This window comes from Mobula birostris, chromosome 8 (genome assembly GCF_030028105.1).
Source record: "Mobula birostris isolate sMobBir1 chromosome 8, sMobBir1.hap1, whole genome shotgun sequence".
NCBI classification, from domain to species: Eukaryota; Metazoa; Chordata; class Chondrichthyes; order Myliobatiformes; family Myliobatidae; genus Mobula; species Mobula birostris.
Window position 1 is genome coordinate 115,509,098 of NC_092377.1, and position 451,889 is coordinate 115,960,986.

The following is a 451,889-nucleotide window of genomic DNA, read 5'->3' on the forward strand; positions in this document are numbered from 1 at the left end:
AATTACAGTACGGAAACAGGTCATCTCTGCCCTTCTAGTCCATGTCGAACACTACTCTCACCTAGTCCCACCGACCTGCACTCAGCCCATAACCCTCCATTCCTTTCCTGTCCATATACCTATCCAATTTTTCTTTAAATGATAATATTGAACCTGCCTCTACCACTTCTACTGGAGGTTCGTTCAACACTTACTTCAAGCTCCCCTGTCCTCCCCTGATAATTGACTTATCACTATATTCATGCGAGGAAAATATGCGCTTTGTGTTTAATATTAAGTTTGTTAGATAAACCCTTCTAGAAACGAAATTGAGTGTATTAGCCACTTATCATCTATATTCCGGTCGTGATTGCTTCATGGTCATGGTAGTCTTTCTTGGGGTAAACACAACATATTTGACTGCTACTCTTGTCCGTTGGCTGGTCCGCAAGAACATTGTCAATATTAAACCGGTCCGCAGTGGAAAAAAGGTTGGGGACCCCTGATCTACCGCATCCTTCAGTGCCCTAGCGTTCACTGTGTAAAACCTATCCAGGAGACAACACCTCACACTTGTCTCCATTAAGTTCCATTGCCATTTCTCAGCCTATTTTTCCAGCCAGTCCATATCCCACTTGAGCTCTAAACTCAAGTTTCTCATTGTCCTCTTACACCCCCAGTGTTCGTGTCATCTGCAAATTTGCTGATCCAGTTAACTACATTACAATCCAGATCGTTGATCTAGATGACAAACAACAACGGACCCAGCACCGATCCCTACAGCACTCCACTAGTCACAGGCCTCCAGTCAGAGAGGCAACCATCTACTACCACTCTCTGACTTCTCCCACAAAGCCAATATCTAATTCAATTTACTACCTCATCTTGAATGCCATGCGATTGACTCTTCCTGACCAACCTCTCATGTGGGATCTTGTCAAATGCCTTCTGCTAACGTTGCTCGCATTGCATTCTTTGGATTCTGGACAAAGCTTTCTGCCAAGCCATTTGTAGCTGGGTGATACGGTGCAGATGCCTTATTCAATTCATTTTCAGGAATGACTGAAACTGTTCTGGAACCACCTGCAATCCATTGTCACTGACAATGTTCTGGAATACCAGTTCTTGAGAAGAAGCTTCTCAACATCTCAACAGTGTGTGCGGCTGTAGTGGAGGCTACTGGGAACACTTCTGCCACTTCGTAGCTGCATCCACTACTACTGAGAAATTTGTGCCCAGCAAAATCCACACAAATGCTCTGCCCGGGCAATGCAGGCTGTTCCTAGGGATGGAGAGGCCCTGTTCTTGGCATCTTCTGGACGTGTTGGCATCCTGAACAGAGCATGACAAGATGTTCGATCTTCTGATCTGTTCCAGGTCAACAGACAAAGCTTGAGCCAAGGCCTTGATCACATCTAGCTGACCGCCATGTATCTCCTCCAGCACTTTAGCTCTCAACTTGGATGGTGCAACAACTCCCACATAAGGCAATCCCCAAAAAGTGCAAGCTCATTCTGGTGTTGGTAAAAATTGGGGAAGAGGAATTTCTGCTTCACATTCCAGCTATTTTGGGTTGCAATCTAGACCTGACATAGTGTGGGGTCTTTTCTGGTTTCCCTTTGGATCATCTCTGCGGAAACTGGGAGACTTTTGATTTGCATTAGGGAGAATACATCAAGAGGACTGTACTCATTAAAAAAGACATTCAGGTACTTCCTTTTCTAAGGGTAAACAGGACAATCCATCAGCATTTCAATGATTAGTTGTCTTCTTGAATTCGATCTTGTACTCGTGTTTTCTAAGAAACAGAGCCCACCTCTGCATTCAAGCTGTTGCTGTTAGTGGAACTATGGACGGTAGTGGTTGATGATCAGTAATGAGTGTAACTCTCCCCCATGCAAGTACGAATGGAAACATTTTACACGCCAAACCAGACTCAAGGCTTCCCTGTCAGTCTGTGTGCGTTTTTTTTCTCTGCAACAGTAAAGGAATGCGATGCAAAGACTATATTTATTTATTTGTGTTTTTATTTATTGAGATACAGCATGGTGAAGGCCCTTCCAGCCCTTTGAGCCACACCAGCCAGAGATTCTCCAATTTAATCCCAACCTAATCACAGGACAATTTACAATGACCAACCAGTACATTAATGGACTGCGGGAGGAAACTGGAGGAAGCCCACACGGTTGCATAGAGAACATACAGTACAAACTCCATGCAGGCAGTGGCAGAAAGACTATGGGGCACTCACTTCCTTCACTTATAACATGTGACGGGACTGCAACTATAGCATAAAGTAAGGTATCACAGCCAAGCTTCACTGAACAATGTGGATCATAATGTGTGGGTAGTGTCCAACATCACCATTTTCTTTACCTTTTGGAAAGCCACCTCACAGTGCTTTGTCCATTGCCATTTCTTCCCAATCTGTAGCAATGAGTTCAAGAGGTGAAGCACATAGCCAAGTTTCACAGGAACCTGTTATAGTAACTGACGAATCCTAAAAAGGATTGCAATTGAAACACACCTTTTGGCATTGAGGCATCCACTACTGCTTGAATATGGAATCACTTTAGTGTTGAGGAGAGTCCATGGGTTCTGGAATCAGATCAGTATTGAGGAGAGAGTCCATGGGTTGTGGAATCAGTTCAGTATTGAGGAGACGCCATGAGTTGTGGAATCAGTTCCGCGTTGAGGAGAGAGTCCATGAGTTGAAGAATCAGTTCACTATTGAGGAGAGTCCATGGGTTGTGAAATCAGTTCAGTGTTTAGGTGAGGCCATGGGTTGTGGAATCAGTTCTTTATTAAGGTGAGAGACAGACTATGGGTTGCGGAATAAGTTCAGTGTTGAGTAAGTTCCATGGGTTGTGGAATCATTTAAGTGTTGAGGTGAGTGTGTCCATGCATTGTAGTATCAGTTCAGTGTTGAGGAGAGTCCATAGGTTGTGGAAATAATTCAGTGTTGAGGAGAGTCCTTGGGTTGTGGAAACATTTCAGTTTTAAGGAGAGAGCCCATGAATTGTGGAATCATTTCAGTGTTGAGGAGAGTCCATGGGCTGTGGAGTCAGTTCAGCGTTGTGGAGAGTCCAAGGTAGCGGAATCAACTCAGTATTGAGGGGAGAGTCCATGGGTTGTGGAGTCAATTCAGCGTTGATTAGAGTCCATGGGTTGTGGAATCTGTTCAGTATTGAGGAGAGTCCATGGGTTGTAGAGTCAGTTCACTGTTGAGGAGTCGGAGAGAACATGGGTTGGGGAATCAGTTCAGTGTCTTGGTGAGGCCATGGGTTGTGAAATCAGATCAGTTTTGAGGAGAGGTTCCATGCATTGTGGAATCAGTTCAGTGTTGAGGACACTCAATGGGTTGTGAAATCAGTTCGGTGTTGAGGAGGAAGTCTATGGGCTATGGAGTCAGTTCAGTGTTGAGGGGAGTGTATCCATGGGTTGAGGAATCATTTCAATGTTGAGGTGTGTCAATGGGTTGTGGAATCAGTTCAGTGTTGAGGTGAGAGACCATGGGTAATGGAATCAGTTCTTTGTTGAGGAAAGAGAGAGACCATGGGTTGTGGAATAAGTTCAGTGCTGAGAAGAGGCCATGGGTTTTGTTATCACGTCCGTGCTGAGGAAAGCCCATGGGTTGTGGAATCAGTTTAGTGTTGAGGAGAGTCCATGGGTTCTAAAATCAGTTCAGTGTTGAAAAGAGTGTGTCCATGGGTTATGGAAACAGCTCTGTGTTGAGGAGAGTGCATGGGTTGTGGATGCAGCTCTGTATTGAGGAGAGTCCAGGGCTGTGGAATCAGTTCAGTGTTGTGCAGTGTCCATGGGTTGTGGAATCGGTTCACTGTTGTGGAGCGTCCGTGGGTTGTGGAATCAATTCAGTGTTGAGCAGTGTCCATGGGTTGTGGAATCGGTTCACTGTTGTGCAGCATCCGTACGTTGTGGAATCAGTTCAATGTTGAGCAGAGTCCATGGGTTGTGTAATCAATTCAGTGTTGATGAGAGTCCATGGGTTGTGGAATCAGCTCAGTGTTGATGAGAGTCCATGGGCTGCGGTTTCAGTTCAGTTTTGAGGAGTGTCCATGGGTTATGGAATCAGTTCACTGTTGAACAGAGAGTCTATGAGTTGTGGAATCAACTCAGTATTGAGGAGACACTCCATGGGTTGTGGAGTCAGTTCAGTGTTGAGGAGTGTCAATGGGTTGTGGAATCAGTTCAGTGTTCAGAAGACAGTTCATGGGTTATGGAATCTGTTCAGAGTTGAGGAGAGTCCATGAGTTGTGGAATTAGTTCAGTGTTGACAGAGAGAGAGAGAGACCATGAGTTGTGGAATCAGTTCAGTGTTGAGGAGAGTCCTTGGGTTGAGGAATCAGTTCAGTTTGTGGAGAGAGTCCATGGGTTGTGGAAACAGTTCAGTGTTGAGGAGAGTCCATGGGTTGAGGGATCAGTTCAGTTTTGAGGAGAGAGTCCATGGCTTGTGGAACCAGTTCGGTGTTGAGGAGAGTGTGTCCATGGGTTGGGGAAACAGTTCATGTTGAGGAGAGTCCATGTTTTGTGGAATCAGTTCAGTGTTAAGGAGAGTCCATGTTTTGTGGAATCAGTTCAGTGTTAAGGAGAGTCTATGGGCTGTGGAGTCAGTTCAGTGTTGAGCAGAGAGTCTATGGGTTGTGGAATCAGTTCAGAGTTGAGGAGAGTGTATCCATGGGTTGTGGAGTCAGTTCAGTGTTGAGGAGAGTCAATGGGTTGTGGAGTCAGTTCAGTGTTGAGGAGTGTCAATGGGTTGTGAAATCAGGTCAGTATTCAGGAGAAAGTCCATGGGTTATGGAATCAGTTCAGTGTTGAGGAGATGGAGAGAGAGAGAGAGACTGTGGGTTGTGAAATAAGTTCAGCGTTGATAAGAAGCCATGTGTTATGGAATCAGTTCAGTGTTGAGGAGAGCCATGGGTTGTGGAATCTGTTCAGCGTTCAGGAGACAGTCCATGAATTGTGGAATCTGTTCAGAGTTGAGGAGAGGCCATGGATTGTGGAATCAATTCAGTGTTTTGGAGAGTCCTTGTGTTGTTGAATATGTACAGTGTTGAGGTGTGTGTGGACATGGGTTGTAAAATCATTGCAGTGTTGAGGTGTGTGTGGTCATGGGTTGTAAAATCATTGCAGTGTTGAGGAGAGCCCATGGGCTGTGGAAATGGTTCACTTTTGAGGAGAGAGTCCATGGGTTGTGGAATCGGTTTAGTGCTGAGGATAATCCATGGGTTGAGGAATCAGTTCTGTTTTGAGGAGAGAGGTCATGGGTTGTGAAACTAATTCAGTGTTGAGGACAGTGTGTCCATGGGTTGTGGAATCAGTTCAGTGTTGAAGAGAGTCCATGGGTTGTGGAAACAGGTCCGTGTTCAGGAGAGTCCATGGGTTGTGGAAGCAGTTCAGTGTTTTGGAGAGTCCATGGGTTGTGGAATCGGTTCAGTGTTGAAAAATCAGTTCTGTTTTGAGGAGAGAGGTCATGGGTTGTGAAACCAGTTCGGTGTTGAGGACAGTGTGTCCATGGGTTGTGGAATCAGTTCAGGATTGACAAGAGGCCGTAGGTTGTGGAAACAGTTCAGTGCAGAGGAGAGTCCATGGGTTGTGGAAGCAGGTCCGTGTTGAGGAGAGGGTGTCCAAGGGTTGTTGAATCAGTTCAGTGTGGTGTAGAGTGTCCATGGGTTCTGGAATCAGATCAGTATTGAGGAGAGAGAGAGAGACTATGGGTTGTGGAATCAGATCAGTGTTGAGGAGTGAGTCCACAGGTTGTGGAATCAGTTCAGTATAGAGGAGAAGCCATGCGTTGTCGAATCATTTCTGTGTTGAGGGCAGTCCATGGGTTGTGGAATAACTTCAGTGTTGAGGAGAGTCCATGGGTTGTGGAATCAGTTCAGTGTTGAGGAGAGTGAAGCTATCCACACTGCTTCTGGAGCCTGATCATTGAGGGGTATCAAATTTTTTGAGTTTGTGCTCTGGGACCAACAGCTTTCCCAATGACAGGTTGAGAAGAGAGCACGGGCTGGAAGGTCGAGTTCCTCGATGAAGGATGCTTCTTTCTTTTGACAGTGCTGCTTGTAAATGCTCTTGATGGTGGGGAGGTCTTTTCCTGTGATGAACTGCGCAGTATCCACCACTTCACTGAGGCTTTTATGTTCTTGGGCATTGGGAATTCCAGACCAGTTCACGATACAACCAGTGAGGAATTTCTCAGGATCTATACTTCACTCTGTCCTGCAGCCTTTGCAATTTAGATAAAAGCTGCTAACATCAATACTAAGGGGAGTGAGTGTGAGAGAGGGTGAGAGAGTGAGTGTCAGTGTGAGAATGTGAGTGTGAGAGTGAGAAGGAGGAAGAGAAAGAAAAAGAAAAAAACTCGCACAGGATTCTGGCATTCAGTGTATGGGATCCACACGTTTCCCCGTACAAATAAGACAAAAAATGCTGGAGGAACTCAGCAAGCTATTGCAGCATAGCAGTTTGCGTGACGCTGTCACAGCTCAGGGTACCAGAGGTCCGAGTTCATTTCCAACATCATCTGTAAGGAGTCTGTCTCTTGTGGAACTCTATAGAATGTGTGAATTTCCTCTGGGTGCTCTGGTTTCCTCCCACTGTCCAAAGGCACACTGGTTAGTAGATTAATTGGTCACTGTAAATTGCCCAGTGATTAGACCAGGGTTAAAATCAGGGTGTTGCTGGGTAATGGGCTTGAAGGGCAGGAGGGGCTTGTTTCACTTTGTATCGTTAAATAAAAGTAAAATAAAAAGGCAGGTAGTATCTATGGAGGGGAATAAACAGTCGATGCTTCTAGCTGTGGAGGGTCTCAGCCTGAAATGTTGACTGTTTATTCCACTTCACAGATGCTGTCTAATTTGCTGAGTTCCTTGAGCACTTTGTGTGTGTTGTCCAAGATTTCCAGCATCTGCAAAATCTCTCGTTTTATCATGTGCAATCAAGAAGTCTTTTGTTTTACTTTTTTGAAAGGGAGAGGAAAAGACAGAACTTAAGAAAACAGCAATGCTTTGTCATGAATAAACTCGTCTCAGGTTTCAAGCCAGGTTCAGGTATCTATAACCGAAGTTTTGATGACAAACTGCCATCTTCAGCCCTGAAGATTCTCTCTATTTAGAAAATAGTCAACCCTTTAATTTCTTCTACCAAAGTACATGACCATACACTTCCTGACACTGTATTCCATCTGCCACTTTGCCCATTTTCCTAATATATTTCAGTCCTTCTGTAGCCTCTTTGCTTCCTCAGAACTAGCTGACCCTCCTCCTATCAAATGCGAATGTCTAATCAGCCAATCACGAGGCAGCAACTCAATGCATAAAAGCACGCAGGCATGATCAAGAGGTTCAGTTGTTGTTCAGACTAAACATCAGAATGAGGAAGAAATGCGATCTAAGAGACTTTGTGGAATGAATGTTGATGCCAAATGGGGCTGTTTGAGTATCTCAGAAACTGATCTCCTGGGATTTTCACACACAGCAATCTCTAGGGTTTACAGAGAATGGTGCAAGAAACAAAAAAAAATCCAGTGAATGGCAATTCTGTGGGTGAGAGAGGTCAGAGGAAAATGGCTAGATTGGCTCAAGCTGACAGGAAAGTGACAGTACCTCAAATAACCACGAGTTATGACAGTGGAGTGTAAAGGAGCATCTCTGAACACACACATGTTGAACCTTGAAGTGCCCAAAGACCATGAACATAGACTCAGTGGCCTCTTTATTAAGTACAAGAGATAACAATGACTGAAGTGACTACCGAGTGTGGATTTTTAGCATCCGAATAATCAGGGTTTGTGGAGAACAAGCAGTAAGTCTGGGGTAAAGCTGAATATTAGCTCAGCTACCATTGTAATGAATGGCAGATCAGACTTGGTGGCCATCAAGCCTATTCCAGCTCTTATTCTTTATGTTCTTATACAAGTTTAGGATGTATTTGTCCAGCAAAATATTCATATCACATTAATGTTAATTATTTCTTACTTCTGTCTAAAAATGCAAATCCATCCAAGCTGAGGTCAACAAGGTGTGTGTGGTTGATTCCTTCACCAACACACACATATTCCTGGAAGAACTCAGTGGTTCAGGCAGTATCCAGAGAGAAATGAACAGTTAATATTTTGGGCTGACACCCTTCATTGGGACTACAACGAAAGCGGGTAGAAGCCTGAATAAGCCAGGGACAGGGGGAGGAGTACAAGCCAGCAGGTTCTAGGTGAATCCAGGTGATAGGGGAGGTAGCTCATTGATTTTTATTTTCCCATGTCCTTCTGGCCCCTTCACTCTCTCTTACCCCTCACCCGTCCTCATGACCTGTCCATCACCTACACCTTCCTCTGGTTCACCACCTCCTTCCCTTCATTCCATGGTCTATTTTCTTCTCCTATCAGATTTCACCTTCTTTCACCCTTTACCTCTTCCAGCTATCAGCTCCCAGCTTCTCCCAACATTCTCTTTCATCCCCCAGCCCAACTCACCTTACCTTCTCCTGAAACCTGGATTCACCTGTCGCCTAGCAGTTTGTGCTTATCTCCCTTCCCCCAACACCCCCCACCCACCAAGCATTTTATTCTTGCTTCTGCCTACTTCCTTTTCAGTCCTTCATCAGGACTCGCACCAAAACATTGACTGTTCATTCCCCTCCATGCCAGCTGGTGGTGTAGTGGCATTAGCGCCGGACTTCAGAGCAAAGGTTCCCGAGTTCGAATCCACCCAGCTCCCTTGCACACTTTCCATCCGTGCTGGGTTGAACATCGAGCTAGCAACTCGGCCTTGTAAAAATAAGAAAGCCTGCTAAAAAAACGCCGTCATGACGGCGTCCCGATGACTCCACTTGGAGTTAATGGCTTCCTTCTTCTTCTTCTTCCCCTCCATAGCTTTTGCCAGATTTACCAGGATGTGGCCTGGGTTACGTGGATAGGTTCAGTGAGCTAGGGTTTTCTCTTTAGAGGGAAGGAGAATGAGAGGTGCATTGATAGAGGTGCAAAAGTTGATAAGAGCAATAAACAGAGTGGACAGCCAATGACTCTGTCCCCAGGCGGCAGTGGCCAACGCTAGACAATATCTATTCAAGCTGAGTGGAGGAAATGTCAGGAGGAGGCTTCTTACACAAAGAGTGGTGGGTGGGTGAAACGTACTGCATTGGATGGTGGTAGAGGCAGATACATTAGAAACATTTAACACCATGGGACATAGAAGCAGGACTAGACCACCATACCTGCTTCACCATTTCATCATGGATTCATTATCCCTCTCAGCTCTATCCTTCTGCTTTCTCCCCATAACCAGTACTAAGCCCATAATCCTTACTAATCAAGAACTTCCACTTTAAATCTACATGATGACTTGGTCTCCACAGCTGTCTGTGGCAATGAGTTCCACAAATTCACTGATCTATGGCTAAAGAAATTCCTTCTCAACTCTGTTTGAAATGGACAGCCTTCTACTCTGAGGCTGTGACTTCTGGTCCAAGATTCCCCTCTCCACATCCACTCTATCTAGGCCTTTCAATATTGGATATTTTTCAATGAGATCCTCCCTCATTCTTCTAAACTTCAGCAAATACTGGCCCAGAGCCACCAAATGCTCCACAAACAATAACCCTTTCATTCCTGGGATCATTTTTGTGAGCCTCCTCCAGACCCTTTCCAATGCCAGAACATCTTTTCTTAGATAAGGGACTCAAAACTGCTCACAATACTCCAAGTGAGATCTGGTCAATTCCTTATAAAGCCTCAGCATTACATCCTTCCTCTTATATCCAGCCCTCTCAAAATGAATGCTAACATTACATTCGCCTTCCTTTTAAATCAGAGGTTGATGGATTTCTGGCCATTAAAGGAGTCAAAATATTTGTGGATAGGGCAGGAAAATGGAGTCGAGGTAGAAAGGCTTGAGGAATAATGGAGCAGGCTGTGACCAAGGCATATTTCATGCGTTCTATGCTAACTAATTTAAAATAAGGTGAAGGGGAAATTCAGCAGTTGTCTGCTCTGCCAGTTAACTCCATGAGGAGACCAACAAAGGAGGTCAGCCAGGAAGTGGCTGGTAAAATTCAGCCCACAAGGCAAGGACTCAGCATGTGCTTGAAGACAGTCAGGAGACTGCAGATGCTGGAATTTGGAGCAAGACACAAAATGCATCAAGAACTCAGCAGGTCTACGGAGAGAATAGAATTGTGGACACAGCTCAGCATGTTATGGAACACAGCCTTCCCTCCATGGACTCTGACTATGCTTCTCACTGCCTTGATCAGGCAGCAGATACTAAAGCATGAAAGCATGTACCACCAGGCTCAAGGACAGCTTCTATCCCACTGTTACCAAACTCTTGAACAGACCTGTTGTATAATAAGATGGATCCTTGACCTTACAATCTACCTTGTTGTGACCTTGCACCTTATTGTCCATCTGTACTGCACTTTCTCTGTAACTGTAACACTTTATTCTGCATTCTGTTATTTTTTTTCCTTGCATTATCTCAAAGCTGATGTGATGTGATGTGATGTGATGAAAGACCTGCATAGGTGACATGGAAAACAAAGTTTTTCACTGTACCTCAGTAAAAGTGACAATAATAAACAGGAACTCAGTAGACATATTGGACCAAGACCCTTCATCACCATTTGCTTGATGGTCTCTCAGCTCGTTATCATTTGCACCAGCATTTTCCTGGTACAGTAATGTAGCGGTTAGCACAATCGTTTTAGAGCACCAGCTGTCACCGTTGAGGTCTGATTCCTGCTGCTGTCTGTAATGTGTTTGTATGTTCTCTCCATGACCATTTCTGTAATGTGTTTGTATGTTCTCTCCATGACCATGTCTGTAATGTGTTTGTATGTTCTCTCCATGACCATTTGGTTTTCTGCCTGCTGATCTGGTTTCCTCCCACATTCCAAATACACACTGTCAGGATTAGGGCTCATCATTTATGGGTATGCTATGTTGGCATTTGTGGCCATGCTATGTTGGCACTGGAAGTGTGGTGGCACTTGCGGGCTGCCCCCAACAGAATACTTGGACTGTGTTGGTCGTTGACGCAAGAACAATGCATTTCACTCTTCATTTCAATGTTTTGATGTACATGTGACAAAAACAACTAATCTTTCATCTTTAATTTCTCTGGGGAAATACAGGAAATACAGAAAATTCAAGCTACATTTCCAAGCAATTCTCGTTTCCAACAGTAATCTTTCACCTTTGCTGAGCCATCTTTTTTACAGGACATATTCAGGTGAACATGTTCTAGCTGGGGACTATTTTTGAAGTGTTTCTAAAGCGGCAGAGGGCAATGATCACTTGTTTTCCTTTGGTACTTACAGTATAACTGTGTGTGGATTAGCCTGGCTATTTATCACTTCCTTTCCAAACATCAGAACAGCTTTATGAGTCTTCAGCAATGGCTTCACCTGTCACTAAATTGCTCATCTGGAAGCTTTTGTATAGTCTGGTCTCCCAACACACTTCACCCCTGGATACCACAAATCTGAAATACTGCTCCTGTTACCAAAAGAAAACTCATTATATCCATGTCCACATGATAGAATTCTTTGAGGAGGTGACCAGGCATATAGATGAGGGTAGTGCAGTGGATGTGATCTACATGGATCTTAGTAAGGCATTTGACAAGGTTCCACATGGTAGGCTTATTCAGAAGGTCAGAAAGCATGGGATCGAGGGAAGTTTGGCCAGGTGGATTCAGAATTGGCTTGCCTGCAGAAAGCAGAGTGTCGTGGTGGAGGGAGTACATTCGGATTGGAGGGTTGTGACTAGTGGTGTCCCACAAGGATCGGTTCTTGGACCTCTACTTTTCATGATTTTTATTAACAAGCTGGGTGTGGGGGTAGAAGGGTGGGTTGGCAAGTTTGCAGATGACACAAAGGTTGGTGGTGTTGTGGATAGTGCAAAGGATTGTTGAAGATTGCAGAGAGACATTGATAGGATGCAGAAGTGGACTGAGAAGTGGCAGATGGAGTTCAACCTGGAGAAGTGTGAGGTGGTACACTTTGGAAGGACAAACTCCAAGGCAGAGTACAAACTAAATGGCAGGATCCTGGTAGTGTGGAGGAGCAGAGGGATCTGGGGGTGCATGTCCACAGATCCCTGAAAGTTGCCTCACAGGTAGATACGGTAGTTAAGAAAGCTTATGGGGTGTTAGCTTTCATAAGTCGAGGGATAGAGTTTAAGAGTCGCGAGGTAATGATGCATCTCTGTGGAACTCTGGTTAAGCCACACTTGGTCTACTGTGTCCAGTTCTGTCGCCTCACTATGGGAAGGATGTGGAAGCATTGGAAAGCGCACAAAGGAGATTTAACAGGATGCTGCCTGGTTTAGGGAGTATGCATTATGATCAGAGATTAAGGGAGCTAGGGCTTTACTCTTTGGAGAGAAGGAGGATGAGAGAAGACATGATAGAGGTATACAACATATTAAGAGGAATAGATAGAGTGGACAGACAGCGCCTCTTCCCCAGGGCACCGCTACTCAATACAAGAGGACATGGCTTTAAGGTAAGGGGTGTGAATTTCAAGGGGGATATTAGTGGAAGGTTTTAACTCAGAGAGTGGTTGGTGCGTGGAATGCACTGCCTGAGTCAGTGGTGGAGGCAGATACACTAGTGAAATTTAAGAGACTACTAGACAGGTATATGGAGGAATTTAAGGTGTGGGGTTATATGGGAGGCAGGGTTTAAGGGTCGGCACAACATTGTGGGCTGAAGGGCCTGTACTGTGCTGTACTATTCTATGTTCTATGTCAGGATAAAACATAATCCTATAAGATGGAGGAGCAAAATGAGGCCAATCTGCCCGTCAATCTGTTCCATCATTCGATCAAGGCTGACTTATTTTCCCTCTCCTCTACTACTAACCAAGGAAATCCAGGGAGTTACAAATGACCAACTTATGGACAGCCTCTATATATAAAAGAGATGCCATTATATTAAATTGAAAAGTTCAGAGTTTGTTTCTACACTCTCCCCACCTTTAGAAATTGTTCCTTCTTATCAGTCTAATGTGTTTTTGATGCCATTCATTATAATACTATGGAGGTATGGCTCATCTATTGACAGATGTGTGTATATTTTCAAACATGTGGACAAAATCAATTTCTGGATGCTTGTAAGATGGAACCCATTTCTTACCTGAGGACAGCCTGTGGATGAGTAGCTTTATGACCGGTCCTAATTGTTGATCTTATGAGAAATTGGGAGAATGTATCACAGAAAGAACTGGACAGAATGGACACATTACCTCCATCAGTAGCAAAGTCTGGGCTTTCGAGGGCACAGCTTCAAAATAAAGGGATGTCCCTCTAGAAGTAAGATGAGAAATCTTTCAGCCAGAAGGTGGTGAATCTGTAGAATTTGTTGCCACAGAGGGCCAGACATTTTGGCCCCAGTTCCTAGGCCACCCCCCCCCCCACAAGACGCTGGGGCCAAGAAATGATAGTCAAAGGCCCAGAGGGTGATCTGTACTGGAGTTGGAGGCGTATCTGTGTGTATGAGTGGGTGGGTAAATTGGAGGAAAGTGGTCTATTTTGCTGTTGTTGGTGGAACATAGAACAGTACAGGACAGGAAGAGGCCTTTCAGCCCACAATGTTGTGCCTAACCAGGTAAAAAGCAAATCAAAAACTCCCAAACACTAATCCCATCTAGCTACAAAATGTCCATATCCCTCTTTCTTCCTTACATCTATTGGTCTATCCAAACATCTCTTAAAAGCCTCTAATGTATTTTCTTCTACCACCATACCAGGCAGCACATTCCAGGCATCCATGACTCTCTGAGTGAAAAACTTCCCCTTACATCTCTCTTGAATCTACACCCTCTCATATTTAATGCATGGCCTCTGGTATTAGACATCTCAACCCTGGGAAACAGATACCTCTGTCCACTCTATCTCTGTCTCTCATAAGTTGTAAGCCTCTATCAGATCTCCCCTCAGCCTTTGGGGCTCCAGAGAAAACAACCCAAGTTTATCCACCTTTTTGCGATAGCACATGCCCTCTAAACCAGGCAGCGTCCTGTTAAACCTCTTCTGCACTCTCTCCAAAGCCTCAACATCCTTCCTATAGTGGGGAGACTAGAACTGTATGCAAGACTCCAGACATGGCCTGGCCAGAGTTTTATAAAGTTGCAACATAACCTCCTGGCTTTTGAACTCAATGCCTCGACTAATAAAAACAAGCATTCCATAAGCCTTCTCAACCACCTTATCAACCTGTGTAGCCATTTTCAAGGAGAAATGAACTTGGACCCCAGGATCTGTCTGCTCAGCAACACTGTTAAGGGTCTTGCCCTTAACAGTGTACTGTTTCCTTGCATTCGCCCTACCGATGTGCAACACCTCACATTATCTGGGTTAAACTCCATCTGCCATTTCTCAGCCCATATCTGCAACAGATCTATATCACACTGTATTCTTTGCCAGTCTTCTACGCCATCCACAACTCCGTCAATCTTGATATTATCTACATATTTACTAACCCACCCATCTACATTTTCATCCAGGTCATTTATATAAATCACAAACAGCAGAAATCCAAGCACAGATCTCTGTAGAACTCCACTAATTATAGATCTCCAGCTAGAATAAGCCCCTTCAATCACCACCTTCTGTCATCTATGTGCAAATCTGTTCTGATTCCAAACAGCCAATTTGCCGCAGACCCCATGCATCTTAATCTTCTGGATCAGCCTCCCATTAGTGACTTCATCAAACACTTTACTAAAATCCATGAAGACAACATCCACTGCCTTACCTTCACCCATCCCTCTCGTTGCCTTGTGAAAAATCGTAATCAAGTTGGTAAGGCACAACCTGCCTTGCACAAAGCCATGCTGACTCTCCCTAATTAGGTGTGGGGTTTCCAAATGTTCATATATCCTATCCCTAAAAACTTTCTCCAGCAATTTCCCTGCAACTGACGTGAGACTCCCTGGTCTATAGTTCCCAGGATTTTCCCTTGTTCCTTTCTTAAATAGAGGTACAACATTATCCACTTCCCAGTTCTCCGGATCTCGTCTGTGGCTAGAGGAGACACAAAGATACTGGTCAAGGGCCCAGCAAGCTCGTCTCTTGCCTCCTTCAATAACCTGGGGTAAATCCCATCAGGCCCTGGGGACTTCTCCACCTTAATACTCATTAGGAGGCTCAAGACTTCCTCCTCCTTGACCTCTAAATGCCCTAACATATTTAAACACTCAGCACTGATCTCCTGGTCCTTTCCCTTGGTGAATACTGAAGCAAAGTGCTCATTAAGTACCTCACTCATATTCTCTGCATCCAAGCAAATGTTATCCTCTTTATCTTTGAGTGGTTCCACCCTATCCCTAGTTATTTTCTTGCTCTTGATGTATGTATAGAATGCCTTGGCCCTCACCTTAACTTAATCATACCTACCAAGGACATTTCATTGCCCCTTGTGGTTTTCCTAACTCCCTTCTTCAGTTCTTTTCTGGTTTCTTTATACTCCTCATGTGCTTATTTTGATCCTAACTTCTGAAGCTTTACACACTTTTCCTTTTTTCTTCTTGACCATTAATGTTCCTTAGTTCCTGTTTAATGCCCTTGTAATTTGCCCTACTCGAATTTAAACTCTCCCACAAGGATCATACCTATCCTTGTCTATAGCTATCCTGAAAGTTAAGGAATTGTGGTCTCTTTTCCAAAGCCACTGTAAAAGCAAAAGAAAGGGCATACAACAAAGCAAAAATTAGTGGGAAGATTGAGGATTGGGAAGATAGAGGATTGGGAGGTTTTTAAAAACCTACAGAGAACAACTAAAAGAATCATTAGAAGGGAAAAGATGAAATATGAAAGCAAGTTAGCAAATAATATCAAAGTGAATTGTAAAAGTTTTTTTCAAGTATGTTAAAAATAAAAGAGAAATGAGAGTGGATATAGGACCGTTAGAAAATGAGGCAGGAGAAATAATAATGGGGGACAAGGAGATGGCTGATGAACTAAATGAGTATTTTGCATCAGTCTTCACTGTGGAAGACACTAGCTGTATGCCAGATGTTGTAGCATGTGAAGGAAGAGAAGTGGGTGCAGGTACTGTTAAAAGAGAGGTGTTCAAAAAGCTGAAAGACCTAAAGGCACATAAGTCACCTGGACCAGAGGAACTGCATCCTAGGGTTCTGAAAGAGGAAGCGTTAGAGATTGTGGTAGCATTAGAAATGATCTCTCAAAAGTCATTGGACTCTGGTATGGTGTCAGAGGACTGGAAAATTGCAAATGTCACTCCACTCTTTAAGAAAGAAGAAAGGCAGCAGAAAGGAAATTACAGACCAGATAGCCTGACCTTAGTGCTTGGGAAGATGTTAGAGTTAATTGATAAGGATGAGGTGATGGAGCACTCAGTGACACAGGACAAGATAGGACAAAGTCAGCATTGTTTCCTCAGGAAAAATCCTGCCTGATGAACCTGTGGAATTTTTAAGGAGATTACAAGTAGGATAGATAAAGGGGATGCAGTGAATGTTGTATATTTGGACTTTCAGAAGGCCTTTGACAAGGTGCCTCATGTGTTAAGAGACCTTGGTATTACAGGAAAGCTACTAACATAGTTAGAGCATTGGCTGATTGGTAGGAGGCAGCAAGTGGGAATAAAAGGATCCTTTTCTGGTTGGCTGCCAGTGAGTAGTAGTGTTCTTCAGGGGTCGGTGTTGGGACCACTTCTTTTTATGCTGTATATAAATGATTTAGATGATGGAACAGATGGCCTTGTTGCCAAGTTTGCAGATAATATGAAGATAGGTGGAGGGGCAGGTATTGTTGTGGAAATAGGTAGGCTGCAGAAGGACTTAGACAGATTAGGAAAATGGGCAAGAAAGTGGTAAATGAAATACAATGTTGGAAAATGCATGGTCACGCACTTTGGTAGTAGAAGTAAATGTGCGGACTATTTTCTAAATGGGGAAAAATCCAGGAATCTAAGATGCAGAGGGACTTGGGAATCCTTGTGCAGAACACCCTGAAGGTTAACTTGCAGGTTGAGTTGGTGGTGAGGGAGGCAAATGCCATGCTAGCCTTCATTTCAAGAGGTCTAGAATACAAGAGCAAGGATGTGATACTGAGGCTTTATAAGGCACTGGTGAGGCCTCACCTTGAGTATTGTGAACAGTTTTGGGCCCCGCGATTCCAGGAATGAAAGGGTTATCATACGAGGAACATTTGATGGCTCTGGGTGTGTACTCCCTGGAATTCAGAAGGATGAGGGGGGATCTCATTGAAACCCTTTGAATGTTGAAAGGCCTAGACAGAGTAGATGTGGTAAGGATGTTTCCCATGGTGGGAGAGTCTAGGACAAGAGGGCGTAGCCTCAGGATAGAGGGGCACCCTTTCAAAACAGAGATGCAGAGAAATTTCTTTAGCCAAAGGCTGGTGAATTTGTGGAATTTGTTGCCACATGCAGCTGTGGAGGCCAGGTTGTTGGGTGTATTTAAGGCAGAGATTGATAGGTTATTGATTGGATATGGCGTCAAAGGCCGGGAACTGGGGTTGAGGAGGAGATAGAAAAAAAGGATCAGCCATGGTTGAATGGTGGAGCAGACTTGAAGGGCCAGATGACCTAATTCTGCTCTCATATTTTATGGTCTTTTCCCTAACTGTTCACCCACTAAAAGGTAGGTCACCTGGCCAGAGTCATTATGCAACACCAGGTCCAGCACAGCCCCTCCTCTCGTTGGACCATCTACATATTGATTTAATAAAGCTTCCTGGATACACTTAATAAATTCTGCTCCATCTAAACCCCTCGCACTAAGGAAATCCCAGTTTATATTATGGAAGTTGAAATTCCCCCATGACTACATCCTTATTATTCTTACACATTTCCTTAATCTGATTACATATCTGTTCCTCAACGTCTTGGTGGCTATCAGGGTGTCTGGAGTACAGTCCCACCAGTGTGATTGCACCCTTCCTGTTCCTGTTGTTACTTGCGTTGTTCTGCTGAACATGTTGCCTGAACATGTGGTGACATTTGTGGACTGTCCCAGCACATCCTTAGGTTAACGCAGATGATGCATTTCACTGTATATTTTGATATACACGTTACAAATATATAAATATGAATATGAATCTCTGAATCTAAATTACGATCTAGTTCCTCCTGAATTCTGGAAGACCTGGATTTCTCACTCTTACCTATCTCTCCCCACCTGGTTGCCACAATCACCTCTGTGTCTGATTTCACCTAACATCCACCAGCCTCTATTCCCCAACCTTCTCTCTTCTGATACAGGATCATGGCCTGAATTAGAAGATAGAATATTACAGCACACTACAGGCCCTTCGGCCCATGATAATGTGTCTACCTTCTAACCTACTCTAAACCTTCCCCCTGTGCTACCCTTCATTTTCTGTGGTCTACTTCTACCTTTTGCCTCCACAGACCTGCTGTCTCGAATCAGAATCAGGTTTATTATCACTGATTGTTATCCTGTGCCCAATAAAGTGACCTTCGAGTGTATGTCAGTGCTTTTCTGCTGCTGCCACTTCGAGGTTTGATGTGTTGTACATTTAGAGATGCTCTTTTGCACACCACTGTTGCAGCTCATGGTTATTTAAATTACTGTCACCTTGTCAGCTTGAAACAGTCTGGCCATTCTCCTCTCACCTCTCTCATTAATAAGGTGTTTTTGCCCAAAGATCCGCTCACTGGATACTTTTTTCTTTTTCACACCGTTCTCTGTAAACTCTAGAGACTGTTAGCATGAAAATCCCAGGAGACCAGCAGATTCTGAGATACTGAAACATGCACCCACGGAGAAAGTCACTTTCCCATTCTGACACATGTTCTGAACAACAACTGAAACTCCTGACCATGTCTACTGCCACATGATTGGCTGATTAGATATTTACATTAACGAGCAGGTGTACAAGTGTACCTAATAAAGCGGTCACTAAGTACATGTGGTTTTGCAGCACAGTACAGTGCAGTAATAAAAATAGACTATAAATTAAAATAGGAATATATATATAAATAAGCAGATCCTGATTAACCTTTGTGAAGATCCTCATGATTTCAGTCACAAGGAAGCCACCATTTCCTCATTACATCTACTGACTCCAGAGCAGAGAAGTCGAGGTCCATTGTAATGCCCCAGTGAACAGTGGATCCTAGGTCTTCTAACCTGAAGAGTGTAGCTTCAGATCACTAGGATCTACGGTGCACCTGCCTTCCAGGCACCATTACAAACTGAATGCATCATCTAATATTATTCGGACTTCATAGGTGAAAGTGAAAGAGCCAGCAGTGGTTGGAGGATGAGATCTCTCCCGGTGATTGCGACAACCTTTTCTCTTTGAAACAATGCTGCAAGTATAAATTTGGTTAGTTATCTCACAGGTCCTTGTGGGATCTTGCTGGGCATCTTTACACATAGTGGTGCCATCACAGTTAGTGTGTGGCACAGTGCTACTGACTGACTAGGCACCTTTTGTTTGCAGGAGACTTCGGCAGTATGGTTCTGGATAACAGATAAGGCTGTACGTTTTGTATGTAGGTCTATTAGCGGATTCTATTTGTACTAAAATCTCTTAAACTGACCTCATTATCATCCCATCAATATGCACTGGTTTCAACTCCATCCCTGAAAGCTGAAGTGTTTTGCAATTACCTAACCTCTTGAAAACACATTCTACATGTCAGGTATTGATAGATCATAAGACACATGAGCAGAACCAGGCCATGCAGCCCATCGAGTCTGCTCCACAATTCCATCACGGCTGATCTATTTTCCCTCTCTACCCCATTGTCCTTGCTACTAATCAAGAAACTATCAACCTTTGCTTTAAATTTACTCAATGACTCGGCCTCCATAGCTGTCTGTGGCAATGAATTCCACAGATTCACCACCACCTGGCTAAAGAAATTCCTCCTCATCTCTTTTCTAAAGGGACATCCTTCTGTTCTGAGGCTGTGCCCTCTGGCCCTAGATTCTCACACTATTGGAAACATCTTCTGCACTTCCATTCTATCTAAAGGACTGTAGTCAATAATTCCTTGGTTAATTGTGCTTGAAGAGGATGTCTAGAAGATACAACTTAGATCATTGACGAAGGAAAGGTTCTGATCTGAGCAGAGGTCATGGCCAACATTCACGCTACGGGACTAAATCTCCAGGTACATGCAAAAGGAGACCAGATATCCAACTTCACTGATGTAGGGTTTTAACCAGAAATGTTGACAATTCCTTTTCCGCCCACAAATACTGCTCCTTTCACTGAGTTACTCCAGCGGATCACTAGTTTCCACGAAAATGCAGTTCATTCAACCGGAAGTGCAAAGCTGAGGCAGATGAATTTATTTGCAAAGGGAAGAAAGGGAAGTTGTATCTGTGAGTAAATGGAGATGAGATAGCAATTGGCTGAGCAGTTCACTACGGTTCCCAAGTTCTTGTACAAAAGGAAACATTGTATGCATTAACAAAAAATAGACATATTCTTATTTATACATAAATGTCAAAAAGACACAAGATGTCCAATCAGGTCCAAAGCAGCCAAAAGCTTGTCGGCATCATCGTCTGCTGCCAGTTTTTGATAAACACTATTTTCACCAGATTTTCCAGGGAATTAGAGGCTTTTTTCATAGCTGTGCATTCATAGCAGCATAGAATTATTGATTTACTGTCTGTGGGAAAAGGCGTATTAACAAGAGATGGCTCTCTTAATTTTCACATCTGTACATTGGCAATTTTACAGTCTCGCATGCTGCTTCATCATCTGCTGCCGTTTGTACTCCCACATGAGCAAAGCTCCACTCACATGGACATTGAGCGACCGGATGATCCCATACTGTGGAATTTCCACACACATATCTAGGTGCTGGATCAAATTGGCTGGAATTCCCTCCCGTTCGTTCCTACAGAAATAAAATCATACCATGAGAAAATAAATCTCAATAGATCCAATCAGAATATTACTATCTACAAAGAGGGCACATTAACTCAGAAGAAGATGGAAATATCCACTTATTAACCATCACAGTTTAAAATTATTCTGCATTAAAAATAAGCTTATATACATATTTAAAAATCAAGAACATTTTACAGCAAGAAAGAATTTTTCAGTTTTATTCCAGAAGCATAACATCTGACTATTTAGGGTTGTCATGTTATTTTTTTTCACAGATGCTACAGTGCACCATGCAAATATCTTCTATCACATTTAACACGTATAGTTATCCACACAGTGTAAGTAAGATCAAGGTCCAAAAATAAACAAATCCCTGTTCAATTCACATTAGTTCATGATTCTAGCTCTAATCTGAAAAAGGAACAAATAAAAAAAATTGCCATCATATAGGTTAGTGAAAAAGGGATGAAGGCACAAACTCAGATCCTGAAAGAAATGTCACATTTTATTAAATAGTTTAGAATTTGATTTAACAAATTTCTGTGGTAAGGACTGGTGCCAGGCATCAGTTCAGTCAGACGCTGCCTTGTCAGCAGGCTGGATGAACAATCAATCACCTGGAAGAATTTTCACTGACAACAAACCAGACCGGAAAGAGTACAATTGTCCATTAACACTTAACAGCATACAGACCAAAGAATGATTGGAACATACAAATAATTAAGGTAAAAACATGTAAAAGGAGAAGTGCTATCAATCCCCCACACCACCAGGTTCAGGAATAGTTATTACCCCACAGTCATCTGGCTCTTGAACGAGAGTTGATAACTCCACTCACTTCAAGGACTGAATGGATTCACTTTCAATAACTAGACACTAGAATACTACAGCACAGTACAGGTCCTTCGGCCCTCGATGTTGTGCTGACCGATATATTCCTTTAAAAAAAGTACTAAACTCACACTACTCTGTAACCCTCTATTTTTCTTTCATCCATGCGCCTGTCCAAAAGGCTCTTAAATACCCCTAATGTTTTAGCCTCCACCATCATCCCGGGCAAGTCATTCCAGGCACCCACAACCATCTGTGTAAAGAACTTACCCCTGATGTCTCCCCTAAACTTCCCTCCTTTAACTTTGTACGTGTGCCCTCTGGTGTTTGCTATTCGTGCTCTGGGAAACAGGTACTGGCTATCCACCCTATCTATGCCTCTCATAATCTTGTAGACCTCTATCAAGTCCCCTCTCATCCTTCTATGCTCCAAAGAGAAAAGTCCCAGCTCTGCTAACCTTGCCTCATAAGACTTGTTTTCCAATCCAGGCAACATCCTGGTAAATCTCCTCTGCACCCTCTCCATAGCTTCCACATCCTTCCTCTAATGAGGTGACCTGAACTGAACACAATACTCTGAGTGTGGTCTCACCAGAGATTTGTAGAGTTGCAACATGACCTCTCTACTCTTGAACTCAATCCCCCTATTAATGAAGCCTAGCATCCCATAGGCCTTCTTAACTATCCTATCAACCTGTGCAGCGACCTCGAGGGACGTATGGATTTGAACCCCAAGGCCCCTCTGTTCATCCACACTCCTAAGTAACCATTAATCCTATACTCAGCCTTCTGGTTTGTCCTTCCAAAATGCATCACCTCACACTTATCCGGATTGAACTCCATCTGCCACCTTTCTGCCCAACTTTGCGTCCTGTCCATATCCTCTTGTAACCTTCGACAACCTACCGATCCATCCACAACTCCTCCAATCTTTGTGTCATCCACAAACTTACTCACCCATCCTTCCGCTTCTGCATCCAGGCCATTTATAAAAATCACAAAGAACAGGGGTCCCAGGACAGATCCTTGCGGCACTCCACTAGTCACTGACCTCCAGGCAGAATACTTTCCTTCCGCTACTACCCTCTGCTTTCTTCCTTTAAGCCAATTTTTTATCCAAACAGCTAAGGTTCCACTGATCCCATGCCTCATAACTTTCTAGATGAGTCTCTCGTGGGGGACCTTGTCAAATGCCTTGCTAAGATCCATGTAGAAATCCATGACTCTACAACTCATGTTCTCAATACTATTTCTTTTTTTTCCTTTTTTCTAATTGCACAATTTGTTGTCTTTTGCACATTGATTGTCTTTGTGTGCAGTTTTTCATTGATTCTATCATGTTTCTTTGTACTTACTGTGAATGCCTGCAAGAAAATGAATCTCAAAGTTGTATATGGTGACCTATATGTACGTTCATAATAAATTTACTTTGAGCTTTGAGTTTTTATTAAACATTATTTTAAACTCTCATGCTAAAATCTTTGGGTTAGGATAATGCAATAAACACCCATCAATCTGAGTGATCAACCAATCACTCAGCACTGATCTCGCTTGAATGTGGAGAGTGTGAGAGGTACCTAATGAGTAGCATTAACGACCTCACCTTTGTCTCTCTGTGCCCACACCTTAGTGAGTTCCATGCCCGTCACTATGCTGTGCTCTTCTTCTGCTGTCTCTGTCTCCGAACCTACTTCTTTGGCAAGGACTCCCCACCCCGCACTGATGACCCTCCTCCTGTCTTCAACCCTCCTCCTCTTCCTGAACACTCCGCCTTGGTCTTCTGCCTGTTCTGACCTTTTCATTGCCAACTGCCAATGGGACATCAACCGTCTAAACTTCAAAACTCCTCTCTCCTATTCCAACCTCACCCCTTCCAAACTCTCTGCTCTCCACTCCCTCCACGCTAATCCTAACCTCACCATCTAATTCAGATAGCGGGGGTGCTGTAGTAGTCTGACCTCTACCTTGCTGAGGCCCAACGACAACTCTCAGACACCTCCCCTTACTTACCCCTCGAACAGCAGCCCACTAAGGAACACCAGGCCATTGTCTCTCACACCGTTACCAACCTTATTGACTCTGGGGAACTCCCATCCACTGCCACCAACCTCATAGTTCCCGTCACCTGTGCTTCCTGTTTCTACTTCCTACACAAAATCTACAAACCTGCTTGTCCAGGTAGACCCTTTGTTTCAGCTTGTTCCTGCCCCAATGAACTCATATCTGCATACCTTGACTCTGTTTTATCCCCCCAAGTTCAGTCCCTTCCCATCGACATAGGTGACACTTCACACACTCTTGATCTTTTTTCTTTTTTTTTGGCATGTCCCTGTGTGCGTGCGGGTCTGTGCGTGTGTGTGTGTGTGTGGTTGCGTCCGTGATGATGTCTTTTTCATGGCTTTTACAGGGCGCAAAGAGAGAGAGAGACTGTGTGGCGCGCCACTCCTCACACAGACATTTTCACATTACTTTTCCCTTTTATTTTACGAGGTCGAGTTGCGATCTCGACACTCAACCCGGCACAGATGGAAAGCGTACTCGGGAGCGGACCCGACTGGTTTCGAACCCAGGAATCTCTGCTCCCAGGTCCGGCACTGATGTCATTGCTCCACCAGCTCTTGATCTTCTCAATTATTTCCCGTTCCCTGGCCCCCATCATCTTATTTTTACCATGGATGTCCAGTCCCTATGCACTTCCATCCCCCACCAGGAAAGCATCAAAGCTCTCTGTTTCTTTCTGGACACCAGACCCAACCAGTTCACCACCACTACCACAATCCTCCACCTAGTGGAACTTGTCCTCACTCTAAATAATTTCTCCTTTGGGTCCTCCCACTTCCTTCAGAGAAAAGGGGTAGCCATGGGCACTCACATAGATCCCAGCTTTGCCTGCCTGTTCGTCGGCTACGTGGAACAGTCTATGTTCCAAGCCTACACTGGTGACTGTCCCGCACTTTTCCTACACTATATTGATGACTGCATTGGTGCTGCTTCCTACACCCATGCTGAACTCATCAATTTCATCCACTTTGCCTCCAACTTCCACCCTGCCCTCTAATTTACCTGGTCCATTTCCAACACTTCCCTCTCCTTTTTCAATCTCATTGTCTCTACCTCCGGAGACAGCTTACCCACTGATATCTATTGTAAACCCACGGACTCTCACAGCTATACCTCTTCCTACTTGTAAGAACACCACCCCCTTCTCGCATTTCTTCCGCCTCCGCCGCAGCTGCTCTCAGGTTGGGGCTTTTCATTCTAGAATGAAAATGATGTCCTCCGTTTTTAAAGAAAGGGTCTTCCCTTCCTCTACCATCAGTGCTGCTCTCAACTGCATTTCTTCCATTTCACACACGACTGCACTTATCCCGTCCTCTCACCACCCTACGAGGGATAGGGTTTCTCTTGTCCCCACCTATCACCTCACCAGTCTCTGCATTTCAGAACATAATTCTCTGAAACTTCTGCCATCTCCAACAGGATCCCACCATTTTCCCCTCCCCCCCAGTTTCTGCTTTCCACAGGGATCACTCTCTACATGACTCCCATGTCTATTCGTCCCTCCCCACTGATCTCCCTCCCGGCACTTATCATTGCAAGCGGAACAAGTACTACACTTGCCCCTACACCTTCTCCCTCACTACCATTCAGGGCCCTGAACGGCCCTTCCAGGTGAGGTGACTTCACTTGTGAGTCTATTGGGGTCATTTACTGTGTTTGGTGCTCCTGGTGAGGCCTCCTGTACATCAGTGAGACCCGACATAGATCGGGAGACCACTTTGCCGAACACCTATGCTCCATCCACCTGAAAAAGTGGGATCTCCCAGTAGTTACCTTTTTTAATTCCATTTCTGATATGTCTAGACATACGTCATGATGAAACCACACTTAGGCTGGGGGAACAGCACTATATATTCCATCTGGGTAGCCTGATGACATGAACATCGATTTCTTGAACTTCTGGTAGTGTGCCCCCCCTCAACCCCCAATCTTTCATCATTCCCAATCCCCTATTCCCTCTCTCTTTGCCTGCCTATCGCCTCCTCTGGTGCTCCTTCCTGTTTCTTTCAGAATCAGAATCAGAATCAAGTTTATTATCACCGGCATGTGTCCAGGTATTTGTTAACTTAGCAGCAGCAGTTCAATACAATACATAATATATAAGGGAAAAATAAATAAATAAGAAATAAATTACAGTATATGTATGTTGAATAGATTAAAAACGTGCAAAAAACAGAATATATATAAAAAATGTGAAGTAGTTTTCATGAGTAGTTTTAAATGGAGGTCATTTAAAGGTGAAATTTTAAGGGTACAGGATCTTTATGTTCCTGTTAGGTTGAAAGGAAAAGTTAAAAGTTTGAGAGAACCATGGTTTTCAAGGGATATTGAAAACTTGGTTTGGAAAAAGAGAGGGATCTTCAATAAATATAGGCAGCTTGGAGTTAATGAGGTGCTCGAGGAATATAAAGAATGTAAAAAGAATCTTAAGAAAGAAATTAGAAAAGCTAAAAGAAGATACAAGGCTGCTTTGGCAAGTAAGGTGAAAATAAATCCAAAGGGTTTCTACAGTTATGTTAATAGCAAAAGGATAGTAAGGGATAAAATTGGTCCCTTAGAGAATCAGAGTGGACGGCTATGTGCGGAGCCAAAAGAGACGGGGGAGATTTTGAACAATTTCTTTTCTTCGGTATTCACTAAGGAGAAGGATATTGAACTGTGTAAGGTAAAGGAAACAAGAAGGGTAGTTATGGAAAGTATGACAATTAAAGAAGAGGAAGTACTGGCGCTTTTAAGGAATATAAAAGTGGATAAGTCTCTGGGTCCGGACAAGATATTCCCTAGGACCTTGAGGGAAGTTAGTATGGAAATAGCAGTGGCTCTGACAGAAATATTTCAAATGTCATTAGAAACGGGGATGGTGCCGGAGGATTGGCGTATTGCTCATGTGGTTCCATTGCTTAAAAGGGGTTGTAAGAGTAAACCTGGCAATTATCGGCCTGTGAGTTTGACGTCAGTGGTGGGTAAGTTGATGGAAAGTATTCTTAGAAATGGTATATATAATTATCTGGATAGACAGGATCTGATTAGGAACAGTCAACATGGATTTGTGCGTGGAAGGTCATGTTTGACAAATCTTACCGAATTTTTTGATGATGTTACTAGGAAAGTTGACGAGGGTAAAGTGGTGGATGTTGTCTATATGGACTTCAGTAAGGCCTCTGACAAGGTTCCACACGGAAGGTTAGTTCGGAAGGCTCAATCATTAGGCATTAATATCGAAGTAGTAAAATGGATTCAGCAGTGGCTAGATGGGAGACGCCAGGGAGTAGTGGTGGATAACTGTGTGTCAGATTGGAGGACAGTGTGTGGCGGTGTGCCTCAGGGATCTGTACTGGGTCCAATGTTGTTTGTCATATATGTTAATGATTTGGATGATGGGGTGATAAATTGGATGAGTAAGTATGCAGATGATACTAAGATAGGTGGCGTTGTGGATAATGAAGTAGGTTTTCAAAGCTTGCAGAGAGATTTAGGCCAGTTAGAAGAGTGGGCTGAAAGATGTCAGATGGAGTTTAATGCTGAAAAATGTGAGGTGCTACATTTTGGTAGGACCAATCAAAATAGGACACACGTGGTAAATGGTAGGGCATTGAAGAATGCTGTAGAACAGAGGGATCTAGGAATAATGGTGCATGGTTCCCTGAAGGTGGAATCTCATGTGGATAGAGTGGTGAAGACAGCTTTTGGTATGCTGGCCTTCATTAATCAGAGTATTGAGTATAGGAGTTGGGATGTAATGTTGAAATTGTATAAGGCATTGGTAAGGCCAAATTTGGAGTACTGTGTACAGTTCTGGTCACCAAATTATAGGAAAGATGTCAATAAAATTGAGAGAGTACATAGGAGGTTTACTAAAATGTTGCCTGGGTTTCATCTCCTAAGTTACAGAGAAAGGTTGAACAAGTTAGGTCTTTATTCTTTGAAGCGTAGAAGGTTGAGGGGGGACTTGATAGAGGTGATTAAAATTATGAGGGGGATTGATAGAGTTGACGTGGATAGGCTTTTTCCATTGAGAACGGGGAGATTCAAACAAGAGGACATGAATTGAGAGTTAAAGGGCAAAAGTTTAGGGGTAACATGAGGGGAAACTTCTTTACTCAGAGAATGGTAGCTGTGTGGAATGAGCTTCCAGCAGAAGTGGTTGAGGCAGGTTCGATGTTGTCGTTTAAAGTTAAATTGGATAGATATATGGACAGGATAGGAATGGAGGTTTATGGGCTGAGTGCAAGTTGGTGGAACTAGCTGAGAGTAAGAGGTCAGCACAGACTAGAAGGGCCGAGATGGCTTGTTTCTGTGCTGTAATTGTTATATGGTTATATGAGTTCAATGTCCATTTAGGAATCTGAAGGCAGAAGGGAAGAAACTGTTCCTGAATTGCTGAGTGTGTGCCTTCAGCTTCTGTACCTCCTACCTGATGGTAACAGTGAGAAAAAGGCATGCCCTGGGTACTGGACGTCCTTAATAATGGACGCTGCCTCTCTGAGACACCGCTCCCTAAAGATGTCCTGGGTACTTTGTAGGCTAGTACCCAACATTTAGCCAATTAAATTTACAGCCCTCGGCAGCTTCTGTCAGTCCTGTGCAGTAGCCCCCTCCCCCCATACCAGACCGTGATGCAGCCTGTCAGAATGCTCTCCACAGTACATCTATAAAAGTTTTTGAGTGTTATTTGTTGACATGCCAAATCTCTTCAAACTCCTAATGAAGTATAGTTGCTGTCTTGACTTCTTTATATCTGCATCAATATGCTGGGACCAGGTTAGATCCTCAGAGATTTTGACACCCAGGAACTTGAAACTGCTCACTCTCTCCACTTCTGATCCCTCTATGAGGATTGGTATGTGTTCTTTCACCTTACCCTTCCTGAAGTCCACAATCAACTGCAGCACCTCTCCACTAGTTGGCATATCTCACTCCTGTACGCACTTTCGTCACCACCTGAAATTCTACCAACAATGGTGGTATCCTCAGCAAATTTATAGATGGTATTTGAGTTATGCCTACCCACACAGTCATGTGCATACAGAGAACAGAGCAGAGGGCTAAGCACACCAGTGTTGATTGTCAGCGAGGAGGACATGTTATCACCAATCTGCACAGATTGCAGTCTTCCAGTTAGGAAGTTGAAGATCCAATGGCATTCTTCCATGGCCTTCTGTCTCTTTTATCAATTTACCTCCCAGCTCTTTAGTTCATACCCTACCCCTCAGTTTTCACCTATCACTCTGTGCTTCACTTTCCCCTCCCTCACCTTTTAAATCGACTCCTCAGCATTTTTTCTTCAGTCCCGCTGAAGGGTCTCAGCCTGAAATGTTGACTGTACTCTTTTTCATCGATGCTGTCTGGCCTGCTGAGCTCCTCCAGCATTTTAAGTGCTACTTAATGAATACTTTGCTTCAGTATTTACCAAGGAAAAAAGTATGGAAAACCAGAAGATCAGTGCTGAATGTATAAATATGTTAGGGTATTTAGAGGACAAGGAGGAGGAAGTGTTGGGCCTCCTAATGAGTAGTAATGAGATTAAGTCCCCAGGGCCCAATGGGATTTACCGCAGGTTATTAAAGGAGGCAAGACGTGAGATGGCACCTGTGTACAACGTTCCTTTGATTGACATCTTCTGTCTAGATGATGGAACCACCTGTTTTACTTCTCTTACATTTGTTTCTCGTCTTGGTTGTAATTCTGGAACTGCTGAGACTGTGATTTGCGGTCTGGATGTTTTAGTACTCTGCAGTTTCTGAGATTCTGGGAGGAACAGGCAGTGTGAGTCAACCTCGTGGTGAGGAGCCTGCAGGATGGTGATTGAGCCAATGTTTGACCCCATTTTGCCAATTACAGTTTCCATTGTTTGCCAACTAAAGTGATGAGGGCGATTGAAGCATCGAACTGAGTGCAGAGGGAGAGTGCCAGCTGCCTGTTTTTTGATCGCTCTGTAGTGTAGATGGAAAGGTCTGGCGCTGGGCCTGGACAATGTTCCCTAGGTTTGTTTTTTTCTGCATTTTGAACCTGGGCTTGGACTATAAAATCGTTCTTTCAGTCTTATAGTTTTCATATTTTGTGTATTTTTGCCCAATCTTCTTGGTATTTTTTGTGTGGGGAGGCGGATTTGGGGGTCATTATGCCTAATCCATTTTGTTCGTTTTTTGTGGGCAAGGAGGGATTTGGGGGTCGATGTGCCTGACTGTTTTGTTCATTTTTTTTTTACGCAGGAGTAGGGATTTCCACGGAATCCCTGTTTTCATCCAGGGGGTCAGTATGGACATGGTGGAGGATTACAAATACCTGGGGATACGAATTGACAATAAACTGGACTGGTCAAAGAACACTGAGGCTGTCTACAAGAAGGGTCAGAGCCGTCTCTATTTCCTGAGGAGACTGAGGTCCTTTAACATCTGTCGGATGATGCTGAGGATGTTCTACGAATCTGTGGTGGCCAGTGCGATCATGTTTGCTGTTGTGTGCTGGGGCAGCAGGCTGAGGGTAGCAGACACCAACAGAATCGTAAGGCCAGTGATGTTGTGGGGATGGAACTGGACTCTCTGACGGTGGTGTCTGAAAAGAGGATGCTGTCCAAGTTGCATGCCATCTTGGACAATGTCTCCCATCCACTACATAATGTACTGGTTGGGCACAGGAGTACATTCAGCCAGAGACTCATTCCACCGAGATGCAACACAGAGCGTCATAGGAAGTCATCCCTGCCTGTGGCCATCAAACTTTACATCTCCTCCCTTGGAAGGTCAGACACCCTGAGCCAATAGGCTGGTCCTGGAATTATTTCCTGGCATAATTTACATATTACTATTTAATTATTTATGGTTTATTACTATTTAATTATTTATGGTGCAACTGCAACGAAAACCAATTTTCCCCAGGATCAATAAAGTATGACTATCACTATTTGGCGGTTGCTGTGTCTGTTCCATTTTGTTTGTTCTTTGTGGGCGAGGAGGGATTTGGGGGTCAATGTGCCTGATCCATTTTGTTCAATTTTTGTGGGCCATGCTGAACTGCACCCAGACTTCTCTGCAAATTTCTCTTAAATGTTGAAATCGAGCTTGCATGCACCACTTGTGGTGGCAGTTCATTCTACACTCTCGCAACCCTCTGAGTGAAGAAGTTTCCCTTCATGTTCCCCTTAAACTTTTCACCTTTCCCCTTTTATCCATGACCTCTAGTTGTAAAAGCTTTTATAGATAAGTAAAAAGGAAAAGACTGGTAAAGACAAATGTAGGTCCCCTGCAGACAGAAACAGGTGAATTGATTATGGGGAGCAAGGACATGGCAGACCAATTGAATAATTACTTTGGTTCTGTCTTCACTAAGGAGGACATAAATAATCTTCCAGAAATAGTAGGGGACAAAGGGTCCAGTGAGATGGAGGAAATGAGCGAAATACATGTTAGTAGGGAAGTGGTGTTAGGTAAATTGAAGGGATTGAAGGCAGATAAATCCCCAGGGCCAGATGGTCTGCATCCTAGAGTGCTTAAGGAAATAGCCCAAGAAATAGTGGATGCATTAGTGATAATTTTTCAAAAATTGTTAGATTCTGGACTAGTTCCTGAGGATTGGAGGGTGGCTAATGTAACTCCACTTTTTGAAAAAAGAGGGAGACAGAAACTGGGGAATTATAGACCGGTTAGCCTAACGTCAGTGGTGGGGAAACTGCTGGAGTCAGTTATCAAGGATGTGATAACAGCACATTTGGAAAGCAGTGAAATGATCGGACAAAGTCAGCATGGATTTGTGAAAGGAAAATCATGTCTGACGAATCTCATAGAATTTTTTGAGGATGTAACTAGTAGAGTGGATAGGGGAGAACCAGTGGATGTGGTATATTTGGATTTTCAAAAGGCTTTTGACAAGGTCCCACACAGGAGATTAGTGTGCAAACTTAAAGCACACGGTATTGGGGGTAAGGTATTGGTGTGGGTGGAGAATTGGTTAGCAGACCGGAAGCAAAGAGTGGGAATAAACGGGACCTTTTCAGAGTGGCAGGCGGTGACTAGTGGGGTACCGCAAGGCTCAGTGCTGGGACCCCAGTTGTTTACAATATATATTAATGACTTGGATGAGGGAATTAAATGCAGCATCTCCAAGTTTGCGGATGACATGAAGCTGGGTGGCAGTGTTAGCTGTGAGGAGGATGCTAAGAGGATGCAGGGTGACTTGGATAGGTTGGGTGAGTGGGCAAATTCATGGCAGATGCAATTTAATGTGGATAAATGTGAAGTTATCCACTTTGGTGGCAAAAATAGGAAAACATTTTATTATCTGAATGGTGGCCGATTAGGAAAAGCGGAGGTGCAATGAGACCTGGGTGTCATTATACACCAGTCATTGAAAGTGGGCATGCAGGTACAGCAGGCGGTGAAAAAGGCGAATGGTATGCTGGCATTTATAGCGACAGGATTCGAGTACAGGAGCAGGGAGGTACTACTGCAGTTGTACAAGGCCTTGGTGAGACCACACCTGGAGTATTGTGTGCAGTTTTGGTCCCCTAATCTGAGGAAAGACATCCTTGCCATAGAGGGAGTACAAAGAAGGTTCACCAGATTGATTCCTGGGATGGCAGGACTTTCATATGAAGAAAGACTGGATGAACTGGGCTTGTACTCATTGGAATTTAGAAGATTGAGGGGGGATCTGATTGAAACGTATAAGATCCTAAAGGGATTGGACAGGCTAGATGCAGGAAGATTGTTCCCGATGTTGGGGAAGTCCAGAACGAGGGGCCACAGTTTGAGGATAGAGGGGAAGCCTTTTAGGACTGAGATTAGGAAAAACTTCTTCATACAGAGAGTGGTGAATCTGTGGAATTCTCTGCCACAGGAAACAGTTGAGGCCAGTTCATTGGCTATATTTAAGAGGGAGTTAGATATGGCCCTTGTGGCTACGGGGGTCGGGGGTATGGAGGGAAGGCTGGGGCGGGGTTCTGAGTTGGATGATCAGCCATGATCATAATAAATGGCGGTGCAGGCTCGAAGGGCCGAATGGCCTACTCCTGCACCTATTTTCTATGTTTCTATGTAGTCCCACCCAACCTCAGTGGAAAAAGCCTACTTGCATTTACCCTATCTATACCTCTCATAATTTTGTACAACTCTATCAAATTTTCCCTTCAATTTTCTATGTTCAAGAAATAAAGTCCTAACCTATTCAATCTCTCCTTATAACTCCGGTCCTCCAGCCCCAGCAACATCTTTGTAAATTTTCTTAGTACACTTTCAACCTTTCCTGTTGGTAGGTGACTAGAACTGTACAGAATACTCCAAATTAGGCCTCACCAACATCTTATACAACTTCAATATAACAACCCGTCCATTGAACTCAATACTTTGATTTATGAAGGCCTATGTGCTAAAAGCTTTATGACCCTATCTATCTGTGCCGCCACTTTCAATGAAATATGGACCTGAATTCCCAAATGTCTTTATTCCACCACACTCTTCAGTGCCCTACCAATCACTATGTAAGACCTACCCTGGTTGGTCCCACCAAAGTGCAATATCTTGCAATCATCTGCCATTTTTTGGCCCATTTTTCCACTGGTGCAGATCCCGCTGCAAGCTTTGATAGTCTTCCTCGTTGTCCACTACATCGCCAGTCTTGGTGTCATCTGCAAATTTGCTGACTCAGTTAACTACATTATCATCCAGATTATTTATATAGATGGCAAACAAATATGGGCCCAGGACTGAACCCTGCGGCACTCCACTAGTCACTGGCCTCTAGTCAGAGAGGCAAACATCGACTACCACTCTCTGGCTTGTCCCACAGAGCCAATGGCTAAACCAGTTTACCATCTCACCTTGAATGTCGAGTGGCTGAACCTTCTTGACCAACCTCTGGTGCCTCAGAATAGATGGGGGTTCTTCTAGAATGGAGATGAGGAATTTCTTTAGCTAGAGAGTTGATCGATTCTTGATTGGTCAGGACATGAAGGGATATGGGGAGAAGGGAGGAGATTGGGGTTGAGAGGAAAATTGGATCAGCCATGATGAAATGGCGGAGCAGACTCAATGGGTCAAATGGCCTAATTCAGCTCCAATATCTTATGGTGTTATGCAGGACCTTGTCAAAGGCCTTGCTAAAGTTCATGTGGGCAACATCCACTGCCTTGCTTTCATCAACTTTCCCGTTATCTTCCTTGAACAACTCTATAAAATTGGATAGAGACAGACCTACCAGACAGAAGGGTGTTTTAAATATCTCTGTCAAGGCCCCTGCAACTTGCCTGATGAAATATCAGACCCTGAGGACTTATCCACACTAATATGCCTCCAGACAGCAACCACCTCCTCCTCTGTAATAAGACCATGAGACATAGGAGCAGAATTAGGCCATTTGGCCCATCGAGTCTGTTCCACCATTCAATCATGAGTGATCCTTTTCTCCCCTCCTCAGCCCCACACCTCAGCCTTCTCCCTGTAACTTTTGACGTTGTGTCCAATCGAGAACCTATCTATCTCTGCCTTAAATACACCCAACGACCTGACCTCCACAGCTGTCTGTGGTAACAAATTCCACAAATTCACCACCCTCTGGCCAAAGAAATTTCTCCCATCTCTGTTTTAAATAGACGCCACTCTATCCTGAAGCTGTGCCCTCTTGTCCTGGACTTCCCCACCGTAGGAAACATTCTTTCCACATCTACTCTGTCTAGGCCTTTTAACGTTCGAAAGGTTTCATTGAGATCCCCATCCTTCTAAATTCCAGCGAGTACAGATCCAGAGCCATCAAACATTCCTCGTATGATAACCCTCTCATTCCCAGAATCATCCTTGTGAATTTCCTCTGGACCCTCTCCAATGTCAGCACATCTTTTCTTAGGGCCCCTGAGGGGCCCAAAACTGTTCACGATACTCAAGGTGAGGCCTCACCAGTGCCTTATAAAGCCTCAGCATCACATCCCTGCTCTTGTATTCTAGACCTCTTGAAATGAATGCCAACATTGCATTTGCCTTCCTCACCACTAACTCAACCTGCAAGTTAACCTTTAGGGTGTTCTGCACAAGGACTCCCAAGTCACTCTGTATTTCAGTTCCTGGATTTTCTCTCTGTTTAGAAAATAGTCTGCACATTTATTTCTTCTACCAAAGCGCATGACCATGCATTTTCCAACATTGTGTTTCACTTGCTACTTTCTTGCCTATTCTCCTAATCTGTCTAAATCCTTCTGCAGCCTACCTGTTTCCTCAACACTACCTGCCCCTCCACCAATCATCTGCAAACCTGGCAGCAAAGCCATCTATCATCTAAATCATTGATATACAGCATAAAAAGAAGTGGTCCCAACACCGACCCCTGCGGAACACCACTGGTCACTGGCAGCCAACCAGAAAAGGATCCTTTTATTCCCACTCGCTGATCCTACCAATCAACCAATGCTCTAACCATGTTAGTAACTTTCCTGTAATATTATAGGCTCTTAACTTGGTAAGCAGCCTCATGTGTGGCATCTCGTCAAAGGCCTTCTGAAAGTCCAAATATACAACAACCACTGCAACCCCTTATCTATCCTACTTGTAATCTGCTCAAATAATTCCAACAGATTTGTCAGGCAAGATTTTCCCTGAAGGAAATCATGCTGACTTTGTACTATCTTGTCCTGTGTCACCAAGTACTCCATAACCTCATCCTTAACAATTGACTCCTGGGCTGGCTGATGGCGCAATGACATCGGCACCAGACCCGGGAACCTCTCGAAACTAGTCAGGTCCGCCCCCGAGGACGCTTTCCATCTATTGAGTGTCGAGACTGCAACTCTACCCCGTAAAACAAAGAGAAAATACTGCGAAAATGTCTGTGTGAGGAGTGGCACGCCACACAGTCTCTCTCTCTCACTCTGCGCCTTGGAAAAAGCCATGAAAAATCCATAATCACGGACGCATGCGTGGACATGCAGACGCACACGCACAGACTCGCATGCACGCAGGCACACGCCAAAAAAAAACAACAAACAATTGACTCCAACATCTTCCCAACCACTATACAGTGGCATGCAAAAGTTTGGGCACCCCTCGTCAAAATTTCTGTTACTGTCAGTAGTTAAGCGAGTAAAAGAAGAACTGATTTCCAAAAGGCATAAAGTTAAAGATGACACATTTCTTTAATATTTTAAGCGAGAAAACTTTTTTATTTCCATCTTTTACAGCTTCAAAATAACAAAAAAGGAAAAGGGCCTGAAGCAAAAGTTTGGGCACCCTGCATGGCAGTACTTAGCAACACCCCCTCTGGCAAGTATCACAGCTTGTAAACACTTTCCGTAGCCAGCTAAGAGCCTTTCAATTTTTGTTTGGGGGATTTTCGCCCATTCTTCCTTGCAAAAGGCTTCCAGTTCTGTGAGATTCTTGGATGCACTACTCTTTTGAGGTCTATCCACAGATTCTTGATGATGTTTAGGTCAGTGAGGGCCATGGCAAAACCTTCAGCTTGCACCTCTTGAGGTAGTCCATTGTGGATTTTGAGCTGTGTTTAGGTTCATTATCCTGTTGTGGAAGCCATCCTCTTTTTATGTTCAGCTTTTTTACAGACGGTTTGATGTTTGCTTCCAGAATTTGCTGGTATTTAATTGAATTCATTCTTCCTTCTATCAGTAAATGTTCCCGTGCCACTGACTGCAACACAAGCCCAAAGCATGATCGATCAACCCCCGTGCTTAACAGTTGGAGAGGTGTTCTTTTCATGAAATTCTGCTCCGTTTTTCTCCAAACATACCTTTGCTCATTGTGGCCAAAAAGTTCTATTTTAACTTCATCAGTCCACAGAACTTGTTTCCAAAATGCATCAGGCTTGTTTAGATGTTCCTTTGAACCTTTTGAATAGAGAATCTATGGATAGACCTCAAAAGAGCAGTGCATGCAAGATGGCCCAAGAATCTCACAGAACTAGAAACCTTTTACAAGGAAGAGTGGGCGAAAATCCTCCAAACAAGAATTGAAAGACTCTTAGCTGGCTGCAAAAAGCATTTACAAGCTGTGATACTTGCCAAAGGGGGTACTACCATGCAGGGTGCCCAAACTTTTGCTTCGGGCCTTTTTCCTTCTTTGCTATTTTGAAACTGTAAAAGATGGAAATAAAAAAGTTTTCTTGCTTAAAGTATTAAAGAAATGTGTCATCGTTAACTGATTTTGGAAATCAGTTCATCTTTTACTCACTTAGCTATTCACAGTAACAGAAATTTTGACCAGTGGTGCCCAAACTTTTGCATGCCACTGTATAGGCATCCGTTAGTCTCATGAGACCATGGATTTGTGCCTTGGAAAGTTTCCAGGGCACAGGCCTGGGCAAGGTTGTACGGAAGACCAGCAGTTGCCCATGCTGCAAGTCTCCCCTCTCCATGCCACTGATGTTGTCCAAGGGAAGGGCATTAGGACCCATACAGCTTGGCACCGGTGTCATCGCAGAGCAATGTGTGGTTAAGGACACACATTGGCCTTGCTCAAGGACACAACACGCTGCCTTAGCCAAGGCTCGAACTAGCGACCTTCAAATCACTGGACGAGCGCCTTAACCACTTGGCCATGCGCCAACACGCCACTGAGGTCAGGCTAACTGGTATATAATTTCCTTTCTGCTGCGTTCCTCTTTTCTTAAAGAGTGGAATGACATTTAAAATTTTCCAGTCCTCTGGCACCATGCCAGAGTCCAATGATTTTTTTTGAAAGATCATTACTAATGGCTCGTCAATCTCTAACACTATCTTTTTCAGAACCCTAGGGTGCAGTTCACCTGGTCCAGGTGACTTATGTACCCTTAGATCTTTCAGCTTTCTGAGCACCTATTAAGTAATAGTAACTGCACTCATTTCTCCTCCCTCACACACTGGCTTCCACAGTGAAGACTGATGCAAAATACTCATTTAGTTCATCTGTCATTCCCAGCCCCCGTTATTATTTCTCTGGCCTTGTTTTTCTAGCAGTCCTATATCCACTCTCATCTCTCTTTTATCTTTTACATATGTGAAAAAGCTTTTACTATCCACTTTGATATTGTTTGCTAGCTTGCTTTCATATTTCATCTTTTCACTTCCAGTGATTCTTTTAGTTGCTCTCTGTAGGTTTTTAAAAGCTTTCCAATCTTCTGTCTTCCCACTAATTTTTGCTTTTTTGTGTGCCCTTTCTTTTGTTCTTACATTACTTTTGAATTTCCTTGTCAGCCATGGTCGTTCTCTGTTTTCGGAATACATCTGTCCTGCACCTTCCTCATTTTTCCCAGAAACTCATGCCATTGCTGCTCTGCTGTCATCCCTGCCAGCAGCTCCTTCCAATTTACTTTGGCCAACTCCTCTTGAATACCACTGTAATTTCCTTTACTCCACTGAAATACGACTATGTCAGACTTAACTTGGGACAGACTAGAAGGGCCAAGATGGCCTGTTTCCATGCTGTAATTGTTATATGGTTAATTTTCTCCCTATCAGATTTCAAGTTGAACTCAATCATATTGTGATCACTGCCTCCTAGAAGTTCTTTTACCTTAAACTTCCTAATCACCTCCGGTTCATTACATAACACCTAATCCAGTATAGCTGATCCCCTAGTAGGCTCTACGACAAACTGCTCTGAAAAGCCATCTCAAAGGCAAACTCACTCTCTTGAGATCCATTACCAACCTGATTTTCCCGATCATTCTGCATGTTAAAATCTCCCATGACTATCATAACATTGCCTAATCTGTCTAGGGTCCATGACCTTGATACTGTTTTGTCTCACTTTTATAAACAAAATCATTTCTATATGTGAAGAAGCTGTCAATCTATCTATATACTACTAAAACTCGCATGCTCTGTCTGTCTGTTTGTCTATTTGTGACCTCCAATTAGCGCAAACAGTGCATTACAACGGCACTTTTTTTTGGCTAAATCGAATTAAAATGTGCTAACTTACAGAATGCAGGCAAAGTTCAGGGTTATATATTCGTATAAAATTGCTCATTCACCAAAAATCAACAGGCTGGCTTTCACTCGAGACCCGATCGGACATCATGGAAATGGGGACGCGACAGCCCAACGCATGTGCACGGCCAGCCTCAGCAGCGACACCTACCGGAGCAAAAGGGCAGGGCAGCTCTATTTTGAGGGATCACATTCTGCTCTTCACCATCAGCATGTGCAGGATTGGAACAGATCTAACTAACACCCATCAATAAGAGATAAGTAAATCTTGTTGTAATGACATACTTCGAGGCATCCATAAAACCCTTTGCTGCAGTCAAAGGACGGCGGTGACTATATCACGGCCATTTAGGAGAGCGCCAACCACATCATCAAGAATAATCAGCATCCTTCGGTGTTAGTGCTTCCTATCTTCTATCCAGCATTAGGGTAAAAAAAAATGGTCAGCCTAATTATGCCACGTGGAAAGGGAAAGGGGACATTATAGTCAGGAGATGACGGCAAACATCATTGGGAAGCAGCAAAGAGAGGGGGAGAACAAGAATCGGATGAGACCAGGGTCGCACGACTCCAGGATCAAAGAGTCAGGACAAAAAAAGATGAGAGAAGAAGAGACAGAGGAGGAGAGGCATGCACAGCTCCAGGATCAGAGACAAACAACAAACAGCAGAAGAGATGAAGCGACGGGGATGAAAGGGCTGCATGTCTCCAGAATGACAACGAGAGGCACAAGGGTGGCAGAGCAACACTCACAACACGCTGGAGGAACTCAGCAGGTCGGGCAGCTTCTGTGGAAATGATCAGTCAATGTTTCGGGCCGGAACCCTTCATCAGGACTGTAGAGGGAAGGGGCAGGGGCCCTATAAGGAAGGTGAGGGGAGGGTGGGAAGGAGAAGGCTGGTAGGTTCCAGGTGAAAAACCTGTAAGGGGAAAGATAAAGGGGTGGGGGAGGGGAAGCAGGGAGGTGATAGGCAGGAAAGATGAAGAAGGAATAGGGGAAAACACAATTGGTAGTAGAAGGAGGCGGAACCATGATAGGCAGCTGGGGGAGGGGGCAAAGTGACATAGGGATAGAGGAAGGGAGGGGGAGGGAATTACCGGAAGTTGGAGAATTCAATGCTCATGCCCAGGGGCTGGAGACTATCCAGATGGTATACGAGCTGTTACTCCTCCAACCTGAGTTTAGCCTCATCCTGGCAGTAGAGGAGGTCATGTATGGACATATCTGAATGGGAATGTGAAGTGGAGTTGAAGCGGGTGGCAACTGGGAGATCCTGTCTGTTTTGGCGGATGGAGCGGAAGTGCTCGACGAAGCGGTTCCCCCAATCTGCGTTAGGTTTCACCAATGTAGAGGAAGCCACACCGGGAGCACCGGATGCAATTGATTACCCCAACGGGCTCACAACAGAAGTGTTGCCTCACCTGGAAGGACTGTTTGGGGCCCTGAATGGTGGCAAGACAGGAGGTGTAGGGACAGGTGTAGCACTTAAACTTACAGGGATAAGTGCCAGGTGGGAGATCCGAGGGGAGGGATGTGTGGACCAGGGAGTCGTGGAGGGAACGATCCCTGCGGAAAGCGGAGAGGGGTGGAGAGGGAAAGATGTACTTAGTGGTGGGGTTCTGTTGAAGGTGGCAGAAGTTGCGGAGGATGATGTGCTGGATCCGGAAGCTGGTGGGGTTGTAGGTGAGGATAAGGGGAACTTTGTCCCTGTTGTGGTGACAGGAGGATGGGGTGAGGGCCGAAGTGGGGGAAATGGAGGAGATGCGGGTGAGGGCATCATTGATGACGGCAGAAAGGGAAACCATGATCCTTAAAGAAAGAGGGCATTTGAGATGTCCTAGATGGCAGATAAGCCAGAAATGATGCCATCAAAAGTGTCCTTCGTTAAATGAGGAGCAGCTATATTTGCTTTGCTATGCATCGTTCTTCTTTAATAAACTGAGGTATACGACTTCAGTTTCCAAAGCAAAGCGGTACCAATAGCATTCAGGAAAATTTAATGTTCATTCTGGTCACATCAGACTGCACTACCCTTCTCTCAAAGGGTGCCCCAACGTGTCACCCCGTTGTCTAGTAATTTATATATATGTGCATATTGCAACAATATAGCAACATGTCCTCAGAAGCAAGTCACTGTGCAGGTCAGTACTGTTTAGTGGATATATCCCAGTCCGTTACAGGAAATGCCCTCCCCACCATCTAGCACAGCTACAAGAAGTGCTGCCACAAGAAAGCGGCACCCATCATTAAGAACCCCCACCATCCCGGCCATGCTCTCTCCTTGCTGCTGCCATTGGGGAGTAGGTAAACAGCCTTATGTCTCACACACGACTGGGTTAGGGTTAAATTGGGATTGTCTTGGGTTGCTGGGCGGCATGGCTCGAAGGATCAGTAGTGTCTATTCATGCTGTAGCTCAAAAGAAATAATAAATAAACCACCAGGTTCAGGATTTTTGTTTTACACACTGCTACTACCAGACTCCTGAACTGGCATAATGACTTCACTCACTCTGACAATGAACTGATTCCACAACCTATGGACTCACTTTCAAGGCATCTACAACTCAACAGTATTTATCCTTCTATTTAATTGACTGCACACGTTCTGCCTTCTTTTGCATGTTGGCTGTTTGCCAGCCTTTCTTCGTGTGTAACTTTTTCATTGATTCTGTGAATGCCTGGAAGAAAAAGAATCTCAGGTACAGTGTGGTGACATACTCGTATTATATTTTGAACCTTGAACTTCTAGATTTGTTTACACAATAAACACAGAAAAGCGCAGCACATTTAGATAATACTTTTCACAGAATGTCACAAAACTAATTATAGATAAACTTTTTAACTGTAATCACTATAGTAATGCAAGAAACATGGCAGCCACGTTGGGAATAGTAAGCTCCCCAAACAACTTTGTTTTGGTGGTGTTATTTTGGCCAGGCTGCTGTATATAACCCTTCATTGGTGAGGGTTCACGAGAATGATCCTAGTAATGAAACGGCTAACATATCTCAAACAAGAGAAAATCTGCAGATGCTGGAAATTTGGGAACAGCTTCTTTCCAACTGTGATAAGACTGCTGAACGGATCCTGACCCGGATCTGGGCCGTGCCCTCCAAATATCCGGACCTGCCTCTCGGTTTTTTTTGCACTACCTTACTTTCCATTTTTCTATTTTCTATTTATCATTTATAATTTAAATTTTTAATATTTACTAATTTTTACTATTTTAATATTTGTAATCAAGGGAGCAGGAAGCGCAGAATCAAATATCGTTGTGATAATTGTACGTTCTAGTATCAATTGTTTGGTGACAATAAAGTATAAAGTATAAATCCGAGCAACACACACAAATGCTGGAGGAACTCAGCAGGCCAGGTAGGACATATGAGGAGTGTTTGATGGCTCTGGGCACGTACTCACTGGAGAGTAGAATAATGGTGGGGGTGGAGGAGGATCTTACTGAAAACTATTGAATATTGAGAGACTAGATATAGTGGACGTGGAGAGAATGTTTCTTATAGTGGGAGAGGCTTTGGCCTCAGAATGGACGGACATCCCTTTAGAACACAGGAGGAACTTCTTTACCGAGAGGGCAGTGAGTCTGTGGAATTCATTGCCACAGATTGCTATGGAGGCCAAGTCATTGGGTACTTTTAAAGCTGAGTGGGTGGGTTCCTGTCTAGAGAGGGCGTCAAAGTCTACAGGGTGAAGGCATTGATCCTGTTTGACAGTCAGAGGCTTTTTCCCAGGGCTGAAATGGTTGCCACAGGAGGATACAGGTTTAAGGTGCTGGGGAGTAGGTACAGAGGAGATGTCAGGGGTAAGTTTTTTACTCAGAGAGTGGTGAGTGCGTGGAATGGGCTGGCGGCAACGGTGGTGGAGGCGGATACAATAGGGTCTTTTAAGAGACTTTTGAATAGGTACATGGAGCTTAGAAAAATAGAGGGCTATGGGTAACCTCAGGAATTTCTAAGGTAAGGACATGTTCGGCACAGCTTTGTGGGCCAAAGGGCCTGTACTGTGCTGTACGTTTTCTATGTTTCCATTTCTAATAGGATTGAGAGGGAAAATGAATCAGCCATGATTGAATGTTGGAGCAGACTTGATGGGCCAAATAGTCTAATTCTGCTCCTGTGTCTTATGGTGTTATCTTCAAACTATGTCATCTGATCTGCTCTGTCCTTTTGAAATAGATGATTCCTATGTTTGATGTCTATGATAAATGCTAAAGGAACAGGCAGTTTGTTAATTTTGTTAACAGAAGGTTAATTTGGCAAGAACAGTTAAGCAATGAAGGGGTTAACAATTCTAGTGGATGACCTTACAATAAGTCCTAAACATTTAAATTCCCATCTCGCCTCTCTGCTTTTTGAACTTTTGAGGAATTTTCAGCATATCCTCATTTTATTTCAGATATTCTGTGTCAAAAATATATTGTTCTTTGTTTGAATGAATGCAGTTGTTAACCTTTGGTAATACACCGTTCCCTCCCATAAGGCTCAGGATGAATCTGTGGGAATCAAAGCGCCAGTGGAACCTCCTATAATGAAACTTGTGGAATTTCCTTCCTTTTAAATCTTTATACGAGATATCTCCCCTCTAACTTTGAATCCAGATGAAGGTTCTCAATTCGAAACATCAACCACCCACATTCCTCCAACGGGCTTTGAGCCCGAGTTCCTCCAGCTTTCTGTCTATTTTGGATTCCTGCTTCTGCAGTCCCTTGTGCCTCCTATAATGTTACTATATGTTGGTTCTCTTTTTCTTTGCCACACCAGTAGCTGAACTGCACATCTCAATAATATGCCTCACATATTGAGCTCAAAGGAATCACTGGGTTCTAGAATCCCTGAAATCATCACTGCACAAGAAGTGGCCTTTGGTTAACTAAATCTATGGTAGCTCCCTGCAGCTCAAGTTATTCAGTCCCAACCTCCTCCTTGCTCTCTACAGTCCTGCAGAATATTTTCTCTCAAAGCAACACACACAAAATGCTGGAGAAACTCAGCAGATCAGCAAGTCAGGCACCATCAGTGGACGGGGCTATACATTTGATGTTTTGGGGTGAAACCTTCCTTCAATTTTGGAAAGAAAGGGGTAAAAAGCCAGAATAAGATGATGGGGAGAGGGGAAGAAATACAAGCTGGAAGGTTTTAGATGAAACCAGGTGGGTGTGGAGGCGAAGAGAGTGAGAAGCTGGGAGGAGGTAGGTGGAAAAGGTAAAGGACTGAAAGAAAGTATAGGATGGGAGCAGACATGAGGAAAAAGGGAAGGAGGAGGGGCACCAGTGGCCTAAGGTAGAAGGAGATAAGTTACTAACTTCAAACTTTCTGCATAATCACTCAAAGAGTTGAACTGCACGTGCATGTAACAGCTGTATAACTCATCTCCTTCTACCTTAGGCCATGATCTTATCAATCACCCCTGCTGTGGACCACTTTCTCGAGGTCCAAGTTGGCATGATTTCGACAAAGATGGGATCCGTATGCTCCACAACCGCTGGACTAAGTGTGTAAATGTAGGAGGGGACTATGCTGAAAAATAAATGTGCCAGGTTTTCGAAAATTGACTCCTTCTAACTTATAACTTAAAATTGAACTGATCAATCACCCCTCGTAAGTTGATAGGATGAATATTAGGATGTTGTGTTGGCCTTCATTAGTTGGAGAATTGAGTTCAAGAGCCCTAAAGCAATGTTACAACTCTACAAGACCCTGATTAGATCATTTCCGATCACATCATTATAGGAATGATATGGAAGCTTTAGAGAGGGTGCAGACGAGATTTATCAGGATGCTGCTTGGATTGGTGAGCTAAGGCTTCTTTTTTTGGAATGACAGAGGATGAGATAGATATGTATAAGACTATGAGAGGTATAGATAGAGTAGATAGGCAGAGACTTTTACCTAGGGTGCCAGTGGCCAATGCCATAGGACATTTGTTTAAGGAGAACGGAGGAATGCTTGGGGGAGATGTCAGAGGTAGGGATTTGACTGGAGAGAGTGGCAGTTGACTGGAACACACTGCCGGGGGAGGTGGATGAGGCTGATACAATAAGAGTACTGAAGAGACTCTTAGATAGGCACATGATGTAAGAAAACTGGACGGTTATGGTTTATATGTAGGAGGGAAAGGTTAGGTTGAGCATGGAGTACGTTTATATAGATTGGCACAGCATCACTGTGCTGTACAGTTCTATGTTCTAAGTTCTTAGGGTTACTACTAATGGGAATAACCTCCTCCTATCTAAAACAGATGTGGTCTTGAGCTTTATCAAGCCTTACTCATAACTTACTTTGTTTCCAAAAAAATATTGATGCAGTTACAAAGGCAGCAAACCAGTGGCTATACTTCATTAGGAGACTGAGGAGATTTTTTCATGTCACCAAAGGCATTTTCTCCAGATATAACTTCAACAAACTTTAGCGAGTTTCTCCAGAGATACTGTGGACACGCATTCTGACTGTTACGTCACTGTCTGGAATGCAGAGGGTTGTTGACTCATCAATTCCATCAGAGACAATAGCCTCGAGAAGGTGGCATTCATCACCATCAAGGATATGCCCTCTTCTCATTACCACCATTAGGGAGGAGGTACAGACAGAGCCCTGAAGACATACATGCAATGTTGAAAAAACAGTTTCATCCCCTCCGCCATCAGAATTCTGAATGGTCCACGAGCCCATGAATATTATTCTGTCTTGTTGACTGTACCTCTTCCTAGAGATGCTGCCTGGCAGCAACTTTGATGTGTGTTGCTTGAATTTCCAGCATCTGCAGAATTCCTCGTGTTTGCAATATTATTTAGCTCTCTTTTTGCACTTTTTTATATTCTTTATTGTAACCTACGATAATTTTTTTATCATTACACTGTACTACTGCAGCTAAACAACAAATTTCATGACATGTACAGGTGATAATAAGCCTAATTTTAATTCTGAACCAGCCCAGTTTTTCCCATCAAACTTTGTGGTGGAAATTTCTCTAGTAAATCTCACCAGACCCGTTCTAAGAATTTCATATACTTCCAGAATTGGACACAATAGGCAAGTTACGGTTTACTATGTTGCTGACATCTGTGCAATTTACATCCTTCTGTTGAATAGTGTTTCTGTGAACCATGTGAACAATCAATTATTTTCTGCAAATAAATACTGGTCAAAATGACTGCAACAGTTAACTTCAATTTTCAGGAAGGAATCAATCCATTCCATTCAATTACAGGCATCCTTTGGGACGGTTTACGTTGCCTTCTTGTTTCTTTGGTATTTGGACTGCTATGGTAAATTCTGTAAGTGCATTTGTAAGAAATTTTAAATCTACCAGATATTAGATTGCTTCAAAAGAACTTGGTTATATTTTAGCTGCACAGCAACAAAACCCAGGGGTGTATGAGCCTTCTCGGAGGATTTTACAATCAGAATGTGACCACCCAACATGCTTTAAACAATGAAAATAAAATAAACTGGAAATCTAAAGTCAGCCAAGATCAAATGGTAGAGCAGAATCAAAGGGTCGAATAGCCTAATTCTGCTTTATGTCTTATGGTCTAAAATTAAATTTAGACAGATTAGGAGAATGGACAAAGAAGTGTCAGATGGGATACTGCGTAGGGAGTATACGGTCATGAAGTTTGGTAGAAGGAGTAGACTATTTTCTAACTGGAGAAAATTCAGAAATCAGACGTGCAAAGGGACTTGGGTGTCCTCTTGCAGAATTTCCTAAAAGTTAATTTGCAGATTAGAAGGACGTCCCTTTAAAACTGAGATGAGGAGGAATTTCTTTTGCCAGAGAGTGATAAATCTGTGGAATTCATTGCCACAGACTGACATGGAGGTCGAGTCACGGGTATATTTAAAGTAGTGGTTGATATGTTCTTAAATAGTCAGGGCATCAAAGGTCACGTGGAGAAGGCAGAGGAATGGGGTTGAGAGGGATAATAATTTGGCCATGATTGAATGGCAGAACAGACTCGATGGGCTGAACGGCCTAATTCTGCTTCCATGTCTTATGGTCTAAACAAAAAATGCTGGAAGCATGCAGATGGTTTCCGTGGAAAGAGAATTAGAGTTAACATTTCCAGTCGAAGGCCCTTTGAAGCGAACTGGTGAAGTGAAAAAAACAATATTAATTTGCAAAAGGGCTGTGGGACATGCCCAAAGGGGCTTTGATCCTGAAAAATTGCCTCTCTTTTTAGAGATCTGACCTACTGTGCTTTCAGCATTTTCTGCTTTCAAATTACATCTATTTAAAAAACAATATAAATTAAATGGCAATTTCTATTTCGTATGAAAAACAATGAGATAATCTAATTAAATGATAAGGATTGGGAATTGGAGGGATGGGGGATGAATGCTAGTTTGGACACAGAGAACATTTTTAGTGCTATGGAACTCTTCACCAGGGAGGTGAAGTGGAGAAAGAAGGAACCACAAGAGCACAGCAACCCCTGAGTCCTCAGCAGATGAAATGAATTGAAATCTCAGGATCTGACTCAGAAGTGAGACAGACATCCCCCATTTTCTGAAACCAGTTTGAGCCCTGAATCTGAATCCATAGTTTGCATTATTAGGATAAGACATGTAGACTGCTTTTGTAAAGGACATGGAGTCTTGGAGTACTACAACACAGAAACAGGCCCTTCAGCCTATCTACTGACTCGACCTCCTGCCTAATCCTATACACCTACATCATGAATGCATCCCTCCACACCCCTCCCATCCATGTGACTATCCAAACATCCCTTAAATGTTGCAATTGAACCTGCACCTACTACTTCCACAAGCAGCTTGTTCCACACTTGAACTACCAACTCAGATTCCTTAAATATTTCACCTTTTACCCTAAACCTGCAGTATCTCCTAGTCTCACCCATCCTGAGAGAATAAAAAGCCTGCAAACATTCACCTTACCTATACCCCTCATATATCTTCAGATTTCTAAAAGGCCATGAACACTATCTCACTATTCTGCTCTCTATTGGCATGACTCAATTTTTATATATTTTGTATTGTAACTTATAGTATTTTTTAATGTAATGCACAGTATTGCTGCCACAAAACAACAAATTCCATGATATGACAGTGATGTTAAGGCGGGAAATCAAAACTGTGAAAAGATAGAATCAGATATTGACCTTGGTCCCATAATAATTCCCACGCATGCACTTTGATTCAGCATGATCGAAATTTTTAGACAAATTAACCAGAACTGCTTCCTTCAGTAAAATGTTGTACAAGTCAATTGTGTGTTAGTGCTTTTATGTGGTTAAGATTTTTACTGCTATGCTGTAGGTATTTCATTTTAGCAGTTCTGTAAGAGCAGTCCATTGTGCTTTTAGCATGTTCGCATTTGAGCTAAAGATGTTGTGTCAGCCAATCAGGATGGTGGAATTGGGAGAAGGTTCTCGAGAACGCTGGGCGGAGAGTTTTGTGACAGAGACACTGGTGTGGGTTGAGGTCTTTTTGGCAGGAACTGGAAGAAGACAGGAGGGAAGATGACTGAGGATGCCGTCCCTGTTGCAGAAGTTGCTTTGTGTAGATGAAAGGAGGAAGGACCAATACTCCTGTGGGGGGCCCGTTTGCTCAAGATGGATTTTGAGATGGGTTCAAGGGTCTGCTGATGGGTCTCGGCCCGAGACATCAACTGTGCTCTTTTCCAGCAATGCTGCTTGGCCTGCTGAATTCTTCCAGCATTTTGAGTGTGTTGGATGGATTTCCAACATCTGCAGATTTTCTCTAAATAACAGATTGAACAAGACTTCTCAGGATTAGAAACTAACTGCAAACAGACTAAACTGAATGCGACCTCAGACCTACCACCTCATATGTGGTTTCTGAAATGCCAAGCATTTTGAAGCAGGATCACGTAGTGAGGGGAAAGAGGTGTTCATCTAGGCACTGTGCCCACAGCCTGGCAATGAATCCCAAGTTAAAACATACATCAAGTCAGGATACAAAGCAGTTTGGCCCCCACCTATAGGAAAGATGTCAGTAAGACTGAAAAAGTGAAGAGAAAATTTACAAGGATATCTCTGGGACTTGAGTTACAGGGAAAGGTCATATAGGTCAGGACCGTATTCCCTGGAGCACAGGAGAATGAGGGGAGATTTATAGAAGTACACAAAATTATGAAGGGTACAGATGGGTGAATACATGTAGACTTTTCTCCCCCTTAGTTGAAACAAGAACTAGAGATCAAAGGTTTAGGGTGAAAGGGGAATCTGAGGAGAATCTTCTTCACTCGAAGGATGGTGCAAGCACGGAATGAGCTGCTAGCGTAATTTTAGAGAAGTTTGCATAGGTATGAGAGAGGTATGGGTGAACTAGATGGTAGATAAGACCAGCAGGAACTAGACGGGCCGAAGAGCCGGTCTCTCTGCTGTTGTGCTTTATAATCTACGAGTCACAGTTGGATTTTGCTTTTCAGATTCATCATACCCGAACATATCAAATACAATACAATGTTTGGTTGCCTGGCACTGGAATTTCTTATCTCATTAGGCACAAGGTTCATGGAGATATTGATCATAAAGTGTAGATTATTTGGAAATGGGAAATGCAGAATATTTCCACCAGATGGAAGGTAGGACACTGGTGCCTCTGGTGTCAAATGGCAACAGCACTTAAAAAATGAAATTTTCATATCTGAAGTAGAAAATTATATTGTTCTGGAGCAAGGAGCAAGGAAGGGAGGTTTATTGCACGTCAACCAAAGAACCAGTAGGTGGAATAGAATGAATAGCCTCAAAGAACAAACTGCTGGAGGAACTCAGTAGAGGCAGAGGGATGGTTGATGTTTCAGGTCGAGATCTTGAATTAGGATTGAAATTTAAATTTACAGACCAGAATTTTTTTTTTAAACCTCTTACTTCTCTTTCCTTTTGAACACATTTGCTATTTCCCAGTCTATTGGAAACATCCCCAAATCTGTTTTTTTCTCCCTTTGGCAATTAAAACCAATTCAGTAACTATCCAACCAGCCGTTTCTTTAAAGAGTCTGTAGACCCAACAACATTGTTCCCAATAAGCTGTACAGGTGCGGGGCCTCACAGTTACTGAAATACTCCTGCATACATAGCCTTTGTTGCCAGGCAGCTACAACTATCTTTTATATAATGTTAAAATAATTTTGAAATTATGCTGATATAATTTTGAAACCTATGTTAATAAAATTGTAAAATACCCTGTAATTATGTGTTAAATGAATATAATCCATAAATTTTCTAAATAATAAACGTACCACAAGCTTTACTTTGAAACATTTTAGAGCTTCAACGTAATTACACTGTCAGTTATAACACCGTTACAAATTGTAACAATAAACACAGAATGGAAGTCGGTAGCTCATTGTTAATAAACTGCCAGCCCGCTGAATGCCTACGCTGTTCAGTCAAAACATTTTACTTTTGCCATTGTGCCTGTCAGTTATTTTGACTGCCTGACATTGTTTACTTGTGTTGTGAGATGTGGTTTGTGTTTGTTTGAAGTGAAAAATTCTATATTCAAACTTTTTTGGTAAGTACCTTTCAAACAAAATCATAACCTAATAAAAAATTTTTAAAATTAAAAATTGTTAGGACAAGGTAAAAATTGTTTCTATAAAATTATTTGCATGACTGTGGCAATTTATTAAGATCATACAATCTTTGACTTAACTTTAAAATAATTATTTTTAGTATTCTCAAATATGCAAATTACATTTAGTATCCTAATAATGTCAAAAAGAAAAACAGAAGAGTGAAATGTGTTGAAGAACAAAGCTTGTATAAAATTTAAGGTAGAATGGTTTTTACAACTCATAGATACTGAACTACAGTCTTGGCATCAAAAGCAAAACAATAAAAATTGGCAATATTTTTACATATCAAGATACTGATGATATATGCACCATTTGTGTGGAAGCAAAACTTGGGGTGAGTTCAGTAGTGAAAAAAATGGGAAGAATGTAAGTTAGATTACTTGAGGCAACATTTTAACCAGAGAATTCATACAGATGCAGATACCAAATTAGTCAACCAGAAGAAATGTGGAATTTTGTGCATATTAACTGAAACGCCAAAAGAGAGCGATGCAAGAGTGAAACAAAATGCATTAAAGAAGTCTAACTCTGATTTAGTCACAGTGGTAAGTGATAGTGTTATATTAGAAATTAATATTAATGCTCCTATGCATTCTGTGTCAGAAATTGATACACAATTTTGAATTTAGGAAAGAGAATGCTGTACAACTAACAAAAAAGATATTCAGCTATGACGAAAGATATCAAAGCAATATTGTGATTTCAAATTTTTTGTTTCTGAGAAAGTTAAGACTGTTCAATTAAGATGCTCATGGATATGTTGAACTTTCTGCTTAGAAATGAAGAACTTTAAGAACTGTCAATTCTTGTTCGCATCATTGGAACATTTCAAGCTTCTAGTGCTCTCTGCAAATGTGGATTCCGTCTTAGGAATTCAATCAAATGTAAATCCAGAAACAAACTACAAGAGGATCATTTGGATAATCTAATGTGGATTAAGACATATTTTTCATCTGGATGTAAAGTTAATCCGGACAGTGTTTATAGACAAACAACAGGAATTCTGCAGATGCTGGAAATTCAAGCAACACACATCAAAGTTGCTGGTGAACGCAGCAGGCCAGGCAGCATCTCTAGGAAGAGGTACAGTCGATGTTTCAGGCCGAGACCCTTCGTCAGGACTAACTGAAGGAAGAGTGAGTAAGAGATTTGAAAGTTGGAGGGGGAGGGGGAGATCCAAAATGATAGGAGAAGACAGGAGGGGGAGGGATGGAGCCAAGAGCTGGACAGGTGATTGGCAAAAGGGATACGAGAGGATCATGGGACAGGAGGTCCGGGAAGAAAGACAAGGCGGGGGGGAAACCAGAGGATGGGCAAGGGGTATATTCAGAGGGACAGAGGGAGAAAAAGGAGAGTGAGAGAAAGAATGTGTGTATAAAAATAAATAACAGATGGGGTACGAGGGGGAGGTGGGGCATTAGCGGAAGTTAGAGAAGCCGATGTTCATGCCATCAGGTTGGAGGCTACCCAGACGGAATATAAGGTGTTGTTCCTCCAACCTGAGTGTGGCTTCATCTTTACAGTAGAGGAGGCCGTGGATAGACATGTCAGAATGGGAATGGGATGTGGAATTAAAATGTGTGGCCACTGGAAGATCCTGCTTTCTCTGGCAGACAGAGCGTAGGTGTTCAGCAAAGCGGTCTCCCAGTCTGCGTCGGGTCTCGCCAATATGTAGAAGGCCACATCGGGAGCACCGGACACAGTATATCACCCCAGCCGACTCACAGGTGAAGTGTCACCTCACCTGGAAGGACTGTTTGGGGCCCTGAATGGTGGTAAGGGAGGAAGTGTAAGGGCATGTGTAGCACTTGTTCCGCCTACACGGATAAGTGCCAGGAGGGAGATCAGTGGGGAGGGATGGGGGGGACGAATGGACAAGGGAGTCACGTAGGGAGCGATCCCTGCGGAAAGCAGAGAGAGGTGGGGAGGGAAAGATGTGCTTAATGGTGGGATCCCGTTGGAGATGGCGGAAGTTACGGAGAATAATATGTTGGACCCGGAGGCTGGTGGGGTGGTAGGTGAGGACCAGGGGAAGCCTATTCCTAGTGGGGTGGCGGGAGGATGGAGTGAGAGCAGATGTATGTGAAATGGGGGAGATGCGTTTAAGAGCAGAGTTGATAGTGGAGGAAGGGAAGCCCCTTTCTTTAAAAAAGGAGGACATCTCCCTCGTCCTAGAATGAAAAGCCTCATCCTGAGAGCAGATGCGGCGGAGACGGAGGAATTGCGAGAAGGGGATGGCGTTTTTGCAAGAGACAGGGTGAGAAGAGGAATAGTCCAGATAGCTGTGAGAGTCAGTAGGCTTATAGTAGACATCAGTGGATAAGCTGTCTCCAGAGACAGAGACAGAAAGATCTAGGAAGGGGAGGGAGGTGTCGGAAATGGACCAGGTAAACTTGAGAGCAGGGTGAAAGTTGCAGGCAAAGTTAATAAAGTCAACGAGCTCTGCATGCGTGCAGGAAGCAGCGCCAATGCAGTCGTCGATGTAGTGAAGGTAAAGTGGGGGACAGATACCAGAATAGGCACGGAACATAGATTGTTCCGGGTCTTTATGTGCTGCTATTGTGACTCCCGTCTCCCCTTCGCCCACCAATACTCTGCAATCCCGTCTCCTTCAGATCCCATCGTCAGCTCCTGGGTCCTCAGAGGTTCCATCTTCCTCTCACCCCAACCCTCCCCTCTCCATTGACACCCCCAGCCTCCCCCCACCCCCCTCTGATCCCAGCTCTCATCTGTGCCAGGTCTTTACCATCCCCTCCGACCTTCAACTGTCGGAGGTAGAACGCTCTGTCCTCAGTAAGGGCCTCACCTTTGTCCCCCTCCGCCCACACCTCAGCGAGTTCCGCATTCGCCATGATGCGGAACTCTTCTTCCGCCGTCTCTGTCTCCGAGCCTACTTCTTCGGCAAGGACTCTTCCACCCCCACTGATGACCCCTTCTCCCGTCTTCAACCCTCCTCTTCTTCATGGACACCCCGCTCTGGTCTTCTGCCTGCTCTGGATCTCTTTATCGCTAACTGCTGACGGGACATCAACCGTCTCAACTTCACTGCACCTTGTCCCCATTCCAACCTCACTCCTTCGGAACGCTCTGCTCTCCACTCCCTCCGCACTAATCCTAACCTTATTATTAAACCCGCTTATAAGGGGGGTGCTGTTGTAGTCTGGCGTACTGACATCTACCTTGCCGAGGCACAGCGACAACTCGCGGATACCTCCTCTTATTTATCCCTCGATCGTGACCCCACTAAGGAGCACCAGGCCATTGTCTCCCACACCATCACCGACTTTATCCGCTCAGGGGATCTCCCATCCACTGCTACCGACCTTATAGTTCCTACACCTCGCACTTCCCGTTTCTACTTCCTACTCAAGATCCACAAACCTGCCTGTCCTGGCCGACCTATTGTCTCAGCTTGCTCCTGCCCCACCGAACTCGTTTCTACATACCTCAACACGGTTTTATCCCCCCTTGTTCAATCCCTTCCTACCTATGTTCGTGACACTTCTCATGCTCTTAAACTTTTCGATGATTTTAAGTTCCCTGACCCCCACCGCTTTATTTTCACCATGGATGTCCAGTCCCTATATACTTCCATCCCCCATCAGGAAGGTCTCAAAGCTCTACGCTTCTTTTTGGATTCCAGACCTAATCAGTTCCCCTCTACCACCACTCTGCTCCATATAGCAGAATTAGTCCTTACTCTTAATAATTTCTCCTTTGGTTCCTCCCACTTCCTCCAAACTAAAGGTGTAGCTATGGGCACCCATATGGGTCCTAGCTATGCCTGCCTTTTTGTTGGCTTTGTGGAACAATCTATGTTCCGTGCCTATTCTGGTATCTGTCCCCCACTTTTCCTTCGCTACATCGACGACTGCATTGGCGCTGCTTCCTGCACGCATGCAGAGCTCGTTGACTTTATTAATTTTGCCTCCAACTTTCACCCTGCTCTCAAGTTTACCTGGTCCATTTCCGACACCTCCTTCCCCTTTCTAGATCTTTCTGTCTCTGTCTCTGGAGACAGCTTATCCACTGATGTCTACTATAAGCCTACTGGCTCTCACAGCTATCTGGACTATTCCTCTTCTCACCCTGTCTCTTGCAAAAACGCCATCCCCTTCTCGCAATTCCTCCGTCTCCGCCGCATCTGCTCTCAGGATGAGGCTTTTCATTCTAGGACGAGGGAGATGTCCTCCTTTTTTAAAGAAAGGGGCTTCCCTTCCTCCACTATCAACTCTGCTCTTAAACGCATCTCCCCCATTTCACGTACATCTGCTTTCACTCCATCCTCCCGCCACCCCACTAGGAATAGGCTTCCCCTGGTCCTCACCTACCAACCCACCAGCCTCCGGGTCCAACATATATTCTCCGTAACTTCCGCCATCTCCAACGGGATCCCACCACTAAGCACATCTTTCCCTCCCCACCTCTCTCTGCTTTCCGCAGGGATCGCTCCCTATGCGACTCCCTTGTCCATTCGTCCCGCCCATCCCTCTCCACTGATCTCCCTCCTGGCACTTATCCGTGTAAGCGGAACAAGTGCTACACATGCCCTTACACTTCCTCCCTTACCACCATTCAGGGCCCCAAACAGTCCTTCCAGGTGAGGCAACACTTCACCTGGGGTGATATACTGTTTCCGGTGCTCCTGATGTGGCCTTTTATATATTGGCGAGACCCGACGCAGACTGGGAGACCGCTTTGCTGAACACCTTCGCTCTGTCCGCCAGAGAAAGCAGGATCTCCCAGTGGCCACACATTTTAATTCCACATCCCATTCCCATTCTGACATGTCTATCCACGGCCTCCTCTTCTGTAAAGATGAAGCCACACTCAGGTTGGAGGAACAACACCTTATATTCCGGCTGGGTAGCCTCCAACCTGATGGCATGAACATCGACTTCTCTAACTTCCGCTAATGCCCCACCTCCCCCTCGTACCCCATCTGTTATTTATTTTTATACACACATTCTTTCTCTCACTCTCCTTTTTCTCCCTCTGTCCCTCTGAATATACCCCTTGCCCATCCTCTGGGTTCCTCCCCGCCTTGTCTTTCTTCCTGGACCCCCTGTCCCATGATCCTCTCATATCCCTTTTGCCTATCACCTGTCCAGCTCTTGGCTCAATCCCTCCCACTCCTGTCTTCTCCTATCATTTTGGATCTCCCCCTCCCCCTCCAACTTTCAAAACTCTTACTCACTCTTCCTTCAGTTAGTCCTGACGAAGGGTCTCGGCCTGAAACGTCGACTGTACCTCTTCCTAGAGATGCTGCCTGGCCTGCTGCGTTCACCAGCAACTTTGATGTGCGTTGCTTGAGAGTTTATAGACAATCGATTTGTAATAAAGGCAGACAAGAAAATGTTTATGAAACGTGAAATATTTTCTTTGTTGTTCTGTATTTCATTACACCCTTCAATTCATAAATAAAATCAAAAGTATGTGCTTTTCCAATTTCAATTCCAAATATTCATAGCATACATATTATGAAAAACATTTATAGTGCCACGCAGTTTCCGACCTTTCTGCTCAGGCCCATGCAGCTGTAACGAAAATTTAGAGGGAATGTTGTATTTGTTCTGTTGTGTCTCCCCATTTAATAACCTTGACTAAACCTCTGTACAATTGAAGCATGGTTTCCCAAAAAACCATGACAGCAAAAATGGCAGTTATTCTATCTGTAGGCCTGAACCAAATAGCACAGATCTTCAGTCACCTCCTGATTCTGCTGTTTTAAATCCAAGTGTGAAATGTTCCTAATGATCACAAAGCAGCTACAGGCCGATATTGCACAGCATATTGCCAAATCCGCTGGCAGCCTGAAGCAAGATCATAAAGGCCAAATTGAAAACTAAATTGATGCTTCTGACATCAGATAAAATATACTTCAAGGCAGTCAAATAAAGCTCATGACTTGCTTCCTGTTTGAAGTACAGGTTCCAGAATATTCCTTTGCAAGCAATAAGGTCGTAAATGCACACTTGTATCGACAGATTTATGCCTGCAAGTTCTTGAGTTACTTACATTAGGTAAAGCTATGGTCCTATAAGGCACAATTATTTTCTGCCCTTCACCATGTAATGATGTTGTTGAAAATACAATTAATTAGAATTGTTGAGAAAGGCCTGCGTGCAAGTGAACAAATACTACAATCAGCTGCTAACACCATGAACCGAAAACCATAATGGATTTAGTGAAATGTTTCAGAACAGAGGAACTTAGGGGCAGAGGAACATACACTTAGTGTACATACACATACACTGAGTGTATGCTCATACACTCTGCTGCTGTAACCCATCCACTTCAAGGTTCAACATTTCGTGTGTTCAGAGATGCTCTTCTGCACAACAATTGTAATGCATGGTTTCTGAGTTATTGTCACCTTCCTATCTAGCTTGAATCAATCTGGCCACTCTCCTCTGACCTCTATCATTAACAAGGTGTTTTCGCCCACAGAACCACTCACTAGATGGTTCTTCTTTTTCACACCATTCTCTGTAAATTCTAGATACTGTTATGTGTGAAAATCCTAGGAGATCACCAGTTTCTGAGATATTCAAACCACCCCATCTGGCACCAACAGTCATTTCATAGTCAAAGTCGCTTAGATCACATTTCTGATGTTTAGCCTGAACAACAACTGAACCTCTTGACCATGTTTTCATGCTTTTATGCATTGAGTTGCTATCATATGATTGGCTGATCAGATATTTGCATAAATGAGCAGGTGTACATGTTTAGTTACATAATAAAGTGGCCACTGACTGTAGTTCCTTGAATGTAGTGTCAAGGTGGTGCAAAAGGCATTTCGCATGGTTACCTTCAACGGTCAGGGCACTGACTACAAGCATTGGGACATCATGTTGCAGCTATACAAGACATTGGAGACTGCACTGGGAGTATTATGTGCACTGCTGGTCATTGTTCTAAGAAGGATTTAGCAAAGGATCACAAGGATGTTGCTGAGACAAGAGAGCTTGAGTTATAAGGAGAAACTGAGTAAATCTGGTCTGTTTTCTCTGGGGTAAAGGAGGCTGAGGGTAGCCGTATAGAAGTTTAGAAAACCATGAGGGGCATAGATAAGGCAAACGGTCACCGATCTTTTCCCAGGGTAAGGGAACCTACAGTAGGGCAGCGTAGATTAGAGTATGAAGTCATGCAATCCCCTTTTATTGTCATTTAGTAATGCATGCATTAAGAAATGATACATTATTTCCTCCGGTGTGATATCACAAAAACACAGGACAAACCAAGACTGAAAAAACTGACAAAACCACATAATTATACATATAGTTACAACAGTGCACAATACCATAACTTGATGAAGAAAGTCCGAGAGCACAGTAAAGTTCAAAGTTTCTCAAATGTCCCACATCTCACGCAGACGGGAGAGGGAAGAAAGACTCTCCCTGCCATGCCGCACACAATCCGACTCTGGGTCATCCGAAAACTTCGAGCTCTGATCAGCTGACACCGAGTACTGAGCGCCATCTCTGTCCGAGCGATTCGACCTCTTTCTCGGTTACCAAAAGCAGGCAAGGCCGGGGATTTTGAGGCCTACCCTCCAAAAGATTCCCAACCACACAGTAACGACATCAGTGGACGGGCGTTTCAGAAATTTCTCCAGATGTTCCTCTGTGCTTTCACGTCTATCTCCATCAAATCAGAATTGTGCACGGCCCCTATTTAACAGATACAACATCATTTTTCATCGGAGAGCTGTGCACGCGCAGTGCACTGCCATCTTCTCCTTTAAGATTTAAGATTTAAAGGGGACCTGAAGGGAAGATGTTCAACACAGAGAATCATGGATATATGGAATGAGGTGCCAGAGGAAGCAGTAGAGGCAGGTACAACGCAATGCTTTAAAAAATCATTTGGACAGGTACATGGATAAGAAAGGGATATGGGCTATACACTGACAATTGTGGTCCCCATTGCCTGCTCAAGTAGACATTTTGGTTGACACTGACCAGTTGGGTTGAAGCTATATATCTGTAAGATTGTTAAGGAATTAATAAGGGGAAAGTATAATGTGAAGGCAAAGTGGGGAGAAACTGGAAACTGGACTGCAAGAGCTTGTTTATAGCAATGTACAAATTGAGAAGAAATACCGAGACCTTATAGTGAACAGCAAAGAAATACAGATAAATTAAGCAAATATTTTATATCAATCTTCATAAAGGAAGACAAAATTCTGCCAAAAATGCGCATGGAAAGAGGAGAAGCTTAGGAGAACGATGGCGCCAAAGGGCAACTCCTTTGCTTGAATCTTTGGAAACAACTCTATTTCCATCTTTAATATCTCTATTTTCTCCTTTCAGAGTTCTTCTGAAGACCCTGATCTGGAGTTACATGCTGACTACGGTTCTTTGCTGGAATGGGACTCACTCTCGTGGTCTCACACTAGCCGCTATTCGATATGTCAAGGACGTGGCATAGAAGACTAACACGCCTTCAGGGTTCCGAGATTTCGCGGCTCTGGAGGTGGCCGGACTCGAGGTTGGTGCCGCTGCAGGAAACTGGTTTGTCATGGGAGACGGAAGATCGAAAGCAGTGTGCTGGCTGCTGGCTGTGTGCCCAGAGACCTGGGTTCTTTGGGCACAGAGCTCAGAATCGGCGACGCAACAGACTTTTAACATCGTAAATCAGCAAGTTATTTGTTATGTCTCCCCTCTTGCTGTGAAATGGAGACACCTCTTTTTTCCTTATTAGGGTATGTTGGTATGTTGAATTACAGGGTGAACAAGTAGTCTTAGGGGTACTGCAAGTCTGTGTCCTTATTGATGCTTTGCTGCACGCTTGAGTGCTCAGCGGGGGATGCCCATTGCTTTTTTTTGCTGGTGGGGGAGGTGGGGAGCGGTCAGTGCTTTGCTGCTGCTTACGTGAGGGAGCAGGGAGCTGGGGGGGCGCTTTGGGGTTCTAACACTGTCATTCATTCTTTGGGGGCACTCCTGTTTTCGTGGATGTTTGCAAAGAAAAATAATTTCAGGATGTATATTGTATCTACTTCTCTGACAGTAAATGTACCTTTGAAACCATTGAACAAAGGGTCAAGTGAGAACGAGGAATAGAGGGAAATTATTGTAAAATAAAACTACCATAGGCATCAGTGAATTTGAAAGCTGAAAGATCCCAAGAATCTGATGATCTTAATCCCAGAAAGAGATGGCTTTAGAGATGGTGTATGTTCTTCTAATCATCTGCAAATTTTTTGAGATTTTGGGAATGATTCCTAAGGGCTGGAGGTTAGCAAATGTAACCCCACTGTTAAGGAAGGAAAGAGCAACAGGGAGTTACTGACCTGTTAGTCTAAGCTCAGTATGAGGGCAGATGCAGGAAGCTTTAATAACAGACACCTAGAAAGGAATAATAGGAATGAGTGTAGGCAGAGGGATTTCAGTGGCTTCGGCTGTAAGATCGGGTTTAATTCCCATCTCTGTCTGTAAGGAGTTTGTCCATTCTCTATGTCCACATGGCTTTCATGCAGATGTTCTGCTTCCTACCACATTCCAGAAAATAGGGCTGATAAACTGTGGGTATGCTATGTTGGCACAGGAAGCATGGTGACAAATCTCGGACTGTTTGGTTGTTGAATCAAACAACTCATTTCACTTATGCTGTTCATCGACTATTCCTCGGCATTTAATATCATCATTCTCACAATCCTGATTATGAAGTTGCAGAACCTGGGCCTCTGCACCTCCCTCTGCAATAGGATCCTCAACTTCCTAATCGGAAGACCACAATCTGCAGCTTGGTGATAACATATCCTCCTCGCTGATGATCAACTCTGGTGCACCTCAGGGGTGTGTGCTTAGCTCACTGCTCTTCTCTCTCTATACCCATGACTGTGTGGCTAGGCATAGCTCAAGTACCATCTATAAATTTGCTGATGATAGAACCAATGTTGGTAGAATCTCAGAATCTGAGAGTACATGAGCGAGATATGCCAACTAGTGGAGTGGTGTCGCAGCAACAACCTGGCACACAGCGACAGTAAGGTGAAAGAGCTGACTGTGGACTACAGGAAGGGTAAGACGAAGGAGCACATACCAATTCTCATAAAGGGATCAGAAGTGGAGAGAGTGAGCAGTTTCAAGATCGCTGAGGACCTAACCTGGTCCCAACATATTGATGTAGCTATAAAGAAGGCAAGAGAAGAAGGCATGGGATCCAGGGAAGCTATAAAAGAAGGCATGGGATCTAGGGAAGTTTGGCCAGGTGGATTCTGAATTGGCTTGCCTGAAGAAGGCAGAGGCTCATGGTGGAGGGAGTACATTTGGATTGGAGGGTTGTGGCTAGTGGTGTCCCACAAGGATCGGTTCTGCGACCTCTACTTTTCGTGATTTTTATTAACAACCTGGATGTGGGGGTAGAAGGGTGGGTTGGCGTTTGCAGACGACACAAAGGTTGGTGGTCTTGTAGATAGTGTAGAGATTGTCGAAGATTGCAGACAGATATTGATAGGTTGCAGAAGTGGGTTGAGAAGTGGCAGATAGAGTTCAACCCGGAGAAGTGTGAAGTGGTACACTTTGGAAGGAAAAACTCCAAGGCAGAGTACAAAGTAAATGGCAGGATACTTGGTAGTGTGGAGGAGCAGAGGGATCTGGGGGTACATGTCCTCAGATCCCTGAAAGTTACCTCACAGGTAGATAGAGTAGTTATGAAAGCTTATGGGGTGTTAGCTTTAAGTCGAGGGATAGAATTTAAGAGTCGCGAGGTAATGATGCAGCTCTATAAAACTCTGGCTCGGCCACACTTGGAGTACTGTGTCCAGTTCTGGTCGCCTCACTATAGGAAGGATGTGGAAGCATTGGAAAGGGTACAGAGGAGATTTAACAGGATGCTGCCTGGTTTAGAGAGTATGAATTATGATCAGAGATTAAGGGAGCTAGGGCTTTACTCTTTGGAGGGAATGAGGATGAGAGGAGACATGATAGAGGTGTACAACATATTAAGAGGAATAGATAGAGTGGACAGACAGCGCCTCTTCCCCAGGGCACCACTGCTCAATACAAGGGGACATGGCTTTAAGGTAAGGGGAGGGAAGTTCAAGGGGGTTATTAGAGGAAGGTTTTTTACTCAGAGAGAGGATGGTGCATGGAATACACTGCCTGAGTCAGTGGTGGACGCAGATACACTAGTGAAATTAAAGAGACTACTAGACAGGTATATGGAGGAATTTAAGGTGGGGGGTTATATGGGAGGCAGGGTTTGAGGGTCGGCACAACAATGTGGGCCGAAGGGCCTGTACTGTGCTGTACTATTCTATGTTCTATGTTCTATAAGACAGCGACTATACTTCATTAGTAGTTTGAAGAGATTTGCTATGTCAACAAATACACTCAAAAACTTCTATAGATGTACCACGGAGACAGGCTGCATCACTGTCTGGTATGGGGGGTTATTGTACAAGACCAAAAGAAGCTGCAGAGGTTGTAAATTTAGTTAGCTCCATCTTGGGTACTAGCCTACAAAGTACCCAGGACATCTTTAGAATGTCTTTAGAATTGTCTCAGAAAGGCAACGTCCATTATTAAGGACTTCCAGCACCCAGGCACGCTGTTTTCTCACTGTTACCATCAGGTAGGAGGTACAGAGGCCTGAAGGCACACACTCAGCGATTCAGGAACAGCTTCTTCCCCTCTGCCATCCGATTCCTAAATGGACATTGAACCCATCAACACTGTCTCACTTTATAAATATACGTTATTTCTATTTTTTGCTCAATTTTAATCTATTCAATATACCTATACTGTAAATTGATTTATTTATTATACTTATTATTTATTTATCTAAGTTAACAAATTTCACGACACATGCCGGTGATAATAAACCTGATTCTGATTGTAAGTTTCAATGTATATGTGACAAATAAAGTTAATTTTGTTCTTTTTTTTGTAATTTATTTTTTATTGAAGTTCATCATCAAACAAACATTTCCATAAGATATATTTCAGATATTGTACATATGTATCATAGAGTCGTATTTGCCATAAATCTCCACATAATATTTATCTGAGGTATACACTTATAGAAAAGAGAGGAAAGAAAGAACAAGCAAAAGGAGAAAACTATGTACAAGTAGGGAGTGATTTTTTTTACAACATATTCATTGATTTGTGAGAATAAAATCAGGCCTATGAAATGTTATGCAGTTAAACCACTTTTCCCAGTATGAATCAAATTGTTCCAACATGTGATTAACAGATGCTGTTATCTTCTCCATTTTGTAAATGACCATTGTAATTTTCAAGCACGCAATAAAAGTTGGCCTCTCCTGTGATAACCATTTCCTGGTAACAGTCTTTTTAACAGCCACTAACAGTATATTCATTAAATATTTATCTCTTTTCAACCATTCTTGAGGTATATACACAAAATATATGGTCTTACTTTCTAAGGATATTTCACATTTAAAGATGTCTTGTAGGACATTGCGTAGCCCATTCCAAAAGTCTTTGATAACGGGGCATTCCCAGAAAATATGAGCAACATACACACAAAATGCTGGTGAATGCAGCAGGCCAGGCAGCATCTATAGGAAGAGGTACAGTCGATGTTTCGGGCCAACACCCTTCGTCAGGACTAACTAAAAGAAGAGATAGCTGAGATTTGAGAGTGGGAGGGGGAGGGGAAGATCCGAAATGACAGGAGAAGACAGGAGGGGGAGGGATGGAGCTAACAGCTGGAAAGTTGATTGGCAAAAAGGACACAAAACTGGAGAAGGGAGAGGATCATGGGATGGGAGGCCTAGGGAGAAAGAAAAGGGGACGGGAGGTCAGAGGATGGGCAAGGAGTTATAGTGAGAGGGACAGAGGGAGAAAAAAGAGAGAGAAAAAAAGGGGGGGAGAAATAATAATAATAAATAAATAAATAGGGGATAGGGTATGAAGGGGATGTGGGGCATTAACGGAAGTTAGAGAAGTCAATGTTCATGCCATCGGGTTGGAGGCTACCCAGACAGAATATAAGGTGTTGTTCCTCCAACCTGAGTGTGACTTCATCTAGACAGTCGAGGAGGCCATATCACAGGATTTCCCAGTGGCCACACATTTTAATTCCACGTCCCTTTCCCATTCTGATATGTCCCATTTTGTTTTAATGTATGAAGTCGAATGTGTTTTAAGATTTGACAAACCCTTATACACGCTTGAAATGATTCTACTACCATTATCTGAATTATATGCTTTTCTAAATCGCTCTATCAAACATGTACTTGCCTTGGTTACAGTTTTAACCGTCCTATTAACATATTGCCACATCTGTAAGTACCGATAAAAGTCTTGTTTTTCTAATAAGTGTTTCTCTTAGAGCACTTCAAAACTGAACACTGTTCTTTCTTTCATAATATTGAAAAGAACTGTTATTCCTTTAGCTGTTCAGTTCTTAAATCTAGCATCCAGTTTATTCAGCGTAAAATCCGAGTCACATGCACACCATTTAAAAACTGCAATATCTCCCTCTACTTTATATTCTTTTATAATAGCTTTCCATATTTTAAGAAGCCATTTTACCCATGGGTTATCAATAGTATTTATGTACCTTTGTAGGTTGTTATCAGCCAAAATTGCCTGTATAGGGATGGGAAGTATCTCCTCCTCAATGTTTTTCCATTGAGCGTCATATGATGGGTTGCACCAACATATCACAGCTCTTAACTGTGCTGCAAAATAATAATCTGTAAGAGAAGGTGGGCCTCATCCCCACTTTTTCTTGGCTAATTGCAAAGTTTTGAGACAAACTCTAGGCCTTTACCTTGCCATAATTATCTTGATAACATTTTGTTCCATTTATTGAATTGATTTTGATTAATATCTATTGGTAGGGTCTGAAAGAGATATAATAGTCTGGGCAGTATATTCATTTTAATAGATTCAATCCTTGAATTGAGACTAAAAAAAAGGAATTAAGTTCCATCTTGTTATGTCTTCCTTATTTTTTTTATATATAGACTGATAATTGCATTCTGATAATTTTGCCAAATCTTTTGGCAGAATGATGCCCAAATATTCGAAAGGTTCTGTTTGCCATGCCCAGGGATATCTATTTTCAATTTCTCCTGGTGGGCTATAGTTATATGAAAGTAATTGGGTTTTATCTACATTGATCTTGTATCCTGATAATTGACCATACTGTTCAAAGGATTGCATCAATTTAGGTAAAGAGTATGTTGGTTGCCCTAGATAGATCAAAATGTCATCTGCGTAACAGGCCAATTTATGCTGTCCCTTTAATAGTAATTCCCCTGATGTCTTCATTTTGTCTGATGTATTGAGCTAATGGTTCCAGATATAATGCGAAGAGTAGCGGTGACCATGCACAACCCTGTCTCTTGCCCCTTTCTAGGGTAAAGCTATTTGATAAATATCCACTGATTTTAATCCTTGCAGTAGGGTTGTCATTTAGCGCCTGTGTACTTTTAATAGTTGTGTCATGGAAGCCAAGTCTATGTAAAACTCTGTAAAGAAAATACCAATTAACCAAATCAAACGCCTTTTCAGCATCCACGCTTATCACTATTGTTTCAATTTTATTTTTTTGTATATGATCCATAATGTGAAGTGTCCTTCGTATATTGTCTTGTGTTTGGCGTTGTTGTATAAAACCCGTCTGATCCTTATGTATCAGTATGGGTAAACACTTCTAATCTTTTGGCCATGATGGAGGTAAATAACGTATAATCTACATTAAGAATGGATATCAAGTCAAGTCAAGTCACTTTTATTGTCATTTCGACCATAACTGCTGGTACAGTACACAGTAAAAACGAGACGACGTTTTTCAGGACCATGGTGCTACATGAAGAATACAAAAACTGCACTGAACTACGTAAAAAAAAACACAAAACTACACTGGACTAAGGACCTATCCAGGACTGCATAAAGTGCACAAAACAGCGCAGGCATTACAATAAATAATAAACAAGACAATAGGCACAGTAGAGGGCAGTAGGTTGGTGTCAGTCCAGGCTCGGGGTATTGAGGAGTCTGATGACTTGGGGGAAGAAACTGTTACATAGTCTGGTTGTGAGAGCCCGAATATGTTGGTGCCTTTTGCCAGATGGCAGGAGGGAGAAGAGTTCGTATGAGGGGTGCATGGGGTCCTTCATAATGCTGTTTGCTTTACCGATGCAGCGTGTGGTGTAAATGTCTCTAATGGCGGGAAGAGAGACCCCGATGATCTTCTCAGCTGACCTCACTATCCGCTGCAGGGTCTTGTGATCCAAGATGGTGCAATTTCCGAACCAGGCAGTGATGCAGCTGCTCAGGATGCTCTCAATACAACCTCTGTAGAATGTGGTGAGGGTGGGAGGTGGGAGATGGACTTTTCTCAGCCTTCGCAGAAAGTAGAGATGCTGCTGGGCCTTCTTTGCTATGGAGCTGGTGTTGAGGGACCAGGTGAGATTGGTCTAAATGACTCACATTCCATTTCATCCTTGCCTTCTTTCAGTATAGCTGAGATCATCGCTTCCTTCCAGATGGATGATATTTGTGCCTTTTTTAGAGCCCAGTTCAGTGTGGGGATGGGGAGTTAGACAGGAATTAACTCATTTTAAAATTCTTTGTACCACTCTGCCGTATACCCATCTGATCCTGGTGACTTGCTTAATTTAAGCCTACTAATTGCAGCTTTTAGTTCAATTTCAGTTATGTCAGCAGTCATCGTTCTATTTTGTTCCTTCGTTTAAAGTGGGTAACTCTAGAGAATTCAGGAAGGTGTCAATTTGGGTTGTGCTTCCCCCGGAACTTTGGGATACAGAGTTTTGTAAACCACTTCAAAAGCTTCTTGAATTTCACTTAGCTTATTTTTTTATCATTTCCCTAATTCTATGAATTGTATTTTCTGCTATCTTATTTTTCAGTTTCCACGCCAGTATTTTCATAGAGTTAGATCCACTTTCATCATGTCTCTGTTTCAGAAACATTAAATTTTTCCTGATTTCTTGCGTAGCCAAACTATTAATTTCATTCCTAATTATTTAAATTTACTCTAATGTATCCTGTGCCGAATTCAATTTGTGTTTTTTTTCCAGTTCCTTCAGTCTAGTTTGTAATTCCTCCAATGTTTTATTCCTTATTTTTTTCCTATATAAAGGTATCACTATAATTTTCCCTCTTAAGACAGCCTTCAGAATATCCCATAGAATGGGAGGTGAAACCTTTCCATTATCATTGAATCCTAAGTAAAGACCAATTTCTTTTTTAATTTGTTCCTTAAAGCAGGGATCATTGAGTAGATTTAATTTTAGTTTCCAAATAGTACTCTTTGGTTGTAGGTCAAAATCAACAGATATAGGTGCATGGTCACTTACATCTATTGTCCCAATTCCACAGGTGTTCATTTTGTCTTTGTCTTTTCCAAATGTTATGAAATAGTCTATTCTTGTATGTACAGAATGGGGGGGGGGGGGCAGAATAATGAGTGTAATCCCTTCCGTCGGGGAAAAGGTCCCTCTGTCAATCTTATTCTTAATCTTAATTCATGAAAGAACATCATATTTGCCTCATCAATTGGAGCTTCTTTTTGAAGAAGTGACTGGTAGAGTTGGTAAAATGGAACCTGTGGCTGTGCTACTTAAATTTGTCAGGTGGCTTTTAATAAAGTCCCAGACAGCAGGTTAGTCAACAAGGAGCTGGGTGTAATATACTGATAAGCATTAAAACTTTGTTGTTGGACAGAAAACTAAGGGTGAGCATAAGGTAAGAGAGCTTTCTCAGACTGGCAGGCTGTGACTAGTGGATCGCTGCAGGGATCAATGCAAGGTTGCAGCTATTCACAATCTGTGCTTACAGAACCTGAATCAAAATCAGGTTTACTTTCACTGACACAAGAGATTCTACAGATGCTGGAAATCTTGAGGGAAATAAACAGTTTACCTTTTGGGCCGAGATCCTTCATCAGGATTGGAATAGAAGGGGAAGACGGATTAGCAGGTGGGGAAAGGGGAGGAGTACAGCTGGTAGGTGATAGGTGAGACCAGGTGAGGGTGAAGGTGGTTCATTGGGGGAGGAGGGATGAAGTGAGAAGCTGGGAGGTGATAGGTGGAAGAAGTAAAAGGCTGAAGAAGGAATCTGATAGGAGAGGAGTGTGGACCATGGAATCAAGGGAAGGAGGGGGGAAATCGGAGGAAGGTTATGGGCAGATGAGGAGTCAAGAGAGGTGAGAGGTAACCAGAATGAGGAATGGAAAAAAAAGAGAAGGAGAAAGACAGGAAAGTTTACCAGAAGTCAGAGAAAGTGATGTTCATGCCATCAGTGGAGGCTTTCCAGATGGAATACGAGGTACAGCTCCTGCAACCTGAGTTAGGCTTCATTGTTTTAGTAGAGGAGGTCATAGACAGGCATGTCATAATGGGAATGGGAAGTAGAATTGAAATGGGTAACCACTGGGAGAGTTCTTGCCATTTGCAGTAAGAGACAGAGTGAAGGTGCTTGACAAAGCAGTCCTCAAATCTGTGCCGGGTCTCACTCATGTAGAGGAGGCCATGCTGGGAGCACTACATACAATAGCTGACCCCGACAAGCCTGCAGCTGAAGTGCTGCCTCACCTGGAAGGACTGTTTGGAGCCCTGAATAGTAGTGATGGAGGAGGTGTAAGGGCAGGTGTCCGGAGGGAGATTAGTGGGATGCATCGAGCTGACAAAGGATTCACAAACAGAATGATCCCTGTGTAAAGTGAAGGGTGGGAGGAATGGAGGGAGGAAGGAAGATGTACTTAATGGTAGGATCCTGTTGGAGATCGCAGAAGTTAGAATATGATGTGCTGGTTACTGAAGTAGGTAAGAACAAGGGTAACCTTGACCACTTGTGGAGGATGGGGTGAGGACAGATGTGCAGGAAATGGAGGAGATGAGGATGAGGTCAACATCGATGGTGGTTGAAAGATCTTGGCCCTAAGCATTGATTGTTTATTCCTTTCCACAGATGCCTTACTGCCTTACTCGCTGAGTTCCCTTTGCGGACTGAATGGTTTCAAGCACATAACAGCACTTAAGAAAGCAAGAACCAATCTGCAGGAGGAACTCAGTGGGAGGAAAGAAATTAATAACAAAGTTGACCAGGACCCAACAAAAGGTCAGGAGGCACTAGAGTAAAAGTGGGCAGCAGAATTTTCAATTAGCTTGTTTTGTGAAAGAGGAGGAACTGAATGGAAGATTTTTCTCTTAACATTGTTTTTGTTCCCATTAAATGGCATTGACTTAATAACTTATCAGGAAGTTTTTCCCCCCCCACTGATGTAGGGTAAGACTAGAACCATGGGTTAAGGGTGAAAGGTGAAATGTTTAGGTGAAACACATTAAAATCTACCACTCCCTACTTTGACTGACAACATAAGTATGATGAAGGAAAGCAATACATAAAACCAGAGATATTGCATGAAAAATCAAATTTATTTCAAAAGTTAGATAAACACCTGAAAGATGATTGGGAAACATAGTTTAATTTGACCTCTGCAGGAGATTGCATGAAGTCATAAAGGTGTTGAGCAGCTGGGCAGATTGCTAAACCTTTAACCTGGTAACAAGTGAATCAGACAGGAATGGAGCAGGCGACAAATGTCACAGAGTCTGCAGCTATGCAACAGATGAATGTTGCATTTAATTAGCCTGGCGCTGAACAAACACCTTCTGAAGCAGGGCATCTTGATTCAGGCTGTTAGCAGTTCAACAAATGTCGACAGTATGTATTTTAAAGATATTTATTAATAAATCAGAATCAGGCGAAATTTGTTGTTTTGTGGTATCAGTGTGGTGCAAAAGAAAAAAAATACTATAAGGTGCAATAAGAAATATATAAAAAATAAAAGTGTTGCGAAAAGGGAGCAAAACAGTGAGGCTGTGTTCATGGACCATTCATAGGGGAATAGAGGGAAGAAGCTATTTGTAAAATGTCGAGTGTGTGTCTTCAGGCTCCTGCACCTCCTCGTTGATGGTAGCAATGAGAAGGTTCAGGAGGTACATGTCTGGGTGGTGAGAATCCTCAATGATGGACGCTGCCTTTTTGAGGCATCACATTTGGATATGTCCACAATGGTGGGGAGCTTAGTGCTCATGATGGAGCTGGCTAGCTTTAAAACCCCTGCAGCTTTTGCAGAAAGAGATACAGTAGTATCCTTCATGAACAAAAACATTGATTGCCACTCTGAAAAAATTCAAGAGTCCCATGTATGACCTCCTAAAGGCCATCTCACATGCAAAATGGCATTTTCAGATTAAACTTGAATCACAGAGGGATGCAGGACAGCTGAGGCAAGGCTTGAATGCCAAACACAACTTATAAAGCAAAACTAAGCAACATAAGTGGCAACGAGGTTTTGCATCCAGATGTGTTTGATGCCTTTTATGCTTGCTTTGACCGACAGAACATGGAAGCTTCTTTACAAAACCTGTCAGCCCCAGAGGACAACATGAGAGCATCTTTCAGGAGTGTGAATCCATGGAAGGCACCTGGCCTAGACGGTATACCTGGCTGAGTACTGAAGACCTGGTCTAATCAACTGCATGGAGTGTTTACTGCTATCTCTAACCCTTCACTTCGGTAGTGAGAGCTACACACCTGCCTCAAGCAAGCTTCAACTATACCAGTCCCAAGAAGAACGTGGTAACCTGTCTCAATGACTATTGTCTAGTAGCACTTACATCCACAGAGAAGAGCTTTGTGAAGTTGGTCATAAAGCTTATCAACTCCCGCCTGAAGAGCGACCAGAATCTGCCCCAATTTGCCTACTGACGCAACAGATCCACAGCAGATGTCATTTCGTTGGCTCTTCACTCAACTCTGGAACATCTGCGCATTGAAGATGCATACATTAGGATGCTCTTCATGGACTACGGCTCAGTATTCAACACTATCATCCCTCACAACTCATCACTAAGCTCCAAGATGAGGGTTCACTCCCCCCCTATGCAACCACATCCTTTACTTCTTCACAGACAGACTCCAGTTAATATGGATTGGCAACATCTCCTCCACATTCACCATCAACACAGGTGCACCATAAGACTGTGTGCTTAACCCCCTGTTCTACTCTCTTTATATTAAGACTGTTTGGCTAAGTACACGTGATAAATAAATGACATCAATCTGTATCTAATGCCTGGTTTACGGAAGGTTATTTGTGGTGGACCAGGAAGCAACAGTAAGAGAGTTGACAGTGGGGTAGAAGCATGGATCCAGTGATTCAGTGTTGCCACTTATTAATATTATCATAGGGTGGCACAGCAGTGCAGTGGTCAGCACAATGCTTTACAGTACCAGTACCCTGGGTTCAATTCCCACTCCTGCCTGTGAGGAATTTGTATGTTCTCCCTGTGGCCGCATGGGTTTCTTCCAGATGCTCCAGTTTCCTCCCACAGTCCAAAGATGTATCGGTTAGTATTTTAACCGGTCATTGTAAATTGTCTCTTGATAAGGCAAGGGTTAAATCAGGGGAGGGGGTGCTGGGCAACACAGCTCGAAGGGCCAGAAGGACCTACTCCACACTGTATTTAAGAGTCGCGATGTAATGATGCAGCTCTATAAAACTCTGGTTAGACCACACTTGGAGTATTGTGTTCAGTTCTGGTCACCTCACTATAGGAAGGATGTGGAAGCATTGGAAAGGGTACAGAGGAGATTTACCAGGATGCTGCCTGGTTTAGAAAGTATGCATTATGATCAGAGATTAAGGGAGCTAGGGCTTTACTCTTTGGAGAGAAGGAGGATGAGAGGAGACATGATAGAGGTGTACAAGATAATAAGAGGAATAGATAGAGTGGATAGCCAGCACCTCTTCCCCAGGGCACCACTGCTCAATACAAGAGGACATGGCTTTAAGGTAAGGGGTGGGAAGTTCAAGGGGGATATTAGAGGAAGGTTTTTTACTCAGAGAGTGGTTGGTGCGTGGAATGCACTGCCTGAGTCAGTGGTGGAGGCAGATACACTAGTGAAGTTTAAGAGACTACTAGACAGGTGTATGGAGGAATCTAAGGTGGGGGCTTATATGGGAGGCAGGGTTTGAGGGTCGGCACAACATTGTGGGCCGAAGGGCCTGTACTGTGCTGTACTATTCTATGTTCTATGTTAATAATAATAATAGTAATAAATCCCAAAGTCACTACACAATAGCATTAAACAATTAGGCCTACATAAATCTACAGAAAGCCACAATGAGTAGTCAGAAAGTTCCTAACAATTGAGAAATGAGCGTGTTTGGCTATGCTCGTACTCAGGCTTTACCAGCTTGAGCGGAGAAAATATAAATTGCAATAATAACAATAATATTAATAATAATAATAGATGCCGGGGAATTTAAATTCAACTCACTCAGTAAAGGAGGAAGCAAAAAAAAACTGTGTAATGGTGAACTTGAAGCTATCATAAAAGCTCATGTTGATTACTAATCTGTTGGTGCGGGGAGGTTAGAGTCATAGAGTATTACAGCACAGAAACAGGCTCTTTGGCCCATCTAGGCCATTCTGAATCTGCCTGTTCTGTAAGGTTTGATCAGCTGAGCACTGTCTCCAGCCCACTGAAAGCATGGGCTCATTTTAAGACTTATTTCAGAGTTACAGCATACTGCTGGAATTTATGTGGTGACAAAGGTCAAAGCACTGAGAGGCAGAGGAGTAAGAGCAAGGGTGGTGAATAAAAATTGTACTATTACTGAGAATACTCTTTATAAATACAACAGTATTACAAATACAACCAATCAAATATTGAAAGGCCCAGATAAGGTGGACATGAAGAGGATGTTTCCTTTAGTAGGGAATCTAGAATCAGAGGGCACATTCTCAGAATAGAAGGATGTCCCTTTAGAACAGAGATGAGGAGGAATTTCCTTAGCCTGAAGGTAGTGAATCTGTGGAATTCATGGCTGTGGAGGTCAAGTCATTGGGTATATTTAAAACAGAGGTTGATAGGTTCTTGACTTGCAACAGCATCAAAGGTTATGTGGAGAAGGCAGGAGAATGGGGTTGAGAGGAATAATAAATCAGCCATGAAGGAATAGTGGAGCACATTCAAGGGGCTGAATGGATTAAATTTGCTCTTATGTCTTAAGGTCTTATGCTTTTTTAGCCATAAATAATCAGAATTGCTTTTTATTGTTAATTCAAGCCAATATCTTGAGCAAACATATTTTGCATGAAGGCAGCTGAAACTTTATACAGGCTAACATTAACAGAATTATAAGTGAATTCTGTTGATGAAATTGTTATCTTAAATAAAATGCATTCAGTGATGGTGTTAAATCCGAAATTGTGGACTCCTTCCATATGACATAGGAGTAGAATGAGTCTGCTCCATCATTCCATCATGGCTGATTTATTATCCCTTCAACTCCAGTCTCCTGCTTTCTCTCTGTAGCCTTTGACACCCTGACTAACCAAGAACCCATCAACCTCTGCTTTAAAAATACTCAGTGATTTGCCCTGTACAGCCGTCTGTTGCAATGCTGTCTCTCAAAAGCAAAGGTGGAGGTGTTTGCCTCATGATCAACTCCTCTTGGTGCACAAATGTATCAGTGTTGTCCCAATTCTGCGCACCAGACCTGGGATATCTCGCAATGAAAAGTTGACCATTTTACCTCCAGGAAAGGAATGGAGGGTTATGGGCTGAGTGCAGGTTGGTGGGACTAGGTGAGAGTAAGTGTTCGGCACGGACTAGAAGGGCCAAGATGGCCTGTTTCCGTGCTGTAATTGTTATATGGTTACCTGCCGAGGGGGATTTCAGCGATCATTTTGGTGTACATTCCACCTCAGGCCAATGTCAAACAGGCTCTAGAAAAACTGAGTGATGTAATCAACAGGCTCAAAACAGTACACCCATCATTTTGGGGGTTTTAAACAAGGCCGGCCTGAAGAAGTCACTAAATAATTACCATCAACAAATCACTTGTAGTACCAGAGGAAATAACACACTGGACCACCATCAAGAATGCCTACCATGCTATTCAACGCCCACTCTTCAGAAAGTCTGATAACCCCGCTGTACTTCTACTCCCTGAGTATAAGCAGAGACTGAAGACTGCAGCACCAGTAGTGAGGACCAAGAAGGTATGGCCAAGGGAAGCACAGGAGCACCTGCAGGACTGCTTTGAATCGGTGGACTGGACTGTATTCAGGGATTCATCTTCAAACCTGGATGAGTCTGCTACAGTTGTTAGCGATTTCATTAAAACTTGTGTGGATGAGTGTGTGCCTACAAAGACTTGCTGTACATTCCCAAACCAAAAGCCGTGGATGAACTAGAGGTTTGTTGTCTGCTGAGGGCTTGATCTATGGCATTTAAGTCTGGTAACCTAGCTCTGTACAAGAAAACCAGGTATGACTCGTGGAGGGCTATTTCAAAAGCAAAGAAAAATTCCAAGCGAGGTTTGAGATGACATTGGATGCACGTCAGCTCTGCAGGTTTGCAGGACATTACTTCCAATAGCATGAATGGTAGCAATGCTTCACTACCAGATGAGCTCAACACTCTTTATGCCCGCTTTGAAAGGGAGAATATAACTGCAGATGTGAAGATCCCTGCTGCACCCAGTGACCCTGAGATCTCTGACTCAGACGCCAATGTCAGACTGTCTTTCAGGAGCGTGAACCCTTGCAAGGTGGAAAGCCCTGATGAAGTACCTAGTAAGGCTCTGAAAACTTGTGCCAACCTATCGGCAGGTGTATTCAAGGACATTTTCAACCTCTCACTGCTATGGTTGGAAGCTCTCACCTGCTTCAAAAGGGCAACAATTATACCAGTGCCCAAGAAAAGTAGTGTGTGCTGGCTTAATGACTATCGCCCAGTAGCACCCACATCTACAGTGATGAAATGCTTTGAAAGATTGGTCATGGCTAGAATGAACTCCTGCCTCAGCAAGGACCTGGATCCATTGCAATTTGCCTATCGCTACAATAGGTCAACAGCAGACGCAATCTTACTGGCTCTTCACATGGCCTTAGATCACCTGGAGAGTATAAACACCTATGTCAGGATGTTGTTCATTGACTATAGCTCAGTATCATTCCCATAGTCCTGATTGATAAGCTACAGAACCTGGGCCTCTGTACCTCCCTCTGCAAATGGAGCCTCAAAGACCACAATCTGTACAAATTGGTATTAATAACTCCTCCTTGATGATGATCAACACAGGTGCACCTCAGGGGTGTGTGCTTAGCCCACTACTCTACTCTCTCTATACCCATAACCATGTGGCTAGGCATAACTCAAATGCCATCTATAAGTTTGCTGATGACACAACCACTGTTGGCAGAATCTCAGATGGAGATGAGAAGGTGTCAGGAGCAAGATATACCAGCTTGTGGAGTGGTGTCGCAGCAACAACCTTGCACTTCACATTAGTGAGATCAAAGAACTGACTTCAGAAAGGGTAGGGTGAGGGAACACAAACCAATCCTCGTAGAGGGATCAGAAGTGGACAGAGTGAGCAATTCAAGTTCCTGAGTGTCAGGATCTCTGAGGATCTGACCTGGTCCCGACATATCAGTGCAGCTATAAAGAAGGCAAGAGAGCAGCTACATTTAATTAGGAGTTTGAGAAGATTTGGTTTGTCACCTAAAACACTCGAACACCTCTAGAGATGTACCATGGAGAGCATTCGGACAAGCTGCATCACTGTCTAGTATGGTGGGGCTATTGCACAAGATTGAAAGAAGCTACAGAAGTCAGCTCCATCTTGGGTAACAGCCTCCATAGTATCCAAGACATCTTTAAGGAGCAGTGCCTTAGAAAGGTGGAGTCCATTATTAAGGACCTCCAGCACCCTGGGCATGCCCTTTTCTCATTGTTACCGTCAGGTAGGAGGTACAGAAGCCTGAAGGCACACACTCAGCGATTCAGGAACAACTTCTTCCCTTCTGCCATCTGATTCCTAGATGGTCATTGAACCCATGAACATTATCTCAATTTTTTATATTATTTTTGTTTTTGCACTATTTTAAATTTAACTGTTGAATATTCACATATATACTTACTGTAACTGACCTACCTATCTTTTTCTGTAGTATCGTATATTGCATTATACTGCTGCTGCTAAGACAACAAATTTCACGACATATGCCGGTGATATTAAACCTGATCCTGATTCAGAATTCCACAGATTCACCACACTCTGGCTAAAGGAATTCCTTCACATCGCTGTTATGAATGGATGTCACTCAATTCTGAGATTGTGTCCTCTGGTCCTAGAAAGAAAGGGAAAGGGAGAAATAGAATGCCTTACATTACAAGGCCGTATGCCTGGGAAACGCGGAAGAGGAAGGCAAAGAAGAAAATATATGGGCACTGTGAAAGAACTAACAGATCTAAGTGTGCAAGATATCATTGACACTGCAAGGGATCGTTCAATGTGGAGAGCCATGATAGCCCAAGCGTGTAACGCGCAAGGCACATGAAGAAGGTCCTAGACTCATAAGAAATATCCTCTCCACATTCACACTATCTAGGACTTTCAATATTCGATGGGTTCAATAAGATTCCCTCCCCCCCTATTCTTCTAAACTCCAGCAAGGACAGGCCCACACCCTAATACACCACTATGATAGGCAGGCTAAACCAGGTAGCCAATGACCTGTCCAAGCATGTGAAGTCAGCTCCAGCGGACTGAGCTGATGAGAGAGGAGGACATCATGGTCATCTGTTGCAACCAGTGAAGACCCCAGTTTATGACGCTTGTTCATACCACTGGACCTGGACTTCTGAGGTCAAGAGAGTGGAACTGCCCCATGCAATGGCTTTTCCACTTTAAAAACTCTCCTGCACAGGTTCCCTGTCATCGTTGGACACGATGGACAACCATCAAAGGTAAGATATTATGTAAAGATAAGATATTATAAAACTAAGTACAAGTAATAAAAATATTGACTTATTGTGGGTTTAGCACTCGCATTGAGTCCTCGGTGTTTGAAGCATTTATTTGATGTCGGCTCCTATTTAAAGACGATTGCCAATTTCTAGATGGAATTTCTCTGTACAACTCACAAGTTCTATAAACCACTTTTGTATTCATCGCCAGGTATTAAAAGGAATGCAAAGAGTTTATATGTTCTGTCACACGGTTTTCTGTAAAACAAATTTATGGTAAGATTTCTTGTGATCAATCGAAATAAGTATGAAACTGTTCCATGACAAGCAGATTTTCTTCCGTAAACCAGGCATCAGGATTTTCTAATTACTTTCATCCTAAGGTAGGATTCCTGATTGACTTCATTGCAAGTGATTCCCAATAACAATGCTGCATAATTATTTTTATTTTAATTATTGTCTATATTATAATAAACAACTGTTCAAGTTTCACCTAAGAGAAGGAAACAATTTAAACAATTATTTAAACTCAAAGTGTATGTGTGTCTATCTGTGTGCGCATGTATGCGTATGTGTGCGCACGTGTGAGAGAGAGTGTCTGCCTCTGTCTGTGTCTATACACACACACAAAGGGATCTTTGTTCATGACATTTCTGCTGAAAGCCCACCAGCATGCGTACAGAGTGTACAGTAACAATTCTGGCATAAGAAAAAGGCTAAAATTTAATTACAACAAGAGAAAAGCTGCAGCTACTGGAAATCTAAGCAACAAACACAAAATGCTGGAGGAACTCAGCAGGCCAGGCAGCATCTATGGTAAAGAGTAAAGAGTTAATGTTTCAGGCCGAGGCCCTGCATCAGAAATTAATTATTTCATATTGATATTATTAACATTACTTGGCACACAGTAGAAGAGGATTTTCTTTAGAGTTTGATCTCAAACAATCTCACCAGTATCTTCATCCCAGATTCAAATACCTGACTCTCTCTCAGCAGTGAAGGGTGTTTGCCGAAGAAAAATAATACAATCCTGGCAAGTATAACATCCTCATTTCTCTTGTGCTAAAATTGCATGCCTTGATTTTATCAATTCCCCGCTCCCAAAACTGACTGGAATGCAACCTGCAGGTGATTTCTTCCAGGTGGTCTCTTACATTTTATCCCCAGAATCAGAATCAGGTTTAACATCAGAATCAGAATGAGATTTATTATCACCAGCATGTGTCGTGAAATTTGTTAACTTAGCAGCAGCAGTTCAATGCAATACATTATATAGAAGAAAAATAATGATAATAATAAACAAGTAAATCAATTACAGTACAAGTATATGTATATTGAATAGGTAAAAAATCGTGCAAAAACATAAATAATATATATTTTAAGAAGTGAGGTAGTGTTCAAGGGTTCAATTTCCATTTAGGAATCAGATGGCAGAGGGGAAGAAGCTGTTCCTGAATCGCTGAGTGTGTGCCTTCAGGCTTCTGTATCTCCTACCTGATGGTAACAGTGAGAAAAGGGCATGCCCTGGGTGCTGGAGGTCCTTAATAATGGACACTGCCTTTCTGAGACACCGCTCCTTGAAAATGTCCTGGATACTTTGTAGGCTAGTACCCAAGATGGATCTGACTAAATTTACAACCCTCTGCAGCTTCTTCCGGTCCTGTGCAGTAGCACCCCACCCCCCGCACCTCCCCCCATACCAGATAGCAGCTCGTCAGAATACTCTCCACAGTACATCTATATAAGTTTTTGAGTATATTTTTTGACATATCAAATCTCTTCAAACTTCTAATGAAGTATAGTCACTGTCTTGCCTTCTTTATAACTGCATTGATATGTTGGGACCAGGTTAGGTCTTAAGAGATCTTGACACCCAGGAACTTGAAGGTGCTCACTCTCCACTTCTGATCCCTCTATGACGATTGGTATGTTTTCCTTCGTCTTACCCTTCCTGAAGAGCACAATCAGCTCTTTCGTCTTGCTGACGTTCAGTTCCAGGTTGTTGCTGCGGCACCACTCCACTAGTTGGCATATCTCACTCCTGTACACCTTCTTGTCACCATCTGAGACTCTACCAACAATGGTAGTATCATCAGCAAATTTATAGATGGTATTTGAGCTATGCCTAGCCACACAGTCATGGGTATAGAGAGAGTAGAGCAGTGGGCTGAGCACACACCCCTGAGGTACGTCAGTGTTGATTGTCAGCGAGGAGGATATGTTATCACAAATCTGCACAGATTGTGGTCTTCCAGTTAGGAAGTCGAGGATCCAATTGCAGAGGGAGGTACAGAGGCCCAGGTTCTGCAACTTCTCAATCAGGATTGTGGGAATGATGTTGTTAAGTGCTGAGTTATAGTTGATGAACAGCATCCTGACATAGATGCTTGTGTTGTCCAGGTGGTCGAAAGCCATGTGAAGAGCCATTGACATTGCATCTACCAGTGACCTAACTTGCGATAGACAAACTGCAATGGGTCCTTGCTGAGGCAGGAGTTCAGTCTAGTCATGGCCAACTTCTCAAAACATTTCATCACTGTAGATGTGAGCGCTACCGGGTGATAGTCATTAAGGCAGCTCACATTATTCTTCTTGGGGACTGGTATAATTGTTGCCTTTTTGAGGCAAGTGAGAACTTTTGCCCGTAGCAGTGAGAAGTTGAAAATGTCCTTGAATACTCCCGCCAGTTGGTTACCACAGGTCTTTACAGCCTTACTAGGTACTCCATCGGGACCTACTGCCTTGCGACAGTATCGGCCTCTGAGACGGAGGTCACAGGGTCATCAGGTGCAGCAGGGATCTTCACAGCTGCAGTTGTGTTCATCCTTTCAAAGCAGGCATAGAAGGCATTGAGCTCATCTGGTAGTGAAGTATCGCTGCTATTCATGCTATTGGGTTTCACTTTGTAGAAAGTAATATCTTGCAGTCCCTGCCAGTCATTGTACATCTGATGTCACCTCTAACCTCGCTCAAAATGGTCTCTTCACCCTTAAAAGAGCTCTCCGCAAATCATATCTGGTTTTCTGGTACATGCCTGGGTCGCCAGACTTAAATGTCACAGAGGAGGTTACCAGGAAAGTGGATGAAGGGAAGGCAGTGGATATTGTCTACATGGACTTCAGTAAGGCCTTTGACAAGGTCCCGCATGGGAGGTTAGTTAGGAAAATTCAGTCGCTAGGTATACATGGAGAGGTGGTAAATTGGATTAGACATTGGCTCAATGGAAGCCAAAGAGTGGTAGTAGAGAATTGCTTCTCCGAGTAGAGGCCTGTGACTGGTGGTGTGCCACAGGGATCAGTGCTGGGTCCATTGTTATTTGTCATCTATATCAATGATCTGGATGATAATGTGGTTAATTGGATCAGCAAATTTGCTGATGATACAAAGATTGGAGGTGTAGTAGACAGTGAGGAAGGTTTTCAGAGCCTGCAGAGGGACTTGGACCAGCTGGAAAAATGGGCTGAAAAATGGCAGATGGAGTTTAATACAGACAAGTGTGATGTATTGCATGTTGGAAGGACAAACCAAGGTAGAACATACAGGGTTAATGGTAAGGCACTGAGGAGTGCAGTAGAACAGAGGGATCTGGGAATACAGATACAAAATTCCCTAAAAGTGTCGTCACAGGTAGATGGGGTCGTAAAGAGAGCTTTTGGTACATTGGCCTTTATTAATCAAAGTATTGAGTATAAGAGCTGGAATGTTATGATGAGGTTGTATAAGGCATTGGTGAGGCCGAATCTGGAGTATTGTGTTCAGTTTTGGTCACCAAATTACAGGAAGGATATAAATAAGGTTGAAAGAGTGCAGAGAAGGTTTACAAGGATGTTGCCAGGACTTGAGAAACTCAGTTACAGAGGAAGGTTGAATAGGTTAGGACTTTATTCCCTGGAGCGTAGAAGAATGAGGGGAGATTTGATAGAGGTATATAAAATTATGATGGGTATAGATAGAGTGAATGCAAGCAGGCTTTTTCCACTGAGGCAAGTGGAGAAAAAAACCAGAGGACATGGGTTAAGGGTGAGGGTGGAAAAGTTTAAAGGGAACATTAAGGGGGGCTTCTTCACACAGAGAGTGGTGGGAGTATGGAATGAGCTGCCATACGAGGTGGTAAATGCGGGTTCTTTTTTAACATTTAAGAATAAATTGGACAGATACATGGATGGGAGGTGTATGGAAGGATATGGTCCGTGTGCAGGTCAGTGGGACTAGGCAGAAAATGGTTCGGCACAGCCAAGAAGGGCCAAAAGGCCTGTTTCTGTGCTGTAGTTTCTATGGTTTCTATGGTTTCTATCTAGCCTTGGTTCATCCGTGGCTTTTGGTTTGGGAATGTACAGTCGATCTGACATATCACTAACATATGTGGTGAAATACGTTGTTTCGCAGCAGCGCCACAGTGTAATATAGAAAAATATTATAAATTACAATAAAAATAGACAAAATAAAATAATAAGTTAAGTATTGCAAAAAGAGAACAAAAATAGTTAGGTAGTGTTCAGGTCCAATAAAAATAAAAATAAAAAGATCGCTTGCCACCATCTGTTGCCCAAATGCATTACTCTTTGACTGTTTCATTTGCTATCACTGAGGTAATTCCTTTGACAATAATGTTAATGCACTACTCTAACCAAGATCATGTTAACGGTTGAGAATTGAAATCAATTTTCCCATTTTGTTTACTTTGAATATCAACAATTCTATGATGCACAATCACTTCAGTGTAAAAGCCTTAAACACATCTAAGTAGTAATCCATTAAAAGAATTAATTGCACAACCTAAAATATCCAGGATACAACTGCCACAGTGGGAGATAAGCTCAGTATAGAAACACGAAGTTAAATACATATTGGGAATGCACAGATGTGAAACAGCAGGTACCCGTTTTACCTGGTTCAAATCCACACCAGGGCCATCAGACTCAAAAGCAGTTACTTCTCCCAAGTAGTAAGGCTGATCAACACCTCCACCTACTAACCCATCCCTCCACACCTCCAACTTTATCATTTCCTGTCAGAGTCACCTTATGTACAGACACTTATGTATCTAGCATCACTTGATGGACATACAATCAATCTATGTATATAAACTATCTTATAAGGCCACAAGACCATAAGAGATAGCAGGCTATTTGACCCATCGAGTCTGCTCCGCCATTTCATTTTTCCTCTCAGCCTCAATCTCCAACTTTCTCCTGTTCATGCTCTGACCAATCAAGAATATATCAGCTTCTGCCTTAAATATACATAAACATTTGGTCTTCACAGCCACCAGTGGTAACAAATTAGTTCTGTGAACCTCTTTTGAACCCTCTCCAGTTTCAGCACATCCTTTCTAAGGGGCTCCAAAATGCTCTCAATAATCCATATGATGCCTCACCAGTGCTTTATAATGCCTCAACTTAACATCCTTGTTTTTATATTCTAGTCCTCTTGAAATGAATGCTAACCTCACATTTGTCTTCTTCACCACTGACTCAACCTGCAAATTAATCTTCAGGGAATCCTACACAAGGACTCCCAAGCCCCTCTGCACCTCAGATTTTTGTATTTTCTCTCCATTTAGAAAATAGTCTACCTTTTTATTTCTTCTACCATGGTGCATGATCATACACTTCCCAACTGTATTTTATTTGCCAATTCTTTGCCCATTATCCTAATCTGTCTAAGTCCTTCTGTAGCATCTCTACCTCCTCAAAACTACCTGCCCCTCCATCTATCTTTGTATCATCTGCAAACTTTGCAACAAAGCCATCAATGCTGTCATCCAAGTCATTGACATATAACTTATAAAGAAGCTGTCCCAACATAGCCACCTGTGGAACACCACTAATCACCAACAGCCAACCAGGAAAGGCTCCTTTCATTCCCACTCAGCCTTCTGCCAATCAGCCACTGCTTTATCCATGCTAGAATCTTTCCTGTTATATCATGGGCTCATAGCTTGTTATCCGCCTCATGAGGCCTTATCAAAGGCCTTCTGAAAATCCAAGTTCACACATCAACTGATTCTCCTTTGTCTATCTTGCATGTTATTTCTTCAAAGAATTCCAACAGATTTGTCAGGCAAGATTTTCCCTTGAGGAAACCATGTTGATTATACTCTATGTTGATGAGAACTCATCCTTAACAATCAACTCCAACATCTTCCCAACCACTGAGGTCAGACTAACTGGTTTATTGTTTCATTTCTTCTGCCTCTCTTCCTTCTTGAAGAGTGAAGTGACATTTCAATTTTTCAGTCTTCTGGAACCATTCTAGAATCTAGTGATTTTTGAAAGATCATTACTAATGCCTCCACCATCTCTTCAGGCATCTCTTTCAGAACCCTGGTGTGAACACCATCCAGTCCAGGCGACCTATCGACCTTCAGACCTTTCAGTTTCCCTAGGACCTTCTCCCTAGCAATGGCAAGTTCATACCCTTCTGACCATTAACACTTTCGAACTTCCACCATACTGCTGGTGTCTTCCACAGTGAAGACTGATGCAAAATACTTATTCAGTTTGTCAGCCATTTCCTTATCCCTCATTACTACCTCTCCAGCATTGTTTTCCAGCGGTCGTATATCCACTCTTGCCTCTCTTTCATACTTTACATATCTGAAGAAACTTTTGGTATCCACATTATTTTTATTGGCCAGCTTACTTTTGTATTCCATCTTTTCCTTCTTAATTACTTTCTTTAGTTGCCGTCTGTTGGTTTTTAAAAGCTTCCCAATCCTCTAACTTCCCACTAATTTTTTTGTGCTGTATTATATGTGCTCCCTTTGGCTTCTATGTTGGCTTTGACTTCTCTTGTTAGCCACAGCTGTGTCATCTTGTATTTAGATTACTTCTTCCTCTTTGGGATGTATATATCCTGCGCCTTCCAAATTGCTTCCAGAAATTCCAGCCATTGCTGCTCTGCCATCATCCCTACCAGTGTTTGTTTCCAATCAATTCTGGCCAACTCCTCTCTCATGTCTATGTAATTCCCCTTACTCTACTGTAATACTGATAAATCTGACTTTAGCTTCTCCCTCTCAAATTTTAGGGTGAATTCAATTATATTATGATCATTTTCTCCCAAGGGTTCTTTTACCTTAAGTTCCCTAATCAATTCTGGCTCATTGCACAACAACCAATCCAGAATAGCTGATCCCTTAGTGGGCTCAACCATAAAATGTCATCTCGTAGGCATTCTAGAAATTCTCCTCTTGGAATCCAGCACCAACTTGATTGACCCAATCTACCTGCACATTGAAATCCCCCGTCACTATAGTAACATTGCCCTTTTGGCATGCATTTTCTATTTCCTGCTGTAATTTGTAAAATACATCTTTACTACTGTTTAAGGGTCTGTATATAAATCCCATCAGAATTACTTACTTATTTATTCCTATTATTACTTGTTTTGTTTCGCACATTTTGTCTTCTACTGTTTGGGGGTCTGCATGTAACCCCCATATATGTTTTGAACCTTGATGCTAGAGGAACATTGCTTCGCTTAGCTGTATACATGCACACGGTTGAATGATAATAAACTTGAACTTGAACTTGTACATTGAAGCCTGCAGTGAAATTCATTGCTTGCATCAACAACCAACACAGCCCGAAGATGTCCTGGGGTACCCTACAAGTTTCACCACACTTCCGGCGCCAATATAGCATACCCACAATTTACTTGGGTATGCGTTCTGAAGGAATTGGACAACTTTGACCATGTGTATGTACTGGCTGCAGACACCACATGGAATCACAAGTATGTCCAATTACCAACATTCCTGCTCAGCAGAGCAACAAGTCAATAGTTAAGAAATTTTATCAGCCATAAAGAGAAGGAGATAAGGCATTTTTTTTGAAAAAAGTAATTATCTTTATTCTCAGACTCAGAGAGTAGTATTGTGCTAATATAACACAGAACTGTACAGCACAATGCTGACCTTCATAAACCTACTACATGATCAATCTAACCCTTCCCTCCTACACATCCATAATCCTCCATTGTTCTTTCATCCATGTTCCTATCCAAGTCTTTTGATGTCCTTAATGTATCTGCCTTTACCACCACACTCAGCAGTGCATTCTAGGCACTCAGCAGTGCATTCTAGGCACTCAGCAGTGCATTCTAGGCACTCACCATTTTTGGTGTGAAAAATCTACCTTAGACATCTCTTCTATAAACTTCTTTCCACTCACCTTAAATGGATGTCACCAGGTACTAGCTATCACCAAGCTGGGAAGGTGCTGGCTGTCCACTCATATCACCTCTTTATACCTCGTCAAGTCCCTTCTCATCCCCCAGGTACTAGCTATCACCAACCTGGGAAGATGCTGGCTGTCCACTCGGTTTATGTCTCTTATCACCTCTTCACACTTCGTCAAGTCCCTTCTCATTCCCCTTCACTCCAAAGAGAAAAGCCCTGGCTCACTAAACTTTTCCTCAGAAGACATGCTCTCTAAACCAGGCAGCATACTGATAAATCTCCTCTGTAACATCTTGACTGCTATCATCAGGGTGTGTACCTGAATTTACCTCCAACACTGTGCTGGCTTTTCACACAATTTATTGTTTAATCTATTTATGTATTTGTCCTGTGTAAAGCACTATAGTGCAGCTGCAGCAGTACTATAGTGACCTGCAACAATTTCTGTAGTGCTGGAGGGCAATGAATTGCATTATGCATTGGGCTGGATTACAAACCAACTTGGTCCCATTTTCAGGCTTTTAAACATAAATATTAACAACAGCTGAATAATAAAGAATGAAACTGTACCGATCACTTTCTCTTCTCTCATCTTGCCACTTCACTGCAACTAAACAGATCAGCTAACTCAGCAAGGGAAGGTGTTCAGACCTGGTGATTATCTAAGAAATCATGTCTATGCAAGCTTTTTCATGGACATTTATCTATGCTGCAATGACTGTGACAATAAAGAAAAGGCAAAACTTCCCTTAAACACTCAGGCTTTCATCGCAGCCCAAATATCAAGTCTGCCCATCAACCACCAGCAACATCTCTACCAGAGTAGAATTCTGGATAGCAGGAGGTGGTTCTGTTTTCAAAGTTCAAAGTAAGTTTATCATCAAAGTATCAACTCTTGTTTGAGATGCATCTTGGATCTGTTCTAGTTTTCCTACCATCACAACAGATGCCATTTCATTGGCTCTTCACTCAACCCTGCAACATCTGGACAGCAATGATGCATACATTAGGATGCTCTTTATCGACTACAGCTCAGCATTCAATACTGTGTTCATTTGACAAAATCCCGCATGGGAGGTTGGTCAAGAAGGTCAGTCACTCGGCATTCAAGATGAGGTAGTAAATTGGGTTAGACATTGGCATTGTGGGAGAAGCCAGATTGTGGCAGTAGATGGTTGCCTCTCTGACTGTAGGGCTGTGACTAGTGGAGTGTCACAAGGATTGGTGCTGGGTCTGTTATTGTTTATCATCTATATCAAAGATCTGGATGATAATGTGGTTAACTGGGTCAGCAAATTTGTGGATGATACCAAGATTGGAGGTGTAGTGGACAGTGAAGAAGGCCATCATGTCTTGCAGTGGGATCTGGACCAGCTGGAAAAATGGGCTGAAAAATGGCAGATGGAACTTAATGCAGACAAGTGCAAGGTTTTGAACTTTGGTAGGACCAACCAAGGTAGGTCTTATGCAGTGAACAGTAGGGCACTGAGGAGTGTGGTGGAACAAGGGGATCTGGGTCCATAATTCATTGAAAGTGTCATTACAGGTAGATAGGGTTGTTAAGAAATCTTTTGACACATTGGCCTTCATAAATCAATGTATTGAGTTCAGAAGATGGGAGGCTATGTTGAAGTTGCAGAAGACGTTAATGAGGCCTAATATGGGGCATTGCGTGCAGTTCTGGTCACCCACGTACAGGAAAGATGTAAATAAAGTTGAAAGAGTACAGAGAAAATACATAAGAATATTGCCAGGTCAGGAGGACATGAGTTATAAGGAAAGACTGAATAAGTTAGGACTTCATTCCTTAGAATGTAGAAGATTGAGAGGAGATTTGATAGAGGTATACAGAAATTTTAAGGGGTATAGATAGGGTAAATGCAAGCGGGCTTTTTCCACTGAGGTTGGGTGGGACTACAACCAGAGGTCATGAGTGAAGGGTGAAAGGTAAAAGGTGAAAAGTTTAAGGAGAACATGTGAAGAAAACTTCACTAAGAGAGCCATGAGAGTGTAGAATGATCCCCCAGCACAAGTGGTGCATGTGAGCTCTATTTCAATGTTTGAGAGAAGTTTGCATAGGTCCACGGATGGTAGGGATAGGGAGGGCCATGGTATAAGTGCAAGTCGATCAAATAGACAATTCAAATGTTTTGGCATGTACTAGATGAGCTGAAGGGCTTATCCAGCCATCAATTCTCCAGACATTTTATAAATGTTTCATTAAATCAATATGAACCTACAACATCACGGCATGGTTCGGAGCAATGAGCATGATCAACCTCAGCCCACTCCACAGAATTGTCAGAATAAGCAATAAAATCATTGGCCAGGAACAAGAATCGATCAGCAGCATCCATAAGAAACAGACAATAAAGAAGGCTCAACAAATAGTAGAGAACATTACAGACATACTTCACACACACTACACTCTCATTCCAGCTGGACGCCACTACAGGTCCCTGCTCATCAGCACCTTATCCAGTTTTGAATCTTCCTCCATTCACCTCCTCAGCACCCAATTTTGAATACATAGAATGCACAACACCTTTGACAGTAAAAACAGTCAGTTTTATTTTACATACATTAATTTTAGTGCTTGTTATCAATTCTGAGTATTTTATATTGTTTAACTATATGCAGTGTGCTGTTGTGTATCCTAAGCTCAGTGATGTTGTCCTTAGCACTGCACAAATGAAGTTCCTCATGGAAAATAAAGTGAATTGAATTAAAGGGCCTATTTCTGAGCTGTATTTTTCTATTACTCTTCTCTATGACTCTACCGTCCCCTCAAATCTAATCAATAAGCTTCAAAACCTTGGCTCAATACCTCCTTGTTCACTTGGATCCTAATCTTCTCACTTGCGGACCCAAGTCAGTTTAGTTTGTCAACAACATCTCCTCCATAATCTCCATAGCACAGGTGCACCACAAGCCTGTGTACTTGGCCCCCTGCTCTACTTGGTTTATACTTATGAATGTGAAGCTAAGCACAGCTCCAATGCCATATTCAAGTTTGCTGACAACTCTACTGTCATTGGCCAAATCAAACCTGGTGATGAATCAGCATATAGGAGGGGGATTGAAGATCTAGCTGGGTGGTGCCATAGCAACAACCCTTCACTCAATGTCAGCAAGACCAAGGAGATGATCATTGTCTTTAGGAGGAGGAAACCGGAGGTCGAGGAGCCAGTCCTAATGGGGGATCAGAGGTAAGAAGGTCAGCAACTTCCTTATCCACAAACCTGGCTGTCCTGGTAGACCTATTGTCTCAGCTTGTTCCTGCCCCTCATTTCTGCATACCCCAACACGATTTTATCCCTCCTTGTTCAATCCCTTCCTACCTTTGTTCATGACACTTCTCACGCCCTGAAACTTTTCGATGATTTTAAGTTCCCTGGCCCCCACCGCTTTATTTTCACCATGGATGTCCAGTCCCGATATGCTTCTATCCCTCATCAGGAAGGTCTCAAAGCTCTCCGCTTCTTTTTGGATTCCAGACCTAACCAGTTCCCCTCTACCACCACTATGCTCCGTCTAGCAGAATTAGTCCTTACTCTTAATAATTTCTCCTTTGGCTCCTCCCACTTCCTCCAAACTAAAGGTATAGCCATGGGCACCCGCATGGGTCCTAGCTATGCCTGCCTTTTTGTTGGTTTTGTGGAACAATCTATGTTCCGTGCCTATTCTGGTATCTGTCCCCCACTTTTCCTTCACTACATCGACAACTGCATTGGCGCTGCTTCCTGCACGCATGCTGAGTTCGTTGACTTCATTAACTTTGCCTCCAACTTTCACCCTGCCCTCAGGTTTACCTGGTCCATTTCCGACACCTCCCTCCCCTTTCTAGAACTTTCTGTCTCTATCTCCAGAGACAGCTTATCTACTGATGTCTACTATAAGCCTACTGACTCTCACAGCTACCTGGACTATTCCTCTTCTCACCCTGTCTCTTGCAAAAATGCCATCCCCTTTTCGCAATTCCTCCGTCTCCGCCGCATCTGCTCTCAGGATGAGGCTTTTCATTCTAGAACGAGGGAGAGGTCCTCCTTTTTTAAAGAAAGGGGCTTCCCTTCCTCCACTATCAACTCTGTTCTCAAACGCATCTCCCCCATTTCACGCACATCTGCTCTCACTCCATCCTCCCGCCACCCCACTAGGAATAGGGTTCCCCTTGTCCTCATCTACCACCCCACCAGCCTCCGGGTCCAACATATAATTCTCCGTAACTTCCGCCACCTCCAACAGGATCCCACTATTAAACACATCTTTCCCTCCCACCCCCCGCTTTCCGTAAGGATCGCTCCCTACGCAACTCCCTTGTCCATTTGTACCCCCCATCCCTCCCCACTGATCTCCCTCCTTGCACTTATCCTTGTAGCGGAACAAGTGCTACACATGCCCTTACACTTCCTCCCTCACCACCATTCAGAGCCCCAGACAGTCCTTCAGGTGAGGCGACATTTCAACTGTGAGTCGGCTAGGGTGATATACCACGTCTGGTGCTCCCGATGTGCTCTTCTATATATTGGCGAGACCCGACGCAGACTGGGAGATCGTTTCGCTGAACACCTATGCTCTGTCCGCCAGAGAAAGCAGGATCTCCCAGTGGCCACACATTTTAATTCCACGTCCCATTCCCATTCTGATATGTCTATCCACGGCCTCCTCTACTGTAAAGATGAAGCCACACTCAGGTTGGAGGAACAACCCCTTATATTCAGTCTGGGTAGCCTCCAACCTGATGACATGAACATTGACTTCTCAAACTTCCGCTGATGCCCCACCTCCCCTTCGTACCCCATCCGTTATTTATTTATATGCACATATTCTTTTTCTCTCTCTCCTTTTTCTCCTTCTGTCCCTCTCACTATACCCCTTGCCCATCCTCTGGGTTTTCCCCCCCTCCCCCTTATCTTTCTCCCTAGGTCTCCTGTCCCATGATCCTCTCATATCCCTTTTGCCAATCAACTTTCCAGCTCTTGGCTCCATCCCTCCCTCTCCTGTCTTCTCCTACCATTTTGGATCTCCCCCTCCCCCTCCCACTTTCAAATCTCTTACTAGCTCTTCTTTCAGTTAGTCCTGACGAAGGGTCTTGTCCAAAACGTCGACTGTACCTCTTCTGAGAGATGCTGCCTGGCCTGCTGCGTTCACCGCAACTTTTATATGTGTTGCTTGAAATTCCAGCATCTGCAGATTTCCTCGTGCCAGCAACTTCCTTAGCAGTTTGCGTAGATTCAGCATGACATTTAAAACTTTGACAAGCCTCTGTACAAGTTCACACAATTTGACTTGCAATTTCCTTCAGGAAAATAGGCCAGAGTTCCAGGTGTAATTTTTTATTCTTTTTATTTATTAAGATACAGCACCAAGTAAGCCCTTTGAGCCGCACCACTCAGCAATCCCTGATTTATTCCTAGCCTAATCTCTGGACAATTTACAATGACCAATTAACCTACCAACCAATACATCTTTGGACTGAATGAGGAAACCAGAGCACCTGGAGAAAACCCTCTCGGTCAAGGGGAGAACATACATGCTCCTTACAGTTTGCGGTTGTGGGATTTGAACCCAGGTTGCCTGCTCTGTAAGGTGTTGTACTAACCACTACTCTACCATGCTGCCCAATTTATAGGCAGCTGGTAATGTCTACCAGTTGCCTATATTAACAGTATTACAAGGGGAACTTGTTGACTTTAAGAAAGGATAAGGAGGGTGAGAACATGCACAGACCCACATCAGGGGGTCAGCGCTGGATGGAATGAGCAGTTTTGAATTCCTGGCTGCTGGCATACCAACAATAATCGCCCTGGGCCAAGCACATAGAAGCAATCACAAGGGAAGTGTGAAAGTATCTTTAGTTTCTTAGGAGGTTAAGGAGGTTTAGTTTGTCATCTCAATCGAACAGACTTCTTCAGATGAACTCTTTAAGTACCCTGATTGGTTGCATGATGGTCTGGTACATCAATTCAAATGTGCAGGACCATATGAAGCAGCAGAGAGTACAGAACTCTGCCCAATACATGAAAGCAACATCCTTCTGCCTTTGCACCACTGGTAGTATCAACAGGAGGCACTGTACGGGTCATCATCAAATATACCCCCTCCCCTATCCTGGCCATGCCATCTTGGGTTGGAGGTAGAGAAGACTGAAGACCCACACCACCAGGTTCAAGAATAGCTACTTCCCATCAACCATTCGGTTCTTGAACCCCAATTGTAAAAACAGCGTATAATTTATGCTTAATTGATATTTTTCCTGTGAATGCTGCTTATGTGATGCTATGTGCCTGTGCTGCTTCTGCAAGCAAGCCTTTTATTGCACCCAAGCATACGACAATAAATCCAACTTTTGATTTTGATGCCCAAGTCCAAGAACTTCCTGAGACTTATCTGCCTTTATGGGACCCTCAGAAGCCCTCCATTTGTTGGGGTTGACCATGGAGGCTGCGCCTAGCTGCTCTATGATATGCAAGTCAGGGTGCATTATATGAAGAGTAAACCATTGTCCATGTACCCTCTCCTCACTGCTGTTGGATCCAAAAGAACAGCAGAGACTGATAGTCTGGCACCAGCAACATCACAGGAGTTGCTAATCTGCATTGAACTCAATGTAGGACTGCCTTACGGACTCCAGCTCTGAATTATTCCTCGGGGTTTACTCCCGAAGCCTTCCCCATAAGTGGACATTGCCGCAAGGCAGCGGAGGTTTGAAGTTGAGTTTTCCTTCTCCTTGGTGAGCTTTCAACCACAGCTGATGAGCCCCACCTGTTCGAAACAACTAGTTTTAAAGTGCCAGCAAGCCGCCCTTGCCCCACCTCCTGTCAGTTGAAACAGTTCCACTGGAATAGTAGCTAAGCCGCATGTGAAGGCCCAGAGCAGGACTTGGTTGTCAGAGGCTATTTGAGACGCATGTCATTGGAAGTATTGAATAGGTAATGGGAGCTTATCCCCACTAATAACCCTGGCTATAACAGCATGAAGAAACCTTATTGGGATTAATAGAAGGTCAGTATCCAGTAAATTATACTCTGACTCGACTCACAGCTACTATAAGGCCTGAGTCTCTGCTTTCACTTGGTGATATTCACCACGCAAAACAGTAACTTTTAAAAAATCAGGAATAAAACTTTAATGTGGTTGAAATACTTCCCAACTTCCCTACTGTTAGAGAGTATTCTGGAGTTATGTGAATATATCAGATATTAATTCAAACAAGAACTAGTCTTCAGTTCTTAATGTAAATTGCAAATAGTAATTGGCTTGAAGTTAAAATAAATAAATAAAACCGTTTGTGGAGCACAGAAAGGGTGGGGGGGGGGGGTGTTGGCTGGCAAGAGATATGGTTTGCAAAGTGAAGTGACCGTGAGACGCTCTCATGCATCAGCCAAACTTTATATGTTAATTGCCCTGCATCAAACAAGGAAGATGTGGGCTAAGTTATTGTGACTCGAATTCAAGAGAGTAGACCAGATTGATGTTGTCACTTTGCATATCAAACATCATCACAGGTAAAGACAATCAATTTGTGTACTCAGAGTTCACCCTAACAACATTGAATCTGTGTCCCTGGGATCTCTGTCCTGAGAAACTTTTATACCATTTGTGTGAATTACTTTGACCCAACATAGGTATTTGAACATTCAGAGACGTCTCCCACTATAGATATGTAATTTAAAGGAATATTGTCAATACAAAATATTAAAAGAAATGATGTCATTATAACTATTGAAATTGTATTGAGTCACCCACCGTTATCCATGATCTTAAGGGTATAAAGTGTGCTGTATTTTGTATTTTAGATACTCTATAAAAATTGCCTGCTTGTTGGTGTGAGTAAAGACACCAGCTTCAGTCACTATGTCATCAAATTCAGTGTCTCTGCAGTGACAGGCACAGAAGTCCAATCAGACTATGGAGTTTACAAAGCTATCACATTCCCTTATTAATTTCCCCTGAGACCTATTCTCCCTACAACATGTTACCCACCTACACCAGGGCAATCTACAGCGACTATTTAACATACCAACCCATGTCTTTTGGGTGGGGAAGGAAATTGGAGCAGTCAGAATTGAAAATAACACCAAGAAATACAACTGGCAAAGTAAATTGGGTTATTTTCTAGATACATCAATCTACACAAGGTTAACTCTTTCATGCCATGTATGGATATATAAAAAGATTGTCCACTTACCCTTTTGTAGCACACATTTTACAAAGGGAACAAGACCATGATCCCTGTTAAACACATCTGTTCAATATACTGAGGGAGGTGTAACTTACCCCAGCAAAAACACGGTTTTATCTGGGAAACTATAGTGAGCAAGATCCTGGCTGTTGGCTGTCTGTTCCACTCCAATGATGGTGTGCCCTTCGGTTTTCTTCTGCTGCAGGTAGTCAATCAGCTGATCGGGTCTCACCTGTAAATTGACAAGACTTGAAGTTAAAGAAATACGGACTATACTCACTGTGGCCATTTTATTATGTACGCTTGTTCGTTAATGCAAATATCTAATCAGCTAGTCATGTCATGTGGCAGTAACATAATGCAGACATGGTCAAGAGGTTCAGTTGTTGTTCAGAATGGGGGAAGAAATGTGATTTAAGTGACTGTAACCACGGAACAGTTGTTGGTACCAGATGCAGTGGTATTTGAGTATTTCAGAAACTGCTGATCCCCTGGGATTTTCACGCACAATGAGAATGGAGCAAGAAACAAAAAAAAATCCAGTGAGTAGCAGTTTTGAGTAAATGAGAGAGTTAGAGGAGAATGGCCTGACTGGTTCACGCTAACAGGAAGACAACAGTAATTCAAATAAGCACATATTACAACAGTGGTGTGCAGAAGAGTACCTCTGAACACATATTGAAATGGATGGGCTACAGTAGCAGAAAACCACATACAATCAATGGCCACTTTATTAGGTATGGGAAGTTCACAGTAAAGTGGCCACTGAGTGTATATTGGAACATAATCTAGGATTTACTCATCTTGTTGCACTCTTCAATGACAGGCTACACAAGCACGTCACCTTTCTTCAAATGAAGTTCCCACGTCCTCGATAAATCACATCTGCCAATTTACATTCATGACTGGACGAGCTAAGGTAAAACTAGGCAGGTTTTTCCCAGTGGAACACCTTGCCTTCCAGTAATATTTATGTATTTCTGTGTAGTTATCTTAATTCACCAACTCTGTATCAGAGAGTTGTAGGTAACTGCAATTCTGGCTCCCACCCAGTTCGCTTCAAGTTCAAAGTAAATTTATTATCAAAGTATGTATGTGTATATCAACAAATGCTGCCCTGAGATTCATTTTCATGCAGGCATTCACAGTAGATCAAAGAAATACAATAGAATCCTTGAAAAACTACACAGAAAGACTGAAAGAAAGTTAACAAATTTCACATCACGTGCCAGTGATAATAAACCTGATTCTGATTCTGACAACCAATGTGCAATAGAAGAGAACTATGCAAGTACAAAAAAAGATAGTAAATAAATAAATAATATAGTATACAATATACTGGTAAATAGGTATACCATTTTGGATACTGTTGGAGGGATGACCTAGCAGAGGAAAGTCACAGCGTTCATGTTCTGTGACTCAGAAGGGAAGGGGGAAGAAGAGGCACACTGTGGTGATGGGGGATTCATTAGGCAGGGGAAGAGAAAGGAGCTTCTGTGGATGAGAACAAGATTCCGGGATGGTATGTTGTTTCCTAGGTGCCAGGGTCCAGGACCTCCAGGATCAAGTCTTCAGTATTCTTAAGCAGGAGGGTGAACATCCAAAGGTCGTGATCCATGTAGGTGCCAATGACGTAGGTAGGAAGAGTGACGAAGTAAGTTCACGGAGTTAGGTGCAAAGTTAAACACAGAAAACCTGCAGCACAATACAGGCCCTTCGGCCCATAAAGGGCAGGACCTCGAGGGTTGTGATCTCAGGATTTCTACCCATGCCAAGTGCTAGTAAGGCCAGAACTAGGAGGATTATACAGTTTAACACGTGGATTAGGAGAAGGTGTAGGAGGGAGAGCATAAAATGTTTGCATCATTGGGCTCTCTTTCAGGGAAAGGGGGACCTGTACAGGAAAGGAACTAATATCCCAGTGTGAAGGTTTGAATGGGAAGCAGAGTGCCAGTACAGATAGTGGAGAGGTTGCGGAGGCAGGTGCTGATAAGACCTCAGTCAAAGTCAGGAATCAAAAGGTTGAGCATGGTACGACTATTGTCCTGAGCTGTGTATATTTCAATGCAACAAGTCTCGTAGGACAGACAGATGAACTTAGGGTATGGATCAATAGCTGGAAATATGACGTTGTAGCCAGTAGTGAGGCTTGGTTACAAGAGGGGTAGTTCAGATTTCAGGATCATTGGGACCTCTTCTGGGGCAGGTGGGACCTGTATAAGAGAGACGGGTTACACTTGAACCACAGGGGGACCAATATCCTTTCAGGGAGGTTTGTTAGTGCTATTGGGGAGGCTTTAAACTAGATTTGCAGGGGGATGGGAACCAGAGTGCCAGAGCTGACAGTGTGGCTGGGGTGAAAATAAATGATGTTGAAAGTTTAAGCAAATCCGCTGATAGAAAGGTTGTGAGTGGTGGTAAAAATCTTCTGAGGTGTATATATTTCAATGTTAGGAGTATTGCGGGGAAGGCGGATGAGTTGAGGGCGTCGATTGACACGTGGAATTATGATGTTGTAGCAATTAGTGAAACTTGGCTACAGGAGGGGCAGGACTGGCAGCTTAATATTCCAGGGTTCCGATGTTTCAGATGTGATCGAGGCAGAGGAATGAAAGGTGGGGGAGTAGCATTGCTTGTTAGGGAAAATATTACAGCAGTGCTCAGGCAGGGCAGATTAGAGGTCTTGTCTACTGAGTCCTTATGGGTGGAGCTGAGAAACAGGAAAGGTATGGCCACATTAGTGGGATTGTATTACAGACCACCAACGAGACTTGGAAGAGCAAATCTGCAGAGAGATAGCAGGCAACTGCAGGAAACATAAAGTTGTGGTGGTAGGGGATTTTAACTTTCCATACATTGATTGGGACTCGCATACTGTTAGGGGTCTAGATGGTTTAGAGTTTGTAAAATGTGTTCAGGAAAGTTTTCTAAATCAGTATATAGAGGGACCAACTAGAGGGGATGCAATATTGGATCTCCTGTTAGGAAACGAATTAGGGCAAGTGACAGAAGTCTGTGTAAGGGAGCACTTTGGTTCCAGTGATCATAACACCATTAGTTTCAGTTTCATCATGGACAAGGATATATCTGGTCCTAGGGTTGAGGTTCTGAACTGGAAGGCGGCCAAATTTGAAGAAATGAGAAAGGATCTAAAAAGCGTGGATTGGGACAGGTTGTTCTCTGGCAAAGATGTGATTGGTCGGTGGGAAGCCTTCAAAGGGGAAATTTTGAGAGTGCAGAGTTTGTATGTTCCTGTCAGGATTAAAGGCAAATTGAATAGGAATAAGGAAACAACAGGAATTCTGCAGATGCTGGAAATTCAAGCAACACACATAAAAGTTGCTGGTGAACACAGCAGGCCAGGCAGCATCCGTAGGAAGAGGTGCAGTCGACGTTTCAGGCCGAGACCCTTCGTCAGGACTAACTGAAGGAAGAGTGAGTAAGGGATTTGAAAGTTGGAGGGAGAGGGGAGATCCAAAATGATAGGAGAAGACAGGAAGGGGAGGGATAGAGCCAAGAGCTGGACAGGTGATAGGCAAAAGGGGATACGAGAGGATCATGGGACAGGAGGTCCGGGAAGAAAGACAGGCGGGGGGGGGGGGGGACCCAGAGGATGGGCAAGAGGTATATTCAGAGGGACAGAGGGAGAAAAAGGAGAGTGAGAGAAAGAATGTGTGCATAAAAATAAGTAACAGATGGGGTACGAGGGGGAGGTGGGGCCTTAGCGGAAGTTGGAGAAGTCGATGTTCGTGCCATCAGGTTGGAGGCTACCCAGACGGAATATAAGGTGTTGTTCCTCCAATAAGGAATAAGGAACCTTGGTTCTCAAGGGATATTGCAACTCTGATAAAGAAGAAGAGGGAGTTGTATGAAATTGTATAGGAAACAGGGGGTAAATCAGGTGCTTGAGGAGTATAAGTGTAAGAAAATACTTAAGAAAGAAATCAGGAGGGAAAAAAGAAGACATGAGGTTGCCTTGGCAGTCAAAGTGAAGGATAATCCAAAGAGCTTTTACAAGTATATTAAGAGCAAAAGGATTGTAAGGGATAAAATTGGTCCTCTTGAAGATCAGAGTGGTCGGCTTTGTGCGGAACCAAAGGAAATGGGGGAGATTTTAAATAGGTTTTTCGCGTCTTTATTTACTAAGGAAGCTGGCATCAAATCTATGGAATTGAGGGAATCAAGTAGTGAGACCATGGAAACTGTACAGATTGAAAAGGAGGAGGTGCTTGCTGTCTTGAGGAAAATTAAAGTGGATAAATCCCTGGGACCTGACAAGAGTGTTCCCTCAGACCTTGAAGGAGACTAGTGTTGAAATTGCGGGGCCCCTGGCAGAAATATTTAAAATGTCGCTGTCTACGGGTGAAGTGCCGGAGGATTGGAGAGTGGCTCATGTTGTTCCGTTGTTTAAAAAAGGATCGAAAAGTAATCCGGGAAATTATAGGCCGGTGAGTTTAACGTCAGTAGTAGGTAAGTTATTGGAGGGAGTACTAAGAAACAGAATCTACAAGCATTTGGATAGACAGGGGCTTATTAGGGAGAGTCAACCTGGCTTTGTGCGTGGTAGGTCATGTTTGACCAATCTGTTGGAGTTTTTCCAGGAGGTTACCAGGAAAGTGGATGAAGGGAAGGCAGTGGATATTGTCTACATGGACTTCAGTAAGGCCTTTGACAAGGTCCCGCATGGGAGGTTAGTTAGGAAAATTCAGTCGCTAGGTATACATGGAGAGGTGGTAAATTGGATTAGACATTGGCTCGATGGAAGAAGCCAGAGAGTGGTGGTAGAGAATTGCTTCTCTGAGTGGAGGCCTGTGACTAGTGGTGTGCCACAGGGATCAGTGCTGAATCCATTGTTATTTGTCATCTATACCAATGATCTGGATGATAGTGTGGTAAATTGGATCAGCAAGTTTGCTGATGATACAAAGATTGGAGGTGTAGTAGACAGTGAGGAAGGTTTTCAGAGCCTGCAGAGGGACTTGGACCAGCTGGAAAAATGGGCTGAAAAATGGCAGATGGAGTTTAATACAGACAAGTGTGAGGTATTGCACGTTGGAAGGACAAACCAACGTAGAACATACAGGGTTAATGGTAAGGCACTGAGGAGCGCAGTGGAACAGAGGGATCTGGGAATACAGATACAAAATTCCCTAAAAGTGTCGTCACAGGTAGATAGGGTCGTAAAGAGAGCTTTTGGTACATTGGCCTTTATTAATCGAAGTATTGAGTATAAGAGCTGGAATGTTATGATGAGGTTGTATAAGGCATTGGTGAGGCCGAATCTGGAGTATTGTGTTCAGTTTTGGTCACCAAATTACAGGAAGGATATAAATAAGGTTGAAAGAGTGCAGAGAAGGTTTACAAGGATGTTGCCAGGACTTGAGAAACTCAGTTACAGAGAAAGGTTGAATAGGTTAGGACTTTATTCCCTGGAGCCTAGAAGAATGAGGGGAGATTTGATAGAGGTATATAAAATTATGATGGGTATAGATAGAGTGAATGCAAGCAGGATTTTTCCACTGAGGCAAGGGGAGAAAAAAACCAGAGGATATGGGTTTAAGGTGAGGGGGGAAAAGTTTAAAGGGTACATTGGGGGGGCTTCTTCACTCAGAGAGTGGTGGGAGTATGGAATGAGCTGCCAGACGAGGTGGTAAATGCGGGTTCTTTTTTAACATTTAAGAATAAATTGGACAGATACATGGATGGGAGGTGTATGGAGGGATATGGTCCGTGTGCAGGTCAGTGGGACTAGGCAGAAAATGGTTCGGCACAGCCAAGAAGGGCCAAAGGGGCTGTTTCTGTGCTGTAGTTTCTATGGTTTCTATGGACTGGCAGCTCAATGTTCCAGAGTTCCAGCTTTAGGCCTCAGGCCTCACCCCTCTGCTTGCTGCTGCCTCGAACTGGCTGCAGGCCACTGACAACGTGGCGGCAGTGGGTGGCCCCAGGTTGGGCCCCAACCTCGGCCTTACCAAGTGATGGCACCATGACAGCTGGCAGGCTACAACAGCGAGGATGACCATCAGGCAGTGGGCTGGGAACAGCTGCAAGATCTGGCCAAGGTGGAGCAGCAGGAGTACTGGTCAAACAGCGAGGGCCAGCCCCCAGGGAACAGCTGGATTCCAGAGTCAGAGGTCAGTCCTGCCCTGAGGTCCAGAGTGGCGTGTTCACAGGCTGGTTTATTACCAATGACACATCAGGAAATTTGCTGTTCTGTGGCAGCTGCCCGGATGCTCTGGATGCATAGATGCTGCCTGGCCTGCTGAGTTCTTCCAGCATTTTGAATGTGCTGCTTGGATTTCCAGCATCTGCAGATTTTCTCTTGTTCAGATGGAATATAAGGTATTTCCATCTCCCCCACTTTCTGCTCACCACAGGGATCGCTCCCTACACGACTCCCTCGTCCATTCATCCCTCCCACTGATCTCCCTCCTGGCACTTATCCTTGCCAGTGGAAGAAGTGCTCCAGCTGCCCCTACACTACCAATAACCCTCATGCCTGACTAATCAAGAACCTATCAACACTTGCCTTAAATATACTTGGCCTCCACAGCTGCCTGCAGCAATGAATTCCACAGACTCAACACCTCATCTTCCTCCTCATCTTCATTTCTAAAAGGATGACCCTCTATTTCTTAGACTCACCCACATTACTCTATCAAGTCCCTTCAACATTTGATAGGTTTCGATGACTGAACCCCAAATTCTTCTCAATTCCAATGACTACAGGCCCAGAGCCATCAAAAGCTCTTTAATATCACAAGTCCTTCAATCTTAGAACCATTTTCATAACAATATCAAAGTGGATAGTAAAAGCTTTTCCAAGTGTTTAAAAAATAGAGAGAGATAAGAGTGGATATAGGACCACTAGAAAATCAGACCGGAGAAATAACAAGGGACAAAGAGATGGCAGATGAACTAAATGCATATTTTGCATCTATCTTTACTGTGGAAGACACTAGCAATGTGCCTGATGACATAGTGTGTGAAGGAAGAGAAGTGGGTGCAGTTACTACTATGAGGGAGAAGGTGCTCAAAAATCTGGAAGACCTAAGGGTACATAAGTCACCTAGACCAGATGAACTGCACCCTAGGGTTCTGAAAGAGGTAGTGGTAGATATTGTGGAGGCATTAGAAATGATCTTTCAAAAATCATTGGACTCTGGCATGATGCCAGAGGACTGGAAAATTGAAAATGACACTGCACTTTTTAAGAAAGGAAGAAGGCAGCAGAAGGGAAATGATAGTCCAGTTAGCATGACCTCAGTGGTTGGGAAGATGTTGGAGTCAATTGTTAAGGATGAGGTTATGGAGCACTTGGTGACACAGGATAAGATAAGATAAAGTCAGCATGATTTCCTTAAGGGAAAATCTTGCCTGAGGAACCTGTTGGAATTCTTTGAGGAGATTACAAGTAGGATCGATAAAGGGGATGCAGTGAATGTTGTGTATTTAGACTTTCAGAAGGCCTTTGGCAAGGTGCCATACCTGAGGCTGTTTACAAAGTTAAGAGCCCATGGTATTACAGGAAAGTTACTAACATGGTTAGAGCATTGGCTGACTGGTAAGAGGCAGTGAGTGGGAATAAAACGATACTTTTCTGGTTGGCTGCCAATGACTAGTGGTGTTCCGTAGGGGTCAGTGTTGGGACCACTTCCTTTTATGCTGTATATCAATGATTTAGATAATGGAACAGATGGCTTTGTTGCCAAGTTTGCAGATGACATGAAGATTGGCGGAGGGGCAGGTAGTGTTGTGGAAACAGGTAGGATACAGAAGGACTTAGACAGATTAAGAGAATGGGCAAGGAAGTGGTAAATGAAATACAATGTTGGAAAATGCATGGTCATGCACTTTGGTAGAATAAATAAATGTGTAGACTATTTTCTAAATATAGAGAAAATCCAAAAATCTGAGATGCAAAGGGATTTGGGAGTCTTTGTGCAGAACACCCTAAAGGTTAACTTGTAGGTTGAGTCAGTGGTGAGGAAGGCAAATGTCATGTTAACTTTCATTTCAAGAGGTCTAGACCAGCGATGTAATGTAAAGACCAGGCTTTATAAGGCACTGGTGAGGCCTCACCTTGAGTATGTGAACAGTTTTGGGCTCCTCATCTAACAAAAAGTGTGCTGGCATTGGTGAGGATCCAGAGGAGATGCACAAGGATGGTTCCGGGAATGAAAGGGTTATCATACAAGGAATGTTTGATAGCACTGGCTCTGTACTCACTTGAATTTAGAAGGATGGAGGGAATCTCATGGAAACCTTTCGAATGCTGAAAGACCTAGATAGAGTAGATGTGGAAAGGATGTTTATCATGGTGGGGGGAGTCTCGGACAAGACAATACAGCCTCAGGATAGAGGAGCATCCATTTAAAACAGAGATGTGGAGAAATTTCTTCAGCTAGAGGCTGTGGATTTGTTGAATTGATTACCACAGGTAGCAGTGGAGGCCAGGTCGTCATGTGTATCTAAGGCAGATCTGACATTGCCTCAAAGGTTACGGGGAGAAGGCTGAGGAGTGGGGCTAAGGAAGGGGACAAAAGGATCAGCCATGGCCAAATGGTCTAATTCTACTGCTATGTCTTATGAGCCTCCTTTAAACCCTCTCCAATGTCAGCACATCCCTTTCATGCATGAAATTTATGGAATAAGATGAACTTGTAACACAGTTACAAATTGGCATGAATGACATTGTAGCAAGTTCCCATCTGGGAAACAGTACCGCAGCATAAAAGCCAGGACTAACAGACTCCAGGACAGCTTCCACCAGGCTATCAGACTGATTAATTCATGCTGAAACAAATGTATTTCTATGTTATATTGGTTGTCCTGTTGTACATACTATTTATTATAAATTGCTATAAATTGCACATTGCACATTTGGACGGACATGTAATGTAAAGATTTTTACTCCTCATGTATATGAAGGATGTAAGTAATAAAGTCAATTCAATTCAATTCAATTATAAAGGCTCAGCATTATCTCCTTGATTTTATATTCTATTCCTTTTGAAATAAATGCCATTTGCCTTCTTTACCACAGACTCAACCTGTGAATTAACCTTCTGGGAGTCTTTCATGAAGATTCCTAAGTCCCTCTGCACCTTTGATGTTTGAACACTCTCCCCATTAAGATAACAGTCCGCACTATTGTTCCTTTTACCAAAATACATATCGTACATTTCCCAACACTGTATTTCATCTGCCACTTTTTTGCCCATTCTTCCAATTTGACTATGTCCTGCTGCAATTGCATTGCTTCCGCAGCACTACCTGCCCCTCCACTGATCTTGGTATCATTCGCAAATTTTGCCACAAAGCTATCAATTCCATTATCCAAGTCATTAACAAACAATGTGAAAAGCAGCAGTCCCAATATTGACCCCTGAGGAACACCACTAGTCACTGGCAGCCAACCAGAAAAGGCCCCCTTTATTCCCACGTGCTGCCTCTTACCTGTCAGCCAATCTTCTATCCATGCCAGTATCTTTCCTGTAAAACTATAGGATTTTATCTTGTTCAGCAGCCTCATGTGTGGCACCTTATTGCCTTTTGAAGATCTAAGTAACTGACATCCACTGCCTCTCCTTTGTCCACCCTCATTGTTACTTCCTCAAAAAACTGCAACAGATTTGTCAGGCAAGACTTTCCTTTACAGAAACCTTGCTGACTTTGACTTATTTTATCATTAATCTCCAAGTACCCCAAAACCTTATCCTTAATAATAGACTCCAACACATTCCCAACCACTGAGGTTAGGCTAGCTGGTCTATAATTTCCTCTTTTTCTTTTGCCTTCCTCCCTTCTTAAAAAGTGGAGTGACATGTGCAATCTTCCAGTCCTCCAGGACCATGGCAGAATGAAATGATTCTCGAAAGATCGTAACCAATGCATCCGTTATATCTTCAGCAGCCTCTCTCAGGACTCTGGGATGTAGTCCATCTGGTCCAGGTGACTTATCCATCTTAAGACCCTTCAGTTTGCCTAGCACATTTTCCTTGCAATAGCAATGGCACTCACTCCTGCTCCCTGATACTCATGGATCTCTGACACAGTGCTAGTGTCTTCAACAGTGAAGAATGATGTTAAGTATGCATTAAGTTCATTTGCCATTTCTTTGTCCCCCATTACTACCTCACCAGCATCATTTTCCAGTGGTCCAATATCAACTCTCACCTCCCTTTTACTCCTTTCATAACTGAAAAAATTTTGGTATCCTACTTTACATTATTGGCTAGTTTGCACTCATATTCCATCTTTTCCCTTCTTATAGCGTTTTTAATTGCCTTTGGTTGGATTTTAAAAGCTTCTCAATCATCCACCGTCCCTCTCACTTTTGCTGCCTTATATGCCCTTTCCTTGATTCCGAAGGACTGGAAAATTACAGATGTCACTAAGCTCTTCAAGGGAGAGAGGCAGAAGAAAGGAAACTATAGGCCAGTTAGTCTGACCTCAGTAGTTGGGAAGACATTGGAGTCCATTGTTAAGGATGTGGCTTCAGGGTACTTGAAGGCACATGATAAAATAGACTGTAGTCGGCATGGTTTCCTCAGGGAAAATGTTGCCTGAAAAATCTGGTGGAATTCTTTGAAGCAATAACAAGCTGGATAAACAAAGGAGAATTATTGGATGGTATGTACTTGGATTTTCAGAAGGCCTTTGACAAGATGCTACACATGAGGCTGTTTAACGTGCTATGAGCCCATGGTATTACAGGAAAGATTCTAGCATGGATAAAGCAGTGGCTGATTGGTAGGAGGCAAAGAAAGAGAACAGAAGGAGTCTTTTCTGCTTGGCTGGCTACTGGTGATCCACAGGAGTCTGTGTTGGGTCTGCTTCTTTTCACATTATAGATCATTGATTTGGATGAGAATTGATAGCTTTGTGGCCAACTTTGCAGACAATACAAAGATAGTTGGAGGGGCAGGTAACGTTGTGGAAATAGAGAGGTTACAGAAGGTCTTGGACAGAGTAGGAGAATGGGCAAAGAAATGGCACATGGAATACAGTATCAGGAAGTGTATGGCCATGTACTTTGAGAGAAGAAATGAAAGGGTTGACCATTTTCTAAATGGAGAAAAAATTCAAAAATCTGAGGTGCAAGATTCCCCCCTAAAGGTTAATTTGTAGGTTGAGTTGGTGATGTGGAAGGCAAATGCAATATTCGCATTCATTTCAAGAGGACTAGGATATAAAAGCCAAGGTGTAATGTTAAGGCTTTATAAAGCACTGGTGAGGCCTCACTTGGAGTATTGTGAGCAGTTTTGGGACCCTTATCTTAGAAAGGTGGTGCTGACATTGCAGAGGGTTCAAAGGAGGTTCATGAAAATTATTCCAGGATTGAAAGGCCTATCCTGTGAGGAGTACTTGATGGCTCTGGGCCTATACACATTGGAATTCAGATGACTGAGGGGGTATCTCATAAAAACTTGTCGAATGGTGAAAGGCCTCAAAAGAGTGGATGTGGAGAGGATGTTTCAATGGTGGGAGAGACTAAGACCAGAGGATGTAGCCGCAGAATAGAGGGATTTCCATTTAGTTGGAGATGAGGAATTTCTTTAGCCAGAGAGTGGTGAATCTATGAAATTCATTGCCACAGGCCATTGTGGAGGCTAAATCATTGGGTATCCTTAAGGCACATGTTGATACATTCTGATATGGAGAGAAGGCAGATGATTGGGGTTGAGAGGGAAATGGATTAACCATGATGAAATGGCGGAGCAGAATCAATGGGCCAAGTGGCCTAATTTTGCTCCTATATCAGTGTTGGTGTGTGGCTAAGTGGATAAGGCGTCCGTCTAGTGATCTGAAGGTCGCTAGTTCGAGCCTCAGCTGAGGCAGCATGTTGTGTCCTTGAGCAAGGCACTTAACCACACATTGCTTTGCGATGACACGGGTGCCAAGCTGTATGGGTCCTAGTGCCCTTCCCTTGGACAACATCAGTGTCGTGGAGAGGGGAGACTTGCAGCATCGGCAACTGCCGGTCTTCCATACAGCCTTGCCCAGGCCTGTGCCCTGGAAACCTTGCAAGGCACAAATCCATGGTCTCACGAGACTAACGGATGCCTAGCTCCTATATCTTATAGAAATATACAGTTCAGAACAGGCCCTTCTAACCCAATGAGTCACATCACCTAGCAACCCACCTGTTTTAACCCTAAACTATTCACAGGACAATTTACAATGACCAATTCACCTACTAACTGGCATTTCTTTAACTGCGGGCAAAAACCGGAGCACCTGTGGGGAGAACATATGAACTCCTTACTGACGGCACCAGAATTAAACTCGGAGCTCGGATGCCTGTGTGGTAAGAGCATCGTAGTAACCATCACAATACCATTACGCCAATACTATACTTTGGAACACAGTTCCTTCTACACTGCGTGGGTGCACAGTAACTGAAACATCCCCGCATGTACAGCCTTTGTTGCCGCGCAGCTGGAATTGGATGCATTTCGAAAAAGTTTACGAAAGATTTTCTTTGTTGTACTCCATTTTATTATACCCTTCAATTAAAAAATAAAATCTAAAGGATGTAATTTTTCAATTTCATTCAAAATATCTTTAGTATGCATATTAGGAAAAAAACATTTAAAGTGCCGGTCTCTTTTCAGGCCATGTTAAACCTTCCCGATCAGAGCAATTGTTGGTCTGCGCAGAAGTAACATTGTTTGGGACAAACTGTTCTATTTGGCTGATCCACATTGTGTGACCGCTCTGCTCTTCTGCAGTACCTTAAATACCAGCTTCTCACTCTAATCAACCCACTGTGTCAAGGCCCTGGCATTTAAAACCAGCAGCGGGACAAGTTTTGGCAAACCATGTCTGAGCAGTTATAGACAATAGACAATAGACAATAGATGCAGAACTAGACCATTCGGCCCTTCGAGCCTGCACTGCCATTCTGAGATCATGGCTGATCATCTACTATCAATACCTGGTTCCTGCCTTGTCCCCATAACCCTTGATTCCCCTATCCATAAGATACCTATCTAGCTCCTTCTTGAAAGCATCCAGAAAATTGGCCTCCACTGCCTTCTGAGGCAGCACGTTCCACACCTCCACAGCTCTCTGGGAGAAGAAGTTCTTCCTCAACTCTGTCCTAAATGACCTACCCCTTATTCTTAAACCATGCCCTCTGGTACTGGACTCTCCCAGCATCTGGAACATATTTCCTGCCTCTATCTTGTCCAATCCCTTAATAATCTTATATGTCTCAATCAGATCCCCCCTCAATCTCCTTAATTCCAGCGTGTACAAGCCCAGTCTCTCTAACTTCTCTGCGTAAGACAGTCCGGACATCCCAGAAATTAACCTAGTGAACCTACGCTACATCTCCTCCACAGCCAGGATGTCCTTCCTTAACCCTGGAGACCAAAACTGCACACAATACTCCACGTGTGGTCTCACCAGGGCCCTGTACAAATGCAAAAGGATTTCCTTGCTCTTGTACTCAATTGCCTTTGTAATAAAGGCCAACATTCCATTAGCTTTCTTCACTGCCTGCTGCACTTGCTCATTCACCTTCACAGACTGATGAACAAGTACTCCTAGATCTCTTTGTATTTTTCCCTTATCTAACTCCACATCGTTCAGATAATAATCTGCCTTCCTGTTCTTGCTCCCAAAGTGAATAACCTCACACTTGTTCACATTAAACACCAGCTGCCAAATTTCTGCCCACTCACCCAGCCTATCCAAGTCACCTTGAATTCCCCTAACATCCTCATCACATGTCACACTGCCACCCAGCTTAGTATCATCAACAAACTTGTTGATGTTATTCACAATGCCTTCCTCTAAATCATTGAAGTAAATCGTAAACAGCTGTGGTCCCAATACCGAGCCCTGTGGCACCCCACTAGTCACCACCTGCCATTCCGAGAAACACCCATTCACTGCTACACTTTGCTTTCTATCTGCCAAACAGTTTTCTATCCGTGTCAATATCCTCCCCCCAATACCAGGAGCTCTAATTGTACCCACCAATCTCCTATGTGGTACCTTATCAAATGCCTTCTGAAAGTCAAGGTACACCACATCCACTGGATCTCCCGCGTCTATCTTCCTGGTTACATCCTCAAAAAACTCCAATAGATTAGTCAAGCATGATTTGCCCTTGGTAAATCCATGCTGGCTCGGCCCGATCTTATCACTGTTATCAAGATATGCCGCTATTTCATCTTTAATAACGAACTCTAGCATCTTCCCCACTACTGATGTTAGGCTAACAGGGCAATAGTTCTCTATTTTCTCCCTCCCTCCTTTCTTAAAAAGTGGGATAACATTAGCCATTCGCCAATCCTCAGGAACTGATCCTGAATCTAAGGAACACTGGAAAATGATCACCAATGCATCCGCAAATTCCAGAGCCACCTCCTTTAGTACCCTAGGATGCAGACCATCCGGACCTGGGGATTTGTTAGCCTTCAGTCCCATCAGTCTACTCATCACCGTTTCCTTCCTAATGTCAATCTGTTTCAGTTCCTCTGTTACCCTATGTCCTTGGCCCATCCATACATCTGGGAGATTGCTTGTGTCTTCCCTAGTGAAAACAGATCCAAAGTACTTATTAAATTCGTCTGCCATTTCTCTGTTTCCCATAACAATTTCTCCCAATTCATTCTTCAAGGGCCCAACATTGTTCTTAACTATCTTCCTTCTCTTCACATACCTAAAAAAACTTGGAGAAAGGAAATGGAAATGCAGCAAATCCAACACAAAAATTCAAGGTTCAAGATTGTTTAATATCATTTCCTGTACACAAGAGTAAAGGAGAATGAAATAATTGTCACTCCGGATCTGCTGCAGCACAAAAACAAGTAAGATAAATAACACAATAATAATAAAAAACAAACAATATATATTAGCAAACAACAGGAATTCTGCAGATGCTGGAAATTCAAGCAACACACATCAAAGTTGCTGGTGAACGCAGCAGGCCAGGCAGCATCTGTAGGAAAAGGTGCAGTCGACGTTTCAGGCCGAGACCCTTCGTCAGGACTAACTGCAGTTCCTACAGATGCTGCCTGGCCTGCTGCGTTCACCAGCAACTTCGATATATATTAGATTAGATTAGATTCAACTTTATTGTCATTGTGCTGAGTACAGATACAAAGCCAATGAAATGCAGTTAGCATCTGACCAGAAATGCAAAGGACAGTGTTATTTACAAAATAACTGCGAATAAAAAGTAAGTGCTACAGCACTCACATATAGAAGTACTGAGACAGTACAATATGACTGCAATACTGCTTAGCGCTGTGATGTGAGGTTCAGCAGGGTCACAGCCTCAGGGAAGAAGCTCTGCCTGTACCTGCTGGTGCAGGAGCGGAGGCTCCTGTAGCGCCTACCGGATGGGAGGAGAGTAAAAAGTCCATGGTTAGGGTGACATGCATCCTTGATAATGCTTTTCGCCCTGCCCAGGCAGCATTTACGGTAGGTGTTCTCACTGGTGGGCAATTGGGTGCCGATAATCCGCTGGGCAGTTTTTACCACACGCTGGAGTGCTTTGAAGTCTGATACAGGACAACTGCCATACCACACTGAGATGTAGTTGGTGAGTATGCTCTCAATGGCACAGCGGTAAAAGTCTGTCAGTATCCTGGGACAGAGGTGAGCTTTCTTGATGCTCCACAGGAAATAAAGGTGCTGTTGGGCCTTTTTGATCAGGATGGAGGCGTTCAGGGACCAGGTGAGATCCTCCGAAATGTGGACACCAAGGAATTTGAAGCTTGATACACACTCCACTACAGCTCCGTTGACGTAGATGAGGACGTGAGTATGGCCCCTAGCATGCCTGAAGTCCACAATGATCTCCTTGGTCTTCTGGGTGTTAAGGGCCAGGTTGTTGCCAGCACACCACGCGGCCAGGTGCTGGATCTCATCCCTGTAGGCCGTATTTACATATATATATATGCAAGATAGCTAAGGTATACATAGATTGATACTGTGTCCATAAAGTGACACTAGGTTATACATAATGCCAGAAAATAAAGTTCAATGTTCCAAGTAAAATCTATTATCAGAGTACATACATGTCACCACAGACAATCCTGAGATTCTTTTTCCTGCGGGCATACTTAGCAAATCTATAGAACAGTAACTGTAAACAGGATCAATGGACAACAAACTGTGCAGACACAAATATAAAGAAATTATAATAAATAATGAGATCATGAAATAACAAGATAAAGTGCCCTTAAAGTGGGACCATCGATTGTGGGAACATCTGAAATAGAATGAATGTTGTTATCCCCTTTTGTTCAAGAGTCTGATGGTTGAGAGGTAGTGACTGTTCTTGAACCTGGTGGTGTAAATCCTGAGGCTCCTTACTGTCTACCTGATGGCAGCAGCGAGAAGAGAGCATGGCCTCGTGTGGATGCTACGTAGCCAGCACAATCATGAAGGTCCCCACCTACCCTGCTCATGGACTGTTTGTTCCCGGTGTTGGGTAAGTCCAGAACGAGAGGTCACAGTTTGAGGATAAAGGGGAAGCCTTTTAGGACCGAGATTAGGAAAAACTTCTTCACACAGAGTGATGAATCTGTGGAATTCTCTGCCACAGGAAACAGTTGAGGCCAGTTCATTGGCTATATTTAAGAGGGAGTTAGATATGGCCCTTGTGGCTAAAGGGATCAGGGGTATGGGGTATCAGGTACAGGGTTCTGAGTTGGATGATCAGCCATGATCATACTGAATGGCGGTGCAGGCTCGAAGGGCCAAATGGCCTACTCCTGCACCTATTTTCTATGTTTCTATGTCCTACTCCCATCAGAGGCAGCTACGTAGCATCCACGCCAGGACACCAGATTCAAAAACAGTTATTTTTCGCAAGCAGTAAGGCTGATCAACATCTCCACCCACTAACCCACCCCTCCACCCACTAACCCACCCCTCCACACCCCCAAACACAACTACTTTTTCATTTCCTGTCGGTATTCTTATGTACAGGCACTCTTGTGCCTAGCGTCACTTTATGGACAGACAATCAATCTATGTTCCTAAGCTATCTTATACACTTATATTTATTGTGTTTTTTATTACTTTTTTGTTTTTTTATTATTATGTTTTTTTGTGCTGCATCAGGTCTGGAGTAACAATTATCTTGTTCTCCTTTATTCTAGGGTACTGGAAATGACATTAAACAATCTTGAATCTTGAACAAATGAACAATGCTGGAAGTTGTCAGCAGATCAAAGAGAATCTGTGGCGAAATTGGCTCTGTGTCTTGCTCCACAAATGCCTGATCTGCCGAGAGCTTCCATCATTTTCTGTTTTTGCTTCTGTTCTGAGTGGTGCTTCTTGAAGGAGACACTGCAAATGCCGAGTATGCCATTATAGCTACATCATTAATGATACACTTTGTGGGCACAAAAATAGAATGTGCAGGTGCTTGGCAGCTTTATTATTTACCATCCCTATTCCACCAGAGAATTTTACTAATTACTTTCAAAGCTGGGCTGTTCACATTTGGAACTGAAATGCAACCCCTTTTATATTTACATACTGCTCTTCCTAATAATACAAGATAAAGGACTGGCAATGTGAAGCAGTTTTGCCCACAGATAATAATTTGAAATCTATAATGCATCAGTGATTAGTGACTCTAATGAATTAGTTATTATCTACAAAGATCAGGCTCCTGAACCTCTGTGGACAACTTCACTCACCTCAGCACTGAACAGATTCACTTTCAAGGATTCTGCAGCTCATGTTCTCAGTATTTATCTACACTCAGTGGCTGCTCTATTAGTACCTGCTCATTAATGCAAATATCTTTCAGGTCATCATCAGAAATAGGAGCTGAGAAGGCTGAGAGTGGAGAGATGGGGGGTCTATTCATGAAATATTGACTCATTTACCAGTTGAGCACTTTTTTCATTCTCTGTTTGATGCATATAAATATAGCCAGAGGCTATATTTCATTAGGAGTTTGAGACTTGATATGTCACCAGAGACTCTAGCAAATAGTACCAATGAGAAGAAGGCATGTCCCAGATGGCGGGGGTACTTAATGATGGATGCTGCCTTTTTGAAGATTTCCTCGAAGGAGGGGAGGCACTGTGATGTACCATGGAGAGCATTCTAACTGGCTACATCCCCATCTGGCATGGAAACAGCAATACACAGGATCAGAAAATAAACTCAGCCAGCTCCATCATGTTTACCAGCCTCCTCGCCATCAAGGCCATCTTTGAAAGATGATGCCTCAAAAAGGTGGCATCCACTATAATGGACATGCTCTCTTCTCATTGCTACCATCAGGGAACCTGAAGACACGCACTCAATGTTTTAGGAACAGCTTCCATCCCTCCACCATCAGATAACACAAATGGTCCATCAATACTACCTCACTATTTTGCTCTCTTTTTGCACTATTTATATATTTGTTGTATATTTCATTGTAACGTACATATTGCACTGTATGCCCACCAGAAAACAACAAACTTCACCACATATGTCAGTAATATTAAACCTGATTCTGATTCTGATGGATTTTAACATTTCCAGTATCTGCAATGTCTTTGCTCCAAAGACTAGCATCTGGAATCTATTACCTTGCCCAGAATCCTGGAGTAAGGAACCACTCTTTCACTGGTCCATTGCTGATTTATGAAACTAATGGGGAACCCTCCACTCACCTCAATGATGGTTAGCCACTGTTCTGCAGAAACACTAAGGGCTTGGAACTGCTTGTCATTCACACAATGCAAGTTGCTCACAACCAGTGCAGAGGCCCCGAATATCTCACTTGTTCGACACAAACCTGGAAAGATTGCACATAAACTATAAGCAAGGACAATTTTGAATCAAAATAATACAATCTAATAAAAATTAGCAACGTTAAGCCAATTATTCAGCTGATCACATACTCACAGCAAAATAAAACAAAAATGGGGAAATAAGGAAAAATAACTATTACTTAACTCTAAGTTCAAAGCTGAAAGTAAAATCTATTATCAGAGTACATACATGTCACCACATACAACCCTGAGATTCTTTTTCTGTGAGCACACTTAGAAAATCTATAGAACAGTATCTGCAAACCAGAAACAATCTGTGCAAATGCAGATAATAAATAGAATAATTAGCATGAAATAACAAGATAAAAGACCCCTTAAGTGAGTGTAGCTATCCCCTTTTGTTCAAGAGCCCGATGGTTTAGGGGTAGTAACTGTTCTTGAACCTGGTGCTGTGAGTTCTGAGGCACATGTACTTTCTACCTGATGTCAGCACTGGATGCCACTGGGTGGTGAGGATCTTTGATGATGGATGCTGCTTTTCAATGGCAACATTTCATTTAGATGTGCTCAATGGTTGGGAAGGTTTTACTGTGATGTACTGGGCCGAATGCACTACCTTTTGTAGGAGTTTTTACACAAATGCATTGATATTCCCACAACAGACCATAATGCAGCCAGTGAGTACACTTTCCACCACACATCTATGGAAGTTTGACAAGAATTTTGATGACATGCCGAATTTCTGCAGATTCCTGAGGAAGCAAAGCTGTTGTCATGCTTTCTTCATAATTATATTTATATGATGGGTCCAGTACAGGTCCGCTGAGATATTGACACCCAGAAATTTAGTTACTGACCCTCTCTACCTCTGAATCTTCAATGATTACTGGCTCATGGACCTCTAGTTTTCCCCTCCTTATGTCTACTATCAGTTCCTTCGACTTACTGACATTGAGTGAGAGGTTGTTGTTATTACACCACTCAGCCAAATTTTCAATCTCCCTCCTGTATGCTGATTCGTCACCACCTTCAACACAGTCCACAACAATGGTGTCAGCAAATTTGTACATGGTGTTTGGAGCTGTACTCATCCATAAGGGTAAAGTGAATAGAGCAGGGGCTAAGTACACATCCCTGTGGTGTTCCTGCACTGATGGAGATTGTGGACGAGATGTTTTTGCCAACCCAAACTGACTGGGGTCTACAAGTGAGGAAATCCAGGATCCAATTCCACAAGGGCTATTGTGCCCCAGGTCCTGGAGTTTACTTATTATTTTTGTGGAGATGGAGCAGACCTAGTTTGCCATTCAGACAGGAGATGATATGCTTCAACACTTTTCTGCACCCTAACATCATGAAGGAAAACTGAAAAGAGAAACATATTGTGTGCAGCCCCTTTGAGGAACTCTGGAGTTACAACTTTAACTTGTAACTCTGGAGTTACAAGTTAAAGATAAACCAACCAAGTTAACTCAGCCTAATTACAGGAGAATTTACAATAACCAATTAATCTACTAGGCGGTAAGCCTTTGGACTGTGGAAGGAAACCGGAGAATCCGAGAAAAACACACGCATTCCCAAGAGAAGATTTATAAACTCCTTACAGATGATGTTGGAATTGAACTTGAACTCCAACCTCTATGCTATCAAGGCACCCACTCTATTCTTAGTACAGATTTTGTGTATATGACAAAGTTATCACCTCAAATACATCAACACCGCAAAGGTAACACTTAAATTTAATAATGTCAAAATCAATTACTATTCAAATTCAACAAAGACTATGTTATATTAAATCTGATAAAATGAGCTAACTGAACTGTGGCAAAACATAATGAAACGTGGGAAATCAATTCCAGAGGCCTCTACAAGTATTCGATGAGGAGCTGTCCGCTATATCTGGAATACCACCAGGAAAAGCAAGATATAACTTGTGTTGTACAATACAAAATAGGTCTTAACCTATAGATAGAGTGATTTGACATACAAACAACATTCACTCTAATTTTTTTTTACATCTGGTCAGACCAACCATTGCTCTGAGCAGGAAATTTTTAAAACTGCATAGCACTTTAAATATCTTTTGTAATATGCATACTATGAATATTTAGAATGAAAACTGAAAAGATCCTATACCTTTGATGACAAAGTCATAGAGTCATAGTAAAGTACAGCACAGAAACAAGCTCTTTGGTCCATCTAGTCCCTGCCAAACCATTTAAACAGCTTACATCCATCAACCTGCACCAGGACCATAGCCTTCCACACCCCTACTACCAATAAACCCATCCAAACTTCTCAAACGTTGAAATCAAGCTCATGTGCACCACTTGCACAGCAGCTTGTTCCATACTCTCACGACCCTCTGAGTGAGGAAGTTTCCCATCATGTTCTCCTTAAACTTTTCACCTTCTACCCTTAACCCATGACTTCTAGTTGTAGTCCCACCCAACCTCAGAGGTAAAAGCCTGCTTGCATTTACCCTATTGATACTCCTCACAATCTTTTATATTTCTATCAAATCTCTTCCCAACATTCTGCGTTCCAAGGAATAGAGCTCTAAACTAATCAATCTTTCCTTGTAACTCATGTCTTCCACACCCGGCAACATCTTTGTCAATTTTCTCAGTACTCTTTCCACCTTACTTACATATTTTCTGTAGTAGGTGACTAAACTACACACAATACTCCAACTTGGGCCTCACCAATGTCTTATACAACTTCAACATAACATACAATCTCCTGTACTTAATGCTTTGATTTATGAAGGCTTTCTTTACAACCCTATCTACCTGTGACACCACTTTCAATGAACTATGGACCTGTACTCCCAGATCCCTTTGTGCTACTGCACCCCTCAGTGCCTTATTGTTCACTGTGTAAGACCTACCCTCGTTGGTCTTACCAAAGTACAACACCTCACACTTGCCTGTATTAAATTTCATCTGGCATTTTCAACCCATTTTTCCAACTATTTCAGATCCCGTTGCAAGATCTGATAATCTTGCTGTCAACTGACAGCACTGGATACTGCAAAGGCAATGAGCGCAGAAAAAATCCCGGCAATAGTCCTGAAGACTTGTGCTCCAGAACTTGCCACGCCACTACCCATGCTGTTCCAGTACAGCTACAACATCTGCATCTACCCAGCAACGTGGAAAATTGCCCAGGTATGTCCTGTACACAAGAAACAGGACAAGTCCAACCCAGCCAATTACTGCCCGATCAGCATACTCTCAATCATCAGCAAAGTAATGGAAGTAATAACATTTGAGCTACCCTAGTGCCAGGAATTGACGGTCTCCAACAAGAGAGGCTCTAATCATCATCCCTTGACATTCAGTGGCATCACCATCACTGCATCTCCTATCAACATCCTGGGGGTTACCATGGACAGGAAACTGAACTGGTCTAGCCATTTAAACACCGTGGCTACCAGATCAGGTCAAAGGCTAGGTATCCTGCGGTGTGTACATAAGAACATAAGAAATAGGAGCAGGAGTAGGTCATCCGGCCCATCGAGCCTGCCCCGCCATTCAATTAGATCATGGTTGATCTGTCCATAAACTCAGTTCCATCTATCTACTGTGACGAGAATACATATAAAATTAAGATGTTTGCTGGCCTGGGTTAGCATCAGTGGCATCAGCAGTTGGTCTGCCACCTGTCCTCAGGGGAAGGAGAGATAAGGAACAATGAAGCAGCATCTGGAGATGTGTAATGAAGGGACAGGAGAGAGAGCTGTCTGGAGCGGCTCCCCCTTTGAACCCTGAACTGTTTGAAGTGATGGACAGGCGATGCCCCAGCAGGGGGATAAAAAGGGACAGGTTCGCTAAGGCAGGACACACATGACACCCGAGGTAACAAGACCCTGGAAGCGGTGCGCCTCTCACGAGTCGGTGGGAAGTACCGGACCTTAAACGCACAGGGTGGAAAGGTACGATCAGCGGGAACCCGGTGTGTGTCCACCCTCGCTTGGGTGCCGGGTTCACTGCAGAGGATCGACCGCATCTGGAGGAGGGGTCACAGTCGGTGACCTCAGGTGACATCACAAAGCACCCGCTCGAAAGCTGCTTGTGAGCAATATCGCCGGTCTGTGAGTGGAAGCCGTTTCTGAATGATCAGTCGTTCCCGTTCTCTCTCTCCCTCCCCCCACGTTGTCCATCGCCATGGCAACGATTACTGCGAACTGAACTAAATTGGACTGAACTTTTGTGTCACTTTGAAATTTGGTCATTTACCCCTAGACAACGATAGAGCTTGATTGATGCTGTTATCTTAATTCTGTGCACATGTGTGTTTATCATTGCTGAACTGTTGCATTTATTATCCTTTCGATCACTGTGTTGCTTGTTTCTTTAATAAAACTTTCTTAGTTCTAGTAATCCAGACTCCAACTGAGTGATCCATTTCTGCTGGTTTGGCAACCCAGTTACGGGGTACGTAACACTACCTTTTCCCCATAACCCTTAATTCCCCTACTACATAAAAATCAATCTAACTGTATCTTAAATATATTTAGTGAAGAAGCCTCAACTGCTTCCCTGGGCAGAGAATTCCACAGATTCATCACCCTCTGGGAAAAACTGTTTCTCCTCATCTCCGTCCTAAATCTTCTCCCCTGAATCTTGAAGCAGTGTCCCCTAGTTCTAGTCTCACCTACCAATGGAAACAACTTTCCTACTTCTATCTTATCTATCCTTTCAAAATTTTGTATGTTTCTATAAGATCCCCTCTCATTCTTCTGAACTCCAGAGAGTATAGTCCCAGGCGACTCAATCTCTCCTCATAAATTAACCCCTTCATCCTTGGAATTAACCTGGTGAACCTGCTCTGTACTGCCTCCAAAGCCAGTATATCCTTCCTCAAGTATGGAGACCAGAACTACACACAGTACTCCAGGTGCGGCCTCACCAGTACCCTGTATAGTTGCAGCATGACCTCTCTGCACTTGAATTCAATCCCTCTAGCAATGAAGGCTTCTTAATAACCTGTTGTACCTGCAAGCCAACCTTTTGCGATTCATGCACAAGCACTCCCAAGTCCCTCTACACAACAGCATGCTGCAATCTTTCACCATTTAAACAATAACCTGCTCTTCTATTATTTCTTCCGAAGTGGATGGTCTTGCATTTACCAATGTTGTATTCCATCTGCCAGACCTTGGCCCACTCACTTAACCTATCTATATCCCTCTACAGACTCTACATATCCTCTGTAGAATTTGCTTTTCCACTCAGTTTAGTGTCATCAGCAAAGTTTGCTACGCTACACTCAGTCCCCTCTTCCAAATCATCAATGTAAACAGTATACAGCTGCGGGCCCAGCACCGACCCCTGCGGCACCCCACTCACCACTGACTGCCAAGCAGAGAAACACCCATTTATACCAACTCTCTGCCTTCTGTTGGTTAACTAATCCACTATCCATGCCAATACATTTCCTCCGACTCCATGCATCCGTATCTTATTTATAAGAACCTGGTGCGGGACTTTATCGAACGTCTTCTGGAAATCCAAGTATACGACATCCACCTGTTCCCCTCTATCCACTGCACTCATTATGTCCTCAAAGAACTCCAGTAAGTTTGTCAAACAGGACCTGCCCTTTCTGAATCCATGCTGCATCCGTCTAATGGAACCACTCCTTTCTAAATGTTTCACTATTTCTTCCCTAATGACAGCTTCAAGCATTTTCCCGACTACAGACTACAGGTGTAACTCACCTCTTGACTCCCCAAAGCCTGTTCACCATCTACAAGGCTCGGGTCAGGAGTGTAATGGAATATTCATCACTTGCCTGGATGAGTGCAGCTCCATTTACACTCCATTTACACAGAAGATTGACACCATCCAGTACAAGGCAGTCCACTTGATTGGTACCCCTTCCACAAGCATCCAATCCCTCCACCATCGACAAAGAGTTGCAGCAGTGTGTATTATCTATAAGATGCACTGCGACAACACACCAAAGTTCCGAAGGCAGTACCTTCCAGACCCACAACCACTACCGTCTAGAAGGACAAGAACAGCAGATACCTGGGAACACCACCACTTGGAAATCCCCCTCCAAGTCACTCACCATCCTGATTTGGAAACATAAAACCATTCCTTCATTGTCACTGGGTCAAAATCATGTAATTCCCTCCCTAACAGCATTGTGGGTGTACCTACACCTCAGGGACTACAGCAGTTCACGAAGGCAGCTCATCACCACCTTCTCAAGGGCAACTAGGGATGGGCAATAAATGCTGGCAACACCCACATCCCAGAAATGAATAAATTTTAAAAAAACTACACCCCCAATCTTGGTGTCATTTGCAAATCTGCTGATCTAGTTAACCACATTATCATCCAGATAGTTAATATAGATGAGAAACAACAATGGACCCAGCATCAATCCCAGCAGCACTCCACTAATCACAGGTCTCCAGTTAGAGACACAGCCATCAAATACCACCTAATGGAATCTCCCACAAAGCCAGTGTCTAATCCAATTTACTACCTCAACTTGAATGCCGAGTGATTGAACCTTCCTGACCAACCTCCCATGCAGGACCCTGTCAACTGCCTTGTCTTTGTCAACTTTCCTGGTAACTTCCTCGAAAATCTCTGATTTCATTTATTAATGGAAGAGTATAATCTCCAAGTTTGCGGATGACACGAAGCTGGGCGGCAGTGTTAGCTGTGAGGAGGATGCTAAGAGGATGCAGGGTGACTTGGATAGGTTGGGTGAGTGGGCAAATTCATGGCAGATGCAATTTAATGTGGATAAATGTGAAGTTATCCACTTTGGTGGCAAGAACAGGAAAACAGATTATTATCTGAATGGTGGCCGATTAGGAAAAGGGGAGGTGCAACGTGACCTGGGTGTCATTATACACCAGTCATTGAAAGTGGGCATGCAGGTACAGCAGGCAGTGAAAAAGGCGAATGGTATGCTGGCATTTATAGCGAGAGGATTCGAGTACAGGAGCAGGGAGGTACTACTGCAGTTGTACAAGGCCTTGGTGAGACCACACCTGGAGTATTGTGTGCAGCTTTGGTCCCCTAATCTGAGGAAAGACATCCTTGCCATAGAGGGAGTACAAAGAAGGTTCACCAGATTGATTCCTGGGATGGCAGGACTTTCATATGAAGAAAGACTGGATGAACTAGGCTTGTACTCGTTGGAATTTAGAAGTTTGAGGGGGAATCTGATTGAAACGTATAAAATCCTAAAGGGATTGGACAGGCTAGATGCAGGAAGATTGTTCCCTATGTTGGGGAAGTCCAGAACAAGGGGTCACAGTTTGAGGATAAAGGCGAAGCCTTTTAGGACTGAGATTAGGAAAAACTTCTTCACACAGAGAGTGGTGAATCTGTGGAATTCTCTGCCACAGGAAACAGTTGAGGCCAGTTCATTGGCTATATTTAAGAGGGAGTTAGATATGGCCCTTGTGGCTAGGGGGATCAGAGGGTATGGAGGGAAGGCTGGTGCAGGGTTCTGAGTTGGATGATCAGCCATGATCATAATAAATGGCGGTGCAGGCTCGAAGGGCTGAATGGCCTACTCCTGCACCTATTTTCTATGTTTTCTATAATGAAATACATACAACAAAGAAAATCTTTCACCTTTTGTAAACTTTTTCTCATTTGTCTGTATTCCAGCTGCGCAGCAGCAAAAGCTATGTGTGCGGGAGCATTGCAGTTACTGTGTGGCCATGAACTTATGCAGTTTAGAGGGAACAGTAGATACAAAACTAGGTTTTTGTTGCCTATTTAATGTGCGAAAACAGTAACTTCTGAACCATGTGGTCACAAGGAATATCGCTAATTAAAAATGCAACATAATAAACACACACTTATACTTTAGTAACAGTTGAATGCTTTGATTATACAGTATATGCTTATCAAAACTAAGATAACAGAAAAACAGATATAGATCATTAAAATATTGATTTTAGACTACAGAAGGAGTCATTAGCTACTTGGTCTCCGCTTTCTGTTTAATTAGCGTATCTCTTGAATTTATAGGTTTGTAGAAATAGCACATACCGTCTTTTAACCTTGCAGCATTTATGCTGGGGCTCAAAACTAAACGTGGCTGGACCATAAAACATAGGAGAAACATCGGGCCATTTGGCCGATCGTGTCTGCTCCTCCATTCCTTCATGGCTGATTTATAACCCCTCTCAAACCCAATCTCCTGCCTTCTCCCTGTAATTTTTGACACCCTACTAATCAAAACCCTATCAACTCCCACTTTAAATGTTTAAACATTTGCATGGTGTCCGGCATAGGTATGTTCCTTTGAAGCAGGGAAAGGATGGTAGGGTAAAAGAACCATAGTGTACAAACGATGTGGAAAATCAAGTGAAGAAGAAAAGCTTACGAAAGATTCAAGAAACGGTGCTGATAGAGTTTTAGATAATTACAAGGTTGCCAGGAAGGAGCTTAAGGATGAAATTAGGAGAGCTAGAAGGGACCATGAGAAGGCCTTGGCCAGCAGGATTAAGGAAAACCCCAAGGCATTCTACAAGTATGTGAAGAGAAAGAGGATGAGCCGTGTGAGAATAGGACCAATCAGGTGCAATAGTGGAAATATGTGCATGGAGTTGGAGGACGTAACAGAGGTATATAATGAATACTTTGCTTCAGTATTCACCAGGGAAAAGGACCTTGTTGACTGTGGGGATGAGTAACAGCAGACTGAAATGATTGAGCATTTAGACATTAAGAAAGACGATGTGCTGGAGCTTTTGAAAAGTTTTAAGTTAGGTAAGCGAGCAACACACACAAAATGCTGGAAGAACTCAGCAGGCCAGGCAGCATCTACAGTAAAAAGTACAGTCAACATTTCGGTCTTGTTTGTGAAGTTAGATAAGTCACCAGGACCAGATGAGATATACTCCAGGCTACTGTGGGAAGTGAGGGAGGAGAATGATGAGCCTCTGGCATTGATCTTTGCATCATCAGTAGGAAGGGAGAAGTACTGGAGGATTGGAGGGTTGCAAATGTCATTCCCTTATTCAAGAAAGGGAGTAGAGATAACCCGGGAAATTATAGACCAGTGAGTCTTACTTCAGTGGTTGGTAAGTTGATGGAGAAGATCCTGACAGGCAGGATTTATGAGTATTTGGAGAGACATAATGTGATTAGGGATAGTCAGCATGGCTTTATCAAAGGCAGGTAGTGCCTTACAAGCCTGATTGAATTCTTTGAGAATGTGACTAAACACATTGACGAAGGTAGAGCAGTAGATGTAGTGTATATAGATTTCAGTAAGGCATCTGAGAAGGTTCCCCATGCAGGACTCATTTAGAAAGTAAGGAGTAATGGGATCCAAGGAGACCTTCCTTTGTGAATCCAGAATTGTCTTGCCCACAGAAGGCAAAGGATGGTTGTAGACGGGTCATGTTCTGCAGGGGGGTGGTGTCCAGTGGTGTTCCACAGGGATCTGCTCTGGGACCTTCCACTTTGTGGTTTTTATAAATGACCTGGATGAAGAAGTAGAAGGGTGGGTTAGTTAAGTTTTCTGATAACACAAAAGGTTGGGGGTGTTGTGGATAGTCTGAAGGGTCGTCAGAAGTTACCGCGAGACATTGATAAAATTCAGAACAGGGCGGATGGACTTCGACCCAGATAAGTGTGAAGTGGTTCAATTTTAATAGGTCAAATTTAAAAACAGAGTATAATATTAATGGCAAGATTCTTGGCAGTGTGGAGGATCAGTGAGATCTTGGGATCCATGTCCATAGGATACTCAAAGCTGCTGCGTAGGTTGACGGTGTTGTTAAGAAGGTGCATAGTGTGTTGGCATTTATCAACTGTGGGATTGAGTTTAAGAGCTGTGAGGTAATGTTACAGCTATATAAGACCTTGGTCAGAACCCATTTGGAGTACTGTGTTCAGTTCTGGTCACCTCACTACAGGAAGGACGTGGATACTATAGAGAGAGTGCAGAGGAGCTTTACAAGGATGTTGCCTGTATTGGGGAGCATTAGATTCAGTGTACTTGGCTTTTTCTCCTCGGAGCGACACAGGATGAGAGGTGATATGATAGAGGTGTATAAGATGATGAGAGACATTGATCATGTTGATAGCCAAAGGTTTTTTCCCAGGGCTGAAATGGCTAGCACAAGAGGGCACAGTTTTAAGGTGCTTGAAAATAGGTACGGGGGGAATGTCAGAGGTAAGTTTTTCACACAGAGAGTGGTGGGTGTGTGGAATGCTTTGTCGGCAGCGGTGGGGAAAGCAGATACAATAGGATCTTTTATGAGACTCTTAGATAGGTACATGGAGCTTAGAAAAATAGAGGGCTATGCGCTATGGAAATTCTAGGCAGTTTCATGGTCGACACAACATTATGGGCTGAAGGGCTTGTAATGTGCTGTAGATTTCTATGTTTTATGTTCTAAGACATGACAGTTACTTGCCTGGACCACCCTAAGAGCAGCTCACTAACACAATGAAGGACAAAGGTAGCGGAAAAACACAACAACCTGCAGGATTCCTCCATTTTGTATCACATCTTAACATGGAAACTTACCAACAGTCTCTTATCATTCCTGAGCCTAAACCCTGGGACGAACAGGAACCTTCCAGGAAAACTTTTGCCGAGGAAGTGCTGGCTCACCACTGACTCCTCCTGGGCAATAGCTACTGGCCTGCCAATGACACTTAGATTGCGTAATATGTCTAAGTTTCCACTCTGCGGTCGAAGACCAGCTACACCTATATGGGACATCTGTGGTCAGGTATGAAAAGGTTCCAACCAATAGGCAAAAATGTGGAATTATGACCTTGTAAGTTATTTTACACCTTTCTCATTTACTCCCACTTTATGCTCATCCTATTAAATACACTGAAGGTGCTAACGCTGAAACACACCACAAAAAAATCTTAAAATCCAGAAACATTACCTCCCAGGTTAGTTGTCTTATCAATTAAAGATGCCACTACAATCAGGCTATTGCCAGATGACCTTCCAGGTATGGCGGCTCTCTCCTGATGGAGCAACTCCACATCTTGGTCTGGGATGCTAGTTTTCCAAGGCATTATCTTCTTTTGTACATCTGTCCATTCAGCAACTTGATCCAGGTCAGATAGGCAACAACCTGAAAAGCATTTCCAACATTTCTAATTAATATTTTTGGATTTATATTTTGCCATTGATTAACTTCATGTCCATGCTACACTGAAAATGATGTATTTAATCAGCACGAGTATTTGAATTTGGGATTAATTTGAACAATTGTCAAAGACCTAGAGCATCGATAAACACAAGAGATTCTGAGAGGCTGGAAATCCTCAGGAGGGGAATGAAAATTGACATTTTGGGCTAATGAAGGGTCTCGGCCTGAAAAGTTGACTCTATTCCTTTCCTCCTCTCCATAGACGCTACCTGACTTGCTGAGTTCCTCCAGCTTTTTTACCCTGGAGTATTGAACTAGAGAATTTCACAAAAATGTATGAGGAATTGTTTATAAGCATGATAGATTTGCTGTCCTGCATCCAGATATTAATGCTGAATAATTAAATTATAATTTATATCATATTTTCTCAATGTTGGCACTTCTTTTCAAGGTCATGAGATCTTCTGAGTGCTTGATTAAGCAGTGTGCATATAAAATTAACTACCTAAGCTTTGCCGCTGTGTTCCACTGTCTTGTAATTTTACCCTAGGCTAGAATCAGCTGGGTTACATGTTCCAATTATCCAAAGAAGATATGTGGCATTACTTCTAAAAAAAATTCAGTTTTTAAAATAGCATGGCAAAATTCTCCTTCCATTTCTTAAAAGCAATAATTACTAGGAATCTATACAGAAAAAAAACTAAATAAACCTGGAATTATTTTTACTGGAAAAGGGGAAGTTAAGAAGCGATTTGATGTGAAGTGATAGGAGATGGAAATGAGCTGTTTCCCTTAGATGAAGGTTTAGAATGAAACGCAGTTTTTAGACTGAGCGCAGGTGATTTATTACCAAAAGCAGAGAAACATTTTTTAAATTAAATTTAAACTCAGAAGTGTATAGAGTCAGTGATTGACATAAATTTTGTATCCTAATATGCAAATAAATGACATTGGCATGAGGCAAAATTCTTGCTAATTGGTAATTTGGTTTATTACTGTCACATATACCAAGGCTCTTCTCACATACACAGAGAGACTGCGCTACAGGCTACAGTCACTCAGTTCGTCAAGGCTGTAAAGGTTTTCGGGTTAATGGTCAGTCTGAAGAAAACAATGATCCTCCATCAGAAGCTCCCTTGTGGTGTTTACAACCCACCTCGGATCTCCATTTATTACCGCTCTCTCACTACGGTTGAGCAGTACACCTATCTGGGCAGCGTCATCCTCAACGATGCCACGGTAGTAAGGGATGTTGACAATCAACTCACCAGAGCCAGCAGTGCCTTCGGGCATCTCCAGAAACGTGTGTGGAAGAACCACCAGTTGCGTCTGTCCATAAAAATCCAGGTGTCCGGAGCTGCCATCATCACAACATTGCTTTATGGCTCCAATGCCTGGGTCTTGTACCGCAAGCAAATCCAGTTGCTCAAGCACTTCCATCAGCGCTGCCTCCACTCCATTATGGGTATCAGCTGGCAGGATCATGTTTCCACAACGAAGTCCTGGAGAAAGCTCAACTTCCAAGCATTGAAGCCACTTTGCTGCTCAAGCAGCTCTGCTGGTCAGGCCACGTGTCTCACATGGACAACTCCAGGTTACTGAAAACAGTACTCTACGGAGAACTATCTCAGGGCAAGAGAAATTGCGGTGTCCCATGCAAGAGATACAAAGACCAACTTAAGCAGTAGCTCTCTCAGGCAAATATCGAGGGCAATCAGTGGCAGCGGATGACTTGTGACAGAGAACACTAGAGAGTGCTGATCCATGGAAGAACCAAGAATTTAGAGGAATCTGGAAGAGCGACTGCTGAAGAGGAGATGCAGGAAGGATCCTACTACCCAAGTGTCCGCATCCCATATCCCTACTGCTCCAGAGTCTGCAAATCCAGAATTGGTCTCCACAGTCACCAACAGTCTTTCCTGAGGACTGTTCTTCCCTCTTCATCATACAGGGAAGAATTCCACTCATACAGATCATTTCACTACATCAGTACACTGAGATAGTACAAGGGAAAAGCAGTAACAGAACGCAGAACAAAGTGCCACAGTAACAGAGAACGTGCAGTGCAGGTAGACAATAAAGCTCATGGCCATGACAAGGTAGACTGTGAGGTCAACAGTCTATTTTATTATGGAAGAGCTCCGTTCAATAGTATTACAACAGCTGTTTCAAAGGTGTCATTGAACCTGATGCTGCATGTTTTTAGGCTTTTGTATCTTCTAACTGTAGGGAAGGAGGAGAAGAGATGTCTCTTGGCAGTTTTAGTAAAATATCATAAAATATCTCAATTTGGCTCAAGTCTCCTACCACTATTTGCCGCAGTAACCAGATGTCACACTTGTTCACCTACATGTGTAACGTGGTTAAAGCTATACTGTACTTGCACTGTCATTCTTCTAACTCAGTCACAATTCCAAAATGTTTGACATTCTGGTGAAGATCATCAAAGGAATGGTGCCAAAGAAATTGGAAGATGATAAATATTACGATATTGCTTCGAAAAGTCTAACTATTGTGCAGCATTTGGGCACATTAAAAACTACAAGATACCAATAAAAGGAATGACAAAAGTAACAATATTCACCAATATTTAATTGGCCATCACCTTAAGCACCTCCTTCCAAAGTCAGTCCAATGTAGCCATAGTAGAAAGGTGGCATCAGTATTTTCCACAGCACCAGCCATGGCTTTCCATCTAGAAGACCCAGGACAGCAGTCACATGATGATGCCACTATTTGATACCAAATCATACCAACTGGAAACACATATTACATACATTAATAATACGGTCAGCCAAGTAGTGTAACATCTTACAGTGCCAGCGATCGGGATTCAATTCCCACTTCCTACCATTGCCCGTAAGGAGTTTGTACATTTTCCCTCTGTGGAGCTTCACTCAAATGCTCCAGTTTCCTCCCGCACTCATTCCAAAGTCGTCTGGTGGTAGGTTGTGGGCATGCTATGTTGGCATGGTGACAGTTGCAGCATATCCTCGCACTCTGCTGGTTGTTGACGCAACTGATGCATTGCACTGTAAACTTTGATGTTTCGATGCACATCTGACAAATAAAGCTAAAATTTAAATCTTTAAAATCTATCATCACAAAGCAATACTCAATAAAACTTTCTTTATGAATGAAAGGGAGTGGGCAGTAAATATCACTCGCGCACATACATAATGAACGTTTGGAGACAAACGCAAAAAAAGGAGATGGGGAGGGGGAAGGGAAAAGGCAATGGGGAGGGGAAAGGGAAAAGGAAATGGGGAGAGGAAAGGAAAAGGAGATGGGGGGGAACGGAAAAGGAGTTGGGGGAGAGGGAAAGGGGATCGCTATTTGATTTATTTTATTTTCATTTTCTTTAGAACTTCAGCTTGTAACAGGCCCTTTTGACCGAACTAGGTGTGCCATCCATCCATCCATTGCATCCATCAGACCAATTAACCTACTAACGTGTATGTCTTTGGATGAGGGAGGAAACTAGAGCATCCGAGGGAACTCACATGGTCGCAGGGAGTATGTACAAACAGCGGCAGGAATTGAACCCCGGTCAGTGACGTTGTAACAGCTACCATGCAATCTCTCTAAAGCTGACACATCCTTGCTATAATGAGGTGATCAGGACTAGACAAAGCTCCAAAACAGCATACTTAAGATGCTGGAGGAACTCAGCACATCAGGCAACATCTATGGAAATGAATAAATAGTCAACGTTTCAGGTCGAAACCCTGCTCCAAATGTGGTCTAATTATAGTTTTATTGATTCCCCTGACTAATGAAGTGAAAATTAAAATGTGTTGCCTACTCAAAGACTCTAACAGGCTGGGCTGTCCAATCAGGACAATGTGCTGAAGTATTAAGTTCTAACTCCATGATTCTATTTTGAGACTTGATTGTTTGATTCTCTTCAAATGGCAAGCCATTCAATCCTAGAATCATTTTTGTGTATCTCCTTTGAACCCTCTCCAGTTTCAGCACATCCTTTCTAAGGGGCCCAAACCTACTCGCAATACTCCAAGTGAGGCCTCACCAGTGCTTTATAAAGTCTATCATGAAAAAGTGGAAAAATATGAAAGCACAGCCAGACTGCAAAGGACAGGCCACCCTTCTGAACTTTGGTGCTGGAGAAGAATGTCACTTGTAAGAGAAGCAACTGTGATGCCCACAGTCAATCTGAGTGAGCTGCAGAACTCAGTGGCTACAACTGGAGATGAAGTTCATGGCTCCACAATCTCTAGGGCCTTGCACAAAAAGGGCTTTATGGAAGGTTGGCAAGAAGTAGCCCTGACTAAAGAAAAAAGGCATATCCTTGGTCATCAAGACTTTGCAAAGTGTCGCTTACAAGATATCGTAAAGATATGAAAAAAGGTCTTGCGGTCAGATGAGTCTAAAATGAAACTTTTTCCCCACAACACTCAGTGGCATGTGTGACGTAAACCTAATATTGCACATCAGCCTGGTAACACCACTCCTACTGTAGACTATGGTGGAGATGTGTTTCAGCAGCAACGACTGGAAATCTTGTCAAGACTGATGGGAAGATGAATGCTGCTAAATACAGAGAGTCCTGGATAAAAATCTACTAGTCTCTACCAGAAAACTTAAACTGGGAAGGAAGTTTGTCTTCAGCAGGACACTGACTCAAAGCACACATGGAGTGGATTCAAATGAAGAAAATTAATGTCCTTGAGTGGCCCAGTCAGATTTCTGACATTAACCAGATTGAATGTCTCCAGTAAGACCTGAAGATTGTTGTTCACCACTGCCCCCCAACTAATCTGGCACAACTTGAGCAATTTTGCAAGGAGGAATGGGCAAATCTTGCTCCATCACTTTGTGCAAAGCTAATAGAGACTTATGACTACTGGCTGTAATAGTGGTGAGCAGTAGTTCAACTAAGTACTGAGCAAAGGGGGCTGATTACTTTTGAACTGTTGACATCTCAGTTATTGAATTTTTAGTTTTTCAGGCTTTACAATTTTCCCTGCTTATTTGGGAGCATGTGATTCACAAATGAAATTTTTTCAGTTAAATTGAACGAGCATTTATGAGAACAAAGGGTTGGAGGCTGAAAACTTTTGTAAGTTGAGCAATTGACAATATTCAGACATAGGAAACAATCAATACCAACACATTAGAGAGAGTATACTGGAGTCATTGACAAGAAGCTTCTTCTGACTTCACTGCTGTCCCCTTCTCCACCTGTTCTGGACATCTCTGTAAAACGTTTTTAATAATGTTCATCAAAAATCAGTCCAGATTTTCTACCTATAGTGGCCAGTCAACAACTGTTAATGCGAAAAATGGGTCTGATCTTCAACTGAGTCTAAATGTCAGATGAAAATACAGCAACAAACACAAAATTGTGCAAGAATTCACCAGGTCAGGCAACATCTCTGGGGAGGAATAAAGAGCTGACATTTTGGGCTGACACCATTCATCAGGATTGGAGAGGAATGGGGAAGAGGCCAAAATAAGAAGGGGGGGGGAGAGTAGTACAAGCTAGAAGGTGTGTTTATGAGATCAGATGCAATTAAATGTCAATAGATTCCCTAAAAGTTAACTTACAGGTTTAGTCAGTGGTAAGGAAGACAAATGGTAAGCTTTGATTTTAAGATTACTAGAATAGAATAGAATATACAGATTTCTACAAAGTGGTCTAAATTAATTACAAATATAAAACACAAAATAATTGATTGCTTAAGTATATCACCCTCTTTGTCGTCGTCATCATTGGTGCAGTCAATGGTTAAATGAAGTCACATAATTAGTTAAATGAAGATCACCCATCTGCAGTCAATAGGCAACAGACAATAGGTGCAGGAGTAGGCCATTCAGCCCTTCGAGCCAGCACCGCCATTCACTGTGATCATGGCTGATCATCCACAATCAGTATCCAGTTCCTGCCTTACCCCCATAACCTTTGATTCCACTATCTTTAAGAGCGCTATCTATTTAAGAGTCAAGGTGTTTCAGTAGATTGTAGTAAAAATACACCTGTATCTGGAAGGTCCAACTGCTGGTGAGTCAGTATCCTGGCAAAAACTACAGCATGAAGGCAAAAGAACACTCCAAGCAACTCCGCAAAAAAGTTATTGAAAAGCATAAGTCAGGAGATTGATACAAGAAAATTTCCAAGTCACTGAATATCCCTTGGAGTACTATTAAGTTAATTACCATGAAATGGATAGAATATGGCACAGCTCTAAATCTGCCTAGAGCAGGCTGTCCTCAAAAACTGAGTGACCGTGCAAGAAGGGCCTAGTGAGTGAGGCCACCAAGAGACCTATGACAACTCTGGAGAAGTTACAAGTTTCAGTGGCTGAGATGTGAGAGACTGCACATACAATAACTGTTGCCTGAGTGCTTCACCAGTCACAGCTTTATGGGAAAGTGGCAAAGAGAAAGCCACTGTTGAAAAAAACTCACATGAAATCTCAGCTAGAGTTTGCCAGAAAGCATGTGGGAGATTCTGAAGTCAGCTGGAAGAAGGTTCTATGGTCTGATGAAATCAAAATTGAGCTTTTTGGCCATCAGACTATACACTATGTTGGTGTAAGTCAAACACCACACATCATCAAAAACACACCATCCCTACCGTGAAGCATGGTGGTGGCTGCATCATGCTGTGGGGATGCTTCACTGCAGCACGCCCTGAAAGGCTTGTGAAGGTAGAGGGTAAAATGAATGTAGTAAAACACAGGGAAATCCTGGAGGAAAACCTGATGCAGTCCGCAAGAGAACTGTAACTTGGGAGATATGTTTTCCAGCAAGATAACGACCTCAAGCATAAAACCAAAGCTACACAGGAAAAGCTTAAAAACAACAAAGTTAGTATCCTGATGTGGCCAAGTCAGAGTCCAGACCCCAATACAATTGAGAATTTGTGGATGGATTCGAAAAGGGCTGTTCACTCACGATTCCCAGGCAATCTGACGAGCTTGAGCAGTTTTGTAAAGAATGGGGAAAAATTGCAGTGTTCAGATGTGTAAAGCTGATAGACCTATCCACACAGACCCAAGGTTGTAATTGCTGCCAAAGGTGCATCTACTAAATACTGACTTGAAGAGGGTAAATACTTATGCAATCCATTATTTTTGTTTTATACTTGCAATTAATTTAGATCTCTTTGTAGACATCTATTTTCTCTTTGTCACAAAAGTTTTTCTGTTGATCAGTGTCAAAAAAGCAAAATTAATTGCAATTATTGTAAAACAATAAAACATGAAAACTTCCAGAGGGGGTGTTTACTTTTTATAGGCACTGTTGATGTAATGCTGAGGCTTTATAAGGCATTGGTCATTGTGAGTATGTGAACAGTTTTGGGCCTCTTATGAAAGAAAGGATCTGACAGCATTGGAGATTCAAGGGGAGGTTCACAAAGCAATCTGGGAATGAATGCATTAATGCATCAGGAGTGTTCAATGGTTCTGAGTCTGTACTCACTGGAGCTTAGAAGAAGAATCTCATTGAAACCTATCAAATATTGAAAGATAGAGTGGGCATGGAATTCACTGCCACAGGTGGCTGCGGAGGCCAAGTCATTGGGTAGAATTAAAGTGGAGGTTGATAGTTCTTGGTTAGTCACAGGTTACGGGGTGAAGACAAGAGAATTGGGTTGAGATGGATAATAAATCAGCCATAATAGAATGGCAGTACAGACTCAATGGACCAAATCACAAACAAGAGAAAATCTGCAGATGCTGGAAATCTGAGCGACAGGCACAGCCCGCCAGGAAGCATATTGTGTTTGTCAAAGGAACGAATGCCTTAATCCCACTCCTACGTCTTATGGTCTGAAATGTCCCTGTTGTATCAGCCTCAATCTGTTCTCATTCCAGGGACCCACCACTCCCTGTGTAAAAGAGGAGGAGGAATTTCTTTAACCAGAGAGTGGTGAATTTGAGGAATTCATTGCTAAAGAGGGCTATGGAGGCCAAGTCATTTAGGTTCTTGATAAGTAAAAGTGTCAAAGTTTACGGTGAGAAGGCAGGACTAGAGAAAAAACAGCTGGAGTAGATTTAAAAGGGGGGGGGCAGGGGAGAGAAAAACACCGGGTGATAGGTTAAATAACTTTAAGCTATTTAACTTAAGGAAACAGAAAGGAAGAATTTATGCGTTCAAGTTATGTCTTGAGTAGATAATTTACTTTATTAAAGTTCAAAGTAAATTTATTATCAAGGTACATATATGCTGCCATATACGACCCTGAGATTCATTTTCTTGAGGGTATTCACAGTAAGTACAAGAAACACAATAGAATCAATGAAAGACTGCACCCAACACAAACCAATGTGCAAAAAAAAACTGTGCAAATACAAAAAGAAAGAGCAAAATAGATAAGGAATAAATATCGAGAACATGAGATGCAGAGTACTTGAAACTGAGTGGGAACGGTTCAGTGATGGGGTGAGTAAAGTTAGCCCCTCTGGTTCAAGAGCCTGATGATTGAGGGGTAATAACTCTTCTTGAGCCTGATAGTGCATTTCTTGAGGCTTGTGTACCTTCCTCCTAATGGGAGCAGTGAGAAGAGAGCATAGCCTGGTGTCCTTGATGATGGATGCTGCTTTCCAGCGACTGTACTCCATGGTGGGGTGGATTGGGTCGTATCTACTGCTTCTTGTAGGAACTTCACTTTGTTCAGACCACTTCCAGACCAGGTCTCAATGCAACTAGTCAGTAAACTCTCTACTACACAACTATAAAAGTTTGTGTAACTGGGTCTCGGTTACACTGGCTGCTGAGGTGTCTAAAATGGCTTCTTTGTATGTTATATAAAATGGCTTTTCTGTAATAATAACTGCGATGTAAGGAGTTCTCTCTCTCCCTGCTTGTTTGGGTTATATTATTGATAATATCAATATAATTGATATATCGCTTGCATGACATTCTGAAGTGGGAGGGTGATCAGCCAGATGTCGTGGTGCACATCGGTACCAATGACAAAGCAAGGAAAAGTGAGGAGGTTCTGGAGAGTGAGTATAGAGAGCTTGGTAGGAAGTTGTAAAGCAGGATCTCCAGGGTGGTAATCTCAGGATGCTACCTGTGCTACGTGCCAGTGAGGGTAAGAATAGGATGCTCTGGAGGATGAACAAGTGGCTGAGGAACTGCTGTAGGGGGCAGGGTTTCAGATTTCTGGATCATTGGGACCTCTTCTGGGGCAGGTGGGACCTGTACAAGAGAGACAGGTTACACTTGAACTTCAAGGGGACCAATATCCTTTCAGGAACATTTGTTAGTGCTATTGGGGAGGCTTTAAACTAGATTTGCAGGGGGATGGGAACCAGAGTGCCAGAGCTGACAGTGGGGCTGGGGTGAAAATAAATGATGTTAAACGTTCAAGCAAAGCCACAAATAGAAAGGTTGTGAGCGATGGTAAAAATCTTTTGAGGTGTATATATTTCAATGCTAAGAGTATTTTGGGGAAGGCAGACGAGTTGAGGGCGTGGATTGACATGTGGAATTATGACGTTATAGCAATTAGTGAAACTTGGCTACAGGAGGGGCAGGACTGGCAGCTTAATATTCCAGGGTTCCGATGTTTCAGATGTGATAGAGGCAGAGGAATGAAAGGTGGGGGGGGGGGGGTTAGCATTGCTTGTCAGGGAAAATGTTACAGCTGTGCTCAGGCAGGACAGATTAGAGGGCTTGTCTACTGAGTCCTTATGGGTGGAGCTGAGAAACAGGAAAGGTATGGCTACATTAGTGGGGTTGTATTATAGACCACCCAATAGGCAGCGAGAATTGGAGGAGCAAATCTGCAGAGAGATAGCAGGCAACTGCAGGAAACATAAAGTTGTAGTGGTAGGAGATTTTTATTTTCCACTTATTGATTAGGACTCCCACACTGTTAGGGGTCTAGATGGATTAGAGTTTGTAAAATGTGTTCAGGAAAGTTTTCTAAATCAATATATAGAGGTAGCAACTAGAGGGGATGCAATATTAGATCTCCTATTAGGAAACAAGTTAGTACAAGTGACAGAAGTGTGTGTGGGGGAGCACTTTGGTTCCAGTGATCATAACACCATTAGTTTCAACTTGATCATGGAAAAAGATACATCTGGTCCTAGGGTTGAGGTTCTAAACTGGAAGAAGGCCAAATTTGAAGAAATGAGAAAGGATCTAAAAAGCGTGGATTGGGACAGGTTGTTCTCTGGCAAGGATGTGATCGGTAAGTGGGAAGCCTTCAAAGGAGAAATTTTGAGAGTGCAGAGCTTGTATGTTCCTGTCAGGATTAAAGGCAAAGTGAATAGGAATAAGGAACCTTGGTTCTCAAGGGATATTGCAATTCTGATAAAGAAGAAGAGAGAGTTGTATGACATGTATAGGAAGCAGAGAGTAAATAAGGTGCTTGAGTAGTATAAAAAGTGCAAGAAAATACTTAAGAAAGAAATCAGGAGGGCTAAAAGAAGACATGGGGTTGCCTTGGCAGTCAAAGTGAAGGATAATCCAAAGAGTTTTTACAGGTGTACTAAGAGTAAAAGAATTGTAAGGGATAAAATTGGTCCTCTTGAAGATCAGGGTAGTCGGCTATGTGCGGAACCAAAAGAAATGGGAGAGATCTTAAATTGGTTTTTTGCATCTGTATTTACTAAGGAAACTGGCATGAAGTCTATGGAGTTAAGGGAAACAAGTAGTGAGATCATGGAAACAGTACAGATTGAAAAGGAGGAGGTGCTTGCTATCTTGAGGTAAATTAAAGTGGATAAATTCCCAGGACCTGACGGGGTATTCCCTCGGACCTTGAAGGAGACAAGTGTTGAAATTGCAGGGGCCTTGGCAGATATATTTAAAATGTCGGTGTCTACGGGCGAGGTGCTGGAGGATTGAAGAATGGCTCATATTGTTTCGTTGTTTAAAAAAGCATCGAAAAGTAATCCAGGAAATTATAGGCCGGTAAGTTTGACGTCGGTACTGGGTAAATTATTGGAGGGAGTACAGGTTTCCCCCGCCATCTGAAGGTAGAGCGTTCCTATGAAACGGTTCGTAAGCCGAAATGTCATAAAGCGAAGAAGCAATTACCATTTATTTATATGGGAAAATTCTGTGAGCATTCGCAGACCCAAAAATAACCTACCAAATCATACCAAATAACACATAAAACCTAAAATAACAGTAACATATAGTAAAAGCAGGAATGATATGATAAATACACAGCCTATATAAAGTAGAAATACTTTTCCACTATCATTACTGCACTGTTTGCCAAAGCGAAAAGCTTGCGCAAGCGCCGTCGACAGAAAATCTCATGCAAGCGCTGTTGGCAAAAACACGGTGCAGGCACTCTCCAGCAACCTTTAAACTATGAAGCTGCCAAATCATACCAAACAACACGTAAAAATACACAGCCTATATAAAGTAGTAATAATGTATATACAGTGTACTATCACTTACTGGAATTGGGAAGTCAGCGCAGAGCACACTGATGGTGTGTTAGACTGAGTCGTCGCAGGTTAGGGTAGTGCCGTGGCTCACACCCTCCAGGCTGCCAAGCGATACATTGCCACGAGGCACACAGGGGTCCAGCAGTAGCCGGGAGGCACACAGCACATCTTTAAGAAAAAAGCTGAAAAAAAAATGCTAATTAATTAGGTGCTGCCCGGCACGTAACTGTCGGCCCAGATCAGTACCGATTGCCGATTGCATCGCCTTTGATCTGGGCCGACATTTACGTGTGAGGCAGCACCTAATTAATTAGCATGCTTATTTCGGCTTTTTTCTTAAAGATGTGCTGTGTGCTTCCCAGCTACTGCTGCATTCTCCGCGAATCGGTACAGTATCTGTGCGCGGCCTGGATGTTGGGGTGGTGGGACACTGGGGTGTCATCTCGTCGTCTGTTTCCATTAGAGCAGGCAGCTCATCTTCTCCTATGACTGCCCGCCTCAATGTCGAAGGTCGAGGTTCGTCGTCTGCTGTGGCTGATGTGGAAGGCTTGCTTGACTGCTGAGCCTTGCGCATTTTTCTATCATACAGTTCTTTGTAAGGACTCAAACCATCTTGCAAATATCCCCTAAACCTACGTACCCTATCAAAATTAAAGTTGTACTTTATCATTGCAGCGAAAATCTCACGTAGTTGCTTCACTTTCACTACCGCATTTGGTTTCGATTGTTATCCTTTCCTCTTCCAATTGCATCAGCTCTTCATCTATCAGTTCTTGGTCATGGGATGCCAAAACCTCTTCGACATCATCTTCGTCAACTTCCACAAGCCAAACTCACTTACTCCTTACTTCGTTCACCACGATCGAAACACTTAATTATGTCTAGTTTTGCACTAAGTGTAACACCCTTCCGAGCTCTTTTAGACTTTTCTGACACCATAGAACTCATCTTGCAAACGGTTGCTCACAGGCACATGTTTAAGCAATGCCATTCCGAATCCGGGGGAGAGCAGCTGCTCGGGGCACGCGCTGCCTTTCATCGAACGTTGATTTTTTTCACAACAGTGAAAACACCTCCTGAAAGTGAAAACGGTACCAATGTACGTCTTTCGTAACAGTGAGGTTTTGTAAAGCGAACTTTTGAAAAGCAGGGGACACCTGTACTAAGAGTCTGAATCTACAAGCATTGGGATAGACAGGGGCTTATTAGGGAGAGTCAACATGGCTTTGTGCGTGGTAGGTCATGTTTGACCAATCTACTGGAGTTTTTCGAGGAGGTTACCAGGAAAGTGACTGAAGGGAAGGCAGTGGTTATTGTCTACATGGGCTTCAGTAAGGCCTTTGACAAGGTCCCACATGGGAGGTTAGTTAGGAAAATTCAGTCGCTAGGTATAAATGGAGAGGTGGTAAATTGGATTAGACATTGGCTCAATGGAAGAAGCCAAAGAGAGGTAGTAGAGGATTGCTTCTCAGAGTGGAGACATAGAAACATAGAAAATAGGTGCAGGAGTAGGCCATTCGGCCCTTTGAGCTTGCACCGCCATTTATTATGATCATGGCTGATCATCCAACTCAGAACCCTGCACCACCCTTCCCTCCATACCCTCTGATCCCCCTAGCCACAAGGGCCATATCTAACTCCCTCTTAAATATAGCCAATGAACTGGCCTCAACTGTTTCCTGTGGCAAAGAATTCCACAGATTCACTACTCTATGTGTGAAGAACTTTTTCCTAATCTCAGTCCTAAAAGGCTTCGCCTTTATCCTCAAACTGTGACCCCTCGTTCTGGACTTCCCCAACATCGGGAACAATCTTCCTGCATCTAGCCTGTCCAGTCCCTTTAGGATTTTATACGTTTCAATCAGATCCCTCCTCAATCTTCTAAATTCCAACGAGTACAAGCCTAGTTCATCCAGTCTTTCTTCATATGGAAGTCCTGCCATCCCAGGAATCAATCTGGTGAACCTTCCTTGTACTCCCTCTATGGCAAGGATGTCTTTCCTCAGATTAGGGGACCAAAAATGCACACAATACTCCAGGTGTGGTCTCACCAAGGCCTTGTACAACTGCAGTAGTACCTCCCTGCTCCTGTACTCGAATCTTCTTGCTATAAATGCCAGCATACCATTCGCCTTTTTCACCGCCTGCTGTACCTGCATGCCCACTTTCAATGACTGGTGTATAATGACACCCAGGTCTTGTTGCACCTCCCCTTTTTCTAATCGGCCACCATTCAGATAATAATCCGTTTTCCTATTTTTGCCACCAAAGTGGACAACTTCACATTTATCCACATTAAATTGCATCTGCCATGAATTTGCCCACTCACCCAACCTATCCAAGTCACCCTGCCTCCTCTTAGCATCCTCCTCACAGCTAACACTGCCGCCCAGCTTCGTGTCATCCACAAGCTTGGAAATGCTGCATTTAATTCCCTTATCCAAGTCATTAATATATATTGTAAACAAATGGGGTCCCAGCACTGAGCCTTGCGGTACCCCACTAGTCACCGCCTGCCATTCTGAAAAGGTCCCGTTTATTCCCACTCTTTGCTTCCTGTCTGCCAACCAATTCTCTATCCACATAAATACCTTACCCCCAATACCGTGTGCTTTAAGTTTGCACATTAATTTCCTGTGTGGGACCTTGTCAAAAGCCTTTTGAAAATCCAAATATACCACATCCAAGGTTCTCCCCTATCCACTCTACTAGTTACATCCTCAAAAAATTCAATGAGATTCGTCAGACATGATTTTCCTTTCACAAATCCATGCTGACTTTGTCCGATCATTTCACCGCTTTCCAAATGTGCTGTTATCACATCCTTGATAACTGACTCCAGCAGTTTCCCCACCACCGATGTTAGGCTAACCGGTCTATAATTCCCTGGTTTCTCTCTCCCTCCTTTTTTAAAAAGTGGGGTTACATTAGCCGCCCTCCAATCCTCAGGAACTAGTCCAGAATCTAACGAGTTTTGAAAAATTATCACTAATGCATCCACTATTTCTTGGGCTACTTCCTTAAGCACTCTGGGATGCAGACCATCTGGCCCTGGGGATTTATCTGCCTTTAATCCCTCCAATTTACCTAACACCACTTCCCTACTAACATGTATTTCGCTCAGTTCCTCCATCTCACTGGACCCTCTGTCCCCTACTATTTCTGGAAGATTATTTATGTCCTCCTTAGTGAAGACAGAACCAAAGTAATTATTCAATTGGTCTGCCATGTCCTTGCTCCCCATAATCAATTCACCTGTTTCTGTCTGTAGGGGACCTACATTTGTCTTTACCAGTCTTTTCCTTTTTACATATCTATAAAAGCTTTTACAGTCAGTTTTTATGTTCCCTGCCAGTTTTCTCTCATAATCTTTTCTCCCCTTCCTAATTAAGCCCTTTGTCCTCCTCTGTGCTGAACTCTGGATTTCTCCCAGTCCTCAGGTGAGCCACTTTTTCTGGCTAATTTGTATGCTTCTTCTTTGGAATTGATACTATCTCTAATTTCTCTTGTCAGCCACGGGTGCACTACCTTCCTTGATTTATTCTTTTGCCAAACTGGGATGAACAATTGTTGTAGTTCATCCATGCAATCTTTAAATGCTTACCATTGCATATCCACCGTCAATCCTTTAAGTGTCATTTGCCAGTCTATCTTAGCTAATTCACGTCTTATACCTTCAAAGTTACCCCTCTTTAAGTTCAGAACCTTTGTTTCTGAATTAACTATGTCACTCTCCATCTTAATGAAGAATTCCACCATATTATGGTCACTCTTACCCAAGGGGCCTCTCACGACAAGATTGCTAATTAACCCTTCCTCATTGCTCAAAACCCAGTCTAGAATAGCCTGCTCTCTAGTTGGTTCCTCGACATGTTGGTTCAAAAAACCGTCCCGCATACATTTCAAGAAATCCTTTTCCTCAGCACCTTTACCAATTTGGTTCACCCAATCTACATGTCAATTGAAGTCACCCATTATAACTGCTGTTCCTGTATTGCACACATTTCTAATTTCCTGTTTAATACCATCCCCGACCTCACTACTACTGTTAGGTGGCCTGTACACAACTCCCACCAGCGTTTTCTGCCCCTTAGTGTTATGCAGCTCTACCCATATCGATTCCACATCTTCCCGGCTTATGTCCTTCCTTTCTATTGCGTTAATCTCCTCTTTAACCAGCCACGCCACCCCACCTCCTTTTCTTTCATGTCTATCCCTCCTGAATATTGAATATCCCTGAACGCTGAGCTCCCATCCTTGGTCACCCTGGAGCCATGTCTCTGTGATCCCAACTATATCATAATCATTAATAACAATCTGCACTTTCAATTCATCCACCTTGTTATGAATGCTCCTGGCATTGACACACAAAGCCTTCAGGCGCTCTTTTAGAACTCTCTTAGTCCTTATACAATTATGTTGAAAAGTGGCCCTTTTTGATGCTTGCCCTGGATTTGTCGGCCTGCCACTTTTACTTTTCTCCTTACTACTTTTTGCTTCCACCCTCACTTTACACCCCTCTGTCTCTCTGCACTGGTTCCCATTCCCCTGTTGTGAACTAACCTCCTCTCGCGTAGCCTTTTTAATTTGATTCCTACCCCCCAACCATTCTAGTTTAAAGTCACCTCAGTAGTCCTCGCTAATCTCCCTGCCAGGATATTGGTCCCCCTAGGATTCAAGTGTAACTCGTCCTTTTTGTACAGGTCATGCCTGCGCCAAAAGAGGTCCCAATGATCCAAAAACTTGAATCCCTGCCTCCTGCTCCAATCCCTCAGCCACGCATTTATCCTCCACCTCATCGCATTCCTAATCCCGAGATTACTGCCTTTGCGGTCCTTTTTCTCAACTCCCTTCCTAGCTCCCTATATTCTTCTTTCAGGACCTCTTCCCTTTTCCTACTTATGTCATTGGTACCTATATGTACTACGACCTCTGGCTCCTCACCCTCCCACTTCAGGATATCTTGGACACGATCAGAGATATCCTGGACCCTGGCACCAGGGAGGCAAACTACCATCCGGGTCTCTGGACTGCGTCCACAGAATCGCCTATCTAACCTCCTTACTATCGAGTCCCCTATCACAACTGCCCTCCTCTTCCTTTCCCTACCCTTCTGAGCTGCAGGGCCGGAATCTGTGCCGGAGGCACGGCCACTGTCGCTTCCCCCGGGTAAGCTGTTCCCCCCCAACAGTACTCAAACAGGAGTACCTGTTGTTAAGGGGCACAGCCACCGGGGTACTCTCTATTACCTGACTCTTCCCCTTCCCCCTCCTAACCGTGACCCACTTGTCTGCCTCCCGTGGCCCCGATGTGACTACCTGCCTATAACTCCTCTCTATCAACTCCTCATTCTCCCTGACCAGACGAAGGTCATCGAGCTGCAGCTCCAGTTCCGTAACGCGGTCCCTTAGGAGCTGCATCTCGATGCACTTAGCGCAGGTGTAGACGTCCGGGAGGCTTGGAGACTCCAGGGCCTCCCACATCCAACACCGAGAACAACAAACTGCCCTCACACTCATACTGCCCCTCTCCTCAAATAACCTGTGACTAGTGGTGTGCCACAGGGATCAGTGCTGGGTCCATTGTTATTTGTCATCTATATCAATGATCTGGATGATAATGTGGTAAATTGGATCAGCGACACAGTAACTACGCAAACGTGAGACACATTTTGGCAGGCGGGTTTATCAGGGTTTCCCCTAGATAAGTACAAGCCGATAGCCCTGAGAGTTACAATTGTCAAAGTTTTAGACCTAATACATGCCTACTGTTCCATGCCTAGACTGGATTTCAGGAAATTTGATCACTTAGTCGTCCTCCTCCTTCCTATGTACAGACTGTGTACCAAGTAAGAGCAAGGCTCCAGAGAAAAGGACAATAAAGGAGTGGTCGCAGTCGGCTGCGGGTAGACTTGGCCGTGTTCAAGGCCTGATCAGAGGATCTGAACGAATACACCGTAGTTGCCACAAGCTCATAAACGAGTGTGTCCCCATGAAACCATTCAGAGTCCTTCTTAACCAGAAGCCCTGGATGAACGACGAGATCTGCAATCTGCTAATCAGCGACATTCAGGTCTGACGACCAAGTAAGATACAAGAGCTCCAGGTACGATCTTCGGAAAGCCACCTCATGTGCAAAGTGCAGTTCCAGACCAAATTTGGATCAATGAAGGATGCTCAAATGTTGTGGCAGGGCTTCAATGTTATCACCTCCTACAAAGTGAAATCTAGCAACAACGAGGCTTCAGTCCCAGATGAGCTCAATGCCTTTTAAGCTTTGATCATCAAAACATGGAGACACTCTCATAGTCCCCGATGACCCTGTGATTTCAATCTGTGAGGCCGATATAAGATTAGATTAGATTAGATTATGAGGACATGCAGTCCTCTTTTATTGTCAGTTAGTAATGCATGCATTAAGAAATGATACAATGTTCCTCTAGAATGATATCACAGAAACACAAAACAAACCAAGACTAAAAAAACCTGACAAAAACCACATAATTATAACATATAGTTACAACAGTGCAAAGCAATACCATAATTTGATGACGAACAGACCATGGGCACGGTAAAAAAAAATCTCAAAGTCTCTCGAAAGTCCCATCATCTCACGCAGACGGTTGAAGGGAGAAACTCTTCCTCCCATGAGCTTCCAGCGCCGCAAACTTGCCGATGCAGCATCCTGGAAACACTCAACCATAGTCCAACTCTGAGTATGTCTGAAAACTTCGAGCCTCCGACCAGCCCTCCGACACCGAGCACCGTCTCTGCCGAGTGCTTCGACCCTGACCACGGCAACAGGCAATAGGCAAAGCCGAGGATTTGGGGCCTTCCCCTCCGGAGATTCTCGATCGCACAGTAGCAGCAGCAGCGAAGCAGGCATTTCAGAAATTTTTTCAGATGTTCCTCCGTGATTCCTATGTCCGTTTCCATCAAATCAGGATTGTGCACAAATACAAATATCAATTCAGAGTGGCTGCGCGCGCTGCGTCGCGCTGCCATCTTCTCCTCCCCATCCTTCAGAAGGGTGAACCCACAGAAAGCATTCGGCCCAGACAGGGTATCAGGATGAGTACTAAAGTCTGTGCTAACCAAATGGCTGCAGTGTTCACCGATATCTTTAACCTCTTGCATTGGCAGTCTGAGGCACCTATCTGCTTCAAGCAAGTTTCAATTACATCGATGCCTAAGAACAATGCGGTAACCTGCCTCAATAACTATCATCCAGTAGTACTTAGATCCACAATTATGAAGTGCTTTGAAAGATTGGTGATGAAACACAACAACTCCTGCCAGAGAAATGGCTTGGATCCACTCCAATTTGACGACCGAACATCAAAAATCATACAATAAAGAGAACAACATGAAGATCATAAAGAACAACAATTCCCTGAACTTGTGTACTTCCCTCTTTCATATACTTGGAGTGAGCACCCAAAAAAAGCATGTAGGATCTTTTTTGTGTCCTATTTAACCTGCCACACAATGGAAATAGGTGCCTGTAATGTCTTGACTTTCTTGGATATCCCACCAATAGTTTAAAGTGGTTTTCCCTAAAGTTCATATCAACTTAGTTGGTGATAATTTTAATGCACACTCATTTTCAATGTCACTTTATTAGGTACATCTGAACACCTTCTTGTTAATGCAAATATCTCATCAGCCAAAAGATGCGTCAGCAACTCAATGAAAAAAAGCATACAGACAAGATCAAGAGGTTCATTTGTTGTTCAGACCAAACATCAGAATGGGGAAGACATGTGATCTAAGTGAATTTGACTGCGGAATGATTGCCGGTTATAAAAAAAGGTGGTTTGAGTATCTCAGAAACTGCCGATTTCCTGGGATTTTCATGCACAACAGTTTCCACAGTTTACAGAGAATGGTGCAAGAAACAAAAAACATTCCAGGGAATGGCAGCTCTGTGGGCAAAAATGCCTTATTGATGAGAGAGGTCAGAGGAGAATAGCCAGACTGAATCAAACTGACAGGAAAGCATAATAACCAATAGTTATAGCAGTGGTGTGCAGAAGAGCATCTCTGTACAATACATTGAACCTTGAAGTGGATGAGCTGCAGCAGCAGAAGACCATGAACATACACCCAGTGTGGTCTAGTCTGCTGTACATAGCACTTCAAACTAAAGGAGTTGCAGGAGGAGGAAGGAGGTGATGAAAAAAGAATGGACAGAGAAAAAAATTAAGTATCATGCTTAGCAAAATATCTAGCACAAAAAATGTTAGCGGAAAGGGCATTTCAATGTAAAAGGTAAGCTACAACTAAAGAATGAGGAGTACCAGTTACTATTCCAATAAGTGCTCCTTTTCCAGTCTCACAGGGGTGAACACTAGATGAAATAGCTGGAAGGAAATTGTTTGTCACTACCAAAATATCAAATGAAGTTTTTAGATAAATTGTCTAGGGAAGCAGGCTAGATTGACTGATACGGAATTAATCAGGAAACAGAGACCTTGTGTGACTGGTAATTAAAGTGTACACGGGCAAAGCATTAGTCCTCGGCAACTGCAAACATGTGAGCAACAGCACACCTACATTCTGTGTAACAGCTCTCACTATTTCAGCTTTAATCATGGATGACTGACAAGCTTGATTTCAGAGGCTTATGAACTGATTAAATACTGGGAAAACTCTGCACAAGGCTTTACTTCTGCTAGTAAATTCAAATGCTATGATCAAACCGAGGCTCACATAGCCATGTACAACCTCGTACTAAATGCTCAATGCAAAGGTTTAACTGTTCTCTTCAAAACTTGTTATGACCAGACTTAAATATCTTGCAAAGGGTGGCTAAAGTGAACACAAGTCCCTTGAAAGATGAGAACGGAGAATTAATAATGGGTAATGTGGAAATGGCTGAGGCCTTAAATGACAATTTTGTGTCTGTCATCTTGATGGAGGGCATTTCTAATATTGCAAGGAGAGACATTATGGACAGCAACTGTTCCCTGGTGAGGACCTTGATACAATTGTTGTCACTGAAGAGCAAATAGTGGGCCTAAAGGTAGACAAGTCCCCTGGTCCTGATGGGATACATGTCAGGTTACTGAAAGAAATGGCAGAAGTTATAGTGTTTGCAGTAGTTTACCAAAATCCTCTGGACCCTGGGCAGGTCCCAGCTGATTAAAAAATGGCACTGATTAAAAAAGGATTTAGACAGAAGGTGGATAACTATAGGCCAGTTAGCTTAATACTTGAAGTTGAGAAAATGCTTGAAGCTACCATTAAGGAAGAAATAGTAAGACATCTGGATAGAAGTGGCTCTACTAGGCAGACACACCGTGGATTCATGCAGGACATGTTCTGTTTAAAAACTTAATGTATTTCTTCTAGGACATAATGAGCTCAGTGGATAGAAGAGAACAGGTAGATGTTGTTCACTTGGATTTCCAGAAGATGTTCGATAAGGTGCTGCATAAAAGATTTATCTATTAATATTGCACGGAGTTGGGGGTAATGTATTAGTATGGATGGAGGATTAGTTAACTAATAGAAGGCAGAGAGTTGGGATAAAGCAAAAACCCAATAGCATGAACATAGAACATACATAGAATAGTACAGCACAGTACAGACCCTTCGGCCCACAATGTTATGCCAACCCTCAAGCCCTGCCTTCCATATAAGCCCCCACCTTAAATTCCTCCATGCATCACTACCAGATGAACTCAACACCTTCTAGGCTCGCTTTGAAAGGGAGAATATAACTGCAGCTGTGAAGATCTCTGCTGTACCCAGTGACCCTGTGATGTCTGTTTCGGAGGCCGATGTTAGGCTATCTTTAAAAAGGGTGAACCCTTGCAAGACAGAAGGTCCCAATGGAGTATATGGTAAGGCTCTGAAAACTTGTGCCAACCAACTGGCGGGAGTATTCAAGGACATTTTCAACTTCTCATTGCTACAGTCGGAAGCTCCCACTTGCTTCAAGAAGGCAACAATTTTACCGGTGCCTAAGAAGAATAACGTGAGCTGCCTTAATGACTATCGCTCAGCAACACTCACATCTACAGTGATGAAGTGCTTTGAGAGGTTGATCATGACTAGACTGAACTCCTGCCTCAGCAAGGACCTGGATGCACTGCAATTTTCCTATCGCCACAATAGGTCAACAGCACATGCAATCTTAATGGCACTTCACAGGGCCTTAGACCACCTGGAAAATACAAACATCTATGTCAGGATGCAGTTCATCAACAATAGCTCAACATTTAACGCCATCTTTCCCATAATTCTGATTGATAAGTTACAGAACCTGGGCCTTTGTACTTCCCTCTGCAATTGGATCCTTGACTTCCTAACGGGAAAACCACAATCTGTGCGGATGGTGATAATATCTCCTCCTTGCTGACGATCAACACTGGTGCACCACAGGGTGTGTGCTTAGTCCACTGCTCTATTCTCTCTATACACATGACTATGTGGCTAGGCATAACTCAAATACCATCTATTAATTTGCTAATGATACAACCATCGTCATTGCATCACTGCCACTGGTGGTGCAGTGGCATCAGCACCGGACTTCGGAGCGAAAGCTCCCGAATTCGAATCCAAGTCAGGCCACCCCCCGGGCACGCTTTCCATCTGTGCTGGGTTGAGCGTCGAGCTAGCCACTCGGCCTCGTAAAAAACAAGGGTCAAATCAGAAATGTTCATATTGTGACCCGGTTAATCCGAAGGGAGACCACTACGTGTCAGACAAGAATGGCTGACTGACTAGTCCGACATGCTAGGAAGGAAGGATTGCATCACTGTCTGGTATGGGGAGGCTATTGCACAGGACAGAGGGTCATAAATTTAGTCCGCTCCATCTTGGGTACTAGCCTACAAAGTACCCAGAATATTTTCAAGGAGCCGTGTCTCAGAAAGGCAGCGTCCATTATTAAGGACCTCCAGCAACCAGGTCATGCCTTTTTCTCACTGTTACCATCAGGTAGGAGGTACAGAAGCCTGAAGGCACACACTCAGCGATTCAGGAACAGCTTCTTCCCCTCTGCCATCTGATTCCTAAATGGACATTGAACCCATGAACACTACCTCACTTTTTAAATATATATTTATTTCAGTTTTTGCATGATTTTTAATCTATTCAAGATACGTATACTGTAATTGGTTTATTTATTTATTTACTTTTCTTCTAGATTATGTATTGCATTGAACTGCTACTGCTGAGTTAACAAATTTCACGACGCTTGCCGGTGATAATAAACCTGATTCTACATTGGTGTTTCTATGGTTGGCAAACAGTGGGAAGCGTAATGCTGCACAGGTCAGTGCTAAGCACACAACTGTTCATGATATACATTAACAATTTGGAAGAGGGGACTGAGTATAGTATACCTAAGTTAGTTGATTTTGCAGCTGTAGGCTTAGATTTATTTTGAACTAGGTTATGGGAACTAGCATGGGTTGGTTGTCTGAATGGCCACCTCCTATATGCAAGAGATGAGAAAATTGATGTTGTAGATAGCAAGAAATATACAATATTGATCAGATGGAAAGTTTGTCAAAGAATTTAATCCCAACTACTGCAAGGTGATTCATTTTGGGAAGGCAAACAAAGTTCAAAGTCAGTATCAAAGTACATAAATGTTTCCCTATATAAATCCGAGATTCATTTTCTTATGTGCTTACAAGGTAAATACAAGAAACACAACAGAATCAATGAAAGACCATCCCCAACAGGACAGAGAAACAATCAATGTACAAAAGACAACAAACTGTGCAAATACAAAAAGAAAAAAAAAGACACAGATAAATAGACAACAGACATAGAACCATAGAACCATAGAAACTACAGCACAGAAACAGGCCTTCTTGGCTGTGCCGAACCATTTTCCACCTAGTCCCACTGACCTGCACACGGACCATATCTCTCCATACACCTCCCATCCATGTATCTGTCCAATTTATTCTTAAATGTTAAAATAGGTGCAGGAGTAGGCCATTCAGCCCTTCGAGCCAGCACCACCATTCACTATGATCATGGCTGATCATCCACCTTTCCTGCCTTCTCCCCATATCCCTTCAGTCCACTATCTTTAAGAGCTCTATATAACTCTTTTTTGAAAGAAATCAGAGAATTGGCCTCCACTGCCTTCTGGGGCAGAGCATTCCACAGAACCACAACCCTCTGTGTGAAAAAGTTTTTCCTCAACTCCGTTCTAAATTGTCTACTCCTTATTCTTAAGCTGTGGCCTCTGGTTCTGGACTCCCCCAACATCGGGAACATGTTTCCTGCCTCTAGCGTGTCCAATCCCCTAATAATCTTATATGTTTCAATCAGATCCCCTCTCATCCTTCTAAATTCCAGTGTATACAACCCCAGTCGCTTCAATCTTTCAACATATGACAGTCCCACCATCCCGGGAATTAACCTCGTGAACCTACGCTGCACTCCCTCAATAGCTAAAATGTCCTTCCTCAAATTTGGAGACCAAAACTGTACACAATATTCCAGGCGTGGTCTCACCAGAGCCCTGTACAACTGCAGAAGGAACTCTTTGCTCCTATACTCAATCTATCAGGCAGATAGATAGATAGAAAAAAAATTAATAAATATCAAGAACATGAGATGAAAAGTCCTTGAAAGTGAGACACAACACAGTCTTTTTCTCGGGGGGGGGAACAAGAGGCCTTAAGTTTAAGATGCAAAGGGTGCTGTGTATTTGGAATGAGCTGCCATAAGTAGTGGTGGAGGCAGGCACATTAAAGAATTAAACATTCAAATATGATGGCAGAATATATTATTAATGGTAAGACTCTTGTGGAGGATCACAGGGATCTTGGGGTCCAAGTCCATAGGACGCTCAAAGCAGCTGCGCAGGTTGACTCTGTGGTTAAGAAGGTATACTGTGTATTGGCTTTCATCAATTGTGGAATTGAATTTAGGAGCTGAGAGGTAATGCTGCAGCTATATAGGACCCTGGTCAGACCCTACTTGGAATACTGTGCTCAGTTCTGGTCACCTCACTACAGGAAGGATGTGGAAACCATAGAAAGGGTGCAGAGGAGATTTACAAGGATGTTGCCTGGATTGGGGAGCATGCCTTATGAAAACAGGTTGAGTGAACCCGGCCTTTTCTTCTTGGAGCAACGGAGGATGAGAGGTGACCTGATAAGAGGTGTATAAGATGATGACAGGCATTGATCATGTGGATAGTCACAGGCTTTTTCCCAGGGCTGAAATGGCTGCCACAATGGCTGCACAGGTTTAAGGTGCTTGGGAGTAGGTACAGAGGAGATGTCAGGGGTACGTCTTTTTACGCAGAGAATAGTGAATGCGTGGAATGGGCTGCCAGCAACAGTGGTGGAGGTGGATACGATAGGGTCTTTTAAGAGACTTTTGGATAGATACATGGAGATTAGAAAAATAGAGGGCTATGGGTAACCCTACTAATTTCTAAGGTAGGGACAGGTTTGGCACAACTTTGTGGACCAAAGGGCCTGTATTGAGTTGTAGGTTTTTCTATGTTTCTATGTTTCTAATGTTTAAAAGCCATTAAGATAAGAACATGGGTTGGAGAAGTGCAAAGGCCTATGGGCCAAATTTAGGCAGATGTGATTTGCTCAATGGGTAGCACAATGGGTATAACGAGCTGAGCCAAAGGGTCTGCTTCCATGGTGTATGATTCTAAGTGGAAAAGCAAATTGTTCAGAGGATGACTCTGAAGAGACTTACAGATGTGTTAAGTGAGTGGGTATGAAGTCTGGCAGAGTATCACATTTATAAATATGAAGCAATCCACCTTAGAGGGTAAAATAAAAAATAAGAATATTATTTAAATGTTGAAACAATGCAGCATGCTGTTGTGCAGAGGGTCTTGGAAGTGCTTGTGCATAAATTGTAAAAGATTGGTTTCTAGGTACAAAATGTTATCAGGAAGGTAAATGGAACATTGGTCTTCATTGCTACAGGGATTGAATTTAAGAGCAGAGAGGTTATGTTAGAACTGTACAGGGTACTGGTGAGGCCACACCTGGAGTACTGCGTGTGGTTCTGGTCTCCTTACTTGAGGAAAGATATACTAAATTTGGAGGCCTTGCAGATGAGGTTCACCAGGTTGATTCCTGAAATGAAGTGTTTAGCTAGTGAGCAGAGATTAAGTCACCTGGGAATATATTTGCTGGAATTTAGAAGAACGAGAAGGAATCTTGTGGAAACAAATAAATTATGAAAGGGATAGATAAGATAGAGGCAGGAAAGTCATTTCCAGTGGTTGGTGAGACTAGAACCAGGGGACATAGCCTCAAGGTTTGGAGGAATTAGTCTAGGACAGAGATGAGGAGAAACCATTTATCCCAGAGAGTGGTGAATCTGTGGAAGTCTCTGCCCAAGGATTCAGTAGAGGCTATCTCATTAAATATATTTAAGACACAGTTTTTTGCGTAGTAGAGGAATTGAGGATTATGGGGGAAAGTAGGTTGGTGGAGTTGAATTCACGGCCAGATCAGCGGTGATCTTATTGAATGGTGGAGCAGTTCGACAGCCCACATGGCCTATTCCTGCTTCTGTTTATTACGTTTTTATGTAGTTCAGTTTCAGGATCACTATTATTTATTTTATAATTTATTATATATTTACAATGACCTATTAACCTACTAACTGGTATGTCTTCAGACTGTGGGAGGAAGCTGGTGCACCCAGAGGAAACCCATGTGGTTCACTGGGAGAATGTACAGATGGAGGGGAATTGAACTCTGGAACACTCTGAGCTGTAACAGTGTTGTGCTAACCACTATGTAACCGTGTTGCTGACTGCATCTTTCAAAGTTTTCACCTCTTCCCTAAATGCCTTCTTGCTCATGAGCCATCTATAAGTAGTGAACCATGCGCAGCTTGCAAAACAACAATTTTACTTTTTTAAAAAAAATTGAAAAGGACTAGTCCAAGGAAACGCACTGGGATTGGACATATAAAGAGCAATGGTTTCATCTGTTTTAAATTAATAATCTTGCCCAACTTCAAAGTAACTCCTCTGGCGCAGTAGAGAAGTCCAATCCCCGTGCTACCTGTAAGGAGTTTGTACATTTTCCCTGTGACCGTGTGGTTTCCTCCTGGTGCTCCGATTTCCTCCTACAGTCCAAAGACCTGCCAGTTGGGAGGTGAATTAGGCATTGTAAATTGTCCCGTGATTAAGCTAGGATTAAGTTGGGGGATTGCTGGACAGCATGGCTTGAAGGTCTGGAAAGGCTACTCTGAGCTGTATCTCAAAAGATAAATGAATAAAACTCCACAAAGGTCTTGTCATCATTGCAGGGACTGGATCCATAGAACACTTTCACTCCCATACACTGGAAAGGACTGAAATAACGGATGAAACTTCACTTGAGGAGATAAAGTGTGTTTCGATCATGCTAAGAAGCCTATTTAAACAGTAACTTCTCAAGAGATAGAATGATACAGTTGCAATACTATCATTCTTTACTTCTGTAGTTAAGCAAACGAAATGGAAAGAATTGACGATACTGTTATGTACCCCTGCGGTTCCTTTTTGTTGTGGACTGTCATTTTAAGGCACAAAAAAGAACTGAGACTAACTTCTGGATTTCTGCTGAGAGACAGAAGGGCAGAGTCTGCTTTTCAGCTCATGTTTACACTTTTACAAGGACACTAACTACTGTTGTCAGCTTTTGGGTTGCCATGGAAAAAGAGAGAGGTGTCCAACACAGACATCTTGTTAAAAGAGAGAAAAAGAAAGAGAGAGAGGGGCGAAGACTGCTTTGAGATGGTGTTATGGTTTTTCGGCAGCATGTTTACACTTTTGCAAGGACACTAGCAACTTCCAAGTCCAGAGAGAGAAGGGAGGAGCTGCTTGATGGACAGCTGGTATTCAGCATGGTGAGATAAATAGAAGGTCAGCTGTTAGACCTACAGGCACATGGTTTTGGACACTGAATGAGCTTTGTTATGCCCATAGAAAAGGTGGGTTTTGGAGGATCGATCAGACGGATCGATCACTGGCTCTCACAGTGTGAAAAGGGTGTGACCGTGGGGAGTTATTCATGTGTCCAACCCTCACCTGGGTTGATAATTCCACCACAGAAGAACGATCCCCTTTGCTGTGGTCACAGTCAGTGACTTCTAAAGGATTTCGGAGGACAACGGGAAGATCAACGGCGTCAGCTCACCTGAAGACTCAAATCTCTCTCTCTCCCCATCACTACTCAACTCAATACCACGAACTGAACTGAACTTTATTCATCATCGTAAGACTATCTATTTACCCCTAAGACTTGAAGAAGCTTGGTTTTCGTATATTTCCACACTTATATCTAATCATTGCTAACCTGTTTGATTTATTTGCATTTATATTACTGTATTGCATAGTTACTAATAATACCATTAGTTAATAGCAATACTGGACTCCAAAGTGTTTTCCATTTCTGCTGGTTCTTTAACCCGTCGCAGAGTACGTGACAAAATAAACACTCGTGCTTTCTCCACTAATCAGTTAGGTTAAGTCTGATGTATGCTGGCCTCAACTCTTCATCTGTACCAGATCAGACTGATTCCACGATCTTTCCAAGATTTATCTACCTCCATCTTAAATACTTATCTAGATCGCTAGTACAGAAGTACAGAATTCAAGATAATCACCATCCCCTGCAAAAGAAAAATATCATGCACCTCTGTTTTAAAACAACCCTGCCCTTTTATGTATTCCTTTCCTTCAGACCCTCCCACTTCCTCACAGGATCTTCTATGTCTCAATATCGTCACCTGCATTCTTCTGAACTCTGAAGAATACAGACCTAAATTGTTAGCCTCTCTTGACAGGACAACCATCTCATCTCAAGAATTAGCCTGGTGAATCTCCCTTAGACTGCATCCAATGTTATTGGTATCCTTTTTTTTTCAGGAAAGGGGACCAAAACTATTCCAGGATGGATTCACCAACATCCTGCACAACCACAACTAAACTTCTAATTCTTTAACTCCAAACCCTTTGCAATAAAAGCCAATATGTCATCTTCCTTCTTAAGTACTTCTTGCATCTGCCAACGTTTTACTATTCATGCACTGGATCACCATATTCCCTTGGAACATTACTCATTTGCAGTTAGTTTCCATTCAGGTTACAATCTGCCTTTTGATTTCCCTCATTGTAATGTGTAGAGTCATAGACTCATAGATCACTGCAGCACAGGTACATGCCCTTTGGCTCATCTATTATTATTATTGACCTACACCTGGACCCAAAGCCCTCTATAACCATCCCACCCATGCACGTGTGCAAACTTCTTTTAAATGTTGAACTCGACCCCGCATTCTTCTTATTCCCCTTAAACATTTCACCTTTCACCCTTATCCCATGATCTCTAGTTGTAATCTCACCCAACCTTAGTGGAGAAAGCCTGCTTGCATTTGCCCCTGATAACTCTGCATATGTCTATCACATCTCCTCTCAATCTCCTACACTCATGGAGGAATGTCCTAACATCCAATCTTTCCTTATAACTCAGGTCCTCCAGTTTCAGCAACATCCTTGTAAATTTTCTCTGGACTCTATCAATTTTATTGGTATCTTTCCTGTAGGTAGGTGACCACAACTGCACACAATACTCAAAATCAGGCCTCACCGACATCTTATACAACTTCAACATAACCTCCCACTTGATCTCACACTCCCCACATTAAACTGAGCTTGCCAAGTTTTTGCCTGTCAGTCAAAATTCAGTTTCATCCTCATCATACTATGCTCTTCCACTTCCTGTGCCATCGATAAACTTGAAATCATGTGTTTTGTCCCTTTCCCCGGTTGTTGATATCAATAGAAACTAACTGAGGGGCAAGAAATGATCCCTGGGATACTCCTCTCATCTTATGATTTTAGTGAATTCAAGCTAGTTTGCTTTCACGGTGAATCTGATTGCACAGGAATCAAAAGCTGCTAATCATGGATTTGGGAGCTTCACAAAAACGCCTTTACAAAGTAGGAAAGCCGAAGTAACCATAGAATGCTGCCATCTATTCCACTTGGTTGCGTGCCATTCCAAACCAAAAGACTGGGACAGCATTACAGTAACGCACACAAAATACTAGAAGAACTCAGCAGGTCATCTATGGAGGGGAATAAACAGTTGATGTTTTGGGCCCAGTCCTGATAAAGGGTCTTAGCCCTTAACATCAACTGTTCATTCCTCTCCGTAGATGCTGCCTGATCTGCTGAGTTGCTCCAGTATTTTACCTGTGTTACTCTGGGTTTCCAGCATCTGTAGAGTTTCTCGTGTTCGTAATTTTCTGCTCTAGAACAGGGGTCCCCAATCTTTTCTGCACCACAGACCAGTTTATTATTGACAATATTCTTGCAGATCGGCCGACCCAGGGTTGGGGGGGTCGGGGTTGGTGGTAGGGTTGCCAACGGACAAGAGAAGCAGTCAAATACGTTGTGTTTACCCTGAGAAAAGACTACCATGACCATGAAGCCCTGCGCGGGCACCTGTGTGCGCATGTATGACGTGCTGATTTTTTTCTTCAAATCGTTTTTGGCTATTCTATTTGGAGTGGGGGGGGTGGTTAATCACGACCGGAATATAGGTGATAAGTGGCTAATACACTCAATTTTGTTTCTAAAAGGGTTTATCTAATGAATTTAATATTAAACACACAGCGCATATTTTCCTCGCATGAATATAGTGATAAGTCAATTATCAGGGGAGGACAGGGGAGCTTGAAGTAAGTGTTGAACGAACTTTCAGTAGAAGTGGTAGAGGCAGGTTCAATATTATCATTTAAAGAAAAATTGGATAGGTATATGGACAGGAAAGGAATGGAGGGTTATGGGCTGAGTGCAGGCATGTGGGACTAGGTGAGAGTAGCGTTCGGCAGGGACTAGAAGGGCAGAGATGGCCTGTTTCTGTGCTGTAATTGGTATATGGTTATACAAGTCACTTATAAGTCAATAGCATCATAACATTTTAAGTAACGTTTGGATATTAAACACACAGCACATATTTTCCCCATATGAACATATAAAATCATTGCAACACACCAATATCACTGAATCAGTGGGAGCCCTGGGCTTGTTTCCCTGCAACGAGACGGTGCCATTGAGGAGTGATGGGAGACAGCGATACTTGAAGGGGGTTCCTTATGTCCAGTCTATTCCGCAATTTAGTTTTCGTTGCATTCATTGCAGAGATATGTTGGAAATGGAAGCAATGTTTTCAGTGTTTTTGTGGCTATCTCAGGATATTTAGCCTTGACTTTGATCCAGAATGCCGGCAGAGATGTTATGTCAAACATACTTTTCAGCCCGCCGTCATTTGCAAGCTCAAGGAGTTGATTTCCTTCTCGCACTGGCATGGATGACGCGCGGGTAATGACCTCACATGCGTAATGACCTCGCGTGCGTTCAAGCTCAACAGTGCGCATGACAGGGAATGAGGAAAGGTGCAGCTGACTCACATCGCCAAATTATATCGTTTCCTCGTGGCCCGGTAGCACATGCTTTGCGGCCTGGTACCGGTCCGCAGCTCGGTGGTTGGGAACCGCTGCTCTAGTAGGACAGAGATATAAATGTTTTTAAACTTTAATAGCTGCCAGGTTAACAAGCTTTACCTTTGTCTTGCTGAACCCAGTCTGTGGATTTCATATTGCGAAGCTCATTTCTTAAATTGAACACATTAACTGAAGAGCTGGAGGAACAATGATCCATAATTCGGCTGAACTTCCAGGCAGGGATCCATTCATCTTCTATCACATCTGATAAGCTTGGGAAGGTATAAAATATTGTCTGCAAGAGATACAGGGAGATGCATGAGCTAGGAAGAGAACCTCAAGGTTCTGGAGACACAAGAGACGTATTGGTAATCATTTTCCAATGTTCTATAGATTCAGGATCAGTTCCTGCGGATTGGAGGGTAGCTAATGTTATCCCACTTTTTAAGAAAGGAGGGAGAGAGAAAATAGGCAATTATAGACCAGGTAGTCTGACATCAGTGGTGGGGAAGTTGATGGAATCAATTATAAAGGATATAATAGCGGCATATTTGGATAGTAGTGGCAGGATAGGTCCAAGTCAGCATGGATTTACGAAGGGGAAATCATACTTGACTAATCTTCTGGAATTTTTTGAGAATGTGACTATGAAAATGGACATGGGAAAGCCAGTGGATGTAGTGTACGTGGACTTTCAGAAAGCCTTTGATAAGGTCCCACATAGGAGGTTAGTGTGCAAAATTAGAGCTAATGGTATTGGGGGTAGGGTATTGACATGGATAGAAAATTGGTTGGCAGACAGGAAGCGAAGAGTAGGGACTAATGGGTCCCTTTCAGAATGGCGGGCGGTGACTAGTAGGGTACCGCAAGGCTCGGTGCTGGGACCACAGCTATTTACAATATACATTAATGATTTAGATGAAGGGATTAAAAGTAACATTAGCAAGGGGAATTGAGTATAGGAGCAAAGAGGTCCTTCTGCAGTTGTACAGGGCCCTGGTGGGACCACATCTGGAGTATTGTGTGCAGTTTTGGTCTCCAAATTTGAGGAAGGACATTCTCACTATTGAGGGTGTGCAGCGTAGGTTCACGAGGTTAATTCCCGGGATAGCGGGACTGTCATATGTTGAAAGATTGGAGCAACTGGGGTTGTATACACTGAAATTTAGAAGGATGAGAGGGGATCTGATAGAAACATATAAGATTATTAGGGGATTGGACACGTTAGAGGCAGGAAACATGTTCCCGATGTTGGGGGAGTCCAGAACCAGAGGCCACAGTTTAAGAATAAGGGGTAGACAATTTAGAATGGAGTTAAAGAAAACTTTTTCACACAGAGGGTTGTGGTTCTGTGGAATGCTCTGCCTCAGAAAGCAGTGGAGGCCAATTCTCTGGATTCTTTCAAAAAAGAGTTAGATAGAGCTCTTAAAGATAGCGGAGTGAAGGGATATGGGGAGAAGGCAGGAAAAGAGTACTGATTGTGGATGATCAGCCATGATCACAGTGAATGGTGGTGCTGGCTCGAAGGACTTAATGGCCTACTCCTGCACCTATTGTCTATTGTCTATTGAGACTGCAGGTGCTGGAATATGGAACACACTCAATCTGCTGGAGGACCTCCGCAGGTCAACCAGCAACTCTGGGAGGAGCTACCATCAGGCAGGAGATACAGAAACCACTTGGTTCAAAAGCAGCATTTCCCTTCAACCATTCGGTTATTGAACAAACTGGCAAAATTCTAATCACTAGAACTTGAACCACATTGCCCTAACAGAAGAATTTATTTCATTTTAATTTTGTTTTCTTGTAAAATGTTTCTATGATTTATATTTATTTATGTTATTCTTGTCAATGCTGCTTATGTGATGCTAAGTACCGGTGATGCTGCTGCTGCCAGTAAGATTTTCATTGCATTTGTGCACACCTGGCCCAATCAAATGGGGAATGAGGGAGGAGGCAACTCACAGGCCCATGAGCCAGATTTAAATGCTGATAAAAAGGCCAGATTGGGCCACTGGAAAATGGTATTGGCGTTCTCTGGTGGCCCAATCACAAAGAGTTTCATTAGCAAGGACAAACAAAAATAAGGTAGGGACAAGTGGAGCAGCCATTGTATGAGTGGACCAGTGTTAGTGGGGAGGCTTTGGCTCTACAGCCTTGGGTGAAGTAAGTATCTGGTAAGTTTCTTCTTCATTCTTTGTCTGTTAGTGCACAATTAGAGCAGTCACCTGGACCAGATGGTCTACACCCCAGGGTTCTGAAAGAGATGGCTGAAGAGATTGTGCAGGCATTAATAACGATCTTTCAGGAATCACTAGATTTTGGAATGGTTCCAGAAGAGTGGAAAATTGCAAATGCCAGTACACTTTTCAAGAAGGGAGAGGCAGAAGAAATTAAATTATAGTCTGCCTTCAGTGGTTGGGATGATGTTGGAGTCAATTGTTAAAGATGTGGTTTTGGAGGCACATGATAAAGTAGTCAGCATGGTTTCCTCAAGGGAAAATCTTGCCTAAAAGTCTTGGCTGCCAGTGACTAGTGGTGTTCCACAAGGGTCCGTGTTGGGACAGATTGGTTTTACGTCATATGTTACTGGTTTAAATGATGGAATTGCTGCAAAGTTTGCACATAATCTGAAGATGGGTGGAGGGGCAGGTAGTTTTGAGGAAGTGGAAACGCTACAGAAGGACTTAGACAGATTATGAGAATGAGCAAAGAAATGACAGATGGCATACAGTGACGGGAAGTGTGTGGTCATGCACTTTGCATAAGAAAAGAAAGGACTGACTATTTTTTAAATGGAGAGTAAATACAAAAAAAAAACTAAAGCACAAAGGGATTTGGGAATCCTTGTGCAGAATTCCCTAAAGGTTAATTTGCAGGTTGAGTCTGGTGGGGAAGGCAAATTCAATGTTAGTATTCATTTCAAGAGGACTGGAATATAAAAGCAAAGGTGTAATGTTGAGACTTTATAAAGCACTGGTGAGGCTTCACTTGGAGTATTGTGAGCAGTTTTGGGACCCTCATCTTAGAAAGGATGTGCTGAAACTGGTGAAGGTTCAAACGAGGTTCATGAAAATGATTCCAGGATTGAATGGCTTGTCATATTAAGAACATCTGATGGCTCTGGGCCTGTTTTCACTAGAATTCAGAAGAGTGAGGGGTGACCTCATTGAAACCTATGAATGGTGAAAGGCTTTGATAGAGTTGATGTGGAGAGAATGTTTACAATGGTGTGAGAGTCTCAGACCAGAGGACACAGCCTCAGAATAGAGGGCCATCCTTTTTGAACAGAGATGAAGAGGAATTTATTTAGCCAGAGAGTAGTGAATGTGTGAAATTCTTTGCTATAAGCAGCTGTGGATACCAAGTCTTTGTATATATTTAAAACAGGGGTTGACAGACTCTTGACTGGTCATGGCATGAAGGGATATGGGAAGAATGCAGGAGATCAGGGCTGAGAGGAAAAATGGCTCAGCCATGATGAAATGGTGGAGCAGACTCGATGGGTCAAAAGGCCCAATTCTGCTCCTATGTTTTACAGTCTTATGATAGGGCAAAATTGTAGTCAGTGGGATGAGCTGCACTGTAACGGGTACAAAATCAAAAAGGGTAATGAAAATTGGACTGAAGGTGTTATATTTGAATGGACATCGTATATGGAATAAGGTAGATGATCTTGTAGTGCAGTTAAGAGATTTACTGGTATAACATTGTGGATATTACTGAGTCATTGCTTAAAGATTATAGTTGGGAGTTTGACATCCCACATTGTATTGAAGGGACAAGCAGGTAGGCAGAGGGGGTGGCGTGCTTCTTTTGGTAAAAAATTAAATCAAATCCCTGGAAAGAGGTGACATAATTTCAGAAGATGTAGAATCATTGCAAGCAGAGTTAAGGAACTGCAAGGGTGAAAAGACCCTGATGGAGTTATATACAGGCCTCTGGACAGTAGCCAGGATGTGGGCTACAAATTACAACAGGATACAGAAATTACATGTCAAAAGAGCAATGTTGTGATAATCATAGGGGACTTAAACATGCAAGTAGAATGGGAAAATTAGGTTGGTGTTGAATCCTAAGTGGGGGAATTTGAAGACAAGATGGCTTTCTAGAGCAGCTTATTGTTGAACCCACTAGGGGATCAGTTATTCTGGACTGGGTGTTGTGTAATCAACCAGATAGGAAGCTAAAGGTAAAGGAACCCTAAGGAAGCAGCAATCATAACATGATAGACTTCACCCTGCTATTCCAGAGGGAGATGCTAAAGATAAATGTATCAGTATTACAGTGTAGTAAAGGGAATTACAGAGGCATGCGAGAGAAACTGGCCAAAGTTCATTGGAAGGGGACACCTGCTGAGATGATGACAGAGCAGCAATGGCTGGAGTTTCTGGGAGCAATTCGAAGGCGCAGGACAGATACATCCAAAAGAAGTGGTAGAACTCTGAAAGCAGGATGACACAACCAAAAGTTGGGGGATTGAGAAGCTTTTAAAAACCTACAGATGGCAACTAAGATAATAATAAAGGAAAAGATGAAAATATCAAAGTATCAAAGAGGACACCAAAATTTTTTTTCAGATATATAAAGAGCAATAGAGTGAGAAGATGCAAAGGATAGGCATTGACAAATCCACTGTCTCCTGGATTACTGACTACCTGACAGATGCACCCATTTGTACGGCTGAGTAGTTCTCAGCCAGAGATACTGGTGAGTGGCACTGAAGCACCACAAGGAAGTGTACTGTCTCGGTTTCTGTTCACACTGTACACCTCAGACTTTCAGTACAAACCTGAGTCTTGTCACTTGCAGGAGTTCTCTGATCACTCTGCGGTAGTTGGGTGTATCAGAGATGGACAGGAGTTGGAGTATGGAGGACTGGTGGACAAGTTTGTGGAGTGGTGTGGGAGGGAACACCTGCTCCTCAATGTGGCCAAAACCAGGGAGATGGTGATTGATTTTAGGAAGAGGACTGTGACGAGTCCTGTACACATTCTGGGAGAAGAGGTTGCGGTGGTGGAGGAGTACAAATACTTGGGTGTTCAACTCAACAACAGACTTGACTGGAAAACCAACAACAAGACTGTTTACAAGAAGGGGTAGAGCAGACTGTATTTTCTATGGAAGCCGAGATTCTTCAATGTGTGCAGCAGGATGTTGGATATCTTTTCTAGTCTGTTGTCGCAAGTGTAATCTTTATGTTGTGGCTTTATGTTGGGGAAGCAGCATTAGTGCTGCTGATGCAAAAAGACTAAATGAACTCATTAAAAAACCTGGATCCGTCCTTGGCTACAATTTGGACTCTTTTGAGTTAGTGGTGGGGAGGAGCTCACTAAACAAACTGTTATCCATTATGGACAATCTGGCACATTCTCTCCACGACCTACTGAATAAGCAATGGAGCACCCTTTCGAACAGACTCATGCAGCTCCACTGTCACAAGAATTGTTACAGAAAATCTTTCCTACCAAATGCAATAAGCATATACAACAGTTCATCTCTGTGCGACAGAACACACATTATAGTTCAATAGTCTGTTTTATTATTTTGTATATTATTATTGCACAGTATTGCACATTACACATTGGTAAATTATTACAGGGTATATTATTATTCTGTACTTTATGATTAGCTAATACTATTATATCTATTACTATTGCTAATTGTATGTTTTTAAATATTGCTGCTTTAATGAAATAATTTCCCACTCAAAATCTATAAAGTACTTACTATTATTATTAAAATTGCAGATGTCAATCTACTCTACTCTTCAAGAAGGAGAGAGGCAGCAGGAAGGAAACTATAGGCCAGTTAGCCTGACCTCAGTGGTTGGGAAGATGGTGGAGCTGACTGTTAAGAATGGGCTTCTGGGGTGCTTGGAGTACATGGCCACAGGCAGCAATGGTTTCATTAAGGAAACATCTTGCCTGACAAATCAGTAGGAATTCTTTGAGCAGGAGAATTGGTGGATGTTGAGTACTTGGATTTTAATAAGAGTTTGAGAAGGCGCTGTGTATGAGCAACACTCACTACACGCTGGAGGAACTCAGCAGGTCGGGCAGCATCCGTGGAAACGATCAGTCAACGTTTCGGGCCGGAGCCCTTCATCAGGACTGAAGAGGGAAGGGGCAGAGGCCCTATAAAGAAGGTGAGGGGAGGGTGGGAAGGAGAAGGCTGGTAGGTTCCAGGTGAAAAACCAGTAAGTGGAAAGATAAAGGGGTGGGGGAGGGGAAGCAGGGAGGAGATAGGCAGGAAGGGTGAAGAAGGAATAGGGGAAAGCACAATGGGTAGTAGAAAGAGGCGGAACTATGAGGGAGGTAGTAGGCAGCTGGGGGAGGGGCAGAGTGAACCTGGGATAGGTGAAATGGGGGGAGGGAATTACCAGAAGTTGGAGAATTCAGTGTTCATACCAAGGGGCTGGAGACTGCCTAGACGGTATATGAAGTGTTGCTCCTACAACTTGAGTTTAGCCTCATCATGGCACTAGAGGAGGCCATGTATGGACATATCAGAATGGGAATGTGAAACAGAGTTGAAGTGGGTAGTAACCGGAAGATCCTGTCTATTGTGGCGGACGGAGCGGAGATGCTCGATGAAGCGGTCCCCCAATCTGCATCTGGTTTCACTGATGTAGAGGAGGCCGCATTGGGAGCACCGGATGCTATAGATGACCTCATCGGACTCAAAAGTGAAGTGCTGCCTCACCTGGAAGGATTGTTTAGGGCCCTCAATGGTGTCAAGAGAGGAGGTGTAGGGACAGGTGCAGCACTTACGCTTACAGGGATAAGTGCCGGGTCGGAGATCCATGGGGAGGGATGTGTGGACCAGGGAGTCAAGGAGGGAATGATCCCTGCAGAAGGCGGAGAGGGATGGAGAGGGAAAGATGTGCTTAGTGGTGGGGTCCTGTTGAAGGTGGCAGAAGTTGCAGAGGATAATGTGCTGAATCTGGAGGCTGGTGGAGTGGTAGGTGAGGGCAAGGGGAACTCTGTCCCTGTTGTGGTGGCGGGAGGATGGGGTAAGGGCCAAAGTGCGGGAAATGGAGGAGATGCGGGTGAGGGCATCATTGATGACGGCAGGTGGGAAACCACAATCCTTAAAGAAAGAGGACATTTGAGATGTCCTGGAACGGAAAGCCTCATCCTGGGAGTAGATGTGGTGGAGATGGAGGAACTGGGAATAGGGAATGGCGTTTTTGCATGTGTCAGGGTGGGAACAGGTATGAGGCTGCTTAAAAAGATGATAATACGGGAAAGATACTAGCATGGATAGAGCACTGGCTGATTGGTAGAAGGCAAAGAATGGGAATAAAGGGAGCTGTTTCTGGTTGGCTGCCAGTAACTGACTGGTGGTGTTCCACAGGGGTCTGTGTTGAGACTGCTTTGTCAATGAATGATGATGGAACCGATGGCTTTTTGGCCAAGTTTGCAGATGATATGAAGTTAGCTGAAGAGCAGGTAGTGCTGAAGAAGCAGGGAGACTGCAGAAGAACTTAGACAGATTAGGAGAGTGGGCAAAGAAGTGGCAGATGGAATACATGTAGGGAAGTGCATGGCCATGCACTTTGGTAGAAGGAATATAGGCGTAGAAAGTTCAAAACTCCAAGGTGCAAAGGGACTTGGGAGTCCTTGTGCAGGATTCCCTAAAGCTTAACTTGCAGGTTGAGTAGATAGTAAGGAAGACAAATGCAGTGTTAGTATTCAGTTCGAGAATATAAAAGGAAGGATGTAATGCTGAGGCCTTATTACACAACAGTGAGGCCTCACTTGGAGTATTGTGAGCAGGTTTGGGCCGCTTTTTTAAGAAAAGATATGCGGAGATTAGAGAGATTCACAAAAATGATTCTGGGAATGAATGTCTTTTCATATGAGGAGAGTTTGATGGCTCTGGACCTCTACTCACTGTAATTTAGAAGAATGAGGTATCTCATTGAAACCTAAAAAATGTTGAAAGGCCTAGATAGTATGGATGTAGTGAGGATGTCTCCTATAGTGGGATGTCTAGGAACAGAAGGCACAACTTCAGAATAGGGAGAAATCTGCTTAGAATGGAGATGAGAAGGAATTTCTTTAGCCAGAGAGTGATGAATCTGTGGAATTCATTGCCAGAGGCAGCTGTGGAGACCAGGTCATTGGGTGTATTTAATACAGAAGTTGATGGATTCTTGATTAGTCAGGCCATAAAAGGTTACACGGATAAGGCAAGAGAATGGGGTTGCGAGGGAAATGGATCAGCCACGATCAAATGACGGGGTTGACTCAATGGGCCAAATGGCTCAATTCTGTTCCTAGATCTTATGGTCTTAAGGAGGTGGCTGCCTTCTTGAACTGCTACAGTGCCTCTGGTGAAGGCATTCCTACAGGGCTGTAGACAAGGGAATTCCAGCATTTAGACAAGTGATGATGAAGGATTGGCAATATATTTCCAAGTCAGAATGGTGTGCAACTTCTTGGTGATATTGCAGGTGATGGTGTTTCCATTGAGCTGCTGTCCTTGTTCTGGGAATATAGGTCAGGGATTTGAGATTTAGTATCATAAACTGAAGTCAACAATAATTATAATTCATATTGTAATTTAAAATGTTACAGACTCATATTGTAATTTAAATGTCAGCTGTATACATGTGTATGGTTAGTTAAATGACAATGAATTGAACTTGAACTTGAATTACCATTTTAAAAGACATTTAGTCAGACACGTGAATTCATAGAACATAGAATAGTACAGCACAGTACAGGCCCTTCAGCCCACAATATTGTGCCAACCCTTAAACCTGCCTCCAATATAAACTCCTACCTTAAATTCCTCCATATATTTGTCTAATAGTCTCTTAAATTTCACTAGCGTATCTGCTTCCACCACTGACTCAGGCAGGGTATTCCATGCACCAACCACTCTCTGAGTAAAAAACCTTCCTCTAATATCCCCCTTGAATTTCCCACCCCTTACGTTAAAAGCCATGTCCTCTTGTATTGAGCAGTGGTGCCCTGGGGAAGAGGCGCAGCCTGTCCACTCTATCTATTCCTCTTAATATCTTGTATACCTCTGTCATGACTCCTCTCATCCTCCTTCTCTCCAAAGAGTAAAGCCCTAGTTCCCTTAATCTTGGATCATAATGCATACCCTCTAAACCAAGCAGCATCCTGGTAATTCTCCTCTGTATCCTTTCCAATGCTTCCACATCCTTCCTATAGTGAGTTGACCAGAACTGAACACAGTACTCCAAGTGTGGCCTAACCAGAGTTTTATAGAGCTGCATCATTACATTGCAACTCCTAAACTCTATCCCTCGACTTATGAAAGCTAACACCCCATTAGCTTTCTTAACTACCCTATCTGCCTGTGAGGCAACTTTCAGGGATCTGTGGACATGTACCCCCAGATCCCTCTGCTCCTCCACACTACCAAGTATCCTGCCATTTACAAAGTACTTTGTACTCTGCTTTGGAGTTTGTCCTTCCTAAGTGTACCACCTCACACTTCTCTTGGTTGAACTCCATCTGCCACTTCTCAGCCCACTTCTGCATCCTATCAATGTCTCTCTGCAATCTTCAACAATCCTCTACACTATCCACAACACCACCAACCTTTGTGTCGTCTGCAAATTTGCCAACCCACCCTTCCACCCACACATCCAGGTCGTTAATAAAAATCATGAAAAGTAGAGGTCCCAGAACCGATCCTCATGGGACACCACTAGTCACAACCCTCCAATCTGAATGTACTCCCTCCACCACGACCCTCTGCTTTCAACAGGCAAGCCAAACTTCCCTGGATCCCATGCCTTCTGACTTTCTGAATAAGTCTACCGTGTGGAACCTTGTCAAATGCCTTACTAAGATCCATGTAGATCACACCCACTGCACTACACTCATCTATATGCCTGGTCACCTCCTCAAAGAATTCTATCAGGCTTGATAGAAACGATCTGCCCTCCACAAAGCCATACTGACTGTTCCAGATCAGACCACGATTCTCTAAATGCCCAAAGATCCCATCTCTAAGAATCCTCTCCAATAGCTTTCCCACCACAGACGTAAGGCTCACTGGTATATAATTACCTGGACTATCCCTACTACTTGTTTTGAACAAGGGGACAACATTCGCCTCCCTCCAGTCCTCCGGTACCATTCCCGTGGACAATGAGGACATAAAGATCCTAGCCAGAGGCTCAGCAATATCTTCCCTCACCTCGTGGAGCAGCCTGGGGAACATTCTGTCAGGCCCCAGGGACTTATCCGTCCTAATGGTCCTAAAGTATTTTAACAACTCCAACACCTCCTCTCCCTTAATATCAACATGCTCCAGAACATCAACCTCACTCATATTGTCCTCACCATCATCAAGTTCCCTCTCATTGGTGAATACCGAACAGAAATATTCATTGAGTACCTCGCTCACTTCCACTGCCTCCAGGTACATCTTCTCACCTTTATCTCTAATCGGTCCTCCATTCATTCCTGTCATCCTTTTGTTCTTCACATAACTGAAGAATGCCTTGGGGTTTTCCTTTACCCTACTCACCAAGGCCTTCTCATGCCCCCTTCTTGCTCTCCTCAGCCCCTTCTTAAGCTCCTTTCTTGCTACCCTATATTCCTCAATAGACCCATCTGATCTTTGCTTCCTAAACCTCATGTATGCTGCCTTCTTCCACTTGACTAGATTTTCCACCCCACTTGTCACCCATGGTTCCTTCACCCTACCATTCTTTATCTTCCTCACTGGGACAAATTTATCCCTAATATCCTGCAAGAGATCCCTAAACATCAACCACATGTCCATTGCACATTTCCCTGCAAAAACATCATCCCAATTCACACCCGCAAGTTCTAGCCTTATAGCCTCATAATTTGCCCTTCCCCAATTAACAATTTTCCTGTCCTCCCTGATTCTATCCTTTTCCATGATAATTCAACAAGATTTAGAAGGAAAAGTGCTGAACACAGGCAAATGGGACCAATTTGGATAGACATACTGGTTGTCAAGGATGAGTTAGGCCAAGAGGCCTGTGTCCATGCTGTATTACCCTTTGACCGTAGATCATCTGGTTATTGCTGATTCAGATGGTCCAGACAAAGCACTGTAGATGCGTCTACAGTTCTAAAACAAATTGCGATGGTTATGCTAAAGGCACCATATAAATGTAGTTGGCCTTATATGAAAAAAAAACACTTCACCAAAATCAATATTTTATTAACATATGGAAAATTGTCAGCCCCTCCTCTGTACCTCTAAACTGTAGTCTTCCACAGGTTGGAATTTTCTAAAAAAGAAATGGTCCTGAATTCTCTGCCAGTTCCTTGCAGCATTCCTTAACAGAAGATAAGAAAAAAACACTTTAGAGATTTTGTTTTGCAAAGAGCAAAGGTATAATACAAAATGGGTTGCTCAACCTTTCAAAATATGAACATAATTAGTAGGAAATTAGAATATCTAGTTAAATAGAAGAGCAAAAGTAATAAAATCTAAAAGTACATTTTATAATCTTTGCCAGAGGTTACTGAAGTTCTTGACGCAATTAGTACATAATACTTGAGAAGATCACCAAGGAAGGTGATCCCCTACAGTAAATGACTTCCTCTGTTACCTAAGCCACCTATCTATCATTACATCATACTTACAGCTAAGGATTTACAGAATACATCAAAAGCTAAGGCACCTCATTTACAGAGCTAGGCAATTCCCAAAAGTCAAAAGGAAGAATTGTCCTAGATTCCCAAGTGAGGCTTATAGTAGCCATAATGGAGGAGAACTGTCATTAAGAATGATGGTCTGTTTAACTGTGTGAGGCGAGAAACTTTAGAAAGGAGAGGAGAAAATATAAGAACACAATTTTAGTGTCTTGTCAACTATCTTACAGGATCCTACCTGGATTAGAGCGCATGTCTTATGATGATAGGTCGAGAGAGCTAGGGCTTTTCTCTTTGGAGTGAAGGAGGATGAGAAATGATATAATTGAGGTGTACAAGATGATAACAGGCATCAATGGAGTGAACAGCCACAGACTGTACCCAAGAGTGGAAATGACTAATATGAGAGGGCATAATTTTAAGGTGAATGGAGGAAAATACAGAGGGGATATCAAAGGTAGGTTTTCAGAGAGTGGTGAGTGTGTCGAACACCCAGGGTTGGTAGTAGAGGAAGATACACTAGGGGCATTTAAGAAACTCTTACATAGGCACATGGATGATAGAAAAATGGAGGGCTATGTGCAAGGAAAGGCTTAGATTGATCTTAGAGTAGGGTAAAAGGTTGACACAACATCATGGGCGTAAGAGCTTGTACTGTGCTGTAGCGTTCTACGTTAACTCCTGGATGAGTACAGAAACCCTCGCTTTCTCAGAAATCTTTTAGGAACATAGAAACATAGAAAACCTATAGCACAATACAGGCCCTTCAGCACACAGAGCTGTGCCGAACATGTCCTTACCTTAAATCTAACTAGGCTTACCCATAGCTTACCTATTTTTCTAAGCTCCATGTACCTATCCTGGAGTCTCTTAAAAGACCCTATCGTTTCCGCCTCCACCACCACCGCCGGCAGCCTATTCCATGCACTTACCAATCTCTGCGTAGAAAACTTACCCCTTGACATCTCCTCTGTACCTACGTCCAAGTACCTTAAAACTGTGCCCTCTCATGCTAGTCATTTCAGCCCTGGGAAAAAGCCTCTGACTATCCACATGATCAATGCCTCTCATTATCTTGTACACCTCTATCAAGTCACCTCTCATCAGGTTCACTCAACTTATTCTCAAACCTATTTTGAAGAGGATGACAATGCTTCTGAAACAAACAGGATGAGCTTTTGAAAAAAAGTACATAATTGTCTCCCACCGACCCCGTAGTTTGCTTCTGTCCAATTTGCTCCAGGTAGGATTCAATTATTGGTTCCAAAAATTTCAATTCTTCACCCTCCACTTCAAACAGTAGACAGGCTTCCCAGACCTTTTGTAAAGCAAGGAGAGCATACAGGCGCACGCTGAAATTGTGGTTCAGACACCAGGGCAGTATTACACTCAGCGCCTTCTTCAAGTATTGGCCCTAGTTCAGAAAACAAAATGATCAACAGAATTCAAATAAGTAAGATGATTTTTATGAATAACACAGGAGTTGATGATTCATCCCAACCAACTTCTAATTTAAAACCCAATGTGCTTATGTTTCATTACTGATTTCATTGTAAATACATCATTGTCTGCATGTAAGAATAAAATTAATTTGATGCTGTGTCTGTAAAGAATGCAAGAAACATGTACATTTTAAATATTAAAAGTAGAGAGAAACACAAGCTATTCCACTGTGGGCATCATTTCCAGTGGTTGCATGACAAGGTAACTGTGGCGATAATATTGACCCACTTTCTTTGAATACTTCTTTTCTGAGGAGGGAACATCCATGAAATGACCCAATAACCATATGTTCAATCATCCACCCAGGACGAAGTCTGAATTGACATCTATTTTTCATTTTGTGAATTCTGGAAAGAAGTCAGTGAAGGATGGGAACCAATGTGCAGAGTAAACAGAGAGACACTCAGGATTATATCTGAAGTACCTTCAGCCTCAGATTTGAAGAGAAATTTGGCATCAGGTAAGGTGCCATACGAACCTGATTGAATTTTTTGAGGATGTGACTAAATACATTGATGAAGGTAGAGCCATAGATGTAGTGTATGATTCCATTCGTATATCGATTTCAGCAAGGCATTTGATAAGGTACCCCATGCAAGACTTATTGAGAAACTAAGGAGGCACGGGATCCAAGGGCACATTGCTTTGTGGATCCACAATTGGCTTGCCCACAGAAGGCAAACAGTGGTTGTAGACGGGTCATATTCTGCATGGAGGCCAGTGACCAGTGACCAGTGGTGTGCCTCAGGGATCTGTTCTGGGAACCCTACTCTTTGTTTTTTTAAATAAATGACCTGGATGAGGAAGTGGAGGGATGGGTTAGCAAATTTGCTGATGACACAAAGGTTGGGGGTATTGTGGATGTGTGGAGAGCTGTCAGAGGTTACAGCGGGACATTGATAGGATGCAAAACTGTGCTGAGAAGTGGCAGGTGGAGTTCAACCTAGATAGGTGTGAGGTGGTTCATTTTGGTAGGTCAAATATGATGGCAGAATATAGTATTAATAGTAAGACTGATGGCAATAGATTGAGTTTAAGAGCCGAGAGGTAATGTTACAGCTTTATAGGACCCTGGTCAGACCCCACTTGGAGTACTGTGCTCAGTTCTGGTCACCTCACTACAGGAAGGATGTGAAAACTATAGAAAGGGTGCAGAGGAGATTTACAAAGATGTTGCCTGGATTGGGGAGCATGCCCTATGAGAATAAGTTGAGTGAACTTGGCCTTTTCTCCTTGGAGCGATGGAGGATGAGAGGTGACCTGATAGAAGTGTATAAGGTGATGAGATTACTTTACATACAGTTTGTCTTCTTTTGCACATTAGTTGTTTGTCAGTCTTTGTGTGTGTTTTTTTTATTGATTCGATTGTATCTCTTTGTTCTAGTTTGAATGCCTGCAAGAAAATAAATCTCAACGTAGTATTTTGCGACATGTTATGTACTTTAGTAATAAAATTCTTTGGATTGTTAAACGGAAAGATGATACAGATGAATGTATTGCAGGAGAAGTAGCTCAAGAGGAAGAGTTTAAGCTTCTCGGGATATTGGGCATCTCACAATTGGAAAGGCTTGTAATTCAACAGATCCAGCATTGACATCCTTGTGGGTCTGCTCTGTTGGTGTTGCTGGTTGGGCATGGGGTGGAAAGCTGAGCTGAGCTAGACTGAGCGGAAAACAGAAGGCATAAAATAAAGGAGAGAATTCGGAAGACAAAGCAAACAAACAGTGGAAAACAAGCAAAAAGAAACCTGGCAATGCCTACTGGCTTTTGGCTAAATGAAAGGAGTTTTCAGAATATAGAAACATAGAAAACCTATGGAACAATACAGGCCCTTCAGCCCACAAAGCTGTGCCGAACATGTACTTACTTTAGAAATTACCTAGGGTTACCCATAGCCCTCTATTTTTCTGAGCTCCATGTACCTATCCAGGAGTCTCTTAAAAGACCCTATTGTATCTGCCTCCACCACCGTCGTTGGCAGTCCATTCCACGCACTCACCACTCTCTGCATAAAAAAACTTACCCCTGACATAGGTCAGAGTAGCTGAGGGCACATGAAAATAAAAACAATGTTCAGATATTGGAAATCTAAAATAAAACAGAAAATGTTGGAATCACTCAGCAGATCAGACATCTGTGGAGACAGTGCCATAGTTAACCTTTGAGAGAAATGGGAAGCAGAGTGTACAGATAGACATGTAAACATGCTGTTTTAGTGATTACTGAAACAAGACTTAAGTAGGTGTGGAATTAGTGGCTCACAGTTCCTAGTTAAAGGTTTTCAGATGAGATAGAAAGTGGGTGTAAAAAAGGTTGTCCAATATTGGTTACAGTGGAAGGAAGAGCTGATCTGATAACTCCCAAGATGGCTTCACGCTGTGATCTCTGTTGAGGTCATGGCTCAGACTTAGTTGCTCTTTAGGTTGTTTTTTAGGTTGTAAGGATTGCTTTGGGGACAGAGAGTGGATTTGCAGAAATAAGAAATGTCCATGAATCCATGAGTCCACTGGGGGCTGGAGAATGAAGGCAGCCTGTCCTAGGGTTAGAGGACTGTATAAGCATTGCTGGGTGGGTGGAAGGAAGGAATGGACGTTGTTTTCTTGTTTTTACTTTGTCATTTGCATATTTTGCTGGGTTCTGTGTTGTTTTGCCAAGTGTGATGGGCACACTATGTTGGTGCCGGATTGTGTGGTGGCATTTGTGGGCTGCCCCCAAGAAATCCTTGGTTGTGTTGCCTGTTAACATAAATGACACATTTCAATTATAGGTTTCAATGGCATGTGATAAATAAATCATCAAATAGTACTTTATAGGTTGAACTAAAGAGTAAAACGGGTAATCACACTTCTGGCAATGGAAAAACATAAGAAAACTTTTGATCACTGATAAACAGCAATGAGAGGGACTTTGGTTCCCAATATATTAACTGGGATACAATCAGCATAAAAGGTGCAGAGGGCACTGAGCTGCATTCAGGAGAAGTTTTTAAATCTGGATGTAGCAGGTTCGACACAAAGGGTTTAGTGGGAAGGGCACAGTTTTGAGGATTACAACAAGAACAAAGCTGCATCATTTTAATAATTTAATTACATTTGCATTGTGAAAAATGACAAAGATACGATGGCACAATGTGAGCAAAAGTTCTACATTTGATGGAAGTTAAATGAAAGTTTGCATAGCAAAGAAATGATGGTAAAAATACTAGCAATTAAACTAAAAGTAATATAAGAATATTTTATAAGAACAAGGCCAATTCAGAACCAAAAAGGTATAATGTGAATGGAAGCAGTGGACGCTAGTTTAATTTCTAAATAATGCTTTCGTAGATGCTTTCACAATAAAAGGGGGTGTTCATATTGGAGTTGAGGAGGAAATGTATGAAATTCTGGATGGGATAAAAGGTGGGAAGAACATACATAGATACATAGAAATTGGGAAGAGGATTAGCTATATGGTTCATCAGCCTAATCAAACAATGAGTACAGCAGGTTATCTGACTGTTACCTCAGCTTCCCATTCCCATCCACTCATGGTAACAATCCACCTCTTGCATATTAGCAATAGATCTACCTCTACCAAAAACAGACTATTTGATTTCTCTTCTTTGCAACCAAGGTGGCTAATGGAAGATATAATTGAAGTGTTGAAAATTATGCAAAACCCACATGAATCTTTCCCTTATCATCCTACGTCTATGCACCAGGAAAAAGACTGTTACCATTCACTTTATCTAGCTTTCTCATCATTTTATACATTTCTATGAGAGCGCCTCTCACTCCACTACATTCCAAGCAATAAAGACCGAGCCTGGACAGTCTCTCCCTACAACTCAAACCCTCTGGTCCTGGCAACATCCTTGTAAATCTTTTCCAGTTTAACATCCTTCTTATAACACGGTCACCAAAACAGTATGCAGTATTTCAACTGAGGCCTCTCTGATGATTTACATAACTGCAACATAATGCCCCGATTCCTGTACTCAGTGCCCTGACAAAAGCCAGCATGCTAAATGCTTTTCTTCACCACCCTGTCTACCTGTGACACCTCTTTCAATGAACTATGCATTTGGACTGCTAAATCCCTCTGTTCCGTTACACTCCCTAGTGCCCTGCCATTCATGGTATGTCCAATACTAGTTTCACTTTCCAAAATACATCACCTCAGTCATATCTGTATTGAAATCCATTTGCCGTTCCTCAGTCCACTTCCATAACTATAATCTACAATAACTTTCAACAACACCACCTCCTCACTTCGTGTCATCCACAAACCTATTGATCAAACCTTATGCATTTGCATCCAAAACACTGACATGAATAGTGAATAATCATTGGCCTCAGTTGCAAGGAAAAATCTTCACACACCACCCTCTTCTTCATATTTCTAAGCCAATTTTGAATCCACCTAGCTAGCTCTCCTTAAATTTCATCAGAATGAACTTTCTAGACTAGCCACCATGCAGCAACCTTGTTGAGGGCCTATCTAAAACCCACGGTCCTACCCTACCCTCATCTACTTTTTTGGAATCTACTTCAGTTAATTACAAATAAACAGTGCAATGCTTCAACAGAGAAAGCTGGGATGCTTTAACCTATGTAACACAAAGAGCTTCAAATGAACTGCTGGAGGAAAATGGATGGTTGACATTTTAGGTTGAGTTCCTCCAACAGATTGTTTATTGCTCCAAGCTCCAACATCTGCAGTCTCTCATGTCTCCATATTATGCAAAGAGTCACAATGAGCCAATTGGTCTCACTTCTGTGCCAAATCATTCCAAGTGCTGCAACAGATAATTAGCCCCACTATAGGATTCTTTCTTATGCAAGTTGGAAGCAAAGTGTTATTCATTGCTTGGGCCACGCCACCCCAGCCATCCCAACAAACCTAATCACTGGACAATTTACAATGAACAATTAACCTACCCAATACAACTTTAGACTGTGGCAGGAGACTGGAGCACCTGGAGAAAACTCACACATTCCATAGGGAGGACATAGAGCAACTCCTTACAGAAAGGCTCTGGAATTGAACTGCCAACTCCAGGACACACTAAGCTGTAATTGTGTCACACGAGTTGCTACGTTAGATATGGCCCTTGTGGCTACGGGGGTCAGGGGGTATGGAGGGAATGCTGGGGCGGAGTTCTGAGTTGGATGATCAGCCATGATCATAATAAATGGCGGTGCAGGCTCGAAGGGCCGAATGGCCTACTCCTGCACCTATTTTCTATGTTTCTATGTTACACGACTGTGGCGCCGTACACATTTACAGCACTGGCTTAAAAATGCAGGTGGAAGGGGCTATAGGGGTAAGGGCAAATAAAATGAAATAGTGTAAAAAAGGCTAGAGTAGGCATATGTCCAACAACCACTCCCTATTTATTTATTTATTAAAACCACTGAGGAAAGACATTGAAATGAATTAAGCCTTGTTTCAATAACAACAGTTGAGAGAAACCTTTTGCCCAATAATGCAGCAAATTCACCAAGAAAGCTAGAAATGGCAGCACGCAGAAGGTGATGGGTCAGCAGTAAGTTGGAGGTGAAGACCAACTCTGGAAATCCACCTCATTATTATACACCAGTTTGTGAGCTGGAACACAAGATTTGGACATGCAGTTTGACAACTTTTTTTTGGCACAGGCTGCATCAAATAAGCAGATGGCATCAGAGTCAGTTTTTGTTTCACCTTTGCTGTGAATGTGTCTCCTTTTGGTCTTCAGTAGCTGTTGTCTTCAAACAAAATTAGTGTTATAATCACCATTCCCATATTTTGACATGTTACCTCTGTTACTTTACCTGAAATTGGCTCCATAAGCAGAAATATTTACCTTCTGTGAAATATTCTTAAGCATTGTGTCAATATGAACCAATGTGGCCAGGAAGGTGCAGATACTAGTTTTTGAATTTTCAGGATTCTGCATAAAAAACAAAAGCAATAAACCAGAGCATTGAAATATTCAAGTTGAATTACAAATTTATATCTTTAAGATATTTTAGCCATTTTCCACTAACAATGTCTTCAAAAGGTACTGATTTTTTTGAGAGTCATTTCCCACATTTTCAGTAAGAGATTACAAATGTCATTTTTTAAATGTATCTTGCACCCAGAAAACAAATTGCATTGCTTTGTTGACAACTGGTGATTGCATAGCAAAATTTAATTACAACTAGAGAACAGTTGTTTCATTGGCAAGACAAACCAATGTGCCAGATTCTGCAGTCCCAATGATGGTAATCAGCATTACAAGCATCAGTGTCATTATTATATGTACATTAAAATGACAGCACATCCACAACAACCCAACTATCTCAATGCTGGTGACAGCAGAAAAGTTCTCCACAGACAACACGGATTTACGGGAAAAGAAAATCACCGAATCTACCAAAGGTAATCTGGGATCTCGTTGAAACCTACTGAATATCAAAAAGCCAAGTTGATATTTCTAATAGTGGTGGACTCTAGGACCAGAGGGCACAGCCTTAGAAATGAAGGATGTCCCTTTAGTACAGTGATTAGGAGAAATTTCTTTTGCCAGAGGGTGGTGAATCTGTGGAATTCATTAGCAAAGATGGTTGTGGAGGCCAAATCACTCACCTTTTTTTTCCACCTTTAGAAATCATAATGTGCTGCATTTAACAGCTGTCAAATTAATCAGGAAAACTAACCAATTAAGTTGCTTTGCTGAAATAGTCAAGCAAATTAGAAATGCCGCATTGGGTTTCAATTAACTACAAAAGGATTTTTACTTTGAGCCATAATTATAACTCTGGAGATTTATCTTAAAGCTCCACTTACAAAACATTTCCCCACATAATGAGACAATGCTAATTAAAAAAAATAAAGCTCTCCTTCCTTTCATGAAATCTTTTTTTTCACTATTCATTTTATTCTATAATTCTGCATTTGGAGAAAATGATATTGTAAGAATTAATTCTGTTATACAACATCCACACTAAAGATGAACTATGTTGAAGACAGGTGCATATCTTAATTAAATCATTGTGAAGAGGCTTAAATTTAAGGTCAAAGATGGAGGCAGATTATAATTTGTCAATAGTTCCAAAAGGATTGTTTTTAAAAACTTTTACTTTGAGATGATGCAATAAATAGTAACTGCATCCTCTCAACGTAAAAGAACAAGCAATCATCCATTAGGGTTCAATTCCCACTGCCCCCTGTAAGAAGTTTGTACATTCTCTCTGTGGTTGCCTGGGTTTCCAGGGATATCTGGTTTCCTCCCACATTCCAAAGATGTACGGTTAGGGTTGGTGAATGGTGGGCATGCTACGATGGTGCCAGAAGTGTGGTGACACTGGCAGGTTGCCCAGTACAATGCTTGCTAATTGAATTTGATTTGATGTGACAAATAAAGTTCATCTTTAGTAAATCTTCTCCTTTCGGTGTCCTTTGCCCATCACATCAATTCTATTTATACCATGGCAAGTATTACAGACTAACTAATTTCCCCAATGCCCGTCAACACTAAACAATGTTTTCCAGTCAAGATAGTTTTGAACATCAAGCCACGGGAGCACAGCGGTTGGCTCAATACTATTATAGATGCTTCTGGCCTGCTGTTGCTTAGTACTTTCAGTATCTGCAAAATCACTTGTATTTATGTTAACCTTTATCACTACTATTGTGACGAGAATACACATAGATTAAGATGTTAGCTGTCCTGTGCTGGCACCAGTGGGATCAGCAGTTGGTCTGCCACCTGTCTTCAGGAGAAAGGGAGATAAGGAAAACAATGAGGCAGCATTTGGAGATGTTAATGAAGGGACGGGAGAGTTTAACGGAAGGAGAGCTGTCAAGATCGGCTCCCCCTTTGAACCCTGAACTGTTTGAAGTGATGGACAGGCGATACCCCAGCAGGGGGATAAAAAGGGACAGGTTCGCTAAGGCAACACACACGACACCCCGAGGTAACGAGACCCTGGAAGTGGTGCGCCTCCCATAAGTCGGTGGGAAGTTTTGGAAGGCTGGTCGCGGCACCAAGCCATAGACACACAGGGTGGAAAGGCACGATCAGCGGGAACCTGGTGTGTGTCCGCTCTTGCCTGAATGCCAGGTTCACCGCAGAGAAACGATCGTATCTGGAAACGGAGGGGTCACGGTCGGTGACCTCAGATGATATCACAAACGGCTCGCCTGAAAGCTGACTGCGAAGAATATCGAAGGTCTGTGTGGAAGCCGTTTGAATATTCATTCGTTTTGCTCTCTCTCTCCTTCCCCCCACTGTCCATCTCCCACGGCAGCGATTACTGCGAACTGAACTGAACTAAATTGAACTGAACTTTACGTCACTTTGAAACTGGTCATTTACCCCTAGACAACGATAGAATTTGATTGATCCTGTTATCTTAATTCTGTGTACATGTGTGTTTATCATTGCTGAACTGTTGCATTTATTATCCTTTTGATTAGAGTACTGTGTTGCTTGTTTCTTTAATAAAACTTTCTTAGTTCTAGTAATCCAGACTCCAACAGAGTGATCCATTTCTGCTGGTTTGGCAACCCAGTTATGGGGTACGTAACATAAGTGGGGTTCTCGTCCGTGATTTTGAACGCTAAATTTGGGACGGAGTAAATTGATTGGGTTAAAATTCCGGAGAGAAAGAAAAGACAAACAGCAGAAATGGAGGTTGAGGGATTTATAAAGGCGCCAACCTTGGAGGCATTAGAGGATGCCAGGAAAGCGGAATTGGTAGCTGTGGCCAAACGGTTGAATCTTGCTAAGGGGAAGTCGACAATGAGGAGAGAGGAGATACACAGAGCTATCGTAGAGCACTATGTATCTAAAGGTGTGTTTCCTCAAGGGGAGCTGGAGGTGGTGTCTATTGAAAAACCTGCTGGAGACGCAGTACAGGTGCAGCTTGAAAAACTGAGACTCGAGCACGAGTTCCGGGTACGGCAATTAGAACACAAAGAGAAGCAGTTAGAAAGGCAGGAGAAAGAGAGAGAGTTAGAAAGGCGGGAGAAAGAGAGAGAGAAAGGCAGGAGAGAGAGAGAGAGAGAGACAGTTGGAGCGAGAGGAGAAACAGAGGGAAAGGGAATTCGAGCTGGAGAAGTTAAAGCTAAGGGCAGAGCAGGGGCCCATGCCGAACCAAGGTGGAGGGTTCTAGGCGACCCAGGAGGTTAGGCTGGTTCCCCCATTTGACGATACCGACGTGGATCGGTACTTCCTCCATTTATCAAAAGTTGCTACAAGTCAGGACTGGCCGAGGGGTAAGTGGGCTGTTTTGCTTCAGAGTGTACTGAAAGGGAAAGCCCAACAAGCTTACTCAGCTTTGTCCGCGGAAGATGCCCAGAGGTATGAGGTGGTGAAAGAGGCCATCCTCAGGATTTATGAGTTCGTCCCCGGAGGCATACCGGCAGAGCTTCCGGAATGCGAGGAAGCAGTGGGACCGCACGTATTTGGAGTTTGCCCGTGAGATGCAGACATATTGCGAGCGTTGGTGCGCCTCAAAGGGGGTAGAGGGGGATTATGACAGACTGCTACAGCTGATCCTGATTGAGCAGTTTAAAGGTTGTGTCCCTGAGGGTATGAAACCCTACCGAGATGAGAAAGAGGCAGCCACGTTAGCCGCAACTGCTAAGTTAGCGGATGAGTATGCGTTGACACATAAAATGAAGTTTGCCCCGAGTAAAGGCTACCAGAAGGGTAGTCAAGACGGCGGGGAGAGTCCGCCAGAAAAGTCAGAAAGTAAGCCGGGGACTAGTGAGAAGGATAAGGTAGACCGGGAGCAGTCTGGTAGGAAGTCTCCTGGGGTCGTCTGTTATAATTGCGGGAAAGTCGGACACTTTGCGTCCAGGTGCTTTGCCCCAAAGAAGGAGACGGGAAAAGGAAAAACGGCGATTTTGACTGGCTGTATCGAGCTGGTAAACGAACCGCTGGGAGAGGACAGGTCTGCCAAAGTTCAGGAAGGGCGTGAGAGGTTTATCTCGGCCGGATTGGTGTCAGCGAAGGAGGGGTTCAAACCAGTTCCAGTGCGGATCTGGAGAGACACGGGAGTGTGTCAGTCACTGATACTGAAGAGTGTATTAGAGTTTAGCTCAGAGACCCAGACTGGGGAGGTCAAGGTCAAAGGTATTGGGGAAGGGACAGAGGCAGTCCCTTTGCACCAGATACACTTACAAAGCAACCTGGTCTCTGGACTAGTCACGATTGGGGTGAGGCCCGAATTACCGATGAAAGGCGTGGAAGTCTTGCTCGGTAATGACCTCGCCGGGGGAATCGTGTTCCCAGCCATGAGATTGACAGGTCAGCCTGCCAGCATTGAGGCCCCGCCCATGGACTCACAGGTTCATCACGGGACTGCGGTAGCAAATTTAGCTGAGACGTTTCTGCCAGCCTTGTACGAGAAGGGGGTAGAAAGTGAAAAGAAGGAGTGTAGTGAAACAAGAGGTAGTGAGGGAGCTGAGACAGACTTAGCATTAGCCAGGAAAGAATTTGTGCAGGCGCAGGAGCGAGACGAGGGGCTGATGGTTTTGGCAGAGACAGCTCTCTCTGACGCAGAATTAACAAGGCAACCAGTAGGCTATTGTGTGGAGGAGGAAGTGCTAAGGAAGAAAGGGAGACCAAGTACTGTACCCACAGATAAGGAATGAGGGGTGGTGCAAAAGAGTTATGGGGATGAGATTTCTAACCTGGCCCACAAGGTACCCCTCGGTGGACATTTTGAGGTGCTGGAGGAAACAGTTGGTGGAATCATGAAAGAGGTTTACCGGCTGCACCGGAGGAAGGATGTTATTGATTATGGCCGACGCGAACTGAGACGGTCACAGGCTTTTGATATGCTAACAAACCTAGTCGGTGTTAGCGCGGAAATCAATGAAGCTAGGTTCCCCCTGATAAGAGAAAAAAACTATTTTGAAAAGATGATTATGGTATCGACCAGATGGGAGAAGGCTATTGTCTTGGCCAGCTCTGCTGATAAGGTCTCTCCCTTAATCCCCGAACAAAGCGACTCTTTAGGAGAAGTAATTAAACGACTCGCACACGTGTGTTTGATTGTCCCGAGGCGATGCAAAGAACTGGGACGTTGGGTGGTGTTTGTTATGCTAGGCTAGCCTAGCGAGCAACACTCCTATAGAATGAGTAATTCAGTGACGAAAGGGCTGACGAACACAGAGGTGTGTATTGGCGATGTAATACGGCTGTCTGAAGCCAGCTTGATAGTGAACCTGGAAAAAAATGAGTTCGGCCACACGAAGGTCACTTACCTGGGAACTGTGGTGACACAGGGACAGCTGGCAGCGATGCAAGCTAAAGTATGGGCTATCTCTGACATCCCAACCCCGACAGACAAGAGGGCCCTCAGAAGGCTCTTGGAGATGGTGGGGTACTGTAGGAAGTTTTGCAATAACTCTGCGGTTACTACCCCTCCCCCTCCTACTAAGCCCTTGCGAGAGAAAACTAAGTTGGAATGGGACGACCCTTGTTATTGTGGTCCGGGACGAAACCCAATGAGAGGTTACATTGATCGCAATTCATCAGTGTTTTTGGCCGCTATGAAGTTTGCTAAGTTGGAGCCTGGTCTAAGGGATTATTAATTACATATATAAAAGGAACGGAAAATGTGATTGCTGACTGTCCATCAAGGTGTTGACAACTTCAAATTCGCTGTATTAGCCAAATAGCTGATAAAGATGTGTATTTGTGTGTATCAAATAATGTATTCACGATTGTAATTTTTACCCCGGTAAAAATCCTTAAATGTGGGAAGTGTGACAAGAATACACATAGATTAAAATGTTAGCTGTCCTGTGCTGGCACCAGTGGGATCAGCAGTTGGTCTGCCACCTGTCTTCAGGAGAAAGGGAGATAAGGAAAACAATGGAGCAGCATTTGGAGATGTTAATGAAGGGACGGGAGAGTTTAACGGAAGGAGAGCTGTCAAGATCGGCTCCCCCTTTGAACCCTGAACTGTTTGAAGTGATGGACAGGCGATACCCCAGCAGGGGGATAAAAAGGGACAGGTTCGCTAAGGCAACACACACAACACCCTGAGGTAACGAGACCCTGGAAGCGGTGCGCCTCCCATAAGTCGGTGGGAAGTTTTGGAAGGCTGGTCGCGGCACCAAGCCATAGACGCACAGGGTGGAAAGGCACGATCAGGGGGAACCTGGCGTGTGTCCGCCCTTGCCTGGGTGCCAGGTTCACCGCAGAGAAACAATCGTATCTGGAAACGGAGGGGTCACGGTCGGTGACCTCAGATGACATTACAAAGGGCTCGCACGAAAGCTGACTGCGAAGAATATCGAAGGTCTGTGTGGAAGCCGTTTGAATATTCATTCGCTTTGCTCTCTCTCTCCTTTCCCCACTGTCCATCTCCCACGGCAGCGATTACTGCGAACTGAACTGAACTAAATTGAACTGAACTTTGCGTCACTTTGAAACTAGTCATTTACCCCTAGACAACGATAAAGCTTGATTGATCCTGTTATTCTGTGTACATGTGTGTTTATCATTGCTGAACTGTTGCATTTATTATCCTTTTGATTAGAGTACTGTGTTGCTTGTTTCTTTAATAAAACTTTCTTAGTTCTAGTAATCCAGACTCCAACTGAGTGATCCATTTCTGCTAGTTTGGCAACCCAGTTACGGGGTACGTAACACTATTTAAACATTTCCTGATGCCCTCCATCCTATAACAGTAATTTTAAATTCTGCTGAACTTCCATCCCCAGGCAACATTCATCTTTCACATGCCATCTACCATAACATAGGATTGTCTCCTAATGTTTCAAAGTTAAAATGACGTTTCCAATTGCCTTGCCTGAACTGTAAACTTCTCCAACACAAAACCAAAGTCAAATGGAGACACAAGAGAATGCAGATGCTGGAAGCTGAAGCACTCATGACTGTGGCCAGATTCTACTCTAAATTCATCTACAAGTTTGTAGATAATACCACCGTTGTGGGCCGAGCTGTGTTGAGTCGGAGTACGAGAAAGAGATAGAGAGCTTAGTAACATGGCGTCGTAACAACCACCTTTTCCTCATGTCAACAGAACAAAACAAACGTTTATTGTCTTCAAAAAGAGGGGATGGTGCACACGCCCCTGTCCACATCAACAGAGTTGAGGTTGAGAAGGTTGAGGGCTTTAAGTTCCTAGGTATGAATGTCATCATTCACCTGTTCTGGTCCAACCATCGTGATACCACAGCCAAGAAAACATACTGACTCCTCTATTTCCAAAAAAATTCCCATGTCCCCATCAACTCTTACCTAACTTTCCATGCACCACATAAAGTTAAATGTAATTCTGCTGAACACTAAGTTTGTGTATTCTTGTTACACCTGTGTAAACTTGACACCCCAGGATACAACAGTCAACTGCATAGTTGTGCTTCTGATGCACAATACAACTACACCATGGAGAAATTGCTACAAACCAAGGTCGTAAAAGTACCAAGATAAAATAACTACGTGTGCTATTTCTTTCTAGTGTTGGTTGTGAGATAGATGCTGCTCATTTTTGTGATGTAAGCTTTTCTGAAACAATTTAAAAATTTACTTTTACAATTTTGCCAATTTTGGTGCAGTCCCACTCACCACAACAAGAAGGAGGACCTGAATGATTTTCCATCAAACTCTGAAAATCCTTTTTCTTACACTGGATGTTCTACTGCTCCTTGAAGAGTGCAAAGGGCAATGAACTCACTTGACAGAAATAAGGAAGCGTACAGCTGAAAATGACTGCCGATTTAGAATTTCTGCGGCAGGGCACAAGGGGTTCATCGAGTCAAAAAGCTACACAGCAGATGCCCCAACTCATCCACACTGACCATGGTGCCTTAGCTACTTCCTGCATTTGGTGACCAAGGATGAGGGTAATTTATTTATTTATTTTTACTTCGAGATACAGCAGAGAACAGACCCTCCAGCCCACCGAGGCACGACAGCCAACAACCCATCTATTTAACCCTAGTCTAATCACAGGTCAACTTACAATGACTAATTAACCTACTAACCAGTACGCCGTTGGACTGTGGGAAGAAAGCAGAGCACCTGGAGGAAATGTATGCAGTCATAAACCTCTCAAGGACAGTGCAGGAATTGAACTCTGAAATCCAACACCCCGAGCTGTGATAACATCACACTAACCACTATCAGCACACAGTGTGGATATTTTACAAGCAGGAATTGAACCAGATAGCAAGTAGTGTGACTATTGCTAGTGGAACAAATACATGTGATCTCAACAATAAATGTTCCCTTCATTCTTACACCATTTGCCAGACAGAAGAATTTTATTTTCATGGTCAACTTTAGGAGGCTAAACATCCGCATCTGAAAAGTTTTATTTAACTGACAGCAGAAACACCAATGCCCTTGAATAGAAACTCCTACAAAAAGTAATGGATAAGGCCCAGGACATCACAGGTAAAGCCTTCCCAACATTGAGCACATCTACATGAAACACTGTCAAGGGAAAGCAGCATCCATCATCAGGGACCCCCAATGCCCAGGCCATGCTCTCTTCTCGCTGCTATGAGGAAGAAGAATCAAGAGCCTCATGGCCAAAACCACGAGATTCATGAACAGTTACTACCCCTCAACAATTGGACTCTTGAACCAAAGAGGATCATTTCACTCAACTTCATTTACTCCATCATTGAAATGTTCCCATAACCAATTACTCACTTTCAAGGATTCATCATCTCATGTTCTCAATATTTATTGCTTATTTATTTATTATTATTATTTCCTCTTTTTGCATTTGCAGTTTGTTATCTTCTGCACTCTGGTTGAATGCCCCTATGGATTTATTGAATATGCCCACAAGAAAATGAATCTCGGGATCGTATATGGTGAAAAATATGTATTTTGATAATAAATTTACTTTGAACTTTAAATCAGTTCAGAAACATAGGAGATTCTGCAGATGCTGGAAACCTCGAGGAACACACACAGTGATGGAGGAACTCAGACTGTATACAGCGTCTACAGAGAGGAATAAACAGAAGGGTCTTGGCCCAAAAAGTTGACTGTTTATTCCTTTCCACTGATGCTTACTGACCTGCTGAGTTCCTCCAACACTTTGTGTCTTTTCCAATAGGTTCATAGAGTCCTAACTGAGACTGATATTCTCTTCAGCTATACATCAGCTCTAACTTCCTCCAGCCCAACAAGCCTCTGAGTTCTGATGCAAGGTTACAGCTGGAAATATTGACAGTTCCTTTCCCCATGCTGCTCAAACTACTGAGTTCCTGCCGCAACTTCTTATCATTCAAGACACTTGAATTCGCATTGCATCAGCAATTTTGGTCTCCAGGGTGGTGTCAATTTCTGCTCCTGTACCATCAGCCAAGATCCAGCTCTTGGCATTTCTTCCCCTATAGCTCCCACATCCCTCCCCTATGACTCCCATATTCCTCCCTATGACTCCCACTGCCCTCCCCTCAGACTCCCACATCCATCCCCTCTGACTGCCGCAACCCTCCCCATGACTCCTGCATTCCTCCCCTCAGACTCCCACATCTCCCCTCTGACTCCCACATCCCTCCCCTCTGACTCCCGCATCCATCCCCTCCGACACCCGCATCCCTCCCCTCCGACACCCGCATCTCTCCCCTATGACTCCCGCATCCATCCCCTCCGACACCCGCATCCATCCCCTCTGACTCCCACATCCCTCCCCTATGACTCCCGCATCCATCCCCTCCGACACCCGCATCTCTCCCCTCCGACACCCGCATCCCTCCCCTGACTCCCGCATCCATCCCCTCTGACTTGCGCATCCCTCCCCTCTGACTCCCGCATCCCTCCCCTCCGAATCCCACAACCCTCACCTCTGACACCCGCATCCCTCCCCTCCGACACCTGCATTCGCCCCCCGACACCCGCATCCCCTCCATGACTCATGCATCCCTCCCCTCTGACTCGCGCATCCCACCTGACTCGCGCATCACTCTCCTATATGACTCCCACATCTCCCTTGTCACACCCATACCTCCCCTATGACTCCGACGTCCCTCCCCTATAACTCCCACATCCCTCCCCTATGAGTCATCCCTTCCCTATGACTCCCACATCCCTCCTCTCCATCTCCCACATCCACAGAACCATAGAAACTACAGCACAGAAACAGGCCCTTTGGCCCTTCTTGGCTGTGCCGAACCATTTTCTGCCTAGTCCCACTGACCTGCACATGGACCATATCCCTCCATACACCTCCCATCAACGTATCTGTCCAATTTACTCTTAAATGTTAAAAAAGAACCCGCATTTACCACCTCGTTTGGCAGCTCATTCCATACTCCCACCACTCTCTGTGTGAAGAAGCCCCCCCTAATGTTCCCTTTAAACTTTTCCCCCCTCACCCTTAACCCATGTCCTCTGGTTTTTTTCTCCCCTTGCCCTCAGTGGAAAAAGCCTGCTTGCATTCACTCTATCTATACCCATCATAATTTTATATACCTCTATCAAATCTCCCCTCATTCTTCTACGCTCCAGGGAATAAAGTCCTAACCTATTCAACCTTTCTCTGTAACTGAGTTTCTCAAGTCCTGGCAACATCCTTGTAAACCTTCTCTGCACTCTTTCAACCTTATTTATATCCTTCCTGTAATTTGGTGACCAAAACTGAACACAATACTCCAGATTCGGCCTCACCAATGCCTTATACAACCTCATCATAACAATCTAGCTCTTATACTCAATACTTCGATTTATAAAGGCCAATGTACCAAAAGCTCTCTTTACGACTCTATCTACCTGTGACGACACTTTTAGGGAATTTTGTATCTGTATTCCCAGATCCCTCTGTTCCACTGCACTCCTCAGTGCCTTACCATTAACCCTGTATGTTCTACCCTGGTTTGTCCTTCCAACGTGCAATACCTCACACTTGTCAGTATTAAACTCCATCTGCCATTTTTCAGCCCATTTTTCCAGCTGGTCCAAGTCCCTCTGCAGGCTCTGAAAATCTTCCTCACTGTCTACTACACCTCCAATCTTGGTATCATCAGCAAACTTGCTGATCCAATTTACCACATTAATATCCAGATCATTGATATAGATGACAAATAACAATGGACCCAGCACTGATCCCTGTGGCACACCACCAGTCACAGGCCTCCACTCAGAGAAGCAATTCTCTACCACCACTCTCTGGCTTCTTCCATCGAGCCAATGTCTAATCCAATTTACCACCTCTCCATGTATACCTAGCGACTGAATTTTCCTAACTAACCTCCCATGCAGGACCTTGTCAAAGGCCTTACTGAAGTCCATGTAGACAATATCCACTGCCTTCCCTTCATCCACTTTCCTGGTAACCTCCTCGAAAAACTCCAACAGATTGGTCAAACGTGACCTACCACGCACAAAGCCATGTTGACTCTCCCTAATAAGCCCCTGTCTATCCAAATGCTTGTAGATTCTGTCTCTTAGTACTCCCTCCAATAACTTACCTACTACCGACGTTAAACTCACCGGCCTATAATTTCCCGGATTAGTTTTCGATCCTTTTTTAAACAACAGAACAACATGAGCCACTCTCCAATCCTCCGGCACTTCACCCGTAGACAGCGACATTTTAAATATATCTGCCAGGGTCCCCGCAATTTCAACACTAGTCTCCTTCAAGGTCCGAGGGAACACTCTGTCAGGTCCCAGGGATTTATCCACTTTAATTTTCCTCAAGACAGCAAGCATCTCCTCCTTTTCAATCTGTATAGTTTCCATGGTCTCACTACTTGATTCCCTCAATTCCATAGATTTCATGCCAGCTTCCTTAGTAAATACAGACGCAAAAATCTATTTAAGATCTCCCCATTTCCTTTGGTTCCGCACAAAGCCAACCACTCTGATCTTCAAGAGGACCAATTTTATCCCTTACAATCCTTTTGCTCTTAATATACCTGTAAAAGCTCTTTGGATTATCCTTCACTTTGACTGCCAAGGCAACCTCATGTCTTCTTTTTGCCCTCCTGATTTCTTTCTTAAGTATTTTCTTGCACTTCTTATACTCCTCAAGCACCTGATTTACCCCCTGTTTCCTAAACATTTCATACAACTCCCTCTTCTTCTTTATCAGAGTTGCAATATCCCTTGAGAACCAAGGTTCCTTATTCCTATTCAATTTGCCTTTAATCCTGACAGGAACATACAAACTCTGCACTCTCAAAATTTCCCCTTTGAAGGCTTCCCACCTACCAATCACATCTTTGCCAGAGAACAACCTGTCCCAATCCACGCTTTTTAGATCCTTTCTCATTTCTTCAAATTTGGCCTTCTTCCAGTTCAGAACCTCAACCCTAGGACCAGATCTATCCTTGTCCACGATCAAATTGAAACTAACGGTGTTATGATCACTGGAACCAAAGTGCTCCCCTACACAGACTTCTGTCACTTGCCCTAATTCGTTCCCTCCCCGATGACTCCAGTATCCCCCCAAAACTCCCGCATCCCTCCCCTATATGACTCTCACATCTCCCGTCACACCCACATACCTCTCCTATGACTCCGACATCCCTCCCCTATAACTCCCACATCCCTCCCCTATGACTGCCACATCCCTCCCCACTGACTCCCAAATCCCTCCCCTATAACTGCCACATCCCTCCTCTCCATCTCCCGCATCCCTCCCCGATGACTCCAGCATCCCCCCAAAACTCCCCCATCCCTCCCCTATAACTCCCACATCTCCCCTCTGACTCCCACATCCCTCCCCCCAACTCCCGCATCCCTCCCCGATGACTCCAGCATCCCCCGCATAACTCCAGCATACCTCCATAACTCCCGCATCCCTCCCCTATAACTGCCACATCCCTCCCAATGACTCCCGCGTCCCTCCCGATGATTCCCGCATCACTCCCCTATAACTCCCGCACTCCTCCACTAAAACTCCCGCATCCCTCCCCTATGACTCCTGCATCCCCCCGCCTGAGTCCCACATCCCTCCCGCCTGACTCCCACATCCCTCCCGCCTGACTCCCACATCCCTCCCCTCCGACTCCCGCACCCCTCCCCTCCGACGCCCGCATCCCTCCCCTCCGACGCCCGCATCCTTCCCCTCCGACACCTGCATTCCCCCCCTGACACCCACATCCCCCCCGACACCCACATCCCCCCCATGACTCGCGCATCCTCCCCTCCGACGCCCACATCCTTCCCCTCCGACACCCGTATTCCCCCCCGACACTCACATCCCCCCATGACTCGCGCATCCCTCCCCTCTGACTCGCGCATCCCTCCCCTCTGACGCCCACATCCCTCCCCTCCGACACCCGCATTCCCCCCGACACCCACATCCCCCCATGACTCGCGCATCCCTCCCCTCTGACTCGCGCATCCCACCCCTATATGACTCCCACATCCCTCCCCTATATGACTCCCACATCTCCCCTGTCACACCCACATACCTCCCCTGACTCCGACATCCCTCCCCCATAACTCCCACATCCCTCCCCTATGACTCCCACATCCCTCCCCTATGACTCCGACATCCCTCCCCTATAACTCCCACATCCCTCCCCTATAACTCCCACATCCCTCCCCTATGTCTCCCACATCCCTCCCCTCTGACTCCCACATCCCTCCCCTATAACTCCCGCATCCCTCCCCATTGGCTCCCGCATCCCTCCCCTATGACTCTCGCAGCCCTCCCCTATAACTCCCGCAGCCCTCCCCTATAACTCCTACATCTCTCCCCTATAATGTGCAAGCCATAGGGAACAAGGTGGATGATCTTAAAGGGAGAACCACCGACTGCAGGGAGATGTAGAACTGCTATGTATTCTGTTTCACCGAGACCTGGCTCTCCCCTGCCAACCCCGACTGTGCTATCTGGCCGGAGTGAGTTTCGATCCATCGGATGGACCGTACGGCATCTTCGGGCAAGATGAGGGGCAGTGGTGTCTGCCTACTGATCAACAATTCGTGGTGCTCGGACACAGTGGCACTGACAAGCTCCTGCAGCCTGGACCTGGAACACCTGTCGGTGAAGTGTCGTCCCTACTATCTGCCACGGGAATTCATCTCGGTCATACTGACAGCGGTCTACCTTCTCTCCCAGGCGAACGTGGAGTGTGCTCTGAACATACTGTATGCCAACGTCAGTGAACTTGAGACCAGGTATCCTGAGGCTTTGCTCATTACAGCTGGGGACTTTAAACAGGCCAACCTCAGAAAGGCGCTGCCAAAGTTATAACAACATGTATCCTGCCCCACTAGAGGCCCGAATATACTTAACCACTGCTACACAGCAGTCAAGGTAGCCTACCATTCCGTCCCACAACCTCACGTCGGAAAATCGGACCATCAGGACGTACTCCTCCTCCCGGCTTACAAACAGAAACTGAAGCGGGAGGTCATGGTGTCAAAAGTGGTGTTGCGTTGGACAGAGGAGATGGATGAGATCATCCGTGACTGCTTTGAATCAAGGACTCAGCAGCTAACCTCGATGAGTATGCCTCAGCTGTCATGGACTTTATCTGGAAATGCACAGAGGACTGTGTGTCTTGCAAGACGATCCGGGAATTCCCTAACCGGAAACCTTGGATGAATTATGAAGTCAAGTCCCTTTTGAAGGCTAGAGCTGCGGCTTTTAGGTCAGGGGATACCAGTCGCTACGTGGAATCCAGGTGTGAACTCCGGAAAGCCATTAAGGGCACCAAGAGGCAATATCGAGCCAAGTTGGAAACCCAGGCTAACCAGAGGTATGCCGGTAGACTATGGCAGGGTCTAAATGAGATCACTGGGCGCAAAGAAAAGGCTGGGAATATCAATAACTGTGGCGCTTCTCTTCCTGACGAACTTAACGTATTCTACGCAAGATTCGAACAGAAGAGGAGCATCCTGCTCTCTCCGGATGAACCGGACCTGGTAGCATCGAGATTCATCGTCACCGAGGAGGACGTTAGAAGGGCCTTCCTGAAGATAAATCCAAGGAAGGCGACGGGCCCAGATGGAGTCCCAGGATGGGTTCTCCGGGCCTGTGCAAGCAAGCTAGCTAGAGTGTTTGCTGATATCTTCAACTGCTCCTTGCTTCAGTCTAAGATCCCCTCGTGTTTTAAGAAGGCAACGATAATCCCGGTGCCGAAGAAGAGCAAGGTGGCATGCCTGAATGACTATCGACCTGTGGCTCTGACATCAATTGCTATGAAGTGCTTCGAGCGATTTGTTATGGCACACATCAACCACAGCCAACCAGTCAACCTCGATGCTTTGCAATTCACCTACCGGAACAACAGGTCAATGGCAGATGCCATCTCTCTGGCCCTACATTCCTCCTTAGAACACCTGGAGAATAAAGACACATACGAAAGGCTCCTTTTCACTGACTACAGCTCTGCTTTTAATACCATCGTTCCAAATAAACTGATTCCTAAGCTCTGGAACCTGGGCCTTAGCACTCAGATCTGCAGCTGGATCTTCAACTTCCTCACAGAAGTGAAGGAAGGCTGTAAAAATAAGGGACAAGCTCTCCTCTACGATCACTCTGAGCACCTACAAGGCGGTGTACTCAGCCCCCTGCTGTACTCACTGTACACCCATGATTGTGTAGCCAAGTTTCCATTGAACTCAATATATAAATTTGCTGATGACACTACAATTGTAGGCTGTATCTCGAGTAATGATGAGTTTGAGTACGGAGAGGAAATTAAGAACCTGGTGGCATGGTGCAAAGACAATAACCTATCCCTCAACATCAGCAAGATGAACGAATTGGTTGTTGACTTCAGAAGGAGTAGCGGACCGCACAACCCCATTTACATCGGTGGCGTGCAAGCGGAACAGGTCAAAAGCTTTAAGTTCCTCAGGGTCAATATTACAAATGACCTGACTTGGTCCAACTAAGCAGAGTCCACTGCCAAGGCGGCCCACCAGCACCTTTACTTCCTGAGAAAGCTAAAGAAATTTGGCCTGTCCCCTAAAACCCTCACTAATTTTTATAGATGCACTGTAGAAAGCATTCTTCTGTGGTGCATCACAACCTGATATAGACCGGAAGAAGCTGCAGAAGATCGTAAACACAGCCCAGCACATCACACAAACCAATCTTCCGTCCTTGCACTCACTTTACACCGCACACTGTCGGAGCAGTGCTGCCAGAATAATCAAGGACACGACCCACCCAGCCAACACACTTTTCGTCCCTCTTTCCTCCGGGAGAAGGCTCAGGACCTTAAAGACTCATACGGCCAGATTTGGGAACAGCTTCTTTCCAACTGTGATAAGACTGCTGAACGGATCCTGACCTGGATCTGGGCCGTATTGTCCAAATATCTGGACCTGCCTCTCGGTTTTTTTGCACTACCTTACTTTCCCTTTTCTATTTTCTATTTATGACTTACAATTTAAATTTTTAATATTTGCTAGTGATTTGTACTCCAGGAAGCGCGAAGCGCAGAATCAAATATCACTGTGATGATTGTACATTCTAGTATCAATTGTTTGGCGCCAATAAAGTATAACTCCCACATCCCTCCCCTATAACCCATTAAAAAATTAACACCCTGATCATCTGATACAATATACTTTTAGTGGCCACTTCATAAGGTACCTTCTGTAACCTAATAAAGTAGCCACTGAGTGTTTTACTGGGCATATGTGGTCTTTTGCTGCTGTAGCCCATCCACTTGAAGGTTCAATGTGTTGTGCATTCAGAGATGCTCTTCTACACATCACTGTTGTAATGCGTGGTTATTTGAGTTGCAGTTACCTTCCTGTCAGCTTGAGTCAGTCTGGCCATTGTTCTCTGATCTCTCTCAAGCCATTTCCACCCACAGAATTGCCACTCACAAGATGTCTTTTGCTTTTTTGCACCATTGCCTATAAATTTTAGAAACCGCTGTGCTTGAAAATCCTAGATCAGCAGTTTCTGAGATACTCAAACAACCCTGTCTGGCATCTATTGTCATACCACAGAGTCACTTAAATCACATTTCTTCCCCATTCTGATGTTCTGAACAACAAATAAATCACTTAACCATGTCTGGGCATGTTTTTATGCATTGAGTTACTGCCACATGATTGGTTGATTTAATATTTGCATATTTGATATTTGCATGAATGAGCAAATGAAGGGTGTACCTAATAAAATGGCCACTGAGTCTACATTACTCTACATATATAGATTTTTCAATATCCCTTTTTTCTTGCAACCTTTAATACGTCACACATACCTAAGCTGTGTTCCAGACATCCCTGTATCTGACCTTTGCTAAACAATTCTGAGAATAAGTTTCTGGAAGACTATTGGAAATCAAATTTCCATACTTTCTAATAGGTCTGAAAAAAATCAAGCATTTGGAAACTTGTGTTAGTGGGGTCAAATCCGACAATTATTTTCCTCTGAAGATGCATATGATGGATTTTTTAATATGCAAGTTCAATACATCCATTATTGGAACATCATCAGTAAAATGAAACAGTCCAGGAGAGCAAAATCAGAAGCAATAAATATACATTTCTGGAACAATAAGACTTAGAGTAACATTTATGCTCTTAAGAATGCATGCCAGTGTTAGTAAAAAGATTTCAAGGGTGGTTTAAGAAAATTAGAGGAATTATTAGATGTAGTCAATACTGCTTTACTTACGTAGCTGAAGCATCTCCAGAAAGAATCGATAAGCTCTGGGCACTTTTGCAATAATAAGATGATGAACCATTCGATCAAGTATTTTACAGATGCCTGATTATCACTCAAGGCAGATGTGAAGACAGTTTGAACAATGGCATTGAGAAACACCTACGGAAAATATTGATGCAGTTTGAGTTCAAACACATGGGATTCTCATCCATAAACTGATACCAAAGGCAATTGTAATGTGAAGTAGGCTTATCTAAAATGAAAAACATTGTGAAAATGAGGCTTCATTAAACCACTGATCTAACTGAATCCCAACAAATTTCCTTTGGTTTGAATTTTTCAATTAGGCACAAACTAAGGAAAACTTCAATAAATTACTTGCTATGCACCACAACTCTACTCATGCCTTTAATCAGAAATTATCAATGCTACGTTCTTTACCTATTAAAGATTAACTCTATTTGTCACATTTAGATCAAAACATTGAAACAAGAATGAAATACACTATTTGTGTCAATGACCAACACGGTCTGAGGCAGCCCGCTAGTGTCCCCAAGCCTCTGGTGCCAAAATAGCATGTCTATAACTTAATAACCCTAACCTGTACGTACTTGCTGGTTCCTAAGGGTAGCATAGCCGGGGGTGGTAGTGGAGATAAGCTCCCACTACCTAGAAAGTGCTCTAAATGGCATGCAACTCTAACAGCCCCTGACAACCAAGTTCCACTCTTGGCTTTCATGTGTGGCTTAGCTATTAGGCCCAACAAGAGAAGGGGCAAAGGCAGACTACTGGCATCTCAAAACCAGTTGCTTCAGGGAGGTGGAGCCCATCAGCTTTGGACGGCAGCCCGCCCAGGAGAAGGAAAACTGATTTTAAACCTCTGCTACCTTGTGGCCATACCCACCCATGGGAAAGTCTTCGGGAGTAAACCCCAAGGAAGAAATCTAGAGCCAGGGTCCCTAAGGCAGCTTGATATTGTTTACAACTTCATTCTGGCAACCTCTGTGATGACACTACTGCCAAGCTGTATCAGTGCTTGTCCTTCCCTTGGACTATAACAGTGATGTGGAGAGGGGGAATCTACTGCATGGCAACAGCCAGTTCTTCAAACCTTCCCACCCAGGCTTGCGCCCTGGAGAGGACACAGACCACCAGAAGCACAAACCTGTGATCCCCTGGGATCGACAGCTGCCTATTCACGTCTTTGGATTGTTGAAGGAAACTGGAGCACCCAGAGGACACCCATACGGTCACGGGGAGAACGTACAACATCCTTATAGTCAGCAGCAAAAATCGAACCCCAGCCACTGGGGCTATGAAATGTCACGCTAACCATTATACTACCATGCTGTCCTCTACACTACTGTGCTGCCCTATAAAGACCAGAGGAAACAAAAACAAGCTTTTAAAAAGTGTTTTTGTCTCCAAGTGGGGAACAGCTAACAGGGAAAATAAAAAGGGTCAATTTCAGATACCTAAATTGGGGGAAAAAATTCATGGATAATTACTTTTGGCCTCATTATGCATGTGAAACATAATTCTTAGTCTGATAGTATCTTTACCTGGTCCATTTGAGGAAGGAGCACAAGGAGTGTCTGCCAAATTCTGTTCTTTAGTCGATGCTTCATGGAGTTCACATAATACCGACTTTTGGTGTCCCTCAGCTCTTCGTCCTGGGAAAAGGACAAATAGTAGCTTCAAGAGTTCAATTTTATTTAGCAATTTGACAATAAATCCAAAAAAGGTGACAAACACCATTTTGCTACCACTTACAGTACACAATGAACATGCACCACAATTCTATAGAAGGTCTTGACTTAGAGGGATTGCACATCAACCTCATCTGCTACCTAAAATCGAATTTGTTTGTCTGTCTATCTCAGTTCTGACTCTGAAAAGAATAACTGTTTCTCAGTCCACAGATACAGCCTGAACCAAGTTTGACCTTAAGAGTAGGTGATAAGGTCAGCACAATATCGTGGGCCAAAAACCTGTATTGCACTGCAATCTTCTATCTTCATTTTCAAAATGCTGCTGATTGTTCTTCTGATTTCTTCCCCGATTTCCACCATCCACAATTAATTTTATTTTACTTTATCTGCTCACAAATTTGAATTTGAATTTATGTAAGACCTTGCATCCATCCCACAACGTGAGGGAGTAAAAATCTTTGCATTATGACTCTGTTGCAATGTACAGACATGTGAATTTAAAAGTCTAATGGCTTGTAGAAAGAAGCTGTCCCATAGCCTGTTGGTCCTGGCTTTACTGCTGCAGTACCTTTTGCCAGACAGAAGCAGCTGAAACAGTTTATGGTTGGGGTGACTGGTGTCTCCGACGATCTTCCAGGCCTTCTTTATGCACCTGCTGCTGTAAATACCCCCAATGGCTGTCCATACCACTCTCTGCAGTGCCCGGCGATCAAGGTTGGTGCAGTTCCCATACCAGGCGGTGATACAGCCCTTCTTCAGTCGCCTGAGGTTGAAGAGAAGCTGTTGTGCTTTTTTGCCACACAGCCAGTGTGTACAGTCGAGGTGAGATCCTCAGGGATGTGTATACCGAGGAACTTGAAACTACTCACCCACAGAAACCATAGAAACTACAGCACAGAAACAGGCCTTTTGGCCCTTCTTAGCTGTGCCGAACCATTTTCTGCCTAGTCCCACTGACCTGCACACGGACCATATCCCTCCATACACCTCCCATCAACGTATCTGTCCAATTTATTCTTAAATGTTAAAAAAGAACCCGCATTTACCACCTCGTCTGGCAGCTCATTCCATACTCCTACCACTCTCTGTGTGAAGAAGCCCCCTCTAATGTTCCCTTTAAACTTTCCCCCCTCACCCTAAACTCATGTCCTCTGGTTTTTTTCTCCCCTTGCCTCAGTGGAAAAAGCCGGCTTGCATTCACTCTATCTATATACATCGTAATTTTATATACCTCTATCAAATCTCCCCTCATTCTTCTACGCTCCAGGGAATAAAGTCCTAACCTATTCAACCTTCCTCTGTAACTGAGTTTCTCAAGTCCCAGCAACATCCTTGTAAACCTTCTCTGCACTCTTTCAACCTTATTTATATCCTTCCTGTAATTTGGTGACCAAAACTGAACACAATACTCCAGATTCGACCTCACCAATGCCTTATACAACCTCATCATAACATTCCAGCTCTTATACTCAATACTTTGATTAATAAAGGCCAATGTACCAAAAGCTCTCTTTATGACCCTATCTACCTGTGACGCCACTTTTAGGGAATTTTGCATCTGTATTCCCAGATCCCTCTGTTCCACTGCACTCCTCAGTGCCTTACCATTAACCCTGTATGTTCTACGTTGGTTTGTCCTTCCAACGTGCAATACCTCACACTTGTCAGTATTAAACTCCATCTGCCATTTTTCAGCCCATTTTTCCAGCTGGTCCAAGCCCCTCTGCAGGCTCTGAAAACCTTCCTCACTGTCTACTACACCTTCAATCTTTGTATCATCAGCAAACTTGCTGATCCAATTTACCACATTATCATCCAGATCATTGGTATAGATGACAAATAACAATGGACCCAGCACTGATCCCTGTGGCACACCACTAGTCACAGGCCTCCACTCAGAGAAGCAATTCTCTACCACCACTCTCAGGCTTCTTCCATTGAGCCAATGTCTAATCCAATTTACCACCTCTCCATGTATACCTAGCAACTGAATTTTCCTAACTAACCTCCCATGCAGGACCTTGTCAAAGGCCTTACTGAAGTCCATGTAGGCAATATCCACTGCCTTCCCTTCATCCACTTTCCTGGTAACCTCCTCGAAAAACTCCAATAGATTGGTCAAACATGACCTACCACGCACAAAGCCATGTTGACTCTCCGTAAAAAGTCCCAGTCTATCCAAATGCTTGTAGATTCTGTCTCTTAGTACTCCCTCCAATAACTTACCTACTACCGACGTTAAACTTACTAGCCTATAATTTCCCGGATTACTTTTCGATCCTTTTTTAAGCAACGGAACAACATAAGCCACTCTCCAATCCTCCGGCACCTCACCTGTCGACAGCGATATTTTAAATATTTCAGCGAGGGCCCCTGCAATTTCAACACTAGTCTCCTTCAAGGTCCAAGGGAACACCCTGTCAGGTCCCGGGGATTTATCCACTTTAATTTTCTTCAAGACAGCAAGGACCTCCTCCTTTTCAATCTGTACAGTTTCCATGATCTCACTACTTGTTTCCCTTAATTCCATAGACTTCATGCCAGTTTCCTTAGTAAACACAGACGCAAAATACCTATTTAAGATCTCCCCATTTCCTTTGGTTCCGCACATAGCCGACCACTCTGATCTTCAAGAGGACCAATTTTATCCCTTACAATCCTTTTGCTCTTAATATACCTGTAAAAGCTCTTTGGATTATCCTTCACTTTGACTGCCAAGGCAACCTCATGTCTTCTTTTAGCCCTCCTGATTTCTTTCTTAAGTATTTTCTTGCACTTCTTATACTCCTCAAGCACCCCTATTTACTCCCTGCTTCCTATACACGTCATACAACTCCCTCTTCTTCTTCATCAGATTTGCAATGTCCCTTGAGAACCAAGGTTCCTTATTCCTATTCACTTTGCCTTTAATCCTGACAGGAACATACAAATTCTGCACTCTCAAAATTTCTGCTTTGAAGGCTTCCCACCTACCGATCACATCTTTGCCAGAGAACAACCTGTCCCAATCCACGCTTTTTTAGATCCTTTCTCATTTCTTCAAATTTGGCCTTCTTCCAGTTAAGAACCTCAACCCTAGGACCAGATCTATCCTTGTCCATGATCAAGTTGAAACTAATGGTGTTATGATCGCTGGAACCAAAGTGCTCCCCTACACAGACTTCTGTCACTTGTCCTAACTCGTTTCCTAACAGGAGATCCAATATTGCATCCCCTCTAGTTGGTCCCTCTATATATTGATTTAGAAAACTTTCCTGAACACATTTTACAAACTCTAAACCATCTAGTCCCCTAACAGTATGGGAGATCCAATCAATATATGGAAAATTAAAATCCCCTACCACCACAACTTTATGTTTCCTGCAGTTGCCTGCTATCTCTCTGCAGATTTGCACTTCCAATTCTCTTTGACTATTGGGTGGTCTGTGATACAATCCCACTAATGTGGCCATACCTTTCCTGTTTCTCAGCTCCACCCACAAGGACTCAGTACACAAGCCCTCTAATCTGTCCTGCCTGAGCACTGCTGTAATATTTTCCCTAACAAACAATGCTACCCCCCCCGCCAACCTTTCATTCCTCTGCCTCTATCACATCTGAAACATCGGCACCCCGGAATATTAGGCTGCCAGTCCTGCCCCTCCTGTAGCCAAGTTTCATTAATTGCTACAACGTCATAATTCCACGTGTCAATCCATGCCCTCAACTCATCCGCCTTCCCCGCAATACTCCAAGCACTGAAATATATACACCTCAGAAGATTTTTACCACCACTCACAACCTTTCTATTAGTGGATTTGCTTGAACTTTTAACATCATTTATTTTCACCCCAGCCACACTGTCAGCTCTGGTACTGTGGTTCCCATCCCCCTGCAAATCTAGTTTAAAGCCCCCCCCAATAGCATTAACAAACCTCCCTGAAAGGATATTGGTCCCTCCGTAGTTCAAGTGTAACCCGTCTCTCTTGTACAGGTCCCACCTGCCCCAGAAGAGGTCCCAATTATCCTGAAATCTGAAACCCTGCTCCCTACACCAGTTCCTCAGCCACTTGTTCATCCTCCAGAGCATCCTATTCCTACCCTCACTGGCATGTAGCACAGGTAGCAATCCTGAGATTACCACCCTGGAGGTCCTGCTTTTCAACTTCCTACCAAGCTCTCTATACTCACTCTCCAGGACCTCCTCACTCTTCCTTGCTATGTCATTGGTACCGATGTGCACCACTACATCTGGCTGATCACCCCCCCACTTCAGAATGTCATGCAATCGATCAGAGACATCCTTGACCCTGGCACCTGGGAGGCAACAAACCATCCTGGATTCTCTGTCACGACCACAGAACCTCCTATCTGCACCTCTAACTATCGAGTCCCCTATCACTACCACTCTCCTCTTTCCCCCCTCCCTTCTGCACTGCAGAGCCAGACCCAGTGCCAGAGATCCGGCTACTGCAGCTTGTCCCAGGTAAGTCATCCCCCCCCCAACAGTATCCAATGCGGTATACTTGTTGTTGAGGGGAATGGCCACAGGGGAACCCTGCTCTGCCTGCCCTTTCCCCTTCCCTCGCCTGACAGTGACCCAATTTCCTGTCCTCTGCTCCTTTGGCGTAACTACCTCCCTGTAGCTACAATCTATAATCTCCTCATTCTCCCGAATGATCCGCAGGTCATCCAGCTCCTGTTCCAGTTCCCTAACGCGGTTTGTTAGGAGCTGCAGCTGGATGCACTTCCTGCAGGTGTCGTTGTCAGGGACACCGGAGGGCTCCCTGACTTCCCACATCCTGCAAGAGGAGCATTCCAACATCCTGCCTGGCATTCTCTCTACACTAGACAATCTGAACAAAAAACTTACCGGAACCTACCCTGGCCTCTATCTGTTCTCGCGGAAGCCTGTTTGAGCCAAAGCCGTCCCACTCTGACTCAGTCCACTCCGACGATGGCCGCTACAACGATGGCCGCTGTATATGGTGGTCTGCTTTTTAAACCTTGGCGCGCTACGTCACGCACCTGCGCAGTGCAGACCCTTCTCCCCGAGCAGTTTTTAAAAAAAAACGACTTTTTCGACCCGAATTCTTCCGCTCACTTCTTCAGCTACTTGCTTCCACTGAAACAAGAGCCGTTGAAATTTTCCCTTTTTAAACCTTGGCGCACTACGTCCTTGGCACCCTCTCAACTGCAGACCCATTGATGTTGATCGGGCCGAGCCTGTCTCCGTTCCTCCTGTAATCCACAATCAGCTCTTTGGTTTTTTTGGACATTGAGGGAGAGGTTGTTATCCTGGCACCACTGTCTCAGGGTGTCAACCTCTCCTCTGTGGGCTATCTCATTACTATTAGAAATATGGCCAATCAAAGTCATATCATATGCGAATTTGATCAGATTGGAGCTGAGTGTGGCAGTATAGTCGTGGGTGTAAAGGGAGTAGAGAAGGGGACTCAGGACACAACCCAAAGGGGCACCTGTGTTGAAGATCAGAGGGGCAGAGGTGAGGGAGCCCATCCTTACCACCCGTCCATGATCTGATAGGAAGTCTAGGATCCAGCTGAACAACGTGGGGTGCAGGCCGAGGTCTCTGAGCTTCCTGTCAAGTCTGGAGGGAATTACGGTGTTAAATGCTGAACTATAGTCCAGGATCAGCATTCTAACATATCCATCCCTCTTCTCCAGGTGAGTGAGGATGGAGTGTAGTGCTGTGGCTATGGTGTCATCGGTAGACTGGTTCCTTCGGTAGGCGAATTGTAGGGGGTCCAGTGTGGGTGGTAGCATGCTGCAGATGTAGTCTTTAACCAGCCTCTCAAAGCATCATCAGGAGACATGGTTCCTCCCTGTTCTGGTGGTCAAAGAGGGCACTGAATTCAACTAGAAGTGAAAGATCTGCTGTCCCCTATCTCATAAGATTTAATTTTGTAGGAGGTTATGGCATTTAAACCCTGTCAATCTGTTGAGCATCCCTCGTTGACTCCACTCTGGCCTGGAATCTCCACTTCACCCACGAGATGGCTTTCCGGAGATTACACCGGTAGCTCTCGTAGCATTCTTCATCTCCAGACCTGAATGCCTCTGATCTGGCTCTCATAACATACTTGAATTCATGGTTCATGCAGGGCTTCTGAATAGGGTAAACTCAGAATGGTTTTGCGGGGACGCACTCATTAACAACTGCTATAAGAAAGTCTGTAAAGACCCTGGTGTAGTCATTTAAGTCCTCAGATGAATTCTTAAACATGACCTGGTCCACTGACTCAAGGCAAAAGGAAAAGGTAACTGCTCCTCCACCTCCTGCGACTACCTCTGGTTGTCTTCATCTCTGGACCCTTGCTCTTTAGGCTTTCTATGCAGGTAGCAGGAGTACTGCCAAATGATCCAACTTGCCAAAATGTAGTCTCGGGAAGGAACGACAGGCATTCCTTATCGTAGAGTAGCAGTGGTCTAGTGTGTTGGGAACTCTGGTGCTACAGGTTACATGCTAGTGATAATTGGGCAGGGTTTTCTTCAAACAGGCCTGGTTAAAGTTGTCTTTAGTCTCAGTATCTGAAGATGACATGTGGGCTGCCTTCAAGAGGATGAATCCAAGGGAAGTGTCTGGTCCAGACTGAGTACCTGGCTGAGTACTGAATACCTGTGCTGACCAACTGGGCGCCGTGTTCATGAATATCTTCAACCTCTCGCTCCAGCAGTGTGTGGTACTCACCTGCTTCAAGTAGGCTACAATCATACCGGCGCCCAAGAAGAGCGGGGTAACCTGCCTCAGTGACTATCGCCCAGTGGTACCTGATGCAACTCAGTGATTAAGTGTTTTCAGAGGCTGGTGTTGAAGCATATCAGTTCCTGTCAGAGTGGTGACTTGGATCCGTTCCAATTCGCCTACCAGAGCAACAGGTTTATGGCAGATGCCATCTCATTGGCTCTTCACACAACCCTAGAGCATCTGGACAGCAAAGCTGCATACATCAGGATGCTCTTTATTGACTATAGCTCAGCATTTATCATCATCATTCCCTCTAAACTAATCAGTAAACTCCAAGACCTTGGCCTCAATACCCCTTTGTGCAATTGGATCCTGGATTTCCTCATATGTAGACCTCAGTCAGTTCAAAATTGGCAAACATCTCGACCACAATCTCTATCAGCTTTTCAAAGGAGGTTCATGAAAATTATTCCAGGATTAAACTGCTTGGCAAGGGTGTTTGCTGGCTCTGGGCCTGTATTCACTGGAATTCAGAAGATAGAAACATAGAAAACCTACAGCACAATACAGGCCCTTCGGCCCCCAGAGTTGGGCCGAGCACGTCCCTACCTTAGAAATTACTAGGCTTACCCTCTATTTTACTAAGCTCCATGTACCTATCCAAAAGTCTCTTAAAAGACCCTATCGTATCTGCCTCCACCACCGTCGCCGGCAGCCCATTCCATGCACTCACCACTCTCTGAGTAAAAAACTTACTCTCCTCTGTACCTACTCCTCAGCACCTTAAACCTGTGTCCTCCTGTGGCAACTATTTCAGCCCTGGAAAAAGCCTCTGACTATCCACACGATCAATACCTCTCATCATCTTATACAGCTCTATCAGGTCACCTCTCATCCTCCGTTGCTCCAAGGAGAAAAGGTCAAGTTCACTCAACCTATTCTCATAATGCATACTCTCCAATCCAGGCAACATCCTTGTAAATCCTCTGCACCCTTTCCATGGTTGGGCACGTGGCCAAGTGGTTAAGGCGTTCGTCTAGTGATTTGAAGATCATTAGTTCGAGCCTCAGCTATGGCAGCGTGTTTGTGTCCTTCAGCAAGGCACTTAATCACACATTGCTCTAGTCTGTGCGAGGAGTGCCGCCCCACACAGACTTCCAACCTGCAGGCCTCTCATGGTCTCAGTCGACATTCCCTCCCCTTTCTATGGCTTCCACATCCATTCTGTAGTAGGGCGACCAGAACTGGGCACAGTACTCCAAGTGGGGTCTGACCAGGGTCCTATATAGCTGCAACATTATCTCTCGGCTCCTAAATTCAATTCCACGATTGATGAAGGCCAATACACTATACGCATTCTTAACCACAGAGTCAACCTGCGCAGCTGCTTTGAGTATCCAATGGACTCCGACCCTAAGATCCTCTAATCCTCCACACTGCAAGAGTGGAGGACCATTAATACGATATTCTGCCATCATATTTGACCTACCAAAATGAACCACTTCACACTTACCTGGGTTGAACTCCATCTGCCACTTCTCAGCCCAGTTTTGCATCCTATCAATGTCCCACTGTAACCTCTGACAGGTCTCCACAGTATCCACGACACCTCCAACCTTTGTGTCATCAGCAAACTTACTAACCCATCCCTCCACTTCCTCATGCAGGTCATTTATAAAAATCACGAAGAGTAAGAGTCCCAGAACAGATCCCTGAGGCACTCCACTGGTGACCGACCTCCATGCAGAATATGACCTATCTACAACCACTCTTTGTCTTCTGTGGGCAAGGCCAGTTCTGGATCTATAAAGCAATGTCCCCTTATAACCCATGTCTCCTTACTTTCTCAATAATCTTTGCATGGGGTACCTTATCAAATGTCTTGCTGAAATCCATATACACTACATCTACTATTCTTCCTTCATCAATGTGTTAGTCACATCCTCAAAAAATTCAATCAGGTTCGTAAAGCATGACCTGCCCTTGAGAAAGCCATGCTGACTATTCCTAATCATGTTATACCTCTCCAAATGTTCATAAATCCTGCCTCTCAGGATCTTCTCCAACAACTTACCAACCACTAAGGTAAGACTCACTGGTCTATAATTTCCTGGGCTATTTCTACTCCCTTTCTTGAATAAAAGTACAACATCCGCAACCCTCCAATCCTCCAGAACCTCTCCTGTCCTCATTGATGATGAAAAGATCACCATCAGAGGCTCAGCAATCTCCTTCCTCGCCTCCCACAGTAGCCTGAGGTATATCTCATCCGGTCCTGGCGACTTATCCAACTTGATGCTTTCCAAAAGCTCCAGCACATCCTCTTTCTTAATATCTACATGCTCAAGCTTTTCAGTCTGCTTAAAGTCATCACTACAATCACCAAGATCCTTTTCCATAGTGAATACTGAAGTAAGGTATTCATTAAGTACCTCTGCTATTTCCTCCGGTTCCATACACACTTTCCCACAGTTACACTTAATAGGTCTTATTCTTTCACGTCTTATCCGCTTGCTGTTCACATACTTGTAGAATGCCATGGGGTTTTCCTTAATCCTGGCTGCCAAGACCTTCCCATGGCCCCTTCTGGCTCTCCTAATTTCCTTCTTAAGCTCCTTCCTATTAAGACCATAAGACAAAGGAGCAGAGGTCGGCCATTCGGCCCATCGAGTCTGCTCCGCCATTTTATCATGAGCTGATCCATTCTCCCATTTAGTCCCACTCCCCCGCCTTCTCACCATAACCTTTGATGCCCTGGCTACTCAGATACCTATCAATCTCTGCCTTAAATACACCCAGTGACTTGGCCTTCACTGCTGCCCGTGGCAACAAATTCCATAGATTCACCACCATCTGACTAAAAAAATTTCTTCGCATTTCTGTTCTCAATGGGCGCCCTTCAATTCTTAAGTCATGCCCTCTCATACTAGACTCCCCCATCATGGGAAACAACTTTGCCACATCCACTCTGTCCATGCCTTTCAACATCTAAAATGTTTCTATGAGGTCACCCCTCATTCTTCTAAACTCCAAGGAATACAGTCCAAGAGCGGACAAACGTTCCTCATATGTTAACCCTCTCATTCCTGGAATCATTCTAGTGAACCTTCTCTGTACTCTCTCCAATGTCAGCACATCCTTTCTTAAATAAGGAGACCAAAACTGCCCACAGTACTCCAAGTGAGGTCTCACCAGCGCCTTACAGAGCCTCAACATCACATCCCTGCTCCTATACTCTATTCCTCTAGAAATGAATGCCAACATTGCATTTGCCTTCTTCACTACTGACTCAACCTGGAGGTTAACTTTAAGGGTATTAGCCTTATAATCTTCTAGATCTCCAACATTACCAGCTCTCTGAACCTTTTGTAAGCTTTTCTTTTCTTCTTGACTAGATTTATTACAGCCTTTGTACACCACGGTTCCTGTACCCTACCATAACTTCCCTGTCTCATTGGAACGCACCTATGCAGAACTCCACACAAATATCCCCTGAACGTTTGCCACATTTCTTCTGTACTTTTCCCTGAGAACATCTGTTTCCAATTTAAGCCCCCAATTTCCTGCCTGATAGTCTCATAACTCTCCTTACTCCAATTAAACGCTTTTCTAACTTGTCTGTTCCTATCTCTTTCCAATGCTATTGTAAAGGAGATAGAATTATGATCACTATCTCCAAAATGCTCTCCCACTGAGAGATCTGACACCTGACCGGTTCATTTCCCAATACCAGATCAAATACAGCCTCTTCTCTTGTAGGCTTATCTACATATTGTGTCAAGAAACCTTCCTGAACACACCTAATAAACTCCACCCCATCTAAACCCCTTGTTCTAGGGAGATGCAAATCGATATTTGGGAAATTAAAATCTCCCATCACGACAACTCTGTTATTATTAAAATCTCCCATCACGACAACTCTGTTATTATTGAGGAGTGACTTCATTGAAACCTATTGAGATTGAGGAGTGACTTCATTGAAACCTATTGAGATTGAGGAGTGACTTCATTGAAACCTATTGAGATTGAGGAGTGACTTCATTGAAACCTATTGAATGGCGAAAGGCCTTGATAGTGTGGATGTGGAGAGGATGCTTCCTATGGTGGGAGTCTAAGATCAGAGGACACAGCCTCAGAATAGAAGAGTGTCATTTTAGAATGGAGATGAGGAGGTATTTCTTGAGCCATGTTAATCTCTCTTTAGAACTATTAGTGGCTGATAAGAAGATGGCTCCAAAATTCAAATGTATATTCTTTTTCTCTAACAATATTAAATAATGCTGATGTTTACACAATTCAATCTGTAATTAGAGCCCTCTAATTTCCTAATACCCCCTCCCTCCCAATACCCCAGAGAGCTTTTCCAGTTTAAGATAATATTATTCAAAAATTGTTTTATAATTCACATCTGACTTTCAATTCTATGAAGAAAAGCTCCTGATATAAACTGATGAAAGTTGAAAAAAAATGTTCCATCAGTGAAGCTAACTGATGCCTTAGGGAATCAGCCACACTGGTTAATCTAATGCAAAGCAAAAAAAGACCTTATAAAACCTTTTGCACATGAGTTTAAAAGGACTGCATTAAACAAACTTACTCAAGGAACTGTGAATGATCTTTTAAAATCATGATTAAGAGCTTATTTTGGACATTAGCAATGCCCAAGAGAGGAAAAAAAAAATCAGGAAACATTTTGAATAAATTATGACAACCATGGGGTAAAATATCCTCATTAAAAATTAGCTACTGTTGTAAGCTTCCTAACATACAGGGAATCCAGGGATAGGGAGCAAGTGAAAGCATTCACACAGTTTAGATTGCCATCGAAGGCCAAAGGGCCTGTTCCTGTGGGAGTCAAAATGGAACATGATGAAAATACTCAGCAAACCAGGCAGCATTGATGGAGATAGAAACAGAGTAAATGTGTCAGATCAGAACTCAGAAAAGTTACATACATTTTAAGTTGTTGAGGATGAGGAACAACGAAAACAAAGGAGGTTCCTGTGATATGGTGGAGACTGTAAATCCTGAATAATGTGATACTTGGGCTGACCAAGAAAGAATGGCGATGGCTTGTAATCTGCAGCCAACCTGTCCGGAGGGGGTGTAAAAAAATGAATGAAAATAAAGGAGGAGAGAAAAAGAGGAGACCACATTGTGTATACGGAATGCAATGTACTATGTGAGAACTAATAATCACTGTTTAATGTGGAGTCATTTTTGGACAATAAAATTCGAAAAATCAGGAAACACTCAGCAGGTCGAGCTGCATCAGTGTGAGAGAAAGCGTTTTGATAAAGGGTTAGGCACCCAGTCTCAGAACTGCTGAAAGGTATTGTCATCAGGGCATACAGGAGATTGGGAGGTGGATTGAGGCGCAGTAAAGATATTTGTGGGAGTCCATGGGCGTTTAACAGAGAAGAGTTGCTAACCTGACCCTGTTATAGAGAAGGTGGCAAGAGTTAGCGATGTTACACCTGAAGGCAAGAACAAGATGGAACCGGCCAGTAAATGTGTGAAACCATCTCAGAACAGGAAGCAGCTCTGAGAGAGTTATTAGTACAGCAGGAAAAAATGGGTAGGAAAGAGTGCATTAAACGACTGGTCCAGTAAATTGCCTACGGGCAGATAGACAGGAAGGGAAAACCCACGTGGATTCTTCGGGGTACATCATTGATTTGGATGAAATGAGTGAAGCTAAATCCAAATCAGAATCAGGTTCAGTATCAACAGCATTTGTCCTGAAATTTGTTAACTATACAGCAGCAGTACAACACAATTTGTGATAAATAAATAGAGAGATGAAAACCTGAACTACTGCAAGTCTATTAAATAAATATGGTAGTACAAAAATAGGTTATAAGTAATGAAAAAAAACCCAAACAAAATGTAATGAGGTAGTGCTCACAGGTTTAATGTCCATTCAGAAATGGAATGGGAGAGCAGAAGAAGCTATTCCTGAATCACTGAGTGTGTGCCCGACAGTAACAATGTGAAAACATAGCTCAGAAGGGTTGTAATACAGAGTCCCTGTCCAAGAAAAAGCAAGAGAATCAGGATAACCTTAGGTGAGAGGGAAAAGCAGATGGAACAAAGATGCATTTAATTTATTAACAGGCTGAGCCAGCATTTAATTGTCCTTCAGAAGATGGTAGTGAGCAGCCTTCTTGAACGACTGCAGCCTTTTTTAAAGCGATTACCTTTATTTGTCACATATACATTGAAACATACAGTGAAATGTGTCAGTTGTGTCAAATCAGATCAGTGAAGATTGTGCTGGGCTGCCCACAAGTGTCACCAGGCTTCAGGCACCAACAGAGCATAGCCACAACTCACTAACTCTAACTGTACACCTTTAGAATGTGGAAAGAAACTGGAGCACCCAGAGGAAACTCATGCAGTCATGGGGAGAACTTTCTACCAATGCTACCTCACACACTGAGTATTTCCAGCAGTTCATAAATACAAGAGATTCTGCCAATGCTGGAAATCCAGACACACACAAAATGCTGGAAGATCTCAGCAAGTCAAGCAGCATCTATGGAGAGGAATAAAGAGTAAATGTTCAGGTAAAGACCCTTTGTCAGGACTGGAAAGGAAGGGGGAAGTAGGCAGAATAAGAAGGTGAGGGAGGGGAAGGAGTCACATCTGGCAGGTGATGTGTGGCCACTGGGAAATCCTGCCTTCTGTGATGGATGGAGCGAAGATGTTCAATGAACTGGTTCCAGAATTTGCACCTTTATTTCCTTTGTGGCCACTGTAAAAATATTAGTTTTCTAAATTGGATTTTAAATATAACACATAACAATATATTCCATAAGCAGATTGAATCTTATCATCTTCTCTGCTCAGGAACATTGCTGCTGTGATTTTGCTTCAGAGATCACCATCGCTACTGGTGAAAATCTCATTTACGATAACACAAGGTAAAAAAAAAATACCTTCTCAAGAAGTTTGATGACCACATTCTCCATGAACTTTTTATGCAGTGAATCTGATCCATTCAATCGACAAAGAAAATTGATGGCCAAAATCCGCACAGATTGATCATCACGGTTTTCACTGTAAGGTAGCAATGAGGAGAAAAAAAGTTATTTTTTTAAAACAAGGCGTTATTAAACTTTATTCAACTACTTATAAGCTCTTGATAATGGCTTAGCAGACTACTACTACTTAAGTAATCTAGAAGCATCTTTACATTGGAAAATTGTAAATCCTATTTTTCCAAAGAGCATTTTCAACTTGTTTCTGTTTTCCTAATCCATGCCCTTATATCTAAGATATTTACCTAAATCTTGGGTACCTACTCACATGACTGTCAGAATGCATGTACTAAACATTACATGCTATTACTAGCCCTACATCTTATGTCTTCGTAAAACTATTGGTATTGTTATACACGCAATCAACAGGAATTCTGCAGATGCTGGAAATTCAAGCAACACACATAAAAGTTGCTAGTGAACGCAGCAGGCCAGGCAGCATCTCTATGAAGAGGTGCAGTCGACGTTTCAGGCCGAGACCCTTCGTCAGGACTAATTGAAGGAAGAGTGAGTAAGGGATTTGAAAGTTGGAGGGGGAGGGGGAGATCCAAAATGATAGGAGAAGACAGGAGGGGGAGGGATGGAGCCAAGAGCTGGACAGGTGATTGGCAAAAGGGATATGAGAGGATCATGGGACAGGAGGTCTGCGAAGAAAGACAAGGAGGGGGGAGGGGACCCAGAGGATGGGCAAGGGGTATATTCAGAGGGACAGAGGGAGAAAAAGGAGAGTGAGAGAAAGAATGTGTGTATGAAAATAAGTAACAGATGGGGTACGAGGGGGAGGTGGTGCATTAGCGGAAGTTAGAGAAGTCGATGTTCATGCCATCAGGTTGGAGGCTACCCAGACGGAATATAAGGTGTTGTTCCTCCAACCTGAGTGTGGCTCCATCTTTACAGTAGCTGAGGCAGTGGATAGACATGTCAGAATGGGAATGGGATGTGGAATTAAAATGTGTGGCCACTGGGAGATCCTGCTTTCTCTGGCAGACAGAGCGTAGGTGTTCAGCAAAGCGGTCTCCCAGTCTGCGTCGGGTCTCGCCAATATATAAAGGGCCACATCGGGAGCACCGGACGCAGTATATCACCCCAGCCGACTCACAGGTGAAGTGTTGCCTCACCTGGAAGGACTGTTTGGGGCCCTGAATGGTGGTAAGGGAGGAAGTGTAAGGGCATGTGTAGCACTTGTTCCGCTTACATGGATAAGTGCCAGGAGGGAGATCAGTGGGGAGGGATGGGGGGGACGAATGGACAAGGGAGTCGCGTAGGGAGCGATCCCTGCGGAATGCGGGGGGGGGGGGGAGGGAAAGATGTGCTTAGTGGTGGGATCCCGTTGGAGGTGGCGGAAGTTACGGAGAATACTATGTTGGACCCGGAGGCTGGTGAGGTGGTAGGTGAGGACCAGGGGAACCCTATTCCTAGTGGGGTGGCGGGAGGATGGAGTGAGAGCAGATGTACGTGAAATGGGGGAGATGCATTTAAGAGCAGAGTTGATAGTGGAGGAAGGGAAGCCCTTTCTTTAAAAAAGGAAGACATCTCCCTCGTCCTAGAATGAAAAGCCTCATCCTGAGAGCAAATGCGGCGGAGACGGAGGAATTGCAAGAAGGGGATGGCGTTTTTGCAAGAGACAGGGTGAGAAGAGGAATAGTCCAGATAGCTGTGAGAGTCAGTAGGCTTATAGTAGACATTAGTGGATAAGCTGTCTCCAGAGACAGAGACAGAAAGATCTAGAAAGGGGAGGGAGGTGTTGGAAATGGACCAGGTAAACTTGAGGGCAGGGTGAAAGTTGGAGGCAAAGTTAATAAAGTCAACGAGCTCTGCATGCGTGCAGGAAGCAGCGCCAATGCAGTCGTCAATGGAGTGAAGGAAAAGTGGGGGACAGATACCAGAATAGGCACGGAACATAGATTGTTCCACAAACCCAACAAAAAGGCAGGCATAGCTAGGACCCATATGGGTGCCCATAGCTACACCTTTACTTTGGAGGAATTGGGAGGAGCCAAAGGAGAAATTATTAAGAGTAAGGACTAATTCCGCTTGACGGAGCAGAGTGGTGGTAGAGGAGAACTGATTAGGTCTGGAATCCAAAAAGAAGCGTAGAGCTTTGAGACCTTCCTGATAACTGATTAGCTCTGAAATCCAAAAAGAAGCGTAGAGCTTTGAGACCTTCCTGATAACTGATTAGGTCTGGAATCCAAAAAGAAGCGTAGAGCTTTGAGACCTTCCTGATAACTGATTAGGTCTGAAATACAAAAAGAAGTGTAGAGCTTTGAGATCTTCCTGATCAGGAAGGTCTCAAAGCTCTATGCTTCTTTTTGGATTCCAGGCCTAATCAGTTCCCCTCTTCCACCACTCTGGTCCGTCCAGCAGAATTAGTCCTTACTCTTAATAATTTCTCCTTTGGCTCCTCCCACTTCCTCCAAACTAAAGGTGTAGCTATGGGCACCCGTATGGGTCCGAGCTATGCCTGCCTTTTTGTTGGGTTTGTGGAACAATCTATGTTCCGTGCCTATTCTGGTATCTGTCCCCCACTTTTCCTTCGCTACATCGACGACTGCATTGGCGCTGCTTCCTGCACGCATGCAGAGCTCGTTGACTTTATTAACTTTGCCTCCAACTTTCACCCTGCCCTCAAGTTTACCTGGTCCATTTCCAACACCTCCCTCCCCTTTCTAGATCTTTCTGTCTCTGTCTCTGGAGACAGCTTATCCACTGATGTCTACTATAAGCCTGCTGACTCTCACAGCTATCTGGACTATTCCTCTTCTCACCCTGTCTCTTGCAAAAACGCCTTCCCCTTCTCGCAATTCCTCCATCTCCGCCGCATCTGCTTTCAGGATGAGGCTTTTCATTCTAGGACGAGGGAGATGTCTTCCTTTTTTCAAGAAAGGGGCTTCCCTTCCTCCACTATCAACTCTGCTCTTAAACGCATCTCCCCCATTTCACGTACATCTGCTCTAACTCCATCCTCCCGACACCCCACTAGGAATAGGGTTCTCCTGGTCCTCACCTACCACCCCACCAGCCTCCGGGTCCAACATACTATTCTCCATAACTTCTGCCACCTCCAACGGGATCCCACCACTAAGCACATCTTTCCCTCCCCCTCTCTCTCTGCATTCCGCAGGGATCGCTCCCTACGCAACTCCCTTGTCCATTCGTCCCCCCCATCCCTCCCCACTGATCTTCCTCCTGGCACTTATCCATGTAAGCGGAACAAGTGCTACACATGCCCTTACACTTCCTCCCTTACCACCATTCAGGGCCCCAAACAGTCCTTCCAGGTGAGGCAACACTTTACCTGTGAGTCAGCTGGGGTGATATACTGTGTCCGGTGCTCCCGATGTGGCCTTTTATATATTGGCGAGACCCGACGCAGACTGGGAGACCGCTTTGCTGAACACCTACGCTCTGTCCGCCAGAGAAAGCAGGATCTCTCAGTGGCCACACATTTTAATTCCACATCCCATTCCCATTCTGACATGTCTACCCACGGCCTCCTCTACTGTAAAGATGAAGCCACACTCAGATTGGAGGAACAACACCTTATATTCCGTCTGGGTAGCCTCCAACCTGATGGCATGAACATCGACTTCTCTAACTTCCACTAATGCACCACCTCCCCCTCGTACCCCATCTGTTACTTATTTTTATACACACATTCTTTCTCTCACTCTCCTTTTTCTCCCTCTGTCCCTCTGAATATACCCCCGCCCATCCTCTGGGTCCCCCCCCCACCCCTTGTCTTTCTTCCCGGACCTCCTGTCCCATGATCCTCTCGTATTCCTTTTGCCAATCACCTGCCCAGCTCTTGGCTCCATCCCTCCCCCTCCTGTCTTCTCCTATCATTTTGGATCTCCCCCTCCAACTTTCAGATCCCTTACTCACTCTTCCTTCAGTTAGTCCTGATGAAGGGTCTCAGCCTGAAACGTCGACTGCACCTGTTCCTAGAGATGCTGCCTGGCCTGCTGCGTTCACTAGGTATTGTTATACAGTATGTTTCAAGCTTGACATCCTTAAAAGAAATAGCGATTCAGATTTATTTATCACCTGTACAGACAGAGAAATGTGTCATTTGTATTAACAACCAACACAACCCAAGGATATGCTGGAGACAACCCGCAAGTATCGACACACATTCTGGCACCAACATATCAAGCCCACAATGCTCTGGAGAACAAAAATATCACAAAAGGTATCTAAGGAAATTGTGACAAAATTAAATTTTGAGAGTGATTATATGGTCTTTGGAGGCCTTGCTATTGCTTGCATGGTGGCTGGTGAGAGGCTGATGCTTTTCCTGCTTCCTATGCGTGAGAGGGGGAAGGGAGGCTTTGGGGTTCGAAAGTTTTCTGTCATACATTTTTTTTCAGTTTCATGGATGTCTGTGATGAGTAAGAAGTTGGGTTGTATACTATATTCGTTTTCCTATATTAAATTAAACCATTGAATTGTAACCAGTCATGGGCTTATGCTGGACTGTTTACGAATAGCCAAAATTTAAATAATTGATCTAATGAATTGACAAGTCCTTTGGTCCATGTGAAATGTTCCCCTGGTGAAGACGTGGTTTGGCTGAAGAGTCTGTACTCATCTATGCTCCATATCCTGTGTAAGTGAAACAGCAGATGGAAATAAGGCAGGAAGAATAACAGGGAGATGAAGAGATGATGCAGAGATGACACCACGTATAGAGAAGGGGGCAAGCGACTGGATAGGTTAACTGGCCATCTAGCTGACAACTGGCAGCACAATAGCGCAGTGGTTAGCATAATGCTTTACAGTGCCAGTGTTTAGAAGATTGGGGTTCAATTCCTGCTACTGTCTGTAAGGAGTCTGTACATCCTCCCCATGAACCTGTGGGGTCCAGCTGGGCGCTCCCGTGTACCAAACATATATAGGTTACGTTTATAAATGTGGCACCAGGGGCATGGTGATACTCGCGAGCTGCTCCCAGCATACTTGGACTGTGTTGGTTGTTGAAACAAATGAAGCATTTCACCATAAGTTTCAATGCTTCAACTTACAAGCAATAGAGCTAATCTTTAACAGAAAGGAGTGCAATGGAACAGAGGCCGCTAGGAGTACAAGAGTAGACTGTAATTCATCGAAAGCAACATCACAGATAGGCAGAGTGGTGAAAATGGCATTTCACACATTACTCTTCATCAGTCAGGGCACTGAGATAGCAGTTGGGCCATTCTGTTGAAGTTGGACACGGCATTGATTAGGTCTCACTTTCAGTACTGTATACTGTTTTGGTCACCCTTTTACAGAAAAGACATGGTTACACTGGAAAGAGTGCAGAAACAATAATGTGCCCAGAACTAGAGGGCCTGAGTTATAGGGAAAGGCTAGCAGGCATGCTAGGTCTTTATTCCTTGGAATGCAGGGGAATGACAGGAGCGACATTATAAACATGCTTAAATATTCCAAATGGCATTGATAAGGTGGATGGTAACACTCTTTTCCCCAGCGTACTGGAGTGAAAAACTAGGAGGCAAGGATTTAAGATGAGAGGAGAAAGATTCCAAAGGGGCTGAGGCAACTTTTTCATGGAGAGGGTGGGGAGTATATAGAATGAGCTGCCAGAAGAAATGGTTGAGGCAGGAAGAGGCACTCAGATAAGTACATTGAGCGAGGGATGGGAAGAAGACCATAACACATAGGAGCAGAATTAGGATATCAGCCCATCAAGTCTGCTTCGCCACCCCATCATGGCTGATCCTGGATCCCACTCAACCCCATACATCTGCCTCCTCGCCATATCCTTTGATGCCCTGACTAATGAGGAAACTATCAATTTTTGCTTTAAATATACCCAAGGTCGTACCCCCCACAGCTGTCTGTGGCAGAACATTCCACAGACTCACGACTCTCTGGCTAAAAATATTCCTTCCTACCTCTGTTCTAAAGGGTCACCCTTCAGTTTTGAGGCTGTGCCCTCTAACAGATCTGTCAGGTAAGATTTCCCTTCACAGAAACCATGATGACTTTGACTTAGAAACCATAGAATAACTACAGCACAGAAACATGCCTTTTGGCCCTTCTCAGCTGTGCCGAACTATTTTCTGCCTAGTCCCACTGACCTGCACACGGACCATATCCCTCCATACACCTCCCATCCATGTATCTGTCCAATTTATTCTTAAATGTTAAAAAAGAACCCACATTTACCACCTCGTCTGGCAGCTCATTCCATACTCCCACCACACTCTGTGTGAAGAAGCCCCCTCTAATGTTCCCTTTAAACTTTCCCTCCCCCACCCTTAACCCATGTCTTCTGGTTATTTTCTCCCCTTGCCTCAGTGGAAAAAGCCTGCTTGCATTCACTCTATCTATACCCATCATAATTTTATATACCTCTATCAAATCTCCCCTCATTCTTCTACGCTCCAGGGAATAAAGTCCTAACCTATTCAACCTTTCTCTGTAACTGAGTTTCTCAAGTCCCAGCAACATCCTTGTAAACCTTCTCTGCACTCTTTCAACTTTATTAATATCCTTCCTGTAATTTGGTGACCAAAACTGAACATAATACTCCAGATTCGGCCTCACCAATGCCTTATACAACCTCATCATAACATTCCAGCTCTTATACTCAATACTTCGATTAATAAAGGCCAATGTACCAAAAGCTTTCTTTACGACCCTATCTACCTGTGATGTCACTTTGTATGGAATTTTGTATCTGTATTCCCAGATCCCTCTGTTCTACTGCACTCCTCAGTGCCTTACCATTTACCCTGTATGTTCTACCTTGGTTTGCCCTTCTAAAGTGCAATACCTCACACTTGTCTGTATTAAACTCCATCTGCCATTTTTCAGCCCATTTTTCCAGCTGGTCCAAGTCCCTCTACAGGCTCTGAAAACCTTCCTCACTGTCCACTACACCTCCAATCTCTGTATCATCAGCAAATTTGCTGATCCAATTTACCACATTATCATCCAGATCATTGATATAGATGACAAATAACAATGGACCCAGCACTGATCCCTATGGCACACCACCAGTCACAGGCCTCCACTCTGAGAAGCAATTCTCTACTACCACTCTTTGGTTTCTTCCATTGAGCCAATGCCTAATCCAATTTACCACCACTCCATGTATACCTAGCAACTGAATTTTTCTAACTAACCTCCCATGCAGGACCTTGTCAAAGGTCTTACTGAAGTCCATGTAGACAACATCCACTGCCTTCCCTTCATCCACTTTCCTGGTAACCTCCTCGAAAAACTCCAATAGATTGGACAAACATGACCTACTACGCACAAAGCCATGTTGGCTCTCTCTATTAAGTCCCTGTCTATTCAAATGCTTGTAGATTCTGTCTCTTAGTACTCCCTCCAATAACTTACCCACCACCGATGTCAAACTTATCGGTCTATAATTTCCCGGATTACTTTTCGATCCTATTTTAAACAACAGAACAACAAGAGCTACTCTCCAATCCTCTGGCACCTCACCCATAGACACCGACATTTTAAATATATCTGCCAAGGCCCCTGCAATTTCAACACTAGTCTCCTTCAAGGTCCAAGGGAATACCCTGTCAGGTCCTGGGGATTTATCCACTTTAATTTGCCTCAAGATAGCAAGCACCTTCTCCTTTTCAATCTGTACAGTTTCCATGATCTCACTACTTGTTTCCCTTAATTCCATAGCCTTCATGCCAGTTTCCTTAGTAAATACAGACGTAAAAAAACCATTTAAGATCTCCCCCATTTCTTTTGGTTCCGCACATAGCCGACCATCCTGATCTTCAATTTTATCCCTTACAATCCTTTTACTCTTAATATACCTGTAAAAACTCTTTGGATTATCCTTCACTTTGACTGCCAAGGGAACCTCATGTCTTCTTTTAGCCTCCTGATTTCTTTCGTAAGTATTTTCTTGCACTTCTTATACTCCTCAAGCATCTTATTTACTCCCTGTTTCCTATACATGTCATACAACTCTCTCTTCTTTATCAGAACTGCAATATCCCTTGAGAACCAAGGTTCCTTATTCCTATTCACTTTGCCTTTAATCCTGACAGGAACATACAAGCTCTGCACTCTCAAAACTCCTCCTTTGAAGGCTTCCCACTTACCGATCACATCCTTGCCAGAGAACAACCTGTCCCAATCCACACTTTTTAGATCCATTCTCATTTCTTCAAATTTGGCCTTCTTCCAGTTCAGAACCTCAACCCCAGGACCAGTTCTATCTTTGTCCATGAACATGTTGAAACTAATGGTGTTATGATCACTGGAACCAAAGTGCTCCCCTACACACACTTCCATCACTTGTCCTAACTTGCTTCCTAACAGGAGATCCGATATTGCATCCCCTCTAGTTGGTCCCTCTATATATTGATTTAGAAAACTTTCCTGAACACATTTTACAAACTCTAAACCATCTGGACCCCCGACAGTATGGGAGTCCCAATCAATATATGGAAAATTAAAATCCCCTACCACCACAACTTTGTTTCCTGCAGTTGCCTGCTATTTCTCTGCAGATTTGCTCCTCCAATTCTCACTGACTATTGGGTGGTCTATAATACAACCCCAGTAATGTGGCCATACCTTTCCTGTTTCTCAGCTCCACCCATAAGCACTCAGTAGACAAGCCCTCTAATCTGTCCTGCCTGAGCACTGCTGTAACATTTTCCCTGACAAGCAATGCTACCCACCCCCCCTGAACCTTTCATTCCTCTGCCTCTATCACATCTGAAACATTGGAACCCTGGAATATTAAGCTGCCAGTCCTGCCCCTCCTGTAGCCAAGTTTCACTAATTGCTATAACGTCATAATTCCATGTGTCAATCCACGCCCTCAATTCGTCCACCTTCTTCGCAAAACTCCTAGCATTGAAGGTCCACCTTAAGACCTTTGGGTTTCCCGAGAACTTTTTCCTTTGTAATAGCAATGGCACTCACCCCTGCTCCCTGACACTCACAGACCTCTGGCACACTGCTACTGTCTTCTGCAGTGAAGATTGATGCAAAGTACTTCTTAAGTTCACCTGCCATTTCTTTGTCCCTCATTAGTACCTCAGCAGCATCACTTTCCAGTGGTCCAATATCAACACTAACCTCTCTTTTACTCTTCATATAACTGAAAAAAACTTTTGGTATCCTGCTTTATATTACTGGCTAGTATGCCCTCATATTTCATCTTTTCCCTTCTTATAGGTTTTTTAGTTGGCTTTTGTTGGAGTTTAGAAACTTCCCAGTCATCCATCTTCCCATTTACTTTTGCTACATTATATGCTGTTTCCTTGGCTTTTATGCAGTCCTTAACTTCTCTGGTCAGACATGGTAGTATCCCCCTCCAATCCACCTGGGCAAACTCCTATCTCATGCCCCTGTAATTCCCTTTATTCTATTGTGATGCTCATACATCTCACTTATGCTTCTCCCTCTCAAGTTGCAGTATGAATTCAATCATATCATGATCACTGTCTCCTAAGTGTTCCTCATCTTAATCTTCCTCATAACATCTGGGTTATTACACAACACCCAATCTAAGATAGCCTTTCCCTGAGTAGGCTCAAGCACAAACTGCTCTAAAAAGCCACCTTATAGGCATTCAAAAAACTCCCTGTTGCGATCCTTGGTATATGTACCAAACACAGATATTTAGGACAGGTTGGGTTTGTGTAGTGATCAACATGACCTCAATGGGCTGAAAGACCTGTATCCATTAGGTATTGCTCTACACTCAGTGGCCACTTTATTAGGTACACCTGCACAACTGCTTGTTAATGAGCCAATCTAATCAGCCAATCATGTGTCAGAAACTCAGAATGAGAATCAGGTTTAATATCATCGGCATATGTCATGAAGTTTGTTAACTTTGCGGCTGCAGTACAATGCAATACATGTTAAATAAACAAAAAAGCCAAATTACAGTAAGTATAAATATGTATATTAAACAGTTAAATTAAAATAATCAGTGCAAAAAACAGAAATTTAAAAAAAAAGTGAAGAGGAAGGGTTCATGAATTCAATGTCAATTTAGGAATTGGATGGCAGAAGGGAAAAAGCGGTTCCTGAATCACCAAGTGCATACCTTCAGGTGAAGAAGGCAAGTAGTGGGTGGTAAGGGTCCTTGATGATGGAAGCCACTTTTCTGGGGCACACATCTCCTTGAAGATGTCTTGGATATTACGGAGGCTAGGACCTGTGATGGAACTAGTTAATTTTACAACTCTCTGCAGCTTCCGATGTTCTTGTGCCGTAGCCCCCTGCATACCAGATTGTGATGCAGCCAATCAGAATGCTCTCCTCCTGCTGATCTCCTGAGCTTTTCACACACAACAGTCTCTGAAGTTTACAGAGAATGGCACCATAAGCATAACCTAAATTGACACTTTCCTGAATTCTCTCGAGTTACCCACTTCAAGCAAAGAACAAAATAGAACAATGACTGCTGACATAACTGAAGTTGAACTAAAAGCTCCAATTAGTAGGCGTAAATTAAGTAAGTCACCAGGTTCAGATGGGTATACGGCAGAGTGGTACAAAGAACTTAAAAATGAGTTAATTCCTGTCTTACTCCCCACACGGAACTGGGCTCTAAAAAAGGCACAAATGCCACCCAGCTGGAAGGAAGTGATAATCTCAGCTATACTGATAGAAGGAAACGATAAAGTGGAATGTGGGTCATTTAGACCAATATCTGTTCTTAATGTAGATTATAGAATATTTACCTCCATTATGGCCAAATGATTAGAAAAGTTTCTACCCACACTGATACATAATGATCAGACAGGTTTTATACAACAACGCCAAACACAAGACAATATACGAAGGACACTTCACATATACAAAAAAGTAAAATCGAAGCAATAATGATAAGCGTGGACGCTGAAAAGGCATTTGATTCGGTTAATTGGAATTTTCTTTACAGAGTTTTATATAGATTTGGTTTCCATGACACAATTATTAAAATTATACAGGCACCAAATGACAACCCTACTGCTAGGATTAAAATCAATGGATAATTATCAAATAGTTTTACCCTAGAAAGGGGCACGAGACAGGGTGTGCATGGTCACCGTTATTCTTCGCATTATATCTGGAACCATTAGCTCAATACATCAGACAAAATGAAGATATCAGAGGAATTACTATTAAAGGGACAGAGCATAAATTGGCCTGTTACGCATATGACATTTTGATCTGTCTGGGTCAACCAACATACTCTTTTACCTACGTTTGTAAATTGATGCAATCCTTTGAACAATATGGTCAATTATCAGAATACAAGATCAACATATATAAAACTATATCAACATAGTCATGCTTGACTAATCTTCTGGAATTTTTTGAGAATGTGACTATGAAAATGGACATGGGAAAGCCAGTGGATGTAGTGTACCTGGACTTTCAGAAAGCCTTTGATAAGGTCCCACATAGGAGGTTAGTGTGCAAAATTAGAGCAAATGGTATTGGGGGTAGGGTACTGACATGGATAGAACATTGGTTGGCAGACAGGAGACAAAGAGTACAGATTAATGGGTCCTTTTCAGAATGGCAGGCAGTGACTAGCGGGGTACTGTGATGTTCTGTACTGGGACCGCAGCTATTTACAATATACATTAATGATTTAGATGAAGGGATTAAAGGTAACATTAGCAAATTTGCAGATGACACAAAGCTGGGTGGCAGTGTGAAATGTGAGGAGGATGTTATGAGAATGCAGGGTGACTTGGACAGATTGGGTGAGTGGGCAGAGGCATGGCAGATGCAGTTTAATGTGGATGAATGTGAGGTTATCCACTTTGGTGGCAAGAACAGGAAGGCAGACTACTATCTGAATGGTGTCAAGTTAGGAAAAGGGGAAGTACAACGAGATCTGAGTGTCTTGTTCATCAGTCACTGAAAGTAAGCATGCAGGTACAGCAGGCAGTGAAGAAAGCTAATGGCATGCTGGCCTTCATGACAAGGGGAATTGAGTATAGGAGCAAAGAGGACCTTCTGCAGTTGTACAGGGCCCTGGTGAGACCACACCTGGAATATTGCGTACAGTTTTGGTCTCCAAATTTGAGGAAGGACATTCTAGCTATTGAAGGAGTGCAAGGTAGGTTCACGAGGTTAATTCCCGGGATGGCGGGACTGTCATATGTTGGAAGATTGGAAGATTGGAGCGATTGGGGTTGTATACACTGGAATTTAGAAAGATGAGAGGGGATCTGATTGAAACATATAAGATTATTAAGGGATTGGACACGCTAGAGGCAGGAAACATGTTCCCGATGTTGGGGTAGTCCAAAACCAGAGGCCACAGTTTAAGAACAAGGGGTAGACAATTTAGAACGGAGTTGAGGAAAAACTTTTTCACACAGAGGGTTGTGGTTCTTGTGGAATGCTCTGCCTCAGAAGGCAGTGGAGGCCAATTCTCTGGATTCTTTCAAAAAAAGAGTTAGATAGAGCTCTTAAAGATAGCGGAGTGAAGGGATATAGGGAGAAGGCAGGAAAAGGGTACTGATTGTTGATGAGAAGCCATGATCACAGTGAATGGTGGTGCTGGCTCAAAGGGCTAAATGGCCTACTCCTGCACCTATTGTCTACTGTCTAAAACCCAATTACTTTCCTATAACTATAGCCCATCAAGAGAAATTGAAAGTAGATATCCCTGGGCATGGAAAACAGTGTCTTTCAAATATTTGGGCATCATTATGTCAAAAGATTTGTCAAAATTATCAGAATGCAATTATCAGCCTATATATAAAAAAAATTAGGGAAGATATAACAAGATGGAACTTAATTCCTTTTTTTAGTCTCAGTTCAAGGATTGAATCTATTAAAATGAATATACTGCCCAGACTATTATATCTCTTTCAGACCCTACCAATAGAGATTAATCAGAACCAATTCAATGAATGGAACAAAATGTTATCAAGATAATTATGACAAGGTAAAAGGCCTAGAGTTCATCTCAAAACTCTGCAATTAACCAAGGAAAAGGGGGGATGGGGCCTACCTTCTCTTAGAGGTTATTATTTTGCAGCACAGTTAAGAGCTGTGATATGTTGGTGCAACCCATCATATGACGCTCAATGGAAAAACATTGAGGAGGGGATACTTCCCATTCCTATACAGACAATTTTCACTGATAACAACCTTCAAAGGTACATAAATACTTTTGATAATCTATGGGTGAAATGGACTCTTAAAATATGGAAAACTATTATAAAAGAATATAAACTAGAGGGAGATATTGCAATACGTAAATGGTGTGCATATGACTCAGATTTTACGCCGAATAAACTGGATGCTAGATTTAAGGTCTGGACAGCTAAAGGAATAACAGCTATTTGCAATATAATGAAAGAAGGAACACTGTTCAGTTTTGAAATGTTTAAAGAGAAACACTTACTAGAAAAACAAAACTTTTATCGGTATCTACAGATGCAACAGTATGTTACTAGGAGGGTTAAAAATGTAACCAAGGCAAGTACATGCTTGATAGAGCTATTTAGAAAAGCATATAATTCAGAAAACGGTAGGAGAATCATTTCAAGCGTGTAAACGGGTTTGTCAATTCTTAAAACACATTTGACTTCATACATTAAAACAAATTGGGAGAAGGAAGGAGGGATAATTATATCTGAGAAAGAATGGACAATAATACGGAGGTATCAATGGAAGTGTACCAGTTCACAGAAATGGAGGGAGTTCGGGTGGAAAAACTTGATAAGATATTTTATTACACCCTCTCAGAAATCCCATTATGATAATAACCTCCCTGTTTGCTGGAGAAATTGTGGAAATCAAAATGGAAACCATTATCATATTTTCTGGGAATGCCCCATTATCAAAGACTATTGGAGTGGGATACGCCATGCCCTAGAAGACATCTTTAAATATGAAATACCCTTAGAAAGTAAGACCATATATTTTGGGTATATACCGCAAGAATAGTTGAAAAGAGATAAATATTTAATGAATATACTGCTGGTGGCTGGTAAAAAGACTCTTACCAGGAAATGGTTATCACAGGAGAGCCCAACTTTAAACGCATGGATGGAAATTACAATGGACATTTACAAAATGGAGAAGATAACAGCATCTGTTAATCATAACTTGGAACAATTTGATTCATACTGGGAAAAATGGTTTAACTACATAACACCTCATAGGCCTGATTTTATTCTCACAAATCAATGAATATGTTGTAAAAAAAAAATCACTCCCTACTTGTGTTCTCCTTTTGCTTGTTCTTCTATTCCTCTCTTTCCTGTAGGTGTATATCTCAGATAAATATTATGTGGAGATTTGTGGCAAATATGATTATATGACATACTGTATATGTACAATATCTGAAATACAACTTATGGAAATGTTTGTTTGATGATGAACTTCAACAAAAAAATAAATTACACAAAAAAAGAGAATGGCGCCATAAACAAAACACATCCAGTGAGTGGCAGTTCAGTGGGCAAAAATGCCTTGTTAATGAGAGAGGTCATAAGAGAATGGCCAGATTGGTTTAAGCTGTTAGAAGGCAATAGTAACTCGAATAACAACACTTTACAATAGTGGTGTGCAGAAGAGCATCTCTGAACGCAGAACATGTCTAACTTTGAAGTGGATGGACTGCAGCAGCAAAAGATCATAAACACACTGAAATATACTTAATGGCCACTTTAGGTACTTCTTGTACCTAATAAAGTGGCCACTGAGTGTATGACTCTAAGACTGTGTGGTTGGTGAGTAAGAAAAGGCACTAGCTAAGACAACAGGTGCATTGTTATGAGCATTGTAGGTAGCTGCAGCTAATTATTTTTATAGATAACACACTGAAAATCTGGCAGAGTAGTGTCAGTATCTCAAATCAACACATTCTGTGGCCCCTCTTTTCCTGAAGGAGGTGTGGCAGGACTGAATTCTTTCCAGTTCTTCCTGGACACAGAGTAGGGAAATGAAATTCACAAATGACACAGTAGGAGAACTCTTGCACTCTGAATACTTAATCCTCCTTACTCACACACCTTGTTCAGTAGTTCTCCAAATAATGTTGGTTTATTTTACTGAACGCCATTTTATTCTGGCAGTTGAGTTTGATAGGGCTGAAGGCAGATTTTGCAAAATGATTTAACCAAAGCACAATCAGGAAAATCAGATCAAATAAACAGGAAGATGACTAAATTCAAGCAATTTAAGAGTAGGTTATGAGAAATGATAATTTATGTAAGGCAGGGTGGAATCACGATCAGTGCATTTCAGTGCATATTTTGCACTGTGGAAACTGAATAAGCCAAGAAGATCACAAACCATTGGCTTTTTTTTTTAGTTTTTTTTTCCAGCAATATTGACAACTGGAAGCTAGTTGTTTACAAGGAGTCAATTCCATACTTCATGTTTCATGGAGCTACCTGTATTTGACCTATTGAGGCTACACTGGTTCCTAGAACAATCTCACTCACTACTCATTTTCTTGTGTCCGGCGGGATTGGTGGACATATGAGAGGTGCTTCACAGCACTCAGTTAACCTAACCAGCACATCTTTGGGATGCAGGAGGAAACTGAAGCAACCAAACGATCAAAGAAAGAAGATGCAAACACACATAGATAGCACTGGGTATCAGCATCGAATCTGAGTCACGGGAGCTCAGACAGCATCTTTGTGAACGCGCCACAAAAATGAGCAGACTCCAAATTCTCCAGCTACTTACTCTGATCAATCAAATGTTCTTTTCCTCTTCCAGACGGTAAAACATTCAGTAACCAATCATTTCCTCACCTTTCAGTTGCCTTGTTGGCTGCACAATCATCTCCCAGTAGTTCTATGTAGGTGTGTACATCTTGGATAAGTCTAAATGAAAACAAAAACAGAAATCATAACTCAAATCCAGTGAAGAGCAATGAGAAATTTACTACAGGTAAAAAGCAAACAGAGAACAGGAAGTTTTAAACTTTCTGTTTGATTATTCATTTATTACCAGTTTACTTTGGGATAGAGCACGGAGCAGGCTTATCAAGTCGTGCCACCAGCAACCCACCAATTTATCCCAGCCACCCGCCGATCTAACCCCAGCAACCCACCGATTTATCCCAGCCACCCACTGATTTAACCCCAGCAACCCGCCGATTCAACCCCAGCCACCCACTGATTTAACCCCAGCAACCTGATGATTTAACCCCAGCCACCCGCCAATTTAACCCCAGCAACCCGCCGATTTAACCCCAGCCTAACCAAAGCACAATTTACTATGGCCAATTAACCTACTTTGTGCATCTTTGGAACATGGGGGAAAAATAGAGCAGCCGGAGAAATGCTCATGGGGAGGACGTACAAACTCCCTATAGAGAACGCTATACTGCCATGGGGGTTAGTGCAACATTATTAATATTGTTTTATAATTATTATAAATATGTAAAACACATCTGATTATAGTTTAAATTTATCTTTCAAGCTGGTTAGTAATTAACCAGAAAGAACTTAAACTTTGCAAAATAAGACACACATAGCACATAATTTGAAATTGATTTTAACATTGAGAGAATAAGTTGCTTAAAACTTTACTATAATTTCTCACTTTACCTTTGATCCTTCCTAAAAATGGGTCCAAATAAACAAGCTTCCACAAAGAGATCCACATGGTTTTCAGCACTCATGAAAGAATCCTGGTGGGAATCACTGGTGGCAGAACCAGAAGGCAACCAGATTTGACAGCAATGAGTAATTAACACATTGAAGACTCCAGTTTTGGTTTCTGAAATTTTAAGCAATTTGCTTATAATCTACAAAAGGAAAGAAAGGTTGAAATTACATTTCTGCAGTTTGTTTCGTGAATTCAGTCCCCAAAACAGTGCAGTGCTGTTAGTGTTATAATGCGGGTAACAGAGATCAAGAGTAAGGCACAGAGAGCACAATGATACATGATGGTATAAAGTTACTTCAACCAAGTTAAAGGATAAATGTTAGAGAACTAGCAAACTTTGCTACTTTCCATCGAATGGTGTGATGGGAATTTTAACACAGACCAAGGAGGACAGACTGTGCCACAATTTTAATTTCTCAACTTATAGGGAATGGAATTTCAGATTAATTATGTAACACACGCAAAATACTAGAGGAACTCAGCAGGCCAGACAGCATCATTGGAGGGGAGTAAACAGCTGATGATTCAGGTCAAGAACCTCTTCAAAAGAGGAAAATTCTTCCCCCTTCCTTTCCAGTCCTGATGAAGGGTCCTGGCCTGCAATGTCAGCTCTTTAAAGTTCAGAAGTTCAAATGTAAATTTATTATCAGAGTACATACGTGTCACCACATACAACCCTGAGATACTTTTTCTGCGGGCAAACTTAGCAAATCTATAAAACGGTAACTGTTAACAGGATCAATGAAAAACAAACAATGTGCAAATGCAAATAAAAATAAATAACAAGTGCATGAAATAACAAGATAAAGGGTTCTAAGACCATCGATTGTGGGAACACCAGAAATAGAATGAATGTTGTTATCTCCTTCTGTTCAAGAGCCTGATGGTTGAGGGGTAGTAACTGTTCCTGAACCTGGTGGTGAGAGTCCTGAGGAACTTGTACCTTCTGCCTGATGGCAACAGCAAAAAAAGAGCATGGCCTGGGTGGTGAGGATCTTTGATGATGGATGCTACTTTTCTGCAGCAACGTTTCATGTAGATGTGCTCAATGGTTGGGAGGGCTTTACCTGTACTGTACTGGGCTAAATCCACCACCTTTTGTAGGATTTTCCATTCAAAGCCATTGGTGCTCCCATACCAGGCCATAATGCAGCCAGTCAGTACACTTTCCACAACACTTCTATATAAGTTTGACAAAGTTTTTGATGACATGCTGAATCTCTGCAGACTCCTGGGGAAGTAGAGGCACTGTCGTGCTTTCTTTGCAATAATATTTATATGATGAGTCGAGATAGTCACACCCAGGAACTTAAAGTTAGTGACCCTCTCCACCTCTGGTCCTCTGATGCCCACTGGCTCATGGACCTCTGGTTTCTCTTTCCAGAAGGCTACAATCAGTTCCTTGGGTGACATTGAGTGAGTGGTTGTTGTTATTACACCACTCAGCCAAATTTTCAATCTCCCTCCTGCATGCTGATTCATCACCTTTGATAAAGCCCACAATAGTGGTATTGTTAGCAAACTTGTATGTGGTGTTGGAGCTATACATAGCCACACAGTCATAGGTATAAAGTGAGCAGTGCAGAGGGCTAAGTGCATGTCCCTGTGGTGCCCCTGTTTTGATGGAGATAGTGGAGGAGGTGTGTTTACCAATCCAAACTGACAGGGGTCGACACATGAGGAAATCCAGGATCCAGTTGCACAAGGGAGTATAGAGGCCCAGGCTTTAGAGATTTCTGATTATTTTTGTGGAGATGATAGTATTAAATGCTGTAATCGATAAAGAGCATCCTAATGTATGCACCTTTGCTGTCCAGATGTTCCAGGGTTGTGTGAAGAACCAATGAGATGGCATCTGCTGGACCACCAGCCTCTCAAAACACTTCATCACTGCAGATGTAAGTGCCACTGGGCGACAATCATTGAGGCAGGTTACCCCACTCTTCTTGGGCACTGGTATGATTGAAGCCTGCTTGAAGCGGTTGGATAACACACATTGCTGAAGTGAGAGATTGAAGATATCCGTGAATACACCAGTCAGTTGGTTAGCACAGGTGCTCAGTACTCAGCCAGGTATTCTATCCAGACTGGATTCTCTCTCTTGAAGGCAAGGAAATCATGTCATCTTCAGAAACTGAGACCAAAGGATCATCGGGAGACATGGGAGTGTGCAATGGTTCCTCCCTGTTCTGGTGGTCAAAGTGAGCATAAAAGACATTGAGCTCATCTGGAAGCAACCTTGTAGCATTCGTGATCTCCATTCTTGATCTGGCCCTCAGCAAATTCCAGATTGTTTGGTTCATCCAGGGCTTCTGATTGGGGTAAACACTGAATGACAATGTAAGGACACACTCATCTACAGCCATTTTAATAAAGTCTACTCCTCTCCATAGATGCTGCCTGTTCTTCATGGTTTCTTCATAATAAAATTTCTTGATTTGCAATACTCAGACGACCTGCTTAAGCAAACAAGTGCATACACATCAAATGCAGGGCTAAAGTTATCAGGAGAGGTTGGGTACATTTCCCGGGGAGTAAAGGATGCTGAGATGTGACATGATAGAGATATATACACAAATGAGATGCACAGATAGGGTACATATCGAGTATCTATTTCCCAATAGTCGGGAGCTAAAACTAGCGGCCATAGGTTTGAAGTGAGGGGGAGGAAGCCGAAAGAGAATCAGAATAGTTGGCATCCTCAATGAGTTGACAGAGGGAAGAAAAGTAGCAACCTTTCAGAGGTGTTTGGGGTCAGACACTCGAATGAGCAGGGCATAGAAGTACAGTGGATTGGGGACACCTTGGACCTGGTACATATTGACTCAATTAAGCGACTGCCCCAATTAGCTGAGGTTTCAAGGAAATAGTTAAAAAGGTATAAAAAAGACAAGCTACTGAGTAACAAATTATGTATTTAAATTAAATACATAAAAATCAGAACATATCAACAATACCAGTGGTTGTCCATCATATCCGATGATTTCAGGAAACCTGTGCAGGCAAGTTTTTAACATGGAAAACCTGGTTCACTGGAGCAGTTCTACTCTCTCGAGTTTGGAAGTTCAGATCCAGTGGTACGAAGAGCAGTCACAAATGGGGTCTTTCCTGCATACAATGGATGACCATGACTCCTTCTGTGTCTCGTCATGCCCTTCACTCTCCATATAACATTGCAGAACAACCACCCTGACCGTTGGATCTCACTGTAGATCACATCGGCACAATCTGCCAGAGCTGACTTTGCATGCTCGGGCAGGTATGTCCCTATTTCACCAGGAAGTGAGCTCTGCTGGCTACCTTCACCTGATACAGCCTGCCTGTCGAAGCGGGGTGCCGGGCTGTGAACTGCGGTCGCATGCAAACAGCCTTTTCACTCTCAGCATGGTTGATATCGGACCACCGGAAAATGATGCTGGAGAGATAGTAATGGGCAGACAATAAAAGCCCAAGCAACCGACATTAGTTAAAAACTGTTCAGCAACAGTTTCCTGTCCCAATTAACAAAGGGATTCTCAGCTATTTTCTCAACTAGGTTTTCTTAAGAGTTGCTCCAAATAAGTGGCTGCACCGATTACACAAAGACTCAATTAACTGGAGTCCACTATCTATGGAATTAATGCAAACAAGTGGGATGACTATAGATAGGCATATGGTTGGCACTGATGCAGTGGGACTAATGTTTCTGTGCTGTTCAACTCAATGATTGAGAAGGAGAAGCTAAAGTCAGATGTATCAGTATAACAGTGGAGTAAAGGGAATTACGTTTGTACATAGCCATGAGAGAGGAGTTGGCAAGAACTGATTGGAAGAAAACACTAGCAGGGATGATGGTAGAGACAATGGCTGGAATTTCTGGAGCAATTTGGAAGGCACAGGATATATACATCCCAAAGAGGAGGATGTATTTTAAAGGGAAGATGACATAACCATGGCCAACATAAAAGCCAAACAGAAAGCATGTAATAGAGCTAAAATTAGCAGGAGGTTAGAGGATTAGGAAGCTTTGAAAAACCAACAGAAGATAACTAAAAAGGTCATTAGGAAAGTAAAGATAAAATATGAGAGTAAGCTAGCCAGTAATATCAAAGAGGATCTCAAAAGTTTTTTCATATATGTGTAGTGTAAAAGAGGAGTGAGAGTGGATATTGGACCGCTGGAAAATGATACTGGAGAGGTAGTAATGTGGGGACAACAAAATGGTGGACAAGCTGAATAAGTATTTCATGTCAGTCTTCACAGTGGAAGACACTAGCAGTATAGTGGAAGTTCCAGGTGTCAGGGGTCATGAAGTGTTTGATGTTACCATAACTAGAAAGTAGTATTTGAAGTTATCATAACTAGAAAGATATGGTTAACACGAGGGGGCACAGTTTTAAGATGCTTGGAAGTAGGTACAGAGGAGATGTCAGGGGTAAGTTCTTTACACAGAGAGTGGTGAGTACATGGAATGGGCTGCCAGCGATGGTGGTGGAGGCAGATACAATAGGGTCTTTTAAGAGACTTCTGGATAGGTACATAGAGCTTAGAAAAATAGAGGGCTGCGGGTAACCCTAGGTAATTTCTAAAGTAAGTACATCTTCGGCACAGTATTGTGGACCGAAAGGCCTGTATTGTGCTGTAGGTTTTCTATGTTTCTCTGAAAGTTCTTGGGAGACACAGGTCTGAAGGTAGAAAAGTCACCTGGACCTGATGGTGTACACCCTAGGGTTCTGAAATGACTCCAAGATTGAACAGCTTGTCATATGAAGAACGTTTGATGGCTCTGAGCCTGTATCCACTGGAATTCAGAAGAATGAAGGGTGATCACATTCAAATCTATTGAATGGTGAAAGGCCTTGATAGAGTGGATGTGGAGAGGATGTTTCCTATGGAGGGACAGTCTAAGACCAGAGGACACAGCCTCAGAATAGAGGGCTGTCTTTTAAAAAACAGAGACGAGCAGGAATTTCTTTACCCAGAGAGTGGTGAACCTGTGGAATTCTTTGCCACAGGCAGCTGTGGAGGCCAAGTCCTTATGTACAGGTGCCCCCCACTTTTTGAATGTTCGCTTTACAAAAGCTCGCTGTTACAAAAGGCCTACATTAGTTACCCGTTTTCGCTAACAGAAGGTGTTTTCATTGTTATAAAAAAAAGCAGTGTGCGAAAAAAGCAGCGCCTGCCCCAAGCAGCCAAGCTCCTCCCCCGGAACTGCATTCTAGCCGGCATTGCTTAAACACGTGCCTGTGAGCAGCCGTTAGCAAGATGAGTTCTAAGGTAACAGAAAAGCCTAAAAGAGCTCATAAGGGTGTTACACTTAGCATAAAACTAGACATAATTAACCGTTTCGATCGTGGTGAACGAGGTAAGGACAAAGTGAGTTTGGCTTGTGGAAGTTGACGAAGATGACGTTGAAGAGGGTTTGGCATCCCAAGACCAAGACTGATAGATGAAGAGCTGATGCAATTGGAAGAGGAAAGGATAACAATTTAAACCGAATGCAGTAGCGAACAGACCGTAAGTGAAGTCGTCCAGGAACTGAACATGAAGATGAACTGCCTGCCCTGATGGAAACAGACGACGATGAGATGACACCCCAGTGTCCCACCACCCCAACCCCCGGGCCGCGGACCGATATACTGCCGCAGAGAATGCAGCAGTAGCCAGGACGCACCCAGCACATCTTTAAGAAAAAAGCCAAAATAAACAAGCTAATTAATTAGGTGCCACCCGGCACACAAACATCGGCCCAGATGAGAGGCGATTGCTGATTGTGTCGCCTCTAACCTGGGCCGACATTTATGTGCCGGGTGGCACTTAATTAATTAGCTTGTTTATTTCGGCTTTTTTCTTAAAGATGTGCCGGGTGTATTCCGGCTACCGCTGCATTCCTCGCGGATCAGTATCGGTTCGGTGCCTGGAGGTTGGGGACCACTGCACCACCCCAACCTCCGACGACTCAGCCTAACACACCATCACCAGTGTGCTCTGCGCTGTCTTCCAGATTCCCATAAGTGATACTACACTGTAGATACATTATATTATTTCTACTTTATATAGGTTGTGTATTTTTATGTGTTATTTGGTATGACTTGGCAGCTTCATAGCTTAAAGGTTACTGGAGAGTGTGTTTCTGCCGAGAGCACTTGCTTGAGATTTTCGCTATGGAGAACAGTGCAGCAATGATTGTGGAAAAGTATTTCTACTTTATATAGGCTGCATATTTATCATATCATTCTTGCTTTTACTATATGTTACTGTTATTTTAGGTTTTATGTGTTATTTGACATGATTGGTAGGTTATTTTTTGGGTTTGCGAACGCTCACAAATTTTTTCCATATAAATAAATGGTAATTGCTTCTTCGCTTTACGACATTCCAGCTTACGAACCATTTCATAGGAACGCTCTACCTTCGGATGGCCGGGGAAACCTGTATATTTAAGGCAGAGGTTGACAGATTCTTGATTGGTCAGGGCATGAAGGGATACGGGGAGAAGGCAGGAGATTGGAACTGAGAGGAATATTGGATCAGCCATGATGAAATGGCGGAGCAGACTCGATGGGCCAATTGCTCCTATATCTTATGCCCTTATGATTCTAAAAGTGTCTTCAACCTGAAATGTTAACTCTGTAACCTAGTTTTTAGATGCTGCCTTACATGCTGAGTATTTTCATCATTTTCTGTTTTGGCTTCAGATCTCCAGCATCCCCAGTTTTGTTGATTTTAAGTACGTAGTCATGATGAAAAATCAGATGTTATGGTCAGTGATTCTACAAAGTAAATCTTCTGCCCATCGAAAATAATCCTATCTGCCCATATTAGGAACATATGCCTGGCCTACGAAAGTGCTTGTCCAATTGTCTCTAGAAAGCCTCCGATTTTATCACCTCCTGTGGAAGAATATTCCCTGTATCAACCGCACTCTTTGTAAAACAAATATCCATCAGATTCCTTCTAAAACTAACCCTCTCACCATAACCCTCTGTAACCTTGTTTTAGATCTACGATCTCAGTCCTTATGAAATACGAAAGCAAGCTAGCAAACAATATCAAAGTGAAAAGTAAAAGTTTTTGCAAGTATGTAAAAAATAAAAGACAGATGAGATTGGATAAAAGACTGCTAGAAAATGAGGCCAGAGAAATAATGAGGGTAAGGAGATGGCAGATGAACTAGATGTTATAGTGTGAGAAGTGAGAAAAGTGGGTGCAATTACTATTACAAGGAAGAAGATGCTCAAAAAGCTAAAAGATCTAAGGGTACATAAGTCACTTGGACCAGATGAACTGTACCCTAGAGTTCTGAAAGATGTAGCAGTAGAGATTGTGGAAACATTAGTAATGATCTTTCAAAAATCATTGGACTTTGGTGCAGTGCCCAAGGACTGGAAATTTGCAAATGCCACTCCGCTGTTTTAAGGAAGGAGGAAGGCAGGAGAAAGGAAATTATAGACCAGTTAGCCTGACCTCAGTGGTTGAGGTTATGAAATACTTGGAGGCACTGGACAAGATAGGACAAAATCAACATGGTTTCCTTAAGGGAAAATCTTACCTGATGAACCTGTTGGAAATTCCTTGAGAAGATTACAAGTAGGATAGCTAAAGGGGATGCAATGGATATTGTATTCTTGGACTTTCAGAAGGCCTTTGACAAGGTGCCACACAAAGCTGCAACCCAAGTTAAGAGCCCATGGCATTACAGGAAAGTTACTGGCATGGTTAGAGCATTGGCTGATTGATAGGAGGTAGTGAGTGGGAATAAAAGGGAAACAACAGGAATTCTGCAGATGCTGGAAATTCAAGCAACACACATCAAAGTTGCTGGTGAACGCAGCAGGCCAAGCAGCATCTGTAGGAAGAGGTATAGTCGACGTTTCAGGCCGAGACCCTTCGTCAGGACTAACTGAAGGAAGAGTGAGTAAGGGATTTGAAAGTTGGAGGGGGAGGGGGAGATCCAAAATGATAGGACAAGACAGGAGGGGGAAGGATGGAGCCAAGAGCTGGACAGGTGATTGGCAAAAGGGGATATGAGAGGATCATGGGACAGGAGGTCCGGGAAGAAAGACAAGGGGGAGGGGACCCAGAGGATGGGCAAGAGGTATATTCAGAGGGAGAAAAAGGAGAGTGAGAGAAAGAATGTGTGCATAAAAATAAGTAACAGATGGGGTACGAGGGGGAGGTGGGGCCTAGCGGAAGTTAGAGAAGTTGATGTTCATGCCATCAGGTTGGAGGCTACCCAGACGGAATATAAGGTGTTGTTCCTCCAACCTGAGTGTGGCTTCATCTTTACAGTAGAGGAGGCCGTGGATAGACATGTCAGAATGGGAATGGGATGTGGAATTAAAATGTGTGGCCACTGGGAGATGCTGCTTTCTCTGGCGGACAGAGCGTAGATGTTCAGCAAAGCGGTCTCCCAGTCTGCGTCGGGTCTCGCCAATATATAAAAGGCCACATTGGGAGCACCGGACGCAGTATATCACCCCAGTCGACTCACAAGTGAAGTGTTGCCTCACCTGGAAGGACTGTTTGGGGCCCTGAATGGTGGTAAGGGAGGAAGTGTAAGGGCATGTGTAGCACTTGTTCCACTTACACGGATAAGTGCCAGGAGGGAGATCAGTGGGGAGGGATGGGGGGGACGAATGGACAAGGGAGTTGTGTAGGGAGCGATCCCTGCGGAATGCAGGGGGGGGGGGGAGGGAAAGATGTGCTTAGTGGTGGGATCCTGTTGGAGATGGCGGAAGTTACGGAGAATAATATGTTGGACCCGGAGGCTGGTGGGGTGGTAGGTGAGGACCAGGGGAACCCTATTCCTAGTGGGATGGTGGGAGGATGGAGTGAAAGCAGATGTACGTGAAATGGGAGAGATGCATTTAAGAGCAGAGTTGATAGTGGAGGAAGGGAAGCCCCTTTCTTTAAAAAAGGAAGACATCTCCCTCGTCCTAGAATGAAAAGCCTCATCCTGAGAGCAGATGCGGCGGAGACGGAGGAATTGCGAGAAGGGGATGGCATTTTTGCAAGAGACAGGGTGAGAAGAGGAATAGTCCAGATAGCTGTGAGAGTCAGTAGGCTTATAGTAGACATCAGTGGATAAGCTGTCTCCAGAGACAGAGACAGAAAGATCTAGAAAGGGGAGGGAGGTGTCGGAAATGGACCAGGTAAACTTGAGGGCAGGGTGAAAGTTGGAGGCAAAGTTAATAAAGTCAACGAGTTCTGCATGCGTGCAGGAAGCAGCGCCAATGCAGTCATCGATGTAGCGAAGGAAAAGTGGGGGACAGATACCAGAATAGGCACGGAACATAGATTGTTCCACAAAACCAACAAAAAGGCAGGCATAGCTAGGACCCATACGGGTGCCCATAGCTACACCTTTACTTTGGAGGAAGTGGGAGGAGCCAAAGGAGAAATTATTAAGGGTAAGGACTAATTCCGCTAGATGGAGCAGAGTGGTGGTAGAGGGGAACTGATTAGGTCTGGAATCCAAAAAGAAGCGTACAGCTTTGAGACCTTCCTGATGGGGGATGGAGGTATATAAGGACTGGACATCCATGGTGAAAATAAAGCGGTGAGGGCCGGAGAACTTAAAATCATCGAAAAGTTTAAGAGCGTGAGAAGTGTCAGAAACATAGGTTGGAAGGGATTGAACAAGGGGTGATAAAACAGTGTCGAGGTATGCAGAAATGAGTTCGGTGGGGCAGGAGCAAGCTGAGACAATAGGTCGGCCAGAACAGGCAGGTTTGTGGATCTTGGGTAGGAGGTAGAAACGGGAAGTGCGGGGTGTGGGAAGTATAAGGTTGGTAGCAGTGGATGGGAGATCCCCTGAGCGGATAAAGTCGGTGATGGTGTGGGAGACAATGGCCTGGTGCTCCTTAGTGGGGTCACGATCGAGGGGTAGGTAAGAGGAGGTATCCGCGAGTTGTCGCTGTGCCTCGGCAAGGTAGAGGTCAGTACGCCAGACTACAACAGCACCCCCCTTATCGGCGGGTTTAATAATAAGGTTAGGATTAGTGCGGAGGGAGTGGAGAGCAGAGCGTTCCGAAGGAGTGAGGTTGGAATGGGGACAAGGTGCGGTGAAGTCGAGACGGTTGATGTCCCGTCGGCAATTAGCGATAAAGAGATCCAGAGCAGGCAGAAGACTAGAGCGGGGTGTCCATGAAGAAGAGGAGGGTTGAAGACGGGAGAAAGGGTCATCGGTGGGGGTGGAAGAGTCCTTGCCGAAGAAGTAGGCTCGGAGACGGAGACGGCGGAAGAAAAGTTCCGCATCGTGGCGAACACGGAACTCGCTGAGGTGTAGGCGAAGGGGGACAAACGTGAGGCCCTTACTGAGAACAGAGCGTTCTGCCTCTGACAGTTGAAGGTCGGAGGGGATGGTAAAGACCCGGCACGGATGACAGCTGGGATCAGAGGGGGGAGGGGGGAGGCTGGGGGTGTCAATGGAGAGGGGAGGGTTGGGGTGAGAGGAAGATGGAGCCTCCGAGGGCCCAGGAGTTGACGGTGGGATCTGAGGAAGACGGGGCTGCGGAGTGGTGGTGGGGGAAGGGGAGACGGGAGTCACAACAGCAGCACATAAAGACCCGGCCTGGAGTTCAAGGCTGGAATCTTGAGAGCTGGGATCAGAGGGGGGAGGGGGGAGGCTGGGGGTGTCAATGGAGAGGGGAGGGTTGGGGTGAGAGGAAGATGGAGCCTCTGAGGACCCAGGAGCTGACGGTGGGATCTGAAGGAGACGGGGTTGCAGAGTATTGGTGGGGGAAGGGGAGATGGGAGTCACAACAGCGGCACATAAAGACCCGGCCTGGAGTTCAAGGCTGGCGTCGCAGTTGGTGGTTGCGCAATCGCTGTGAAGGTTTCCATGGTCGTTGCTGGGAATAAAAGGGTCCATTTTTGGTTGGCTTTCAATGACTAGTTGGTGATCCGCAGAGGTCAGCGTTGGAACCACTTCTTTTTATGCTGTATATCAATTATTTAGATGATAGAATAGATGGCTTTGTTGCCAAGTTTGTAGATGATACTAAGATAGGTGGAGGAGCAGGAAGCATTGACAAAACAGGTAGGATGCAGAGGACTTCGACAGATTAGAAGAATGGGCAAGAAAGTAGCATATGAAATACAATTTTGGAAAATGCATTGTCTTGCACTTTGGTAGTAGATGTGGAAAGGATGTTTCCCATGATGGCGGAGTCTAGGACAAGAGGGCACAGCCTCAGGATAGAAGGGTGTCCATTTAAAACACAGATGTGGAGGCATTTTTTTAGCCAGAAGGTGGTGAACTTGTGGAATTCTTTGCTGTTGAGGCCAAGTCTTTATGTACAGTGGCATGCAAAAGTTTGAGCATCCCGGTCAAAATTTCTGTTACTGTGAATAGCTAAACGAGTAAAAGATGAACTGATTTCCAAAAGGCATAAAGTTAAAGATGACACATTTCTTTAATATTTTAAGCAAGAAAACTTTTTTATTTCCATCTTTTACAGTTTCAAAATAACGAAAAAGGAAAGGGCTTGAAGCAAAACTTTGGGCACCCTGCGTGGCAGTACTTAGTAACACCCCCTTTGGCAAGTATCACAGCTTGTAAGCACTTTCTGTAGCCAACCAAGAGTCTTTCAATTCCTGTCTGGGGGATTTTCACCCATTCTTCCTTGCAAAAAGCTTCTAGTTCTGTGAGATTCTTGGGCCGTCTTGCATGCACTGCTCTTTTGAGGTCTATCCACAGATTCTCGACAATGTTCAGGTCAGGGGATTGTGAGAGCCATGGCAAAACCTTAAGCTTGCACCTTTTGAGGTAGTCCATTGTGGTTTTGAGGTATGTTTAGGTTCATTATCCTGTTGTTGAAGCTATCCTCTTTTCATCTTTGGCTTTTTTACAGACGGTGTGATGTTTGCTTCCAGAACTTACATGGGGTTATATGGGAGGCAGGGTTTAAGGGTCAGCACAACATTGTGGGCTGAAGGGCCTGTACTGTGCTGTACTGTTCTATTCTATGTTCTAATTTGCTGGTATTTAATTGAATTCATTCTTCCCTCTACCAGTAAATGTTCTCCGTGCCACTGGCTACAACACAAGCCCAAAGCATGATGGATCCACTCCCGTACTTTTCATGAAATTCTGCACCCTCTTTTCTCCAAAAAGTTCTATTCAAAACGTTCAAAGGAACATCTAAACAAGCCTGATGCACTCTGGAAACAAGTCCTGTGGACTGATGAAGTTAAAATAGAACTTTTTGGCCGCAATGAATAAAGATATGTTTGGAGAAAAAAAGAGCGCAGAATTTCATGAAAAGAACCCCTCTCCAACTGTGGATCGACCATGCTTTGTGCTTGTGTTGTACCCAGTGGCATGGGGAACATTTACTGATAGAAGGAAGAATGAATTCAATTAAATACCAGCAAATTCTGGAAGCAAACATCAAACCGTCTGTAAAAAAGCTGAACATAAAAAGAGGATGGCTTCCACAACAGGATAATGAACCTAAACACAGCTCAAAATCCACAATGGACTACCTCAAGAGGTGCAAGCTGAAGGTTTTGCCATGGCCCTCACTGACCTAAACATCATCAAGAATCTGTGGATAGACCTCAAAAGAGTAGTGCATGCAAGAAGGCCCAAGAATCTCACAGAACTGGAAGCCTTTTGCAAGGAAGAATGAGCAAAAATCCCCCAAACAAGAATTGAAAGACTCTTGGCTGGCTACAAAAAGTGTTTACAAGCTGTGATACTTGCCAAACGGGGTGCTGCTAAGTACTGCCATGCAGGGTGCCCAAACTTTTGCTTCGGGCCCTTTTCCTTTTTTGTTATTTTGAAGCTGTAAAAGATGGAAATAAAGAAGTTTTCTTGCTTAAAATATTAAAGAAATGTGTCATCTTTAACTGATTTTGGAAATCAGTTCATCTTTTACTTGCTTAGCTATTCACAGTAACAGAAATTTTGACCAGGGTGCCCAAACTTTTGCATGCCACTGTATATTTAAGGGAGAGGTTGATAGATTGCTGACTGGTCAGAGCATGGAGGGATACAGGGAGAAGGCAGCAGATTGGGGCTGAGAGGAAAATTGAATCAGCCATGATTGAATGGCAGAGAAGACTGATGGGCCGAATTGCCTAATTCCACTCCTATGTCTTATGGTCTTATTAGTAAAAAGGTTCGGCAGAGGGTTTACTTCTTGTGGCAGCTGGTAAAATTCGAACTTCCACAGAACATACAAGTGCAATTCTGCACTGCCATCCTCACATCAACCATCACTGGTCTGGTTTGGTGCAGCATCCTCCCACAATGTACAAAAACTACAGTGAACTGATAGTTCAGCAGAAAAGGTTATTGGCTGCAGGACTTGTCTGTGTTCAGGACACAGAAAGTCATTGAGGACACAATCCACCTGCAAATTGCCTTTTCCAAAAGCTCTCTTCTAGAAAGTGCCATAATGCTATTTAAATAAAAAATACACACAATCTTGTTTCTTACTCCAGTCAGTTAATCTGATCTTTTAAGCCCCCCAAACCCCTCTATCTATTACACCCCTCACTTCACTCTAAATACCAGTTGAGGCCAGTTCATTGGCTATATTTAAGAGGGAGTTAGATATGGCCCTTGTGGCTACGGGGGTCAGGGGGTATGGAGGGAAGGCTGGGGCGGTGTTCTGAGTTGGATGATCAGCCATGATCATAATAAATGGCGGTGCAGGTTCGAAGGGCCGAATGGCCTACTCCTGCACCTATTTTCTATGTTTTCTAAACCACACTTCATAGTGCTATTTGGCGTGCCCCCTTCGATAAAATTACAACTGCCTGGGAACAAGGTCTAAATATCTCCTTATCTGATGCGGTGTGGGATTCAATTCTTAAGTCAGTCAACTCAACCTCTCTATGTGCTCGCCACTGCCTTTTGCAGTTTAAGGTTGTACACAGGGCTCATATGTCTAAAACTAAATTATCGCAATTTTACCCTGACATCAGTCCTGTCTGTGATAAGTGTAAAGGGGCTGAGGCTTCCCTTATTCATATGTACTGGGCCTGTCCTAGTCTAGAGAAATTCTGAAGAGAAGTTTTTTCAACCCTATCTCATATTCTTAATTGCCATTTAGAACCTAACCCTCTGGTTGCTCTTTTTGGTACCTTGGGTGAAGTAAATATGCACTTGAGTCCGACTAAATGTTGAACATTATCTTTTGCTTCTCTCTTGGCTAGATGGTTGGTTCTCCTTAGGTGGAAAGATGCTGCCCCACCCACTCATGCTCAATGGCTTAGTGATATTATGGCCTGTTTAGACCTCGAAAAGATTAACTATTCACTTTTTAATTAAGACATAAAGTTTCATAAGGTGTGGGGACCTTTTCTTGAATATTTTCATAACTCTTCTTTAGGGTAAGTTTATCCTTTTTTTGTATGCTACAATCTCTTACTTTCAGCTTTTTTTTTTATAAGTTATACAGTTTTTTGTTGTGAATTACATTATACTTTTGGTAGTCAGCATTATACTTTCTTTTTTCCTATATATATTTACAGTTCTCTGGGGTCGAATGCTCCGATTAATTTTTTTTTCTTTTACACACAGAAATGATTGGCCTGAGTTTTTTTTTCCCAGTGGGAGGTTGGGGTGGATACTAATTTTACATAATTCTCTTTTGGGTGCTTTTTCTTATTGTTTTGAATTACATACTGGATTTGTTTGTTTCGCACTGTATAAATCTCTGTTTTGTTGTTGGGTTTTTTCCCCTGTAGTTTTACTGTAGAAATGCATATAAAATTTAATTTAAAAAATATAATGCTGTTTATCCTGTAAATAAGGCCATAAGACAAAGGAGTAGAATTAGGCCATTCGGTCCATCAATTCTGCTCCGCCATTCCATCATGGCTGATCCCAGATTCCACTCAACCCCATACACCTGCCTTCTCGCCATATCCTTTGATGCCCTGACCGATCAGGAAACGATCAACTTCCGCCTTAAATATACCCATGGATTTGGCCTTCATCGCAGACTCTGACAGAGCATTCCACAGGTTCACTGCTCTCTGGCTAAACAAACTTCCTTCACTCTAAAAAGTCACCCCTCAATTAAAATATCCCCAATCATCCAACTTCACACTCACTTTTGCCATCTTATATGTCCTTCTTGGCTTTTATGCAGTCGTTAACTTCTCTTGTCAGCCACAGTTGGTTGCCTCGCCCTATCATTTCAGAACTACTTCTTCTGCGGGATATATCTATCCTGTGCCTTGTGAACTATTCCTGGAAACTTCAGCCACCTCTGCTTTGCCATCATCCCTATCAGTATCTTCCTCCAATCCACCTGGGCAAGCTCCTCTCGCAAGCCTCTGTAATTCCTTTTATTCCATTGTGATACTGATACATGTGACTTATACTTCTCCCTCTCAAATTGCAATGTGAGTTCAATCATATTATGATCACTACCTCCTAAATAGATGCTGGCATTCATTAATTTATGTATATTTTATTTCATATCCATACTTTAACCTCTCACTTTATTTTTTATGTAAATGTTTATTCTCTCTAATTGTTGAAAGTTCTTTTCTATTATGACAAATATAGTTGATTTTTTTGATAACCCTACAATGAAAAAAAAAGTGGCTGTCATCCTAATGACTCTCATAATTTAGAGTCACAAAGATATCTTGCTTTTTACCACCACTTCGCTGGCCATCTACCAATCTTTTTGACTACTTACTTCTCATGATATCTATCAGATCAATTCCTCAGCCTTCTTCACTCCAGGTAAAGCAATTCTAGCCTACCCAATCTCTCCCCATAACCCCAATCTTCCAATGTGGGCAACATTCTAGTGAAACACCTCTCCACTCTCTCCAACATAATCACATCCTTCCTCTAGCATGGGAACCATATTGCAAATGTGGCCTAACTAGTGCTTTGCTATGTTGTCCGACTTCCCAAGATGCCCTTTTCACCACCCTATTGACCTTTGTTGCCACTTTCAAAGTAACATGGACTTGGACTCCAAGATCTCTCTTAATACCAAAATTTGTAGTTTTGCTAAATGAAGACAATGATGGAAAAGCAGTACAAACATCATGCTGCAAAATACTTCATCAAAAAAATTGTAACTCTAAATATATACATGTTCCTACATTGTGAATGAATTATTTTTCAGCATGGATATGAATATATTCCTTTTGTGTCTTAACTCTAATCAGCAGCTATCTTTTAAGTGATAATTGTTCCCAATTATAAAATAACAACAAACTTTGACAGTCAGAGAATGAGGCAGTCATAGATGAGAGCTACAGGGAGGTAGTCACACCTAGGCTGTCGGAAGCAGGTCATTGGGTGACAGTCAGGGGGGAAAGCGAAGGTGAGCAGACAGGTAGGGCAGAGCACCCCTGTAGCCATTCCCCTGAATAATAAGTTTACCATCCTGGATACTGTTGGCGGGGACGACCGATCAGGTGTGAGCCACGGTGGCAGGGCCTCCGGCACTGAGTCTGACCCGGTGGTGCAGAAGGGTGGGATGGAGAAGAGCAGAGCTGTCGTCTTTGGAGACTCTATAGTCAGGGGAGCAGACAGGAGATTTTATGGACGTGAGAAGGACACCCGCATGGTTTGTTGCCTCCCAGGTGCCAGGGTCCGGGATGTCTCTGAATGGGTGCATGACATCCTGGGTTGAGAGGGAAAGTAACAGAAGTCGTGATACATGTTGGGACCAACGACATAGGCAGGAAGAGGGATGAGGTCCTGAAGTGTGAGTTTCAGGAACTAGGCAGAAGGCTGAAGAACAGGACCTCAAGGGTGGCGTTCTCAGGATTGCTGCCAGTGCTGCGTGACAGTGATGGTAAGAATTGGAGGAGATTGCAGTTGAATGCATGGCTGAGGAGTTGGTGCAGGGAGCAGGGTTTTAGATTTTCTGGATCATTGGGATCTCTTCTGGGAAAGGTGGGACCTGTACAGATTGGATGGGTTGCACCTGAACACGAGGGGGAGCAATATCCTTGCAGGTAGGTTTGCTAGCATGGTTCAGGAGGGTTTAAACTAATTTGCGAGGGGGATGGGACCCGGAGCGATAGAGCAGTGAAAGAAGTGCATGGAGTAAAGCCAGATCTAACATATAGAGAGGCTCTGAGGAAAGAGAAGTAGAATAAACGGTGCAAAGATAGTAAGGTAGAAGGGCTGAAGTGTGTGTACCTCAATGCAAGAAGCATCAGGAACAAAGGTGATGAACTGAGAGCTTGGATACATACATGAAATTATGATATAGTGGCCATTACAGAGACTTGGCTGGCACCAGGGCAGGAATGGATTCTCAATATTCCTGGATTTCAGTGCTTTAAAAGGGATAGAGAGGGGGGAAAAGGGGAGGAGGGGTGGCACTACTGGTCAGGGTTACTATTACAGCTACGGAAAGGGTGGGTAATGTAGCAGGATCCTCTTTTGAGTCAGAATGGGTGGAAATCAGGAACAGGAAGGAAGCAGTTACTCTATTGGGGGCATTCTATAGGCCCCCTGGTAGCAGCAGAGATACAGAGGAGCAGATTGGGAGGCAGATTTTGGAAAGGTGCAAAAATAACAGGGTTGTTATCATGGGTGACTTTAACTTCCTTAATATTGATTGGCACCCGATTAGTTCCAAGGGTTTAGATGGGGCAGTTTGTTAAGTGTGTCCAGGACGGATTCTTGTCACAGTATGTGGACAGGCCGACCAGGGAGAATGCCATACTAGATCTAGTACTAGGTAATGAACCAGGTCAGGTCACAAATCTCTCAGTGGGTGAGCATCTGGGGAATAGTGACCACCACTCCCTGGCCTTTAGCACTATCATGGAAAAGGATAGGATCAGAGAGGACAGGAAAATTTTTAATTGGGGAAGGGCAAATTATGAGGCTATAAGGCTAGAACTTGCGGGTGTGAATTGGGATGATGTTTTTGCAGGGAAATGTACTATGGACATGTGGTCGACGTTTAGAGATTTCTTGCAGGATATTAGGGATAAATTTGTCCCGGTGAGAAAGATAAGGAATGGTAGGGTGAAGGAACCATGGGTGACAAGTGAGGTGGAAAATCTAGTCAGGTGGAAGAAGGCAGCATACATGAGGTTTAGGAAGCAAGGATTAGATGGGTCTATTGAGGAATACAGGGAAGCAAGAAAGGAGCTTAAGAAGGGGCTGGGAAAAGCAAGAAGGGGGCATAAGAAGGTCTTGGCGAGTAGGGTCAATACAAGAGGACATGGCTTTAAGGTAAGGGGAGGGAAGTTCAAGGGGGATATTAGAGGAAAGTTTTTTACTCAGAGAGTGGATGGTGCGTGGAATGCACTGCCTGAGTCAGTGGTGGAGGCAGATACTCTCGTGAAGTTTAAGAGACTACTGGACAGGTATATGAAGGAATTTAAGGTGGGGGGTTATATGGGAGGCAGGGTTTGAGGGTCGGCACAACATTGTGGGCCGAAGGGCCTGTAATGTGCTGTACTACTCTATGTTCTATGTTTGGTGGATTGAGATACACCTCAGCACTGATCACAGAGAGAATCAGAGAGACACAATCTTGTCCACAGCAACCATCAGGCATCCATTTTACGCTAATCCTACCTACATGCAATTTTTTTTAATTCACTCCACATTCACAAATAACTATTTCACACCAAATTCTACCATACATACAAACAATAAGCCAATTTTACAGTGCCAATTAGGCTACTAATCAATACTCGACATGGGAGGAAATCAGACCACCCAGGGGAAACCCAAGCAGTCACAGAGAGGACATGCAAACTCCACACAAGTCAGAACCCAAAGTCAGGATTGAACCCAGATCTCTCACACTATGGGGCACTGGTTCTACTAGCTGCACCACTGTGGTCAATTAAAGATCTATTTTAAAACAAATGCTTTCACTATTATTAAGATTGCTCCTCCACAGCATTAATGATTGATTAAGTGGCAGTACAGGACTAAGTTGCTTACCCATTTTTGTTAATTATTATCCACCTACATGAAGACAGGATCTGTGTATTGAGCAACAAACAAACTGTTAGTTTTCCAATATTATCAAACTTGCATGCTGAACGTCCATATATACTTTACTCTAAATCATGAGAAATGAATCAAGAATCCATGCATTCCAGTTTATGAAAATATATGAAATGCAGTCACAATATATCTATCTTCATTAGAGGGGAAGAATGGATATTAAACCTTAAGACATGGGAGCAGAAATGGGCCATTCAGCCCATTGGGTCTGGTCCTTCAATCAATCATGGCTGATCCTTTTTTCCCCTCCTCAGCCCACTCCCTAGCCTTCTTCCCTGTGTCCAATCAAGAAACTATCAAGCTCTGCCTTAAAAACACCCAACAACCTGGCCTCCAGGTGCCTGTGGTAATAAATTCCACAAATTCATCACCCTCTGGCTAAAGAAATGCCTCCACATCTCTGTTGTAAATGAACACCTCTCTATCTTGAGGTTGTGCTATTTTGCCCTGGACTCCCCCACCATAGGAAATATCCTTTCCATACCTACTCTGTCTAGGCCTTTCAGCATTCAATGAGATCCCCCTCATCCTTCTAAATTCCAGCGAGTACAGACCCAAAGCTATCAAATGTTCCTCGTATGATAACCCTTTCACTCCTCTAATCATTCTTGTGAACCTCCTCTGAAACCTCTCCAATGCCAGTACATCTTTTCTCAGATGAGGAGCCCAAAACTGTTCACAATACTCAAGGTAAGGCCTCACCAGTGCCTTACAAAGCCTCAGCATCACATCCCTGCTCTCGTATTCTAGACCTCTTGAAATGACTGCTACATTGCATTTACCTTCCTCACCACCGGCTCTACCTGCAAGTTAACCTTTAGGCTGTTCTGCACAGGAACTCCTAAGTCCTTTGCATCTCAGACTTCAGGATATTCTTCCCATTCAGAAAATAGTCTGCACATTTATTTCTGCTACAGAAGTGCATGACCATTCATATTCCAACTTTGTATTTCATTTGCCACTCTCTGAGCCATTCTCCTAATTTGTCTAAGTCATTCTGCAGCTTCACTGTTACCTCAACACTGCCTGCCCCTCCACCAATCTTCGTATCATCTGCAAACTTAGCTACAGAGCCATCTATTCCATCATCTAAAGCATTGATATACAGCATAATAACACTGAGGCAGTTAGCAGTTACATGGAAACCAAATCACAAACCAATTAATACATTAATTCAACATTAAATAAGTGAAGCTGCAGATTCATTCAAAGTTGAGGATTTGAGAAATGAATGAACAAGATTCTGTCTCAGGACAGAATATTTTTGGATAATGAATCAAGGGAAATTGGATTAGATTATGAGAACAGTCAGTCCTCTTTTTATTGTCATTTAGAAATGCATACATGCATTAAGAAATGATACAATGTTTCTCCGGAGTGATATCACAGAAAACAGGACAAACCAAAGACTAACACTGACAGAACCATATAATTATAACATATAGTTACAGCAGTGCAAAGCAATACCATAATTTGATGAAGAACAGACCATGGGCACAGTAAAAAAAAAAGTCTCAAAGTCCCGAGTCAATCAACTTGCGAGTCCCGATAGCAGGTGGCAAAAGGGAGAAATTCCCTGCCATAAACCTCCAGGCACCATCAACTTGCCGATGCCTTGGAAGCAGCTGACCACAGCCGACACTGAGTCCATCTGTCCGAAAACTTCAAGCTTCCGACCAGCCTCTCCGATACAGCCTCCCGAGTGCCATCCTCTGCCAAGCGCCTTCGACCTCGCCCCGGCTGGTGAGACACACGAAGCCAAGGATTTCGGGGCCTTCAGCTCCGGAGATTCCGGTTACGACACAGTAGCAGCGGCAGCCAAGCGGGCATTTCAGAAATTTTCCAGATGTTCCTCCGTACTCTCACGTCTGTCTCCATCAAATCAGAATTGTGCACAGTCCCATACTTGACAGATAACAGACATCACCACCGAAGTGGCCGCGCACGCTGCCGTTGCGCCGCCATCTTCTCCTTCTTAGTAAAGGAAAGTGGAACTGAGGCAAAGGATTAAAGATTAAGATCAGATTTACTTGTCACATGTACATTGAAACATACAGTGAAATGTGTTATCTGCATCAATATCTGGCACAGTCCCAGGATTGTGCTGGGTTCAGCCTGCAAATGTTGCCATCATCGGTGCTCAAGCATCAGGCCAGTAATCCTTCCTAGCATACTTACCTATCAGTAGCTTTTGGCTGTGGGTCAGTATAAAGGCCAAATGGGCAGAGGTCGGCTTGAAGGCAGCAGAGATACTAGCACCAGAGTCCCATTGTACTCAGTCAGTAACTGAACTTATTAACCCTAACCCACTTGTCTGGAAAATGCAAGGGGACCGGAACACTTGGATGAAACTCCCGTGGTCATGGGGAAAATGTACAAGCCCTTACAGACAGCAGCAGGAATTAAACCTTCATCAGTGATCGCTGGCACTGTAAGGTGTTGCACTAATGCTACGCTACAGTGCCGCCATATTACTAAATGACAGAGTAGACAAGACGAGCCACATGGCTTTCAAGTGCACCTACTGCTCGTCTTCTTGGGAGGAAGTTACTGACTGAGTGCATCTTAACACAATACAGTGGAACTCTGGTGCTAGTATCTCTGTTCATTTGGCCATTATACTGACCCACAGGCGAGTATGCTAGAAAGGATCACGAGCATATTTGATAAAGGATGATAAAAACAAGGCAATCTGCAGTTGCTGGAAATCTTGCAGAACACACACAAAATGCTAGAGGAACTCAGCAGGTCATGCAGCATCTACGGAGGGAAATAAACTGTCGACATTTTGGGCCTTGATGAAGTGTCTCGCCCCAAAACGTTGACTGTTTATTCCCCTCCATAGATGCTGCCTGTCCCAAGTTCCTCCAGCATTTTGTGTTGATAAGGGACGATCTGGTTGAAGGGTTTAAAGGAAGAGGCTAGGGCAAACAAAGTAAAGGGAGGAAACTAGTCATTTTATTCTGATCTTGTGGAATATCATGAAATTTTTTACTATATGAAAATTAATCATGCTGACGCATCATAAGACGCCACAGTAACCTAGCGATTAGTGCAACGTTATTACAGCTCAGGGCCGTATATGAGAAATTTGTTTGTTCTTTCCATGAGCACAAGTTTCCTCCCACAGTCCAAAGACATACTGGTTACTAAGTTCGTCAGTCATCGTAAATTGTCCCATCATTAGGCTAGGGTTAAGTAGGCGATGAGGCTTGTTAGGCTGGAAAGGCCTGCATCTTTAATTAAAAAATTAAACAAACAGATTTTATATTTATTAGAATAGTGGAAATATATTTCCTCAAAAGTGGATCAGCGGTGAACTGAAAATGTCAAAGCTGACTAGAGGTGTAACAGACACAAAATCGAAATAGATCTGTGTGACACATGATGGAGCTGCATGATGGAACACTGACCGAGGGATGGCCAACTTCTGCTCCTGTTTCCTCAAGCAAAGCTTCAACCTGCAATCTAGCCAGACTTCTAGCCTGGATTGTTAATTGCTTAAAACATTTGTAACTAAGGTGTCTTGATCTACTGTATTAATTTATACCAAGTACTTGGAATTACCGATAATAATACAAATTATACAATTATTTCTACCAAGGATTCCCAGAACAAGGCCGGATTCTGGTTTGCACTTTGATGCCTGCAATAGTGAGGCTACTATGAGTTAATTAACAAATTAAGAATCTTTCCTGCTTATCAAAGTCTAAAAATGGGCACCCTTCGATAGTATGCGATTTTCTGCAGGTTGCATGACCAAGGGGCAGACATATACTGACTCAAAAGCAGCATTTCAGATTCAAACTATTTCATATCAATCATAACTTTAATGGGATTATTGGCTCACTTAATAACAAGATGTCATCTAAAAATTGACAGCTTTTCTTTTAATAATTATCTCAACATGCTATTCACTTGGCTTGAATCACTTAGATTAATAACCATTTGAGCTTATTTCATGTAATTACACCTGACTTCCAACTTGGTAAAAATGTACGCTAGCTCAGGAAATACAAATCCAAGTCACTACAGTGCAAGTGTAAGGAAGCAATTGCTGTGCATTAGAAACGATAAAGTAAATGCAGCAGACTGTGGAATTAACAATCCTGAAGCCTGCTTGGCCAGCTTAAGAGTCACAGTCAAAGTCATAGAGCACTCCAGCACAGAAACAGGCCCTTTGGCTCATCTAGTCCCATTGACCCACATCTGCTTTGGGCACGAAAATTTTACACAGCCTGAAAATTGCATGACACTTCAAATATTCTTTTATTTAAAATATGCATACTATGAATATTCAGAATGAAAATTGAAAAAGCACATATTTTTGAATTTATTAATTGAAGAGTATACCTGATTTTATACTTGAGCTTGAGCATATAGACATTAAGAGAGAGGATGTGCTGGAGCTTTTGGAAAGCATCAAGTTGGATAATTCTCCGAGACCGGACGAGATGTACCCTAGGCTACTGTGGGAGGCGAGGGAGGAGATTGCTGAGCCTCTGGCAATGATCTTTGCATCATCAATGGGGACAGGAGAGGTTCCGGAGGACTGGAGGGTTGCAGATGTTGTTCCCTTATTCAAGAAAGGGAGTAGAGATAGCCCAGGAAATTATAGACCAGTGAGTCTTACTTCAGTGGTTGGTAAGTTAATGGAGAAGATCCTGAGAGGCAGGACTTATGAACATTTGGAGAGGCATAATATGATTAGGAATAGCCAGCATGGCTTTGTCAAAGGCAGGTCGTGTCTTACAAGCCTGATTGAATTTTTTGAGGATGTGACTAAACACGTTGATGAAGGAAGAACAGTAGATGTAGTGTATATGGATTTCAGCAAGGCATTTGATAAGGTACCCCATGCAAGGCTTATTGAGAAAGTAAGGTGGCATGGGATCTAAGGGGACATTGCTTTGTGGATCGAGAACTGGCTTGCCCACAGAAGGCAAAGAGTGGTTGTAGACGGGTCATATTCTGCATGGAGGTCGATGACCAGTGGCATGCCTCAAGAATCTGTTCTGGAACCTTACTCTTCGTGATTTTTATAAATGACCTGGGTGAGGAAGTGGAGGGATGGCTTAGTAAATTTGCTGATGACACAAAGATTGAGGGTGTTGTGGATAGTGTGGAGGGCTGTCAGAGGTTACAGCAGGACATTGATAGGATGCAAAACTGGGCTGAGAAGTGGCAGGTGGAGTTTAACCCAGATAAGTGTTAGGTGGTTCATTTTGGCAGGTCAGATATGATGGAAGAATATAGTATTAATGATAAGATTCTTGGCAGTGTGGAGGATCAGAGGAATCTTGTGGTCCGAGTCCATAGGACACTCAAAGCTGCTAAGCAGGTTGACTCTGTGGTTAAGAAGGCATACGGTGTATTGGCCTTTATCAACCATGGGATTGAGTTCAAGAGCTGAGAGATATTATTAGTGCTGTATAGGACCCTGGTCTGACTCCACTTGGAGTACTGTGCTCAGTTCTGGTTGCCTCACTACAGGAAGGATGTGGAAACCATAGGAAGGGTGCAGAGGAGATTTACAAGGATGCTCCCTAGATTGGGAAGCATGCCTTATGAGAATAAGCATCCTGACGAAGGGGTCCGGTCTGAAACGTTGACTGTTCGTTTCCATGGATGCTGCCCGACCTGCTGAGTTCCTCCAGCGTGTTGTGAGTGTTCCTTATGAGAATAGGTTGAGTGAATTCGCCTTTTGCCCTTGGAGTGATGGAGGATGAGAGATGACCTGATAGTCGTCGTCGTGGCTATCCCTCAAGGTTGAGGATGATGGTCTTCGTTCTGTTGATCTACGTATGGGCTCTCAAGTGGCTTATGAGTCCAATCTTGGATTTGAAAGTTCTTCCACATTCAGGACAGGTACTTCCAGATGGCAATTCAGGCTTTGGTTGTTGCTGCCTCTCTTTCCATTTTCTTCTCTTTTCTTCTAATTCTGCACATCTGTTGGCTTCGAAAGTTGCTGTTCCTTCTCGGATGATGGCTTGCCAGAGTTTCCTGTCCTTGGCATTGGTGTCGACGTTACATTTCTTCATGTTGGCTTTTAAGACATCTTTGAATCTCTTCTGTTGTCCGCCTCTTTTACGTTTGCCTTCTTTAAGGTGGCAGTAGAAGGCTTGTTTCCACAGACGTTCGTCTTTCATCTGAACAACACGACCGCTCCATTTTAGTTGGTTCTTGACGACATAGGCTTCAATGCTTGTTGTTTTTGCTTCATTTAGCACACTCATGTTGGTTCTTCTCTCTTCCCAGCTGATATTTAAGATGTTTCGAAGACAGCGTTGATGGAACTTTTCCAAGTGCCTTCAGATGTCGTTGGTATGTTGTCCAGGTTTCTGATGCATACAGGAGTGTTGGGATTACCACTGCTTTGTACACTAACATTTTGGTGTCTGTTCGGATGTCATGATCATGAAAGACTCTTGTTCAGAGACATCCAAAAGCTGTTCCAGCGCGTTTAAGGTGATGTTGGATCTTGTCATTAAGGTCAACATTGGAGGAGAGGTGACTTCCAAGATACGGAAAGTGGTTCACGTTTTCCAGGCTTGTTTCACCAAGTTGAATTGACAGTTCTATCCAATTTGTCTCAATTGGTGACGGTTGATAGATGATCTGAGTCTTTTTGGAATTGATGGTAAGTCCAATTTTCGTGTATGCATAGAGATGTATAAGATGATGAGAGGCATTGATCGTGTGGATGGTCAGAGGCTTTTTCCCAGGGCTGAAATGGTTAACGCGAGAAGGCATAGTTTTAAGGTGCTTGGAACTAGGTACAGAGGAGAGGTCAGGGGGAAGTTTTTTTAAGCAGAGAGTGGTGAGTGAGTGGAGTGGGCTGCCAGCGATGGTGGTGGAGGCGGTTACGATAGGGTCTTTTAAGAGACTGCTGGATAGGTGCATAGAGCTTAGAAAAATAGAGGGCTATGTCTAACCCGAGGTAATTTCTAAAGTAAGGACATGCACAGCATTGTGGGCCGAAGGGCCTATATTGTGCTGTAGGTTTTCTATGTTTCTATGTCTAAAATGAAATAGAGTACAACAAAGAAAACCTTTCACGTTTGGTAAAAGGTTTCTAGCTACATGCAGTTCCAGCTCCGCAGCAAAAGGCTGATTGTGTCAGCATTTTTGTTGCGCCGAGGCTGTGCACCTGCACATCTTAGAAGGCTCAGTGACCATAGCCCTCCATACCTCTCCCATCTCGGTACTTATCCAAACTTTTGTTAAATGATGAAATCAAACCTGCAACCACTACTTCCACAGGCAGCTCATTCAACACTCGCATTACCCTCTGAGTAAAGAAGGTCCCCCTCAGATTCCCCTTAGATACTTCATCTCTCACCCTTAACCTCTAACCTCTAGTTCTAGCCTCACTCAACCTCAATAGAAAAAGCCTACTTGAATTCTATACATCTCACAATTTTGTGTACTTCTATGGAATTTCCCCTCATTATCCTATCCTCTGGATACCCTTCCAAAAACTTTGCATTCCTTCAAAAAAGAATCTTACTCTTACTTAGCCATTTCCAATTTAGTTATTATTCCGTTAAAACAATTATGAACTCAAAATATTTGCATTCCAAATATCGGTATCTACTTTTACCTGCATGCCAAAGACTAAGATAGTCAGACAAGTTTGATTCAATCCCAAGCAACACACACAAAATGCTGGAGAAGCTCAGCAGGTCAGGCAGCATCTATGGAAATAAATAGACAGTTGGCGTTTTGGGCTGAGGCCCTTCTACAGGACTAAGAAAGAAGGGGGAAAATGCCAGAATAAAATGGTGGAGGGGGGAGAGAGAAGAAGGCTAGCTGGAAAGTGATAAGTGGGAAAGGTCAAGGGCTGGAGAAGAAGGAACCTGATCTGAGTGAGTACATGATCACAGAGGGGCAACAGTCTCACTGAGCTCCCGTCATCAAATACTGTGATTTTCAGCAGTGCTGCAATCTCTTCTAATGTGGACTAATTTTTGCACTACTGAAAACCCATAAACTGGGCTGAAACTTATTACACATTCACTGACAATGTTTTTGATAGTAGTCTTCAATTAACTGGGAACTGGTAAATTAGGACAGTGGTGTAAACTTGGACCAGGACACTAACCAGGACATTAACAAATCAATTATTTATTTAATCAATGAATAATATTAAAGTACCTAAATAGAGTCTCAGATATGGCAGGGCAGGTCATACGTCTCATTGGTCAATGGGATTGTCATGAGATTTCTCCATGTTGAGTTCAGTGGCTCCAAGTCACTGAGTTGAAGTGATATGTGTAATTGTCTCCAATGATAACATTAGCTCTGCTTCTCTTTCCTCACGGACACTGTTTGACTTGCTGTGTATGTGCAGCATTTTCTGCTTATGTCCTTTAGAGGGCAGAATTGAACATCAAATCTTTGTCAGTTCATAAGTACTGCATGCATTTCTGGTCAACATATTCCGTAAGAGATTGAAGCAGTGAAGGCTGCCAGGATGATGTGAAAAAATTGAGAGTATACTTAGCAGAAAAAGATGAACAGATGGTCTCTTTATGCTTCAGAACATAAGATGAGAAAAAATTTACTTAACAGAATTATGAAAGGTTTTGTTATTGATGATGTAGATTTTTTTCCTCTAGTTTTATTTGTGTGTGTGTGTGTGCGCGCGCGTGCGTGCATGCGTGTGTGTATCAGTCCTGGGTATGACTCTAAACTGCAACTGGTGATGAGGCTCTGACTGGGGACTTTCAGAGCTTTGAGGAAAGTAGAGTTACCCCTTAGTCATTCATTGCTCCCAGGGCCGCTCTCACCCGGAATGGTAGCACCTGCAAGGGTTCCTGCTCAGGATACGCACGAAGACCAACGGCAGATCCGGCAGGTTCAGTAACTGAACTTATGACGGAGAAGGCGGATGAGCTAGGACCTCAAATGTCAACGGGTATAGTACAGGCGGATGAACATTTGGGAAGAGAAATGGCGATTTCTTTAGTTCACCCAACGGTAAGCAACAGCAAACCACCGTTGCTATTTGCTAAGAAAACCATGGTCAAACTCACAAAATGTATCACACAACAACAGCGTCAAGAGGATTTTCAAGACAACTCTGAAGATGCTTCACTCGTTAGGGTTGATTCTGACCAGCAGGGGTTACCCGACCATCATCAAGCTACTGCTCATAAAATTCAAGTAAAACAAAAGAAAATTATTGTCACTTGGAATGTAAGAACCCTATATCAAGCAGGAAGATTAGACAATGTGATAAGTGAAATGGAAAGACTAAAGATCAACATCATGGGAATTAGCGAAGTTCGTTGGATAGGTGCTGGAACATGTGAGATTAGAAATAAAACACTAGTTGATTCTTGTGGAACATCCCATACTAATGGAGTAGGAATTCTTATGGATGAAAACATGGCAAAGAGTGTTCTAGGACATTGGGCAATATCAGAAAGAGTGCTCCTTGTTAGATTCAGAGGACAACCATTTGATTTAGCAATTATACAGGTATATGCACCAACAACAGAACAAATGAGGATATAGATAAATTCTATGAAGAGCTTGAACAAGCAAAGAATGGATGCAAATCTCAAGATATTGTTATTGTCATGGGAGATCTAAATGCTAAAGTAGGACAAGGTGCTGATGGAAAATTTGGACTGGGGAAAGAAATGAAAGGGGTGAGAAATGGGTAGAATGGTGCAAGATGAATAATCAGGTCATTATGAATACCTACTTTAAAAACCATCCAAGACGCCTGTGGACCTGGAGAAGTCCAGGTGATAACACTAGAAATCAAATTGACTTTATTACTATAAACCAAAGATTTAGAAACTCAGTGACTCAATGCAAAACATATCCAGGTGCAGACTGTAATGGTGACCATAACCCAGTAGTATGACACGTAAAGGTAAAACTTAAAAAACTAAAGAAGCAAAAACCTGAACAATCCCTTGACTACTTGCAATTAATTAAAGAAGAAAACTTAAGACAAAAATTTACAATTGAAGTAAGGAATAGATTTCAAAGTCTAGAAATAGAATCTGTTGAAGATGATGGCAATCATGTAGAAATGAAATTTAACTCTAAAGGACGCCTTGGTAGAATCAGCAAAGTCACTGATTCCTAAAAAAGAAAAAAGCACAAAGAATAAATGAATGACAGATGAAATCAAAAATCTAATGGAAGAAAGGAGACAGAAGAAAGTAAATCCTATAGAATATAAGTCCTTAGATAAAAAAATTAAAAGCTTATGTCAAAAAGCCAAAAAAGAATGGTTAACACGAGGAATTCTGCAGATGCTGGAAATTCAAGCAACACACATCAAAGTTGCTGGTGAACGCAGCAGGCCAGGTAGCATCTCTAGGAAGAGGTACAGTCGACGTTTCAGGCCGAGACCCGAAGTTAAAAGAATGGTTAAACCAGGAATGTGAGCAAATGGAAAGAATCCCTATTACTGATCCAAGAAGGTCACATCAACAAATCAAGAATATCACTGGTAAAAAGCGCCTCTGTTCTTCAGGTGGATGTTTGAAAGCAAAGGACGGTACCATTATCATGGGAAAAAATGAGATTAAGATCAGATGGAGTGAGTATATTCAGGAATTGTTTGAAGACGATCGAGGCGAAAAACCAGAAATTAAGAAAAACATTGAAGGTCCAAGTATCTTAAAAACTGAAGTTCGTAATGCAATAAATAAGATGAAGAAAGGTCCTGATGAATTCGTAATAGAACAAATTATTGCCCTTGAAGATTATGGAATTGAAAATCTTACTGATTTAATCAATGACATTTATGAGACTGGAATAATACGAGAAGAGATGAAAAAAATCAGTATTTATCACTCTTCCTAAGAAAGCTGGAGCTATAGAATGTGAATTACATAGGACCATAAGTTTAATGAGTCATATCACCAAGGTACTTCTAAGAATTTTGATGACAAGAGCTAAAAGTAAGATACAAGCTGAAATAGGCAAAGAATAATATGGTTTTGTGAAAGACAAAGGTACAAGAAACGCAATATTGATGTTAAGGATACTATCATTGTATCATTTCTTAATGCATGCATTACTAAATGACAATAAAAGGGGACTGCGTGTCCTCATAATCTAATCTAATCTATCAGAACAAACTATTCAAGAGCAAAAAGATTTGCTTATTTGTTTTATCGACTACACAAAAGCATTTGATAAAGTGAAGCACAATAAGTTATTTGAAATATTACAGAAAACTCTAGATACAGATTCGAAAGACCTCCACCTAATCAGAAATCTGTACTGGGAACAAACTGCCGCTGTAAGAATAGATGGAGAAGTGAGTCAGTTTACGAAAATCAAGACAGGCGTTAGACAAGGGTGTGTTTTCTCCCCTGATTTATTTAATGTGTACAGTGAAACAATATTACAAAAAATAAGAGACATCTTGGGAATCAAAGTTGGCGGTGAAAACATCAATAATTTCAGATATGCAGATGACACTGTGTTAACTGGAAGTACGGAGGAAGAACTACAAAACTTAATTGATATAATTGTTGAAGAAAGTGCAAAAATGGGTCTATCTATCAATTGCAAAAAGACAGAATGTATGGTGATATCCAAAAAGAAGGAGAATCCTATCTGCAGGCTGAGAATAAATGGGGAAGACATAAAACAGAACTTTTGCTACTTAGGAAGCTGGGTGACATCAGATGGCAGGTGCGACTCAAAAGAAGAATAGGGATGGCAAAAGACACCTTTACGAGAATGAAGAGTATACTGACCAATACTAAACTAGGCATGACAACCTGCCTCAGAGTACGTTCATCCAGTTATGTTATATGGTTCAGAATGTTGGACAATATCTAGTAACAAGAGAAAACGAATTGAAGCAGCAGAGATGTGGTTTTTGAGGAGGATGCAAAGAATATCATGGACGAAACGAATATCTAATGAGGATGTCATGAACAGAGCAAACACAAAAAGAGAAATAATGTATGAGATCACGAAAAGGCAATATAACTTCATTGGACATGTGATTAGGAAAGAGGAGTTAGAATGCACGGTAATTATGGGAAAGATTGAAGGGAAGAAAGCAAGAGGAAGACAAAGACAAATAATAATGGAGACAGCAGCCAGAGAATTGGAAATGAATACCAATGAATTGATTCACTTGACCCGAAACAAGAGTGTGTGGGCCATGGCAGTCAAAGCTCAAACTGGGCATGGCACCTGATGATGATGATGTAGATAGAATGTTTCTAATGCTAGGGATAATCTTTATAAGGCCGTCACCAAAATAAATAAGACAGATAACTCAGAAACTTTACTCAGAGTGGTGAGATCCAAGTATTCACAGAGCACGATATGGCTGTACCTTTAAGTAAGGTGGGACTGTGCAAGGATATGAAGGAGAAGGACTCTGGTGGCTTGTGAGGAGCACAAAAAAGCATGGACTTGTTGGATAGAGTGGTCTATTTCTGTACCATGTATCTCATGTGATACTATTTATCTTGCATTGTAATTGCTTTACTAGGGATTTATGGCTCACAACAATGCCACATCATAAAAACCAAAATACAATGCTGGAAACCTGAGATACTCAGAGAAATATTACAATGAACTTCTACAGAAATTACAATAAAGACCTTGACTGTTTGTTGAGATCAAAACTACTGCAAAGTGTACTGTATGGTGGCGAAAACATGAAATCGTTATCAATAACTCTATTGAGTACAAATGAATGAACTAAGAGCAGAAATGCAAATAAACCTATTTTGAGCAGACTGAAGAAGGAAACATTACAGCAAAATTTCATCATGTAAACATGAAATATTGATGGAAAAAACAGAAACTAGATAAATAAATATATTAATTGCAAAGAAAATTGTACACCACAGCAGAAATAAAAGGAAAATTAAATTGCAACAATTTATTCTTTATCATATCAACTTTAGATGAAATGATCATTAATTTAAAAAATTAGAGGTCAGTAAAAATAAGCAGTGAAATCAAAATTATAATATAATGAAAATATTATTACAGACTCTCTACAGAATAAACTAGATGGAAGTCAATAACTAAGTAAGTTATTCAACAGCAGTCGTTAGAAGAAAATTAGGTCATGCTGAAAGCTAATTTACGGAAAAGTGTTCCTCCAATGTTCCCCAGTAAAAGCAGACATGTATAATTGACATTTATAATTTTGTAATGAACAAATAAATACTGTGAAACTGACACCAGATCTCAGATCCTGATGAAGGGTCTCAGCCCAAAACACTGATTCTTTATTTCCCATCACAGATGCTACTTGATCTGCTGAGTCCCTCCAGCATTGTGTGTGTGTTACTCTGGATTTCCAGCCTCTGCAGTATCTTCTGTGCCCACATCTCAGGTAATATTTAGGGAAGGCTAACAGAATCTAATTGCATAATTTCATTGTGCAATTTTAATCATCTAGGAAAAGATGACAAGTCTTTCTTGTGATGAAATTTGCTCTGAGAGCTGTTATAATTTAACTACTAAACACAAAAACTTCAAAATGACAGCAAAAGACTTTCAATGACTTGCACAAAATAGGAGGATGCTGTCTTCATCTCTGCCGATTACAATATCTATTTAGAGATACAGCGCAGTAACAAGCCTTTCCAGTCTAACAAATCAGTGATGCCCAATTACACCCATGTGACCAATTAACCTATGAATCCGCAAGTATTTGTGATGTGGGAGGAAACCCACATGGTCACATGAAAAAACGTACAAAATTCTGACAGAGAGAGGTGAGAACTGAACTTGAATCGCTGGTGCTATAAGGCGTTAAGCTAACTGCCCAATATGGAGACAACATAATTTTTGAAGCCTTCCTACAAGAGGAAATACTTTTTCCCCAGGTCACAAAATGCTAACATGGGTTATTGGTTCAATATGCCATACTAAAAGCAAAGTAAGTTGCTCACTAGACTAAAACAACAGGAATTCTGCAGATGCTGGAAATTCAAGCAACACACATCAAAGTTGATGTGTGTTGCTCACTAGACTAGCTTGAAATAATGTTTCCTTCCTACAAAGTACCCAGGACATCTTCAGGGAGCGGTATCTCAGAAAGGCAGCGTCCATTATTAAGGACCTCCAGCACCCAGGGCATGCCCTTTTCTCATTGTTACCAGCAGGTAGGAGGTACAGAAGCCTGAAGGCACACACTCAGCGATTCAGGAACAGCTTCTTCCCGTCTGCCATTTGATCCCTAAATGGACATTGAACCCATGAACACAACCTCACTTTTTTAATATATAGTATTTGTTTTTTTGCATGATTTTTTTGTAATTTATTTTTTATTGAAGATCATCAAACATTTCCATAAGATGTATTTCAGATACTGTACATATATATCATATAATCATATTTGTCACAAATCTCGTAACATTTATCTGAGGTATTGAAAAGAGGAGTTGCTTGCTGTCTTGAGGAAAATTAAAGTGGATAAATCCCCGGGACCTGACAGAGTGTTCCCTCGGACCTTGAAGGAGACTAGTGTTGAAATTGCGGGGGCCCTGACAGAAATACTTAAAATGTCGCTGTCTACGGGTGAAGTGCCGGAGGATTGGAGAGTGGCTCATGTTGTTCCGTTGTTTAAAAAAGGATCGAAAAGTAATCCGGGAAATTATAGGCCGATGAGTTTAACATCAGTAATAGGTAAGTTATTGGAGGGAGTACTAAGAGACAGAATCTACAAGCATTTGGATAGACAGGGGCTTATTAGGGAGAGTCAACATGGCTTTGTGCGTGGTAGGTCATGTTTGACCAATCTGTTGGAGTTTTTCGAGGAGGTTACCAGGAAAGTGGATGAAGGGAAGGCAGTGGATATTGTCTACGTGGACTTCAGTAAGGCCTTTGACAAGGTCCCACATGGGAGGTTAGTTAGGAAAATTCAGTCGCTAGGTATACATGGAGAGGTGGTAAATTGAATTAGACATTGGCTCGATGGAAGAAGCCAGAGAGTGGTGGTAGAGAATGGCTTCTCTGAGTGGAGGCCTGTGACTAGTGGTGTGCCACAGGGATCAGTGCTGGGTCCATTGTTATTTGTCATCTATATCAATGATCTGGATGATAATGTGGTAAATTGGATCAGCAAGTTTGCTGATGATACAAAGATTGGAGGTGTAGTAGACAGTGAGGAAGGTTTTCAGAGCCTGCAGAGGGGCTTGGACCAGCTGGAAAAATGGGCTGAAAAATGGCGGATGGAGTTTAATACTGACAAGTGTGAGGTATTGCACGTTGGAAGGTCAAACCAAGGTAGAACATACAGGGTTAATGGTAAAGCACTGAGGAGTGCAGTGGAACAGAGGGATCTGGGAATACAGATACAAAATTCCCTAGAAGTGTCGTCACAGCTAGATAGGGTCGTAAAGAGAGCTTTTGGTACATTGGCCTTTATAAATCGAAGTATTGAGTATAAGAGCTGGAATGTTATGATGAGGTTGTATAAGGCATTGGTGAGGCCGAATCTGGAGTACTGCGTTCAGTTTTGGTCACCAAATTACAGGAAGGATATAAATAAGGTTGAAAGAGTGCAGAGAAGGTTTACAAGGATGTTGCCAGGACTTGAGAAACTCAGTTACAGAGAAGGGTTGAATAGGTTAGAACTTTATTCCCTGGAGCGTAGAAGAATGAGGGGAGATTTGACAGAGGTATATAAAATTATGATGGGTATAGATAGAGTGAATGCAAGCAGGCTTTTTCCACTGAGGCAAGGGGAGAAAAAAACTAGAGGACATGGGTTAAGGGTGAGGGGGGAAAAGTTTAAAGGGAACATTGGGGGGGGCTTCTTGACACAGAGAGTGGTGGGAGTATGGAATGAGCTGCCAGACGAGGTGGTAAATGTGGGTTCTTTTTTAACATTTAAGAATAAATTGGACAGATACATGGATGGGAGGTGTATGGAGGGATATGGTCCGTGTGCAGGTCAGTGGGACTAGGCAGAAAATGGTTCGGCACAGCCAAGAAGGGTCAAAGGGCCTGTTTCTGTGCTGTAGTTTTTATGGTTTCTATGGTATACACTTATAGAAAGGAGAGGAAAGAAAGAACAATCGAAAAAACTATGTACAAAGTAGGGAATGATCTCTTTTTTTTTTACAACATATTCATTGACTTATGAGAATAAAATTAGGCCTATGAGGTGTTATGTGGTTAAACCATTTTTCCCAGTATGAATCAAATTGTTCCAACTTATGATTAACAGATGCTGTTATCTTCTCCATTTTGTGAATGTCCATTGTAATTTCCATCCATACATTTAAAGTTGCGCTCTCCTGTGATAACCATTTCCTGGTAAGGGTCTTTTTACCAGCCACCAGCAGTATATTCATTAAATATTTATCTCTTTTCAACCATTCTTGAGGTATATACCCAAAATATATGGTCTTACTCTCTAAGGGTATTTCACATTTAAAGATGTCTTGCAGGGCATTATGTATCCCACTCTAATAGTCTTTGATAATGGGGCATTCCCAGAAAATATGATGATGGTTTTCATTTTGATTTCCACAATTTCTCCAGCAAACAGGGAGGTTACTGTCATAATGGGATTTCTGAGAGGGTGTAATAAAATATCTTATCAAGTTTTTCCACCCGAACTCCCTCCATTTCTGTGAACTGGTACACGTCCATTGATACCTCCATATTATCGTCCAGTCTTCCTCAGATATTATTATCCCTCCTTCCTCCTCCCATTTTGTTTTAATGTATGAAGTTGAATGTGTTTTAAGATTTGACAAATCCCTATACACACTTGAAATGATTTTACTACTGTTGTCTGAATTATATGCTTTTCTAAATAGCTCTATCAGACATGTACTTGCCTTGGTTACACTTTTAACCATCCTATTAACATACTGTCGCATCGGTAAATATCGGTAAGTCTTGTTTTCTAATAAGTGTTTCTCTTTGAGCATTTCAAAACTGAACAGTGTTCCTTCTTTCATTATATTGCAAATAGCTGTTATTCCTTTAGCTGTCCAGTCCTTAAATCTAGCATCCAGTTTATTTGGCATAAAATCCGAGTCATATGCACACCATTTAAGAATTGCAATGTCTCTCTCTAGTTTATATTCTTTTATAATAGTTTTCCATATTTTAAGAGTCCATTTCACCCATGGGCTATCAATAGTATTTATGTAACTTTGTAGGTTGTTATCAGCCAAAATTGCCTGTATGGGGATGGAAAGTATCCTCTCCTCAATGTTTTTCCATTGAGCGTCATACGATGGGTTGCACCAGCATATCACAGCTCTCAACTGTGCTGCAAAATAATAATCTCTAACAGTAGGCCCCATCCCCCCTTTTCCTTGGCTAATTGCAAAGTTTTGAGATGAACCCTGGGCCTTTTACCTTGCCATATATATCTTGATAGCATCTTGTTCCATTTATTGAATTGATTTTGGTTAATCTCTATCGGTAGGGTCTGAAAGAGATATAATAGTCTGGGCAGTATATTCATTTTAATAGATTCAATCCTTGAACTGAGACTAAAAAAAGGAATTAGGTTTCATCTTGTTATATCTTCCCTAATTTTTTTTATATATAGGCTGATAATTGCATTCTGATAATTTTGCCAAATCTTTTGGCATAATGATGCCCAAGTATTTGACAGACTCTGTTTGCCATGAACAAGGATATCTACTTTCAATTTCTGTTGGTGGGCTATAGTTATATGAAAGTGATTGGGTTTTATATATGTTGATCTTGTATCCTGATAATTCGCTATATTGTTCAAAGGATTGCATCAATTTAGGTAAAGAGTATGTTGGTTGCCCTAGATAGATCAAAATGTCATCTGCGTAACAGGCCAATTTATGCTCTGTCCCTTTAATCATAATTTGCCTGGTATCTTCATTTTGTCTGATGTATTGAACTAATGGTTCCAGATATAATGCGAAGAATAGTGGTGACCATGCACAACCCTGTCTCGTGCCCCTATCTAGGGTAAAACTATTAGATAACTATCCATTGATTTTAATCCTAGCAGTAGGATTGTCGTATAATGCCTGTATAGTTTTAATAATTATGTCATGTAGACCAAATCTATGTAAAACTCTGTAAAGAAAATTCCAGTTAACCAAATCAAATGCCTTTTCAGTGTCCACGCTTATCACTATTGCTTCAATTTCATTTTTTTATATGATCCATAATGTGAAGTGTCCTTCGTATATTGTCTTGTGTTTGGTAATGTTGTATAAAACCTGTCTGATCATTATGTATCAGTGTGGGTAGAAACTCTTCTAATCGTTTGGCCATGATGGAGGTAAATATTCTATAATTCACATTAAGAACAGATATCAGTCTAAGTGACCCACATTCCATTTTATTCCTGCCTTCTTTCAGTATAGCTGAGATTATCGCCTCCTTCCAGCTGGGTGGCATTTGTGCCTTTCTTAAGGCTTTGCATAATTTTTAATCTATTCAATATATGTACACCGTAATTTGCTTATTTTTTATTATTATTATTTTATTTTGTGGTTTTTTTTCTCTGCTATATTATGTATAATGGACTTTGAAGCTTTGGACTTTTTTTTAATATACAGTATTTTTGTTTTTGCACATTTTAAAATAATCTATTCAATATATGTAATTGATTTACTTGTTTATATATTATGTTTTATTTTATTTATTATTATTATTATTTTCTCTCTCTCTGCTAGATTATGTATTGCATTGAACTGCTGCTAAGTTAACAAATTTCACGTCACATGCTGGTGATAATAAATCTGATTCTGATTCTGATTCTGTAGGGAAACATATGGCTTTAAATGAGAGACTTTTTGCTGCTGGGACTGCCAAATCAAGACACTAATGCTTCCTAAAAGCATGTAAATCAATTTGCACACTACCACTGATGCATTTACACACTCTTAGAGCTAAACCAGTTCTCTTGAGATTCAAGCCATTCTTCTCTAAAGACTGGCTATCAGAAAACTTGCTTATACAGTATTCATTCATAACGAAGTAATCGAAGATTGGCACTAATTGTTTGGAAGACAATTGCTGCTGGATATATAGCTGTCACCAACTATTACTATCTAATTTATGCCTTCAACACAATTATTAGGTACACCTGTACGCCTGCTTATTAACGCAAACATCTAAGCAGACAACCATGTGGCAACAATTCAATACATAAAAGCAAGCATTCATGGTCAAGAGGTTCAGTTGTTGTTCACGCCAAGAAATGTGATCTAAGTGACTTTGACCATGGAATGATTGCTGGTGCCAGACGAGGTGATTTGTGTATTTCAGAAGCTGCTGATCTCCTGGGATTTTCAGGCACTACAGTCTCTAGAGTTTACAGACAATGATGCAACAAACAAAAAAAATCTAGTGAGCAGCAGTACAGTAGGTGAAAATGCCTTGTTTATTGGTCAGAGAAGAATGCCCAGGTTGGTTCAAGCTGACAGAAAGGTGACAGTAACTCGAATAATCACACGTTACAACAGTGATGTGCAGAAAAGCATCTCTGAATGTACAACGTGTTGAACCTTGAAGTTGATGGACTACAACAGGAGATGACCATGAATATACACTTAGTGGTTCTGAGTGTAGTCTTGAATAAGAAGTATAAGGAAGAAGTATCTGTTTAAAAAGAAGCTTCAGGGCATCCACCATTGCAAAGAAATATCTCATTCAAAGGATTGTTATTTCTAAAAGAACATGATCAAGATGGTGCTGATGAACCATGACAATGTTCTGCAGGCTACGTACAATACTTGTAAATATACCTCCTTTGAAATACTCTCACTGCAACCTGTAGCATGCAATTTCCCTTTAAGCAATTAACTTTTAAATCAAATTAATGATCTACAGATTTCATGATCTTCTGAAGGACCTGGCGACTTAACTCTCAAGCAATCAGGTACGACACCTTTAAGCAGATGAAGATTCATCACCATGGTCGGAAGTAAAGCAAGAGTGGGGGATCCTTAAGCCAGGCTGAAACAGAGAAATGAGATCCCTCTACCCAGTATTTTGTTACCAAATGTGCATGGAGGACCTGAGGACAAGATTGCTGTATTGGAGGGAAACGAAAGAATTTTGTATTTGATGTGTGACCAAGACGTGGCCAGATACGTGACCAGTTTGCCAGATATGATAAACACAAAATAATCTGCAGATGCTGGCATCAAAGCAACACTCACAACATGCTGGAGGAACTCAGCAGGTCGGGCAACATCAGTGGAAATGATGAGTCGATGTTTCAGGCTGGAACCCTTTGTCACGACTGAAGAAAGAAGGTGGGGAGGGTTAGAAGAAGGCTGGTAGGTTCAGTTTAAAAAACCAGTAATTTGAAAGACAAAGGGGTGGGGGAGGGGAAGCAGTGAGGTGATAGGCAGGAAAACAATGGGTAGTATAAGAAGGAGGCAGAACCATGAGGGAGGTGATAGGCAGCTAGGGGAGGGAGCAGAGTGAAATAGGGATAGAGGAAGGGAGGGGAAGGGAATTACCGGAAGTTGGAGAATTCTATGTTCATACCAAGGGGTTGGAGACTACCTAGACGGTATATGAAGTGTTGCTCCTCCAAAATGAGCTTAGCCTCATCATGGCAGTAGAGGAGGCCACGTATGGACATATCTGAATGGAAATGGGAAGCAGAGTTGAAGTGGGTGGCTACCGGGAGATACTGTCTGCTGTGGCAGATGGAGTGGAGGTGCTCGACGAAGCGGTCCCCCAATCTGCATCGGGTTTCACTGATGTAGAGGAGGCTGCACTGGGAGCACCGGATGCAATAGATGACCCCAACAGACTCACAAGTGAAGTGTTGCCTCACCTGGAAGGACTGTTTGGGGCCCTGAATGGTGGCAAGAGAGGAGGTGTGGGGACAGGTGTGGCATTTACACTTACAGGGATAAGTGCCGGGTGGGAGATCCGTGGGGATGGACATGCGGATAGGCAGTCGCGGAGGGACCGATCCCTGCCAGTCCGCAAAAATATTGTCAATATGAAACTGGTCCGCAGTGCAAAGAAGGTTGGGAACCCCTGTGTTATGAGACTGTTAGCAAGAAGAGGCTGATGATCGGGCAAAACTCAGTCAACAAAATGAGTTGCAATGTAAAAGGGGGACAAAATTAAAAAGGGTGAACACAGGACTGAAGGTGTTATACTTGAATGCACACAGTATATGGAAAGGTCGATGAACTTGTAGCACAGTTATAGATTGGCAAGTATGATGTTGTACACATCACCACATCATGGCTGAAAGAAGATTATGGCTGGGAGCTTAACATCTAGGGATATACATTGCAATGAAAGGACAGGCAGGTAGGCAGAACAGAGTTAAGGAGGAATAAGGAGGAACCTCCCCTTCACATGTTCTTGCCGAAGCCTACTGAGCCAAAGCCTTACCACTCTGACTCAGACCACTCCATTAGACAGTACCTCTTTTTTTTATGGAGACTAGGTTTTTCAAGTTCTCCTCTGGACCAGCGCAAGAATGCTTCTACTATGCCTGCACCACTGTCCAATCAAAGACTCCCGCTGAAAACTGGTTGCTTTTTCAAGCTCCACTCCAGACCTGCGCAGGAATGCTTCTACGATGTCTGCACCACTGTCCATTCAGACCTGCAGACAACTATTCACCTAAAACTATTGCCTGGTTTTCATCCAGAACTACTGCATCCTGTTTGATATATGTCTACCAGCCACTGCCCACTCTATATGTCTGCACTGGTCACATACTCAACAACATCTAAATTGGCTGCTGCATGCTATACATTCAAAGTTAAAACAATTTGAATGGATTGCTAAACTCAACATTCAGGTTTGAGCATTTTTGGCTGCTTTTCAAAGTGAAATATACATAGTTTAAAATCTCTCTCTCCCCCCCAAGGATAAATCCAAGTATCACTTGAATATCACAGGTTCTCACTCAACCATAGTTTGCTTCGACAGTTGATTCTAGAAGTCTGCCACCTTATGCAAGGGTGAAAATGATAGTGAGATTGTTGTGATATTAAAGATGTAATTAATCCACATCTGATCAGTACTTTTAGGTGAAGATCATAAACTTGATTCATTTGATGCGAAGCAAACCCTTCCCATCATCAAGGACATCTTCAAAAGATAGTGCCTCAAGAAGGTGGCATCCATCTTTAAGGTCCTTCACCATCTGGGACATGCCCTCTTCTCATTACTACCATCAGGGAGGAGGCACAGGAGCCTGAAGATCCACAATCAATTTTTAGGAACAGCTTCTTCCCCTTCACCATCAGATTTCTGAACAGTCCATAAACCCATGAACACTACATTATTCCTCTTTTGCACAGTTTATTAATTATGTTTTTGATTTGTAATTTATAGTAATTAATGTCTTGCACTGTACTGCTGCCACAAATTTCATAATATATATCAGTGTTAATAAACCTGAATATGACTCTGATTCTAATTGCAAACATATGCATGACACAATGTGCTGTTAAGACCAGGAATATCCTCAGTGAAAAGGTGGTGGAAGTATATTCAATAAAGACATTTTAAAGGAAAATTCTTTCAAAGAGGTACCACAACCAATGGAGATCAAATAGCTTCCATTCTTGAAAGTAATAATTCACAGATACCAAAGATGATAATATTAATCTTACCTCCTTCACTTTCAGTCGAATAGGACATTCCTCTGCTACCGCAAGTAGTTGATGGTCGAAGGCAATTCGTACGAAAGCACTTAAAGTAGGCCAAAAACACAGCTGGTTGTTGTTCAGATCCACCACTGCCTTCCAAGCTAGGTCAAGAGATTTCACACACAGAGACTCTTCAGACCTAGAGAGCTAAACAATTCAAGAACAAATTCTCATCTATAATTACTCAGTTGAAAAGAAAATTACCAATATAATTGAATTTCAGGCTGCTTTGCTGAATGCTTGTTGAACCAAACTTTTGCCAAGACTCCAGAAAGATTAAAATTATTTATATAGTAGCTAGAAGGTGTGAAATTCGACCATTGTTTAACTTGCAGGAATAATTCAGAGGTATCTTCATGTCAACAAGCCCACAATCTGTCGCATCTAATTTGTAGATGGCATGGTAGGTACCACTATTACAGTGCTTGTAAGCCAGGTTCAGTTCTGGTGCTGTCCGTAAGGAGTATGTATTGCATACATTGTCTCCGGATGCTCTGCTTTCCTCCCTCATGCCAAAGAAGCAAAAGGAGAATAAGGAGGCAAATGTGAGTGTCAAGGGGATTCAAAGACAGCATAAAAGCAAATGAGAGAGCAAATAAGAGGCTTTATAAGGTATTGGTCAAACCACACTTGGAGTATTGTGAGCAGTTTTGGGCTCCTTATCTAGGAAAAGGTGAGCTGGCATTGGAGAGCATCCAGGGGATGATCACCAGAATGATTCCAGAAATGAAAGGGTTACAGTTTTCAGAGAGTTTGATAGCTCTGGGCCTGTACTCGCTAGAGCTTAGAAAAATGGGGAGGTGGAAATATAATTGAAATCTATTGATTATTTAAAGGCCTAGATAGAGCGGACGTGGAAAGAATGTTTCCTACGGTGAGGGAGTCTGGACCAGAGGGCACAGCCTCAGATAGAGGGACGTCCCTGTAGGGCAAAGAAGAGGAGGAATTGCTTTCGCCAGAGGGTGGTGAATCTGTGGAACTTATTTCCATAGATGGCTGTGGAGGCCAAGTCATTGGATATATTTACAGCAAAGGTTGATAGGTTTTTGATGAGGCTAAAGGTTACAGGAGAATGGGATTGAGAGTGATTATAAGTCAGCCATGACGGAATGTCAAAGCAGACTGGACAGGATGTAATTGGGCAGTGCAGCCTCTTTGGGCTGGAAGGGTCTGTTATCATGTTGCATCTCTAAATAAATAAACAATTTTGCTTACCTTGGGCACAAGAATCTTCATGCACTGCAGCACGGGAAGTACTTGGTCAGCTGGAACTATGTTCAGAGCTTCAGTACAGGCATGGAGTGTGAGTGTTGCATTTTCTACACTATGTGAAGAAACTTCACCACTCTTCTTGGCTGCACTCTCAGGCAATGGAAGAGATTTGTTCAAGGTAAAATAAATGCAGACCCATTGGTCATGGACATACTGTGCAGATATCTTCCCCCAGCCCTGGGCTGAAGATCCGTCCTCTAAAAGTCTAAAGGAGCAGTGAAAAATTGCTTCAGTTTAACGCCAGGAGCAGTAAAGCACTAATTCAACATTTTATAAAACATTTCAGCATTTTAGCAAATGTATTCTGCTCCTGTCACCTTTTAAGTTTCTGCCAGGGTATTAGTAAGACCACAACTTGTGTGCTGTGCACAGTTTTGGTCTCTGTATATTTGGAGAAATACATCTGCACTCCACACATTTCAGGAAGACCACAACTTGTGTGCTGTGCAGAGTTTTGGTCTCTGTATAGTTGGAGAAATACATCTGCACTCGACACATTTCAGGAAGAATTCCCTACAGTACGGTCTATACTCATGGACTGAACCTAATGAACAGCTGGAGACAAAAAAGATGTGCATCATGTATAATTCCTAAAACTGAAATGGTAATATGGGACTAAATATCTAAGATCTGATAAAGGATCTGAGAAGTCCCTATAACTAGTCTAATTCAATAATCATGCAGGATAACAACCTACATTTAGATGGGCAAATCAAATTAGCAATAACCATGTGAGAGATGAACTTTGTGAGTACACAACAGATATTTTCCCATATCGATATATTGAACCTATGAGAAAAGAGACTATTTTAGATCTAACAGTGTCTAATGAGAAAAAATTAATTGATGACTGTGTAGTCAGTGGGCTTTTAGAGAACACTAAACACCTATTGTTCATTTTGAAAAAGTTTGGAAGTGATTTAGTTCAACCTGAAACCTGAATAAAACAATCACAAGGTCATAAGATAAATTAGAAACTCATTAAAATATTATGGCACTACTTAAACAATTATCAACATTTTAAAGAATTAATAAATAATTTCATGGAAAAATAGAATGATGAAGTAATTTTTTAAAGGGTGAATAATCACAAGGTTTCTTGATCAGAGACTGCCCTTGTACACAATTTAAGTTAATATAGCCTACATGTTCAGCAAGCAATTAGGAAGTTAAGCATAAAACGCAGAACAGTATAGCACTGGATCAGGTCCTTTGGCCCACAATGAAGCTAATTTAACCTAACTTCTGTCAGGTCTTCACTCTGCTTCTATCGCTCCATTAAATACAATCCAAGTTTGACCAGACTCCCATAGCTCATTCTCCCGAATCCAGACTAAATCCTGGTGAACCTCTCCAAAGCCTCCACATCCTTCTTGACCAGAACAGCACACAATAGTCCAAATATAGCCTAACCAAAGATTTGTACAGTTGCAACGTGACTTGCCAACATTTATACTCAATGCAAGCATGGTTATCTTACTGCAAGGATAAAATTCGAGATATCTTACTTCAATTACATTGACCCCTGGTGAGATTTGAGCTGGAGTACTGTGCACAGGACTTAGTTTATAGCTCATTATTTAAGAATGAATAGGCTGATGATAAGCATGGAAAGCTACTAGAGCTGCAGCTTGTCTGGGTTCAACCCAGACATCTCATGCTCTCTGTTCTCCCTCTGTGTTCCAGTTTTAGGCCACATCCCAAGGAATTGTGGGCTGCTGGGTTAATTGTCTGTTGTGCATTGCCCCTAATGCACACATTAATGGTAGAATCTAGAGGAACTCAATGGGAATATGAGAAAAAGAGGTTACAGGACAATTCTCAGGGCAATAGGCTAACAAGCCAGCATGGACTCAATGGGCCAAGTAGCCCTGTTCTACATCAAAGAGAGATATGGAAATAAAGGGAATGCTGCAGCCATTCCATTGTGGCTGACTGATTATCCCTATCAGCCACAATCTCGTCTTCTTCCTGGAACCTTTGACGCCCTTACTAATCAAGAATATTTGGCCTCTACAGCCTTCTGTGGCAATGAATTCCACAGACTCACCAGCTTCTGGCTAAAGAAATTCCTCTGTTTCTGTTCTAAAGAGACATCCTTCTATTCTGAGGCTGTGCCCTCTGGTCCCAGAATCACCTACTATCGGAAACCTCCTCTCTACAGCCACCCTTTCTAGGCCTATCAATATTCAAAAGGTTTTAATCAGATCCCCTCTCACTTTTCTAAAGTCCAGTGAGTACAGACCTAGAGCCATTGTATGTTCACCCTTTCACTCCAGGAATCAGTTTAAAAAGATTGGGCTTACACTGTCATCAGTTTAGAAGGATAAGAGTGATCTAATTGTAACGTACAAAGTTATTGCTGCTTCCTCTGACTCCGTTTCTGCAGAACTGTTTCTTTTCTCTTTAACTGTGGAGGAGATTCCAATCCAAGCATGGTTATCTTACTGCAAGGATAAAATTCGAGATATCTTACTTCAATTACATTGACCCCTGGTGAGATTTGAGCTGGAGTACTGTGCACAGGACTTAGTTTATAGCTCATTATTTAAGAATGAATAGGCTGATGATAAGCATGGACAGCTACTACAGCTGCAGCTTGTCTGGGTTCAATCCAGACATCTCATGCTCTCTGTTCTCCCTCTGTGCTCCAGTTTCATTCTGCAGCTAATTAGCTCCTGGTCATTCTACTCCAAGTGATTTCTCATCAAAGCTACTGGTGAACACAGCAGGCCAGGCAGCATCTCTACGAAGAGGTACAGTCGACGTTTCGGGCCAAGACCCTTCATCAGGACTAACTGAAAGAATTCCAGCATCTGCAGATTTCCTCGTGTTTGCCAAGTGATTTCTGATTGAGAAGCTGGTAGTTTCTTCACTGATCTCTGGTTTAATTTTGTTTCGTATTCTGAGCATGATGATTCTTAGTAAAAATTTTTGTAAGGTGGCTCATTAAACCAATTGTTCTGTGTTGTCCACACTCTGTTGCACCTGGTTTCTTTGGCAGTGCAATGAATACTGTCTGTTACATGTTCAAGGAGATCTGTGTTTTTTTGTGTGAGAATGATGTAATGGTCTTTTGGAGGTCACCTGATGTGATTTTCCCGCCGATGTGAGGTCACGTGATGACATGAGCACCATGGGTATATAAGGGTCGACCCCAGATGACGCAGTTAGTTTTTAGTTTGTAGATTTCCAGGTAGAACGTGCTGTGTCTCCATTTCTACTGCGTGTTTGTTTTTGTGACGCAATTTCATTTTTAAAACGGAGTGTTGCGTTCTACTGCAAGATACAATATTGTTGGACTGGAAATGCGGCTTGTTAGCCATGGTTGTCAGCTCATCTGGGAGAAGGAAAACTCTGACCTCAAATCTCTTCTGCCTTGTGGCTACATCCTCTCATGGGGAAGGCTTTGGGAGTAAACCTCGAGGGAAAAATCCAGAACTGGAGTCCCTAAAGCAGTCCTACATTGAGTTCAATGCTGACTGGCAACTCCTGTGACGCTGCTGACACCAAACTGTACCGGTCTCTGCCGTCTCTTTGGGTTCATCTGATATGTGGAAAGAGGAAGCTTGCTACATGGGGAACTGCTTGCTCTCCATACCGTACTGCCTATGTTTGTGTATCTAGACAGCTAGGAAGCAATATCCATGGCCAACTCTGAATGACAGAGGCCCTAACCTCACCATAAGTGTATGTATGTGTGTGTATATCATTTTTGAAGATATCCTTCATGCTGGGGAGGTTACTGCCCATGATGGAGCTGGCTGAGTTGACAGATTCCTGCAGCTTTATTGGATCCTGTGCATAGCAGACAGTGATGCAACCGGTTAGAATGCTCTCCACCATACATCTGTTGAAATTTGAGAGTGTCTTTGGTGACATACCATATCTCCGCAAACTGTTAATGAAATATAGCTGCTGTTGTGCTTTCTTTGGAATTGCATCAATATGTTGAGCCCAGGATAATCCTTACAGATGTTGATACCTAGGAACTGGAAACTGTTCACCTTTCTACTTCTCATCTCTCAAAGCGGACTGGTGTATGTTCCTTTGACTTCCCCTTTCGAAGTCCAAAATCAATTCCTTGGTCTTACTGACATTGAGTGCAAGGCTGTTACAACACCACTCAACCAGCTGATCTACCTTACTCACACAAAATAATCTGCAGATGCCAGGGTCAACGTAACACTCACAACACGCTGGAGGAACTCAGCAGGTCGGGCAGCATCCGTGGAAACGATGAGTCGACGATTCGGGCTGGAACCCTTTGTCAGGACTGTAGAGGGAAGGGGCAGAGGACCTATGATAGGATGCTGCTTAACCTGCTGAGTTCCTCCAGCGTGTTGTGAGTGATCTATCTTGCTCTTGTACGGCTTCTTATCGCTATCTGACAATTTACCAGTAATAATTATGTCACCAATAAATTTGTAGGTGGCATTTGAGCTGTACCTAATCACAAAGTATGGGTGTAGAGAGAGTAGCACATATCCTTGAGATGCACCAGTGTTGATTGTCAGCAAGAATAAAATGTTATTCCTAATTCACACAGACTGTGGTCTCCCAGTTAAAAAGTCAAGGATCCAGTTGCTGAGGGAGGTACAGAGGCCCAGGTTTTGGAGCTTGTTGATTAGAACTGAGGGATGATTAGTTTGAATGCTGAGCTACTGTCAAAAAACAGAAGCTGGTGCAGGTGATCCAGGGCAAAATGGAGAGCCACTGAGATTGTATCTGCTGTAGCACTATTGTGGTGATAGGCAAACTGCAGTGAGTCCAGGTCTTTGCTTAGGCAGGAATTAATTCCAGCCATGATCAACCTCCTAGATCACTGCATCAGAGTGCAACTGGGCGACAGTCACTGACGCAGTTCACCCTGCTCTTCTTGGGCACTGGTATGGTTGCTGCCCTTTTGAAGCAGGTGGGAAATGCAGCAGTGAGAAATTGAAGATGTTCTTGAACATATCTGCCAGTTGGCTGGCACAGGTTTTCAGAGCCCTACTGAGAACACCATCACGACCTGATAACTTGTGAGGGTTCACCACAAGGAAAGATCATCACCTTCTGAGACAGAGATTACCAGATGCCACATAAAAGGCATTGAGATCATCTGGGAGTGAAGCGTCACAGCCAATTGTGATGTTAGGATTTGCTTTGCAGGAAGTAATGACTGCAAGCCCTACCAGACCCAATGTGCGTCCAAATAGTCTGTCTTTAAGCTGCTTTCTGCTACTAGCTTCTACTCCTGTTTCTTATGTTCTCCAACTGCTTCATAAAATGATCATGAACCAACAAGTTGTGTGTCTCTTTTCTGACTTCTGAAAGAACCTTGGATAAAAAACATCAGAATCCAACATGTGGCAACGTCAGCAGGACAATTGCAAAGATGTAGAACTTGGAAAAATCGCCCAGACAAAATGGATTTTTAGCGTTCAACAAAAGAGGTAAGAACTTCCTCTAATTTTCCCAATTATCTGGCTTTCTATATCTAAGGATGAGAGCTACAAGTGAGGAACTACAAACGTACTATACTATTTTAAAAAACATTTATAAAAAAGAAATGCAACTCAGTAGAGCCACATGCAAATCTGTTAGGAGCACGGATTAAACACGCATGCTGGATTAAATTCACACAACCAGTGGAGGATGGTTAAAAGATATTAAACTGATGTGAGCAAAGAGAGTGTGTGACTAAACGTAAATACAAGCAAGCTAGCAGAGCATGAGGAAGGCAGAATTAAATGCAGGTTACAGGACAATCTATTAAAATTGCAGCTGCAAACTATTAATATTTCAAGATCACAGTCAAAGTAATAAAAAGTAAGTACAATTAAGATTTTAAAAGTGGCCAAAGTCTATAGAATCTCCAGTTACAAGGGAGCAGATAACTGAGGGTTTGAGCTGCTTCTTTAATAAAACAATCCAGTTTGATAAGGTTAATAAGAGAATCCGGACAGAATATACCATCAATGTTGAATCTCTTGGGATGTGGCTACTAGGTGATATTGTGAAAGTATAGGAAAAGAAACCAGAAAATGTCTACTGCTGAAATTCACATGGTCAATTTGATTGAATGTGTGAGCGACTGAAAGAGTTAACAGAACGAGTAAAGTCTTTAACTAATTGAAAGAATGCAACGCTTGCGATAAACTACAAAATCAGCATGATAGACTGTAAAAAGTCTACAGAACAAATCTTTGCATTAGCCAAGTGAACAAAAGAACACAGAAATTCAATTGCAGTGCATTATGCAGAGGACAGAAAAAACTAAAACAAAATGTTAAAGCACAACCGTGACTTCAGCTGGGTGATCCTGCTAGTTACACTGGTGCCCTCACTGGGAAACACCTACTTCAGAACTCCACTTGAGGAATTACAGCTCATGTCGAAGTCTTCCAACACAGCGCCACCATCTAAACTCCAGAGAATTACAGCCTACATCAGACAAACTCGAAGAATTACAGGATGGACAAGACTATACAGCGGCCCTTAGTGCCTCAAGTGAGGATGGCAGCAATTGGAACAATTAAGATTGAGAGCTATTTTTAATTTAATTATTTTATTGACATACAGTGCAGACCAGGCCCTTCTGACCCTATGAGTCATGCTACCCAGTAACCCCCAATTTGATCCTAGCTAATTATGGGACAATTAATCTACCAACCAGTAGGTCTTTGGACTGTGGGAGGAAACAGGAGCACCCGGAGGAAACAAACGTGGTCATGGGGAGAACGTGCAAACTCCTTACAGGCAGCGGCAGAAATTGAACCCGGTCCGCTGGAACTGTAAAGCGTTGTGTTAATCACTACGCTACCATGCTACTCCATGTTACAATTTGCTCCAATAAAGATCAAGGAATCCTGAAGAGGGAGAGGCATAGGTCACACGTATCAGTATCGCAATTGAATAAATGGGATTAAAGCGGTGGGGATGATGGCAGAAGAGAGTTAGCTGAAGTTTCTGGGAATAGTTCACAAGGTGCAGGATAGATATATCCCACAGAAGAAAGAGTTCTCAATTGGCAGCTCTAGGCAACTGTGGCTGACAAGGGAAGTTAAGGACTCATATGAGGCTGCTTAACAAATTAAAATCCCATGGCATTACAACAAATCACTGACATGGTTAGAGGAATGGCTGACAGGCAGGAGGCAGCAAATGGGAATACAAGGGGCCTTTTATAGTTGGCTGCTGGTGAGTAGTGATGTTCCTCAGGGGACATTATTGGGACCGCTTCTCTTCACATTGTTTGTCAATGATTTAGATAATGGAAGGGATGGCTTTGTGGCAAAGTTTGCCGGTAACACAGAGGTAGGTGGAGGGGTAGGTAGTGCTGAGGAAGCAATACACTGCAGAAGGACTTAGACAAATTGGAAGAATAGGCAAAAATGTGGCAGATGGAATTCAGTGTTGGGAAATGTATGATAATGCACTTTGGTAAAGGAAACAATAGTGCGGACCATTATCTAAATGGGGAGAAGTTTCAAACACCAGAGGTGCAGAGGAACTTAGGAGTCCTCGTGCAAGACTCCCAGTAGGTTAATTTACAGGTTGAGTCTATGGTAAAGAAGGCTAATGCAATGTTGGCATTTATTTCAAGGGGAATAGAATATAAAAGCAAGGAGATAATGCTGAGGCTTTATAAGACACTAGTCAGGCCGCACTTGGAGCATTGTCAACAGATTTGGGCCCCATATCTCAGAAAGGATATGGAGAGAGTCCAGAGGAGGTTCACGAGCATGATTACGGGAATGAAGGGTTTATCACATGAGGAGTGTTTGGCAGCTTTGGGTCTGTACTCACTGGAACTTAGAAGAGTGCATGGGGTTCTTATTGAAACCTACCGAATGTTGAAAGGACTATATAAGGTGGATGTGGAGAGGATGTTTCCTATGGTGGAGTGTCCAGGACTAGAGGGCACAGCCTCAAAATTGAGGGGTGACCCTTCCAAACAGAGGTAAAGAGGAATTTTTTTTAACCAGAGGGTAGTAAATCTGTGGAATGCTCTGCTACAGACAACTGTGGAGGACAAGACCGTGGGTATATTTAAAGAAAAACTTGACAGGCAAAAGTTATGGTGAGAAGGCAGGTATATGGGGTTGAGTGGGATCTGAGATCAGCCATGATGGAATGGCGAGCAGACTTGATGGGCTGAATGGCCTAATTCTTGTCCTACATCTTATGGTCTTAGACAAACAGCGTCAAGATGACACCATCATTAATCAATGTATTGAAAAACTAGTGGCAGATCCATCAACCACTGCTCATCAATAAATTGCCAAAGGACAGTAAATACACAGACAATCCAGTAGCTTTTAATGAAGAACAACCAAAAGTGTTTTAAAGTTTGGTTATTACTCTGCCAGTGATCTGATTCTAAACACTGATGCCTCCTCGACGATTGAGAAAGGTTTTCAAGTGGCTGGTTGGTCATTTCTTTCTGGAATTAAAATAATGAAATCAGGAAGCGTGACTCCTGTTACCTCTGTGCAACAGGCAGAACTGAAAGTTTAGATTAATGCCTGTGAGTAGGCAGAAGGAAGATCAGCCAATATCTACTCTGATCCTCAAAATGGTTTCAGAGTTATTCATGAGTTTGGAAACTTACTGAAACAAAGACCATTGCTTGTGGCTATAGGAATCCCAATCAAGAAAGGCCAACTAGTACCAGAATTTATGGATGTTATACAACAGCTGTATTAAAATGTAAAATTCTCCCCTAATATATTTGGTATTACTCGTGGAAATGAGACTCATAAATTATCACTATATGCAGATGATCTACTATTATATATTTCTAACCCAGGAAAATCTATTCCGGCGGTACTAACTTTGCTTGCTCAGTTTAGTAGCTTTTCTGGTTATAAACTGAACTTAAGTAAGAGTGAACTCTTTCCATTAAATTTGCAGGTTCCTATTTATAGAAATTCTCCATTTAGATTGATTACTGATTATTTTACTTATTTGGGAGTTAAAATTACTAAGAGACATAAGGATCTATTCAATTTCAACCTTTTACCATTAATTAATCAGGTTAAACAACTGACTACCAAATGGTCTCCTTTGTCTCTATCATTGATTGGCCGTATTAATGCTTTTAAAATGATTATTTTACCCAAATTTTTATATTTATTTCAAGCGATACAGATTTTTATTCCTAAATCTTTTTTTGATATTATTGACTCTAAAATTTCTTCTTATATATGGCAAAATAGAAATCCCAGATTAAGTAAAAAATACTTACAGAAATCTAAGAAAGAAGGTGGTTTGGCATTGCCTGTCCTAAGATTTTTATTACTGGGCAATTAATATCCGATACTTAATATTTTGGACACAAGATTGGAATATAACTCCAAGCCCACATTGGGTAACCTTGAAGGCCATTCTGTACAAGGGTTTTCTTTAGCCTCCATTTTAGGAATTTCATTGCCTTTTGCACTATCTAAATTGAATAAACAAATTTTCAACCCTATAGTTAAACATACATTGCGAATATGGTTTCAATTTCATAAATTTTTTGGCCTGAATGAATTTATGTTATCAAGTCCTATTATATCTAATTTTTTTTCCAACCTTCGGTAATGGACCAAGCCTTTTTGATATGGAAAACGAAAGGCATAATATGTTTTCGCGATTTATTTTTGGATAACTGCTTTATGTCTTTTGAGCAGTTATCTGAGAAATTTGATCTGCCTAGATCCCACTTTTTTAGATACTTACAAATAAGAAATTTTTTTAAATATTACGTTGCCTACCTTTCCGACTTCCAATCCTTCTGGCACTCTTGATAAAATTTTAGGCTTTAATCCTTTGCAGAAGGGATTAATAGCAATAATTTATGATATAATTATGAAATTACAGTCAGATATATCTGACAAAATTAAAAATGAATGGGAAAGGGATCTTCAACTTTCCCTACCTACAGAGAAATGGGATAAAATTTTTCAATTAGTTAGTACTTCTATATATGCTAAACATACTTTAATACAATTTAAAGTAGTACACAGAGCTCATATGTCCAAAGATAAACTAGTTCGTTTTTATTCCCATATAAACCCTACTTGTGATAGATGTCACTCTGAAGTGGCTTCTTTAACTCATATGTTTTGGTCCTGTCCACTTTTGGAAAAATATTGGAAAGACATTTTTGATATTATTTCAACAGTTCTATGTTTTGATTTAAAACCCCATCCTATTACGGCAATCTTTGGATTGCCAATGGTAGAACATAGATCTTTGACTTCTTCAGCCTGTCAAATGATAGTTTTTGTTACTTTAATGGCGAGAAGATCTATTTTGTTGAACTGGAAGGAAACTAATCCTCCAACTACATTCCAATGGTTTTCTCAAACCATATTAAGTTTAAATTTGGAAAAAATTAGAAGTGATATTTTTGACCCTTCGGTTAAATTTGAAGAAACTTGGAAACCTTTTATGCAACATTTTCATATGATGTAATCTGACCTTTCCGAATCTTTTTTCTAAACTTAAATTATATGAGGAGAGGAGCGGAGTTAACGACATTATTGAACATGTCCGATATAAGCTGTTGGTCTAGCCCTGTTTTGTTTTTTTTTCTTGGGTTTTTTATTTTCTTTTTTTTGGGGTTTTTTTTTGTTTATATATATTTTTTCTTCTTACTTCTTTTTTAATGTTTAATCTCATTATGAGTTTGAAAGTCTTTTATATCTATGTTACTTAAAATTCATTTTATATATGTTGATGAACATTTTTCCAATCTCTGTGTACCAACTTTGTTATTAAGTTTGTAATTTTGAAAAATTAATAAAAAAATTTAAAAAGAAAAAGTTACTCCAAAATAACCATGATAAAAAGCCATGGAAGTGCATGCGTGGACGGAATTGCAAAAAAGACAGCACGGGTGGGAAAGACATAAAAGTAGTAGAAAGAACACATGCAGTGAACCTGGAAACTGGAAATGAACTTTGTATCACAGTAAATACACTCCCTAGGACACATTGGAGTGCAAAGGATGATTAACAAATTGTCCCAATGCTCGACAAACATTAAAAGAGGCATGACAAATCCTGGAACAGCAGAAAAGCTACCACAATTAAGTGTTCCTGCTCCACCTGATCAATCTTTACACTTACAAGTGGCCTACACTTCTTTACCAAAGTGTCATATGTATTGGTAATAGTAAACAAGATGGGTGGAAGCTATTCCAGCACTGCCACACACACAGCAAAATCTCTGACCAGTCTGTATTCCTAGATGGGGATTACCATGTCATATCGACGCTGACCAAGGAACATATTTCACTCAACACACATCAAAGTTGCTGGTGAACGCAGCAGGCCAGGCAGCATCTCTAGGAAGAGGTGCAGTCGACGTTTCAGGCCGAGACCCTTCGTCAGGACTGAAGATCTAGAGAACATCCTAGAGATGCTGCCTGGCCTGCTGCGTTCACCAGCAACTTTGATGTGTGTTGCTTGAATTTCCAGCATCTGCAGAATTCCTGTTGTTAACATATTTCACTGGTAGCTTTTGTCAGGAATTAGATTTTTTTTTGATTATTTTATACTTAATGTGATAGTTTTTCTGCCTTTTAATTTTCAGATGTAATGATTCAAAATCCATGACTTAGAATAAAGGTGGGGGGTTGTTGGATCCAACTGTTCAATTCATAGATTAGATTGTTCAATTGTTATTTTCTTTGCAGTTTAACTATTAATTACTTTCTTGTACTTTAAGTAGTTCTTAATAAATATATAACAATTTAATATGCCTCTAGTGACTATAAAATGTAATTCTGAAAAACTCCAGAAGTTTCTTTATTCTGTGATACTTGAACAAGTGCTTTTTCATTGGTTAACTTGGTACTGCAGTATTGAATAAATGCTTTCTAATTGGTTGATTTTTGCCCGACACCGGCCCCTAGGCCTGAGTCGATGAAATAGTAGTAGTTTGTCTATTGATTTGAAGGGAATTTTCCCTTATTTCTGTGGTATAAAATAGCTATAAACAAAGCACGCCATCTTAGTATTTTAGTCTTAATCTTCTTGGCATCTTAGTTTTGTCTTTAAGCTGCTTTCTGCTACAATCTTCTGCTCCTGTTTCCTTTGTTCTGTCAGCTAGTAATGAAACTATCATGAGGTAACACGTTTTGTGCCTCTTTTCTGATGACTGAAAAAACCTTGGATTAAAATACCAGAATCCTTAAGTATTGTCCAGTCCACTGACTGAAAACAGTCCTGTAGGCGCTCCTCCACCTCCCTTGACCACACCTTCCGACTTCTCACCACTGGTGCTGCGGACTTTAGACTTTGCCTATCTGCCAGTAGAAGTACAGCCAGGTGATTGGACTTGCCAAATTGTGGGCATGAGATGGCATGGTAAGCATTCTTGATGGTGGTGTAACAGTGGTCAGTTGTGTTGGTTCCTCTGGTTCCACAGATGATATGTTGGTGGTAGTTGTTCAGAGACTTTTTCAACCTGGTCTGGTTTAAATCTCCCACAATGATAGGGAAGGCATTGGAGTGCGCAGTTCAGTGCCTGCTGATTACGGAGTTTCGTGCCTGCTGATTTCGCAGTTCCATGCCTGATTACGCAGTTCCGTGCCTGCTGATTATGCAGTTTTGTGTCTGCTGATTACAGAGTTTAGATCCTACAGTGCTTTCCTGACGCTGGCCTAAGGTTGAGTGGACATCACTACCAGGATGACGGCAGGAAACTTCCTCGGTAGATAAAAAGGATGACGTTTGACTGCTAGATGTTGTAAGTTCAGTGAACAGGACACAGACAGAAAGACTGAGCGGTCCAGAGAATGCATCCAGCTGCAGCGCTGCTTTCAAAATGTCCAGGTAGCCGTATTTCCGTAAAGCAAAGTACACAGCGGTTCCTGATGTCTGGTTACTATTGCAATCTTGCTCTGAAGTCTTCAGTGTTACTGTCCAGAGACTGTACATTTGCTAGCAGGATACTAGTAGTGGGGGTTGGGGTCTAAAGCCTCTGTGTTTCAATAGTAATTGTGGACACGCTTGGCTTGCACGCTTCTGTTTTCTTAAAAGGAGACCACACTCACAACCTGAGTCTGCACTCTACAATCCGTCAACTTTGACTATCAATAGATTTTCAAAAATATCTTTAAAGTGACGTTGCTTACTGAAGTACCCATGGCTGTGACTCTGATTTCAGCTGTAGTAGTCCTGAATGGGAATATTTGATGATTTGCATCAGAGCAGCACGCAGTTGCCCCTGATCGACACTATGTTGATAATTGTGCAGAACACACTAGGGCCAGGGCCAGCAGGTAGTTTTGTGAGGAAATGCTATCCTTTCAGTATTTATGCTGAGTTCATGCACTTCTGATGCACGGAGAACGAATTCTCAATCCCAAGGTATTCTGGTGAAATATAATAAAAGTGAGAAAAAAAAAGAGCCTTCTGTAACAGAAGACAGTGCTCTAGGAGTACAAAGTTCCCTAAAAGTGGCAAGTGTGGTGAAGAAGGCATTTTGTGTGCTTGCAGTATTGGGAGACTTCAACCATCTTTCTGTCTTGACAACCCTACCCACCTTCGATCAGGGTCATACAAGAGAAAATAAAACAATGGACCTCTTGCATGCAAGAGATTCATACAGCTCCACAGCTCTCCCCCCACTTGGAAAATCAGATCACAGCCTGGTTCACCTCGTATCCTTGTACAAGCCCAAAGTACAGCAACAGCCAGCTACCACTAAGACAGTAAAGAAATGGTCTCCAGAGGCCATCAAGGCCTTAAAGGCAGCTTTGAGGTTACTGACTGGAATGTGTTTTGTGAACCGTATGGGGAGGACATTAAGAGGCTTACAGATTGCATCACTGGCTACATCTACTTCTGTGTGGACACCGTAACACCAACAAGGACTGTTCGCTGCTTTCCGAACAACAAATCATAGGTCACCAGTGATCTAAAAGCTCTTCCCAACCACAAAAAGAGAGCCTTTAGATCAGGAGACAGGGAGGAACTGTAACATGTGCAGAGGGAGCTAAAGGAGAAGATCAAGGTGGCTAAAGAGGAAATCAGGAGAAAGCTGGAGAACAAGCTTGAGCAGAGTAGCACACGGGAGGTGTGGAGAGGTATGAAGAACATCACTGGATTCAATCAGCCAAGCTGCAGAACCTCAGAATGCAGCCATGAATGGGCCAACGAGTTAAACCAATTCTTCACTAGGTTTGACAATTGCCTTCCTGTTCACACCCCCCTTCCTGTACAGCAGCTCAGTGGCCGAGGCACCCAGTGCTCCCTCACCACCAACACCTCCCCTCTCTCCCTTCTCCCCTCCAGTTCAATACATGGATGAACAACACAGGTTACCAATACCTACATCCCCCTCTATGCCCTGCACCCATAATCTACATCTTCACATACCAACTTCTATCATCCCAATCTATACCTCCCACCTACTCCCCAGTCATCATGGACTCACCTTCACTACTGAGCAGGTGAGAAGGGCTCTGGGAAAAATCAGACACAATAACGCATTGGGACTGGATGGTGTGAACCTCAATGTCTTGAAGGAGTGTGCTGAGCAGCTGTGTGGAGTTCTCCAGCGCATTTTCAATCTGAGTCTCAGCCTGGAAAGGGTCCAGACAGTGTGGAAAACATCATGTGTGGTCCCAATACCCAACAAGGGCCAACCGAAAATCTTGAATGAGTACTGTCCCGCGGCCCTGACCTCACAAATCATGAAGACTCTAGAGAGACTGGTCCTGGCTCACCTCTGACCCCTGGTCAGATCAGACCTCGATCCTCTGCAGTTTGTCTACCAGGAGCACACTGGAGTCGATGATGCTGTCATCTACCTGCTGAACAGAGCCTACTCCCATTTGGATAAGCAGGGCAGAACTGTGAGGATCATGTTTTTGATTTCTCAATTGCCTTCAATACCACACAGCCCTCATTTCTGGCAGAAGAGCTCTGTTCAATGCAGGTTGGCACTTCTGCATTGCATCCTGGATAATGGACTACCTGACTGGCAGAACACAATTTGTGCGGCTTCAGAGCTGCGTGTCAGACATAGCTATAAGCAGTATTGGGGCCTCAAAGGAAGGCTCCCTTCCTGTTTACCCTGTATACCTCAGACTTTAGATACAACGCTGAATCACGTCATCTGCAGAAATTCTCTGACGACTCAGCAATAGTTGGGTGTATAAAGGGAGGATGGGAGGATGAACACAGGGCCCTGGTGGAGGACTTTGTCAAATGGTGCAAGCTGAATCATCTGCAGCTCAACGCCAGTAAGACAAAAAAGATGGTGATGGACTTCAGGAAACCTAAGTCTGCATTGCTCCCTGTTACTATTGATGGTGAGGATGTGCATGTGGTGAGGGCCTACAAGTACCTGCAGGTGCACCTCGACAACAGACTTGAGTGGAGCACCAACACAGAGGCTGTGTACAAGAAGGGCCAGAGTCGCCTCTACTTCCTGAGGAGACTGAGGTCCTTTGGGTTATGCAGGCCCCTTCTTCACATGTTCTACCAGTCTGTTGTCATCAGTGCAATCTTCTATGCGGTGATGTGCTGGGGCAATGGCATCAACACGGGTGATGCCAACAGGCTCAATAAAATAATTAGAAAGACTGGTTCTGTTATAAGAGTCAAACTGGACACACTGGAGGCTGTGGTAGAACAAAGGACCCGACGGAAAATCCTGGCAATTCTGGACAATGTTTTTCACCCTCTGGATGCCACCTTGGCTGAATACAGAAGCATTTTTAGTAATAGACGAAGACAACTGCGCTGCTCCAAAGAGTGCTATATGAGGTCATTCTTACCCTCGGCCATCAGGTTCTATAATGAGTCAACCTATAACCAGGGAAGTGATGACGCCCTCCTGTTAGACTGTTTGAAGTAACTTTTCTTTTTCTTCCTCACTTCTCTTCTAATATTTGTATATCTGTGCACTTGCAATGCTACTGACACACTGTAATTCCCCTTGGGATCAGCATCTGTCTATCTATCAGTCAGTATATGTGGTTCAGGAAACTGAGTTAACATATCAGGTAGAAGAGAAAAAAAAATCCAATCTCACAGATAAAAGACTGACAGAACAATGGTTCAAATTTTCTTTCAGTGTTAATTCAGCCTAAACTGTTGGGTATAACACAGATAGAAAAAGGTAATTAAAAGCAATCAAAAAGCCAAATAAAACTAGAGATGCTGCCATTTGAATCAGAAACCAAAAAAACCTGAAAAATGCAGCCAGTCAAGCAATGGAAAGAGAAACCAAACTATGCTTCTGTTCTGGGTGAAGAATGGAGGGTTTATATAAGAAATTCATTTACTCCTAACTCAAATATTACCTCAAGCTCTCCTTATTAGATATTCCATTTGTTCTAGCCGACGCTCCCACCATCTTCTTTGCAATTTAAAAATACCCTTTTAATTTATTTTCCAGTTCTGTCCAAACATCTCCATCCAATCTGTGACCAACATCCATTAAACATTAACTCTGTTTCTCTTTCCAAAGATGCTGCCTGTCCAGCTAATTGTTTGCAACCGTTTCTGTTTTAAGTTCAAGATTTCGGGCTTTATTTATATTTTCACCACCTTTTAATAATCCACTGAAACAGCCTACCAAGCCACTAAATTGATTTGGAACTTACACAAAATGCTGGTGGAACTCAGCAGGTCAGGCAGTATCTTTGGAGTCAATATCTCAGGTCGAGACCCTTCATCAGGTCTGGAAAGGAATGGGGGAAGAAGCCAGAATAAGAATTAATCTTACGTTCTTCACTTTCAATTCTATGGGATAGTACCCTGCTACAGCAATCCATTTATCCAGAAAGACAATGTGCACAAAAGAACTTAAAGTAGGCCAAAACATAGCTGGCTCAGATCCACCACTACCTTACAACTTTCTGAAAGAGGTAGCTGAAGAAATTGTGGAAGATTAGGAGTGATCTTTCAAGATTCACTAGATTCTTCAACTGTTTATGAGGACTGGAAAATTAAAATTGTCATTCTACTCTTTAAGGGGGGCTGGAGGCAAAAGGAAGGATAGGCCATTTAGCCTGTCCTCAGTGGTTGGGAAGATGATGGACACTAATATTAAGGATGAGGTTTAAGGGTACAAGGAAGCACATGGTAAAATAGCATGGTTTCCTTAAAGAGAAATCTTGCCTGACAAATCTGTCGGAATTATTTGAGGAAATACCAGGCAGGATAGACAAAGGAGGGTCAGTGGATGTTGTTTACTTGGATTTTCAAAAGGCCTTAGACAAGATGCCACACATGAGGTTGCAAAACAAGGTAAGAGGAAAGTTCTCAGCATGGATAGAAGATTGGCTGACTGCCAGGAGGCAAAGAATGGGAACAAAGAGGGGCTTTTCTGGTTGGCCGCCGGTGACGAGAGGTGTTCCACAGGGGTCAGTGTTTGGACTGCTTCTCTTCACGTATTATCTTGATGATGGCTTTGTGGCCAAGTTTGCAGATAACATGAAAATAGGTGGAGGGGCAGGTAATGTTGAGGTGCAGAGAATTTGCAAAAGGACTTGAATAGATTAGGAGAATGGGCAAATCAGTGGCAGATGGAAGAGAGTGCATGGAACTGAATGGTCATGCACTTTGGTAGAAGGAATAAAGCACATACTATTTTCTAAACAGGGAGAAAATTCAGAAATCAAAGGTGCAAAGAGACTTGTGAGTCCTTGCAACACACATAAAAGTTGCTGGTGAACGCAGCAGGCCAGGCAGCACCTCTTCCTAGAGATGCTGCCTGGCCTGCTGCATTCACCAGCAACTTTGATGTGTGTTGCTTGAATTTCCAGCATCTGCAGAATTCCTGTTGTTTGTGAGTCCTTGTGCAGGATTCCTTAAAGGTTAACTTGCAGATCTATCTGTGGTTATCATCATCATCAGGTGCCATGCCAGGTTTGAGCTTTGACTGCCATGGCCCACACACTCCTGTTTTGGGTCAAGTGGATCAATTTATTGGTATTCATTTCCAGTTCTCTGGCTACTGTCTCCATCATCATTTGTCTTTGCCTTTCTCTTGCTTTCTTCCCTTCAATCTACTGTGCATTCTAACTCTTCCTTCCTAATCACATGTCCAACGAAGTCACGTTGTCTTGTTACCTGTCCCGTGAGTATCTCGTGAATATGATGTAATTGTCTTATGCTATTGGAATGATGTAATGATCTTGAGCCATTAGAATGATGTAAGTGTCTTGTGATAGTGGGGTGATGTGATGTCACATGATGGCCTGTTCTAACTGGTATACAAGGGAGTCTGCAGTTGTTGCGTAGTTCATTTTGGTAGGAACTCATCATTGGTAGTTACGCCATCGGAGAAAAAGAGAGAGTGAGAGTGAAGAACGCGAATGAACCCCAGAGGGATTGGGGTTAATCAGCGGCATTCGGTGCATTATGGGTGTGACTGACATCTGGAACCGTCCGTACGTGGCTCGCACGTTTTGTTAACCCTTACACGGTTTGGGTTGTGCGATGACCACTTCTGTCAGAAAGGTCAGTTACTTTGAGAACTCATATTCTGCATCATAACTTCGGAAAAGGTATTTCTCGGCTGGAACCGGCGACCGCAGTTTCGACTTTTCTTCATCGCAAGGTTTGGGAAGTCTTTCCTCTCAGTTACTTCATAAATCATAAGGACTTATTAAACTACCACCTTAAGACCTTAAATGGGATCTGTTGGGAATTGTCTTTAAGTTTGATTGTTTGATAACTATAGAAGCATAACGCTGTTAACATCCGTTTAAGTTAATCATTCGTTTACTGTTCCATGTTAATTTGAGCAGAGGTTAATAAATGTCATTGTTTATTTTATAAGAACTCGACTCAAATTTATCTCTATTGCTGCTGATTCATAACAGCCTTTTCATGATCTCATACATTATTTTTCTTTTTGTGCTTGCTCTGCTCATGACATCCTCATTAGATATTCATTTCGTCCATATTCTTTGCATCCTCCTCAAAAACCACATCTCTGCTGCTTCAATTTGTTTCCTCATGTTACTAGATATTGTCCAACATTCTGAGCCATATAACATAACTGGAATATTTCAGTGCTCTGAGGCGGGTTGTCATGCCTAGTTTAGTGTTGGTCAGTGTACTCTTCATTCTCATAAAGGTGTCTTTTGCCATCCCTATTCTTCTTTTGATGTCCATGTCGCACCTGCCATCGGATGTCACCCAGCTTCCTAAGTAGGAAAAGCTCTGTACTTGTTCTATCGGTGGTAAGGAAGGAAAATGCGATATTAGCATTTTGAGAGGACTAGAATATAAAAGCAAGGATGTAATGCCTGTTGGTTATAAAGCATTGGTCAGACAGCACTTGAAGTATCGTGAGAAGTTTTATGCTCCTTATCTAAGAAAAGATGTGCTGGCATTAGAGAGGGTCCAAAGAAAACTTACAAGAGTGACCTCAGGAATTAAAGGATTAACATATGAGTGGTGTTTAATGGCTCTGGTCCTATACTCACTAGAGTTTAGGTTAATAAAAAAGGGGGAATCTCATTAGAATCTATTGAATATTTAAAGAACTAGAAACAGTGGATGTGGTGAGGATATTTGCTATAGTGGGTAGACTAGGAACAGAAGGTACAGCCTCAGAATAGAGGGACTTCCCTTTAGAACGGAGACGAGGAGGAATTTCTTGAATCTGTGGAAACCATTGCCACAAATGACTGAGGTAGCTAAGTCGTTAGATGTATTTAAAGCAGAGGTTGATAGGTTCTTGATTAGTCAGGGCATCAAAGGGTATGGGGAAAAGACAGGAGAATGGGGTTTAGAGAGATAATAAATCAGCTATGATGGTGAAGCAGACCCGATGGTCCGAATGACCTAATTCTGCTCCTATGTCTTACTGTCTAAGCTAGGTCAAGAGATTTCACACACACAGACTCTTCAGAAGTTGGAAGATGATAGGTCTGAAGACGCAGGAACCTGTTAGGAGAGTACAATGGACCATGGAAAAAAGGGAAGGAGGAGGGGTACCTGCTCCTCCTCTTTCAGCCCTTTATCTTTCACCCTATCATCGTCCAATTTCTTACTTCATTTCCCCTCCCCCCACCCACCTTCCCCCTCACTATCACCTGCCAGCTCGTATTCCTTCCTCGCCCCTTCTCCTTCTTATTCTGATGTCTTCCCCATTCCTTTCCACACTTGAAGGAGGTTCCTGGCCCAAAACATCAACAGTTTATTCATTTCCATAGATGCTGCCTGACTTGCTGAGTTCCGCCAGCATTTTTTGTGTGTTGGTCAAGATTTTCAGCACCTGCAGAACCTCTTGTGTTTATCATTAGGGGTATGTTGTAAATAGAAAAAACAAAATGAATATTACATTTTTACACTACACATTGAATTTGATTATTAAAATTGCAGCTTCTCCTATTTCATACCCATTGTTTTTGTTGCTGCAGAAAGGTTTCTCAAGCTTATGGTTGAAAGGGCTAATGAAGATCAATTTTCCTAGTGTCTTGACCACATCAAGGGAGTCAAGGTACAGCTCTGGATACTGGGCAGTCATCCTGGAAACCCAAGCTAAAGAGGCTTGAGCAACCACCATCTGGATTTGTCTCTCGAGCTTTAGGACCTATGACAAAAAAAATCAAGCAACTTTTAACAAAATCAGATACCTTATATACACCTATCTGTAAGTGACAATCATTTGTGGTTTCCATAAATTTTCATATCAAGATGAAACATATTTTAAATACAATTAATATAAATTAGTAGAACTAGAGTGAACTTTAAATGCACCAGTCAGCAACTAACAAAATTGGATTTGTTTGACACCTAAAAAAACTTGAAAACTTCTACAGCTGTACCACTCACAGCATTCTGACTGGCTGTGTCACTGTCTGGTACGGGGATGGGGTGGGGGTGCAGGGTGAGGGGGGAGGCTTCTGCACAGGGTTGAAGTTGCAGAAGTTTTTAAAAATAGCTCCAATATGGGCCCTGTATTGAGATACAGCACGGAACACGCCCCTCTGGTCCTTCAAGCTGCGCCGCCCAGCAACCCCTAATTTAACCCCAGCCCAATCACAGGACAATTTACAATGAGAAATTAACCTACTAACTAGTACTTCCTCAGACTGTGGGAGGAAACCGTAGCACCTGAAGAAAAATTCTTTCTATATTTATCACGTATTGCATTGTACTGTTGCCACAAAGTTAACAAATTTCACGACATATACTGTGATATTAAACCTGATTTTGATTAATTTATCTTTCATCTAATACAGAAAGCCCAGAACAGTACTTTGTCCTCGAACTTCCAGGGTAGAAATGAGCAACTTGATCTTCAAATTTTAAGCCTCAAGCTGGGAAATTGAAAGCAATAACTCAGGTTGTCTGTGGATTAGTACCAGAAGAACCAACTATAATGCTGGCAATAAATTCAACAGCTATTTCATGGAAGGAAATCTTGCATTATGAATAGAAAAGACTTGAGGGATATTAGCCAAACACAGGTAAATATGACAAGCTTCTGTAGATGTCTTCCTAAGCATGGAACAGTTGGGATGAAGGACCTGTTTTCCTTCTGTCAGAATATGTCCCACCTTGTAATAACGTAAATACCCACTACCTCTTACAATTAATATACATCCTGTTGCACAAACCATCTCTGTTCAGGAGGCTGACTACCACCTTACCTCACCATAATGTTGTCTTGTGAACTTGGAGTTAATGAGGTGCTCAAGGAATATAAAGAATGTAAAAAGAACCTTAAGAAAGAAATTAGAAGGGCTAGAAGAAGATACGAGGCTGCTTTAGCAAGTCAGGTGAAAATAAATCCAAAGGGTTTCTACAGTTATATTAATAGCAAAAGGATAGTGAAGGATAAAATTGGTCCCTTAGAGAATCAGAGTGGACGGCTATGTGCGGAGCCAAAACACATGGGGGAGATTTTGAACAATTTCTTTTTTTCAGTATTCACTAAGCAGGACCTTGAGAGAAGTTAGTGTCTAAATAGCAGGGGCTCTGACAGAAATACTTCAAATATCATTAGAAACGGGGATGGTGCCAGAGGATTGGCGTATTGCTTATGTAGTTCCATTGTTTAAAAGGGGTTCTAACAGTAAACCTAGCAATTACTGGCCTGTGAGTTTGACATCGGTGGTGGGTAAATTGATGGAAAGTATTCTTAGAGATGGTATATATAATTATCCGGATAGACAGGGTCTAATTAGGAACAGTCAACATGGATTTGTGCGTGGAAAGTCATGATTGACAAATCTTATTGAATTTTTTTTGATCAGGTTACTAGTAAATTTGACGAGGGAAAAGCAGTGGATGTTGTCTATATGGACTTCAGTAAGTCCTTTGACAAGATTCCACATAGAAGGTGAGTTAGAAAGGTTCAATTGTTAGGCATTATTATCGAAGTAGTAAAGTGGATTAAGCAGTAGCTGGATGGGAGACGCCAGAGAGTGGTGGTGGATAACTGTGTCAGATTGGAGGACGGTGTCTAGCGGTGTACCTCAGGGATCTGTACTGTGTCCAATGTTGTTTGTCATATATATTAATGATCCGGATGATGGGGTGGTAAATTGGATTAGTAAGTATGCAGATGATACTAAGATAGGTGGCGTTGTGGATAATGAAGTAGGTTTTCAAAGCTTGCAGAGAGATTTAGGCCAGTTAGAAGAGTGGGCTGAAAGATGGCAGATGGAGTTTAATGCTGATAACTGTGAGGTGCTACATTTTGGTAGGACTAATCAAAATAGGACATACATGGTAAATGGTAGGGCATTGAAGAATGCTGTAGAACAGAGGGATCTAGGAATAATGGTGCATAGTTCCCTGAAGGTGGAATCTCATGTGGATAGGGTGGTGAAGAAAGTTTTTGGTATGCTGGCCTTTATCAATCAGAACATTGAGTATAAGAGTTGGGATGTAATGTTGAAATTGTATAAGGCATTGGTAAGGCCAAATTTGGAGTATTGTGTACAGTTCTGGTCACCGAATTATAGGAAAGATGTCAATAAAATTGAGAGAGCACAGAGGAGATTTACTAAAATATTGCCTGGGTTTCATCTCCTAAGTTACAGAGAAAGGTTAAACAAGTAAGGTCTTTATTCTTTGGAGTGTAGAAGGTTGAGGAGGGACTTGATAGAGGTGTTTAAAATTTTGAGGGGGATTGATAGAGTTGACATGGATAGGTTTTTTCCATTGCGAATGGGGGAGATTCAAATAAGAGGACATGAGTTGAGAGTTAAAGGGCAAAAGTTTAGGGGTAACATGAGGGGGAACTTCTTTACTCAGAGAGTGGTAACTGCGTGGAACGAGCTTCCAGCAGAAGTGGTTGAGGCAGGTTCGATGTTGTCATTTAAAGTTAAATTGAATAGATATTTGGACAGGAAAGGAATAGAGGGTGATGGGCTGAGTGCAAATCGGTAGAACTAGGTGAGAGTAAGAGTTCGGCACGGACTAGGAGGGCCGAGATGGCCTGTTTCCACGCTGTAATTATTATATGGTTATATGGTTATACAAATGTTTGTATATGGTTACCAATTACGAGTAGAATTGAGAGTGAAGATTAGACTTGGTGGAGTGGACAGTGTAGACTGGATGTGGTGGCAAACAACATCGGGTTAAGGTAGCATACCTTGTCGTTATTTACAGCCTGCAGATGTCGAATTGAAGCCTGTGTCAGAGAAGAGATGAAACTCCTCATCCAAGACCCTCTCCTTGCGTTGTCCACTAAAAGCATCTTCGCCACCTCACTCAGCACAGCAAGGTACAGGCTATACCTATCAAGATCCAGAACCTCAATGAAGGAAGAACAAAAGAAATTTAGAAAAATGACGGCAGAGATTGGGCTCCTTCCCCTCATTACTCTTCTGCCAATAACACAGCTAATGTTTGAGAAAATGAAACAATAATTAAGTTTATGTTTGCATTATCAAAATATACTGCAATTGAAGCAAGATTCAATAAAGAGAAAGGATTAATTTCAACTGGCATTTTTACATCCTATTTTTTGTCACTTTCATATAAATAAATTTCGGCTCACGTCATGGAATCTAAATGTATACTTTACTCAAGCTCTGCATTCATCACAGATAAACCCTGCGGAAATTACTTGGTTTTGTTTTCACAAAGGAATGGTAATTAGTTTAGATTAGATTATGAGGACACTCAGTCCTTGTTTATTGTCATTTAGAAATGCATGCATTAAAAAATGATACAACGTTCCTCCAGAATCATATCACAAGAAAACAGAGGACAAACCAAGACTAAAACTGACAAAATCACATAATTATAACATATAGTTACAACAGTGCAAAGTAATGCCATAATTTGATAAACAGCAGACCATGGGCATGGTAAAAACAAAAGTCTCAAAGTCCCGATAGACTCATCATCTCAGGCGGGCAGCAGAAGGGAGGAACTCTCCCCACCATGAACCTCCAAGCACTGCCAACTTGCCAATGCAGCACCATTGGAAGCACCCAACCGCAGCGGGTCCTTCCCAAAACTTCGAGCTTCCGACACAGCCTCTTCGAGCACCATCCTCTGCCGAGCGCTTCGACCCCGCCCCAGCTGCCGAGCAGCAAGCAAAGCCGAAGACTCGGGGCCTTCTCCTCCAGAGATTCTGGACCACACAGTAGCAGCAGCAGTGAAGCAGGCATTTCAGAAGTTTCACCAGATGTTCCTCTATGCTCTCACGTCCGTCTCCATCAAATCAGGATTGTGCACGGCACCCTACTTGACAAATAACAGACATCACCACCGGAGCGCACTGCCATCTTCTCCTCCCGCGTTTGATGTCTGATTACATGGAGCTTTAACTGATAATTCTCAATACAACACTTGGCTCAACACCTTACCCTTATAAATTCAGCATTTTCCTTTAAAATAATTACCATGCCGGACAGCATAAAGGTATGTGGAAATACTGGAAAAGTTTACCTTCACTAGTCAGTGCTCTTTATAGAAATAGATTGATGCTTATTATCTTTAAACTCTTCCCAACAAAGTTGCTCATCACTGGGCAAGTTGGAAATCACTTAAGCCAATTTGAGGCTGAGGATGATGAGTATTTTATTTGACTCAGTATCTAACCCCTTAAGGAGATAAAGCACTAGGTTTACATTAGCATTCTTTGATTTATGACTTTACTTTAAACTGACCAAGATTTAATCCTTTAATAGCAATTGTGAGCAGTTTTGGGTCCCTAAAGGAAATACTGGCATTGGAAAGGTTCCAGGGAAGGTTCACGAGAATGATCCCAGGAAGGTCAGGGTTAATCCCAGTATGAGGAGTGTTTGATGGCTCTAGGCCTATACTCACTGGAGTTTAGAAGAATAAGAAGAAATGTGTCAAATATTTAAGAAGCCTAGACAGAGTGGGCATGGAGAGGATGTTTCCAATAGTGGGAGGGTCTAGGACCAGAGGGCACAGCCTCAGGATAGAAGTATGACCCTTTAGAACAAAGATGAGAACGAATTTATTTCATCAGAGTGTGAATCTGTGGAATTCATTGCCATAGACAGTTGTGCAAGCCAGGTCATGTGGTTTATTTAAAGTGGAGGTTGAGAAGTTCTTGATTAGCCAGGACATCAAAGGTTACGGGAGAAGGCAGGAGAATGGAGTTGAGAGGGATAATAAATCAGCCACAATGGAATGGCATAGCAGACTCGATGGGCCAAATGGCCTAATTCTACTCCTATATCTTACGGACATCTATATTTTCCAGTGAATGAAGCAGCCATGCCTATTTGCAGTGGGACCTCGACAATACTGAAAAAAAATGTTTTACATCACAAAATACGTTTGACTGAAAAAAATGTTTTACATCACAAAATAGTCAGGTAATGAGCAAGTCCACTAAGTAAAATCAAAATAAAATACAGTGGAAGTGCTAGCTATGGAGAATACAAAATGGTTCAGGTCAATGAACTTTCAATAGAAGGAGAAATGAAAGGACACTGTAAGGGCATCAAAGATTACCAGGAGAAGGCAAGAGAATGGGTTCAAGGGAACAGTATATCAGCAGTGATGGAACGAAAGAACAGATTTTGATGGGCCGAATGGCTTAATTCTGCTCCTATGTCTCAGAGAAGAGGACAAAACTACAGGTTAAAAACATTGCAGATGCTGCAAATCTGAAATTAAAGCTCTGCATCCATCGTTGGTACACAATGGCAACAAGAACTCCCTATAAAATAAATACTGGTTACTTACCTACCATACTTGAACAGCATCTTTCACATCTAAGACTTTAGCCAGCAAGGACAGGGATAGCTGGTGCATCAGAACACCACCTTTAGGACAACTTCCAACACAAAGAGTCCTTCATAATAGCTGGCTAACCCAATAGCACTGTAATGTGAACCTGCAGTAGTTTACAGCAGAGACTCACCATAACATACAAGAGGAGAATAGTAAAGGGCATTAAATGCTGGACTTGCCAACAATGGACACATCCTGCAAATGAGTTGAAAACAACTGCAGCCTACAACTTGGCTGTAACTTCACGAGCATCAAAAATTAAAAAAAAAATCAATGGCATAGATTTAAACAAGAAATGTTATTAGATTTCCATTTAAATAATACCAAGATTATGGATGCTGTATTGGAAATGTTATTTCACTTTATCACTCAGTGGTCAGTTTAATCACTACCTCCTGTACCTAATAAAGAGGCCACTGAGTGTATGTTCATGGTCTTCTGCAGCTGTAGCCCATCTACTTCAATATTTGTCAAGTTGTGCATTCAGAGATGCTTTTCTGCACACCATTGTTGTAAAACATGACTGTCGCCTTCCTGTCTGGCCATTCTTCTCTGACCTCTCTCATTAAACAAGCCATTTTCACTCACAGAGTGCTGCTCACTGGATGTTTTTTTTTCACTATTCTCTCAAAACCAGGCGTTCCCAACCTGGGATCCACAGACCTCTTACTGAATGGTATTGATCCATGGCATTAAAACAGGTTGGGAGAGGGGTTCCGGTGACATCATCGTTCAGAATGGCAGTTTAAATCAACAGCTCCTCCGGAAAAACGCATATTTTGCCCCGTTAATCCATCAAATATAAGATCTTTCGAAAATATCTGAATTGATAAGGGGGGCAAGAATGGGGAGAAAGAATCGAGATAAAAAAAAGCACCACTGCGGAGCCTATGGAAGAGGGAGGTACAGCGCGCGGCTCTCCTACACGTGCGCGTGGCGACGCAGCTGAAGATGGGCCAAGTGCAGGCGAAGCGGCAAATATGATAAGGATTCTGGAAGAGGTAAGGGAAGTCCAAAAAGATATAAAGCAGCAACTCAATGATATAAAGTCAGAGCTCACCAACATCAATCAGAAAATAGCCGTGGCAGAGACTCAAATTGAGAAGATGGAAGATTGCACGCAAAACATGGAACAGATACTAAGTAAGACGATAAAAATATTAAATCAACAGGAAAGTAAATTGCTTGACCAGGAGGAAAAATCGCGATGGAAAAATATCAGGATTTATAATGTTCCCGAAGGAGCGGAGGGATTGTCAATGATGGACTTTATAGACAAGCTGCTACCGGAAGCGCTGGAGATTCCTCAGACTACGGAGATTAAAATTGAAAGGGCGCACTGTTCGCTTGTCCAGCAGCCTCCCGGAGACACAGAAGATAAACCACGTTCTATAGTACTTAGATTCCTTCGATTCAAGAGCAAGGTGGAGATTCTACGAAGGGCCTGGGGTAAGAAGAGGGTGTTTTGGAATGGGAAGTTAGGATACTTCGATCATGATTACTCCCTGGCAGTCCTACAGAAACGGAAGGAACATTCCAAAGCAAAACGAATAATAAAGCAAAAAAAGATTAAATTCCAAACCCCATACCCTGCTAAACTGAGAGTATTTTACCAAGAAGGGATGCGACTGTACCAGACAGTGGAGGAGGCGACTACAGACATGAACAACAGAGGACTGTCCATTAGCGTGGTCAAACCAAGAGAAACTCTGGCTGAGCAGTTGTCCTGAGCTGCTTGGGAAATAGTAAGAGAACCTTGAAAGCAGGGGACGGGAACAGGACGAGAGAAGGATTTTAGGAAGAGACTGTCAGTTCTCCGAGGGCAGCCCTCACCTCCTCCAGAAGAGCCATGAGGTTTGGCTAACTTTAAAAGTACTGATAAACTAAACGGAAGCAAAAATAGGCAGTGATGTACCTGTCTCAAGAAATACGTGTTATAACGTGGATTTTATATTACTCTATTTTTTTTTTAAATTCATTTATTCATTCCTTTTCCCCACCTAAATGAGAATATATACATGGGAGGTATACACAGGGAAATCATTTCTGTGTAATGGAAGCAACACACAAAGTTGCTGGTGAACGCAGCAGGCCAGGCAGCATCTCTAGGAAGAGGTACAGTTGACGTTTCAAGCCAAGACCCTTCGTCAGGACTAACTGAAAGAATAGCTAGTAAGAGATTTGAAAGTGGGAGGGGGAGGGGGAGATCCAAAATTATATGAGAAGACAGGAGGGGGAGGGATGGAGCCAAGAGCTGGACAGTTGATTGGTAAAAGGGATATGAGAGGATCATGGGACAGGAGGCCTAGGGAGAAAGAAAGGTGGGGGAACCCAGAGGATGGGCAAGGGGTATAGTGAGAGGGATAGAGGGAGAAAAAGGAGAGAGAGAAAAAGAAAAAGAATGTGTGTATATAAATAAGTAACGGATGGGGTACGAGGGGGAGTTGGGGCATTAGTGGAAGTTTGAGAAGTCAGTGTTCATGCCATCAGGTTGGAGGCTACCCAGACGGAATATAAGGTGTTGTTCCTCCAACTTGAGTGTGACTTCATCTTTACAGTAGAGGAGGCCGTGGATAGACATATCAGAATAGAAATGGGACGTGGAATTAAAATGTGTGGCCACTTTTTCTCTCTCTCCTTTTTCTCCTTCTGTCCCTCTCACTATACCGCTTGCCCATCCTCTGGATTCCGCCCCCCCGCCTTTTCTTTCTCCCTGGGCATCCTGTCCCATGATCCTCTCATATCCCTTTTGCCAATCACCTGTCCAGCTCTTGGCTCCATCCCTCCCCCTCCTGTCTTCTCCTATCATTTTGGATCTCCCCCTCTCCCTCCCACTTTCGAATATCTTACTAGCTCTTCCTTCAGTTAGTCCTGACGAAGGGTCTCGGCCTGAAACGTTGACTGCACCTCTTCCTACAGATGCTGCCTGGCCTGCTGCGTTCACCAGCAACTTTGATGTGTGTTGCTTGAATTTCCAACATCTGCAGATTTCCTCATGTCTGGGTAATGGACATAGCTTTTTTCAAATTTACTTTTATAGGTACTGCAGTGGGGGCCCTCAACCCACAGGTAGGAGGGGCTATCCCCCACAGCTAGACTTTTCTTCTAGCCCAACCCAGGGTCATCTAGAGACCCCAGCCTTGGAATCACACCTTCGTTACCTTTTTTTTAATTATTCACTTTTCTTGGTTCTTATTTGTTCAGGGAGTAGATCGATTAAGTTACATCCTGCAAATTTCAATGATATACTAACAGATAAATACACTTAGAGAGTAAGACCATATATTTTAGGTATATACCTCAAGAATGGTTGAAAAGAGATAAATATAAATACTTAATGAATGTACTGCTGGTGGCTGGTAAAAAGGCCCTTACTAGGAAATGGTTATCTCAGGACAGCCCAACTTTAAATGTATGGATGGTAATTACAATGGACATTTACAAAATGGAGAAGATAACATCTGTTAATCATAAGTTGGAACAATTGTATTCATACTGGAAAAAATGGTTTGACTACATAACACCTCATAGGCCTGATTTTATTCTCACAATCAATGAATATGTTGTAAAAAAAAAATCACTCCCTACTCTGTACATAGTTTTCTTCTTTCAACTGTTCTTTCTTTCCTCTTCTTTCTATAGGTGTATACCTCAGATAAATATTATGTGGAGATCTATGACAAATATGATTATATGATATATATGTACAGTATCTGAAATACATCTTATGGAAATGTTTGTTTGATGATGAAACTCAATAAAAAATAAATTACAAAAAAGAAACAGGTTGGGAACTCATGCTCTAAACTCTGGAAACTGTTGTGTATGAAAATCCCAGGAGTTGAACAGCTTCTGAGATACTCAAACAACCTCATCTGGCACCAAGAATCATTCCAGGGTCAAAGTAACTTAGATCACATTTTTCCTCATTCTGGTCTGAACAAGAATTGAACCTCTTAGCCATGCTTAAGTGCTTTTATGCATTGAGTTGCTGTCACATGATTGTTTGCATTAATGAGCAGTTATATAGGTACAACTAATAAAATGCCCACTAAGTTTATTAACAGAGCTATTCAGACCACAGTCATGTTTGAAATGAATAGGTTAAACAAACTAGTAATACTTACTGTTTGTAATTCACTTGTCAATCTCCTCTGCATGTACTCTAAAACTTGCTCCACTGTAGACATGACACATCTTTGCAAATCATTCAGGACCCTATCTATAGACAAAAGGAATAAGTGGTTTAGACAAATTCATCTAGTTCATAAAAGTTGTTTTCTCAAGTTAACAATGGCCTAGCAGCAAAAATAAAATTTAAAATTTGATCAATCATCAGGAACATGTTCACTACATTGCAAAAACATCACAAAATCTGAAGCGTAATCAGTGTCAACAATATTTTGTATAATTAGATTAAGTCTGTCACGAGCCAGTGCTTATGCCGGTTTCCGTGGTGTGAAGCAACTGAGAGTGCAAGACTCCCCCACCCCCGGATAGGACACCAATCTGTCGCGAGGTTAACCCCCAGCATTTTTGCCGGTACCCATTCTCAGCTGGGTAGACTGGAGCATTGTGTGGTTAAGTGCCTTGCTCAAGGACACACACGCTACCTCAGCCAAGGCTTGAACCCACGACCTTCAGATAGCTAGTCCAACGCCTTAACCACTTGGCCACACGCCACACATTTTGTAGAATGCATGACAATAACCTATGAATGTCAGGCACAAAAAAGTGTTCAAGGTACCAAGCCAGCTCTGCAGAGAACACACTGTGCCTTCTAAAACAACTATCACTGTATTTCATTAAAACTAAAAGAACTGTTTGTTAATTTAAGGTTGGGATTAGAAATAGGATTTGTTTTTAAATGGGACGCAGTCACCTGTCAGTCTAGATACCGAATTAATATTAAAATCTACCCCTGAAGAACATCCATGGAACTTGGGTGTTAAGCCAAGACAGTGACGAGATGATAGATACACCAGTGACTATATTATTGCACTAATGGATATGTTAAAATCCTACCATGCTAACTGTGGAATTCCAAGCAAAATGCCACAATGTCTCATGTAAAACCATGGAAGATATAAAATCACAATGCACAATGAAGAATACATGAACATCATGCAAAGACAATTTAATCTTTAATTAAATGATTAAACATACAATATTTTTACTGAAGTTCTGTGGTACATAAATAAATCCCAATTCCCAGTTTTCTGAATTGGAAGGTAGGTTCACATTAACAAAGTTCGAAGTAAAATTTATTATCAAAGTACATATACAGATGCAAGACAAAATTTGTGAACACCTGGTTTTCTGCATTAATTGCTCCTAAAATGTGACCTGATCTTCACCTAAGTCACAATAATAGACAAACACAATCTGCCTAGACAAATAATTGTACTTTTCATGTCTTTATTGAACACATTATTTAATCATTCACAGTCCAGGCTAGAAAAAGTATGTGAACCCTTGTATGTAGTAACAGGTGGAACCTCCTTTAGCAGCAATAATCTCCACCAAACATTTCCTGTAGCTGCTGATCAGACCTGCACAACAGCAAGGAGGAATTTTAGACCATCCCTCCATACAAAACTGTTTCAGTTCATCAATATTTCTAGGATACCAGCATTAACAGCCCTCTTCAGGTTATGCCACAGCATCTCAATTGGGTTCAAGTCTGGACTCTGACTTGGCCATTCCAAACATGAATTTTCTTCTTTTTAAACCACTCTTGTGTTTCAGATTATTGTCTTGTTGCATCATTTAACCTCTATTAAACATCAGGTGATGGAACACTATCATGACAGTCTCCTGTAAAATGCCTTGTTACAACATTGATTTTATTATTTCCTCAACGATTGCAAGCTGTCAAGGCCCTGAGGCAGCAAAGCAGCCCCAAACAATGACACGCTTCACAGTTGGGCAGAGGTTTTGGTGTTTTTCTGCAAAAAAGTTCAACTTTTGGCTCATCTGTCTACAGAACATTGTTCCAGAAGCATGTGGAACATCCAGGTGGCCTTTTGCAACATGCAGAATTGTTATTTTTGGACAGCACTAGTTTCCTCTGTGGTGTCCTTCCATGAACACCATTCTTGTTCAGTGTTTTTCTTATAGTGGACACATGAACAGAGATTTTATCTAGTTCTAGAGATTCTGCGGATCTTTTGCTTTTACCATCGGGTTCTTTTTCGTCTCCTTCAGCATTTCACACTGTGCTCTTGGTATGATCTTTGCAGGATGCCCACTCCTAGGGAGAGTAGCAACAGTACTGAGCTTCCTCCATTTGTGGGCAATCTCTCTTACTGTGGACTGAGGAACACTCAGGTCTTTAAAAATACTTTTGTAGCCTTCTCCAGCTTGGTGCATCTCTACGATTCCTCTAAGGTCCTCTGAAAGTTGTTTTGAATGAGGCATGGTAAAGATAAGCACATCTTGAGAAGATATCCCTATCGTATGTGCCTTTACCACTACTCCTGGCAGCACCTTCCACACATCTACCACATCCTGTGCAAAAAGAAACTACCTCTGACATCTCCTCTATACTTCCCTACCTTAAAGTTATGTCCTCTTGTATTAGCCATTTCTGCCCTGGGAAAAAGTCTCTGGCTGTCCACTCAATCAATAGTTCTTCTAATCTGGTACACATCTATCGAGTCGCCTCTCATCCTACTTCAGTACAAAGAGAACAGACCTCGCTCACTCAACCTAGCCTCATAAGACATGCCCTCTAATCCAGACAGCATCCTGGTATATCTCCTGTGCACCATCTATTCCAGCAGACTCAGGAGGAAAGCAAACAGCATAACCAGAGACACCACACACTTCGGTCACTCCCTGTTTGACCCGCTGCCGTCCAGCAAAAGTTTCAGGACACTAAAAGCCAGAACAAATAGACTGAGGAACAGCTTCTATCCCAGAGCTGCGGCCTCCATCACACCACTCCCACAGAACAATGACTGAAACTGTGAGCACACACAAGGACTCAAATACTTGCACTAACTGCACTTTGTGCATTACCATGATATTCTGGTGCTGCTGCAACTTATTTTCTGCTACTTAACTATTTAATACTGTTTTTCTATTACTGTCTTGTTTTTATCTACCACTTTATTTAACTGCCTGAGAGGAAGCCAAACAGAGTTTCATTGTACCTATGTATAATGACAATAAAGATCATTCAATTCAATTCAACCCTCTCTAAAGCATCCACATCCTTCCTATAATGAGGCGACCAGAATTGAACAGAATTTGCCAAGTGCAGTCTGAACAGCATTTTATAGGACTCAAAGCTCTTGAACTCAATCCCCGGACTAATGAAGGCAATACAGCATATGCCTTCTTAATCACCCTATCATTTAAGAGACTCTTAGACAGACAGATGGATGAAATGAAAAACAGAGGGCTATGTGGGAGGGAAGGGTTAGATTGATCTTGAAGCAGGTTAGAATGTCAGCACATCATGGGCCAAAGGACCTGTACTGTTCTATGTTGTGTACCTCTAAAAATGCTTGTTATTAAGCTACAACTATAGATCTTGAGACACAGTACATAATGATGATGATGATAGATATCAAACCCCAAGATCTCTCTATTCCTTCACACTGTTAAGGACAATTTCATTAACCCTGTATTCTGTCTTCAAGTTTGAGAGAGATTTTGGCAAATCTAAGGAAAGCAAAGGGGAAAAAAATCAGCTCCAAGTAAAAACCTCATGTGAAGCCTAGCTGTAATGAAGTTTATTTTTAAAACAGTTGAGAATTGATATTCACATCTTTCTTGCCCTTTGCATGTCACTGTATTTCAGTCAGACTGACACCTGGCTTAAAACTGCTTCTAGTGACCTAAAATGGCAATTAGAAATTCAACACAGGTTGACCACCTAGAACTGCAGACATTACATAAATAGACATGATGATCTTTAGTTAAAAGCAAAATCTTATTAAAAATAACGAGCAAAGACATGCAAACATGAGATGGATGAGTTCATAAGTGTAACTGAAGGCATGCTGGCAGTTGTGGAAGATTCCACTTTGCTTTCTGATTGGTTGCAAACTACACGGTTAGCAAAGTCTAATCAGACCCACAACCAGAGAATTACATTCTGTAAAAAACTGTGAAGCATTTTAGACGGCAAGAGTCAATCTATTAATGAAAGTCTGCTCTTTATAACACTCACAGAAGGCAAGTGTAACATATTTTCACACTGTTTCTTATTTTAGATGAAGCAAATAACTGTGTGATTTCAGACATTTGAAAATTCACATCAACTGTTCAATTCCATTTTTTTAAAAAATCCCTTAATTATTATCACAGGATTAACTGTCACTTAAAGGATTTACAAAAGAAATCAGGGTAATCTCCTTCTCCCATGTGAAATATAAGCAGCAATAGAGAAAAAGCAGTTGCCACTGATAATTATGCTCATCTCAGTGTTATTCAGGTCCAACAAAACCAGTCATCAACTATTCTTGCCAAGATTTCCCTACAAAACCTCATTTTACAAAAGACCTTGCTCCCAAATTCACTCCAAAAGAAGTACACAACTTATCAGAATCAAATTTAATGTCGTGAAATTTGTTATTTTGCGGCAGCAGTACATTGAAATACATAACAATAAAATCAATAGATTACAATAAGCATATTTTTAAAAAGAAAATTAAATTAAATAAATAGTGCATAAGAGAGGAAAAAATATAGAGCAAGTATTCATGGGTTCAATGTCCATTCAGAAAACTGATGGCAGAAGGGTAAAAGCTGCTCTTGAAACGGACTTCAGGGTCCTGAACCCTCTCCTTGATGGTAGTAATGAGAAGAGGGTATGCTCTGGGTGACGGGAGCCCTTTTTGATGCATTGCCTTTTGAAGGTGTCCTGGATTCCAGGGAGGCTAGTGCCCATGAGGACTTGCTAAAGAAAACTAATTCTTAAAAGATTTATTATTCTCTGTCTTTAATGGCTTCTTTATAAAAACAAACAAGGGATATATTTGGTTATTATTTGGATTGCAAAGGAGATTTTTTGAAATGCATTCCTAAAATAATTCGGTATCCCTACCACCCATCGCACAATCTCTTTGACCCACTACTGCCTGGAAGGAGGTGCAGAAGCATCAGGACAAGGACTGCCAGACTAGGTAACAGCTTCTTCCCTCAGGCTGAGAGACTAATGAACACCTTGCAACCACTGAGATTACATCACTAGGGCAGCAAGCTGTTTACTGTTTATCTGTGCTGTATACTTAGCACCCATTTTTAATTATATTTGATTAACTTATTTGTGGTAATATTTCGGTTTATGCATCGTGCGTGATACATATACTGTGGCTGTTGTTTTATTTGGTTGTATATATGTACAGTTGAATGATAATAAGCTTCAACTTGAAGGCTTTGATGCAACTGTTGTACCCAGGCATAGATACATCAGTAAGTTCATAGAGAAAGTCTTCTTTCTGAATGTCAACAAAGAATAATGTTTGAGATCCCATATTTCAGTAAGAATGGCTTCTCTGAAATCCTACACTAATTCTAGGCTGCACGAGTTCCTCAGGGCAGTGCCTTGTGGCTGAACCTTTCTTGAGAATTGGACAGTAGGCAAGGAAATAGCTTAGGTGTTCAGACTGCAACACCTTAATAGTATTGATATATCTGACCCATAAAAGCACTGATTGAACACAATCTTATGCACCTCCTATTGACGTGAAAGGCATTATCATTAGCTGGCCACACATTGCATGGGGTGATCTTTATCAGAACATAACTAGAACAGTTGCATTCATACTGCCACTGCAAAAATAGGTCAGAGCAACATATTCTACAGTGAACTATTTCACTCCTGAATTCATGAAGCTTTTCTACATCAGCAGGACATGTGCATGGTAAGAAATGGTTGTGGCCTGGGAGGCTCTGGGGAGGACCTTTGGACAGAGGACAATGAGGATGAATGTTTGCAGTAATGCCACGCTGGCATTAGAGCCTGTGCAAGTTCTCAAGAAGTACAGGAGCCTCAAGACCCACACTCAGCATTTTAGAACAGTTTCTTCCCATCCACCATCAGATTTTTAAATAATCCATGAACATTACCTCACTACTTTGCTCTCTTACTGCACCATGTATTATGTATTTCTTGTTGTAACTTATAGTAATTTTTGATGTCTTGCACTGTATTGCTACCACAAAACCAGAAATTTCACAATTTTGAAGAAATGAGAAAGGATCTAAAAAGCGTGGATTAGAACAGGTTGTTCTCTGGCAAAGATGTGATTGGTAGGTGAGAAGCCTTCAAAGGGGAAATTTTGAGAGTGCAGAGTTTGTATGTTCCTGTCAGGATTAAAGGCAAATTGAATAGGAATAAGGAACCTTGGTTCTCAAGGGATATTGCAACTCTGATAAAGAAGAAGAGGGAGTTGTATGAAATGTATAGGAAACGGGGTAAATCAGGTGCTTGAGGAGTATAAGAAGTGCAAGAAAATACTTAAGAAAGAAATCAGGAGGGCAAAAAGACGACATGAGGTTGCCTTGGCAGTCAAAGTGAAGGATAATCCAAAGAGCTTTTACAAGTATATTAAGAGCAAAAAGATTGTAAGGGATAAAATTGGTCCTCTTGAAGATCAGAGTGGTCGGCTTTGTGCGGAACCAAAGGAAATGGGCGAGATCTTAAATAGGTTTTTTTGCGTCTGTATTTACTAAGGAAGCTGGCATGAAATCCATGGAATTGAGGGAATCAAGTAGTGAGACCATGGAAACTGTACAGATTGAAAAGGAGGAGGTGCTTGCTGTCTTGAGGAAAATTAAAGTGGATAAATCCCCGGGATCTGACAGAGTGTTCCCTCGGACCTTGAAGGAGACTAGTGTTGAAATTGCGGGGGCCCTGGCAGAAATACTTAAAATGTCGCTGTCTACGGGTGAAGTGCCGGAGGATTGGAGAGTGGTTCATGTTGTTCCGTTGTTTAAAAAAGGATCGAAAAGTAATCAGGGAAATTATAGGCCGGTGAGTTTAACGTCAGTAGTAGGCAAGTTATTAGAGGGAGTACTAAGTAACAGAATCTACAAGCATTTGGATAGGGGCTTATTAGGGAGAGTCAACATGGCTTTGTGCGTGTAGGTCATGTTTGACCAATCTGTCGGAGTTTTTCGAGGAGGTTACCAGGAAAGTGGATGAAGGGAAGGCAGTGGATATTGTCTACATGGACTTCAGTAAGGCCTTTGACAAGGTCCCACATGGGAGGTTAGTTAGGAAAATTCATTTGCTAGGTGTACATGGAGAGGTGGTAAATTGGATTAGACATTGGCTCGAAGGAAGAAGCCAGAGAGTGGTGGTAGAGAATTGCTTCTCTGAGTGGAGGCCTGTGACTAGTGGTGTGCCACAGAGATCAGTGCTGGGTCCATTGTTATTTGTCATCTATATCAATGATCTGGATGATAATGTGGTAAATTGGATCAGCAAGTTTGCTGATGATACAAAGATTGGAGGTGTAGTAGACAGTGAGGAAGGTTTTCAGAGCCTGCAGGGGGACTTGGACCAGCTGGAAAAATGGGCTGAAAAATGGCAGATGGAGTTTAATACTGACAAGTGTGAGGTATTGCACATTGGAAGGACAAACCAACGTAGAACATATAGGGTTAATGGTAAGGCACTGAGGAGTGCAGTGGAACAGAGGAATCTGGGAATACAGATACAAAATTCCCTAAAACTGTCGTCACAGGTAGATAGGGTCGTAAAGAGAGCTTTTGGTACATTGGCCTTTATTAATCAAAGTATTGAGTATAAGAGCTGGAATGTTATGATGAGGTTGTATAAGGCATTGGTGAGGCCGAATCTGGAGTATTATGTTCAGTTTTGGTCAGCAAATTACAGGAAGAATATAAATAAGGTTGAAAGAGTGCAGAGAAGGTTTACAAGGATGTTGCTGGGACTTGAGAAACTCAGTTACAGAGAAAGGTTGAATAGGTTAGGACTTTATTCCCTGAAGCGTAGAAGAATGAGGGGAGATTTGATAGAGGTATATAAAATTATGATGGGTATAGATAGAGTGAATGCAAGCCGGCTTTTTCCACTGAGGCAAGGGGAGAAAAAAACCAGAGGACATGGGTTAAGGGTGAGGGGGGAAAAGTTTAAAGGGAACATTAGGGGGGGCTTCTTCACACAGAGAGTGGTGGGAGTATGGAATGAGCTGCCAGACAAGGTGGTAAATGCAGGTTCTTTTTAACATTTAAGAATAAATTGGACAGATACATGGATGGGAGGTGTATGGAGGGATATGGTCCGTGTGCAGGTCAGTGGGACTAGGCAGAAAATGGTCACAGCCAAGAAGGGCCAAAGGGCCTGTTTCTGTGCTGTAGTTTCTATGGTTCTATTAATATGTCAGTAATAAAAAACCTGATTCTGAGTAAGATGCAACCTTCTGAAACATAGAAAATATGTTCAATTCTGCCACTGCCTGTACATTCTCCCTGTGACCAGATGGGTTTGCCCACATTCCAAACATATACGAATTAGTAGGTAACATTGGTCCTTCTGGTGTCATGGGGCATTGTGAACTTGTAGGGCTGCAAAGGCCTGTTACCACACTGTATCAATAAATAAATTCACAGAGGCGATGCGGGGAGATGATTCCCCTGGCTAGGGTGTCAAGAACTGGGGCAGGAACACAGTCTCAAATTAAAGGGCGAGGTCACCTAGGATTTTCCCTCAGGATCAATAAAGTATGACTATGACTATTTTTTCCTTTAACAGGTGATGAATCTTTGGAATTCTCCACTCTAGGGAACTGGAGAAGCTCAGTTGCCGCATTGAAAACTTCTGTATATTAGGGGATAGAGGAATATGGGGATTGGAGATGACAAGAGTGCTGGTTCAGAGAACCAGGGGCAATCTAGTTGAATGGCTGAGCAGCTTCTGGAGAACAACTGGCCTACTCCTATTCTTTTTCTGGGTTAAATGCCAACACTTAACTGGTTCATGGTTTCCAGAGAAGGTTCACTGCATTAATCAGGTTTATTTTAGTAACAAGCATTATCTTTAACTCAGCTGCAGCGACTTTGCAAAATATATTTGTGTTTTGTTCTTTCTGTTACTGTTACTCATAAATCTGTGAACTTTTTCCTTTGATCTTTTTCACTTTCTCATGTCCCATCCAGATATTTATCATCCAGCTTGCATCTTAACCACTGCTATTCCCCGTTCACTCCGAAGTTATCTGATTGCGTCTTCTTCAACTCAACATTGTTGACTTTGCTTTTCTGGCTACTTTTTTCTGACCACAGATAACCAATCAATCAATCATTGCTCACTCTCTAATGACGTACACTAACGTTAAGGATGCATATAGCTCCTCTTCTCCCCCCCTCCCCCCCCCCACTGGGAAGGTCAGATCACAACCTGCTGCATCTAAAACCCTGCTACGTGCCCCTGGTGAAGAGTAAACCAGCAACCTCGAGGACAGTGAGAAAATGGTCGGAGGAGGTTTATGAGGCACTCCAGGGTTGTTTTGAGGTGACTGACTGGCAGGCACTCTGTGAGCAACATGGAGAGGATATTGATGGGCTCACAGTGTGCATCACTGATTACATCAACTTCTGTGTGGACTGCAATGTTCTGACAAGAACTGTCCTTTGTTATTCAAATAACAAGCCATGGGTGACAAAGGACATTAAGGACATCCTGTACGCTAAAAAGAGGGCATTTAGAGATGGAAATAGGGAGGAGCTGAGGGCAATACAGAGGGACCTGAAAGCCAGGATCAGGGAGGCTAAAGACAGGTACAGGAGGAAGCTTGAGTGGAAACTCCAGCAGAACAACATGAGAGAGGTCTGGAGGGGGATGAGGACCATCACTGGGTTCCGGCAAACTAGCAACAGAGGAGTTGAAGGCAGTGTGGACAGGGCCAATGAACTTAACCTGTTCTTTAACAGATTTGACATTGTGGCCCCTGCCCATCCCCCACGAGCCATCTGTTGTCGGCCCCCAACCAACACATATTCCACTCTCCCCTCCTACCCCTCCTCACAGTCCCCCACCCTGCTCTCATGACTATACCCCTTCCCTACACGAAACCACCACGGTGGGCTTCACAGCTGAACGGGTGAGAAGACAGCTGAAACGTCTCAACCCAAGCAAGGCTGCAGGACCGGATGGTGTCAGTACCAGGGTGCTGAAAGCCTGTGCCCCTCAGCTATGTGGAGTACTTCGCCATGTATTCAACCTGAGCCTGAGACTCCGGAGGGTTCTTGTACTGTGGAAGACGTCCTGCCTCGTCCCTGTGCCGAAGATGCCGCGCCCCAGCAGCCTCAATGACTACAGACCGGTGGCATTGACCTCCCACATCATGAAGACCCTGGAGAGACTTGTTCTGGAGCTGCTCCGGCCTATGGTCAGGCCACACTTAGATACCCTCCAGTTCGCCTACCAGCCCCGACTAGGAGTTGAGGATGCCATCCTCTACCTGCTGAACCGTGTCTACGCCCACCTGGACAAGCCAGCGAGCACTGTGAGGGTCATGTTTTTTGACTTCCCCAGTGCGTTCAACAGCATCCGCCCTGCTCTGCTGGGGAAGAAGCTGACAGTGATGCAGGTGGATGCTTCCCTGGTGTCATGGATTCTTGATTAACTGACTGGCAGACCACAGTACGTGTGCTTGCAACATCGTGTGTCCGACAGAGTGATCAGCAGCACTGGGGCTCCACAGGGGACTGTCTTGTCTCCCTTTCTCTTCACCATTTACACATCGGACTTCAACTACTGCACAGAGTCTTGTCATCTTCAGAAGTTTTCGGATGACTCTGTCATAGTTGGATGCATCAGCAAGGGAGATAAGGTTGAGTACAGGGCTACGGTAGGAAACTTTGTCACATGGTGTGAGCAGAATTATCTGCAGCTTATGTGAAAAAGACTAAGGAGCTGGTGGTGGACCTGAGGAGAGCTAAGGTACCGGTGACACCTGCTTCCATCCAGGGGGTCAGTGTGGAGATGGTGGAGGATTACAAACACCTGGGGATGCGAACTGACAATAAACTGGACTGGTCAAAGAACACTGAGGCTGTCTACAAAAAGAGACAGAGCCGTCTCTATTTCCTGAGGGGACTGAGGTTCTTTAACATCTGCCGGACGATGCTGAGAATGTTCTACGAGTCTGTGGTGGCCAGTGCTATCATGTTTGCTGTTGTGTGCTGGGGCAGCAGGCTGAGGGTAGCAGACACCAACAGAATCAACAAACTCATTCGTAAGGCCAGTGATGTTGTGGGGATGGAACTGGACTCTCTCACGGTGGTGTCTGAAAAGAGGATGCTGTCCAAGTTGCATGCCATCTTGGTCAATGTCTCCCATCCACTGCATAATGTACTGGGTGGGCACAAGAGTACATTCAGCCAGAGACTCATTCCACCGAGATGCAACACAGAGCGTCATAGGAAGTCATTCCTGCCTGTGGCCATCAAACTTTACAACTCCTCCCTTGGAGGGTCAGACACTCTGAGCCAATAGAATACTTGGTAGTGTGGAGGAGCAGAAGGATCTCAGGGTACATGTCCATAGATCCCTGAAAGTTGCCTCACAGGTGGATAGGGTAGTTAAGAAAGCTTATGGGGTGTTAGCTTTCATAAGTCGAGGGATACAGTTTAAGAGTCGCGATGTAATGATGCAGCTCTATAAAACTCTGGTTAGGCCACACTTGGGAGTATTGTGTCCAATTCTGGTCACCTCACTATAGGAAGGATGTGGAAGCATTGGAAAGGGTACAGAGGAGATTTACCAGGATGCTGCCTGGTTTAGAAAGTATGCATTATGATCAGATATTAAGGGAGCTAGGGCTTTACTCTTTGGAGAGAAAGAGGATGAGAGGAGACATGATAGAGGTGTACAAGATAATAAGAGGAATAGATAGAGTGGATAGCCAGTGCCTCTTCCCCAGGGCACCACTGCTCAATACAAGAGGACATGGCTTTAAGGTAAGGGGTGGGAAGTCCAAGGGGGAAATTAGAGGAAGGTTTTTTACTCAGAGAGTGGTTGGTGCGTGGAATGCACTGCCTGAGTCAGTGGTGGAGGCAGATACACTAGTGAAGTTTAAGAGACTACTAGACAGGTATATGGAGGAATCTAAGGTGGGGGCTTATATGGGAGGCAGGGTTTGAGGGTCGGCACAACATTGTGGGCTGAAGGGCCTGTACTGTACTGTGCTATTCTATGTTCTAATAGGCTGGTCCTGAACTTATTTCATAATTTACTGGCATAATTTACATATTACTATTTAACTATTTATGGTTCTATTACTATTAATTGTTTATGGTGCAACTGTAACGAAAACCAATTTCCCCCGGGATCAATGAAGTATGACTATGACTATATAATTAACAACTGTACTCCAAACTTCTGAATGATTTGTGGCCTTACTGTTCAAATTAGTAGTCCTAAAGTGGAAAGGTACACCGATTCATCCATCCAATCACTGAGAGAACATGAAAGCATATTTTATGCTCTTGCTCTTTTCACAGAAAGGAAAACTACCTCTGAAGTAGGTTTTACAATAATAATAAACTTCTCCATTAAGCAAACGACGAACAGGCTCAATTTTTTTGGATATCTGCCTAAACTTTACAAACTCAAAGCTCAAAGTTAATTTATTATCAAAGTATGTGTGTGGTACAATACACTACCTTGAGTATTTACAGGAAAATGAAGAAATACAATAGAATTTATTTAAAATGACACATAAACAAAGACTGACAAACAACCAATATGTGAAATAAGACAAATTATGCAAATAATTTTTCATAAATAAATAATACTGAGAACATGAAATACAGAGCCCCTGAAAATAAGTCTACAGGTTGTGTTTCAGTTCACTGCTGAGGTGAGATAAGTTCTCTATGTCAATTCAGAGCCTGATAGTTGCAGGGTAATAACTGTTTCAGACCCTAGTAAGGGTCCTGTCTGATGGTAGTAACAAGAAAAGAGCATGGCCTGGATGATGGAAGTCTTTGATAACGGATGCTGCTTTCTTGGAGCAGTACTCTGTGTAGATGCACTCAATGATGGGGAGGGCTCTGAATATGATGGACTGGCTTGTATCCACCATTCTTTGTATACTTCAAAGAAATTTATTTGACCCCAGTGCCAAGTGACTTCTTCTCATTCCTGACTTCAAAGTCCTGTTAAGTATTTTCTCTCTCTACCTGCACCTTTTGGCTTAGACAGTAAGAATATTAGACATAGGAGAAGAATTAGGCCATTCAGCCCATCAAGTCTGCTCCGCCATTCCATCTTGGCTGATCCTGGATCCCATACACCTGCCTTCTCACCGTATCACTTGATACCCTGACTGATCAGAAAACTATCAACTTCCACCTTAAATATACCCATGGACTTGGCCTCCACTGCAGTCTGTGGCAGAGCATTCCGCAGATTCACTACTCTCTGACTAAAAAAAATTCCTCCTTACTTCTGTTCTAAAGGATCACCCCTCAATTATGAGACTGTGTCCTCTAGTTCTGATTACCCCCACCATAGGAAACACTATCTAGTCCTTTCAACATTCCGTAGGTTTCGGTGAGACCCCACAGCCCACCTCGCATTCTTCTAAATTCCAGTGAGTACAGGCTTGAAGCTGCCAAATGCTCCTCATATCTTAACCCCTTCATTCCCAGAATCATCCTTGTGAACCTCCCCTGGACTCTTTCCAGTGACAACACATCCTTTCTGAGATATGGGACCCAAAACTGCAGCCTAACTAGTGTCTTATAAAGCCTAAGCATTATCTCCTTGCCTTCTTTAGCACAGACTCAACCTGTAAATTAACCTTCTGGGAGTCTTGCACAAGCACTCCCAAGTCTCTCTGCACCTCTAATGTTTGAACCTTCTCCCCATTTAGATAATAGTTGCACTGTTGTTCCCTTTAGCAAAATGCATTAACATAAATCTCTTAACACTGCATTCCACTGGCCACATTTTAGCCCATTCTTCCAATCTGTCTAAGTCTTGCTGCAATCAGCACTACCTACCCCTCCACCAATCTTCATATCATAAGACCAAGGTATAGGAGCAGAAGTAGGCCATTCCGCCCATCAAGTCTGTTCCACCATTCAATCATGGGCTGATCCAATTCTTCCAGTCATCTCCACTCCCCTGTCTTTACCTCATACCCTTTAATGCCCTGGCTAATCAAGAACCTTTCTATCTCTACCTTAAATACATCCAATGACTTGACCTCCACAGCTGCTCGTAGCAACAAATTCCACAGATTTACCACCCTCTGGCTAAAGTAATTTCTCCGCATCTCAGTTCTAAAAGGACGTCCTTCAATCCTGAAGTCGTGCCCTCTTGTCCTAGAATCCCCTACCATGAGGAATAACTTTGCCATATCTAATCTGTTCAGGCTTTTTAACATTCTTCATGTTTCTGTGAGATCACCCTTCATTCTCCTGAACTCCAGGTAATACAGCCCAAGAGCTGCTAGACGTTCCTCATACGGTAACCCTTTCATTCCTGGAATCATTCTCATGAACCCTCTCTAATGTCAGTATATCCGTTCTAAAATAAGGAGCCCAAAACTGTACACAGTACTCCAAGTGTGGTCTCATGAGTGCTTTACAGAGACTCAACATCACATCCCTGCTCTTATATTCTATACCTCTAGAAATGAATGCCAACATTGCATTTGCCTTCTTCACAACCGACTCAACCTGGAGTATAACCTTTAGGGTATCTTGCACAAGGACTCCCAAGTCCCTTTGCATCTCTGCATTTTGAATTCTCTCCCCCATCTAAATAATAGTCTGCCCATGTATTTCTTCCACCAAAGTGCATGACCGTACACTTTCCAACATTGTATTTCATTTGCCACTTCTCGCACATTTCTCTAAATTATCTAAGTCTCTCTGCAGGATCTCTGTTTCCGCAACACTACCCGCTCCTCCACTTATCTTTGTATCAACAGCAAATTTAGCCACAAATCCATTAATACCGTAGTCCAAATTATTGACATACATTGTAAAAAGCAGTGGTCCCAAAACTGACCCCTGTGGAACTGCACTGGTAACCGGCAGCCAGCCAGAATAGGATCCTGTTATTCCCACTCTCTGTTTTCTGCCGACCAGCCAATGCTCCACCCATGCTCACAACTTCCTTGTAATTTCATGGGCTCTTATCTTGCTAAGCAGCCTCATGTATGGCACTTTGTCAAAGGCCTTCTAAAAATACAAGTCCACCATGTCTACTGCATCTCCTTTGTCTACCCTGCTTGTAATTTTCCTCAAAGAATTGCAGTAGGTTTGTCAGGCAGGATTTTCCTTTCAGGAAACCACGCTGGCTTTGGCCCATTGTTTTTTTTGTGCCTCCAAGTACTCCGTAATCTCATCTCTAACAACCGATTCCAACTTCCCAACCACTGATGTCAGGCTAACAAGTCTATAGTTTCTAGACACTAGACATTAGAATACTGCAGCACAGTACAGGCCCTTCGGCCCTCAATGTTGTGTCGACCGATATATTCCTTAAAAAAAGTACTAAACCCACACTACCCCGTAACCCTCTATTTTTCTTTCATCCATGCGCCTGTCCAAAAGGCTCTTAAATACCCCTAATGTTTTAGCCTCCACCACCATCCCGGGCAAGTCATTCCAGGCACCCACAACCATCTGTGTAAAAAACTTACCCCTGATGTCTCCCCTAAACTTCCCTCCCTTAATTTTGTACATGTGCCCTCTGGTGTTTGCTATTCGTGCTCTGGGAAACAGGTACTGGCTATCCACCCTATCTATGCCTCTCATAATCTTGTAGACCTCTATCAAGTCCCCTCTCATCCTTCTATGCTCCAAAGAGAAAAGTCCCAGTTCTGCTAACCTTGCCTCATAAGACTTGTTTTCCAATCCAGACAACATCCTGGTAAATCTTCACTTCACCCTCTCCATCTTCTCCATAGCTTCCACATCCTTCCTACAATGAGATGACCAGAACTGAAGAGATTTGTAGAGTTGCAATATGACCTCTCTACTCTTGAACTCAATCCCCCATTAATGAAGCCTAGCCTTCTTAACTATCCTATCAACCTGTGCAGCAACCTTGAGGGATGTATCAATTTGAACCCCAAGGTCCCTCTGTTCATCCACACTCTTAAGTAACCGACCATTAACCCTGTACTCAGCCTTCTGGCTTGTTCTTCCAAAATGCATCACCTCACACTTGTCGGATTGAACTCCATCTGCCACTTTTCTGCCGAACTCTGCGTCCTGTCTATATCCTCTTGTAACCACTGACAACCTAAAGCTCCAGCCACAACTCCGCCAATCTTCGTGTCACCCGCAAACTTACTCACCCAACCTTTCGCCTCTTCATCCAGGTCATTTATAAAAATCACAAAGAGCAGGGGTCCAAGGACAGATCCTTGCGGCACTCCACTACTACCCTCTGCTTTCCTCCTTTAAGCCAATCTTTTATCCAAACAGCCAAGGTTCCACTGATCCCATGCCTTATGACTTTCTGGATGAGTCTCTCATGGGGAACCTTGTCAAATGCCTTGCTAAAATCCATGTAGACCATATCTACCGCCCTACCCTCATCAATTTCTTTTGTTACCACTTCAAAAAACTCAATTAGGCTCGTGAGGCACGACCTTTCCTTCACAAAGCCATGTTGACTATCCTTGAGTAGACTGTACTTCTCCAAGTGCTCGGAGATCCTATTCTTAAGAATCCTTTCCAATAGTTTGCAGCAGACCACCGACGTAAGACTCACCGGTCTATAGTTCCCAGGATTCTCCCTATTACCTTTTTCAATCCTTTCTGCTGCCTCCCACCCTTCTTAAACAGCGAAGTATATTCCGCAAACTTCACCCCAACAGCATCAGTTTCATTATCCAAATCATTGACAAACAATGTGAAAAGTAGTGGTCCCAATACTGACCCCTGAGATAACCACTAGTCACTGGCAGCCAACCAGAAAAGGCCCCTTTTATTCCTACTCATTGCCTTTTGCCTGTCAGCCATTCCTCTATCCATAACTAGTATCCTGGAATGCTATAGGGCTTTATCTTGTTAAGCAGCCTCATGTGCGGCACCTTATCAAATGCCTTTTGAAAATCTAAATATGTGCCCATGCCTCTCCACAGGTAGTCATAGCCGAAGGGTGATGTGGGGACGAGCTCCCACTGCTAAACAAATGCTCTTCATGGCGTGCATCTCAAACAGCCGCTGACAACCAAGTCCAACTCCTGGCCTTCACGTGTGGCATCGTTCTTATGCCCGGTGAAGCTGTTCTCATTGACAGGAGAAGGGGCAAAGGCAGGCCACTGGCGCCTTAAAATCAGTTGCTCTGGGCAGATGGGGCTCGTTAACCATGGATGGTAGTTCATCTAGGAGAGAGAAAACTCTGACTTCATAAATCTGCAGCATTGCGGCTATACCCGCTCACGGGAAAGGCATTGGGAGTAAATCCCGAGGAAAAATCCGGAGTCGGAGTCCCGAAGACGGCTGACTGCTGTACCCAGCACCGACACAGCAACTCCTGCGATGCTGCTGGCACCAAACTGTATCGACTTTCGTCTCCTTTGGACCTGTCATCAGCATGGGGGGGTGGTGGGGTCCCACTGCATGGACAACAGATGCATCTCCAGATTAACTCTGCCCTGGCTTGCGCCCTGGAGAGGCCACTCCCCAGTGACTACCAGAGGCACAGTACCCATGGTCGACCACGACCGACGGAGGCCACACACTGCCTCTCCTTTGTCCACCCAACTTGTAACAGCCCTGAAGAACTCTTAACAGATTTGTCAGGCAAGATTGCTCTTCACCTAAACCATGCTGACTTTGACTTATTTTATCATTAGTCTCCAAGTACCCTGAAACCACATCCTTACTAATAGACTCCCCCACTCTCCCAACCACTGAAGTCAGGCAAACTGGCCTATCATTTCCTTTCTTTTGCCTTCCTCCCTTCTTAAAGAGTGGAGTGACATTCACAATTTTCCAGTCCTCCAGGACCATTTCAGAATCAAGTGATTAGAATATAGAACATAGAAATTTACAGCACATTACAGGCCCTCCCACCCACAATGTTGTGCCGACCATGTAACCAACTCTAGAGACTACCTAGAACTTCCCTAGCGCATAGCCCTCTATTTTCCTGAGCTCCATGTACCCTATCGAAGAGGCTCTTAAAAAGACCTTATTGTATCCGCTTCCACCACTGCTGCCAGCAGTGCATTCCACACACCCACCACTCTGTGTGGAAAAACTTTCCCCTGGTATCCCCTTAGTGCCTATTTCCAAGCACCTTAAAACTATGCTCCCTCGTGTTAGCCATTTCAGCCCAAGGAAAAAGCCTCTGACTATCCACACGATCAATGCCCCTCATTATCTTATACACCTCTATCAGGCCAAGTACACTCAATCTATTCTCATAAGGTACTACCTCCAATCCAGACAAGATTCTTGAAAGATTATGACCAATGCATCCATTATCGCTTCAACAACCTCTCTCAGGACTCTGGGATGTAGTCCATCTGGCCCAGGTGACTTACCACCTTAAGACCTTTCAGTTTGCCTAGACTTTTTCCTTTGTAATAGCAATAGCACTTACTCTTGCTCCCTGACACACATGGACATCTGGCACACTGCTCGTGTCTTCCACAGTGATGACTGATGCAAAATACCCATTACATTCACGTGCCAATCCCATGTCCCCTATAACTCGCTCACCAGCATCATTTTCCAGTGGTCCAATATCAACTCTCAACTCCTTTTTACTTTTTATATAACTGAAAAAACTTTTAGTAGCCTGCTTTATATTATTGGCTAGTTTGCCCTCATGTTTCATCTTTTCCCTTCTTATGGCTTTTTTGGTTGACTTTTGCTGTATTTTAAAAGCTTCCCAATCATCCAACTTCCCCCTCACTTTTGCTACCTTATATGCCCTTTCCTTGGCTTTTATGCAGTCCTTAATTTCCCTTGTCAGCAACGGTTACCTGCCCCTGCCATTTGAGATCTACTTTTTCTGTGGGACATATCTATCCTGAGCTTTGTGAACTTCAACCATCTCTGCTGTCAATCCTGCCAGTAATCCCCTCCAATCTACCTGGACAAGCTCCTCCCTCATGCCTCTGTACTTCCCTTTATTGCAATGTGATACTGATATATGTGACCTATGCTTCTCCCTCTCAAATTGCAGTGATGTCTCGATGTCCTTATACTATTGTAACGTTCCGTTATACTGGCTCGTGTATGTCTAGGGGAAATCCAGCCCAGCACCCACCTCAACACTCCCCACAGGGTTGGTGGCTGCCCGAATCAATCACAACATCAATCATCAGCCAGCACACCCAGTAAATTTTAACAAATACACTTTATAGATTTACTAATTCTATGACATTAATATACATTTGATACAGAGAGGAAAGTAATGAAAAAAAAGGCGCCAACTGTCCAAGTTCTTCGCGCGCTACTGTTGGAGCTCAATTCAACTTCAGACGACCACCCGAATTCTGTTGACTCACGGCTCGGGACCACCCTTAGTGATCGACCGGAGCCTCTCCGCACGTCCGCGGTCCTCCTCGTCTCTCCTCCGACTCCCCGCCAAAACTCAGTCCACAGTCATATCATACAGCATGGTATCCGAAAACAAAACGATACATAGAAACATAGAAAATAGGTGCAGGAGTAGGCCATTCGGCCCTTCGAGCCTGCACCGCCATTTATTATGATCATGGGGGATCATCCAACTCAGAACCCTGCCCCAGCCTTCCCTCCATACCCCCTGACCCCCGTAGCCACAAGGGCCATATCTAACTCCGACTTAAGTATAGCCAATGAACTGGCCTCAACTGTTTCCTGTGGCAGAGAATTCCACAGATTCACCACTTTCTGTGTGAAGAAGTTTTTCCTAATCTCGGTCCTAAAAGGCTTCCCCTTTATCCTCAAACTGTGACCCCTTGTTCTGGACTTCCCCAACATCGGGAACAATCTTCCTGCATCTAGCCTGACCAATCCCTTTAGGATTTTATACGTTTCAATCAGATCCCCCCTCAATCTTCTAAATTCCAACGAGTACAAGCCCAGTTCATCCCGTCTTTCTTCATATGAAAGTCCTGCCATCCCAGGAATCAATCTGGTGAACCTTCTTTGTACTCCCTCTATGGCAAGGATGTCTTTCCTCAGATTAGGGGACCAAAACTGCACACAATACTCCAGGTGTGGTCTCACCAAGGCCTTGTACAACTGCAGTAGTACCTCCCTGCTCCTGTACTCGAATCTTCTCGCTATAAATGCCAGCATACCATTCGCCTTTTTCACCGCCTGCTGTACCTACACCCACTTTCAATGACTGGTGTATAATGACACCCAGGTCTCGTTGCACCTCCCCTTTTCCTAATCGGCCACCATTCAGATAATAATCCGTTTTCCTATTTTTGCCACCAAAGTGGATAACTTCACATTTATCCACATTAAATTGCATCTGCCATGAATTTGCCCACTCACCCAACCTATCCAAGTCACTCTGCATCCTCTTAGCATCCTCCTCACAGCTAACACTGCCGCCCAGCTTCGTGTCATCCGCAAACTTGGAGATGCTGCATTTAATTCCCTCATCCAAGTCATTAATATATATTGTAAACAACTGGGGTCCCAGCACTGAGCCTTGCGGTACCCCACTAGTCACCGCCTGCCATTTTGAAAAGGTCCCGTTTATTCCCACTCTTTGCTTCCTGTCTGCTAACCAATTCTCTATCCACATCAATACCTTACCCCCAATACCGTGTGCTTTAAGTTTGCACACTAATCTCCTGTGTGGGACCTTGTCAAAAGCCTTTTGAAAATCCAAATACACCACATCCACTGGTTCACCCCTATCCACTCTACTAGTTACATCCTCAAAAAATTCAATGAGATTCGTCAGACATGATTTACCTTTCACAAATCCATGCTGACTTTGTCCAATGATTTCACCGCTTTCCAAATGTGCTGTTATCACATCTTTGATAACTGATTCCAGCAGTTTCCCCACCACCGATGTTAGGTTAACCGGTCTATAATTCCCTGGTTTCTCTCTCCCTCCTTTTTTAAAAAGTGGGGTTACATTAGCCACCCTCCAATCCTCTGGAACTAGTCTAGAATCTAACGAGTTTCGAAAAATTATCACTAATGCATCCACTATTTCTTGGGCTACTTCCTTAAGCACTCTGGGATGCAGACCATCTGGCCCTGGGGATTTATCTGTCTTCAATCCCTTCAATTTACCTAACACCACTTCCCTACTAACATGTATAACCACATACATACATAACCACATAATATAACCACATAACCACATAACTACATAACCACATAACTACATGATACATAACCACCCATTGGCTAATAGAACCCTGCTATCTCAATTTAAAGTAAAACAAACTGCTAGCGCAAACTCTCTTCAGTGTTAAAGCACAACAAAGCCGCATTCCCCAGATTAACATAACAAAGTCGCCATTTTAAATGTAACAAAAGAAAGACCCCGTACACTATTCACGGCTCACACTGTTCTGCCTGAAACAAGGGCCGTCCCAATATTTATATACAATGTCGCTCAGCAACACTTTTAAATTACCTACTGACCATACCATTAAAACATGTTGTGGTTGCTGTTGAATAATCTATGGTTATATTTACTCTTGACCTCCAACCTTGTCGTAGGGCTTGGAGGCTGGTGTGCCTCAATAAACTGGAAAGCTGGCTTGGCTGGAGTCAATTCTTTGATTCTCGGTAGGGTCACCCATGCCAAACAGGTCAAAGAGTAGAAGCCAGACTAATAGTGGTTCGCCAGTCCTCCAGGTATGGGGGTTCAGCTCAGGGCTAACAATCCTGACTGGTAAAAGATATTGTTACGGAAACAACAATAATGAATCATATATATGTTTGTGACGGCATTACTGAGTCACATGGGCCATGCATGACTGACAGTAGTGAAAACCAAGAGGTGGGTACAAGTACAATATGGAAGCCCTGAACACCACCAAGATGAAGACCAAAATTTTTTTTTGGGAATGTACGAACCAGGTACAACACTGGCAAGCTGGCACAAATAACTAGAGAAATGCGTCTACAACCTTCATATACTGGGCATCAGTGAAAGCAGATGGACAGGGTCTAGCACACTACAGGCAGCAACTGGTGAAACAGTGTTATACTTATGATGGACAGCATCATGATGGTGTAGCCGCCATTTTGAAGAAAGGCATTGAGAAGTGCTTGCTGGAGTGGAAACCAATCAACAGTGGGCTGATGAGAGTTAGACTGAGAGGAAAGTAAGTGAACATGACTGTATTCCAGTGCTGTGCTCCAACAAATGATAGTGACATTGAAGAAAAGGACTTTTTCTACAAGCAGCTACAATCAGAGGTAGAGTTAACACCACATACCATGACATAGTCATTGTCATGGGAGATCTAAACGGCATAGTGGGAAATAACAATTCATGCTTCACTAACGTCATGGGTAGCAAAGATGTGGAACAATGAGTAACAGTGGTGAAAGACTGGTTGGAATTCTGTGCCATGAACCCTCTGGTCATAGGAGGAATCCTCTTTCTATCCTGTGAAATCCATAAAATCACATGATGCTCACCCAATGGACATGACTAGAACCAGACTGACCGTTTAATGATCAATGGAGGTGGAGAGGATTCTTGCAGGATGTAAAGCTGAAGAGAGGAGCGGATACAGGAAGTGATCACTGTCTTGTTATAGCAGTGATGAAACTCAAGCTGAGAAGCCCTGGGAGCAGAACACATGTACAAAAATGTTTTGATGTTGAAAAGTTCAAGGACACCAGTGTAAGATCTGCCTTCACCATTCAGCTTAAGAACAAATTCCAGGTCTTGCAAGACCTTGACGAGGATGTGTCAGTAGACAGGATCGACCCAATGAGTAAATGGACTGCCTCAGTCTTCAAGAAGAGCAGCGAGGCATTTTTAGGTTACAGAGCTGAAAAGAGAACGAAGAATGGATACAGCAGGAAACGTGGACAGCATTGGAAGACAGACAGCAAATTAAGAAGTAAGTGTTGAATGCAAAGTCAACACAAATTATGGTGAAACTTCAGCGAGCATGCTCTGAAGCTAACAAGATAGTGAAGAGACTTGCAAGAAAGGATAAGAGCGTCTACATGGAAGACCCTGCAGAGGAGGTCAAAGCAGCAGCCAGTCAAGATGACCAGAGAAATATATACAAGATTTCAAAACTGGTATGTAGAAAGTTCCAGGCCAGTTCTAGTGATCCCATGAGAGATAAATTTGGTCTGCTTTTGACAACTGAGAAAGAGCAAGCAGCACAATGGAGGGAATATTTCAGAGAATTAGTGAGAAGACCACCACCAAATGAAGGACCTGACATACAAGAGGCAGCAGAGGACCTCATCAGCAAAAACAGCAAAACAGCATGACAATTTGAACACCAAACTGTTCAAAGCTGAACCAAAAATTGTAGCAACCGAACTGCAACCATTGTTTACTATAATCTGGAATGGGCATAAGTACCCAAGAACTGGACATAGAGAGTCACTGTTAGGATCCTCAAGAAAGGAGTGCAAAGTGACTGCAATAACTGGGGTCACATCACACTTTTGTCAGTGGCCAGCAAGATTCTCACCAAAGTCATTATCCAACAGATTACAGATGCTGTCAATGTGTGCTTAAGGAAAGAGCAAGCTGGCTTCAGGAGAAACAGAGGCCTACATGAAGCCATCTGTGCGCTACTGACTACACATCCTGACAGCTTTGTGGTGATTGCCGGGGACTTTAACCACACCAGCTTAAAGACTGTGTTCCCCAAATTCCAGCAATATGTGGATTTCCAAACCAGGGGAGACAACACACTGGACTTGGCTTATACCAACACACCACAGGCATACAAAGCAGCCCCCCGCCCCCATCTTGGCCACTCTGACCACATATCTGTCATGTTAACACCAGCATATAAACCACAGCTTAAACGTGTGAGAGCAGAGAAAAGAGAGATAAGGGTCTGGCCAAAAGGAGCAGCCTCAGCACTACAAGACTGTTTTTTGCACACAGACTGGGACATATTCACAACAGCAGCCTCCTATGACGACCATACAGACATTGAGGAGCATGCGGAGGCAGTAATCAGCTACATAGCCAAATGCACAGAGGATGTCACTGTGATGAAAACCTTCACCGCACGTGGTTATAAAAAGCCATGGATGACAACAGAGGTGCGTTCACTACTGAAGGCCCGTGACACAGCCTACGGATCGGGGGACAGGAGTGCGCTTCGCTCAGCCAGGTCTGCGCTTTCACTAGAGGATGTCAGGGGTAAATTTGTCACACAGAATGGTGGGTGCGTGGAATGCACTGCTGGCAGCAGTGGTGGAAGCAGATACAATAGGGTCTTTTTAAGAGCCTCTTGGATAGGGTACACTGAGCTTAGAAAAATAGAGGGCTATGTGCTAGGGAAATTCTCAGCAGTCTCTAGAGTAGGTTACATGGTCGGCACAACATTGTGGGCCAAAGGGCCTGTAATGTGCTGTAAATTTCTATGTTCTCACCACTTAATTCTCAAATGATCCTGGAGGACTGGAAAATTGCAAATGTGTGGGCCGGCTGGTGGCGCAATGACATCAGCGCAGACCCGGGAGCAGAGGTTCCCGGGTTCGAAACCAGCCGGGTCTGCTCCCAAGTACGCTTTCCATCCGTGCCCGGTTGAGTGTCGAGATCGCAACTTGACCTCGTAAAATAAAGAGAAAAATACTGCTGGGTGCCTACACACCCTCCTCCCTAGTTAACCGAAGTGCACCAAGGGGTGTGCCGGTTGAGTCGCCGACAACCCGACCCAAGACAGGTAGTACTGGGCTACGTGGTACCAGTAGCAAGGCAAGGCCCTGACCTGACCCTGAAGGTCTCCTGGAGGGATTGATATGCACCTTATGCATTCATTATTGAATTGCTATTGTTAGATATTACATATAGCTTTCTTTTCGAGTCTGTGACCACCCTTTTGGTTCTACTGTCTTGCCAGATATTCCAGAAACAGATAATTCAAGAGAGTACAATATACAAGTACTTGATGTAAGGACAATGCCTTCAGGACACAAGCAGGGTTGTCAAAACATTACTTTACAATGTTTTTGTTGTTGTAGTAGTACTTTTTGTCCATGTAGCCTAATTAATCTTTCCTGAAGATTTAAATAAGAGTGCATTACGTAGTTTATTTGGGCATCTAAATTATCTTTCAATCCAAATTCTTTTCACTGTTCATTGGCTTCCACATCTCACATTCCATCTGCTCTCCACCACATCCCTGATAACTTTGTGATACACTACCTAGAAAAGAATATCAGCTGCTCTCACATTCTAAGCATTGGTTATCAGGATAAAGATAAAGACTAGCTTTGTTTGTCACGTGTATATTAAAACATACAGTGAAGTGTCAAATCAAATCAGTGAGATTGTGTTGGGTAGCTGGCAAGTGTCACCATGCTTGTGGCTCTGATGTAGCATGCCCACAGCTCACTAACCCTAACCTGTGTGGCTTTGAGATGTGGGAGGAAACTGGAACACATGGAGCAAACCCTTGCGGTTACAGGGAGAACATCCTTACCGACAGTGGCTGGAATCAATCTCGTGATCCTACAGCTCTCACAGTAATGCTTTGCACTAAGCACTACTCTACTGTAACACCAAGTATTGGGAAGCTTGCTGTGAAATCCAGTCAAAACTGGTTCTAATTCATTAACCCCCTTGGATAAAGAGCATGCAAGACATGCTTTTCACAGTCTTGGTACATGTGACAATAATAAACCAATAACAACATCATCTGGATGCCCATTGACCACTTGCTCCTGTACTTCTTTATCTGAATGTGTCCGTTTGCTGGTCATTGATTAATGAATGCCCCTTCTTCACTGCCGTTTCCTTCTTACAGAATGTGGACTTGAGTGGAACAGTTTTCCAGCATGTTATTGTAGTGGTTGTCCATCATATTCAATGATGACAGGAATCCTGTGTGGGAAAGTTTCTAAAATGGAAAAGCCATTGCACTGGGGCAGCTGCAGTGTTTCAGCTTTGGAAGCCTGAATCCAGTACTATGAAGAAGCATCACAACTCGGGTCTTCCTTGGTTGCAGTGGATGACCATGACTTCTATGGCTTATCATGTCCTTCACTCTCCACAGAGAGTTACAGAGCCACCTTCCTGCCACCGGATCTCACTGTAGATCTTATCTGCATTGTGTGCCAGAGCTGACTTTGCATGCTAGGACAGGCATGTCCCTATCTCATCAGGGTATGAGGCCCGCCGGCTACCCACAACTAACCCTTCCCTCGCACATAGCTCTCCATAAAACCAGGACGAACCAAAAGGGTCAGACCAGTTACACTCAAAGATCTTGATTTTGCAGATGACATACTCCTGCTCTCTGACTAGATGGAGGAAGCACAGCAGCTACTGACAAAAAGTGGAAATTGAGTGCAATAAAGTTGGAAACAACAGGAATTCTGCAGATGCTGGAAATTCAAGCAACACACAAAGTTGCTGGTGAACGCAGCAGGCCAGGCAGCATCTCTAGGAAGAGGTACAGTCGACGTTTCAGGCCGAGGCCCGGGGTCTCGGCCTGAAACGTCGACTGTACCTCTTCCTAGAGATGCTGCCTGGCCTGCTGCGTTCACCAGCAACTTTGATGTGTGTGGCAATAAAGTTGGACTTCACCTAAACGCTAAAAAGACAGAGTATATGGCATTTAACTGTGACGAAGGTACTCTCAAGACCGTAAAGAATGATACCATTAAGAAAGTCTTTGACTACAAGTACCTCGGGTCAAGAATGATGAGTTCGGAGAAGGACATAAAGATACGGAAGGCGCTGGCGTGGAGGGCTATGAACGACATGAAGGAAATCTGGAAGTCGAACCTGACCAGAGGGCAGCCATAGACTCCACTCTCACGTACGGATGCAAGACGTGGACACTCACCAAGACTATGCGAAAATCTGTAGATGGTTGCTATACACAAATGCTCCGGATGGCTTTTGACATGAGTTGGCAACAGCACATGATGAACATCAAGCTCTATAACGACCTACCGATGCTCACCACTAAAATCGAGGCGAGAAGACTACAACTAGCGGGGCACTGTCTACGCCACCCAGAGCTACCTGCCAGCCTAGTCATCAAGCATGGGAGCCCAAGCATGGAAGGATGAACCCTGGGCGCCCTCCCAAAACTATGGTCAACACGCTCCTAGAAGACAGCTGCGCGGCTAATGTAGATGAACTGAACACACTGATGAAGGAGAGGGAGAAGTGGAAAGTCCATCATCGTGCCCGACGCCAGCCCTCCAGGCCTGAGTCGGCAAAAAGGAGCAGCAGCCATATTAAAGCCCAATTCCAAGACAATGTTAGGCAGGGGTTTGTTACATCTGAAAAGTATTCTTCCTTCAGAAAGATAGAAAGGTAAACACAGCTTCACTCCACACAACATTTTTGCAATTCAACATCTCACACACAAACTCTCCTGGTCCCAGAAGACATCCTACACAGCCAGGAAAGCCCACCAATGCCTCTACTTTCTGAGGAGGCTGAAGCGAGCTCGATTGGAAATATATGAATCAGCCGCAGAAAAGGTACCACTACTTAAATGAGAACATTAGGCCTCTTAAGAGTCATAAAGCAATACAGCATAGATACAGGCCCTTCAGCCCAAAAACGTCTACACTAACCACCATGCTGAGCGACTTTTTCCACCACCCTGGCTAGCTATGACACCAATTTTAATGAACTATGCACTTGTATTCTTATATACCCCTGTTCCAACATACTTCCTAGTGCCCTACCATTCACAGTACAAGTCCTATGCTGTTTTGACTTTCCAAAATGCATCACCTCGGTATTGAAATCCATTTGCCACTCCTCAGCCCACTTCCTTAACTATAATCTACAATAACTTTCTTCAACTAATCAAGATCCCCTCTTCCATCAGATTTTTATTGGTCCATAAGCCCATGAACACTACCATGCTTTTCCTCTTTTGCACTATTTATTTGTATTACAGCTTATAGTGATTTGTTATACTGCCACAAAAAAAAATTCATAATTAATATCAGTGACAATAAACCAGATTCTGATTTACAATAATGTTCTTCACTATCAACACCACTTAATTCTGCCATCCACAAGCTTATTGATCATGCTTTGTGCATTCAGATCCCAATCATGGATAACAAGGGTCCCAGTACTGACCCCTGCAGCACATCACATCCCCAGCCTCCAATCCTTGAAATTCCTTCCATTGCACTCTGCTTCCTCCCACCGAGCCAATTCTCAACCTGCTTAGCTTCCTCTCCTTCGATTAGAACATAGAACATAGAATAGTACAGCACAGTACAGGCCCTTCGGCCCAAAATGTTGTGCTGACCCTCAAACCCTGGCTCCCATATAACCCCCCATCTTAAATTCCTCCATATACCTGTCTAACAGTCTCTTAAGTTTCACGAGTATATCTGCCTCCACCACTGACTCAGGCAGTGCATTCCACGCACCAACCAATCTCTGAGTGAAAAAAAAACCTTCCTCTAATATTCCCCTTGAACTTCCCACCCCTTACCTTAAAGCCATGTCCTCTTGTATTGAGCAGTGGTGCCCTGGGGAAGAGGTGCTGGCTGTCCACTCTATCTATTCCTTTTAATATCTTATATATCTCTATCATATCTCCTCTCATCCTCCTTCTCTCCAAAGAGTAAAGCCGTAGCTCCCTCATAAGATTTCTTAACTACCCTATCCACCTGTGAGGCAACTTTCAGGAATCTGTGGACATGTACCCCCAGATCCCTCTACTCCTCCACACTATCAAGTATCCTGCCATTTACTTTGTACGCTGCCTTGGAGTTTGTCCTTCCAAAGTGTACCACCTCACACTTCTTTGGGTTGAACTCCATCTGCCACTTCTCAGCCCACTTCTGTATCCTATCAATCTTCGACAATCCTCTACATTATCCACAACACCACCATCTTTTGTGTCGTCTGCAAACTTGCCAACCCACCCTTCTACCCCCACATCCAAGTCGTTAATAAAAATCATGAAAAGTAGAGGTCCCAGAACAGATCCTTGTGGGACACCACTAGGCACAACCCTCCAATCCGAATGTACTCCCTCCACCACAACCCTCTGCTTTCAGCAGGCAAGCCAATTCTGAATCCACCTGGCCAAACTTCCCTGGCTCCCATGCCTTCTAACTTTCTGAATAAGCCTACCATGTGGAACCTTGTCAAATGCCTTATTAAAATCCATGTAGATCACATCCACTGCACTACCCTCATCTATATGCCTGGTCACCTCCTCAAAGAACTCTATCAGGCTAGTTAGGCACGATCCACCCTTCACAAAGCCATGCTGACTGTCCCTGATCAGACCATGATTCTCTAAATGCCCATAGATCCTATTTCTAAGAATCTTTGCCAACAGCTTTCCCACCACAGATGCAAAGCTCACTAGTCTGTAATTACCCAGACCATCCCTACTACCTTTTTTGAACAAGGGGACAACATTCGCCTCTCTCCAATCCTCCGGTACCATTCCTGTGGACAACGAGGACATAAAGATCCTAGCCAGAGGCTCAGCAATCTCTTCCCTCGCCTCGTGGAGCAGCCTGGGGTATATTCCATCAGGCCCCAGGGACTTATCCGTCCCAATGTATTTTAACAACTCCAATACCTCCTCTCCCTTAATATCAACATGCTCCAGAACATCAACCTCACTCATATTGTCCTCACTGTCATCAACTTCCCTCTCATTGGTGAATACCGAAGAGAAGTATTCATTGAGGACCTCACTCACTTCCACAGCCTCCAGGCACATCTTCCCACCTTTATCTCTAATCGGTCCTATCTTTACTCCTGTCATTCATGGGATCTGACCATTCTACCTTGTTGAAGGCCTTGCTATATTCCAAATAGTCAACATCCACGACCCTACCCTCATCTACCATTATGATTACCTCTTCAGAACACTAAAAGCTTCATCAAGCATGACATTCCACACACAAAGGCATGCAAACTCCTCCTATTCAGAATCTGTCCATCCAAATGCTAGTAGATGCTGTCCCTCAGAATCCCTTCTAACAACTTCTCACCAACGAATCAGGATCACAATGAGGTTTAATAACACTGCCATACGTCAGGAATTTTGTTAACTTGCGGCAGTAGTAGAATGTAATACATGATAAATATTTTTTAAATGAATTATGGTAATTACGTATAATTATGGTAATTATGTTAAAAATTTAACCTTCTTAGTTTAATTTATCGAAACTATTTATTTAAACCCTCACAGTAATCTGACTTTTTCTCTTTGGAGGAATAAAGGAATTTATTCCTTCATGAATCTGTTCCAAGAAGGTCGATTGATGTCTTTTGAGAAATTAGTAACTAAATATTCTCTCCTGTATTCACATTTCTTGCAATATCTTCAGGTCAGACATTTCTTACAAGAATACTTAAGTAATTTTCCACATATACAAGATTCTGACCTGTTAGACATTATTTTAAAAATGAAGCCTTTAGTGAAAGGTTTTATTGGGAAAATTTATAATTTACTATTACAACAGTATAATTATCCTTTACTTAAGATTAAGCAAGATTGGGAAAGAGACCTTAACATGACCTTGATAACAGAGGATTGGTTGCAAATTTTGAAGTTGGTTAACTCTTCTTCGATTTGTGCCAGTCACTCGCTAATTCAATTTAAAATTATACATCGTTACTATTTGACAAAGGAGAGACTGTCTAAAATATTTCCTAATGTTGATAGTCAGTGTGATAGATCTAAAACTGAGACGGTTACATTGACACATATGTTTTGATTGTGTTCTGTATTGAAACAGTTTTGTAAATCTATTTTCTCTATAATTTCTAAAGCTTTAAAAATTAATTTACAACCTAATAAATTGACAGCTTTGTTCAGTATAATTCCTCAAAATATTCACGGTATTTCTATATCAGACCAACATGTAATTGATTTGTCACATTATTGGCCAGAAGGGCTATTTTATTGAAATGGAAAGATGCCTCTGCTCCCACTTTGATACAATGGTTCTCTCAGGTGATGTTATGTCTTAGTTTGGAGAAAATTAGAAGTCGAACTTTTGATCCTCGATTTGACATTGAGAAAAGGTGGGGTTCTTTTGCCTGCTACTATCATTTGATTTGAGTTAATAAAGATGGTCCCCTTCTGATTCTTGTGTAATTGGACTTGGTCGGCGGATTGATGTTTTTCTTTTATGGAAGTTTGTATGGCATCTAGATCCGGGGTTGTTCTGCCAATGGGTTTTTTTTTTCTCGTTTTTTTTGGTTAGTAGGGTTCTTTTTTGGTTTAGTTAGTAGGGGTTCTTTTTTCCTTCTTCCTTTTTTCCAAATAAAATAGTTTCAACATTTTGTTTTTTCTTATTATTATTGGTATACTGTTTAGCTTGGTTAATCAGTTTAACTCTTATTGTACATATTAGTGAAACATGGTTGCAGAGGGGTGTGACTCGCAACTAACTATTCCAGGATTTCGTTGCTTCAGGTGTGATAGAATAGGAAGGGCAAGACGGGGAGGTGTTGCATTGCTTGTCAGAGAAAACATAACAGCGGTGCTCTGGCAGAAGGGGAAGCCTTTTAGGACCGAGATTAGGAAAAACTTCTTCACACAGAGAGTGGTGAATCTGTGGAATTCTCTGCCACAGGAAACAGTTGAGGCCAGTTCATTGGCTATATTTAAGAGGGAGTTAGATATGGCCCTTGTGGCTACGGGGGTCAGGGGGTATGGAGGGAAGGCTGGGGCGGTGTTCTGAGTTGGATGATCAGCCATGATCATAATAAATGGCGGCGCAGGTTCGAAGGGCCGAATGGCCTACTCCTGCACCTTTTTCCAAGTTTCTATGTTTCTATGACTCGTCTAGTGAGGCTATTTAGGTGGAATTGTGGAATTGAGGAATGGGAAAGATGTAGTGACGGTTATAGGGGTGTATTATAGATCATCTAATGGGGAGCAAGAATTGGAGGAGCAAATTTGTAAGGAGATAGCAGATATTTGTAGTAAGCACAAGGTTGTGATTGTGGGAGATTTTAATTTTCCACAAATAGACTGGGAAGCCCATTCTGTAAAAGGGCTGGATGGTTTGGAGTTTGCCAAATGTGTGCAAGATAGTTTATTCGAGCAATACATAGAGGTACCAACTAGAGAAGGGGTAGTGTTGGATCTACTGTTAGGGAATGAGACAGGGCAGGTGACGGAGGTATGTGTTGGGGAGCACTTCGGGTCCAGTGATCACAATACCATCAGTTTCAGTGTAATTATGGAGAAGGATAGGACTTGACCCAGGGTTGAGATTTTTGATTGGAGAAAGGCTGACTTTGAGGAAGGATTTAGAAGGAGTGGATTGGGACAATTTGTTTTATGGGAAGGATGGAATAGGAAAATAGAGGTCATTTAAAGGTGAAATTTTGAGGGTACAGGATCTTTATGTTCCTGTTAGGTTGAAAGGAAAGGTTAAGAGTTTGAGAGAGCCATGGTTTTCAAGGGATATTGGAAACTTGGTTCGGAAAAAGAGAGGGATCTACAATAAAAATAGGCAGCTTGGAGTTAATGAGGTGCTCAAGGAATATAAAGAATATAAAAAGAATCTTAAGAAAGAAATTAGAAAAGCTAAAAGAAGGTACGAGGCTGCTTTGGCAAGTAAGGTGAAAATAAATCCAAAGGGTTTCTACAGTTATATTACTAGCAAAAGGATAGTGAAGGATAAAATTGGTCCCTTAGAGAATCAGAGTGGATGGCTATGTGCGGAGCCAAAAGAGATGGGAGAGATTTTGAACAATTTCTTTTCTTCGGTATTCACTAAGGAGAAGGACATTGAATTGTGTAAGGTAAAGGAAACAAGAAGGGTAGTTATGGAAAGTATGATAATTAAAGAAGAGGAAGTACTGGCACTTTTAAGGAATATAAAAGTGGATAAGTCTCTGGTTCCGGACAAGATATTCCCTAGGACCTTGAGGGAAGTTAGTGTGGAAATAGCAGGGGCTCTGACAGAAATATTTCAAGCGTCATTAGAAACGGGGATGGTGCCGGAGGATTGGCGTACTGCTCATGTGGTTCCATTATTTAAAAAGGGTTCTAAGAGTAAACCTTGCAATTATCAGTCTGTGAGTTTGACATCAGTGGTGGGTAAATTGATGGAAAGTATTCTTAGAGATGGGATATATAATTATCTGGATAGACAGGGTCTGATTAGGAACAGTCAACACAGAGCTGTGCGTGGAAGGTCATGTTTGACAAATCCTATTGAATTTTTTGATGAGGTTACTAGAGAAGTTGACGAAGTTAAAGTGGTGGATGTTGTCTATATGGACTTCAGTAAGGCCTTTGACAAGATTCCACATGCAAGGTTAGTTAGAAAGGTTCAATCATTAGGCATTAATATAGAAGTAGTAAAATGGATTCAGCAGTGGCTGGATGGGAGACGCCAGAGAGTAGTGGTGGATAACTGTGTGTCAGATTAGAGGACGGTGTGTAGCGGTGTGCCTCAGGGATCTGTACTGGGTCCAATGTTGTTTGTCATATATATTAATGATCTGGATGATGGGGTGGTAAATTGGATTAGTAAGTAAACCGATGATACTAAGATAGGTGGCGTTGTGGATAATGAAGTAGGTTTTCAACGCTTGCAGAGAGATTTAGGCCAGTTTGAAGAGTGGGCAGATGGAGTTTAATGCTGAAAAATGTAAGGTGCTACATTTTGGTAGGACTAATCAAAGTCGGACATACATGGTAAATGATAGGGCATTGAAGAATGCTGTAGAACAGAGGGATCTAGGAATAATGGTGCATAGTTCCCTGAAGGTGGAATCTCATGTGGATAGGGTGGTGAAGAAAGCTTTTGGTATGCAGGACTTTATTAATCAGAGCATTGAGTATGGGAGTTGGGATGTAATGTTGAAATTGTATAAGGCATTGGTGTGGCCAAATTTGGAGTATTGTGTACAGTTCTGGTCACCAAATTATAGGAAAGATGTCAATAAAATTGAGAGCGCACAGAGAAGATTTACTAAAATGTTGCCTGGGTTTCATCTCCTAAGTTACAGAGAAAGGTTGAACAAGTTAGGTCTTTATTCTTTGGAGCGTAGAAGGTTGAGGGGGGACTTGATACAGGTATTTAAAATTATGAGGGAGATAGAGTTGACGTGGATAGGCTTCTTCCATTGAGAGAGGGGGAGATTCGAACAAGAGGACATGAGTTGAGAGTTAAAGGGCAAAAGTTTAGGGGTAACATGAGGGGGAACTTCTTTACTCAGAGAGTGGTAGCTGTGTGGAACGAGCTTCCAGCAGAAGTGGTTGAGGCAGGTTCGATGTTGTCGTTTAAAGTTAAATTGGATAGATAAATGGACAGGAAAGGAATGGAGGGTTATGGGCTGAGTGCAGGTCGGTGGGACTAGGTGAGAGTAAGAGTTCGGCATGGACTAGAAGGGCCGAGATAGCCTGTTTCCGTGCTGTAATTGTTATATGGTTATATTGATATGTTGATTTGATTACTTTAATGTATTTTTTTATTGATTTTCAATAATAATTAACAAAAAGATTTAAAAATGAAATGTAATTATGTATATTAAATAGGTTAAAATGAGTACTGAAAAAATCAGAAATATTTTTTTAAAGTAGTGTCGTAGTGTTCATGTGCTTAATGTCCATTTAGGAATCAGATGTGTGCCTCTTTCCTGATGGTAACAATGAAAAGAGGACATGTCCTGGGTTTTGAGGGTCCCTAATGCTGCCTTCCTGAGGCACTGCTCCTTGAAGATGTCCTGGATACTACGGAGGCTATTACCCATGATGGAGCTGACTAATTTTACAATTTTCTGCAGCTTACTTCAGTCCTGTGCAGAAGCTACCACCTCCCCCCCCCAATACCAAACAGTGATGCAGCCTGTCAGAATGTTCTCCACAGTACAGCTGTATAAGTTTTCAAATGTTTTAGGTGACAAATCAAATCTCCTCAAACTCTCAATGAAATATAGCCACCGTCTTGCCTTCTTTATAGCTGCATCAATATTGTATCCAGCATTCAGTCCATGATGAGAGATGAGAGAAGCTTGTTTAGCTCAACTGCGAATTTCATTGCAACAAGCCAGGCACTATGACCCAGTCAGTCACTTGCAGACAGGGGAGGTGATTATTACACACCCCGGTTACAGTCAGGGTGACCCACAAACACACAGGCGAATAACTTTATGAGCCAAGCTAAAATGTAACAGTAGATTAACTTGAACTTCCCATCATAACCCTAGAAAAGCATTTTAAAACAAGAACAATAAATAGTGCTGGTCACCAGGAATACTGGGCCAGGCTGCTGACTGCCCCACCTCTGCCCTCTGGAGTCCCACACTGCCCCCACCTGGCAATCACAGAGTCCACAGCAAAGTTCAAAATTCCTGGTGCTGGCCGACACTGCCTGGGCGCTGTGCGGTGTCTGTAGCCCCCTCCCCCAATAGGAAGCACTGTTTGGTGAGGCAAGATGCAGGGCACCCAGAGTGTCACTTTCTTCCTTCAGCCTCGCTGGGTCGCTGGTGGCCAAGGCTGACACGGTGCCAGTCGGTCCTGGTGCAGCACAACTGCCTTCTGCCGCTCAGGCAACCAAATACGGTATACCACATCGGAGACGCCGTCGAGCACCTCTCCCAACCCCTTCTAACAGCTTCCAAACTTAGGGTCCCTTTCGGGTGGGGAACAAGACCCACACTGGGGCTCTAGACTGGTGGCCCAGCCCCTACTGGGACATGCAAGCGTCACAGAAGTATGCAAACAGCTTCACATCCTGACTGCACCCAGGCCAACAGAAGCATTCATGCAGTTTGTCCAATGTCTTTACAACCTAGAAATGGCAGCCCCCACCAGCCCACGCACTGACCACAGCACCATGGTGCAGAGCCTCCCCCCGCCCCAAGGGATGACCAGCTGCAGGAAGATGTTTGACGCCATCAGAACATCAGAAAACTCCCAACCTGTCCCGCATCTCCAACGTGCCCCACAAAGACTATAGAGCTTTGGTCTCTGGAACCAGGGCGGAGACCTCTGTCCATTCCGGTTGCCGCACCACCCTCACCCATCCCCTCACCTGAGTCAAACACAAAATTGCTCATCTGCTGGTCAACGTTGGGGAGTCTACCTTGCCGCCGGCTGACACTTGAGGTCCCACTTCCCTCTCATAACCGCACAGTCACTGGTGACTGTAGCCAGTTGACCACTGACGCTGTCACCCATGTTGGGGAGGACAGTCGGACAGATGATGGTGATGGTTGACCCTGTGTCTACCAACACAGCACCTGATGCCCTCACCGCGCAGTCCACATACAAGCCTTGCCCTTCACCCAAACAGTCCACTCGGAGGGATTCCGCTGCAGGTCTCAGGCAGTGCTGCCCGCTAAGCATTTCCCGATGGCTGCGCTGGCCTGTGACGCAGTGCTGGTGCGGGGTGGTTCGAGGCCACATAGCTTGCCTTCCCACAGTGGTAGCAGAGATTGCTCTGTGGCACGGTTCAGGGCCGGTGCAGTGCTGGTCGTACCTGTCTCACGGGTTCCACATCATCAGTTTCCTCCTCGCCTCAGTGACACAAGCCCAAACTTGTGACGTGCTTGGCGATGTTGGAACACCTTAGGGGTTAAAACTGCTTCTGCCCTCTCTGCCCCTACCAGGGCCTCGGCCTGCAATGATGGTGAAGTCAGGCGAACATACTCCCAAAGGCGCTCTGGGATCGGTGCCTTTACAAAGGCGTGGAGGGCAAGCTCATGCTGGGCCATGGGAGGGTACTGGGTGGTGAAGATCAGCTGTGAACCACACGGCGCCACCTGCTGCCCAAATCTTCCCTCATGTTTCCACCATGGACCTCTGCTCAAAACTCCGCTTCTGCACCACCACGAGGGCCCTGTAGTTTAGGTTCAGGTGGGCCCACAGGGCATCCCCCTCCAGTGTCAGGGCAAGGCACACCACCATCTCTTTGGGGCTCAACACGTAGTTCTATGCAGCACGCTTGACTTACGCCTGGTAAGACTCCAGGCAGTTGGTGCCATTGTACCTGGGGAGCTTTAGGGTGGACCTTGTGGTGTGAATTGCTGAGGCCCGTTGGTCTTACTCTTGCTCCAGTGGCATCAGTGGTGCCTGTCATGTTGTCCATCCTCCCATGGCTGCAGTGTCTTGGATTCCCTGATGAGGGCCGCGAGGGAGGCGGGTGATGCGTGTTGCCATGACCCCCGGATTGGGGACGTTTGCCCCGTCAGGGTTCCCTAGGAAGGTATGATGCTCGGTTCCCAAGTCCTCCCTCTGGGTCGGCATCCCATCTTCGAAAGCCCAGCCCAGGGTTGCGGGGGAGGCATACTGCCTGGTCCCTCAACTTATTCCCCATGGTAGGTGCTCCACCCGGTGCCGTAGCTCTTCAATCTCGCCGTCAATTTCTAATCCCACTCCTGATACCAAAGTGGCGAGCATTTGGTCCATGATGACAGATGAGAGAAGCTTTTTCAGATCAACTGCTGGCTTTATTGCAACATGCACAAAAACTAGGACCCAGGGAGAGAATCCACTCAGTCACATACAGATGGGGGAGGTGATTATTACACACCCCAGTTACAGTCAGAGTGACCCACAAGCACACATGCTGTATAGACCACAATCCAACAGAAGCATTTTAAAACAAGAACAATAAGTAGCGTCGCCCACTAGGAATTCTGCCCACGCTCAGAGGGCCACAATATGTTGCAACCAAGTTAGGTTCTCACCAAGGAACTTGAAATTGCTCTCTCTCCACTTCTGATCCCTCTACAAGGACTGGTTTGTGTTCCCTCATTCTTTGGTCTTATTGAGTGTAAGGATATTGCTGTGACATGACTCAACTAGCAGGTATATATTGCTCCTGTACACCATCTCATCACCATCTGAGATTCTCCCAACAATGATCGTATCATCAGCAAATTTACAGATGGCATTTGAGCTCCACCTAGCCACAAGGTCATGGGTGTAGAGACAGTAGAGCAGTGGGCTAAGTATACATCTTGTGGTGAGCCAATGTTGATTGTCAGTGAGGTGGAGATATTAGCACCAATCTACACAGATTGAGGTCTTCCAGTTAAGAACAGTTGCAGAGATAGGTACAGACTCTTAGCTTCTGTAGCTTTTCAATCAGATCTATAAGAACGATGAGCTACAGTCAATAAACAGCAACCTGACAGTGGTATTTGTATTGCCCAGGTGATTCAAGGCTTCATGGAGAGCCACTGAAATCAAGTTTGCCATAGACCTGTTGTGGCGATAGGTGAATTGCAGAGGGTCCAGGTCCTTACTGAGACAGAAGTTGATTCTAGCTATGAACAACCTCTCAAAGCATTTCATCACCGGAGTCTTCAGGAGGGAGAGAAGATGGTGGCGCGATGCAGCCTGCGCGGCCGTTCCGAATGATATCGTATGTATTAACTAGGGGCCGTGCACAATCCTGATTTGATGGAGACAGCTGTGAGAAGCATGGAGGAACACCTGGAGAAACTTCTGAAATGCCCACTTCGCTGCCGCTGCTACTGTGCGATCGAGAATCTCCAGAGGGGAAGGCCCCAAATCCTCGGCTTTGCCTATTGCCTGTTGCCGGGGCTGGGGTCGAAGCGCTCAGCAGAGATGGTGCTCGGTGTCGGAGAGCTGGTCGGAGGCTCGGAGTTTTCGGACAGACTCGGAGTCGGACTGTGGTCGGATGCTTCCAGGATGCTGCATCGGCAAGTTTGAGGCACTGGAGGTTCACCATCTGCATGAGATGATGGGACTTTCAAGAGACTTTGAGACTTTTTACAGTGCCCATGGTCTGTTCTTTATCTAATTACGGTATTGCTTTGCACTGTTGTAACTATATGTTATAACTATGTGTTTTTTGTCAGTTTTTCAGTCGGTTTGTCATGTGTTTCTATGATATCATTCTGGAGAAACATTGTATCATTTCTTAATGCATGCATTACTAAATGACAATAAAAGAGGACTGCATGTCCTCATAATTTAATCTAATCTAATCTACTGGACGATAGCCATTAAAGCAGCTCACACTGGTATAATTGTTGCCCTTTTGAAGCAGGTGGGAACTTCCAACTGAACCAGTGAGAGATTGAAAATATTTTTGAACACCCCTGCCAGTTGGCTGGCAGAAGTTTTCCATCAGAGCCTGCCACCTTGCAAGGAGCCACCCTCCTGAAAGACAGCCTGGCGTTGGCCTTCGAGACAGAGTTCACAGGGTCACTGGACGCTTCAGAGATCCTCATAACTGTATTTTTATTCTCCCTTGCAAAGTGGGCATAGAAGGCGTTGAGCTCATCTGGAAGCGAAGCATCACTTCCATTCATGATGTGGGGTTTTCTTTGTAGGATGTAATGGCGTGCAAACCCTCCAACATCGCCTCTAACCTCTCTCGGAATTGTTTCTTAACTCCTGAAATAGCCCTCCGCAAGTCATACATGGTTTTCTTGCACAGACCGGGGTCGCCAGACTTAAATGCCACAGATCTAGCCCTCAAGAAACTTCGAATCTCTTGGCTCATTCATAGTTTGGGAATGTACAGTAAGAATTTGTAAGCACACACTCAACCCCACAGGTTTTAATGAAGTCAGTAATAACTGTAGCATACTCATCCAGACTCGAAGATGAATCTCTAAGTACAGTCCTGACCGCTGATTCAAAGCAGTCCGGTAAGCGCTCCTGTGCTTCCTTTGTCCATACCTTCTTGGTCCTCACTATTGGTGCTGCAGCCTTCAGTCTCTGTCTATACTCAGGGAGTAGAAGTACAGCCAGGTGATCAGACTTCTCGAAGTGAGGGCATGGAATAGCACAGTAGGCTCTCTTGATGGTGGTGTAGCAGTGGTCTAGTGTGTTGTTTCCTCTGATACTACAAGTAATTTATAAATATTTAATGACTTTTTCAAACTGGCCTGGTTAAAATTCCCCAAAATGATGGAGAAGGCATCAGAATGTGCAGTTTCGTGCCTGTTGATTACATCGCTCAGTTTGTCCAGAATCTGTTCTGAGGTGAAATGTATGTCGCTACGAAAATAATCGCTGAGATCTGAGGCAGGGAAAATAGACGACACTTGATCGTGAAATATTCCATATTCAGGGCACTGGATTGGAAAAGCACAGCAACGTTAGTGCACCATGAGGAATTGATCATGAAGCACACACCTCCACCTCTGCTTTTGAGAGATTCGACAGACCTATCTTGGCAGTGTATAGTGAACTATTCAAATTGTTTGGTCCGGCACACAAGGGTTAACCAAGAATCACCACTCTACCTCTGAGATAGTCAGTCTTATTTACCAGAGACAGTACGTTTGCCATCAAGATAGTTGGTATTGGGAGTCAAAAACCATGTATTTTTTTTTTAAACACACAATTAGTCCAGTGTGGTGACCCCGCTTCTGCTGGCAGCTTAAATGAACAGTCCGCTGGCCACTGTCTGATCTAGTTCCATCAGTTTTGAGCAGTGATAGATTGTCTAATCTTATTAAAACATCATTACTGACTGTACACACCTGAGATGCAGTTGTGGCTCTCGGCCATAACAGGCTAAAACAAGAATATTTGCTGATTTCCATCATTAATATCAGAGCAGCCAACCAAGCCGGAAGTAATGATGTCAGATTGTCCAGCCTGCTGTTCCCTGGTTTGTCCTTGCTACTCACTTTAAACAATAGAATAATGTTCTCCACCTCCCCATCTTTAGGAATTTCACCAGTGACTAACGACGAAGGAAATATCCCCACAAACTCGTCTCTAGCCTCCCAAAAAGTCCGAGAGTGCACTCAGTCAGGCCCGAGGGATTTATCCACCATACCGCACTTTGAGCATCCCAGATAGTTTCAGGTCTCTGTTGCAGGTCAAATTTACAGGAAGCTTCTTGGGAACAAAACTGCGAGCTCGGGGAACAGTCAGTGCAGGCTGCTTGTGGTACTGTTAGTGCTTTGTCATCCCCAATGAACTCAGTAAATTCTTTACGCTTTATGTGAAACCATGACAGATAGGTCAAATGTTCATTCCCAGCTTGCCTCCAGTATCACTCCTCCTACACAACAGTTCTGAAGAGAGTGTTGGGTGGGGGAAGACAGAAAGTGGGGGGGGGGGGGGGAGAAGACAGAAGAGGGGGACCAGACAGAGGAGCGGGGGACAGACGGGTGGGGGGAAGAGGGGGGCAGATAGGGGGACGACAGACAGAGGTGGGGACAGGGGGGGACAGAGAGACAGGAGGGAGACACCAAAAAGAGGGAGAGACAAACAGAAGAGAGGGAGAGATGGGGGGGGCGGGTGGAGAGAGACAGAAGAGAGGGAGAATCTACAAACCATCTCAAATCTGCATCTCAAATTCTATATTTTAAGGGGTAACTAACCTTCTGACGTTGTTGTATTGTGCTTTGGTACGGACATCTTCAACAATTTCAGCAACAGTTGCAAGCTCTTGTCTGCTTTCAGTATAGGTAGGTAAGCATGAGCATTCAACTTTGTTAAGGTATCCAGAAGTGGTTGTAAGAAACAAGCCAAGGCATTCTGATCCCCAGTGTATATAGCACTAAATTTAAAAAGAAAAAGCATTAGCAGAAGCATTTGGAGAGGACACATTTTTAAACTTTGAACAAATGACAAGTTTTTAATTTTGAAGCACTTCAGTCCTAGAAGACCAGAGACAACGTGGTCAGGTGCTGGCTGGTTCACTCACTGGCAAAGTGCAGCCCAAGGATATTCAATTGAAGGTGTAGTTGCAAGAAAAAAAATGTGAACCCTTGCGATACCCGGTGCTCTGCATTAATCACTCATAAAATGTGGTCTGATCTTCATCTAAGTCACAATAATAAACAAACACAATCTGCCTAAATAAATAATTGTACTTTTCATGTCTTTATTGAACACATTGTCTAATCATTCACAGTCCAGGCTGGACAACGTATATGAACTCTTGTATTTAATAACTGGTAGAACCTCCTTCAGCAGCAATAATCTCCACCAAACGTTTCCTGTAGCTGCTGATCAGACTTGCACAATGGTGAGGAGGAATTTTAGACCATTCCGCCATACAAAACTGGTTCAGTTCATCAATATTTCTGGGATATCTTGCATGAACAGCCCTCTTCAGGACATGCCACAATTGGGATAAAGTCTGGACTCTTACTTGGCAATTCCAAATGTCATGTGTGAAGCCAAGCAGAGCTGCAGAACGGATGATGCTAATGAGAGATAATGAAAGAAAATGGAGAAACATTCAAAATGCTAATAAGAGAGAAGAGAGAGATTAACAAGAAAGAGACACAAATCAGATGTTGGCGTCTGCCACAGACCGTTTGCTTTGAACCTGAACTGTTTGAAGTTTGATGGACAGGTGATACCCCATCAAGGGGATAAAAATAGCCGGTTTGCTAAGGCACGAAACACACATGCCACAAGACCCTGGAAACAGCAGTGTACCCCACAAGTTGGTGGGAGTTTGGAGGACCGGTTCGCAGGAATCGGTCGGAGGCTCACAGGGTGTAAAGGTACGATCAGTGGGAACCTGGTATGTATCCGCCCTTGCCTGGGTGCCGGGTTCACCACGGAAAAACGATCGCATCCGGAACGGAGGGGTCACAGTCGGTGACCACAGCTGGATCAGAAGGCATCAAAAGGTTTTTGAAACCAACTGCATCTCTCACTCTCTCTCTCCAATGGTACAACAACAGCGATTACTTCGAACTGTACTAGACTGAACTGAACTCTGCTTCACCTTAAGACTGATCATTTTACCCCTAGACTGCGATAGACCTTGGTTGATTCCTATTACCCTATTTCTGTGTATATGTGTATACTATCATTGCTAACCTGTTACATTTATATCCTTGCGGTTAGTGTACTGTATTACTTATTTCTTTAATAAAACTTTATTAGTTCCTACTAATCACAGACTCCAATGAGTGTTCCATTTCTGCTGGTTTGGCAACCCAGTTACAGGGTACGTAACACAAAACACAAATTTTATTCTTTTGAAACCATTCTGTTATTGATTTACTCTTGTTTCAGATCATTGTCCTGTTGCATCATCTAACTTCTATTAAGCTTCGGGCAATGGACCACTAGCCTGACATTCTCCTGTAAAACGTCTTGATACAATTTTGAATTCATTGTCCCTTCAATGATTGTAAGTTGTCCAGGCTGTGAGGCAGCAAAGCAGCCCCAAACTATGATGCTCCTTTCATCATGCTTCACAGCTGGGATGAGGTTTTGTTGATGGTGTGCAGTGCATTTCTGCCAAAGAAAAATAAACTTTTGTCTCATCCAACCACAGAACATTGTCCCAGAAGTGATATAGAACATCCAGGTGGTCTTTTTCAAATTTGAGACGTGCAGCAATGCTTTGATTTTGAGAGCAGTGATTTCCTCTGTGGTGTCCTTCCATGAACACCATTCTTGTTCAGTGTTTTTCTTATTGTGGACACATGAACAGAGACTTTAGCAAGCTCTAGAGATTTCTGCAAGTCTTTTGCCATTACCTGGGTTCTTTTTCGCTTCCTTCAACATTGCACATTGTGCTCTCGGTGTGGTTTTTACAGGATGCCCACTCCTAGGGAGAGGAGCTATCAAACTGAATTTCCCCCATTTGCGGACAATTTTTCTTACTGTGGACTGAGGAACACTTAGATCTTTAAAAATGCTCTTGTAGCCTTTTCCAGCTTCATGTATCTCTACAACTCTTCTAAGGTCCTCTGAAAGTTGTTTTGATCAAGGCATGACGCATATAAACAGATCTTTCTTGAGAAGAGCACGCTCTGTCAGTAACCTGACTTTGTGTGTCTTTTTTAAAGGGCAGGCACCTCTACAACCCATACCTCCAATCTCATCTCATTGATTGAAACACCTAACTCCAAATAGCTTTTGTAGAAGGCATTACCCCAGAGGTTCACATAATTTTTTGAACCTGGACTGTGATTGTTTAAATGGTGTACTCAGTATTGGCAAAAAGTAGTACAATTGTTTGTGTGTTATTAGCTTTGGCAGATTGTGTTCGTCTATTTTTGTGACTTAGATTAAGAACAGACCACATTTTATGAATAATTAATGCAGAAAACCAGGTAACTGCAAAGGTCCACGAAGTTTTTCTTGCAACTATACCTGACACTCAGATCATTCCCTCCAAGGTCAATCAGTGACACAACTTCTCAAATATGCCTGTGTGAATGGAATGGTTTGCTAGTTTTTGTGCTCAGATCAAATAAAGGATGTGCTAGCATTGGAAAGTGTCCAAGGAGGTTTGTAACAATGATCCCAGCAATGAAAAATTAACCTATGAGGAGCATTTTTAATGGCTCTCACCTGTACTCACTGGAGTTTAGAAGAATGAGGAGGGTAGAAACCTATTGAAAGGCCCGGATAGAGTGGATGTGGAGAGGATGTTTCCAATAGGAGGAGAGTCTAGAGGGTGTAGCTTCAATAAAAGGTGCCACATACGAGGCTGCTTAACAAGATAAATTCCTGTGACTTTACAGGAAACATACTGGCATGGATAGAGGAATGGCTGACAGACAGGAGGCAGCCAGTGGGAATGAAAGGGAACTTTTCTGGTTGGTTGGCAGTGACTAGTGGTGTTCCTCAGGGTCAGTACTGGGACTGATACTTCTCACATTGCTTGTCAAATATTTGGATAATGGAATTGATGGCTTCGTGGCAAAGTTTTCAGATGATACGAAGATAGGTAGAGAGGTAGGTAGTGCTGAGGAAGCAATGCAATTGCAGCATTGACAAAATTGGAAGAATGGGTAAAAAAGCGGCAGATGGAATTCAGTGTTGGGAAATTTATGATAATGCATTTTGGTAAAAGGAAGAATAGTGCACATTATCTAAATGGGGAGAAAATTCAAACAGAGGTGCAAAGGGACTTGGGAGTCCTCACACAAGACTCCCAGAAGGTTAATTCACAGGTTGAGTCTGTGGTAAAGAAGGCAAATGCAATGTTGGCATTTATTTGAAGGGGAATAGAATATAAAAGCAAGGAGATAATGCTGAGGCTTTATAAGACACTAGTCTTACTAAGACACAGGTCACACTTGGAGTATTGTCAACAGTTTTGGGCCCCATATCTCAGAAAGGATGTGTAGTCATTGAAGGAAGTCCAGAGGAGGTTCACGAAGATTATTCCGGGACTGAAGGGATTAACATATGAGGGGCATTTGGCAGCTTTGGACCTGCACTCACTGGAATTTAGAAGAATGTGGGGGGTGGAGGGGAATTATCATTATAACCTACCAATTTTTGAAAGGACTAGAAGGACTAGATAAGGTAGCTATGGAGAGGACACTTTCTAGGTGTAAAAGAGAATGAAATAATTGTTATGCTCGATCAATAAGCCAAAGAACACAATAATAAAAGAACAATAAATATAAATACATAAGATAGATTATACACATAGATTGATTGCATGGCCAGAAAGTGCACTGAGCACAGGAGTGTCTGTACACAAGGTGATTGACATGAAATGATAAAGTACAGGTGCTGAGGGATGCAGTGGGTTAGTGGTAGAAGCGATAATCAGCCTTACTGCTTGGGCAAAGTAACAGTTTTTGAGTCTGGTGGTCCTGGAGCGGATGTCAAATAGCCTCCTCCCTGATGGGATGGGACAAGGGCAGATGTTACTGTCCCTTTTAATGCACCTTTCTGCATTCATTTCCTTGATGGTGGGTAGGCTGGTGCCACTGATGCATCAGGCAGCTTTGACTACATGAGCTTTCCTGTCCACTCCAGAGCAGTTTCTGTACCATACAGTGTTGCAGCATGTTAAGATGCTCTCTACAGCATATCTGTAGAATAATGTACATTGTCCAGCTCTCTTCAACTTCCTCAGGAAATTGAGGTGTTGGTGAATTTTTCTGATTGTGTGGGATGTGTTCTGGGACCATGAGAGGTTGTGTGAGATATGCACTCCCAGGAACTTGAAACTGCTCACAGTTTCCACTGCTGTGCCACTGATGTAATGAGGGTTGTGAGCGGTGTGAGTTCTTCTGAGTCAATAACCATCTCCTATTTCTCATTGACATTGAGGAAGAAGTTACTTGTCTGACACCAGGCCTCACGCTCCTCCACTTCCTCTCTGTAGGCCGTCTCATCAACCATGATTGAATTGCAGAGCTTCTTCTTCTTATCGTGTCCACGGACAGTCTATACATGGCCCAGCCAGAACTGGACACATTTTTGCAGTTTTCAGCTTCTCTAACCCTGTATACAAACTGCACAATTGCAGAGCAAATAGGCAAATTATTTTCATCTTATCTTCATATTATCTTCAAAGTTCAAAGCTTCAAAGTAAATTCATTATCAAAGTACATTTATGTCATTGTATACAACCTGAGGTCCATTTTCTTACAAGCATCCTCAATAAATCAAATCAAGTTCAATTATTATTCAAACCAAACATGGATACAGTCGAACAAGAGATCATTCCTCTGGGGCCAAGGTGCATAACATATATACAAAATAGCGAGAGAGATTAAAAAAAAAACACATTTATGCAAGAAAACACATGTACAGTCCAAGACCCTGAGCAACATACAAATTTATGTACAGATCCCAGCAATCAGACTATTATTTAAATGGGGAAAGAATTCAAAGTTCTGAGATGCAACGGGACTTGGGAGTCCTCATACAGGATACCCTCAAAGTTAACTTCCAGGTTGAGTCAGTAGTGAAGAAAGCGAATGCAATGTTGGCATTCATTTCTAGAGGAATAGAGTATAGGAGCAGGGATGTGATGTTGAGGCTCTATAAGGCGCTGGTGAGACCTCACTTGGAGTACTGTGGCAGTTTTGGCCTCCTTATTTAAGAAAGGATGTGCTGACGTTGGAGAGGGTACAGAGAAGATTCACCAGAATGATTCCAGGAATGAGAGGGTTAACATATGAGGAACGTTTGTCCACTCTTGGACTGTATCCCTTGGAGTTTAGAAGAATAAGGGGAGACCTCATAGAAACATTTCGAATGTTGAAAGGCATGGACAGAGTGGATGTGGCCAAGTTGTTTCCCATGATGGGGGAGTCTAGTACGAGAGGGCATGACTTAAGGATTGAAGGGCGCCCATTCAGAACAGAAATGCGAAGAAATTTTTTTAGTCAGAGAGTGGTGAATCTATGGAATTTGTTGCCACGGGCAGCAGTGGAGGCCAAGTCATTGGGTGTACTTAAGGCAGAGATTGATAGGTATCTGAGTAGCCAGGGCATCAAAAGTTATGGTGAGAGGGCGGGGGAGTGGGACTAAATGGGAGAATCGATCAGCTCATGATAAAATGGCGGAGCAGACTTGATGGGCCAAATGGCCGACTTCTGCTCCTTTGTCTTATGGTCTTATGGTCAATCCAGCCTGACATTCCACTGGTTGAACACTGGACAGCAGCACCAATAGAAGAGGCCAGCCTCCAACCGAGCACAAACACAAAACTATGCTGCCTCCAGTGTCTCCTCACCTGGACTGCAGCAGCAGGCAAGCCTGCAGCCAGAGGCTTAGTCTTCACTACAGCCACGGCCACGCTGCTGCCTCATCACCTGTCTTTCCACCAAACAAGGGAAACAGGTCTGCAGCATCTTACATTATTAGTGTCCAACAGAGTCTTGCAATCGCAATAGAAACATCCAAGAAACACTCACGGTTACACTGCACACTGTTTCATGCACCAATTCTGATGCCTTCGCATAGCACGCAGTAACACGGTCTGCAGCCAGGTCAGTTCCTCTGAACACTGACTGGCCAGAACACCAGCTTCTCCTTCTCTGACACATCTGCCTGCTCCTTGACACCAGCCGGTTGCTCCGAACAACAAGCAAATCACTGGTGCAGTAGACTTGCAGCACCTGTAGTTCTTGGACTCCAGTATAGTCTTACGGTCATAAAAAACATGTTTGAAAAAGAAAAGTGCACCTTTGGTTGCTGTCCTCCCCCCCACCCCAAGAGGCTGCTGCATTTGAACACAGTACCATCTTACTTAATTACTTTTGCTTAAAATCGCTTAAATTCAATAACCACAATAGAATCAATGAAAGACTGCACCAGCAGGGTGGTCAACCAGTGTGCAAAAGACGAAAAAAAGTGGGCAAATACAAAAAGAAAAAGGACTAACAATAATAATAATAAATAAATAAATAATCAATAAATATTGAGAATAAGAGATGAAGAGTCCTTGAAAGGGAGTCCACAGGTGGTGAAACAGTTCATTGATGGGGTAAGTAAATTTGATAAGGTTATCCCCTCTGGTTCAGAAGCCTGAGGGTAGATGGTAGAATGTAGTAGTACAAGTCCTGTGTCTCCAATATCTTCTTCCTGATGGTGTGGTGGGGTATCCCTGATGACGGATGGTACTTTCCTTCAACAGTGCTCCATGTAGATGTGCTCAACTGTGGGGACAGGTTCACCCATGATGGACTAAGTCATACCAATTACTTTTTGTACGATTTTCAGTTCAAGGGCATTGGTGTACCAGGCTGTGATGCAGCCAGCCCGCAAGTGAGGAAATGGAAGATCCAATTGCACAAGGTGGTATTGAGGTCAAGGTCTTGAAGCTTATTGATTAGTTTTGAGGGAATGATAGTTTTGAATGCTGAGCTATAGTCAATAAAGAGCATCTTTGCTGTCCAGATGTTCCAGGGTTGAGTGAAGAGCCAATGAAATAGCATCTGCTGTGGACCTGTTGCTCTGCTAGGCAAATTGGAGGGGAGCTAGTTCACTTTTCAGGCAGGAGTTGTTTTGTTTCATCACCAACCTCTCAAAACACTTCATCACTGTAGATGCAAGTGCTGCTGCATGATAGTCATTGAGGCAGATTACCACGCTCTTCTTAGGCACCAGTGTAATCTTACAGTCTATGTGCTTGAACAGATTCTATCCATTGTAAATAACACATCCCTCCACTGTAGAAAATACAGCAAGGCAAGTGGTACAGCTGGTAGAGTTGCTATCTCCCAGGTTCAGAAAGTGCCAGATTTGATACTGACCTCTGTGTGTACTTGCAAGTTCTTCCAGTCACCATGCCAATTTCGACCAGGTGCTCTGGTTTCCTCCCACATATGAAAGACCAGTGTAAATTGCCCCTGGTGTGTAAGATAGTGATGGAAGCTGCAGGGAGCTCGTGGGAGCTTATTGTCGTATATTCCCACAATTCACAAATAGCCTACTGTAGGCCAAAAGAAGGCAACTGATATAAGAATCTGCATAAAGTACAAACAAAAACAACTGCAAATTCTCCCAATAAGAACAGTATAACTTCTCAAGAAAAATGCAGTGATGTCAGGAAAGAAGCACGTTATTGACGTGAAAGCAAACACAATCAGCTCCATGCTACCTGGATGCCCTGACATTTTATGCAGGCATTTGGCACCGAAAGTTGTGTTCTGTTCTGCTTGTCTCATTACAGGAAGAATGTGGAAGCTTTAGAGAGGGTGCAGAGCAGATTTACCAGGATGCTGCCTGGACTGGAGGGCATGTTGTATAAAGATAGATTGAGTGTGCAAGGGATTCTCTCCTTCGAGCGAAGGAGGATGACAGATGACTTGATAGAGGTATACAAAATGATTAGAGGCAGAGATAGAGTAGATAGCCAGAGGTTTTTTTCCAAAAGTATAAATGGTTAATACAAAGGGGAATAATTTTAAGGTGATTGAAGGGAAGTATGGGGGTGGGATGTCAAAGGTAATTTTTTTTTTTTTTTTTAAAACACAAAAATGGAAACAAATACATTAAGGGCAATAAGAAATTTTAGATTGGCACATGGATGATAAAAAAAATTGGAGGGTTATATAGGAAGGAAGGGTTAGATTGATCTTAGAGTAGATTAAAAGGTCTTCAAAACATTATGGGCTGAAGGGCCTGTAATATGCTGGGTTGTTCTATGTTCAATGAAAAAAATAGAAAAACGCTGAAAGACTAATTTCAAAATGTGTCACTAAGAAAATTTCAGGCACTGTAATGTGATAATTAATTCCAGCATTACTTCTTCACACTCACTTCAACTCACCAATTTTAACCCACATAGGGCAGAAACAAGTTTTACTTTTGATTTGCACTCAAAATAATAGAACATATGTGTATGGAACAACAGACATTACCCTTCAGCGCAATGTTGCTCTTCAACGTCAGCAGCAAGGAGAATCATTTGAGCAACGAGCTGGGCCTCAAACCAGTCCGGCAGGTAACTGTCCTTTTCCCCTGGTTATCAAGAAAACAGAGCCAACAGAGGTTAAGTATATTCTCTACGAAATGGAGAACTTTATTGCACCATCCAGATTCAGCCAGTCTTGGACTTCAGACAAGTCCAGTCTCGCAAATTTAGCTCAGAATTTCTACAATCCTGCAATATTAGATTAAGGAAGCTAGGGCTTTTCTTTTTGCAGCAAAGGAAGATGAGAGATGACTTGATAGATCTCTGTGAGAGGTACTGACAGAGTGGGTGGATACCTAGCACCATTTCAACAGGGCAGAAATGACTAATACAAGGGGGCATAATTTTAAGATGAATGGAGGAGAGTTTAGGGGGAATCACAGGAAGGTTTTCTTTCTGTTAAAACAGAGTTGTGGATTCATGGAACGCACTGACAGGGGTCGTGGTAGAAGTAGATACATTTGGGACTTCAAAAGACTCTCAGATATGCACATGGAAAGAAAAACAATGGAGGGCTATCTGTCAAGAAAGCTTTAGACTGAAGATGTTGGCACAAAATCATGCACAGGAAGGCCTGTACTGTGTTATGTTCTATTAATTCAAGTTATAATTGGAAGGTAGGTAGGAGGTAGTGGTGAGCGCAGGTGCTTTTTCACATGGGAAAGAACAGATTGCACATTTCACAAACTCAGGACATTCCAAACTACCTAACAATTAATAAATTAGTTTTGAAGAATACTTACGACTGTAATGTAGAAAGTACAAAAAAGATGTTCTGCACTACAAATCCCCACAAATAGTAACGTGTCAATGAGTACTAATAAGACATAGAAGCACAATTAGACCTCTCAACCCCATTCTTCTGCCTTCTCACTGTAACCTTTAACATATCAACCTCTGCTTTAAAAATGTCCCATCACTTGACCTCCACAGCTGCCTGTTGCAATGAATTCTATACAATCATCATACTCTGGCTAAAAAAAATTCCTCATCTCTGTTCTAGATGGCTGTGTCTTAAGACTCCCCCACCTTGGGAAACATCCTCTCTGCATCCATTCTTTTAATATTCAACAGGTTTAAATGAGATAACCCCTCACTCTTTTAAACTCCAGCAAGTACAGGCCTGGAACCATCAAACACTCCTCATACATTAACCCTTTCATTCTCAGAATCATTCGCATAAACCTCCTCTGGAACCCTTCCAATGCCAGTACATCTTTTCCTAGATAAGGAGCTTAAAACTGTTCAAAATACTCCAAGTGCTTCTGACTAATGTCTTAAAAAGCCTCAACATAAATTCTTGCTTTTATATTCTCATCCTCTCAAAATGAATGCTAACGTTGTATTTGCCTTCTTCGCCACCGATGGAACCTACAAGTTAACCTTTAGGGAATCCTGCACGAGGACTCAAGTCTCTTTGCATCTCTGCTTTCTGAGTTTTCTCCCCATATAGAAAATAGTCTATGCCATTATCCTTTCTACCAAAGTGCATGGCCATACACTACCCTACACCATATTCCATCTCCACTTCTTTGCCAATTCTCCCAATCCAAATCCTTCTGTAGATTTCCTGATTCCTCACCACTACAGAGAGGAAGAGGTGAAAAATTTCTTAAATGCATTTATTTTAATGTTAGGAGCATTAAAATAGCTTAGAGCATGGACTGATACCTGGAAGTATGATGTTGTAGCTATTAGTGAAACATGGTTGGAGGAGGGGTGTGATTGGCAACTAAATATTCCAGGATATCGTTGCTTCAGGTGGGATAGAATTAGAAGAACAAGAGGGGGAGGTGTTGCATTGCTTGTCAGAGAAAATATTACAACGGTGTTCTGGCAGGATAGATCAGAGGGCTCGTCTAGGGAGGCTATTTGGGTGGAATTGAGGAATGGGAAAGGTGTAGTAACACTTATAGGGGTGTATTATAGACTATCTAATGGGGAGCGAGAATTGGAAAAGCAAATTTGTAAGGAGATAGCAGATATTTGTAGTAAGCACAAGGTTGTCATTGTGGGAGATTTTAATTTTCCACATATAGGCTGGGAAGCCCATACTGTAAATTCCATCTGGGTAGCCTCCGACTTGATGGCATTAACATTGACTTCTCAAACTTCCGCTAATGCCCCACCTCCCCCTCGTACCCCATCCTTTATTTATTTATTTATATACACACACATTCTTTTTCTCTCTCTCCTCTTTCTCCCTCTGTCCCTCTTACTATACCCCTTGCCCATCCTCTGGGCTTCCCCCCTCCCCCCTCCCCCTTTCCTTCTCCCTAGGCCTCCTGTCCCATGATCCTCTCATATCCCTTTTGCCAATCAAGTGTCCAGCTCTTGGCTCCATCCCTCCCCCTCCTGTCTTCTTCTATTATTTCAGATCTCCCACTCCCCTTCCCATTTTCAAATCTCTTACTAGCTCTTCTTTCAGTTAGTCCTGACGAAGGGTCTCGGCCCGAAACGTCAACTGTACCTCTTCCTAGAGACGCTGCTTGACCTGCTGCGTTCAGCAGCAATTTTTATGTGTGTTGCTGTAAAAGGGCTGGATGGTTTGGAGTTTGTAAAATGTGTGCAGGATAGTTTTTTGCAGCAATACATACAGCTACCAACTAGAGAGGGGGGCAGTGTTGGATCTCCTGTTAGGGAATGAGCTAGGTCAGGAGACCTATGTGTTGGGATGCACAATGCCATTAGTTTCAATATAATTATGGGGAAGGATAGGTCTGGACCCAGGGTTGAGATTTCTGATTGGAGAAAGGCTAACTTTAAGGAGATGTGAAAGGATTTAGGAGGAGTGGATTGGGACAATTTGTTTTATGGGAAGCATGGAATAGAGAAATGGAGGTCATTAAAGGTGAAATTTTGAGGGTACAGAATCTTTATGTTCCTGTTAGGTTGAAAGGAAAGGTTAAAAGTTTGAGAGAGACACAGTTTTCAAGGGATATTGGAAAGTTGGTTCGGAAAAAGAGAGATATCTACAATAAATATAGGCAGCACGGAGAAAATGAGGTGCTCGAGGAATATAAAGAACGTAAAAAGAATCTTAAGAAAGAAATTAGAAAAGCTAAAAGATACGAGGTTGCTTTGGCAAGTAAGGTGAAAATAAATCCAAAGGGTTTCTACAGTTATATTAATAGCAAAAGAATAGTGAGGGATAAAATTGGTCCCTTAGAGAATCAGAGTGGACAGCCATGTGTGGAACTAAAAGAGATGGGGGACATTTTGAACAATTTCTTTTCTTCGGTATTCACTAAGGAGAAGGACATTGAATTGTGAAAGGTAAGGGAAACGGTAGGGAAGTTATGGAAACTATGATGATTAAAGAAGAGGAAGTACTGGCGCTTTTAAGGAACATAAAAGTGGATAAGTCTCCAGGTCCTGACAGGATATTCCCTAGGACATTAAGGGAAGTTAGTGTAGAAATAGCAGGTGCTCTGACAGAAATATTACAAATGTCATTAGAAATGGGATGGTGCTGGAGGATTGGCGTATTGCTCATGTTGTTCCATTGTTTAAAAAGGGTTCTAAGAGTAAATCTAGCAATTATCGGCCTGTAAGTTTGATGTCAGTGGTGGGTAAATTAATGGAAAGTATTCTTAGAGATGGTATGTAAAATTATCTGGATAGACAGGGTCTGATTAGGAACAGTCAACATGGATTTCTGCGTGGAAAGTCATATTTGACAAATCTTATTGAATTTTTTGATGAGGTTACCAGAAAAGTTGACGAGGGTAAAGTGGTGGATGTTGTCTATATGAACTTCAGTAAGGTCTTTGACAAGGTTCCACACAGAAGGTTAGTTAGGAAGGTTCAATCGTTAGGTATTAATATTGAAGTAGTAAAATGGATTCAACAGTGGCTGGATGGAGACGCCAGAGAGTAGTGGCGGATAACTGTTTGTCAGGTTGGAGGCCAGTGACTAGTGGTATACCTCAGGGATCTGTACTGTTGTTTGTCGGGAGAAGGAGAAGATGGCGATGCGACGCAGCGTGCGCGGCCTCTCCGGTAATGAATATCTGTAATCTGTCAAGTAGAAGGCAGTGCACAATTCTGATTTGATGGAGGCAGACATGAGAGCATGGAGGAACATCTGGTTAAACTTCTGAAATGCCTGCTTTGCTGCCGCTGCTACTGTGTGATCCGAAATCTCCGGAGGGGAGGGCCTCGAATCCTCGGCTTTGCCTGTTGCTTGGCGGCCGGGGCCGGGGTCGAAGCGCTCTGCAGAGATGGCGCTCAGTGCTCGGTGTCAGAGGGTTGGTCGGAGGCTCGAAGTTTTCGGACAGACTCAGAGTCGGACTGTGGTCAGGTGCTTCCAGGATGCTGCATCGGCAAGTTTGCGGTGCTGGAAGCTCATGGCAGGGAGAGTTTCTTCCTTCTACCATCTGCGTGAGATGATGTGGCTATCGGGACTTTGAGATTTTTTTTACCGTACCCATGGTCTGCTCTTATCAAATTACGGTTTTGCTTTGCACTGTTGTAACTATATGTTATAATTATGTGGTTTTTGTCAGTTTTAGTCTTGGTCTGTCTTGTGTTTCTGTGATATCATACCGGAGGAACATTGTATCATTTTTTAATGCATGCATTTCTAAATGACAATAAACGAGGACTGAGTGTCCTCATAATCTAAACTAATCTAATATACATTAATGATCTGGATGATGGGGTGGCAAATCGGATTAGTAAGTACGCAGATAGGTGGCGTTGTGGATAATGAAGTAGGCTTTAAAAGCTTGCAGACAGATTTAGGCCAGTTAGAAGAGTCCGCTGAAAGATGGCAAATGGAGTTTAATGCTGATAACTGTGAGGTGCTACATTTTGGTAGGACTAATCAAAATAGGACATACATGGTAAATAGTAGGGCATTGAAGAATGTTGTAGAACAGAGGGATCTAGGAATAATGGTGCATAGTTCCCTGAAGGTGGAATCTCATGTGGATAGGGTGGTGAAGAAAGCTTTTGGTATACTGGCCTTTATAAATCACAGCATTGAGTATAGGAGTTGGGATGTAATGTTAAAATTGTACAAGGCATTGGTGAGGCCAAATTTGGAGTATTGTGCACAGTTCCGGTCACCAAATTATAGGAAAGATGTCAACAAAATAAGGAGAATACAGAGAAGATTTACTAGAATGTTACCTGGGTTTCAGCACCTAAGTTACAGAGAAAGGTTGAACAAGTTGGGTCTTTATTCTTTGGAGCGTAGAAGGTTGAGGGGGGACTTGATAGAGGAATTTAAAATTATGAGGGGGATAGATAGAGTTGATGTGAATAGGCTTTTTCCATTGAGAGTAGGGGAGATTCAAACAAGAGGACATGAGTTGAAAGTTAGGGGGCAAAAGTTTAGGGGTAACACGAGGGGGAACTTCTTTACTCAGAGAGTGGTAGCTCTGTGGAACGAGCTTCCAGCAGAAGTGGCAGAAGCAGGCTCGGTATTGTCATTTAAAGTAAAATTGGATAGCTGTATGGACAGGAGAGGAATGGAGGCTTATGGGCTGAGTGCAGGTCGGTGGGAATAGGTGAGAGTAAGCATTCGGCACGGACTGGAAGGGCCGAGATGGCCTGTTTCCGTGCTGTAATTGTTATATGGTTATACCTGTCCCTTTCGATCACTTATAAACCTGGCCACAAAGCCATCAATTCCATCATCCAAATCATTGACGTAGAACGTGAAAAGAAGCAATCCCAATATTGACCCCTGCGGAAAACCACTAGTCACCAACAGCCAATCAGAAGAGGCCCCCTTCATTCCCACTCTGTCTTCTGTCAGTCAGTTAACCTTCTATCCATACTAGTATCTTTCCTGTAATACTATGGGTACTCATCTTGTCAAGCAGCCCTGTCAAAAGCTTTCTGAAAATCGAAGTAAACAATGTCCATTTGAGCATCTATGGAAAAAAGTACAGTCGGCATTTCGGACTGAGACCCTTCGACAGGACTGGAGAAAAAAAGATGAGTAGATTTAAAAGGTGGGGGAAGGGAGAGAGAAATACGAAGTGATAGGTGAAAACGGGAGGGAGGAGGAAATGAAGTAAAGAGCAGGGAAGTTGATTGGTGAAAGGGACACAGGACTGGAGAAGGGGGAGTCCTATAGGAGAGAAGGCCATGGAAGAAAGAAAAGGGGGGAAGGACACCAAAGGGAGGCGATGGGCAGGCAAGGAGATAAGGTGGGGGGGCATGACCAGAAGTTTGAGAAATTGATGCACATGCCATCAAGTTGGAGGCTACCCAGATAGAATTACACAACCTAAGTGTGGCCTCATTGTGACAGTACAGGAAGCCATGGATTGACATATCGTAATGGGAATGGGAAGATGGGAAGTGGAATTACAATGGGCGGCCACTGGGAGATCCTGCTTCTTCTGGTTGAAGGAACGTAGGCCCTCGGCGAAACTGTATGTCGGGTCTCACCAATATACACGAAGCCACACCGGACAGTGAATGACCCGAAATAACTCACAGGTGAAGTGTCGCCTCACTTGGACATCTGTTTGGGGCCCTGATGACCCAGGGAAGAGGTATAGGGTCAGGTGTAGCAGTTGTTCCAATTGCAAGGATAAGTGCCAGGAGGGAGATCAGTGGGGAGGGACGAATGGACAAGGGAGTCACGTAGGGAGCGATCCCTGCGGAAAGCAGAAAGTGGGGGAGGAGGGAGGGAAAGATGTGCTTGGTGGGGGTCCCGTTGGAGATGGCAGAAGATCCTTAGTATTATGTGACAGACGCAGAGGAGTGGTAGGTTACGAAAAGAGGAACCCTATCCCTGGTAGACTGTCGGGAGGATGCGGTAAGAGCAGACATGCGTGAAATAGAAGAGATGAAGAGATGCAGTTGAGACTGCCTATAGGCTACGCCCCTCCTGACGGTCATCCAGTTAGCTGTGTCCTGCACCTGAGTGTAATTACCACCTTGTACCTCCTGTTGATCAACCCCTCTGCCTCAAATGATCCGGAGAAAAATCAGCGGTGCAAAGGAACTCGAGGGTCGTCATGCAGGATTCCCTAAAGGTTAACTTGCTGGTTGAGTCAGTGGCAAGGAAGGCAAATAAAATGTTTGCATTCATTTCTGGAGGGCTAGAATACAAAAGGATACAATGCTGAGATTTATAAGGCATTGATCAGACCACACGGAGCATTGTGACCGATTTGGGGTGTTACGTGACCATGGGTTTTGTTTACTGTGGGCATCACTTTAAGTGCCTGGACAAACGCCTGGAGAGGGAGAGGGAGAGAAATAGAAATAGATAGATAGATAAGACTTCGGACTGCGAGCAGGAGCTCGCTACAGTAATGAGTGAAGTTTGATACTTTTCCGTGCCCAAAGGATTGGGTGAATGAGCGACACACAGTGCATATTGGATAAGTGACTGTCACCTCTCATGACCCACATGTGGATTTTTGGAGTATTCTGTGGCGACCACTTTCGTTTACCCTTATATGGATTCGGGTGTGTTATGTGGTGACCACTTGTGCTAAGGAATATTCCATGACTGTCATCTTGTAATATCTCTATGTGGATTTCAGAATACAACTCAACGGCTGAGATCTTCTGTGACTGTTACTTTGTTTTCCCAGCGTGGAACCTGTGAAATTCTTCGTGATTGCCTCCTTGTTGCATTTTAATGTGGATTTACAAATTTCTCCCCTCACTAATTCTGTGCATAGCTGAAACTTTTCAACTTGCCATCTTAAAACTTTAAGAACTGTTCCTAAGCTTGACGGTTTGGGAGCCACAAACGCATAACACTGTTAACTTCTGTTTAGAAGAGTAGTTAGTTTAATTTTCTATATTTTGAGTAGATACTAATAAATATAGTGTTTTAACATTAAACCCTGACTCAGTTTGTGGTCTATTGCTGCTGGTACGTAACATAAAGTGGGGGCTCGTCCGGGATCTGAACAAATTGGAGCTTATTGATCGATTTCATTGATTACTTCCCTTTTGATTGACTTGTGTGTGAAAACCAGCAGCAATGGATATTGATGAATTCCAGGCATCACTAGTCTCTGGGGCATTAGAGGAAGCGAAAAAGGCACAGTTGTTGATCATTGCTAAGAGGTTAAAACTTCTTACGGAAAAGCCGGCTATGAAAAATGCAGAGATTCAGAGGAGAATAGTTGAGCACTATATATCTACAGGTGTGTTTGAAGCCGAGGTATTCAAAATATTTCCATAAGACCATAAGACAAAGGAGCAGAAGTCAGTCATTTGGCTCATCGACCCTGCTCCGCCATTTTATCATGAGCTGATCCACTCTCCCATTTAGTCCCACTCCCCGGCCTTCTCACATAACTTTTGATGCCCTGGCTACTCAGATACCTATCAATCTCTGCCTTAAATACACCCAATGACTTGGCTTCCACTGCCGCCCGTGGCAACAAATTCCACAGATTCATCACCATCTGGCTAAAAAAATTTCTTCGCATTTCTGTTCTGAATGGGCGCCCTTCAATCCTTAAGTCATGCCCTCTCATACTAGACTCCCCCATCATGGGAAACAACTTTGCCACATCCACTCTGTCCATGCCTTTCAACATTCGAAATGTTTCTATGAGGTCTCCCCTCATTCTTCTAAACTCCAAGGAATACAGTCCAAGAGCGGACAAACGTTCCTCATATGTTAACCCTCTCATTCCCGGAATCATTCTAGTGAATCTTCTCTGTACCCTCTCCAATGTCAGCACATCCTTTCTTAAATAAGGAGCCCAAAACTGTCCACAGTACTCCAAATGAGGTCTTACCAACGCCTTATAGAGCCTCAACATCACACTCCTGCTCCTATACTCTATTCCCCTAGAAATGAATGCCAACATTGCATTCGCCTTTTTCACCACACTCAACCTGGAGGTTAACCTTAAGGGTATTCTGCACGAGGACTCCCAAGTCCCGTTACATCTGAGAACTTTGAATTCTCTCCCCATTTAAATAATAGCCTGCCCGTTTATTTCTTCTGTCAAAGTGCATAACCATACACTTTCCAACATCATATTTCATTTGCCACTTCTTTGCCCATTCTTCCAATCCATCCAAGTCTCTCTGCAGAGTCTGTTTCCTCAGCACTACCGGCCCCTCCACCTGTCTTTGTATCATCAACAAACTTAGCCACAAAGCCATCTATTCCATAATCCAAACCGTTGATGTACAATGTAAAAAAGAAGCGGCCCCAACACAGACCCCTGTGGAATACCACTGGTAACCGGCAGCCAATCAGAATAGGATCCCTTTATTCCCACTCTGTTTCCTGCCAATCAGCCAACGCCCTATCCACGTATGTAACTTTCCAGTAATTCCATGGGCTCTTATCTTGTTAAGCAGCCTCATGAGTGGCACCTTGTCAAAGGCCTTCTGAAAATCCAAATATACAACATCCACTGTATCTTCCTTATCTAGCCTACTTGTAATTTCCTCAAAAAATTGTAATAGGTTTGTCAGGTGGGATTTTCCTTTAAGGAAACCATGCTGAGTTGTGCCTAACTTGCTGTATTCAATCATGTTATGATCACTGCCTCCTAAGGGTTCTTTTACCTCAATCTCTCTAATCACCTCCGGTTCATTACACAATACCCAATCCAGTACAGCCGATCCCCTAGTGGGCTCAACAACAAGCTGTTCTAAAAAGCCATCTCGCAGATAATCTACAAATTCTCTCTCTTGAAATCCAGTGCCGACCTGATTTTCCCAATCCACTCGCATGTTAAAATCCCCCACAATTATCATAACACTGCCCTACTGACAAGCCTTTTCTATTCCCTGTTGTAATTTGTAGTCTACATCACTGCAGCTGTTTGGAGGCCTGTATATAACTGCCATCAGGGTCCTTTTACCCCTGCGAGGAGAGGAGAAGATGGCGGCGTGACTCAGCACGCGCGGCCACTCCCATGATGAATATCTGTTATTTGTCAAGTAGGGTGCAGTACACAATTCTGATTTGATGGAGGCAGTTGTGAGAGCACGGAGGAACATCTGGTGAAACTTCTGAAATGCCTGCTTCGCTGCCGCTGCTACTGTGTGATCCGAAATCTCCGGAGGGGAAGGCCCCGAATCCTCGGCTTTGCTTGTTGCTCAGCGGCCAGCATGGGGTCGAAGCACTCGGCAGAGATGGTGCCCGGTGCTCGGTGTCAGAGGGCTGGTCAGAGGCTCGAAGTTTTCGGATGGACTCAAGAGTCAGCTGTGGTCGGGTGCTTCCAGGATGCAGCATCGGCAAGTTTGCAGTGCTGGAGGCTCATGGCAGGGAGTGTTTCTCCCTTTTACTGTCTGCGTGAGATGTTGGGGCTATTGAGACTTTGAGACTTTTTTTTACCGTGTCCATGATCTGCTCTTATCAAATTATGGTATTGCTTTGCACTGCTGTAACTATATGTTATAATTATGTGGTTTTTGTCAGTTTTAGTCTTGGTCTGTCCTGTGTTTCTGTGATATCATACTGGAGGAACACTGTATCGTTTTTTAATGCCTACATTTCTAAATGACAATAAACGAGGACTGAGTGTCCTCGATCTAATTTCTTAGCTCAACCCATAAAGATTCTGCACCTTCCAATCCTATGTTATCTACGTCACCTATGTTTCCTGAAAGTAAATCAGATGCCCATCAGTACAAGACAGAACAACTAAAGTTAGAGCTAGAGAAACTTAAATTAGAAGCCAAGGAAAGAGAAAAGCAGAGGCTGCTAGGACCCGAGGAAAGAGAAAGCCAAAGGCAGTTTGAAGCTGGGGAAAGGGACAAACAAAGGCAGTTTGAGCTAGAGAAGCTAAGGTTCGTGGGTCCAGCTTCTGGCTCTGGTGATAGGTTTGTTGCCAGTCGGGAAGTTAAATTGGTCCCTCCATTTGATGAGGTCAAGGTTGATAAATACTTTCAGCATTTTGAGAAAGTTGCTCCGACCCTACGGTGGCCAAGAGACTGCTGGCCTCTCCTGCTGCAGAGTGTAATCAAAGGTAAGGCTGAGCAGGCGTATTCTGCCCTATCAGTTGACGGTGCAGCTGACTATGGGACAGTAAAACAGGCTGTGCTTAAAGCTTGTGAACTGGTTCCAGAAGCCTCTGGGCAAAGGTTTAGGAATTTGAGGAAACCTGTGAGCCACACTCATGTGGAATTTGCTTATGAGAAGTCCCTGTGTTTTGAACGATGGTGCACATCTAAAAATGTGGATGATGATTTCGACAAATTGAAAGAGTTGGTTTTAATTGAATAGTTTAAAAGGTACGTCCATAATGACATAAAGACATATTTAGATGAGAAGAATGCTGCCACTTTGCAAGAATCTGCTAAGTTAGCAGATGAGTTTGCTCTAACGCATAGGCTTAAGTTTACCCCAGGTAAGACCTTTCAAAAGAATAGCATGGATGGTCAGGGTAAACCAGAAATCAAATCTGGGAATAGTGACTAAGGTAAGGATGAAGGAAAGCAATTAAAGGAGAAACATTCTGGTCCTACTTGTCACTATTGCAAGGAAACTGGTCATGTTATGGCTAATTGTTTCTTCCTGAAGAAGAAGGAAAAAGAGGTAGTTCCAGATGCCTGTATTCAGCGCTTTGAAACACCTGTAGTCCCACAGGGTTCTGCACATTCTGATGAAGCTCTGTCGAGAGCTGAGATGTCTGACCAAGTTAGGGAAGAATTCATTCCTTTTGCGTCAGAGGGATTTGATTCAGTGAATGAGGGGTCATTTCCGGTGCCAGTGAAAATTCTTCGAGATACTGGAGTTTCTCAGTCACTGTTGTTGGACAATGTTCTAGAGTTTAGTGATGAGACTGCCACTGGTGAGGTAAATCTTATTCAAGGCATTGGGAGCGACATTGTTTCAGTACCTCTGCACAAGGTAATTTTGAAGTCAGAGTTAATTTCGGGACCAGTTAAGATAGGACTATGGCCCAGTTTACCGGTGGAAGGTGTTTCTTTGTTGTTTGGGAATGACCTAGCAGGTGGCAAAGTTGTCCCTGCAGTGCAGCTGACAACTAAGCTAATCACTGATGGCTGAAACCACCGAAAGATGGATTCTAACATTTATCCATCCTGCGCAGTAACTCGAGCTATGGCCAGGAAGCTTGCCAATGCAGATGGTCCTGTGCAGAATGGTTCTGCTACCTATCATAGCCCAAATCGGGACTCAGGTTTTGATGACCTGTCAATGACTTTGCTGCCTTCATTGTTTGACCAGGATCCTTGTATTAGGTCTGATTCTAAAGATTTGCCTTTGTCCAGGAAGGAGTTTATAGCGGAACAGACTGGAGACCCTGAGATTGTTGCATTGAGAGAAAGAGTTCTCTCAGGTGAGGAGATTGAGAAAGTGCCAGTAGGATATTGTATCAAGGGTGGAGTGTTAATGAGGAAGTGGAGACCACCTGATATTCTGGCCAGTGAGGAATGGGCAATTGTTCACCAGGTTGTAGTTCCTAAAGTCTATAGGAATGAGATTTTAACCTTGGCCCATAGTATGACCTGGGTGGCCATTTTGGTGTGAATAAAACTGTGGACAAGGTTTTGAAACAATTCTCCTGGCCCGGTTTGAGAAAAGGTGTTGTGACCTTTTGCTGAACTTGTCACACTTGTCAGGTTGTGGGTAGATGCAGCCTATTCCTGCATTTGGTGAACCCTTTTCTAAAATTATTGTGGATTGTGTTGGCCCATTGCCAAAGACTAGAGCTGGCCATCAGTATTTGCTAACCATCATGTGTACAGCATCTAGATTTCCAGAAGCAATAACTCTCAGGAATATCAAAGTGTCAAAGGCTCTCATAAAGTTTTTCACCCCATTTGGTTTGCCTAAAGAAATCCAGTCCGATCAAGGAAGTAATTTTATGTCAGGATTATTTCAGCAGGTAGTTTACAAACTGGGAGCCAAACAAATTACGTCGTCTGTGTACCATCCAGAATCCCAAGGGGCCTTAGAAAGTTTCCATTCTACATTCAAAACCATGATTAGGATATTCTGTATTGAAAATGAGAAGGATTGGAATGAGGGGTTCACTTGCTTCTATTTGCAGTAAGGGATTCTGTGCAAAAGTCCCTAGGCTTTAGCCCCTTTGAGATTGTGTTTGGGCACCAGGTCCGAGATCCTTTGGCATTGTTAAGAGAGCAGTGGATCAACAATGACCTGCATATAAATTTGTTGTACTTATGTTTTAAAATTCAAAGACAGATTGCAAAGGGCTTGCAACCTAACGAGGGAAGATTTAAAATTTGCTCAAAGTAAAATGAAAACTTGGTATGATAAGAAAGCCAGAATTAGGACATTTAAGCCAGGACATAAGGTGCTCGTTCTTTTCCGTGTGCAGACAAATCCTCGGCAGGCCAGATTCCATGGTCCCTATGAAATTGTGTCTAAGGTCAATGATGTGGATTATGTAGTCAAAACACCAGATAGAAGGCCAACGCAGCTCCGTCACATAAACATGCTTAAGCTGTATCATGAAAAGCAGGCTGCAGCCGTGGTGGTTGCTGTAAATAACAATGGGTCCGAGCTCTCTGGAAATTTACTAGCTGATCCTACTGAGGCCCATTTTAAATCAAACATTATTTCAGGCAGATTGACAAATTTGACTATTTTGGAAAATCTTGATAAGAAACTAGCTCATTTACAGCCACAGCAGTGGCAGCAAATGAAGCAGTTGATCATGACATTTCAAGATTTGTTCCCTGATGTTCCAAAAAGAACAACAGTAGCCTCACATGATGTAGACGTTGGTGATGCCGAACCTATAAAACATCCTTATTGCATTTATATTCAAAAATGTAGACTTGCTGAACAAGAAATTGAGTATATGTTAGAAAATGGTATTATTAGGCATTCTGCTTCAGATTGGAGTTCACCTTGTGTTATGGTACTTAAATCAGATAGTAGTATCAGGTTTTGCACTGATTACAGAAAGGTGAATGCTATAACAAAAAAAGATGCTTATCCAATCACTAGAGTGGATGATTGTGTAGACAAGGTTGGAAAAGCTAAGTTCCTTACAAAAATCAATCTGTTAAAAGGGTATTGGTGTGTTCCATTAACGGATAGAGGTAGAGAAATTTCTGCATTTGTAACGCTTTCTGGGTTATATGAATACAACGTTCTGCCATTTGGAATGAAAAATGCCCTGGGAACATTCCAGAGAATTATTAATTTTATAATTCAAGGGTTAGAACACACAAATGCCTATATTGATGATTTGGTCACAAGGAATGACACATGGGAAGTCCATATCTCTGCAGTAGAAAAGCTGTTTGAAAGGCTCTCAAAGGCCAACCTTACAGTTAACTTAGCTAAGAGTGAATCTGGCCATGCCACTGTGACCTATCTTGGTTATGTTGTAGGTCAAGGCAGGTTGGCTCCTGTTCAGACAAAAGTTCAGGCAATTTCTGAGGTTCCTATCCCAACCAGTAAAAAAGGTCTTAGAAGATTCCTGGGAATGGTTGGATATTATCGCAGTTCTGTAAGAACTTTGCTGATATTGCCCTCCCATTGACTAACATCCTGAGGAAGGGTGAAAAGTTTATTTGGACAGAGCCTTGCCAGGAGGTATTTGAGAAATTGAAGGCCATCTTTTGTCATCAACCTGTGTTCAGGTCACCTGACTTTGCAAAGCCATTTTCTGTAGCCATAGGTGCCAGCGACGAAGCGGCAGGAGCAGTGTTACTACAAAGGGATGATTATGATATTGACCATCCTGCGGCTTACTTTCCAAAGAAATTCAATGAGCATCAAAGAAATTATTCCACCATAGAGAAGGAATTATTATCACTTATTTTAGCTTTGCAGCATTTTGATGTTTATGTTTGCACAGCTCAGAAACCACTTGTGGTTTATACAGATCATAATCCATTGGTGTTTTTGAGTAAGCTGAAAAACAAAAATAGAAGGTTGCTGAATTGGAGTTTGACTTTGCAGGAGTATGATCTCATTTTAACTCACATTAAAGGCAGGGATAATATAATTGCCAACTGTCTTTCTAGATGTTAAGCTTGCAATGTACTTTTAATAGTGGAGTGGGATTTACTATTTGTATACGCTCCTGCAATATGTTATTTTAGTCTGTAGTGTGCTATGTGGTAACCGTATATGTATTGTTTAACATATTGTAGTTTGTTGTTAAAATTTTGCTCTTAGAGATCAAAATTTTTCCTCCTTGGGGGAAGGTGTTATGTGACCACGGGTTTAGTTTACTGTAGGCATCACTTTAAGCACCTGGACGAGGCAGGAGTATGACGTCAGTATAACAAAATGCAGACAGACTGCTGAGAGGGAGAGGGAGAGAGAGTGTTAAGACTTCAGACTGTGAGCAGGGGCTCACTACAGTAATGGGTGAAGTTTGATACTTTCCCATACCCAAAGGATTGGGTGAATGAGCGACACACAGTGCATATTGGCTATGTGACTGTCACTTCTTATGACCCATACGTGGATTTTTGGAGTATTCTGCAGCCACCACTTTCGTTAACCCTTACATGGATTCGGGTGTGTTATGTGGTGACCACTTGCGCTAAGGAATATTCCGTGACTGTCACCTTATAATATCTCTATGTGGATTTCGGAATACAACTCAACGGCTGAGATCTTCTGTGACTGTTACTTCGTTTTCCTAGCGTGGAACCTGTGGAATTCTTCGTGATCGCCTCCTCATTGCATTTTAATGTGCATTTACAAATTTCTCCCCTCACTTATTCTGTGCATAGCTGAAACTTTTCAACTTGCCATCTTAAAGCTTTAAGAACTGTTCCTAAGCTTGACGGTTTGGGAGCCACAAATGCGTAACACTGTTAACTTCTGTTTAGAAGAGTAGTTTGTTTAATTTTCTATATTTTGCGTAGATACTAATAAATATAGTTGTTTAACATTAAACCCTGACTCAGTTTGTGGTCTATTGCTGGTGATACGTAACAGGGGCTCCTTATCTAAGAAAAGGTGTGCTGGCATTAAAAGAGTCCAGAGGAGGTTCAAAAGAATGATGCCAAGAATGAAAGGGTTAACATATGAGGTGCATTTGATGAATCTGGGCATACACTCACTGGAATTTAGAAGAATGAGGGGGATCTCAAGAAACCTCTTGAATACTGGATGGCCTAGATAGAATGAATGAGAGGATATGTCCAATAGTTGGAGAGTCAAGGACCAGAGGGCACAGCCTCAGAATTCAGGGATATCCATTTAAAAGAGATGAGGGAAAGTTTCTTTAGCAAGAGGGTGGTGAATCTGTGGAATTGATTGCCACAGACAGCTGTGCAGGCCAGTTCATTGGGTATATTTAAAGGTGAATACATTCTTGATGTTGTGGACATTGACTGAATCGTGGCTGAAAGAAGATTACAGCTTGGAGCTTAACATCCAGGGTTTACTTATCACATGTACATCAAAACATACAGTGAAATCCATCATTTGCATCAAGACCAACACACCTAAGGATGTGCTGGGGGCAGTCCGCATATGTTGTCATACATTCATGCTCCAATATAACTACAATGCTTGGCAGAACAATACAGGTCACAAGCAATAAAACAACAACAGTAAAACAAGTCCTGTTCCTCCTTCCCACACACCTGCACACATACACAGTCCTCCAACTCTGGCACAGATCAAATCATTACACAGAGCATGCAGACAATATCAGTGCAGAATAAAGTGCATCAGCTACATAAAAAGTGCAATGCGGGGACTCATTAAAGTGCAAGATCATAACAAGGGCCCATCTTATTGCATAGTTCTAAAATATTGTGGAACATCCCAAGGTTTTCCAAAGAAAGAGAATAAGGTGAGGCAAAGCAAGAGATAATGAGACAGAGCTAAAATCTTGGCTAAATGTAAGGTTTTTAAATACTGCCATAACAGATTTCTGGAGAGAATTCCAGAGATCAAGTTTAGTGCACACGAAAATATTGGTAGGTCAAATATGATGGCAGAATATAGTATAATGGTAAGTCTCTTGGCTGTGTGGAGGATCAGAGGGATCTTGGGTCCGAGTCCATAGGACGCACAAAGCAGCTTCGTACGTTGACTCTGTGGCTAAGGCCTTCATCAATCACGGAATTGAATTTAGGAGCCGAGAGGTAATGTTGCAGCTATATAGGATCCTGGTCAGACCCCACTTGGAATACTGTGCTCAGTTCTGGTCGCCTCACTACAGGAAGGATGTGGAAACCATAGAAAGAGTGTAGAGGAGATTTACAAGGATGTTGCCCTGATTGGGGAGCATGCCTTATGAAAACAGGTTGAGTGAACTAGGCCTTTTCTCCTTGGAGCGACGGAGGATGAGAGGTGACCCAACAGAAGTGTGTAAGATGATGACAGGCATTGATCGTGTGGATAGTCAGAGGCTTTTCCCCAGGGCTGAAATGGCTGCCACAAGGTTTAAGGTGCTGGGGAGTAGGTACAGAGGAGATGTCAGGGGTAAATTTTTTACGCAGAGAGTGGTGAGTGCGTGGAATGGGCTGCCGGCAACAGTGGTGGAGGCGGATATGATAGGGTCTTTTAAGAGACTTTTGGATAGGTACATGGAGCTTAGAAAAATAGAGGGCTATGGGTAAGGCTAGTAATTTCTAAGGTAGGGACATGTTTGGCACAACTTTGTGGGCCGAAGGGCCTGTATTGTGCTGTAGGTTTTCTATGTTTTCTATTAAAATATGACTGTTGATGGCAAGGGGAAAAGCAAGTGAGGAATGCACATGAGGCCAGAAGTGGAGCAATACAGAGACTTCGGAGCATCTCAGACTTTAGAGGTGAAAGAGAAAGACCAGGGAGAAATGTGAAATAGGGGATGCTAAATTTTAAAGCAGGGTGTTGGAAGGTACTGTGAAATTCGTGCTAGTCACATGCATAATATAAAGAAGTCTCTTACCATCAGACACTGGGACCTTCATGTACCATTCTACCAGATTCTGAACATAGGCACCTAGCACAGATCGCTTTAGATTCTCTTCAGTGGCACTGTCTTCACGCCTGAAACTCCCATCATTGCTGTGTAGCCACTCACATACCTAAAGTATCCACAACATCCAACAAATTAGCATCAAGTTGCATATACCATGACCTGTTTCTCTCATCACATTCACAGGTTTCTCAACCAATTATTTATTCAAGTTTATTGGCACTTTAAGAAAAAAAAAATTAGGTGCTATTTCTCCTGAATGATACTCTCTGTGATAGAAATCCAGAGAAGAGAGCCAGGAATGAGCCAGGTGCACCTGGAGCAGGCTGGGTTTGGCAGATTATCTGGGTTCCCACATGGGGATTGCATTAATTCACCAAGTTCAAGGTGATTTTGCAAGAATTTCCCAACACAGGCAAGGGAGGGACCAGGAGAAAGATTGAAAACTGATAGTAGAAAATGACAATTCAAGATCAGACTTTGCGTTTTTATTGTCAAATACAGGTTAGTTTACAGATAATATAAAAGCAAATAGTAATGCTATATTCTGCCATCATATTTGACCTACCAAAATGAACCACCTCACACTTATCTAGGTTGAACTCCATCTGCCACTTCTCAGCCCAGTTTTGCATCCTATCAATGCCCCGCTGTAACCTCTGACAGGCTCCACACTATACACAACACCCCCAACTTTTGTGTCATCAGCAAATTTACTCCACTTCCACTTCTCTCCACTTCTTCATCCAGGTCATTTATAAAAATTACAAAGAGTAGGGGTCCCAGAACAGATCCCTCAGGAACACCACTGGTCACCGGCTTCCATGCAGAATATGACTGGTGTACAACCACTCTTTGCCTTCTGTGGGCAAGCCAGTTTTGGATCCACAAAGCAATGTCCCCTTGGATCCCATGCCCCTTACTCTCTCAATAAGCCTTGCATGGAATACCTTATCAAATGCCTTGCATTTGATAATCCATATACACTGTATCTATGGCTCTACCAGCGTCATTGTGATTAGTCACATCTTCAAAAAAAATTCAATCAGGCTCCTAAGGCACAACCTGTCTTTGACAAAGCCATGCTGACTATTCCTTTTTTTTTTAAATTTTATTTTTATTTGGATAAGGAATTCACAAATATCATGTACTTTTTTCACACATATAACCTTTTCCATTTTTTTATATGTATAAAACTACAATTATTTATACATTCTTAAGTACACATTGAGATGATATAAAAGGAAAATAAACATTTAAATAGATAATTATGTACTGTGGTAAATCTAACCTATTAGGCTAAGTAATGGAATTAGTTGTTAAGAAAAATGGTAATAATAGTTTCCATATAACCCTTCTGGACCATTTCCACCAGTCCAAAATGTTGTATATAAGCCTATGTATCAACCATTGTAGGTGTTTATATCCTAATTTGTTCATGCTTGCTCCTGCCCACAGACATAATTATCCAATCCCTATGTACTTATTTACTTAATTTTTTCATTTTTTTTTATCCCTTTCTCAAATCTTTCCCTTTACTTGTGTTAATTCTCTACTTTCCAAAAGAAAACAAAAAAAACAAACATTTAGACTAGGGGTGCTTACGTTAGCAATATTACTGTGTTGATGAGAAGAGCAGTATAAATCATTAGGAGAGTCATCTAAAGTCTGCTCGCATTGGGGTTATATATTCAATCCATTTATTCCAGATTTGATAAAAATTTTTCTTTTTGAGTTCTCAGGGAGTAAGTCAACTTTTCCATTTTAAATATTTCCAAGATAATTTCGTACCAATCTTCTAATGTAGGTGGTATTGGATTTAGCCATTTTCTAGTGATTGATTTCTTACTTGCCGCTAAGAGGGCCTGCAGCAACTTTATATCTTCCTTCTGTTCAAGAAACAATACATGCCCCAAATAGAGCGTCTCAAAGTTCAGAGGTATCTGGGACCTAAGTACCTTAACTAATGTTCTATGAATACCTTCCCAAAATAGACTTAATTTAGGGCAATCCCAAAAAATATGAAAATGATTTGCCTCCTTGGAGCCGCATCTTCTCCAACACATCACATTTGTATCTTTATATTTTTCCTGATATGGGGTCTTGAAGTATCTTATAATGTTTTTCCAACAATGTTCTCTCTAAGTCAAAGAATTAGTCGAGGACCATTGAAAGCTGCAGATTTTCTCCCAAGCCTCCTCTGAAAGTACGAACCCCGCTTCTTTCTCCCACTTCTCTTTAATATACAGTGTATTTACATTTTTAGCATGGGAGAGTGCATTATATAATCGAGAAACTGATTTACTAGGTATTGAACTGCAAGCCGAATTCAGAATCTTGAAAAATTCTAATTCTACTGTTGATAGGTCTGTATATCTACAACTCTGGTTAACATAGTTTCGTACTTGAAGGTACCTAAAAAAGTCATTATGTTCTAGGCCATGTTTGTCCTGCAGGATTTGGAAACTTTGTAATACTCTTTTATCTATAAATGAGAGGTAGGTTGTAAGACCTTTCTTTATCCATAGCTCAAATCTTTTATCTCCTCTGTTGGGAAGGAATTCGGTATCATATGCACACCATCTAAAGAGTTTTAACATGTTATTAATTCCACATGAATTAACCACCTTCTGCCATACTTTTAATGTAAGATTTATCCAAGCGTTTTTAAATTTTTCCAACTGGGCCATCAATCCTTTGTCAGCTATCGAGGCCTGAAGAGGAAAACTGTCAACTAATCCAAATTCTATTTCCTTCCATCTAGCCTTATATTCCCTATTACACCAATATAACAGAGGGGTTATCTGTGAGGCATAAAAATAATTTCTCAGGCAAGGAAGAACCATACCTCCTCCTTCCTTCCCTAACTGTAAGGTGTTATATCGAGGTTTCTTTCTTTGCCAAATGAAGCGGGAAATCCATTTGTCCCATTCCCTGAATTCATTATCATCCACCTCCACCGGTAAAGTACGGAAAAGATACAATAACCGAGGAAGAATATTCATTTTTACAGTATTTATCCTTGAATTTAAACTTAAAAAGGGGATAAGATTCCATCTATGCTTTCTATCTGCTTTTATCTCTGAGATTAATGGCCCATAATTTACCTGTGACAGTGTTGAAAGATCCTTCGGCAGGGTTATTCCTAAATATTTTAATGATTTAGCTTCCCACTTAAGATCATATGTATCCTGCAATTTTTTGGATGGTATATAATTTAGGGACATAACCTGCGTTTTCTTTACATTTATTTTATAACCTGATATTTTCCCAAAGTCATCCAATAGTGTAAACAATCCTATAAATGATTTTTCTGGTTCACTCAGATAGACCAAAACATCATCTGCGAATAACGCCACTTTCTGTTCAATCCCTGCCACCTTGATACCTTTTACGATTTCGCTCTGTCTTATTAGTTGGGCAAGCGGTTCAATATATAGCGCAAAAAGGAGAGGAGAAATTGAGCATCCCTGTCTAGTGCCTCTCTCTAAGATGAAGGAGTCAGAGAGGTCCCCATTTATCTTAATTCGGGCTGTAGGGCTGTCATATAGAGTCTGAATTACTTTAATAAACTTTTCTTGAAAGCCGAATCTTCCTAACACTCTGTATAGGAATGCCCAACTAGCCGAATCAAAAGCTTTCTCAGCGTCCAATCCTACTACCATTGTCTCTGTCTCGTTCTTATTAACCTGTTCTAATATGTGCAGAGTTCTCCTTATGTTGTCCTGTGTTTGTCTTTGTTGAATAAATCCAGTCTGGTCTAAGTGGATTAGGCCAGGTAAAAGCTTTTCCAATCTGCACGCTAATATAGATGTAAATAGTTTGTAATCTAAATTAAGAACACTAATTGGCCGATAATTGCCACATTCTAGTTTATCTTTACCCTCTTTAGGAATAACTGAAATAATCGCTTCTCTCCAGGAAGGTGGACTTTCTCCTCTCTGCAAGATCCAATTAAAGGTGTTAAGTAGTAATGGGGCTAACTGTGTCTTCAGGGACTTGTACCACTCTGAGGTAAACCCATCAGAACCCGCCTTTAACCTAGAGATGGCCACGTTCAGTTCTTTGACAGTTACTGGTTCTAATAAACTTTCATTTTGTAAATCTGTAAGTTTAGGTAGATCTAAAAAATTCAATACACTGTATTGAATTGGGGGCCCGGGGTTGGGAGTACAGCTCTCGATAATATGTTTCAAAGCTCTCTTGAATTTTCCCTATTGTACTCTCCACAAGCTTTGTCTTTGGATTCTTTATTTTATGAATTGTATTGTCTGCTTGTTGTTTTCGTAATTTATATGCTAATAATCTAGCTGATTTACCTCCTACTTCATAATTCTTTTGTCTCAGGTAAAGAAAATTTCTTTGAGTTTCCAACGTATAAATATCGTCAATTTCACTTTGCAATTTCCTAATTTCCTGTTTTCGATTTGAATTACTTATGTTGCTATCTACAACTTGAAGTTGTTTTAATTTTCCTTGAAGGTCTGCTAATTTTTGTGCATTGATTTTTTTCATGTGAGTGGTAATGGAAATAATTTTCCCTCTCAGTACAGCTTTCAATGTATCCCATAAGATCACTGGTGATGTTTCTCCCATGTCATTAAGGTCCAGATATTCCTTGATTTCTCCCCTTAATCTCTCCATTACTTTCCGGTTATTGAGTATATGTGAGTTTAGCCTCCATGGTGTTTTCCTCATTTTCCTTTCCAGGATTAGAGACATAGAGACTGGGCTATGATCCGACAGATCAATTGTTGCAATATTACAGTTTTTTATCCTGAGTCTATCTGTATTAAAGATAAAGAAATAGTCTATCCTTGAATAGGCTGAATGAGGGAAAGAGTAATATGTATAATCTTTACTAGTAGAGTGTAATTCCCTCCAGACATCTATAATTCCCAACTCCTCCATCAATGAATTCACTTTCCGAGTCAGAGGTTTATTCTGAGTAACTATTCTTGAAGAATCTAATATAGGATTTAATCTAATATTAAAATCCCCTCCACAAATTACTACCCCTTGAGAACTGACCAAAAATGTGTCTATAAAATGACCATTCACAACCTGGAGGAGCATAAACATTCAGCAATGTTATTTCTGTACCTTCTATTCTTCCTGTGATTTTTACGAACCATCCTTCTTTGTCTCTAGTCTCTGAAATATGTTCATAATTAAGAGTTCTTGATATTAAAGTAGCTACCCCTCTTTTGTGACTCAATTTATATGATGAATAAAATACATGCTTAAAGCCCATTCTTTTTAATTTTCCGTGTTCAGATTGGCTCATATGTGTTTCCTGGAGGAAAGCTATTTGTGCCCTCTCTTTATTTAGGCATAATCTTATTTCTTTTAATTGGATTCAAAACCCCATTAACATTATAGGAAATTATTTTTACCAATTCAGTTTGCATTTTTCTCTAGTAGAAAAAAAAACTCTCCTTTTCTAACCAAATAGTAAGCAATCCCTTCTCAACAGTAAACCAAGACATATAACCACACCCTAGACATTTTTGAACGTGCAACATTTGAAAATTTTCCCCGACTTCCCACAGTGAGGCCTGAGCACCGACCCGCCTCAGTTCAGAGGGATAACCTCTATCTTCGCCCTGTGTTAGAGGGCCCTCAGCAGTTTGAATAATCATAGAAAATTTTCTCCTATTTATGTCTCGACCATATTGCTGTCATTCAAGTTATTCCGTCTAGTTTATTTTCAGTTACCAGTTTTCATTTTACCTTTAAGTCCGATTTACTCTTTTCAGTCATCTCTCTTAATTAATCTGTGTTCTCTGTACACTTGCGTCTGAATATTTGCAGCTTTTCCTTGTAGTTTGACACTCTGGTTCGAGTGGAGCGTCCTCGCCCCACTAACTGCCACGACTTCTGCCGAATCCTCTCCCGTAGCGACTCTGGTTGGGTGATAACTTTAATAGGTAGTCCCCGGTCCGCCAGGTCCAATGTTGCCTCCTCCACCGTAGCGCAAGTTTTTGTCCCTTCGTCGTAAAAGACTCTCAGCCGAGCTGGATACAGGGTCTGGAATCTGATGTTGTTTTCCTTCAGGACTCTCCGTGTTTCCATATATTCCTTCCGTCTGGCAAGAATCCCCGGTGCGTAGTCGTGGTCTAAACTGATTTTACAGTTGTTCCACATGAAACCTTTCTTTTGCCATGCCCTTTTAAGCACCTCTTCCTTCGTTCTGTAACTGAGAAATCTGACCAGAATCGATCTGGGCTGGGCGCCTGCTGGAGGCTGTGGTGCCAACAGGCGGTGAGCTCTTTCTATCTGTAGGTCTTTTGCGGCCGGTATATCAAGGTTCTCTCTAAGTAGCTTCTCCACGAAGGGAATCATCAATCCGGGTTTATCTTCAGTTCCTTCGGGAACTCCGTAAATCCTCACATTTTCCCTTCTCGAGCGGCCTTCTTGATCTATTAGTTTCCACTGGAGCTGGTCTTGCAGCTTCAGCATTTCTGCTATCACCTCCTCTGCGTTTTGTAGCTTCTCTTCAATTCCAACAATCCTCGCTTCGGCTTCATCTATCTGCAAGTTAGTTTTTACTATTTCTCCTTTAATATCTTCCAGCTGTTTGCTGTTATCTTGTCGGAACTCGCGAATCTCTCCGAGAATCAAGGACAGAGTCACCGATTCCCCCTCATTATCTCCGTCCTGGCTTGCCGTGGGGGAGCTAGGCCCGTCGCCTTGCTGCGTCTCTTTATGTTTATCAGCCTTTGGAGCGGACTTTTTAATCTTGTTCTTAGACATCATCCTTGCCCCTTTTATTAATATAGTCATGCAATATTAAGTATTTGTCTAAATTCGATTATGGGGCAGTTTACCTTCTTTTTTGTCGAGAGATCTTTTCCTTACGCCGCCATTCCCTTGATGACCTGGAAGTCCATCGCTGACTATTCCTAATCATATTATTCCTCTCCAAATGTTCACAAATCCTGCCTCTCAAGATCTTCTCCATCAACTTACCAACCACTGAATTAAGACTCACTGGTCTATAATTTCCTGGGCTATCTCTACTCCCTTTCTTGAATAAGGGAACAACATCCGCAACCCTCCAATCCGCAACCGCAACCCTCCAATCCTCCAGAACCTCTCCCGCCCTCAAAGGCTCAGCAATCTCCTCCCTCACTTCCCACAGTAGCCTGGGGATACAGAGTGCTGATTTCCGATTGCGTCGTCTCTGATCTGGGCTGACAATTACGTGTCGGGCAGCACATAATTAATTAGCATGTTTATTTCAGCTTTTTCTTAAAGATGTGCTGTGTGCCTCCCGGCTACTGCTGAATTCTCCGCAAATCGGCATCTGTCCGTGGCCTGGGTGTTGGGGTGGTGGGACACTGGGGTGTCATCTCGTCTGTTTCCATTAGGGCAGGCAGCTCATCTTCTCCTATGACTGCCCGCCTCAATGTTGAAGGTCGAGGTTCGTCGTCTGCTGTGGCTGATGTGGAAGGCTTGCTTGACTGCTGAGCCTTGCGCATTTTTCTATCATACAGTTCTTTGTAAGGACTCAAACCATCTTGCAAATATCCCCTAAACCGACGTACCCTTTCAAAATTAAAGTCATACTTTATCATTGCAGCGAAAATCTCACGCAGTTGCTTCACGTCAGTTTGCTACTGCATTTGGTTTCGATTGTTATCCTTTCTTCTTCCAATTGCATCAGCTCTTCGTCTATCAGTTCTTGGTCATGGGATGCCAAAACCTCTTCAACATCATGTTGTCAGCTTCCACAAGCCAAACTCACTTTGTCCTTGCTTTGTTCACCATGATCGAAACGCTTCATTATGTCTAGTTTTACGCTAAGTTTAACACCCTTACTTTTTGGCTTTTCCAATACGATAGAACTCAACTTGCAAACGACTGCTCTCAGGCACATGTTTAAGCAATGCCGGTGAGAATGTAGTTCCGATTTTGGGGGCAGAGCGGCTGCTCGGGGCGTGCACCGCCTTTTATCGCGCGCTGACTTTTTTTCGTAACAGTGCAAACACCTTCTGAAAGCGAAAACAGGGAACTAATGTAGGTCTTTTGTAACAGTGAGGTTTCGTAAAGGGAACGTTCAAAAAGCGGGGGAGACACCTGTATTCCGTCTGGGTAGCCTCCAAACTGATGGCATGAACATTGACTTCTCAAACTTCCACTAATGCCCCACCTCCCCCTCGTACCCTATTCATTATTTATTTATATACACACATTCTTTTTCTCTCTCTCCTTTTTCTCCCTCTGTCCCCCTCACTATACCCCTTGCCCATCCTCTGGGCATTTCCTCTCCTCCCCCTTTTCTTTCTCCCTAGGCCTCCTGTCCCATGACCCTCTCATATCCCTTTTGCCAATCAACTGTCCAGCTCTTGGCTCCATCCTTCCCCCTCCTGTCTTCTCCTATCATTTCCGATCTCCCCTTCCCACTTTCAAATCTCTTACTAGCTCTTCTTTCAGTTAGTCCTGATGAAGGGTCTTGGCCCGAAACGTTGACTGTACCTCTTCCTAGAGATGCTGCCTGGCCTGCTGTGTTCACCAGCAACTTTTATGTGTGTTACTCAAAATGTTATATCTCAATGCACAGAGCATAAGAAATAAGGTGGATGATCTTGTTGCACTATTACAGATTCCCAGGCATGATGCTGTGACCATCACTGAATCGTGGCTGAAGGATGGTTGTGGTTGGGAGCTGAATGTCCAAGGTTACAAGTTGTATCGAGGGATAGGAAGGTAGGCAGAGGGAGTGGCATGGCTCTGCTGGTATCAAATCAGTGGAAAGATATGACAAAGGATTGGAAGATGTTGAATCCTTGTGCATTGTGTTAAGAAACTGTAGGGGTAAAAGCACCCTGATGGCAGTTATATACAGGCCACCCAACAGTGGCTGGGATGTAGACTGCAGATTACAACAGGAAACAGAAAAGGCGTGTCAAAAGGGCAATGTTATGATAGTCATGGGAGATTTTAACATGCATGTTAATTGGGAAAATCAGGTCGGTAATGGATCTCAAGAGAGAGAGTTTGTTGAATGCCTAAGAGATCGCTTTTAGGAGCAGTTTGTCGCTGAGCCTACTCGGGGATTAGTTATACTGAATTGGGTGTTAAGGAATGAACCAGAGGTGATTAGGGAGCTTATGGTAAAAGCCTTTAGGAGCCAGGGATCACAATATCACGATTTCAACTTGAAATTTGATAGGGAGAAAGTAAAGTCTGACATAGTAGTATTTCAGTGGCGTAAAGGAAATTACAGTGGTATTAGAGAGGATTCAGCCAAAGTAAATTGGAAGGAGATGCTGGCAAAGATGACAGCAGAGCATGAATGGCATGAATTTCTGGGAAAAAAGTGCAGGATAGATGTATTCCGAAAACAAAGAAATGCTCAGAGGCCAAAATAGTACAACCATGTAACGAGGGAAGTCAAAGCTAATGTAAAAGCAAAAGAGAGGACATACAACAAAGCAAAAATTAGCAGGAAGTTAGAAGATTGGGAAGCTTTTAAAAACCTACAGAGAGCAACTAAAAGAATCATTAGAAGGGAAAAGATGAATTATGAAAGCAAGCTAGGAAACAGTATCGAAGTGGACAGTAAAAGTTTTCTCACGTGTATAAAAAAATGAAAGAGATGAGAGTGGATATTGGACTGCCAGAAAATGAGTCCGGAGAAATAATAACAGGGGACAAGGAGATGGCAGGTAAACTAAATGAGTATTTTGTATCTGTCTTCACTGTGCAAGATACCAGCAATGTGCCAGATGTTGAAGGGTGTGGGGGAAAAGAAATGAGTGCAGTTACTATTACAAGGGAAAATGTGCTCAAAAATCTGAAAGATCTAAGGGTACATGAGTTGCCGGACCAGATGAACTGCACCCTAGGGGTCTGATGGAGGTAGTGGTAGAGATTGTGGAGGCATTAGCAATGATCATTCAAAAATCGCTGGACTCTGGTATGGTGCCAGAGGACTGGGAAATTGCAAATGTCACTCCACTCTTTAAGAAAGGAAGAAGGCAACAGAAAGGAAATTATAGACCTGTTAGCCTGACCTCAGTGGTTCGGAAGATGTTGGAGTCAATTGTTAAGGGTAAGGTAATAGAGTACTTGGTGACACAGGACAAGATAGGACAAAGTCAGCATGGTTTCCTTCAGGGAAAATCTTGCCTGACGAACCTGTTGGAATTGTTTGAGGGGATTACAAGTAGGATAGATAAAAGGGATGTTGTATATTTGGACTTTCAGAAGGCCTTTGACAAGGTGCCACACCTGAGGTTGTTTATCAAGTTACGAGCCCATGGTATTACAGGAAAGTTACTAGCATGGTTAGAGCATTAGCTGATTGGTAGGACGCAGTCAGTGGGAAAGAAAGGATCTTTTTCCTGGTTGGCTGCCAGTGAGTAGTGGTGTTCTGCAAGAGTCGGTGTTGGGACCACTTCTTTTTATGCTGTTTATCATGATTTAGATGATGGAATAGATGGCTTTGTTGCCAAGTTTGCAGATGACATGAAGATCGGTGGAGAGTCAGGTAAAGCTGCAGAAGGACTTAGACAGATTACGAGAACAGGCAAGAGAGTGGCAAATGAAATACAATGTTGCAACATGCATGGACCTCTGATCCTCCACACTGCCAAGAGTCTTATTATTAATACTATAATCTGTCATCATATTTAACCTACCAAAATGAACCACCTCACACTTATCTGGGTTGAACTCCATCTGCCACTTCTCAGCCCAGTTTTGCATCCTATCAATGTCCCGCTGTAACCTCTGACAGCCCTCCACACTATACACAGCACCCCCAACCTTTGTGTCATCAGCAAATTTACTAACCCATCCCTCCACTTCTTCATCCAGGTCATTTATAAAAATCACGAAGAGAAGGGGTCCTGGAGCAGATCCTTGAGGCACACCACTGGTCACTGACCTCCATGCAGAATATGACCTATCTACAACCACTCTTTGCCTTCTGTGGGCAAACCAGTTCTGGACCCACAAAGCAAAGTCCCCTTGGATCCCATGCCTCCTTACTTTCTCAATAAGCCTTGCATGGGGTACCTTGTCAAATGCCTTGCTAAAATCCATATATACTACATCTACTGTTCTACCTTCATCAATGTGTTTAGTCACATCCTCAAAAAATTCAATCAGGCTCATAAGGCACGACCTGCCTTTGACAAAGCCATGCTAACTATTCCTAATCATATTATGCCTCTCCAAATGTTGATAAATCCTGCCTCTCAGGATCTTCTCCATCAACTGACCAACCAATCACTGAAGGTAAGACCTGCAAAAACCACTAGAACTTGCTAAAGTCTCTGTTCATGTCTCCACCTTAAGAAAAACACTAAACAAGAATGGTGTTCATGGAAGGACACAACGGAGAAAACCACTGCTCTCCAAAAAAACAACATCGTTGCACATCTCAAGATTGCAAATGACCACCTGGATGTCCCACAACACCTCTAGGACAATATCTTGTGGACAGATGAGACAAAATTTTTGGCAGAAATGCACACGATGTTTGGGAGAAAAACAGCAATGCACACCAACAGTGGGGCTGCTTTGCTGCCTCAGGGCCTGGACAGCTTGCAATCATTGAGGGAACATTGATTTCAAAATTGTATCAAAACACTTTACAGGAGAATGTCAGGGTAGTGGTCCATCACCTGAACCTTAATAGAAGTTGGATGATGCAACAAGACAATGATCCAAAACACAAGAAGAAAATCAACAACAGAATGGTTTAAAAAGAAGAAAATTTTGTGTTTTGGAATGGTCAAGTCAGAGTCCAGATCTTAACCCAATTGAGATGCTGTGGCATGACCTGAGGAGGGTTGTTAATGCAGATATCTGAGTAATATTGATGAACTGAAACAGTTTTAAATAGAGGAATGGACTAAAATTCCTCCAAGCTGATGTGCAGACTGATCAACAGTTACTAGAAACCTTTGGTTGAAGTTATTGTTGTACAAGGGGGTCACACCAGTTACTGAAAGCAAAGGTTCACATACTTTTTCCAACAGACTCATGTAATATTCGATCATTTTTCCCAATAAATAAATGAAGTATAATGATTTTGTTGTTATTTATTTAATTGGGTTCTCTTTATCTGGTTTCAGGACTAATGAAGATCTGAGCACATTTTTGGTCATATTTATGCAGAAATAGAGAAAATTCTGAAGGAGTGACAAACTTTCTAGCACCACCATGTATCATAAAGCCCAAGTCCCCAAGTGACACGTCCTGTAAATTGATGGTGCATGGGTGATGTCAGCAAGAACACGCACTTTTCAGCAGTGTGTAGACAAATGTACACATGCATGCACGCAATGCAACTCGTCTTCCACTGAGAAAACACTAGAGGGCAGTACTGACAGCCCTCAATCCAGCATGGACGTCGCGGCACATCACCTCCTGCATTTTCTCTCCTGGACTGCTGCAACAAGCAAGCCCATGACACTCGGCCTAGTCCTTGTTACAACCAAGGCCACGCAGCTCCTCTGCCATTAGTCTCACCAATAAACCAGTGAACCATTTTGCAGTATCTTACAATAGGGTCTTGTGATCTCAAGATAAATTTCCGAGAAGCCACTCAGTGTTAGTGTCTTCATGTACCGACCCCGATGCCTTTCTGTAGCAGGCAGCAACGCAGTCCTCACCAAGGCCAGTTCTGCAACCTCCTCCACCAATGAACAACTTGCTGATGGGTAGACCTGAAGCTCTTGATGTCCAGCAATGTTCCACAATCATAAAAAGATATTTAAAAAAGACAAAAATACCTTTGGTTGGCCCCAGAAAAGCTGCTGTGTTCAAGCATGCCATCATCTGACTGGAAGGCCAAAAGTCTAAATGTCTTTTAAAAGGAATTACAGGTTTCCCCCGCCATCCGAAGGTAGAGCGTTCCTATGAAATAGTTCATAAGCCGGAATGTCATAAAGCGAAGAAGCAATTACCATTTATTTATATGGGAAAAATTTGTGAGCATTCGCAGACCCAAAAATAACCTACCAAATCATGCCAAATAACACATAAAACCTAAAATAACAGTAACGTATAGTCAAAGCAGGAATGATACGATAAATACACAGCCTATATAAAGTAGAAATACTTCTCTACAATCACTGCCTGCACTGTTCTCCGTAGCGAAAATCTCGCGCAAGCGCTCTCGGCAAAAACACTCTCTCCAGTAACCTTTAAGCTAAGAAGCTGCCAAATCATACTAGATAACTTATAAGAATACACAGCCTATATAAAGTAGACATAGTATATGTACAGTGTAGTATCACTTACCGGAATTGGGAAGACAGCGCTGAGCACACTGATGATGGTGTGTTAGGCTGAGTCGTCGGTGTTAGAGTGGATTTCTTTTTGGGTAGATGATTTGTTTACACTTAAATGACTTTGGCCACCAGACTTCTATTTTAACTGTTTGACAAAGGACCGTGGATTGAGTCCACCACAATGGGCTTCCTAGAAGGTGTGAATACCAGATACTTCTGGTAGTTTGACCTGATACTGTAGCTTCGAAGGCAGTATCACCTATACATTATAAATATTAATTGTATTAATTGTCTTCTATGTTAGCACGGGAAATGCCAAATAAATGTATCGTAGACTTAACTTACATTCCTAAAGGCTGTAGATACCAACCCAGACATGTTGGCGTCGGGAGGAAAGGATGGTGTGAGATTTTATATGTAGCTTCAATAGCAAGCATTGTCTATGCATTGTAACTTTTTAAGTAGCAATTGCCTTTGTGTTTAGCATATAAATATCGAGCACACATTTAGCTAGCAGACCTTTCTGCGGAAAGCATTTCCGTCCGTAAGATGCCTACTGTAATTACTGTATCGAATAAAGAAGCTGCTTTGTATCTACCAGTGACTGTCTCTCCGGTAATTTCATCCACATTACATTTGGTGTCAGAAGTGGGATACCTTCGTGACCCGTCATGTGGCCAGCGTTCCTAGCAGTCTAAGTTGGTGAGTATTTTTCTAAAACAACACACACTTGGATCTGTTCGGTCGGTGGTGCACAGGTCACGAGGTAATCACGAACATGGAGAGCTGAACTGGTAAATATTAAAGTAGTGTGTGCATGTACGTTTATGTAATTGGGGAATCTTTGCATGTTAACTTGGTTAACTTGGTGAGACTTGGACCACCAGTTGCGAAAGGTGGTAACCAACAGTACGTTTGGAACGCCAGAGTAGGGGCGTGTACACTCGTTCAGGAGGCTGCATTTTAGTGTATGTATGTTCAAGTGTGATGCAAAGGAATACAGTAGGCATCATGAGTTCAAGTACCCAAAATTGATAGATTGTGGAATACATACTCTGTGGTTTTAAGTATGTACTGTTTAACTGCTACCCGTCTATGATATTTTGTGTAGTTTGGGAATTAGTGTGGGGATATCTCAGGGAGAGGTTTCACCCAGATAGACCTACCAGAATGGCACCTATTGAAGTCAGGCAACGTCAGGCTGAGAACCCTGATGATCCAAGCCAGCCCTTGACCTTGATTACGACTATTCATAAGCCCTTCACCCCGGGGAGAAACAGAGAATTTTGTCCGAGTTGCCCTCACTTAAAGTTGCCTGTGGGAATTCAGAATTCTGGCGTAAGCTCGAGGAAATGGTTGACATTCACCAGATGCACCCTAAAGATATACATGTGTCAGTGAAAGCCAAGTGCCCGAGGAATATGTGGGACAGGATGGCCCAGGGGGTGCAGGATGGTACATGGGCAACTACTGGGAGCACCAGTAATGAAGAAAGATATCGCTCTTTTAAAGGGGAAGTGAGGCAGTGCCTGGGGGGAGGCGACAGTAGCTGGGGAATGATAATGGCAGTGATTCAAAAGGCTGACGAGACAGCCATGGATTACACAGAACGTAAATACCGAGTGTACGAGGAGTATTTCCGGTTGGATAACCCAGGGAGGGATGACCCAGTCTTCCTAAAAATGCTGAAGGAAGGCCTGAGCTCAGCCCACCAAGAACTTTCAGATTTAGGCATAACGGTAGGGTCCAACTACTCTGAGATAGCTTCATGGGCCAGTGAGATAGACCAAAGAAAAGGCAAGAGAATTCGTAAAGTGGTTATAGTGGATGCAGCTGCTGTGATGTCCCAGAGGGCTTGTTTTGCTTGCCAGCAGCCAGGGCACCGAGCAAAGGACTGCTGGACCAGGTATAAGACAGTGAAGGAGTTCATATGCTACAGCTGTGGCCTATCGGGACATGGCTGGAGACAGTGTCCAAAAGAGAGGGGGGAAATCCCAGGCAAAGGTCACAGCAGACACTCAGCCACTCGCCCCATTATCAACTAGTCTGACTGTCGATCAGATCAAAGAGTTAGCGACAGCACCTCTTAAGGCAAAAAAGGATGTGGCAGCGGGCTCCACGGCCAGCTCTGATGACTCAAGGATGTACATAACGGCATTGTTAGGGGGACGGCAATGCAATATGTTAGTGGACACAGGGGCATCTGTATCTATAATGGACTTGCCCTTACCAACAGCCCGGCAGGCCAGTTATATCAGGGGTGTAGGAGGAAGAACAGTAAAAGCAGAAAGAGGCGGGAAGCAAATACTAGAAATCCGGGAAGTGCAGCTTCCAGTGCATTTCTGGGTATGTCCAAATAATGAGGGCACGATCATTGGAATAGACACCCAAAGGGAAGCAGGAGCTGTTACAGATTCGGGAAATAATATGGACAAGTCAGGGGCAGTGAACGCATACAACCAACAGAATACATGGCCTGGCTAGCATAGGCGCAGCTGCCCCGATCATTAGAGACTGGAGCCAGGATGGTGTCTATGGGTTACCTTGTCAGCAGTTCCCAGCAGTGTGGGCAAGACACAAGCAAGATTGTGGGCAGATGACGGTAAACCCAGTTAAAATAGAGGAGGGTCTCTATAACCCCCCCTAAGCAGGACCCTATACAAACTGACACACTGACCGCTGTTCAGGGTATAGCGAAGGAACAAAAACACCAGAGGATACTCAGAGAGACTGCGGCCACTCCAGAACATAAAGTTTTCCCAGTTCCTCAGAGAGCAGACATTGCTGCGAATAAAGCAGCAGGGGAACAAGAGGCAATTGAAATTGCAAGTGTGCAGGACGAAACGACAGAAGCCAGCTTAGTAAAATTATATGAAGAGGTAGAGGCACAAGAGAAGGAAAAATGGAGGAGAAAAGGAGCAAAGGACTGACCAGATGGGTGTTGGACACATGGGGAGGAAAGAGTCGTGGTGGCCCCACCCTGTATTAGACAGATACTACTGAAGTTATATCATGGGGTGATGCATCAGGGAAGGCAGAGCATGATCACAGCCCTCCGGCAGGACTGGTGGTGGCCAGGGATGGGCGGGGATGTTGATAAATTCCGCCGCCGTTGTATCATTTGTGCCCAGCATAACCCTGGTAAGGGCAGAAAGCTACAGCTGGCAAATCAGCCTCGGCCGAGGGGACCCTGGGAAAATGTCCAGATAGACTTCACAGGGCCCCTGCTGAAAAGCAGGGGGAAAAGTTACTGTCAACTTAAAGTATTAAAGGACCGAGTGAAACAACAACAGCGAATCGCTGATCAGAAAGAGCCAGAGGGAAAGGAGATAGTTCTTCCACAGCCCGGCAGCCAAGTTATGGTGAGGGTGCTGTCAGAAAGGTCAGGGTTTGCCCCCATGTGGATAGGACCACAGATGGTACTCTGAACAAATGATACGTCTGTCTGTGTACAGACTCGGCAAGGCAGCCAGTGGAACACTGGACTCAGGTTAAAGCATACAACTCACCCTCTTGTTGCTCCCACAGACGGAGTGGGGAACCAACTGTACCCAGTAACCATGTAATTACAGAGAACCTAAGAGATGAACACCAGCTGGCAATGGCAGACCTGACCACAGCTGATGAAAACATACCCGGAGAAAATGCAAAGGCAGAAAACCCTGAGAGCATGGCAGAAGACACTGAGAATGTGTTGGAAAAACCATGAATAGCCTGCTAAAGTGTGATGACGATGGTACTCTGTAAAGAAGGCTGGTTGCTGAAGGTAGATGATTAATTTTATGGCATAGTATAGAAAATTATTTGGGAAATAGATGAGGAGAGATTTTTGAGTTAAAGCAGAGATGGCAGGTTCCACCACCTCGATGGCATTTCTGATTGCACATGGCATCTGAAAGCAGTCACCCCGAGTCTGAGGAGCTGGGCCTTTTTCAGCAGCTGAGCCAGTGATCAATGGAACAGCTCGGAAGAGGGTGATCCTAGAAGGAGAGTTTCAGTGACCAGAGGATAAAGGGCTGAAGAGAAAAGAATGTAATTAAGCTGCAGTCAGCCTGCAGGGAAGAGCAGGCACACCAAAGGAGCCGCAATCCTAAAGACTTGGAACAGCCTCTCTGCTTAACATTTGGTAGGTAGCGATTAGGTAATGCTAGGATAGATATCGAGGTACATAAAATGGGGGGGGGGGGGGAATTTTGAGACAGGGCATTTTTGCTGCCCTATTTGACAGATCCTCCTGGTTGGCCTTTCCTGATACAAATTTAGTTTGTCCAGGAGGGTCAAGAGCAGGGACTGTTAGAGTGGATTTCTTTTTGGGTAGATGATTTGCTTACACTTAAGTGACTTTGGCCACCAGACTTCTACTTTAACTGCTTGACAAAGGACAGTGGATTGAGTCCATCACAATGGGCTTCCTAAAAGGTGTGAATACCAGATACTTCTGGTAGTTTGACCTGATACTGTAGTTTCGAAGGCAGTATCATCTATACATTATAAATATTAATTGTATTAATTGTCTTCTATGTTAGCACGGGAAATGCCAAATAAATGCATTGTAGACTTAACTTACATTCCTAAAGGCTGTAGATACCAACCCAGACATGTTGGCGTCGGGAGGAAAGGATGGTGTGAGATTTTGTATGTAGCTTCAATAGGAAGCATTGTCTATGCATTGTCTGTAACTTTTTAAGTAGCGATTGCCTTTGTGTTTAGCATATAAATATCGAGCCCACATTTAGCTAGCAGACCTTTCTGTGTAAAGCGTCTCCGTCCGTAAGATGCCTACTGTACCTTGCTGTGTCGAATAAAGCAGCTGCTTTGCATCTACCAGTTACTGTCTCTCCAGTAACTTCATCCACGCTACAACAGTCGGAGGTTGGGGTGGTGCAGTGGACCCCAACCTCGCCGCCGACCGATAGCAATCCATGAAGCATACAGGGGTACAGCGGTGGCCGGAACGCACCCAGCACATCTTTTTAAAAAAGCCAAAATAAACAAGCTAATTAATTAGGTGCCGCCCAGCACGTAACTGTCGGCCCAGATGAGAGGCGACGCAATCGGCAATTGCCTCTGATCTAGGCTGATATTTATGTGCCAGGCGGCACCTAATTAATTAGCTTGTTTATTTCGGCTTTTTTTAAAAGATGTGCTGGGTGCCTCCCGGCTATCACTGCATTCTCCGCAAATCGGTATCTGTCCGCGGCTCAGGGGTTGGGGTGGTAGGACACTGAGGTGTCATCTCATCGTCGTCTGTTTCCATCAGGGCAGGCAGGTCATCTTCATCTATGTCTGCCTGCCTCATTGTCAAAGGTCGAGGTTCGTCATCTGCTGTGGCTGATGTGGAAGGCTTGAAAAATGACAGTATGCTTGACTGCTAGCCTCACACATTTTTCTATCATACAGTTCTTCGTAAGCACTCAAACCATCTTGCAAATATGCCCTAAACTGACGTACCCTTTCAAAATTAAAGTTGTACTTTATCATTGCAGCGAAAATCTCACGCAGTTGCTTCAGGTTCAGTTCCTGGACGACTTCCACTTTCGGTCCATTCGCTACTGCATTCGGTTTCGATTGTTATCCTTTCTTCTTCCAATTACATCAGCTCTTCATCTATCAGTTCTTGGTCATGGGATGCCAAAACCTCTCCAACATCATCTTCAACTTCCACAAGCCAAACTCACTTTGTTCTTGCTTCGTTCACCACGATCGAAACGCTTAATTATGTCTAGTTTTACACTAAGTTTAACACCCTTACGAGTCCTTTTAGGCTCTTCTGATACCTTAGAACTCATCTTGCAAACAGATGCTCACAGGCACGTGTTTAAACAATGCCGGCTAGAATGCAGTTCCGAATCTGAGGGAGAAGCAGCTGCTCGGGGCGCGCGCGCTGCTTTTTTTCACACGCTGCTTTTTTCGTAACAGTGAAAACACCTTCTGTTAGCGAAAACAGGTAATTAATGTAGGTCTTTCCTAACAGTGAGGTTTCATAAAGCGAACGTTCGAAAAGCAGGGGACACCTGTATACCTGTCTTTACACTTTCCTCTGGCAGCTTGTTCCATATATCCATCCGGAAATGCATGATGAAAAAAAAGTCAACAATTGATCTTGTTCAATTTTGACTAGCCAGCTAATTAAACAGTACTAACCTCTACTCACCTGCAGGAGAGGCCATGGCAGGTCACAGAGGCTTCATTATTTGACTGGTCACATTGCACATGATAAGGAGACACCAACCTGCCTATCGCACCTGCCATTATTTAGCGGCATTTTTTCTGTCCTAACACTAAACACCTTTTTCATAAACTTAATATCCTTCTGCAAATGAAAAAATCCTCTCCTTATCCCCCCTCCCCAATTTCAAATCTATACCAATCAGTGATCAACTTGCCAATCAGCAAAGGTAATTTCTCCCAAGTCCCTTTACAAAGATAGTTTAGGATTTTGATCAAAGTAAAAGTTGATAGAAAAATCTGCAAAGTAATATCTGCTACACACTGCTTTTGTAATGCAATTTTTAAAAAATTTATTTAGCAATACAGCAGAAAAACAGGCCTTTCTGGCCCAATGAGACCACACTGCCCAATTACACCTACCGTATATGGCTAATTAATGTTGTAACCCATACATTTTTTGGAATGTAGGAGGAAACTCACGCAGTTGGGGGAGCATGTACAGACTGTGGCAGAACTGAACCTGAGACACTGGCATTGTGCTAACTGTTACGCTTGTCTAAGGGAATTCCGAATAGCGATCAAACATGAAACAAGTAGTAATGTTCTCCCCCCTTCCCAATTGTGCTTAAAAGTAATTGCAGCAACCTAATAAAGCTAAATTTATCAAATCAGAGCAGATACCACGAATGGATCTGGTACTGCTAAGTCTGTCTGACTGTTTAATCAAAAGAAAAATTGGGGGAGTTCTGGAAAAGTACTGTAATGTTATATACAATGAAAGGTATAATACACAAGGATTTATAAGGGCTGCATTTCAAACTGCAGGGCGTTTATCTCGGTTGGAGCGATGCTGTGATGCAACCTGGAGAAATGGAAGTCAGCAAAGCAACGGTGCCATCTACAGGAACATCAAGGTACAATTTATGAATCACACCACTGGATGCAACATCATCAGAGCAGACATTATCACTGACATTCAGTGCCTTGTAAAGGTCATATATCCGGTCCCATGGAATACCTTCCAATAACCTCCCCACAACTGATGTCAGGCCTATAATTTCGTGGTTTATGCTATCCTCCAACCCTCTGGTACCTCCCCTGTTGCTAAGGATGATTTAAATATTAACTATTTATTATTTATGGTGCAACTGTAACAAAAACCAATTTCCCCCTGGGATCAATAAAGTATGACTATGACTATGGCTACTAAATATCTCTTTTAGGGCCCAGGCAATTTCTGCACTTGCCTCCCGAAGGAACACCTTGACAGGCCCTAGAGGTTTATCCACCCTGATTTGCCACATAGTAGCAAACACCTCCTCCTCTGTAATCTGTACATGAAGATAATGGGGGAGTCTAGTACGAGAGGGCATGACTTAAGGATTGAAGGACGCCCATTCAGAACAGAAATGCAAAGAATTTTTTTTTAGTCAGAGGGTGGTGAATCTATGGAATTTGTTGCCACAGGCAGCAATGGAGGCCAAGTCATTAAGGCAGAGATTGATAGGTATCTGAGTAGCCAGGGAATCAAAGGTTATGGTGAGAAGGCAGGGGAGTGGGACTAAATAGGAGAATGGATCAGCTCATGATAAAATGGCAGAGCAGGCTCGATGGGCCAAATAGCCTACTTCTGCTCCTTTGTCTTATGGTCTATAATGCTGCTTTGCCTCACTTCTATAAACTCCGTATCCATCTCCTGAGCAAATTGATGAAAATAATTCATTCAAGATCTCCCACATCTGTTTCAGTTCAACACATGGACTACCAATGTGGCCTTCCTGATTTCTTTAAGTGTTCTCTTGCATTTCTCGTACTCCACAAGCACCTCATTTGTTCCTACTTACCTATATCTGATAGGCACCTCTTTTTTTCTCTTAACCAGGACTTCAATATCTCTTAAAAGCCAAGGTTTCCTACACCTATTATCTTTACCTTTTATTCTGACAGGCACATACAAGCTTTGTACTCTCAAAATTTCACTTTTGAAAGCCATAAGACCATAAGACAAAGGAGCAGAAGTCAGCCATTCGGCCCATCGAGTCTGCTCTGCCATTTTATCATGAGCTGATCCATTCTCCCATTTAGTCCCACTCCCCCGCCTTCTCACCTTTGATGCCCTGAGCTACTCAGATAACTATCAATCTCTGACTTACATACACCCAATGACTTGGCCTCCACTACTGCCTGTGGCAACAAATTCCATAGACTCACCACCCTCTGACTAAAAAAATGTCTTCACATTTCTGTTCTGAATGGGCGCCCTTCAATTCTTAAGTCATGCCCTCTCGTACTAGACTTCCCCATCATGGGAAACAACTTTACCACATCCACACTGTCCATGCCTTTCAACATTCGAAATGTTTCTGTGAGGTCTGCCCTCATTCTTCTAAAGTCCAAGGAATACAGTCCAAGAGCGGACAAACGTTCCTCATATGTTAACCCTCTCGTTCCCAGAATTATTCTAGTGAATCTTCTCTGCACCCTCTTCAACGTCAGCACATCCTTTCTTAAATAAGGAGACCAAAACTGCCCACAGTACTCCAAGTGAGGTCTCGCCAGCGCCGTATAGAGCCTCAACATCACATCCCCACTCCTATACTCTATTCCTCTAGAAATGAATGCCAACATTGCACTCGCCTTCTTCACCACCGAATCAACCTGGAGGTTAACCTTAAGGGTATCCTGTACGAGGACTCCCAAGTCCCGCTGCATCTCAGAACTTTGAATTCTTTCCCATTTAAATAATAGTCTGCCCGTTTATTATTTCTGCCAAAGTGCATAACCATACACTTTCCAACATTGTACTTCATTTGTCACTTCTCTGCTCATTCTTCCAATCTATCCAAGTCCCTCTGCAGATTCCCCGTTTCCTCAGCACTACCGACCCCTCCACCTATCTTCGTATCGTCAGCAAACTTAGCCACAAAGCCATCTATTCCATAATCCAAATGGTTGATGTACAATGTAAAAAGAAGCGGCCCCAACACGGACCCCTGTGGAACACCACTGGTAACCGGCAGCCAACCAGAATAGGATCCCTTTATTCCCACTCTCTGTTTCCTGCCAATCAGCCAACGCTCCATCCACGTATGTAACTTTCCCGTAATTCCATGGGCTCTTATCTTGTTAAGTAGCCTCATGTGTGGCACCTTGTCAAAGGCCTTCTGAAAATCCAAACATACAACCACCACTGCATCTCCCTTGTCTAGCCTACTGGTAATTTCCTCAAAAAATTGTAATAGGTTTGTCAGGCAGGATTTTCCTTTAAGGAATCCATGCTGAGTTCTGCCTATCTTGTCATATGCCTCCAGGTACTCTGTAACATCATCCTTGACAATCGACTCCAACAACTTCCCAACCACCGATGTCAAGTTAGTGAAAGCCTCCCACTTGCTCAGTACACCTTTGCCAGCAAAGAGACTGTCCCAATCCGCACTTGCCAGATCATTTCTGTTACCATCAGAATTGGCCTCTCTCCAATTTAGAATCTTAACCCATGGGCCAGAGCTATCTTTTTGCATATTTACTTTGAAACTAATGGCATTGTGGCCACTGGACATAAAGCGTTCCTCTAACACAAACTTCTGTCAGCTGCCCTATCCCTTATAGCAGATCCAATATCTCGCACTCTCATTAGGACATCCATGCAGATGAAGGATACTTTCTTGAACATATTTGACAAATTCTATCCCTTCGAGCCCTTTTACAGTTTGGGGGTCAATGTGAGGAAAGTTGAAATCACGTACTATAACAACCTTATGTTTCTTACAACAGTCTGCGATCTCTTTATCCCTCAAAATCCTGTGACCTGTTGGGTGGTCTGTAATATAGCCCCAGTAGCATGGTCATACCTTTCTTATTTTTCAGTTCCACACATAATGCCTCACTATTCAAGTTCTTCAATCTGTCCTGTCACTGCCGTGACATTATCCCTGACTGGTAATGCCACACCTTCTCCTTTAATCCCCCTCACTCCATCCCATCTAAGACATCAGAATCCCAGAATATTGAGCTGCCAGTCCTGCCCCTCCTACAACCAAGTCTCACTATTGTCTACAACGTCATAATTCCAGGCGTTGATCAATGCGTGGAACTCATCCGCCTTTCCTACGACACTTCTTGCATTAAAATATTTTCAGCTTTGGACACTAATTACAAACGTTGTATATCATGCTCAACCTTTTGATTCTGACTTTGTCTGAGGCCTTACCAACATCTGTCTCTACAACCTCTCCAGTAACTGTCTGGTACTCTTGTACCCATCCCCCTGCAACTCTAATTTAATCCCCACCATGCAGCAATAACAAACCTTACCACTAGAACATTAGTCCCCATCCAATTCAGGCGCAAACCATCCTGGTTGTAAAGGGACCACCTTGCTGGAAGAGCCCAACGATTCAAAAATCTGATGCCCCTCCTCCTACACCAAATCCTTAGCCACATGTTAAACGACATAACCTTCCTAGTTCTGGCCTCACCAGCATGTGGCACAGGTAGCAATCCTGAGATCACAACCCTGGAGGTCCTGCCCTTTAACTTAGTACCCAACTCCCTGAAATCCCGAAGCAGAACCTTATCATTCATCCTACCCATCTCGTTGGTGCCTACATGGGCCACGACCTTCAGCTGTTTACCTTCCCACTTAAGAATGCTGAGGACAATTTCTCTCCTTGGTGTGGGGTGCAAGATATTCCTCTTGGTGCTTGCGAGAAGGCTGACCTCTTACTTAATGGAGAACAGCTAAATCAATACATCCATCCAGAAAGGTGGCATCCCGGGTTTTTCTGGGTGCCTTGAACACACCTCAATAATCAGCCAATTGATCTGCGAGGCCAGGCAGCCTAACATTCATCTGGTTAGACCTAGCCAACACCTACAGATCAATTCCACAGGTCCTCATCCAGGTTGGCCTGGACCACCATCATACCCCACCAGTAATGCGAGACATGATTATCAGCTACCTAGGAGGATTCAAGCTACGCTTCACTTCAGCCCACTTTACAACCAGGTGGCAATTCCTCCAAAAAGGAATTCCAACCAACTGTACCATCTCCCCATATTGTCAGTCATGGGTATGAACTTCCTCATATCAGCAGCAGCAGGCGTAACCCAAGGAACAGTGTTGGAGCCCAGCAGCCGACAACCTGCAATACAGGGGTTCAGGGATGACATCACAGTAACCACTGTAAACCATGTCCAAGCAAGATGGGTATTGGAAAACCTGGACAACGTCGCTACCTGGGTTAGGATAACCTTCAAGGCCAGGGAGTCCTGATGCACAGTGATCAAAAAGGGCAAGGTTACTAGCAAGTTCAGTCTTCAGGTACAGGGAGAAGTCATTCCATCCATAGAGGACAACCCAGTAAAGCGTCTTGGAAAGTGGTTTAATGCAGCAATGATGGACAGCACCAACATCACCAACACTGTAAAGCAGACTGAAGAGTGGCTGAAGAAGGTTGACAAAACCAGACTCCCTGGTAAATTTAAGACTTGGTTGTACTAACATGGTCTTCTATCAAGGCTGTTCTGGCTCTTCACGGTGTACGAGCTCCCCACAACCATTGTAGAAGGATTGAGAGGAAGGTCAACAAGCACCTGCAGAGGTGGTTGGGGATCTCAAGTTTTTCTTCAGTGGAGCTCTACATAAAATCAGGCCAGCTGCAACTCCCACTGTCATCGGTAGTGGAGGAGTTCAAGGTGGCAAAGTATAGAGTTGTATTAACACTGAGGAGCTCTGATGACGCTAATAAATCAAGCAAGGGTCACAATGAGATAAGGCCAAAAGTGGGCCACCAACTCAGCCATACACCAGGCAGTGAGCTCCCTGCAATTGACAGACATCATCGGCAACCTATGCCTGGGATGGCAAGGTCTCAGCTCTGCACAATTCCAATGATGGGAGAGTGCAAGGGGAGAAGCAGGACATGGTCCAGGCAGAGGGGCAGAACTGAGAGGACAAAAGGTGGATACCAAAGGCAGTGGAGTTAGGGGTCATGGGACAACTGGACAAAATGGGATCTTCCCAAGCGCAAGATCAACTGGGCAAAGCTTTGGAGACTAGAGCCCTTCTGCATTTCTTTCCTCCTGCAGTCTGTGTATAACACTCTCCCTACACCATCACAGCTGCACACATGGGGGCTGAGAGAGGACCCTAACTGCAAGCTTTGTGGTCAGCGGGGTTCACTGGTACACATACTGTCAGGATGTAAAAAAGCTTTAACACAAGGACACAATAGGTGGTGCCTCAACAAGTTCCTGCTGTCCCTTGCTGATGCACAGGAGCAGGAGAGGAGTAAAAAGAGACCAGTTGGCAGAGGCATACAAGACAGTCATTTTCATCAAGTGAGGGCCACGCCAGTTATATCAATGAGACCCAGGTCCAATCTGCTGCAAACTGCCAAATCATGGAAGGGTCAATGTGGGGAGGAAGCTGCAGTTTCTGGAGGTGGTGCAAACCACACTTCGACCAGACATCGCACTGTGGTCCATCGAAAACAAGAAAATCATCCTGTTAGATCTCACAGTACCACGGGAGGAAGGATGTGAGAGGAAAGACCCTTATGTACCAGGGTCTTGAGGGTTACCAATTAATTTCCATAGATGCTGCCTGACCTGCTGAACCAGACTGTTTAGCTTCCTTACATTCCACATTATTGGCTCCACCCATCACCTTTTAGTTTGTACACCTTCTGCTTCCCCCACCTTCTTATTCTGGCTTCCTTCCTTCCTTTTCAGTCCTGATGAAGGGTCTTGGCCTGAAACATTGATTCTTTATTTCTTTCCAAAGATGTGTCTGACATACTGAGTTCCTTCAGCATTTTGTGTGTTAGCCTGGGAAAGGCAGATTGAGTGGAATAAAGACATTAAAATCCTTCTAAAGTAGGAATTCAAATAAATGGTGTAAACTAGTGGAGCAAACCACTCTTCTCTTCTTTAAGAAGCACACAAGTTGCATTTTTGATACAACAGATCATCCTATTTGACAGGAGTATCATTAAACAAAGTTAAAACAAAGTTTGTAAAAGCAAAAGAAGTTGACTCTTGGAATTAGAGATTACAGAGGTAGAGAGACTCATGGAAGGAACTCAAGAGCTTCGGGCCTTAAAGAAGATGGTGAGTTTTATTTGTCACGTGCATATCAGAACACAGTGAAATATGTCATTTGCATCAATGACCAACACAGCCTGCTGGAGGCAGTCACCATGCCTCCAACGCCATCTTAGTATGCCCACAACTTACTACCCCTAACCCATACATCTTCAGAACGTGGAAGGAAATTGGAGCACCTGGAGGAAACCCTCGAGGTCCTGGGGAAAATGTACTAAAACAAGCTGTTAATGGTGGAGAAACCAAAGTGATAACAGTGAAGAAACAGGAAGGGAAGTTACAGGAGGGAGGAAAGTAACCACGGACAGATCTTTAAAAACTTCAAAAAGCAAATATTTGGTGTAGATTTTAAAAATTGTCCATAATGGAAGAAGGAAAGGGAAATGCACTAATGAAAGTTAACACTGCAAGAAATAGTAGACAACTAATTCAGTATTATTGATTCAACTCTTCACAGCTGATTTGCCCAATAATTATTTGCTCCCACCTCCATCCACAATTTTGTCCCCCGAGATAAAGCCTCTTCAGTTCGAATGGATGCCAGAAAGTTTGAAATGTCAGAGAGCGTCACCAGTTCCTAAAAAAAAACAAATGTTGTATTAACGAGGAAGTTAACGTATAAGAATATGGATTTTATTCATAAGAATATGGATTTTATTCATCATTATCTTATTTTTAATTAATTTTTTTATGAGTTAGAAACATAGAAACAAAGAAAATAGGTGCAGGAGTAGGCCATTCGGCCCTTCGAGCCTGCACCGCCATTTATTATGACCATGGCTGATCATCCAACTCAGAACCCCGCACCAGCCTTCCCTCCATACCCCCTGACCCCTGTAGCCACAAGTTTCTACATTACAACAAAAAAAAACAAAGGAAATTTATACAGTGCAAAACCAACATGTCAGTGTACAATTATAACAGTAAAGAAAAAGCACCCAAAATAAAATCATATAAAGTCAGCTTCCACCCCACCCTCCCACTACACAACTCCAAGCCAACCATTACGATATAAAGAAAAGTTAATCAGAGCTTTTGTCACTACAGAGTTGTGAATATAAAAAAAAGTGCATTGCCTACTATTTTAAACTATAATATATCTCACATCATTAAAAAAATCCATAAAGGTTAACCAGAAAAGAAAGCTAGATGTAAGGGATTAAATCACTGAAAGAAAAAGGAAGATAGACCTTTAATCTAAAGGGGAGTTATGAACATAATCAAGAAAAGGTCCCCACACCTTATGGAACCTTATGTCCGAATTAAGAAGTGAATAATGAATCTTTTCAAGGTCTAAGCAGGACATAATGTCTCTAAGCCATTGAGCATGAATGGGTGGTGCAACATCTCTCCACCTAAAAAGAACTAAACATCTAGCCAAAAAAGAGGCAAAAGACAATGTTCGCCGTTTAGTCGGACTCAAGCGTGTGTCAACTTCACCCAAAATGCCAAAAAGAGTAATCAAAGGGTTAGGTTTTAAGTGGCAATTAAGGATATGGGATAAAGTTAAAAAGACATCTCTCCAAAACAGGACAAGCCCAATACATGTGGATAACAGAAGCCTCACCCACTATACACTTGTCACAAAAGGGACTAATATCAGAATAGAACCGTGATAATTTGGCTTTAAACATAGGAGCACTATGTACAACCTTGAACTGCAAAAGGCAGTGGCAAGCACATAAAGAGGTTGAGTTAACTGACTTAAGAATTGAATCCCAAACCTCAGACAGAGAAATATTTAAGTCATGCTCCCAGACAGTTCTAATTTTATCAAAGGGGGCACGCCTCAAGGTCGCTAACTTATCATGAACATTAGATATTAAACATTTATTCAATGGGTTTATACAAAGAAACAAGTCCACAACATTTTTTCCGAGCATCTCAGGAAAATTTGGTACTAAAGGGTTAATAAAATGTCTAATTTGAAGATATCTAAAGAAATAAGTATTAGGTAGATTAAACTTTGCAGACAGTTGTTCAAAAGTTGCAAAACAATTGTCTATGAAAAGATCTTCACCAACGCCTGATGCCCTTTTTGTACCAATCATGAATTGTTAAGTCTTGCATAGAAGGTCGGAAAAGATGATTATGAAAGATGGGACTACAGAGGGAGAAACCATAAAGACCATAATGTTTACTGAACTGAGCCCATAGTCTCAGAGTATGTCTATTGAGGGGATTAACAATTTAGCTTAGGCAAATGACAAGGTGGTGCGGATCCAAGAAGTGCGGAAATGGAGAAATCCTTATGGGAGTTCAACTCCATTGCCACCCATTTTGGGCAGTCAGGCTGATTATGAAAGAAAGACCAAAAGGTAAGGCAACGAATATTGGCTGCCCAGTAATAAAAACGAAAATTGGGCAAGGCCATACCACCTTCCCTTTTAGGTTTTTGAAGGTGAACTTTATTAAGTCTGGGACGTTTGCCCTTCCATAGATAGGATGAAATAATAGAATCTAACGAATCAAAAAAAGCTTTAGAAATAAAAATTGGTAAAGATTGGAATAAGTATAAAAAATTTAGGAAGGATATACATTTTAACAACATTAATAAGACCTACCAGAGACATGGACAGAGGTGACAGGTGTACCAAAAGAGTATGATTTAAAAGATTAGTAAAATTTTCTCAAAAAAGATGCTTAAAGTTCCTTGTTACAGTAATACCAAGGTAAATGAACTGATTATATACTACTTTAAAAGGGAGGTTATGAAATTCCAATAATTGTGCTTCTCTGTTAATTGGGAAGAGTTCACTCCTGTGTAAATTAAGTTTGTATCCGGAAAGCTGGCTAAATTTATTAAGAAGTGAAAACATTGGGGGCAAAGAGGTAGTCAGATTTGATATAAAAAGTAAAAGATCATCAGCATAAAGAGAAACTTTATGCTCAACACCCCGCCTCCAAATCCCCATCAATTCAACACAGCTACAAAATGCAATCGCCAGTGGCTCAATGGCCAGATCAAAAAGTAAGGAACTTAAAGGGCACCCTTGCCAGGTGCCACGTTTAAGGTTAAAAGGTTGGGATTGCTGAGAGTTGGTCAAAACAGAAGCAGTAGGACATGAATATAGCAATTTAATCCACGTCATAAAACATTGTCCAAAGTCAAATTTTTCTAAAACCACAAAAAGATAATTCCACTCCACACGATCAAATGCTTTTTCTGTGTCGAAAGAGATGACACATTCAGGAGCCCCAACTGAAAGTGAATATAAGATATTAAATAGACGCCGTATATTAAAAAAGGGAGGCAATTTTTAATAAATCAGTTTGATCTTCAGAAATGATTGAGGGTACAATGTTCTTCAATCTATGAGCCAAAACTTTAGCCAAAATTTTAACATCAACATTTAACAAAGAAATCGGCCTACAGGAGGAACACTCTGTTGGATCTTTGCCTTAAAAGAATGATATTTGTCTCATTAAATGTTGCTGGCAATTGACTATGTTTAAACGATTCCGGTAAAACTAAGGTTAATTGAGGCAAAATCAGTGAGGAAAATGATTTATAGAATTCTGCAGAGAACCCATCAGGTCCTGGAAATTTACCAGACTGCAGTGCAGAAATGGCCAAAGATACTTCCTCTAATGATAATGGCTCAATGAGTTTTACTTTGAGATCAGGATAAAGCGAAGGAATATCTAAACTATTTAAGAAATGCTCGACAGAAATGCTATCATTTAAAGATTCAGAGGAATAGAGTCGAGAATAATAATTCTTGAATGTATCATTGATTTCAGAATGATTCAAGGTAATGTTCCCATTTCCCACTCGAATTTTAGTAATTTATTGTTTAGCTTTAGAGCATCTTAATTAATTGACTAAAAATTTACCGGATTTATCACCATGAATATAAAACCGGCTCTTACATTCAAGAAGTTGGCGTTCAATTGGATGAGTGGAAATAAGGTCAAACTTAGTTTGAAGTTCCACTTACTTCTTGTACAGTTCCGGATTTTTGGTCTGAACATATAGTTGGTCGGTTACTTTAATTTGATTGACCAGATCTAATCGCTCTGCGTAGGTCTTTCTTTTCAAATATGAAATTATTTGACCCCTTAGATATGCTTTCATGGCATCCCAGACAACCTAAGTTGAGGTTTCAGATGACATGTTAATATCTAAAAAAATTTATCTGGTCCTTCAAAAATTTTACAAAATTATCCGACAACAGGGTCGGATTAAAACGCCAATGTTTGTTCATTTGAGGGAGACCAGGAAGAAATATGGACGGGGTAACTGGGGCATGATCTGAAATCACAAGAGCAAACAGATGGGTCAGCAGATTATCAATTAAAAAATAATCAATTCTAATAAAAGTATGATGGACATGTGAAAAAAAGAGTAATCGCTCTCACTTGGATGAAGAAAATGCCAAACATCAGAGATACCATAATTCGAAAGGAAAGACTGAATTGATAAAGCAGATTTACTTGGTAGTCTAGGAACAGAGGACGATCGATCCATAACTGGATCCAACCAACAGTTAAATCACTGCCCAATATAAGAGAATATAAGCTCAGGTCAGGCAATAAAGAGAAAAAACGATCAAAAAACTCCACATCATCTGAATTGCGAGCATACAGGTTAGCCAAGACTACCCCAGAAACAATAATAAAATGACCATTTGTATCAGGTACTTTGTTATGAAGCTCAAAAGGAACATTTTGATTTATAAGAATAGAGATCCCCCGCCCCGGCTTTAGCCAGAAAAGAAGAATGGAAGTGCTACCCATCCACCTTGACATGAGACAGGAATTATCAGAACTACGAATGTGTGTTTCTTGCAGAAAAGCAATTGCAGCTTTAAGCTGCTTAAGATGTGAAAATACCTTCCTTCTTTTAACAGGATAGTTCAATCCCTTAACATTCCAGCTGATAATTCAATGGACTGTCATTTAAAAAAACATGGAGAGTAGTAGGCAACACCAAAATCAAACAAACAAATAACATCTCTGGGGCAAAAATATAAAACAGGAGAATCAGGACAGAAATGTGTCCTGAATAACTAAAGATTCTATAAATGCTATTGGCAATAGAGATCCCACCTCCCTCCCCCCACCAAATCCCACAACAAGAAAGCTACCTAAGATCAGCAGTAAGCTCTTCAAAAAAAAACACCCCAAAACCCAACTTCCAGGTTCTTAATATTAACATAAGCTCCATTTGTTAACAATTCAAAAACCAGAAAACTTACGCACTATGAATTTGAATTACCCTTAGAGAAAAGAAAAACAATTCCACCAAAATGTATTAAGCTTAACTCAAAGTAATAGTCCAAAAGAAATGAACTAAGAAACACATAAACAAACTTTACCCAGTAACCTATCCTCAAGAAACTATGAAAAAAATTCACTGACTTGAAATAGATCAGGAAAAAAAAAGAAAAACAAGTACTTGTCCACCATTTTAAATAATCAAATCAAATCTGAGGAAATGGAAGTAGCAGGGAGACTTTCGATACATTTCTGAGCTTCTGTAACCGAGTTAAATCACTTTTTTTCTCCAGTAGCGAGAGTTATTCGGAGACGAGCTGGAAAACGCAGAGAGGGCCTGAGTCCGAGATTGTAGAACTCTTTCGTGACTCCTTTATATTCGGCACGTAGACTCAGAACTTGGGAAGCATAATCCTCAACAATACGGATAGATTGACTCATGTACTCCAACTTTCCTCTCCAACGTGCTTCCATCATCAAAAGGTTTTTCACCTTATAGCAATGAAAACTGGGTGTGGCCTATGGCCCGACTCCAGTTTAGGCGTAAAAGTACGATGAGCTCTGTCTAACTTGGGTGGGGTCGGAAGAATATCATTCCCAAAAATCTCACAAAGTAGAGAAAAATTCAACTGGATATCCACTTCCGACAGACTCCGGCAAGCTGAGGATTCGTAGATTTTGATGTCTGCTCTGACTTTCCAGATCCGTAACTTTGGATATGAACTTGCTGATATAATCCCTCAAACCAGTCTCCAAATCGTGAAAGCAACGCTCTAAATCATCGGTAGCAAACTCAAGAAGAGAAAGGCGTTCGGTATGATCCTCCACTTTGGAATTAATTTGATCTAATTTGGATTCGAGCGAACCGAAAGAAGTCTTAAATTCAGACTTAAGTTCAGATACTATAACTTGTCAGTGATGTTCCAAAATGGAAACTATCTCGGCTGAGGAACCAGCCGCAGGAACTTCTTTTTTCCCCACTTTAGTGGTCTTTAAAGCCATTGTAAGACAGCTGTATTCGCAGGCAGGAGGGAAAAAAAAATTTAACAATCTGGAGTAAAAAAAAAAGAATGAACAAGTGCAGAGATAAGAAATAAAATGGAGCAACAGCTTTAAGCGACTAAACCATCACCATTTAAACCAGAAGTCCCATTCATCATAATCTGATGCAAGAGATACGTCTCAAGCAAAAACTTAATTTTATCCTTATTACATCAACTAAGCATATAAAATAATCAATATTTAAACAGTATTTGCTCACAGATCATATATAACTAGTTAAAATGGAGCAGGTTTAAAATCAGCATTCTCGAGGAAAAGCGAAACAATCTGCAAATGAAAATTTACTCTACCACAGACCACTATTGAAATTAATAACACATAAAAGAGTTTTCCTACCCACATGAGGATAAAAGAGCAATTGGTAATAAATGAACAGAGATGACAAGATTGGAGTAAGGTGAATTGTGGGGCTATCAGGCAGGAAATTGGAAGCTTAAATTGGAAACAGATGTTCTCAGGGAAAAGTATGGAAGAAATGTGGCAAACGTTCAGGGGATATTTATGTGGAGTTCTGCATAGGTGCGTTCCAATGAGACAGGGAAAGGATGGTAGGCTACAAGAACCATGGTGTACAAAGGCTGTAATATATCTAGTCAAGAAGAAAAGAAAATCTTATAAAAGGTTCAGAGAGCTAGGTAATGTTAGAGATCTAGAAGACTATAAGGCTAGTAGCAAGGAGCTTAAGAAGGAAATTAGGAGAGCCAGAAGGGGCCATGAGAAGGCCTTGGCAGACAGGATTAAGGAAAACCCCAAGACATTCCACAAGTATGTGAAGAGCAAGAGGATAAGTCGTGAAAGAATAGGACCTATCAAGTGTGACAGTGGGGAAGTATGTATGGAACTGGAGAAAATAGCGGAGGTATTTAATGAAGACTTCACTTTAGTATTCACTATGGAAAAGGATCTTGGTGATTGTAGTGATGACTTGCAGCAGACTGAAAAGCTAGAGCATGTAGGTGTGCTGGAGCTTTTGAAAAGTTGGATAAGTCGCCGGGACCGGATGAGATGTACCCCAGCTACTGTGGGAGGTGAGGGAGGAGATTGCTGAGCCTCTGGTGATGATCTTTGCATCATCAATGAGGACGGAAGAGGTTCCGGAGGATTGGACGGTTGCAGATGTTGTTCCCTTATTCAAGAAAGGGAGTAGAGATAGCCCAGGAAATTATAGACCAGTGAGTCTTACCCTCAGTAAGTTGATGGAGAAGATCCTGAGAGGCAGAATTTATGAACATTTGGAGAGGTATACGATTAGGAATAGTCAGCATAGCTTTGTCAAAGGCAGGTTGTGCCTTACGAGCCTGGCTGAATTTTTTGAGGATGTGACTAAACACACTGATGAAGGAAGAGCAGTAGATGTAGTGTATATGGATTTCAGCAAGGCATTTGATAAGGTACCTCATGCAAGGCTGATTGAGAAAGTAAGGAGGCATGGGATCCAAGGGGACATTGCTTTGTGGATCCAGAACTGGCACAGAAGGCAAAGAGTGGTTGTAGACGGGTCATATTCTGCATGGATGTCGGTCACCAGTGCAGTGCTTCAGAGATCTGCTCTGGGACCCTTACTCTTTGTGATTTTTATAAATGACCTGGATGACGAAGTGGAAGGATGGGTTAGTAAGTTTGTTGATGACACAAGGGTTGGAGGTGTTGTGGATAGTGTGGAGGGCTGTCAGAGGTTACAGCTGGACATTGATAGGATGCAAAACTGGGCTAAGAAGTGGCAGATGGAGTTCAACCCAGATAACAGTGACGTGGTTCATTTTGGTGGGTCAAATATGATGGCAGAATATAGCATTAATGATAAGACTTTTGGCAGTGTGGAGGATCAGAGGGATTTTGGGGTCCAAGTCCATAGGATGCTCAAAGCAGCTGCGCAGGTTGATTCTGTGGTTAAGAAGGCTTATGGTGTATTGGCCTTCATCAATCGTGGAATTGAATTTAGGAGCCAAGAGGTAATGTTGCAGCTATATAGGACCCTGGTCAGACCCCACTTGGAGTACTGTGCTCAGTTCTGGTCACCTCACTACAGGAAGGATATGGAAACCATAGAAAGGGTGCAGAGGAGATTTACAAGGATGTTGCCTGGATTGGAGAGCATGCCTTAAGAGAATAGGTTAAGTGAACTCGGCCTTTTCTCTTTGGAGCAACGGAGGATGAGAAGTGACCTGATAGAGGTGTATAAGATGATGACAGGCATTGACCTTGTAGATAGTCAGAGGCTTTTTCCCAGGTCTGAAATGATTGCCACAAAGAGGACAGGTTGAAGGTGCTGGGGAGTAGGTACAGAGGAGATGTCAGGGGTAAGTTTTTTTTTTTTTTTTTTTTTTTTTTTTTTTTTACGCAGAGAGTGGTGAGTGTATGGAATGTGCTGCTGGCAACGGTGGTGGAGGCGGATACGATAGGGTCTTTTAAGAGACTTTTAGATAGATACATGGAGCTTAGAAAAATAGAGGGCTATAGGTAAGCCTAGTAATTTCTAAGGTAGGGACATGTTCAGCACAACTTTGTGGGCCGAAAGGCCTGTATTGTGCTGTAGGTTTTCTATGTTTCTACAAGAAGGGTGACACCTTTGCTAGCATGTCACAACTTTTTAAAAACTGAAAGAAATAAGCAAGTTTTGTCACTTTATGCCCCAGAAAATATAGGATTCTATCCAAGATATCAATTATTGAATTTGTCCTCTGAGAAAAAGCCTCTTCAATTCAAATGGACGACAGAAAGCATGAAATGTCAGAGAGCGTCTGGAGGGCTATAGTCTGGGTGCAGGTTGATGGGACAAGGCAAATTGATAGTTTAGCAGGGACTAGATGGGCTGAAGAGCCTGTTTCTATGACTCTAATTCCTTGGGATTTGAACTCAAATGATCTTTTTCTACCTTTTTCTTTCAATAACTTTAGCTTTTGAAATTCTGCTTGAATATTTTACACAATTTTTTTCACTATCCAAAATCTTTATGTAACATCTCCTAACTCTTAACTCTTGACTGTTTGGGCTGCACGGTAGCATAGTGGTTAGTGCAACAATTTACAATGCCGACTGTAAATTCAGGGGTTCAGGATTCAATACCCCCCCCACAGTTGTCTGTAAGGAGTCTGACATTCTTTCAGTGGTCATCTTCCAGATGCTCTGGTTTCCTCCCATGTTCCAAAGTCATACTGTCAGGGTGAGTGAGTTGTGGGCATACTACATGGGTGCCAGCTCATTGCTGGGGATGGAACTGATTCTGGCCATGGTCAATCTCTCAAAGCACTTCATCACTGTAGATGTGTGTGCCACTGGCTGGTAATCTTTGAGGCAGCTCCCCCTGCTTTTCTTGGGCTCTGGTATGACTGTCGCCCTTTTAAAGCAGGTTGGAACCTCCAAGTACAGCAGTAAGAGAATTAAGATGTCCTTGAACTCTCCCGCCAGTTAGTTGGCACAGGTTTTCAGTGCCATACTAAATACACCAGAAGAACCTGATGCTATCACGAAAGGTGGTCTGATGTTGGCCTCCAAGACAGGGTCACCAGATGCTGAAGAGATTTGTGCAAGTATAGTTTTATTCTCCCTCTCAAAGCGTACATAAAAGGTGTTGAGCTCATCTGGGAGTGAAGCTTCACTATTCATGACATTAGGCTGCACGCTGTAGGAAGTAATAACCTACAAACACTGCCGGAGTTGATGTGCATCCAATTCTATCTCTAACTTCACTTGGAATTGTTTTTCACTTTTAAATAGCCATAGGTTGTACCTGGACTTCTCGTATAGCTCTGGGTCACTGATCTTGAATGCCACAGATCTAGCCCTCAGCTGACTACAAATCTCCTGGTTCATCCATGCATTCTAGTTCGGGTATGTCTGGCAAGTTGTCCACACAACACTTGATAAAGTCAGTGAAAACTGTGGCATAGTCATTCAGATTCCTGAATATTGTCCAATTCACCAATTGAAAGTGGTTCTCCTCTGCTTCGGTGAAAACTGTGGCACAGTCATTCAGATTCCTGAATTTTGTCCAATTTTCCGATTCAAAGTGGCACTCCTCCTCTTCCCTTGACCTTTTTCATCCTCACCACTGGTGCTGGAGTCTTTAGTCTCTGCCTGTACGCTGGCAGTAGAAATACAGTCAGGTGATCAGACTTTCCAAGTGCAGGCATGGGATGGCACAATGAGCATTCTTGATGGTGGTATAACAGTGGCCAACTGTGTTGACGCCTCAGGTGATACGTTGACGGTAGTTTTTTTGGTTTATTTTGGCGTGTGCCTGCGTGCGTGCACATCTGCATGTGTGTCTGCGTCTGTGATGATGTCTTTTTCATGGTTTTTTTTTTACAAGGCGCGGAGCAAGAGTGAGAGAGACTGTGCGGCACGCCACTCCTCACTCAGACATTTTCGCAGTATTTTTCCCTTTATTTTTATGAGGTTGAGCTGCGATCTCGACACTCAACCCGGCACGGATGAAAAGCGTACTCGGGAGTGGCCCCGACTGGTTTCGAACCCGGGAACCTCCTCTCCCGGGCCCGGCGCCGATGTCATTGCACCACCAGTCGGCCCGACGGTAGTTTTTTTAAGTTAGCCTGGTGGAAATCCCCTGCAATGATTTTCGGTAGATGGTGAAGTATTTGGGCTGCAGCCATATTTCAGTGAAACAAAGTACACAAGGCCCTGATGTCCCTCTGGTACTGCAACTTTGCTCTGAGCTCTTCTACTTTATATTCCAGAGACTGTACAGTCGTCAGCAAAATAGTCAGCAGTGGGGAATTCAAGGCTTCTGCATTTCAATCTTACCTGCAGACCAGCCCACTTTCCATGGTCCTATTTCCTTAAAGGGGAATGGCACTCACAACCCAAGGCTGCTGCCCTAGGCCAGTAGATTTTGAGAATCAATAACTTAAAATTTCTTTAAACAATGTTGTTTTCTGCAGTACCCATGGCTGTGATTGTGGATTTCAGCTGTAGTAGTCCTACATGGGAATATCTGATGATTCCCATCAGAACTGTATGCAAAGAATCTAGTTGCATGCAAACAGTGAGGGAGTCTAGGACCAGAGGGCACAGCCTCAGAATACAATGCCGTTCATTTAGAAGAGATAAGGAGGAATTTCTTTAGTCAGAGGATGGTGAATCTGTGGAATTCATTGCCACAGATGACTGTGGAGGCCAAGTAATTGGGTATATTTAAAGTGGAGGTTGATAGGTTCTTAATTAGTTACGCCCAAAGGTTATGGTGAGAAGGCAGTGGAATGGGGTTGAGATGGATAATGAATCCACCAGGATGGAATGGCAGAGCAGACTCAAATGGCTGAATTGCCTAATTCTGCTCCTATGTTTTATGTCTTTGAAGAGAGTAACGTTCTGATGAAGCAGCTACAGCATTATTGCAGCTACTTTGGCTTTTGATCTTAAGTGTCTAAATTAAATCCAACAGGAACTCATGTTGAATCCATGTGTATAACAGATTCAGTATACCAAGATGAAATTTACAAAGTAAAATTTCCCTTACCACATTAGTCAGATGCATAGCCGCTTTTAGAAAGGAACACTGAGCCGCTCCTCGCAGCAAAACTTGGTGATTGGTCAGAGTACAACGCAATACTTCCCTGTAAAATATCAGATGAAAAATTAATGAGAAAAATGAACTGCAAATGACAGTCAAATATTTAAAAAGTTTGTGGACTGGACTCTCTAGTTCATATTATGATGTTTCTGGGCTCTGGTCACGTCTTTGCTGCTATTTTGGGCAATTTTGAATAGGTGCGGCCTGAACTGAGCTGAACTGAACTGAATGTGCCCAGACTCACTCGATTTTGTGCTTTATAGTCCTTGTTTCTCGCTTGGTTTTTTGGTGCCATTGTGCAATTTGTTTTTTTTTTTTGCGTGTGGGGGAAATTGATGTTTTTTTTAATGCGTTCCATGATTTTCTTTATTTCATGGATTTCTGCAGGGAAGACAAATCTCAAGGTTGTATACTACATACATAGTTTGATAACAAACATACTTTGAATAAAAAATGGGGAGCATTTCAAAAAGGGGAACACAGTCATTGATTTTTATTCCATTAATGTGTTTGGGTATTAAAAGATTAGCTTTAATTATCATATTCACTTAGAAACATGAGGTGAAACGTGTCAGTTGTGTCAAATGAAATTAGCGAGGACTGTGCTGGCACATTTCCGGCACCAAGACAGCAAGCCCACAATTTAATAAACCTTTGGAATGTGGGAGGAAACCAGAGCACCCGGAGGAACAGGAGAATGTACAAACTACAAACAGACTGGCGGGATTTGAACCCTGATTGGTGCCTGCTAGCACTGTAAAGTGATTGCACTAATCATTACTCTACCACCTCCCCCGCCAACCAAAACCAGCACATTCCATGACATAAGGGTCATGCCATTAGGTGCTCTTCGTGTTAAAAATTTCTTATTTAGTACTTGGAAGACTTTTGCTTTTCAGGTTGCTTTTAAAAAAGTTAAGCTTAAACCCATCCTTGTTGCTGTTGAGTGCCACTGAGTTGTCGTCGACTCATGGCAAGCCTATGGATTGTGCAGATGGCCAGAGGGTTTTCATGGCAAGATACGGAAGTAGATCGCCAGGTATTTCTTCCTGTTGACATTTACTTCAGCACAGACAGATCTGTAATTGAATTATACACCCAGGAAATCCCAGATCAGCAGCTTCTGAGATACTCAAACCACCGTCTGGCACCAACAATCACTCCATGGTTGAAGTCACTTGGATCACATTTCTTCCCCATTCTGATGCTTAGTCTGAACAACAACTGAACCTCTTGACCATGTCTGCATGCTTTTATGCATTGAGTTGCTGCCACTTGATTGGTTGATTAGATATTTGCATTGACAATCAGGTGTACAAGTGTACCTAATAAAGTGGCCACGGGGTGTATATCCAGGCTCCAATATTGATGTAGTTTCTGCTTAATCACTATATCCATTAGCATAGATAAATTTGCATTTAAAATCAGTGATTGTAAAGTTAAAGCTACTTTCCTGTAATTATCCTTACCGAAGAGCACGAAGCCCTTCTACTCCCCAGATTTGGCAAGATGGGATGTGCTCTAGAGCTTGAGAGATGAAAAGAACGGGGATGGCACACCAGTGCTTGGTGGCCACGCTCTTAATCAACTTCGTGAGGAAGTCTCCTAATGAAAGGAAATAAAGAGTGTTTGGCTTTCCACATCAGCTGATTAAAGTGCAGCGCATTTTAAACAAACTGCAAACTCCTTCCAGCTTCCAAAGACTGTGGGTTTGAACTGAAGTTATAACATTTCCAAATTGTAGTTGATATGAACATGGTATTTTTATCCATCAATGTTGATAGTATTAAACACTTCAAGGTACATTTTGTGGTGTACAATGTCATTCAGATTTGCACTATAATACAACATTACATCTAAAAACTGGGAAGATATTGCACTCAGCAGATACACCAGGAGGAAATCTGTCCAAGAGAGCGTTATGCTACGTGGGAACAGCCTCCCCTGTGCCACAGAGAACAAGAAGCAGCTGTGAAAGGAGGGACTGAACAACCAAAAGACCCAACCACTGACCACAGCCACAACTTACTCTTGCCCACACTGCAGTAGAATATGGTCGGCCTCTACACTCACTTGTGGACCCATGAATAGAAAACCCCTTAGGAGATCATATTCAACTCAAGTGACCGCACCATTATAATGCTGTAAAATATTAGCTCTGAAGTATCAGTCTTGGCGACTCTTGCTGAGGACAACATCTGTATGTAAATTATATTACCAATTTAGCAGAAAAACAAACAAAAAGATGCTTAATTACTCTCAATGCAAAATCACTGATTCATTTCATTTGAATTGGGTTAATGAAACAGGTAAAAGCTACCTGGAGCAGCCAAGTATAAATCCTTGCACAGGTCAGATTTATGCTGGCCAGTGAAGTAAATAGGAGCAATACGTTTATGGGATGGAAAATACAAAGCAGTCAGTGCTTACATGTGTGATGATCATCATAGCATTTGTGAAGCTGAAGCAGCTGAGAAGCACGGTTACCACCAGCATCCAGTACTACACACCATCTATAAGTTACACTAAACCCGCAAATAATTTAAGGTAAGGGTTCCTATTACTATCATAAGAGAGAAGGCACAGGAGCCAGAAAATCATTTCTAGAGTGTATGTGGGAGTGATTTTATAACAGTATGTCCACAAACTAATGGGCTGATCATATTAGGTTTAATTAACTGGAACACCCGGAGGAAATCCACGCAGTCACAGGGGAAATGTACAACCTCCTTGCATGCAGCGATGGGAATTGAACCCAGGTCGCTGGTAATGTAAAACGTTGTGCTAACCACTACACTACCATGTCATTCATTTAATGTAATATTCAGCAGGGAACAAAACAAAGCAGCAAAGGATTCCATGTTTGGGTAAAGTTGACTACCCACTCCACGAGAAATTCTGGAAATCGACGGATGGGTAAAAATGCAGTTAAACGGTGGAAGGTGTTCAACTGAGAATTGTAGGTGACATAGAACAAATTTTTGCATCCTCAGTTCTGCTAATTCTAAAACGTAAAAAAAAAATCATAAAGGAAGATGAAAGGATCAAGCAAAAACAAAAAGGTAAAGCATCTAAAAAGGCAGAAGCTGATTACAAAACCACATTGGAAAGCAAAACGTGTCAAAACAAAAGCAACAGCAATAATAGTTGAGCATGTAAAGAAATTCAAATCAAAGTAAAAAAAGATATTTTACTACAAAAGAGATGAGCAGCATCTTGAAAATACAATAGTAATGCTATAAATGAAAACCAGTTAAATATTGTTAAATAATTACTTTGCACCAACATTTACAGCTTAAGAGAACAGAATCCAAGACATTGAGAGGATTCAGGAAGTCACCAAAATTAACTTATAAAATTCAACAGTAATTAAGAAAACAACCGTATCAAAAAAAATAAGATGTGGGACAACATTGTAGCGTAGTGGTTAGCACAACACTTTACAGTACCAGCAATCCAGATTCAATTCCCTCTGCTGCCTGTAAGGAATTTGTATGTTCTACCGTGACCACATGGGTTTCCTCTGAATGCTCTGGTTTCCTCCCACAATCCAAAGAGGTCCCAGTTGGTAGGTTAATCCATCATTCTAAATTGTCCCATGGTTAGGCTATGGTTAAATCAGAGGCTGCTGGGTGACCAGAAGGGCCTATTCTCACTATGTCTCAATAGATAGATATGCACAACATATACCTGCAAATTCTGCAACTTAGGAACAATTTTTTTTAACTGGAACTCTGTATATACCATCACTCTATATGGAGAAAGTGAAAAAGGAAAGCTAAAGAATTACAGAATAGTTATTCTGATATCAGGCTGATATGGTGGCGTAATGGCATCAGCGCCAGACTTCGGAGCGAAGGCTCCCGAGTTCGAATCCAGCCGGCTCCCTTGCACGCTTTCCATCCGTGCTGGGTTGAGTGTCGAGCTAGTAACTTGGCCTCGTAAAAACAAGAAAGCCTGCTAAAAAAAAAACGCTATCATGACAGCATCCTGATGACTCCACTCGGAGTTAAGGGCTTTCTTCTTCTTTCTTCTAGTCTGATATCTGTAGTCAGGATATTAGAGTCTACAATTAATAGTAAGGTGCTTGAATTTTTTAAATTATTTCTTTTACCAGACAGCCTGGGTTTGTGAGGAGGATATGCCCAGTGAACCTAATTAAATGTTATGAAGAGATGCAAAGTGGAATATTTAGGATATTTATATGGATTTTGAAAAAGCATTTGATCAAACTTTCAGAAGAGACTGTTAATTATACTTGAAGGTAATTTGTTGATCTGGCTTGTTTCATAATTAAGTGGCTCGAATAGATGATTATTTCTTTAAATAATTAACAGGAACCTAATATAAATTTCAAGTTACCTCCAACAGTAAACAGAAGTTCAAGATAAAGATTATTGCCATTCAACCATACAGGTATATAACCACCAGATGAAAAAACATTTCTCCAGACCAGGGTGCAAAACACACAAAGCAAAACACACAAGTAAATTAACAAACAATACATTCCAGAAGACCGACATTTAGCACAAGGTGCATTTACAACACAAGTCAAAAAGTAAACAGTGTAATGCTACTGGTGCTTCATACGTGATGAGAACTGGATGGTGGCAGGGAGTTTAATAGTCTCACAGGCTGGGGGAAGAAGCTGATTCCCATCCTAACAGTCCTTTTCCTAATGCCATGGTACCTCCTGCCTGATGGAAGGGGGTCAAAGAGAAGCAATGAAAATCATTAGTTATAATCAATATAGCTTTTAATTTACTTCCACAATGTGGCCAACCATGGAATCAAAACTGATTATGCAAGTAACACACATCAAAGTTGCTGGTGAATGCAGCAGGCCAGGCAGCATCTCTAGGCAGAGGTACAGTCGACGTTTCGGGCCGAGACCCTTTGCCAGGACTAGCCGAAGGAAGAGCTAGTAAGAGATTTGAAAGTGTGAGGGGGAGGGGGAGATCCAAAATGATAGGAGAAGACAGGAGGGGGAGAGATGGAGCCAAGAGCTGGACAGGTGATTGGCAAAAGGGATATGAGAGAATCATGGGACAGGAGGCCCAGGAGAAGGAAAAGGGGGAGGGGTGGAAAACCCAGAGGATGGGCAAGGGGTATAGTCAGAGGGAGAAAAAGGAGAGAGAGAGAGAGAGAGAGAGAGAGAAAGAATGTGTATATAAATAAATAACGGATGGGGTACGAGGGGGAAGTGGCGCATTAGCTGAAGTTAGAGAAGTCAGTGTTCATGCCATCAGGTTGGAGGCTACCCAGATGGAATATAAGGTGTTGTTCCTCCAACCTGAGTGTGGCTTCATCTTTACAGTAGAGGAGGTCGTGGATAAACATATCAGAATGGGAATGGGATGTGGAATTAAAATGTGTGGCCACTGGGAGATCCTGCTTTCTCTAGCAGACAGAGCATAGGTGTTCAGCAAAACGATCTCCCAGACTGCGTCGGGTCTTGCCAATATACAGAAGGCCACATCGGAAGCACCGGACGCAGTATATCATCCCAGCTGACTCACAGGTGAAGTGTCGCCTCACCTGGAAGGACTGTCTGGGGCCCTGAATGATGGTAAGGGAGGAAGTGTAAGGGCATGTGTAGCACTTGTTCCGCTTACAAGGATAAGTGCCAGGAGGGAGATCAAGGGATGGGGGGGACGAATGGACAAGAGAGTCGCGTAGGGAGCGATCCCTGCGGAAAGCAGAGAGAGGGCGGGGGAGGGAAAGATGTGCTCAGTGGTGGGATCCCGTTGGAGGTGGCGGAAGTTACGGAGAATAATATGTTGGACCCGGAGGCTGGTGGTGAGGTCCAGGGGAACCCTATTCCTAGAGGGGTGGCGGGAGGATGGAGTGAGAGTAGATGTGCGTGAAATGGGGGAGATGCGTTTGAGAGCAGAGTTGATGGTGGAGGAAGGGAAACCCCTTTCTTTAAAAAAGGAGGACCTCTCCCTCGTCCTAGAATGAAAAGCCTCATCCTGAGAGCAGATGCGGCAGAGACGGAGGAATTGCGAGAAGGGGATGGCGTTTTTGCAAGAGACAGGGTGAGAAGAGGAATAGTCCAGATAGCTGTGAGAGTCAGTAGGCTTATAGTAGACATCAGTAGATAAGCTGTCTCCGCAGACAGAGACAGAAAGATCTAGAAAGGGGAGGGAGGTGTCGGAAATGGACCAGGTAAACTTGAGGGCAGGGTGAAAGTTGGAAGCAAAGTTAATGAGGTCAATGAGCTCAGCATGCGTGCAGGAAGCAGCGCCAATGCAGTCGTCGATGTAGCGAAGGAAAAGTGGGGGACAGATACCAGAATAGGTTTGGAACATAGATTGTTCCACAAAGCCAACAAAAAGGCAGGCATAGCTAGGACCCATACGGGTGCCCATAGCTACACTTTTAGTTTGGAGGAAGTGGGAGGAGCCAAAGGAGAAATTATTAAGAGTAAGGACCAATTCCGCTAGACGGAGCAGAGTGGTGGTAGAGGGGAACTGATTAGGTCTGGAATCCAAAAAGAAGCGGAGAGCTTTGAGACTTTCCTGATGGGGGATGTAAGTATATAGGGACTGAACATCCATGCACTTCTCTAACTTCCCCTAATGCCCCACCTCCCCCTCGTACCCCATCCGTTATTTATTTATATACACACATTCTCTGTCTCTCCTCTTTCTCCCTCTGTCCCTCTGACTATACCCCTTGCCCATCCTCTGGGTTTTTCCCCCACTCCCCCTTTTCCCTCTCCCTGGGCCTCCTGTCCCATGATCCTCTCATATCCCTTTTGCCAATCACCTGTCCAGCTCTTGGCTCCATCCCTCCCCCTCCTGTCTTCTCCTATTATTTTGGATCTCCCCCTCCCCCTCCCACTTTCAAATCTCTTACTATCTCTTCCTTCAGTTAGTCCTGACGAAGTGTCTCGGCCCGAAACGTCGACTGTACCTCTTCCTAGAGATGATGCCTGGTCTGCTGCATTCACCAGCAACTTTGATGCGTGTTGCTAGAATTTCCAGCATCTGCAGAATTCCTCATGTTTGCGAGGTTATGTAAATGTCATCCTGAACCACTTCAGTTCAATTCATTCATCACTTCAGAACAAGTTCTATCAATTTCCAGAACTCACCTTTGAACTTCTCAGGTATATTTTCCATATAATCAACAAGCAATATCTGTAACTTTACTGCTAAAACAGGACAGCTGCCAATGATCTGATCAGGCGATCTGAAATGTTAAGATGCAATTACACATCAGGGCAGATGGAAAGGAAACAACACCAATGAAAGGAAGGAAAAATAAGCCATTTACCTGCTGTAGAGTGCACTTTCTGAAAGAGCATCCATCACTGGCCCACAGATAAACTTAAATTATGAAGAAAATCTTGAATCAGTACAAATTTAAAGAGCAAAGGGAAAACAATGAAAAGCCAGAAAGGATAAACGATACACAATAAAAACTTTCAAACACATCAAACAGTACAGCACAGAAACTGCCTTTCAGTCCATGATATTGTCAGCGTACTCCATGATCAATTTCACCTTTCTCTCCTACACAGCCTATAATCTTACACCCGTGTGCCATCCGAATCTCATCAATCAGCCTCTACCACCACCCCCAACAGTGCCTCCTAAGCTTCCACAGTGTGTGAAAAAACCCTTCCTCTGACATCTCCCCGAATTTTCCTCTGCTCACTTTAAACAGAGGTCCTTTGGTATCCGCCATGGCCACACTGGGGAGAAGGGTGCTGGCTGTCCACTCTACCTATGCCTCTCAATCTTAAACGCCTCTATCAAATTGCCTCTCATCCTCTGTCAATCACAATTGTCAAGTGAAAATGTCCAAGTGACGTATACTTGTAGAATGCAGCTTCAAATACAAACGTAAATGTCAATTATTGAAGATTTTGGCTGTGGTTACAGCTTCTAAATCAACCACGATCAAACTCAATGGGCCCAATGGCCAAATTCAGCTCCTCTGTCTTATGGTCTTCTGAAAGACGAGTCCAGCTTTATCTGATGCTGATCAGGAACACAAAATGCTAATCATTCAGTAACTTGTATATTAACCAAAGATATGAAATTTCTTCTTTCTATTGTGCAACAAGTCAGGGCTTTCATTTAATGAAATAAATTTTATGAACTTACATCAGACAGTTCTTGAGTTCTGATTGAATATTTCATGATATTAAGATCCAGGAAATGAAACAGACCTTCTTTCATCACAGTTTTGTTTTCACTTTCAAACATGCGTTTATAGGCACAAAGGAGCCAAGATGGGTGGAAAAGCGAATTACCTAGATAATATATAAATATATCATTTTGTTAATCAACTTCCATCCATCTATTTAAAATAAAAATGAAGTTCTGAACCACAGAAGCAATAACATTTTAAATATGACACACTTGGGTGTCATTCTTGTTCAGTGGTAGAGAGTTGAAGTGAGATGGGGAAGTCACTATGCATCACATCAGCAAGAAATTAAACACATGCTTGATAGGTCACCCTTCAAAGCAAAGCATGTTAATTACACAGAAAAATACATACCCACCAGAAGCAACTTTCACTAAGAGGGAAGTCTCTGGGACAGATCAGAGTGCATATTTACTGTTCATAAACCATAGTGATTGACACATGAAGCAAGCATGACATAGTTAGTCAAAACAAGACTATTTCTAGATATGATGTACAACACTTCCAAGCAATAAACCATTTTGCCTGAGTGAAACAAAAGCACATATATACACAGAAAATCAGAAATTGGCCTCTTAGCTGATAGAAAACTAAATATGATCCAGAATGGAGTTCCCAATGAAGGCATAGTTATGAAAAGAAATCATTCAATATAATTAACATACCATAAATACTTATCTGCTCATTCTCAGCAAGTAACGTTCAGCACAACCACCAATTACTTTAATCCCCAATTTTCAATACAGTTTAGTTTGTTCTATAATAATTAAAACTATAAATTATTTTTAAAAGTTACCATAATTGGGATAAATAGATTATTTGTCTCTGATATACCTCCAAGAAATGTACTTCCCATCCTCCTGAAACATTACTAAAAGATAATCTAAATTAACCTTGCTGCTAGGAACCAATAATCCTCCTTCTAAACAAGTGCATTCAGGACCAAGAAGACAAACTGCCAAAACCTGAGCTGCGTCTTGTAATGAGTTAAAAATATTGACAGATAATGCAGTTGGGAGTCACAATCACCTTTTCCATCGTAAACAGTGGCATCCATTAGGCTTTTAAGGCGTGGCAAAATTGGTCTTATAACATGCACCTAAGAAACCAAAGAATTCTCATGTTAATACATAGATAGTAGAAACTCCAAAAGTAAATCATTTGTTCCAAAATTCACCATCATTTCCATGATGCATACATATTCAACCCATGAGATTGACAAAATATCACAGACCCACAGAAGCAATAAAAAAAAGCAACCAACATAAGAAGTACTTTCAACAAAGTACCTCAACAAGGATACAGAAGACAAAGGAATCCATCAGATCTTCCACTGACTACATTATAACACTCTTTACCACAGAGGAACTTTGTCCAAATCTTCTGAAATTAGATTATGAGGACACTCAGTCCTCGTTTATTGTCATTTACAAATGCATGTATTAAAAAATGATACAATGTTCCTCCAGAATGATATCACAAAAAAAACAGGACAAACCAAGACTAAAGCTGACAAAACCACATGTCTCAAAGTCCCGATCAACTCATCATCTAACGCAGGCGGCAGAAGGGAGAAGCTCTCCCTGCCATGAACCTCCAAGCGCCGACGACTTGCCGATGCACTGGAAGCACCCGACTGCAGTGGACTCTGAGTCCGTCCGAAAACTTCGAGCCTCTGACCAGCTCTTCCGATACAGCCTGTCCGAGCACCATCCTCTGCCGAGCGCTTCGACCCTGCCCCGGCTGCCGAGCAACAAGCAAAGCTGAGGACTTGGGGCCTTCCCCTCCAGAGATTTCAGACCATACAGTAGCAGCAGCAGCAAAGCAGGCATTTCAGAAGTTTCTTCAGATGTTCCTCCGTGCTCTCACATCCGTCTCCATCAAATCAGGATTGTGCAAGGCACTCTATTTGACAAATAACAGACATCACCACTGGAGTGGCTGCTGCAAGTGTCCGGTGAACTCCGCTTGCCATCTTCTCCTCCCGTCGAGTTGGGAGAAATGCTACAGTAATCTAATTCATGCCCTAATGACTCTTTGTTCAAACTCCATGTCCATCCTTTTCATCATCATTTTAAAACTTAGATAAGATTTCCTAAAATCTAAACAAATTTAAAAGACCAAACCATGGCTATCACATTAGTCACCCAGTGAATATAAGTGTTATATGCTTTAAATGACCCCCAAATTTCTTTCCTTTCCATATCGTCTTACTGGATACACAAGTAGCAGTAGTCGCAGCACTCAAGTCCAGTATGATATTCTCTGCTTTTTACTCCGACTCCTCATCCTTTTCTTCTCCAGTCCTGATGAAGGATCTGGGCCCAAAACAGCAACTATACGACTGTACTCTTTTCCACAGATGCTGCCTAGCCTGCTGAATTCCTCCAGCATTCTGTGTGTGTTGCTTGGATTTCCAGCATCTGCAGATTTTCCCGTCTCTATCCCATTTAGTCCTTTTACACTATGGGATTTCCAGCTAATGAGGAAAGTTAAGATCACCTACTATGACAACCTTATGTTTCTTGCAACAGTCTGCAATCTTTACAGATTTGTACCTCTAAATCCCTTGGATTGTTGGGTGTCTATAATATAGCCCCATTAATGTGGTTATATATTTCTTATTTGCCAGTTCCACCCATAAAGCTTCACTAGTTGAGTTCTCCAATCTATCCTGACTGAGCACTGCCATGACATTTTCCCTGACGAGTAACATCACCCCTCCTCCTTTAATCCCTCCTGCTCTATCACAGATAAAACAGAACCCCAGAACATTGAGCTGCTAGTCCTGCCCCTCCTGCAACCAAGTCTCACTAATGGCTATGAAAGAATACTTCCATGTGTTGACCCATGCCCTGAACGCATCTGCCTTTCCTACAATACTTCTTGCATTGAAATATACAGTATGCTCAACCTTCTGCTTCCTGACTTTGTCTGAGGTCTTAACATGTCTCCACAACCTCTCCACTATCTGTACTGGCACTCTGGTTCCCATCCCCCTGCAACTCTAGTTTCAACCACCCAGTGCAGCACGAGCAATCCTTCCCGCTAAGATATCAGTCCCCTTCCAGTTCAGGTGCAAACTGCCTCTTCTGTACAGGTCCCACCTTCCCTGGAAGAGAGCTCAATGATTCAAAAGTCTGACACCCTTCCTCCGATACCAACGCCTTAGTCATGTGTATGATGTTTCTATTTCTGTCCTCACTAATACGTGCCACAGATAGCAACCCTGAGATTACATCCCTGGAGGTCCTGCCCTTTAACTTTGCAGAACTCCCTTTGCAGAACCTTGTCACTCTTCCTACCTATGTCATTGGCACCTACATGGACCACGACCACTGGCTGCTCACCCTCCCACCTAAGAAGGCTGAGGACTCGATCTGAGATGTCCTGGACCCTGGCACCCAGGAGGCAACATACCATCCGGGTATCTCGTTCTCATCCACAGAACCTCGTTTCTTTTCCCTTAACTAACAAATCCACTATCACCACAGCTTCACACACAAAATGCTGGTGGAACGCAGCAGGCCAGGCAGCATCTATAGGAAGAAGTACAGTCAACATTTTGGGCCCTACCTTTTATTTTTATTCGTTCCTGCCAATCAATCCCGGTACCTAATTGGCCTCTGTTCAAACACCAGACTATGTACTGGTGTATTATGTACTATGTATTATGTACTCAGTCAGCTAACCCAGGTGAGCTATGGAGTCTCACACTTCCGGCCACTGATTGGCCTCAATTCAAACACATGCAGAACCTTGAAGTGGATTGGCAAATTTGTTGTTTCTATAAGCTATGGCAGTTTTCAGTGACAGTTGACGTAAACTAGTCATGAATTACTTACTTGATTTTCTTCCAATGTTTCCATAATTAAAATATAATTTTCCCATAATTGTACGAGCTGTTTGCTTTTTTCACCCAACCACCAGAAAGGACACAAATCTAAAATAAGAAAGTTCCAATTAGGATGAAATATAGGAAGTGCCACATTTTACTCAACAATTAGACCAGACTGGAAATGCTGGAATTGTTAGTCAGGAAGCATTTGTGGAGAGAGGAACAGAATTAATATTCCAAATTGCTAACCTTTCACTACAGTGAGGAGATTAAACATGCATAATTTGCAAATTAAGTTGAAACAGGCAGAGGATAAGACAAAGGTGGGGAGAGAGTAAGGCAAGGAACCAACAGAGGCTTTTCAGTTTCATTTAAACCAGAGAAGTTTATCTTCAGCTATCTAGTTACAAGTTACTGCTGTGTATTAAAATTGACAGTGGCACAGACAACCCCAATATTGCCCAGGCCAGTATGGTAACCCTTTACTGCACCAGCAACCGGGTTCAATCCACCACTTTCTATAAGGAGCTTGTACCTTTTCCCTGTGACCGTGTGGGTTTTCTCTTGATGTTACAGTATTCCAAAGACATATGGATTGGTCACATGGTTGTAATTGGGCAGCATGGATTTAGTAGGCCAGAAGGGCCTGTTACCATGGTGTATTTCTAAACACCAAAAAAAATCTGCTACAATACATATTTCCTTGTCTGCTGAAACCATAGTTCACAAGATGTTTACTCCCAGATATGTTCGATGTTCTATAACACAGCATGAGCAGTTTCAAGCTCCTGGGCATTAGCATCAACTATCCTGAGCTTAACACAACCACGAAGAAGGCATGCCAGTGACTCTACTTCATTAGGAATTTGAGATTTGGCAGTGAAATCTCTTGCAAATTTCCACAAATCTACAGTACAGTAGAAAGCACTGTACTGATTGCATCACTGCCTGGTACAGAGGCCCCAATATGTAGTTTGAAAGATGCTTCAGAGGGTTGTACACTCAGCTAACTTGATCACGGGCACTACTCTTCCCACCATCGAGGACGTCCTCAAGGCAGTAACATCCATCACAATGGACTCTCACTGTCCAGGACATGACCTTCACTCATTCCTAAAATCAGTTCCCTTTGCAATCTCAACCCCACATCTTGGCTACTATTTGGAGGCCCATAATGTTTTTTTTAATCCTTGCAGTTTCTTCACTCCACCCACAGATTTGACATTCCCTGACCCTTTGTCACCTCTTTCTAACGATGTAATTCCATCTCTTACCAACAGAGCCACACCACCGCCTAAGCCTTCCTGCCTGTCCTTTCAATACAAGGTGTATCTTTTGATGTTAAGCTCCCAACGATGACCTTTCAGCCACGACTCATTAATGCCCACGATGTCATACCGATCAATCTCTAATTGTGCCACAAGTTCGTCCACCTTATTCCGAATGCTACACGCATCCAAATACAGCACTTTCAGTCCTGTATTCTTCACCCTTTTGAATTTTACCTCTGTGGCAGAGCTTCACTCTGCTTTGTCTGCAGTTATACCCAATCATTGACTTGTCCTTATTTACATCCATATTACATCATCTACTCGTAAACCTGCTGGCTCATCCTCAGCTCTATCATACTGGTTCCCATCCCCCTGCCATTTCAGTTTAAACCACTCCCAAGAGCTCTAGTAAACCTGCCTGCAAGAATATTGGTCCCCCTCAGATTCATATGCAACCCGTCCCTTTTGTACAGGTCCCACCTGCCCCAGAAGGGGTCCCAATGATCCAGAAATCCATATCCCTGCCCCACTTCTTTAGCCATGCATTTATCTGCCACCTCATTCTATTTCTATACTCACTGCCGTGTGGCACAGGCAGCAATCACAAGATTACTACCCTTGAGATCCTGTTTCTCAGCTTCCTTCTTAACTCCTTGTATTCTGTTTTCAGGACCTCCTCCCTCTTTCTACCCATGTCGATGGTACCAATATGTACCACGACTTCTGGCTGCTTACTCTCCCTTTTCAGGATATTGTGGACATGTTTAGAAACATCACAGATCCTGACACTTTGGAGGCAAACTACCATCCGTGTTTCTTTTTTGCAGCCACAGAATCACCTGTCTGTCCCTCTGACTATAGAGTGAGTCCCCTATTACTGCTGCCATCCTCTTTAGTTCCCTACCCTTCTGAGCCACAGGGGCACACGCAGTGTCAGAGGCACAGCTGCTGTTGCTTCCCCCAGGAAGGTCTAAGACCAGAGGGAACAGCGTCAGAATAGAGGGGCATCCTTTTAGAACAGAGAGGAGGAGGAACTTATTTAATCTCCACAGGCAGCTATGGAGCCCAAGCATTTATGTATATTTAAGACAAAGGTTGATAGATTCTTGATTGGTAAAGGCATGAAGGGGAAGGGGAGAAGGGAGTGAAAGGGAAATGAATCAGCCATGATGAAATGGCAGAGAAGACTCAATGGGCCAAATGGCCTAATTCTGCTCCTATATCTTATAGCCTTTTGGCCTAACATTTGGAAAGTTAAAATTGACTACAACAACCTTATGTTTCTTGCAACAGTCTGTGTTCTCTCTACAAATTTGTTCCTCTAATCCCCACGGATTGTTGGGTGATCTGTTATATAGTCCTATTATCACGGTCATACCTCTTTTATTCCTCAGTCTTACCCATAGAGCCTCGCTAAATGAGTTCTCCAATCTGTCCTGGCTGAGCACTGCCCTGACAATTTCCCTGATTTATAATGCCACCCCTCCCCATTTAATCCCTCCCACCCTGTTGTAATGTAAAATAGCAAAGCCCTGGAGTATTGAGCTGCCAGCCCTGCCACCAACTCTCACTCATGGCTACGACATCATAATCCCACGTGCTGATCCATGCCCTGAGTTTATCTGCCTTGCCTTTCCTGCAGTACACATTCTGCAGGACATTAGCCACACCATACTTCGTCTGAGGTCTTAACAACATGTCTTCACAACCTCTGCACGATCTGTAGTGGCACTCTAGTTTAAACATCCCCGTGCAGCATGAGCAAACCTTCACACTGGGATATTAGACCCGTCCAGTTCATGTGCAAACAGTCACTTCTCTACAACTCACACCTTCCCTGGAAAAGAGCACAACGATCCAAAAAAAAAACTTCTGCTCTCCCTCCTACACCAATTCCTTAGCCACGTGTTAAACTGTATAATTTTTCTGGCCTCACTAGCATGTGGCACAGGAGCAATCCTGAGATCACAACCCTGCAGGTCCTGCCCTTTAAATTAGCACCCAACTCCCTAAGCCGAACCTCGTCATTCTTCCTACTCATGTCATTGGCACTACAGAGACCACGACCTCTAGCTGCTCACAATCCCACTTAAGAATGCCAAGTTCTCAATCCAAGATGCCTTGGCACCTCATTCTCATTCGGGAATCTTGTTTTTATCCATAGAATTTCCTTTCTCTTCCCCTAACTAACGAATCCTCCATCACCACAGCTCGGCTCTTCTCCCACCTTCCCTTCTGAGTCACTGAGTCCCAGGAACTCAAACACTGACTTTCCTCTGCTAGGTCTTTCCCACCCTCCCCACCAGAATCATTCCAGAATCTAGTGATTCTTGAAAAATCACCATCTCCATAATCTCATTAACTAACTCCTTCAGAACCATTCGATTCTGTTGTACGTGACTTATCTACTTTCAATATATACCCAGATATTAAGAGATCAAGGAAAACAGGATGATTGGAAAAATAATGTCAGGACAGCTTAAACATGACTTTGATGAATGGTGAGGCTTGGAAGTCCACTTGCCCTCGGCCTACTCAAATTTCTTATGTTTTTATAGATGGCTGGCAATATAGTTCAAGTTTATTGTCAGACAAATATACCGCCAAACCACAGTATGCATAACACACAACACACAAAACACAATTAACAGAAAAATATATTCCAGAAGACTGACATAAGGTGCATTTACAACACAAGTTAAAATATATATAGTGTAAGACGACTGGTGTTTCATTGGTAATGAGACCTGGGAAAGAAGCTGTTTCTCAACCCAACAGTCCCTGTCCTAATGTTACAGTACCTCCTGCCTAATGGTGGCCGGGGGTTGGTTTCAAAGATATTGTGGGATGGATGTGAGAGAAGGATCATGGGTCTGCATCACTCGTGATAAATATCTTGGAACAGTAAGATATAGTCAATCCTGCCACAAAGGCAACCCGTGAATTACAAAATTCCCAACAAAAACTTAGAGGATTTTGCAAATGCCAGTACACTTAATGCTTGAATAGCTTCCTTCCACGTCATTCCTGAACAACTAACAGAGAGAGATTTCCCCTTCTGCATATCTGCTCTTAAACAGCTACTACACAGTGAACTATGAGAGGAACATCTCACGCTTATCCTCATAGTAAAGTGCAAACTGCCATCCTTTCAATAACTCCGGCTCCCTGTAAAACACCACCATGGATCCAGTTTTAAGTTACATCCAGCGCCTCACACAACTCAGCATATCAATAACCATTAGAGAAAGGCGATTCCCGAATTCCATTAAATTGAACAACATCCACAATGTGTACAAATAGCATAGGCTGCGTTAATAAAATTGTTACTCTTAACAAAGGATGAACTAATCATTAAAATACCGTGTTCATTCTGAAATTCCAAGGCGAAGTCTCTTTCCAGTGCCCCAAAAACATCCACAGCCCTTTTCAACAGATACAAAGCTCTCTTGCGAGTCGTGTTATCCGTGTCTACCAGTCCTGCCTGCAACACTTTCCAAAATTCAATGCACGTCCGGAGGTCGAGATTACCGGCCGGCGAGAGCGAAGTGAGCAGCAACAGGAGTCTGGAAACGTTGCTGGGGCACTCCCATCGTCTCACGCCGTCCCAGATATCCCCCATAGACACCATCTTCTGCTCCAGGAGGGTTGAGATGAGCCGGGTGGCCACCCTGGCCGCCACGTTGTCCTCGCCGACCCTCACAGTGGTCAGGGCGAGAGGCAGTAGCTCTCCATTGTCCGGCTCCCGCTTCAACACGAGAGGCCACAGCTTCACTAGCATCTCGACAACGACGTGAATGTCGGAGTACTCAGTGCCCGGGGAGGAGGAGGAAGAGGCGGCGGCCCCGCTCCGCTGCTCGGTGTAAATCCGCAACTCCCGTAAACAAGAGGCAACCTCCTGCTGCAGTAGCTCAGGCGGAGCTAGCCGATAGCAGGTCAGCAGTAAGCGGCAGACCGCGAGACCAAGTCGGCGGTCGGCCGGCTCCTCCAGACGTACGATCCGCAGCAGCGGCAAGCACCGTTCCTCGGCAAGTCCCCGCAGGTGCTGCCACTCCAGCCCGATGCTTCGGGCTTCCAGCTCCTCCAGAAGGAGGCGCAGAGTCTCCACCCGGCCAACGTCCAGTTCCGCCTCCCAGCACCACCGGCACAACTCGGGCAGCATCATCGTCGGTTCGTGGCCGAGGCGCAGCAGTAAGTCCGCCACCAGCCGCGGCTCCATGGTTACTAGGAAAGAAACTACCCGGACCGAAAGGACCGCCGGTACGAGGGTCACACTCTCAAACGTCCGGCGGAAACGCTTTCGCTTCTAGCCGCAGGCGCGAACAAACTAAAACACGGCAGCTGCCGGAAACCCTGAATAAACAGAGAGCTGTTGCAGTTTATTGACAGCATCCAGATGACATAGAAACATAGAAAATAGGTGCAGGAGTAGGCCATTCGGTCCTTCGAGCCTGCACCGCCATTTATTATGATCATGGCTGATCATCCAACTCAGAACCCCGCCCCAGCCTTCCCTCCATACCCCCTGACCCCCGTAGCCACAAGGGCCATATCTAACTCCCTCTTAAATATAGCCAATGAACTGGCCTCAACTGTTTCCTGTGGCAGAGAATTCCACAGATTCACCACTCTCTGTGTGAAGAAGTTTTTCCTAATCTCGGTCCTAAAAGGCTTCCCCTCTATCCTCAAACTGTGACCCCTTGTTCTGGACTTCCCCAACATCGGGAACAATCTTCCTGCATCTAGCCTGTCCAATCCCTTTAGGATCTTATACGTTTCAATCAGATCCCCCCTCAATCTTCTAAATTCCAACGAGTACAAGCCCAGTTCATCCAGTCTTTCTTCATATGAAAGTCCTGCCATCCCAGGAATCAATCTGGTGAACCTTCTTTGTACTCCCTCTATGGCAAGGATGTCTTTCCTCAGATTAGGGGACCAAAACTGCACACAATACTCCAGGTGTGGTCTCACCAAGGCCTTCTACAACTGCAGTAGTACCTCCCTGCTCCTGTACTCGAATCCTCTCGCTATAAATGCCAGCATACCATTCGCCTTTTTCTCCGCCTGCTGTACCTGCATGCCCACTTTCAATGACTGGTGTATAATGACACCCAGGTCTCGTTGCATCTCCCCTTCTCCTAATCGGCCACCATTCAGATCAGAATCTGTTTTCCTATTTTTGCCACCAAAGTGGATAACTTCACATTTATCCACATTAAATTGCATCTGCCATGAATTTGCCCACTCACCCAACCTATCCAAGTCACCCTGCATCCTCTTAGCATCCTCCTCACAGCTAACACTGCCACCCAGCTTCGTGTCATCCGCAAACTTGGAGATGCTGCATTTAATTCCCTCATCCAAGTCATTAATATATATTGTAAACAACTGGGGTCCCAGCACTGAGCCTTGCGGTACCCCACTAGTCACCACCTGCCATTCTGAAAAGGTCCCGTTTATTCCCACTCTTTGCTTCCTGTCTGCTAACCAATTCTCCACCCACACCAATACCTTATCCCCAATACCGTGTGCTTTAAGTTTGCACACTAATCTCCTGTGTGGGACCTTGTCAAAAGCCTTTTGAAAATCCAAATATACCACATTCACTGGTTCTCCCCTATCCACTCTACTAGTTACATCCTCAAAAAATTCTATGAGATTCGTCAGACATGATTTTCCTTTCACAAATCCATGCTGACTTTGTCCGATCATTTCACCGCTTTCCAAATGTGCTGTTATCACATCCTTGATAACTGACTCCAGCAGTTTCCCCACCACCGACGTTAGGCTAACCGGTCTATAATTCCGGTTCTATAGGTTTATATAGGTTTCTCTCTCCCTCCTTTTTTAAAAAGTGGAGTTACATTAGCCACCCTCCAATCCTCAGGAACTAGTCCAGAATCTAATGAGTTTTGAAAAATTATCACTAATGCATCCACTATTTCTTGGGCTACTTCCTTAAGCACTCTAGGATGCAGACCATCTGGCCCTGGGGATTTATCTGCCTTCAATCCCTTCAATTTACCTAACACCACTTCCCTACTAACATATATTTCGCTCAGTTCCTCCATCTCACTGGACCCTCTGTCCCCTACTATTTCTGGAAGATTATTTATGTCCTCCTTAGTGAAGACAGAACCAAAGTAATTATTCAATTGGTCTGCCATGTCCTTGCTCCCCATAATCAATTCACCTGTTTCTGTCTGCAGGGGACTTACATTTGTCTTTACCAGTCTTTTCCTTTTTACATATCTATAAAAGCTTTTACAGTCCGTTTTTATGTTACCTGCCAGTTTTCTCTCATAATCTTTTTTCCCCTTCCTAATTAAGCCCTTTGTCCTCCTCTGTGCTGAACTCTGAATTTCTCCCAGTCCTCAGGTGAGCCACTTTCTCTGGCTAATTTGTATGCTTCTTCTTTGGAATTGATACTATCCCTAATTTCTCTTGTCAGCCACGGGTGCACTACCTTCCTTGATTTATTCTTTTGCCAAACTGGGATGAACAATTGTTGTAGTTCATCCATGCAACCTTTAAATGCTTGCCATTGCATATCCACCGTCAATCCTTTAAGTGTCATTTGCCAGTCTATCTTAGCTAATTCACGTCTCATACCTTCAAAGTTACCCCTCTTTAAGTTCAGAACCTTTGTTTCTGAATTAACTATGTCACTCTCCATCTTAATGAAGAATTCCACCATATTATGGTCACTCTTACCCAAGAGGCCTCTCATGACAAGATTGCTAATTAACCCTTCCTCATTGCTCAAAACCCAGTCCAGAATAGCCTGCTCTCTAGTTGGTTCCTCGACATGTTGGTTCAAAAAACCATCCCGCATACATTCCAAGAAATCCTCTTCCTCAGCACCTTTACTAATTTGGTTCACCCAATCTACATGTAGATTGAAGTCGCCCATTATAACTGCTGTTCCTTTATTGCACACATTTGTAATTTCCTGTTTAATACCATCTCCGACCTCACTACTACTGTTAGGTGGCCTGTACACAACTCCCACCAGCGTCTTCTGCCCCTTAGTGTTACGCAGCTCTACCCATATCGATTCTACATCTTCCCGGCTTATGTCCTTCCTTTCTATTGCGTTAATCTCTTCTTTAACCAGCAACGCCACCCCACCTCCCCTTCCTTCATGTCTATCCCTCCTGAATATTGAATATCCCTGAACGTTGAGCTCCCATCCCTGGTCACCCTGGAGCCATGTCTCTGTGATCCCAACTATATAATAATCATTAATAACAATCTGCACTTTCAATTCATCCACCTTATTACGAATGCTCCTTGCATTGACACACAAAGCCTTCAGGCGCTCTTTTACAACTCTCTTAGCCCTTATACAATTATGCTGAAAAGTGGTCCTTTTTAATGCTTGCCCTGGATTTGTCGGCCTGCCACTTTTACTTTTCTCCTTAGTACTTTTTGCTTCTACCCTCACTTTACACCCCTCTATCTCTCTGCACTGGTTCCCATCCCCCTGTTGTGAACTAACCTCCTCACGCCTAGCCTCTTTAATTTGATTCCCACCCCCCAACCATTCTAGTTTAAAGTCACCTCAGTAGCCCCCGCTAATCTCCCTGCTAGGATATTGGTCCCCCTAGGATTCACGTGTAACCCGTCCTTTTTGTACAGGTCACGCCTGTGCCAAAAGAGGTCCCAATGATCCAAAAACTTGAATCCCTGCCCCCTGCTCCAATCCCTCAGCCACGCATTTATCCTCCACCTCATCGCATTCCTACTCTCACTGTCGCGTGGCACAGGCAGTAATCCCAAGATTACTACCTTTGCGGTCCTTTTTCTCAACTCCCTTCCTAGCTCCCTATATTCTCCTTTCAGGACCTCATCCCTTTTCCTACCTATGTCATTGGTACCTATATGTACCACGACCTCTGGCTCCTCACCCTCCCACTTCAGGATATCTTGGACACGATCAGAAATATCCCGGACCCTGGCACCAGGGAGGCAAACTACCATCCGGGTCTCTGGACTGCGTCCACAGAATCGCCTATCTGACCCCCTTACTATCGAGTCCCCTATAACAACTGCCCTCCTCTTCCTTGCCCTACCCTTCTGAGCTACAGGGCCAGACTCTGTGCCGGAGGCACGGCCACTGTCGCTTCCCCCGGGTAAGCTGTCCCCCCCCAACAGTACTCAAACAGGAGTACCTGTTGTTAAGGGGCACAGCCACCGGGGTACTCTCTATTACCTGACTTTTCCCCTTCCCCCTCCTAACCGTGACCCACTTGTCTGCCTCCCGTGGCCCCGCGTGACCACCTGCCTGCAACTCCTCTCTATCACCTCCTCACTCTCCCTGACCAGACGAAGGTCATCGAGCTGCAGCTCCAGTTCCGTAACGCGGTCCCTTAGGAGCTGCATCTCGATGCACTTGGCGCAGATGTAGACGTCCTAAGACATAGGAGCGGAATTAGGCCAACCGTGTCTGCTCCATTAAACCTGATTTATTCTGCCTTTCAATCCCATTCTCCTGCCTACTCCCTGTAATCTTTGACGTCCTAGCAAATTAAAAACCTATAAATCTCCACTTTAAATATACCCAATGACTTGGCATCCACAACTGTGAATTCCACAGATTCACCACCCTCCAGCTAAAGAAATTCCTCCTCATCTCTTCAAACTGGACGTCCCTCCATTCGGCAGCATTGCACTCTCATCCTAGACTCAGCCACAATAGGAAATATCCTTCCCATTTCAACTCTATTCAGACTTTTCAACATTTACTTGGTTTCAATGGAGCCCTCCTTATTCTTCTAAACTCCAGCAAATACAGGCCCAGAGCCAACAAACAGTCCTCATAAGTATGGGATAGGAAACTATATTTTCAATTCAGTGCTTCTGACCCAGTTGTGGTTCCTCAGGCTACAAAAACAAGGTAAAAAGAATAAACACAAGTGATTCTGCAGATAACACATATAAAAGTTGCTGGTGAACGCAGCAGGCCAGGCAGCATCGCTAGGAAGAGGTACAGTCGACGTTTTGGGCCGAGACCCTTCGTCAGGACTAACTGAAAGAAGAGCTAGTAAGAGATTTGAAAGTGGGAGGGGGAGGGGGAGATCTGAAACTACAGGAGGGGGAGGGATGGAGCCAAGAGCTGGACACTTGATTGGCAAAAGGGATATGAGAGGATCATGGGACAGGAGGCCTAGGGAGAAAGAAAGGGGGGGAAGCCCAGAGGATGGGCAAGGGGTATAGTCAGAGGGACAGAGGGAGAAAAAGGAGAGAGAGAAAGAATGTGTGTATATAAATAAATAACAGATGGGGTACAAGGGGGAGGTGGGGCATTAGCGGAAGTTAGAGAAGTCAATGTTCATGCCATCAGATTGGAGGTTACCCAGACGGAATATAAGGTGTTGTTCCTCCAACCTGAGTGTGGCTTCATCTTTACAGTAGAGGAGGCCGTGGATAGACATAACAGAATGGGAATGGGACGTAGAATTAAAATGTGTGGCCACTGGGAGATCCTGCTTTCTCTGGCGGACAGAGCGTAGGTGTTCAGCAAAACAATCTCCCAGTCTGCGTCGGGTCTCGCCAATATATAGAAGGCCGCATCGGGAGCACCGGACGCAGTATATCACCCCAGCCGACTCACAGGTGAAGTGTCACCTGACCTGGAAGGACTGTCTGGGGCCCTGAATGGTAGTGAGGGAGGAAGTGTAAGGGTATGTGTAGCAATTGTTCCGCTTACAAGGATAAGTGCCAGGAGGGAAATGGTGGGGAGGGATGGGGGGGACGAATGGACAAGGGAGTCGCGTAGGGAGCGATCCCTGCGGAAAGCAGAGGTGGGGGGAAGGAAAGATGTGCTTAGTGGTGGGATCCCGTTGGAGGTGGCGGAAGTTAGGGAGAATTAGTCATAGTCATACTTTACTGATCCTGAGGGAAATTGGTTTTCGTTACAGTTGCACCATAAATAATTAAATAGTAATATGTACATTATGCCAGGAAATAAGTCCAGGACCAGCCGATTGGCTCACGGTGTCTGACCCTCCAAGGGAGGAGTTGTAAAGTTTGACGGCCACGGGCATGAATGACTTACTATGACGCTTAGTGTTGCATCTCGGTGGAATGAGTCTCCGGCTGAATGTACTCCTGTGCCCAACCAGTCCATTATGTAATGGATGGAAGACATTGTCCAAGATGGCATGCAACTTGGACAGCATCCTCTTTTCAGAAACCACCGTCAGAGAGTCCAGTTCCATCCCCACAATATCAATGGCCTTACGAATGAGTTTGTTGATTCTGTTGGTGTCTGCCACCCTTAGCCTGCTGCCCCAGCACACAACAGCAAACATGATAGCATTGGCCACCACAAACTCGTAGAACATCGTCCGACAGATGTTAAAGGACCTCAGTCTCCTCAGGAAATAGAGATGGCTCTGACCCTTCTTGTAGACAGCCTCAGTGTTCTTTGACCAGTCCAGTTTACTGTCAATTCGTATCCCCAGGTATTTGTAATCCTCCACCATGTCCACACTGACCTCCAGGATGGAAACAGAGGTCACTGGTGCCTCAGGTCTACCACCAGCTCCTTAGTATTTTTCACATTAAGCTGCATATTATATGTTGGACCCGGAGGCTGGTGGGGTGGTAGGTGAGGACAAAGGGAATCCTATTCCTAGTGGGGTGGCGGGAGGATGGAGTGAGAGCAGATGTGCATGAAATGGGGGAGATGCATTTGAGAGCAGAGTTGATGGTGGAGGAAGGGAAGCCCCTTTCTTTAAAAAAGGAAGACATCTCCTTCGTCCTGGAATGAAAAGCCTCATCCTGAAAGTAGATGCGGCAGAGACGGAGGAATTGCGAGAAGGGGATGGCATTTGTGCACTGGACATGTTTATGAGATTATTGGCGCCTTTTATTTGTTTTCCTTTTCTTTCTCTGCTAACCCCATACTTAAATATAAAACCTTAATCGTTTAACTGCACATTGTGGACTGAATGTTATTTCGGGGTATTGATGTTACACAGGGCACTGAACACGCAGCATCTGCCCAAACAAGAGTGCTAAAGTTTGGCCGGGTAGGGGGTGCCACCCCCGAGATCATGCTACTAGGCAAAGCGAGTCTTACAATGTGGGGTTGCTCGTCCAGGTTATGGATTTTTGTAGGGTGCTGCATGTTCGCCCTGTTTAAATCAGTGCTGGTGTGTCTCTGTGGGATTGCGGTTGGACATGTGTGCCTCTGTGGGATTGGGGTTAGTAACGGGCTGAGTGGGGTGGATCTTCGTATCTTGGATGAATTGTTAATTCGATTTTTGGGTATGGTTAAAGCTGATGGCGAGTTTGAAAGCGTAGCGCAAAAAGTTGATAAAATGGTGAGCTCAGACCTTGCTTTAGCGCGGGCTAGCGCTGACAGCACGCAGGTGGGATTGGCAGTGTCTATTGGTGCCCCGGGTGAGGCGGGACCAGGCTGTCCATACTGTCAGGAGGGAGAGGGAAGAGTGGTCGGAGTTGGAATGTCTAATCAGTCCTAATCCCCTAGTGGAGAGTGAGAATTCTGGGGCAGTGTCCGCCTTTGTTTCTCTGGCAGATGCGGCACTAAGGTGGTGCTAGCTGGTGCTATAGCCCCAGCAGAAATTACAATAGCACCACCAAGAAATTAACTGAAGTTTCACATACAAATTGCAGCTGCTTTGCTTTCTCTGTATAGTTTTGAATACAGCTTGTTTCTCCAGTTGATCTAGTGAAACAGCACCCTCAATTACCATAGCACCCACACAGCAATAAAGTTATCTGTGCTGGTCTAAGGTCAGATCCACTCTACACTTCTGCTTATTCGTTCGTTGTCAATGTCTTGCCATTGCTGTCCTCAGATCAGTTAAGCTGATCTAAGGTCACTTCAGATGGTGATGTCACTCTCTCTCACTCATGTGAGAGATTGATAGTATACATACATTGTGCAGGATCCAGGCGCAGATCCATGGTCTCGCAAGACTAACGGATGCTACACACACAAGCTAGCATGGACCTGGCTTGTGCATTATTTTGGCCGGTGTGAAAAATGGATCGATTTTTAGTGAGAAAACGACCTCATCCAGAGGAATCAGTGGTGTCTCCACCTGAGCCTGTCTTAATTGAAAGTGACATGCAGAAAGAAGTAAGTAGGGATGAGGACGACAGCAGTTCATCAAAGGAGTGTGAGGGCAAAGTAGAGGAACAAGAAATGGAGCGGGATTCGGAAGAGAACATGGATGAAGCTGCTCTTTGTGCTAGTGGGAACACTGTTAGCGATGTTAGCCAGCAGACTACGGAAGGACTCCATATGCCAACATTGAAAAAGTACCCCTCGCTGCTCGCAACAGGTTGGCAATCAGCAAAGGAGTTTTATTCGTGGCTGGTTTGACTGACTGGAATATTTGATCACGAAAGATACTACATTCTACTTTGCATGCAGGCATATCCTGTGTGGAGGACATGGGTTCTATTCTGAGTCTACCTTCACTGTCACCGGTTACCACAACTGGCGGAAAGCTACAACAGCTTTCAAAACCCACTATGTAAGTGCAGCTCAGAAGTTTGCTATGGAGGCATGGGCTGAATTCAGATTGAGAAAACAAGACGGTTCAAGATCGGGAAATATGCTTGACAGAGGACATGCAAAGATTGCCCAAGAAAATCGTGAGTATATGAGAGCAATGGTTGAGTCTCTACACTATACTGCGTGTCAAGGCACTGCCCAGCAAGGACACCGGCAGGATGATGGATCTGGCAATAGGGGAAACTTCTTTGAGTTGCTCAGTGTAACTAAGCAGTTTGATAAGACTGTAGCTAAAAAAAATACCATCCTGGAAATGCAAAAAACACCCATCACGATATCCAAAATGAAATTATGGGTATGATGGCAGATATGGTCAGACATCAAATAAATTCAGAAATCAAGGAGGCTGGACATTTTGCCATCATGGTGGATGAAAGTAAAGACTTGAGTAAAAAGGAGCAAATATCAGTGGTGGTGCGGTATTTGAATAACGAAACAGTGCTTGAAGAATTCTTGCACTTCACTCCAGCAGAAGGGTTGGATGCAGAGTCGTTTCTTAAAAGCATTGAACAGACACTCGCTCAGTGTGTTATTGATAAGAACGCGTGTTTAAGTCAGTGTTATGACGGGGCAGCAGTGATGTCCAGGTGCAATAACGGGGTACAAGAAGGGTTCAGGAAAGAGGTCCCGCAGGCATTATATATACACTGCCATGCTCACAGACTTAACCTTGTTTCAGTGGATGTTGTGAGCAATGTACCACAAGCGGGTGAGTTTTTTGAAACTGTGCAGCTGCTTTACAACTTCTTTTCAAACTCTGTTGCCCACAATCTTTTCATGAAGAAACAGGGAGAACTGGAATCAACAGCACAGCCCATGGAGTTGAAGAAATTGTCAGATACACGCTGGGCATGGCAGTATACAGCTTTGTGGGCTATAAGGAAATTACTCCCTGCCATTCTAGCTACACTACAGGATATTATGGGTCAACCAAATGCACGGAGGAAAACAGAGACCAGAGCTGTAAATGGACTGATTATGAGCAGTTTGCTTTACTTCTCACGCTGTTTGAGGATTTATTACGAGTCACCAAGTTCATGTCAGACCAGCTACAATCTCCCAGTTTGGAGCTTTCATCCACTGTAGATGGGGTGCACCAGCCACCCCACCGCCTGAATGATTTTGTTGTTGAGGCCCAAACTTAACGCACACCGGTCACATCCTCTGATGACCTTCGCAAGCACTGTTTCTATCCGGTTATAGACAGACTTCCGACTGAAATGAAAAGACAGTTCTCAATTGAGACGGGGGGTGTTCTGACTGGAGTCTCAGCATTGAGTCCCAAACGCAAGTTCTTCCTAGACAAGAATTGTCTTTGGCCAATGGCCCAATACTATGGAGTGACTGAAGTGAACCTGACTGCAGAGCTACATCAGGTTCGGCGTCTGCTGGAAACAAAACCAGAGAGTGAAGACAGAGAGTGAATGACAGAGTGGAATTTCTAGATCTAATGAGACCCTACCGCGATGCATTTATAGATTTATACAAACTAATCTGCATATCACTGACTCTACCTGTGACATCTGCCTCATTCAAACGGAGTTTCTCTTGCCTCAGACGCCTCACAAACAACCTGAGGAATAGCAGCAGCGATGCTTGGAACAGCAACTTGGCCCTTTTGGCCATAAACAGCCGGAGGACCAAAGCACTTGACATTCAGAAAATCATTGATGCTTTCGCCACCAATCACAGCAACAGACGGATTGTGCTTCTCTGAAAACATCAATGGTGAGTGCAGTTGATATTTTAAAAATTTGGGTCAAGACTAATGCTGATTATTATTATTATTATTTTGTGTTGGATACCCCATAGTCTTTATGTTTCCTGCAAATCCTAAAATATTACATTTACTGCTATTAAGCCTACTGGTTTTGCTTAGACTTCCAAGTGGCGATTCTGTTGATTTTTGTTTTAAATTCAGTAGCCGAATTAATTGAGGTGTTGCATGGTCAGAGTACGATTTGTCCAACTCCTGGTAAAGCCTTGCATCTGTTGTTTGCCTTATTGGACTTTAATAACAGTGTATCTTTTGGCATTGCCTGTCTACGTAATGCGAATAGCAGTGGACATTGTGGGTTAGAGTTGTGTTTTTCAGTTGAACTCATGTATTTGACGCTGATTGTGGGATTGGTGCGTGATTCATATGGTGCACTTTGGGTCGGATGCTCTGCTGGTTTGTTTATTTATGCTCTGTGTAGCCCGGGTTGTCTCCGATGCTGTTGACACTGTCACAGTTCACTTCTATATTAGATCTATAAATTGCTATTGCTTGTGAATCAACAGAGGCATTTATAGTAGGCACATAATGCTTGAAACTGACTTTTGAACGCCACGCATCTGGCCTTGCGAATACCCATTACCATACAGTACATCTCTCAGCCCTACTGTAGCACCAGCAAGAAAAAATCTCTGGCGAATAGATGTTCCCGCTATGGCCTTTGGAATAATGCCCACCCCTGAAGGGGCAGAGGCATATGAGACATGGGTGGAACGGATCTCTCAGTTGTTAGATGAGTGGCAGTGCTTGGTTGAGGGAAAGCGACAGGAATTGATTGAAAGTTTGAGTGGGCAGGCTGCTGAGGATGTTAGAACTGTCAGGTTCAATTACCCCATAGTGACAGCTGCCAGTTATCTGAAAGCGGAGGAAAATGTATTTGGTTCGACTGGAAGTTCGACTGGTATTTGGTTCTCAATACAGACCCTGGGGGGCTTTCCATACCTGTGTCAGGAGATTGGGGAAAAGCTTTCAGTGTATCTTCTCTGGCTAGGGGGGCAGCTAAATTGCTTGCAGTGCCAGGGGGATCAGTTGTTCAGCTGATCAGAAAGGTGTCGGGAAACTTAATGGAGGCCCTTTGGGGGAACGGCTTGGGGTCTCTGGGGGAACACATTCCCAGTAATGTACCAAAGAACTCCAGGAGGAAAAAGACCCTATTTCTGAGGGCTTAGAGGGACCATGCCCCCGTGTGTCGTTACAGATGGAGGGAAGCTATGCTAAGGCCATCCTCGACACTGAGGCACAGGTCAAGTTGCTGTACAGTTTGTCTTACAACCAGTATTTAAAGCATTTACCCTTGACACCATTTTGGGCACTGGAAATTTGGAATATCAGTGCTGGGGATTATCCAGAACACTATTATTGGTCAGTGAAACTGGAGTTCTCGGAGGCCAAGGTGGGGGTGGCTGAGGTTCGTGAATCGTTAGTGCTGATGTGTCCGTACACTGTTGAGATGGGCAGCAATTCGATTCTGGAGAGAACCAACCAGTGGTGAGGCTGGTGAGGAGGCGCATGGGGGCCTGCCAGGAGGTGGGTGAGAGCTGTTTGGGGGCATTGTCTGTGCACCCAGTGTTTCGAGCTGCTTGTGAGGACGTGTGTAGCAGCATTGGGCTGGTACTGAATTTAAACAAGAGCCGATGGTGGTTCAGCTCAGGGGAAGTATCTGAGGGTGAGATCCTCTTAGTGGACGCTCCGAAGTACCATGGGGAGGGGGGAGTTGACCAATGAAGACACCTCGGTGACAGAGGGGTCGCGGTGACTGGCCCCTGTAGATGTGGAGGACGCAGGCAGCATGTGTGTGGGTTATAGGACCCTGAACAGGTGCATCGTATCTGACCAGTACACGGTCCCGAGGGTCGAAGATGTGCTGGTCTGTCTGAGTGTTGTGACGTGGTTTAATGTGTGGGATCTGAGGAGTGGATGTTGCCAGATCCCGATGAGTGAGGCTGACAAGGAGAAGATGGCCGATATAAGTCCCCTGGGATTCTTCCAGTCCAAAAAGGTGCCCCAGGGCATATCCGGAGCCCTTGCAACTTTCCAGTGGGGCATGACGAAGACGGTGGGGGATGTGGAATTGTTTGGAGTTTTGGTGTATTTGGATCTGCCTCGGAAAAATATGAAGCAAGGCCATTGTAGGAGCGGCTGAGAACTAGAGTTAAAGCTTTCTCTGGACACGTGCCGGGTCTGGCGAAGGTCGCAGCTCGTGAGTGACTGTCTCTACGGAATCAAGTTTGAAGTGAAGATGGAGAGATAGAATTCCCAGCAGAGAATGGAGAAAGTGATCCAGAACCGGTTGGAAGACTTGCAAGTAAGGTCTACTGTTTGGGGAGCAATGTCACTGTTTGTACCTGGATTGGGTTTTTGTGTCTGCAGGAAGGGTTAAGGGTTGGCAAGTCATGAGGACAAGACTAAATTTGGTGGGGGGACAGTGTAAGGGTTTCTTCTTTTATGTTACTGCTAAGGTGAATAAAATGGCTTCTCTGTACTGTTAACTGCTGAAGAAGTGGTTCTCTATAGCAGCATGTTTGGGTTATAATTAGTGATAACGGGATTTGTATTCATTTGTTAACCAAATGGAATAGATGTTATTCTTTCTGTCTGTGTGAAAGTTGTAAGTTTGCACGGGCTTAGGAGAGAAGGCATGAGGAGGATGAAGAGAGAAGACATGGCTTGAGCAGACGGTTGCCAGACCCACTGGGCCTGGGCTTGGGCAGGGGCCCAGGGGTTGATGACGAGCGAAGGAAGATCAGCGAAAGGGAATCTGTGAGCTCCAACGTTGTGCCCTGGACATGTTTATGAGATTATTGGCACCTTTTATTTGTTTTCCTTTTCTTTGGTTTCTCTACTAACTCCATACGTAAATATAAAATCTTAATCGTTTAACCGCACATTGTGGACTGAATGTTATTTCGGGGTACTGATGTTACACAGGGGACACAACACGCAGCATTCACCCAAACAAGAGTGCTAAAGTTTGGCCGGGTAGGGGGTGCCACCCCCGAGATCATGCCACCAGGCGAGCGAGTCTTACATGTACAGTGGCTCCCCCATACCAGACAGTGATGCAGCCATTTAGAATGCTATCCACAATACATCTGTAGAAATTTGCGAGAGTCTTTGGTGACTTACCAAGTCTCCTCAAACTCCTCAGGAATATAGGAGATAGTATGAACAAAAAAAAGAATAAATTATTACAGTCACAGAGAAAGTGCACTGCCAGCAGTCAATAAGTTGCAAGTCCATACGAGATAGACAGTGTGGTCAAGGGTCCCAGATAACCACGTCTGCACCAAGTGCTCTGAGCACGTGTCAAGAGAATGTGTCAAGGAAACGGAGCTGCAGCTCGATGACCTTCACTTCATATGGGAGACTGAGATATGGGAGACTGAGGAAGTGATAGATAGGACCTACAGGGAGTTAGTCACCCCTGTATTGTAGGAGGCAAGTAACTGGGTGACTGTCAGGAGAAGGAAGGGAAAGTGGCAGCCAGTACCCCTGTGGTTGTTCCCCTCAGTGATATGTATCTCACTATGGATACCATTGAGAGGAACAACCTATCAGGGGGAGCCACAGTGACAGAGTCTCCAGCACTGTGGCTCAGAAGAGAAGAGAGGTGAAGAGGACTGCAGTAATGACAGGAGATTCCATCGTTAGAGAAATACAGAAAAAATTCCCCAACTGCTTCACTACCAGGAGGCCAAATGCCAGAAAAAGCTTGTGAACCCTTTGCAATTACCCAGTTTTCTGCATGAGTCACGCATAAAATGTGGTCTGATATTCATTTAAGTCACAATAATCGGCAACCAAATACTGCTTAAAATTATAACACCAAACAATTGTACTTTTCATCAATACTGAGTACACCATTTAAACAATCACAGTTTAGGTTCAAAAAAGTATGTGAACCTCTGGGGTAATGCCTTCTACAAAAGCTATTTGGAGTCAGGTGTTCCCATCAATTGAATAGAACTGAACTGAATTTATTACTTACATCTTTCATATACATGAGGAGTAAAAATCTTTATGTTACGTCTCCATCGGAATGTGCAATGTGCAATTTACAGTAATTTATAATAAATATTATGTACAATGGGGCAGTCAATATAACATAGAAATACAATTGTATCAGCATGAATTAATCAGTCTGATGGCATGGTGGAATCTGTCCTGGAACCTGTTAGTCCTGGCTTTTATGCTGCGGTACCGTTTCCCGGAGGGTAGCAGCTGGAACAGTTGTGGTTGGAGTGCCTCGGGTCCCCACTGATCCTTTGGGCCTTTTTTTACATACCTGTCTCTGTAAATGTTCTGAATAGTGGGAAGTTCACATCTACAGATGCACTGGGCTGTCCGCACCACTCTCTGCAGAGTCCTGCGATTGAGTTCCCATACCAGGCAGTGATGCAGCCAGTCAGGATTTTCTCAATTGTGCCCCTGTAGAAAGTTCTTAGGGTTTGGGGGCCCATACCAAACCTCTTCAACCGTCTGAGGTGAAAGAGGCGCTGTTGTGCCTTTTTCACCACACAGCCAATATGTTGTAAGGGGTTTCTTCTTTTATGTTACTGTTTAGGCTAATAAAAATGGCTTCTTTGTTATCAGACATCCCACCCTGCAAAAACTCATTTCAGGGAGGTAGCACCACCATTTCAGGCAGGTAGCACCCCCACCTGCCGCAACCCGATATCCCCACTCCACCACGGTTGACCTCCAAGGGTGTATGTAATACTTTGTTTAGCAATTTTGTCTAATCTGTAAACCAAGTTGGGTATATGCAGAAAATGTGACACTAAAATATGTACTTATATTATATTATCATGTTTATTCTATTACAACTTTAAGCAAGTCTGCAGGGAGTTTGGCCTCATCAAGTAGGGCATCAATAGCGTAGCTCCTTAGCAGCCAGCCAGCTAGTTTAAATAACGTTAGCTATGCTAATGAACGAATGACACCTGTTAAACACAGCTCAACATGTCTTTTACAATTTAACCCACCGTGGGCAATAGAGAAGTCACTGTTGCAAACAGTGCAGCAAGCAACCCTGTCATTATTTTTGAGGTCGACTGTAAAGCCCGCCCACAGAGAAAACTGATAGGTCTACTTAGCAGGGGTCGGCAATCATTTTTGCACCACAGACTGGCTTAATATTGACAATATTCTTGCGGATCAGCAGACCGGCGGCGGGGGTGTTAATCACAACCAGAATATAGGTGATAAGTCAATCACATCATAAGATTTTAAGTGACGTTTAGATATTAAACACACAGCACATATTTTCCCCGTATGAACATATAAAATCATTGCAACGCACCAATATCGCTGAATCAGTGGGAGCTCTGGGCTTGTTTTCCTGCAATAACACGGTCCTATCGAGGGGTGATGGGAGACAGCGATACTCAAAGGGGGGTTCCTTATATCCAGTCTATTCCGCAATTTAGTTTTCCTTGCATTCATTGCAGAAAACTCCGCTTCACAAAGATATGTTGGAAATGGAAGCAACGTTTTCAGTGCTTCCGTGGCTGTCTCAGGCTATTCAGCCTTGTCTTTGATCCAGAATGCCAGCACAGATGTTAGTCAAGCAGACATTTCAGCCCACCGTCATTTGCAAGCTCGAGGAGTTGATCTTTTTCCCGCGCTGACGTGGATGATTCACCGGGGACATTCACAAATGGGTCACGGATCCATTCCTTTGCACATCTCGGGTCACTGATGACCTCACGTGCATTATGTATTCCCAGTATGTGACAGGGAATGGGGAAAGGTGCAGCTGACTCATATCATTTCCTCGTGGCCCGGTGGTTGGGGACCACTCTTAGCACGAAGAGAGACCAATCAGAATGCTCGCTCTCCCTCTCAAAAAAAATCTATTTCCAGGATATTGTATATAATTTCCGGGCATCAGGGAGCCACTATCGATATGTGGGAGACTCCCGGAACTTCCGGGAGAGGTGGGATGATAGAATAAAATGGCTACTTTGTTATGTTAACTGCTGAGAAAGTGATTCTCTCTCTTGCAGCTTGTTTGGGTTATAAAGAGAATTGTATTCATTTGCTAACCAATTGGGATAGATGTTATTCTTTCTTGTGTGTCTGTAAGCTATTGTTTTGCGGGCTTTGAGGGAGAAGGCACGATGGGGACAGAGAGGGGAGGCGCGATGCTGTGACCCTGGGTGGCGGGACGGTCATCAGGCGGGAGTCCGAGGCCCAGGGTCTTCGGCGAGGAGAGGAGACGAAGACAGACTCGTGTGGAGTGTCTGGTCGACCACCGTGGTTGGTCCCAGGCGGTGGGTCAAGGAGGTCGGAGGGGATTGAATGGTGGAAAGAGGACTCCGTTAGTTGAGCTCCAACTGTGTGCATGAAGTGGTTGAACTTTGATAAGTTTGGCACCTTTTACTTTCCTTTTATATTTTATCTCTAGTAACTACGTAGTTCCAGTAAGATCTATAAAGTGTAAACATTTAATCGCATATGGTGTATTGTCTTTTATTTGACGGGTTGGGGTACATCACACAGCATCCACATAAACATGATTATTCAGTTGGCAGGGCCGAAGGCTGCTCCCCCTAGACGAAAGCGAGTTGAGCAAGCCTTAGGCTTACCAGGGGGCTACATGTACAGACCATATGAGAGCCTCAGTGATGTTTAGGCCGAGGAACTTAAGGCCGTCCACCCTTTCAACCCCAGATCCATTGATGTCAATAGGGGTTAACCTGTCTCCATTCCTCCTGTAATCCACAACCAGCTCCTTTGTTTTTGCGACATTGAGGAAGAGATTGTTTTCTTGACACCACTGCGTCAGGGTGATGACTTCTTCTCTGTGGGCTGCCTCATTATTATTTGAGATTAGGTCAATCAGTACAGTGTCATTGGCAAATTTAATTAGTAGGTTAGAGCTGTGGGTGGTGACACAGTCACGGGTATACAGGGAGTAAAGGAGGGGGCTTAGGATACAGCCCTGAGGGGCTCCTGTATTGAGAGTCAGAGGGGTGGAGATGAGGAAACCTATTCATACTACCTGCTGGCAATCTGACAGGAAGTCCAGGATCCAGCTACACAAGGCAGGGTGAAGGCCGAGATCTTTGAGCTTCTTGTTGAGCCTGGATGGAACTATGGTGTTGAATGTTGAACGGAAGTCCAAGAACAGCATTCTCACATAAGCATCCTTCTTCGGATACGTAAGGACGGTGTGTAGAGCAATGGCTATTGCATCATCTGTCAATTGGTTGTGTCGGTAGGCAAATTGTAGGGCGTCCAGTTTGGGTGGTAGCAAGCTGCAGGTGTAGTCCTTGACCAACCTCTCAAAGCATTTGCTTATTATTGAGATGAGATGAGATGAGACTGGAGGTGTGGGTTGTAGAGGTGCCCTGCCCTACAAAAAAAAGACACAAATTCAGATTACTGACAGCCTGCTCTTCTCAAGGAAGATCAAAACAAATTTCAGAGGATCTCAGAAGAAGAACTGTAGAGATGCATGAATCAGGAGGAAGCTACAAAAACATTTCTAAAGACCTGATTGTCCATCAGTCCACAGTAAGAGAAGTTGTCTACAAATGGAGGAAATTCAGGACTGTTACTACTTTCCCTAGACATAGGACCATAAGACATAGAGCAGAATTAGGCCACTCAGCCCATCAAATCTGTTCTACAATTCCATCATGGCTGATCCCAGATCCACTCAACCCCATACACCTGCCTTCTCACCATATCCTTTGATGCCCTGCATGATCAGGAAATGATCAAATTCAGCTTTAAATATTTCCATGGATTTGTCCTCCATCGCAGTCTGTGGCAAAGCATTCCACAGATTCACTACTCTCAGGCTGACATAAAGACTTTGTCATAGTCCGGTCCGTGAAGTCTGTGTTCCGGTTCACGGTCCGGTCCATGGCTCCATTTTCTGGGGTTTCTGGTTTTCCCCAGTTTCTGTTGTGGGCACATGTTTCTCGTTTTGGGGCTGAGACATAAATACCGCTACAAACCAGGAATTCCCTGCTGGACTGTCCTGTTCCCCTGTCTTTTACCCCCTCACCTGACACTCTGCCTGGATACCTCGCCTGACTCTCTGCCTGCTCACCTAGTCTGGATACCCCGCCTGTATCGCTGAAGTCTTACTGTCAGAGCAAGACCAGAGCCTTGCTAGGTCAAGATAAGGAACTGTCTTTTGTTGTGTGGAATTGTCTCTCTGTGTCCACGCCTTTGCTAGATAGGTCCGGCCATTTGCTGCTACCTAGTGTTGGGATCTGTCTCTGTGTCCACACCTTTGCTAGGTGGGTCCGGCCGTTTGCCGCCACCTAGTTTTGGGATCTGTCTCTGTGCCCACGCCTTTGCTAGGTGGGTCCGACTGTTTGCCGCCACCTTGTGTTGGGATCTGTCTCTTCATGTTCAGTGTTCTGTGTATGAGTCCTGGCCCTATGTCCTGTTCCCAAGGAAGGGTCCTGGCTCTGTGTTATGTGTGTGAGTGCCGGCCCTATGTCCTGTTCCCAAGGAGGGGTCCTGGTTCTGTGTTATGTGTGTGAGTCCCGGCCCTACGTCCTGTTCCCAAGGAGGGGTCCCGGCTCTGTGTTCTGTGCTCCTGTCCCTTCTAGTCCAAGGCTCCGTGCTCCTGAAGGCCCTCTTCCAGTCTGTGCCCAGTCCAGTTCTATCTGAGTCTTGTCCATGTGCCTTTACCTGTCCTTGCATCTCGCCCTACCTAGGAGTTCCACACCCAAGCCATGTCCAATCCTATAGCCTTGTCTTGTCCTCACCTAGTTCTGGAGTCTGAGTCCAAGTCAAGTCCCAGGTTCTGGGTCCTTGCCCAGTCTCTGGCTCGGAGTCCATACCCAAGCCTTGAAGTGCCCAAGACTCAAGACCCAAGACCCCAGCCTGCAGCCTCAAGACCCAAGACCCCAGCCTGTAGCCTCAAGACTAAGACTCTAGCCTGTCTCCAAGCTCAAGCCTCAAGACCCCAGTCTTCAGTCCTGCAGTCATGTCATGTCCATGCCTGGTTCTGGGGCCCGAGTCTGAGGCAAGACCCAGGTTCTGGGTCCTTGTTCAGTCTCTGGCTTGGGGTCCAAGCCTGAGTCTGCGTTCTTGTCTCTGCTCCTTGTCTGTATCCTGTCACGTCTCTACTCTAGTCAAGTCCTGTTCTTTGTACTTTAGTGTCTGTGTCTTGCATTTGAGTCCGCTATCAATGCCCCCCTCCCCATTGTGACAGAACAGCCCAGCCAGACTTGGACCCAGCGACACAGACACTGTCATTTTACTCTCACCTTCCTGGTTCTCTCCTGTTCAATGCCCCCCTCCACCCACCTGTGTCGTCCATATTTTGGAAAAGCCTTTTGGGTCGCCAGGAGGCTCTCATAGGGGGCGGGGGGGGGGGGGTACTGTCATAGTCCGGTCCGTGAAGTCCGTGTTCCGGTTCACAATCCAGTCCATGGTTCCTTGTTCTGGGGTTTCTGGTTTTCCCCAGTTTCTGTTGTGGGCACATGTTTCTCGTTTTGGGGCTGAGACATAAATACCTAAGCAAACCAGGGATTCCCTGCTGGTCTGTCTTGTTCCCCTCCCTGTCTTTTCCCCCCTCACCTGACTCTCTGCCTGCTCACCTAGCCTGTATCGCTGAAGTCTTAATGCCAGAGCAAGACCGGAGCCTTGTTAGGTCAAGATAAGGAACTGTCTTTTGTTGTGTGGAATTGTCTCTCTGTGTCCACGCCTTCGCTAGGTAGGTCCGGCCGCTTGTCCCTACCTAGTGTTGGGATCTGTCTCTGTGTCCACACCTTTGCTAGGTGGGTCCGACTGTTTGCTGCCAACTAGTGTTGGGATCTGTCTCTGTGCACATGCCTTTGCTCGGTGGGTCCAGCCGTTTGCCGCCACCTTGTGTTGGAATCCGTCTCTTCACGTTCAGTGTTCTGTGTATGAGTCCCAGCTCTATGTCCTGTTGCCAAGGAGGGGTCCCAGCTCTGTGTTATGTGCGTGAGTCCTGGCCCTATGTCCTGTTCCCAAAGAGGGGTCCCAGCTCTGTGTTATGTGCGTGAGTCCCAGCCCTATGTCCTGTTTCCATGGAGAGGTCCAGGCTCTGTGTTCCGTGCTCCTGTCTCTTCTAGTCCGAGGGTCCGTGATCCTGAAGGCCCTCGTCCAGTCTGTGCCTAGTACAGTCCTATCCGAGTCCTGTCCATGTGCTTTTCCACACCCAAGCCATGTCCAGTCCTGTAGTCTCGTCTTGTCCTTGCCTAGTTCTGGAGTCCGAGCCCAAGTCAAGTCCCAGGTTCTGGGTCCTTGCCCAGTCTCTGGCTTGGAGTCCATACCCAAGCCTCAAAGTACCCGAGACTCAAGACCCAAGACCCAAGACCAAGACTCCAGCCTGCAGCCTCAAGACCCAAGAACAAGACCCCAGCCTGCAGCCTCAAGACCCAAGAACAAGACCCCAGCCTACAGCCTCAAGACCCAAGAACAAGACCCCAGCCTGCAGCCTCAAGACCCAAGACCAAAACCCCAGCCTGCAGCCTTGACCCAAGACCAAGACACCAGCCTGCAGCCTCAAGACCCAAGAACAAGACCCCAGCATGCAGCCTCAAGACCCAAGACCAAGACCCCAGCCTGCAGCCTCAAGACCCAAGATCAAGACCCCAGCCTGTCTCCAAACTCAAGCCCCAAGACCAGGACCCCAGCCTGTCTCCAAGCTCAAGCCCCAAGACCAAGACCCCAGCCTGTCTCCAAGCTCAAGCCCCAAGACCAAGACCCCAGCCTGTCTCCAAGCTCAAGCCCCAAGACCAAGACCCCAGCCTGTCTCCAAGCTCAAGCCCCAAGACCAAGACCCCAGCCTGTCTCCAAGCTCAAGCCCCAAGACCAAGACCCCAGCCTGTCTCCAAGCTCAAGCCCCAAGACCAAGACCCCAGCCTGTCTCCAAGCTCAAGCCCCAAGACCAAGACCCCAGCCTGTCTCCAAGCTAAAGCCCCAAGACCAAGACCCCAGCCTGTCTCCAAGCTCAAGCCCCAAGACCAAGACCCCAGCCTGTCTCCAAGCTCAAGCCCCAAGACCAAGACCCCAGCCTGTCTCCAAGCTAAAGCCCCAAGACCAAGACCCCAGCCTGTCTCCAAGCTCAAGCCCAAGACCAAGACCCCAGCCTGTCTCCAAGCTCAAGCCCCAAGACCAAGACCCCAGCCTGTCTCCAAGCTCAAGCCCAAGACCAAGACCCCAGCCTGTCTCCAAGCTCAAGCCCCAAGACCAAGAGCCCAGCCTGTTTCCAAGCTCAAGCCCCAAGACCAAGACCCCAGCCTGTCTCCAAGCTCAAGCCCAAGACCAAGACCCCAGCCTGTCTCCAAGCTCAAGCCCCAAGACCCCAGCCTGTCTCCAAGCTCAAGCCCAAGACCAAGACCCCAGCCTGTCTCCAAGCTCAAGCCCCAAGACCAAGAGCCCAGCCTGTTTCCAAGCTCAAGCCCCAAGACCAAGACCCCAGCCTGTCTCCAAGCTCAAGCCCAAGACCAAGACCCCAGCCTTGCCTCCAAGCTCAAGCCTCAAGAACAAGACCTCAGGCTTGTCTCCAAGCCTCAAATCTCAAGACCTAGACCCCAGGCTTGTCTCCAAGCCTCAAGCCTCAAGACCCCAGCCAACAGTCCTACAGTCATGTCATGTCCATTCCTGGGTCTGGGGCCCGAGCCTGAGGCAAGACACAGGTTCTGGGTCCTTGTCCAGTCTCTGGCTCGGGGTCCAAGTCTTAGTCTGCGTTCCTGTCCCTGCTCCTTGTTTGTATCCTGTCACGTCCCTACTCTAGTCAAGTCCTGTTCTTTGTACTTCAGTGTCTGTGTCTTGCATTTGGGTCCACTATCAATGCCCCCCATTGTGATAGACTTGGCCTCCACACCTGCCTGTGGCAAAGAATTCCACAGATTCACCACTCTCTCGCTAAAGAAATTCCTCCTCATCTCCATTCTAAAAGGACGCCCCTGTATTTTGAGGCTGTGTCCTCTGGTCTTACACTCTCCCACTATAGGAAACATCCTCCACAGCCACTCTATCAATGCCTTTCACTATTCAATAGGTTTCAATGAGATCACCCCTCATTCATCTAAATTCCAGTGAATACAGGCCAGAGCCATCAAACGCTCTTCATATGATACGCTGTTTAATCCTGGAATCATTTTCATGAATCTCCTTTGAACCTTTCCAGTTTCAGCACATCCTTTCCAAGATCCTTTGTAAGAATCTTTCCTGTAATACCAGGGGCTCGTAGTTTGTTAAGCAGCCTCATGAGTTGGAGCTCAAATCTTCCAAAAGCCATTGTATCTAATGTGCTCACAGTGCCAACTCCTATTCAACGATCCCTGCTAGAATTCCTCCACTTGGGCTCCACAGGATTGCGCATTTCTGCAGGATTGAATCCTACGGCGGGTTCTCTCTCGCTTCTTCCCTCTCCATCTCCCACCAAAAAAGATGAAACCATAGAAACTTCAGTCGAAGCAAGCAGCTGAGAAGGGAGAGAAGAACTCGGGTAGAAAAAGTTTTTTTTTTAAAACACTGCTCGGGGAGAAGGGTCTGCACTGCGCAGGCGCGTGACATAGCGCGCCAAGGTTTAAAAAGAGAATAGTTTCAACGGTTCTTGTTTCAGTCGAAGCAAGCAGCTGAGAAGGGAGATAAGAACTCGGGTAGAAAACGTCGTTTTTTTTTAAAACACTGCTCGGGGAGAAGGGTCTGCACTGTGCAGGCGCGTGACGCAGCGCACCAAGGTTTAAAAACAGACCGCCATATACAGCGGCCATCATCAGAGTGGACTGAGTAAGATTGGGACGGCTTTGGCTCAACAGGCTTCAGCGAGAACAGGCAGAGGCCAGGGTAGGTTCCGGTAAGTTTTTTGTTCAGATAGTTTAGAGTAGAGAAAATGCCAGGCAGGATGTTGGAATGCTCCTCTTGCAGGATGTGGGAAGTCAGGGAGCCCTCCAGTGTCCCCGACAACGACACCTGCAAGAAGTGCATCCAGCTGCAGCTCCTGACAAACCGCGTTAGGGAACTGGAGCAGGAGCTGGATGACCTGCGGATCATTCGGGAGAATGAGGAGATTATAGATAGTAGCTACAGGGAGGTAGTTACGCCAAAGGAGCAGAGGTCAGGAAATTGGGTCACCGTCAGGCGAGGGAAGAGGAAAGGGCAGGCAGAGCAGGGTTCCCCTGTGGCCATTCCCCTCAACAACAAGTATACCACATTGGATACTGTTGGGGGGGATAACTTACCTGGGACAAGCTGCAGTAGCCGGATCTCTGGCACTGAGTCTGGCTCTGCAGTGCAGAAGGGAGGGTGGAAAAAGAGGAGAGCGGTAGTGATAGGGGACTCGATAGTTAGAGGTGCAGATAGGAGGTTCTGTGGTCGTGACAGAGAATCCAGGATGGTTTGTTGCCTCCCGGGTGCCAGGGTCAAGGATGTCTCTGATCACTTGCATGACATCCTGAAGTGGGAGGGTGATCAGCCAGATGTAGTGGTGCACATCGGTACCAATGACATAGCAAGGAAGAGTGAGGAGGTCCTGGAGAGTGAGTATAGAGAGCTTAGTAGGAAGTTGAAAAGCAGGACCCCCAGGGTGGTAATCTCAGGATTGCTACCTGTGCTACATGCCAGTGAGGGTAGGAATAGGATGCTCTGGAGGATGAACAAGTGGCTTAGGAACCGGTGTAGGGGGCAGGGTTTCAGATTTCAGGATCATTGGGACCTCTTCTGGGGCAGGTGGGACCTGTACAAGAGAGACGGGTTACAGTTGAACTACAGGGGGACCAATATCCTTTCAGGGAGGTTTGTTAGTGCTATTGGGGAGGCTTTAAACTAGATTTGCAGGGGGATGGGAACCAGAGTGCCAGAGCTGACAGTGTGGCTGGGGTGAAAATAAATGATGTTAAAAGTTCAAGCAAATCCGCTAATAGAGAGGTTGTGAGTGGTGGTAAAAATCTTCTGAGGTGTATATATTTCAATGCTAGGAGTATTGTGGGGAAGGAGGATGAGTTGAGGGCACGGATTGACACGTGGAATTATGACGTTATAGGAATTAGTGAAACTTGGCTACAGGAGGGGCAGGACCGGCAAGCTTAATATTCCAGGGTTCCGATGTTTCAGATGTGATCGAGGCAGAGGAATGAAAGGTGGGGGAGTAGCATTGCTTGTTAGGGAAAATATTACAGCAGTGCTCAGGCAGGACAGATTAGAGGGCTTGTCTACTGAGTCCTTATGGGTGGAGCTGAGAAACAGGAAAGGTATGGCCACATTAGTGGGATTGTATTACAGACCACCCAATAGTCAACGAGAATTGGAAGAGCAAATCTGTAGAGAGATAGCAGGCAACTGCAGGAAACATAAAGTTGTGGTGGTAGGGGATTTTAATTTTCCATATATTGATTGGGACTCCCATACTGTTAGGGGTCTAGATGGTTCAGAGTTTGTAAAATGTGTTCAGGAAAGTTTTCTAAATCAATATGTAGAGGGACCAACTAGAGGGGATGCAATATTGGATCTCCTGTTAGGAAACGAGTTAGGACAAGTGACGGAAGTCTGTGTAGGAGAACACTTTGGTTCCAGTGATCATAACACCATTGGTTTCAACTAGATCATGGACAAGGATAGATCTGGTCCTAGGGTTGAGGTTCTGAACTGGAAGAAGGCCAAATTTGAAGAAATGAGAAAGGATCTAAAAAGCATGGATTGGGACAGGTTGTTCTCTGGCAAAGGTGTGATCGGTAGGTGGGAAGCCTTCAAAGGAGAAATTTTGAGAGTGCAGAGTTTGTATGTTCCTGTCAGGATTAAAGGCAAAGTGAATAGGAATAAGGAACCTTGGTTCTCAAGGGATATTGCAACTCTGATAAAGAAGAAGAGGGAGTTGTATGACATGTATAGGAAACAGGGAGTAAATAAGGTGCTTGAGGAGTATAAGAAGTGCAAGAAAATACCTACGAAAGAAATCAGGAGGGCTAAAAGAAGACATGAGGTTGCCTTGGCAGTCAAGGTGAAGGTACAGGCAAAAGGATTGTAAGGGATAAAATTGGTCCTTTTGAAGATCAGAGTGGTCGGCTATGTGCGGAACCAAAGAAAATGGGGGAGATCTTAAATAGGTTTTTTGCATCTGTATTTACTAAGGAAACTGGCATGAAGTCTATGGAGTTAAGGGAAACAAGTAGTGAGATCATGGAAACTGTACAGATTGAAAAGGAGGAGGTGCTTGCTGTCTTGAGGAAAATTAAAGTGGATAAATCCTCGGGACCTGACAGGGTGTTCCCTCGGACCTTGAAGGAGACTAGTGTTGAAATTGCAGGGGCCCTGGCTGAAATATTTAAAATGTCGCTGTCTACAGGTGAGGTGCCGGAGGATTGGAGAGTGGCTCATGTTGTTCCGTTGTTTAAAAAAGGATCGAAAAGTAATCCGGGAAATTATAGGCCGGTAAGTTTAACGTCGGTAGTAGGTAAGTTATTGGAGGGAGTACTGAGAGACAGAATCTACAAGCATTTGGCTAGACAGGGACTTATTAGGGAGAGTCAACATGGCTTTGTGCGTGGTAGGTCATGTTTGACCAATCTATTGGAGCTTTTCGAGGAGGTTACCAGGAAAGTGGATGAAGGGAAGGTAGTGGATATTGTCTACATGGACTTCAGTAAGGCCTTTGACAAGGTCCTGCATGGGAGGTTAGTTAGGAAAATTCAGTCGCTAGGTATACATGGAGAGGTGGTAAATTGGATTAGACATTGGCTCAATGGTAGAAGCCAAAGAGTGGTAGTAGAGAATTGCTTCTCTGAGGAGAGGCCTGTGACTAGTGGTGTGCCACAAGGATCAGTGCTGGGTCCATTGTTATTTGTCATCTATATCGATGATCTGGATGATAATGTGGTAAATTGGATCAGCAAATTTGCTGATGATACAAAGATTGGAGGTGTAGTAGACAATGAGGAAGGTTTTCAGAGCCTGCAGAGGGACTTGGACCAGCTGGAAAAATGGGCTGAAAAATGGCAGATGGAGTTTAATGCTGACAAGTGTGAGGTATTGCATGTTGGAAGGACAAACCAAGGTAGAACATACAGGGATAATGGTAAGGCACTGAGGAGTGCAGTAGAACAGAGGGATCTGGGAATACAGATACAAAATTCTCTAAAAGTGGCGTCATAGGTAGATCGGGTCATAAAGAGAGCTTTTGGTACATTGGCCTTTATTAATCAAAGTATTGAGTATAAGAGCTGGAATGTTATGATGAGGTTGTATAAGGCATTGGTGAGGCCGAATCTGGAGTATTGTGTTCAGGTTTGGTCACCAAATTACAGGAAGGATATAAGTAAGGTTGAAAGAGTGCAGAGAAGGTTTACAAGGATGTTGCCAGGACTTGAGAAACTCAGTTACAGAGGAAGGTTAAATAGTTTAGGACTTTTTTCTCTGGAGCGTAGAAGAATGAGGGGAGATTTGATAGAGGTATATAAAATTATGATGGGTATAGATAGAGTGAATGCAAGCAGGCTTTTTCCACTGAGGCAAGGGGAGAAAAAAACTAGAGGACATGGGTTAAGGGTGAGGGGGGAAAAGTTTAAAGGGAACATTAGCGGGGGCTTCTTCACACAGAGAGTGGTGGAAGTATGGAATGAGCTGCCAGACGAGGTGGTAAATGCGGGTTCTTTTTTAACATTTAAGAATAAATTGAACAGATACATGGATGAGAGATGTATGGAGGGATATGGTCCGTGTGCAGGTCAGTGGGACTAGGCAGAAAATGGTTCGGCACAGCCAAGAAGGGCCAAAAGGCCTGTTTCTGTGCTGTAGTTTTTCTATGGTTTCTATCGACCCACTTCGGTGTCTGTCACAAAACCTCTCCTCAGTGTTCTCTAGAACCTTCTCCCAGTTCCACCATCCTGATTGAATGACACAACATTCCTAAGCATCTGTTATCTTTAACGGTAACCCAAACACCGCTAGCAGAACACACTGTTTCTACAGAAAGCCATTACATGAAATACCATACAACATTAGCAGTAAAATCTTTACCAGGGTGTTACACAAGTACACAACAGAAACTGATTTTCCTTTGTCTATCCCACTTGTTATTGCTTCAAAGCATTCTAACAGATTTGTCAGGTAAGATTTTCCCTTGAGGAAACCATGCTGACGACATCATATTTTATCATGTGCCTCCAAATTCCCTGAAACCTCATCTTTAATGATCGACTCCAACATCTTCCCAACCACGGTGGTCTGACTAACTGGCCTATAGTTTCCTTTCTTCTCCCTCTCTTCCTTCTTGAAGAGGGGAGGACATTTGCAATTTTCCGGTCTTCTGGAACCATTCCAGAATCTAGTGATTCTTGAAAGATTATTACTAATGCCTCCACAATCTCTTCAGCCACCTCCTTCAGAACCCTTGGGAGTACACCATCTGGTCCAGGTGACTTATCTACCTTAAAACCTTTCAGCTTCCCAAGAACCTTCTCTCTTGTTATGGTAGCTTCACATATTTCATGACCCCTGATACTTGGAACTTTCACCATACCGCTACCATGTATCGCTGGTCCTATCTCACGTTATTGATCACTGCACTCTTCTTGAGAGAAATCAAATTACATAGTACTACACTAAGTGCTAGTAGGCCTTCAGAAGCTCTAGATATTGGGAGGAGACAGTGAATAGAAAACACACACTTCTGGAGGAAAGTTTTGTTTACAAAAAAAAGATACACAAAATATTTACATGAGTAAGATCAATTCAAAATTCCAACATTCTGTTTAGTTTCCAAAACTCAAAAATCAAACATAAACCAAATTCCTGTTCAGTTAGAATTAGCGATATTCATTAGAATAACCTTTGTTACCTTGATTTCTCTAATTAGATCGAGTGCTATTCCCTATTTAAAGGTTTACAGACTAACCTTTCCTTTTTATTTACCCGTAGTTAGAAAACTAATTGAATTCCTATTCTTAAGTATTATGGCTAACTTCAGTCTCAGTTCCAGACAGTGTGTCTACAAATTCAAATTCAAAAATCATATACTGTATCTATACAGCTTTTCTCCTTTCACAATTTTCCAACATCACAACCTTTAAATAAAGTAAATCTAGTTCAGTTACCTCTCAAAGTCTTTGCAAAAATAGTCAGGATGGGAGGAGAGTAAAAAGTCCATGGTTAGAGTGAAATGCATCCTTGATAATGCTTTTTGCCCTGCCCAGGCAGCGTTTATGGTAGATGTTCTCAATGGTGGGCAATTGGGTGCCGATAATCAGCTGGGCAATTTTCATCACACGCCGGAATGCTTTGTGGTCTGATACAGGACAATTGCCATACTACACTGAAATGCAGATGGTGAGTATGCTCTCGATGGTACAGCGGTAAAAGGCCGTCAGTATTCTAGGACAGAGGCAAGCTTTCTTGATGCTCCGCAGGGAATAAAGGCACTGTTGCGCCTTTTTGATCAGGATGGAGTTCAGGGACCAGGTGAGATCCTTGGAAGTGTGGACACGAAGGAATTTGAAGCTTGATACACGCTCCACTACAGCTCCGTTGATGTAGGTGGGGATGCGAGTGTGGCTCCCAGCATGCCTGAAGTCCATAATGATCTCCTTGGTCTTCTAGGTGTTAAGGGCCAGGTTGTTGTCGGCACACACATAGCCAGGTGCTGGACCTCGTCCCTGTAGGCTACCTCATCATCCCCTCTGATCAGGCCAACCACTGTGGTGTCGTCTGTGAACTTGATTATGGAGTTAGAACCATGTGCAGGAACGCAGTCATAGGTGAAAAGGGAGTACAGAAGAGGGCTCAGCACGCAGCCTTGAGGCACGCCGGTGTTGAGGGTGAGAGTAGAGGAGGAGAGGTTGTCTAACTTAACTGATTGGGGTCTGTTAGCCCATTCATACGTGCTGTCACGCCAAGCCTGTGGCACCAGGAGTAATCAGGAGATTGCAACCTTGGAGGTCTTTCTCTTCAGCCTCTTTCCTAACTATAGACTCACTGTGTAGGACCTCTTCCCCTTTTCTGCCAATGTTGTTGGTGCCAATATGCACCACAACCACTGCCTGTTCCCCATCCTCCTTCAGAATATCTTACAGTGGCTCTGATACATCATGGACCCTAGCACCTGGGAGACTATGCACCATCCTGGTTTCTCTTTTGTGGCTACAAAATCTCCTTTCTATCCTCCTAAATATCAAATCCCCTATAACTACCGCACTACTGTACCCATCTTTCCCTGTCGACACTTAGAGCTGGCCACAGTGCCAACAGCCTGGCAGCTGCTGCCATGATCTGATGAGTCATACCCCAGCAGTATCAAAAGGGGTACACTTATTGCTGAGGGAATGGCCACAGGGAAACCCTGCACTGACTTCTTAATCCCCTTACCTCTCCTGGTAATCACCCATACACTTCCCCTTTCCCTCCCTCTGATTTAGGGGGTATTTTGGAGTTATGTGAATATAGCAAGTATTAATTCAAGCAAGAACTAGTCTTCCATTCTTATTGTAACTGAAGTTAAAATCACACATTTACAAATAAAGAGGCTGGCCCACAGACTAAGAGATACTGTTTGCAAAATGGTGACCATGAGACATCTGCGTGTGCTTCCGCCAAACGTTAGGACAATGGAGTTCTGTTAATTGGGCCTGCATCACACCAGGCAACATGGCTCAGTTACCTGCACTATTGTGACTTGAGTTCGAGCGGGTAGATCAGACTGATGTTGTCACTCAGGTATCAAACATGGTCACTGGTATAGGTTTTTGTGTATGCAGAGACAACCCTGATAGCATTCATTTCAAGGTGTCTGGCTCTCTATCTTCAGAAGCTTTTAAGAGTTTTGTGTCAATTAGGTTATCCTAGCAGGGGTGTTTGAACATTCAGAGATGATTTCCACTGTAGATATGTGATTCAAAGGAAGTATTGTCAGCCCAAAATATTCAAGTAAATAATAAGTGCTTTATTGATCCCGAGTGGGAAATTTTGTACAGCAGCAACATTTAAAAACACACTTAACAGTGTAAAGACTTAACTAATAATGAAGTATAGAATAACATACACGATAATAATTTACCAATGTGCAATAATAATGTACGAAATACTAAAACAGAGACTATTGTTCTCTTGTCACACAGAGATGAACTGTTGTATATGCTTATTGCATTTGGTATTGGTAGGAAAGGTTTTCTGTAACAATTCTTGTGACAGTGGAGCTGAATGAGCCTGTTCGAAAGGGTGTTCCATTGTTTATTCAGTAGGTCACGAAGAGGATGTGCCTGATTGTCCATAACGGTTAACAGTTTGTTTAGTGACCTCCTCTCCACCACTAACTCAAAAGAGTCCAAGTTGTAGCCAAGGATGGATCCAGCCTTTTTGATGAGTTTATTTAGAATTTTTGCATCACCAGCACTAGTGCTGCTCCTCCAACATAAAGCCACAAAGAAGACTGCACTTGCTACAACACACCAAAAAAGATCTCCAACATCTTGCTGCACACATTGAAGGATCTCGGCTTCCATAGAAAATAGAGTCTGCTCATCTCCTTCTTGTAAATATCCTTGGTGTTGGTTTTCCAGTCAAGTCTGTTGTTGAGTTGAATATTCAAGTATTTGTACTCCTCCACCACTGTAACTTCTTCTCCCAGAATGTATACAGGGCTTGTCACAGTCCTCTTCCTCCTAAAATCAATCACCATCTCCCTGATTTGGCCACATTGAGGAGCAGGTGTTCCCTCCCACACCACTCCACAAACTTGTCCACCAGTCCTCCGTACTCCGACTCCTGTCCATCTCTGATACATCCAACTACCGCAGAGTGATCAGAGAACTCCTGCAAGTGACAAGACTTAGATTTGTATTGAAAGTCTGAGGTGTACAGTGTGAACAGAAACAGAGACAGTACAGTCCCTTGTGGTGCTTCAGTGCCCCTTACCATCTCAGGCAGAGAAATACCCAGCCGTACAAACTGGGGTCTATCTGTCAGGTAGTCAGTAATCCAGGAGACAGTGGATTTGTCAATGCCCAAGTTTTGCAGCTTGTCGCTCAGAAGTGGTGGCTGGATTGTATTGGTGATGAAGTTTTAAGGGTATTGGGGAAGTAAGAAATGATTCTTGGACTCTTGTAAATAAAGGGTTAAAATTGAGTGCAAACTTATGTGTGCTCTGTTCTGGGTAGTGTGCGATCTCCTGCTTGTCCTTCACTGAGTAATCCGCCTGCAGCTGGTTTTAGATTAACGACTTGACAGATGTCTCCTGAGAATGTTACGTTCTGGGGGTTGGGTTCTGGTTATCAGTCGCACACATCCTGCCTTATGGTTTTGCAAGAATTGAACTAAGTACCCTCGTTTGTTTAGGGAAAGGGAGGACTCACTGATAGGTACAGGAATGAACATCTGTCTGTAATTAAATCAGGGCCTAGCAAAGGGAATAACTGATAAGGACTGGACAGTACAACCATGTGTAATTAAAACCTTGATTTAGTGGACTCTCTTATCTTAGTAATTAAGTTTTGCTGCAACAGACTTGGTGGGAATACCAGTTGAACTAAGTGCTCTTTGTCTCTCAAGCTAGTTCTATAAATTGTAACATTTCTGCATGTTAGACAGAGGTCTGATACAAGCCTCCAGAGGGAGAGAAACCCTCTCCTTCTGGTGTGTGGCTCCGCACCTCTCGCTGGCTGAGTTTGAACAAATAAACTGGTGAAAAGGATAAAGTACTTTTTGTGGTGTGGTTATTGGTCCGGCGAATTTAAGTTTACATTGGTGACATTCTCACTTGCCACTAGCAACATCCAGGTGGGAGTGAGCTCTCTGCAACAGGTAGATGATGGCATCTTTTAAATCTACTCCTCAGCTTTTTCCTCCAATCCTGCTGAAGGGTTTCTGCCCGAAATGTCGACTGTATTCTTTTCCATAGATGCTGCCTGGCCTGCCGAGTTCCTCCAGCATTTTGTGTGTACTGCTCGGATTTCCAGTAGCTGCCGATTTTCTCTTTATGGCTAATTTGTTATCCTTCTGAACACCACTCTCCTGCCTTCTTACTGTAACCTTTGGCACCCTTACTAACCAAAAACCTATCAACCTCTGCTTTAAATATACCCAATGACTCGGCCTCCACAGCCATCTGGAAAAAGCTAAATACAGCACAGGTATAAAAGGTATTTTCTACAGCAGAAGAACTGAGCGAGTGACAGTCACAAGTATGATGATAATGAGTCAAAATGTAGAATTCAGATTCCAACAGATATCAAGGAAAACTGGGGTGGCAATGGAATGAGGTTGGTAACAAAGTCCGAAGCAACACATACAAAATGCTGGAGGTCAGGCAGCACCCATGGAAATGAACAAACAGTCGATGTTTCAGGCTGAGACCCTTCTTAAAGGAAAGGGGAAGATGCCAGAATAAAAAGGTGGGGGGAAGGGAAGGAAGACTAGCTAGAAGGTGATAAGTGAAGCCAGGTGGTTGGGAAGAGTGGGCCATAGGAGAAAGGGAAGGAGGAGAGAACTCAGGTAGAGGTGATAGGCAGGTGAGAAGAGGCGAGAGGCCAGAGTGGAGAATAGAAGAAGGAGGAAGAGGGCAGGAAAAAAATTACCGGAAGGAGAAATCAATGTTCATGTTATCAGGTTGGAGGCTCCCTAGACATATACAGTGGTCTCCTTATGGCAAAAGAGGAGGCCAATACATGTCAGAATGGGAATCAGGATAGGAATTTAAATGGTCTACCTACATCAACTGTTTTGTCACTTCCTCAAATAATTCAATCAAGCACGTAAGGCATGACCTGCCCCTCACAAAGCTATGCTGACTATCCCTAATCAAAGTATGCTTGTCCAAATGCTCATAAATCCTGTTACAAAGAATTTTTCTTATCAAATTTTACAACATATGTCAGTGATAATAAACCAGACTCCGAATTCATTTCAGTAGTCTGCTTAACACTGAAGTAAGACTCACTGATGTGTAATTCCTAGGGTTCTTCCTATTACCTTTCTTGAACAAAGAAATAGCATTTGTAACCCTCTAATCTTCTGGTATTACTTTTACGGCCAGTGAGGACACAATGCAACAATCTCTTCGCTTTCCTGTCATAACCTGGGATATATCCTGTTCTGCCTTGGGGACTTATCCATCCAAATGTTTTCCAAAAGTTCTAG

The 451,889-nt window shown here is 43.2% G+C and overlaps 1 protein-coding gene across 2 annotated transcripts; it reads right to left on the reverse strand.

Moving 5' to 3' along the window:
* Positions 1-20,298: 20,298 nt before the first annotated feature.
* LOC140201612 (probable methyltransferase TARBP1) lies at positions 20,299-418,736 on the reverse strand. 2 transcript variants are annotated; one of them, XM_072265979.1, is made up of 30 exons: positions 417,853-418,736; positions 413,226-413,323; positions 410,410-410,479; positions 409,335-409,483; positions 408,499-408,551; positions 408,317-408,414; positions 402,687-402,822; positions 401,164-401,260; positions 389,890-389,979; positions 362,842-362,980; positions 344,982-345,081; positions 336,267-336,445; positions 294,991-295,085; positions 288,234-288,395; positions 285,022-285,215; positions 264,612-264,873; positions 263,361-263,543; positions 221,762-221,961; positions 220,961-221,032; positions 205,122-205,242; positions 191,343-191,453; positions 189,790-189,939; positions 172,059-172,145; positions 165,937-166,139; positions 164,325-164,406; positions 153,219-153,393; positions 122,045-122,239; positions 111,040-111,164; positions 92,488-92,624; positions 20,299-20,864 (listed from the first exon to the last, which is right to left on the reverse strand). In XM_072265979.1, the coding sequence occupies exons 1-30, from the start codon at positions 418,706-418,708 to the stop codon at positions 20,699-20,701; spliced, it is 4,785 nt and encodes a 1,594-aa protein (XP_072122080.1). In that variant the 5' UTR covers positions 418,709-418,736; the 3' UTR covers positions 20,299-20,698. The 2 variants fall into 2 exon arrangements, with proteins under 2 accessions (XP_072122080.1, XP_072122082.1); XM_072265981.1 differs by lacking the exons at positions 410,410-410,479; positions 413,226-413,323.
* Between the last annotated feature and the right edge of the window lie 33,153 nt (positions 418,737-451,889).

Coding starts and splice junctions, on each gene's coding strand:
- LOC140201612 (XM_072265979.1), bottom strand. CDS start 418,708: ATGGAGCCGCGGCTGGTGGCGGACTTACTGCTGCGCCTCGGCCACGAA. Junction 410,480..413,225: donor AAACATTGGAAGAAAATCAA/GTAAGTAATTCA, acceptor TTGGTTTCTTAG/GTGCATGTTATAAGACCAAT. Junction 264,874..285,021: donor TGCAGCAACAAAAACAATGG/GTATGAAATAGG, acceptor CTGCTCCTTTAG/ACTTTTAGAGGACGGATCTT.